Genomic DNA, 548757 nt, shown 5'->3' with positions numbered 1-548757 from the left:
TTTTTTGTAATTGTAGATATTCTCTAAACTGTCGCTTGAAACAGCTGACTTGCCTGCTTTTAAGTTTTCAGTTCACCTTGTCAGTTATATTAAAAACAAAAACAAAAACAAAACACAACAAAAAAACCAACAGTAATCTTCAAATCTTTTGGAAGTGTTTTGTAGAACATGTAGAGAAGTTTTGATGTAGCTTTTCTTCAACAGATTTTAAACAGAAATTGGCTTACAGTGTTGATAATTGTAACTCTGCTCACTTGTTAGCCTTTTTTTAAATAGTAATGTGACAACCAGTCTTTCTAGATGCATAAATGTTGATTCATGCGAAGACCTATGGCTCCTTTGAAGTATAGTTCTTTTCATAAATTGACTATCATTTGTTTCTGTAGCTGATGGGGGACGGACATGGCCAGCAGTTCCATAACCTCCTTTTGGGGAAGGATATGGAACAGATTGAGAAAAGACAATATTTGTGAACATGAAAGATTAAAATGGGGCTGTGGATCCCCCTTTCTGACTTTGAGAGTATTTTACATCTTTTTAAAATTGTTTCTTTTCAAACTGTATTAAGACTGTATGTGAAACGTCCTAAGGCATTTTCTTAATGAACACTTAGGCCATTGTTGCCTTTCTGTTCTACATAAATTTAAGATCAATAAAATGTTAAGTTTGCAATCCTGAGACTTTGGTCTTTCCTTGTCTGGGGCTGAGGGTGTCCTTCTGCATCTCCGCAACCAAGCAGTGACATAAATGCTGCCTTTACCGTGGGGCTGCAGGGAAAATCCTGCTGATGCGGTGAGGGGCCGTGCATCCTGCCACTAGCTTATGAAGCCTGCGGGGGTGCTGCTGCCAAGTATATATAGAGAAATGAAAAAGATGTGCATTGCAATACTGCTGGTGAACAGGAGATGATGGGCTCTGGCCCGTTTGAGTGAGTGTGTGGCTTCGGTTAGAGCCGAGAGCAAATGTGTGTAGGTGTTTTCCTGCAGGTTTGTCCTCTGTTTCTTACTGCTTTCTTTCTTTGGGCCTCAAGTTTAATATCCTGTCTCTTCCACTTCCCTTTCCTACGCTGGCAGATGAGCCCTGTTCCTTATTGTCTGATGCTGGGACCAATTTCTAACCTAAAAGAAAAATGTTCACATGCTAAAATGGCATTTCTTATTTTTCCTCTCTTTTCCAACTTTCAGGCTCCTGTCTGTGCTTCTTGCACCACAAAGCACAGGACATAGACCTGGCAAAACACTTCTATATCCATCAAATTCAAGCATCTGGGAAATTTGCAGGCCAGGGTTTTTTTTTTCCTCTGCCAACACGAACGGCACCATGCAGGGAAGGAAGCAAGCAGTGCGACCTCGGGTCAGGCTGTTGTCTGAATCTTCAGGGCTTTCTCTTCAACAGAAATCACTGATCTGTTGCTCACTGAGTGTTGGTTTGAGATGGTTGCATCACTCTCAGCAGTTAATTGTTAGTTATAAATATGAAACTGGTGGATGGATGAAGGTTTAACAAGCAGATATCCTTACTCTGCTTCATGTTTCACCATGCCTGTAAACTGCCCTTAGGATATGTGGTTCCCACACACTTAATATGCCTGTGTGATTTCTGGCTGTCGTTTCAATCCAGATCCCCAAAACACAAACCAGAAAGAAAACAACACCCACCCACCCACCCACCCCCCAAACAGGGAAAACAAAAATCACCACTCTTTCAAACCCTAAACCAGAAAACTCTTCCAAATTTTTCAGTGAAGAAGTCATGAATCCAGCACGTTCAGAGTCACCTGAAGGGTGGAAAGCTGCTGTGCATCCCTGTTAAAAATAATTCTATAATCTCAGTAGGCTCAGAATGGCTTGTACCTAACTCTTCCAGATTCTGAACTCCAGGTACTCCTGTATACAGTTTTCTATTTGAGCCCTAATCCTGGAGCAAGTTTACATTTTCCTGAAAGCTATATGCAAAAGTTTGATATTGAACTGATACAGAAATATTCCTGTTTTCATTTAGACAAACTGTATGCAGAAAGATTAGCATCCCAGCAGAAAACAGAGGGCTGGGAGCACTATGAGTGTTGTACCTTGGCCGTGTCTGGCCGCCCAGCTCCGTGCTGGTCATATATTCTGGAGCAGAGATCCCTGCCTCTGGTTTTTCACTGACTTGATGGCCAGCTGGGCGCTTCCAATGAGATGCATGGGTGGGCTTGCATCAGCTCCTACAGTGCCAAAGGCATTTCCATGAGTACTTCCTCTAAAGCCTGGTTGAAAATATGATGTTAAGTAAATGTGAAATTATTCTCTGGGAATCATGCTGCAAGATACAACTGTGATCAAGAGTTTAGTGGGATCTTTATAATGACTTAACTTTTCAAACTCTCAGACTCTGCTGATGCATGGTAGTAGCAGGGGAACAAACCAGGAACATCCCTGAAGGCCAGGAGGCTGCTGGAGATCCTTGGGACTGGGGCAGGGCATGGTGTCCCTGGCGGTGATGGCAGGCTGGCAGCCCCGCTGGCATCACCAGAAGGCTTCTACAATTTTATGTTTCTCTTATCAATAACTCACGTGTCTCCTTTATTTTTGTACCATTAAAATTCCCACAGTCCTTCAGGTCTGGCCTCTGGAATGGATGCTGAACATCCTTTTGGGTGACCTGTGACTGCATGATACGTGGCCTCATCCTTCTGTTTTTGCAAACTTTAAAGAATTTTGTAACTCCAACAGGAGTGTGGCTATGGCCACAGCTAAGTTACTACTATGAGCAAATGAGCAGGTCATGTACAATGAGAGCAACTGCATGCATTTTACTGTGGGAAGGGATGGATGGATGGATGGATGGATGGATGGATGGATGGATGGATGGATGGATGGATGGGTGGATGGATGGATGGGTGGATGGATGGATGGATGGATGGGTGGATGGATGGGTGGATGGATGGGTGGATGGATGGATGGATGGATGGGTGGGTGGATGGATGGATGGGTGGATGGATGGGTGGATGGATGGATGGATGGGTGGATGGATGGTTAGAAAGCGCAGTGGATTGGCATTAGGTTTGCTGCAGATCACAGTGACAACAGCTGGCACCTTGTTTCTGTTGTTGTGACATGGTATTCAGCCATCAAGGGTTACCTGGTGGTAGTTTGTGCCCATTTCACTACAGCAGCAGCAGCAAGCAAAGCTCCACTAGTGGCCAGCAAGTAAAAGAGTAGTTGTTGTCCTTAGCAGTCTTATCTAGAAGACTGCAGTCTCTTTTAGAAAATGCTGCAGAAAGTGGTGTCAGCACGAAGGCAGACAGATCAACCAGTCCTGATCTGTTCCATAAGCCTCTGACTGCAAGACAGGGAAGACAAACCCCCAAGGCAGTGACATTTGACCCAAGTACAGTGGGTTGTCTGGGGTGACGGGCTGAGTTCTGGTTCAGGCTTTCTTTTTAAAAGGCTTGCAGTTATTCCTCCTCTCCAGGTCAGTATTTTTGGCTTTCCAGTGAAGAAATGTCCTTGTAGAGTTTTTTACTGTGTGTGTTTAGTATTCCATGTTATTACTAGAAAAATGGCTATTTTGAAAGCATGGATTTTGTTGGGTCTCAAAGCTGTTCACAGTGTGTCCATATGGCTGTCATATTCAGAAAGAAGGAGGAGGTTCAGGCTTAGTGATGGAGAGGGAAAAAAAACCATCCTCCAGTACTGAGACCCTTCGCTTTCCCCAGTTCTGCTCTGCTCCCAGCTGCTTGTCTAAGCACAGCTACCCAAGGAGAGTGGAGAGGGTCTATTTATCTCACCCCATCCCTGCTGAGCACCTGGAACGCTGAGAGCTGGGTGCACCCAGAGCATCAGCCAGGGCTGGGACCAAGCATGGCATGCAGCTTTCTACAGAGAGTAACTGCTTGTCTGAGGTGGAGCATTTTCAATCATCTTTGTCAGACCAGCACAGCAGATAGCTTGCAGGATTGCACGTCTCCATCTCTGCACAGGCTGAGGAAGTGCGTTACGTGCAAGTGAGTTTTGATGCTTTTCTTCTCTACTCAAAGCTGAAGCTGTGTACTCACAAGGATGCTTGGAGATGGACAGAGCCTTCAACAGGGAGGGGGAGCAGTGGAGCTGTGGTCTGCAAGACACCCGACCAGCAGAGCTAAAAATGATGGCTGAACCTAACACAGGCATCCCTCCATCCATCTTCTGCAGGCTGCTGGCTGAGTCCCTGTGGAGGTAGATGAGGCTGGAGGAAAGGCAGCCCTGATTCTGACTTCTGTGGCTGGCAGGGAGAAAGCTGAATGTTCCGTAACCTAAAAAGATTTTTCATGTGATCTGGAAATTTACCTGGGAGCTCCAAGATGAAGATGAACGCATGAAGTTCTCACTGTTCTTTGCTCAGAATAAAGTCTTGGGGGGTTGCTATGGGCAGTAAGTGCACAATCAACAGCTACGGAAATTCTTTTAAAGGTCTGGCCTTGCTCTGTTAACATCAACAAATAGCTGGACAAGCCTGGACCACAACAGCACCATCATCTGTGAAAGACAGAGAAGTTCCAGTTCACACACGAGAAATTTCTAAAGAACATGTTATCTTTTTATTGGCAAATGTGCTGCTATCTTCTTTTTCCTATATAAAACTTCTTGTCAGTGTCTTGACATCTAGCTGTTTCCATGACATGGTAATTATTTTTTGAGCAGTAAGCTGAGGCAGTCAGAGCAGAACTAGAGCTGGCAGAGGCTGTGTTTTATCAACCTGCCCAAAACCCCACTGTTTTACTGCCAGCTGTGTGTGCAACACACACGACCAGACAGCAACCCCATGGTAAAGCTGAGGAGGGTCCTGCAACCTGCCTGTGGCTCCAAAACCAACCTGGAACAAGTAAGAGGCCAGCATGTTATTCGAGGAACTCCAGAGAAGAGGCCAGCATGTTATTCGAGGAACTCCAGAGTGCTTCTCTTTGCTGACCTTCTTCAGCAGCTGTGCTCAGTCCCACCTCCCTGGCAAGGGGAGCAAGAGCTGTTACAGCAGTGGTCGGCTGTGAGGCTGCTGGTCACCCACAGCAGCAGGTAGGGACCCTCCTGCTCACAGGAACAGCATCACCACCAGCACTGTGAGCTGTGATGCTCAGTTCTGTTTTGCACCACAGATGATTCCAGCTGTGGGCTGCTGGAGGACGGAGGATGGGTTATCCCCTTCTTCTAGCTATCTGGGAGCAGCGCCCGACCCCCGCTGCCCGCAGCCCCTGCCAGGCAGCTGTAGGGAGCGACCAGGCCCCCCCTGAGCCCCCTCCTGCCCAGGCTGCCCCCCCCAGCCCCCCAGCCGCCCCCCCAGGCCTGGTGCCCCAGCCCCTGCCCGTCCCTGGACACGCTCCAGCCCCTCCGCGTCCCTCCTGCAGCGAGGGGCCCAGCCCTGAGCCCAGGGCCCGAGGGGCGGCCGCACCAGTGCCCCGCGCAGGGGGACGGGCACTGCCTGGCCCTGCTGGCCACGCTGCTGCTGACACCGGCCGGGGCGCTGCTGGCCGCCTTGGCCACCTGGGCACGCCGGGGGCTCACGCCCAGCCGGCTGCTGCCCAGCCCCCCCAGGCCCTTTTCCCCCGGCCCTTCCCAGCCCCCTGGCCCAGGCCTGCAGCGCTGCCTGGGGCTGCTGTGACCCAGGGGCAGGGCCCGGCACTCGGCCTCCTCGGGCCTCCTACCGGGGGCCTCGGCCCCTGGGCCCGGCCTGCCCAGCCCCCCCTGCAGAGCCCCCTGCCCCCCGCAGGGCAGCACTGCCCCCAGCCCGGTGCCACCCGCACACCGACCGGGGGGCGCTCGGTCCCCTCGCCCAGCCTGTCGGCACAGACATTACCCAGGGCTGGAGATTTCCATGCACTAGCTACCTATGAGCGGGATATTGGCAGTGCCTTTCATTTTATCTCCAGTTTCTGCCAATTACTGTTCCTGAAAAGCAGTTTTCACTCACATCTCATTGTACCAGTTCACATTTTAAATAACCAACTTTTGCTATGAATAACAGAATCTACACTGTACCTCTGTTCTGATGCTCTGCTCAACCCCTTCCTACAACAGCGACCTGTCACCCAAGGTACATTTACAGTCCATATTTTTGTTACTAGCTTTTTTGCTGGTTAGTGGTATTTCCCCCTCTTTTTTCCTTCCATCCTAGTCCCATTGCAAATCCACAAATTATGCTAGCAACATTAAAAAAAAAAAAAAAAAAAAGAAATACCATGTCCTTGCCTTTTGTTTTAGTCCAGATGTTGCTAAGAGAAATGTTAAAATAGCAGGATAATGATTCCCATAAAAAATACTAAAATTTTATATAATTATATAATTCAGAGAGGGCCTATGTTGATTGTCCTTTGCTGCCACCAGCAACTTGTGATTTCTTTGTGACCACACTAATTAAGAGATTTAGCTGAGGGCTTGAGTTAAAAGCTATGGTGACGATGAAGCACACAGAGCCATGTTCTCACCCACCGTGTTTGACTGACAAGACAGCAGACCTCAGTTTCTGAGTGTTTCTGCTATTGTGGAATTTTGAGATAAAACGCTCAGGAAGGAAAAGCAAACCAAAACTGCCTGCCCTTTTTGATCAGCCTTCTGAAATTTCTCAAGGCTGTTTGCCTTGTGGAAATGCACATGGTTAGAATTAAGGGATAGCTGGAACAATCATGTCCCAACATAAAAATACATGTTAACTAAATTAGCTAATAAAAGCTAAAAGCCTATCGTCACACGGGGCCTGTCATGGAGGATGCTAAGACCTGACCCTACCTGGCTGAGCTGCAAATACCAGCTAGAAGTGGTGACTTTGCACTGTAGTGGTCCCCTTCTCCAGACACGGATCTTTGTGCCTGTAGGCTGAAGAAAGTCTATTTGGGTTTTCTATTATTATTATTATTATTATTTATTATTATTATTATAATCTACATTGTTATTATACTCTCAGAGGGGCTTCAGGTTGCACCTGACACCCAGCATCTGTCTTGGTGTTAAGTTTTTCTAAGCAAATGCAGACATTAGTTTTTTCTGCCATCCTCATGAATTTGGCAGTTCAGTGAAGTACTTGAGCAGGTTATATTCACACCTTTTCCAATAGTGGCCACTGCTGTAATTCCCTCCTGGTCGTATACAGGACATTGCTATGAGAAATAGCCTCATGAACAACTGCAAGAGTCACAAATGTTTACATTCCATGGAAAGCAAATGGGGTAAAGAGTCAGAACTCAGTAGGGAAGTGATTTTATTTAAATTTAATTCCCCTCAACCCCCAACTAGTTATGGAAAATCCAAAATGGGTTTGCTTCCTAAAAAGAACCTCTCCATATCTTTCAGGCTTTTTTCTGATAGGACTTCTTGATTAGTTCTGTCAATCCCTGCCACAGTGTGAAGAGCAAAGAGTTATCAATGAAGTTTTAGCTGTATTAGAGCAGGGACCTTGTGTGAGTGCATAACCAAGGGAAGGAAGGGATCACTCTGAAATAACAGAAAGTGGAAGCGTTTGATAAGCGAATATCGACCACCATGGAGGTTCATTGATGCAAAACAAACACCAACACAGCAGAGGCCAATGCCTCGACTAGAAGCAGAGTAATAATCTCACCTCTCCCCAGTATCTTTGCCCCTGCAAGAGTGGTGTGCAAGCTGATGAGCAGTAAAAACCCTTTCCAAAGACCAGCTTTGTCATCTCTTCATTCCAGGCTGTCCCAGAATGGCTCCAACACTGCTGCATGCAAGGGGCCCCTCTTTCATGCAAACTGATGCCCACCTCCCTGAATACGTGCCTGCAGCACCTTCTGTGTCCCCCCGCCCAGAGCTGATCCTGCACTGTAACTGTGCCTTTTGAGTGGTTTTAATGCTTTAATTTTTATAAAAAGTTAACATATTTTAACAACATTTACAGTGGTATCTCCCTTTCTTCTGCTGTTTTTTGAGAGGGGGAGAAGGGGCAATAATCCATAGACCTTCCAAGCACCTTTATGCAGGAAGACTCTTCCAGATCTCTTTTCTTCCCCTTGTTTTCAGGCCGATGCTTTCCCTACAAGAGTGATTGCTTATATGGGGACACCCTCCCCTGTTGTAGGCAACCATTTCAGAAATTATTTTCTTCCTACAGATCACCAGAGACAATCACAGAGCCTCTGTCACCTGTGGGCTGACTTCCCCACTACTTTTGAGAGGGAAAACCTGGGAGGAAAAATCCATATAATTTCCCTTAGCCACAGGAAAAATTTAACTGGAGCTTTCATACGCCTTAGGTGCTCCAATGATAACCAGCCACAACGAGACAAATCAGTGGGAAGTCAGATTTCATTAATTCTGATACTCACAAACCTCACTTTCTTCAACTCAGATTACTTCCTATGTCAGAAGTGGCTGACAGCATTCCTTTCCTGCTTCAGCTATGGAAGGCTAATAAGAACAATTTAAAAAAATATTACCAGGAGGCACTTTTGGTGGCACACCACTGAACACCTAGGCATCCACGTACAGCATGCAGGAGGGTGCAGAGGAGACAAGCTCTATCAAGGGGCTTATGCCACTGCAAGGGTCCCTTCTCTCCTGTAACACCCACCCCCCCCCGCTCATTGTACCATTCAACTAGATGTCCAATTCACTTTGCTTTGAGAAGTGCATAGCAAGAAGCAAAAATACCAGAGGAAAAAGGAAACTGGAGCAATGAAATTAAGATAGTCACAAGAAGAGTTCAAGAAAGATGCACAGCAGTAATCCCCCTGCTTTCCATGAGTGACACTAGTGTAGCTTGTTTGCCTGAATGTCTCCACAAAGAACTGACACACTCCCCGCTAGAATCCAGCCTTTTTGTGAGTTTTTCAGGGTAGCCATGTGCAGGCTTGCATGTTTTTCCAGGGCAGGGTGGCAAGCTGCTGTAACAGCATTTATCATTGCTCTTCATCAGGAATTAGTTGAGCGTTGATTATCAGAAGGCTCAATTTTCCCCAGGTGTCCCAAAGTTCAGCCTGTTCCTACCCGAAGATCTTCTGGCGAGATCAGTTTTGTGGAAAGACCTTGCAGGAGGTTCAGTCTGCAGCTGAGCCAGGAGTGTTACAAAATCAGCTTTGATCTCTGCCGGACCCCCAAAGCACCAATGTGTGTGAGAACATCTGCACTGCAAAATTTGGCATGTTTTCCAAGTCTTAGAAAAACACCTCATTACATTGCATAGCCAAGTCAGTGCCCTCACCCTTACTCCTGTTGTGTCTGGCACAGTAATAGCATGCACGTGTACTGGGAGTGATGCTTATCAGCCTGCACCTTTTTTCTGGACAATACTCTGTTATTTCTTAGGGGGCAGTTACTTTTGCACAGCCCCTGATTGCTTTGGGCAGAGAGAGCAGGAGTCTGCAGCTATTTAGTGAGGCTGGGCCTGCCTTTTTCCATAGCTGGGGCAAAATATCTCCAGTTCAAAACAGTGTTGGATCCAGAGCATCAGGATCTCAATGTTTCTGTAAAAGATGCCTAACATCTTACCCATAGAAACTTTCCTCTAAGACCAACAATGTTTGAATCACTGACCCAGTGCCTGCAAAAAAGGTCTGCCAGAGCTTATCAAAAAGCCGTAATATAAAAAGAAAATAGGTCAGACTCTTCTGGAGAAGCACAGCATGGTTTGTTGAGTAGAGGTCAGGCTGCATCTCACTGTATCTCCCTGAACTCCCTGTGCTCAGGTTTCAAAACTGAATGGCTGCTTGCACCCATAACACACAGATCTGCAGTTGCCCATTGACATCCAGTTTAACGGCAGCTGGGCTACATAAAAGCCCTTTACATCAAAGGTCCTGTTGTAAATGCTGGAACTGACAAGGCAACTGTGTGTATAGAGAATTAAACTGCTGTCTCCTCAGGAATAGCAACTACAGCTTTCTTGCATGTAAATCTTGGGCCTTAGAAAATCTTGGGGGAAAAAAATCCACATATTGTGGTGCACAACATGGAAGGAGGTCAGCCCACCACATGGGGATGGCTGGAGAGGGGTGGGCAGAAAAAGGACCATTCCTGGGCTGTCATGCCTTGCCCTGCCTTAGCTGCATCATGACCTACAGCACTTTATGACATGGTGTAGCTCTATCGTGGACAGCAGGGAAGATCTGAACCACCTAATTTATTAATTGTGCTTGGTTCTTCTGATCAAAAACCTTTCTTGTTTATGCATGGACACATCAGACAGCTATGCTGTTGGTAACAGAAACACTTCAGATTGCTGCAGCATCACATGCCACCCTCACCTGGGGTACTTCAGCCCTAATGATGCAGTGCTAATAGAATTCACACAAGCACTTTTGCCCTCATGTTGTGCTCTTTGTATACTTACAGCATGCACACTGCCTGAGAAAAAATATCAAATGACCAAGGTACTCTGTACACTCCCAAGAGCAACAGCGTTGCCTTTTTTCTTTATAGATAATGAGCCTTGCAGAAATACTGCATGGTTAAAATCAAAACAACTTTTGCTTCTCAGCGGCTTGGCATGGCTTGAAATAGGAAGCAAACTTTGATAAGGAGTATATCCCCTCTCATGGCACCCAGGGTATAAACCTCAGAGTAGCCACTGGATTATGTAGCATAAAAGTGGAACTTCAGAGGCAGTGTGCTCTCCTTTCTGAGCCGTCTGCCATGCTGTACCTTAAATTAATGCTGCAGCTTGGTGTTCTTTTCCTTCAGCTTTTACAAAATACATAGTGCTCAACCCTTAGCTTCTCTTTGCCTCAGACCTCAGCCCTGATTTTGTGTGTCCAGAAAAAATCATATTGGGCACATGTAGCAGAGTATAAACTTGTAGGAAAAGTAACTTTAAAGATTCCTGCAGAATTTCCATGGCAATTTTAGGCAGAAGTTTATTCTGAGAATCAGAAATAAACCAGGAATTTACTGCTTTTGCCTCTCACAAAGAGCAAGGCAGGATCTCTGAGCTGTGCCTCATTCTTCCAGCTTCCTAATACTCCAGAACTAAATCACAGTTTGGGGACTGACTCAGAGGGAACTGTGTTGCCTGCTGAGTCACTGCACCTGCCAGGTCCGTAGTAGCTGCTGGCACCGAAGGCTTCAGGCAGCGATGCCATGCCACTGCTAGCTGTGCTGAGACTGTGCCTGGCCGGTTGCATACAGCATGGGGGCATGACCCCAAGGCAGCGAGATACAGAAGCACAGAGGACTGGGAAAAGCAAGGATGCTGGTGGGATGTCAGTGTCACAGCTCTAGCAGGAGCAGTGGCTCAGCTTCCCAGCCAAAAGGAAGTCTGAAATCATTGAAATTGTCTTGCACTGCAGCTTGCTTTCTTCATGATTGAGGATTCCCAGCAGGAATTGAGGAAGTAAATGTCAATGCAAGCTGTGACAACTGCCAGCAGTGCCCGGCCCCAGGACGCCTGCAAACCGGGAAACATCATGGGAGAGAGCATGGGAGTTTGGAAAGCCCATCGGTAATTAATTGCTGGGTTACTGCTTGCACTATCTCTTGTGCATCGGCAGGTACCCTGTTGTTCAAGAGTAATTGCAGATCGAGTTTGACATCTAGATCTCACTATTTACATAAACATCTGCTATACAAAGTTGAGGCCAACCTGAAGTGCTGCACATGGGCTGCTGGAGGGATATCCTCTATCGTGACAGGTCATGGAGACACGTCATGATAAAGAAGCAAAGAGAAATGTAATTAAACCCTTCCAACCTTGGCCACATACTGTGCCAAGCATATTTCTTCCTGCTGATTCCAGCTAAAAGTGAAAGGTAGACACAGCCACTGCTTGTACCCCTTAATTTTCTCCACGTTAAAGATGTTTATCACTGCGGTGTTGAGTGACACACCATCTCTTTCTACAGAAATTCCAGGCTTTAAGCAACAGCACACTCTGAATTGCTTCTAATTTCTGTACGTACAAAGTGCTTATGACCTTGGCAAGGCACAACTTCCCTTTTCATTCAGAAATACTTAAAAATAAGTAATTTTCTCAGTAACACTAAATCAGCTGTAATTAAAAAAATATCTATAATACTAAAAAAAAGGAGCTGAATTAAATCCTCAGTGTGAACATCGTCTCTCTAGAACAGATATAGCATGGCTTCTTATTTCCTTTTGACTATGCTTTATCACTTTAAAACAGCTTTCAGGGCCACCCTTTGCCTCAGCTCTGGGAAGGATTATTGTGCCTGAAAGCAGAGACAACCAAAAGCCTCTGTGTTGCTCGAAGGTCAAAAAGCAGAACTGCATCTGACCACAGCAGAAAATGTTTCCTAGGTGTGACCACAGGTGGACCAACTGCTTCTCTGCAGGCTCTGCAACTCTCTTCAGGCATTCCGGAGGACTGCACACCCATCGTGTGCTGGGGCAAAGGAACCTGGCAGGGACCAAGGGGAGCAGGATGCATTTGTGAGGATGCTGGAGTGCCTTGCACAAACATCACACGCTAACATCAACAGGAGAATGAAAGCAACCTGAAGTCTTCAGTTTTGCTTACTTTTAGGAAACTCCACCTCTGAAGCCAGTTTGGGGAATTTTTGCTTCCAAGGGCCAAAACAAGCCGATGGAGGCAGGAAGGGCTGAGCTGGGCTCTGACTAATGAAGGCTTTGCAGCAGGAGTGGGTGCAAGTCCCTGTTGCGCAATGGCAGGTTGCCTCTCCGTGGGCACCTTCCCCAAAACCCTGGTTTGCTTCCTTCTCTTACCACTAATAAAGTCTCAGGCACAGGTCATTACCCAGACTAAATTTAAAAAAACAAAAACAAAAACAAAACACCAAACAAAAAAACCCACCTCTTATGCATACAGACAGCCTGTTGTGAGCCACACAGCAGCAATGCAATGGGATTTCTCTGACACATCAGGCAGATTTTGCTAGTCTCAGCTATTTTCCTGATGCCCCACTGAGCTCTGCGCTTCCTTCAAGATACACAGCAGTGGAAAACAGAGGGAATGACCAAAGCAAGGGGCAAGCACAGATTCAGCATAGCTGGGAGCCAATGATACCTGAGGGGTGCTGAACCACAAGACACTGGGCTCTTCTTTGCCTGGCCACCCATCAGAATGGTCTGGGAGCAGTAACCTCAGGACATGGCTACAGTTTTCTCACTGTAGACAGGGCAGTACATTAAAATCCTGCAAAAGCTCAAACTGTCTGAGGACATGAGTATGTTATGAGGAAATTGGCATCTATACCCACTGAGTTTTCAAGGATGTTACTCAGCCTCCCCATTCCCTTTCAGAAAGAGGGAGTAGTCACTTCACAGGCAAATGTCCTGTTTTACATCCCAACAAGGCACCTGAAACAGCTGCAAGTGCCCCTCTGCATCACCGCCTTCTGCTTGGATGCTTTAGCATCCAGGAGGTGGACTCTCTTAAATCATTCTGCAGGTCATTCAGTAATTAAGGACCAACAACTCCCCCCGACCCAATAAATGCAGTAAGGGAAATGGTATTTCATATCCAGTTATTTGATGCTGGGTTTTACTTCCACCTCTTTTTTAGAAATTTGGTCAGGCTGGCAACAAAAGCATGGTGGCATTACACTGCCAGCAGAGCCTGAGGCTGGGAGGCTTTCTAACACATCCTTGGCACTGCCTGGGATTCATGGATGTACCTGACAAGAGTGGAGCCTGCCTAAAAATTCAATAGGGGGGAGGAAAAAAATCCCCAACTGCTTTCTTGTTTCAAAAGCTTTTAAAGCAGTTTGCAAATTCCTTGCATATTCTGTAAGCACCTACTCATTGATGTCCCTGCCCCAGCACCAGTGACAGCAGTATTACCTGGACACCTGCCTGGGAAATGCACATCCCACAGCCACCATGCAGAGCAAACATCCAGCTCTATCATCCAATGGGAGGTACTTCACAGCAGCTGCTGGGCTGCTGCTCCTTACCTGCCCTGGGCAGGGCTGCTTCTGCTGTCTGCCTGCACCCTCTTCTGCAGCAGGCACCACACTGCACTACCTCGGGTCTGGATTTGGCCTTTCCTCACGCCGCAAAGGGACCCGACTGCAGAAAGGAGGTCCTTTGGAAACATTTGAGCAAGCCAGCACTTGCTGAGATGCATGCAGCTGGTGGTGCGATGCCTAGTATTAGCCGGAAAGCAAGTCCTTGGTAAAACTGGGTCTGCTTTTAACAGGCTAGCACCAGTGGGATGAAGTTTGGAAGCAAGCATTATTCAAAGCCCAGACAGTCAGATCTGACACATGCAAACCTTTTTCCTACTAATTTGTATCCACTTTTTTTCCAGTTGAAAAGATAAGCACAGATTTGGGGGTACATCAATAGGATGCCCCAACACCAGATCAATTTACAAACACTGAAGGTGATCTTGTAAACGTTTCAGGTCTGCTCTGTGAGGATTTTCAAGTCTTCTCTACTTGGGTAACGTAAGTGAGAGTGCATTTGAAAGTAAGGATTATATTTAACTTCTATCTCCCAGCTCTGTATACTGATTTGCAAATAACTCTTCTATGCTCCAAAGCAAAGGTTCAGAGGCCTGTGACACCTTGTTTCTCTGCAGAATGATGTCTGTGTTAACACCAGGGCAACACAGCTTCTCATAACAGAAAAAAAAAAAAAAAAAAAGTTTTACAATAATTCTCAGAAATGTACACTTTGTAACAGTATTATGTACAATTATTGCTGCCCTCAGAAATACACATAAATACAAAGATTTATTTGCACAGAAGTCAAAAGAAATACTAGTTTGGTATATGTGTTGTTTATTTTTCTCACAACAATTTCCTTCCTCTCACTGTGCTCGGTTTAGTTTACCTATTATAACTCTTGTGGTCCCAGTTCTTCTTTTACACTGTAACAGCCTGTCTGAATTCATGTCTGATGTGTATCACAGGAGTGAAAGGAAAAACTGTGGATGCAAAAAGCCTGCAAGATAATGTAGCAACAGAGGCTCACACACGCTCCCAACACACTGCTTAGCAGCAGCATTGTCACGCGGAAATTGCTTTGACATTTCTATAGAATTACCAAAGCAAGAGGAAATATACAGAATTCCAGCCCTCCAGCAGTCCAGTGCGATAAATGACTCCAAGCACCTCTCAGCTGCAATATTTTTCAATTAAACAAATACTCCATCACCCAGTGAACATTATTACACTTAGGGAAACAGAAAGACAGGAAACCTACTCCACAAGCAAACACAGACCGGGAACAGAGGACAGGAAATCACTAACCAAAGAAGCCAGGCCAAGGGGGAGATGCCCGACCGAAGTGGTTCCCCGCACCCCTGCACCAAAATCCATGTAGAGACACAAAAGGTTAATTTTTTAACGGGTGTGCCCAGCGCGGCCACATAAAAACACTGGCGTTTTCCCAGTGAGCAAACACAAGAAAGGTGAAGGGTTTTTTACATGTGTAAAACAAATGTGAGGATCATTTGTTCTGTTGAGCAAACATGGAGCTGGCTTCACACAAATTTTGAAACTACTGTGTGAAAAAAATAGCAAAAGATTATGTTCACTGGAAGGAAGGATTGAGACTGGTGTTAGCACAGTGTCAGGAGGGTAGACTCTGAGGGTCTCCAGCTGATTTCTTGTGTCACATGTAGTAAACTCCCTCAACCTCTCTGCATCTCAGTTTAGGGTTTTCTAAAACAGAGTAACAAAACTGTTCCTAGTGCTACAAAATAAATCTACAAAAATGTAGTGCCTAAATTGGACCAGTGCCCCGGGATTTAGTGTTCATAACTAATAGACTTAAGACTGTTGAATATGTATGCTATTATTACTAAAAAGACCTTGTTTCTTTAAAAAGGAAAAGTTTTAAACACCCTAAACCCGGGTTTGTTGAATTCCTTCAGATAATTCTTCAAAAAGACAGGATGAAACCAGTATGTCTTTTGCCTCATGTACCAGCCATGTTACTCAGCACTTAACAGCTGCTACACAGGAGAATAAGAACAAGTTGGGCTTGTGCCCTTTTTGGCTTACTTTTTTCACAGTCTTGTTTGTTTTCACCTAGTTCTTTAATTCCTAGTTCGTTTGACATATCCTGCAGGAGACTCAGAGAATATAAATGTTTTTAATTACCTCAAAGTTAATAAAACAAGGCTTCAAAACAGTGCCAGAGCATAAATTATGTCCTCCAACAAACCAGACTTTAGCTTGTGTGGCATCTGAAATGACCAGCTGATGAAAACCCATTTTTCAGGTGGTGTTTCCTATGCCTGTGTGAAACCTGCTCAAGTCAACCCATGAAAACACTTGGCTCAAGGTGTGCCAGACACGGAAAATTAAAGCAGAAAAGAATTTCCAAGGGATTTTTTTTTTACCTTTTGTTCTTTAGAAAAGTATAGTACAGAGTACAAGTTCTTCTCAAGGCCACACATGGTGAATTATGGCTGCAAACATATTGGTTAGAAAAAGGCCAATTTGCAGCCAGCTTGCCCAGGTGAGTTCACTGCAAACCATGAGACACGGGTAAGCCTTGACCTCTCCCTGCACCGGCTGCCACGAACCAGTCTCTTTCCACCCAAGTCTGCCTCCACAAAGACTCCAGCCTTCGCACCTGCTTTTTATCAGCCTTCTTTATTCTAGTATTTTCCCACAGTCTGCACCAAGATGCTCTGTCCTCCCACAACCTCAGTAAGCTTTACCTTCTCTCTTCTCTAAAACTGTAATGTTCAAAAACAGCTTTCTGCTGTCAGTGAGGCTGATGAAAAGAGCAAACACATTTTTTTCCACATATTGAAGGGCACAAGACAGAGGCTGGTGGTGACATCCCACCCCCTGCATCAGCACTGGGTTGTGCCCACACCACAGCGATGGGCATTTCAGGAAACTCTAGTTTCCCCCCTGCACCCAATCCAGACCGTCTGTCCCTTTATAACCCAGAAACGGCGACCATGCGTGGTTCTGGCCACCGGAACCATTCACCCCGTGGCTGCGGGGAGGGGGAGCAGGGGGTGATGCGCAGGGCGGTGCGCGGGGCGATGCGGGCGGTGATGCGCAGGGCGGTGCGTGGGGCGAGGTGCCCGGAGCGATGCACAGGGCGGTGCCCGGGGGGGTGCTGCCGCCCTGCGGAGGTTTAGCGCCGCGCAGCAGCCGGAGCCCCCCTCCTCCCCGCACACCCCCCCTACCCGCCCCCCCCCCCCCGGCGCTGTCCAGCCGTTTTGGAGGAGAAGGCGGCGGGTGACGTTTTGCCGCAGGCTGAGGCGGAGGAGCGGGGGCCGTGGTACCCGGGTCACCGTGCGAGTGGCACTGACAGAGACCTAAGCGACGGGACACGCATGTATTTGAAAAGAAGAAGCAGGGAAAAAGTCGTGCAGGCTTTGCCTCTGCTCTGACTGCTCGGAGGGACACGGGGACAGGAGAGGGCGCTGCACCGTCCTGAGCCAGAGGTTTCCTTCGCCGCCGGTGCGGAGCCCCGCCGTGCCCCGCAGCCCCGCCGCCCCGCAGCCCCGCCGAGCCCCGAGCCCCGCCGAGCCCCGCAGCCCCGCCGAGCCCCGCCGAGCCCCGCAGCCCCGCCGTGCCCCGCAGCCCCGCCGAGCCCCGCCGAGCCCCGCAGCCCCGCCGTGCCCCGCAGCCCCGCCGAGCCCCGCAGCCCCGCCGTGCCCCGCAGCCCCGCAGCCCCGCCGTGCCCCGCAGCCCCCCGAGCCCCGCCGAGCCCCGCAGCCCCGCCGAGCCCCGCAGCCCCGCCGCCCCGCAGCCCCGCCGTGCCCCGCAGCCCCGCCGCCCCGCCGATCCCGCCGCCCCGCAGTCCCGCGCAGCCCCGCCGCTCCCGCCGAGCCCCGCAGCCCCGTCCAGCGCACAAGCCCCTGGCGGCTGCAGGCTCGATTACCACCCCACCCCGCAGCGTCCCGTCCTCCATCACCTGCGCCAGGCTGTATCCACATTCATCTCTACCAGCAGGAGTTAAGCCAGCCATCCTGACCAGGTGATCACTAATACTCATGATGAACAGATATGAAGAATGGCACAAAGGGCAAGATGGTCAACAAGTGCTTTGAGAAGCCCGTGGCCTCCCTGAGGTCCCCATGCCCTTTTCCCTTGGTCACCCCTGCCACAGTGGCCTAACAGTACCACTGACCACACAAGAGGGCAAGCAGAAAGCCTGCCTAATCCTGGTAAAAACACAGAAATTACTGGTTATTTCCCAAGTCCAGACAATTGCCACACTATATGTCTGGAAAAATAATTTTTTAAAAGCCTGGTTGTGATTATAGGAAGAGAGAGCGCATGAGAACATGGCTGGTCCACACTACCTGTGTGTAATCTGGCAGTAATGCTACATTCCCATCTGAAAGGAATGTTTTCACTGACATACACTACGAGGTACTCCTGCCATATCACTGGGATGTCCAAAGAGTGTTAATTTTCCTGCTTATTAAAGCACAGGGAGGGAAGCTTCAAAGCACAGAGCCTGGCTGGCTTTCTAAATGCTTCACTGAACTAGACAGGACTTCTCAGGTGCTTGACACCCATCTACTGCCAATCACAAGCCGCATCTCACTCAAAATCCTGGGAAGCACAACCTTTTATTCTGAAAATAAAATGATTCAGCATAACAAGGAGTTGCATCTTCTCCTAAGCTCATAAACCAATCCTGATGACTGCACATCACCCTTAAAGAATTCCTACCTTCAAGGCCTGTTTTCAGCTGGCGTCCCAAGCATTCTCTCCTCCATGGTGCAAAGCCAAAATTATGGGAAACAATTGCAAAACCATGGCAGTGTTACTGTTTTTTCAACAGGATTTTCATTGAACCCTAATCAACTGCTACAAGTAGCTTCAGTTGTACATGTGGCTGGATCATGTGTTGGAGGTGGATGAGTTTTGCTGACTTCAAAAAACCTAAATTTGCTCTCAGCTATTTCTCCACCATTTTTGCCCAGCTCTGGACTGCGACTCTGCTTTTGCTGGGAAGGAAACGAAAGAAAACAATGGTTTACTCTTATCATGAGTTCTGTCCCTTCCCATGGGCAGACAGGGCTTAGAAAGCTACGCTCGCAGATCAGATTTTTCAAGGTATTAGGGCCTTGCGTTTCTTCACAGTGCAAGTTGGAGCCACCTGGACCCATTTTTTGGGAGCGACCCGAGATCTAGACTGGAGTCACACCAGGTCAGCACTGCAGGATTCACAAGGTACCTTATGGACCTTGCAGCCTGCCATTAGACAGTCACTGGACCCCATTTCTATTCCTGTTTCAAGGCTGTTTACGTGGAAGTGTGGCTGTCTGTCTAGTTGTACTGGGGGACTAGCATGGCTTGAGATGGTGTTTGGTAATGGATGGGCAAGTGTACATGCATGCATGCTTTCCAAGTCAGGCATTACTCAAAGTTTAAAAATGCTTGATGTACAGAAAGCACTACCAGCTAGACTCGGCATCATCTCTAACGAAGCCGCACACAGAGCAAAAAGAAATCCCTGGAATGTTCAACAATATTCAAGAAAACTCTCTTGTTTTTCTGAGTTAGGGAAGATAAAGCATACAATTCAGGTTCTGATGACTTGCCTTCATTTTTATTTTCCTTATATTAACAGCATGTAAGACAACATTTATTTTTACTCACAGTTTTCTTTGTGTCGTGTAAGGCTCTGGCTGCTAACCCTCACACTTGGCTTCAAAAGAGCCAAAATATCATCCATTTCATTGAAATGATCATTCAAAGAAGTTAAAGATTAAGCATTTGTGTAAACACAGATGTTGGAGGAGGCTTTTACAAAACCTGACAGAAGTATTTAGCTGTTAGGTTTCCAGAGTTAGTTTCACTTTTCTAAATTTAGCATGCACATATGCAATTCAGATGTTCCACATCTGCAGAAAACTTGGGCATACTTCATTTACAAATGGTTGGCAAAAAGGCTTGCCTGATTCAGGAGGAAAAGTTCATTCAAGTTCAAAGTCTGTGGGTTTGTTCTTCCAAGCCATTTATTTTGTACATACATTCCTGGCTCTCAGGAGTTTAGCCAGCCTAGCATGCTTAAGGCAGTGCAACCCCCAGAGCAGTTTAAAAGCGTGTGTGTCGTAAAGTCACAGGTAACAGGGCTGTACAGGGCCATCCGCCTCTTGCTGCCGGGGCTGTTACAGCCAGGCACGGGCCCTGTCTTTATTGTGCTGTTTCGCACCCATTTCAGTGCTCTTGGGAGCTTGTCTCATCTTCCCTCAGTTGTCAGTGGGGTTCTGGTGGGTTTTCTTACACCAAATAAGCCAAATCTTTCACGGTTTCACTCTATTTCTGGTGACTGGGATCATTCCTTCTGCCAGTCTCAGCACTTCAGCTGACACTGCCTCCCCCTGAAATACAGTCTTTAAAACTGGGAAAAGTAGAGGAATCAAGACTTTACCATCCCTTCAGGAAAAGAAAAATCAAATTAACATTTTGATGAAATTTCTAGGGCTGAAATCAGTAAACGTAAAGAATGTATTTGAAACCAGCCTGCTGAGCTGTTTCACCAGTGAGATGCCGGGGTTGCCAAGGGTGGGTTTTGAAATGGTCCTGCAGGGCTGAGAGTGTTCACCAAGATGGGGGTGCAGATTCAATCCTCTCTCTTAAATCTGCATCCTTTGGGCTTTTGGGAAAGTATTTAACCATTGTGCTACAGGCAATGCTTGGGCTGCAAAGATGCTTCTTCACTAAGGACTCCAATAACATCACGCACACTTTTCATGCTTGTATAAGATCAAACCCTGTACACATAGATACTAAACACTGTCGATGTTTTTATACGCATTTTAGCACAGAGATAGCACTACACTTCTTGTTCCCTTTTTCCTTAAATCAATGATGCATTTTAAGTCATTCTCGTAGCAGTGGTTTCCCCTGGGGGAGTACACCTTCCCACTGTTGCAAGAGGTCTAGCATGCCCGGGAAATATCTAAAAGTAGTGTCGGCAGCCCTGGTAGGATTTCACAAAAGGTCAGTTCCTTCGTGGCAATTACAGCCAGGAAAAGTAACTAATGTAGAGTTGGGGCATCACTGGAGAGGTGAGGGATGAGCCTTGCGCAACCCCATCGCTTAGAGACCCTTGAGATGCATACAGATAAAGCCTGTGCTTGTCATAGATCGAGTAACTCTAGGGCACCAGTCACCAAATACTTGGCCCTGCAAGCCCAGTGGGATGGCTTATCCCCATGGTAACGCCACTGGAGCATTTTAAACCAAAAGCCCTATTTCTTTTTCAGTTACAGTGTGCAGCTGTCCCATGGAGCACGCAGGAAAGTGCACCCTTGCAGACTCACACCACACATTTAGAGTGTCACAGCCATTGCCTCATGCAGGGGGAACTCTCCTGCACCCTGACCTTCTTCACTGTGCCTGCAGGCTCTAGATGTAAGTATCTGGTGATACTTCTGCAGGGTAGGTGCCAGATCATTGCCTACTAATAGCCCAGTCAGGGCTCCCCACCTCCATGCCCAGCTGATGCTCTCTGCCTGTCATCACAGCAGGCATAGGTCGGCAGACTATTTGGTCAGGGGTGGATGGGTGGAGTGGGAGGGCTGTTTAACCCTGATGATGCCTGACCTGACCACTGGCCCATCTTGCATGAGCAGCTGTGAGTAAAGCCTTCTGAGGCTCTCCACAGACAGCAGGCTGCCAGCCTGCCCTCTGAAAACACACCCTGCAATTTCAATATGCGTGTGGGCTCCAACACTGCAGCAAGAACAAATTTACCACTGGAGTATAATTCTTATTTTCCCATCTTAAGTCATAGCAGCATTTATACGTGGATTTAAACGTATTTAAACGTATCTAACGTGGTTAGAGCTCCAGTGAACTCCATGCCAAGAGCTGGTTCTACAGACCATGACATGTTGCTCACTGAGACTTAGTAGCATCCCTCTTCTTTGACTAATTTTCACCAGACATTGTCAAGTGTCCAGCAGGATCCATGTGCTTTATTATGTAAGAAAGTTAAGCAAACAATGCAATACTAATAAATCCAGTATGGAACCCAGACAAGAAAAAAAGCCTGCAAATCTAAGTATCTCTACCAGCTCCCACTCCCATCCTGCTCCTTTCCACCTCTCCAAGAAAAGGGGTTCTGGAATTTCTCTGCCCATACACCTACACCAGGGGATGCAGACAGGGGCTGTGCCCCAAAGGCACTGGCAGCAATGGGCGGCACAGAACATCTGGGCAGCCCAGCCAAGCTTTCAGCTTTTGCCGGCTTTTCTTTCAGGATGTTTTAAAAGGGTGATTAAAAACAAAAGCCGACAACTGTTTTACTCCAGAAAAAGAAATGCTTCTACCCAAAACCGGACAAATTACAGGAAATAAGGGACAAGAGGAAATGGCCCCAAGTTGCATCAGGGCAGGTTTAGATTGGACATTAGGAACAATTTCTTCCCCAAAAGGGTGGTCAGGCATCGGAACAGGCTGCCCAGGGAGTCACCATCCTTGGAGGTGTTTAAAAAACACCTTGGTGACATGGCTTAGTGATGGGCTTGGCAGCGCTGTGTTAACCATTGGACTCTATGATCTCAAAGGTCTTTTCCAAGCCAAATGAGTCTATGGTTCTATGGGATAATCCTTCAACGTTCTTATCATTGCATGCAGGATTACTTAGTGAACTTCACCCACTGTGCTTTCAGCAAAGCAGTCGCCTTTTAAATCTGTTAATTTAACGTACTCAGACTGTAAAGGCACCCTCAGGCAGTGCAAAATCTTTGCGGTGGTTTCTTGGTGGGAACTTGGGTACTTCAACTAGATGACACCTAATCTGCAGGTCAACACACCCCAGCTGAAACAGACTAGCAGAGAAATTTACCTGGGAAAAGTATCTGGTGACTGGACTCTTCTATTTCCTAGAAACCAGAGGATGCAAAGTAATACTGAAAGTTGAAAGTGAGGAGAAGTTACACTGCCCAGGACTTTCCGTGGTGCAGCAAGCTCTTGGCCGGACCCGGCAAGCAGCTGCAGGCTGGTGGTGCACAAAGAGCTGACTAACCCCACCACTGAAATTTTAATTTCTAAGGACTGAAAAGGAGTGGATTAAGCCCAAAATGCACACTTTATTGTGCCTAATGGAGCCAGTTTCCTTCTGTAATGCGAATGCTGCAGAAAACAGAATTTGGAAAGCCCTGCCTGGGGTAGGGCAGAGCCATTGCCTGCCTGTCATATGCAGTGCCAATTAACTGAAACAAAAAGTTAGCGTGGGGTCTGGTGCTGGTTTTCCCCTTCCAGACTGATGGCAATAACAAGCTGAATGTCTTTATTCACCTTCTGTGTTAATCCTTGTTATTTTAAATAGCTAAAATATGAGTGGGTAGTGCAGTTTTGGCAAGTGGCCCAAGACACTTGCGGAGATTTCTCACCTGTGCAGCCCAGTCCTGGCCTCCCAGCAGGAGGGAGATGTGGACACAAGCAGAGTGATGCCAGCAAAGGGCCACAAAGACTATGAAGGGATGGGAGCATCTGTTATGTGAGGGGAGGATAAGTGAGCTGGGGGCTCCACCTAGAAAAGAGGATGCTTGGTGGGTAGGTTTTGCCCCTGTGCATGAGCATCTGGTGGAGGAATGAAGATGGCAGAGCCAAGGGCTTCCCAGTGGTGCCTGGTGCCAGGACCAGAGGAAATGGGCAGAAATGGAATGGCAGAAGGCTCTGTCTAAAATTAAGGAAAAAACCATCACATTCACATCCCAGGTGCCCACCAGGCGCACTGCCCAGCTGCTGGGGGGAGCACCCCATGCCCAAGCACCCTGAGGCTCAGCCGGAGCTGCCGGAGCACCCCCAGACCCTTTCTCCACACCAGCTGCCAATAAACACCTTGTACGATTCTTCCCACGGCCCCTGCGGCTGCAGCCCTTTGGGAAGCGTTGGTCACCCAGTGACGCCTTCCCCAGCCCCGACCCGCCGTGCCACCTCTGAGCTCTGCCAGGTGCTGCGGGGGGCTGGGGCCATCCCTGCGGGGCTCGGGGAGCCGCAGAGCCCCACAGCTGAGCGTCCGTGGGACCAGGCAGAGGTGCTGAGAACTGCAAGCAGCATCCCGGCAGCACAAGGGTTTGCCCGGCAGTGGGGGGATTTGGGAGGGAGGGAGGGGGCGGCCAGCTTTGTCAGTGCAGCAGCACAGGGAAAGCAGAACCGCGTTTCCCAGCAGGAGGGAACTGGTTGGATTAGTGGGAAGGGAAAGTGGAAGCCCATGTCTAGGCTGAAGAGGAGCGGCGTGAGGTTTGCCAGCGAGAGAGGTCACTTAGGGAGAGGAGAAGGCAATTCCCAGCACTGGAGGGGTGGAAGAGGGCATGACTGTTTCCTTTTGGGTTTTATTTTTAAATTTCGGTCTGCACTTTTCCCCTTCTGGCACCATTTGCTGTACTGTTGCAGGGTCTGAACCTGCCATTGCAGAGAGAGGAATTCAGTCAATGCCCAAAGGGGGAAGTGAAAGAAAGGGCTAGACATGTGGAAAGGAAGCTTCCTAGCAGGAAAACACCCGTTGGTCAGGGCTGTGGGGCAGGAGGAGGTCAAAAGGCCAGAGAAAGGGCTACATGGAGAAGGGCTTGGCCAGAAATGTGCATGTCCTGTGCCAAGGGACTCTGACAACAGCGGTGGCTACCAGGTGGCCGGCAGCACATCCCACCCAGCAGCACATCCCACTCAGTAGCATATCCACCCAGCAAAGCATCCCACCCAGCAGTGCATCCCACCCAGCAGTACATCCCACCCGGCAGTGCATCCCACCAGGCAGCACATCCCAGCCAGCAGAGCATCCCACCTAGCAAAGCATCCCACCCAGCAGCGCATCCCACCCGGCAGCACATCCCACCCGGCAGCGCATCCCACCCAGCATCGCGTCCCACCCGGCAGCACATCCCACCAGCAGCACATCCCACCCAGCAGCGCATCCCACCCGGCAGCACATCCCACCCGGCAGCGCATCCCACCCGGCAGCACATCCCACCCAGCAGCGCATCCCACCCGGCAGTGCATCCCACCCAGCAGCACATCCCACCCAGCAGCACATCCCAACCGGCAGCGCATCCCACCCAGCATCGCGTCCCACCCAGCAGCACAGCCCACCCGGCAGCGCGTCCCACCCGGCAGCACATCCCACCAGCAGCCCCACATGCCTGGGGGGTGCTCTGGAGGGCGGTGGGACTCCTCGGCACTTGCAGAACCTGCCGTGGGCACAGGCACGGCCAGTACCCGCCGCAGGTCTCGGCACTCGGGGCTGCTCGCTCGCTGCTCTGGGATTGTGTGTTTGGAGCACACCCTGCGCTATCCTGGAGCGAGGATTTTTCCTCCTGCAGCTCTCTCAGGTGCACGTGTGCCCCCACCCTGCCTTCCTAGCAGCAGATCTTCAGGCAGACGGGGCGCTGGGGGTGAGAAGAGGAGCGTGCGAGTCGCGGTCCCCCCGGTGCAAAGCCTGCTCGCCGCACAAGCCCCCTGCCCCCCCTTTGCCTCCAGCGCCCCAGCCCCGCTGATCAGCCCGCGGCTTGTTCTCTGCCAGGGCCCTCACGTGTTCCTCGGGAGACTCTCTATTGGGGTACATTAACCCAAATTAGCTCAAAAGAATGTGGAGCAGGGCTGAGCGGTTTAGCAAAAGCTGAGCAAATATTAGACTGCACCTGCCCAGCGGTGCACGATGGGCTGCGCAGGGCTCTTTACCACCCCTGTCCTCAAGCAGTGCTGTGACCAAGCCCTGCAGGCTGGCTACCCATCTGTGTCTTGTACAGCGGTAAACCTATAAAGGACCACAGTCTTAAGGTTTTTCCCTCTGCCAAGGTGACAAAATTGTACTTAGTTGCCTCATACAATATGTGTGTTGGATCTTCTTGATTCCATTAATGTTTTCCCTAAACAGATTTTCAGCAGAGGTCTGATAAAGTGACAGATCTGGACTTGTTTTCAGTTGCAGAACTGGTTCTTTGAACGCTTTTAGTTCCTTGTTCATGTCTGGGGTAAAACACAGACCATTTGGGAACCGAAGCAGGGCTGACAAGCCCTGTAGGCACTTTTGGAGCCTGTAGGCAGGGAATCCCACCCATTACAGAAGGTCTGCAGGTAGCAATACGTACACACAAACCGGTATTTTTTCCCCCTCACTTCTCGGGTGGGAAGACTGTACGGTGAAAGGATGGATGCAGGTTTCCTGATGCGGGTGCTGTCCCCCCCAAGCGGGTTTAGCATCCTGCAGCAGGTGAGGTGAGCGGCAGAGCAGGCATAACCAAACCTGCGTGAGGGGGGAGAGGCAGCAGCAGGAATTCAGCCTCAACCAGAGCATCAGGTCACGAGCAGCTCCCGCAGCCCTTGTACCACAGCGTGTGCATTGAAATAACACCCAACAGCTGCGTGTCCTCCGGCTGTTCTACTGTTCAGCAGTTGGGATTTTCTGTGAAAACGGGCAGAAAGTGGAAGTATTGCTGCTTTAAAAAGCTGGGACGGGTGAAGAGATTACATCGTCCTGGGGAGGAGTTTCCAGGGAGGAAGGCACTGTGCAGCTCATAAATGGCTTGGACTGAGATTGCCGCTGTCCCATGTGCCTGTGAACTCACTGGGGAGGGGCAGCACTCCCGCTCGTCTTGAAACAACGTCATGGATAGGTTTGTGAACAGCAAACTCAAGGATAACAGTGTGACTCTGTTCACCAAGGCAGGCTGCCCTTACTGCAGAAATGCCATTGAGATGTTGAAGAAATACAACATCGCTCCTGGAGGCCTGCAAGAGTTTGATATCACTGGGTTGACAGATGTCCAGGACTACTTGCAGAAAGTAACGGGACAAAGAAACGTAAGTGCTCGCAGTTGTGTTTCAGAATGTGCCGATCCGTTGCCCCAGCTGCCCCATAACCTGGCCAGCTGTTGCAGCGGCCAAAGCGAGGTCTCTTTCCCTGCTCCTTTCTGTGCCAGATCTCTGGGAGAAGCACACCCCTTTCTCATTTGTAAAAACTCTCCTTGTTTTGGTGACTCCGCTTTTCCCATGGTCGCAGCCACCACAGGGACCTGGCTGCGCCCTGAGGCATGCAGGCTGCTTCCCATCGTGGGGACGTGGGGTACAGAGCTTTGCTCACTGCCAGCTGCTCCTGGGGCTGCAGCACTTCCCGGGACACGGTACATCTCCTCCCAGCCCCTTTGGGGTTGTAGTGCATGGCAGCATGGGAGAAGCCTGATGCTAAGGCTTGGCCTGTGGTCCTGAAGGCGAAAGAAGGGCTGGTGGAGAGGGGTACTTGCTTGTTGCCAGGTGTCTGCTCTGAGGGTCCTTCAAAGATCTTGCTGTGACGCTGCCTGAGGCAGCATGGATTTGCAGAGGACCATGAACACAGAGCTGTGAGTTGCCTGAATTTGGACTTTGCCCTCTGGCACGAGGCAGAAAAAGCATTTCAAACTGCATCCTGGCAGCCAGCTGTAAAGCAGGTGCCACGCTTACAAAATCTAGCAGCTGTTCCTTTTGAATCTTAATGAAATAATTTGGTCTGTCTTGGGGAGGGAGGTTTTGTGCCTGACCTTCAGGAGGTAACTTCTTTGGCAGGCAGTTCACCCTTCAGCCCTCCTTACAGGTAAGGAATGTGCTTTTTGTTTTCCCTCCCCGCTCTACCTTCGTGATACCAAAGTCCAGCTCCAGCAGGTTCCCTGCAGGGAGGCAGAGGGCAGACGCAGAGGACCCGCTCTTCTTGCCGCCCGGGTTTCGGGGGGATTTCTCCTGTGCTGGCTGCACGCTCAGATGTGTTGCTGGGCTCGGCCCAGGGAAAATCCAGGCAGTTGCTTCTGCTTTCAGCACAGCAGGGGGCTGCTGACTGGCCCTGATAGACAGTGTCCCTGTGCTTGGCCCGTGCAGGTGGTGGCAAAGTGATGCTGCTGCACGCATCTCCTCTAAAGCCCTTGCTCTGAGCGCCAAGCACTTGCCTGGCTGGTGGCTGACCCTGCTGGCTCCATTTCAGCCTCCGAGGGTGGCAGCGAGGACCTTATTCCCCTCGGTGTGGGAACACGGGGAGGGCAGCACCTGGCATGCATGGATCCATCCCCGCTGCGAAGAGACAGCCCAGAACAGATCCTGCACGGCCAGAGGGGAGGCAACGAGGAGCCTTTGCTGGTCCACCATGGGCCAGGCCCTCTGAAGGGGGCTGCACCCAGCCCCACAGCCCAGTTGTGGCTGGTGCAGGGGAGGTGGGCAAGGTCATTATGGCTTCTGGCGTGGTGACTACAGGATCACCAGATGGTTTGGGTTCCCGCGGCTGACCAGCTTGACCCCCTGCACTGAGCAGGGACACCTGAGCAAGGTCAGGTTGCTTAGACACCCGTCCAGCCTGAACTTGGTGATCCCATTCACATCCCAGGCTGCTCCTCACACATCCCACGTGCCACCAGAGAAAGGGGGAGGGTAACGCAAGTGCTGCTGGTGTGCCCTGGGCTGCCATCGCCAGCCCGCCCGCGGGCAGGGTACGTGTCGTGCCAGTGACGGGAGCCAGTGACGGGCACTGCTGCGCGCTCGCAGGGCTCCAGGGAGGGCAGTGGGCAGCTCCTGGGGCAGGGGTCCCTACTCAGGTCTGGCTGCCGTGCTCCCAGAGCCCGACCTGACCGTGGCTGCGCAGGAGCAGGGCAGAGGGCTGGCCCAGCTGCCGTCTTCACGCTGCTCGCTTTTCCCCTTAGTATTTTAGGCCTGTTCTTCCCACGGCCTCAGCCTTAACTCCTGAGCTGAAACCATCTCAGTAATTTCACTTCTGCCTCTGCTGCATTCATTTTATCTTCCCTGGCTTTAGCTTGGGCTGCTTGCTCCCAGCTCGACAGTGATTCTCACTTCCCCTGCGGAGAGTGGCACAGGCCTGTCTTGAGGAAGCCTCAAATGCTGAGGGTCAGAAGTTGCTCCTGGTCTTGGGAGAGGGTTTTTTTCTCCTGTGTTTTGGCGTTTTTTAAATGGCTCTCAGCACTGATTGCCGCTCATCTTGCACCCAGGCGACGATGTGAGATGGGCAGGAAAAGGGACCATCGTAGGCAGGAAAACACATGTCAGTCAGGGCTGTGGAGCAGGAGGGAGACAGAAGGCCAGAGAAAGGGCTACGTGGAGAAAAGCTTGTGCTGGAAAGGCACATGTGCTGTGCCCACTGACTTTGACAGCAATGGTGGCCATCAGACAGCCAGCAGCAAATCTACCCAGCAGAACATCCCACTCAGTAGTGCATCCCACCCAGCAGAGCATCCCACCCAGCAGAGCATCCCACCCAGCAGAGCATCCCACCCAGCAAAGCATCCCACCCGGCAGCGCATCCCACCCAGCAGCACATCCCACCCGGCAGCACATCCCACCCAGCAGCACATCCCACCCGGCAGCACATCCCACCCGGCAGCACATCCCACCCGGCAGCGCGTCCCACCCAGCAGCGCGTCCCACCCGGCAGCACATCCCACCAGCAGCCCCACGTGCCTGGGGGGTGCTCTGGAGGGCGGTGGGACTCCTCGGCACTTGCAGAACCTGCCGTGGGCACAGGCACGGCCAGTACCCGCCGCAGGTCTCGGCACTCGGGGCTGCTCGCTCGCTGCTCTGGGATTGTGTGTTTGGAGCACACCCTGCGCTATCCTGGAGCGAGGATTTTTCCTCCTGCAGCTCTCTCAGGTGCACGTGTGCCCCCACCCTGCCTTCCTAGCAGCAGATCTTCAGGCAGACGGGGCGCTGGGGGTGAGAAGAGGAGCGTGCGAGTCGCGGTCCCCCCGGTGCAAAGCCTGCTCGCCGCACAAGCCCCCTGCCCCCCCTTTGCCTCCAGCGCCCCAGCCCCGCTGATCAGCCCGCGGCTTGTTCTCTGCCAGGGCCCTCACGTGTTCCTCGGGAGACACTGCCTCGGAGGGCTGAGCGACCTGCAGAACATGGAGTGCCAGCTCCCCACCGCGCTGCAGCAGATGGGCATCCTGATGTAGCTGGAGGGTAAGTCCGGGGAGGTCTCTGGCCAGCAGCAATGATTTTTCACTCCTATAGAGAAACTGGAGTATTTCTAAGAGTGAAGCATGACTTGACGGAGGAGTGTTGTGTGCCAGTAGGAGTAATTTGCAAACCTGCCATGAAAAAATTCATTGTGAAGCCATTCCGGCCGTTGACTAATGGCTCAAGCGAGCCCCGACAGACACACGTGACCTTGGCTCTGTGAGCTCCTGCCGGTGAGGGGAGGAGACCTCGCACCATCTGAACCACACGATATCCAGAAGTGCCGGTGTCTCGTCACAGGTCTGCTCCTTTCACGTGTTTGACAGGCATTGCGGAACGTGAGGACCCCTAAGAGTTTAATCTGAAATCTCTCCTCGCCCTGTACCAGAAAGCCCCAGGAATGAGCCTGCCAGGCCCAAAGCAGAGGTCTGCCCTCTTGCCTGGCAGAAGAAGGGCAACAAGCCTCGGGCACATCATGGCACCACCATAGTGAGCCCTGCAGAAAGGAGGTGGACGGTGGGTCCTAATACAGCCAGTGGTTTAGGGACACTCAGCTGTTTGTGATGCGTGCCACCGCTGTGCTTGTGCGGGGCACGGGTGGGAGTGGGCTGCCAGTGAGCTTTTAGGAACATGGCAAAGGAAACGGCTCGTGCTCAGGGTGACAGCCAAGTACCTGTAAATGCGCAGGCTGCGTTACTCCCTGTGCAGGAAGAGAATTCCTGGCTGCTCCTCTACAGCACGCAGAGAGAGACAGATACACACTGGGGTCCCTTGCTTTCACTCACCAAATGTGCCTTCAGCAACCCACTGTAGCACGGAGAACATTGCTGTAAGCTTATATTCCACTTCCTCAGAAGCTCAGGTGCAGCTAAGCGTACACACAGACACGGGTGTGTTTGTGGGTGTGAGCACGCAGAGGGAACTGCTGTGGGTGCTACGCAGTAAGGAGCTTGGAACTGAGACAGCAGCTCGAGTCAAACACACAAGCACTCAGGTGGCTCAATATGTTTTCCACACTGCATCAAACTTACTAGTTTGGTAAGATGATGTTAGCAAAGACGGCTGGACTTACAAGGTGTGTAATATATATAATGTGTGTGTACATGAACAAAACCTGCGTGCATGTGTACAGGCACACATGGCTATCTGTACGCAGGTGAAACATAGAAGTATGGATACCGATGTTAAAGCACCATTTAAAAGGTCTCCCAAGCCTGTTCTGGAATGGTATGGTATTAATTGAATAGTTCCTATGAGCGCTGGTCTCTACTCTTCACGTCTGCTGTTTTTGCTTCCAGGAGAAAGATAGCCACGAGCTGCGGCCTCCTCATGTCAACATGCACGCCTCTCGCTGCAAATTCTTGCCAACTTCCTTCTGCGGGACCAAACGCACCTTTCTGGTGAATGCAGCTCCATTTCCTTTCATCAGTCAGTGCTTCAACACGTTAAAATCCCTTCAACCTTTCTGTAGCTCTGGAACATAGTCGAGAACATGATCTGATTCAGCCCAATAAAATAGGCTTGCTCTAAGCGACTGCACTCACTGTTGTGTTTCTTTTTCGTACAGACCCATTCATGCACTCATCCTGAATGTCTCTTTTCTCCCCATGGTCTTTTTCCTCACTGTCTCTCCCAAGCGACCATCTGAAAGTTCTTGATGTTTTCCATGTCCTGTAACTAATGTAATTCCGATGGTCTGAGTCTGTGGCACGCACAGACTGCTGTAACGCCCGTCTGCTGCAGTGCAGCTCCCGCAGCCCGTGCACGCATCCGCTGCTCTCATGACCCACAAGCTTTTGGCTGATGTCTCATGGCCAGGTCATGATGCTTTGCCCTGGCAGCACTTTTTCAGCAAAGATTTCATTACAAGGCAGCTGCTGCCAGGAAACAATACAGGTTTTTCATTTTCCCCTGTAATCACACTGAGGGAAGAGCTGTTGGGGACAGAAAATGCTGGAGCCAAGCAGCCAGCTGAAGAGGTTGCTGGCTGCAGAACCCCTCCGAGGCAGCACAGGCAGGGTTCAGACCTAAAGTAAATAGTGCTGTGTCAGGAAATGGATTTACGGGAAAGGCACAGCACAGCTGCTCCCAAGGCAAACGGCGTGAAGAGCTGCTCTAAATACTTGACAATAAAATAACACTAAAAAAGTTTAAAGACTGTGTCAACTGGATGAGAAAGCAAAAAAACCCAAGGATAACCACCACCACACACCCCCCCACACACACCCCACACACACCCCCGGTATTATTCTTACTTCTAGTTCTCTCATACTTTATTTCCCCCCATTTTTTTTTAACAGAAAAATATTCTTTCCCTTTCTTTCTTGGGTTTCTGTTTTTTTTGGTTGGTTGTTTTTTTTTTTTATTTTGGTGGTTCTTTTTTTTTTAAGTTCAATTACAACCTGATTCCACAGGTTGTTGTTTTTTTAAAGCCTGAAACTTCTTTGATTTTTAATAAACCGTTTAACATCTAGGCTTTGCTGGGCAGACAAAGCCTAAGGGGAAGAGCCCAGCCCAGCTTTGGGGTTACCATGCCGGCACAGCCCCTTGACACCCCATCCTTGACAAAACCACCCTCGAGCAGGGTCCCCCTCTCCCACAGTGCAGCTGGGGTGAGCAGCACGAGCTGCCCCACCACCACCAGCCTGGAAAGGAGCTGTGCAACCTCCTCCTGCCATACAACTCCCCAGCGACGCAGTGACGCTGGCTGGGGTTGCTGGTCTCCCTTACCCTCATCAGGAGGGAAAGAGAGCAAGCACAGGCTTTCTCCCATGCTTGGAAAGGAATGGGAAAGCTAAAAGCTTACTTCATGGCACATTTAAAGTGCCATGAATATATATATAATATAATATATATAATACAATATATATAATGTGTGTGTACATGAACAAAACCTGCGTGCATGTGTACAGGCACACATTTGCCAGCCTCACCTGCTACTCAAACCATCAACTCACTGGGAAAACAGCAGTCAATGAGATGAACAGAAGAGGGATGCCAACTTCCTGAAGCTGTACTGTTAGTCAGAAAGATGCGCAGCAATGTACCCCAACATGGCAGGTTAACCTAAACATAGATCTGCACTTGCCATGATCTTCACCTTCTTTCCAGGAAGATGAAAAACTAATTATAACATTTGCTAGGTCTTGAAATTCATTTTGTGATGTGGATTTTGTGCTTGGATTAGATGGCATTTGGACATACTCATATTTAACAACTTCTTGCTTTAATTTTTAGGCAAAACTAATATAAGAAAGAAAGTAGAGAAGGAAAGCTGTATGGTGACTTTGAACGAAATTCTTAAAACACTGAGGAGTTTGCAGTCAACACACAGGGCTGAAACACCACTTCAAATCACAAATATAAGTGGAGAATGTAGCCCATGGAAGGAGACTATCATGATATGAACTATAGAAGTGTGGATAATCATGTGTTCACCCTATTGAAGGGGCATGTTCAAACACACTGTTCTTGGAACTAGCCAGTCTTTCACATTTGCCAGGCTAATTAATGTTGACTTTAAAACAAACTATACAAAGTTAATTACAGTTAATCTTGTTGCAGGGCAAAGCAATCTGTATGAAGATTACAGAGGGATTTTTTGCCTTTTCCCCTTCAGGATTCACCACCCAGAGCATCGTGTTCTGTGACACTAATACCAAACTGCAGCTACCAGAAGCAATGGTTTCTGGGCAAATTCAGCACTGTACACACCTTGCAATTTAATACTGAATAAAAAGATGAGATGAAGTATCAGTAAAGTGACTCTTGCTTTTCTTAATTTGAGGGACACAAATGCTGTGCGATAACTACACTCAGCAGGCACTCTGGGATGTGTTCTGTTTTTTTCCATAACACTAAATCAAAACCTGTCCACCTAAAGGAAGAGGATTCATTTTCTATCTCTTTACCTCTAGCTGAACTTCCCTGAAATTGCCCTTCCTACCACTAAAACTTCAGATCAGAGACACTGTGAGTCTCTGTTGCTTCTCATTCCCTGCTCTGCTTCTTCGCCCTCTCCTTCAGCCCTTATAGACACCAAACACTATATGCCATTCCTTCCTTTTTCTCAGTCTGCTGGAGGCTTTTTGCATTCTTCCTCTATTTTTCCTTCTGTATTTTCTCTCCATGCTGCCTCTTTTTTTCTGGTGAGCCACATCAATTCCCAGTTTCCTTTCAAACCTCTCTTCTAGCAGCAGAGGGTAACACTCAGTAAATACACCCCACACACCTTTTCACCTTGCTTCTCATTTCATTTGGCATCTGTCCATGTCCAGCCCTGTCACCAACACCCTTTTGTCCATCACCAAAGGGCGCCCCTGCCCCACTGCCCAGCCTGCAGAGAGCAGCCCCTGGACCTGCCCTCAAACCTCCCCAGCAGCCTGGCCGGCCCCGGCTGCGGGAGCACCAGTCACTGCCGAGGGAGCTAAGGGTGATGCAGCAAGGTAAGCCTGAGAGAATTTGGGTTATTTTAAATTAAGAGAGTGGTGCAGGTGAAAGTAATTGCTCTAGAAGTTGCACACTGTACACATCTGGTCTAGGGAGTTTTCCTGCCACAAGCTTCCAAATATTCGGATTTTTCTGGAGTTACTTTCAGCATGACGCACATCTCCCTCCTACATCACCCAGAGCTAAATTCCCAGGCTTTTTTACGGACCTAAAGTAGCGAGGGCACCCTGCTACTTCTCCAAAGGCATTGGACATAGCTGCCCTGTGTAATTGCTCAGGCTCAACTCACCTTGTTCTTGCTGAGCAGTAAGGACTATCAAGAGCTGAGGGGACACAGATTAGCTGCTCTTTGCTGCTTCACTAACAACAGAAGTTATGCAAAGCACTACCTACGAAAATTTCAACAGCAGCCTGACCTATCATTGTTTCTGGAGAGTAATAGGTTTAATCTTTGTGATTAGGTTTTATACTCTTCACCCAGTGGCAATTTCAGTTTCATAAATGCACTGGAAGCAATGAGTTCTGCTTGAGAACAGCTACAAAACAGTGTGCCATGCAATCTAGCAAATGTCTGCGTTGAACTTCTCATATTTACGTACTGCTCTTTGCCTGGGAGAGGGCTAAGAGAGGCTGTAAAAACAGGAATCTGCAGAAATTTGTGCAAGTCAGCTGAAGATATCTTGGACTTGCTGAAGTACAAGATTGATGTTCTGCCAAGAGGGATAGGACTTTAAATGTGCCATGAAGTAAGCTTTTAGCTTTCCCATTCCTTTCCAAGCATGGGAGAAAGCCTGTGCTTGCTCTCTTTCCCTCCTGATGAGGGTAAGGGAGACCAGCAACCCCAGCCAGCGTCACTGCGTCGCTGGGGAGTTGTATGGCAGGAGGAGGTTGCACAGCTCCTTTCCAGGCTGGTGGTGGTGGGGCAGCTCGTGCTGCTCACCCCAGCTGCACTGTGGGAGAGGGGGACCCTGCTCGAGGGTGGTTTTGTCAAGGATGGGGTGTCAAGGGGCTGTGCCGGCATGGTAACCCCAAAGCTGGGCTGGGCTCTTCCCCTTAGGCTTTGTCTGCCCAGCAAAGCCTAGATGTTAAACGGTTTATTAAAAATCAAAGAAGTTTCAGGCTTTAAAAAAACAACAACCTGTGGAATCAGGTTGTAATTGAACTTAAAAAAAAAAGAACCACCAAAATAAAAAAAAAAACAACCAACCAAAAAAACAGAAACCCAAGAAAGAAAGGGAAAGAATATTTTTCTGTTAAAAAAAAATGGGGGGAAATAAAGTATGAGAGAACTAGAAGTAAGAATAATACCGGGGGTGTGTGTGGGGTGTGTGTGTGGGGGGTGTGTGGTGGTGGTTATCCTTGGGTTTTTTTGCTTTCTCATCCAGTTGACACAGTCTTTAAACTTTTTTAGTGTTATTTTATTGTCAAGTATTTAGAGCAGCTCTTCACGCCGTTTGCCTTGGGAGCAGCTGTGCTGTGCCTTTCCCGTAAATCCATTTCCTGACACAGCACTATTTACTTTAGGTCTGAACCCTGCCTGTGCTGCCTCGGAGGGGTTCTGCAGCCAGCAACCTCTTCAGCTGGCTGCTTGGCTCCAGCATTTTCTGTCCCCAACAGCTCTTCCCTCAGTGTGATTACAGGGGAAAATGAAAAACCTGTATTGTTTCCTGGCAGCAGCTGCCTTGTAATGAAATCTTTGCTGAAAAAGTGCTGCCAGGGCAAAGCATCATGACCTGGCCATGAGACATCAGCCAAAAGCTTGTGGGTCATGAGAGCAGCGGATGTGTGCACGGGCTGCGGGAGCTGCACTGCAGCAGACGGGCGTTACAGCAGTCTGTGCGTGCCACAGACTCAGACCATCGGAATTACATTAGTTACAGGACATGGAAAACATCAAGAACTTTCAGATGGTCGCTTGGGAGAGACAGTGAGGAAAAAGACCATGGGGAGAAAAGAGACATTCAGGATGAGTGCATGAATGGGTCTGTACGAAAAAGAAACACAACAGTGAGTGCAGTCGCTTAGAGCAAGCCTATTTTATTGGGCTGAATCAGATCATGTTCTCGACTATGTTCCAGAGCTACAGAAAGGTTGAAGGGATTTTAACGTGTTGAAGCACTGACTGATGAAAGGAAATGGAGCTGCATTCACCAGAAAGGTGCGTTTGGTCCCGCAGAAGGAAGTTGGCAAGAATTTGCAGCGAGAGGCGTGCATGTTGACATGAGGAGGCCGCAGCTCGTGGCTATCTTTCTCCTGGAAGCAAAAACAGCAGACGTGAAGAGTAGAGACCAGCGCTCATAGGAACTATTCAATTAATACCATACCATTCCAGAACAGGCTTGGGAGACCTTTTAAATGGTGCTTTAACATCGGTATCCATACTTCTATGTTTCACCTGCGTACAGATAGCCATGTGTGCCTGTACACATGCACGCAGGTTTTGTTCATGTACACACACATTATATATATTACACACCTTGTAAGTCCAGCCGTCTTTGCTAACATCATCTTACCAAACTAGTAAGTTTGATGCAGTGTGGAAAACATATTGAGCCACCTGAGTGCTTGTGTGTTTGACTCGAGCTGCTGTCTCAGTTCCAAGCTCCTTACTGCGTAGCACCCACAGCAGTTCCCTCTGCGTGCTCACACCCACAAACACACCCGTGTCTGTGTGTACGCTTAGCTGCACCTGAGCTTCTGAGGAAGTGGAATATAAGCTTACAGCAATGTTCTCCGTGCTACAGTGGGTTGCTGAAGGCACATTTGGTGAGTGAAAGCAAGGGACCCCAGTGTGTATCTGTCTCTCTCTGCGTGCTGTAGAGGAGCAGCCAGGAATTCTCTTCCTGCACAGGGAGTAACGCAGCCTGCGCATTTACAGGTACTTGGCTGTCACCCTGAGCACGAGCCGTTTCCTTTGCCATGTTCCTAAAAGCTCACTGGCAGCCCACTCCCACCCGTGCCCCGCACAAGCACAGCGGTGGCACGCATCACAAACAGCTGAGTGTCCCTAAACCACTGGCTGTATTAGGACCCACCGTCCACCTCCTTTCTGCAGGGCTCACTATGGTGGTGCCATGATGTGCCCGAGGCTTGTTGCCCTTCTTCTGCCAGGCAAGAGGGCAGACCTCTGCTTTGGGCCTGGCAGGCTCATTCCTGGGGCTTTCTGGTACAGGGCGAGGAGAGATTTCAGATTAAACTCTTAGGGGTCCTCACGTTCCGCAATGCCTGTCAAACACGTGAAAGGAGCAGACCTGTGACGAGACACCGGCACTTCTGGATATCGTGTGGTTCAGATGGTGCGAGGTCTCCTCCCCTCACCGGCAGGAGCTCACAGAGCCAAGGTCACGTGTGTCTGTCGGGGCTCGCTTGAGCCATTAGTCAACGGCCGGAATGGCTTCACAATGAATTTTTTCATGGCAGGTTTGCAAATTACTCCTACTGGCACACAACACTCCTCCGTCAAGTCATGCTTCACTCTTAGAAATACTCCAATTTCTCTATAGGAGTGAAAAATCATTGCTGCTGGCCAGAGACCTCCCCGGACTTACCCTCCAGCTACATCAGGATGCCCATCTGCTGCAGCGCGGTGGGGAGCTGGCACTCCATGTTCTGCAGGTCGCTCAGCCCTCCGAGGCAGTGTCTCCCGAGGAACACGTGAGGGCCCTGGCAGAGAACAAGCCGCGGGCTGATCAGCGGGGCTGGGGCGCTGGAGGCAAAGGGGGGGCAGGGGGCTTGTGCGGCGAGCAGGCTTTGCACCGGGGGGACCGCGACTCGCACGCTCCTCTTCTCACCCCCAGCGCCCCGTCTGCCTGAAGATCTGCTGCTAGGAAGGCAGGGTGGGGGCACACGTGCACCTGAGAGAGCTGCAGGAGGAAAAATCCTCGCTCCAGGATAGCGCAGGGTGTGCTCCAAACACACAATCCCAGAGCAGCGAGCGAGCAGCCCCGAGTGCCGAGACCTGCGGCGGGTACTGGCCGTGCCTGTGCCCACGGCAGGTTCTGCAAGTGCCAAGGAGTCCCACCGCCCTCCAGAGCACCCCCCAGGCACGTGGGGCTGCTGGTGGGATGTGCTGCCGGGTGGGACGCGCTGCCGGGTGGGCTGTGCTGCTGGGTGGGACGCGATGCTGGGTGGGATGCGCTGCTGGTTGGGATGTGCTGCTGGGTGGGATGTGCTGCTGGGTGGGATGCACTGCCGGGTGGGATGCGCTGCTGGGTGGGATGTGCTGCCGGGTGGGATGTGCTGCCGGGTGGGATGTGCTGCCGGGTGGGATGCGCTGCTGGGTGGGATGCTTTGCTGGGTGGGATGCTCTGCTGGGTGGGATGCTCTGCTGGGTGGGATGCACTGCTGGGTGGGATGCACTACTGAGTGGGATGTTCTGCTGGGTAGATTTGCTGCTGGCTGTCTGATGGCCACCATTGCTGTCAAAGTCAGTGGGCACAGCACATGTGCCTTTCCAGCACAAGCTTTTCTCCACGTAGCCCTTTCTCTGGCCTTCTGTCTCCCTCCTGCTCCACAGCCCTGACTGACATGTGTTTTCCTGCCTACGATGGTCCCTTTTCCTGCCCATCTCACATCGTCGCCTGGGTGCAAGATGAGCGGCAATCAGTGCTGAGAGCCATTTAAAAAACGCCAAAACACAGGAGAAAAAAACCCTCTCCCAAAGACCAGGAGCAACTTCTGACCCTCAGCATTTGAGGCTTCCTCAAGACAGGCCTGTGCCACTCTCCGCAGGGGGAAGTGAGAATCACTGTCGAGCTGGGAGCAAGCAGCCCAAGCTAAAGCCAGGGAAGATAAAATGAATGCAGCAGAGGCAGAAGTGAAATTACTGAGATGGTTTCAGCTCAAGGAGTTAAGGCTGAGGCCGTGGGAAGAACAGGCCTAAAATACTAAGGGGAAAAGCGAGCAGCGTGAAGACGGCAGCTGGGCCAGCCCTCTGCCCTGCTCCTGCGCAGCCACGGTCAGGTCGGGCTCTGGGAGCACGGCAGCCAGACCTGAGTAGGGACCCCTGCCCCAGGAGCTGCCCACTGCCCTCCCTGGAGCCCTGCGAGCGCGCAGCAGTGCCCGTCACTGGCTCCCGTCACTGGCACGACACGTACCCTGCCCGCGGGCGGGCTGGCGATGGCAGCCCAGGGCACACCAGCAGCACTTGCGTTACCCTCCCCCTTTCTCTGGTGGCACGTGGGATGTGTGAGGAGCAGCCTGGGATGTGAATGGGATCACCAAGTTCAGGCTGGACGGGTGTCTAAGCAACCTGACCTTGCTCAGGTGTCCCTGCTCAGTGCAGGGGGTCAAGCTGGTCAGCCGCGGGAACCCAAACCATCTGGTGATCCTGTAGTCACCACGCCAGAAGCCATAATGACCTTGCCCACCTCCCCTGCACCAGCCACAACTGGGCTGTGGGGCTGGGTGCAGCCCCCTTCAGAGGGCCTGGCCCATGGTGGACCAGCAAAGGCTCCTCGTTGCCTCCCCTCTGGCCGTGCAGGATCTGTTCTGGGCTGTCTCTTCGCAGCGGGGATGGATCCATGCATGCCAGGTGCTGCCCTCCCCGTGTTCCCACACCGAGGGGAATAAGGTCCTCGCTGCCACCCTCGGAGGCTGAAATGGAGCCAGCAGGGTCAGCCACCAGCCAGGCAAGTGCTTGGCGCTCAGAGCAAGGGCTTTAGAGGAGATGCGTGCAGCAGCATCACTTTGCCACCACCTGCACGGGCCAAGCACAGGGACACTGTCTATCAGGGCCAGTCAGCAGCCCCCTGCTGTGCTGAAAGCAGAAGCAACTGCCTGGATTTTCCCTGGGCCGAGCCCAGCAACACATCTGAGCGTGCAGCCAGCACAGGAGAAATCCCCCCGAAACCCGGGCGGCAAGAAGAGCGGGTCCTCTGCGTCTGCCCTCTGCCTCCCTGCAGGGAACCTGCTGGAGCTGGACTTTGGTATCACGAAGGTAGAGCGGGGAGGGAAAACAAAAAGCACATTCCTTACCTGTAAGGAGGGCTGAAGGGTGAACTGCCTGCCAAAGAAGTTACCTCCTGAAGGTCAGGCACAAAACCTCCCTCCCCAAGACAGACCAAATTATTTCATTAAGATTCAAAAGGAACAGCTGCTAGATTTTGTAAGCGTGGCACCTGCTTTACAGCTGGCTGCCAGGATGCAGTTTGAAATGCTTTTTCTGCCTCGTGCCAGAGGGCAAAGTCCAAATTCAGGCAACTCACAGCTCTGTGTTCATGGTCCTCTGCAAATCCATGCTGCCTCAGGCAGCGTCACAGCAAGATCTTTGAAGGACCCTCAGAGCAGACACCTGGCAACAAGCAAGTACCCCTCTCCACCAGCCCTTCTTTCGCCTTCAGGACCACAGGCCAAGCCTTAGCATCAGGCTTCTCCCATGCTGCCATGCACTACAACCCCAAAGGGGCTGGGAGGAGATGTACCGTGTCCCGGGAAGTGCTGCAGCCCCAGGAGCAGCTGGCAGTGAGCAAAGCTCTGTACCCCACGTCCCCACGATGGGAAGCAGCCTGCATGCCTCAGGGCGCAGCCAGGTCCCTGTGGTGGCTGCGACCATGGGAAAAGCGGAGTCACCAAAACAAGGAGAGTTTTTACAAATGAGAAAGGGGTGTGCTTCTCCCAGAGATCTGGCACAGAAAGGAGCAGGGAAAGAGACCTCGCTTTGGCCGCTGCAACAGCTGGCCAGGTTATGGGGCAGCTGGGGCAACGGATCGGCACATTCTGAAACACAACTGCGAGCACTTACGTTTCTTTGTCCCGTTACTTTCTGCAAGTAGTCCTGGACATCTGTCAACCCAGTGATATCAAACTCTTGCAGGCCTCCAGGAGCGATGTTGTATTTCTTCAACATCTCAATGGCATTTCTGCAGTAAGGGCAGCCTGCCTTGGTGAACAGAGTCACACTGTTATCCTTGAGTTTGCTGTTCACAAACCTATCCATGACGTTGTTTCAAGACGAGCGGGAGTGCTGCCCCTCCCCAGTGAGTTCACAGGCACATGGGACAGCGGCAATCTCAGTCCAAGCCATTTATGAGCTGCACAGTGCCTTCCTCCCTGGAAACTCCTCCCCAGGACGATGTAATCTCTTCACCCGTCCCAGCTTTTTAAAGCAGCAATACTTCCACTTTCTGCCCGTTTTCACAGAAAATCCCAACTGCTGAACAGTAGAACAGCCGGAGGACACGCAGCTGTTGGGTGTTATTTCAATGCACACGCTGTGGTACAAGGGCTGCGGGAGCTGCTCGTGACCTGATGCTCTGGTTGAGGCTGAATTCCTGCTGCTGCCTCTCCCCCCTCACGCAGGTTTGGTTATGCCTGCTCTGCCGCTCACCTCACCTGCTGCAGGATGCTAAACCCGCTTGGGGGGGACAGCACCCGCATCAGGAAACCTGCATCCATCCTTTCACCGTACAGTCTTCCCACCCGAGAAGTGAGGGGGAAAAAATACCGGTTTGTGTGTACGTATTGCTACCTGCAGACCTTCTGTAATGGGTGGGATTCCCTGCCTACAGGCTCCAAAAGTGCCTACAGGGCTTGTCAGCCCTGCTTCGGTTCCCAAATGGTCTGTGTTTTACCCCAGACATGAACAAGGAACTAAAAGCGTTCAAAGAACCAGTTCTGCAACTGAAAACAAGTCCAGATCTGTCACTTATCAGACCTCTGCTGAAAATCTGTTTAGGGAAAACATTAATGGAATCAAGAAGATCCAACACACATATTGTATGAGGCAACTAAGTACAATTTTGTCACCTTGGCAGAGGGAAAAACCTTAAGACTGTGGTCCTTTATAGGTTTACCGCTGTACAAGACACAGATGGGTAGCCAGCCTGCAGGGCTTGGTCACAGCACTGCTTGAGGACAGGGGTGGTAAAGAGCCCTGCGCAGCCCATCGTGCACCGCTGGGCAGGTGCAGTCTAATATTTGCTCAGCTTTTGCTAAACCGCTCAGCCCTGCTCCACATTCTTTTGAGCTAATTTGGGTTAATGTACCCCAATAGAGAGTCTCCCGAGGAACACGTGAGGGCCCTGGCAGAGAACAAGCCGCGGGCTGATCAGCGGGGCTGGGGCGCTGGAGGCAAAGGGGGGGCAGGGGGCTTGTGCGGCGAGCAGGCTTTGCACCGGGGGGACCGCGACTCGCACGCTCCTCTTCTCACCCCCAGCGCCCCGTCTGCCTGAAGATCTGCTGCTAGGAAGGCAGGGTGGGGGCACACGTGCACCTGAGAGAGCTGCAGGAGGAAAAATCCTCGCTCCAGGATAGCGCAGGGTGTGCTCCAAACACACAATCCCAGAGCAGCGAGCGAGCAGCCCCGAGTGCCGAGACCTGCGGCGGGTACTGGCCGTGCCTGTGCCCACGGCAGGTTCTGCAAGTGCCAAGGAGTCCCACCGCCCTCCAGAGCACCCCCCAGGCACGTGGGGCTGCTGGTGGGATGTGCTGCCGGGTGGGACGCGCTGCCGGGTGGGCTGTGCTGCTGGGTGGGACGCGATGCTGGGTGGGATGCGCTGCTGGTTGGGATGTGCTGCTGGGTGGGATGTGCTGCTGGGTGGGATGCACTGCCGGGTGGGATGCGCTGCTGGGTGGGATGTGCTGCCGGGTGGGATGCGCTGCCGGGTGGGATGTGCTGCCGGGTGGGATGCGCTGCTGGGTGGGATGTGCTGCTGGTGGGATGTGCTGCCGGGTGGGACGCGATGCTGGGTGGGATGCGCTGCCGGGTGGGATGTGCTGCCGGGTGGGATGCGCTGCTGGGTGGGATGCTTTGCTAGGTGGGATGCGCTGCTGGGTGGGATGTGCTGCCTGGTGGGATGCACTGCCGGGTGGGATGTACTGCTGGGTGGGATGCACTGCTGGGTGGGATGCTTTGCTGGGTGGATATGCTACTGAGTGGGATGTGCTGCTGGGTGGGATGTGCTGCCGGCCACCTGGTAGCCACCGCTGTTGTCAGAGTCCCTTGGCACAGGACATGCACATTTCTGGCCAAGCCCTTCTCCATGTAGCCCTTTCTCTGGCCTTTTGACCTCCTCCTGCCCCACAGCCCTGACCAACGGGTGTTTTCCTGCTAGGAAGCTTCCTTTCCACATGTCTAGCCCTTTCTTTCACTTCCCCCATTGGGCATTGACTGAATTCCTCTCTCTGCAATGGCAGGTTCAGACCCTGCAACAGTACAGCAAATGGTGCCAGAAGGGGAAAAGTGCAGACCGAAATTTAAAAATAAAACCCAAAAGGAAACAGTCATGCCCTCTTCCATCCCTCCAGTGCTGGGAATTGCCTTCTCCTCTCCCTAAGTGACCTCTCTCGCTGGCAAACCTCACGCCGCTCCTCTTCAGCCTAGACATGGGCTTCCACTTTCCCTTCCCACTAATCCAACCAGTTCCCTCCTGCTGGGAAACGCGGTTCTGCTTTCCCTGTGCTGCTGCACTGACAAAGCTGGCCGCCCCCTCCCTCCCTCCCAAATCCCCCCACTGCCGGGCAAACCCTTGTGCTGCCGGGATGCTGCTTGCAGTTCTCAGCACCTCTGCCTGGTCCCACGGACGCTCAGCTGTGGGGCTCTGCGGCTCCCCGAGCCCCGCAGGGACGGTCCCAGCCCCCCGCAGCACCTGGCAGAGCTCAGAGGTGGCACGGCGGGTCGGGGCTGGGGAAGGCGTCACTGGGTGACCAACGCTTCCCAAAGGGCTGCAGCCGCAGGGGCCGTGGGAAGAATCGTACAAGGTGTTTATTGGCAGCTGGTGTGGAGAAAGGGTCTGGGGGTGCTCCGGCAGCTCCGGCTGAGCCTCAGGGTGCTTGGGCATGGGGTGCTCCCCCCAGCAGCTGGGCAGTGCGCCTGGTGGGCACCTGGGATGTGCAAGGAGCAACCTGGGATGTGAATGGGATCACCAAGATGACCTTTATAAAGCTCTCTTCCAACTAAAAATATGATTTTATAATTCTAATAAATTGCCAAAAATAATTTCAGCCTGATTCTCCAATCCTCTAATGCCCATACGTAAATAATCACATGAGTGACTAGAGAAAATTTTTTATTTTGTAACAAAATTTTACATGTTCAATCACAAAAAGTTATAGATTTATTCAGGGTGTATTAAAGAAAAATACACAGGAGGTTCAGCACATGCCTTGTAAAATCACTTTTCTTCCTTCTAAGATTTTCATTTTAAATCAAATACTCAAGACCTAAAGGATGATAGCAGATTTTTTTTAACTATGGTATGGAAAGCATTATTAGTCCAGAAAGCTTTCTTTATTAGTCTCTATATAATAGTTGGTTCTAGCTTGGGAGAAGCATACACATATATCAGTACAGACAGAATTATACAGTGCAATCCATTATTCATATAATTGTCTACTAAAAGTGGATTTTGAGAGTTAGCTCTAATGAAGCACTTGGGAGTCAAAACCCCACTTAAACCAAGGTCTGAAACTGAAATCCCAAAAGGCACTGACCTGACTAAGGGCACTCAAATTCACCACCAGCTTCCTTCTTTGATCTCAATGCTGCTGATGCCTTGGGAGATCAGGAGATGCTGGGACCAGTGTAAGCCTTCCTCCTCAGACATTTTACTTTTCTCAAAATCTCTTGCTTAAATAACTTTTTTTCTCCAGCTGTTCTTGATTTCAACTTTATACCACAGTATAAAGTTCAGCAGTGGGTGGGGTGGGGTGGGGGTGGGTGGCATAGCATAGAAATTTTACTTTATACCACACAAAGATATTCATGAATACCAAACTCAGTACTGCCCAAATTCTTGACTATCCATGATGGATATGATCCCAAAGCCTCCACTAAAAAACATTACCAAAAGCAACCCACCAAGCATCGTGACCTACTTTCATTCACATTTCTGAATGCTGAAGTATCAATTTTTTAAAATAGCTTTAAGATAAAGACATTTCTACAGAAAATCATCATACAAAATAAAAATAAGAATTTATAATAAGGATTCTTCAAAGAATTTGAATTTATCAGATGGTCTTTGTCTGCAAGGACAGCACATCTGCACCTGATCCAGGCAGCACTATGGGGATACTCAGTGAAATGGAAAGATGCTTTAATGTCTGAATAGTAGTATGGATTAATCTGTGGACAAACAATCAATGTTTTTACACTGCCTGGCTTCTTGGTATAAAACCTGTGGTTACCACTAACTAAAATACGTAATAGCAAAATATTTCTCTTAGTTGGATACAAAGTGTTTCTATTTTCATTAAGCCTATTTTTAAATGCCTATAAAAGACCTGCAGAAAGTTAAAAATAGCATTTTGTTATTGGTTATCTATACTTTAATTATTGGCAACAAACTAAATTCTAGCAAAAAAACTGAGAAAGCTTTCAAAGTTTTAAAATTTCAGGACTACATGCAATGCAGACAAACATTCACACAAGTTTGTAATTCATACTTTTGATAACTGAGCTGGCTGCTGGTAGAAGCACATGCTGCGACCGAGGATGCTGTCAGATGTCCAGGCAAGCTGTACTTCAGCTGTATGCTCATTTTTGTTCATGACTTTATGCCTCAAAAAACTGTAAGATTTATTTGTATCTAACCAGTTAACTTATAGTTAAAATTTTTAATTTCTACTATAAAGATAGGAAATTACCTTTTTTCACCTTTAATTTCCATACACATTACTTTCCTATTCATTTTTTTCTTTAACATTTTCAGTTTTCTTTAGTGATCTTGAAAAAGCAACATAATGTTCTATATGTCAGACTCCTTATATACGAGATGCAGGTAAGTATATCTCTTCTTTTAAAGAACTTTAGGAACTTCAGGTGAAAAGTAAAAAAAAAAAAAAAAAAGAATCATCATTCTCACATAAAACAAACCTTCAAAATTTTGAGCCTGCAGCAGCCAGCTGAGTCACACGCTGGTTTGGTTGCTGTGGTTTTTTGGTTGTTTTGTGTGTGTGTGTGTGTGTCCCTGTCCAAAAACAGGAAAGGAAATACACTCTCAACCTCTGCAAAATACCACAAGAAAAAAAAAAAAACCCTATGACTCTAGTATTGAGTTTGAAAATAGCAATTTGCCTATAAAGCTGTACTGAAATATAAAAGCCATTATTCTAAGCAAAAAACTATTCTGCTCCAGCAATTTGCTGTTCCACCTTGATCTCACAGCTGCAGTTTTCAGGTACATTTGAGATGGTCTGCTGTGGAGACTGGGGAAACACTACATCTTTTTCACTGCCTTTTCTTTGTCCTTTTAGGCTCAGACTACGTACAATAATTAAAGGCAGCTGGCAAAGCACAATCGAAAGTACAAGAATGATAATGAAGCATTTAGTTCCTTGACAAGATACCACTTGCAGAAAAGTACCTGTGCTCAGACAGATATCCTTACGTAAAGGTTGGGTTCATTTTGTCATTAAAGTTACTACATACATGTAAATTCATAAATCAACATGAGTGATTTAGGTCAAGAAAATTCTCAATAGCATCTGCAAGGGTCATCCTAGTCATAGTATTTGGGATTTCTCTGTTATATCTGGGAAATAACCCACACAGCCAGGAGAGATGATCAGGTTTGTCTCACATGGTGTAGGTTATGAGCACATGATGATAACTGAGTTTAAACTGAGTCCCCACCGGGGAGGGTCGAGCTCAGAGGCCCGCCACAAAACCTGCCATTTGTCATATGGCTGGCTCAAGGGTCACCCCCACACACAACCAGCACATCTAACACGTCAGCTACCAGTGGAGACCCAGGATTATAAAGCCCACTTTTCACAGAAAAGTCACTAGTGCCAGCCACCTTTCTCCCACAAAACTGATGAAAAGCTGTCAGCCCTCTTCCCTTTCCTTCCAGCCCCTAGTAGTACCATATGGATATGCTTCCAGTGGGCTTAGTTCTCCCTGACATTTTTTCTCATGGGGAAAAATTCAATATGATCACACTAGCAAAGGTGTTCTACAGATTATTAAAACAGACTTTCATCTCCTATATATACTGGGAGGAAAAATTATTTCAATTTTTAAATATTTGGTAGGCACTAGAGAATACAGTGATGCACAGGCATTCCTCTGGAATTAGAGTATCTACTCATATGACTCTAAGAGTCTCAATAAAAGGAACTACAGACCCACCTTAAAGTGGAAAATGAATAGTAACTAAAATCCTTAGTAAGCCTACCCTTTATTTTGCAAACCAACAGATGCTGCAGTGAACGTTTGCATTCTAAACTATTTGAAGAACTTAGAGGGTGGCTTCTCAGCTTCCCTGTACTGCCACTGTGCTCCTATCGTACACAGATCTACAAAAAAAATCTGTTTTCAACAGATGCCATTTTAACAGCCAAAAATAACCGTGAAAAGCAATAAAATAACCAATAAAGAAATCAGAAGCAGGAACAGATGACAGTCATGACACTGTCCTGTACTACATTTAATCCCCATCAGTGTGAAGTCCTTGTGCTTGAAATAAATCTTCATTATATATTTCTCAATGCTTTAAGGAAAAAAGTAGAGTCATTTATTATTAAAGCAAGGAACATTACTAAGTGCACTACAGTATGGCATACAGTGTTCCAGAGATCAGTGTCTGGTTTTGCTCTTGACATGATTTTTATACTCTGTGTAATTCCCAGTCTGAGACTTGGCAGTCGAGATGCGCTTCGTGTATGTCCAGTCTTCTCACATTACTGTGCAATGGCATTTCTGAGAGTGGACATAGTTCCTATAATCAGCCAGCTGCTTCAGGTACAAATTGGAAGGCCATCTGTGCATCTCTACAAAATCGCGTTCCTCCACTAAAAAAAGCAGCAAAGGAATTAGATGTAATATCCAAACATAGAGCACAAGTGCACAGCCTGCAAAAACTCTTTTAGGATAGGTTAAGAAACATTAAAGATATAAACACAACTAGTAAAATGAAGACAAGTACTGTCCATTTTGCCTAGATCTTATTACAGCACAGACATAAATTACCACGACGCTCCCAGGCTATTAAATTAGCAGTAAGTTACATAATAAAATAAATAGTCATTAAAGAGAGCAGAGAGATTACCCTAAAGATGAATATTCTTTATCCTTAGAAGATAACCAGATGTGGTAATCAGCCATGAGGATTTTTCTATGCTGCAACACTATGAAGGAGGGTATCTCAATCCCTATGCCAGTAGTTTGTTCAAGATCATTACAAAAAGCAAGGTAAGGAAAGCAACTAAGAAATCAGCAAGATTTTATCTTTTATTGTATTTGGGTTTTGTCACTGGCAAAATCACGTAACAGGGGTTTTCTGCCGTATTATTCAGATGAATTCCCACTGCCTTTGCAGAAATATGCATTTTCAATCCCCTCCCCCAGATTTTCCCAGGGCAGCCTGCAGCAGTGATTGCCCTTTAGGGCTCATCCAAGCCAGACAGAGACCAATGCACAGCAGAGAGACCAGCAGCGTGGGGACAGCTGAGGTCAGGGCGATTGCATTGATGATGGGCAGCAGGCAGTGCCTTCCTCCTTGCCCTGTGCAAAACACAGGGCTGCTTCTGAAGATTTCAGCTGTCGGAAAGCCTAGGCTGCCTCTGCTTCCCACTGCATGGCTCTCCCTGAGCCTGGAGGTGATGCTGTGACATGGTGTCCTGAGTAAATAGTTTCAACTACAGGTAACTGCTGCTGTCTGGGAAGTGTCATCCCATCCGCACGTGCCCAGAATGCCTGCACCCCATCCGCCCGTAGTTACTTATGCACTCCTGTTTCTTTCCTCCAGCTGTCTCTGTGCAAGTTTGATGCAGCAGAGCATGTCAACCCCTCCGTGAACCTTGTGGAAGGGACTCAGAGGAAGGAGAAAAGCAAAGGACAGGCTGCTGTGCGTGTGGACACCAAATCTCAAAGGCTACCACTCAATTGGCGTAGTACCCTTTTCCTCTGAGTCAACCCACATCTGCCTGGCTTCAAAACGTCCTGCCCGGTATCAGCCACCCACTGGAGACTTCAGAAATCTCATCCCACAGCCAACAACAGTATTGGTCTGCATCAGCCCTGGCTGCTCCACGAAAGGTGGAAGCATGCAGGAAAAGCCCAGGTGATGGCAGAGCAAACATTTGGTGTGGTGACACTGTACAGCTCATCCCTGAGGTACTCGGGCTCTGGCAGAGCACATGCTAACAGTTGCTGATGAGTGATGCTTATTAGAAGCATCACCTTCACCAGGTGATGCTTACCAGAAGCATCACTGCGTAAGTTTCACGACAGGCTCATACACAGCCTGATATCCATCAGGATAACTGCAACATGAGGACAGAAGCGCTATCACTGGTACGTTCCGCAGCAGAAAAAAAGATACTAATAAGCGATATTGGCAAATTGATATCCCACCAGTGAACTGGAAAATGGGTAAGTAAATGTGCCTAGATTGAGCCCTGCAGTGACCCTAAGTCAGAAGGGTCCCTGTGCTCTTCTGCATCACCCAGGGGAAGCCAGAGGCAGCTCCCACCTTCACCAAACACAGAGGACAACCTGATTCCTTCAGGTTCAGGGTGGTTAAAACTGAAGCCCTGTAGTGAGGAAGACACCACGCCCTGTCACCTGAACCAGCAGGAAGGGAAGCCAAGCAAGCCCACTGTGGACCAAACCCACCAGTGGGTGACACCTGTCAGTACAGATATGCATAGCAGATCTGGCTACACAACATGGACATTCAGAAGATGCGCAGATGCACCACTGGAAGACAAATTCCAGGTCCCAACAAAGCCGGGACGACCTAGCTCTCCTTCCTTTGTTCATAATGATTACAAAGTCTTCCACCATCACACATCCATACAGGCACCTTGCAAATGAGGAAAGCAGTCGTTTAATGTGCTTTGGACCAAACATCTCACTGATGAGAAAAATCCCCTTCTGGAATACACTGGCCCCATACCAATGATCTGAATACAAACCACAGGTCAAAGAGATGCACCCACCAAGATCATATCACAGAACCACAGAATCACAGGATGGTTTGGGTTGGAAGGAACCTTAAAGGGCACCTAGTTCCCACCCCCCCCTGCCATGGGTAGGGACACCTTCTGCTAGCCCAGGTCGCTCCAAGCCCCATCCAGCCTGGCCTTGAGCACTGCTGGAGCAGAGGCACCTTCATCAGGGTGATGAAAAATCCTGTAGGCAATGAGCAAAACTTTTTAGGGTTACATATCAGGAAACCAAATACCAGTTCCCTGGAAGAACCTGGTTTTATTTATTTGAGTGGACATTAGTTACTTGATTTCATGAGACCTGCTGGAGAAAACTGTAAGAATCCTATTTTCTTCAAAGAAAATCCCAACCCTTAACATGCAGGTATTGAAAGTGACTTATCACTTTGATTCAAATGTACGAACTACACAAAATTACGTACATAAGGTAGAGGGGTTGACATATGATGACCAGTCCCAGTTGATGCAGTTATCGGTGGGAACCTGGACATCAGTTCAGAAACCAAAAGACAGGGGGATGTGGTTGCTGGCTGTGCTGCTCTTCACGTGTCACAGGGTCCCACGGCAGAGCGGTGAACCATCCAGCTCCAACAGACTCCCAACTGGACCAGACTGCATCTCCTAAAAGTCCTAATCACCTTCTCATGTTGAAGTACTTTTGTCCCGTACATTGCTTCTGATCTAAGCAAAACTGGAAAACATCTCTTGTTTTAAAATTAATTGATAAATTACCTGAGAGATCTTGAAATTCAGGCTTCTGACTGAAGATGAGGTAGTTAGTGGCAATAAAATGAAGAAGCCAAGTTGAAAGGCAATCAGAATTGTGAAACTGCAAGAAGAAAGGAAACACAAGCAACACTTAATGCCACAATGTCTAAAACACAACCATGCTTCACTTGTCAAAATATGTCAGATTTCCACTGTCAACACAGCAGTTTAATAAATTAAGTTTTGACTGTAGGAGATAACAAAGGAAGAGTCATTGATGGAAATAAGCAAACAGATGGAGACCCAGTAACAAATGGTACAGCTCCCTCCCCCAGAGGTGTGACCTGACCCCTAACTCCTTTGTTCATGAATCTTGGAAATTTTTGTCTTCTGCACAGAAACAGAACTTCAGAAAAAGGAAGGCAGGGAGTGCATCATGTTGGTTTTGTGGTCTCCTCTTTCTCCACAAAATCGTGTTTGTTTAAGACAATATCCTGCCTGAGACTTGTAAAAATTCAGGTTTTATTCTTCTCTTCTGTTTTTCCAAATCAGCCTTTACTGTCTCTCTTTCTTTAGCCCCTACACTTCTCTTTTTATGCTTTTCATGCATTTCACTCAACATTCCATCAGGTTAGATCGCCTTTGCGACTTGCTTATCATGCAGGTCTCTTTCTGATTAAAAGAGGAAGTAATGTACCTTCACTTGCCCCAAACACATCTTTTCTGGTTGAAGCTGCAGTTAAGCTGAATTACTGCAATGTGTCTTCAATGAAGGAAATGGTATAGAATATGGTACAACTGCACATTCTGCAATAAAAGGCTGAAGGCCTTTTTTTGGCCAGCCTTGTGCCACCAGCTATCCAACAGATTGTACATCAATGTTTCTCATTGGGAATGGAAAATATTGAGATCTTACAAATCTTAACAATTAAACAACCATCACTAACTAAAGTCAACACGTATATTCTTTGATATGCACAACACATACCTTAGCTTTTTTGAGCAAGCTGACAATACTGAGACTCGTGGATGCCAGTTCCCTGCTAGGCATGCTCTGAAGCTGTGTGATAATGTAAAGCTCACAGATGTGCTGGAGTCTCACCACTTGGTACATCTCTGCACAGATCAGGAGAGACATTGCTTGGAGAATGCTGGCTGAAAAGCAAGAAAACATAAGTTACATGTATTTTACCTTTTTGACAAGATGATCAAAGCCACTTTTCACCAAGTCTTCTTTTACACACCCAACAATGAGCACAAAATTAAAAAGAAGTTGATCACCTTCTTTTATTTTTCATTATTATTAATATGTTTGCTGTATCACTCTCTTTTTCCAGATAAAGTATTTAATTAGCAGGAAAAGGGTAGTTAGTACTTTCTAGAAGGTAGATGTAATAAACTGTTGTCAACATCCTGTATCCTGAAGACGCTGAGTCAAGTGCTGCTGGTCTATTTAGAGTAAGTGATGATTAATAAGAGGATTTAGCTTTCTAACTTCTCCTTCAAAAAAGAACTTCTGTGATACATGTACAAGAAAATACAGTTAAAAGGCCAAAAACAAAACAGAGCAACTGTATGTTTAAAAAAACGTAGTACGGTGGTTGCATATTTAAACTGATGGACAAGGAAATGTTAGATGGGCTGAAAAGAGAAACATGCAGAAAATCTAGGAATAAGGTAGAATTATTTGAAAAGAAAACAAAAGCAAAAATGCGTATCACTTAATTCATTTATTATATCAAGGAAAATTGCCTCTATGTAAATTGTATTTCATATTTAATATGTAGGTTTTCTTCTCATTAAAAAAGACAAAGGTTAAGACACAAAGAATACTTTAGCTCAATTTTTCTTGACAAATGCTCTGATGTCGACTTTTTTCCTAGTTTTACATATAAATAAGATATCCTTGTGTATAAATATAATATTCTCACAATTTAACCTTGTTTATATGAAACTTAACAAAATATATGTTAAAAAAAATGACAATTTTGAAATAAAACCCAGAATTAAGATTAGAAAGGCATATTATTGTGATGTATAAAGAAAACTCCAAATATTGTAAAGGACCAGAAATGAAATTTCATTTTTTTGAGTCTTGCTGCATAGGTATGAAAAAAAAATACAGCATTTTATTGGTGACATTTGTTCTGTATGCAGTTGATTTTAATTGAATAAGAGTGATTTTTTTTATTGCACAATATGAACAAGTTCTCTTTCTTGAGACATTATACACTGCAATATTGGCATTTTTCAAAAAATGAATTCTGCTGCACTACTCTCTGTCAGTACCCCACTGAAAAAAAACAAGGAAGAGATATACATATATACATGTTTTTTAACATTTTCTTACCTGGGCAGCAGGAGTCAGTATAAAGATACTCCAGAAAGGAGAGGAAAGTGTCTTTGGAAACTCCATACACTGGAACAAGAACACTATTTGCTTCTAGATAATTACCATTAAACATAGCTGCCATTACCTCACAGCGAGCTACCAGAACTGCTCTGTGGGCTGGTACAGTTGCACCTGCAGGATGAGAGATAAAAATCTGTGATGATTGTATATAGACAGAAAGATCTTGATTTTAAAGCTCACATTTTCTTAGAAGGCCTTCACTTCACTTAAAGTGAACATTAAAGTATTTAAAATTAACAATATCATATAGAGGACTAATAACACACTCACTTTATACCTGTCCAGATGTTTGCATCTGCCTAGCAGCCAGCAGCAAATAGAAAAAAAACCCAAATTTATTATGACAACCTGATCCCAATACCAGGTGCTGCAAATCGGGCAAACCTTTATCTGTCAGAAACAGGCTTTCAATGAGCAAAAAATCTGACACCACTGGTTACACCATTTACACTAACTGAACCTCTGGCCATCACACAAACATGCAGTGCTGTGAATTATTAAGCAAGTGAGAAATCTGTGTTCATCAGTAATCCCATCGGTAATGAATGTGTGTTCTAGAAGTCAAATTTTCACATAACCACACAAAGCAGAGAAAGGCAAATTATCCCGGATGAAATGTCATTAAATCCATTAAGTACGAATTTAACCAGATTAAGTATTTTGCCTAAGTCAATTTCCTGATGGTTGTCTTACAAAAAAAAATGCCGACAAATTTTTCAAAAAAAATTCCCATTCTGTAATATTTACAAGTGAAGTTACTTTACTACAGCATTTGGAAGACCTACAAAGGTTAAGAGCCAGGGTGGTAGAGGTCTTATGGTCTCTTAACAAAAATGTTGGCAGCCTGAGCTGCCAGCCATGACACCCAGACAGCTGCAAAACCCAGCTGAACTCGACAGTCCTGCCGGCGAGAAAGTGCCAAACAAGTGCCGGGCAGGACAGCCACCAAAACCAGAATAAGAGGTTACAGTCAGGTGCAAATGTTTCAATGAAAAGTATAATAAACAGATCAACAACACATGCCAGATAAATACACTGGAAATACCTACACAGAAGTCACTGCGATCCTGAACTGTTAATTTCCTCCTTAACCACAAGCCCTGCCATCTAGCTAATTCCTTGAAGGCGTCTGGCACTCTTTCATTTTTGTTCTATTTCTATGCACCTGTGCTTCCACTTGCAAAATGACAAAGCTACATGCAAAATGTGTATATTTCTGTGTAAGGAGAACACGTGACAATGGTATTAATATTCATGCATGCGACATGAGCAATACAGTACGCAGACATATGTAAGATACGCATGTGGTTTTGTACACACATGCAATTGGATATTTACCAGCAGATTAGGAGGCTCAGTCACGCTATGAGCCTTTACACATGCATAATGGGGTCCCAATTTCAATGGCTCCCAAGTACTTTTGTAAGCTAGAAAGCTCAAGCAAACCCTAATATTCAAGGGATTAGTTGAAGACTTAAAAATGCATTTGCCTGATCAAGACTAAAGCCTTCAGTTTCTTTTAGTAATTATTCAATTTTAATAAATTATTCTGGTCCATGAATTAGAGAAAAAGGCTTGGAAGATTTACCAAGCATTAAAGTGTTAGGAAAAACAGTTCACATTTTAGTACTGAATAAGCACACTTTTAAAAAGTACTTGTCAACCCATTGGGCAGTATTTTTTTTTCTGTAAATTATATAGTGGTGGTGTAGTTTCACCAGCTTCCCAAAAAGCCTCTCTCAGGGGTGGCACACTGAGACGAATTGTTCATGTCACTAAACTCAACATCAGTATTTTACTCTCATTTTCAAAGGTCTTTTTGTTTTTTTCTGCATATTAAACAGAACATCTAGAAAGAATCTGCTTGTCCTCATGTGCTTATGTTTGAGGGAGTAATCCTTCATATTTGGCTCTGAGATTTAAAGCTGAAAATAATTAAACAATTGTCTAATCCTAAAAGACCATTTCTGCATGAAGGGTGGGTGTGAACAAATCAAGAAAATCATTAGCATTTAAAAACCATCTCATTCTTATTCTCACAAAAGCATGCAACATTTTCCCCCCCCCCCCTTTATTTTTAAGGGCGAATGCCTTTAATTTCCAGAAAAAAATCAATCATGATGCTGCAGCATATCGGTGCACCCAAGCATATTCTTTGCAGACAAAATGGGACCAGAAGATGGTTTCAGCGGCGCGGCTCCTGCCCACACCTTTGCTGAGGCACCTCTGTGAGCAGACCTGTGTAATGCCACCAACCGCCCTCCTACCTCCACATCCTGCTACAGACAACTCAGCACAGACAGCCGGTCTCTGCTCCCAACCAACTTCTTAATCCTGGCCACAAAGAGGACTAGGTAACTGCCACCATCTCAAGAGGCTTTTCTTTTAAGTGTTTCTTCTCACCCTCATAGGGTGAGAACAGGCAGGTCCACGCTAGGCACCTGCAAGGCTGGAGGTTGCTTTTGTAAGGAATCACCTATCATACCGAAGTCGCAGAGACCTGCGATACAGGAACCTGAAGAAGGAGCATCTGGAAGGGCGGTGGCACACAGCTGGTGGTGGTGGCACCTAGATTAGCAAGTCATCAGAACCCCAGCACACCCACGTGCATTTCTAGGGGTGCCCACACTGGGGGAAGAAGGGCAGTGAATAAAGCCTAAGGAGGCACAAGAGTGGGACATAAATCCCTGTCAGCTTCTGGAGGGTAAAGAAAGGCACATCCACAGCCAGCGTCAGCCTGAGAGGGACAAAGGGGAGGTGGTCAGGCGTCAGTAACCAGTATCTCTTGAGCTTTCACTGAGGGCAATGAGTATAAACGTGGTCACTGCAGTCCATGCCTGGCCAAGGTTTGATGCTGGGCAGAGCCCTCTGGTATGTCCTGATGCTTGTGCAAGTGGGAACGTAAGCGAGATAGATCAGTTTTAAAATACAGTAACTGCCCCCTGTGATGCAACCCCTGGTTTAGCCTTGCTACCTTGGTGCTATGCCATCGCAGAAGCCTTTCCAGCAGCACATCCCTCATTTTGCTAAGCCTCCGAGGGGTGCGTGTAAATCAGAGAGGCACAAAGCCTGCCCTGACAGGGGAGGGGGATTCACACAGGCTCAGCCCCAACAAACCACGTTGAGACTGGACACTTGCTGTAAAGCATCCATACGGACAAAGGTCAGTTCTAAGCAAAAACTGCTTTCCATAGTGATAGCAAAGCATATATGTGTTTTCTTAGCATTGATGCAACAGAAACACAGTCACCTCCATTTCCCACTCTCCTGCAGAGAGGATAAATGCTGGAGGTGCAGCAGTGCCCATGTCAACAGCAGCAGAGGCACCATACCTTGTATTTTGAAGATTACATCAGCTAGGACAGGCGTGTTAAAGAACAGCCTGAGAGAAGTATTATACAGCCGTTTTATCTGTTGAGATCTGCAGTCCTTTACAGTGTTTAGCTGCAAAATAAATTATTAATAAAACACTGTCACATAGAGCTGCCCACAGAATAAAAGATGACAAGATATCATTTATATGGGGAAACTAAACAACAGCCTTTTGCTTTCTGCCTTATGTCCTTCTGCTAATGCTGCTCAGCCTGCCTCCTACAGTCAGACCCCAGCTCTTGCCTCTGTACCCTCTTGTACCCTCTGCCCTGTGACAAAGTTCCCCCATCCAGAACCTCCTGGTAGGTTTGACTGCATCACAAATTTTCTGGATTCCAAACTTCTTCATAGGTGCCCTGCTCAGACCCAAGGCTGCAGTAACACAAGGTCTGAGGGCCCTGGGAGGAGCACTGATGGGACACACATCCACCTGCCGGTGCAACACTGCACAGAGAGAGTTAAAATTTGCATGTTTCTTGATATTGCGCCTGATATTGCCTCCACAGAGGCAGAGGAAGCTCACAGGCTGAAGCACAGACTTCTTTTACAATAATCTGGACACGTTGTACTTCCACCTAGTTTTCAATTTTGTTTTTCTTACTTAAGAAATGTAATCTAAAGCTACCAAAAGGAAAAACATCAAAATCACATCACTAGATTGTGCTACATGAAATTCAGATGCAGTTGAATTTATGGTTTAAAATCTTACCTAAGCCATTAATTAAGACTTAATTTTATCATGAAAAATCGCAATTAATTTCTATGCCTTTAAAGAAAAAATTTTAAATGTGAGAGTACCACAAAGGCATAAAACAAACCTAAAACCAACAACAGCAACAACAATTGAGGCTTATTATCTTAAAAGTTTTCAGGACTTTCTAAGTCCAACCTTATGAATGTTTTAGCTGTGGACCCTTAGGGCTGGCAAACCTGCAATCAAATGATCAGAAGCTTAAAATAGCTAAGTAACTTTTTTTTATTTATATTATGTTATCTCAAGACAGCCTGAGATGATTTCCATTTAAACTGACATAGATACTTTGTGCAAGTTCTATAGCATCAGGGAATGTATAAGCCCTACCTCCAAATGGCTGTTAAAACTAATTCTATATTGTAACTTTTTATTAACATAATAATGTGACATACATTTTTATTAACAACATAATGTGACATTTTACTGCAAAGTCATCGGCTGAATTAAATATATTAAATTAAAGACAGCTCTCCACAGTATGGCTTTTATGACAGAAACTACCTCTCCTCATCTACTGCAGAAGCATAACTTTTGGCACACCTTGAGGAAATCAAAGCTTTCCTGGGAAGCCTCTATTACATGAGAATTAGCAACATGTAATCATATTGCTAATGCAACGTGAAACGCTGTGGAGTAATCCTTTTAGGTTATCTACTCATGTAGCTTTTTACCGGTTACATTAATTCTGCAGAGGAATCAGCACTTGTACACACCTGTGAACAACCCACCGATAAAGCAGTAAAAGCTGTGTAAGCCAAGGTGAGTTACATTAAAGTTTAAATCAAAGACTGACAGGGAAACTTCGCCTACAAAACCATTTCCCAAGAACTCGAGTAACTAACACTAACAGTTACCCCAAAAGAGTTAGATGTACCTTCCCTGGAATTTTCAGGATACATTTAACTTTCTCAAGCACATGTTCAGTTTTTTCCAGATCCTTCAGCTTCTTTTTTATATCCTCTTCCAATCGGTCCCACTGGAAAGCACCTGTCATGAGACCAGGTAAAGTCAGATTACAAACCCACAAGCCACAGGCCTTAGCAAGCAGAGAAAAGATGACATCCATGGCAAAGAGGTCCTGAAGAAACTATTTTTTTCACATATATCATGCAGAACTTTGTGCTTCAGAAGGGCAAAGTGCAATTCTTCCAGAGTAAAATGCACATGGTAGTTTCACAAGATGGCAATCAAGTACAGAAAAACTAGGGCATCTCCCTTGCTTTCAACACCAATTTCTGAGTTCCTCCCGGTTCAATCACTACATATTGCAACTGAACATTCAGAAAAAAAAAAACATCATCCTGTTTCAATATTTATGGGAGTAGTTTAGCTTCTGCTCACATTGCTGGTTGGCTTGCTTCGTAGCTGTCTGAACCAGAAAAGGTTCACACACAGTTACGTTCTGAGTATTGGTAGCTAAAAAAATCAGAAAGTTTGCAGTGGGATTTCTTTTTTTTCTTGTTTTCAGAGTGAAAGACATGATATTCTCACAGGTCTCTCAATAACTCCCTTGGAAAAATGAAAAATGTTGACTGGTGTTAAAACAAAAGACAGTTTATCTTTATACACTTTGCTGGAGTAAGTCTCAAAGACAACATGGGGCTTTTTGGTAATTTCCAGCTCCGATCCCCATGGCCACGCAGCACGGGAGAGGCAGAGACGGATAAAGCTCAGGGTAAAGCACAAGTCAGCATGGCACTGAAGGCACTCTGCCTTTTCAGAAACCTAAAGCTAAAGCATCTTTAGCTTTATCAACTCCTGTATAGATATCATATAGGCTGTACATGTTTATATTCTCATGGGCATGATGTCATGGTGCTGAAAAGCTGAACACAATGACAATCACAATCCGATCTCTTCTCAGCCCATGCCTCAAGTGTCTGAAAGACCTGGTCACCTCTGAAAGGCACCAAACGCTGCAATGGGTTTTTGCAGTGCCCTCCGTGTCGGGAGCTGTGACTTACTGCAGGGTTTTGCCCACAGCTGTACACCACCTCTTCGGCTGACATAAACAAAAGTAAAAAGTAAAATCAGTGCACAAAAGGCAGCTGACCAAAGCTGTAATTGGTAACAGATGAAGATACTGCACTTACCTATCACCTGCTGACACTCCAGGTTCAATCCCCTATTCATGTCACCAATTGGAAAAAAAACAAACCCATTCACACTGAAAAACTTCTGCATCTGTTCTTTGTGCCTGACACTGGTTTGGAAAGAACAGGAAGGATTGTTTTCAATGCACAGACTCTAAAAGCTGAAAGAGTGTCCCTTGTGTCTTCACAAGCCAGTGTTCATGTCTCAGCTACTGAGGCAGAAATCCTTTTTCACATGTCAGGCAGGTATCAGTATACAGACATTGACTAAGCTTCTTTATAGATGTAGCTCTAACATTATAATGATTTGGGGCTTTTTAATTTATTACAGTGAAAATCAGAATACATCATTAAAACCCTACTAATTATTTCAACAAATAAAAAAATACATATTCTTACATACTGTAAGCTTGCAAAGTATTTTATAAAGAACAAATGGGTATCACCTGATACCAGTTCAAGACAAAAAAAATCTCTTTCACCTGAGGATTCCTAAGCAGCATTTGAAAAGTTGGAAAAATAAAAGTGCCATTTTAATAGACAACTGTCGTTAGGTGGGTGAGGTCCCTGCCTGCACTGAACTGACAGCAAAACTCATGCAGCATATCAGAGCCCCCTGCACTCCAACCAGGTACCGCCGTTTTCTCTTCAGCAGCACCATACCCAGAAGAGGAATCACCTGAGCTTTCTTAAGTAACCCTGCACGCTCATCAATGTGTTTAGAACTGTTTTAAATATTTTAAAAGCCTGGTATCTGAAACTGTCTCAAACTCTAGGGGTTTTTTGGCAAAGATTTTGAATGTTACTGATGTTAGCTTACTGGCTTTGTTCAGTAAAATGTTGGGATTAATTCATGTTTATTAGATCTGGAACGACAACTAGTTTATTTTTTACTAAATCTAGGCGAAGGGCTTTCTTCATATTTGTTTGTAATTAATGACAAGGGGTAAAATACACATAGCGACATGGCAGAATGTCATCTCCCAACAGCAAAGGCACAGTCCTTAGGGTGATGCATGTACTCCTTCACGAGACATCAGCAGCACGAGAAATGAGTAGCCAGACCCATTCCCGGCGGGTACCTGAATAAATGAAGTGGAGGACGTCTGGGAGACACGAGCAGAAGACAGGGTCCTTCACCACCACCCTGACGGGTGGGACGCAGGGTGGGACACCATGGGGGGCTGGGGGGGGGGCAGCCCCCACCTCCACCGCGAAGAGGCTCTGTGCCATCTGCACGATGGAGGTGTCGCAGATGTCGGCGGGGGTTTTCACCTCGAAAAGCAGCATGAAGAGGTGGCTGACGGAGCAGAGGATGATCTTGTGAGCCTCCACCACCGTGCTGAGATCCTCAGGGTAAAACGCCACGTCCGCGCACTGGCAGCAGCACAGCAGGTTGTGCAGGTCTGCGTTGTAGTGCGAGGCTTCGCCCTTTAAGATTGGCATTTTTTCTGCAAAAGACAGTGAGTAAATAACTGTAAAGTTGAAGCGAGTGTTAACCACTGGACAACTCTATCCCCAGAAGGACAATTTTTGAAAGGACTTGACAAGAAAATTTCTTGTATGCCATTTGAATATGTTAAGCAAGATATGCTAAAAATGGAAATACTTAGTACTGTGAAATAAGAAATATAAGAAATGCTTAGTTGAGTAAAGAGTGTCTACCCTTCTAGGGTAGACCTCATTAGGCATTATGTTTGAAAGAAACCTTGTCTGTGATTCCCAAACCTGAGGGATCTGGGTGAATTTCTAAAACACGTGAGAAGAGACAGCTACATATTGAGAGGCAGTTACTTGTCAATAATTATTTCTCTGACTGAATGCATCAGATGCTCAGAAATCATGTGCAGGGGCATACATGTCTCCCATGTATGTCACTGCAAACAAAAATATTGCTTGATGATATTGCAGAATAATAAAGCATAGTGTAGTTACTTTCTTTTATAATTTGTCTGTAAAGATTTTCCGTAAAGCTTTTATTAATTCACATTTGCATTATTTTATCAAGTGCATCAGAAACCCACTCCTACTATTTTTGCCTAAAATAAATTAGAAGTCCATTGCAATGTTACATATTACTATACATTTCTCCCCAAATTAATTAAACCATCCTTTAAAGACAATGCAACTAAAGCAACACAACCAGAATAGCTGATGATAGCTAGCACAGCTCACAGTAATGATCACAAAATGTTAATTGTGCAAACAACATGACACACATAATGAACGATACTAGAAACCGGACATCAGCAAGCACCTGGCTGTTCAAGCTGAGGTGGTTGAACTCGCTGGCACTTCTGCGCCTTTTTCCTTTTCTTCATTTTTGCAGATGACTTCTGATTCAAACTTTGGATCATAAAATATTCCAGCTAAAATAGGAAATGCATTTTTTAAAAATCCTAGTTATTTAAGAACAACCTAGACATCAGACTAAGGAGAATCGATGGGTACTGCAAATAGGACCGAAGCTACTGCCACTGTGAACAAGAGAGACCCAGCGCTCCTTTACCAGGAGAAGGTACCACATTTCGGTGGAATTAACACAATTTAAAAGACTATTTATTCAAAAGATGGTAATTAATTCTCCATCTGTGTAATCTTCCAAGAAATGACATTCAATCTACAATTTCCATAGATGCTAATTACAAATTACAGAGTAGAATAAGGCTTAATGGATAATGATCAGGTGCAGGTGATGGAAATAACAAAGCCTTATACCAGCTGTTCAGCTTGCAGCTAACCGCCACCATCATGCAGTGCTGCCTTGTCCCCTGAAAAAGCCACATTGCCATGTGACCTTTGTGGGCAAGGTTTGCTTCACCGGGACAGACTACAAGGATCATCACTGCAACAAAAAAAGTCTCTGAGGGGAAATGACCTCTTTTACAGGAACAAAGAGGCATAAAGGATGGTTCAGTTTCAGTTCATGCGTGTCTTTAAATGCTTTTATCACCCGAGTTAATGTAGCACGTATAGTGCTTGCTAAAAACTAGAAAAACACTCTGGCTAGACCACGTGTTGAGTTGGTTCCTTGCTTTTCATTGGGAATGAAAGGATCTGATAAAAACAGGCTAACTGTTGTGCCAGAGATTCCAAGTTACTACCAATTCCCACGGAAAATACACCATATGGATACACCACTATACTGTCTGGTCTTTACTGCTGTAAAGACCGTGTGAAACTATTGTGCCAAAAGAACTGCATTTTTTTGTTCAAACCCAAATGCCACTGGGAAAGTAACCATAAGTTTCAAAAAAAAAAAAAAAAAAATAGTCTGAGCTTAAAATACCTTATAAAACTGAAAATTAAATAACCCTGTGAAACAATTTTGTGGAGAAGACAAATAAATCTGGAAGACTGTATGGAGAAACTGCTCAGTGTACTTCCTTCTCTTCAGAGGAGTGGGAAAAGAGCAAGCTCATTAGCAGTGGGATATTTTAACAAGACTCTTAGCTTCTGCCTTGTTCAGCTTCACTGCTGCTGACCCCAGGCTCAGCTCACGATTGCACACTGTGTCATGACTGTGTACTGAACAACCACATAACTATGCTAAAAAAATAAGGCAATTCAATTGTCTCACTTTACAAGTAGAGCAGTTGTGAGTGTTTGAGCAATCAGAATTTAAAATAACACCATATTATGGAATAATTCAGGTTGGAAGGGGCACGTGTAAGTCACCCACTCAGGGCACCTCCTCAAAACAGGACTTGCCTTCAATGTGGGATGGGGCTGCCGAATGCCTTGTCCAACTGGGTTTTGATTACCCTACCCTAGCAAGATAGAAGGACAGGAACAGGAGGGGCAAAATTATTGCAGTGTGTAGTATGGCTTTCCTACACTGGTTAAAATCAGAGCAACCTTGGTACTGCCAATTCAGCTAGCATCATGGAATCATGGAATCACAGACTGGTTTGGCTTGGAAGGGGCCTCAAAGACCATCTAGTTCCTCCCTACCCCGCCATAGGCACGGCCCCCTCCCCCCAGCCCAGGCTGCTCCCAGCCCCGTCCAGCCTGGCCTTGAGCGCTGCCAGGGATGGGGCACCCACAGCTGCTCTGGGCAGCCTGGGCCAGCGCCTCGCCGCCCTCATTGGAAATAATTTCTTCCTTGTATCTAACCTAAGTTTCGCATCGGTGGGATTTTGCCCTCGGTGGGAGGGTTCGTGATGTGCCTCCACTCACTCTCCAAAGCCCTGACATCAGTTGTGCACCTCCCGTGCGTGCCACCCTGCTTTCAGCCCAGTGGTTTCTCACTCACCACTCCTCCAAAGTACTTCTGTATGTAGAAGTCATTAAGGGTGTGCAGCTCGAGGTAAGTGGCTCCCAGTTCCTTGGCAAGCTGAACTCCCTCGGAGGTGGTGACACAGCTCCTCCTGTCCAACGTGCACAGGGGGCAGGTGCAAGGTACTCCTGGGATAAAAAGTGATGCAAAAAAGGCCATTTCTGTCAAATAATCCAGAAAGATTAGCTTCTGAAATAATTCTAAACATGCATTATTTAGAAAAGTACTAAGAGGGAAATGGAAACATAGCAATTTTCTATTAAGATATCTCTATAATTACTGCAAAAAACTCCCAACTTCTTAGTAATGAATTCAAAATATTAGCTACTATACAAAGCTCAGCGTCATTTACATTTGGTATTCCCAAGGTGGGAAAGTCAAGCAGGACTTCCAGAAGCCAGGTTTGGCTTGGGGCCTCCGTATCCTTGTATGCACAGGTGTTGTGCTAGCCTGCAGGTGTTACCATTCATTAATGTCACCCTTAAAGATTTAATTCTTGTGGCCTATCCATGCAGGAAGCATGCACAGTAACTAACACAAGGGAAAAAACTCCACTGTAGTCCCGGCTGTTATGAGCATGTACATGCCTCAGAATTATGACTCAATTACACATATTTTACATGATTTTTTTTCAGCCAAAATAGGTATTTTTATGACTATGCCAGTTAACTGACAAAAATCTCTTAGCCACCCTGGCTCAACTTTGCTTAATGCCAGTAAGAACCTGCTGGCTATGGATGTGCTTTCAAATGTGCCATGCATGCACTACATTAATTTCCTCTGTTCAGACCTATGGATAACATGTAATAACACCCTTTTTTTTATTATTTCTTTTGGCAGCACCATTTGCTACTACAGAGGATTAAGATCTTAGTAATTTCTATGAGCAAACTGCTGTGTTCACAAATACCTCCTAGAAACAAAAGGGTTCTGTGTGTGCACAGCAGTTTGCTCCAGCAGGTCCCAAAGCGAAACCGCAGCTGGAGAGCCTGACTTCTCCCACGGTCCAGGGAGAAAGACAGAAAAAAAAAAAAGAAAAAAAAAAGGAAAAGAAAAATGTCAGTAGTGGAGTCACTCGGATTGGTGGTATCCTCTGCTTAAATAAAAAAACTAAGAAAAGGCACTGGGAAGACAAACATTACTTTAGCAAGACTGTGCCTTCAGAATGGCACATTTCTTACCCCTGTAAATCATAGCATAAAAACACTTGATCATTATCAGTGAATTACTAAAGGGAAGAAAATAAAGATTTAATTGTTATAGAGTTCTTCAACAGTCCTTTTTAATCACTGAGCAGAAAGATATATAAGCTGGCAAAACTGAACATTACGTCCACAGAAGACACACTTCATATAGCTGAATATTTCTTGGTACATTATAAAATAAATGTCTACATCTGCATCCATCACATCCCTTACTCATAGCAGGAGCGGTACTCAGGAACACTTCTCTTAGCCAAACTCATGAAGCAAAAGATAACTTACAGGCTCAAATTTTGCATTCATTGCTTTACTGAAAAAAAATCAGGCCTCACAACTAAAAAGACCACAGGAAAATCAACAAAAGCACAACACAAAACATTTGGAAACACAGAGTGAATTTTGTATGTTTGTTATACTGTTATCTGTGGTATTCTTTCTGAACTTTATTTCCCTGATATAAACAGAGAGTAGTTACCAACGTGTACCCAAACCATCTCAGCAGTGCTGCCCTGGTCGGCTGCCGGGCACTTCCATCCACTCGGTTCTTCCTCAGTTGTGCAACAGTGATTTTCATATCAATTAAACAGCAACAACAACAAGAACTTTAAATATTCAGTGTAACATCAATTTGCATTGTTCTTACAGCAGACTACTGAGCAGCCTAACAGGGCACTGCGTGGGCACATACGCTATACCATATCTATACCATAGCTACTCTTGCCATGACCGGTCAACCTCGTTGATGCAGTAGGATGTGGCACTTTATGGTACCCGAAGAGCTGGTATGTCTGTTCATCCAAAGACATCCCAGAGATGTCCCAGACTTTTCCACCACCCTCCAGTGGCTGCAAGCTGACCGGCTCAGTTTTAGTCTCATACACTAGAGGTATTTTACACCTGAGACATGACCAGAAAGAACTCATAACCACAGGGTTCGTTTCATACACTCAGATGTACGCTGCTTAATCCAAAGCACTACATCTAATCCCCATGTGTGATGGCTCCACAAGAAGACTCATTGCAGAGGTCAAAGCAGGATAGGATGCCTTTCATCACTAGCGTTAGTTAATTAAGCATAATATTCTTGCCAATACACCAGTCTACAGAACCATAATACATGCACATATTACTGTCATCCTGACAGACTAATTGTTTCTGTTAGCAACTTGGAAAAACAATGAGCTTCTGCTGAAATTACAGCATATCTAACTCCCAAGTGAGATTATAATTATTACTACAGGCGACTGGATACATACCGTTTTTTCTTGCACCAATAGCAGAAATTATTACTGGAACTGAGCAGTGGTTCAATGCTTTTTTTATCATTGGGACATAACTGTCCTTTAGTTCTTGAAATGAAGTCTTGTCATTGACAGAGTATTTAATCACAATAATATCAGCTCCTCCAATGAGGCTGCGTGAGGTGTACCAGTCACTGTCAAATATATCCTAAACAGAAAAAACACTGATCAAAAATCTCCCGTCTATAAAGGAAAAGGTGAACTGTTCAATACTCTTAAAGCAAAACCGTACAGCTGAGCAATAAAGAGCAGAATTCATGCTTTGTAATTGCCTTCTTTGGAGAACAAGTCATTCGTTATAATAAATATATTTATTTTATGAATTCAGAAATTCTTCAGGAAGAAGAAAAAGCAGGGTTCACCTAGGAATATACTTTTTAGGAAGAAACATTACTGATTTAATTACTTCAAGGTGTTTTCATTAAGAAAAAAAGCAGCTGCAGCAGTAGAGGTTTGCAGCAATTCATACAAAACCTTTATTTATCACAACATTTTGGGGGAAGGGTTACACAGAACTATGTTATGTGCCTATGAACCTTTAAATACAAGTTTCATCACTTGAGTACAATTTTTATCTGCTTCTCAAGAGATTCCATGTAGCTTTAGCAAGTGTTAATGTCTTTAGGCTAAGGACTTTCATCACATACCTAAAATTAACTTTTCCAACTTCACACTCTTTTTGTCACTGTTCTGTGCCGTAAGTGTAAAACTTCCACTGTAAAATTATCTGGTATCCTGTTAATTTACAACTCTGCTGTATCTACATGTAATATACAGTTATTATTTCAGAATATAATGTATATTGTGTATATAATGTATGTAATTTCACAATTTCTGCTTTACCTAAAGGTAGCTCACAAATACCAATGAAAGCTATGGCTTTGTACACGTGCTTAACTGAAAACTCCCGACAGAAATCTGGAACTGGTCCAAAGAACTGGAAATCAACTCAAAAAACTAAATAGTATGACCTCTTGGAACAGAGACACCTTTTTACCAGGGCCTGTAGTGATGGGACAAGGGGCAACAGTTCTAAACTAAAAGAGGGCAGATTTTCGTTGGACTTAAGGAAGCATTTTTTACGATGAGGGCGGCGAGGCGCTGGCCCAGGCTGCCCAGAGCAGCTGTGGGTGCCCCATCCCTGGCAGGGCTCAAGGCCAGGCTGGATGGGGCTGGGAGCAGCCTGGGCTGGTGAGGGGTGTCCCTGCCTGTGGGTGGTCTTTGAGGTCCCTTCCAGCCCAAAACATCCTGTCATTCTAGATTCCATAACAGTCCTGTACAGCACAAGGTAAAGCTAGAAGAACTTGGGATCTTGAGAAAAAAAAAAAAAAAGGAAATTAGAAATGATGAAATAAAGATGTAGAAAAGAGGAGTAAATGAACACAGAAGTGATAAAAGGGCAGAACTCAAAGTTTGGGTTGGGGAGGACCAATGTGATTTTTGAAGAACAGATCACAAAAATAAAAGCATTACAGATGGCAGCCAGAGTAATATATAAAAGGTTATTAGTATCAACAAGTGAACTGGATTGCACTGTCGATGTAATTATTTTTGACCACTTCAAAATAGTCATTATTTGAAATCTGGGGTGAGGTACCTGCAATGCTCTTCAGTACAGGAGGTAGCATGAACTTGACAGAAGTGCATCAGTCCACAAATATTTGCCTGGACTGTCAGTGCACAACACACCCAATTTAGATCTTGTCTTTACAAAGAAATAAGTCAGAAAATAATCTAAAGAGCATAACAGGCATTCCCATTAATTCCTTTAATAGCTCTTCTGGTTCTAGAATAAGAAAACCAGAGGCAATTAAGAAATTATCAAGAATAGCTATTCTTTGATTCACCATGTTGACAAAGAGTTTTAAAAGCACTGCTCTGGGTATGTTTTTTCAGTCAACTCTGTTAGAGGCTGTTATAACCCCAGGCTAAGGAAAATCTCCACCAGCATTTAACAGAATCATCTAGGCTGTGTTAAGAATATCAAGTTAACACATAAACACATGTTTAGCACCTCTAGCAGTAAGACTACCAGCTACAGTGCTTTGAGACATCCAGCCAGCTGGGCATTTGCAGAGCCTGATCACACAGGCAGGCAAAACCCGAGAATTTTCAAGGGACAGCTTTACTATGTTTTAGCTGATGAAGATCTCAACAGAGAATTTTTAGTAGGCTTGTATATATTTAACATGACAAAGCTTTAAGGGAAAAATATAATACAACCCAAAAAATAATATAGAATATTTAGCTGTTCTATGCTGCTGGCAGCCAGAACGCATGCCTGTTCCCTTGGAGTCTCCTTCTATCTGCCTGTCTTCAAGCTCAGCCCAGGTTTGCATAGGCACATCTCCATGAGCTGGGTGACAAACAGCAGTATCACCAGCGAGGTTAGAGCACAGGTGCAGAAATACACAATAAATCTGCCACAGCTTGAAGTGTTAAGGATAAATAATGTTTATGGAAACTTCTTATGGAATGTAACATATTTTTTACAGGTAGTGATGTGTTTGTTTATGGAGCTAAGTCTCCAGTACATTATGACACCATTACATGTTATTTCTGTTTTGACATTTCTAAGTTTTTGGTCAGTATGAACACAGCCATGCCCAAGGACCAGCTCTGACTCTCATGCTTAGCTTCAGCATAAACCTAGTCCTGACCTACAGCAGATGACAGGTCTTCTACATATCAATGTCCTGACACCAGGCCCACCAGCCGCAGAGGACAGGACACCAGGTATCTGACACACACTCAGACACGCACTCTCCTCTGGGCCCAGCTCTCATCTTGGCTCTCCAAGGAGAGCATCATCCAGTAGAATGCCAGCTGGAAGACCCTCCATGCACTAACCTCAAGCAGTGGCAGCTCTAGTGCTCTTCTTGCTGCTGGGACTCCCAACAGAGTATGCTGAAGCAGGCTTGTGTTTGTCTGCATGCGCCTGCTTATGCATTTAAGAAAACAGTGGCTTAAGAGGTCAATATCATATAGCAAAAAAACCCTCTAGGTGGTTTCCTTTTTTTCCCCAGTGAAAACAATACTAATAAAAAAAGCAATTATATTTTGGAAAACAAAACAACAACGAAAAGAAAATGTGGCCATCACCTCGTAGGATTCCCCTGCTCTTCTTGTACTTAGCACAACTTGCCGTTATTTCCGTCTCAGCAGGTGTGAGGAACACTGGCAAAATCCTTACTGAGAACAGATGCAGAGGTGTGCGAACACACCTCTTTAACTACCAGGGGAAAGAAACACTATGGAAATGTGGTGCAGGCTGTCACAGCTTCCCAGGTTGCATGTGGCTGCACGTTGCAGCAGGTCTGGGGAGGTCTGTGCCTTCTGCCACTGCCCCGTGTCACCGCCGCGTGTCTCTATTAATCCTATCAGGAAGGATTTTTACTAAAGTTAATGACGTTCTGGTGGGGATGGACCCTACTTTCACAGGGTAAGGGCCAGCCCTGGGTACATCAAAAGTGGAAAATGCAGAATATGCCAACCCAGCATCTCACAGCGGCCAGCTCTGTTGCTGTCGTGCAGGTTCCCTATGCCCTCACATATTTAACAACCCTGAAAGCCCATTCCGGAAGATGGATGTTATGTTTAAAAACACAGAGGAGAAAAGTGTGTTTCCAGAGGTCTTGTTACAGTTACTTTCCATTCGCGTCAAGCGTAGCACAGAGTGCCGGGATTGGTGCCCTCTGCTGGGAAAATCCTCCAAAAAGACTCTGACAACAAAGGGTTACCGGCGCAAGGCATCGCTGAGACAGCGCTGGGAGCCTCCTTGGTCATCACTTTTACAAAAGCTTTCATGCAAAAACGACAGCGGGAATTTCTTCAGATGACAAATAACAGTTCAGATTCAGGAATAAACCTAATTCCAGACTCCATCTATGAAACCGATGCAGCAGCTACTCCTCTTGCCATGCTTCCTGCTGCTGGCACAGTCCATTTCCCAAGACAGCCATTGACAACAGGAAAAAGTAACTGCACAGCTAAGGTTATTATACTACGACCTTATTAATTATAATTATACTTCTGTTGCTATCCCTCTCAGGACTCATTAGAAAAAAAGCTTCATTCTTTCCTTGCTTGCCTCCATTATGTAAGTCTGATAATATATTCTTGCCATTACTAAATCATACTTCTCAAGCGTTAACATTGAGAAAAAAGCCTTCAGCGGCAATGAAGACGCGATTTTCCTACAAAATCACATGGCCCCTCACAAGGACAATACTTGCTTTGTTAAAAATAATTTATGAATGCCTTTATGGAACGGCAGTGAAATCCCTTGCACAAGTGCCCTTGCAATGCCCACACTCTCTCTAAAAGCTGCCCGTAAATGTCGCCATACCCACCTAGCCCAGCCCTTGATCTGGGGCAGCAGCGACAGTAAACATGCTTTGGGGGGACAAGGGAGCCTGGCCACCCCTGTGGACCGCTCCCCTGGGATCTCCCCAGGATTCAAGAGAGCTGCATCGGGAATATTGGAAAGTTCATCTCCCATTTACAGGACCCATTTACAGACCCGTTCTCCATCAGCAGATCCTTCTTTGCAGTGATGCTTTCCAGACCACGTACCAGACCCTTCCCTGTTTTTTCAGGGTTTCTCTGCAATTTCTGCAGGTCCACTGCAGACAAATTTTCTGGGTGTACTCTTCAAAACTTACTAGTCCCCTGAACTTAGCATAGTAACCTGCAGCACAGAAGGAAGTATTTTCCTCAGAAAGTAAGGGAATGCAGACCACAACCCTGGAATGCCACTTTTGTTTTTCACTCCAGGCTTTCCAAAAAAGCTTTAACTGCTTGCACTGATGCCCCAACACCCCGAAAAAAAAAATATATATAATTAAAAATTCTAGCATTGTCTTGTGTTGTCCTCTCATAAAGTAATTTAGTAATTAAAAAGCAAAAATAAAGATCATAGCAGGGAAAATAATTTACCAGGTTACAATCATCTGTAGTAAACTGCCATCTTCAGACAGCCAAGCTTAGAAATGAGTAAAGAAGGAAAAGCTGCCAGCTGTGGTTTTATACTGAAGCAGTAATTTGATTTGATTTCTAAAAATAATAAATAAAAGTAAAAAATGGATCAGATCCCTTTACCTTCAGACATGTTAAGGGAAGGCGAGCCTAGCTAGGATAAGGAGCACAAGGACACTGATGTCAGTGCACCTCTAGATAAAATGGGCAGTTTTTATAAACTAGGGGACAGCACAAAACTTCTGGAGGGATGGCTCCCTGGGGGAAAAAATACAAAAAACCAAACAAACAAAGAAAAACCCACCCAAAACACACACGAGCACACAAAACCCAACCCAAACAAACAAAAAAATACACACACACACAGACACACAAAACCCCCAAGCAAATAACAACAGCAAAAAAAAAAAAAGCAAAAAACCAAACCAGGTAGCTCACAGAGCAAAAAAATTAAAAAAGGACAGCAAGACCCCCAGCTCAGGACCAAAACACTCTCACATCCTTATCGTACTGCTCCAAGGGAGGAAAGAACACAAGAGGTAATGCAGCTAGGGGACACTCAAAGTGAAGTTTTCATTCTGTCATTTATTTTCCAGCATTATAATCAAATTAATCAAAATATGCATTATAGCTCCCATGCTATGCTTCATTCTGAAGCTGAGGATGACTCACTTGCCATCAGGTACTACAAATTTTGCCTGCACTTTTTCTGCAGTTTTTACTTGTACATATGCAAAAGCATAACAAAATTCAGTGTAAAGTAGCTGAAGCTGAAAACTATACAGAAGCCGATAAAATGACAACTTAGTCCCAAAGACTGTCAAAATTGATATAGAGTGCTAAATAAAGCAACCTTTTCCAAACCGAATCTTAAAATTCATCTTGCAAATTTCTTCTTGTAAGTTACCAGCTCCCAGACTGAGGTTTACCCTGAAAAAAATTAGAAAAACTGGGACATGCTAGTTCAACATGCTTTATGAGCGCACAACTCGAGCATGCATCATCAACTGATCACCTATTAAAATCACAATATTCAGTACGGATGTTAGCACACAGGTATGTTTTCCCCAGTTCCTTATATCTCCTCTCATCCTAGGTCTTAATTTTTTGTCAAAACATTTTCCAGCCACATGAATCACAAGGATGTTGGTCCACTTTGGTATCTGTCCCCTGCACATGGGAGATACCAGCATGCAGCTTTGCAAAAGCAGCACAGGACACAGTGGGCCATAGTGATATCCCCAGTGATTGACACGTGGAGACCAACATGGTTTTGGAAACGGTGACATTTTGACCCCAGATTTTGAAAAGAATGGTCCACCACTATCTCTACAACCCCATGTCATCTGCATGAATGATAACACCCCTCCCAAAGCTGGCACTTCCACCCTGCATCCTGCAACTGCCACGGGAAAGAGAGCTTCTCACAACACAGTGCTGCTGTTCTACGTGTTGGCAAACATGAATTTATCCTTGCAATTTTTTAAGCCATACAACATCAAAGAGTATAGTACCTGCACTGGAGATTAAAAGATTTACAGAGCTGCTGCGTGAAAACAGCAGTCCCAATGCAGGTTGGAAACACCATTCCCCCATGTCTGTCTGTAACATCTGATGGGCATTGCCTTGGGTGATCGTGACCAAGAAGCTTTCCTACCTACTCTGCAGTCTGGCCTTTGGTCACCTTCAGCTTATAGAACAGAACTCCCTCAGAGCAGCACAGTGCCCACCAGGCCAATGCCACCATGGTAGTGTTCACCACATGGTCCAGACCTTTCATGTTTCTCCAACCCACCAGTGCATGAGCACTTTGGCAGCTGCTGTAAAACCTTGCTGCAGCCCTTTCAAAGACAGACACAATACACAGTAAGGTGCCTTGTATCATAATATCATCAGGAAGGGTGCCACCACCGTGAAGAGTTCAACCAAAGACACTTGAGCTGTTGACCCTTCCTGCAGAACTCAAAAAGTTGAGCAGCATCCTAGGCTAACAGACAGGTGCAGCAGCACACCAGCAAACTCACCCTGTGCCACAATCTACCTCACAAAAGGATCCCCGCCATGTTCTGCTTGGCAGAACCTGTATCCACGTTGCTTTTCCAGGCAGACAGCTGCAGAAGGCAAAAAGCACTTGGGCACCCTTGAGTTTGGAGACTCACAGCTATCAGCATACTCAGTTGCCAAGTTTATGTCTAGGACTGGCTTGCCTTAATCATACAGATTTAATCTAGATGAGATACAAATCACAGGTAAAATGCAGATCTGCCTTTATATTATGCTCAGATGACAGAGGTGGAAATAACACAAGGCCCACCATACCACCCTCTCTATGTTTCAGTTACGTGCAACAAGAACCCTTTTCCATGGAGAATATGACCTGCAGTGTGAGTCAATGTTTTGAATTGTCCTGTACCATTTCCCCAGGCTACCACAGGAATAGTCCTGAAAGGATCACTGTGATGCAGCAAACTTCAAGCATCCAGACTATGGGAAAACTCCTGTTCTGCCTCACCCTAACAAGGAAGTAGCTTCACTCAGAACAAATAACCCCTTGCAGAGTCCAAAGAGTACTAAGTGAAAAACGCCAATTGTTCCTCATCATTCCCAGCAATAAATCTCCTGCCTCCTTTAGCTGAGAAAGGAAGAAACAAGAGGCCTCCGAAATGTAATGTCCCAGACAATAGCAAGCCAGTTTTTCAAGGGCAAACATTATAAGGTCTCCAGAGTTGAAGAACCTTGTTTTGTAGAAAAGCAAATGCAAATAAAACAACCTAAAACCACACAAACTGCACCTCCCATCCAGGTCCTTTCTTCACCCTTCCCCAGCTATCCTTGCTTGCCTTCCCACCTGCCCTACCAACCTCCAGTTCTCTGAAATACCCTTTGAAGTCCTACAGCCTTAATTTATATTCAGGAGCTTTTACTCATTGCTGTGCTCCAATGACTCCAGAAAAATGCATGTGCAGGTTACATGCAGCTTCAAAGAGTAAGAACAGGATCCCCCCATCCACCTGGACTGGTGTCTGTAAGCGTCCCTGACAAAAAAAGCATGAGAAATAAGAGAACAGAAGGACACCTAAACTGGAACACTTGGTTTCAAGACTGCAAACTTCTGATCATGTATTTCTGGAACTGTTAGGATTCCTGCAGATGCCCCCAAAAGTTTCCCTTGCAGGACTGCAAAATCAACCTAAGGATAGAATTATGGAGCTGAAACTGATTATTGTTTTAATTTCTAAAAGCTGCTAAGCTTAATTTTTTTTTAAGGCTACTAAGTAGTCATTAATTATGTTTTAATTTAGATTATTAGCATCACTTCTTACATAATCATTGATCTGCTCGTACTCATAACTAAGTTATCTCACTTACTAACAAAAGTGCTGACAACTTGGAACAGTGCCAAACCCCTTTGTATTTACCTTCAGATAAAGGAAATAATGGTTTGATGTGATTATTCATTACAACAGCACTAGAAATTACTCCATATACTGTATTCTGCAAAGTACAAAATCTTATAATCTGACATTTTTCAAAGCTGGAAAACTGACTCCCTTTTCATTTTTACAGAAAAGATACATACAACTTGGTTTACTGTTGATTAATATTTGGAGAGAGTGTTTATGATGCAGTGTCACAGAAAAGGTATTCTTGTTTACGTTTGGGCTACCTTCAGTAAGATTTTCACTAAACAGTTGAAAATACCACCTTCCTACAGAGCAAGTGGGCAGCAGCTTGTTCATAAGAAACTTTCCATAGCACCTTGGAGATTTTGCAGCATTTGCCTGGTTACATTTTGTATGCTTTTAATATTAGCAATAATGAAAATATAAGTAAAACCCCATAATAAAGAAAATAATTTTAAATTAGTATATATTTTCATTTTATTAAAGCAGTTTACGCTGTTATGTGTGGTTAAAAAGATTGTGACTGATCTCTTACCCAGACAGGACAGTCGTGTACCACCAGTCTGACATTTCCAAACGCGCAGGCTTGGTACTCAGTACAAACTGGGCTCCCAATGTGGCTCGCAGACAAGCTGCTGTCGATCTGGGAAATGAGAGCGCTTCTCACCAGATAGCTCCAGATCAGGCTCAGCTGCTGACTGTCCTCAGAAAACCCATCTCTTTCATTCCCAAAGGCTACAATATTAACCGACCTAAAATAAAAATAATAAAGATAAAGCTGTGTTAGCAAAGATGAAGGGCTGGGATAAGTGGCATAAGAGGAAGAAAAAAACCCAACAAAACACAAAGAACACAACAATCCCCTTAAATCAAAACTAACATATTAATCCTTCCAAATACTGTTCCCACCCCAGATTTTTAACACCACCACCACCACCACCACCCCGGTAACCAACAGCAGAACACATACATGATCTCAAATGCAGCAGCAGGATGAGAGCAAAGCAGGAGAGAAACCTGAGCACGCTGCTTGCATGACAACCCCCGTTGGCTGGGCTCTGTGTTTGCTGGTGCCCACTCAGCGTCGCCGCGGAGACCCCCGGGGCTCTGGGCACATCCCCTCGCCCGCAGCCGGGCTGGCAGGCTTGGTGCCGGCGGCGCCGGGCGATGGGCTGCGGCCGCGCACCGGGGCGGCGGCGGCAGCGGCGGCGGCGGCGGCAGCCCGCGCAGTGGCGGCGGCGGCAGCAGCCCGCGCAGTGGCGGCGGCGGCGGCGGCGGCGGCAGCCCGCGCAGTGGCGGCGGCGGCAGCAGCCCGCGCAGTGGCGGCTGCGCTCCTCAGCGGCGGCAGGTGAGGCCGGGCGCGCGGCGGGTGCCGGGCCGGGGGGTCACGGCCATCGCATCCTGACGTCACCCGGCACGAGCGGAGCGCGGCGGGCAGCGCGCGCTGACGTTGCGGCGGGGCCGGGAGCGCAGCCCGGGGAGGGGCGGCGGAGCGGAGCGGAGCGGAGCGGCCGGGACACGCTGCCGCCGCCGCCCTGCGGAGCGGGGACCGGCACAGCCCGGCGGCACCCGGGGAAACCAGCCCCCGGAGACCGACACTGCTGAAGGAGAGCGCGATGTGCAGATCCTCCGCTCAAGTGTTCCAGCCCCTTTTTGTTAGTTTCTTGGTTGTTTGGGGTTTTTTTTAATCAATCTGTCTTTTCAGTATCAGGCTGATAATTTCTTAGATGCCATGTAGATCTTTTAGCATTCGTGCGACATTTAAAGCACTGTTTTCAAAAAGGACAATCTCTAATTATAATAAAATGAACACAAATTTCTGGAAACAAATCCATTCTAGAATGTCATGTTCTCTGTCAGATACCGCTACACACATTAGGGTAAAAAAAAACAGAGTAAAAACATTTTAGGCACACTAAATGATAAATAAACACTCTTTATATGTGAACACATGCTGCTGTTAATCCCACAGGCAGGAACTCATTCAACACAGGTCTTGATACGATTATCAACAGAATAATTAACAGACCTTGGCCTGCAACACCCTATACTCTGAGAAAGGTACTCTTCCACTACTGGCAAATGTGGGAGATGACAACTGATGTCACTGCCGAAGTTTTATACAGTATCGTATTTGCTGGCCAGGCCACTTTTACAAATCATAAGCATTAATACTGTTGTATGCTAATGAAGTCAAATATTATTTATATTTTTATTAGCAGTTCTTACAAGGCCTACTGAAAAAAAAAATAAACCAGAACAAGAAGATATAATTGACCAACATTCTTGTTTCTCCACGTTTTATCACATTTGAGCTTCTTCTGCTTTTCAGTCTAGCTTTACTTATAAAACTAAAAGAAAAATGACAGGTGGAGGTTTTGGTTTTGTTTGCCCACCCCCCACCCGCCCCCCCCCAAAAAAAAAGAAAAAAAAAAGAAAAAAGCTTGAACCCATGTTTTTTAGCTGAGTTAAAAAACACAGGCAAAGGAAGCCACTTTTTCTTCCTCCAGATGATCCTTCAGCTGTGATGTATCACCTTCCAGATCCAAGTCCTCAGCAGTGTCCAAACGCTGGGTGTAAGAAGTTCGTTTTGTGAGAGCCAACATACTCAGTGCCTTCACACTATTGCAACCTTGTCTATTAGTGTACTTCTTAAAGGGCACTGAATATCCTTGGAATGCTTACATTTGAACTTGCAGTGGTCTAGCTGCTATAAATAAGGAAAACATTGAGAGAAAATCTCTTTACAACACCAGTGAGCACTACTCGTGTGGCTAAATAAATATGCACACACACATACAGACACAAATATGTATATATGCACACAAAAGCATGCACGCACATAGAGAGTTGTAACACCAAGAAAAACTGGGCTGGTGAATAAGGCAGCCCTAGTCAGAAGTGACCCAATTAACCAAATTCCAATTAGCATAGCTTAGCACTGCTGCAGTGCTAGCCCTGGCTAAGGATGTGATGGGCAGGGGTACCAACAGAGATGGAAGGCCACAGAAAACACTGCTTTTACTCTCAGTCCTTCCTTGAACAACCTGGGAAACTAATTAGGACTGTCAGAGCTATCAATTCTGGCAAATTATGCAGATGGTGGATATGGGATCTGTCTTGCTTGATGAACACCACTTAAAGCCTACAGACTACAATATTGTACTGTTTTAGTAACACTTCAGCAGTCAGAAGATTTAAAACAACATTTAAAGAGCAAGCACTAAAACTGGATGAAAATGCTGTCTGTTCTTCTGTGAAAGTAGGTCCGTAACCCCGTTTTTTCCTGCATTGCTGAGGGACTGCGTAATACATTTCAAACAAAAAAAACAGAAAAGGAAATTAGTTCACTTTTGCAGGGTAATAAACATCAGAAAAGGAGCAGTTGCTTGGCACCCCTACCTCAGATGCATTCTGTGAGCTGTGTGGGCATTGCAAGGGTAAGCCATAAAAGATGGTTTAACAGAGAGGATGATAGAGGATTGCTTGACTGTTCCCTGTCTGGCAATCTGTAAGTTGAATATCCTATGATCAGCAAACGTTGCAGCCAGCAGGCGTTTGCCTTTGCTGCTAACATACAAAAGCAAAACTGCAGAGAAGGGAGTCTTTGACAGGGTTCAGAAAACAATGGCTTATTTGGTCTTGTGTGTTTTACGCTGGAACGTGATCATTTTTGCTTCAAATTATTCCTGTTGAAGCTTTCCAGCGAGTGTTTCAGACAAAGCAATGAAAACAAATACACAGTTTTGGCTGACAGAAGGGTAATGATATTTTCTACGGCAAGGAGGTAACTGCAGCCAAGTCAAGGAGGAGGATTTTTTTCCCTTGTGGAAGCTGTAGGCTTGCTTGCACTGATCCACATATGGCTAACTGGCCCATACTTTCAGGACAGTGAGGGGATTTAATGCACTTGGATTCAAAGTTGTTGCCAAGCCCACTTGCTAGCTGAGCCTGCGTGCTGCACCAAGCTGCTGCTGCTGCTGGTACAAGCAGCTCTAGGTGCACTTCCTCTAGCAGATGTAACATTCCAGTTTGGGGGGTTGGTTGTTTTTTTTTTTGCAAAGGTAGAAGATGACTCCAGATAATAGTAATGTACTTAGCTGAATAAAGGTATTCCCTCCTAATGGTGCTAAAGACACCTTGTGATAAGCTTGACTTTATTGGTGCCTGTCCACACCAGAGAAAGCTGCTGCAAGATCTGCCAGCTGAGACCTCCTGCACACACAAAGCACCAGCAAACAAAAGGAGTTTTTCTGTTGTTGTAGCTCATCTGCCACATCCAAACCAACAAAAGCTGCCTGTGTGTGGGAAAGCAAGGAATGAATGGCAGGACACTGTTAAGGACGGCTAATATTTTTCATTACAACAATGCCAGGAAAATGGTGTAAGGTTGAATGGGCTTGGAAGCACATTTATTCCCCCCTACCCACCCTGAATACACAAGCCAATTTCAGAGACGGCACAGGCACTCTTGGCCAGAGGTTGCTGTCCCTCCAGCTGGACAGATCTCACTGTTGACTGCTTTCTAGAGGTTACCGGTAGAGACATCAAGAAAAAAACGGCACAAATCCCAAGGCTTTTGTACCAAGTTGTGCATCAAGAATGCATCCTTGGAGGCATTCAAGGTTTCACCGGAAAAGTCCTTGCACAATCTGAGCTCATTAGACATGCTTGAAGTGGAGGCTGGGTTAGATGACCTCCAGAGGTCCCTTCTGACCTCAATTATTCCCTGACTCCATGAATCCCCTCCCTCCTGGAGAGTGACCACTAAGCCCTGTCCTTCACTTCCTCTTCTTACACCAGCTTTCAGACCAAAAACCAACCTCTCGTCCAATCTTGTGGCAACTTAGTTTATTTACAAAGTGTAATAAGCTTTGCAAAAAGCTTCTCAAAGGCTTTTCGAAAATGCAAGAGGGTTATTATGCCCACACGACCCCTGTTATCGGCATACTTACCACCCTTCCTCCAAATGCCAGTGATGCTGGACTTCACTGGACTCTCTCCAACACCTTTGCAACAGACTGTGTTGATCCACCTGTCCCTTAGTCTCATCCTCTACCGTAGACTGTGTCATCTCACCAGGAACAGCAGCCGGCTCCGTTGCTTTGGTATGTCCCAGACGCTGTTAAAGCAGTTTTTCAGCATACTGGCATCCTCTGATGGCACTTCCAATGACACACAGACCCAGACCCTGCTCTGTGGTTTCTTATCTAAGTTTCTGAAAGATGCTTTCATAAATGTTACCTACTCCTGACCACTTATTAATGTCTACTTTAACTATTTTTTCCTAGTATTACTGTATCAGATGAAGTAATGTAATATCGGCCCCATATTGAACCAAAAGTATGAAGGGGGTGGAAAATGATCTGATGGGAGGAGAACGAGAAAGAAAAATAACACTTTTTAAAATTTAAAACAGATCCAGTTTGTAGCAGAGCAGAGCTGTGAAAGCGACTGCTGAGCTGTGGAAAGCTGCTAACGCTGTGAGGGTGAGCCATGGATTACCAGAAGCCAGCTCGGCTGCTGCAGAAGTCCAGTGCAAGGACTTTGGCTGTGAAGGCAACAAGGTCCTGTATCATGAGGAGGAAACCCATCTGGTGCCTACATGCCCCAACTTGCTGCAGAGGTGAAGGGCTGAAAACACTACGTGCTGCAGAAAATACCCCCTTCACAGTGGTGAGGATCCCCAGCTGCAGGTGTGCATCTGCTCCATGGAATTCTGGTGTCACTGTTTAACAAGTGCTGCCAATTGCATTAGAAGGCAGGTCAAAGGATCAAAAAAAGGTAGTTTATATGTTTTTTTCTGGTGTTTCAGAAACAAAAGCCCATGCTCTGAGGTGGATATGGACCATCACATCATGCAGAAGGGCACCATCCTCACTCCAGCCCACCCTGGTTCTCCCAGGCTGAGGCCAAGCTGCAGGGAGAGGTGAGCATGGAACAAGCACCAAGGGGAATGGGGAAGGGGCAGGTGATCCCCACCAGAGCGATGGGAAAGGTCTCTTCTGGAACAGCCCGGGCCGTTGTACTGATCAAACTGCTCTGTAGGTCTCTGCTGCCTGGGTGCCCCTTTCCACAGGGTTCTGGGAGAGGCACGCGACCACCTTGGCAGGAGATACTGCTGTTCTTTGGGGGCAGGAAAGGGATGGCATATGCTCAGCATGTTTTGAAAGTTCTGGGATATTTTAATCCACTTTATGATCCCCTGGATAAGCGCTTAAGACTGAGTGACCCAGCACTTGCATTCTACAGGGAGAAATGACTCAAAGTACTTAACGTGCTTCTGCAGAAGACCTGCCCTTTGCCTGCCAACAGTTTTGTTCAGTAATGTATAAAGTTTCTAGGCTTTCTTACTAAAAACATACCGCGGGAGTGCAGGCAGCATTCATTGCATCAGGTAAATGTTACTGATCTAATAATGTCAGCTAGGGTTGATGTGTGCTTCAAGAAGAGAAAAGTGAAGAAGAAAGATTATACCTAGATATACAAATATCTACCATATAGTATATGAATGACAAAAACAGTTTTTCACCTATTGAAGTTGCAAATTCTCCACAAGTCATAAATAAAGCTTCATCAGGAGTGAGTTTCCTGTTTAAAGTTACCTTCTAACCCTTTTCATACAACTGCACTTCTCCAGAATTAAAAGACAGAGCAAAACATTGTCAATTAGCTTTCTTTATATATATGTTAAACATGTTCCAAGCAGTCGTTGGATGGACATTTCATATTTTAAAAAATAATTTTGGTGTCAAAAAATCCAAAGATCCAGTTCAGAGCTAGACTTTAAACCAGCTTTTTCATTTTTATCATGTATTTATTTTCCTGATTTCTGCTTTCTTATTTTCCCTGCTGTTATGATTTCACTGCTATTTAATACCCCTTCTAGTTCTCAGCCTCCTCTGCCCTCCACACACCTCCAAGTGCACAGGCATGTATCAAGGCAGCAAGAGAGGATGATTTGTGTGTGGTAACGGAATGTGTTTCATGGATTTGAATGTTGTCTGTACTGCTTTCACTATACAGAAACTCAGCTTTAGTCTCAGCCTCTCACATTCTCCTGCACCCTTGTATTACTTACTCCAGAACGGCAGCCCACTCTCGGGAGGTACTTGGGTGCTCTGGGGCATTTGCTGGGTGATACCTGTGCACGTGATGTGAGAAATGGCATGTGATAAAAGCCATAAATAAAAGCGTCTTTATAAATGGATTATTTTTAAGAACAGAAGCCAGTAGACCACTATATTCCTGTCTCAGATCCTGGGAGTATAATGTATAGTCACAAAAGAGTTCTGATCTTGGCTGTTGTCTCCGAAGGACTGTTAATTGAGGTCTCAGCACTGAACAGCCTATTTTTACAAAACTAATAGGAATTTAGGATTTTTAATGCTTTTGCACCATCAGTCCACTATGGTCAAAGTTTACTAGTAAGAGCTGACAGGCGAATGGTGTGGACATTCTATGGTGTGTGTGTGTGTATATATATATATATATCCATATAAACACACACATACACACATACCAATGGGTGGTATGACTCTCTAAGCATTGATTCTGCTGGAAATCAGGCTGGAAATTGCTTCCTCTGAAGAGGAAGAAGGTGAAAATTCATAGCACTGTGTCATTTTTTATTTCACTGTAGTTTCTTGGAATTTTTGTTGTTTTGTGGTTTTGTGGGGTTTTTTTTGGTTTGGCTTTTCTTTTTTTAATTTGAGGTGCACGTCTGCACTAAATCTCCCACCTCTGAAAATACTGAGGAGGACTAGGACAAATTTGCTAAGTTTTCACACAACGAGTTTTCAATAAAAAGCTGCTTTTTCTAAACACCAGCTCTCCAAATGAAAACTGAAACCCTGGTATAATCCATAAATCGGTACTGTACTTTTGTGCTTTACTTACTCTTAAGTTGAGGTAAATAAAAGTAACCACAAATTATTTTGTATTTGGTGTTGGTCTGGAGGCTGCACAGATATGAACTGCCTGGTTAGCACCAGATATTTTCTGGTAAGTAGATTTATTGTCTATTGCTTTATTAATAGTACTGTTGTTGCAAGATAAACATGGACAAAAGGCCAGACCGGTCAGTGTGAAAGATGGTCTGCTGGGAAACGATCAAACTAGGTTACCAGCAAGGGCCTAAATCTGTCATCTTGCAAAAAAAGAACACTTACAGAAAAAAGTAAGAAGAGGAATTTTCCTGTATTATAAAAATACACGATTCTTGATACTGCAGAAAAACTAAAAGAATTGCCAAACAGTTTGAAGAAGGAGCTGGCAAGCAATTGCAAAGAGAGTTGGTTCAGCTGGATGGAAGGAGCACACATACCAGACCACTCAGTGTGGTCTAGCAAACCTACAGGTCTAGCAAAGGTCTACGAAGGTCTAGCAAACATGCAGCCAGCAAATGGTCTCAACTTCCTTTTTCATTTCTTGTGTTTTCTTTGTCATGGCAGGTGTGCTGCTCTTCCAAGGGTAGAGGATGCATTATAAATTTCCACCTGCTTCTCGTCTATGAACCTCACAGTAAAACATCAGGCTTTGTTAATATGAAATAATGCAACTTTGGATTTCATAAATATTTTTCTTCCTTTCTTAAAGTCAGCTTTTTCTCTACTGAATCATGAGAAAGAACAAAATTGGTATTGCTTTCATAAATCATGTTCAGAGCCTGCCGAGTATGAGATCTCACATCCCAGTTTAAAACTGAAGATAGAAACAGCATATGACAAACAGCATGAATTTTACTACAGCAAAGGCTCTGGTTCTGCCTTACACCCAATAATTAAGGTGCTCTGACATGTTTACAATGTAAGTATAAAGAGTAAATACTACTAAAAGGTAACATTTTAGGCACACATTTGACTTTTCTTCTCTGAAAACATTTTAAAAAAATCTGGCTTTTTCTGCAGGAAAAGATTTGGCAGTTTTTGGTTTATTTTGGGGGTTTTCTTCTTCTGTTTGAATCATCGCTTTTCTACAGTGAAGAGGCTTAGGTTTCATCGTGATTTTCAGTTACTGATTTGGCAGCAACTTCAGCTATAGTCTTGAATGTAGATTCCTATCTCCAGTAATCTTGCCAGCGTTGCCTAACAATGCTTTTTCATCTGACAAAAACAGAAAAGTAGGGGCATGATGTTCGGAAAAGACCGAGCAGGGCAAAATGTTTGGGAGCAAGGTAAAACAAAGTGGAAAACAAGTTACAAAGAACAAAATCAATTGTGTTTTCTCCTTGATAGCAATAGGCGTTTTCTGTAAGCTGCTAGGTTTATTGACTTCCCCATGGATTTCACAAACAGTAGTTTATTCGGCAACATCTCTACAAGACAGTTTATTCTCTTCTCTGGTTCACTTTTGACAAAGATGTATTCTACTGGGACAAAATATTCTGGTTTTACACTTAGTTCCCCCCTCTGAAAGCCAATGCTCAGTAGTGTGTGTGCAATGATTTACGCAGCTTGCACTTTTTGACAAAATTATTTTAAAGTAAGTTCAAAACAAAAAAGTATACAACATCATGACTAAACCAAAAATAACTCATACTTAAAGTACAGGAGTGGAGTTACCTCTTATTTCCTATCCATTACATGAAAACAAGAAAACTGAAAGGAAAAAACATAAATGGAACTTAATTGAAAAGCTTCAGTCTTTAGGAGTATTTTCCATTCTCTACCAGTCGAAACATTTGCACTAATTTAAAATTGAGCTGTCAGCAAAGTAATGAGTTAGTATATAGAAATATTTTGTGTGACACATTTCTACAGATCGCTAAATGGGATTTGATTGATTCAGTTAAAATGTTATTTTGTTTCACATCCATGGTTTAATATGTACTTCTCTGCTAGAGAACCTGTTGCTTTAAAATCCAGTCCTTTTATGAGGTTTGTCCCTGACCAACTGACCAAGAGAAGCTTGAAAAAACCAGTCAGTAAAAGCAACAAATCTGGTAGTATCACCCACAGAATTTCTGAACTCTCTAAAAAATAATTAGCTCGATCCAGATATATTCCACAGACACCTCAAAATGGGGTGAGAGTAGGCTCTTCAAAACTCTTACCCCATTTTCTTCCAACCCCTGAGTCGTGGTATGGAGCATATATGGTAAATGCCTATCCATTAGATACGTCTCAGTATAAAAATCTCAAAAGCTCCAGAACTTCTAAACTAAACAAACCGTTCATGATCAAGACATCTGTTCATGATGAGAAATTAACTTTTTATGGTTTTGATGTTTTGGATTCTGCCAACAGTATTCTTTTGAAACTGTGGCTCACAATTCATAGTACACAGATCGTTGTCCGGAACTTGCCATTTCATACTTGACCACTGAAGACAGGAATAGCTTGTCAACAGTTAAACAATGTTTTTAAGCAGGTAATGAAAAAAAAACCCAACCTTAAAAGAAAATGGGTAGTGCAATATTTTGCCTGTGATTAAATAGTACTTGTTGCAAGGATGAGGATGAGCTCTTCACTGTTCTCTTTGTGGAAATTGCTTGACTTGTTTGGCATTGTAAATTTTCTAGCCTGATTATTGCAGCTGATGGTCATGCACAAGTAAACTTTGAGCTCTCAGGAAGACGGCGTTCCAGTCCTCCATTCTATACATGAAGTTTATAGAAACAGCACCAGGGATCCAGCTATTCCACTACAAGTGGAATGTGCCTTAGGTTACCTCCATGCCCATGAATCTTAGAAATTTTATCAACGTCCCCTAATTCTCGAGGTGTTGGAAACCCTCCCAAGATGCGTTGCAAGGGGAAGGGGGTAGCCAGACCTCAGTCCTCGCTGCTCTGGTTGAGCTGCAGGAGGCATTTTAATACTGGGCATTGTGCCCTGCTGCTGCCTTATGGTCTGTAGGGAAATTTTGAAATGGGCTTGTATGGAGGGTGGATTCTGCTGAAGGCACATCAGAAGGCTGGCCCTTATTCCCTAGCAAATATCAGAATTGTTGCTATGGAGTTACATATATATATATAGTATGCATTAACACAACAAGCTAGGAGCTTAAACCCAAAGACTTCTCATTTGTATTTATCTTTAACCTGATATCAGGCAGAATTTGAAGGCTAATGAAGAATTCCTGTCATTCCTATTGCTGACTCTTTTGATTATCCTTGGTCTCAGTTGCCACATGCGCTCTGACAGTAAGACCACAATTTTTGTTTCCAGTAAAAGAAATTCTGCCCCCTAGCCCGCAGAATTTGGACTCATTATTTAACAATTTGAGATACTCAAAGAAACAGAGGAACAGCATCTGCTTCTCTATGAATCACCCTTTTAGGGTCTCTTTCTACAATGTTATGTGAAGTTTAGGGCTGAGGTCGGTTCTGCTTGCACACACCATATCATGCTCCACCTTTACAGCAGAGCAGCAGTGATGCATGAGCAAAAAATCAAAAGGAGTACAGCAAAGAATGGCAAGATAGTAAGAAACCTCAAAAATATCAATTTAAAACGTATAAACACTGGCATAAAGTGTTGAGAAAATTAAAAGAAATTCAAAGTTATTTCTTACTAGAACATTAAAAGGCGGGGAGGCAAACCAATCCATCTTCGCTTCTGTGACTTTAAAAGCAATTAAATACTAGCTTTATTGTGTTGAAATAAAAAACCAGGTCATCACATTTATTTTTTCTGATAGCAATCAGCAGAAGTTTCCCTTCCTTTGTCTTCCTTTGGGTGATGAGCTACCCTTATAGTGAAATTAACTGCAGCAGATACTCACAGGCTACTAAATAACTGGAGTTCCCCAGAAGCATCTCAGGTAAGTGCTGGTCTGGAATAAAGTCATGCCAAGGCAGTGATCCATTTGGGAAAACACTGTTGTTTTACAAAGCAGTTCTTACCACACACTCCCAGCTCCCAGAAGGAGATCCTGCAGAACAGTTTATTTGGCTCTCCTAGCCAGATCCCGACATGGCAGAAAAATAAAATACTTGCGTTTGTCTGAAAGCTTGCATCTTTTCAGAACATCAGACCAAAAGTTTGGCCTGAAAAATCAGTTTGTTTCCATCTGTGACCTTCGTATAGAGAGGAGGAAGAAAAGACTTCATGCCAGGGAAACTGCCGAAGGGAAGGATCCCATAAATTCATGGTCCCACCATGTAACCTGGACTTTTGGAACTGGATGTATAAATTAGTCACCTAAATAAATGACACATATCTGTTGTTGAACAAGTACCTGCTGTTGTGGCAGCTAAAAGCCTTGCCGCCTGAAGGATGTGAGATCACTAACATGAGTGATCTCATTACAAGTACTAAGGAGGCTCAAAATTAATAAACTATTTTATTAATTTAGCATACTGAAAGGAAATAGCACACCTAGCTATTTTAGCCTCAGTATTTGCTTCTTACAAGCTTAAAGAAAATCTCTGAACAATGCTGCATCATAATCAATGAAATACAAATTCTCAGACCTTCAAATGAGTTCTGCATTGTTTATTTTTAGGTAATGGATTTGATTGCCATTTATTAGCACTGAAACATCTTACATTGTCCAGAGATGAATCTATGCCTGATTTCTTTCTTGATGCCATCTACCAGGAAATAGATCATAAGTATTAGTGAGCTCCTACAGCTAATCTTGGTGGATTTGGGCCAGTGGTATCAGAGGGTTTGGAACAGGAAATCATGTGTCAGACATCTGGTTAGGATGTAATGCAACCAGCTAGAGGAACAACAGGATTTTCAGAGATGTCTTTCAGTATAGCTTAAATGACCCTTTTGATGTTTTGGAAGGAGGGCCTCCTACGTAAAATCACAAATGACAGCAATATTCTTTTTTTAAACTAATTTCTGATTATTAAGCATAACAGCAAAAACCAGCATTAAAAACACAGTAGTTAACACTATTCTTAGGAAATGCAGGGGCAAAAGTCAATTATAAGAAAGGGAAACAGCAGAGTGATGTTAAAATTCTATTTGTGTTTTAAATAGATCTTGTGTTGTTATTTCTTGTGCATTTGTTTGCAATACTGATTGGGATATAAATAAATAAACACTTTGCAGATTTCTTCCAAACTTTCTGTTCCACTAGAATCAACTACGTTCTTTCCTCTGTTCTCACTGTCCTTTTTTTTTTTTCTTTTGCCCACGCTACCCTGTACCTCCACAGCTGCACATTTTCAAGTAAGTTTTCAAAAGGAAAGCTGAATTACTTGAGCACATTAAAGATATTTTCCTGATGGAATTCCATTTCTTTAGAGGCTATATACTGTATTGTCATTGACGGTAAACTAATCGTTCAACATACACCTTGATTAAGGTGTGTTGGGTTTCCAGCCAGGAGACAGCAGCCCCAGGCACCCTGGGCAGGCAGCCCCTTCACCAACACCAAGCTGTGCCTGCGACCCCCGGACACAGTCTCTCTCTCACCCCCAAACCTCCAGCTGGATTTTCATCCACATGCCTGTGGCACTGGCACCAGAGGACTGCAGGGCTGGTGTCACGCTGAACCCATGCTGTCCCAAGAAACGGCCACTGCTCGTGGCTTGGGGATGCTCAGAGATCAGAAGGCACCTGGGTCACCACTTGGTGCTGCAGCCCCCATTAAGCAGCCTGGGACTCCACAAACATTCACCTTCCACCTTCTGTTCTTCTCTGTAGCATTTTAACTCTCTCGTTACGTCCCAGATTAAGAGGAATTGAGGATGCAGGGTCTCAAACCCACAACCAAGGTAACAGCATGGGGTTGGGATAGCGACTGTGACGACGATAGCATCAAAAAGGTTCTTGTCTCAAAAATCTGCAGTATGCTGTCACTTACAGCTTGAGTGAATGAGCTCATTATCAAAGTAAAAATTCTAGTTACTCTTAAAAAATTCTTTCCTTGCTAGATTTCTTAAATAAATTCAGGCAAGTAACTTGAAACAAATTTTAAAGGGCAATGACTAACTGTACATTTCTTGTTTTCTTGACACTTCATGCTATGATTCATTTAGGTACAGAGTGCTTACCTGAAATCACCTCTGAAGAAAGCTGTTGTTTCATAGAAAAGAGCTGAGTTATTATGTACTCAGGAAAAAAACAAAAAAAAACCACAAACCAAACCAAACAGGTTTACAGTATCTCACTTCAGAGATATGGGACTGGACCTGAAGTTAACAAGCACCATTTATATTAATTTTTGCCTCATTTACCAGGAATAATGGGGATCGTTATCCTTAGATCTTGCTAGAAAATTGTGGTAAGTTTTTCATTGAAAACTTTGACATTACAGTGGTACAGTTTGAGACATACACAGAGCAATTAAGGTAAAACAAAGCTTGCAGTCAGAGAATATTTAACACATAAGAGCCAAACCACTGGACATCAGGTCTTTAATCTGCAAAACAGTATGTGCAACTGTGTCTTTATTCACCTAATGAGTTTTGCTGAACTTGCCTTTACATTGGTGAGCACTAATTAGGGAAATGTATGAGATTCCTATACCTTGGAGTATAAACTTCCTCTAAAAACCTCCTAGTCTTTTTATTGCTCCAGAAATTTTGCCCCGAACTTGAAGGCTGTCATGGTTTTGCATTTGCATTTACCAGCAAAGGATGAACTGTGCATGTTAATACAGTGGGGTTCTAACGCAGCTGAGGTTGTGCTTCACAGCCAAATGAAGGCACTATTTTAAAAAGTGTTGCTAAGTCATGCCCTCATAGAAAAGCGCTGATTTTTAGCTGCTACAGTACCCCTAAATTACAAGGTTTATGTTTGTCCATTGGAACCTGGATTATCAAACTCTGAGAAGGATGAACATCTGAATGAAGAAATGATCTAGCAGCTACCCCATTTGCCATCCACCATGTTCTATAGCCTAGCAGCTAGAGCTTTATTTACAGAGAAAGTTTGTATAATGTGCCTGTGTATGCATAACCATGTACCTTAGCCCCTCTTAATCCAAATTAAAAGAAACCTGTGACCAGGTACCGTTCCCAGGTACCACGGAGCGTTATGCTGAGGTCCAGTCTCAGCAGAGCAAGCATCACTCACAGCCCACGTTCAGCAGGACAGGACACAGCTACAGTCAGTTCCCAGACACACCGCTGGGCTAAAAAAAAGATCTTGCAAACAGTGAGGGTTGCTTGTTTAGGAAACTCAGTTCCTTTTTGGAAACTCAGTTTCCTTTTGAAATAAACACCTGAAGTCTGACGGCTGTCAGGCACCTTGCCCTCCATTGTTCCGTTTCCCTAGCTGCAAGGAAACTTGGAGATGGAATGATATGTGGAAGACCGTGACAGTGATTTCATTAGTGGTGTTCACTCTTTACTAATGTTTGTATGTTGCTGCCGACGTATAGGGATGACCCTGCAGCAGCCTGTTTTATGTTAAACACCACGAGTTTGTCAGGGGTCTCAAGGTGAAGTTGCATCTTTCATTTGACCTGGAAAAACTTTGGCCAAATAAACTGATATTCTCACTGTCACTCTTTCCACCCTCAGCTCCTTTATAAAGGGACTTGGAGGGTTCCGCGGGAACCCCATCCTCTGTACCGGACCCGGTGATTGATGTCCAGCTACCTTGCAGCAGGTCCACAAACAGCACCACAGGACCCCAGCCTTGCCACACAGCCCTTTGCAAAATACCCTGAGCAAAGTCACCTGAGGAACGGGCACAGGCCCTCCACGTGCATGTCTAGCGTTTGCTGTCAACCACCTGAACCACTGCGGCCACGGCAGGAACCACCATTCCTCACAGGTGCACAGATTCCTTTAGAAGTCAGTGAGGGGCTGTGAAGGAGTACACCATCCCCTCAGGTCCTGACCGCTGCTCCCGGCGAGTTCTGCAGAGCCAGGCACAGGGAGGGTGTGGGAAGCAGCCTCATACGTGTTAGAAGTGGCTCAAATGCTTCAGTCACTGAAAAGCCAGCAATGACTGTTAAAGAGCATAACTGCTGCCTTAGCAAGGGGCAGCCTCTCTAAGCCATGTCGCTTATCTGAAATCTCAGGAAGGGGGTTTGGAACAGCTCTGTTTTTGTTGCTTTTGAACTTGAAAAGACAAGGTTTATTTGGTTTAGCCTGAAGGAACTTTTGGATTCCTCCTTGTTTCCATTTTTCAATAGGGAGATACAGGGAGAGTGTTCGGGTAAATGCCAGAAACACATTTAGTATTACTTTTGTTTCATTTTTAGTCCTTACACTTTTTTTCTAGAGGAATACTCACCTATAGCAAATTAAGTTCTGCTTCAGTTTCATAGCCATGAAGTGTGATTAATCTTACCAAGGAGCTGACTGATAAAATTTGAAAATGCAGGCTATATGAGGCAATATTATTGACTTACTGTATTTTACTGCGATGAATGTTCTCAGAAAGGACTCTTCCATTCTGCACAGCAAAGAAAAATTTTGTAAAAGTTGTCCATAGAAATTAACAGATAATCTCTGTTAAAGCTTGCATAGTCCAAATTACAGAAGGAAAGCACATTGGGATAAGAGAGCAGTGCAGCAGCAGCCCATCTTTTTAAATGCCAGTATGTTTTGTCTATATAGTTAAAGTTAATCAGTTATCAGCTATTCCAAAAGCAATGGAAAAAATAACCAGGAATACAACATTACATAAAATCACAGAATCACAAAAGGGTTTGGGTTGGAAGGGACCTTTACAGACCACCTAGTACAACTTGCCACAGGCAGGGACATCTTTCATTAGACCAAGTTGTTCTGAGCCCCATCCAACGTGACCTTGAATGTTTCCAGGGATGGGGCATCCACAGCTGCTCTGGGCAACCTGTGCCAGCGCCTCATCAGCCTCACAAGAAAGAATTTCTTCCTAATATCTACCCTGAATAAACCCTCTTTCAGTTTAGAACTGCTGCCCCTTGTCCTGTCACTACAGGCCCTGGTAAAAAGTCTCTCCCCATCTTTCTTACAAGCCCCCTTTATTTTATATAGTGAAAGGCTGCAATATACAGAGCCTTCTCCTGTCTAGGCTGAGCAAGCCCAGCTCCCTCAGCCTGTCTCCATAGGGGAGGTGCTCCAGCCCTCTGAGCATCTCCATGGCCTCCTCTGGACATGCTCCAACAGGTCCATGTCTTTCCTGTGCTGAGGACCCCAGAGCTGGATGCAGCGCTGCAGCGGGGGTCTCACCAGAGCAGAGTAGAGCAGCAGAACCCCCCTCCTTGACCTGCCAGTCTTGCTGCTGGTGATGCAGCCCAGGACACGGTTGGCTTTCTGGGCTGCGAGCGCACGTTGCCGGCTCATGTCCAGCTGTTCATCCCCCAGCACCCCCAAGTCCTTCTGGGCAGGGCTGCCCGCAACCCCTTCACCCCCAGCCTGTACTGGTACCGGGGGCTGCCTGACCCAGGGGCAGGACCTTGCACTTGGCCTCGCACATGAATGTAGTTAATACTAAGCCTCCTTTCTGCTTGTGATAACTTCTGCAAAGTGATAACAAAAACTCATGTGAACACCTGCATCTCCAGACTGATGGTGAGCTTCAAGTTTTCTTTAGTGCTGAGTATCATGAAAAATACCATGAGCACTGCAAGGTGACACAGCCTCCTGGGAGATGCTATTTGTCCTGAACATCTATTGCTTTTCAAATTCAGATGACAGTGCTGGTGTTTCTTGGGTGTCAGGCCAGTATGGTGTCAGGAGCACTGCAAGGCCATATAATCAATACAGGGCAAGGCCATCACCGCACCACTCTTTCCTGGGCCAAAATACAGCTACAGAACTATGCAGTTTTTCCTGGAGCTATCTGTGCCAAATAAGCATGCATTTTTTTCAGGATGTTCAGTATACACTGTAATAAAAAAGAAAGGTTTTACTTGAATGGGGATTAATTGAAATCAAGGCAGGAGATCTGTGAGCAGAGGTAATGTCTCCTATCAAACAACACTTTCACTTGCAGCCTAATTCAGTAAAATTACAGATGTCAGACGATGAAAACTGAGTTTAAGTCTTCCATTCCAGTGAAAAATTCCACTTAACAAAATCAGTAAGTCTGCCAGAATTAACACCACATTAAAAAAAACATTTTCTGGGTAGCATTCAAAGAAAGAACCAAAACCACTGCACCCCTTTAAGCCTCACCTACTCCTCCTGCATCCCAACGCCCTCGGCACGGTGCCAGCATACCCACTTGGCAGAGCTGGCTGGATGTGCTGGTGCGGCAGAAAGCCACTTACCCTGGGTGCCTCAGGTGCAGCTGGGGCAGGGGAGACCCCACGGGTCAGATCCAGTGTGGGACCAGCTCTCCCACAGCACTGCCAGCACAGGGCAGTCTCCCCACGCGCGTCCCCTCTCCCCACACACAGCCAGGGGCTCAAGTACCTCTCCAGCAATATTATATCCATTGTCCACCCCCTGCTTCCTCCAGTAACCTTCGAAAGCAGGTGCCAAGCCAAGTGGGCAGAGCGATGGGACACTTGGGAATTGGTGAGTGCTGACTCCCGCAGACCATGTTTGTGCGATCAGCAGGAATAAATGTGAGTTATTTTTCCTAATCATATCAGAAAGCACAGGTGCAAATTTCAGACCTGATCTCATTCCAAAATTAAGCATGAATTTAGGAACCGTACAAATCTATTGAAAAGGGCTTCAACAGTGAAAGGTGGGGTTTAAAAGTTGTTTTCCTAGGCACCTGACATTTTTATCAGCCTGGTATGATCTCCTACCCTGTAAAGACTGCTCTCACTGATATATGTGCTCCATATAGGGTATGTTCATGAACTTCTCAATCCTGACTTCATAACGCTTTTTACATTGAAGTTGTCCTTTATTTCATGTGCAGCACTAAATGAAGTCAAGGATGTGCAAAACAAGGCAGAAGGTAAATGCACACCATCAGCCTTTGAGACAATATTGTCTAATTAAAGTTTGCGGTGCAGCTACATCAGGGTAAGACTCAAGCTGCTGTTCAAACCACTACAGTCATAGTTTTCACCTGTCTTACATTAAAACATGGCTCCATGATAGGATAAATATAACTTGTTTATTCTGTTCAAGCTGTTTGTGAAAGCAGCTTACAAAGCCTGAATGTCTTGCAGAGTCATCATGAAAATTTTCAGTCCAAAGCACAAAATATATTTCTCTGTTTGGCTGGTTAATGATAGGAAAACAGATGGGTTTTGCTCATTTGTCAAATTAAACTGAACCCCCAAAACTATCACCAACGAACCACTCCTGAATGATTTGCAAGGTTGATTTGAACATCACTCTCATTAACACATCTTTCCAGGAAGCTCTAATTACACAGCCAGTGACTCTTCCGTCTCTTGCCCACAGTGACGACTCATTCCCTCTGCCTCTTCATTGTCTTTGAAATGCCGCCTCAGCCTCACCACCTTAACCACTCCTGTCTTCCTCCTTGTCCTGCTGTTGCTCTCTGATTGCAAACAGCTACATGCCAGCCTTCCTCTGCCCCCACCAGCAGCTCCCTGGGCAGCTCTTGGTCCCCCACCCTGCTTTAGTCTCCTTGCTCCCAAAAGTGCTCTTTGCTGCCTTTTCTGGTTTTCTCCACTGAAGCCTCCTTCCCTCCTCTTCTCACCCATCTGGACACTCCTCACTTCCCACCCAGCTCCAGCACCTGCTCTCCTATCACATCCAAGAACCCCCCACACTGCCCGTCTATGCTTCCCTACCAGTCCCCTGACTGTCTCCATTTCAGGACAACCCCTGTGTTTCCATGTTTTCCACGTCTTCACAGGATAGATCAGTATAACTAGAGACTCAGAAAGGGCTGGCAGGACAAGAGACTCAGAAATACCCAAACCCAGGACATTAAACGTTTACGGTATTTTCAAATTAGGTGCATATTCTAGCACTTCAAAACTCAGACGAATAAAATGGAATAGCGTATATATTATTTTAAAGGTAGCAACTTTAGCAAGCCATAGGTTTTGTTCTTTGCTGTCAAAAAAAAAAAAAAAAAAAAAAAATCTAACAGCCAGCCAAGTCTCCCTCCTTTGTTCACAACCACCTGAGTTAATAGTTCTCTGTTCCTTCTCTGTTCCGGATCATCAACAAGAAAATTGAGGGGAAAGCAAACTAATGGATCAACTTCAGATGCTAAATTGTGATCTCCCTCAGAACATGTTTAAAGTACAAGCAAAAACACCTTAAAAGCTTGCAAACAGGTATTATGCTTGAGAAGTACTGAAGAAAAGGGACTTATCTAAGCCTGGACACGCAGTTCCACTGATTTGTTATAATTAACAGTAAATATATGACTAAACACTTTGCTGGATTTTAGCCAGAAAATTCAATTCTGCAAAAGCCTGAGCACTCTTCTGCCAATATGAACATGTTCATGAAAGTTTCAAGTAAAACTTCCTATTACTAACAATCTGCTAAATGTCATACAGGCAGCAGCATATTCACTGATAATTGGTACTTTCTTAAACTGAACTGCATCTTTATTAATTTAAACAGGAAGCTGATGCAGGTATATCCGAAGATTCTTACAACACTTTCCTTTTATATGATCTATGCCTTTCAATAGGACAAGACATCCATGGTTAAGTTCCATTGCAGGTGCAGGTAGCTGGGTGAGGAGGAAGGGATTCTCCATCCCACTCTGCACCACCCAAAGGGATGCATGTTCCAGGCCTCTTGGACGATCAGCTCCATCACCTCCCCACCTGCCTCACCTTCCTGCCAGCTACCCTGTGGCTGCAAGAGGAGAAGTTTATGTTTTCCTTAAAAAACAAACAAACAAAAACCACCACAGAACTGGTCAGTACACAACAGTATTTTCTAGCAGATGACTAAGACGTGACTCGTCTGATGGGAGGCAGACATGTTCACATCTGGTCTCATCAGCACTGGCTGGTTGAGTGGTCAGCGAGAAGAGGAGGAGGAGAAGAAGGAAGCAAGCACTTTTTGCTGTAGTACTATAAAACACAAAACTGAAGCAGGTCAGCTCAACAGCACTTTGAAGGCATGCATCACTTCTCTCTACTGACCATGAAAACAACGTAAGGAGGCATGATCAGAGGTGGACATCTAAATTTAAATGTGGTGAAATAAATTGCATTTTCTTTGCTTTTTTCATCACAATCAGTGGGACACAGATGTTTTCCTCTGATATCTCCCTATGCCTCAGTACTTTAAAACACATTTATATGAACAATGGCTTTGTCACAGACCTGCATACATTAAAATTAAAAAATAAAAAATATAAATAAAAATATAAATTAAATTAAATTAAATTAAATTTTAAAAGATCTTCACATACATTAAAAACAATACAAGCCACCAGATGCACAAGAGAAACTTAAGACTGGTAAACTTCAAACTGAAACTGATTATGACCAAACTTTGTAAACAGCCCACAAATCACAGAAAAACACACCCCAAAGAACTGCAGCCATGCGAGAGGCTGCTGAGCGTTCACATGGCAACGCTGCACTCCAGACCCCACTGTGTCCCAGAGCCCAGCCCTCCCCTCAACCCAGCACAGCTCGGAGGAAAACTTTCTTGGAGGGGTTATCGAGGCGGGTTTGACATTATACAGTGAATGCACACACAGAAACCTAACTTTTGACTCTAAACATAAATGTAACATTTTTCAAATGTATAAAACTATATTTACAACAAATAAAATCAAACAAGAGCCAGTACATTATGTATCAGGTTTTTATACCAAACAGCTTCTTCCTTATCCAACAGACTCAGGAAGAATAAACTATACCTGACAAATACTTTTCACATCATTTGATGAACTACCAAAAGGAGTTCAATTGAGAAGGAAAAGAAATATTTCCATGGACTCATGGTAGTAACACCCAAATAGGCACAAAAAAAAGCTCACTAAAATATGCTTAGGTTTTGTACTTCCCTTTGTGGTACTTAATAAACATTCAGGATTGCTCACATATCTAAAAAGTTTAAAATTTCCATGTCATTTATACCAAAGACATTGTCATTATAAACTGTTAAGTACATAAATATAACCTTTACACCTGACTATTTATCTTTAATTATGTAATATGTTTTATAAGCAGTGATATACTACATTCCCTCCTAAAAATTAAAAAAAAAATAATCTAGCAAAATAGGATTTCTAAATATCAAGTATCATGAAGCACTCTGCTGTAAATAGTCCTTTTGAAATGCAAGTGCAAAAAAAAAAATCATTGGCACAAGATCAGTCACATTTCTGACAATGCAGAGCTTCTTATCTTAATTCTACATGTTTCAATGCTTTAACATAACATTAACACTAGAATGTAATCTGGAGACAATCTTCACGGCCACAGTACATTTTTATTTCATTACAATGGTACTTCATCAGTGCATTCACCCAGATTCTGCTTTCTGGCCACAAGTTACTCTGCTGCTTGTGAGTTGCTTTGTTTTTCCATAGCTAAATCACCACCATTTTTGTACTTGTCAGCAAAATAATCAGAGTCAAAGCTTACGGACAAATCAGGAGGACTTACATAAATGTTTCCATTGTCTATTGTGACTTTATGAATCCTTTGTTTGACTCCTTTTGACTGCCATTGTGGTGTTGGTGATGGATCCAAAGGGTTTATTCCTTCATATAATCCTTCTCCTGTTTCCAAAGTAATTTTATACTTGTGCCAAGGACAAACAATACATGCTTGACCATTGATATCCTGTGAGGAGAAGAAGAAGAAGATGAAGAAGAAGAAGAAGAAGAAGAAGAAGAAGAAGAAGAAGAACCACCTGCAAGTCATCAGCTTCTGCTTCTTCTTCTGGAAGAATCTCTAGGGCAAAAGACATGCTTGGTGATCTGGCTGCATGGCTGTCTGTAATTTTACATATATAACCACTTCTTTTGATGTCATGTTCAGATGAAAGTATTCCAAAAAAATGCATTTGAGTTTCCACATGACTGTATGCCACTATATTATTTTTATTTTGCTTACGTACCTCTATTTCTCCAAGACATAAAGGGCCTCCTTCATCTGAAACATGGTAGAGGACAGTATTAATTTATGCAGCAGATGTTATGCTTAATAGTTGCAACATTGAGATCACACGTGCAAATATCTTACGGTAGCAGCGGGAGTCCATAGCATGAAATTTCCCTTCATGGTAGAAAACAACAACTTCTCTGCCATTGACTTTGGCTGTTGTTCTTTGGGACTTCTTTATATCATCTTCTTTGCCAATTAATATAAGACCATCTGGCTCCATTTCAACTGTTCCTGTGCTTGAGCTGTGCAAATCCACATCCTCAAAACAGAAAAAAAATATCAAAAATCCACTTACAGAGCAGTTCACATTTGGACTTCTATACATACAATGGATATCTCAGTCCCAGAGAAAACCCCTATCCACTTAACACGTGAGGCAAAAGGAGCAGAATTTTTTGTAAAAGACTATCACCATGCACACGAAGCAAAGCACAGGAGCTTGGTGATAATGCTCGGCCAACGTGTTCCCTAACAGAACAGGGACTAGGAGAACCAGCTGTTGCAAACCTGATACCTGAGGCTGAGGCAAGATAAATTCTCAATCACTATTCACTTACTCTGCACTTTAATTGCCACCTCCCCTCAAAACTTATATGCAAACAAATACAAGGATATAAATTTATATAAACAAATACACAAGGACACAAATTTATATAAACAAATACATAAGGACACAAATGCAAATATGAAATACCGTACAGTTTAGCTATGCAGTGGGTAGCATTTACACAGAAGTCCAATAGTGTAAATAATAAATAACATGGCTAGAAATACAAATTGGTACAACTTGCTAAAAAGTTTCGCCTGCAAAAGGGGGAAAAATGATTTATTAAGAAGTCATATTCAAGCTGGCCTTTTCAGCAAATCTTTATGTACTTCCCTCCCTCCTCATATGTATTTCAAATGTCTGATAGCTTCTCCCTCTCCCAGCAGACGACATGCTCACAAAACTGCCTTCCTATAAAATTTTCTGATAATTAGCTACTGTGTTCCAGATCCCCCAGTTCCCAGATCAACCACACCACCCTGCTCCTTCAGAACATCAGGCCAAAAAAGGTCTTTTCATGTGCTGAGGCCAAAGGGGAACCACGCACGGGGGGAATCCTGCTGCAGGGTGTGTAGAACCACGAAGAGCCACACGGTACCTTAGGTCCATGCCAGATTGCAAAGGAGATGAGAAAGCAGATGAAGAAATGGAGGCTCAGAATAATGAGATCCAGCATTGCCTTTCTTCAGCTGTGCCTATTGCAACTGTCCTGCCTTGCTCACATACGCAACAGCTTGCCTCGCTACCCCTCTTTATGTGCACATAGGAGGCGGCAGGGCCAGCCCCTGCAGCTCCAGAGGCAGGATGTATGGAGGCTCAGCACGGCTGAACCAGCTCTGCCAGGGCTGATAAGGACCAGGGACACGCTGGGTCTGGCCTGATAAGAAGATGAGAGCTCTGGGTTCCCCCTGCCACCATCCTCCCCGTGAGCCCATGCCACCACCGCCTCCTCCACGTGGGACACGCTGGACCAAAACCCTGCTCAGAGCCGCACACTGCCTTATGTGTTTGCTCAGGATCAGCAGCTGCGTGTTTCCTAATAAACTGTTACAGCAGGAACGCTGGTGTAAGTAATGGTGTGGCGTTTTCAGGGCCAGTTTTTATCTGATTTACACATGATCAACCATAAGGACCAATCCTCTGCTTTCCAGTTTACAGGAACTTCCACCCAGTCTTACCTAGAAAATGAAACGTCACTGTCAGACTCATGGGACGATCCAACAAAGCATTCACGCCTGTTTTCTTAAGAAAACAAGCATAGCACACAGCAAACTAGCCACAAGAACAGGAGCAGGAAATCCCTAAATTTTACTATTACCTTTTGGCCGACTTCGTCTATAAACATTCCAAACTGGTCACAATCTTAAAATGCAAAAGCCTGTAGTTAGGAACAAGGCACCACTAAAAAAATTGTATGTCTCTACACATACACACATAAAAATAGACACGCACACACACACATATCTACATGCCTCAACACACACACACTTATACATGTATCATAGAATCATAGAGTTGTCTGGACTGGAAGTGACCTTAAAGCCCACCCAGTCCCACCCCCCTGCCCCGGGCAGGGCCCCCTCCCCCCAGCCCAGGCTGCTCCCAGCCCCGTCCAGCCTGGCCTTGAGCCCTGCCAGGGATGGGGCACCCACAGCTGCTCTGGGCAGCCTGGGCCAGCGCCTCGCCGCCCTCACGGGGAGAATTTCTTCCTGATATCGAATCTAAATCTACACTCTTTCAGTTTAACACCATTCCTCCTTGTCCTATTGCTATAGGCCCTGCTAAAAAGTCTCTCCCCATCTTTCTTATAAGCCCCCTTTGCCTTTAAGTGCTGGCAGGCTGCTTTAAGATGTCCCCAGAGCCTTCTCTTCTCCTGATGGAACAACTCCAACTCTCAGCCTGTCCTCACAGGAGAGGTGCTCCAGCCCTCTGGGCATCTTTGTGGCCTTCTCTGGGCTTGCTCCAACAAGTCCATGTCCTTCTTACGGTGGGGGCCCCAGAGCTGGACACAGTACTGTAGATGGGGTCTCATATTTCAACATATTTGGACATATGTATGTCCAAACCAGTATGAAAATAACACCTGGCACCAAACCTCCAGCTCATTTAGTAATGATATTTATACTGTTAACCTGGATTTTTTATACGTAAATTACCAGAGCATCATAGAATGGTCTGGGTTGGAAGAGACCTTAAAGACTTCTAGTTCCACCCCCCCTTGCCATGGGCAGGGACACCTCCCACCGGGCTAGGGTGCTGGCAACCCAGCCTGTCAGCACGTTGTAGACCCCACATGGCCCAAGTGGTGTAAGCAATCAATAGCCAACAGCTTCATTTTACATTGCATAAGACTTGCATGCTTATCTACAGCCAACTGCAGATTAAGAGCTGCCCTGGCACATAGATGGTCCTCCAAAAGAAAGACTCTGAGACAACGTACACTTGTTAACATGCTACTGAGTTTGTTAAATGCACGGTGGCAAAAGACTTCCTTCCCTTAGAAAAGGAGCATGGTTACGGACTCCCCTTCACAGAAGACCTGTAACTAGACCCCTTCACTGCAGGCCGACTATTGGCCACTTTCTCATCCATGAGGTGGACGTTTACCTGCAAAGTACGAATGGAACATGAGAAGTTTCAACCTGGAGCATGCCAAGAGGCAGTGAGACCCCACAGGAGGCTTTGCAGTTTCTCACCGAGAGGAGTCATCAGTCAGGGACAGGACCCAGCATAAGGGAAGGGCAACAGACCTCCGAAGTGGTTTTCAGTCAATGTCACCTTTACTTCTTCCATCTCAGCTCCCCCCTTGGTGCCATTGGGAGAGCACAGCCTCCACAGCTGGACACAGACCAACGAAGACCTGTTTTTTCCTCCCTTTCTTTAAACAGCAAAGCCATGGGCACGAAGCATGGTTCTGGAGAGAGCTAAGCTGGTGAGCATCACTTGCCTATCAAAAGCACATTAAAATGGCAATTTGTCTGTCTGCCCTCTCACAGCCCCTTGCAAAGTGCACTCTCCATCAGACTTCAAGGTGAAATAATAATCAGTTTGGCTTGTTCCTGTTTTTTCCAGGCTGATGACCATGTTACAATCATCTATTCAAACAAGACAAGGAGTATGATGGCCCATAACACCCCTCCCCAGGTCCCATGACAGTGTCTTGGGCTACCAACAGGTACCAGAGCAGAACCTGGCAATGGAAGTAAAAACACTTCAATCAAAAAGAGAAATGGTTATTTCCCACCCACCCCCACCCCCCACACGCAAACACACTTCAAGATGATTTTCAACTAGATTTTTCCTGACGTTTTCTTAAGAGTTTGGCTGTTTTGAGGATTTCTGAGTCACCACACACCATGCTGGACGGAGGCGTCCCTGCAGCCAAGGGCCATCTGGTGGGAAAGGGATTTGTGAGCAGCAAAAGGATTGGTTTTCCGGCTAGAAATACAGCTGGGAATAACAGTGAGTCGTAGTTATTCACTGCTGCACGCTGCTCTAACTCTTTTTTCCCTCGTTGGGAGGGGGTGTGTGCCCCACGTGCCCCGGGAACGTGGGTGTCAGTATGGGCAGCCATCAGGGGCTGGCCTGGGTCCCAACACCTCCCATGTGGAGACCACAGCAAACAGAGACACGACCCCCTGCTCCCCCCACGCTCTGCCGCTCACCCCAGCTGTCCTCTGGAGGGGATGCTCACTGGGGGTGTCAGGGCAGGCAGCGGCGTCAGGCAGGAGGTTACTGAGCTGTGGGGAAGGACCCTGCCAGCCCCAGGCTGTGCCAGGGATGAGGACACCAGCGGGATGATGCCCACCAGTCCCGGCCGGTGCAGGGGATGAGGACCGCTGGGGGAAGATACCGGCTGGTCCCCGGTGGCTAAAGGGGAAGATGCCCGGCGGTCCCGGGCCGCGTCAGGGATGAGAGCTGTCAGGGTATGATGCCTGCCGGTCCCGGGCCGTGTCGGGGATGAGGACTGCTGGCCCCGGGTGGCGCCAGGGCTGAGGACCGCGGGGGGAAGACGCCCGCCGGTGCCGGGCAGGGGACGATGCTCGCCGGCGAAAGATGCCCGCGGGTGCCGGAGGCGGGGGGCGTGCGATCCGCCGTGCGCGCAGCCCACCCCCGGTGCCGTATGACGGCGAGCCCCCTATATATGCCTCCGGGGAGCGGTGCGCTGCCGCCGGGGAAGGTCGGCGGCCCGAGCGGCGGCTGCCCGGATGGCGGAAGACCCCTTCCCCCACGGCCTGAACCTCTCCGCCCCCGGCGCCCCCCCGTCCCGCCCCGTCCCGCGGGCGGCCTGCGCGGGCGCCGTGCTGCTGCTGGCGCTGGTGGGCAACGGGCTGGTGCTGCGGCGAGTGTGCGGGGGCCCGCGCCGGCGGCGGGACCTGCTGGTGGGGCACCTGGCCCTGGCCGACCTGGCGGGCTGCGGGCTGGCGCTGCTCCCGCCGCTGGCCGCCGACCTCCCCGGCGCCGCCGCGCCCCCGGGCGCCGCCGCCTGCCGCCTGCTGCCGCTGCTGCAGCGCTGCGGGCCGCTGGCCTCGGCCCACGGGCTGGTGCTGCTGGCGCTGGAGCGGCACCGCCCGGCGCTGCCCGCCCGCTGCCTGTGCGCCCTGGGCTGGCTGCTGGCCCCGCTCCTCGCCCTGCCCCAGGCCTTCGCCTTCCGCCCGGCCCCGCGCCCCGGCGGGCCCCGCTGCCGCAGCATCTTCGAGGAGCTGCCGCGCTGGCACGGCCTGGCCTTCGCCGCCTACGGGGCGGCCACCGGCTTCCTGGCGCCCGCCGGGCTGCTGGGCTGGGCCTGCGCCCGCAGCCTGGACGCCGCCCGACGGCGGCGGGGGCGCGGGGCGGGGGGCGGCGAGGGGCGGCCCCGGGGCCGGGCGCGGGCGCTGCGGCTGCTGCTGCTGCTGGCCGCGCTCTTCGCGCTCTGCCGCCTGCCCCGCTGCGCCGCCGAGCTGGGGCTGGCCTCGGCCGGGCGGCGGGAGGCGCCGCCGGCGCTGGGCATCGTGGCGGCGGCCAGCAGCGCCCTCAACCCCTACGCCTGCCTGCTCCTCCACGGCCGCCGGCACCGGCCGCGCCGCCTGCGGCGGGGCCCCTGCGGGAGCTGCACGGCGCCCGCCGCCGCCTGCTGCTGCCCCGGCCTCGACGGCCAGGGGCCGCGGGGGGCCACGCTCCGCCGCCCGCTGCGCCGCCGCGCCCCCGGCTCCCCGGGGCCCCGCGGGAGCCCCCGCGCCTCGGCAGCCCCCGTGCCCGAGCCGGCGGTGCGGCGCTAGCGGCGGCGGGGCCTCGCCCCGGGGGAGCGGTGGCCCCGGCGAGGGGACGGGACGGGGCTGCGCGCTGCGGGGCGTGTGGGCAGCCGCGGAGCGCTGCCCCCAGACCTTCACCTCGGCGGTGGCCGAGCCGGGGGTGTCGCGGGCTGGCTATTACCTGTCTGGCATGTTTCCGTCTCAGGCCCGGAGAGGGCAGAGCCGGCAGGGAGGCTGATGCTGTGCGAACTGCCCGAGCGCTGGTCCCATCCGCAGCCCGACTGACTGGTCCCTACAGAGCCTTACGCGTATTTCGGTCGTACCGTGTGGATTTCTTGGTACCTCATTCGGAAATAAAATCGGTCAGTACAAGAAATTTACTCTTTTTTGTTGTTGTTGTTGCCGTTGTTGTAGTCCGCTAGGAAAGTGTGGATGTGACCATTAGCTTTCGGGTGGGCTGGTGCGGTTCTTGGGTCGGTTAAATAGCTGTACAGGCTGAGCAGGGGGCTGCAGTGGTGTGTAGCTGTATAAAACACACCCCTGCTTGTGGCAAAAGTCTTCTAAAACGTGGTGTTTATTCCTGCGTGGCATGTGTGAAGGCAGAACAATGAAGCCGTACTGCTCTGAGACTATATCCTCGTTTAGCTCTGGTTTTATTTGTTAGATTTCCATTACACCCACTTCACCAGCTGAATGTGTTGACATTCGTTCATAATGTTCATGTTGACACTACCAGTTAAGCCAAGCCTACATTTTTCTGTGATTCAAGAGCTCTGTTTCTGTAGGACTGGGCACGAAGGATGTGCAATGTTTATAGCCGGTAGCATATGCGTATCAATACTCTCAATATGTTGACGACAGCTCACATGTATGAATATGCCGGAGCGAGAGCTCTGTACCTGCAGACAAACTGCAGCGTGTTTATGCTGTGATTGCATGAAGCTGTTTCTCACCCAAAGACCCTGGCTGTAGCTCCTGCGCGGCTGCTGCTGGTGCAGGGAACAGTACAGCCACCTGGGCAGGTCTCAGGAGCTGCACAGCTTTTTGAACAGCAATGTTTCTTTCCACGGGGAAGCTGCCAAGTGGGGCTTTTTAGTTCTAATTATCTAGCAGTGATCTGTGTGCATTTAGGCTCTCACCAACGATGCTCACAAGGGGGGCAAGGACAGTCGGTTCAGGGCAAGGCTTCTATTTGTGCAGGCTCTTTAGCAGGGCTTTTCCTTGCTTAGGTGATAAATCAGCACTGGCTCAGCGACAGAGGACCTGAGGCTAATCATATTCTTGCTGTCTGGCTCTCACCAACCTATCCAAAAATTTCTTTACACTTTCCTCTTTCCTGTGGATATCACGTCTTGTCTCAGAACTGTCTCTTGCTGTGTGCTGGTGTCACGGGTGGAGAGATGCACTTCACTCCTAAGAGGGAAGCAGCAATATGTTTTATCAGTATAAACCAGCAATTGAACCAAGTTTGATAGTAAATGTGGCCGGTTTGACAAGATTTGATGGCAAGGTACACTTGATTATTTACTGCACAGAGGACAGAGCCAGAGAAGACTGTTGGGGGACCCTCCCATTGAGTCATGAGGTTCAGAAAGGACACCCCTGCATTCCGGAATCCTTCTCAGAGGGGAGTTGTGGTGCGGATGGATCCAAACTTAGTCCCAGAGTTGGTCAATGGTTTCTAGCTGCCGGATTATATGTGCACTGCCAGTCCTTTGTACCACTTAGCCAGGATTTCAAAGTTTAGCATGCACTTAGTCACTTACCAAGAATCTGTTGGGGCGACGAATCTCTCAGCCTCAAAGAGTATGCCTGAGGGGTGTCCCCGCTCACGGGGATACCCTGCCATGCATGAGGGTTCAGCGGGCCCTGGGCTGCCCTTTATTTATGGGTTAAGATGATTGACTTACATTTTCATACTAACTAAAGAAGTTGGTTTCCTTCATACCCAGCTTGAGTCAGACCTCTACCAGCGTTGTGGTTAGGTGGGTGCACTGTTTTAGCCCTTGGCTGTTGTGGGGTTACCTGTCTCCCCAGAATCCTTTTCGAGTTGGAGGCAGCCATCACAGCCAGATGCATCATAGATGTAATGTAATATATAGCTGCCAACGGTAGTTATCACGTGAGCAGGGTTACGGAAATAAAGGTCAGGTTGAGGTGGGAGGACACTGTCATAGCTCCTGTTGTACTGCAGTTACATGTCAAGGTATCAGATGCTGACAGGTAGCTGTAGCATCTCAAGCTCAACGAGCTTCCTCTTGAGGAAGGCTGAAGGTGACCAATTTCCTTAGAAGAAAACATGACTCCAAAGCCAGTGACCTCATGTGATGTTTTTATTTATCTTTACAGTAATTGGTGTCTGCTCATAATTACTGCTGCTGACAAAGGGTCATTACAAAGGTGAGTAGAGGTGAAACTGGGCTGTGTAGATGGGACTGAACTTCATTCAGAAAGAAATAAATAGTGGTGAAGCTGAAATCACGCAGAAAGGGGCTGTGAAGAGCATCCTGCAGGCATTTGTTCTGGCTCCCTGATCTAGTGCAGGATCACACATACCTTGGCCATTCTTGACAAATAATTTCAACATTTTTTATTAAATTCCAGTGACAGAGTTTAGATAGCTTGACAGGCTGTTTACATGTCTAAGCACTTAAAAGTCCTTTCTTTCTCTCCAGACAGCTCATCAGAACAGCCCTACCAGAAAAACTTTTTCCGCTCTCAGTGGCAGCACTTGTGGTGCTCCTGTATGAGCCTTAGTCATAGTTGAGGACTTGTCAAGTTTGTCTGATGGATGAAACACACCTAATATGATTCACAGGTCCATTATTTATAGTATTTTCTTACAAATCCTCTCATCTCTTTATGGCCTTAAGAGACAAAGCCACAAAGTGGAGACAATACCCTTTTTTTAGGAGATTCACTAGTGATAATAAAGTAATTGCCTCTTGTGTCTTTTCATTAAATGATCCTCAAACGTCACTGTCTTCCTTTGTCGCCACATCACGCTGTTGATTCATACTCCTCTCCTGGTTCTCAAAAATCTCCAGGCATGTGTTCTGGGTTTTTTTTTTGTTTGTTTGCTTGTTTGTTTTTTTGCTGCAAAACTGCAGCCTAGAAAGTTTGTTGTTCACCATTTTAAATATTTTCCCTTCATTTTGACCACGACTAATCCATGAAAAACTTCACCTGACTGATTGCAAATTATTTTTCCAGCTAATCGAGACTACTTTAGTTTTAGCCTGTCCTCAGAAGTGCTGACAGTTCTCCCAGGGTGCATTTTCTCACATTTAATAGAAGTGCCGAATCCTGCATTCAAATTACTAACTAAAAAAGTACCAACAGTACTACACCACGTTCTTGCAGACCTTATTTGATCAGCCTTCTGTCTTTAATTTTTGGTACCTACTACTGAGCTTTATTTTAGCCGGTTGTGAAGCTAACTTACAGTAATTTTATCTACTCTGTTGCCATTCCTTGCTTAAATTAAGATCAGGTAGACCATTGCCCAAGTGCATTCAAAGTCTGGATTTCCCCTCTGATTTATTTCTTACCGACTCGGCTAATTATCCTGACAAAGGCAGCAGGTTATTCTCATGTGATTTGTTGGCAAATTCACAGTGGCAGTCTTGTACCTATCTGGTGACATCTAGGAACTTGCATTTGCAAAAGTAATTCCCTTTTTTGTTCATCTGGTCAGTAGCACCTCTCCTGCCTTTGTGAACACTTGCAGGTAAAAAGGAAGGTTCAGAAGCCCTTGGTAGTCAGAGGTAAATCTGAAGAGGCTGAATTGACCTGGCTACATCTAATAAATACATCTGGACCTGCTGGCATTCCAGCCTGCCCCCTTCTCCCTTTCACTGCACTGTGTCTCTTCACTGTTAATACTACGTAAGTTGTTTAGCACGTTTGAAAAACAGGGGGGTTTGCCCTTCGTTAGCTGGCCAGCCTTGCAGATTGCAAACCTCACTCGGTTTGTGTTACAATAATGCAGATGCGTTAGCACAGTAAGGCAGAGTAACCGAGTATGATAAATGCCTCTGTTTTGGACTGAAAATTAGCTCAATTCTGCACTGACACAGGTAGATTGTTTATTGCAAACAGAGGTTGGAAGGCATTAGGGGGCTTTTGCCTTCTCTCCTGACTCTTCAGAACAAAGGTTCACAGGCAAGTAATAACTTGCAAAACTCAAAGTTTGCTTTTAACAAACAAGTCACTATCTTCTCTTTAAATAAGCATTTTAAGATGACCAGGTATAAAAACAAGTACTAGACAGACTTAGGATCCGATCACAATCCACTGCTGGTTGGCTCACATGCCATAGAATTGCCTTGCGAGGGGGTATCCCTACCTCCTGATGCGGTAGCTCTACTTGCAAGCCGGCGCATTCCTGGGCTTTCCTGCGTTTTCTGGAAACCTGCTCCCATGCACTGGGCTTCTTTGGACAGTCTGTGATAAAATAAGTTTTTGCAAGGAATTCTGGTAAGAAGTTTGTTTTTCCAGGTTTTTTTTCCATTTCACAGAGTATCACAAACTGCACTTTTGTAAGCTTAATACTTACAAAGAAATGCATCTTACAAGCTCGTGTCTTTACAGAAACCACTGTCTGCAGAACTGACAGAATACAATTTTCCCTAGTAATTCTTTAAACATTCAGTCGTTAAAAAAGCACACACAAAACACATCCAGTTCACCATAATTTTATTTTAATACATTCTGTACAATGTACTCTCTGACAAGTGAAGTTTATTTGTTCTTTTCCCTCCTGAAGAAGCTTTCATAGGGATATGTTTATTTTCTCTACTTATGCAGCTGCTTTACATTACACCACTAAGACATGGGTTTTTTTAAAATAATTTCATTGCTATCTGAACTCATTTTAGCAAGAATTATAACGACATGTGCTACAGTGTCTGAAGGGTTTTTAAAAACTATTAATTTGTTCCTTGCCCACAAAAAACCCCAAATAACCTGGAAAACATGCTACCATAGCAGTAAGTAGTGTACGGTTAGGCTTAATGTCCTATGAACACAGATGTAGAAAACAGCTAAAACATTCTAATTCTAGTGTGGGAAGTAATTTATGAAATGCATGTGGAGTGCTTAGCTGTCAGAAAACACAAGTATTTTTCAAGTTTATTTTTACTAGCTTACTGCTACTGGTGAGCACTTCATTACAGATTCTAGAAAGCATTCACGCAGGAAGTATAATGTCATCCTGAGTTGTTACTATAGCAGCAACAACTGTGATCAAGAATAAGTAAACCTAAGTGCGGCTACAATTATGTTTTTCTTAAGCAGAAGAGTTACCAGCTAAATCTTCCATCTTCAAAAACTGCTTTTTTTTTTTTTTTGGTCACATCCCTCAAAAAATGTCAAATAGTATTTTTATGTTAACTTTTTCTCCAAGCTTCAGTTTTGTCTCCTCTGTGTACATTTCAGGTTCCAGTTCTCCACGCACTGATGCACATTAAAACATATGCCTGCAGAATCTCACTGCATAATGGAGATTTATTCAAGAAGCTTTCATCTTATGCTATGTGAATCAGACTATTACTTATCGTCAGAGGGGTTTGTTTGTTTTGTGGGTTTTTTTAATTTCTGACAGTGACCAGATTCCTCTTCACCTGCACATATGTTCAACTAGTAGCCTATGCATATTATGAAATTTATTTGAACAGCAAGGAGTGATAAGTACCAGATCCAAAAGCAAGAGATAGAAAGCCAATCTTGAAAAGATGGGAGTCAACCACATATGAAACAGGAATGCTGACACAGTAAATACTCGAATAAACTGCATCCATATTCAGACCAGCACTAGCTGTTAACTTTCTGATTATATTTTAACCACTATAGCTTCTCGAAGGTGGATGAATGTGTATTCATTGTAGACTTAAAATCTGCCTTGATGGAAAGTTGGCTCCAGCACATTCCACTGTAATTGGTATCCGACTCCACTAAATTTTATAATCCTTGCTTTAGTCTGTCCTTAGAAATGAAAATTTGTGGTGAGTTCTAATGCTTAATACTCTGCATTTTTGCAACCAGGTAAATATTCCATACATGCAATTAGTACTTAAGTACTATCCTTCCTACATACACTTAAGTGTTACAGAACTGTAGTATCTAAAAATCTAGATTTGTTGCGCTGGCTAGTTACATAAAATGCTTTTGGCTTTCTCACACAAAGCAGTAATTGTTTGGGCATCTTTGCTGTCAATAGCTTATATAAGAATAACTGTAATACTTGAAATATAGCATAATATTACAAATGCAGAATGTTTTCATATCATTAGTTATATAAAATCTAGGTGGTTTTTATTTACTTTGACTAAGCCACTTGTCAATTGCATTCTCATATTTTTTTGGTTCCTTTAACCAGTCTTGATGCCACCTAAGGTTGGCAATAACATTTGAGTAATTCTGGCCCAAACTTTGTTTCCAACTGATAAACTGTCTTTTGTTATACTCCTTAACAGAAGAAGAAACATTTGGATAGTTTACTATTGAGCGAAGTAGTGTGTCCAAGGAATGTACAATTATTGGGAATTTTACGGCAACATTTGTTAGCTCATCTGGATCAGCAGTAAGGTCTGGAACAAAGAAAAAGTCAGTTAAAAGCCAATTTGCATTTAAGTAAATCAATTCAGTCAGTTAGAACATAGAGGTTGTAACATACCAAACAGTTGTGGAAGTACTGAATGGCCATCTGAGTACGCGATATATTTCCATTTGCCAGTTCGAAGCATGTACATGGAAGAATTGACATTGCATCCGTGGTACTCGCTCAGCACCCATGAGGGCCGAAGCCCTCTGGCTGACGCTTCATTTTCAGCCTTTCCACGTAGCAGCGGTGTAAGCGAATATCCACTGAGGTTCTGTGGCACAGGAATTCTTGCTACCTCTGAGCAAAGATATACAAAGTCAAAACGCTACTGCAGTTAACTGTGATTGAAAAACCCTAATGTAATGCTACAGATGTCTGAACATAAATTCTATTTCATTAATAAAACAAACATTTGTAATTATTCTTCTTGTAGAACACAGGAACCAAACATACGTAAATATTAAGAAAAACCTTAAGGAACTTTCCAAAGTGAGCTACCCACTATCTTGATCAAAAGCACTATCAGCTATGTCTAAGTCAATCTTTAACAGATGTTTTTAACTTTTTAACAGTTATTAACTGATCATAATAGCCTCCAGTGATAGGTGGTGCTTTTTTGTTATTTTTAATCATTTTACACCCTTCCCTCCTGCTCTGACCATATCAGGCAGGAGAAAGAGATGTCATACCATGAAAGGACCCTAAAAGCTCCATATCCAACATAGCCTAACCATTCATTTCTTTGGTAATAATGGTGCTAAGCACCTGTCTAGCATCCTTTATCAGTGAGTTACAAAATACTTTACGAAAGGTGGCCTTTATAAGTTATCACCTATAACTGGTGGGGAAACCGAGCAACACGTGGCCACTTGCTTCTCTGGCAGGGCTGGAGATAAAGATGGTATCAGAGGTGGTATCAATACAGTGCACATATGGAAAAACTGGATGACTCTATAGCTTGCTAGATGGCCCCTAGAAGATGCTGTAACTTGAATAAGCTTCCTTCATATCAACTTAAAAACATCTCTGGCTTCCAAAGATCAGATCAGTATTAAGAAGCTGCAAAGACTCTCAGAGACATTCTGAAAAACACGGATGAGAATCCCAAGCCTGTTAGCTAAACTCTGTTGTGTCTGGAAAATGGGGTATGACAGTAATGATGTTTTAAATCACCCTACTGAACATAGCATGTAGTCATCTAAATTCAACACTTTCCATTTCACAGAGCACCGTGGTAGTATTTTATCTTCTGTGCTATGCCAAGTGGTGATACTCAGATATATAAACTGCCCACAGGTGACTTTTCCCTTCATCAGCACATACCTTCCTTTTTCTCCTCTGCTTCTATAGCATATATACCTGTCAATAATCTGTAGTTCTTCCTCTAGTAAATAAAAAGGCCAGCATTTGACTAAGCACTAGGAAGACCTGTAACATGTAAACCCAGTAGCTTCTGGCATGTGGGCTAAAAACTTGAAAAAATACATATGATATTTGAACAAATGAAAAAGGGATGCAGGCCTTCCTCTTCTGTCATCCGAAACCAGTAACGCTATTCATTGCAGTAACTGCATTTACATGTGAAGAATGCTCCAGGCTGGCTGGCACCTTCAGTAGTTCCTGCTTTCCAACAGAGATCCAAAGGTACCTCCGTACAGACCAACAAAGCTAGTGCTGTCTGGAGGAAAGGTTATGCTACAACCTGTCAAAAAATCCTGGCTGAATTACCTGTATCACCCAGATTCTGCTGGAATCAAAACTTCTGTACCACACTCACTATAGGGTGCACTGAATGCTGAAGTCAATAAAGAAGGAAGTATTGAGCAAAACATTTAGACGGCGCCTTAAAAGAGATTATTGCCCTGAGACAACTGAAAGCAAAGGGATTAAATTTATCACAAAAAAAGACTTGAAATCTATTTCCTCACTAGTCAGCAGCAGCATGCAGCCTGAAGAGATAATAGTTGACAGAGATGATTCTTCATGTTTTCACATTTATCTTGAGCTAAGTGCCTTTTTTGACATTCAGATTACAGGAGAGGGGAACTGCCAGAACAGAAGGAAAGGACTTAAAAGTTCTGGGAAGAAAAAAAGAAGGAGGAAAAGAACAAGAAGGAAGGATGTTAAACCATCTGACCAATTATATTACTTGGGGAAAAGGCACAAAGAAGAAAAAAAGATATTTTTAACTCTTTACATATGATACCAGAACTTACTGAAGAACCACATCTAACACAGATGACTACATATATAAAAGATTTGATATCAGAATTTGGAAGAGAAAGCTACTCAGTTTATAGCCTGTTTTCAACTGCTTCAGAAGTTTTGAGAGGAGAGAGGCAGATAAATATCGTTTGTGTAGAAAATCAACTTAAAACAGTACAGAAAATGATTTTTCATTGGCTTTTACTGCTAGAAGTACCATTTTACCTACTGCCCCACGATCTCTCAGGCAACTGCCGTATACACATGACACTTTTTGAAGGGCAAGCTTTGCAGACTGCCTTGAAAAGAACATTTTTCTAGCCTAAAAGATCCCAGATAAAGCCTCAAATAGTGAATTCACCTAATGTTTAGATCTAGTGAGATTCATGTCTTGCATGATTTATCACAAGTAACTGTTCAAAAATTCACTCTTAAAAGTAATTTCCATCTGTAAGTAATTCATTGTCAGTTCTTTTTATTTGATTTTTCTGCCCCATAACAAATATTTCCATATCCAAGAAAGTAAGAATGGATATCCATTATCATAAACTATTACACTTGCCCTTTCTATACAAAGCTTTTATCACATTTTTTCCACATGACCCTTCATAAAGGATATTCCTTTGATAAGATAATGAACCTGCTATCCTTTCAGGTTTAATCTCATCTCTGGATGCATTTACACTGTAATTTCTACAGTAAACCATCAGGTATAAAGACTAGCAGGGATTATTAATATCTAAAGCAGAAGTGACTGTTACAAAAAAAAAGGTGATAAAACAAAAATAATCCTATAAATAATCATTCACTGTAATTGTGTTGATGACAGTTAACAGTAGTAAGGAACATCATCAGCTCCTTTATTTAATTTTGACATCATATTTTTGCATTTTGTATTAAGTCCATATGTATGCTCCACAGATAAATTATCTCCTTTTGTGTTGCTACATTGCCTCACAAAAAGGAGATATAATTCTGATTATAATACAAATGCATGGTAATAATAGTAACTGGGGAGGGGGGGAAAATCACGTGAAATGACTTGACTCACCAAGCATAGTTGGATATATATCCACAAGAGATACCACATTTGGTATTTGCTGCTGTTCTTTTATGCCTGGCCCCATAACTAGAAGAGGAACATGCGAACTTCCTTCATACATGCTCATTTTATAGAACTGCCGGTGTTCCATGGCAAGTTCTCCATGATCTGCAGTGAATATAACAACTGTTTCTTTAAGTAGCCCAGTATCTCCCAGAGCTGAAATAATCTCACCTGCAACAAGAAAGATATTGAAAAGGATATGTTCAAAATAATCCTTTCAATTTCAGTACCTGCAAAGCAGCATGAAACACTGAGAAATCCTAGTCAGAGGGTTGGAAGCTCCTCTCTCTGCCACAGAGGGCAAAGCCCAAAGTGTTCAGGCCCAGAGTAACACACAGTTGTCAATGAGTTGCAAGGGTCTGGCTCCCAAGGAAGTGTGGAGGGTAACAACCACAAAAATTTCAAAAAGCAAGGATGTACCACAGGACAAGCTCCATTTCTGCTATTGTCACTTTTGGTTAATTTCTAGCATAACTAGTAATAGTTATTAAAACAGCAGTAAAATAGGTCATGAGAAGTTCTGACATTTAGGGTGAAGCACTCTTGACGTATCCACCTTTTATATAACCAGTGGAAGTTTCTCCTTCCTGTGCCAACATACCCACAGAAGCCCTTTGCATACGCGTTTGTGCAACACAGACAGGGCCAAGATCAATGAAGTTGGTAATTAGGCAAAGCACTTACACATCTTTAACATTAAAACACTAAGATGGTTCTTGCTTAACAGACATTAAAAACTTAAAATACATTACCAAATTAAACTGCAGTGCAGCTACCTGGGAATACCTTAATTTCCTAAAACTGTCAGGCTCGTGTTGATCTCTTTTCTTTCATAAAATGTGGAAGAGTAGATGTGTGTCTTTTAAATTACTTCTAACATTGCTAAAATATTAGCTTATTTATTCATTAATTTTGTATTAGAATACAAGGAAATTCTTGTTCTTTCATGGCCACTTCTCAAATTAAGAAATAAGATACTGTAAATGAAGACCGATTTGCATTGTAACTTTTATGTATGTAGACCTTACTGCAAACTAGGAAGAATTCGGAATGCCTAATTAATTCTTCTTTTTTCTTCTAACTTTTTATAATTTGCCGCTAAAGGTGACGTCAAAGGTAACCTTATTGTTTAGTCTATGTGTAATAGCTGTCATCCAGTCTATGCATTTGAAAAAATCTCCAAGGAAACTGCTTATGCCCTAAAATGTATCTTTCCTTCCAGCTCTGCTTTGCTGGTCTGTCCCCTTCACAACTGTTTCCATTATTTGAGTTAGAACTTAATCAAAGAGTATTCTGCTTCTTTTGTATATGAGCCAAGTAATGTTTTACTGGGCTTTTACAGGGCCTCTGACTGGTGGTTGTGATTACTTTTCAGAGTGCTCTGTCTCCTTGCAACAGCCTTAAAAGCTATCCAATTATTTATCATATAGACTGGTAAGCAACAGTCATGTGACTTAGTCCCAGATCTGAATTGTGGTTCCCCCCCTGCCCTGCTACACTGCCCGCCCCCCCCCCCCCCCCCCCCCCCCGCCACCACCAAGAAAGCCCCTATAAGCATTTTTGTAAAAAATTCAGCACAAGAAAACCCACCGTATAATGAAACATTACCTACCCAGCATGGCATCTGTCTCTGCACACATAGCATAATAAAATGCTCTAATATTTCTCACTTCTTGCTTTGTAAACTCTCCTGTGCAATTCTTGGTGTAAGACGAGTAATAGTCTACTGGATGCATCTCTGAAAAAGAAGACCATCTGGGTATTTTAATAGCTTCATAAGTTACCTAAAAATGAGAGGAAATTTACATTACTTCAGCAACTAAATTAAAGAATTTTTAAAAGAATGGATTTAATTTACAACTTTTTAGCATAAATTCAGAGCAATCAATTTGTTGTCCAGGAAACACCAGCTGCTTACATGTTACATGGTGCTGCTACCTCCTCAATACTTCCCCTCTGCTTCCCCAGGTATCAAGTGATTTTAAAAGAAAGCTTTGAATTCTGCTAGAAACTAAGGTTAGGGGCCAAAAATATATGCTTTACCAGCCGATGTCTTTCTTTAAGACAGACACTGCAGAACAATCTTCTAGAACTGTACTCTAGAGAAAATACAGAAATACTGGCATAGTGTCTCATCAAAGTAGGATAACTACAAAGCATATGTACAAAAAATAATGGGAGCTTAAGTGAACTTACAGAACAACATGGAAATTCACTTAAATTTGGGAAGGTCTGCAGGACAGTGGATGACAAGTCTTGACATCTTGATAAAAACAATTCAGTACATTAGTCCAATTTTCTAATACTTTTTTATTTGTTTCTACAGATGTCAATCCATTTAGTTATAATGCAGTGTAAGATCAGTTTGAAACTAAAAAGTGGGAACCAAACAATTACAAATAATGCTGGATTTCTATATTCAAACTGTGCAGTCACAGACATTGTGTGCTGCAGTACCAGCTTTAGAGCCTCAAAGTCTGACATACATTTAGCCTAGGCAGTCATACTTGTAAGTGCGTGCTGTATTTAACAGAGTTAATTACTCCTATATTGTGGACTTAAAGCACAAATTATCACAAAGCAGAGAAGATGTAATCTCAGTATGGACAACTTCAGTTTATTAAATAATAAAACCACACCTCTGAAAATCTTCTCTAACAAACAGAGGCGAGGCCTACATTATGGCACAGGAACTCTGGTGCCTGTCCAGCACCTTCCCAGGGCTGCAGCCACAGCTCCACACCTGAGCTGGCCCCAAACGTGTAGCGCTGGCTCCTGATAAAATACCCAAGATGAAATACTGTCCAAGGGCCTCCACGCGGCACAAAAGCAATCAGGCCAAAGCTGCCCCTGGAAGCATTACATCCCTGTTTATTGGTGTAGCAATTTAAGTGTCAAACCCTGCTGAACCCCATTTGGTTTTGCCCCATGTGTGGCATGGATGACTGAGAGCTGTCTAGGGAGCTACTAGCATAGTGTCTGTCTCTTGAGCACATGCTAACATCATGTTGACCACCAGAGCTGTTACAGCCATGTGTTCTAGTACCCATAAAGTTCCACTTCCCATGACAGTCAATACTCTTTCTTACCTAGCACACATATTAAGTCATAGAATCATTTAGGTTGGAAAAGACCTTTAAGATCACCAAATCCAACCATTAACCCAGCACTGCCAAGCCGACTGCTAAGCCATGTCCCCAAACGCCACATCTACATGTCCTTCAAATACCTCCAGGGATGGTAACTCCACCACCTCCCTGGCCAGCCTGTTCCACTGCCTAACAACCCTTTCAGTGAAGACGTTTTTTCTTAATATCCAGTCTAAACCTCCCCTGGTGCAAGTTCAGGCTGTTTCCTCTCCTATCATCTGTTACTTCAGAGAGACCAACATCTAAACAGCTGTTAAGACACCAAGAGTTGTAAGTGCCCACAGGGATAAAACCTGGCTTTGTAATAGACAGACAGACATACCAAAACATAAATTTCTTTTAGGCCCTATAGAAAATAGGCTGCAAGAAGAAATAATGGAAAACAGAATAATAGCAGACAACTGCTTCAGTCATCTCCTGATTGCTGAAGGTCCTTGGCTAAATAAACTCACATTTTAGACTTCTCAAAGGGTATTTATTAGTTGCTTAAGATATAATGGGAGCAAAGAGTGTCTCTCTCCATCCATCGTTTGTCAGAAGACTGAACTCTATTCTATAGGACTACAACCTAGTTTGAAGGATTCACAAAGTCATAATGCCTTTGTCTGTCTGTTGTATTTCATAGCTAGGAAAGAAGCCACACGTCCTGAAAAAGTGCCAGTTTGTGCAAAATAGAGGGGACCATCTGCTTAGTTTAGCAACACAGGGTTTCATAAACATACCGAGTTGATACTCCGTTCTGTATAAGCTCCCTAGTAAACACAATTTAAGTCAAGTTCATCTTTGCACTCAAACTTCTTCATGAGATTGAGCTCTGGCATTTTCAAAGACTGCTCCTTCCATGGCCAAAACACAGATACATCCCAGAAGAATCAGCCAATGGTCAATAAATGGTAATATGTGGGTCACACAACTGAGTATGTATGTATATGTAGTGGTGAAAGGACCTCAGCAATAACTGCATTAAGGATGACAACAATTTTGTCAGAGATGTTATAACTTTGTCTGTGACTTGATGGAAGGTATCCCCACTTCCCAAGACATGTCTAACCCAGCTGTTAGCACCTAGCAAGTTTTCCTGAATACCCAAGCTAGAACTTGCTTTTTACAAATGAAGGGTTTTTCCCTCATGCTCTTCCTCTCCCCACAAACTTCTCACCATTTCTAGAACCCACAACCCTCACTATTACAAAGAAACTCAGATCTCTCAAACTTGATTTGTATATCCTTTTTTCTAAGTCTTTCCATTTTTATTGCACCTAGATAAAGAGATTTTGCAGTTCCCCATCAGAAAAGGCCATGAGTTATATAAATTGTGTATGTTTTTTTCTGAAGAAAGCATAAAGTCTTTTCAAACCTAATTCTCAGTTCTTCAGCTGCAGAGACTTTTAATGCTTTTATGCAGGGAAAGCTATTGTAACCCATTTATATTTTTTTATATATATATATATATATATAATAAGATAATGGCACCTGGAGAGCACACAAGACAGCAAAAAAATATTTTCTTCTTCTCTGGAATGGAGTGCTATCTGTCAACTTTCCACATACTGGAATAGGATGGGATTTTATGCACTCTATTTCAATGGAATTTTACTGCACTCTAAAAACACTGAAAAGCTACAGCAGCATGGAAAGAAGTTAGCAGAAAAGAGACTTATGTTGCCTCATGTCAATTACATACTTATTACAATACATACATACCTATTACAAAAGAAAATAACTCAGACAGAATGATTACATATAGCATAATTTATAACAAGCAGAATACAGAATGTTGTGACCAATGAACTTCAGACCATTGCTGAAAAAAAATTACAGCTAAGTGTAGCAACAATTTCATCCTCCGTTTAACGTATTTCTAGCCATTAAATTTTAAATTTCTTTATTGACTCAGTGACTACTGCTAACAAGCCCTTTCCTATAACAAGGAGAAATTCTTCATTTCTGTTTGCTTACCCTTAAATCAGAAATCTACCATCCCATCCAAGTACTTTTTTACTGTGTACCGAAATATCAAAACTGAGTCTGACTTGAAAAATCATGTAAGGAATAAAATACTATTCATAGTAAGTACTGTTATAAATAAATGTATATTTAAATTTCATTTTCACATACCTTTTCAAGCCAATAGGGAGATGTTAAAAATGTAGAGGATCCAAAATTTTCTCCTGCATAGGGTGATGGATATGGGTGTGGCAAATTTAGTCCCAAGTAAAGAACAAATGGTTGAGTAAAGTTAATGGCCTCTTCCTTTATCCATTTCACTGCTTTATCAGTATTCTGCCAATCTGCTTCCATCACTCTCACATGCTTCCTGTCACCAGTAAGCTTTACCATGGGTCTCCCTTCTTGCCGCAGCAGGAAGTCAACATCTCTAGTCCAAGCTTCCACACGGTTACTGAAAATATATACACAAGATACATAATCAGTGGAAAAAGTTTCCTTCAGTTTTCCTCCAAGTCAAAAGAGTTAAGAATTCCTGAAGAACTTCCTCTATACTTGTAGCTGCAATCTATTTGTAATTCCTACATAAAGAGTTGTTATTCAACTGATCAGTATCTATTGTGCATCTACTTTATACTCTGACCTTGAGCCATTTTTTTCTGCTTCTGAATCTTCTTTCATATTAATTATAACCTCATGCCAGAATGGTTCTCCTCACATCTACAAAATAATATTTAGAAATAGCACTCCATCTTGTTGAGCCGGCTCCCTATTCTGGCATGGGTTCAACCCTATTTATCTGGTAAAGAGGGCCTTAGATTTTTGTTACTTGAAAAAGTCCCATGGGAAATAACTTGCCTGGAGAGGCTCCTTTAGAGGCAACATATTTTCTTGGATTGTACTATTACAACATTTTTAAACACTATCACTTATGACAAAAATCGTTCGATTTATTCTGTGCAATTGCTGTTGATACAATGGATAAATGCTATAAAGAAAAGGGAATAATATAGAAGGGTATAGAAAAAGCAAGAAGAGAAAAAAAAAAGGCAACACTTTAATGATAAAATATTTTTGGAACAGATTTTCTATTATCATGGCAACTGTTGCCTCTCCAAAACACTGAGAAATCTGAGCTGCAGATGTCCTTGTTTCTTTGCCAGAGCGAATGACACCACAACTGCTGCTGTACACAAGTGTTGGGGAGAAACAGCTCATTTAAGACCTTGACTAATCTCCCTTTTGTTCATGGCAATTCCAATATAATCAAAGAAATAATAAAAGAAAATACGAAACTGTTCAAGGTTTGATTATGTACTTTCATCAAAATGCATCATTTCTATTGTTTAAAGAGCATCTAACCAGTTTTGTCATCACAGGAATTTTACCAGTCTGCTTTTAACCTCCAGAAGAACTCTTCTGAATTATCTGTAACAACAATTTTTTTAATTGTTTTAACTCCTGGTTTAGGCTCACACTTTCAAGGTAAACAAGCTTACACAATTTACTTAAAACAAGTTAAGGTAGGTAGATGGCCTATAAAGAAACCACGTATCATAAATACTAATATGAAATTATGGTAAAGGAGGGTGTGTGTGGGGGTGTCGGTGCATCAAATTGCATCTAATATCATAATACTGACATATACAGAAGTTGTCATGTAAGCCACAGACCACTCTATCCAATCACAATGAGGTTAGGATCAAGTAAAATAAACTAAACTAAAATCCCCAAAACTCAACCCCTCCCAACCCCAAAATATCTGCTTCAGACCCTTTCACATTCCAGAGCAATAAAGGAGGTGTTTTGACACACCCATGAGGAAAACTAAACATCAGGCAGAAGAGGAGAAAAAGATATGCCAAAATATGAATCTTCAAAAAGCCAGGCAGAAAGTTGAAAAGGGGGGCAATAAAGATTCAAATCTTTGTTAAAAGAGCAAAGACTTGACAGATATTTATTCAAAAGCTTTAGAAATTAAATTAAATTTCCAACACTTTCAATGGAAATGAAGGGGGGGGTTACATCTCCTTTGCTAGTGGACAGTACTCCAGTGATTCTAACAAGCATACAATGGAAAAAAAGCCACTAAGTAAAGGACGGGAATATAACAATGCAACACTGAAGATGAACTACCACCATTATTAACCCAAGTGAAAATAAATACATGGGAGTCAATAACTACATCTATTTTAAATTTTAAGTGAGGACAGCCACCAACATTCAAAAGCACACATGGAGTTTTTCTGACAGTAAGCAGGGGCTTTGTGTACTCAACAGTCCAGAGGGTGAAGATCCAGCTCTTTCTGTTAGTATGCTTTGTATGCACTTCCTAGGAGCCCTCTTCCTCACACCTCATTAATTCACAGCTATGAATAATTATCTTATGAGTAAGTCACATTCAAATGGATACCTAGTATATTTCACTACATATCTGTATATTTAAGATATGTGAACTTCTCTAGTTACAAAGATGATGTGAGTTAGCAATGTGCCATTTGCAATAGGTTAGGACAAAACAATCCATTTATGTCAAACATGTTGCAGGAGAAAAGCTAACAATTACTCTTTTATTAGGTAAATACGGGATCAGGGAGCAGTGGTGGTTTTGTCATTTAAAGACAACACAGGTGGAAGAAAAGTTTCTAAAGAGGTAATACTGCCTGCTGAACCTTGTGCTAATTGAACTCTTGTATGTCCCTTTGCTAGGCTCCTTTTTAACAAGAAATTAAATCAGCAGGACATTTTAATTATCACCACAATAAACAGGAACCTTTGTCATAACTGTTCTTCACTATTTTTAGATTAAGTGGCTTTTTAGGGTTTTTAAATGACTACACAGATGCCATGCTAGGAATGAGATGTAAATTTTTCTTTGACTGAGGAACTCTATTTGGCATTTCCATTTTTTGAATTAAAACCAGTGTAAACTGCTGTTTCCAAATTCCTCTTGTGCAGGTATAGAAAGGCTGACTAACCGCGTTTTATTTTTGTTTATTCTCAAATACTACCCGCATTTATTCAACTTAACAATAAGGGCTTGATCCTGTTAAGTACAGATCTAAAACTCTCACTGAAGGGAAAAATGGTATAAAAGATTTGCACCAGGTGGAAATGTAGGAAAAAGGCCTAGGAGAAAAGATAATTAAAAACTGCAACACCACAGTACTTTTCTGTTACCTTTGAAGTGCCTAAGAATTCAGCCTCACATTAAAGTAGATGAATCTACACATGGCAGAACAAGAAAAATCAGAGTACACAATTTTAACTGCACTGATACTGGTGCTGCTACAGTTTTGCAAAACCCTGAATTGATTAATTACTTCTCATCTGTGGAGATGTTACAAAAATACTTACAATGGTATCGACAGAACCACTGAAATATGAGAGTACCAGACAAAGTAACTATGAGAGCAAGGTGAAAGCAGTGGTGTGCATCCATAGGCAAGAATGTGAATGATACCAGCGAACAGGTCAGTACGGGAGAAGGGGCTGTCCGCGCTCAGATCACCATACAGATGACTTGTCAGTAGCATCCTCATAGAAGGAAGGCAACCAGGTCATTGCACACTGTGTGCCATTCCTCTCCAACAGAAAACCAGAATACAGTAAGATAGCTACAATACGGAAACAAAAAGGCTTTTTGCCTAATGTTTCTGAAGACTGAAGTAAGCAAGATTTCAAGGCACAGCATCACACCACAGTAACTTTTCACTCCGAAAGAGTGTAAAATACCTATGCAAAATAACATTTCATCATTGCCAATCAACAGAAAACTAGGAAAGACCTCATCAAATGACATCCCTTGCCCTACCACATGCCAGCAATCCTGTTCAGAACACAAATCCTAGTATTTGTAAGTTGAAAGAGTTTACCAACTTAGAAAGTTAAGTAACATAAAAATTACATTCCTGTTCTATACAGTCTTACATTAAGGTTTATTTTGTGTTCATTCCTGCACTAAAATTTGAGAACTACGGACTATCTGTTCAGCTTTGCTCTCCCCATGTGAAGGCCTTTGTACTGAAGCCAGGATTCACCAATGGCCTTCAGCTCAGGCAAATGAAAGCAAGGCTTCTGCAATCCAGACATTTATATGCAACCAACCTTTTCTTTAGCGCCAACTTGGTGTTCCACTTATCATATGAACAGCCAGGAACTTCTGGAATTACTTAGAGCTGCTCTTCTTTAAACCTAGAGTGACACTGGATTAGAGATAAACAGATTGCAATGTTATAAAACATTTCTTCCATCTCAGTTAAAGGGCAGGGTGAGTGCATACTATATACCATTTAGATAACCCAAAATTTTCCCTGCACAAAAGTGATTCAGAAGAAAAGTGTAAGAGTCTGAATAATACTGCAGATAATTTACATTTTTCAGAGTAATTTACTGAAAATCTATTCTAGAAATGCTTCAGAATGATGCACTCACAGAATTATTCATGTCTTGCTTCATTACATAGCACAAAATCTGACCTTTTGCTTTCTCAAAGAATGGTCTGTTACTGGCACTTCACAGGATGCTGTTAAGACTCAGCTCTTTTGAAAAGCATGAATGCCTGAGGCAGTCACAACGTAACATCTCTACATTACAACACCACCACCATCTCTAAGCATTCACCTTAATATTCAGTTGTCTTGCCAGAGAGAAAGTTTTCCCAGCATTCATATAAGCAAGCACAAAGAATCACGGTAATACTATAGCAGATGACTTTTTAGTACATTGTGTAAGTACTGTTTCTGACAGGAAAAACCCAAAAAGTCTTAAGAATAATGCAGTCTTCAGAAAAAAAAAAATCAAACCAAAAGACTAGAGGTCAAACACCCATCTGTTTCTAGCTAAATGCCAAGTTACTAAGAAAAGCTGCAGACACCTACAAGAGAGAAACGTCAGTAGTACATACATAAATATGTACACTGTCTGGTAAAGTAAGTAAACATGAAGTTTTTGCTGTAAGTCTGCATTTGAATAATCTTTTACTTCCGACATAGAACTGGTATAGAGAAAGTGAAAAAAGCTTTCTTATTTTTGTCAGTCTTAAACTGATTATTACTTTGGCCAGATTCTGAAGTGGATACTATTTATAAAGTATTTTGTAGATGAAAAGCAGTGTGTATGTGCAACACACTATTAACTATTAATGTGACCTTTCAGCTTCTGATGATCATTTTAGTGAGGGAAGCAAGGAAATTTTAAGTAACTCTGACCTGTTTAGTATCAAAGAAAAAACTGCTCTTTATTATAATATCAACCAAGGACATCATTATTAATCAGGGAGACCGTGCACCTTCATAAAAACCACACAGAAGTAAGACAGCGTATTTTGTCCCAACTGTCCAGACACATTATGCTTATTACTTTTTGAATATAATGCAGTTATGCTCTGAACTCTAAATTGCTGTAATTTAAGTATTTTTTAAAAAAAGAAAGCTTTACAGCATAGGAAGTAGTCATACTGGGTTTGTGTGGCAAGGTTTTGGTAGCGGGGTGGGGACTACAGGGGTGGCTTCTGTGAAGAGGTGTCAGAAGCTTCCCCCATGTCCAATGGAGCCGATGCCAGCCAGCTCCAAGATGGACCCGCCGCTGGACAAGACCAAGCCCATCACCAACAGCGCTCGCGCCTCTGGGATGAAATATTTAAGAAGGGGGGAAAAATGCACAACTGCAACCAGAGAGGAGTGAGAACACACGAGAGGAACAATTTTGCAGACACCAAGGTCTGCTGGACCAGTCTGTTCCTGAAGAGTCCCACAGAAGGAACCCATGCTGGAGCAGTTTGTGAAGAACCGCAGCCTGTGGGAATGACTCATGTTACAGAAGTTTGTGGAGGACTGTATCCCATGGGAGGGACACCACACTGGCGCAGGAGAAGAGCATGAGGAGTCCTCCCTCTGAGGAAGAAGGAGTGGCAGAAACAATGTGTGATGAACTGACCGCAGTCTCCATTCCCTGTTTCCCTGTGCTGCTGGCAGAGAGGAGGGAGAGAAAATCAGGAGTGAAGTGGAGCCCAGGAAGAAGGGAGGGATGGAAGAAAGGTGTTTTTAAGATTTGATTTTATTTCTTGTTGCCCTGCTCTGACTTCTAATTAGCAATAAATTAATTTCTCCAAGTTGAGTCCATTTTGCCCATTATGGTAATTGGTGGGTAATCTCTCCCTGTCCTTATCTCGACCCATGACCCTCTCATCATATTTTCTCTCTCACGTGCAGTTAGGAGGGGAGGGATAGAGTGGCTTGGTGGGCACCTGGCATCCAGACAGGGTCAACCCACCACAACAGCACAAATCTATAAAAACAGCAAAGGCCTTCAAAAGAAAACAAAAAGCCCACATCATGCTTTGTGATGGTAGATTTAATATTTGAGTATTATCAAATTTTTCCTTGTTCTGCTTTTCCTACACTGCTAGTATAATCAAGCCACAAAGTCTCAAGGCAAGGCAAAAATGGTTTATGAATTTCACTTAGCGAGCAAGACCAACAATCAAAAATAACTTTAATTCATGTTGGGCAAAAACACAGTCTTGATATCCACCTTCCAGCTACAGGTAAAAGACAAAGTGCATCTGTATGGGATATGCTTGCTTCTGCAAAAACTTGCAAGACAGACCCCTGCTAGGTTCCTAACACAATTTCTTTTACAGTAAAGCTAATACCGTTCCGATCAGAGACAGAAATCACTTGCCAGACTGTTACATAGTTTGTTGACTCCTGTCTATTTCATAGCAGGAGAATCTTATCTGATTACCTTACTGAATGATGTCCAGAAGTATAGTCCAACTTCCCATACTTCTGTGTGCGGTAGCCATGCTTCCCCATGAGATCCATCCACGTTACATAATCTGGATCTAGACCTTTGAAGTTATTCCAAGATTCTGTTAAATGAGTGAAAAGACCACTCCACATAGCTGTGGGAAGAAAAAGAAAGAAAAAAAAATACATTTTTTTGACAAGTAATTGGTACTTCCTATCTAAATGTAAGCTGAATATTCTTGAGATGAGATCAATCCTCTTGTTATTTTAGAGGTAAAAGTTCCTCATTGTGGTTCAATAGAGCAGGGAATACAAGGTATTACTCTTCCAAATCTTATTTTCATCATCAATATGAGTAACAACATTTACTAAAATAACCCCCAGAACTGCAGAAGAAGGTCCCATCTCTTCAGGCACTATGCAATCATTAAATCAGGGTTTTCTGTAGATCAGGAAATAATCTTACTGATTGCAGAAAGAAAACAGCATGGTAGTACAGATCCTGCTGAAACAGTCATTATTTACATGTGTTCCAGAGTATTATCTCCCCTTATTCTGGTTAGATTAAAATTTAAAATTAGGTATGTTTTGGAGAGAATTACAGTATATTATTTTCATAAATACTATATGCCCTCAGTTTTACCCTCAGTTTCAGATAATCTGTTTCACTACCAGCTGCAGAAACAAAGTGAGATTATTAAAGAAGAGGACAAGAAGAAATGAAATGAAGGGAAGAGTTGCAAAGGAACTAAATGGCAAGTTTTTATTAGTGAATTCCTGTGTTTCTTTGCAGCTTGTTGAGAATTGTTCACTCTTCCCAATGCTAATTTAGAGTCTAAAGGAGTCCTAAGCTGAAACTAAGCTGTTCTATAAGTAGTGGAAATATCCTGTAAGCACAAACAACATGTCAATCCTAACGCCTATGCCATGTGAATACTCCTACCTTTCCCACCTCAAAGTCCTCCTTCCCACCATCTCTTCTAGTATCATCCCCGACACCTCCACAATAGATGTACCTTCAGTTCTTGCAGGTCTCCAAGCTACTGGTTAAACAAGAGATGTCCCACTGGTTTGGAGCTACACTTGTGATGACTGACCAGTGGTCATGATGATGTTGATGGGCCACCTACATTGCTCAGTAGAGCTGATGAATTGTTGAATTCATCATGCAGTCTTTTCCTCACTGGGAAAACTAGACGCCTTTTTCACAAAACTTCCAAAAAATTAAATAACCTAACACAAAGTTATTGTTCTCGACAAGACTGGCTGAAAGACTCAAAAATCAAGAAAAAGAAAATAAGACTGATAGCATGTTCATGTAATCTCACTCACTCAAAATGTGACCTTGAGAAACAGAAAAGGGGACTAAGTTATCAATAAATGGAATACTAAACACTAACACTAAATTTGACAGCCTGTGCCTGCTGCAGTCAGGACAGGTCGCTTCTTCCAGTTTGTACTTGAGGGGAAGGGGGATCTGCCTTTCAGCTGTAGATGAAATCCATTTACATCAGCTCTGGAGGGTCTTCGCAACAACTGACAGGGCTAGTAAAGTTTTAAGATGTAACCTTTGATTCAAGAATATAGCTTCCTTCTAACTTCCCAGCAAATTCTGCAAATGTGAAATTGAACACAGGGCAGTGATTGCAGCAAAGTAAAGAAAAATACTGAAGTATTCAATTAAAGTTACTGAAGGATAAATTACATATTTAACAGAGTGGAATAAACATCACTGGCAGGCAGTGCTAGCAGCCACCAAGCTATTCAGCTGCTATTATTTAATACTTTTCCCCAAGAACAGGGAAGAGATTTGTTAACTTTGTATTGGGAAGGGAGAGTAGCGCAGCTTCAGCACTGTAGCAAACAAACTGATGATATCTCCACAAATGCTAAAGATTTAAAAAAATACTGAATCTTTAGTGGAGTCTACAAACAGCTTTGAGGCTGCACACAGCTGGAAAAAGAACAAAATAAAAAAAGGGAGGAAACATGAGAAACAAGAAAGAGAAACAGATCAAACATGCGAATACTATGTAAATACACACACAAACTAAAAAATTTACTGAAAAACAAAACAAATATACTGAAATTAAATCCTTTGACATTTCCCATCATTACCACACACTTAAATTGACACATGCAAGTATTTATCTGATGTTTTGCTCGGTCCTACCTGCGCGGGAAGGACAACAAATTGGAGAATTGGTATAGGCATTGAGAAAGACAGTGCCATATCTCTTCATAAAATTCATGAAAGGCAAATCCACAGTCAGATTTCCTGGATAAAATGTCAAGCGTCCATCCTGCAATCAGAGAAAAACAACACATAAACGGCATTAACCCAAACTATTGGCTGCATAGACATGTTACCTTGAATTTGTACTATTCCGATATAGCCAATTCTACTCGGGTATGGAAAACAGAAGCATTGAGAATATTTAATTAGATCAATAAAAAATGGATTACTTATGAAAAAGAGGAATGTAAAGGACAACTGGCCTTCTTCATAGTAAAACCACTTCCTTTCTATTGCTATACTAAGCTTCCCATGATGCATCCAACAGGGCTAGGTATGGTAAAAGATGAAAAGGAGTCAGTCTGAATCTTGATGCAGTTGGGTGCACTGGTATGTATTTCTATGAAACCACAACCAATCTCTCACCCTCATTCTTTTCCTCTTTTTAAAGGTTTATCCATACCACATCTCTGTGAACTTATTTATAACTACAGACTGGAAAAGTGATCTGCAAGCTGAAGGAAGGCTGTTCTCCCACTGAAATGCCATCTGCCATCGTTCCCTTTTGATGTTTTATTGATCCTTCATTTTACCTATTTCTTTAGCTTGAGTTTTTAACCAGTAACTTTAAAAAGATCCAAAATTTTGAATTGGTACGTTCAGTGTACAAAATTATGATGATGTGAAACCAGGTTTCATGTAGATTGCCCTGTTTCAGGTCACTGTCTTTTCCTGTTTCCTGTATGTATTTCCTTGGTCCAGTAAGACGCCTTGGCTTAGCTCCAGCCTTACAGGTTGGCTCTTTGGTGACAGTGAATCTGCACGGTTTAAATAGAACTCCCAATTAGAGACATTACTCAGATGCAGGCATCTGACTAACCCTGCCTGAGATCTGTGACAGAAGCACAAACACCTTAAAGCATGGGTAGCTTAGAAGTTGTGTTTTGCACAGCATTTAGTTTGCAAGTTAGGAAGGCCAGGACAATGCATCAAACGCTGGTTACAAATTCACCAGCTTCTCACTCATTTGTTCAAGAGACAATGTATAAACTACAACATCAGAATCTGTATAATAAATACCAGCATGCAAATACTTACCTCTAGTCCATATATGGGCAACAGACCATCCTACAAAGTTACTTTAAATTATTTTCATTAGGTGAAAACAGTTCCTATATGAGAAAACACAGCAAAACAGCCTCTATGTGATTGGGCTTGTAACCCTGCAGTAACTTTGTATCCCCATGCAGACTACCACCATCAGCAGCCTACAAAAACTGCTTTCCATGCCACACAATGCACAAGCCTAATTTGTCACAATGGGTTCTTGGTGTCTACTGAAGCCAACACTCATTATTACATGACATCAAGAACAAATGCACTGTGGCTTTTACTGTAATTTTTTGGTGAGAAATCTTGAAAACATTTATTTACTGAGATCTTATGTCTTCAACAGAAAATACTCAACTGAATGACCGCTTTGCTCCTGTTGAATCATAACCAAAAACCAGCAGATACAACCAACGTTGAATCATGGGAGTTACCTTCTCTTAACACTGAATAGGTAGTTTTAGTCAACTGATAAAAACTCCATGCTCGCTTCAGATGGAGACCTTGGACCATCAACTTCAAAATGTAAAGAACATGTACAGTCTCAAGGGATGCAGGACCAAGGCCTTACTACCTTCTGTGAAATTTCACCTTTAAATAGCAGTACCTTTGAAACAGGTACAAACGCTTCTCAGGCATCTTGAGTCACAGTGTAAACTCCAAAGGGTAACAGAAAATGCTATCAGCTTAGAACAAAAAGCAGGTAGATCAATGCATGACTTTTGAGAACTACTAGCCTTTAGAGTTTTCATGTAAGGAAATGCATTTTTGTAAAAGACTGTACTTGTTTTGAAAATAACTGTTTGAAACAAACACAGTGCTCTCCCCTATGAAACATTACACAAACTTACATAGAAAGGACAATTGGTTCTTTCTGTCTTCAGTTTTTCAAGAATGCAGATCAGACAACGTAAGACTTCATGTCAATTTCATACTATGCCTTTTCTGCACATCAGCAGATGTTTCGAATTTTCACTTTAGTTTTACTAGTTGAATTTTCCAGAATAATTTGTGAGAAGACAAAAAAAAACCAAGCCAAAACAAACCAACACCAAAAATAAGTGAGGGAAAACCTTAGTGCTTCCGTTACACATGCCCAGGGGTAGGCACTAATCATCCAAGTGAGAATTTAAAAAGAATACTCTACATAATCAGATTTTGCAAGGTTTCAGAAAGAACCCAGAAAACAGAGTTAAGCACAGCATAATTGTGCTCCACAGCTGGAATTAACATTACTGAAATATTTTAAGATTACAATTATTCTGTCATTGTTTAAAATATTTTAACTTTACAGCACGAGCACCTCATTACCTCACTAGCCACCTATCCATCGTTCGTGTACCAAGTCCACAGTCTGAGACTAACATTTTTTTCACTGTTTAGAGTTCCACCCAGGGAATGCATGCAGAAGGAAATAATTCCATTTGTTTTCTGGCACAAAAATTCTATTGGATAACATGGTGTTGTAGAGAGAAGCACTTCATTTGGCACCAGCAGAGCTAACTGTGGCATCCCTGCACTGCATTGCAGTGGACAACTATGCAGTAAACCAGGCCACTGGAGATCAGAACGTAACACAAAAACGACTACCTGATTTTGTACACTGCTGCAAATGGCAACTGGAACAGGCGTTCAGTAGGACAAACTGGATATAAACCTGTCATCTAATCTACAGTATGATCTTGAAAAGAACTTCGGGCTGAAAGTGCTCTTTAGAAAGTGACTGATGTGTCATCCTGTCAACAACGCATTTACTAGTTTCCCCAGCAAAGACACTATTTGTTTGAACAACTGGAGGCAAGAATTCATTCTTTTGACTGCAGACAGACAGGTGACATGTCTATTCAGTGAATGAAGTAAGCTTCTTTAACAGGATGAGAAGGTGAAACTCTACAACTGTTTCTGGAAATCTACTCTCTAAGAATTGGGTAGCATTTGCGGATATTGAAATATCCGAGGCAATACAATTATTCTGAGTAACACATGCAAGCACATTTCACCCAGGAACTTGAGCTGCACTGCAAGCAAAGCCTGTCTTCACTCAGTTAACTTCAAGTAGCAAATTAGGAGAAAAAAAAAGAAGTAGCACATTCTACCAGCAAGCCCTATGAGCCTCACAGTGCTTGATGTGACCCAACAGCAGAAAGCTGACTGTTTGAGCAAGAGGTCATTGCTCTGGAGGCCAAACACAGACCAGCATCACTGAGAAGAAAATTTTTGTCATGCTTGATGGAAGAGGTGCGAGTCTTTCACAGACAGCATCACCCACAACAAAGGCAGGCACACTTTGAAATGAAAGCCCATACCTTCTAACAGCCTGCAGGACCTTAAGCTTTTTTTCCCCAGAAAAACTGTTAGTATCAACAGTACCCAACTCTTCTTGTTCTCTACTAGTGATGTGATCAAAATGGTTAATCTATTTCTGCCTTCAAATCCGTCTCCTAAAAAACATACACAACACAATGATTCTTTTAACATAGTCTTCTTCAAATGCACTACACAAACACTACAGGCTTGTGTAGGAGTAGCTGGAAAGCTGCCCAGTGGAAAAGGACCTGGAGGTGTTAGTTGACAGCCAGCTGAACATCAGCCAGCAGTGTGCCCAGGTGGCCAAGAAGGCCAACAGCATCCTGGCTTGTGTCAGAAACAGTGTGGCTAGCAAGAAAAGGGAAGTGATCATCCCCCTGTACTCGGCACTGGTGAGGCTGCACCTCGAATCCTGTGTTGAGTTTTGAGCTCCTCACTGCAAGAGGGACATTGAGGGGCTGAAGCATGTCCAAAGAGGGGCAGCAGGGCTGGGGAAGAGGCTGGGGCACAAGCCCCATGGGGAGTGGCTGGGGGAACTGGGGGTGTTTAGTCTGGAGAGGAAGCGGCTCAGGGGGGACTTGATCGCTCTCTACACCTACCTGAAAGGAGGCTGCAGTAAGATGGCAGTCAGTCTCTTCTCCCAGATAACGAGCAACAGGACAAGAGGAAACGGCTTCAAGTCATGCCAGGGAAGGTCTAGATTGGATATTAGGAAAAATTTCATTGCTGAAAGGGTTATCAAGCATTGGAACAGGCTGTCTGGTGAGGTGGTGGAGTCATCATCCCTGGGGGTGTTTAAAAGACGTTTAGATGTGGCATTCAGGGACATGGTTTAGTGGCAGACCTGGCAGTCCTGAGTTAATGGTTGGACTTGATGATCTTAAAGGTCTTTTCCAACCTAAATGATTCTATGATTCTATAAATACTTTTCAGAAACAGCACCTTGTTCCTAATTGTTTTTGTAAGAAACACCCAGATGTCTGTGATGTTGTCTTTCATTTTTGTAAGGGCTACCTCACTAATCCCTGTAAGATAGAAGAATCTTCCTGGTTACAGGACAACATACAGAAGCTTTACTAACATTTGTCTGCTGCTGCTAGCATCTGGAGACAAACTGCCCATTGATGAACTCTCAGGACCTAAATTATTAAAAATTCAGCATTTTATTGGTAAATAATAGTTTTAATAAAAGCTGAAAATGTGGAGAAAAATTCTCATCTAAAAAACCACATATCACTTTGAAACATTAAGAGAGATGATAAGATTATATCCTCCAAATAAAATAAAAATAAACAAAGAATACAGTCAGAGAAAGAAAAGTAAATAAGGAACTACTGCTTTATCTTTGAAATCACAGCAAACATATTTTAAAAAAGGGTCTGAAGAAGGGTAACTGATGTTTACCAAGTACTTAGGAAGAATTCATCTCAAGAATAGCAGGCAGCAGGCAAGAGGTCAAGTGCTGCACTTACCTGTACAGTCAAGGATGGAATTCTGAGATGACTGGGAGTCAACTGTTGATTTCTCAACAGTGAATGAGAAGTGATGAGATGTGAAAGTCCCTGAAAGTAATACCGTGGAGCTTCTGTCTGATTTACCAGGAAGGAGAGATTAGACAAGGTGGAGAAACCAAGGCCTTCCATTTCGTCTGAGTAAACCCCTCATAAAAGCACTACCAGTATGCTGGGTGGGCAGATAGGAGCATGGTGAGAAAAGGGTGAAAAATGTGCTCTCTTTAGCTGTAAGCAAGGAAATACTTAGGACTTGTGAATGAAATAAAATATTTTCTACCTGTCTGGGAGTTAAAACAAGTATGTCAGTAAATCATGTAATAAAGCCATTAGAAATTTATAACAATGTACCTACTGTCTCTTTTATCCGCTTAGCTAGACACTCATCTGACAAGTTTATTGTAACATTTGTTATACCTCATAAAAGTCTGAGCAAGTCAATATATGATGCCCAACAGCTTAACTCATTCATTCCATCTGTGTTGACAGGAATTCTCCATCCCATCTGTTGCAGAGACCTAATTTAGGATTTACAATGGCTAGAATAATAGGGCTTAGTGACCCTCCTTTCCTTTTTGGTTTTCAAACCAACAGAAAAGTATTCATTTTACACGCCAGGTCTGTTGCATGAATTGCTGCCCTGCCTCACAGTGCTGTTGCCAGGCCCTATGTACCCAGCTGGCTGCGGGAACCACCTATGCAGAAGTACTGCCTATCATAACGCACCTGATGAAAACATGTAGCACGCTCCGGTGAGCACAGCCCAGTTTTATTTGGAATACAAGAGTTACTTGCGTCTCAGCGACACGGGAGACCTGCAGTCATTGTCCCAAGCAAGGCCTCCACCCCGTGGAGGTAATGGAGAATAAAAGCCACCCCTGTTTTCGCAGGCCAGCGGGTGTAGCCTGGGTAAAGCCACGGAAACTCCTCGCAGCCACATACTCGGAGGTGCCGGCCACGCCAGGACCTGCGCGACGTCCCCACCGAGGCAGTCCCCGCCGCCCGCCCCCCCTCACCCACGCGGCGACCCGGCCCCGCGCCCGTACTCACCAGGGAGTCGCAGGCCACCAGCACCACGTTGGGCCGGGGCTGGGCGTTGGGCCGGGGCTGGGCGCCGGGCCGCGGCCTCGACCCTACCCAGGGCGCGGCGCCCATAAGGAGCAGCGCCAGCCCTAGCGGCCCGCCGCCTCGCATGGTGCCCGCGCTGTGACCCGCCTCTTCGGAGAAAGGGCAGCGACAGCCCCTACAGCCGATTCTGCCGATGGGGCCCCGGTCGCTTCCCTCAGCGCCGTGGACTACGGCGCCCAGCGTGCCGCGGGGCGGCGGGCACCGGGAACTACACTTCGCAGTGCGCGAAGCAAGATGGCGGCGGGCACGGCCCAGTCGCTTCCCTGACGTCGGGCGCGCAGGCACAGCGGCGCGGCCTGTCGTGGCCGTGGCGGCGGCGGGTGGAGGTGAGGCTGAAGCGGCGGGGCGGTAGCGAGGGGTGATGGTGCCGGCCCGGCCCGGCCTCCCCCGCCGTGAGGGCTGGCGGCCCGACCTGCTGCCGCGCCCGGATGAGCTGGCGGAGAGGGGCCGCCTCCGCAGGCGGACCCCGCGGCCCGGCCTTTCGGTGCCGTGGCCTTCACGCCGGTTCTTTCTGGCTTTGCAGCTGCGGTCCGGAGCGGGGCCTGCCGCGAGGGTGAGCGCAGGAGGAGCAGCGTGGACCGAACCCGAAGGTGAAGGAGAAGCTGGCCGTCGCACTACGGTAGGCAGCACACAAGAAAAACTGCAACCCTGGGGAACCCCTTGCATGTGCGTCCAGCGCAGTATGCCTCTTAAGCAGGGGCTGCTGCTTCTTAGCAATTCCTCTTGAAAGAATCTATGTCCAGGGTGTCTTCAGAGTCTGAAGGTGACCGTCATATAACATCTTTCCTCCTGTTTAAATTCCTCTTAAACCTTAATAAAAAATTTCCTTCTGGGATAGCTACTTACCATTTAGCTATTTGGAATATTGACTTAATCCTGCCTTGAAGCTAAGTGTAAGTAATTTCAATGATGTCCCAGCAATCTTTTTGTGCTGTATGCGTTTTGGCATATTGTACTATATTTCTGTGTTTAAAATAACTCTCCGTGCAATTGCAATAGGATATAAACGATATTTTGGTTTCAGTATGCCATTTTGTAAGAACTGATCGTATGTCCTTTTTACTTAGTAGCCACAATGTCAAATAAAGAGGTGAAGGCAGCGTTAAAGAGTGCTAGAGATGCAATACGAAATAAAGAATATAAGGAAGCTTTGAAACATTGCAAGGTAATTGATTTTTTTACTTGGAGTCTAATATTTTAGCACATGTTATTTGCTGTTCCCATACCCCTGCAGCTGTATAGTAATGCAGATGTGGAGACCTTACTGATGTAATAGGTGAGGTTGATTCTCAGTTTTTACTGCATCAGTCATTCATATTAGTTGCCCATGCACAAACTTCTGTTCCCCTTCCTTTTACATTTGCTTATGTGTGGCAATAAGAATATTAAGTCTGGAATGACAGAAATAAAAATGTGTTTCTAACCCAGACGTTGACAGGAGTGCTTTAATTGCTGAGCTGCAGATACGGTTGTTGGCTGAATAGTTCAGATAGGAAGCATTCTTAGTCTCTTCCTAAAAGTTACATAACTTCTAGTATTACCATATAGAATAATTCACCAAACTGTAACAATAAAACTTAATTAACACATGGATCTGTAAGATGCACGTCATTTATCAGTTTCTCTTAAAATTGTGCATTTCTAGGCAGTCTTGAAGCAAGAAAAAAATAACTACAATGCTTGGGTATTTATTGGCGTGGCAGCTGCTGAGTTGGAGCAGCCTGATCAGGCCAAAGGAGCATATAAGAAGGCTATCGAACTTGAACCAAACCAGTTACTGGCATGGCAGGTAGGTGAAAGTACAGAGTCACTTTTTATTTTGCTGAAAAGTGTCACAATGGAGTTAAATATAGGAGCAAAGCAGAGTTTGAGACTTACATTGTGTTCTCATTGGGCCCTTAGTTCTACTGAAGCTTCGGAGTAGCAGAGGTTCGTATTATTTGTGCATCCAAAGTAAAGCTGTGGGTGGCTGCATATGTATAGCAGAGTGAACTTTCGTTTCAGTATTTTTAAGTTCTTATTTCTTTTGTAGCCTAGGTAGCAGTGAAATGTGTAAGAGAACATGAACTGAAACATATTGGAAATTGATCCATGCCTAGGAGTTTTGGTACTTGTAGCTCATGAAACATTTGACAACGGCTTTCATAGGAGAGAACATGTTCTATTAGTAACTTCCTTTTCTAATGTGTAGTGGATTGTTACTGAGTTTTGTTGTTACTTATAAACAATAGTACACATTTTAAATCACTGTGTGATGGATGATGTGTGCATGACAACCTGTAACAGTTTATAGTTCTGTTATTTGGAGACTTGTGAAAGGTAAGGTTGCATATTAAATCTGTTTCTGATAGTAACAATCGGTATTTTTTCTAAGTTAGTAAGGTTCTTAGTATTTTCAATATAAATACCTTTTTAAAATATAACTGTTGGTGCCTGATTTCAATATATTGAGATATATTGAAATTTCCTCAGCTTTGCAGTCAAATTCTGGCTGTTACTCTACAAGATGGTATGATATTTGGTTGTAGATCTTCTATCATATGACTTAGTGTGCTTTGTATACTGTGTATTATGCAGACAAGATTATGTAATATATAAAAGTTTCAAATATTGTTGGTATTAGCTAAGAAAGTGAGGAAAGCTTTTAACTTAAAATAAGTAGATTCAGGAGGCTGTACAGAAGTATCAATTTAGATTGTGCTCAGAGATTACTGCATTAATACTTGACCCCATTGAAGGCAATGGAATAATTTTTGTAGGCAGCAGTAACAGATACTGTTGATGTCAAATATTAGGGTTTTTTTTTTTCTTTTTAAAGGGATTAGCAAATTTCTACGAGAAATCCAACCAAACAGATGTCAAAGGAGACTTAGCAAACGTTTACCACAAGCTCTTGGAACTCTATGAAAGGTAAAGAGTTTTGAATAGTAGAATTTAGTGTAAGATTTCTAGTTCAGTGAATGCCATTGCTGATACACAGGATAGGCTGCTTTTTTTTTTTTTTTTTTAAAGCCTTGTTACACCAGTGGGTCAGTACTCATTACTAATGTTTGCCATATGTGTGTTAAGGTTTCTTGATCCTGCCCCTTTTGATAGGGAAAAGCTCTTGGAATAATTTTACTTGAGGCTAGTAATTTAGAGAATTCTGTGTCGTCCTGTCTCTAAACTTGCTGTCTTGAAGCATTTAGCTTTGATAGTTCACTGTCTGCATTAATAAGTCGGTCTATTTATCTCTTCTTTAAGGTCACAGAATGTATGTCATCTTGATTCATACAGCTATAGATCTAAACACATTAACTCTCAGCTGTCACTGTAGGTGACTGGAGTGTTCCATTTGTTTCCTTAATTTGAAAATTGTATAAAAATACAATCCCTTAAAGTAATTTTAATTTTTTTACTCAGTTACAGAAGCAATGAGTAAAACAACTAGGGAGATCTGTAGTATTTATTATAAATGTTTTTTTGGCAACTGAATCTAGTAAATATTGTCAAAATTTGAAAAACATAGGGTTTTATGGAAAACAAACTTCGTCTGTTTGTGTGGGATTTTCTTCTTTCTAGTGGTGACAAGCAGAAATGGTATGATGTATGTAACAAGCTTGTGGAACTATATCATCAAGAAAAGAAGTATTTAGAGGTAGGTTGAGTACTTTACTTTCTGTCTTCTAACAAGGAATTTCCATTTGATCAGAACTAACCACTTTTCATCATGGAATCCCCAGTTTTTTGGGTCACAGACCACTTAAGATCTCCTTGTGGGCCACAACCAAGAAGGACTGATTTTTAACTCAGTTTTTTTCCACTGTGTAAGACTTGGATGCAGTATATTAAACTGACAAAACCTGAAAAGGAATGTTAGTATACAGGCTGAAAGGGTGGCCCATCCTGTTTTATTTCTAGAAGTCAGCCACAATCCCAAATGCACATTTACGTGTAGTATGTGGGAGTCGGATGTCCTCTGCCTTAGCTTGGCCGCTTCTATGTATTATGATTAGCTCTTCACCTGGGAGATGATCCCATCCTAGACTGTCCCTGATACTGCATGCCAGAGGGTAAGGTGGAATTTGTAGTCAACCTGAACTCATGCTTACATACTGCACTGCATGCACAACAATAAGGACACTAAAGCTGCTCCGGGGAGACCCAAGCTTCAGCCTGCGTAGCACTCCTGAAATCCGTGTCAGCGTCACCATTGCAGAAGCAGGCGTGGCCCTTGTCAGTTTACCACAAGGTGGAGCTGTTAAATGCCTGAATGGTTCAACAGTAACCTTGCCTATAGTCCTTGCAGTAATATTACAGGACGCATGTTTTTGCAGTTACGCTGTTCACTCTTCCTTTACTCTTTAATAAGGTTGCTTTCTTACAGGGTGGTGTGTGGTCTCACTCCTTGTCATGTTTTCCCCTTTTCTCCAACAATGGAAAATTAAAACCTTTACGTTATTACTTAACATCAGGCTCAAAACTATTAATTGGCTCCAAAGCCTCTTTGTATACCAGATTCTGAAATGTAATTCCGTGCTAATAGTTCAGCATATGAAGGCTGTATGCACAACGGGAAACTGCAAGTTAGACTTCAAGGTCCTGTTGTCTTTTTTTTTTTTCAGTTACGTTGACTTTTCCACTGTCCTGGTTTCAGCTGGGATAGAATTAATTTTTGTATTAGTAGCTTGTGCTGTGCTGTGTTTTGGCTGTGGTGTAAGAACAATTTTGATAACACATAGAGTTTTTTTTTAGTTCTTGCTAGGTAATGTTTATAGTAAGGCAAGGACTTTCCAGTTTCTCAGTCCCTGCCAGCAAGAGGCCTGGAGGGTCACAAGAAATTGGGAGGGGACGCAGCCAATCTGGGCAGCCCAAACTGGCCAAAGGGATATTCCATACTGTAGAATGTCATGCTCAGTATGTAAACTGAGGGGATGTGGGGGTGGGGGTTGGCTGGAGCTGCCTGATCACTGGTCAGGTGCTGGCTGGGTGTTGCTCAGTGGGTAGCAAGCAATTGTATTGTGCATCATCTTTTTGTTCTCACTTCCCTTTGGATTTTATTCCTCTCTCCTTCTCCATCCTTTGCATTATAATTGTTACTACTATTTTTTGGTTTGGGTTTTTTCTCCTATTTTATTTTAATTATTAAATTGTTACTCTCAACTGTGGAGTTTTACATTCCTTTCCAATCCTCTTCCCCATCCCTTGGCAGAAGGCAGGTAGTGAGTGAGCAAATACAGGTTACTTAGTTTGGGGCTGGGGTTAAACCACAATATCCACACTGGAATGTCAGCATGGACTACTGCTGTTCTCTCTGTGTTCATAGTGCTGTAGATACAACAACACTTAATTTTTTCTTCAGAGTTTATCGGAGAACTGTTTAGGTTTATTTTTACTGTTGATTTCCTTCAAGAACTGGAGTCAGGATTCATACTCTGGATGTTGCCTTCCTTATTTACTGTACCTTGGAAGGTGGACAGGTCCCTTTGGGACTTGTTATGGTTTTGAGACTTGTTATGATTTTGGGACTTGGTACTGCTTTAATCAGGAAGCAGGTAAATCTGGGTCGTTACTTTAAATGCTACTCTGTTTTCTACCCTAGTATAGTAGAGTTGACAGTAATTGGAAAGCTTGTGTAAGAGTGACAGCCTGGTTCATATGTTCCTCTTGACAGGTGGCTGAAACGTGGCACAAACTAATAAAAATGAAGCAGGAGGAAGGTGCAGAAAAGGCAGAGCTTCATCAGCTTTGGAAGAAGATGATCCAGTTACTGAAAGACAGTACACAGAACCAAGATAATAAGACTGAACAGCTGGTAATGTTTCTCACTGCTACTCATCTAGATACATATATGTGTACACTGCAGCTAGATTTCTAATGAAGCCTTAAAAACCATGCAAATCTTGTGACTATTAGTCTCGTTAATGTTCAATGGTACTAAACTTCTCAGGAAAAGGTGGGTGGTTTTACCTTCTGACAAAAACTGTGAGGGTGCAGCAGCTGCAGTGGGTATTAGGTGCAATCAGATACCTAAATCCAAGCAGTTGTCCTGGAATTCCTTCATTAACTGCCTCCCAAGTTTTGCAGGAGTCTAGGTTTGCACTGTAGCACAGTGATGCATTGTTCTGTCTCTGCATGTTATAAGAATCATCACTCATCGGTTTTGACAGGGTTGTGAGTTGGCCCTGTCTGGATGCCAGGCGCCCACCAAGCCACTCTATCCCTCCCCTCCTGACTGGACCTGAGAGAGAAAATAATGATGAGAGGGTCATGGGTCAAGATAAGGACAGGGAGAGATTACTCACTAATTACCATAATGGGCAAAATGGACTCAACTTGGAGAAATTAATTTAATTTATCGCCAATTAGAAGTCAGAGCAGGGCAATAAGAAAATCAAATCTTAAAAACACCTTTCTTCCATCCCTCCCTCCTTCCTGGGCTCAACTTCACTCCTGATTTTCTCTCCCTCCTCTCTGCCAGCAGCACAGGGAAACAGGGAATGGAGACTGCGGTCAGTTCATCACACATTGTTTCTGCCACTCCTTCTTCCTCAGAGGGAGGACTCCTCATGCTCTTCTCCTGCGCCAGTGTGGTGTCCCTCCCATGGGATACAGTCCTCCACAAACTTCTGTAACATGAGTCATTCCCACAGGCTGCGGTTCTTCACAAACTGCTCCAGCATGGGTTCCTTCTGTGGGACTCTTCAGGAACAGACTGGTCCAGCAGACCTTGGTGTCTGCAAAATTGTTCCTCTCGTGTGTTCTCACTCCTCTCTGGTTGCAGTTGTGCATTTTTCCCCCCTTCTTAAATATTTCATCCCAGAGGCGCGAGCGCTGTTGGTGATGGGCTTGGTCTTGTCCAGCGGCGGGTCCATCTTGGAGCTGGCTGGCATCGGCTCCATTGGACATGGGGGAAGCTTCTAGTAGCTTCTCATGGGAGCCACCCCTGTAGTAGACCACACACACACACTGCTACAGAAACCTGCCACACAAACCCCGAACAGGAGTTCCCCAAAACAAACTCCCTCACCTTTCTTCTGAGCTTGAGGAAGTAGCTTTGTGCTGTTTTCCTGTTTCTTCGTACCTAGTGCTTAATCTAGATAGTAATGCTTTTGTTCAGGTTTTCGTCTGTAGATTTTAAGCTCTCACTTTTTAGGATATGTCAAAGCTAAATAGGGCAAAAAAAAAATGGATCATGAATTATACTGATCCTGTGTTTTCTATGGCCAAAGTTAATTTTGTTTTGTCTGTTTTATCTGTTCTTGCAAGATGAACCTCCTTCAGAAGGAAGGGTGGAAATTTCTCATTTCCATTCTGGCTAGTAGCAGTGCTCCAGAAAGGTAGCAAATATAAATTGAAATAATTTCAGATAGCAGAAAACTGAATCATGATCTCTGCTATTTGAGAAGGCGAATGCTTTTAACTCTACAAGCTATTATAGGAAAAGGTGCTGCAGGCAGCACTGCTTTCTTTTTGGTAACAAGAAGTTTACAAAAAAAATTGCATTAAATACCAGTTGCATAAATTTAACGTGCAGATCTACAGTTCACGTTACTGCAGTTTTGGTTAAAGCACCTGAACCTGGAAGGATGTGGCATTGAAGGCAGCATCGTATTTCACCTGTGACAAACCGTGGGCAACTTCTTGTTCAGCATGCTTGTTTGTAGCCTGTGCTCTTTGGTGCCTGTGTCCTCCAATATATATGGATTCAAGAAATACAAAACTAGACTTCTAGACTAGAGCAGAGGGGAGGGCTAACAGCTAACCGTAGAGAATAGTAACCTAGTTTTTGTGGTACTGAGTCCTTTGTATTGAGATTAGGTGTGGAGAAGAATCTCACATTTTTAGAAATTTTACCTTCCTTGTACCCACCCTGTGTTACGAAACAGCGTATTACTGCTTCGTCTTGTGTTGCGACGGAAGGAAGACACAGTCACTCAATATGAGTGATCAGCAGACTTCGTTTATTGTACCTTACAGTCACCTTTTATGCCTTGTTATAATTAGCTCATACATATTACAAAAGTTAAGCTCATTATTGGTTAGTTGCCTAAATACCAAGCCTGCCCCTAGTTTCTCTTTTGTAGTTATCTGTTCCCACCTGCAACATTCTTTTCCCACCGCGATCTTCCTGTTACTGTGTAACAAGAACAGCCAAGGATAGTGTATTTTGCTTTACTTCAGTTAAGCTGAGAGCGATGTGCATTTTTGTCCAGCCAGCTGGACTATGTCTATGTGACCCTTTTCAGCTAGCCAGTTATCCGCAGTCTTGTACTAGAGAATTCACATGCTTTGGCTGCTATTTGAGTGCTACTTCATGATAAGGAACTTGCTTCTCTGTTCACAGTACTAGTATAAACTTAACTAGTAGGATCCAGGTAACAACATGTATTTATCCACATAGCTATAGAAAACTGGAAGGCACATCCTGTGAGTAGCAGCTGAGGGCTCTGGGTTTGTCTAGTTTGGAGAGGAGGAGGCTGGTGGGCAACCTCACTGCTCTCTGCAGCTTCCTGAGGAAGAGAAGCAGAGAGGGGGGTGCTGAGGTCTTTTCCCTGGGATCCAGTAACAAGACACGTGGGAATGGCTGGAAGGTGTGTCAGGGGAAGTTTAGACTGGACAATAGGAAGCATTTCTTTACTGAGAGTGTGGTCAAACACTGGGACAGCCTTCCTGGAGAGGCAGTCAATGCCTCAAGCCTAGCAGTGTTTAAGAGGTGTTTGATCAGTGCCCTTAACAGCATGCTTCAACTTTTGGGCAGCCCTGAAGTGGTCGGGCAGGTGGACCAGATGATCCTTGTATGGCCCTTGCAACTGAAATATCCTATTCTATGATGATAACATTTTCCTAGGGTCATTGTTTGTTGCAGTGCTAATTATTTCTTATTGCAGTTTTTGACTGCGTTTGAACATGCGATGAATTCTGCTGACCCCATTCCTGGTGAAGACCACCAAAATCTTTACAAGGACTTTATTCAGTGCTTGTCAAAAGTAAGGTTATGTTAATCTGTCTTCATCAGTGAATAGATGTAATAGTCCACATGTGTTAATTCATACAAATAACTATTTATTTTTTTTCTGTTCAAGTTTCCTCATGAAACGCCTAGGTTGGCAAAGGCCTGTAATGATATGATGGCTTTGTATCCTACTGTGGGTTATCCTTTAGAAGTACTTTGCTTGCACTTTATTCAGTCAGGTGAGTAGGCTGGATTTAGACATTTTGGGGCTTAAATTATTTCTTTTATGGTTAGTTTTGTGACTATCTTTTTAAAAGTTTTTACCCTTCACAACCCAATACAAGTGCACTATTTACTTCTGTGTTCTGTTTCTGCCTGTCTGGAAATGCAAAGTGTTTGGTCCTATGATTTGCTGTTTCTAGCTCTGTAACTGTGTGGTGACTGTAAAGTAGCACTGTGAGTTAAGTCCAACATTGACAATGTACAAAGTCACAAAGAAAGAATGCCTTACAAAACTTGAAAGCAGCCTCTCCAGATATGGTTAGCTGCTTAAGCTTAGAAGAGGAAACGGGAGAATGCTAGCCAGTGCTCTAAGGCTGAGGACAGGCTAGATACAGGTTATTCTTGACACAGAAAATGTCTCTTGGCAAAAAATCCAAATGTTTGTGAAACTCTTCAAAAGAATGTCTGGCGAATAGGTAATAAAGAGATCTGTTTAGATACTTGTTCTAAGTAGTACAGGAGAACCTCTAAGGAAAAAAAATACCATAGTGTGTTCAGTAGTGCAGGGATCTGAAAGTATAAAATTGCTATTTTCAGTAGTTCACTAAACAACACTACAGTAGTGTTGGACACTTTCTCAGCATTTTCAAAGGTAGCTGCTGAGTTTTGGTCTTTTATTTTACTGTTTAAGACATCAGAAGTTGATTTCATTTCTTTTTGAAACAAGGAAAGAAAATCGGGAAAAATCCCTCTCTGGTTTAGATAAAGAGAAGTAATTCTTCCAGCGTAGAGAATAGAAGGCCTTTTCTATTTTTTGAAGGTAGGCTTCATGAAATAATGTAACGACATAAAACAAGAGAGAATTTTTCACTTTGATTGGAACAAATGAAGACAAATGAGTCCCAGACACAAATGAGTCCCAGACACATCTCCACATGAGAATGCTTTACAGTTCAGAGAAACATGTAGAAACTAATTTCTAAAGGAAGAGGAGCATCTGATTGGCATAGCTCTTATACACCAATACTCTGACAACATCTCATCATCCCACAGCCATCTCAGGGTGGGGAGGATGATGCTTAGGCTTTAATAAGGCTGTTTTGTTTGTATTTGAGTCACTGCAACTGTGTTGTAGTACTCATAGCCCAAACTTGCGGGCTTGTAACTTGGGTGCATTATTAGTCACCTTTACCAAATGCAGATCAAAGGCAACCTTTAAGTCAAATGAGTCCATCATTTTTTAAAGAAAATAGTAGTTCAGAGACTGCTCAAGTCACAACAGTTGCTTTAAGCCATGACTGCCAGGTATACAATCACAGCTCAACACAAGTGTTAAAAGTTCATGGCATCAGTTAAAATTAAGCCAAGACATTATGTGGTTTCACAGCAAGACTGCTGCAGCAAGCTCATCACAACAAATTTGTAGGTACACAAGGCTGCTCTGGAAGGAGATTATTTTGATTTAATTATGGCAGATTTTGACATGTGGGTATTCAGCTGGACTTACATGAGAACCATGTGAAGGAATTAGTTTTTATTAATAAAGGAACTACACCTGTAGTAATTTAACACAACTGGTTAAAAATTCAGGTTTTGGACTGTTTTGTTTGGTGCTACTGGGTATTTAGGTAACTGCTTAGGTTTTGTGTTTGTTTTCAAGGTAGAGGGTGGCAAGCGTGTAGTACCTTTGGAAAAAAGCTTAGTTAATAAATTAATTACTTTGAGCAAAGGATAGGGGTCATATTTATGTAGATAAGGTATTTTGCATTTTTTTAAAAATTTAAAACTTTATAAAAATACTTCTTTTTCTGAAACCAGGTATTTTGTCAGAAGAGGCCCTGCATTGTTTCTCTAGGCTTTTGGAGATGGATGCAAGTAGTGGTCCAGGCATCATTGGTTTTGGTATAAAATGCATCCAAGAAAAGAAATACAAAGAGGCTGTTAAGAGTCTAACTGAAGGTAAATGTGTAATATGAGGTATATAAGTAATTTAAGGTAACTTGAACACCAGATAGTTTATGCTGGATATTTTGGGAATCTTATACTTGCATAATACTTTGCCAGTTCTAAGACAGCTGGATTTTTAAAAGAATACTCAACACTTTCTGTGATTGGACATTTAAATTTTTTAAAAAATACAGCTTTAATATAATGCCTTTGAAGTCTATCATTACTGTTACAGTCAGCTCTGTAGTATTTTGGTGTGATCAGCATCAAACTTTTTCTTATGTGACCATTACTGGGGAAATACCTAGGTGAAGCAGTAAATACAGCAATAGCAGTTAATGAGGGAATGTGGAATTTACAAAGTAAAATACCATACAGCTTCTCAAGTCTAGTCACTGCATTTCTATACCTGAAAAAAAGTGACTTTGCTTTGAAGTTACATCATTTTAAGACCATTTTAACACTTACATTGGGTAAACATTTTTATTGGGTATCTAAAGAGAAATACCAGAGGATTATTTTTTTTTTTTACAGTAGCCAGATTCACTGAAGAATTGGCGTGCTAACCTGTAATTATCTTGCTTATATTGAAATAGCAAAGCTCTTTGAAAATTATTCATAAGTATACTTGCGGGAAAATAAGACTATCCACTCTCACTGTTCTGGCCATGGGAAATTCAAAACAACTTATTGAGAAAGCTGGTTAAATAAACATTTGGGATCTAAGCAACCATGAGTCAGTCAGGCTGGGATACCTTGCTTACTTTCACCCAGGTTTAGTATCAGACTGTTTCTGAAATTGGATTTTGGAATATTCTACCTTATCTTACTGACAGTGAAATAACGTGTCTTGCCCAAAATATGAAATAAAAAATGTCAGGTGCTTAAGAGGAAAAGGTCTTCCGTGGAAAGCAAATTCTTCTGGCTTAAGTGACTGCTAGATGCTTTAACAAAACACACATCCTGGTTTTGACAAAAGATACATCTCCCAAATAGCTTTTTTGGTTTTATTTTTACATGTAATACTCCCCTCATGAAGGGGCTAATGCAAAGTTCAGGGCTCTTGATAAAATGTGTAAATGTGTAAAGCTTGGAAGTAATGTCTTTTTCAGTAAGCCATACGTTTGCATCTTAGGCATTGAACCTTCAAGGCATTTATTTAATAGCAATATATATATATATATTGCTATCAGAAGACTCAGATTCAGCTTTGTTATTGAATCTTTAATTAAAACAACTTTATCAAGAAGTTTCAGTGAAACAGTCTTGCCATTTTTTTGCTGTCTTGAAATCCTATAGGATTTTCTCTGGTTCCTGAGAAAAAACTAAGCGGTCTATGGGCTGCAGATGTTAATGTCTCATCAAAGTGAAGGACTTTTTTCTTTTTGAAACAAAAACTCACCCTAAGCTAGTGTTGTGTATTTCCTCACTTCTTCCCCTTTTTATTTTCTGTATGCTTAATATTATATGCAAATTTAAGCCTAAGAAAAGCTTATGTGCTTCTTAGTCTTTGCCTTACTGCATTGAGATCTGTATGTCTAAACCAGTTCAAAATAAGGCTCAAAGAAAAAAATAACTGCAAGTGTTACTATCTGATTGATAATGTGTTTCTGATGGCATTGTATGTTCATACAGCATCTACACCAGCTACAATGTGTTTGCAGCCCTAAGCAACTTTTCTTTGGGCCTTTTAAAAACTCTTCTTCTGTTAGGTTTGCAGAAGACTAGTGAGTGTCCAGCAGCATGGCATTATTTGGCAGAAGCACAGATGAAAATTCACAAACACAGGGATGCTGTCCTGTCCTGCAATCAAGGTAACTGCCTGCTAATCAAAAGAGCAACTGCAGGGGTACACCACTTTATGTAGTTCAGCCAGTGTGGCCTTTGCATTGTAGATCTGAGTGCGCAGCATAGGCCTTTGCTTTTTGCAGTGTCATGACTTGTGCTGGTGTCCCCTGCTTCTCTTGGTTTAGGACAGCTGAAGAGCACCTTGGGCTGCTTGGTCTTAGGAAAAGAGAAAATACTTGGCTAAGCAGAACCAGAAAGCTGCCTGATGGTTAATACTTGAAAGGTTTGCATGTTCTGAAGTACTTACTCAGCTGGTGGTTGACCAACTCAGCCAAACAGCAGGTAATTGCCTGAAACCACAAGGATAGGTGTCAAATTTTTAGTCTGATAGACTTCATATTTATACCTAAGATTTTAATCAAGTTAATGTAAAATGCAGAAATGTTGCATAGTACAACTTAAGAAGCCTCACTTGAATGTAAATCTTCATCCGTGCTAACTGGGAATGAAGGCACTTATTACGATCTAGTGGTGCCTGTCTGACCTGAATAGAACCATTATCTGATGGTTATAAATGAAGGGGCAGCCAAAGTGGACTTTTTTCTGACAGGGACAAACGTGATAAAAAACTCCACAAGAAAGACTTGATGAGGTAAATGTATGCAGACCTGGCTAAACAGTCATGGGAAATTATAAAAAGCAAAGGGAAGTACTTGCCAGTGAGCGAGATTCAAAAAGCCTGTACATTTGGTTGGAGAAAATGTGAAAACAGGAAAAAGTAGGTAAAAAGAAATTTGTGAGGTGATGCTTTTCCCATTTGTGTTCAGTGCGGAACAGCTCAGGGTGATTTCTACACCATGACCCTACTTTTCAGGGGATTCATGGAACAACCTGTCTGTGATTATAACATTACTAGAAGGTGCTACAAAACAAGACAAGAAAAATTAGCATTAAGGAACTGTAGGATCCTGACCTAGGAATTGACAGAGGAACAGAAAGATGAAATTGCTGAAGTACTAAGGGGTTTATGTAATTGATAGCTTAAACTGTCTTGGCACCCAGATACTTGGAGGTAGGTAACATGATCCTAACTTTTAAAAAGGGTTCTAGGAAAGATCAGGGAAACCACCGACATGTCTGGTATGTTTAGTGGTTGAATTAGTTAAAGCTGAAAGAACAGAGTTAGGGAGTTTATGTAGAAGAATTGTTCTGGGGGTTAGACAACATGGCTTTTGTAAAGTAAAATTGATTTTGTAGAACTCTTTGAAGGAGTTTATGAGCACATAGGCAAGGGAGATGTGATCAGACTTCTCTGATTTCTAGGTGGTAATCGATAAGATCTTTTACAAGACTGTTAAGGAAAATAAGCCGTATTGGGTTAATAAGTAAAGTTGTAGCATTGAGTGAGTTTTGTCAGTTTTACATAAGTTAAAAGCTAAAGCACCATATAGTAATAATGCTTGTTTTCAGGCTGGAAGGAGGTGTCCTTGATGTCTTCGTTCTCTTTTCTAGTCATTCATGGTTGTTGAGTAATAAGGTTACAAAGTTTGCTACTATTCAAAGCAGACTGCAAAACCAAGAAGTGATTACCAGAGAGGGTAACTAGGTGTTAAAATAATGAAAAAAAATTCCATTGTCTTAAATACAAAATCATGCAATTGTGGGAAGAAATATTCCCACAAAACTATCCTGCAGTCTTGTTGAAGTAGAAAGCAGAAAGGTCCTCATTTTGTATGAAAAAATATGACTGTTTCTTTCCCCTTCTATTCTTTACACCAAGTTAAATGTTAGGAATTACAAAGAGAAGGGAATGGTTAGTGAAGCAGAGCACCAACTGCAGCTGCTTTAGGAACTTCAGCAGCCTGTTGAAATCTGTGTGTGGTTTTGGTATCCATCCACCTCTTCTACTATTACTTTCTTTTTGAGAAGTTAATAGCCTAGTAATAAGGATGATCAAATGTATGGAAAATGCAGCGTATGAGAACAAGTAAATAGCCTGTAAAATCCTTTTCTGGCCTGGAGAAGAGATGATTTTGAAATCTGTGAAGTTGGAAGTGGTGTGGAAGATAGGTAAAGATATGTGTTTTGTTTTCCTGTGTGAGGTCTAGTTAGTACCAAATGAAACTAAAAGCTGGCAGGCTCAGAAAAAATGAATTAAGTTTTGTTTCTCAGTGCAAGATTTAAGCTAAGCTATTGTGCCTTGCTAAAAGATGCTATTGATGCAGAAAGTTTCATTGAGTCCAAAGAACATGTGTAAAGTTGAAGAGAATCCTGGGGAAGCATTGTTTTATGCTTGCCTGTCTTACTGGCTGTATCAAGTCAGACAGAAGTTAATCATATGTGCAAATAAATAGAGTTAATTGAGTTACTCTGAAAGATCTTGCCTTTGGAGAATGCTGAAGCTGAACAGAGATGCACTCATTTTCTGAGGTACTGTGTTAGAGAAGTAATCAATGCTGCATAGAAAGGTACAAAAGTTACCTTTGCACAGGCAGAGAGTTAAATCCATGGTTTCAATAATACTTATTTAAACACTGAAGTGTAAAACAACTTGTTTATTGAAAGGTCATTGTTTTCTCAGAACATATATCAGAAAAATTTAGCATTGCCTTTGTAAGGCCAGCAGCTGGAAAGCAATCAGTCTCTCCATGTGTCTGAAAGGAACTTTCTAGAATTGTTTTAACCTTTAAACTTGAACGGATAGAAATTTTACAGAACAATTTCTTCAGCGTGGGGGATAGCAGTCAAAAAAAAAAAGTTCTATTAAGTGGTGCTCTACTAGACTGAAAAAGTGTGATTAACAAGATTTTAAAAAAGGTGGAAACATGGTGCTGTTTGTAGTTCCTTTTCCTGTTTTTACTTGATGAAACTTTTCTGTTGTCAACAGCTCTTGAGGCTTTTCAAACTCCTGAGGGTCCTAGTCTTCGGTGGAAGAACCTTATCCTTCAGTTGAAAGCAGAGGCTTTGATTAAAATAGCTGATGCTGATGCTGCAGAAGAAGCCATTAGAGCACTTGAGCAGGTATTTTCATAGACTAAAAGGTATATATTCTTATTTTTAAAAGTGCTCTCATCTTTCTGTTCTAAAATCTCAAGCTGTGTATTTCTCCCCTTGCCATCTGTTTACATTGTGTAGTTTAGACAACAACCAACTATGGAGTAATCCAAGCACTCCATCCTTCTCTGTTTGTTTTTTGGTTTTTTTTTAGTCTTTGCTACAACTCTTTTTTTCACTCACAACACTAATTTTGGAAGCTGTCACTTTTGACCTTGTCTGGTCTTGCTCAGTGCTGCTGGGTTCTTGCTGGTTCTATGGATTTTATTCATCTTAATTTGAGTTATAGTTACAATCCTGTTCGCGATGTTTTTCATTCATTTGTCATTAGTAAAGAACAAGAGCATATTACCTTTAAGATTGAATGATTAAGCTTTAAGCAGAAATTGCTTTCCCTCTTTTTTTTTTTTTTTTTTTTGTCTCACAGTTTCTTCACTGTTCAGACTTCTGTACTTTTGTCCTTGCTCTCTACAATCTTCTACCTGTTCTCCATCAAAATTATTCTGTCTAAGGCTTCGGAAGGGTATTCTATCTACATGATTTCTTGTCTTGTATCTTCATACAGTCTGCCTACTTTGACACCTTTGATTTCATAATCTGGGGAGAGAATAACTTCGTTGTGTCTATTACCTGGTTTTCTAGATTGTGGATGCAAGCAGCGATCCAGTGGTTTTGGCTGTCAGAGGTCAGGCTTATCTAAACAAAGGTTTACTGGATCAGGCTTCAAAGGTTAGTGCTGTATTGTCATTCCTGTAAGCAAAATAGAATTTTTGGTTTCATGGAAGTAACTAGAGAAGAACGACATCCTTTTGCAGGTTTCACAAGAGCTTCTGTTGTCCCACCCTGATCTGGCTGAGTCCCATGCTCTACAGGGTTTCATCCATTACTCCCAAAAGAACTATGAACAGGCAGAAAGCAGGTAGATTTATTTATTCCTTCCTCCAACAGGGAAATGTCGGGAGAATAGAATCAGTGTTTTGCAACTTCTGAGAATTTGTCTGATCTGACCTCTGTTCTTTTTATTTAGTTTTCTAAATGCTATTGAAAGAAAGGCCGAAATTGCAGAGTATCATCAGTACCTGGGGCTCACATACTGGTTCATGAGTGATGAGACAAAAAAAGGAAAAGCGCTTACTCAGTTCTTGAAGGTAAAAGCTGCTTTAACTATTTGTGTGGGATTAGTGTTTTACATATCAGAAACAAATATGGAAAATACACTGACTGGAGTGACAGACTTGAATATTCTGCTTGTTACCATTTATAAGCCTCCAGAGCCTGTAAACCAAGTTCAGTTGTGCAGAAAGGCATTGCAGGGAGCTGTGCAGTTACCTGGGATCTCTCTGCTTCTGTTTTACTCTTCCACCTAATTCTTGAGGCCTTTGATTTAGCCAAATGTAGTGGTGATTCTCTGAATCTTCTGTCCTTGAGATTTTTAAAGTTGAGGCTTCTAGATGACCAGTGTAGATCTTTGAAGACATTTTGAAATGGGGAAGGCAGAATTCAAATTTGAAAAAAGTGAGGAAGAAATTATGAGAATGGTGTTAAGAGTCTCAATGCCTGTCCAAGGGAGTAAGTCTGCAAAACCCTGCAATTCACATGCTTTTCCTCATCTTTGGGTTCTTGGTGGTTGTGGCTTTTTCTCTGAACATAGGTAAGAATATGAATCCAAAAGATTTGGTCTGATATCTTTATTGGGGACATGGAAATATGCAAAATAAGGCTGTAGACATTGTAAACTCGCCGTATAACTTCATGATAAGTGTTGGCAACTCAAATCATTGCCTGCAGTTTGCACTTTGGTAACAGCAGAGTATACTGGAGAATGTAGTTGAAGTGAACAATACTTTTGGTTCTAAACTGTTTTATGTGAGGTTTTTTGATTATTATCAAAGCTGTTTGCTGTGAGGGGGCTGTGGGTTTCTTAAGTATAAACAAATCTGCCAAGTGTATCTAAAAAGGAACTTAAACTTTAGAAAATGCTGGAGTTAATTGCTATATAATGCTGTAAGAGTATGAGCGTAGTGATCGAAATGGCATAGAATGTGAAAATGATGGCATGTAGCAAGCTCAACTAGCTTTTTAGTATTTCATGTACAAAATACTTTGTGTCATGAGTTTTGTAACAGATTTGCAAATATTTAAACTCCAGTAACCTCTGACATCTTAAGGTTTGACTACTCAGATGTATCACTGAAGAAGCTTAAATAAGTTGATAAGCAGAGATTGAACAAGTAGTTATCACTGGACCTGTCTGTCAGTATAGTCCTTTAAAATGCTGTTTCATATTGTGTTCATATTTTCTTATAGGCTGCAAAATTGGACAGATACTTGGGAAGTGCCTTTCATTATTTAGGTAACTACTACAGAGATATTGCTGGAGACAAAAGTAGAGCTCGTGGTTGCTATAAAAGGGCTTTTGAGCTGGATGGAACTGATGAAGAATCTGGAATAGCAGCTGTAGACTTAAGTGTGGAACTTGGAGACACGGTATTGTACATTCAGGGCTTTGGATTACTGCTGTTTTGTTTTTCTGTTAATCCTGCTCTTTTAGGAATCACTTCAGGTTTCCACTGTATTTGAGTTTAAGATCTGAAAACAAATGTTCTGTCATTGCTTAGCTGCTTTCGCAGTTGGACCTGCTTCAGTTTTATGCTTCAATTCCATTTGAAATCTACCTGGGGAGAAGGATAGGGGAACCAAGCATAACATTGCAGTCATCGCATCTGTGAGTCAGATGAAGGATTTTTTTCCGTAGGGACCATGAAGAGAAAGTTGGTTTTCTTTTCATGTTTAACTCGGGCCACTTCTCTCCATCCTCCACCTTGCTGCTTTCATGAAAAGCATCCAAGGTCATCAGAACATTTAAAAAATATTTCTTATATAGCATTGTATAAAAAGTTCTTAGCCTGTGATATTACAGAGCAAGAAGGCAATCCATACTTTGACAGACAGCATTTGAACATCTGGAAAGTCAGTCTGTCTATTTGCTGCAAATATTTGTACCCTTCTTTAGTGTAAAAAAAAAAAAATCTCTACAAAACTTCCGGAAGCTACTGTCTCTTTGCAAAGACAGGTGCATAAGAAATAATCATGTGTTTGGATATGATAATTTCTTCCTCTAATCTGCCAGCTTTAAAAAGCCCCTGTAACATTGTTTCAATGCAGTAATTAACAGGTTGGACAGTTTAACAATTTGCTGGATCAAGAGTATTCTGTAACAAGAACTTAATCTTTGCACATATGTATGTTTACTAACCTGGCATTGGCGCCTTGTTAGGACACCGCTCTGTCAATCCTGAATGAGGTAACTGAAAAAGCGAGTCCTGGTACAGCAAAATGGGCCTGGCTTCATCGTGGACTTTACTACTTGAGAACTGGTCAGCCATCACAAGCAGTGGCTGAGTAAGTGAACTGGTGTTTTAAGTAATTTTCTATAAATTTCTATCAATTTCTCTAAACCCCAGTAAAGTGGCCTTTGATCTTAGCAGGTTTTGAAAATAAGTTAGCTGATTATGGAATGGCTTGAACTAAACAATGGGAAATGAGTCTGAGCAAGCTGTGTCCTGTCTTCAGTTCCAGAATTAGCACAATGTAGTCTTTTCAGCGTAGCATACTGACAAGCCTGGTGACAGGCATAGACAAGCACTGTACAGCACTGAATAATGAGCCAAGACTGGGTACAACATCTAATTTGTATAATGTGCTCTGAAGATGAGAATGCTACTATACAGTGTTTAAAGTTCTGTATAATTGTGTCCTGAGAACATTTAATGCAAGGGAATAATTTGTTTATGTTAACTTACTTATATCACCTTTTATTTAGATAAATTTATATCTTGATACTTGCAGTTTGCAGGCAGCCCTGAGAGCTGATCCAAAGGATGCCAACTGCTGGGAGTCTCTAGGGGAGGCTTACTTGAGCAGAGGTAGCTATGCAACAGCTCTGAAATCCTTCAGGAAGGCAAGTGAGCTGAACCCAGCGCTTGTGTACAGTGTTTACAAAGCTGCAGCCGTTGAACAGATTCTAGGCAAATACGAGAATGCTATAGCTACCTATCAGCAGATCTTAAAGAAGACAGAAGACTATGTGCCTGCACTGAAAGGTAATTTTAATTTCTCCCTCTGCACGTTGTAGTGCTTCAGTCTTGTGGAGCAGATCTTGGTGTATTGTGATTTTCCTGCATGGAAGGATAGGGTTGGATTTCAGGTGTGTAGAGCACTGTGATCCCCTGCATGAAAGTTAGTATGTAGTAGCCTGTGAATATCTGGCAAGCTCTTAAATCATCATGCATGGAAGTGATTATTTCTCTTTTAAGTAGGTATGAAAAGTAGTTACTCCTGTGTAGCTACCAAGCCAAATGGGTAGAAGAATCAAAGACAGATAGAGGAAGCAAGCTAACAGTGCCACAGTTTCACCTAAGCAGCCAAACACTGGCTCAGCAGGCAATGGAGCCAGGCTACCATTTCAAAGAGATGGGCTGTACTAATTGTCTGCTGCTCCTGATCGTGTATTCTTGCTTTATATATTAGCCCTAGTGATTCAGACCCCTCTGAGCTTTCTCAAGTGATGAAAAATAGCAGGGAAGTACCCCAAGAAGTCTCACAGGTGTTAGAGGTGGCAAGTATACAGCTGGGAGCAGAGAGAAATGGGAGAACTGAGACTCCTTTCTGGTGATAGAACTGCGATTCTCAAGAGGTATAATATTGGGAGCCTGTAACATTCTGGTAGAACCAAACCATTTGGTTCACATTCTCTGTGCCACTTAGTCTTCAGTCATTCTCACCTCATACATCTATCTATCTGAAATAGATGCTGTTTACTGCTTGGTACTGGTATGAATTTAAGTTACGGAGTGTTCTTTTGTTGTGTGTAAAGTCTTTAGATTTTTTCGAGTAAATGTAAGCAATTATTTTAAGTCAGAACTGTTGGGTTATAATTGCAACAGTATGCGTTTCATCTGAAAGGGCTACAGGGTGGCTGTCCCTCCACCTTCTCGTAATTTTGTCACTTGGAGTTTGCCAGACTGAAGTGACATGGCAAAAGCTCTGTGGTGGAGTTGGAGAGTATTGCACATAGGCAGTTTTAATAGTTGTGGGGCAAGAAGGCAACAGCTGACTGCAGCAGCAGTTTGTAAAGGTGTTGTATAGAAGTGTGCATGTGTATATGGCTTTTTCAGTGTCTGTAGCTGACAATTGACAGCATTGCTTAGAATAATATGCTCAGAGAGGACATACACACATGGTATCAAGGTTTCCCCCCTTGCAGTTGCCTCTATACTTACTCTTTTCTTAAAGTCTCCTAAACCTTCTGTCATAATCTCTGACATCCTAATCTCCGTTTTGTTAGCTCCAGATCCTACTTTGAGGCTGAAAACAGTCTTCACCTTCTTAGTGACCTTAATGTTTAGTCTCATATGGTGTCTTTTGTGGACCTGAAAGTCTGAAAAAATAATTTTGAAAATAAAGAACTCTGAAAGATTAATCAGTGTTCTTTTGGTGCTGTTCCGGTTAGTTTAGACGGTTTCTGCATGGAGTTGCTGGAATCATAGTCTCCTGGTAGGTGAGAGAATAACTATAGTGATGTGACTTGAATACATCTTTTTGATTTTTTTTGTTGTTTGTGTGTTACTAAATGTTACGATTTTTTTCTGCCTCTGCTCCAGCATATCTTTTAATACATAATTTTGGGGAATAAAATCAATGTTGTTTTTAGATTACAGAGCTTCTTGACATCTGAGAAGCTCGTGATCTTGGGACTTCTGTGTGTTCAAGGCAAATAGCTGGTGGGGGCAAGATAAAGATGCTTGCAAAACATGACTACTGTGATTAGTAGTTTGGAATAGGTACAGGGTAAGATAGCATGAGGAAGGTAGCTTCACAACTGTGAAAGTAGTACTGAGAATTAATAGTACTCATGGCCAGTGACTTAACGCCAGACAGAATCACTACTATTCCAGCAAAGAGTATAAAACAAGCAGTTATTTTATTGGTTCCAAAATGCTGGAAATCATGATGTTAGATTCAGTTCATTTTTAACAGTTAGATTTATTTGTGTATGTGTTGAGTTGACCTTGGCTGGATGCCAGATGCCCACCAAGCCACTCTAGCACTCCCCTCCTCAGCAGAATTGGGGTGAGGGAGAAAATAAGATGGAATAAACTCATGGGTCAAGATAGAGGAAGTTTAGTAAGGCAAAAGTAAAGGCCATGTGCAGAAGCAAAGGAAAATAAAAGATGTATTCCCTGCTTCCCATCGGCAGGCGATGTCCAGACAGTTCCCAGGAAGTAGGGTTGCAGTACCCTTAGCAGTTGCTCCAGTAGGTGAACATCATAATAATGAATGTCACTGCTGGCCCCGCTGCCTCCTTTCTCTTAGCGTTTATTGCTGAGCAAATGTCACATGTACAGAATATCCCTTTGGTCAGCTTCAGTCAGCTGTCCTGGCTGTGTCCCCACCCAAGATCGTGCCAGCTCCCAACCTACTGGTGAGAGAGGATGTTGGAGGGACATCTTTCATGCTGTGTGAGCACTGCTTGGCAGATGCCAAAACACTGTTGTGTTCCCACACCTTTCTAGCTACCACTACAAAGCACAGCACTAGGAGAGCTGCTGCAGGGAGAAGTAACTCCCTCTAAGACAGACGCACTACACTGTATGAAGTAAAACCTTACATAAATAGGATTAATGTTGGTTTCAAGTCTTCTTCAAAGAAGGGTTCCCTTTTTGCCTACCTTGACGTTCTTCTTTTGGTGTTATGGCAATGATTTTTGACTCATGTGAACTGGAAGGTGGTATATTTGTCAAAAACTCAACAATGCAGAGCAGATTTCTCATGAGGGCTTTACTTAATACTTGAGGAGAAACCCAAAGCTTAAATACTATGTTTTTTATAATTAGTTATGTTTAATTTAATATACAAATTATTCTAGAGTTGAAGCTTGATAGAATAGGTTAAAAGCAAAGTCTCTGTTGTGAGCACTGTGGGTCTTTTTGATTTTGGCATAACCTGTGCAGCGTATAAATCTTTGTATCATGCAGAATACTGAGCAGGCTTCTGCCCTACCACCACACCTCCTTTATCAAGCATTTCATAACAGCATCTCTTTTCATATAGAATATTTTCTCTTATTCTCAGGACTTGGTGAGTGCTATCTCATGCTGGCAAGATCAGCCCTTGATGACTATCTTGACAGGAAGGCTGTGGATTACATAGACCAGGCTCTTGAATTTTTTACAAGGTTAGTACCAAATATTCAGTTACTTCATTTCTACTGGAATTGTGGGTTGACAGGTGGAAGTATAAGAGTTAAGTGTTTGAGGATTTTCAGTTAAACCAAATCAAATGGACCAGGCTTCTAATGTAGAAGTAATGAAATTACTTACTTCTAATCTAGAAGTAATTTCAAACTTATTGAAAATGGTTTGGATAATGAGCGGTAGTTACAGAGCTCCGCAGTTTCTGTTTGAAGATGCAAAGGCATTTCCTTTTAACCAAGTGTGAAATGACACACAATTCCCTCCAGTAGTACTGTATATATGGGGCTGGGAGGAGGGCGTTTCTATCAAAAATGGTGGATCCCTCTCTCAGTCTCTTTTTTTTTTGCATCTCATAGAGAATGCTTTAGTGTCCTAAATTAAACCTTGGGATAGCTGCTGTTATAGGCTAAGGTCCATCGGGTTTCTGCAAATGAGTCATGTCTTGTTAATATAACATGTTAATGCTCTGAAATGCAAGAGTGGGTGTCATCAGCTGACATGTTGATAATAGCAGATTTTCAGAACTGGCTCTTAGTCCCAACAAAGTTAGGATACATTGATCTTTTGTAGTTTCTCTTTTGTTGGTTATTTTTGACCTTTTAGACCTATATCTTGAACAGGAGGAAAACAACAAAAAAACCCACAAAAATCCACAGCTTGTTGATTCAAAGTGGTGAACTTTCTTTTAGGGCAAGATACTGAAGTGTCTGAATGGGTGTTGTGCATGTTTTCTATGCCATTAATTACAGAGCAGCAAAGTACCGTCCTGATGTATCTTGCCTTTGGAAACTGCTGGGAGATACCTGTACTAGCGTGCATGTTATTTCACCAACCAAAGTGAACATTCAAGTTCCAGGATACCTTCTGGGTCAAAATGCAGGCAAACAGATTCTGAAGAAAATTAAGCTGCTCAGATTGGGAGGAAGGTAATATTTTTTTTTTTTTATCAAGAGCTTGTGTGCAGCTCAAGATTATAGAGTCTCAAGTATTCTAGACTATTTCATTTCCAGAAAATGAAAGACAAGCTGGTCTGTCAACACCTGCCTATCAAGCAAAGATTAGCAAGGTGGTAAATAGATTCATGCTTCTTCCAAATTGCACTACTCCTTTTGGGGTATGTTTCCTGGATTGCCACAGTGGCTGTGAACACTCTTCTAGCACCTGCTCTTTGTTTCTGTCTGCAGAGCATGGCTACATCCTGCCTGTCGTTCAACAAATTGTGCCTCCTTGAATGAAGTGGTTGCAATAGTTTCTAATTCTTTCGGGACTACTAAAATACTTTAAGCTTTCTGTCTGCACTACTTCCTTACGAAAATGTTACCAATTCTTGCCCTAGGTATGGGGTCTAGAGTATGTTGGAAGAGGAAATTCCTTGTTTCTGGCCCTGGAAGCTCGTGATGGGGGAATACATTTGTAGTATTTCTGTAGCTTCTTCTGTGACTGCCTCTGTGCCGTTGGATGTGGAAGGCAGGAAATGCAGCTGCTTAGTAAATCTCAACCACGATAGGTGAAGTCAAATACTTCCTAGGGGAGGTCTGATTAACTGTAAAAATGACTGATACTTGTTCTAAGTAAAAACGTGTGTATTGCAACAGACAGAGCTTTGATTTAATGCATAATCTGCGGCTTCACAAGTGATGGGCACTGTGGACTGCCTTTAGACCAGGATAGATTCTGTCAATATAACTGTCTGAATGAAAATGCGTTAATTGCTTTAATTTGCCTTCTTCTCTTGTCTGTTTTTTTTTTGTAGTTGTGCATGTTTGCTTGGTTTAGGTTTTTAAGCCCTCTTTTGAATGTTTTTTCAGCGTTGTGCTCTTCACGCAGAGAGGCCTGGGATAACGCTTCTGTGATTCATGTTTCTGTAGGTGTTACGGCAGAGCTTTAAAATTGATGCCTTTGCCTAGCATATGGTGTGATCTTGGAATAAATTTTTATCGACAAGCAGAGCACCTCACAGCAGTGGGCACTGATATGAATGAGATCAGTGAACTGCTAGAGAAGTCTTTACAGGTATTGGTGGTTTTTCCTGTTACATTCTTTAAAATTTAAATTGGTATTAGGGCTTGTATGTATATGCTCTGTCCTCAATATCTAAGTAAGTAAATGCATAAAGTCCTAATTTTTGTTCTTCTAGTGATTATAATTCACATTTGATTTTCTTCCAGTGTCTCAAAAAAGCTGTGAGGCTTGACAGCAAAAATCATCTTTATTGGAATGCACTTGGTGTCGTTGCTTCCTGTAGCGGTAAGTCTTCAGCAAAACCCCTAGTTCTGTAATACGCTAAATTAGAAGGCAACTTGAGTAATGGTGTTTATGAAATTCAGTTAGCTTTAGCTCTTTTTTCTTTCCCCCCTCAGCTATTGGGAATTATGCTCTTGCTCAACATTCGTTCATCAAATCTGTTCAAGCTGAGCAAATTGTAAGTGCTGTAGGCAGCTGCCATCTGTTTCAAGTGGGCATTTAAAACTGCCCCGATGCAGTGTTATTTTGGAGTATAGTAATGATACATTCATTTTAACTTTATTTGTTCTGTCTAGAATGTTGTTGCCTGGACCAATCTGGGGGTATTGTATCTGGCAACTGGAAACATTGAGGTAACTCTCTTTCCCATCCTCAGATACAGTTTTCCATTTGTTGTTTTCAAGTGAGTATACAGGGGTGGAAGTGTGGGCACCCAGTGAAGATTGTCCCTCTTAGATTCAAGAAATTTGCTTCCTTTGAAAGAAATTAAATTGGCACCTGTACCTTGCCTGAGGCATGCAAATAAGTTAAATACTTGTTCTAGAGGGAATAAGTATATGTGAAGTTCTGCTGAATCAGCAAGGTTGCTTTCCAGGCAACTAGATGGAATGAAAATTGGAAAGACTGAGAAGTGGTTAGTCAAACCAGTGCACAGCAGGTTTGACCAAGAACTTTTTATTTGGAGGTTCATAAACTGAACTTCTGGTTTTTGAGTTTCCCATAGATAGCTACTTCCTGCTTATCAGCAGATTTATGATTTGCTGTAATTCTGTGTAACCTTCAGAATGTCTGGAGAAAAATTAGAGTACATCTTAAGTGTACTTAAGTCCAGAGTATTCATGCAGCTAAAACTGCATCGTGTCCTATTTGCTGGTCAGAATTACAGAAATTTTGTTTAATTTGAAATGTGATGGTCAGAATTACTTTTAATCAAAAATAACTTGGTACTACAGACTGCTTGCTGCTTAGACTTTGTTCACATTGTGCCACACTGAGGGAGGAAATCTAAACATAATGCAGTTCATTAGGGGAAGATGACTTGTGGGTGGTAATCAGTTTTCTTATTTTGAAAAGGTCTTTGTTTAACTGTTTACATGAAGGAAAAGCAGATTTCCAAAACTGGATCCTCCAAGACTCTTGATTTTAAAATAGTGATTGTTCCAAGCATTAATCTAGCTGCTGAACTCTTTTATTATTATGAGAAGGAAGTATATTTGGAAGGGAGGGAAACTTCAATCTTGTAAAGATTGGGGGGGGTGTGTGTGTTTGTTTTAGGGTTTTTTTGTAAATAAGACTAAACTGATTTATTTCTCTGGACAATGCATTGTTCTATGTGGTACAGTAATTTTTTTTTTAGTAGTGACCTAATTTTCTCCATGAAATATCTTCCAATACTACTGCATGTCAATACTGGTGTATACTCAAAAGTGCTTTGTTACCATGCGAGACAGTTCAATAGCACTGTTATCTTTGGTTCTGCAGCAAGCTCATGAAGCCTTCAAGATAGCCCAGTCTCTGGAGCCTTCTTATTTACTGTGTTGGATTGGGCAGGTAAGATGTCAAAAAAATGATAAAACTGGGCACCAAAAGCAGTTGTTGGTCGAAGAGAGGACTTGGGCTCCATCCTGATAATTGGCACTTAATCATGTTCCTGAAAATTAAATGTTTTAAGTAAAGGGAGCTTCTGCTTCCCTTCAGGGCGGATAGGACCCTTTGTTTCCATAGTGGTAATACTATGAAAGCTACATTCATGAGATATCTCTATATAATGTTTTTCTGGTTGATATTGTGAGTTCTCTAAGAAACTAGCTATTAAAAAACCAGTCATTGTTTGTGCTCTGAAGCTTTTATTGAGCATTGTCAACAAAGCACAGTCTTCAGAGGTGCTAGTTATTTCAGCTTCAGCTGTACCACTAGCTCGTAACATGGCACTGCATAACTGTCTTCTCAGACCCTGCTCTAATACCACTGTTGGAAAGAGCAAGTCTCTAATGTACCTGGGCCAAAAACAGTTCTTACTTCCCGGGAAGTCCCTTCCTGACCCTACCAGAAGGTTGGATATGCTCCCACTGGTATCTAGGCCATCCGTGAACAGTAGAAATCTTGTGACTCATGCTTATAAGGATCACTTCAAAATCCAATGCTGTGTACTTGCTAATGATGTCTAATTGAAACTGGATTCTAGGGAAGAGCTAGCACCATAATGTTTTGAAATTAAGCTCCTGACAAATGTTATTGTACATCGTGCTAGCACACACACAGTTTTTGTCCTGAAGAATGCAAAGTAGCAGCAGAAGACTTCTTAAGTTTCAGCTATTGATACACTGATAATTGCTTGTGCTCCCTTTAATTGTGTTCATTTTATTGCTAAAACCAATGTTTCCTGGACAGTGTGAGGGAAAGAAAGCTTCATATTAAATGCTTAAGATGTCCCTGACGTTAATGTGTGCTGAGATTTTTGTCAGTATCATAATTTTTAAAGTACTTGACCACAGCAACTTTTGCTTCTTTGTAGGCTCTTATTGCAGAGTCAGTAGGCAGCTATGATACTATGGATCTCTTCAGGCACACAACTGAACTCAGTATGCATGTAAGTGTAACAGTTGTATTGTCCAGAAGTTTCTGCATATCTAATCTCTCTACTTAGGTGGTTTATTTTTAAAAAAACAGGCAAGTCTTGAGTGGTGAAACAGTTATGGTCATGTTCCAGATGATATTGTCTGACTTCTGTGGTGGTATTCCTGGCTTATGCTGGCACTGAATAGCAGGTAGTTATTTTATTCAGTGCTGTAGTCCAAATGGTCCAAGAAATCAGCTCCGTAAGTCATGAAAAACATTCTTGGTGCTCCACAGAATTGGACAGAGATCAAAGGCACAACTATTCCAGGAGCGAACAAGGATATTGCCAGTACCCTGAGTAATAAGAAAGCATGGGACTTTACATTCTCTTATAGCTTTTTTTGTCTGTCATCCCTCCAGTGATTCAGCAGATGATATGTTAATGTGAGAATTCTCTTTGCCCAAAGGAGAATTGAAAACTGTGTGTGGAGGAATTCAGTTTGGTGTTTTGTTCTGCTAACACCAATGCAGATTTTTAGCCAAGACTCTGCCTTAAAACACAGAATTATTATAATCTTTAATTATTTTGCTGTTGCTTGAACATGTTACGTGACTCCTATTTTGGGGCTTTTTTTGTTTTTTTTCTTGAGACTGAGGGAGCAAAAGGCTATGCCCACTGGGTATGTTCAACACTGCAGGATAAAAGCAACAGAAACACTGAACTCTATACATACAACATTGTTGAAATGAATGCTATTCCAGCAGCCCAGGTGGTCTTGAGCAAATATACAGGTAGGTAGTTTAAATACTTCAATAACCTGTTAAGCCTAACTGATACACCTGTACTAGTTCTGTCAATGAGTGATCTGGCAGGGTTGGGGAGAGGCTTTTGAGCTGTAAAGGAAGTAACCAAAACAGGGTAAGTGGGGCACTGATTTTTATTATCGCACAAAGATGAAATTGCTGTGAGTTCTGTCTACCTACTCATTCCAGCAGATTATTTTTTTTTTTTTCAAAAAATCTGATCAAAATAGGGGCCAGAGCCTTGTTATGCTTGTTATCACATTCACTATCAGACTTCCTTTGGGTGTGTCTGTATGCATAGGCACAGATAGATGCTAGCTTCTCTTCCCTTGTGCCATCATGTCTGGCAGAAGCCTTCTCCTTGATGCTGTGTAACTCTTGTCACCTCAAGCATGTGATTATCTCAACCTTCAACAGAAAACAGATCGTGTTCTTGGGCATGGTTCCAAGCCAACGTGGCTTCCCTGTTGGACTACCTTGTGTATGTCTAACCTGGAAGGTAGATTGAGCAAATGCAGATTCTCTTTAATCTGCATATGTTACTGTAAATACATCTTTTAGTAACCTCTTTCTGTTTTTTGAGAGCTACAAAATAAAAGTGCAAGCACTTAAAACAAGACAAATGTGAGACTTCCTTTGTGTAATCCCTGTTCTTATATAGACTGCAGGAGGGACCTACATGATCCTTCCTAGTCTGGGAAAAAAGGTTAGAAGTCTGAGATGAGATGACAGCTGACAAATCTATGCCGTAGCTATTAATAAGCATTTCAAGGTTGTAGTGTTCAAAAGAAACTAGAAGATTCCAATGGTATTTTACTGGAGTCAATGTAAGTTGAATAGTTTCCTATTTCATTACAAAAACCTCAAACCACTGCATGCTGAAAAACTTAAAATATGCTAAAGACTTAAATTTAATTTAGTTGTAAACGTTTTTGAGCTAACCTGATGTCATATTGTGAGTCTTCATATCTCTTCTGTATTTGCCTGCAGCCTGTCAAAATTATTCCAGTGAGCAACTAACAGAAGCACTTGGCAAAGTGTTTTGTATATATACATACACTGTAGCATCAATGTAGCAATGTTTTTGTAATGCTTTTTCACAGCTCTTTCTGATCATGTTCTCCTATATTGTCAATTCTGATTTTCTAGAAAGAAATCCAGACGATGCATCAGCTTTCATAATGCTTGGTTATTTGAACGAGTATCTGCATCTAAAAAGGCAGGCAGCAGATGCTTATGAGAGGTAAACTGTACACCCTTGGAAAGTTTACTGATAGGAGCTCTTTGACATCTTTTTCCATACACCAGCTGAAAAACTTAAGGGTTTTTCTTTTCCTTTAGTAAACCTTACTTTTCAATTCAATAGTACATTTCAACTAAGCATACTGTAAGGGGAGGTGTGGGGATGTTCTTACATCAAACTTGGAAATGCAGAACACAGAACTGGAGGTACAAAGGCGTTCCAAGGCTTTGGTGTCTTACTAGGACATATAGCTAATGCACTCTATGGGATTTAAGTGATGTTTTGGGGGTTGGTAACTTGGTTTTACTTTTGATCTCTACTCCATTCTAATTAATGGAGGTGGTTGGTCTTTGTTTTTTTAACCTCCCTTCACATGGTAAGGGGAGGCGGAGAAGGAAATCATGTCTGGTGAACATGTTTGCTGATGCATTAAAATGTTAAAATAGCCTCTGTTTGTGCTTAATTACGTAGGAAAGCTTCTGCATAAAACATTTGTCCATTCTGCTTTGAGAACTATTGTCAAAATATGCGTGTTACAGTCAGATGGTAATTATCTTAATTGTGGTTATTTTCAGGGCAGCTTCATTGCTGAAAAACTCTGAAGATACTGAGAAATACAATACAGCAATGCAAAACTATGGCAGATCATTGTGGTAAGTGTTTGTTGACATACCTTCCCAGCCCCTAACTTCAGCTTTGGATGTAGTGAATGCAGTGGTGCAAAACACAGATGAAGCTAAATGGTGAAAGGTGGTTGCTAAAAATAATCTATTAAATGTCATTCTTAACTGTAGACAATTTTGACTGAATTTTGTATGTGCTCCAGAAATGGTTACTGTATTAAAAAAAAAAAAACAAAACCAAGGAATTGTGGTATGTTCACAGTGTCACATATGTAGATATATCTTCACATATAAGTGATTCCCTTACCCTTAGCTTGATGTACTTACCTGCCTTAACATAATCTACACAGTGTAACTTTTTATGGTCTCCAGAATGAATTGGTTCTTCTACAGTCTCCACACTTGAGATATGTAGTAGGCTTAGTCCAGATAAAATAGCTGCTTCGGGTTTATTAGAAACCCCTTCTACCTGCCCTTTGAATATCTATTGACTTGTACAACCTGAAGCATGGGGGTTGGGGTGTTGTATACATGTATGTAATCTTTCTTCTGATAATCCTGTCTTCTGCAGTCCTACTCACAATTCCATGTTCCCTTCACTTCTGGTTCTGAGGGAACGCAGGTGTCATGGTTTAACCCCAGCCAGCAACTAAGCATCACACAGCAGCTCGCTCACTCTCCCCCATTGGGATAGGGGAGAGAACTGGAAGAGTAAAAGTGAGAAAATGATATCAAGACAAACTAAGTAAAGCAAAAGCCATGCACAGAAGCAAAGCAAACCAAGGAATTAACTCGCCGCTTCCCATGGGCAGGCAGCTGCTCAGCCGTCCCCAGGAAAGCAGGGCTGCATCGCGCCCAACGGTGACTTGGGAAGGCAAATGCCATCACTCCAAACCTCCCCCTTTCATTCTTCCCCCACCTTTATCTGCTGAGCATGACACCTTATGGTATGGAATATCCCTTTGGTCAGTTGGGGTCAGCTGTCCCAGCTGTGTCCCCTTACAGCTTCTTGTGCCCCCCCCAGCCTACTCGCTGGTGGGGTGAGGTGAGGAGCAGGAAAGGCCTTAGTGCTCTGTAAGCCCTGCTCAGCAATAACTGAAACATCCCTCAATTACGGACACTGTTTCCAGCACAAATCCAAAATACAGCCCATGCTAGCTGCTGTGAAGAAAACCAGCTCCACCCCAGCCTAAACCAGCACAGCAGGACACAAGTCTGAACGGATGAAGACTTTCAAGCTTCTCTTTGATAGGAGATAGCTCAAGCTCTGCTAGTTAGATATTGGTCAGCTCTCTAGGGAAACTTCATATATTGTTAAGTTTCTGTACGTGACACTGGAATTTCTAGGCTGTGATGATGTGATAATTCATTATTTAACTGCAAGGAGGATTTTAGAAATAACTCTTCAGTATTCTGTAGTCTCATATCCAGGCTTTATGTGTGGTGATTCCTATATGCAATTTCTACAAGAACAAAGCTCCAGTAACTAATAACTACTTCTCATAAACACAGTTCTGTATAATTTCTGCCATAGTGGTCTTAGAACAAGAATGCTGTATTTCTGTCTGTATATCCAATTGCCAGTGTGTGTGCATACTTTGATTTGCTTTTTTCATGTTTCTTTGCCGTTTTGCCCACTCCACTGTGCTGATCATTAAGTGACATTCTTACAGCTTTCATGCAGTAGGGAGAACTTTTTCATACCAATTATTCTTCATGCAACAGGTAGTTGGAGAAAGTAACTGCTGTAACTAACAGAAGGAGGGTGGAGACCTAATCTTGTTCTTTTCCAGGTGTCTGCTTACAATTGCTAAGGAAAAGAAGATACTGCTCTGTAGGGACAGGTCCTCTGAATTGTAGCAGCTATTGCTACATCCTTCATACCTGTGACTGTTGTTTTTACAGTGCCCTGGGTCAGTGTGAGAAGGCCATTGAGGTTTACATGTCAACACCCCTAACTGACTTTGATAGCATCGTAGGGATAGCGTTAGCCTACTTCAAGAAAGGACTCTTAGAAGAAAGTATCAAAGGTAAGCATCTGCCTAATTAACACATTATGGGGCACCTCTTGAGATTAATCTTGACAAAATTTGTCTGACCAGCCTAGCTGTAGTTAAGTTTATTTCACTGTTTCGGTCCGAATGCATAAGTACAAATCCCACAACTATTTTGATCAGGCTGTTTAGCAGGGTGCTGAACTATTCAAATGTACAAAAGGAAGCTACATTTCATCAAGTGTTTAATTCTTGTCCATTAAGCTGTTAGGCTCTTAGCTTCCCTTGTTCTCAAATTGAGTGGCTTTTCTGGAAAAATCAGTTCTGGGTAGGACATTAATGTGTTGTTCAAAGCCCTTTAGCTTTAGTGATAAATATAAGTGCTGTATTGTTGTGTTCTGCACTGCTAAGATGTGAGACTCCACAAAAGGCTATACTGAATTGTCAGTGTGGAAGCGTAAGCACTCGCAAACAAACAGCCAGCTTAGCATTTTAAATAACCCTTAGTTTTTAATTGGAGTGATGTGTGCCCATCTAAAGCACTATTTCATAAATAAACTGTCATAGGGGAGTATTTATACATGTGTGTTCTTTCAGGCTTTTTCTGGATATTACAATACTGCTTTTCAGTTTTGGTTCCACTTGCTACATACTGAACAACTCCCGGGCCCTAAACAGCCCTGTAAATTTGATGTTTCCTAGCCCACAATTACTTCCAAAGTCTTAGTCAACTTTTTTGTCTTCTGCCTATGGTTTGAGGTGTGAAAATACAGTGAACCTGAAACCAAAGCCCCCCCCCCCCCCCCCCCCAGCATGTGTTCTAATATCATGCCTTTGTAGAGGCTTTATAAACATTTTTTTCTCCTATTTCAATTTTGACTATTAAATTTTTACCAGCCTATGAAAAAGCCTTGTCTGTTGCTGAGTCTGAACAAAGTAAAGCACATATCCTGACTGCCTTGGCAATAATAGAGTATAAACAGAACAAAGTGGATGCTGCAAAGACACTGCTGTTTAAATGGTGAGTGGAGGGAATAATAATCAGTATATGATATTTCATTGTAATGCTGAATCCTGAAATTTACTTCTTTGAGTATGTCAAGTGGATATTTTCTTTTTGTGTTGCAGAACAAAAGTGGGAGTGAATGCCGTGTTTTTCTGAGCTTCTTTATGTGATAGATCTGTTTTGGTTTGTGGCCTGTCTGATCTTGCATATTTATAAAGCAGTATGGAATGGAAGGGTTAGTGGGCTGTTTAGATGTCTAATATCCTTGAATGGCATTTTTATTAGGTTTATCTTCTAAGATACCTGTCGTTGTCCAAAGCGCTAGGCAATATTTTTGCTCTTTAGCTGTAAGAAATCTAGATGACTAATGAAAACAACTTCAGTTTAAATAGTCAGAAATGTCCAGAACAGTTGCGTTCCAAGCGCCATGGACAAAGACAGTCTTATAGCTTCCCCATGAAAAGAAATAGATCTGTATCAGTTGTTCTCTTAAGTCGTGAAAGTTGTTTGATTTTATTGTTTTTAAGAGCTGTGGAGGCTAAAAGCCCATGCATTGTTGTTAGTCTCCTGGTAGCTATGGATTAAGAGCTAACATTTCAGCCTCTCAGGGTCAACTCTCTGTCGGTAGAGAACTCCCGTAATGGCTATGCGGTCTCCATTTTGCCAGCAGACTCCTGAAGTTACTGAATTAGTGAAGGTCCATGTCATAGTACACTAAATCCTGAGTAACTGATCATTAGCTAGCTAGGAACTTGGTATTACCTGCATCCCATTAATCACTGCCGACTTCTATTTTTGTCATAAACATCAACAATGAGAATTTTCTAGATTACAGTTGTGTTTAAAGGGAAAAAAAAAAAGTAAATCGTTTAGGGAAGTAACACGGCAGTGTATACGGCTAGATCTGAATGGGAAGCACAGTGCTTCAAAGGTATATGGTGGATTTCAGTAATAAGAACAAAAATGGTGTATTCTAGTCCAATAGACAGATGTCTTTATTGAATGGAATTGATGCTAGATGACATGAAGAGCCCGGTAGGACTTTGAATAAGAAGCTGCCTTTCTTCTTTTCTCACAGCCAGCTTGGCACAGAGATTTTAAGCAGGTGTCTTTATAGCTAATATGATAGAATCCCGCTTCTCACTTGTTGAAGGGCATCCCTTTTGCACCAGATAACATACATGGTGCTGTCGATTCAAGTTTATCAGCTTTAACAGCTCTTAGAAGTTTTTCTTGCTATGGACTGAAAACAAAACATAGATGGGAAGTTTACATTCTTGTCTGTTTGAAGGCAAAAGTAGTCATCAGAAGCTTGATGAGGAGCCTGATAAGTGAAAGTAAGTAGCACTTCGTTATGTAGTTACATGTAGGACATTACAGTGAAGTAACTCCAAATTGGTGTTGCTATGCTCTGTTTCGATACTTGCCTCTGTTCAGTACTGCAGTTTATTGAGTTGTCCTTGTTGTAAGAACCCCTTCAGCTAGTACATCAGTTAAGGTCGTTGATTTTGGTTGGTTATACTGAGCTTACTGTTTTCACCAGAATAATTTGCTGGGGGAAAAAAAGTAACTCTATCTAGTATGTCTCAAATAAAGCTTGGAATACTATTGATATGAGGTTAAACTGCCTCTCATAGTGAAATGAATGGAACAGTGCAGCAGATAGTGATACTAAAACTAATAGATGGTGGAAAGCATGCTCAAACGACCTTACGTTGGAACCAGTCTTCATGACAATAAGGCATAAACATCCCTGTTCTCAGAAAGAGCAGTTTTATGCAGCAGGCTTATTCCTAGCTTTTTCCTTCCTGGATTTCTGTTGTAAAGCTGTAAATAGGCACACTACAGCTCAGGTTTGATACTAGTTAGAAGTACAGATGTCTTCAAGAAAAGAAAATAGTTGTCAGTGTTACACATAGTCTCTTACCATTCATTTTATGGCTGCTGCTGAAGGGCAATTAATGTGTTGGAGTCTTGCCAAGTAGTTATTCCTTGTAAACCTGAGTGCTGAAACGGCACGTAACCACTGCTGTTTCCTGTATCCTGAGACCTCAAGGGTACTGACCTAGCTTAATCCACTGTCCCACAGTGAGAGACTGTTAATTCTGTGTACCATACATGATGCACAGGGCCGAGAGGACCCAGAAGTAACAAGTACTTCTAATGTTAACAGTATGTAAATTTGTGCTGAAAAATAGTGTTTCCTTCACTCCCTCTGATTCAGCAGCTCATTAAAGGAACCTACTATGGAAAGTCTGAAGGCTTTGTGCACACTGGGACTGGTAAAACAGGATGCTACACTTGCAACTGCAGCCCTAAAAGAATTACTGAAGCATGAAAAAAGGGATGATGGGATTTATGAGACGTGCCTGATTGCATCTGGTGTTTATGCATTGCAAGGTAAAAATGTGGAGGTCCAGAGAGAAGTCTGCAGAGCAATACACCAGTACGTATTTTGTTTTTCTTTAGATTGCCTTGTAAATATATTGCTTTGATTACATTGAATAGTAAGCAAACCTCTGTTCACTTGCAGCATTCTTCTAAAAAAAAATAAATTGTTTTTCAAATGTGACTTCCTCACTTGAGGTTTTAGCATTAGCTGACAGAAGCTTGCTTTCTGATTTATGGGATCAAATGGCAGAAGCTTCATGGCTAGTTTGGGGTTTTCTGGTTTTGTTTTGGTGGGTTCTTTGGTAGCTGTATCAGTCCACTGTTCTGTGCAAGCATTTTTCATCATATGTAGCAGAACTTTCAACTTGGAAAAATCTCTTGGGCTTTTATTTAACATTTTAACATCCTCTGAAGCTGTTCATTCCATTAGCTAAATAAATGTCTGTGTTTAGGTGTGTTTTGATTAGCCCTAGCATTCTCAAAAGGGGGAACTTCAATCAGTGCCTTTAAGCTAGGCACACCTCACTGTCTCTCCAAGTGCTTTTGGAAACTATTATTTATGCAAATTGTTTTTCTCCAGCTGCAATTAGAATTTTTTGCTCTATTTGTGTCCTCACACTATGAGGACAAGACCTGTAGTCCTAAAGTTTATTTGTTTTCTTTCCATGAATATTGATATGCTTATTGTACATTTTATTTCTTTAGCCAGCAATGTGACTTAAATGTTTTGTTGTTTGTTTAAAATTACTACCCATGTCTATTTTCAACTACGCTGTGGTGTTTTCTCAGTAGAAGAAAGATCGATCTGGGATTTATAGCAACTGCCAGCTGAGTAGTGGAAGACCAGGTTCATATCTAAACCAGAAAGCCTAATATCCTTTTTCTTTTCCCAGTAATCCTAATAATCCTGCCCTCTGGTCTCTTCTGTCTGGACTAGTTCCACTGTATGCACCACAAAAGGCAAAAGTAAGTGCGTTGCTGTAATACATGTGGGCTGTTCACATCCTGAGTAGTCAGTGAGGTTTTTTTTAACTAAAAAAAAAATCCCACCCTTCAGTACATGGACATTCACTGGTTAATACAAGAATTTAAGGCTTACGTACGCAAGCACATACAGGGCAATGCACGGGTACGTCTTGAAGTTATGTCTCCAGTTATTTGCCTCTTTCATGGGGTAGCACTTCTTTATTTTCTTGAAATAAACAGGAAAAATATGCTAGAATTATTCCAACAAGAAAACGCTGTACCGTGTATAATTTTTTTTTGTTTAGTTTTATACATGTGTGTGTGTATAAAGATCTATTAGGATTTACATATGTTCAATTTGGTTAATCTAGTCCATTTCACTTTTTGCAGTAGCCAGTTATTTCCTTGATGCTTTTATGCTCATTATTAGCTCTTCTCCAAATAAATATGCTTTGTCTTAATTTATGTCAATTTTGTAAACAGAAATAGCACCTGAAAACAAACCCCTTCCTGTGTGGCGTTAAAATTAGAAACACAACGTGTGGATAAGTTCTAATCCTGAATGTCTTTTCCTAATTCTTTAATAAAACATTATACTGTAGGCAAGGAAAAGATCTCATTGTGCAAACACTTTATTTCTGATTAACAAAGATAGAAAGATCTTGGCATTACATTTTGTTTAGAATCAGTCAGGTAATTCAATTTTTTTAATCTTGCAGGGGGGAGCTGTTGCAGGAAAGGTCGCTTGTGTACTTGATGTAAACTTCGAAAAGGTTTGGCTTTCTTAGATTTCAACTTTGTAATTCCATAAACAAGCCTTAAATTAATTCCATCTGATCACTTATGTTATAGTGTTAAGTCACTTTTATGTTCTGTTTTATAGGAAGTCCTGATGAATATTGCGGTGAATCAGTTGGCAGCAGGATGTCACATGTTAGAAGATGAGAAAAACAACCCTCTGAAAAATATTCAGAAGGCAATCCACCTCTGTCCAGGTTACTCTTGTTCTCAAACACACTACTGATTTTGTTTACCCATCAGAAACAAAACTATTGTGCTAACAAAAATAATCCGTTTTTCTTGTGTCGTTTTATTGTTTTACATTATTGATGTATGTTTTGGAGAGAATCCTTATTGGTGAAATTTTAAGTTATTCCATGTTTAGACACGGGGAATTAAACCAGACCAGAAGAAAAAAAAATCACTTGAGTTTTAAGGCTGGTTCTGAAAACATGGGTAATTTCTTAATCCCTCAGCAGGAGAAAAGTATTATGTAGTATAGTAGACAAAAAAGGAAAAAAAAAAGTGCACATGTTCCCTCAGAGTCAGTATGCTACACCAAGCAGAATAGATTTATCCATCGAGCTTGTGAATTTGGATTGGAAATATTCTGCTACAATATGCTGGTTAAGAGCTATAAAGGAGATCTTCATTAAATGTATGAACTGCAAATCTAGTGGCTTTTTTAAGTGCTAATTTGCACTTGCTAGTGAGATACCAAAACTTTGTTTCTTCTGCAGTAATTTTGTTCTGATGCATTAGTGTGGCTGCAAGTTTAAAGTTTCAGTTACTTTCCTATAGGTACATACAAGAGTATGACCACTATTCAAAAGCTGTATGCTTTACCTTTTACTTTGTTAGATCTTCAAGCGTTGTTTCATTTTGCTGGCAAATTTATTATCTTTGGGATGAAAATTTGCGTGGGTGAAATCTTTAGCGGAGCTTGGTCCAGTTCAGGACAGAGGCTACTCTTCCAGTCGTAGATGCTCCTCATGGGGCTAGGTCAGGGTAAAGCTGATGCTGGAATTAGCTGACACTAGAGGTGAGCACTTACTACCATAACTTTTATGCCAGTGGTGAGGCAATACTGAGTCTTTGTGACTGAAAGCTGTGGATGGCATCTTGAGATTTCTGCTGCCACTGTTATGCAGCTCTAAGTGGTAGTCAAGTTTAATCTGTGTACTGAGAAACAAACTGGCGTCTTCAGGTTAGCGCACCAGTGGTTATGTGAAAAATGTATTAGTTGGCTTTAGAAACAGCATCTTTGTCTTACAGTTTGAAGAATCTTACTACTTAGAGGCGAGTAGCTCTCAGCTGCCTTGGGCTGAGCTGATGCAAGGGTCTGATTGAATTACTTGCCTTGCTCTTGCTGTTATTTACAGTGTGTGGTTTCATTGATGGCTATGTTTTTATGCCTAATCTGGTAAAGACCTTTCTAAATGAATGACCAGCATATTTAGAATGGTCACGAGTTGCCTTTAACAATCCTTTTCTAGATAATCCTGCTGCCTGGGCAGTGATAATGGCAGCCTGTCATGCTGAAAACACTGTCGCCTGTCTGAACAGCTCTCAGCCAAAGCGAATAGATCTGGAGATGACCCTTTTATCTACAGTTTCAGCCAAAAGTAAGCTATACTAGATTTCTGATTGAAAAAAGTAAAATAAAAATGAAATCTTCTAAGCTTGCAATACTCTTCTGAATTTCAGAAACTTGCAAATAAGCTGAGAATTTCCCAGTAGTGGTTTGAGCTGCAACTGTACTTTATCACATAAAAATGCTAAATCTTAATGTACAGCTACAGTTAATTATTTAAACACAGGTTGCTTTCCCCTCCAAAGCCTCAAATACTTTTTAAAAATAGCACTTCTCAACTCTGCCTAAATGCATGGATGGATGTTTTACAGTACAGGAGCACTGCTTACAAGGAAAGGCTAAAGTACTCATGAATTCTGTAACTTTTCCTGTAGAGGGGTATCTTTAGCCTCAGTCTTGCTTAGTGTCTGTAGTGTTTTGAAAACTGGAATTAAAATCCCATGTTTGATTTTTATTTTTTTCAAACCGTTAAATCAAATGGTGTATTCTTTTTTCCCCCCTTCTTGCTTTTAAGTTTATAGTCTCTTAACATTCCCGCTAATGAAGGAAGCCATTTCAGGTTTATACTCCTCGTTCTTGTTTACCAGATCTAGAGCATGTGACATTGTATGGCACTACAGCATATACAGTAGTCTGGTTAAGTGTTTTATCTTGTTTTGCAGCTGGAGAAAGTAACCTTCCACGTAATTATATCCAGACTCTCGAGGACTGGTGTCTATGTCAAGCTATTACCAGTCTAGAGGAGACTGGTAAACTCTCAAAAGCTGAAGCTCTTTGTACCAAGGTATGATGGCGTCATGCTGGCAGATTGTGGTGCAATTGTACAGAAATCATGGTATGTGTGCATTTACAAAAACATAATCTTTGGATTAGCAACTGTCTGCTCCATCAGAGCTACAAGATGCAATAGTAGTTAGCATTTTCTCCTCTCCCCAAGATACTTGGTCTGTTTGCAGCATGAAAACTGTGTTAATAGTTGAACTAAGCAGTGTATGATGAGACAAAGCTAAGTCTGCCTTTCCTGCTTTTATTCATTAACCTAGTGTTAAGCAAAACATGACAGAAGTTCAAGACAAGAAGTCCAGGTAGGAGACTTGCAGGGGGCTTCAGTGTCTTCTACTCTGTTGTGTTGGTACTCCATTTTGGAGCCACAAGTGGATGCTACAAGTTTATTAGAAAAGTCTTGAGGCAGCACAGTTGGGAGTGTGGACTAGGGTGTTAACAAGCCTCAAGTGTGTGTTTTATGTGTTCAAGAACAGAAGACTTGACAAAAGATAAGCAAACAATAGGACTCAGCAGCACACATCCCTGACTTTCATTAAGGAAAGTGACTAATCTCATGCAAATGCGATCCTTGCTTATGGCATTTCTGTATTAACAGGGAAGAGAGTTTAAAAATAACAAAACACCAAAACAAAAAGTCACTGAACATGCTGGTTTTCTAGGGAAAGTACTTTCTTGTCTCTTTGCTTGATGAGGAGGTGTTTTCCTCTTCTGGCCATCATGTCTTACCATTAGCAAGGATCAAAGACTTCTAGACATGCAAGGTGGTATCTGGCCATGGGGGAAGGTTATGGTGGGGTTTGTTTGGGTTTTGTTAGTTAAATTGCTTGGGGAGAAGATAGTTGGTGCCTGCAATTTATAAAGAAACAAGAGTTACGTTCTCTGATACTCAGACTCTCATTGATGGTTTTGGACTCCAGGATTCTCAGAACGCAGTGTAACTGGAGAGGATGAGTCAGGCACTGCAGTCTTTCAATTTGACACAGGCAACGTGATTCCACACTTGTTAATGGTGGAAAATTGCAGCAAATATTAGCAGCTTCTTTTGTGTTTCAGAAAGCCTCTGGATGTTCGTGCGTTCTTTGCAAAGCAGCAGCTTTTTAAGGACTCTCAGACAACATTTTTTTTTTTTTTTTTTAAAAAAACAGGCTGAAAAGTACCAGTGTTGTTTCTTAGAGAGGATCTGGTTTGAGTTACAATTCTTAGAAGTATTGTGATTGATTTGAAAAGTTAAAAAAACTTGTAATGTGACTTGCAGAAGCTTCACATGCTTCGCCTGGGAAGGATGAAGCAACAGATGGCTAGTTTTCTGTCTCCTTTTTTGCATGAATTTGTCCTAAAAAGTACTCTGTAGGTTTCTGCTGTTACTGAACAGGAGATGTTTAGTAAAGTGCTTCTGTTCCAGTGAGAGTAAAGCACCTTAGCTGGAAGAACTGAAATTGCTTGGAACAATCTCAAGGTTACTTACAGCCACAAGAGAGGTTTTTGCCTCCGTTAGCCAAAAAGTTGTAATAATTGTGAAGCCAAAGGAGAATGAGAGGACTGCCATTTACCTGTCTTTCAGAAACCTCTGAAAGGGTAGGACATGTACAAAATTTAGGATAGACTTCAAATGTATTTTGAGGACAGAAAAAAACAGTATCTGTTTTCATGTGTCAATTCCTGGAACACTCCTTTGTGCAGAGTAGGAGGAAAATGCCATGTTGTGAGCATCCAGAGAATGCTTCCAATGCTGTTTTCTGTAAAGACCAAAATGGAAAAATCAAAGTATCTTCTGTTAGTTGGAAATGATAATTCTGATATCACATTGTTTTGGGTTTAGGGTTTAAAAAGTTGCCCTGAGCACCCGGCTCTGTTTTTGCTTTTGAGACAAGTTCAGTGTAAGCAGCTGTTGCAGTCTCACAAAGAACTTCCAGAAAATGTCCTGGAGGAGCTTCGCAAGACAGTCATGACCACTTCAACTTCAGTTGCAGCTTGGCAGGTAAGTGTGGATCCTCTCCCTGACTTTGGTGTGTGGCTCTCAGCAGAGCATGCACCACTGTAGGTGGGTGCGAGTCTGTTTCACTGTTGGGTTTTATTTGTCTGCCAACAGCCAGTGGCAGAAAAAACCAGCTTATATTCAGTTCACTTTAAGGTTGTAACATGTTAACTTTCTTTAATAGTTGAAATAACGAGGACCGTTAGTTAGAGCAAGCAGACATGGAGGCAGGAGCATTAAAAACTTGAGATAAACCCCTGGCACCTGTGTCTTTAGGAACATGTGACTTGGCATGTGGACATAAACCAGCAAGTATTTTCATGTGGTAATATACAATTGTTTATTCAGGGTCAGAAAACCTGAGTAAGTCTTTTTCCATAATGATATCCTGACATGAGTTGTCACTGTTGTTTTGGCTAAGTTGAGCCTGCAGGGAAGAGAAATCAGTCCCAGTGAGAGTGTTCACTCCCTCCCTCCCATGGGATAATTTTTAGTTAATGTGAAGGTGCTATAACTCACTTCATAGGCTTTTTTCTGTGAGACAGTCTGAAAAGTCTGTCTCACACATGCCAAGAGATCTTTCTGGTGATCCAGCATATTTATTTATTTATTTCCTAACTGTTGCTGTTAGTTACAGTTACTATCTTCCTTTACCAATGTTAGCAGCATGTTGTTTAGAAAAATTCCATGAATTTTAAGAGTCCTTTATGTAGTTGCAGGTTTTATGGTGTTTCCTCTGCCTGTTGAACAAATAAAACTCTGTTTGTGGTAAGATTTACTGAAGCTGATTTCAGTCATAGAAGATCAGTGCAAGGCTGCTTGTTATAGGGCTGCAAATCCTCTTCCTGTATGAGTATCGTTTGTGGAACAGTGTTCTTTTGACACATTTTTCTTTTGTTTGTGAGTCTTCATCTTTCTGAACTGCAGAACTCATTCAGATGGATTTGCAAAATATGGGGGCACGCAAGACATGATTGTATCCTCTAATTTAGTAATATATTTTGAAAATGGGAGTAGGGCTTGCACATTCTTCACGCATCACTTGCATAGCCAACTGTCGTCTTGCTTACAAGCAGGGGGAGTAAGTGAACTGAAAAGTGTATGTGATTTGTGGGGAGGGAAGAGTTGTTTTGTTTGTTTTAATACAGGCCTCAGGTAAGACACCTCTGAGGAAGATCTTTGCAGTCTTCAATTAAAGGAGATACTTCTCGGGGCTTGGATGTCATTCTGAAAAAGTCTGGTTGCTGTATCTGTTCCTAATGGATAGATCTATGCTTTAATGTTTTCTGGCTCTAGACTTCCGAAGAGTTTGATAAATGTTTTGTCTTACTCGGAAGCATCTATTGTGATGCCTTACAGTTACACTAAAGGTAGGGAGGCCATTAAATTTCCTTTTTGCTTAAGGTTTTGCCTTTTGTCTAAATGGTAGTTTTGCAGGATTTAGGAGTTCTGCTGTTCTGATGGCTGTTCTACTTTTTGTGCTGTGGATTACCAGGAAAATAAAGAAAAACTGATCTGGCAGAGCTGCCATTGTGCCTTTACATGAAGGTTCTTTTCTCCTTCAGATTTTGAATGCTAGGTTATCTTCAGCTGCAAAGAGCTGAGGCTGAGGAAAGCTGGAGGGGTTTTTTATTGCACATGAATGGATGTTTTACTTTACAAAGCAGTCCTGCAGATTGGTGTCAAGGATGCACAATCTCACTAGTGTTAGTAAATACCTCCTAGTGTGTCTCTTCTTAATGGTAGATAACTTCTTAACCCTTACTGATGCATAGAATTTTGCCCCTTCTAACACCAGGCAGTCTTCAGCTAGGAAAAGGCTAAGGACCTTTGCTTAAAAGCAAGTGAATTTTGGTTTTTATTAAGAAATTGCTTGTTTGCTTGGCAATCCAACAAAGAATATTTCTAAATGTGGCTTGTGCATCTTGATGCATATCATGTACATGTCAGGAATTTGCAAACTTGTGGCTATGTCTGCTTCAAAACATGTGCCATGACCGCAGATTTAAAGAGGGAGGAATTAGAATCCTTTTCTTTCTTTTCATGAGCAAATCCAGGATATCCTGTGCTGAAGGAGCAGGAGCATGAAACTGCACAGATCCCAGTGCCTTACTTCCTTTGCCCCATGCAGGCTCCTCCAGCATGACTCTGCTGGGTCAGAAAATGTGTAGATAATGAGCTCAGGCTCGCATTGTCATGTCTGTCATGTTCCTGGCATTACTTAGATGGGCTGGGCAAACCTATCAAACAGTTTTCCATGAGTGGTCTAGGGAACTCCGGAATAATTTGCTGTAGTGAGGTGTACTGCCAGCTCTGCAGCAGACTGCATTTTCCTGCAGGGCAGTGGGCAGTATGTTCTTGGAATGAGGGCTGGATGTATGGTGGTGTTTTAGCTAATAGTATGCTGCGGTACTCTTACAAATTGAACTAAAAGATATTACCTAATGCATGTGTGTTTCAGTGCCTCCATAACTGATTTTGTTCAATGTTTATTTTCAGTGGCTGGCAAAAGTGTATCAGTCTCAAAGAATGATGGTTGGAGCAGAGATGTGTTACAGAAAGAGTCTACAGTTGGCATCACAGCAGGGCAGCTGGAATGGGAAGTTATCCAGTCTGTTCTGCCTAGCTATGCTCGCACTGGAGATCTGCATGGTAGGATAATCAAAATTATATATATAACTGCATGATTCAACAGGAGTTCACGGGATGTAGGACTTCCGCAGTCTTTAAATGAAGCCCCTGTTCAAATGACTTAGCATTCTGTGAATGACAACTACAAAATCAGACTGTGAGGGGCAGCGGACTGTTTGTGGAATGTCTCTTTGTAAGAGAGGTTGCTGTGAAATAATCACAAAGAAGCCCTGTGTACATAAAGAAGCTAAGTTGTTCAGTAAGGCTTGTTTCTCTAATAACAGATTCAGATCGATCATCCAAATTGACATACCCTTCAAGTCTTTGTCCTCTTGTTCAGACAACTGCCTAAATAAATGTTTTTCATGCACAGGTGCATGGACACTTCCGTCAAGTTTCAAGTAATTTTATGCTGTATGGTCATTTCTAGATATGGCTCCTTGCCTTGAAGTATAAAAACAATGTAAGGGCAGTGTACCTTGTGGTATAATGAAAATCATTCTACTCCCTGCACCAAGGTGAACATAACTCAAATTCTTGGCGAGTGTCTGTTCCCTTTAAGCATTGTCTCTAGAAGCTTGACGTGCATTACCACATTTCTTTAAAGGCTGGTGTAAAACACAGATACTGCTGTGATCTTGGCTAAAGCTTTTTTGTGTATTTTAACAGATGATCAAGGTAAGAGCCATAATCAAAATCAGGCAAAGGAACCCCATATGTCCTGACCGCTTATATAAGAAAACCCAGTCACTTTTACCAAGGATAAAGCTGTAAAGCTGTTGCTCCTGGTGTGAAAAGAGAATCCCCCTCAGTGTAGACAAGTTTCTTTCTCACAAACCATATGCTTCAAAAGACAGAATTTGTTAAGTGACAGGATTTTTCCTCCCATGGTTCTTCTGTCTGTTTTCTAGTGGTCTGCTCCCTGTTTCCTGTAGCTCCTAAATGTCTCCACAGGTTGCAAGATACTTGCTAAGTTAATTAATACTACATCTTCAAGTGCTGGCCTGAATTACCTGAGAATATACAAGACTTTGTTTTAAAATATGATTAGTATAAATTTTACTGTCTTACGTCTACTATTTGCATGAGCAAAGCAGCTGATGAGTGGTTTTCTTTTCAGCCTCTCTAATCTGCGCTGGCAAAAAGCCTCCTGAAAACCGTGCTCACACCCAAGAAAACTTGTGTTTGAAAATTACTTGTCTCCCATTTACCTGTCCAAATGAAAATTTGGGCACCCCTTCAAATACAGCAATTTGAATGCTATCCAGACACAATGGAGATAATAAGGTTTTTCTTAAGCATAGTTGCTCTGTTAGGTAACTACTGTCTTGAAGTTGGTTTTTACTTCTGGTAAAATATGATGCCACTTCTGGGGATAAATTCTACATTCTAGAGTAGTCTTGTACATGGGATGAAGATTTACAAGCTGAAGAGCAAATAAGTGTTTCTGATTAAAACAAGCATTACTAAAACATGCATGGAAAAAACAGAGATTCTTTGCATAAATGAGCAAGTGGAATGCTGGCAAGGCTGGTCCTAGGATACTGAATGTGACTTTTCCAGGCTCTTCTAACCACTGTTTGTTGAGGTTTTTTGAAGAAACTTCTTTATAAATTGCCAAATAATCACAACACTTCAATTAAGCTCTCTCTCTCTAGAGAGCTGCAAACAAAACCTGATTTACACTACATACTACAATAAAGCTCTTTCTTTTTTCTTTATTTTTCTATTTTTCTCCCCCCTGCCCCTCCTTTATCATAGGCTGATGTCTCAAATGAGCACTGGCCATCCTTGGTTCAGGAGGCAACAACTGAGGCTTTGAAACTTTCTTCTAGCCCCCTGGCAGCTCTCCTACAAGCATTGCTACAGTGTAACCGTAAAATGGGAGCAAGGTATGCATGATCTTTTAATTTTAAATTGAACACTCTGTGTAAAGAACAAGCAGTCATTACCCTCAGATGTAACTCCAAGAAGTAAAAGAAAATCACAAACAGGAAATAATTCTTGAAGTAGTATGGCAGTTAAAATGGAGAGGTGGGGAAGCAGTTAGTAGTGTGGGGAGCAGGAGGCAGCAGAATGTGCCTCCTTTTCTGAAAAAAAATGTTTATGACCTTCATACCAAGAGAAAAACAGCCGTTAAGACAACTTCTGTTTTAATAGCATGTTAACTAAAGAAATTAATCAGGAAAACTGTACATTCTCAAAGATCTTGTTAAATAGCACAGTGGAAACAGGTATCATACTCTGTCTACTGCTGGGTTTCATTTTGATCCTAAATTGAGCTCGCATGCAAAGTTCCTGTTCATGCCCAGACAACTAGGTGCCCATTGTGGAAAGAGAAGAAGATTTGGGGAAGGAGCAGGGCTTGGAAACCTCCTGCTTTGTGGGTTTGGTTATTAAATCTACCTTGTCTTTTGCAGTGTTTTTGCTTAAGCTATGGAAAATTGGAATGTTCTTGATGGCTTTGTTCAATAATTTCACCTGGTTTTATAGATAATGCAAAAAAACTGGCTTAGTTTCTCTGTGGGCTTTTGGGAAGGTGGCAGGCAGTCAAATGTAGTTGTGATGGTTGTCAATTTTAACAAAACTGGGCCGAAAACTTACTTAATCAATTAAAATCAGTCTTACTGCAATTTCAGATACTAATTTATGTGAACAGTAAGAAACAGAAACACCTTACCTGCCTAGGTGTTTCAAAATCCTGAAACAAGAAATTAATCTTAAGTACAAAGAACAAACAAAAACCAGATGTAACCTCTCACAGCCTTTAAAATCACAATGTACTGGAAAGTCGCATTGGTTATAAAAGACAGAATTCTTGAAACAAGAGCCAAAGCTGATTGGAGCACCAGTGAATGAATACGACATCTGTAAACTTAATTGCCAGTTTTTACCAGATTTCTAATGACACAGTGAATTTGAAAATGTCTTGGATAGGTATAAACTAGCGGTGTTGGAAGGTAGTATCAGCCAAGTGGAATTTTAGACTTTGTGTAGCACTCTTTTTTCCAGTTTCCATCTCTTCTGCAATTTTGCGTTTTGCCTCTGCATTTGCAGGAACTGCAGCACCTTTTCTGAGTGCCTGGATTAAGTATATTTGTGTATAATATTAAATTCTGGGATTTTTACAATTTATCGTGACACCTGCTTCTCTCAGGTGCAGTCTTCCAAAAGATGTATTTCATAGCTTTTAAACAGGATAATACCTGCTATACTTGTTCAGCAGGTACAAACTGAGACCAAGAGTTCACAGACAGATTATGTTTATCATGTTATTGTAGCAGTCATAAACTCTGCTCTGTCAGTGTAATTTGGGTTACTTGCTAGTTAAAGCAGTAACTTGAGTGTAATATACCAAGCATGACAGCGGTAGCAGTATTCCTCAGCATTCTAGGTGCAACGATGTAGGAAACAAAGGAGTGTACAGCTCTGCTCCCTCACTTTCTTGGGTGGTATGTAATTAAGGATTTTCCCTTATATTATTCCTGATCATTGTTGCTTGCTCTGGAACACTGGTATGTTACATGCCACCTATTCAGTTGCATTTGATTTTGATTATGTTTTGATTATGCTTCTAGGGAGACTCGTCGAATGTTGGAAAGAGTGGTTTATCAACCGGGGAATCCAGAAACCATAGTGTCAGTGGCACGCTGGTACCTGCTGCAACATCTGTATGCCAAAGATGATTACGAATTAATAGATGTAAGACAGTCCACTTTACACAGAAATTCTGTCAATTTATATTGAATATTGTGCCTGCAACTTGGAAGTGGGGTGGAGGGAGGCTGGGGAGGTGCTGGCTTGCCTGCTCTAAGGTTGCAAGGTTAAAGGATTCTACGCTGATGAAATTACCTCAGTTTTTGAAATTGCATCAAGTCTGTTTGAAAGTCTTCCATTCCTCCATGCAACGCTAATAAAAAACCAAGCAGTAATACCTCTCTGATGCAAACTGGCAAGAATTCTACTAGTGACTCTTCAGTAGACATGAGGACCATTTTGTTAGAATTTTACAAGAACATACTAAAGCACTGAAAATGTGAATTCCCTCAAGCCTGTCTGGAACAGTGCGGTATCCTTGACCCAATAGATCTGAACAGTAGAGTGCTGTACTTTCTGTACTTAAGACTTTCATTACATCTGTAATGGTACATTATTTTCAGTATATAGTAAATGGTACATTAGTTTCTGTTGACAGTACTTCACAAATGGATTTGCTCAAACTCACAAATCCACACAGCTCTTTCACGTGATGCAAAGAGGGGTGCTTCATTTTGGTTGTAATTGGAGTCATTGAGCTACTCAGACTCTGAATACACTCTCCTAATAATCTCCTTGCTGCCTCCATTGGCACAATGAGCTTTTTTGCCCAGATTAACAACTATGCCCTGGTGAAACTTTGAATCCATAACAAAATGCATTTGGAGGCACGACACATCAAGTAGGCTCAGCATTGACAAAAATTCATACACAGACACACAGGTTCATAAAAAAAGCTAGAATTAATGAGTTCAGATGACTGTGGTACAATCTCATGGCACTTGCTTCCTCAAAGTCATCTGTACTTCCTACCAATGGGTATAATAACAATAACAGCTAAAGATTTTCTTGACTCTCCTTAATGGTTTTCCGTTGTAATATATGGATGTTGCGCATATATATATGTATATGTATATACATATATATACACTACAATATATATAGTAGTATAATGTGATTGGATTACAAGTGCTGGAAGTTTATGAGCATCTGGAACATTAGGCTGCCATGGGAGCTTTTTTAGTAGTAGAAAAGCTGCACATAGGAGGTGTGGAAAATAAATCAATGAAGGGTAAATTTAAATGGGGGCAGCAGAAGGATACCTTGGCAGCCTTGTTTAAGTAGCTGCAGAGAATGCTCCTGTTTGGCAAATTGAGATTTATACAGATGTACTAGGAGGAGGCAAGTGTGTGTCAGCAGGGAGATAGGTCTCACCTAGCTCTGCTTGTTTCATTGCCAGAAGGTAGCTTTACTTGTCAAACTTAGTCTCAGCCTCCAGAACGGAGGAAGCAGTTGTAGGGCATTGCAAATGACTGCTGGTGTAGCAGGTCACTACAGGGTGGAGTTTTTTGAAGGCCTGATGTTTTAAGCAAGCTGATGCATGATGTTGAGTATTACCTAACTGGGTTTATGGGTTATGTCATCTTTTAGGGAAACTGCATAGCATAAATTAAAATGCACTTGAAATTACCAGTAAAACACTACCAGTAAAATGTTGAATTCTCGGGTTTTCATTGTTTGTTGTTCTCTGCAGATGCTTATAGAAAATGCCAAAGCTAATGGAGATGTTAGAGCTCTGGAACTAAATGAAAAATTGTCAGCAAGTGCCTAGTATGGACTGTCTCAAGCAACAAGTCTTCCATTCATCCAACTTCATCTGTCCATCTTCCAGGAGAATATGTGGTCTGGGCTTTACTTGTTTGTGTCTGGTTTTGATTTTGTCTGCAACTTTGTCTTTTGTTCAAGAAAAAGTAGAACTACAGTAGGTTATTCTTGTTGAGTCATGGCATCACAGACTGGTTTGGGTTGGAAGGGACCTCAAAGACCATCCAGTTCCACACCCCTGCCCCGGGCAGGGACACACACACACACACACACACACCCTTCCCCAGCGCAGGCTGCTCCCAGCCCCGTCCAGCCTGGCCTTGAGTCCTGCCAGGGATGGGGCACCCACAGCTGCTCTGGGCAGCCTGGGCCAGCGCCTTGCCGCCCTCACGGGGGAGAATTTCTTCCTGATATCGAGCCTAAATCTGCCCTCTTTCAGCGTAAAGCCATTCCCATTGTCCTATCCTACATTCCTGTGTAAAATGTCCCTCTCCAGCTGTAATTTGGTTTGCATAGCAAGGTTTTGGGTGGTAGTGGGAGGACTACATGGGTGGCTTTTGTGAGAAGCTGCCAGAAGCTTCCTCCATGTGAGGTGACATAGAGGTGACACCTGCTGGCTCCAGGATGGACCTGATGCTGCAAGCCCATTGGTGATGGTGGTAGTGCCTCTGGGATAGCACATGAAGAAGGAAAAACAAGATAAAAATCTGTGCCAGCAAGAGAGAGGAGCGAGCGACAACTCTGCAGACACCCAGGTCAGTGCAGAAGGAGGGCAGGAGAAGAGCAGAGATCCCCCGGCAGCCTGTGGTGGAGACTGTGGTGAGGCAGGCTGCCCCCATCCACCCATGGAGGTTAACGATGGAGCAGATCCCCACCCACAGCCTGTAGAGGACCCCACATCAGGGCAGGAGGGTGCCTGAAGGAGGCTATTGACCCATGGGCAGCCTGCACTGGAGCAGGTTTGCTGGCAGGACTTGTGACCCTGTGGGGGACCCACGCTGGAGCAGGCTGTTCCTGAAGGACAACATCCCATAGGAGAGACCCACGCTGGAGCAGGGGAAGTGTGAGGAGGAAGGAGTGGCCGAGACAGCATGTGATGGACTGACTGCAGCCCTATCCCCCTGTGCTGCTTAGGGGGAAGAGGGAGAGAAATCAGGAATTAAGTCCAGGAAGAAGGGAGCAGGAGCAAAGGTGTTTTTGTGATTTGATTGGTAATAAATTAAACTAATTTTCCTCAAGTTGAATCTGTTTTGCCTGTGATGGTAATTGATTGAGTGATCTCCCTGTCCTTATCTCGACCCACAAGCCTTTCATTGTATTTTCTTTTCCCTGTCTGGTTGAGGAGGGGAGTGATAAGACTAGTTTTGGTGGGCACCTGGCATTTTGCCAGGATCAAACCACCCACACCAGCTTTCTTGTCTGCTGGTTTAGGTACTGGAAGCTCGCTAAAAGGTTTCCCCAGAGCCTTTTCTTCTCCAGGATGACCAAACCCAAATCAGCCTGTCTTCACAGGAAAGGTGCTCCAGCCCTCTGATGATCCTATACTTTATCTGAAAGGAAAACCCTGAATTTTGCTTTTGTTTTCCTCCTCACTGAAACTTCAGCACTATTCACAATGGAGAGTACTTGTCTGTATTTCCCCCTTGGCCACACACAGAAGTACAATATTAACGGCATTGGCAGTGATGCGAGGTTTTGTTGGCATAGAATTTACTAGCTAAGTAGCAGCTAACTTTTCTTCTCTCCCAGATACTGTAAAACAATGAGAGATTTAAAATGCCTGTATTATTCTGATATACTTTATTTTGCAGTTGAGACCCAAATTCACTTGGAACTTCCATGTGGTGTCAGTTTATACCTTGTTAAATTATATATTTTTTTTTAAGCTAGTTTTAACTACAGCAGTGTATCCTCTTGACTGCAGGCTTCAGTGAACATTCCCATCAAGAAAAGCTTGTGATCATCAGGGACAGGGTCATATTTATAAATGTGTATAACAGGCTCTATTTATGTCTAGATAATTCTGCTGCGGACTGCTTAGTTGGATGAGTCACGACCAGTGGCTCTTAAGACGTGATGTTATTTTGCCTTTCAGTACATGAAAATAAATAATAAATCAATGACTAATCTGTTAATGTCGCCATTGAGATTTTCAAGCTGTTGACAGGAGTCACGATAGCTCTCCATTTCCTGGTTTAAAGTTTCTTGAAGCTACTGTCTGTTCACCGAAGGTTTATGACGGCTCATGCAATCCCGTGTCACAGAGACAAAAGGGCACTTCCCAAGGGCCGCAGTGGGGGTGCCTTGGGCACAGGGTGGTTTCAGAACCATTTGTATTGGGCTTAAAGAAAGCAGGGTGCCGAGCCGGGGTGCGTGGGGCATGCATCGCTGCAGCCGGCTGTGCACGGTGGTCTCTGGAAAGTGGGCGAGAGCTGCACGTGTGCCACTGTCGTCTTAAATTGGAAAACTAAGCTCAGTAGGCTGGGGTTCTGCTCTGTGGAGGTGAGTAGAAGCTTCCCTGAATGGCAAGAATCCCTCTTTGTCTCCCACACTTTTTTCCTCCCACCCATCTCCATGCCAAAGACCTTCTGTAAAAAGCTTTTTCCCAGTAAATTTAGATCCATTGTGGTTCCCTTCACAGCCTGCTGTCACATAGTCTTGAACCATCAGTAACTGCAGATATTAAAAGCGAACGTTGCAAAAGCCAGACTCGTGACTCTCAAGACTAGCTATAGCTTTTTTTAGCTTGCTGCTATTAAAAACCGGGAAAAGTTCTTGCAGCGTATAGTTTGCATCCCTGGTGTATGGTCTCTGTATTTGTGCCTCCTACTCTAGTGGTGGGAGAGCCATCATTGCCAGCTCTATGACAGCTGCCTGCCCTTGGTGCCTCGGGCAGAGATCCTGCTCCACGAGCGTTAGCATGTACTTTCTTCGGCACTAAACCTTAAGTACTTTCCAACACCCAGGAGGACAGACAAGTAACAACTGGCCAGAGAAACCAGCGAAATAGCTGTCAACAGTGAATATTCCGTATTAGGAAAAAAAATAACAATAGTAGAGTTTTTTTCCCTTCAGAAGACCATGAAGTTACTTCTACTGTGATGGGTGATGAACTCCGTGAACACAATAATTATACAGCCCAAAGCTATATTACATGCCCCATAGGAAAAAAGCCCCCACATCTGGCTACCACCTACTCACTGAAAAGTGCTCAGGGAACAGGAGTTTAAATTTTAGCTTCTGTAAAACCCAGCAGTATGAGGTAAAAATCTTGCTCTCCTTTTTTTAACAGTGTACAGGGTCTACAAAATCAAGACTTTGTAGAAGGTCTGCTGAAACACTGAAAAAAACTTCGTAAGTTCATGCAGGTTGAGACAGCCCTGTGTTCTATACTGTTGCAGAGGTCAGCTTTAGAATGCAAAGTGCTGTAGGAAGGCACACGAGCATCGCTGCGTTGGGGAACAGAGAGTTGTTCATGGATTTCATTGCCTGGGAAGACAGTTCAGCTGCTATTAGTGTAAAGAGGGAAAAAATAAACACTCCCCAACTGTAATTTGTTCTGTCATGGCTTGTGCTGAAGGCAGAATGGAATGAGGCCTAATGAATTTCAAGGTGGAACTTTTCACTGCTTCAGATATGAAGGGTTTTATATGCTGGTTACATTTCCTTTCACATGAACATCAGACAATGGCTTGCTTCTGAGTATTTTATTTATTTGGGTCTTGCATGTTCATCTCATTCTCTGTTCCCCAAGAATTGCTGGATTGGGTTTCAGCTCAACTTTTGAGCTTCTCTTAAGATGGTATCATGAAGTACAGTGGGCAATTGCATTATTAGTGTGTAACAAAACCACAGGTGTATACTTCTCTCCCCAATACTTCTGTTTGAAACCTTTTATATTTAAAAAATAATAATAATTTAAGATTTATAGATATAAACCCCTTGAAAACTGTTTTTTCATGCTACACAAATGCACCCTTGCAAGGAAAAGTACGTCCCTAACCCTGCAGCCCAGCTGAGTATCATCCTGGATGTCTAGATTTCAGCTTTCCTTCTCCCCCCATTAATTTGCTTTCTAATGATTTAACTGAACAGCTGACAGTTAAATAACTTCTACATTTAGTGTTCTCACGGGAGAGAGGGATCATTCTGAGTTGGGTCACAGTGTGGAGTGATAAATACTGAGATAACTCTTTTATGCAGTGAAGTCGTTCAAACAATAGCGATGTTCCAAATATATATTCACATGTGATCTGAATTTATAATTAGGCCCTCAAACCCTTCTGTTGTAATCATAGAAATCAGTGGTTAGATAAAGCAACATTTGGTTGTGCTGTATTGCCATGTGAGAGGACAGGTAGACAGACTGATAGACGGACAGACAGGTAGCTAGACAGATGGACTGATGGATAGGTAGACATAGACAGACAGACATAGACTGATGGATAGATGGTAGGGTGATACACTGATAGACTGATGGATAGATAGACATAGACATATAGATAGACATAGATGGATAGGCTGATAGATTAGAAAGACAGACTGATAGACAGACAAGAAACGTGTAGCAGTATTTCTATCCTTTTCTCGGTTCCAGGGTTAGACTTTGAAGGTTGTCCTGGTTTTTCTCTTTCTCTTTTTCTTTTTCCTTTTTTTCTTTTTCTCTTTTTCTTTTTCTTTTTTCTTTTTCTTTTTTCTTTTTCTTTTTCTTTTTTTCTTTTTCTTTTTTCTTTTTCTTTTTTCTTTTTCTTTTTTCTTTTCTCTTTTTCTTTTTCTCTTTTTCTTTTTCTTTTTCTTTTTCTTTTTTTTCTTTTTCTTTTTCTTTTTCTTTTTCTTTTTTTAACACCATGTGCTTTTAGAAACACATTCATCCATAACCTTGTATTTCACCTTTTTGCTGTCCCTCGGTATACCAGGAACCACAGCACCCAGGGTACTTGGTGGGGAGGCAGGTCCACCAAGCTGGACTAACAGCTGTTTCACCAGCAGCCAAGCACACAGGGCAAGAAAAGGATGACAGTGCCTGCAAGAAGCTAAAGAAAGGCAGTTTGGGAGGCTGCCTCAGCCCCAGGTGTCCTGCTGTGACTGCAGTAATGGACTTCAGGTCTACAGTGAAAGCAGAGCTCCCTGTAATGGGCAGAACATACAGAGACCAAAATACGGATCCAGAATAGCTCAGACACTGCTGTGTGTGGGGATTTCAGCACTGTGGCTTCCTGCTGCTTGTAGGCAACGTGCCCAACACGCACCCGACGCGGCAGCAGGCGCGGGGCTGGGGGCCTTTCCCGCGCTGTTCGTCTCTGTAGAGCCTAGCCACAAACAACATGCAGAAATCTGCCACTTAGGTGGCTGTTCTTTGCTTTTGACCAGATGTGAGTGGTTTCTAGGACTTCTTACTGACTGGGAAAAGTTTAAATGTACCCAAGTTTCCACCTGCAGGAGCAATGAGATTGATTGCTGAAGTGGCGTTCCCTACCGACTGCATCGATTCGGGTTCAGCCACCTTGCTGTGCAGGTCTGGCTTCTCAGACAAGCCACCTGTAGTCCATGGCTTCAGAAACCTGCTTTTCTGTAGAGCAAGGAGCACAAGAGACCTGGATATATATTATTGGAGAAGGATTATCTGAGTCCTTGAATTTTCTTCTCTGGGCAATGGACAGTATTGGGTTCTCTGGAAACAAATGTGCCATAGAAATTGAATCTGTTGGAACGGCACTGTGACCATGTTTTCTGGCCTCCCTGCTAAATAACTCCTATGAGCTTCTGTTGGGAAATTATAGACATGCTTCTTTTGCCCTGCTCCCAGTTTTCCTCCTTACTTCAAGATTGTTTTTCTTGTTTTTTGAAGCCAAACAAAACCCATACTGTCAGTTACATTTTTGAGTGTTCTACTGCAAATTACCACTTTTACTCAGAGAAGATGAGAAATAAACCTTCTTAAAACTGTATCTGCTAATAATTAAGTTGCATTTTCTCACCTGTACCCAATTTATCAGTTACTTTTAATGATCTATAGTTCGTTATAACAGGTCCAAATCATGCATCAGTAGATTTTTTCATACCAGCTTTCATGATGCTGTTTGGAGCTGGAGGAATTTACTAGGCCTGATTCCAATGTTTACACCAATCAAAACCTGATGTCGCTTATGGCACGACTGGGCTAACGATGCTTAGTTACTGAATACTTGTCTTCTTAAAGTCCTCTAAATGATATGAATACTTTTGTGTGAAATCTGCTTGTAAAATTTTAAGTAAATCCTTAAAGTTAAACTTTTCTTCTACAGCAAAGTAGTATGTTCTAAAATTGTTGTGGAAATGTCTGTTGGTCTTTGTCACATGCCAGTCCGAGACCGGAGCGTGGTTCTCTTTGTATTCTCGGGAACAGAATTAAGACTCAAAACGGAGTCAAGAACCAAGGAACTTTATTTGCCCAACAATAAATCTGCGAATGCAAAGGGAGAGAGAGTGAGAGATAAAGAGAGAAAGGAAGGAAAGAAAGAGGAAAGAATGAAAGAGTTCACAGCAGTAGCTACCACCCCAGAGCTGTGGCGTCCCAACAGTCCAATTCATTTCCAAGTCTGGCAGGGGAACATTCTGTTCAATGTTAGTTGGTTCCGGTTTTTTAGAGCTGTTACAAGCTGTTCTGCTTAACCACACCTTCCACCTGGCAATGGTGTATGTGCCCAACATTCCTCAGGGGCCTTTGGGCACCTTGTTCCCCTGACCCCAGGGCTGGGCACATGCACAGGGGTTTGGTTGAGTTTTGCAGGATCAGCCTCCCCCGTTGCTCCATGGCGTCAGTCGGTTTGCTCCTTTAACAATGTAGAGGTAAATCCCTTCTGTGGCAGTGGTGTTACCTTCCTGCCTTAACAATGTATAGATAGATCATTCACTGTGGTGGTGGCGTGAGTTTCCTGCCATAGCAATGTTGAGACAACACATCTGCTGTGGCGATGGTGGGTCTCACCGGCGCAGCCTCTTACAGTGTTACAGAGCTGTTGTTTTTCTGGCTGCACAGTATCCTAAGTAGCAGTCAGATCCTTCAGGGACAGGGGAGAACAAAATCAGGTGTGTCTAAAGGCTACGTCTTTAACCCCGTGCTGCTTCCCACTGGAGAGAGCACCTGCAAGGGTTGACAAGGCTTGCTCTTGGTGTTAAGTCTTCTGGGAGGTCACTTTCACTGTCTATTTTTCATGTCTTTCTGAATTTTCTTTTTTTCAAGTTTCAGCTTTGTGTTCTGTATCTGCTTGAGCAACTCCAGAGACTCGCGAATGGATTGAAATCCTGGTAGAAGAATAGAAAGAATTCATCAAATAGTGGTCGCTTTCAACACATTAAAAGAGCTTTCTTTTTCTTTGCAAGGGTTTCTGACCCACATTTAATACAGAGCACATCAAATCTATTTCAGCATTTTATTGAATACTATAGGCATGCCTGAGCAGCTTGGGTTGCAAGCTCCTTGCTATAGGACTTGTATCTTCCAATACATTGAACAATACCAAGCATGATTATGCATAGCAGTAAATTGCAATTGACATCAGATTTGCGGTGTGAAGGAAAGAAAATACTGTCTCTAAAACCAAGGGTATTGTTAGCTTTTAAAGCATTTTTTTTTTCCCATTGAGCATTGGGTTTGTTTTATCTGGTCTGGTGTTTTTTTAAGTCTGCAGTCCTTATTTTGAATCAAAGACTCTGTATTCCTATGGGATACTGACACTGCTGCAGCCCGCCTACCAGATAGCAAGGTTGGTGCCATGGGTATCCCGGAGTTGTAGCAGCTGTAAGAGTTACCCTTAATCTGAATCAGATGCTGGGTTTTTATGCAATTCTGGGAGAACAGGAGCTCAGCATCACTGGCTATGTGCTTGTGCAGCTGTACACAGGTGTATAAAAAGAGAGAGATGGCAATATGCAGCCACGCTTTTTTCCAAAACAGAAATACAAAGCACCTGATACATCTTTGTGGCACCACTGTACAGTCAAATATTATTAAATATAGACTGGAAAAGTAGAATTGTAAGCTGCTGTTACCTAGCTGTTTCCAGGTTGCAATAACTTTCAAATTATGAAGTAGTAGTTCTTCACATTTGTCCAAGCATGTCACGTGTTAACTTATTAGCAAGCAAGCAGCCTAACAGTGGAGTAAAATTAATTCTCTTCCTCTTTTTATTTTTTGTTCTTAAACTGCTAATTGTAACATGGCAGCTGATGACATGTTTTTCTTTTTGCAACGGTTGTTTAATATGGTTTAATTTTGTTACTGCTACAGTCTAGATAGTGTTCAACCAAATTGCTGCATAGAATTTTATAAATTCCAGACATGTCTCTGATTTCCAAGATGCCAATCTGTGCTGAAGCACAAACAGCTGCTGAGACAGTCTAGAGGCTGCCTCTGTGCCCTTCAAGCTGCTCTGCACCTCTTCAGTGGCCTCTTTCCCCGCTTTTGGGGTCAGCCCCTGCCGGAGGAATGCCACGGGGAAGAGCAATCCTTGGACTTGAATTTGAACACAAGCATGGCCAAAGTTTGGTATAAACAGATTTACTCTGTTGTTAATTTCTGCAGGCAGGAATTTGAAATTAAGGACTCTCTCCTCTCAGCACCGGCATTTTCTATACTGACATTTCTTAGCCACAGCTTTCTTTAAGATGCCGTCCTGTGCTCACTCAGATGGTCTCGTAGACAACCAGGCCTTCCTGTGTCAAAGCTGCGCAAAGACTTTAACTAATTTAGAGCTTGGTTTGCTACAGCCTTGGAGCAGAGCTTGTAGGTGGTTGCAGAGGATGAAGGAACTGGAGCTGAAGAGCTGGGGCCCTCAATCACAGACAGCTTGGAAGATGAGAGCCAGACGCTTGAGTTTCAAGTGAGAACATGTAAGATGTGAAGCCCTTGTGTGATGATTTTCAGCCATCTGTTCTCATGAAGAGAGGGCTGAGTGATTTTTTGGGGGAAACTGATGTGTCCACTGTGTTTCCACGATCAGCTGCGAGTGGAGGGTACCACAGCAGCTACGTCTGAGTGACATAGGGCAGGTTACAGTAGGTGAAACCTGCCTTGGGAAGGCCGCGTGCTCAGTGCCAGGTGAAAGCCTTCCTAATTGCTGCTGAAAGTTGAAAGGCCAGAATCATCTCAGATCGGTAAAGCAGTTCATGCTTTGTGGGAGCATTGCTGTGACTGCCCCAGGAAGCAGCTGCCGTGCATTCAGCAGCGTTATCTAACTGCTTCCCTCTCCACTTGCACAACGTATGGTCTGTGTCGGGAAGCTGTGACTCATCCAGATGCCTTTCTCCAGCTACTGTCGGTTGAGAACAAGAGTAAAGGATGGAAATGGTAGAAAACCATCAAATGCGCCCTCAGCAGCAGGATCTGTGCAAAACGGAATGACTTGTGCCTCCCAGCAAGGGTTAGGGGCTAACAGGAGAAATAGGTGCTCTTAAAAAATCTGGAAAACAGGTTGTGAAATTGCCTTTTAAAAGGTCTTACCCTGAGATTCTTAGGAAGAGAAAGTAACCTGTGTGCAAATGTCATGCTGTTTGCAAAGACAAGTGTGCTAACCCATACACCTCGGTCTTTGCAGATTGGGAGACAGAAATAGTAATGTTAATGTCTCTCTGTCTTTACTGTAACGTATTTTCTGAAACAGCAAGTTACTATATAAATTTATTCTTAAAATAAATTGCATGGAAGCCCATCCTCACCTGATCTGTATTCATTCTGGATTTCCTCAAGCTCCTTCCAGATCTGTCTTTCAAACCTGGTGATTCTTGCATGCAGGTTTTTTTCATCAGTTCTCATCTGGTTCAACTGCTTTTCATATTTCTGTGGCTTAGATGTTTGTTCTAGCTTTAATGACAGAAGTAGGAGCTTTTCTTCTACTCTTTTTTCTGCTCTTTCCTTTAAATACATAACACAGGTTTATAGTACATATAAACACATGCCCACATTAACCTGCCTCCTGCCAAACCACGCATTTAATTGGTCTTGCTTCCTAATCCCATGTGTGACAGCACATGAATAATCAATAAATGCAGGTGAGATTTGGTACCCTGGAGGATGCATCAATCCTCTCTTCCCCAACAAACCAAATAAACTGGGAAACTGAGGCTGGGCCAGGGCAAAGGTGCTTTTTAAACTATTATTTTATTTATTCATTCATTTAAGTCCACTGGTTTGTTGTTAGATTTTGCAATGGGAGACTGGGAACTCAAACCACCTATCTCAGGTTGCTTTCATGCACCCATCTCAAGTCCAAGCTTTCCAACCTAAGGGGTGCAACGCTGGTGTAAACCCAGCTCAGCTGCTGGTGTAAATAAGGAGGCTGAGCCATGTAAGAGCTGCCTGAGGGATGGCAAGCAGCTCTCTCCCCTGCTGAGCACAGCACAGCTCTTGGAGACAATTCCCCCTCCTTGAGGCATGCTCGAACCTGAGCTGTGTGGCTGCCCACCCCTTCCTCGGTCTCCAAGTTGCACTGAGGCCAGTGGTCAACTCCAAATCTGGTCAGTATGGTCAAAATCCTCCGACCTTCTTTAGCCCTTGAGGCCCAAGGGAGTCCTGGGGCCAAGGCAATGGCTCTACCTCCCACGGAAGGTGTTTGCACACTCAGCAGAGCTGTCTGAACCCAAACAGAGTTTTAGCGTGGCGGTGGAACATGCTCTGAGTGTACAAACATTGCTGTGCAGCGCAGGTGGCTGCTGGAGTGAGTCAGCTCCAGGAACAACCGAGCTGCTGCTCTGCACACCCAGAACGGCTCCATCACCAGCACACAGCCTGCCAGATCCACCAGCCCCCAGCCCCGGCTGTGCTGGAGGCGCATCCCCCCAGCCCAGCCGAAGAGCGCAGACAGGGACGCTGCCGAGGGCAGCTGCCTGCACCGCAGGGCCCACGGCTGAGCTGGGACAAGTGCCCTCCTGGCACAGGTGGAAGCTCATCCCCAGCTGCTTTTCTCCAGTATTTGTGCTGAGGTTTCCTTAGCTCCGGAGGACTGAGATGTGCTTCCAGAGGAGTGCCATGCAAGCCCCTGTGCATGTCTGTGCATACATGGAAAAACAAATGCATTCCTTATTCAACCTATTCAAGAGTGCTTTGAAAGCTCCGACTCCTGTTAACACTGTCTTTTTTGGCACAGCAGTCTCACTTAAGGGAGAGTAACTGCAGACCTTGGTGTGGTTTATGCAAAAATAATCACAAATGCTGTTAGTGGAGGGAGGGAACTCAAAGAGTAGCTTCAAGATAGAGGCTGACAAGATGGAAGTATTTTTATTATCTTCCTAGCTGCACTAAGTGTTGGTTGCATTGAGTAGAAGAGACCATCATCAGGCAGAATAAATGGAGACTAAAGTTCAGGAAAGAGCATTTTAGTTCAAAGCAACTTCTGATTCTGGTCTTTGATCAGCAACCTTCATCCTGGCTCTAAGACATTACGATCGTGTTTTGATCACTTTTGAACTCTGAAGTGCAAGGAACTGCACACAGCAAAGGAGGATAAGCTTTAAAAGCTGTGAAGGAATTAATTAAAAGGCATTGGTCCCATGCCAAGCACTAACTGCCGCTGTGGAACCGAAAAAAGCTGCGTTTTAATGTACCGACCGCAGGATGGTGAGGGTTTGCCTATATTTAAAGCCAGGCAGGATCTGCACAGACCCTCCCTTCCTTTTCTGAGCTTGTCAGTGAGTGAAACTGGCTGGTCAGTGGTGGCACCGATGCTCACCTTGGGACAGGAAAATGCCATGGTCAGGTATATCAGGGTTACACAGATGTGAAATTGTGCCTTAATCAGGGAAGAGTTTTATTTCCTGGGATGCCCGGAGCATTCCATCCTCAGAAACAAGAATCACTTGGACGAAGCTCAAGCTGTGACTTTGTTGTTGGCCCGGTTTGAGCGAGATGTTGAGCCTTATGAATTTCCAGCTATCCCTTCCAAAATAAATTAACCTGTGATCACCTGATTTCTGTAACTCATCGCTTTGCTGGCTGCATCCCAAGGCAGCTGGTTCTGTGCTAGACCTCGGGCTTTGTGTGCGTTATTTGGTGCCTGCCGGGATGAAGGTGATGGGACCAGTGCTTCTTGCTCCCACTGCTGGCAGGGATGTGGGCCACCCCAGTGCCTCCACTGCCAGTTTCTTACCAGTCTCTCCTTCACCAAGTTAAGCAGCTGATGCCTGTGCTGTGCTTGATCTTCTTCAGAGCGTGCCTGCTGCGCCTCTGTCCACTTCCGATGAGTCTGTATCTGATCCCTGAAGTCACTTACAATACTTGTCAACCTAAAATTATGAGTATTTTTTTTAGTAACAAGACTGAGGCTTAGTCAGTGTTATGGAGGAGTCCTGAGTCACTTGAGTAAATTGCTTAAATTACTCCAAATCTCCTCAATAGTTTTCTTCCTAACAAGCCCTAAGCTCAATTATTTTATTAATCCTTACCTTGGAGGTTGTACCTACATGCCAAAATGTGATTTATGTATTGTGGTCTACTTTAGGAAAATATCTGAGGGCTGAAAAATGTTAATTTCCCATTTGAATTAACTCTGAAGCAGATGAAGAAACTGCACTATCCCACTGAACGTCAGCCACACCACTGGGCATCAGGGAGAGCAGCGCAGCCACTTGCGGTCTGAAAATGAAGTTCATAATGATAAAAAAAAAGTGTATAACTAACCCAAAAAGAGAATACAGAGTTGTCTTTGAGGCAGTAGGTGGATAGAAATGTGAAAGCCCACCCAGGACAGAGCAAGCAGCACCCGGAGAAGACAGGGAACCACAGGCAAGAGTGCTGAAAAAACATGCTGCTTGGGTCAAATCTGAAAAATGTCAAGTTAAAGGGAGCTGTATGGTTTCGATTTTGATTTTCTTGTGCTGAAACATGTAATTTACAGCATGAACCATGACAAGAGATGAACTTAGGTCCAAGCTGTAGTCATATATACAAATTTTCATGCTTGTGCATATGACCCGATTGTAGGACTGTCATGAAAAAAATTAATGTAATTGTATTCATTTCTAACACATACTTGAATGCAAACAATGATTGCTTAAAATTTGTTTGGGCCTCACGTAGGATACAAACCAACAGGTAAGGAGCAGAATTTTATAACCAGACCTAATGCTTACAGCACTTCTAATATTTAGTATCCCTTTTCAAAATGATGTTTGAGTTAAAGTATTTTTTATACAGAGTGATTGATAACAGCTCTGTATCAGTCTAATGAAGTGATAATTACCATCAACAGTTACTGTAAATGTGATAAAAAACACTAATGATAGCAAAATCTCTCTAAGTGGTATGTTACTGCCGTTTGCTACAGACCGTGTAATTTCAAGATCTTCTATATAAGCAGCCTGTTAGGTCACTTTATCACTATCACTCATTTTAGTAGTTCTACGATTTGACTTTTCATGAGACAAACATGTTGTTTTCATATAGAGTTTGTCATTTGTAGTCCTACTCTGAACACGCACACAGAGTTTGCTTCCTGAAGCACTCATCTTTGTTCACGAGGAAATAAAAGCATACTGTGAGAGCATGCTGATGATAGAGACCACCAATGATGACTACACTTTCATATCTATATGTGTAATCAGGATATTTCAATCCATCAGGCATAAAACCAAGGTCTCTTGCCATCGTTTGTGTTAGGATTACTGAACAGCTTTGGGGAATATCATTTAATGGGTGAATATGAGTTAATGACGGGTGACAGAATTGATGATCAGGTTTGTTCAAGGGCTCCAACCCAAATTTTGCGTAGCTGGCAAGTGGCGTTTGACATTGCTGCAGTTTCCCTGACGCTGGAAAAGGAGGAAGAAGGAAATACTTAAATCTAAAAATTAATTACTTGAAACTGCGTTTAGACAACAGAATAAGATTTGGCTTGCCTCGGGGGGAAGGGGGAGATCTGCAGAAATAATTAATTTTATTTAAAATTATTTAACAAATACTGAAAATGACTGCTGTGAACCACACTAGCAGTACCGTGAGGTTACACTGCCTGTGTGGTCCAGACCAAATGATCACAACAGTCTTTCTGGGATGCAAATCCTGTGAACCACAGCCAGCACGTGGCTCTGCTGAGGAGGACAAAGGCGGCTGGGGCCCATCTCAAGGGACACACTTGACAATGGCGAGATGATGATGATGGTGATTTAACATTAATGACTTCTTATTAATAATAAAACACCAACATGTTTTATTTTATTTTAAACCTCCTTCGATTAGCATCCCTCCTACATGTAGCTTACAAAAATACATCTAGCAGCAGCAAGGCTCCAGGGGCAGATGATTTGCCATAGTCTTTGGCCCAGCAAAGCCCTGAAATATTAATAAGGGGACGCTTGTGGATAATTAATAAAAACATACTCCAGGAGAGCTACAACAAACCTTCACATGTGAAAACTGATCTTTTGCCGACTGAATTGACTTTCTGTGGTAGAATGCAGCTACTCCAACTTAACCAACCCTGAGAGATAAGCATCGCTTCCCTGCGAAGGGCTATATTTCTGAGCAAGGCACAACTCCCATGAAATACACTTAAAATTAATCTTTTTTAAAATTTTTTTTCTGGTAACATTATCAGTTTGTACATTTACAGTACAACTGCCAGACTGCAGTCAAAGATGACTAGGTCCCAGACAGCTGCATGTCAACTGACAAGGTAACTCTGGGCTTTAAAGATGATTTAAACATGCCAAGATTTATGCGGAAGCTCCAGTCTGTTCCAGAAGTTAAATTTTATTTCAGCTCTATAAAAAGAATACATAAATCTGGTAGACTTCTAAAGGAGAAATATAAAAGGAGACAGACATTCCCCAAAAGGGCATGCCATTTTAATTAAATTTTATATTAACTAGAATAAAATCTCAATGTTTAGTAAATGTGTATTTTTTATTTTATGTTAAATACACAAAGCCAGCACTTCTCAGTGTTTGGAAAGTCAACTTTTTTCAAGCTTCCTGTTTCTGCTGACAGTGGCAGTAAGGTTTCATTAACTTTTGAGAAACTCAGCATTTACTTCAATTCAGTTTTCCAATTTCTTTCTTTTCTGGTGTTGTACCATTCCTTCGTCCCTCTTATTTTGTTTTCATTCCTTGTCCCTTTCATATCATCTTGATCTCCATCATCCACTGCTCTCTGCCTCCCTATTCCTTCTTCCCTTTTTCCGGTTTTAATTAATTGCTATTATTTCCCCATTCACACCGATTCTTTTTCCTGTTCTCTTGATAAGAACCTTCTTCTGTTTAAAGTTCAAGCCAATTTTTACTTCTGAATACAATTCAGATAAAATCTTAATTAAAATAAATCTTTATTCAATACTTCACCATTTTAAGGAGTGGAACTATTGCCTTTGAAATATCATTATTGCAGGATTATTATAATTAGATTTTAAATTATTTGTGCTGGCTCTGCTATTCATTGCTGGGCTGTTTTGCATTGTTCTTGATATGGATGCCAGATGCTTTTGTTCATTGCATCATTCCCTGGAGCTCCCTCCTCTCTAGAACTCACCAAGATTAAAATGACACTCTAAAAATACTTCTGCAGCCAGAATAGGAAAAATGTACTAGGTAAGTAAGGAACCAGTCACAAATCTGTGAGCACATGTGGCTGTGCAGCTACTTCAGCCTTCTGCCCACCTTTCTTTGTCACCAGCACCCTTGCCCTGGGTGCCTGTCTTTGAAATGAGCTGACAGTCTGCAAGTGCCTAAAGCAGATGTCTTGTTCTGCACATTAGGCAAGTCACAAATTAGCCCCAGTTATAATGGTAAATAGTGTCTTTGTATTTGGTGCCTTCTTTTTCAGTATGGAAAGTTAATTGGTTTCATACCTTTCTTCTTACAGGATGGCATTTAGTGCCCCATTTTAACAATTAGCTTGCAAGACAATATACTTTTGTTATGTATTTTCATTATTTTATGGCATAGATCTTCATTAACTGTCTCTTAGTGTTTTGAATGCATGTTAATTAATGGGTTTGTTTTGCTCTTTCATGGCAACCTGTTCATCACACTAAAGCACTCAAGATGAATTATCATAATGAAAAACTCTCCATCACCTACTTGAAATCCAGAAGTTGCAATTTGTGATGTTGTTCTCCCTGGACTGTCTTTAAATTCGAGCTTTGATCAGAGTTGGAAGTCTCTATCTTGCCTAATAGCTGCATTACCTAATGAGAATTCAGCAGAGAAAGCCTTTATGAGCCAGACTACGAGCACTTACATTTAAATATGCATTATAATTGCAAGCATGGAAAAAACCAACTAACATCAAGGTACAACTACACAAAAATGAACCTTTCTCACAAGTAATTTCATTCAGTATTCAGTAAAGACTGAAGACTTGAGCTCAGAGTCACCAAGGCTGTAAGACATTCTGAAGTCAAATGTCTTTTTAGATGCAGGCTTCGCAATTAGATGCAGGGGTAAGCAACACTCACGTGGTTTGAACAGAGCATCGGGCACCACTCAGATCTCCCCATCAGTGGCAGAAACCGAGGGGTAAATCCATGAAAGCGCATGCATGTTGCAAAGTGTTGGCTGCCCAACACCTAATGGCATCCCAAGAAGAGCAAAGAGAAACTCTCCAGCACTAACAGATGATCTGGTGGCTGCAGCACCCAGATGGTACCTGGGGGACCCTGTTCAAAGTGTCTGCCCCCACTGCCGCATCTGTGTTGGGGTGCACAGCCCCAGCTCTGCACAGCCCCAGGGTCTCTAGGCTGTGGGACTTCCCAGGTACCTAATGCTCTCTCAGACTTCTTTTGCTTGGAGATGCCCCTTTCACAGGATCATTCATTGTTGGGGTGAGGGGAAAATAGATTGCTTCACCAATGCAACCAGCAGGCTGAGAGCCCTCAGTTGGGATGCAGAGAACAAGGTGGACCTGCGAGGTGAAGCCAAGCACCCCGTGTCCTGCAGGAATGGACATGCAAGTGCTCGTGGCCTTGGCAGCAGTGGCCTGATCACATTGGGGTCTATGGGCAGGAAAAGGTGGAAATACCCCATCTAAGAGTTGCAATTTCAGTCTTTGGAGGGCCTGGCAAGCCAGGGCCCTGAGCTGCCTGCCCATCACCTGCAGACACCTGGCTCTGCACATCACAGTTGGTGTGAAAATGTGATGCCCAGGGCTCCCGACACATTGGTGATACAGCACACTGGAGTGGTTTGGAAACACCGTGGATGCTCCAGCAACTGCATCCACTATTTCAAGAGAAGCTAGAAGTCCATGTGCCTCTGGAAGATGGCATGTGAGTGACTCAGGAGACTGGCAGCCACCAGAAACCCATTTCTCGTGTGACCCCTCACCATCCAAGGGTTTTCCCTGTGCAGCCTGGGTTACGTTACCTGCTGCTGCAGGTAAACACTTGATCTTGAAGAGCAGTCTGATGCAAGGGATGATGGATTCAGCCTGCCTACCCCTGGTTATTTGATGAATTAAAGCAGATGTGAAAACCCAGCAGATTTTATAAAATCTTATATAAAATCCCAGAAGTTTTTATACCTAATGAGTACCAAAAAAATCCCGGCAAGTAGATGCCACCACATGCTTGGTAACCATGGCACATCGACGTCAAAAAGGTGCCACTGAAGACTCATAATGTGTTGGTACCTCCTTCCTTTACAGCAACAGAAGAAAATTTTCTTTTCAGAAATTCTTTCCTTTCTTGTCTCCTACAGTCACTTGAGAGCAATTCTTTCCCTTTTCAGCTGAGGCAGTTCCTTCTGCATCCTGCTCCATGTCTACCCTGACTTATTTTCACATGAATTTGTGTACTGTTTCATGCAAGTAACACAGACTTCCCTTCCCTGCTTCCAGGTACAGAAGAACATTTTTCATAGGTATTCAAGTGCACAGATGTCCAAACAGTGCCTTTTAACAGAATTCCAGGTAAATATCTTTGTTTAAGTTCTGTCATGAGTGATTTTTCCTTGGAGAAGAGGGCCTTGGGTAGGCAAGGTACATGACAACTGGCATTGTGCCCTGTGCAACAGAAGATGCATTCAAAATATGGTAATGAGATTATATGCAATAACAGAGTGCATGAGAAATTGCATGTCCCACATCTGCTCAATCCTGGCAGGCACAGGTGACGTCTAGTTTGGAGCAGGAGCAGAAAGCCGTCATGCTGCAGGTTTAGAAAACTGAATTTTCTGGTACACCTGGATTGTAAAATATTACTGTTAATGCTCCCAATCCTGCTAGAGGCTTCAAAACCACTACTGAGCATAGCGAACCTCTCACATGCAAAGGCCACCTACATCCACTGTTGGCTTATGCACTCCATGGAGAAAAAAACCCCACCACACAGAAAAAAACACCATTTTCCACAACTTTTTCAGTGTTACAGTTTCAAAAGCCTTTGAAGCACTACCAAAATTAATATGGAATTAGATATATGCTATTAGATGCCTCCCTGCCACCACCCTAAAAATTAAAGAAAAAAAGAGTGAATTTAGATGATCTTTTTAGTGCCAAAGTGTCTGCAACTGAAATTTCCAGACACCCTCAAATATAAATGATACTGAGAAACCGTAATGGGCCATTTATGATCTGAGGATCCCTATATCTTAGAATATTTTTATTATCTGTTATTAACTTACATCTATTATAAACACCACTACCAGGTGGACACCAGTGATGAGTAGTGTCCCTCAAGGGACTGGGACTGTTTTAAGCCTTCATCAGTGACATAGTGGGATGGAGCACACCACCCTCGGCAAGTTTGCAGATGACACCAAGCAGAGTCGTGCGGTTGGCATGCCTGAGGGACCTGGACAAGCTGGAGAAGTGGGCACATGTGAACTTCATGAGGTTCAACAGGGCCAAGTGCAAGGTCCTGCCTCTGGGTCAGGCAGCCCCCGGTACCAGTACAGGCTGGGGGTGAAGGGGTTGCGGGCAGCCCTGCCCAGAAGGACTTGGGGGTGCTGGGGGATGAACAGCTGGACGTGAGCCGGCAACGTGCGCTCGCAGCCCAGAAAGCCAACCGTGTCCTGGGCTGCATCACCAGCAGCAAGACTGGCAGGTCAAGGAGGGGGGTTCTGCTGCTCTACTCTGCTCTGGTGAGACCCCCGCTGCAGCGCTGCATCCAGCTCTGGGGTCCTCAGCACAGGAAAGACATGGACCTGTTGGAGCATGTCCAGAGGAGGCCATGGAGATGCTCAGAGGGCTGGAGCACCTCCCCTATGGAGACAGGCTGAGGGAGCTGGGCTTGCTCAGCCTAGAAAAGAGAAGGCTCAGGGAAGACCTTATAGTGGCCTTTTAGTACCTAAAGGGAGCCTACAAGAAAGCTGGAGAGGGACATTTTAGAAGGACATGTAGTGACAGGACAAGGGTTAATGGTTTTAAACTAAAAGAAGGTAGATTCAGACTAGATATAAAGAGGGTGGTGAGGCACTGGCACAGGTTGCCCAGAGCAGCTGTGGATGCCCTGTCCCTGGAAACATTCAAGGACAGGTTGGATGGGGCTGAGAGCAGCCTGATCTAGTGGAAGGTGTCCCTGCCCATTGCAGTGGGGTTGGACTACATGACCTTCAAAGGTTCCCTCCAACCCAAAGTATTCTATGATTCTATAGTATCATGGAAAACTTATTTTTTTATTAAAAATCCTGACATATTTAATAAATACTATATCAGTCTTCAATATTGGTCAGCAGTTAGGAAAAGAAGCTGTATCTATGTGTGCATAGTCACCACTCACCAGATATTGCACTGGACGCTTCTCTACTCACCTTCTTCTCAAAATCGCCAACACAAGTTTTGAGGGCAGAGTGAAGGCCATAAATCTCTTTATCAGTCTTCTGGGCCTCACACCTGATGATTCTGATGTCTTCTGACAGCTTCGCAATGCTTGCCTCACACCTGTGGTCAAACCAGAGACGAAAGCCTGTGCAGGGGGCACTGGAGAGTGGCTGAAGGCAGGTGCCGGTCTCCATGCGCTGCTGCCAGCTCAAATCCATCGCCCCAGGACCACCCTGGCAAGTGGCAAAATAGGCAGAGACACCCCACTGCAACAACCCTGACCCCCGTCTGCTCCCAGACGTTACTGCCCGTTACAATGCTGCTGGAACTACGGTGAGGAAGCAGGAGGCAGCTGGAGGGATGCCCTCCACTGCAGCAGTGATGCCCATGGGCTCCAGGGGGTCTGCAGGACCCATCCACAGCTCACCCTGCCAGACTGGGTCCCCCCTAAATTCCGCTCTGCGATCTCAATAAATCAAATCTGACACATAAATTAGGAGTCCAGTCTGAACTCTGAGCACCCCCAACTTTTGGGTGCTTACCAGGAGAGATGGCATCCTGCTGCCCCAACCCAGCCTGCAGCCTCCGCTGGCTGGACCCAGGTGTTGGGGAAGATCACTTTTACAGCAAAAAACCTTGCTGTTTTGTAAGAAGCATTTGTCATTTGCTATTTAAATGCTTGCAGTTGCGTTCCGCAAAATATCTTGTCACATTTAAAATTAACAAATAAATGATTTGAGGGCGGCAGCATGAACTGAGCAGCACAGGCACTGAATAACACTCAACGAGCTACTCTCGCCAGGTGGAAGGAATGGCTGTTTCAGCCCCTGTTTTTCACGTGTGTGTATATATCTATAAATCTATAAATCTCTCTCCATTTCCACACACACACATCGTGTATGTATAGTATCAGTATAGAGGTAAATATATATTAAAAATATATTTTTTTAATTTGATCAAGAAGATTTTCTTCTGTGTCTATGTAAATATACATATAACATTATATAGATACTTGACGTGAGCAAAGAGACACAGGCTTCCCCTCCTGCACCCCACCTTCACACTGTTGCCCCAGAAGTGACTGCCTGCCCCAGTGCTGGTAGTACTTAGAACAAGAGTGGGGGAAAAAATACCTTACAGGCACAAAGCAGTGCACAATTTCTTATAAATAACAGAATAAAAGTTGTGTGAAGAAAACAGGTAAGTTTTACAATGCCAGAGAAATTATCCTCCAAAGCACCACCACTGAATACAGCTGGTGCTGTTGACAGGTAAAGGATCTAAAGAGAAATTTTGACAGTTTAAATAGACCAGTTTTTCGTCATCTCCTGATGATGCTTAGATATTGTGATACACCTACAGAGCTTGTAGATGAAGGACATTTTTTTTTTAATAAAGTTACTTCAGGTAATAGAGGCTTTGTACAAAGGCCAGAACTTCGATCAAAGAAACCATTGATTTGGAAAACAAGTACAAAATAGCTGCAAAGGTGAACATGGATGTGTGAACATGGAAAGGGAGGATGCTGCTTCGGAGCCGACTGCCACCACAGCTTCTCCCCCTGCAAAGCTAGAAAAGAAGCTAGGAGCCAGCGAGGGAGGGTGGTGGAGGACCATGGTCCTGGGGGTTGGAAGGTCCCCATCAGGACAGGGGACAAGCAGCACTGCAGTGGGCTGGGGGCTTCTTGTGCTGGTTGCGAATGTGGAGGCACACGAGCACAAATGACACAAAGCCGCTGTTGAGGTGCAAGGTTGCTGACTGACTGCACCCACAAGTAGACCAGCTCTTTCAACAGAGATCGGAGAGATCATGGCTTATCACTCCCTTAGGAAAATCCCACCCCAAGGCAACAACTGCAAGGCTTTGCAAGGGGTTGCAGAGTGTGAGAAAGATGAAGGTTAATGGATCTGTGGCAGTAAGAAGACATAACTTCCGTAACAAGAAAAGAAACCTGAATATTCTATGAGAATACTTTAAAACAGAGGATTTGACGACGGGATCCAAAAAGCTTGAAAACTAGGCTTGCAGCATGGGGTTAATGCAACTACACCTGCATTACTGCATAGCCTGAGGGGTGAGAGCCCTGCCTGGGGACCACCAGATGTGGCAAGCTTTGCAAAGACTCCCAGCACCACTGATGTGCCTTATGTCTCCACGTCTGCTCAGATCTCTTTTCCCTGCACATAATATCATTATTACATGCAAATTAGTTAAATGCATTATTGCAGTTCGGCAGATTGAGTCCCGAAAAGAGTGGGGATACTTGGAACTTGCTTAAATCTTGCTCTAATTTGGTATTTCATGTAGGAGACATTCTGCAGCTTGCAGTGAGATCATGGCTTTCCAGCTGTACAAAACAGAGGCTGGAGAGTGCACAAGCAGCCATGCAGATGGACTGGGAACAGTACAGAAAGTGTGCTCCTATGAGATTTGCATATAAATTAAAAATTAAAAGAAATAAAAGCCTCTGATGGTTGTATCAAAGGCTTTAATTAGAGACAGGAATATAGCTACCTGCTATATGTTCAAGGAGCTTTATCCTCCAAATTCATGGAAGGAACAGTATGTATTGGGCTGCTGTACTTGCCAAATTACTGCATTTTATGAAGGGTCAAGTAACTTCATGGGCATGCACCAGGGCTTTTAATTGTCTAGTGCTATGTTGGACTTACCCTCCAAGCAACAAAATGCTCACAAGAAAAATAAGTACAATATAACCATCTGTGAAAAGTTCATTATTTATTCATTTGTGCATTCATTTATTCTTTTGTTGGTGAGGCTGAAGAGAATGAATTAATATTTATCAGAAGTGTAGTTTATTTTACAGTTGATTACCTAATTCTTATTACTATAATACATATTCCCATGCCCAAAGGAATTCTTGTGAAGAGTAAGATATAAATAAAATATATAGTTAATTTAATGGGAATGCCACTATACAGGAGATGCTGGAGGCTGTGTTTTTTCGAAGATCACTCCTACTTGACACATAAATGTTTACATGGTGTAGAAATGTAGTCAAAAGGTCCAAGCATTAATGGACAACCACCCCAGTGGCTGGCAAAAGCTCTCCATCCATTTTTCAGGGAAAGACAGAGTAAAAGAATAGACACAACTTGAATTAGAAGAGCTAATTGTATTAATCCTTTACACATGGCAGAATACAGGAGGATGAATCATTGGCTGTGAGAAAGAGCAGTGACTCCATTTAAGGTTCATTTCATCCCAAATACTCTTGGATTAAGGTTAGGGTACAAATCAAGAGGAAAACTGTCATCGTAAGTTTGCATTTGGAAGATTTCTATAAATTCAATAAACGTAAACGATATGAACACATGCATTTGTCTCCAGCAAGCCTGGGCTCTACTTAACACACATAGCAATTTTAAATCCTGAAACTCAAGAGCAAAGAAACGTGAAAAATCACAATATTAATCATCACTGTAATGGCAGTCCTCTGTTATGTCAATTTTGGCTCACCCCTCAGCCACGACCCTGGGGGCAGGCACCCAGTTGAGGACTGGTATTTCCAGAGGGGAACTTCCACAGAAAGAAAAACATGAAAGTGCTGATGATTCATGAATCACATAAAACTATACTATGCTTTAGCTTAACGACAATCATTTGCATAAAACTGCATTATATTATTGCTGTTGAAATGCTGCTAACACACCAGATCTGGCTCTGCAATACCAGCAGGTTTTGACGAAGCTTGAAAACCTGTCATTTTCCCTTTTTCTCACCTTAAAAATAAATAAGGTCTAAGGACTTAGTTTCCAGCATGCTAAGATAATGACTTTGGTGCCCTCAGAATAGGTTTTTATGTGCAATATGTGTTTTGGGACCCTTCCTTCTACCTGTGGAAAAGGCCAGCCAGTGCACCTGAAAAATCGGCAAGAAAGGAAGAGAAAGCGGGACCCCGTAAAAAGTGTTGTGGACCTCCACGAGCACTTGACCTCCAGTTTCTTGGTTTGTTTGTATTTTTTTTTTCTTTATGCAAGTAGAAGTGGACTGGTCATTTTTTTCCCCCACAGTTACCCTGTTTTCCTGATTTCCCCAAGTGCTTTTGCTTTTCTCTGCTGCAGGCAATCACTGAAGCACAGTAGCTGGGAGCAAGCCCCCGTGCAGCTGATGAAGGGAAGGATCTCACCTAGGAAAACACCAGGAAAAGTGAAGCAATACACTTCACCCATCAAATGTTACAGGTTTGCTAAAAGCATATCATCCAGAGAGCCTGCCAACCTGAATTTGAAAACATCAGGAGACTTGCAGGAAGGATCATTTTGTGCCAATGCTAATCAGCCACAGGATTAAAAAAAAAATCCATCTTTTTCCTGCCAACTTTGAATGTGTTGGCTTCAGCATCTGATTTTGGATTTTTGGGTGTCTGCAATAGTCTGGAGTCCTTCAGTATCCTATGATTGTTTTCCTTTCTCTCCTGGTAGTTATACATGGGAATGAATACATCTCTGGATTTATTTTTTTCTATAAACTATACATAGATGTATACTTCTGTCAGGCAGAATTTTTCCTCGTTCTACCATCACATTCCTGGCTCTCCTTTACACCATAACACGTTTTTAACTTCATAAAGGGGACTCTGGGCTCAGCACAGTATTCTGGTTTCAATCTCTGTGCGACGTGTAGAGCATAAATACACCCCCTGTTTATTGGTCCCCTGCTTCTTTTGCCCGAGACCACACTCCTGGCATTTCTGATGCCGCATTGTTGTAAGAGCTCACGGTGAGTTATTTACCTGCTGTATTCCCCAAACTTCTCACTTGTGAAACAGTCTCTCACTGGGTTTATGAAGTACATTTTTCTCAACCAGCCCACATTGCTAATGTTCCTAGTTATTCTCTATGACCACCTTGTCCTCACTTGACCAATTTTTGTGTTATCCACAAATGTCAGCATCAGAAGCATATGACTGGCCTCTGGAGGAAAAAAATGCACTAGGAACATGCCATAATGATTACATTTTTGAATATATCAGTTCAGACAGTTCCTAATCCATGTGCTCTCTTGATACTACATAGCAGAGTTTCACTTCGTCTTTCTTTAATCATAATATTTTGTGTTTCGAAGTGCCCCATGGAACTCCACCTGTTACATACATGCAATTACTTGTACCAATGAAAACTCATAATCTCACCAAAGGAAATTGTTTGCTCAACGAGACCTACTTTCCAAGACAGGAAGAAAAGATTTTACTGAAACAACAGGAGAGTTTAAGTAGGAGGAAACAACCACTGGAGTCTAGCCAGACTGGAGAAGGAAAAAAATCCCCAAAATGTTAAGTGTGTGATGAAGAATGAAACAGGAAAATATAGTTATTTTTCCCTGGCTTGATAATTTTCTAACATGGAGAGCGTGAAAGCACATATCTGGCACTAAAATGGAGACATAAAATGAGTGCGAAGTACATTTATGCCCACTCTGAATCTGCTCTGCACAAATTGACTAGCAGAGATGAAAATGAGGGCCGTGATGCATTCCTTACCTTGCCACTCTTCCTCGCAGGTCTCCAAGACCTTGGATGTATTTATAGTCCAGACTCTGAACCGCAAAATTAGTTTCTACTGCGACACCATCCCTTGTCCTTATTTGCCTCTCCAAAACCTGTAAATTCAAGACCATTAATGCACTTTTGGTTTTCTGCTTTGGATTTTTTTTTTTTTTCCATTTAAAAATTGGGTTTGAAAGCACCACTTACAGCAGCAGGTCTGAAAGCTTCTGTTTCTTTCTTGGAGAAAGTAACAGTGTATTTTTCTCAAAAACCTTTATCTGCATAAATAATATGTCCATTTTTGCCTTTAAAAATCTGCTCTATGTTGAAAAGTCTAGCACACAAGAAGTAGGAAATGGAAACATGGGGAAATCAATTTTATTCTCCCACTCAAATGTCTGCAGTACAGCACAGCCCTTAATAAATAACATACTGTTTTTTTAAAGTCAGTCTCTTTTTTCAACAGAGGATACCAAGTGTTTCGAGGAGCGAGTCAATAGCTAAGCTGAGTGTTTTGCAGCAACCTGAGGGCATCACAGCAAGGCTTTGCAAGGTGGGCAAGGCAGAGCAGAGATGGCTGCAGAATCTCTGCCCCGAGCAGAGGCTGCCCGCGCTGCAAATGCACGAATGCTTAGTCCAAGCTAATGCACCTCACCTGGCAAAGTAAAAAGATGTTTTTAATGCACATAGGCCTGTGCAGGGCAGGTTTTGGCTCCAGTGAAGGCACAGACCCTGCTGGTAAAGCGCATTACAGATGTACCCACCCAGCCCTGAGCAAGGATGTGTGTGTCAGTATAAGCAGCTCTTTAATGTCTTGTTTTACCCTTGTTGCTCGGTATGTGGCCTGATATCTGATTTATTGCACAGAATTAAAAGTCTGATCTAAAGATGGAAGGAGTAATTGCCCTGTAGGCTTTTCTGAAGTGGCTCATCCTGATGGTATCTGAATGTGTCACAAGCATTAATTTTAGCAAGCCCTTGTGCAGCTTCTGTAACCTTTCACAGATACAGAGCGGAACAGGGGAATGATTGCTAAAACCTCCCAATTTTACTTCCCAGGCTGAAAGAAGAGGCCTGGGGCTGATACTTCAGTGTAATTCAGCACTACACAGCACTTCACCTGGTCTAAGCACTGCTGTAACCTTTTTAGGCAAATACCCTATTTGTGCTAGAAGAGTGGCTTTTATTGGCTTTTTGTTTGAAATTTTCCCCATTTGGGTTTTTTTTTGTGTGTGTGTTTTTAATGATATAGGAAAGGACAAATATCAGGGGAAATTTAAAACACAGAATGCTTGAAGTTTGGCAAAGTTGTTGCAGATGGGTTTGCCCGCCCTGTGGGTCACACAGGCTCGTCCCAGTACCGGGGCTGTGGGAGGGCACAGGGGCAGTCTGGCTGGGTTTCAGCAGGTTTGTGCTGGTGCCCCAAGTTCGTGTGTCTGGATGTGGTGTCTGAGCCTGTTCCCCTGCAGATGTGCCCCTGCAATCGGAGTCTGGGCAAACATCTCCCAGGCTGCTGCACACAGGGGAGGTGCGGTAGCATGTGCAAATACCCCTCCTGCTGAGTCCCCGTGCAGCACCACCATCCCACTTCTCCAGCAAAAGTGAGGCTCTTTGGCATCCATCAAAAGTGGGGCACAGGTGAGTGCAGAAAGCTGTAATAACTCTGAAGTAAAACATAATTCAAGTCTGTCATTTATGCAGTTATTCCTGAATAATCCTGGCCTCCCTGCATGCGGAGTGTGGATAACTGAAATACTGAGCACACTGGACATCACTATTTCTGCTCTGCGTCAGGAAATAATTTTCTCAAAGGGTTGAATACACTGCACAACTCAAGTGTGCTTTTGGCAGTGTACATGGCAATGCAAGTCTGATGCCACAAGTCTGCAAAGACAGAGGCATTGCATGGGACCACCGCTCCCTCACTGGCAAAAGCAGCGTGAGACACTTGTTCCTTAGGATGGAAAGCAGCAGCCTCCTGTTTATTGAGGGAAATCAATATTCTTCTACTCCATCTAGCTCCCCAGGCTCCTGACAGTGCTCCCACCCCACAGTTCACCCCCCCCTCCCCCCCGGGCAAAGGAGAGCCATGTGCACCATGCCATCCTTGCAGCTGGTGGTCACCCCTTGGCCTGTGTGCAAGCCCTGGGCTGAGGCATGGCTGCTCACAGTTGTTACCAGAGGTGATGCCAGGCACGCCTCCCCTCTGCCCTGAGGTTTTTACTATTGATGTTTTTCTCGTGCAGTTTGCAATCCTGTCCTGGGATGGTGAAGGATGTCTTTGTCAAGGGACTGGTCATTTTGCACCTGGCACTGGTTGATTTGACATCCCTGATGTGGGGGCAGCGGGGGCATTTTTCTGGCTCTGGCAGAAGCATGTGCGTACTGGGGCTTGGCTTCATTCCTGATGGCAACAGCATGCCAGCCTTTTCCCCAGAGCAGGCTTTTTTGAAGGATGTTCTTCCTGCTTTGGGGAAGATTTGGAGTACGAGTGAGTCATGTTTCCTGGTGGACCTGGGTTTTTTGTTTTTTTTAAAATGCTTGAGAAATCAACATTGCCCAACCGGCCTCATTTGCTGCGTGCCAGGAGCGATTCCCCAAACCTCCACGAATTCTGTAGTGGCTTTGATTGACATGTCCCACTGTGCTGTTTTCTGTGCTGTCGCTGCTCTACCTTTATCAAATCCTCACCACCAAAGTACGCAAAGAAAACACGCACCTGAGATTAGGACCTAGAGAAGAGTCATTTCCAACCAAGGGAAAAGACCAGAATTAGGTGCTAATAGCATCTTAGGCATTTTTCTAGCAAAACAGTCCTGTACAGACTTGATCTGAGTAGGGTTAGAGGAATTGGATGATCTAAAATAAGTGGGTTTATAGCATGTATCACCATAGTATCAAAATCTTGAAAATAAAATTGAAAATAAAATCAGCATGAAATGAACGCAGACCCTAGTTTGTATTCAGATTAATTTCAGGTGAGCCACGACCACCTATTTCTTAAGATAAGAAATAAGAATAAGAATAAGAAATTAAGAAATAAGATAAGTGCAGAAGATCAAATACTTCTCCAAGTACATGAAAAACAAAACATATTGTGAATTTAGTGGTATTTGTAAGACATTTAACACTTCAGAGAACAAAACCAATTTCTGGAGAAGTCTATTTCAGGATATTTTTGTACTTTACATCTCTGCCCAAAGAAGGTGTTGGTAAATTTCACATATAAATTTGACAAAAAAGAGCAAATAATCAAAGGTATTTAGCCAGAACAAGGGCATCCCATGCATTTCCAGCACAGAACCATCAGTAAACTCAAAATAAAACATGAACCTGAACCTTCATTCTAGTCTGCACTGAGCTTTGTGAAAAGCTTCAGGAATATTGGATTATGTCTGCATGCAGGAGTTTATATAAAGTAGTAGAACATCTGCACTGGCAAAACTAAAGGGTAAACCCAAAACCGAGCCTTGATATTTACACATGAGATGAAAATACAGCATGCTTCTTATTTCCCTCAAACTCAATCTCCTGCACTCGAACAAAACTGAGAGCAAATAGAATCTGAAACTTTGAATCAAAACATGACCAAAACTCTTAATCTGCTTTCAAATTCATTTTGCTTTCCTTTTTTTTTTTTTTCTCTTTACTTTCCCTAGACCCCTCCCTTCTGTTTTCAACAAGTAACTGCAAGTGCTACTATACCAGAAAAAAACAGAATTTGACTAAAAGATAGTGGTCAGGTTGAGTATTTTTCTGCTCCTGAAGCCAATATTAGTGCTGAATGGACCACGGGCTAGAGCTGCATCACTAAAGCAGGGAAATGCTCCTCAGCACGTATTACCTCAATGTCCTGGCTGAGCTTTTTAACAATGCTTGTAATGGTCTGGACGTGATTTTCCAGCAGCTGCCGGGCAGCAGTCTCCCCATGCTGATAACCTTTGCTTCCCTGGAGGCAGGAGACGATGTTGTCTTTGATTTGGAAAGTCTGATGGAGAAGGAAAGCTGTGGTCCTCTCCTGGCTGGATAACCGCTCTTCCAGCTGGCAAGCCCTGTCTCCAGGGCAAGGAGGAGGGGAAGGGTCTTTCCTGTGAACACCAAAAAACCCGGGTGTCACACCAGTCATGGCAAGCGAGCTGAGGGATGTGAGTGTTGGCAGTCTCCTGTCCACAGTGAGACCAGTCTCAGGCCCAGTTGTCCAGACTGTCTTTCCTACCAGGGGCTTTGATGCTCCCATGCATTGCTTACATATCTCTGCAATACCATTATTAATAACAACCTCTCCACACATGGCTAACGTTTGGGCATTGGTCCCACTAACAGTTATGGAGATGTAAATGACTTTTTTGCAGCTGTTAAGCAAAACACATACAGCTTAAGGGCCTGGGCTTATTTTCAGAGGCTTTGAGGTACTTGGATAATATGTCACCATTGAAATCCTTATTTTACGCTTTTCCTATGTAATTTCAAATAAAGGCAAAAATTAATACATCCAGTGACCACCTCCAAAAACACCTCCATGGATGTGGCAATGCTCGTGCAGAGCATCCCCAGGAACACCCCCCGGCCAAGAGGGCGAAAGGACAGCTGATGCCAAGTACAGCAGTGCTAGAGTTTGGTTTTCCTTTGTATTATTTACATCTACCCACTGGAAAGACGCCTGATAGCCTAATAGTTTTCTTACAGATACCCCCCTCCCCACTTGCCTGCTGAAACCCAGAGGACTGAGCCAGGGGCTCAAATACGCTCAGTGGAACTGCTTATAAATATAGAAGAGAGGAAAGATGTTGCAAGGATTTGAAAGTGGCAGGTACAGAATGAAGCTCAATTTAGACAGGCACAATCTGGAGCTTGAGGGAAACTAGTCAGTGATTACTTTTTTGTGAGAGAGATTTAGTTACTGCAGAACTTTAGGTTTGCAAGTTATTCAGAAAATGAAGTTTGTTTTATATCTTAGTTTAACCTGAATGGCATATTTTTTATGCTCTCAATGCTATATGAAGTACCCTTTCATCACTCAGTTTAGCTAAACCCTGTAGCTTAATGATGAAGAAAAATACACAGTTAGTCATACGGGAAAGAAGTCATACACATTTTCTCTTGCTCTCTGCTTTTAGACTGCTATAAATAAAGGTTCTGATGTAAAAATAATTTTTTAAAAAAGAAAGGCGAAGAGAAGAGAGTTCAGCTACCACACTCGATCAATACACAAAATGCAAAGATGACAGTTTAATGACTGAAGTGCGCCGAAGGATGCTCTGCAGCAAATTTTACAGCCATATGGGTTGTAATGATGTTCTGCAACTGGCTTATGTCTGTGTGCACCAGGAGCTACTTTACATTTGTCTGTGCAATTAAGGTTTTAAAATAAACATAACCTGCGGCAGCCATGAAGTACCCACAAGATCTCAATGCTTAATTTCAATCTCTTCTTGGTAAAAAACAAATATCAAAATGACCAGTTGAGGCTGTGTGAGCTCTTTTCTACTTGTGACAGCCAGAAGTCACTAGTTGAAAATTAAGTGCCTCCACAATCTATTTTTCCCCCTTCAGTTTTCACAAGCATCTCGTTTCTTACAAAACTTCATTTAAAAAAAAAAAAAAAAAAGACACTATTTTAGAGGAAAATGGTTGCATGGGAATGTAAGTTCAGTGAAGTCCACTGGTGTACAGCTTACCCCTCCACAGTCAGTCTCAAGACTTAGGCTCAAGGTCTGGTTACAGCAGCTTGAGAAGTTACACAGTCTTACCTCACTCATCTATGTCCATGACTGTAGACCATAGTACATGTGGAACAGGACACCTTAGCTCAAAGCACTCTTAGGTAAGTCAGAAAGAAGTCTTACTACGCTGCATTTTTATGCATGCAGCCAGCTGCATGCACCACGGCTCTGCTGGCGTACGGCAATGCAAGAGCAATGGCTCGATCTGAGCCAGAGCCCTGCTGAGGAGGTGCAAAGAACTTAAATGCGTGATCTCTGAAGCTTTATTCCCCTTACCCTTTCTGCCTTTTCACCCGCCTTGCAGACAGTTTCCTCCTGAATTCCCCTTGGACCCTCATGAGTTGCTGAGCTGGTCCAGTGACTCTGGTGACCAGAAGAGATGGGTCATTGCTCAGTTTGCTCTCCCATCCCTCTCTCCTGCTCTTTCCTCTGCTCCCTTTTTCTGCCTCCAGCCACTTAGTTCCATTTTTGTATCAAGATCAGCAGTGGGGGGTTGGGGGGATGCCATGGAGAGAGGGCGGAGGAGGCAGCAAAAGGAAAAAAAAAAAAACAACCACAAAAAACCCTGAAACCAGCAGCTACTGATCAGGCTAAAGAGAAGTTTTGCTGTCATGATTACTGTCTCAAGCCCCTCATGAAGTGATGAAGCCTGCAGGATGCCTGTCAGAGCCAGCATCCAAACCTGGGGGGCTTCCAAGCCTTTTCATATCACTGGCCTGGAAGCCCCTGCCAGCCAGCTGGACCCCCACCAGCTCCTAGTGCATCTCTAAACACAAACGCCCAAGAGCACAGGAGATACCTACCTTGCACCAGCTTCCATAAATATCTTCTTCCTCATTATGACGCTGGCTCTGTCATCACCCTCTACCCTCTGTCACCTTGTGTCAGTTTGAAGGGTTGTATGCATAATCAGGGTGATAAAACACCCTCAACCCTCTGTCGGTACTGGGAGATTTACCAAAGATGCAGATCTGTCATTTGCAGAAATTAACTTCTGCTACAAACCTCAGTGGCCTTCTAATCTAATGCAAATTTGAGGTATGACTTTGTTTGGCTTTAGTAGAACTAACATGGATTTAGGGGGTCCAAGCCACTTTGATTTATTAATGACCTTGAAAAGAGCTGAGTGTGTGCAATAAGCTAACCCTGCAGTCTGCTGCTCTAAATACATCAATTATTATTATCAGTCATAATTAACCACTAAGTAGAGAAGCCAAGAAGGTTTTCAGATTCCAGGGGCTTCATAGGCTAGAAGTACTTTACACCAGTTGCTCCTCACACACCAGGATGCTTTCTGCAAGCAGAGCCACCTCCTGTGGCTCAGGACCAAGCAGAGGAAACACTCTACTCTCCAGCTGTTGAAGGTGCTAAAGCATATGCACTACTGGCCTTGAGTACACAGGCATTGCAAGCAGAGATACTGCCAGAAAATGAAGGAGGCTGACTGAAATAAAAGCTCCCTGGTCCTGGATAAGTTGCTCCCACGAGGCTCGGGTTTAGAGAGACAGGAGGAACTGGCTGTATTGGAAGACATCCCAAAGCCTGAGCTCAGGTGCTCATGGGATGTCCAAGAGAAAGCATACCAAGCAATTGAAAGAGGAAAACAAAGTGGGGAAGCAGGGTTAGTTGGATTAGATCTGCAGGCTGGGTCTGGAGGCTGTGGCTGGCAGAGGTGACAGGAGCTGTGTGGAGATGAGAAGAGGAGAGCTAAGGGGTAGGCGAAGGCAATACAGGTCATGCTGCTTTCATTTTGCCAAGTAGGAGAAAAAAGGAAGTGCCTCTGCGTGATAGCCCCAGCCTCTCTCCTAGCCTTGACAAGTGTCACTGGAGAGGTGCAGAGGCACCCGGAGGTACCCCAGTGCACCTGACTGGCATATTCACATCCCTGTTCTGGAAATGTCTCCAGGACAGACAAAACCAGAGCTTGCCACAGGCTGCTGGAGACCACACTAACTTCTTGTACTAAGCACAGCCCCATTCAAAGCATGGTTCTGTGAACCAACTGCAGTTCCCAGAGTCTGCAGTTTTACCGCCCCTCACTAAATAATCCCTCTTCCCTCTCACGTCTCCCATGACCCTTCCCACCCTCCAACCGGGATGCCCTCAGTTCCCGGCGCTGCCTCTGAGACCTTCCCTCCCTGACACCAGCAGCACCCTGCAAACCTGCTCCACCAGCCCGGCGGCAGCGCGCCTGGGGCAGCTGCAAGCTGTGTTTGCACTTCTATGTGTGGCGCTGGTCAGAAGACCAAACTAAATGAAATTAAATTAAATAAATGACCCTCGCTTCACACTGAAGATCGGCAGTGACACTTCTCTGCAGCTCTACATGGCTACTGATTCTCTCTAAACCTGAAGGACATTCAAAGCTTTGAGTGCTATGCTTCCATCAAATCTGTTTGAAATGCCCAAGGAATTAAAAAATTGTTAAAAGCAGAGCGACTTCACTTTCCTGGAAGAGAAGGCTAACAGCAATGCAGGGACACTTGCACATAGGGAGAAAAAAGATTCAAATGGGGCAAATATTCTGTATGTTGTATTTCCTGGATTTTCTTTGTTTATTTTTATTACTGAGAGTGCTTTAGACAGGAGGTGAAAAAAAAAAAAAAAAAAGGACGACCATTTGGCTGCTAGCAAACAACTTCACTGTTCTGCCAAGCAGACAATGAGCATTTCCTAACAGAATTCTCTGCTGGTACAGCTGCAGTTCCAACTTTGGGAAACCAAATTTAAGTCAGTGGCCTGCAGGGTTAAAGAAACCACAAGAAAATATCAAGAAAATTCAGAGGAGGAACATTTATAAATGTGACATCAAGGGCAGTTAATCAATATGCCATTATGTTCCCTCAGTTCTATGAAAAAGATAAAAAAAGAGTAATCTAACACGATGCCATTTCATGGTTGTGAGTAATCTACATGCACCTTCAACTCACATGAGCCTTGGATGTTCTTGGCAGATGCAAATCCATCCTCATTTCTCTGCTTATTCAGCAGAGTGCAGGCAAGGATGCAGCCTAAGGAGAATCTGGACTTTTTCTGCTCAAGCTGCTGATAGGGGTGTAGGAGAAAATACATTTAAGACCTAAGCACAGAATATATTTTTGGTGCCTTGTTCCAGGCTGCTGCCACCATTCCTGACACAGGGACTTTCTCACCAGCGTGTCTCTCCCTGACCAGTCACCTCCACCATCCCTGCAAGGTGTTAATTTCCAAAATGAGTCCTGCCCTGCATGATGCTCACTGAGTGAAGGGCAGAGCTGAGGAAGCAGAGATGTTCCTCAGAGCTGCAAAACAGGCCCTGTCCAACATGAGTTGTTACACGACCGTGGTAATTCATATATTGCATAAATAATCTATTTTTGTTTGGCTTTTGGAAATCCATATCCAAGGAAGAATTTTTGTAACCACCGATGGGCAGTTTGCCAGTGACTTCGAGTCCTGAAAATTGTCACCTGCTGGGGGGGCAGAGTAGTTTGTACTTTTGATGTAGGTCGCTCTGCCCTTCCTGCAGTGTCACAGTTGCCCCTTCTTCCCCATTATAACTCAGCTGCTGTTTTTTTCCTTCTCCCCTGAGAACAGGGACCGTACCTGCTGCGCAGAAGCTCTGTTAAAAATTACCTAGGCCAGGTTTAAGAACTGCCTGAAACACACAGTAAATCTGGCCACATAGAATGGTTTTGCCGGAGCGATTTTAAGATAGATCTTGAAAAAGCCTTCCAAACCTTGCAGAAATGTACTGCTTAACCATATAAATTATGTGCAGCTGCTGTTGCAATATAGTCATCACAATTTACCTCCTAGCTCAGTTACTACAAACATTTCCCATACTTCAGCGTGTAAAAAGATGTCGGTACAAAAAAGTTCAACGTTGACCCTGTATTATCTCATATCTATTTTCCCCTACTCGCAGCAACTATCCACAGCACCTTCCATGCTTGCAGCAGCCCCCGACACAGCCCACAGGGAAGGAGCCCAGTGAGCTGTAAGGAGGCTTGACTGCTTTGAGACAGCTGACCTTGAAGAATCACTGAACCCAATAGCTTAAAATGTCACACTTCAGCTAATAAAGTGAGCAAATAGAAGTGTCAGCACTTTCAGAAGAGTTCTTATTAGCTTATTCTCCCAGCTAATGAAATTAGCAGGTCACATATTTGAGATATGGGCTTGAGACTGTATTCTTTCTCAAGCAGAAGCCACATGATGCCAAGCAAAGCATGGGCTTGTGAGTCTATAATGTCACATGCCAAGACAGCCCGGACTCATGCTTCTGCTAACTCCAGTGTGAAATCAGTGCTGTGATTTCACGTGCTTTGGTCATTGCGATGCTCCTAGAAGACATGCAAGTGCAGCGTCTCTGCTGTAGGTGTGCAAATGTGGACATGAGTGACCCATGAGAAGGGGGATGGAGAAGCAAAGTGCTGTGTCAGCGACTGTGCAGATGGCTCTGGCAACTCTAACAGGAACATGCGTAGGGGTGTGCAGAGCCACAAGCCCACCTGGGAGCTCAAAATTCAGAAAGTTCAAGATATTCATTGACTGTCTGTGAAACACTCCTGGTCCAGTGGCAGGTGGTTGGTGAGTGGCAGGAGAAGAAGCCAGGAGCTTCATATCTCTCACAGCTCTCCAAACAACATGGGAAGCCATTCCTTGCCCAGAGGCACAGGCCACGGAAATGATGGAGACCTTACATCAGACAAATGCCTCCAGCTGGTTCCAGCAGTGAGCAGAGCAGAACTCGAGGCACTCCGGGATGGGACATTTGGAAAGGGCAGTGCAGGCACCAGTTCATCACAGGGACTGGAACCAGTTTTATGGAGTGAGGGAACAGCAATGGTGCAGGACAGCTGCTGCCACGTAGACCACCATGTGGAGCTCCAGGGGAGCCTCAGAGGTCCTGAGAAAGTACATTACAGGACTGCAGAGGTTCATAACACTTCAGCATGTATCAGTCAGCTTTTAACAGCACTCTTCATCAGCTTTTAACAACAGTCTTCATCCCTGTTGTAGAAAGGATGCCACAGAAATCCACTTGCTGACACCAACGCTTTTCTACACGGAGCAGTGCATTTCATAACCAACAGTGGTGTGATAATGGAGGTTACCCTGGGAAGGGATGTAGCTTAGGAATCAATAAACAGTAGGAGATAGTGAGTTGAATTTATTCATGTTGTTTCAAAGTAACTTCCTGAATGAAATGATTGGTGATGTTGCTCACCTTTTGGTATCTAGATAAATATGGATATAAATAGCGATGTATGTCTGAGAATACTGAACTTAAGGTCCCTTTTCTGAAGTTATTATCTGTTGTAGCTATGAAGAAGCCAAGGAAAAATTAATCAAGTACTTTATGTTTAATATATTTAGTATCAATATATCTTTGATATATTTTTAATATCTAAACATATGATTAATTATTAGCTCATTTTTATTTTATGTATTACAAAGCACCTACCTTGTTTCTACTTAATTAAATAAATGATTATGAAAGCTTCTGCATGAAGAGAAATGACTATAAAATAGGCACAAAATTACACAGCAGTCAAATAGGCATTCTCTTAAATAAGCAACACACAATAAAGATACATACCATTCCTCATAATATAAAAAGTACAGCAAAGTAACATGAAATGCAGTACTGCAAGTGCAGCACAATGCAGACAGTTTCAACAGTGCACCCAGCAGTACTGATGTCTTTTTATCTCGTGGGGCTCTAACGCTGATAGATGGGCTGGACCAGCAGCAAAGCAAAGCTCTGAGCTCCTCCATCCCACCCTCATACTACCACACTCCTGGGGGCTTCTGGCCATCCTGGAGTAATGAGGGTGAGGATTTTGGGGTCGTTCAGCTGTTTTTCTGTGTTGTTTCTCAAGAAGCAGTGAAGCACAGTCTGGGACACAGGAGAAAAAAACTGCAGGCAAAGGACGGGTGACCCTGAGCAGAGGTGAGAAGAAATGATTTGATGAGTTTAACTCCAGGCATGCTCCTTGCTAAAACCAATAACAAATGTTTTGGAGCAACCCACAACACCAATCTGTCCAAGTTGCCTAATTGCTTCTGTCATGAATTAAATAATCCTGGTGCTTGTTAGCAATTCCTTGATAACATCTGTTGAACGGGAGGTTTCTAAGCAATGATAATGATCTAAGGAGTTCAGCAAATAGCTTCCTCAGCCTTCTGCTGTGCTCAGATCTGTCTCCTGAATTTTTATTTAAACCAGGCTGAAACATGAGCTGTCTCTTCCCATACCAAATAAAACCCAGACAAGCTGGGATGCCTTGCAGAGCTGGGTTTAGAGTTGTTGAGTATACTGAGTATAGCGAGTACACTGAGTACCATTGAGTAGACAGGAAACAGCAGGAAAAACTAGCATCAGCAAGAACTTTCCAGGAAAATGGACTAGATCTGGAGAGCTACTGGTGGTCTCTGCCATTAACCAAAAGCTGTGCTCCAGGGACACCTGCTTGGTGGGTGGTTGAAGCTCTTCCCACAGCTGTCTCCATGGGGCTGCAAACAAGCAAACTGAGAAAAGCCCACAGAGCTCTTACAGCTCCAGTACCACACCAGGCAGGCAGCACAAACACTATAGTTGTGGCCTGAACATGGGCTTCAGGCTGGGAGGATTTGCTTTTTCTTCTTGGTAGCACTCTTGGTTCATTCCTTCACTTGCTTACTTCAGCTCTTCTGGGCTTTAAAACCATGAGGACTGTCATGATTGTCTGGATCTGGACTTCCCATAGAACATATTTCATCAAGTGATCTTGCGGTGGCTAAATGCAGGAGACGACCTTCAGCAATTGACCTTGGCTGACATTTTGACACAGGATCAAATCTCCAGAACTGGAGCCAAAACCTGTCATTTTATTGCCTATCCACTGCATATAAAATTTTAACAATAGTATAGTTCCCCTCACATTTTTATCGCCGCAGCAAACTGGTGTCACATATGCCTATAACTGTCTAAAAGCAGAGATACCAAATGCATGCAGAACATATTTTAAAATAGAAAGTCTTGAGAGAAATCAGTCTGCAATGTCGTGCAGAGCATAGATTCAATGGATTCATAGTGCAAAGCTGTGTAATTGCAGGCATTTTCCCTTGACCTGTTTTGGTCCCTGTTTACAAGGGCAAAGGTAGAAAAATAATTAGTGCTTGCAAGCACTTTAACTAGCTGGGTCTGCTAGTCTGAGGCTGCACATCTCTGAGCTCAAGGAGGATGCTGGTTGCAAATGTTTTAACTCATCTGTTCTAAGAAATCCAACTGCAGGCCTTATTTTGCTGTGTCACTTAATGGCATTTGCTAAACATCACCCCATCACCTGTCTGTGACAGTTTTGTGCTGAATGAAAAACACTTGCAAAAAGGTCTGTCTTGAGCCCTCCACCCTGGCCCTTCCAGAGCTTTCCTCCTTTTTTTGAGCAGCATCTTTTGAGATGCTCTGGAGGCAGTCTTCCTCATTCTGGCTGTGGGCAGACTCAGAAGATACAGATGTGGTCAGAGGAGTCATCAGACCTTTGAAAAGTCTCTCAAAATGAGGCTGGAAATAAGGATTACCTAAAAGGCAAAGGAAAGTCTTAGAGGAGTTCTGTGTTTTTGTGCATTTAGCGTATGGATGGGGAGCACCAAGAGATGTTTGTACCACGGACCTGGGGTACCAGCTCCTCTATACCTTTGCCCAGTGCTGGCTGGAATCATAGAATCATAGAAGGGTTGATGCAAGAAAATATAGTGAAAAACCTAAAGCTCTGCTGCAGGCAGGAGCTGCATAGATAACAGGAACCATCAACAGCAGGCAGGAGCCTCAGTGTCTGCGAGAGAAGGTCTGGAGCTTGTCCCACTCAGCACTTCAAGAAGGGAGTTAGTACAGATGTAGATGAGCTTCACAAGAAATGTAAATAAGGAGCCTTCTGACAAGGACCTGCTAACTGCTAAAAGAAAAACTACTGAAGTGATAAGACTCAAGGACACTAGGATAAAATAACTGTGGTAGTGGGAGATCTGGACCTCCTACTCAAATGCCCCCCCCAAAGACAGTGAATCCCCACTCGGGGAGCATGCACAGTAAATTTAAAATGAGCTGTACCTTTAAATTGAAGTGAGAAAGCAACTAACCAATAATTAGTTAGTACGTGAGACTTTGATAGAACTAACCCACTTCACTGTATAAATATGTATTGTGAGTACAACTAGGTGTGCAAGTTAGGAGGAATGATCCCCCTTGCACCCAGCGCCGTAACAAACATAACTGCTTTGTAACTTATCCCGAGTTACAGAGTCCAATTCCGCATGTCAGGGTTTGAGTTGCAAGGGACCTTAAAGACCATCTAGTTGTACCCCCTTGGGTACACCTTCCAGTAGCCCAGGCTGCTCCCAGCCCCGTCCAGCCTGGCCTTGAGCACTGCCAGGGATGGGGCACCCACAGCTGCTCTGGGCAGCCTGGGCCAGCGCCTCGCCGCCCTCACAGGGAAGAACTTCTTCCTTACATGTAATAGAGCACAAAGCCCATCCTTAGCCCCATGCTGCAGAAGGCTGGGACGCAAACAACAGGTTTAATGGTTTTAGGTGGGCTTTCAGCACACCCACAAGGTATTTTAGACATTTCTGAGAGAATGACACCGCCTATATCAGCCTGGACTTCCTCTCCTACACCTTCATGAACACTGGCATCCCCAGCAGACTGGGGAACTGGGGCTGATTTCCCAGGGGAAAGTCTGATTTCAGATCCAGGAGGAATGACCTTTGCTTTTGTTTAGCAGAGTCCTCTCCACCTGGAGGATGCCGATGGGGGCAGCCACGCTCTGTTGAAGAGGTGCAGCTTTCCAGGCTGTACCTGTTGTGCAAATAACCAGCGATGCCCTTGGTTCCTAGGGCTTCAAACTCTGCAGAAGCATTAATCTTCAAAGACCAGCAGTGGAAGGCTTTATTAGAAAGCATAAACACGGCAGAACGTGTTGGCTGGCATTGGAGAAGGCACATCAGAGAGAATATCCAGACTGGTACAGCTGGCAAATAATCATGGCTTAAAATCACATACACCAGGCAGAAATTCTGCTTTCAGTGGTTCAGAAACAACTTTCTCAAAACCAGTATGTTTGCATCAGTGCTTTCAAAAACACTTTTGGCCCATAAATGTCTACTGTGACTTCAATACTGTAAAAACTTATACAGATGTTTAATAACAGTTATTCTGGAAAATAAACATTTTCCTAGCATTGCTAATAAGAAATCTGAGTAAATAACCGTAACATACTTCTGTCTTTCTGTATGGCACTGCTTGCACTGCATCATGAATTACGAATGCATAAATTAAGTTTGATAATACACACGGTTATGATTCTGTAAGGAAAGCAATGGTAAAGGGTTTCTGGAATTCAAATGTCTAAGTTAAAATGTCTACATGTGTAATACCTGCTTAGGCAGCTGCAGTTTCATATATAAGCTTCTTAAAAAAAACCACGTTTTAAAAAGTATAGAGAAGAACAGAGCTGCAGACGGGTGCTTCTCGCGGAAATACCACCCTAGTGCCACAGCAGCACTGCACTGTCCCCTCCGACAGGAGCAGCCGAAAGCCTCTGGAAAGCCACGGGCTCCAGCTGTACCCTGAAACGGGTCGTTTCCACTCCCCGCCCCCGAAGTTGAAACTTCAACTAATCCCAGCCCCCCGACAGCCGCAGCTCCAGGAGCGCCCGCCACGGCACAGCAGGTCAGGCCCCGGTCCCCGCCGGCCCCGGTCCCCGCCGGCCCCGGTCCCCGCCGGCCCCGGTCCCCGCCGGCCCCGGTCCCCGCCGGCCCCGGTCCCCGCCGGCCCGGCCGCTCAGCAGGTCTGGGGGCAGCGCCGCGGCAGCCCCGCAGGGTGCCAAAAATCCAGTTCCCCGGGGGCAGGCAAAACACTGTGCGATCGGAAAGGGGCACAGAACTTGCCTCCTTAGCATGCTGCAGCAGAAGCCGCTGGGCAGAGGGGCCACCGCGTCCCTGGTCAATGGGCACTGCTGCTGCCAAGAGGTTTGTGTTTGCTCTTGTCTCCAGGATACCCCCGTGCCGGCTCCGAGGAGGAGGTGTGCTGAGGATTAGTAGCTGTTTTTCTTTTGTGTACCCAATCTAAACTGCCATGCTTCAGCCACCATCTGTCCTCCTTATCCAGGAAATCGGATGGCAGGGCTGAAGAGCTGCTGCTTTCCCCGGCTGACAGGAGAGGACCCATGTAGAGCACTGGGGGTGATGCACCCCCCCAGCAGCACCACACTGACTGCCCTGTATTGGGGGTTTGGCCCCATCCCTGGAGTCCTGTGGGTCCCTCCACCTGAGAAGACCCCTTCAGCTCCATGTTCAACATCAGCCCAGGAAAACCTAGGAACAGTGGGTTGCCCTTCAAGTGAAATATGTGATCACAGGTGAATAAATTGCAGGTGATTCAGGGAGTGGGTTGGCACGTTTGCAGGTAATTTCCCCAAGATGAGTTGCACAAGACCTCACAGGAACCTTTTCTGAAGACTGTTGTCATTACAGTTCGCCTGGTAGTCACAGTGTCAAAGCGAGCATCCAAGGGCTCAAGAGCTGGTTTGGCCGAAACACCCAATGTTGTTCATTTCCAGGTGGGCTGGAAAAATGTAAAGTCATAGCTGCCATAGACAAGAAGGATGTCCAAGAAATGGCAAATGCTGCTGTTTCCATGTGAGGTCTTGCATGCAGAGCAGCCCGTGGGAAGATATAAGGGCAGGGCTGCACAAATGTGGTGTGTGTCAGCAGCAGCATCTGGAGGTACAGAGAGGGATCAAACACAAACAGATCACTGCGTAAATGATCAAAGAATCACACTGGACAGCCCTCTCTGTGTCTTGAAATCTTTCTGTGTTTTGCTTGTGTTACACAGTGTGGATGTGCAGGGGATGACACAGAGCTGATCATGTCAAGATGCAAAATGCAAAACGACAGTCCGTTCCTTTTGGTTGATGCTTCTGCAAACAGAAAATGACTGTGATTTTCTACAAACATATGTCAAAAGCAAGAGCTGAACACAGAAGAAAGCTAAAAGGCCCTTAAGGAAATATAGCTGAACACAGGTAATATTTGAGCTTGAGAAAATGGCCTGCAAATCAATTTAAATCCTTCTGTGGCACTGCAGAGATGAAGCGTCATATACTGACAGCTGGATGGCTCCACATTTTGGGCAGCCAAAACATCCACAGCCAAATATCTGGTACCCCTGCTCAGCCCTGCTGCAGTGAAAACAACCTGTGAAACCATCTGAAAGTGGCATTTGTAAGTTCAGCAGTGCTGAATTCTGGAAGAGGTGAGTCCTGTCTCAAAGGACCCGTTTTGGGAAAATCAGCCTCCTGGCTGAAATAAACCTGCCTTGTGACTCCTCCAGGGGTGACACAACCCCTGGCAATATCACAGCACTTGTCTCTTTTCAGAAGACAGGTGGCATTTTGACATTAATTTGGATAGAGGGGAGCCAAGTCCAAAATCCACCGCAACTAACTGCTTCAGATTTATCTCTGTGCCTTACCTTGATCCCCAAAGATTTCCTTTCCTCCCTCCAAAATATAACCTTCTAGGATGACCAGGAGAACTCCATACACACTTTTTGCTGATATGGAAAGGAACATCCTACAAGTGAGAATATTGCCTAATGCAACAACAAAATGGAAAGTTAGCTGTTATTAGAAACTGAGATCCATTGAGTACCAAAGCATGCTAGGAAAAGTTGTGAATAGTAAAGAGAAAATTAAAAAACTGAATTAATCACTGGTATATATATATAAAAAAAGATACGTCAGATTTTAAATAAGGAGCTAAAATTATTTACATACATTTTCTGAGACTTACTTCAAGACCCTCTGTGCACCTCTGCAGCTTATAAGTTTAACCTGCTTCTCAGACAGAAGGTAGATACAGAGATAGGTATATATGCTCCCTAGGTAGAAAAAAATATTCCTTTATGCTTTTTTATTTATATATATAAATAATGTGTATATATATGTTTCTCTCACAGTAATAATGCCCTGCAGAGGCATAAAATGTAATGGCCAGTAGTGGGATGAGAAGGTTGAGACAAGTAAGGCCCTGAGAGCAATCATCTTAAAAATGAAGTCAGAGCAGGTTTTTTTGGGGTAGTCAGATGCTCATACTTAATTTCTTTCTTTGCCTCTTGGAAAATGAGGAATTTTTTTCTTTCTTTTTTGTTCCTGTTTTTTTTACGCATGGATTAAACCTGAGCTGTGTTCCTAGCCCCATAGAACTATATTTTGGTGGCAAATAGAACCCAATAAAAAGTGTTGAACAGAGAACCTGCAATCTAGCCATAAGCCAATAATTTCCTTATTGTTGCGGGGAATACACAGAGAAGACAGAGTACATGCAAAACTTGTTATAAACCATGGCAGTAGCTATTGTATTCTGAATTTTAATCAGGGAATGACCTTGAGAAGTACCAGGTGAAACACAGGCATTTGAACTTTACTGGATATGTCCTCAACTTGTTGGTCTCTTAAGGGAACCCACTGGGTTTGGATAATGTTTGCAACAAAACAGAGAAGCAATAATTGGGAAATCCTGACTGCCTCAGCATAAGAAAAGGTTGAAGTAAATACTTAGAAGAGTAAATTGTCTTATTTACAGAGCTGGTCTCTCATGTCAAAAACGTTTATTGCTCAAATTGAATGATGGAAATTCCTTTTCCCAAACAGAAGAGTAAGAAAAAACTAATCACACAGATATTAAACTGAAAAGCCTTAAGCTGCATTTTCCTTGTATTCTCCAATATAAAGGATTATCTTTCTTAAGTTACTCCTAAGCAACTGTAGTAAGAGTTTAAAGACATAATTTTTGTTATTTATTAAAATATTTTGTTATTGATACACTGTCTTTTAAAAAAAGAGGAAAAATCCAGAGTCATACAGCATTGGATAAGGGGGTATTTTTTCCATAGCCCCTCCCAAGAGTAGAAGGAATGTACTTTTTTTGCTATGGATTTTGCTATGAATGTACTTTAAATTCATTTGTACTGGGAAATATTTCAATGCTGTAGCATCATCTGTCAACATCTGGATACTAGAGTAACAAGATAGAACTGCTTATCCCAAAGCAGGTAGGATAGGAGGCAACCAGGTAGAGTCCCTATTTTCTTAAGTTAGTGACTGAAAGACTTGGTTTTTAGGCATCTGGTTGGTGGAGTGGTGTTGCAACACCGAAGCTGCTGGACTGGGTGGGCAGGTCCCCATGTTCCCTGCAGAACAGCCACTACTGCTGACCTTTAAAAAACATAACAAGAGGTCCCCCTTGGCCCAGCAAGGGCCAGCATCTCCAGGTCTGGTGTGGTAAAGCAGGTTGCATTGCAGTCCTTCTCCACTGGCACCTTCAAAGTCTTCTGAAGATCTTGCCCCAACCCTTCATTGCATCTCAAGGCATTTCTGCTCATGCCTTTTTGGTCAGTGGGGAAGAGTAGAAGGACGTGTAGAAATAGGCTGCTACTACTAAAACACTACTACTAGAAGAGTTCAGCAGTTTTACACAACACTGAAGCCAGAGGATGAGTTTATAAGGGTGTGGAGTGGGTTTGGGTTTGTTGTTGCTCCAGGGAGGGCACAAGCAATGGGCTCCTGGGATCCAGCACTGCCCAACAAGACCCTCTGCTGCGTTTTCCCCACATGACAGAAAGATGAAGGGTGGTGTTCACAGTGCCTGTGACAAGTTGTATTTTCAGACAGATGGGCTCCCATGTATCTTGTACCTCAGAAAACTCTCTGGGGACCTGGCAGAGCTGCCAGATAACCATGTGTTTCTGAAGGCAGCCCCTGCACGGCAGGCTCCCGTGTGCTATGTTTAGAGTGGGGATGAACAGATGGACTGTTCACACAGTGCGTGTGCAGGCTGGATTCCCTCAGTGTGAAAATAATGCATATCTCATCTAGACAGGGATTAAATGGAGACAGGGAGGATTCTCATGGAAGAGCTGCTTGGCTTTTCCCATGCTGGGTTTTCATTGACAGTGCACTTCTAACAGGACGGTAGGCTGCTCAAAAATCAGGTTTCTCAGAAGTTTTCAGTTTACTGCAGCTTTTCTTATGTCATTGTGTTCTGCATCAACAGTGCTGTCTGTTTTTGTGGCTGGCATCCAGTGCTTGTCCTTTGGTTTCTACTCCTTCCAGTTAGTTGGACTTCTTTTGGCATTTTATTCTTCAGCATTTTTATCTATGCAGATTAGTACAATTCTTTCACTGTTGATAACTCAATAAGCCACAAACTAAGTAAAAGCAAAAACAAAAATACAAGTTTTTAATACACATTTCAGTAGTGACCTATATAAATTTATCAGCTAAATCCTTCCCATGTTACTTTAAGACAGCTTTTTATTTATAAAGTTGAAATATTTGAGAAGCAAAATAAGGAGCAGGCTGCCATGTCTGTAAAAGAAATCCAAAGTTCAGAAAAGCACACTGTAATTAAAACACATAAATACACTATAGCATTTCTCATAGGTGGACCCCAGTTTTGTGCAAACTGTGACATAAACCAGAGAACATTGTGCAAGGGAAAAAGTCACAAAAGATAATGAAACTTGATGGCTGGTTCAATCTCACATTTAATACAGCTGTGCACAGAAGGAGGTGGCTAGCAGGCAGGAGCAGAGCAAGAGGTGGTGCTGCAGAACAAACTAGTAAGCTGCAACAAGGCTTTTGCCATCAGTCAGATTTTACTGTCCATGCTGTTTCTCCTTCCTCCAGAGATCAGCCCACACTACATCTCCCACACTCCTCAGGGCTATTTAACCACTTAGCAGGAACAAGCTACAGGTGCACATCATCCATGTCAATCAACCCACTGCCTCTAATGCAAGGCCACAGCTGCATGCTGATCAATCCACTGCCTTCATTCCTCTACAAGGTGAGGTGCTGTTGAAGGGAATCATGTGGCTGGGCACCACTGTGGGGACCACGAGCTCCTTCAGTCCCAAGCTCCCCAAAGCCAGCAAGAGCCCACCAGTACCACCAGGCTCAGGATAGGGACTCTGGAGAAACTATTGGGATGAAAGATCAGACAGATTCACTCATGGGAATCACTAACATGCAGCCTGTAATCACATAAGAGATTGGAGTGGGAACTAAAAAGCTTGCAGATACTTACTTTTTTTTTTTCCTACTTTCTTTTTTTTGGGATCAGATGGATTTTGCTCTGAGTAGCACCAGGCTTTCAACTGCTCCAAGGGAAGATGCTACTTGGCTTCAGCTGGGAGCAGCCTGTTAGTGCAGACATGCTCTGTGAACTCGGACTTGATGGTTGTTGGTTTTTTTCACATTGGAATGCAATTAAAATTATTGCTGGTTTTATTTCAATGTAAAATCTAGTAATTCTTGCTTCTGTAAGCAAGAATTATGACACCGTTTTATAACTGAACATGCCAATCTAAAAGGATATATGTAGCCAGAATGCAAAAACAGTGTCAGTGGAAGCAAAAATGATACTGTAGCAAGTTGCGTATGCACATATACAACTTAAACAGTGTAAAATGCAATAGTTTTGAGCGTTAAGTACTTGACAAGCCAGGTCACTTCATGTTAAAATATTGTGGTGGCTCAAGTGTGGCTGGAGGCCAGGTGCCCCCCAAATCCACTCCATCACTCCCCTCCTCAGCTGGGCAGGAGAGAGAAAGTCTAACAAAACGGCTGGAGGGTTGAGGTAACGACAGGGAGATCACCCACCAATTCCTGTCATCCGGAAGACAGACTCGACTTGGGAAAATTAGCTGAATTTACCACCAATCAAATCGGAGTAGAAAATAAGAAATAAAGTCAAACCTTAAAGGCACCTTCCCCCCACCGCTCCCTTCCGCCTGGGCACAGCTTCACCCCCAGTTTCTCTCCCCGCTCCCCGCCGGCGGCGCAGGGGACAGGGAATGGGGCTGGGGTCAGTCCCTCAGCTGTCCCTGCCGCTCCGTCCTCCTCACACCCTGCCCAGCCCCAGCCCGGGGTCCCCCCGCGGGACACGTTTCTCCAGGAGCTTCTCCAGCGCCAGCCCTTCCCGGGGGCCGCAGCTCCTCACCGCCGCCCCAGCCCGAGGCCCCCGCGGGGCGCGGCCCCCCAGGCCCGGCCGGGCCCAGCGCGGTCCCTGGGGGCCGCAGGGCCGCGGCTCTCACACGGTGCCGCCCTTCCAGCCCCGGCTGCACGGGGCGGGTTTTCCCCCGTCTTAAAGCCGTTATCCCGGAGGCGCTGCCACCGCCACCGATGGGCCCGGCCTGGGGCAGCGGCAGGGCCATCCTGGAGCCGGCTGGTGTCGCCTCCATCGGCCATGGGGGAAGCTTCTGGCAGCTCCTCACAGAAGCCACCCCTGCAGCCCCTCACTGCCAAAACCTTGCCACACAAACCCTGTACAATCACCTAGAAGGCAAAGGCAGCATGGCAATACGGCTGTTCCCCTGCATCACCGTACTAGTCTAGTGTAGTGTGCTGTTCTATAGATTTTTATTTACTGTATGACTAGACACTTATTCCAATTAGATTTTACGGCTTCCTGTCTGAAAGGTATTAGCTCCACATAAGTAGGAAGTGTTTCAGTTATCTTAGCTGGACATAATGGTCATAACATTTTTCAACGATGAGCACAACAGAAGTATTTATTAAATTCAGTGAATCAAATTAAATACACTAGCTACCTAACACAGCACAATAACTAAATAAATGCCACCATAAAAGAATCTTGCAAGAACTTAATTGGTTTATCCCATGATTAAATTTAGTACAGGCCTATATTACACATGAAAAGCAGTAAGTGCAAGTACAGCTATGCACAGGATATTGTAATGAGCAATTCAAATTTGCTAATGCTTTTTTTATTTGGTAGGAATAAGATGCACTTTGTAAGCAAATTAAGGAACTTAACTTCATAACTTTTTTATTGTCGCCTGACTCTTCTGAAGGGGATACATGCTTGAGATCAATTACATGTTGCTGTTGGAAAAGAATGTTATATATTTACATTAATACAGAGATACACATGCATAGCACAGAATTTCCGTGGGACTGTTGTCTTTTGCAGATATCACTATACAGCCTGCTCTGTTTCTCTGAGTATGTTTATTCTTCCCTTAACTTTCTGTCACTATGAAGGTCTTGTAAATTCTCCTTGAAAGTAAGAAACATGAGGAAGACTTACTTCTTGATAGAGTGGCTGCAAATTTTTAAATTTTTGTAGAAATATGAATTCCTAAGTAGTTAAGTCTCTACCTATTTTTAACATTTTTATTCTAATAACAAAAGACATAATACTGAGTAATACACAGAACAATTTTAAGGATTAATCGAGAAAAAGAGCAAAGATATTTAGGGGCAGGTGTCAAGTTGTTTGAGCACCCACAGCCTTTTATTACCCTCTGATCAATAGCATTGACTCTGCAGTACATGGACAGGAAAATAATTTCTCCGGTATGCACTCTCAAGAAGTAAAATCTCTGCTGAGCATCATCCAAGACAAAGAGATTAAGAAAAAAGTCTCATTTTATAGAAAGAAAAATAAATGTGCTCCTAATTATTATTTCTCATTTTGCTTTAACTTGGATTCTGTCTTAAGTGTGCTCTTTCAGCAGCATAGACTACTGTTTCTGGCTTTAGTACAGAAATGAGCGCACTTCCCTAGCTTCGTATCTCTCTCTCTCTCTCTCTCTCTCTCTGATGAAAGCTGCTTAATATTAGCAGCTCTAACACTGATGAACTAGAAAAAAAATGGGGCTGCCAGCCTTAGTTAATCCTAAAAGGAGAACAACTATTGCAGCTATTACTGGGATTACATATATGCAGTGGGGAGGGCATGTTTGGTACAACGCTGTAAAAAGCCACATGATAGACTAATCCCCATATTATCAGCAAAAGTGCTCTGTCATGGATATATGAGCTCTGCAAGTAAGGTGTAGTAAAAGTGTAATTTCACATTAGTGGCATAGTAATGTTGTTTAACAGATTGTTTTAAATACAAGAAGTAATTGAACATGCTGTTTTGTAGTTGCTAGTCTTGTGTAATTGATTCCATGGTATATTTTCATCAATGATTTATCCATCTCTGTTTGCATGAGTATGCTATTAACACTGGACATATCAACCCACAACTGTAAAGTCTGGGCCAGGTAACCAAGACATGTAACAGGAGTGGCTGAGCAGCTCTAAAATAGGCCACCCTTCCCATAATCTCTGATCTTGATCAAAATAATTTGTTGTTCCAGTCGATGCTTAGGAGTGGAAAACGCTTTATGTAATGAAGCTCAGCGCAGCGAGTTTAAGTCCCTTTCAAAAAACAATTTATTTATCACCCTTTCAACCCTTCTGGTCCTCACAGCAGGCAGCTGTAGGAGAAAGCCGTATCGGACCAGATGGGTCATCACTGGCCATGGCCATTAACAGGCAGCTCTGGCTAAAAAAACTGCTCACATGTGTATGAGGATGTCTCTCCATGGAGATGTTGTCTGTGTGCTTTAACTCAAATATGCTGCTCCTTACTTAGGCAACTAACGGTTTTTAACCCTAGTATTTCTTGTAAGAGTGGTGTCACAATTATTGTACAAATTGCAGTGCTTGCAGTGGTTGATTCAGGGTCGGTTTCAGTGTGATCCCCTCCATTTGTCCACAATAAATTTGTATTTCAGTATCATATGACCACAGGATGGCGGAGTTCAGGATCCTGTGCAGAGGAAGCAGGACTGTAACCCTGGCCTTCGGGAGAGCTAACTTTGGCCTCTTCAAGGACCTACTTGGAGGAATGCCACAGGTTAGGGCTCTGGGAGGTAGGGGGGTCCAAGGGAGCTGGCTAGCATTCAAGCATCGCTTCCTCCAAGCTCAAGATCGGTGCATCCCCACAAGTAAGAAATCAAGCAAAGGGGGCAGGAAGCCTGCATGGATGAGCAAGGAGCTTCTGGCAAACCTCAGACAGAAGAAGGAAGTGTACAGGATGTGGAGAAAGGGACAGGCCACTTGGGAGGAATATAGGGCTGTGGTTAGAACAGGCAGGGAGGTGACAAAGAAGGCTAAGGTTCATTTGAAATTAAATTTTACAAGGAAGGGCAAAGACAACAAGAAGAGATTCTTTAAGTTCAGCAGCAAGAAAAGGATGACAATGGAAAATGAGGGCCTGTGGCTGAAAGAGCTGGGTGCCCTGGAGATGAAGGTGGTGTTACTGAATGCTTTATTTGCTTCAGTCTTCACTGCCAAGTCCAACCCTTCACTGTCCCAGACCCTGGAGGCAAGAGAAAAAGTCTGGAGAAAGGAAGAGTCTCCCTTGGTTGAGGAGGATCATGTTACAGATCACTTAAACAAACTTGACTGTCACAGTTCCATGGGCCCCAATGGGATGCACCCCCAAGTGCTGAGGGAGCTGGCAGGTGTTACTGCCAAGCCACTCCACATCATCTGTGAAAGGTCATGTGTAAGAGTCGGTCCAAAGAGAACGATATTGTCTCAACATTGCCAACAGAGACCCGGAGATGGAATGTGGTCCTCATGGACACCAAGACACAAAGACCCTGGGAAAGAGAACTGCATGGTACGAGGAGTACTATGCCATTCCCTGCTACCTGGGATTGAAAGGAACAATTACAATAAGGCTGCATAACCACTGTCCAGAAGATGGATAACCACTGTCATAGCAATGAACTAGAAAACTTGAACTTCAGATGAACTTTCTTCATTACAATATCATTATAATGTATTATAATATCATTATAATACAAAAACACACCTCCTGGTCTGAAGCTACCTGCCTCTAAGGCAAACCATGCCTTAGGCACTCCTCTTTGGACATGCTGGTAACCTTGCTCGAGAAGGCAACAAGGAGACTGGCAACAATTCATGGGCCAGAGGAGGAGCAGTGTGTGTTGCTTGGCATTCCCCACCAAGGATCATGATGATCAGAAGGACCAGCAGGACACTGCCTGGACCTGGGTCCATAGGGACACCTTGGACCCATGGTGGTAGCTATAATCCTCTTTCCTTTTCTTTTTACTTTACCTTTTCTTCCCTTCCTGTTACTCTGTCTATCGCACGCTGCTTTATGGGCAAACAGTAAAGCTGTGCTGTTTGATCAAAGCATAACCCCTTGGCATGGTTGCCTTGATTTTTTTGCACTTTGAGATCACAGTAAATGAACCATCATGAGTTCGCTGAGTGGACAGTGACATAAAATTGGCATCATGGACAGGATGTATTTCAGACTGTTGATACATGTTTGGCAATCTGGAGTCTCACAGGAACCATCACGATTCCACTGAGTGGACCGTGACATCAAGGAGGACAGGAGAGGTGCCTGAAGGACTAGAGGAAAACCAGCATCACTCCAGTCTTCAGAAATGGCAAGAAGGAGGGCTTGGGGTACTACAAGCTGGTCAGCCTGTCCTGCGTCCCTGGGAAGGTGATGGAACAGCTCATCCTTCTGGTCATCTCAAAGCATGTGGAGGGAAAAAAAGAAGGAAAAAAAAAGGGAGGTCATCAGGAAGAGTCAGCATGGATTCACCAAGGGGAAATCATGCCTGACCAACCTGATAGCCTTCTCTGATGGAATGGCTGCCTAGGTAGACAATGGGAGAGCGACAGATGTCTGCCTTGACCTCAGCAAGGCTTTTGACACATAACATCTTCATCCGTAAACTCAGGGACTGTGGACTAGATGAGCGGACAGTGAGGTGGATTGAGAACTGGCTGAATGACAGCATTCAGAGGGCTGTGTCCAGCGGCACAGAGTCTGGTTGGAGACCTATAATTAGAGGTGTTCCCCAGGGGTCAGTGCTGGGTCCAGTCCTGTTCAACCTCTTCATCAGCAACATGGATGAAGGCACGGAGCGCACCCCCAGCAAGTTTGCTGATGATACAGAATGGGGAGAAGCAGCTGATACACCAGATGTTTGCATTGCCCTTCAGCCAGACCGGGGCAGGCTGGATGGTTGGGTGCGGAGGAGCCTCATGAAGTTCAACCAGGGCAAGTGTAAGGCCCCACAGCTGGGGAGGAACAGCCCCACGCACCAGCACAGGCTGGGGCTGATGAGCTGGGGGGAAGCTCTGTGCAGAGGGACCTGGGAGTGCTGGTGGGCAGCAAGACGCCCATGGGCCAGCAGAGTGTCCATGTGGCCAAGAAGGCCAGTGGGATCTTTGAGGGCATGAGGAGGAGCGTGGCTGGCAGGCAGAGGGAGGTGATCCTCCTGCTCTGCTCTGCCCTGCTGAGGCCGCATCTGGAGTGCTGTGTCCGTGCTGGGCTTCCCTGTTCAAGGGGGACAGGGAGCCACTGGAGAGGGCCCAGCAGAGGGCTGCAGAGGCGATGAGGGGGCTGGAGCACCCGCCTGCTGAGGAAAGGCTGGGAGAGCTGGGCTGGTTTAGCCTGGAGAGGAGAAGGCTGGGAGGGCATCTTGTCAACGTCTGCAAATCACTTGAGGGCAAGTGTCAAGAGGAGGGGGCCAGGCCCCTTTCAGTAGCGCCCAGCAGCAGGACGAAGGGCAACGGGCACAAACTGCATCACGGGAAAGTCCATCTGAATCCGTGGAAGGACTTCTTTCCTTTGAGAAGGACTTCTTTCCTTTGAGGGTGACCGAGCAGTGGAAGATGCTGCCCAGAGGGGCTGTGGCGTCTCCTTCTCTGGAGGCACTTGAAACACACCTGGAGGCAACTCTGTGTGACCTGCTCTAGGAGAGCCTGCCTGAGCAGAGGCTTGGCCTAGGTGGTCTCCAGAGGTCCCCTCCGACCCTTGTTATGTTGTGATTCAGTTATTTGGTTATTTTTGTGATTCAGTGAAAGCATGAAACACTATTAATAAACTATAATGCAGAATGACTGTCTTGATAGCCATGGAGAAGAACAATTAATGTAGTTTAAAGTTTGGTTTAATGCAAATTCGAAATCATCTGCAGAGAGAAAGCAAACCTGTAGGCATCTTTACTCTGGCATACATGAGACTTACCAAAAAGGTCAGCACGAATAAGCCCTTTTTGATTAGTGGAGGAAGGAGGAGTTGGCTGAGAGAATTGTATCTTGTAATGTACTTGAACGAAGCAACATGACTTAAAGGTGATGGTAGAAATCAAATATATTTGGTTCAAGTATTTTACAAGTAAAATATAGAATGTTTGCCTACCAATAGAGTAAAACTGAATCTGATGGAAACTGGAACAGAGTCCGGGATGAAAAAAAGCGCAAAGAAAGATAAATGCAGGGGAGCCTGGGAGTGTTGCCTAGACACCGCCAACATGAAGTAGCGAAAGCTGCCAAAGAAAAGGGGATCTTGCCCATTGCCATCGTGTTGGATGAAAGCAGAAGAAAGAAGAGCTCTCAAATCCTGTTCCGGCTCCAGAAAAATAAGATACCAGAGTTAGACATGGGTATCAAAAATATCAGCCTTCCTCACAACTGAAAAATGACTGTTGGCGTCTCTTAGGAGATACTTCTGAGTGTATTGATTTCACATTGTTCTTCCATTTATAGTTCAGATTTTTCTGGCTGAACACAGTGATGCCTAACAAGAATTATGCAATATTATCCAGAGGAAGAAAAAGCTGCTATGAAAATCATATAAAGTTTTGTTGCACTTATAAATACTGCTTCAGAGGATCCTAACTTTTTAATTGATTTTTGTTGAAATTGATGAAACATGCTGTAAATATAAATCAATATTTTTATTGTACAAAAAAGTATACTGGTGTCTATTTAATACACCGTGCAATGAAGATACTGTTATTTAGCTCTTCTGATGACATGACATTTCTATTACATTGTTTTGAACATTTAAGTCCCTGACAATGACAGATCATCAGCTCATGAAGATCAGAAGGATGTAGGTATTATGTAGCCAATTCAGATGAAGGTATTTGTTACTAATCCTCTCTCATGTTTTGCTAAGCATTGCTAAGTAAACATGTCACCATCACATTTTCCCTAAAACCCAGGATATTTAATCTACTTACCTCATGTCAAACAACTTTTCAGTGAAATTATCATTCCTAAAGAAATGGATGGTTGATTCCTCCAGACTTGTGGAGGCCACTGATCTGGTGGCCTTTCCATCTGTTTGTTTCAGAAGGTTGCACAGGGTGTAACAAAAGGCAGTCAGTAGCTTCCTCTGCCTTTTAGAAGGAACTTACATATTCCCATTCCCATCCTTAAGCAGTGCTAGGACAGCTGTGGTAACCTTAATTCCTGGTGCAAAGTACAACAGAGAGGGCTACGTTATTTTTTACTACCTGACAGTGACTTCCCAAGGATACAATGATAGTAAAGGTGGAGAACTACTTTAAAAAAAATTGAACATTGATGTATTCCAGGCACAAAACAACTCATAGACTCTTTTATTGTTTTAACACCTCTTAATCAGTTCGTCAATGGCCTGTGTAGGGAATTTGTAAAGGACTGGATTTGTCTTTTTTATGGCTCCTCTGTGCTGTCCCAAACCATTTGGTGTCAGGTGGTGGTCCACACATTTATGCAGACACTGAGTACAGTTATCTTCCTATACGTAACAAGTCAGTGGGCACTTCCATCCATATTCACTGAAGAAAATAGGTACTGCATTAAAATGTTGTTTATCATATTCTTAGTTCAGATGAACGCTTGAAGAACGGTTTCATCAGCTGCAACACAAGAGGAGCACAGAAAAACTCACTAGAAATTCCTGCAGATTATTGCTACTTTTATTGTCCTCCAGCTTGGCTTAACCCCGAAGTGCAGGTTGACCTGAATTCAGCTAAGAGAAATGTCATTTTGACTTAGCCCAAATAGGCATCATCCCGCCTGCTGCCCACATCCAGGCAGGCTGTGCAGTCTGGGGATCTGTGTGGATGGCAGGTTATGTAGGTCTGTGCAAAGAAGCAGCATTTGTAAACAATCCCCAGTGAATTCTAATTACAGGAGCTGCAAAGTGGTGGTAATGATGGATGTGAACAGCGGGCTTCCTCAGCATGTGACACTCCACTTTTATTAAAAAAGCAAAACCTGCAGCCTTGACCACACATTTTATTGCTGATCTCAGTCAAGTGTTGCAGGGCTGTTTCAGGTGGGGAAGGTGTGGATTCCTGTCCTGTTGCAGGATTAATTCAGCAGCAGTGGAGTTACTAATACATAGAATGGTTTGCTCTTACGGTATCATGTACTCACATTATATTTCTGATAAAATGTAGTTATTTTTCCAATAGAGACAGCCATCAAGTTTTGGACAAAATAAATGTTGGCAGTATTTTGTGATTACTCATTGTTTTCCACCTGACTGTGAAAGACTGAATTAATTAAGCTTCTCAACATCCCAATGAAGTAAGTGTTACATTAATTAAAACATGCATGGCCCCAGAAAGCCTACTGCACATCTAAGAAGTCATATTGTAACAGAAACAAAATACAGGTCAGCTTTCTGAACATTAACGAAGCCAAATCAGAAATAGATCTGCACACCAGCTTATTGAAGTGCTCAAAGTGAAAGGCAGATAAATGTTTTTTTATGGGCTCTATTCCACACTGTCATTTTCCATTGGAAATCCATACCAATGACAAGACACTGGAAAGAGCAAGCTAGAAAGACCTACTGTAAACCTCTGAATAAAAGGGACGAATATGAACTTTTATATCCATCTAGGGTTCTTTTTGGGGAAACTAATAGGCCAGTCTATCCTAGTTTAAAAATAAAAATTATGCACGTGACAGAGAGCATGAGTTTTACAAGATGTTGTTTTATTCTTTTGTGTTTAAAATCATGATGGTCTCAGAAAACAGGTGGATTAATTCCCTTTGGAGGCTAGCAGATGAGGGTCATGACAGACTAGGCATAATTTGGCACCCCACTCTTTATATCAGTGATAAAAACCATTATCTTTATTTATTCATATTGCATCCTTTCCTAAACAGTTTTCAGGCCAGCCGAAAAAAGTACCAAGAGATTTTTTTCAGAAAGGAAAGATGCCAGTCTATAGCATCTTCCATCTCAGATGTTTTGGTTCAGTAGTATAACCCCCCAGGTAGTATTACTACTAACACAAAACACCAGAAATTAAAGATGCGATATCCTCAAAGCCCTTTAAAGTAGTGTTAATAAGAATATACATCTAGCCCCCATTGCAGCACAAGGAAAGCAAAAGAAAACAAAAAGGACTGTTCCTGTCTCCTGTAGTTATTTTGGGGCTTACTGAAGACACTGTGACTGCTCAATAAATGAGGCATTTTTTGGGCATATGTACAAGGTTTTCTTCGCAAACACTGAATTTAGAAGTGTAATTGCTCTTCCGTGAAAGCTGACGAGGGAGGTAGTGTCCTGTACAGCAGTGTATCTGCAAGGTACCATTACATAAGCCTGCATGAGACCTTTGGAAGCAGGAATACCTTGGTCTGACGAAGGCATGTGGAAATGCAGGTGAGATTCAACTGGGGTGCCCTTGTTCACACTTCCCAGGTTGCAGGCAATGCCAGCTTCCCACAGCATCCTGGGGTAGGGACCTGGGGACAATCCATGCTGCTGGGAAGCCACCTCTGAACTGGGACTCCCACAGACATTGCAAGGCTTCCAAGATTTTAGATGTGCTCATAAACCCTGGGAGCTGCAGCTCATTGGAGAGCTCTGCAGCTTGGGCTCGTGGCTGTAAATTCATTTATATTTTTTCTAAAATTCTTCTGGATGAGTTTTCTGTATGTGCCAGTGTATGGTTGGATGCCTTAAGGTCAAATGATCAAGCATTCATATCATGGTATAGCTCTGCACATCATTATGTAAACAGTGCACACCATCCACCCTCCAAGAGTGCAAAGTCTACAAAGATGAACATGGCAGTAGTTGCCTGTGATCCTTGCTTGTAGTTATTTGTACATGTATTTTAAATATGATTGAATATTTTTTAATCACTTTATTTTGTAGTCTGTAGTCTCCATTTCAGGAATACATTATGTATCAAATGATTTCCAGGAATAATTCAGCCATCCGTAGCCCTTTTGATTTATTTGAAAATGCTCAAATTAATTTAATTAGACAAAAATTATTTTTTCTATGCATAATTAACTCTTTGACCAGCTGTTGCCACTGGTTCTTTGAGAAAAAGAGCTCATTATGAAAGAGAAATCAATAAACCTAATTCCTAATTTCCCATCAATAACTAGGTTTCTCATTAATACTTCCAAAGATGAAGAAAAAATAATCAAGATAAAAAGCACATCTGTCACAAGTAAGAAACAAATACAATATCTCATGAAAAAAATATCTCTTCAAATATCTATGTAGTGTAAGCAAGCAGGGAAATATGCAAGTGTTGCTTAGATTAATTTTACTTTTTTACTTTTCATCATAATATTCCCTAAAGTGTTCTGACACTTTAAACTTCTTAAATCTGCCACTCAGAGTTAAAATGTGGTATGACAGACTGTAGGACTGAATCCGACAGGATTTCTGATCTCACTGAAAATGAAAAGGCAAAGACAACTCTGAAAAAGCAAACAAGTCAAAAGAAGAGTGAATGAGAGAGATGAAATTAACACCCATAAAGGAATAAACAGAAAAAGGCAGAGAGTAATCGCAGTGCTTGAAAGGATTAGTGGGAGTGAAATGACGGAAAAGGTATGTGGGCAGTGAGAGCACTTACAATGTGGATAAGAATGTATCATTTCAAGAGGAATTTGGGTACCAGAGGATGAAGGCAGCTTGCTCAGCTCCTGTATTTTGGGATGCTGTTGGAAGAACACATCATGCTGTAAGGTAGAGCTGTAGCTCAGCACTAGTATGCACCCTTGAATGCTTGTTACACCCCACATCTGCCCATGATGGCCTGAAGGAAGGGAAACACATGCTTACCATGCTGTTCCACAGGGATCGGCAGAAGGAACAAAACCCGTTGGGGGATTTTATCATCCTGCAAGTACTTGACCTGTAAAAGCAGAGGGGCAGCACTGTATTAACCTTGAAAGACCAAATTATTTCTGTGCAAACCATAACGTGTGGAAAACCTCTCAAGTAAAACAGGGATTTCTTGTTTCCTGATGAAGCCCACAAAAGAATGGGCGCTGACCAAATCCAGTTGGTCCTAGAAGGGAGTATCCGTGCTTGTTTTCTAAATGCCAGCTACTTTGGCCTTTGATGTAATTGTAAAGTCCTGCCACAAGTAGCCTGCAGAGTTAGGGGTGGCCCTTCCCAGGGAGAAGTGTGGGACTGATTTCTCATGTGGCATAGCCATCAGACAATGGTTCTGCTCCTCAGTTCTCTTCAGAACTGGTTCTGATTCAGCAGATAACATGGCACAAAGTGAGGGAAACAGGCGATCCCTGCTGAGCTCTGGGTTTCCTCTGTGTACACATAAATATACACACTTACATGGGTATAATTCCATCCACTTGCTGGAAAAAAATATGCCTTTATATAAATTACAGACAAATAATATGCATATTCAAGAGGTAGTTCTTTGCTTCAAAGTAAAGGTTATTTTTTTTCACTTGAGAATAGTCCCATTATAGATGGCATCAGTTCAGACTGCTATGCCAAGCAGATAATCTTGCACAGATACAGGTTTTCTTTTTAACTCCTTGTTTTCAGCTACTCTACTTTTTCTAAATTTCTGCTTTCCCAACTGAAGTTCTTCAATCATAACTTTCCAGGCAAAAGTGATTTCTTGAAGTTATTTGATCAAAATAAGAATGCTGTTCTGCAAAGCAGCAGACAAAGGTTGGAAATACTTAGTCTGCTGCTGAATAACTGGTAAATTTTCTTTGAACAGCTTCACAAATAAAATTACCTTTATGTTCTGGAAAAAATGACTTTACCTGAATTGAATTATGAGGCTGCTGCCAGATTAGAAGGACAGCTCCTCTCCTTTTCTTTGATTACCCTGACTTAGGTATTGTCTCCCCAGGAGCAGGTAAATAACTAAAATGCTCTGGCATCTCCTTATGACCTTCTAATGAACATTCTATAAATCTGAAAGCCATGTTATGGCTCATTGCAGTACTGCCTGGCTGCATTTCATGCAGCAGAAACCTCAGCAGTATGAGAGGGGTTTTTTTTTTTTGCATCTTGCCTACTTTTCCTGAAAACAGATTATAACAAAATATGGGGGAAAATCAGATATTTTTTTTTCATTTGAAATGTATCAGCTATAGAGAGATACACAGAGATACAGAGATAAACAGAGGTATACAGAGATACCACATTGTCTCCAAAGACAGCATCAATTCTGAAATGCTGAAGTTTTGAAGTAGGAAATAGTTTTGTATTCGTGTGTGCTGTTGTTTAAATACTTAAAATCAATACAGAAAGTATCAGACAGTACTACCTCTATTAATTCTAGAACCTTGCAAACAACATCAAATCACTTTCCCTAAAGTAACCATGAGTCACTGTGACATGTCCCAGTGATACTCCTGCGATGCGTCAGCCCAGCTCCACGGTGCTTCACAATTCAACAGATGTGAATAGGCCACAAACTTCCAGCGATGCTTTCAGTACTGCTTTCTGAGGCTTTGTGGTATTCCCTCATGTACAAAATTGTTCAGACAGAAGTTCAAAAGTTTTTCAGCTTAATTTTCAGACACAGTCTTTCACACCTATTCATAGATGCAAAAATCCTGCTGTCTTAATTGCATATGTAACAAACCTATAGTAATTACAGCAGTTGCTTAATCATGAAGACAATTACTTTGGTTTAGTCTTTTGCTGGTGCATTCTTGTACAAGACAAGAAGTTACCCTGTCTGACAATAAGCCATCTGTGATCAGTAATGAATACAAAGATGAGCAAGCTGTAGTTCTAATAGCACATCAAGGAATACAGGTGCTGAATATTAGTAGATACACCTATTCTTAATTGCCAAAGACAAAGTTCTAGGTTAACAATTGTGTGTTAGATAGTATTTGCTTGCAGTTGCCTACATGTTACAAAACAAGCTCATATGGGAATGTACATACCCAGGGCTCCACATGCAAAATGAATCGCACATTTTGCGCATTAGACTACTTGGATTTGACAAAGGTGTGGTCTCAACTGCTTGTAGGCTACTTCCATGACACTGATGATCTTTCTGAAAAATTTTGCTTGGTGGGAAAATCCAGAGTCATGCCTAATCTCAGTGAGTGAGTAATGAGTTTGAGAATAATATATTCAGATTACAATTTATTGTGTGAGCAAGAGAAATTAATTTCTTTTTGGTATGAGATTGCCACAGATTGAAAGGACTAGTGTTAGTTTCATGCTGCTAAAAAAATTATTTCCCTTCTCATAAGGACACTCATTCTTTCCAATATATACAATGTAGAAAAGATACTAAATAAAAAGTAATTTTATCATTCAGAGGTTTTAAATACTTACTAAATAAATTTCAGGTGAATTGTATATGTAATCAATCTCCAGCTGATAAACAGATAGCTAATAGGTTTAATAACGGGCTACAAAGTCTCCCATTTCCTGTGAGAAGTCCTCCTCGAACGGATGGGGCCTCAAAGAAAGGTGATCTTCCCGTTGCCCAAACTGTTGCCGTTGCGTTGCTCAACAATAGCCTCATTGCTCAGAGCTCTCAGACTACGTTTTGGGTTCAGTTCTCAATGTGGTTAGCAGTCTGGGCATTTACAAATGCAAATATTTGCATGTGCAGTTACAGTGTGTGCAAATGTGATGTGGTAGACAACAGCCTATTTTCAATGGTCAACTCAAAATATATAAAAAAACAATAAAATGTGTATGTTCCATACATCTCTTTTGAAGTTTGCATGTGCAAGCAGGTAATTAGGTAACTGGTTACTACTGCTTGAGTCTTTCATTTAAAATGTCCAAGTGCATAAAAGAGTACACAGAGAATGTGACATTGCAGTCACAGCTCTGAAAATCTGCCATCTGGCTTCTGCACTGTAGATGCCTTTGCGAACCCTCAAAAATCAGTTTTGTTTGGGCTTGTGCAGGATCCTGTGCACTAGATGGCTCTTTCATTGAACTTGGCTCTTAAGTAGCTGGCCACAAATTACTTAAGTATGTTATCAATGTAGTAAAAATGTCTGTCATGTAAGGTAACTCTAGCTTACCTTTGAAGTTTGTTACTTCCTCTTGATATGCAGGAGTTCCTTTCTCTCTGTCATGCAACTTTAAATTAAAGGCATTTATGAACTTCGGAAAAGCTGACATCAGAAAATACATGGTAAAAGCAACTGAACGAACCAAACCCATAAACATTGTATTTGTTATGAGCTTCATATTGACTTTGTTAATGAAAAAATGAAAACTGGGTCAGAATTGTATTAGACTATTATATAGGGAAATACCTATTATTTTTAAGTGTCTTTTCCCACTGAAAGTCTACTGAAAGTGTAATGAGCTGTTTTATTAAAGTATTTGTTCTAAATTAGAGATAGGGAATATAGACATCACCTGAAGGAAAAATCTATCAGTGTAGCTGGAAAATAGAGCTGGCCCAGTGGACTGTAAAGTCTTCGCTCTCCAGGAATCTAGGTAATTGCTGGGAACCACTTCCATCTTGTTGTTGCCTATTGCAGTTTTTCTATTAGAAATGACACCTGCATTTCACACTGGCTATTTTATGTCAGCTACAGATGCGGGCACTAGTAGCTATGTATTTAATTACCTATTTGCACATGTGCATTCTGTCAGGATAATCTGGATCTTTAATCAATCAAAGCAGAATGTATTTGGAACTGTATTTTTAAAATTGTCCCCATGGCATTTACATTTACATTAGAAGCTTTACTTTTATTTGCTGCTGTGTGTTTTAGGCCCTCAGTGACTGCTGTGGATGTAAGCTCAGTCCAACAAAATCAGGTTAATTTTATCAGATTAACTACCTATCATTCAGGAATGGCCAAGCCTGTGAAATACAGTGCTAAATAGATCCAGAAACACATTTCACATGTGACAGAAATAAGTTTTTTTGCATCCTCTTTCTTGTAGATACAAGCAACAGCTTTTTAAAGATGCTCAAATCTAAGCTTGAGCCTGTGTAAGGCACAAAGCAAGCCCATTTTATTTACAGTAAAGGACCGCCAGTCTAGTCCATAAAGCTATGGATCCAATGTATGCATACATGTATTCCCAAGTGTGTAATATGGCCCCTGTGTGTGTAAGATGTGCTTGTGTCTCTTCTCCCACCCAGACGTAAGGGACAATTAGCAGTTAGAAGTTGCTCTGTCTGCCTGTAATACACTGCTGTTCTCAGAGATGTTGTGGCATGCCAGACGAAAGCAATGCCAGTGTTAGTTATCTGTGACTACAGTTTTTCTTCCTATAGGTTTAGACCTTTAGACACATCCTAATTTATTATTACCTTTTCCTAGAAATTCCCCCAGCAAATTACTTAATACCTTCCTTCTTTCCCCATCCTTTTTACCTTCTTATTAACACCTTACCACAATTTTTTGTGTTACTTTCTAGTCGTACTGCTCCTTTTCATTGGATTTGGCCTCGACGACACTGAATTTTCTGTTTCTTGTTTCGTTTTTTCTTCCTCATCTGGAATCATGGCAGACCAATGACATCTGAATCTGAGCTGCAGTTTTGAATCCCACCTGTCTGAACCTCAAATTTAGGCAAAATAATTTGCCTAATTTGCTTGCATGTTGTAGTAGGATTTTTTGGGAAGATCTTTTATCAAAAAAACCACCAAAACCACAAGATGATTGTCTGTCATCCCAATGCTAATTCAGAAAGTGTGTTTTGTTTTGCATCTGTAAAATCCTCCCGAGGGAGCAATATCCAAAGACACTTTGGAAGGAACAGCTGATGCTGAATAAAGCCATTTGGTTTGGTCTTTCTTGTGGCAAGACTGGGCTGTCTCCAAGCTTGCTTCAAACAGTGATAAAAACCCCTTTAGATGATAATCGTTCTTTTATTATTGATTTGTGTTGGCTAGCTTTGACATATTGAAAATTGTGACATCGTGTATCACACCCATAATTCCCCAATAATTAAATTCATCAAGTTCTTTCTTTCAGAAAGCTCTAATACTCGCCTAAGCGTACAATACAGAAGTGGAGTTGACCATGTACATTGCCCTGAACATTGTGTTCATCTTTGCAATCACTGGTAATTCCTAAATGGGGATATATCAGATTTTTGTGAGAAGTCTGATAAAGAAATCATAAGTGAAATAGCTATGTTTATCTGCTATCCCATCTCAAGTGAAAAAAATGAAGTATTTTTCTTCTACTCTGTGAAGAGCAGCACAATGTTGCAATGTTTCAGACAAGTAGGAGTCCTTTTTAAGCTTTATATGTGTTACTGTTTTATTAAAACAGAATATAGTTAAGGCTTACACAAAAATGCATTAAGGAAACATGATGAAAGCGTTCATTTCCAGCCTCAGTCAGTAAATGTTCTCCTTTCTCAGATCAAATGCCATCGACATGGAGACAGAGAAACATAAATTATGGGGAAACTGCAGAAGAAGCTTAACATTAAAAAGCTTACTCAAATGCCAGAAGACAAAGAGAAAATACCCAAACCACCAACAGAATGATCAAGGTCCACAGCAGATAAATTTTTAAAAAATCATACTGTAGTCACGTTAAAGCAACTCAAATCATAAAGCAGTTGTGTACCAATGACTTCTCATGAAACAAATGAATTGTTAGCACTTAAAGTTACTACTTATGATCTTAAAACCAACATTGCAGTTTTACTAAATACTGGAGCTTCCCCAGGCTGACATTGGACTGTGTATTCACATTTAATTGCAGTTCCATTAATACATGAAAAGCATGTGGATGCTTACTCACAATTTTATATCCATCTTACCTTCTCCAAAGTACAACTGCAAGAAGCACCTAACAGTAAGCCGTAGTGAGTCAATACTGGATTCTCTGAAGGCAACTGCATCAGATGTGTTGGAGTGGGTGCAGACAATGCACAGGCGGTGTGATCTGATCAGGCAGGAGAAGGAGCACCATCTGGTTTTACTGCTGTACGCCGCTGGTGCTTCTTGGTGCTGGCTCTCACTCAGATGTGTTCTGCGCTGGAGTTAGTTCACCTCTGAATGTCCTGTAGCAGCAGAGGAAGCAGCTTCATTGACCTCCAAATGTGCTTCATATCGTGGCATGTTCCCAGCGATGCCCTTGCTGCATTTGGGGAACCCAACAACGAGAGATCATGCCAGGAGAGGGGAGTGGACCTGCTTGGAAATTCTCCACCTTGACCTACAAGCTGTGCTCACTGAGAAGCAAAGAAGAGGCTGAGCTCCCTCAGTACTGGAGTACACAAAGAGAAGAGCTTCTCCTCTTCCACCAGCCTCCAACTCCCTCACCCATGCAAGAAGGACAATGAGGTGATAACGTGCCTGTGGAAGGCAAGGCCTCCCTTGCTGTGTGGAAAAGAGAGCAGAGCAGTGACTGAGAGGCTCATTGTCACCTGTGCATATGAGCAGGCAGGTGTGCAAGGTGGGACACATCTGGATGGAGAAACTACTCACACCTGTGCCATTTGTGCTGTGCAGCGTGCACCTCTGGCATGCAGTCACGGGTGTTTCTCCTGGTGAAACCAGCAGCAGCACCACACAGCTTCTCCCACTGGCAGAGGACACTGCCTTACCTCAGGACTGGTCAAAGGCTCAGGGGTAAGGGCTCTGCCAGCTGCCCATCCAGCACAGAGTTCGCGTAGCTGAGGGGGACAGCGTTCCTGTTACCCTTTGAGCACTGAGGAACGGAATAAAGTTATCTTTCCCTAGTCTCTAGGGCAGAAGATGGGCTTGGAGCTATTGCTCCCTTTATCCTTGCAAATTCATGGGTTCTGTGGTAACAGAGGGGACCACTGAGATCACAGGGCACCAGTGAACATGACAGTCATAAAGACTTAGTTGGCAGCAATAGTTCTTTCTGTCCCGCCTCCTTTCCCACATGTGCTTTAAGTTTGGATTATCGCAGTCACAAGGGAGGTGGACAATGGGTGCAGAACAAAGAGCAGCAGCAGATGGCCTTGTTGTTTATCCAGCGTGCAGGTGATCAGCTGCTTAGAAAGATGCTAAGAATGGGGAGAGCAGAAAAGCAAAAAGGTAAGCCCAGGAAATGGTGCTTGAGCATAGGCTCTGTAGCGGTGGGGATGGGCTATGCACGAGTAGCATCAGTAACTTCTGAGAAGGTGGTAGGTTTTTTGGGAGGCAGAACAAAATAAAAATTAAAAAAAATAATAAAATAAAATAGAATAAAATAAAATAAATAAAAAAATGAAAAAGAAAAAAGAATGAAAAAAAAGAGAAACTCACAGTAGTGAATACTTAGTTGAATAAACTAAAAATGACAGCTACAAGGATGGGTCCTAGCACTGAGGAGGACTTTAGAGATAAAAGATAATCTATAGAGATAATAACAGCTTTGGAATGTCAGAGAGAAATATTGGAACTTCAGAGCTGTGATGAAAATGTTTTTACTCTGGGACTGCTACAAGGGGCCAAGAGCAAATTGTCCACACTGCAGCTTGAAATGTATGTTCACAAAGCCTGGAAGGTGGCAGTCAAATAGAACTGCAGTTGAAAGGATACATCAGAGCAAAATCTTTATTAGAGCACACTGAATTAGAGCACAGTTATACAGTTACCGATATCTCTTTGGATTCTCAGTGCTGCAAGAAAATTGAAAAAAGTAAGTATGGACACAGCCAAACAAAAAAAAAAAAAAAAAAGCACAGAGACAGCCGAGTACTCTTTTATGTGGGTAACTTGATAAGCAGTTGTAAGAAAAAGGCGGAATTTATGGTTAACCAAGGCACGGCACTAAAACTTCGTCAAAATTAAGAACCAAGGCATTTCTTAACTTCATACCAGATAGCTTTCTACCTACTTAGACATAAAAACAGCTTAAAATATATGATCCAGAGGAAAAATCAGGCAGTTATATACAACAAGATTTATAGTTTGTCTAAGTAGTGTAACATAGCTATTGAACTCACCCCTTCTCCAGGAAATTCAGAACGTGGCAACAGCAGAAGAAATGCAGACAACAGTTTTCCTAGAAAAAAAATTTTGCAAAGGAAGGGGAAAAAAGTTGTGTAGAACACTAATCACTGTGTTAGGAAACCCTGGGTAGCCCCAAGGAAATAGTAAAGTGTTTTAGAAGAAAAGCAGCAATTAAGTATTTTGGGAAATGCAGAGCAGATGGGTAGATAAACAAGGAAGGTCCAGGGCTAGTATACTGTCAGATCATAGTATGTTCAGACCAAAGTGCAATAGAGCGAGTATTTGATGTCAAACAATATGGACAAACAGGCATGGTACTGAACTCATTAAAATAATGTAAGACAAGATGTTGGTTTAGGATTGACACAATTGTAGCTCAATACTCCAGAAGTCCAAAAGTCAGGAAATATTGCTTATTTTTCAAGTCAGCAAATGCATTACTTGACTGGTCTTATATGTAAGATCAAGGAAAAAGCTCCAAAGACTGACAAATGAAATATCTATATTCTGTGTCTGAAATCACAGGAAGAATTTATTTGGGAAAAGACAGTCTGTACAATACACAGATGTAAGTACTGTGTTCAAAACCAGAAAGAGTGGTAATATGAGTTTATGTAGATTGTTTCCTTTATTATTAATACTTCCAAAATAGAGGGGAACAAAAGAAGCTATTTGTATGAGAAATTATAATTAAAGGAGCTTGACATGTTGGTGACTGAAATAACAGAAAAAGGCAGTATGATTCAGTATATAGATATATATATATATATTTATCTATAAGCTCCACATGATTCTCCAATCAGCTTTTTTCTTTCCCGCTCCTAATGCCAGTGCTAGGATGGAGAAGGAAATGGACGACACAGCATGAGTCCTCCACAGTCTCTCATTTCAACTGGAATTGAAATGGCTCATTGTGTCGCAGGACGCTGGTGCCATTTGTGGAATCAGGGGGCAGTTCTAAATATAAGCAACGTTAATGTGAAAAAAAAAAATAATGCTTATATCCTCTTGGGATACTGAGAGCTCACAAACCAAGAAGGCTGTTGGGAGGGGAGATGATTTTAAGCAGAGTTGACTCACGAGTAAGTAAAAGAGGAAAAAAATCATTTGTCTTTCTAAATTTGTTAAGTGGGAGTTGAAATAGGTGAAGTATATTGACTGTAAAGATCAGTACATGTTCTTGGTATTGCAATATTTGGAACTGTCATTTATGAAGCACATAGTCAGTTCCCCATATTACTGTACAGGGTCGAGAGGAGACACCTGAGAGAAAAAGCAGGAATGGAAAAAAGGGCTCACCTGGTGCTGCTTCGACAGAGATGTGAAAGCCGTCAAGAACTACTGCCGGAAAGATTCACCCTGAACATCTGAGATGCTTAACATCCAGAGGAACCTACGGAGATGCTTTTTTGACCAAAGGGTTAAAATACAGGACAGTGACAAAGGATAAAACTGTCAAGAAGATTTAAGAGGCACTGTGTTAAAGTGGCTAAGAAACCAGGCAGGATCTGAAGAATGAGATGCTTAGCAACAGCAGATGCTATAATAAGATGAGTATGTATCTGCAGTTTTAAAACTTACTTATTTATTTTTGTTTCTAATGCTAAAATAAATGACATTCTGATTCTAAGTCAACTCTTAACTCCATGGCTACTGTATGTGTAAAGGAAGGAAATAAAGAATCCTAAACTTATACCTGGAGAGACAGAGGAGTCACGGAGACACAGGTCCCAGCCTAAGAGATATTAATGAAATTTCCCTGAAAGCTATGCTAAGGCCCAAAACCCCTTAAAAGAGCTTTTGGAGGGACCGAAAGGGGAAGGAGCTACAGCTGGCCCAGTAACACAGCAGACTGTGAAGGAAACACCAAAACCTGTCCTAAGGACAACACTGAGGAGCAGTGGAAGCATTTCAAGGTTTGCACATTGATCAGACAGGTTGTGAACTTGGAACTTTGTAATGATATAAAAGTTACTTGGGTCAGTCAGCAAAGGTAACTTCAAAAGTCAAAATGACTATTAGTAGTGAATCATAAGCACTGATGGGTTTTACAACACAGGAATAAAAAACCATAAGGCTGAAGTTGAGTTGAAACACAGAACAGAAAAGAACAATTGATGGACATATTTTGTTGTGCAAAAATACTTGTGCCAGCAAATAAAGATTAGACTAGTAGGAGAAGCCAAAATAGTTAATACTACTCATTCCTGAGGACCCTATAAGCATCTAGAAATATAAATTCTTTTTTTACCGATATTTATTCATATTACAAAACCAACAGAGATACAATATAAAGTAGGCAGAGGGTAGTTTGAAACTTTGTGTCAATTATAGACTTGCTTGTCAATGTTTATCCCTATTAACTACGGAAACACTGAAGATGTCAGTGTCCTGGTTTCAGCTGGGATGGAGTTAATTATCTTCTCAGGAGCTCATGCGGTGCTGTGTTTTGGCTTTGGTGTGAGACTGTTCAGTTCCTCAGGCCTTGCTAGCAAGGAGGCTGGAGGGGCACAAGGGGTTGGGAGGGGACACAGCCAGGACTGCTGACCCCAACTAGCCAGAGAGGGATTCCATACCATGGGACATCGTGCCTGGTGTATGTACCCGGGGGGCTGGCCGGGGCAGGCAGGGCATTCTCGGGCACTGGCTGGGCATCGGTCAGCAGGCGGTGAGCAGTTGTGCTGTGCACCACGTGTTCCTTTCCGCCTTTCCCTCCGGATGTTATTCTTTCCCTCCCCCTTTTCATTATAACTGTTATTGTCATCGTTGTTATTGTTCTTACATTTTTATTCTATTTCAACTATTAAATTGTTCTTATCTCAACCCCTGAGTTTTACATTCCTTTCCAAGTCTCCTCCCCATCCTTCTGGGTGAGAGGGGAGTGAGCGGAGTGGCTGTGTGGTGCTTTATTACCAGCTGGGGTTAAACCATGATAGTCAGGCAAGTTTAGAATAAAACTGAAGCTTTATACAATTTCTAAATTAGTATTACAATTTAGCACTAACGTTAATGATGAAAAAGTGAGCTGGAACTCACTTAAAGAAGAGCTGTCTATTCAAAGGTGCAGATCTGAAGGGCAAAACCACCTGCTAACGTCAGAAGGAGTGCATGTCTTGATGCTCAGTCCTCTAGTAGGGGTAGCCTGCTTCTTCTCAGTTGTGAGAATGTCCTGCTGTGCTCCCCACCACTGGGGCACTACACAGTTTGGCATGCTGCATGTGGGTTATGAGATGCCGATGCTGCGACTTTGCACTGACCTCCGACTCTGATTTTCCTTCCCTTTAGACCCAAGAGTTGCATTAGACCTTCCCGCACATGTTGTTAGAGGAACCATGTCAGCCATGAGCACCAGTGATAAACAACTAGCTATGGAACACTAGCAGAAGGCTAGCAATACGGTTAAAATATTAGAGACAAAGATGTACATGAAAGGAAGGGAAATCAGTCTCCAGTAAATCGACTCAGGTTCTCATAACAGTGCACCCTATAAGCTTCATGGTATTTTGCTAATGTATAAAGGGGGTTATCTCACCTCAGGAGAACATTTTGAAGCTTGCACTACCTTAGATTAATGGCTGAATCTGTATTGTCGTTGCTACAAAAAAAAAACCAAACCCACCAAAACCCAATAGCTCGTTAAAAATACTCAAAAGTGCACCAAGATGATGAAGCATTTTGCAGAACTAAGTTGTGATTGGCTTTGTGAGATGCTATGTTTTGTCAGATTAGAAGAGCCATATGTGGTAGGAGCATAATTATCTGTACAAAATCCAAGAAGAAATGTACTCATTACTGTGTACTTGTGCGTGAAGACAGGACTTCTAGTACCTATAGGCTGCCTGAAGCTTAAAATTGTATGACATGGTTCAATACTTCTAAAATGTCAAGACTCTTAGCTAGTCTGGCCACAATGCTCTACACTGGATTTGTGTCTTGTGCTGAATCCCTGTTTGAAAGTTTCAGATAAAAATACTTTAGCCATGGACAAGAAGAGTGAAAGAACTTGTGGTTCTCTGCATAACACGAAACTTCTTACAAGTCGGGCAGAAATTGCCTCAGATACCACTTACCATGCCAAGAGCTAAAATTCATCACTGTGTTGCCTATGTCCCATTGTCACTGCAGGTGAAAACCCAAGCAAAAAACATTCAAGGCTGTACTTAAAAACTGCATTATAGACATGAACTTTGCCATTTGATACATAACTCAGATGAAAAAAAGGACACACAAATTCATACTAGTTCAGACTGAAGAGACATTGAGAAAGGGTAAGACAAAATGACAGCAGTGAACATGTGCAAGTGATGTTCAAATGTGGTTTCAGGGTGAGAAGACCAAAATCATGTTCAGCTTTTGAGCCCAAGGCCATCTTCCAACAAATACTGCCTCTGTAGTTGCTTGGTATGCATTTCAAACTGTTACTATCTTTGCTGTATTTTAGATTCTGAATCATGGGAGATGGGAGAGTGCTTGAAGAGGAAGACATAACTGAAAAAACGAAGTATATTTCCAAACATAAATACGTATAGATAATGGACTAAATATCAGAAGCTACAAAGTAAACTTCCCCACCCACACCCCTCCCACCCCCAAGAAATAACCAAAACCAAAGAGATATTTTATTTGATGCAAATTACTGTGGAGAAATCTGGGGCCTTGGGTTAGTCTGAAAGGGTGTGAGAAACTAGGTTTTTTTTAAAGCAGGGTGCTTAGCATTGAGTGATACATTTGTTTTATCAGCTTAAATTAAACTAATTAGAGAAATGACATATATAGATAGATCAGATACAGTTCTGAGGAGAATGATAGTTGCTTTCCACAGAAAATGTTCTTCCTTTTTGACATGTATAATTGATATGTTGGAAATAAAAACACATTCTCTACTATGGATCTCCTTGGTTTCATGTTTGAAGTACCAATTTTTTTTTTTGGTTTTATGTTCTGTTTTGTTTTAGCTTATGAAATGTGTAAGTAAATGTTTTCAGATACCATATTTTTTATTTCTAAGGCCAATAAAGGCTTGTTCGTACATTTTGCAAAGTCACTCCCATCTGTACAGGTGTAACATCTATATCTTTGTTAAATGTTGAGATTTCCATTTGAATGTTGCTTGAAGTGTTGCTGTGATCTTTCTGCCAGGTTCAGCTTCAACTTTAATAAACGATTACAGCTCAGAGAATTCAATGTGCAGAATGACTCATTTTATTATAAAACTGGTTATGGTGAATTGATTTGAATTAATTCTAGAATAATCCTACTCTGCCTGTTACAGTGCAGCCATACATTGCCTTTTGGCCCCAGATCTGTTTCGCCCTGAGGACAATGAGTGTTTCTGCAACTAAACAGCCTAAGCTACCCTGACCTTTCTCTTGTATAAGCAAATCTACTTTCTGGTCAGATAAAATGGACATAAATTAGATGGATTTGGAAATGATGATGTAATGACATGATTTTAATGTAAAGGAAAGCTTATGCTGCCTTTTGTGGAAAAAGAATCTGGAGGCCTGCCAGTAGGTTATTTGAGACCACTCAATGCAGGGGTCGTAAAAATGCAGCACAAGCCAGACTGAAAACACTGGTCTGCAGCACTGCATCTTGTGCATGCTCGTCCCAGACGATGAACTTCCACACAGCATCACAACTTAGGAGATTAGCTGCTGTAGCGAATACATCTATACAAATTACAAAATTCGGGTCTTTTTTTCATAGGGAAGTGTGATCACTGTTGAAAACAAACGTCTAAAGATACAAGAGTAGTTCAGTATGTTGTCAAATAAGCAGTTCTTCCGAATGCAACATTGCATTCTTCCTACACCTATTGGCTTTGTGGAAAACATATTGACTTTCTATAACTTTAATAGAAATTACTCTTTAACTGAAAAGCTGCTTATTTTAGAGCCATTTCAACTGCAATGTGAAAATAAAAGAAGTAAAACACAAGGCAGATACTTAACATTGAAATGGTTTTTTAGATTGCCCTTGTCACTCTCCCCAGTACTGATGAAGAACCAAATTCATCTTTTCTTTTAGTCTATTGGTTCCTGCTCATTGAGTAAATCCGTTATTTACAGGAAAGCAGACCTTTTAAAAAGCTTCCATTTCAGCACTTTTCTTCTTTGATTTAAAGATATCATCTCAGATATTGAGACACATGAGCTTCCTCCAGGCCTTGATCCATTTGAGCTTTGCTATCTGATGCTTTTGCTTATAGGTGGTTAGAAGCTGATTATTTGTATTCACTTCCAGGGATCAAAGTAGGCTGACTTCTCTGTGATGTTCTATCTTCAGGTTTTTGTTGAAGCTTTTTTTTTTTTACTATGATTATGTTTGGCTTTTTTTGGTCCTGAAATGTCACTTATGTTTGGCTTTTTTTGGTCCTGAAATGTCACTTATCTGACAGGCCTTCTCACAAATAATCTCCTGAGGTTCAAAGGTTATTTTGGCTATTTTCTCAAATATTGTAGATTGAATTCCCAAGGCCCTGGTGATTTGGAAGAATCAATTTTATCACAGTACTTTTAATCTGTATTCTTCTTGTTCTGTTCAGCAAAAGCTGTATTGTCAAATGCCTGGTTGCAAACTTTTTTGGGAAAGCTGAATCAGCATATAGGTGGCCAAACCCTCAATTATGTAAAGAAGCAACTTTTGAAATGAAACCCAGAAGTACATCGGGTAAAGGTGTATGCAAGAAAGATTCCTTCTGCTTCACTTTGTTTCATGAATGTATAAACCTGCTCTGAAAGTATCTTGCTGCTATCATTTTAATTGAAAAAGAAAGCTGAGATAGTGTTATGCATCCAAAAACGCAGCAATGGGGCCAGTAGTACATCGTGCCATGATGAGAAAAATGTCTAATTATTTGTAAGTATCTTTTTTCGTTTTTTAGAAAAAATGTGACTGTGACAGATGAGCTGGGTGTTGTCCGTCCCGTGTCCCCCCCCGTCCCCCCCCCCGCCGCCTCCCCGCCTGGAGGCACGTGCCTGGCCGGGCCATACATTCTGCATCCACAGCTGCCAAAGGGCAGGTTTGGGTGCTCCCTGCAGCCCTGGCTGTCGGTGCGCGGCCAAGCCCGGCCGCACCTTCCCTCCGCAAGGTCACCCAGGGCCGGTGCCGGTGCTGCCCGGCCGGGACCTGCCTCGTGTCCCCACCTGCCCCCAAAGGTCGCGTGTCCCCCGGCGCAGGGAAACTGCAGCATCACAGCGCGGTGCATCTGCGATGCAGCATCCGTAAGCGGCGGCGGCAGCCGGCTGCCAGCCGTTCACCCTCGGCCTCCTGCACGGCGCGACTGCCGCCAGCGCAAAAAAAAAAAAAAAAAAAAAAAAAAAAAAAGGGAAAAATAAAGAAGGGGGAAAAAAAGAAAGGGAAAAAAAGAGAAGGGGAAAAAAAAGGGGGGGGGGGGGAGGTGGGGATGGGGGCAGGATAAGCCTCCTCTCGGTGTGCCCTCGCAGTGCCGCACGCATATAAGGGCGCGCCGGGCTGCCACCCCGCGCCCTTCCGCGAACTTTTCCGCCGGGCTCCGCGCCCCACGCAGCCCAGCCCCGCGCCGCCCGCCACCGCCGCGGCCACCGCCCGCCGCCCACGGGGGGGCTCCCGGCGGCGAACTTTCCGCCCGGGGGAGTTCGTCCTTCCCCGCACTCCCGCGGCGCGGCGGAGCCCCGGGCTGCCTGGGCCGTGCCGCGCCGAGCGGGGGGCGGCGCGGCGGAGCCCCGCGCTCGTCCCCGGCGGCGGGCGCCGCTCCGGCCCGCCCCGCACGGGAGTGCAGGCGCCGGGCTCCGGCGGGCTCTGCTGCTGTTGCTCCCGCAGCCGCCGCCGCCGCAGGAGGAGGATGGAGCCGGGCAGGGAGCCCCGGGCGGCCGCGGGGGAGAAGCCCGGCGAGCCCGAGCCGGCCGTGTCCTTCCAGGCCCGGCTGTGGAAGAACCTGCAGCTGGGGGGCAAGGGCCGGAGCGGCGGCGGGCGGGCGGCAGCCGAGCGCCGCACTGCGGAGCCCCCCGCCCCGCCGGCACCGGCCGGCAGCAAGGGGGACCTGCCGCCCGGCGCGAAGTGGAGCGGCTTCAAGCGGCGGCGGCAAGTGCTGGACCGCGTCTTCTCGTCCTCCCAGCCCAACCTCTGCTGCTCGGCCGCCGAGCCGCTGGAGCCGGCCGGCGAGCCCGGCTCCGCCCTGCGCCGCCTGCGGGAGCACCTGCTGCCCCAGGGCAAGGGGCCGCCGGCCGGCCGCCGCGACGAGCCCGCGGCCGGCGATGAGGGGCCCAAGGGCGGCAAGGAGGGCCGCCGGCCCGGGGCGCACCTGTCCCACCAGAAGAGCTCCTCGCTGCCCAGCACCGCCTGCCTGGAGCAGCTGCTGCAGGGCTCGCCCACGGCCGGCAGGAGGAAGGAGCCGCGGGCGGAGGACGGCGACGGCGGCGCGGTGAGTGCCGGCCGCCCCCCGCGGAGCCGCGCTAGCGGGCAGCGCCGGCGGCCCGGGCGGGCGGGGGGCGGCCGCCGGGGACGGGCGGCGGGGGGGGGGGGCCGGCGCGGGCTCTGCCCCTACCTGGTGCCCGCCGCCCTCGGGGGGAACGGCCCCGGGGCCGCCCTGCGGCAGCGCCCCGGTCCCCGCCCGCGGCTGGGCTGGCGGGACCGGCAGCGTGGCGGAGCTGCGGGGCGCCGGCGCTCCGTAGCGGGAGCGGCCTCCCCCGGGCCCGCCTTGCTCCAGCCGCCCGCAGGAGCCGTCCCGCAGGCGGCACCCGGCGTTCCGTGCCAGCAGCGCTGCTGCCCCGGCGGCCACCGAGAGCCCCGCGCTGTTGGTCGCTGTCCTTGACGCGTCCAGCACCGGCTTCGGCTCAGGTCGCCTCTGCTTTTTTTTCCCCGTGCCTGGTTATCCACTTGGGGATTATTGAACTCCTGCGCGGCACCCGAACGACGGGCACTGGCTCAAACGCGGGCCGAGGGCGGGTGGCTCAGGAGCCGGGGGCACCGGGCCGCACCGGTGGTGAGGCCGCACTGGCGGGGAGCTGAGCCGTGGGGAGCTGAGCCACCTAATACATGTCGTGCCAGAAAAGCGCGAAACATGCGAGTCATTCTGAAGTTTGGGTAATCCTAAGAAGCCCTCCGGTTCCCACAGGAACGGTTGGCCAATGTGCGTTATTGTATATTGTCCTCTGTCATAGTTAGGGTGAAGTAACTGAAGCAAAGGCATGCTTCGGGGGCGTTTTGTGTCAAAAAGAAGCTTCAGGAATGTATTCGGCCTTTGACAGGGCTACAGACGCTGGGGCCGCGAGAACGGTGGTGCCGCTGGTGTCCTGTCCGGCCAGCGGGACCTTCGTCTACCTCTGCAGAGGCCAGCCCCGGTGGCACCAGTGTGGCCCCGTGCCTGGCTGCGTGTGGGTCCTGGTGGCACCAGTGTGGCCCCGTGCCTGGCTGCTTATGGGCCCCGGTGGCACCGGCAGGGCCCCGTTCCTGGCTGTGTGTCGTTGACCTGTGGGGCTGCACTGGGACGGGCACCCACTGGACTGGGAGCTGTTGTGGCTGCTCCTTGCTTGTCGGTGTTTTAGGCCATTGCTTCCTGAAGTGGGATTCTTTTGATCGGTGTTTATGAAGTGAGTATTTCCGTTCAGTGGTCATCTCCTTTCTCCACCCAGCCTTGGCTCACAAAAATGCATCACACATTTGAAGTATTACTGTTCAGGACTACAGGAAAGACTGCTGCATCTAGCAATTAATAATAATGAAGTTTAGGGTGTGGGTTTTTTCAGTGCTGTTTTGCTGTTGGGATGAGCAAGGAAATAGCATGTTTATTTGCAAAACACGTCAATTGTTATTTAGCTGTGAGGGCATTACGCTTCTTTTGAACAAGGTACAGTCATAACATTTGGAAAGAATACTGCTAATCAAAACAAAGTGGCACCCAAGCTATTTAACACTTGTCTTTAATTAGCAGGATTATGGCCAATTCCTCCAAGCAGTTTCTGGTATTAACTTGGGCTATGCCTGTATAGCAAACCTGCTGGCTTGATACCAAATAAAGCTTGTTATGTCCCTTCCGTGTTGGTGGAGTTTTCAGAGCTGCTGATCAGGGTTGTTACAGAGGGATGATTTGAAAGAGCAATTCTTCTATAATCAGTACATCCTCTGCTCATCTCATTTGTAGAGATATAATTTCACTCAGATTATTAAACCTGATTTAATTCTCCAGCTCCGTTGAGCTATAGGCCAGTTGAGGAAATGAGACTCAGACTACAAAGTGCTGGGGGGGGGGGGCATCTCCAGTGGTGTGTGGTACTCTTCAGTCTGTCTGAACACAGAAAGTACCTTCCACCATGAGCAGCTGGAGTTTCCAGTTTGGTGTATTTCAGGAGTCAAGCCTTGCACACTTACATGCTGCACCCCCAGGGCAGTAAGGTCCCTGCCTAACTTCAGTCATGGCATTTACACTCCTCTGAGGATTTGGGATTAGGATCTGGTAACGTGAGTTTGGAATAATTTATGTTTTTCAAATCCCAAGTTTTACTTACAGCAGCACAGACTTTCAGAGGTGTCTGGAATTTTATTGCCCAGCAGCCTTATGTGTCCAAAGATTAAAAAAAAAAAAAATTCCAGTAACTAATAGAATCTTTAAAATGAGATTAAATCACCTAAAAGTAAAGCAATACTAGAATTACAACTTGCTTTAAAATGTATTTAAAATTTTATTAAAGTACAGAGGCAAGCAAATTCTCTTTTGGATAAGACTGTTGAATTTTTTTTGCAGATCTGTACACAAAAAGACCTACCAGATATTTTAAGGGAGATGGTGGGGGAAAATAAAATCCAACCAGAAGTCCTATTTCTTGTGCTTTTAAGATGAAATGATAACAGTGGTCATCAGTGAAAAGGAGCACAAGTTAGCATGGTGGATGGGAAGACTTAGAATGTAAGTTGCTGTACTCTGTGTGGATTTAATCTTGGAATGTACTTTTTGGCATAGTCAGAGCATTTTAAAATAATTTGAACTAATTAAAATGTGGTATAGTGATGCTGCATTGGATGTGGACTGTCTCGCAGAGGCCTGGTTTTCTCAGCCTTGAATAAAGCTTCTGTTGCAAGGAACGAGATTAGTATCCCGGTTTGAGTAAAGGTGCACACGTAAGAGTGGAGTCTTACACAAAGAGTAACCATTACATTTGAGCACAAAATACTGATCTAGTCCTCCCTTGAAGACTGAATACTTCTGAAAGCTGTCCTCGAGTAGTTTTGGAGAGAGAGAAGGGCATCATAACTACAGTGTCTGTTGGCAGGAAACTTAGGTTCCTTTTACAGGGAAGAAGTGTAAATATGACTTGATAGCACAAAGAACTACACATGTACAGAATTACACATCATCCTTCTTCCAGCTTCCAAAGGCTGTATGGCAGGTTTATTTGGCCAGACCTTTCCTGCATGGCATGGCATCTTGTCACCATGGCTTTCCTGGGCATAGCATCCGGTCACCTTCATACAGCTGAGAGCTGCAGGACATGTGCCGCACTCTTGAGGGAGCAAGCCGAGGGTCATGGAAGCTTCTTGGAGTGTTCCATGGGCCGGAGATGTCAGCAGCCCTCCAGGGATTCTGCTGCTGCTCATTCCAGTGGCTGAGTGAGCTGCTGTTGCCCCAAGGCAGTGTGGCAAGTTTTTTTTTCCATTTGCCCCTTATAATTTGCATCTCCTTGACAGCAGGAGCTTGGATTTATTCAGCAGTGCTTGTGCCAGCATGGCCTTTCTCCTGGATGTGAGATGCAGCTTTGCATGGAAAGCTTTACTCTACTTGTGCTTTGTCATAGTTGTGTAGTGAAAACCAGGAGGGTGGAAATACCGTTGTTTCTTAAGATATGCCATGAAAAAGAACCTACAAGTGTTTTATCATATTCATTGGAGAACATGGGGGTGGGCCTGTGTCATCTTGAATCAACAGTGGACATGAAGAGCACTTTAGGGAGAGGGCTTCTGGCTGAGGGGGTGTCTTGGCTGCCACAGTGAGAACCATTGTGGGCCCATTGCCCTGGTGGAGTTTGTTGCGATATAATGATTTGGTAGCAATGAAATTTGTGACTTTTTTGAGTATGTCCGTGCTGATCCATTAAAGTGAAAGAGTGAACAGGTTCTCAACCACTTCCCTCCCTCCCTGTCTCCAGTTTTGTGGTTATGTGGGAGGGCTCTGGGGTTATTGCAGGGGGAGGAGGAAGGGAAGGCTAGGGCTGCTGCTCAAGCTGCAGATACATAGCCATAGGAGACGAAGCTTTGTAAGTTTTGCAGCACAAGTGCTGTTTGCTTAATTAATAAACACCCTTCAGGCCTACCTTTGTGGGTCTTCATGGCCAGAGGCTGCATAACAGTGGTCTAGGCTGTATAACACAGCATGATGCAAGAGAAAAATGAGATGAGAAAAACTGGAGATAGGTATCCAGATATAGGGTCTCTCGCATTCTTCCAGTAATACATAGGTATGGCCCAATACAGTTGCTGTAAGAGTGACCTGTGTGGCTTTTGAGAGGGGTTTGCAGAAAAGGAGTCGTTTAGTGAGCTGGCTCCTATGAAGAGAGGTTGTGCTTTCAGGGCAGTGAGCATGATGTTGTACTGAGATGTCTGGGAAGGAGAAAGGTAAGAGTAGTGATGAAATAGGAGCAGAGGCAGAGCTGTGAGGAGGCCTGAAGAGAGGTGAGGAGGAGTTTGCATTTGCTGTGGAGGGGGGGTACAGAGCCGATGAAAACCTGACTGGCATACCGTTCACATTTTTCTGCCTATACCAAAACAAATCTGTATCTGGCTTAGAGCCACTGGAGTCAGTGAAGTTACACAAGGGAAAAATTTGGCATGTTTGTTCTAATTGGCATATGTCACAGGCCACATTTGAGTAATTGATCCAGCTAACAAAAGCAAAAGAACAAAATAAGGAGAGTAGAAAAGGCAGAAAATTGTCAGTGAAAAGCTTCACAGATAATGTTACCCAAGAGAATCTTAATTGCTGCTTCAGATTTCTAAAACTGGGAAAGGTGAAGGTGGTGAGGAAAACTGAACACATCTGACTGTCAAGGGTTACCTTTTCCTGAGGTAATGCCAATACAAAACAGGAAGAGTCAGAGAGAGCTAATTTGGAGCATGGTTTGAGGGCAGCAGTTCTGAGAATAAGAGGGCAAATTTTTAGAAAACAGAAGGAAGCTTGCTTTTTGGGGCTCTGGCCGCTGACACGTAGGGAGAGATTTACTCATCTACAAAAGTAGATGAGTAAATGTTTTGTCTAGGTCAGAAGAACCTGGAGCTTGATAATGGAAATTACACAGAAGTAGAAATAGCAAGCAGGAGTAAAAAGTTGTTGCTAATACTTGTTTCTTTTTAAGAAAGCTGTTGCAGTCTCTCAAGGCTGTTTGTTTCCTCAAGAGTTAGACATCTGATTTTATCAAGGGATGTTTTGCATTGCCCTGTTTGTCATTGTATTAATTTCTGATAAAAGGCTTATCTTTCTGCAGCTTGAGATGCATTAATCTTTCTTATGCTCTATCAACCTCTGACCAGTCTGTCAACTCACACAGTGTGTGTATATTACTGACATGAAAATCAAGAGATGGCATAACAGAATTGTATTTAATTATATCTTGAATAACCTCTGCTTAATTAACTAAAGAATGTCTCCAGAGTTTTCAAAGTGAACTGCATAATTTTTCAGAATTGGTCAGTTTGCATTTATACTTGTGTGAAATACTGAGGTATCTTAAGGTGAACTAGTAACACCAGTTGTTTTACTATTTGTGTGTGACCTCATTTAATCTCTAATTTATCTTTTCTTTTTCTTTACCTGCCTTTGCTGATATGTGAAGGTGTTCGTAGTAGTATAATTGTACTGAGAATGATAGATGGCTGGTCGATGGGAATTGCAACAGTTCTTGCGTTGAGGCACCACCAACAAAAAATTGCCTATTTTCTATGAAGTGAGTCTGCTGTGAAGTGGTTAACTTCCAGTGTTAAGATTCTAGCTGGATTTCAAGTGACTGTGTCAAAACTCTGTTACTTCAGTGTACTTAATGTGTGTATTTCATAACCTACTGAATTGCATCGAGCATTTTAAATGTGAAAAGACAAACACCTAAACATGGTTCTAGCATTAAACTTTTCTAGAAGAAATGCTGAAAAGTGTTTCTTCCCTCTTATTGAAATGCTGGATGCAGAAAATTATTTGGCATATGAGTAAGACTTACCATCAGTTACCATATTGTGGGAAAGAGAAGTATGTTTTAGCTTTTTAAAAAATATGAACAAAACAGTTTTTAAGCTGCCTGTATGTCATTCAGCACTGAGCTCTATAGGTAGTTCTAATTTAACTGTTCTGTCCTGTGATGTGGTGCTAACATATTAATAGGCCCAAATGTCATCTTTTTTTTCCTCTTGGATGAATTGCTGGTCTTTGGCAAGACAACTGAGAACTCTGCATTGATCTGAAGACTGAACTTGGCTTTTCCTCTCTAGTCTTACTATCCATCCTAGATCTCAGGTATTCTGAGTGCTATATTCTAGAGAATTTTAGGAAGGTAACTATAATGTAAGCCCTGACACTGTTGAGATTAAAAAGAAATGCTTTTTCTTCTTCCATTGTAAAAGAAGGCAGAAATCCCTCAAACCTTATCTGTGGTAGACTTAATTTATCAAAACTGCAAATTAGATCATCTTCAGTTCTGTATGGAGTTATGTAGCATTTGTGTTCTTAGGGAAAGAGCAGTGTATATTCCATGTATTTGTGTAATGGTGAGCTGATGACAAACCATAGCAAGCGCACAGAAAAATGATCCCTCTGGACTTGTAAGTATTGAAGTCTTGGGGGGTGGCTGATTCCATACCTTGCCTCCAAGCCAAAGGTTTCCTGTTTCAATTAGAGCTATGATAGACCTGCACTATCAAAAAACCTAGTTTTGAAAGTTTCAAACTCCGGGTGTGAGAAGTGGGACCTGGGGATAAAGCTATGGGATGTTTGTCGGTAAAGCTGCCCTGTTACATGTGCTTCATGTGAATGATACTTTGGCAAAGGGGAAGACTGTGTCTCAGCAAATCAAGTGATTGGTAAGAGTGGTAAGCAGCCTTCTGCTCCTTTGTACTCTGCTTGGATGTTGCCAATATGCTTTCCCATGTAGTCGTTTGACCAAATAAAAATTATCACTTCAGGTAATTGACCAAATGAAAATTATAGTTTCAAATTCTTAAAAGTTCCGAAGTGCTTAATTCCTTCCTTACAGAGAAGGAATTAAGTATGTAAGTGACTGCGGGACAGTAAGTGTATATAAAAGCCCTAAAATATATTCCTTTGCTTGTTCCAAACAGAACTATTAACAGTGAGTAACACAGAACAGTGCAATATAGGATACAATTTTTTTTGAAGGGTAGCATTTAACAGCATGCTGAAACATATGTAGCAAAGTAATGTTGAAAAGAGTCGTTTTCTTGTTATTTTTTTGTATTTCCTTCCATATTTCTTTTTGTGGGCTATGGCTATGACTACAGGATAACAGTAAGGTAAACAGATCATTTTTGTCTCTGTACCAGTGCACCCAGCTCTGCCTTGTTTGTGCTTTTCTGTAGCTAGTGGAGTTGACGTAATTTTGCATTTGTCTGATGAGATTCAGCGATAAGTCATTAACAAAGCATCTCCCTCCAAAAAACCTCAGTTGATTTTCCAGGTGGGAAAATGCAGTGATTTGTCTTGGAATTTAGTTATGGCCCATCAATAGAGCATGTCATGGGAAGGGCTGTGAGATACTTGCAGCCTTGTTGGTTCAGATGGTTAGGTTTAGTTCTGCACCTCAGTGAGACAATGGGAGAGGCATTAGTGCTATATGTACTGTACCACGTTTGGGCATTGCATCAATACTTTCACGCATTGTCCATCAAATCCTGTTGCTTATACAGCAATGTGGTTTTTCAACTTGTTTTCAAAGAAAAGACTAAATATGCGTAATGTTTGTGTTAAAGCAGACTAATGATTTGGTGATCTAGTTGTGGTGCTATCTCACCAAAATTTTCTGTGGCTGGTCATACTGGAGTTTCCAGTCATTAGCACTGATAGCAGTCAGGTAATTACTTGACGTTTTATCCTTACAAATGAGACTTTATGTTCAGAGCATACTTTTCCCCGTTAAACCCAGTTGTTGCTCTGATGCATTTGAGACTTAGCATCATTGATGCTTAAAATAAAACTTTTGGCTGTTGGATATGATGTGATGTTTGTGTTTTCCATGTTCAAGCTTATTTCAGCAGGGAAAGACTTTTAACGGTTAAGTTGGGTAGCAACTTGGTGCTGTTAACTAGGTACCAAGCAACGGCTGCTGAATTCTTCATCAAATAATTAATTATTCCTTGTCCACCTGTATCTCGTACCCCAGAATGTATAGCCTAACACTGCAGGAAAGTTGGAGGTGGTGTGTAAGCACTACCACAGAAGGATCCTCTCCCAGTGTTTCAGGTCCCTAGTGAAGTTTTTCTAACCTGAAGAAGCAGGTTAAAAGAGCATGTTGGCAGGTGGTTTTCTCTGGGAACTCTTAAGTACAATGCAAGCCCTGTCAGGAATAGTGCATTTGGTGGTCACAAAATGGGGGATAAAAGATGGAATTCTTGACTTGGGATTATGCAGTTGCAAGGCTGAACATTTTTTTGTTTCCCATTAAGCAGAGAGATTCTGAAATAGATGACTGGTGTTTTTAACAACCTCAAAAGGATTTTGATCAGCTTACCCTTCTGCTGCTTCCACCCCAACTCCTGCATTACTGAGATAAATGTTATTTTCTTACTTGACCTTATGTAGATAAGTAGTTCATATCTTCAGGACTGTTGCTTTTGATTTCACTTTTTCTTTTTCCCTCCACCCAGACATGTAGCAGAGCAAAAATCTGCGTTGAATTACAGACATGCAGTTCTGATAATGTGTCTTGTCACACGTGAAATGTACCATGAATTTTGGACTGTGTTGAGGGCAGGTAATGGCATAGCAGAAACACATCTAGAGCTTTTCCTCTCAGAGGAAGGGAGCTTCAGCTATTGGTGAGCTGTCAAAATGTTGAAGTATCTGCAGCACTTTTTCTGAACTGTCTCTTCATTTCAATATTGGGAAGTATGAACCACTGAGCAGAATTTATTCCTTCCTTTCTTCAGCCTGTATTCTCTGTCATTTTTGGCTGTTCATTCTTTTAGATCTTTGGTTTTTTAGATCAAACCTTTCCTATGTTTCCCACTTCTGTGTTACTTTCTTTGTACCAAGATCACCCGTTGCTGCAAAAAATCCAAAGGCAACAACAGTACATATTTCTGAATGAAATATTGTATTTGAAACTGCCCAAGCAGATGTACATATAATTCTTTATAGCTTCATATAGCTTCCTTCTGCTCATTTGAAAGGGGAGGGAGGAAGTAAATTTCTTTCCAGGAGAACAAAGCCGAGTTAGTCGCTTGTTTAACTACTCTTATCCAGCGGCACTGTTAAGATGCTCTGTAAAACTCAGTATCAAAACAGTTTTTGAAATGCTGCAGTGTTCAAACTTTTGCTCTCCTTATTCTGTCCTATTCTGGGGAAGTTCTGCAACTGTTTCTCAAGAAAATCATATTGAAGAATGAGTCATGAAATGTGGTGTCAGGCAGATATTTTTTTTTTTTTTTGAGAAAGGCTGAGCGCTATTTACATAAGGAAGTTAGCTTTAGTCTGAACACCAGGCATGCTACGGGTAGGATGCCATTTGGTTTTGATGTATGTGATCTGGTGGCATTCAGTTTACAGTCTCTACTGTGCATGTGATCAGGTGATCATGATGAATGATCCTTTGAAGGCTTGCAAACATTTGATAAACAAGATAGAATCTGTGAGGCACATTAATTCTTTGTGCAGTATATCCAGCTAAGCTATTCAGTACCTTGCGGTTAATGAGTATCCATATGGGTTTCTCACCTTGTGCAAGTGGTTCTGTTTCTTTAATGTAAGAGATGTGCATACCAGCAAGACACTTATTTGCTGCTTCTGATGTGTGTTATTAAATCAGTAGCTAGACTGCCCTGTAGCTAATAATAAATATTTTATGGAGATTTTTAGACAAATACCAAAATCTTCAGTGTAATGCCAGAGGGGAGAGAACCCAGACATTTCTGTTGCCTGTGTTTGGTTAAGGTGGCTTATGCTGTAGTTCATATAATTAGAAGCTGACCTATAGGTAGTGCTTTTGTGGGTAACTGAGCCAGGTTCTCCCTCCAAGCCCCTTCTACCCAGTTCTGGAGCCCAGCACAAAGCACACAGCAGAGGTCACTGGCTGAAATGTAGTTTCAGCCTGTGCTGGCTTTCTATATGCTGGCAGACCCTATGTGTAGAAAAGAAGCTGAGACTTTTCCAGAAACTAATTCTTGTCCAATTTGGACAGGACTTCATTTTCAGCTGTCGCAAAGCTCCTGTGCTCTGTCCCGAAAATGTAACTACCTTCCAGGAACCCTTAGATTCTCTTTCTAATTCCCAAAGCTAGAAAATTCTTTCTATTGGAATTGCATTGGCAAAAAGAAGGGTGAAAAAAAAGAAAAAAGCATTGGCTCTGCCTCAGAAAAATCCAGCTGACTCTATCTGGCAAATGGCTCTAAATTCTTGGAGATGGGGCACAAGACTTTTTACAGCAGGAGAAAGCAAATGCTGTCTTCTTACTGTTGCCTTTCCTAGGTGAGGAATGATTATCAAATGAAGCTGCATGCACAGCAGAGACAAAGTCTCAAGTTCTAGCAGGCTTGGTAAAATGTAGAAAGAGTTACTGAACTCTGTTAATTTAAGAAATGGACCTTTCACCTTTAAAGACAGCCTTGCTCTTACAATTGAAGGCTTATTTCCCTCTTTGGCACAGACTTTTTATACTGTTACAGTTTTAATAATTCCATTTTAAAATTCTGAGCATTGTTGACATTAGTTGGGTGTTCTGATGTTCTGCACTGCTGCAGTAGTATAGTATTAATATAAAAACTGTTTATGCCACAAGAACCAGCTTTTGCAGTTTGGTTTTCGACTATGTTTTTATGAAAATAGCAGTAATACCATGTGGGAATCAGCTGGAGTCCAGGAAGTGTGAAGGAATAAATGCATATTCATGATGTAACCCTTGTGTGATACATAAAAATCCCTCTCTGAGTTACAAGAATTAGTAAATTTAATCTTTAACATAAGATTTATATCTAAGATTCAGTTAATCAGTGTAGTTCAATATTCAGTGTAACTTATTTCTCATGCAATTTATGTGCTAAGATTTATGTTACAGTGTTTTTTGTAAGTTGGTGCAGAATAACGGTAGAAATAATAGTCTGATCATCTTGACGTTGGAGATCTGCATTTCTGAAATGATCTACAGAATGAAGGGATTTTCCTGTTAAAGTTGTATCTACACAGTTTGGGGTGTGTGGGTGTTTTGGGTTTTTGTTTGTTTTTTGATTTGTTTTTTTGTTTTGTTGTTTTTCCTCCTCCCTCACCTGTTAAAGCAGTCGGGTACTTTGCCTAGCTTTCAGACTAGAAACATATGGTTGGATGGCTTTGTGACTCTGTGTGGGGAAGATACACTGTGTATGATGCTATAGCAGTGTTTGGGCATATAGCATGTTGGGTCTAGGATTCCAGATGATATGTTAGATGTAAGTGACTTAGAAAGGGTTGTTTTCATATGCTGAAAATGGGTTCCTCAGCTTTAGAAAGTTTTCCAGTCATCTAATCTGAAATGTCAGTACTTGGATCACTGTATTTCCTGAGCTCTAGTGTTCTGTTCAGTCTCAGTGATTCTCTTCTCTTGCCCCTCCTTCCCACCCACCCATCTTAAGTTTGGTTTGCCATGTGTGAGATTCATCTTAGTTTGCTTTACTTTCTGAGTTTTATTACTTCAGGTGTGGGTTATCTGAATGAAAATATGGTGAGTGGTTTAAATGTACGTTTATATTTGAGATGATACTTGCTTAATAGACACAATTCGTATTTTTACCTTTTCCCACAGTAGAAGTAAAAAGATGCATTAGCAGCAAAATACTCAGCCTCTTATGGTCCTAGACTAAACGTGGAAATGGAGGTCTTCGTATTTCAGAGTGGTCCTGTCCCGTGATGCTGCTTTGTGCTTGCAGATTTTCTGCAGGTGGCTCCCCCTGGTCTACAGCTGCAGACTGACTTGATTTTCATTGAGTTCTGTCTGAATGCTTTTTTCTTTTTTCTCTTTTCCCTTCTTCATGTGGCTGATCTAGGCAGAGAAGAAACATATATGAAATGGTGCAGTATCATTTTAGAAGGCAATGGAAGAAAAGCTAATTAGCATTTTAATTGTTTTGAATTTTAAATGGCTTCTGCTTATTCACTATGGGTTGAAGAACTCCCTTCTACTCCTGACCTGATTACATTAATTACTATTCTTAGTGTAGACTGTTTCTATTACTTGGAATTAATTTTTGTCTAAGGTTAGATCCTCAGCTGATGTTAATGGGCGTACTTCCATGATACAAAAGGCAGAGGATCAGTTTATACCTGCTCAGGATTTGGTCTGGCTTTGGTACAATTAAGTCACGCTCTAGGGATACAGGTACCATAAGGGTAAGGCATTTAGTTCTGGCATCCAGGAACGGCTGTTGGAGGAGTCTCCTTGTAGCAGGCATTCAACCCATTAAATGCAGCTCTGACTTCAGAGTTCTCCAAAGGAAGGTGGCACTTGAGCTTGTTTAGAAGTGCTGCAGCCTGAGCAGCCCCCTGCAAACTTTACATCTGAACGACGGGCCTAAAAAAAAAAGGTGGGTCTGTGTTTAAGTGCCCCAAAGACTTTGTTTTTATAGACTGTTAGGCACTGTCCAGCAGTGAGACTGGGATCCCTACAAGAAACTTGGGAGAAGATGTCTTTTACATCACGTGGTGGAAAAGAATGCAGTTGTGTCTGCCTCCCAGCCCATCATGTTTTAAGAGGTAAAATAGGTCATCTAGGAGCTGGGAGACCTTGGTTCAGTACCTTCCAATACAGAAAATATTGAAACTCATTGCCTGCCTCCCGTCCAGCTAGAATCTTTTCTAGATAGTCATTTTATGTGCTTATTGTTAAAGGTGAGCTACTATAAAGTAAAAAAACCCAAAGATGCAGTAGTTGCACAAGGCACATAAGTAATCATGAATCTATTGCCTAGGAGCTAAGAATGTAAATGCTGATATTTACTTAATTGTTTCTGGTTTTTTTTGGGGGGTGAGGTTGTTTTGGGCATCTTGGTTTTGTTTCTTCTTTTCCATAAAGAATGTTTAATATGAAGTGAAGCAAGAATTGGCTTAGGGAAGAGAACTTGATTTACCTTTTTGTGCAAGATGATACTGAGATTTTTAGTGGCCGGCAGGAAAGAAAACAAAGACTCTGCTGAAGGAAAGGCTTGGTTGCAGGAAATAGCTGTTTTACCATTCCAATACCAGTTTACAAGACAGGTGAAATAATCTTTGGTTTTTTTTGTACTTTAAGTTCTGTATGTTAAAAATAGATTTTTGTTTAATTTATGATATCACTGAAGTGCTCTGTTAGGAATTGGTGTATGCATATGACATCAGATGCATGCATAGCAAAGCTGTCAGCTACTTAATAGCTTTTTCCATATGTGTTTATTCCTGTGTTAATGCTAGAGACTTGCCCACTTCATTTACTCAAAATTAAAGTATTCAGAAATTAAATTCAGAAGAAAAAAAATGAGATACATCCAACTTTCAGTGTTGTCATTATCTCTGTTATAACAAAGTAATGAGAAGTGAGGACTAATTTAACTTTTTGCCATGTGAATATAGGTAATTCTTGATAATTGTTCTTACATATTTGATTAGGATGTGATACCTGTGATAGTTGAATACTTTTTCCTGTGTGTGCATGTTATCTAAAAGTAGACAATTACAGTAGCAACCCCCTGTACAATTTACTCTATACAATTTAATAATCTTTGCCATCAAATGAAGCTTGTCCTGTCATGGATGAGTAGTTTTCTTTTCCAGAATATTTTGCTGAAGGCAGCTTGTTTGTCATTTTAATGTGTTTCAGCTTGGTGTTTGTAAAAGGTGGATGTCTGCAATAAACATTTCTTTTTTTTTAATCCTCCACTTCTGTGTGGAGAGCTAGCCATTTGGTTGAGGCTTTTTTTTTTTCCTTTTAGTATCTAGCTTCTCAAATTTTTATGTATTTTTGTATTCTATTTTGTTGGAGAGAACATATTGCTGTCTCCTTGTTCAGACTATCAGATTGCCTCTCTTACCAGTGTCATGATTAACAGCCTTACGGCAATTCCAGTTGCTTGCATATAAAAGACAGTATTAGTAACATTAACATTTACCATTCTTTTAATATGATTTAGCAGTGGAAACTAGGGAAAAGAAAAAAAATCTCCAACATACTCCCCACCCCCCCCAGCAATATGTGACAAGCCAGCTGCTGACTGACAAACTGTAAAAGATTTCTGAATTGCACTCATTTATTTTTAGAGTCAGTCTCTTCCACCTTCTGGAGAAACTTGGAGAGAGTCACCTTTCTTTTCATCTGTGGGATTATTACTATTCCTAGCCTTTCATGACCCTTTTACGTACTGATGAAGTGTCCACTTAGGTGATTGATGCAGCCCAGATACAGGTTTTTACATTGTTTGTGGTGCTTTGCACCGTTCTGAAAATGCTGGAGTAGCACTGAGCAGCTTGATATGCCTTTGCTCTGGGGTGGCCTGTTCAGGCAGCTTCTACCTGCCCCAAAACCTGCTCTTTGTGTAGCTATGTCAGATGTTCTGGGCATACTTACTTTTCAATATAATTAGTAAATGCCAAGTCCTGATTAAAAAAGAACAGCAATGTAGAATAACTCAGTAAATCTGCCCTTGCACCATGGTAGCAGCTGAGAGAAGCAGGCAGACCTAGGGGCGTGCTGGCTGCTGCCGTTAGCGTTCAAACTGCTCAGTGACTTCCAGTGTCTGTTTCCACTTCGGACCCTGGAGCAAATGCCTTTCCCTGGTGTTACTGTTTGTAGAGGTGCACGTGCTTGTTTTTCTGTGACACTTTTTCCAGTGTGAGTGCAAGAAACCATCTTGTGTGCCTCCATCCTTGCCTGTGAAGCGATCCCACTGGTGCTGAAGTCCTGCTTCAGCATGTCTGGTGGTGTACTCATCTGGGGAGCCAAAGCTGGAGGAGAAAATTGGTTTGAGGAGATCTCCATCTGCCTGCAGATTTCACTAGTGGCATTTCTGCATCCTTGGCAGCCAAATTTTGGCCTGAAGAAGTACCCCTTATGTTGGTTGTTACTATTTAATTTTAATGGGGCAAAAAGATCATTCTGTTCTTGCTAACAATTTTTATTGCTGGTAATAAATAACGCAGTAGACAGAGCCAAACTTAATTTTGGTCTGAAGTTTTTTTTATAGGATTGTGGGGGAACTGCAAGCATATGGTATGGAAAAACATGGAAGAACAATAAACAATTCCACTTTTCAATTTTTTTAGAAAAAATGTACAGAACTTAATTTTGAAGAGGAATTTTTGCCTGCAGATGTGGTGGTAGATAGCCCTGGAAATCTGGAATAAAGCTAATGTTTGTGGTTTTGACTTGGAGTACATTTGAGTGAGAATTTTAAGAATATGGAAGAGTGATAAATAGGGACAGGACCAAAGCTTCTATATATTGAGAAACAGAAGGTACATAGAATTAAGACTTTTTTTTTTTTAAATAAAAAAATCCAATGGCCTATGAGGATTTGTTCTGAAGGCTGTGTGTTTCAGCTCAAGAAATTCAAAATCATTGCATTTTTAGGTCAGAGCTGAACTGCAGAGTTAGATTAATCTCCCTAATTTATTCCTTTGTGAATGTTCATTATGAAGCTTTAGGAAAAAGGCTTTGGCTTGTAAGGAAGAGCTGAACTAAAAATATCAGAGAAACAGTTCAATCTCTTGTAGATAACTTGCACTAGATAGCAGTCATCTATTTTTTTTTTCCACCAATTTCATAGTTATTTATGCATCATGAATTTCATGTAGCTTTATTGTACCACCAGTTACAATGTTCTTTTGTTCCTTAGAATTTCAGTCTCGCGTTTTGAAGGTACTCCACTTGCCCTTGCGTGAATGGTTTTTCATCCAAACGTGTATGGGTTCTTTAGCTCGTTCTCATTGCTGTTGCTGAAGTCTGGTGGTGTGGTGAATGATTTCTTCTCTTCCCCATTTTATTTATGACTTAAACAGTCTATTTAAAAAAAATACCAGCCACTGGACACCCACACCTTTTTTTTTTTTTTTTTTTTGTTTAACTTAAAATGTCATTTGGTATCTAGTGGATAACTACCTAAGTAAGCATAGTAACCTCTTTAATTATGTATGTATTTGATACATTTTCTTGTTTGCATTCTATGTTGTTATGATACTAATTAATGAATGTGGTTATGTATCAGAATGTAGAGTTTGGGTTTGTTATTTTTCAGTGATGCATGGTAAGATACCTAACAGCTTCAGGTGAATGTTGCAAATAATAAATACTAAGTATCATGGAGTTTTTACGCATCCTTTTAAGAAAACATGACATGGCAAATGCAGTGGTAACTGATTGCAGCAGACAAAATGAAAAATAATTACAAACTTTTTATAGAAGAAGTTTTATTTCTCCATGGGAAGTATTTTCAGACTACTTACCCCATTCACCCTTGCAGACAGTGGCTCCTTTTCAGTACTGACTGTGAAGCCAGTTAACTGTTTTTACCTTGGACCAAGGATGTATGTGTACCATAAGCCACAAATGGGATACATCAAAAGTTCTCTTTATTCTCAGTGACACTGTGATACCTGTTTAGATATGTAGTTCTTTCTAAACAGGGGTGGTTCATTTATGTTTTTGTGTCCATGTTTTAATGTTTCAGTAGGAGACTTGATTTTGAGATGTGTTCAGCAACTTGTATCACAAGTGGAGCTGATGAGGGCTCTGAATTTCAAAAATTGAGCTGCTTATTTAAGCTCTGAAATATAGACATGTCTGACTTAGGCATTCATTTGAAAAACACCAGATCTTGTGTATAATTTGTACTCATTGTTAAGCAGTACTTCTGTTTAAAAAGAAAAGTATTCTTAGAAAATTCTGTAGCTGATTCAAAATGAGTTTTTTCCTGCCTTGGAATTTTAAACCAGAAAATAAATTTGCAGCCCTTGGTGCTAGCAGGGGTTGCCCAGAGATAGATATTTTTTTCCCCTTCTTCTTCTTTTAATGCAACTAACAAACTTAGTGAAAAGGCAAAGCAGTAATGGATGGAAAAATGAGGGATTATCTCAGGAATTGGTTCATAAACCACATAATCCTAAGTGTTATTCAGTTACTAGCTACATTTGTGTCCTGTATTTGAAGGAAGATTTTGTTATGAGGAAAAATTACCTTCGGAGCAGCTGCTCCAATTAATGTGTTAAAACTGCAGCATAGAATAAGAAAGCAAAAGCGTGTGGTGGGAGAGTGGCATGCAGAATATAATGGTTTCCAGCATCACATTCATGACATTATTTTGCACCTGGTGCTGCTGGTTTGTTATCAGCCCTGTAACAATGGCACGCTATAAGGTATCACTTTACTGGAGCCAGCACTCTTAGGAAAAAGGGTAATATAGGTAATTTTGCATCCCTTCAGGTGCAGGGAACCCTGAGTTGTGTAGCACTGGATGGGCCTGCCATCAGGGTGGGATCCTGTCTGGGGAAAAATTATGTGACATTATGGTCTTTTGAGCCCTTAAAGAACTTTCTTGAAAGAAAATTCATCATTTCTGTTATCAAACTAAAAGGATGCTGCCAGGAGAACCTGCTGCTATGCTGTTAAAGACAAGGCCATGTCGGTGGTGTCATTGCAGGTGCAAGGTGGCTGCCACTGACTGGGCACGCTTACTGTGCTGCTGGGGACGCACCGGTGGGCTCCCCGGGCTCCTGGAGGTACGGTGGTCTGCTGGACAGTGTCACCATGGACACGAAATGTCATGCACAGAGATGATGGGCTCTGCTGGAGCTGCCTGGTCTGACATCGTCTTGGGGCTGTCACACTGGTCTGAAAAAAGGAGGCCAGGGGTAGGTACTCCTTGATGTCAGCTTTCATTTTCACTTTCATAGATGGACTTCAGTGGAACTGCATTTCACTGCTGCAGTGGTACTGACTTACGCTTTCTGTTTATTTTTTTCTAAAAGTATCCTTCAGCTGCTGAAAGAATCACAAGTGTTTAATGCTGTAGAAGCAAGGGGAGGGCTGGGTCTCCTTTTCCCCAGTCAGTGCATCCCAAGCTGTTTCCTCCTCTTGCTATACCTTCCCTTTGAATTCTGGCTGGGTGAGATCTCTGTGCTCCCGTGTGAGTGATCAGCAGGATCCAGCCGGGGCTTAGGGCAGAGAGGTGTGAGAAAAATCTGCCTGGCCTTTTCCCTTTCCCCCTGTACTCCTCTGTCTGTCCTGTGCTCTCTTCCTCTCCTTGCTTCTCCAAGACCTCTGTGAAGAGTGCACAGTTGACCCTGAGCTGGTGTGGGGTGGAAGGGGAGGAAGGGTAGCTGCAAGCCTTGGTACTCTGTGTGCGTGCAGTCAGGCCAGCGCACTGGGCAGATGTTCCTCCTCTCACTGTGTGATCTCCCGTGTTCCTCAGCAGGGCAGACCTCTAGATCCAGAATGGCATGTCTCCTGCCCAGGACAGACCAAGCTGGGTGACGGGGCAGGTCCCAGAGGGTGTCTCTCTTGTGGGGGCTGGCGAGGGATGGATTTTGCAGGGGCTAGTGAGGGAAGCTCCTGGCTGGCGGCAGCTGCCTGGGAAGGAGCGCCCTGGTGTGGGGTGCGGAGGGTGGGTGCTCCCGCCTTGGGGTGCTGGTCTTGGGGTCAGGATGGGGCCGTGTGTGTTTGGGATGGAGAAGGCAGTGTGGCTCATCATGCTCAGGGAGCCAGTGGCAGCACAGCTGGGAAGCGGCCGATGCAGGATGAGGCCAGAGAGTAGGCACGTGCCTGCCCGTGTCGGCGTGTGGAGCGGGTCGGAGGACCGTTTCATAATTTAAAAAGAAAAGCACTGTTTACAGCCTCTGAGTCCCTGCTTGCTCAGTCTTGTGTGGCTCTTCCAAGGCTTGACATGCTTTTCCAGCATTTTCTTTCTTCTGCCACAGGGGGGCCGGCGGGATCGTCCCGGTCGCTGGTCAGCCATACCTTGAGGCACGGACAGCCCTGACACGGCTGCCTGGGCCAGCTCATTACACGGGGAATTCCGGAAAAAGTTCCTATGCAGAAGGAGAGGGTGTCTTGAGTGCAGAAGAGGAAAGGGCAGTGGACGAAAAAGCCAAAAGGAATTGTGTGTTTCTTCCCTCTAGATCTGTAGGTCTGTTCTCGGCTATTCTCCCTTTCCCTGGGACACCTACCCACGCCAGAGCTGCTCCGTATGTGACCAGAAATTGATTTTTAGATTTCATGTGTGTGAAAGCAAGATAGATTTTTACATGGCTTTAGTAACAATCTCCAAATAAGTAAAAAAGGAAAGAAAAGGTTATTCTTATAACCTACATATACTTCTATGTAATTATGTTGTCATGATCTCATTTTTGAGGAATCCATATCCTGATTTTAAAAAAGTACCTCTGTTAATCCAGACTTCTGGCTGTGACTCTGTTACTTTGCCTTTAAAATTCAAGTCCTGCTGTTTTACGTTACTGTAATGCTATCAAGCTGCCAGGATGATCCGTGCCAGTTTGTGGTGAACTCCTTGCACATGAGGAATCCCTGGGTACTGAAGGCCCAAGGCACAGTCCGTCATTAAGTCTGTAGCACAAGAGCTCTTTGCAGAGGGGAAAAAAGGTGCACGGCCAGCGGTGTATTCTGGCAGCTCCTGCTTTCCCAAATGTCTGTTTCCCTTTCTTTTGTCTTAGAAATCAGGGTGCAACTTGATCAGAAGACTGCTTGGAGCAGCGGCGTGGCTGGTGTGGCTAGCCTCCAGCCAGAGTAGTATAAAGCTATACTGAGCTGCATTTCCTTTGACAGATCCTGTAGCACATTCAGCTCACTGTTCGGGAGAATCTGGCATTAAAATTCACTGTCTATTTAAAAGTTGTTCTCACCGCTGCTGCCCCTGCTGCCTGCCCCCCATTAAACCCCGCCATAAACTTATGAGGTTTATGTGGAGATTACTAGCTTGTGGACTAGTGGCTTTGTAGATGTGTGCAAGATAATTGTTAAAGGTGTAATGTGGAGCACTTTCACCGTGTCAATGGTGCTAAGAATTACCAGTTTTCTTACCGCTGTGAAGACCAAAGAAGTTGCGGGGAAAGGCACACATCAAGAAAATTACCTAGAAACACATGGAGCAAAAGTGCTATCCTGTCATGAGATAGCTTTTGACTTACAGTAAGCACTGCAGGCACCATGAATGCTCTAGGAAGTAATGGGGCGGGCAGGGGAGCAAGATAATCATACATAGAATGTGAAGCACAGTATTGTACTGCTGTCCTTAAGTGTTCAAGAATGACTCATGCTTCTTAGAGTTACAAGCTTAGAAATGGGGAGAGTGAAACTTATTTTGAATGCATTCTGAGGCTTCCTTTTGACTTTCAGGAAACTTTCATTTGTCCTGAATATTCAGACTCAAAAGTGCAATGGTTATTAACAAAAAAAAAAAAAAATACTGAAAAGTTGTTCTTTTACCTAAGGTTTAATGTTTTACTGTGATGATTCTAGGAGCTCTGAAGAAAACCTCAGAATATCTGAGATCTGTGATAAAAATAGAGGCATCTAACACTGAACAAACTCGTGGTGCATATGATCCCATGTGGTACAATAGATGAAATTCCACAGTAAACTCTGTGAGTAAATGCAAGTAGACAGCTGGAAGGTGTTTTAATACCTTCTCCGAAGATACTCATGAAAACCTTACAAGTGAGGTGAAGCTGGTGTGCAAGTAGAAAGCATTTAGTGGAATGAAAGATGGGGGTGAACTTTCTGATGCATTTTTGTGGCTTTTCATGCTAGAGCTCTTCTTATCTGATACAAACTTTAAATTGGAGCTACCTCAGCTGTGTCTTTGTTCATAAAAACAATCATGTCCCAAGGACGCAGGTACAAAGTCCTTATGCAGCTGCTGAGGTTTTCTGTGCCGCCAGCTAACGTACCTTCCTCGTAGGGGAGTTCTGTGTTCCTGGCTGGCCATATGGCTCCCGCTGCACCATGTGCTTGCAGCAGTTCAGGCAGCCCAGATCCTTGATTCATTTGCAAGTCAGAATTGAAGGCACTGCCAGGGCTCCACTCTCACACGCTGATCCTTGGGCAGTGGAGGGGAACAGAAAGGAATTCTGAAGGGAGGAAAAAAAAAAAGTTTTAAAAACACAGATGTAGTGGAGGATTTCCTCAGCTAAGCAGGAGGAGAGGAGAGAAAGGGTGAGGGATCTCTGCTAGAAACCCTGTTTATAGGAAATCTCAAAAGTATTTGTAAGTGGTTTCCAAATTTTCTGTCTGCACAGAGTCCTTACTTCCTTAAGCACTTAAGAGCTTTATTTAAGGTCCAGTTAAGAGTGCTGGCTTGAAGTTGATTTAACGCTTCAAACTGATGGTGTCAATATGTCCAAGGTCAAAGGTTAACAGACACTTTTTCTGTCTCTTAGGTGATGTCTGAACACAAAGCTGCAAGCTACAGATGCTGCATATAACTGCTTAAGTTAAATATTTGTAATCATTAACTACATTAACATTAACTATTTGCAAGTTTGTACAGTAGTATTAAACTATTGCATGTGATCATGTTAAAAGTATGGGTAAAGCCAGTTAGGTTCTCAATTTTTTTTAGTTCTTGAGGTTTCTGGTTTATTGTGTTGGGTGTTTTTTTTTCTTAACCAGGTGTTAGCTGTTGGTCAGTTCATCTTGGTTGATTTATCTTAAAGCATGAAATGCCTTTGTTAAGAAGGGGACAGGAAGGAAACTAAGTAAGAACTATTTGGGCTGAAGTGATTTATCAAAAGGTTTATGGGGAAAAATGAAACACTTGTTCAATAAAACTTATAAATAATGCAGAGATCACAGTGCAGCCATACATAACAATAATGAGAGCTGCAAGGAGTCATGAAGCCACGGAGGAATAAATTTATATATGCAAGCATGGAATTTTAAAAAAATAAATTATACTGCTGTTTATCACATGGCCTATATTTTATCTGTGTGCTTGCTGAGTTCTCTGCACACTTACAGAGCTGTGCAAATAATACAAGTGAATATGTAGCTACATATACATACCATGTATGATGCTTCATGCCATTTGTATATGGTCTGCTGTAAATGGAAGGCACTTAGTGGGTGCTGATGGGCATCACAGAGATAACAGAGTCCAAATTTCTGATCTAAGCTTGTTTTCAGCTTTAGAATTATTATTTTTTTAGTTTTAAAAAAACCTGATACAATGCAAATTCTACCCTTCTTTAGACCTGAATGGCTATGCATTGCTTGCAGCCTTGTGGGATGTTAGTAGGAAAACTCATGAGCCAAATATTTCTTGGGTAAGATCCAGGTAGTTTATAAAGAATGTACAACAGTCTCTTCTGCTGCTCCATTCTGCTGGACGAAGTAAGGGGGGGAAAAAAAAGAATGACAATCTCCTTACTTATAATTTCAGCCATTACTCTTCCCAAATCTATATGGGCCATCACCTTGTCTTTCTGTTTCTGTGATTGGTTCTGCCATACGCACATACAGCTGCATCCAAATCTGTTCCTAGCTTCTCCGTTTGTATTCAGCCTAGTCATGTGCCATTTGTCAAGAGTCCCTAGGATCGTATTTGCACAGTTTTGGCTAATAAATACCAAACTTTCATTTAACTACACTGAATGCTGCGGTTGCATTTTCAGCCTCACCAAGGCTTGTGGCTGCTCAAGGATCGCCGGCAGCCACAAGCCTTGTTGAGACCTTTCGTCAGGGGTCATCAAACTATGGCCCGTGGGCCAGATACGGCCCCCCAGGGTCCTCAATCCGGCCCCCGGTAATTACAGACCCCACCGCGTCACCACGCACCCCCCACCCCCCACCCCCCCCGGTGGTTAGGGGCGGAAACCAAGCAGCAGCAGATGACCTCCTGCCACTTCTTCTGCGTGCTGGCCCCCTGGTTAAAAAGTTTGAGGACCCCTGCCTTGCATCATGCAGCATGAGAGTGCCATGCGCTTGCAAGTGCAGGGAACACTCGAAAAAGGAAATACCTCAACATTTGGAAAAATGACAGTTATGTTGTTGCAAAACTGGGGAATGAGTACAGCCAGCTGCAGCCACTGAGTTTACTAGAACATATTTTATTTCACATTTGCAGTGGGATGAGGATATTTTCGTGGGTCAGTTAATATAGGTCAGCTAACAGCCACTTATTAAACCACAGGAAGTCAAAGTTATTTAAGTGACTTGTATGTACATTCATGAGAAGAGAGAGGAGGAACTGCTAAGCAAGACAGCTTTGCTTATTCAGTCTGAGGAAAGTGAAAGGATTGCTGATGAGGCAGCAGAAAACATGAAATAGGAGAAGGACCAGCAGCTCTGGTGTGCACTCATTTCCCCTTGCTTTCAGTGAAGCTTGCATAATGTTCTTTCCTGGTTATCAGGAATGGTGGAAACAGGGGATGGACTGTATCTGAAGTGACACCCTAGCAAAATGCTTGTTCTGTTCATTTGTTGTTACCGATGTCTGTATAAGTATCACTTTTGTAGACACAGGTGTTATGAGACTAGAGGGACCAGAGATTAACTTGCTTTAACAGAGAAAACAAGCTCTGAGAGTAAGTCAGGCATAAAGGAAAGGGAGCTGCTCAGGTTAGTGACTGATACAAACTACTTTTCAGTGTCCTCTTAACCTGGTTCTTTTCTTTCTTCTCACTCCTGACCATTACTGAGAAACTTCACACAGTGGCAGTAGCTGATTATTTTAGGTTTTAAAAACTTCATAAATCATTCCATAGATTATGGTGCATGTTTAGGCCAAGGACCAAATGAAAGAAATCTTGTTGGTTGTATTGATCAGCTGTGGAGCTGAAGATTTTTAGGATGTCTTGAGATTTCAGGGTGGTAAGGTTGCTGTTGTCAGGGTTTTTCGAGGTTGGCTGCAGCTATCATTCTATTTTCAGATACTAGGAGCCTTCATTTGATTTTTGTCAGCTTTATTTTTACTTCTTGCTGAATATAGGAAGAATTCGTAAAAGATTTGAGTGCATTACATAGACACTGAAATCAAAGCAGCAGAACAAAACCTCCAAATTTTTCTACCTACTTCTGGTCTCTTTTCCCTAGCTTTTGAACATTATCTTCTGATGCTTTAGAGGCATATTTCACCCAGTATGTTCTCGGGTGATCTGGGAAAAGGATTAATGGTTTAATCTTCTTCCCAGGCTCTTTTGTGCCTGTGATACTTTTTTTTTTGCATTTTTTTGTGCAGATGCATTTTGAACAACAAAGAGGTTACAGGCAAGGAATGTTACTCTTTAAAAAAATATAAATAAAACTTGAACTTTTTAATCAGATGCAACAATGTAAAATTGCTGTAACTGTCTCTAGCATCAGATAGTGGACCTCGTTTATCTATTGAGTTAGTGTTTGCCTTATTTTGTTCCTTTCAAGGTTAAGACATTTTTGCATGCCTTTAGATAATAACAGATTTTCCCACATGGTGGAAAAAGGAAAATAATACCATGTTTCTTATTTTTTGTTGATACCAGCTGGCCATGAGCAGTTTTTGGTGTGTATTGTAATTGAAACTAGCAAAATAGATATCTCAATGAGCCAGGTCAGCTGGAGGAGCAGATTAGGTCATGCTGCTCTTTCTGGGTTTGAGCTGTTTGTTCAGCACAACATGGCTGTGTTTTTCCTAGGGGTTCTGAGCAACATTATCTGATTTGTAAATTCTGGGGTATTTTCACTTCCGGGATCAGTAGATACACAGCAAGGGGATATTTTTTTCCAGTTCCTTTATAGGATGTGTGTTTATAAATCTTTTTTCATGTATACCTTGCTTATGTGTGCAGAGTAAGACAGACTGCCATAGGACCAGTTGTAAATGCTGCTGCACTGTTTTAGGCAGTAAAAAAATAATTGTGATGCTGTACAAGGTGACAGTTGACTCTGGCTGCTATATACTGATGTGGAGAGCATGGAAGACATTGGTATTGTATCCATGAATATGACTCATTTGCCTAACTATTCTGATGTTGTGGGTGGTATAAATTCAAGGGGTTAACTTGCTTCAGTCTGTCTGTCTAGGAAAAGGACTGGTGAGGTAAATTGTTGTGTTGCACTACGCTTTAACTGTAGACATAGTAAGGTGGTAATTGGTCAAAAATATGTTTTCTGTATTAAAACTGAAGCTGGGTATTTGAAGCAGCAAAGCATGAAACGGTGAGATATGATTCTGCAGGATATTAATGACCTAGATATATATCATGCAGTTTTTGCAGATGAAGCCCAGAGGCTGTTGTGGCATGGTAAGATAAGTAGGGCCATAATGTTTTCCTGTACAGTGAGGCACAGGAAAGAGGCCCCCAGTCCCATTACAGAGTGGAAACATCCATCCTGCTCTGATATGTACTCATGTTTGGATGGAAAGTCTTGCCTTGAAAAAGAATAATGAACTTGTTCATGGCAATCTTTGGACATGGCTATACTGTTTCCAATTCTGGAGTTGTAGTCCTGCCAAAGTAGTTCAGATCCCTACACTAGGCTCTGCACATCCTGAGGAAGGTATGGGCATGTCCTAAGAAAGGAGAAACTGGAAGATAGTTTTAAGTCATAAATGCAGACCTTCTTCATTAGTTTGGTCAGAATCTTAAGTTCTGTGGTTCTTTGGATAAAGGAGAAATGAAAAAAATTGGCTTTTATCTGTGCAAGTGGAGGAATGGGTCAGTTGAGCAGTAAGGCAATATGGATCCTTCTGAAGTAGGCAGGTCAGTAAGAAGGGTGAAATTTAGAGAACTGTTCCATGAATGACTAGCCACGGGACTCTCGGTGAGGCTTCTGAGAACTGACTTTTAGCAGGAACCAGAGAAAAGAAACAGGTTGTGTGCTGCAGCCAGACTACCAGAAATCTTTGTTTTCCATCAAAGCAGAAAAATTAGCTTTCAAGCTACTTTCATAGAATGCCATTTAACTTAGTTTTTTAATCCCTGACAAAGGCTTCTTTGTTTAAGGTACTAGTTTTGTTGTTCCTCACTGTCCTTCTGTGCTTTCCAAATGCAGACTGTGTTTCTGGGTGGCAGCTGAGAGTGGTAAAATGCAGAATTTGCCCCTACTCTCTGAAGTTCTAGCTAGTTGCTTAGGAAGAGGGTTTCTGAGTTAACGCAACTCTGCTGGCTGCGCTGTGGATCAAGGTGCTGGGGAGATGTTTACGGAGCCGTTGTGCGTAGCACTGCCACCTCCTCAGCGTCTCCTGCACCAGTGATGGCCACTCCCAGAGAAGCGCTCCAGACCTGGACGCGGGTATCCCTTATCTTGATGCTACTTTGACATGTCTGCCCAGCAGAGAGGAACGGAAGTATAATGTACGAGAAACATGCTCAGAATTTATTGTACAAGTGAGCACGGTCAGTAAACTGTAAATTGCCTGTCACAGGTCAGCACATACTTCTACTAAAGTATGTTATGTAGGTTAGATGATAATCAAGCAAAAAGTGTTTGCATTTACTAATGTAAATTAGTGTGCTTTTGTAATGCACAGCATTAGGTTTACAGTAGGACTCTTATCTTAAAGGTCTTTTCCTACTTAAATAATTCTATGATTCTATGATTACAAATAAGCATTGCATTACAAATAATTCTTCCAATTAAGAAGCTTAACTTCAATGGCAAGCAGGTGTTAGCGATGTTCACTTTGTTTACCCTTGGAAAAAGGTGGACGCAGTTGTCAAATGTGGGCAGCATAACAGAAGCTATAAAAGTGAGTGTGAGTTGAAGTTGACAATAAAAATTTTTTTTCAGGGTGGACTTGTAAGCCAAGCATTTTGTTTCTGAAAACTGCATACTTTTATTTTAAATAGCATTTCTTCTCAGACTGCACTGGACTTGTTAAATTCTAGGTTTTAGAGATGTCACCAAAGTTTTGTTGTTTATTATCCTCGCCTGCCTAGACTGGAAAACTTTCCAGGGAGAGCTTTGTTAAAACCTACAGAAAATACCCTTGTGAATCCTCGTGGCTTTAACAAACTGCAGTTTGAAGTCATCCCACCTGTTTGTAGTAGGCATAGCATGGCAAACCTCAGTTGTCTGGAATTTCAGCTAATTCAGGCATTTCTGGTTGTAGGTGAATTCTCTCTGTTCTTTTCATTACACCAGTTGTGAAGTTATGGCAATGATATTTTTTAGGTACATACATATGAACCAAGCGAGGTGACAAAAGTAGTTGTGGTTATATTTTTTTATTTTTTATTTTAAAAAAAACAACTGCCTGAGGCTATTAAGAAAAGTCAGAAACAGCTCTGTATGGCACAAACCAGAAAGAAGCAACTTCCTCAACCACAAAATCGAAACCCACACTGCCATTGTAAGAATGAATCAGCATAAGAAAGCTTCAGATACTACTTAAGAAATCAAGGCAGAAAGATACCTACAAAGCAAAAATTATTTTAGTCTGTCCAGTTCCCCAGTAGACAAGAGGGGAGCACAGATGGAGCCATCCCTTGCTGGCTTCTAGACTTCTGTAGTATGTCTTCATACCCTGTGGGTCACACACAGGGTAATGGTATGGAGAGCAGTGACAAAGTGTCAGTGAGCAGCTTTGGAACTGGAGAAGGACTTTGCTTTTTTTCTTTTGCAATGATACTGTTGCTTTTCTCTTCAAACATGAAGCTGTGTTTAGAAAAGTATTTGCTTGGTATCCATTAAAAGATGCTACTTGTCAAATGCTGAGTTTTAGCATCATGTGGGACAGGACACTTGGCTTGCCGCTGTGATAATATCTAACTTGGTGAACTTGGTGCTTTTTACGTGAGGCAAGGTATGTGCATTAGATGCTCACGTTCTGGTGTTAGGTCAGGTCTTCTGAACTTCTGTCTCATAAAATATAAGGTAAAGATGGACAAACTTTATCAAGGCATTATTAAAGGGCAGGCAGCTTAATTAATGTTGTAAAGAATGTATCAGTGGAAGGATTATGCAAAAATGATGTGAGAGAAGAAAAGAAGCCACCATACCAACTTCTGTTGATTGTATTTTCAAGTTTCACATAAAGCTTTTGAGAGGCTGAGATTTTTAACAATTGCAAACTTTGTCTTTTAAAGCTCTCACTTAAGCATTAGTGGGGATTTTAGTGAATTCTCAGGATAGCTATCCTAGATACTAGTTTTCTTAAAAGCTTTGGAAACCAAATTGGTCTGAATTGATGTTTATAGGTTCTGGGATGTTGTCATATACTTTTTGTTCAATAAAGATCCTTCTAGGAGTGAAGAAGTGAAGGAAGAATAGGAAAAAGGTGAAAAGGCAGGGGTTTCTGGTAGCATGAAGCACCGGGAGGAATAGAGGGTAGCAGTGTAAACTCTTCCCTTTTCTATTTGCCGAGTAATGCGATCCTTCTAGGTGTTTGTGAGGGTGTCACAGAGTACTGTGTTTGTGGTCTTCATACTGTCTCTCTGGGAATGTTTGTAGCCTTGCCTATTCCCCCTTCCGCCCCCCTCCCCTCTGTAATGACAGGCTGGGATGTTGTTTTCAGCTGCTTGGTTTTATCTCACCATTCCTCTAGCAAAAGAGCTTGAACTCCTGTGCAAGACAGCCTTGTTGGGATGTATGTGGAGAGCAGAAATTTTACAGCAGCACACGGTGACCTTTTCAGAACAAGCCAATGCTTATTAGTCAAGTGGAATACAGCACGTTGTGTTCTTGAGCTGCTGAAGAGTGTTGAAGAAAAACTTTTTCCTGTGCTGGGCCTGTTAGCTGCTTCTCTGGCAGACATGGATGGGATTTTCTCTGCTTCTGTATTCCTGGAGCAACCGAATCCTCAGCCAGTTAGTTGGTTTTATGTCTTACATCTGTATGCATGTTCTGCCTTTGGGCAGATGATAAAAAGTAATGTTTACAGAGCTCTGTGTTGAGATAATTAGTTCAGAAGGCTAGTTAGTTCATGTCAGCTGGGACTTGATCTAAGGGGTGTTATTGCTTTGTGTCCTCTCTCCTAGGGGAAGGACTGTCACACAGCATGTCAGTGTGTGGATAAACTGAGTGATAGATACACTTTGTAACTGCAGTTTAGAAATTTCCACATTCAGCATGGGTACATGTAAGTGTTTGCCTACTGTCTTCACCTGGACAGTGAAGACTCTACCTTTACTGTTAATGATGTTTGTTTTCTTTATGTCTGGAAACTTTAGTATGATTTAGCTCAGTTGATGGTCTTAGTGCCAGAGAGACTCAAGTTTGAGTGATTGTGCAGCCTGACCTTGGACTAATGTGCTATGCACAGCCTTGCTGTGTTCCAAGGAAAGCATGAGGTGTTACTTGAATTGTGAAGAATGTTCCCCTTCCCTTTGCCAGTGAAGACCAAGTGAAGTTTGTGTTTGTATTCTGGTGGATGCTGTAGTGGTTGCCGAGAGAAGGCTGCTAGTCTGAGGTACAGGATCCAAGGTAGGAGCTGCAGTTACTGCTGGCAAAAGCTTTACAGGAGCTGGATGGGCTTGGAGGGGCTCCACGGAGGGAGCTTGTAAGGTCTGCCAGCAGAGCCAAGAGATGTTCGTGTAACTATCTCTTTTCTGAACTTGGGGTAAGGGAGTAGAATTCCAGTTTTTGACATTAAAAAACCCTAAAACAGTATCTCTGCCAAAAGTGAGTAAAAAATAGAAATTTGTTGGCCAGGGTAAGAATTATTTCCTTGTCATGAGTATGGGAGTTGTCATGTTCAGCTATGAAGTCCTGAGCCCTGGCTAATTTGCAACAGTTGCTCTCAATTACTGTCTTGGAGGGAGAAGTTGCAAAATTTCAGTATTGAATATTACCCTATAATTTACAGGATGACATTAACACTACCCCCTCCCCCCCTTGCTTTCTTGTACTAATTCCCTGTATTGATTTGAACTATAAAATTTTTGAAGTGGCATAAAATAAAAATGTGGCAAAACCAGCAACTAAATGCAAGATCTCAGAACAATAGTGATTAAAATAATGATATTTAATTGGTTTAAGTGCCATTACTTTAAACTCATATATGTGTTTATATACAAAAATCTGGGAAAAATTTGGTATGTGTCATCTCGTGATGACAAAGTACAAACTGTATTAGACTTAGTAAAGTAAGAACTACTGGGGCAGTTCAGACTGAAGATTCATCTAAATCAAATTGAATAATATTGTAAAATCTCTAAATTGAAACTGCTTGCTATGAAGTGTTTTAATTCTGTTAAAATGCATGAAGCATTTGGCTTTCAAAATGCAAAGGGAAAAATGAGTTCTAGTGACTTAGAATATGATGAATATAAGATAGCTATATGGAAAACTTGAAGAGATTTTTTAAATTAGGATAAGAAATCCTATGATGTATTGATTTGGCAGGATTAGAATGTATCAAGTAAAAGGAAGAAAAATGGCATTTGTAATAAAATTTTGGGAAAATTATTTTGATAAAATTTTTGGCATGTATGTTCAAGTTAAATAAAGGTAAAACTGGAACTCAGTTTTCATGCAAGCGTTAGATTAAACCAATAGAATATTTTATCTTGAGTTTACTGTGGGTCATCTATACTATGTATGGCCAATCACTGAACAGGTGAATATGCTGTCTGTGGTGGGAAGATGCTGGAGGGGTTCTTGGAAGCTGTTCTTGTGAGTGATGTCTTGGTACCTGCTTCTGACCTTTTAGGCAATGAATCCAGGAATAGCTCTTTTGGTTTTCATGGTACAAACTCGACTCCCCATAATGTTTTCATGAGATCATTTAGCAAGACAAAGCCAACAAAAATGAAGAGCTTTGATCTTTAATAAATAATTACAATTCATTCTCATAAATCCTACCAGTCTCCGCTAACCTTGAAGTCAGAAATTTCTGAACTGCAGAGGGGTTGTGTTCAAATTGAGTCACTTTGTTTTGATATGCTAATGCAACACTATGAATTCTTTTTATCCTTTTTTTTTTTTTTTAAGTTTTAAGCAGACAGGATTTAGTAAGCAACAGCAATAAACTACAGAGGAAAACCTGGCAATAAGCGAGGGTGAGATTTCTGACAAAGTGCAAAGAAAGGGGAGCAGGGAAGTATTGATACAAACCTTGGTGATGTTGAGGCACTGATTGATGTACATTTAGGATTAGGAGAGCTCCTGCTAGTTGTCCTGAAGGAGATAGCTAAAAAAGAAGAAAAATTCCAAATGAAAGCAGTAAGAATTGAAACAATTTTATAGCTTTACTTTCACCTGTCATATGCTTGAGCAAGAAGCAGAAATCCACAGGATTTACTTGACCAATGAATGAGATGGCTGATCTGGCACTGCAGGGTTTTTTTGTGGTGTGGCATACCTATGTAAAGACAGGAGACTGACTTCCCGTGTACCACAGTCTATTCAAAACCTAGGTGCAAGAAATAAATGAAGGAATTTATAAAAAAGTGAAAGAACGGTTGTTTTTTATTGATGTCATATCAGGAAGAGTGTCTTTTTCAACAGCAAGTTGTGTCCTTTAGTTCTTGAAAATTGATAAAATTGAAGATCAGAAAATTCAGTCATACCGTCCAGTACTATACATTATTAAATTTCTGGAAGAAACAGAAAAAAGGAGAACTCACGTACTTGAAAATAAATGCCTAAAATAAGTATGTGGTATGCTAATCTCTTGTCAGCCCAAGAAGAAAAAAAGCATAGAGAGTGGTTTTTTTTTTTTTTCTTGTGTTTTGTTTTTGGTTTTGTTTTTCCTTCAAGCATTTTCTTACGTGTTAAGAATCAAAATTTTTACTACTTCATCTTCCTGAATTATTTAGATTTGGAAACAGAAACAAATGCATTTATTCTTAGAACTTAAGTTGTTTTGATATAATGAAATATAAAACAAGAACTACAATTAAAAAAAAACCCAACCCTTAGATTGGAACACATTAAAACCAAGAAGCCAGAGATGATAGACACAGGGGAAAAAAGTGCCTGCCCTAAACTTCACTGAGCTGTTTTAAGTAACATTTCTGAACGTGCTCTCTCCCAGCTTCAGTTCATTTAACCTGGTATTAATAAAACATGTTAGAAGAGAGAAGATATATTTTGCACATTTTTTTACAGATACATAAGGGCAAAGGAAAGGATTCCAAACATGACTACACTTTTTTATTAAAAAAAGTAAAATTTTAAATACTTCAGAATTTTGATATGCAAAATATAGTTTTAGTACTAATAATTTACTACTTACTAGTGACCCTTCATTGGAAGGGTGAACTCAAACACCGTTCATGCTCTTTGCTTTTTGTTTGTTTGCTTTGGTTTTGAAGGTCAACATGCAGAAAAACAACAGAAAGGAGAATAACCAAGCTTTAAAACCAATAGACAGGGATTTTTCTCTGAATTCTTCCATTAATCCTTAAAAAAGACATCACTACCCCCCCCCCCCAAGCCCCCACAAACCAACTAACCACACAACACACACCCCCACCCCCACCCCGACTTGATAAAAGGAGGATTTAAAATCTCCTGGTATTTAGACTTTGGTAAAGCGTTTGGGACCCTGAAAACTGGGTCATTAACCTGAATAATATAAACAGACATTCTTCAGATTGGGAATATTTGTTAAATTTCCAGCACTGCTTTTATCTGCCTGAATTCCCCTTTGTATCAGTGCAGGTCTGTGTGAGCTGAGTCCCTATTTTATTTGTGCATTTTTTGTGTCAGTTAAGTGTTGAAAAATGTCTGTGTTCCCTGCTTCTGAGGCCAGAATATGTATTATTTTTACAATTCCTCCTGAACACCTTGTTCAGAAGAGCTGGCAATAGATCCCAGTTCAGCAAACAATTTAACATCAAAGCATGTGTAAAAGTGCTTTAGTGATGTTCAGTGTAGAGCTCAATATTGTCTTTTTCTGCAAGATATAATGGTCTGAAACTTTTCACCTGCTAGTGTCCATGTGTGCAGATTGGCTGATAGAGCACATGGCAAGGTGGGATTCTTTGTCAGGAAACCAGAAACATATTTGGCAGAGTTTATTGTTGTCTGCACTTTTGCATTTGAGTGAACTGGTCTAGAAATAAAAAAATTTGCATCAACCCAGCACTGCAGTTATGATTTGCTTTTTTGCCAGATGGAAGAAGTGTGTCAGCTTGTTTACCAAGAACTTTTTCAGGGGCCTAGTTTCTGTGTTAGGATCTTTTTAAAATATTTTTTTAAAGTATTTTTTCAGAAAAAAACAAAGACTGCAGGATAGAAGTTGCATAGGGAGTTTTTCACTCACCATGTGACTAGACTGCACGGTGTACTAAACTCCATCTCCTAGGTGGGCTCTTTTGCTTGCTTGCCAAATTTTGTGTATTTGAAGGTAACGGCTGCTGTTGGGCAGCCAGAACATAACAAGAAGTCAGATTGCTGCAAAGAGTAGGAGTGGCTGAGCTTCTACCTGCTTTGCTCTAAAGACAAACACCAGTCAAACAGCGCTGGGAATATTTTTGTAAATTTTAATTCCACAGGCTCAAGCTAATCTTTGTTTTTCTTGCTTATGAGATAAGTGGAAGTATTTACCCTGGCTACAGAGCTAAACGAGGAAGGAAGCAGCGCCTCAAAGAAGGAGCTGTGTTGCGAACAGCTACATAGACAGGTGCGCTGCCAGAAGTGTTCTCGAGCTTTTACAGGCATGTATTAAGAAGGACTTGCTAAATACAGTAAGTGATTTAAACAGGTAAACTGAAATAATTGCATGATCTGTTTCTGATGAGAGCCTGTGTAAACTTTTCTGCCAGAATATTCTTGTTCATAGGAACTAACTCGATAATTTAATACTTGCTTCTCTTGTGTTTAGGGATTTATTTTTTTTTTTAATCTTTTTCTCTTACACTTTTCCTGTGCTGTTATAATCCTATTTTGTTTGTGTAGTTTCCAGTAGTGTTAAGGCTCTTCTGTTAACAGGTAATGGGTTGCAGTGGGAAGGGAGCTAATCTGTGTACTGGGAAAGCTGGATGCTGCCACTCTTTGAAATCCTTTCACCAAGTTCTGACTTTCTGCTTCTGTTTGTATGATAATAGTATGCCTTACTCTTCAATGTCATAGTGGTAAAGATGAGTTAATTATTAACTACCAACTTCTCTATCAAGTACTGTAGCTTCAACAGTAAGGATTTCTGCTTCGGTTAACCAGCACGAGTATTGCTGCAGATTCTCTTGGCCGTTCATTCGGCTGGGGCTAAGTCTGCCTCTGTAGCTGAGCTACCTAGCTAGCTCGAGTGGAATCTCAGCTAGCTGCAGCCACTGCAAGGTGCATCACACTTAAAACTGACAGCATTTTGGCCAAGATTAGGAGACTTGATTCTGCATTTGGAAAACTGTGTAGCTTACTAGTTAAGTAATAAGTGCCAAACTTTGCAGTGTAATGTCATCCAAAATGAAGTCCAGTACAATTTCACTTCATTAGGTGGAACAGTCTCAAAATAATCATCTTTCCTTAAGTGAGGCAAATCCTCCATTGTAGAAGTTTAATTTATGACTTTGACCTCAGTCTAGTAAAATACTTTAACATTAATTTTAGGCATATAAGGTAAAAGTTGCATGGATTTGTATTCCGGTGCCGAACAACAGCAGGCCCTCATTGTTTCTTCTCTCCGAGAAGTATTTTTGATTCTGCTGATTTTTTTACTCAAACCCAGTAAGTGTATTCTGAACTCCTGTTGCATAAAGAAGTAATGACATTAGTGAATTTCACTGAATTACATTAATTCTGTTGTGGTCATTCTCTGAAAGCAAACGTTTTTTCTGTTAGTGTTGCTTCAGAAATATTTTGATTCTGTATTTTTAAAGTTAATTTCAAAGTAGTTAATACTAAAAATAATGTCTAGTTAGCTTTTCAAAAGTGCACGTGTTCAAATGTGTAGCACATATTTTCAGGTTTATGTGTAACAACTGAGACATTTCCAGCTTTATGTGTAACAGCTAGGACATTTCTATTTCTTTTAAGAGTAATGCAGCAGGGTGATGAATGCCTTTAAAATAATTCTTCCAACAGAAGTTACCATTGAAAGGAATTCCCTGAAAGGACTCTAGTATTCAGTTCCAGAAAGGAAGAGGTATATAATCTCTTACAATGCAAGAATATAACAAAAATGTATACATGCATGTTTGCATTACTGATTTCTATATAATCTCATGTATCACACAGTTTCTGAAAGCACATCTATTACAGATCCTGGTTGTTAATTTATGTTTATATTGATCTTGTAGCATGCAAAATTTATAGTCAACACGTTATTTCACTTTTCAGGTATATTCTTTAGCTGAGGTGACAAATTGCTTATATGCTATATTGGCTATTTCACCTGACCATATTTACACTATCATAAAAATTTGAGAATTCTGTCAAACAGTGTGGAACATGTAGAGCAAACGTTTGTCAGAGTTCTAAGAATAAGGCAAAAAAGTCTGTTAGACTTTGCTGACGGTGTTTCTACATTTTCTGTCTCTCTCATAGTTCAATCCCTTGGAGATGTTCTGCACAAGTTAGCGGTTACCAGTATCACTAAATGAAGCCACTCCCTGTCTTCTATCCCAGATATTCTGTTGATCGGTGACAGTGTGATGACTGCAGTACCCCCTTGCTTGTAGGGTGGTGCTCCAGTCCCGTTACCTTTTGCTTGGACTAGTTTATTAAGAAGTGTTCTTTAAGTCTTAAGTGTTGCAGTGAAGGGGGTGAACTTTGGGGACAGTTGTCTCCAGTGTTACAACTAATGTGGAGAGATCAGTATGCACAGGGGATGCAAGCATTTTCTTTAACAATTGAGCTGCCAGAGGGCAATAGAAGGAAATGTCTGTGCGTGGAGCATTTCCTTGGGAAGTCTGAGTACTTCTGTACCAAATGAACTTGGCAGCTAGGTAACTTAATATGCCCAAGTTTAGACTGATTCCATTGAGAGATTTCTGGCCCTTCCAGAGGTGGGGCTTTTGGAAACAGTTAAACAAGTGCACATGTACGTTTATTTGTTTACATGCAGGGGTATGCATATGCATGAAGTATCTTTGTGTAAGTTAGTACTACAACAGAAGAAAATTGAGGTTTCTCTGCGCTTCAGTTACATGTCATTGGAAAGAGTCTACTCTAAATCTTTGTCTCTTCTCAGTGGTGATTTCCTGTTTTTATTAGTTATTTTCCATGCCATTGTTAAACTCTGGGTCTGAATTTCTTTTGTGCAGTCAGCAGTAGAAATAAACTGAGGAGGAAGAGTGCATGCCATGTGTGAAGCCAGGAAAGCAGTGAGACATCCCACCAGTCTTCTCTGCCTTACCCAGAGGAGTTTGCTGATGCTGTTATATAATTTAGACAGCTGTGTTTCACAAGTGTGCTGTGTTTCATGAGTGTGCTGTGTTTATTTTGTCATGGTACTGTAAGGGGGATTACCTTAAAGACCTGGGACAGACCTCTAGCAAACACTTCTGTTAAGTGCTGTGTTCATCAGTAGCATTCTAATGTATCTGAAGTGCAGTAGAGGAGATGCAAGCAGCCTGTTGTCTGAAATATAAACCAATATGCTAAATACATACAGTTGGGTTGCATTTTAGTGGTAAAATAGCGCCTCACCATGCAAATAGAGAAACTGATTACGTTGCTGCCTTTCTGGGTGAGGGAGAAGTGACATGACTCCAAGATTTCCTGGATCCAGAGGCTCTGTGGACAATGACACACCTAATGCTGTGGATAACTGGCCAGGAAAGTAGAAGGTTGATTCTTTCACGTACCCCTGAGCTACTGGTCCTGTATGTGAAGGTAGAGGACTCTAGCAGCAGCCTCCTTAAATTAAACAGGGGACAGGGAAAAAGAGTCTACCTTGCTGCCTCTCAGAAAATGGTTCTGATGGGGAGAAACGATGTTAAGTAGACAGGTTTTAAACCAGGGCTTTAGTTATAGTCAAGGAATTAAAACTGTTTCAGCATTTCTAATGTAGTAAGGAAACTCTCTGAGGTAGATGCCATGTATTTTCCCTGTTAGCAAGTATCTCTCACTTCTGTGGGCAAGAGACAATAGCTGTTGTGATGGAGTTTTTCAGCCACTGCTTTACTTTCCTGTCTTGTAGTGTAGAAAGTGTGTTTGAGGGAGATGGAGATCTGTTGGAGCCGTGATACACATGAATAAACTCTGTCATTGTTTCAATTGTACTTAACTGTATTATTATATAATTGTTCTGAAAGAAACTGTAACCTGTTATGTAAGTTATGCTTCATCCTAATTATCTGTTTAATTAAACTTACTAGAAATCTCAGAGAGAAAATAGTTCTCTAAGAGTGATTACAAATAGCTCTTTTATATTACCTGTCAGTTGAAGAGTAGCATTGCTAAAATGAAGTACTACTTAATTTCCAAACGGAAAAAAAAATGGTTTATAGCTATATTTCACGAAAATATCTGGAATGTAGTTTTTTGGTAACCATAGAGGCATAAACCAGCAGACTATTCCTTGTGACTGAAGAGAAATGCAATACTAATATTACTGAACCACAGCTGTTAATCCTTCAGAGGAGTATGCTGACCTGGAATTTAAATTGACCTCTCTTTTGTTACCGCCATCCTCTGTTTCTAGGAACTGAACACTTGGGATTTTTTTGTTGGTATGTTTGGGGATTTTTATTCCTTTTATGGTGGTTTCAGTGGCAATTTATAAGTTAACGACAGTGGTTTTACTGGTAACATTCATGGTTTCAGAATTGTCATACTGTAGCTGTACTTTAATTAATTCTTCATGTTGTAAACATCTGTGTCTTTCAGTGCCAACAGTGAGCAGATGACTGAAATTGTTCCCTAAGTGCCTACTGAAATCTTAAGTGACTGCAGGGCTGTGTGTGCCTTAACAGCCAGCACTAGATAGCCGGATGTGATACCCGGTTTCTTCTATGAAGATAAGCTGTTTGATGCCCCCTGTGAAGTTAAAGACAGAACTGTAGTCATGGGACTTCAAGTTCCGCTGACATAATTGTTGACTTTTTCTTCTTTGTTGCTTAATAATTTTTAAAAATTGAAATGGCTATAAGAATGTCTGAAATAAGATAGAAACCTGTCTGCAAAGTGATTCTCAAAGTATTAAAGTCTGAATAGAGTACTAGATAAATTCATACTGTTCATCAAAATGTAGGGAAGGGTCTTTTGAACCATTTGAAAGTACCTGAGGGGTGAATATATAAAAATAAGTTAATCTTTAAAATTTGCTTGCAGATTTTTTTCTTTTATGTTTAATCATCCTTTGTTTGCATGGATTCTAGCAGAGCAAGCAGATTGCTTGCTTTTGTTGTATGTTTTGCTGGCAGCCACAATTAAGCAGCAATTTGAGGCACTAACTGACAGTCGGTATTCCTATAGATGCTGTGCTTTGCCTGATGTTTCTGTAGGAAATTCATCATTAACCACAATTACTAGGTAGTGAATGTGAACCATTCTAAACACTTGCTGTGTGTTTCATTGCTGCAGACTCTGATTATTTTGGTCAGCTCTTTTAGTCTTCACATTCCTTTTCTGGTGGATTATGTTTAGTGTTTTACTGTGATGTCAGTGGTCTCATGTGGATGGCCCTGTGACTCTATACTGTATTTTCTGAGCAAGATTTGTATTGGTAGCATCTAGTCAGCTTCTTGTTGTTAGATGAAAGGACTTCCTCTCAATCTCACATTTTCTCTTATCTTCTTTCACGTGCGGCCATGGAGTTTTGCCATGCTGCCCTATACCGATACCAGTTTTCCAGCATGCACTCCTCCATTTACACTGCAATTATCAGAATTTATTGAATGTCTTTGAAAACGGTGTGGCTGGAGCCAAGGTGAAACGGAGTTAATCTTGAAACTTCCAGGTTTTCACAGCTGTGGATTTTTACAAGATGTTCTGGAGGTGCATGTTTGTTTAGGTTTGACCTCATCTTTTCTTGTGGCAGACTGAGATTTGTCAGTGTTTCAATCTCAGTCTAGCGTTTCTGGCTTCTTTTTTTTTCTTCTTCAGCATATTTCTAGGGGAGGGGCATTTTATTAGTAGTAATATTTAAAAAATGTGTTTTTTATGCATGTATAGGTAATCCAAATTTTTGCATGTGATAATCCGTTCGCATTTCATGCAGAGCGGATGCGACCCCTTTGGGTAGTTGCAGGCTACTGACCAGGTCTTTCTCACCTTTGGCTTTGCAGAGAGAGCTATAAACTAAGCCATTCACAGTCAGTGGCTTCATTGTGAGGTCTTGATAAGTCTTTGTTATGGATGCCATGGATGAATTATGAAAAAAAAAAAAAAAGAAAAAAACAAACCCTTTGACAGGGCAATTGTCTATAAAGAATTGCAGTAGCTTTGTCTTCGAATGTGCCAAAATCTGCTCAAGATATTATGTTGGAATTAATAATTTGATATTGATGGCCTGTAACGTTTTCTGTACACTGCTGTAAGAATATATTCTCCTTAGAGATTATTATATCTCTCTATATAATTAATATTAATTTTTATATATATAAATATATAATTAATACAGCGTTTGTAAGGCAATGTAGCTTATTACAATTTTATCTTTGTCCAGGAGCAGAAACTTGTCTTAATTACGTATGTTCAAGTGACTGCTGAAACACTTAGAAACATTGTTTGAAAGAAAAATCTATATGAGAAATAATGTTCACGAAGGCAAAATGTTGACCCACAATTATCTTTGTGTGTATTCGTCAAATAAGAATGAAGGAAACTTAGTGGCTTTGTGTTATAAATCTGGTATATTTAAGTACAGTATATGGTTGCACACTAAACAGAAGTCCGTAACTGATGCTCCTGTGGGTATATAACTAGTGGTATTGTTGAAGAATATGAGGAATGGGATCAATAGTGCTTGTGCCAGGGACATCTATTGAAAATGCATTTGAAAAGTGTAACTGCAAAATGCAAGAAAGGCCAGGTTGGATACGGCTTTGAGCAGCTTGGTCTAGTGGAAGGTGTCTCTGCCCATGGCAGGGGAGCTGGCACAAGGTGATCTTTAAGGTCCCTTCCGACCCAAACCATTCTGTGATTCTGTGACTGTAAGATGCAGTTCTCTCATTGTACATCTGAGGTGTCAGGACATACCTTGCAATGCCACCTGCTGCACTTGACTGTGGATGGTGAACTGGCATAGTGAACTCAACCAGCTTGGTGGAACGGTGTGTGCAGGAGGCCCACAGCAGTTAGGCGGGGAGGAGGTGGTGCATGGGAACACTCTGTTACCTTTCTTCAGGTGTTTGTGAGCTTGTGCTGAGAGCAGGAGTGGGAGATTCGGGGCATAGCCTTTTCCTTTCATGCCAGTGACAGCATTACAGGGAGCTAATCTAATACTGTACAATTATATCTAATAATTTTTGCTGCATAGTATCACTAAAACTCATACTAAAAGTAGTCATGCACAAAAAAAATAGTCCTTTTCTAGCATTACTGAACAGAAATATTTCTACTAAGGTTTTTCAGGGCATTCCATCCAGTGCTTTCCAACACTTTATTTTATGATCTAGAAGTAAATGCATTTGCTGTTAGCAAAACTGGCAGGCGACACATTGCAGAACGGCATAGATGGCAGTTTGAGTGACTTTATAAATTAGCTTCATTTAAACAAAGAACAGTTTTGAGTACAGTCAAAATTGGTATTTGCCTATATACCAAATGATGAGAAATGTGAATCTTATCTCTGGAAGAGGGGAACAGTATCTTGGAAAGGAGAATTTATAGAAAAGATCTAGGATCATAGTTAGCAAGCAATTCAGCGAAAGAATTTAGCATAACATTGCAGCAAAATGATCTGTAGTGACCTTAAGACTGATAAAATTGAAAATCCTGACTTGGGAGAGTTCATTTCACCTGTGAGTAAGGAGCAGCTGAGAAGGACGCTACGGTATTGCACATAGTGTCTGCTTTTTTAGGAAGATGTTGAGAAATAGTCTTGGGTTGACATAAATAAAATTTGCAGGCTGAAGAAAATCCTGAACAGAGAAAGCCTTAGAGTTCAATAGACTCGGTTTACCTAAAAGAAAGTGCAGAATGATTACAATCCAGGAGTAACTAAGTAGAGCAGAAGTCTCTTCAGTAGATTTTTCTCTGCAAGATTACTAGCAGTGAGAGTAGGGGAAAGGGAGACAGTATCTTGCTTGCCTTCTGCAACATTACATAAATGTAGGCACATCAATCAAGTGCCTTTGGTTCTTGTTATATAAAAAGGCATATCTAACTTGGTTTTGTTAGGATGATTAGCTCTGAGGGCAGCCTATCAAGGTGTATAACAGACTTGCTGTATCTCTTTGCACCTCCAGGATCTGTTTTGTCCAAGCAACGTGATGGCACAGTGACAGGCCACTGTGTTTCAGTGTGCTGTGTAACAGTCAATGTGTGTGAGTTCATAGTCCAGTAAGTCTTAAATTCTGAAATTGGTGGGTCAATGGAAACTTGTACAGGTTTTTCTGATCTTTTTTCTTTTCTAAATGTTATGCCATGGAACTTACTGATTCAGAGCATGCTTGCTTGCTGTCTTTTTCATGATGTGTGTATTGTATTGTATGATAAACCTGATAAGAGTCTAAAGGGCATTCTTCTACAGAAAGCATAGGATATCCCTAAAAAGGTTTGAGCAGTCTTTTAAAAAAGCTGCATTATTTTTATGTTGTATTTTTCCTGACATTTCTAAAAAGAACTTGTATGTAGCAGGGATATACTTGCATTGCTCTTTGCACCATTGTCAGTGTGGCATGTTCGACAGATTTGTACTTCACTTACATGAGGTGATAGCATTTAATCCTGCAATTTATATACCCTAGTCAGAAGAACTTCAAAGCACAAGAACTCTCTCTGCACTGTAAACAGAATAGTTGTTTACAGCAATGGTAAGTCATTCTGTATTCGTATATTTAAAAGATTGGATTATGAAATACATTCCTCTTTTTTTTTTTTTCTTTTTCCTTCTGTGAGTTGCTGAGGGCTTATTCAGAAGCGCTGAGCTCCCACAGGGACTGTGACACTAGTGGGGTGCTGCAGGTTTCTGCCTGCATTGAAAACCTGTCTGATTTGAACTCTGAAAGGATGGATTTCCCATGTACATAAATGAGTTTCTTTACAATTTGTGGTCATAAATTCCTATTACAGAGACATGCTGAACTGGGGGGAAAACAAATCTCAGTCAGGACTTAATTACTAATGATACTGGGGTTAAAGCATTATCTGCAAAATAAAGGAGTGAAGGAAATCAGGTAATTTGAAACTGCACATGCAATGCTGAAGAGAAGCTCTAGGAAATGTAACTAATTGACATACAGCACACCTGAGATTGGTAGAGGAAGTAGGGCAGAAACACTGAAATCAAGGACTAGGGGGGACCTCCTGGATGTAGTCCTTTGAATATGGTTTATAACAGTGTCATCTTATCACATATGAAAACTAAGAGACTACCTGGGAGACAAGGTACGCTTTCCTGTTTCTGCTCTTGTCCTAGAACTGTACTCCTTGGGTAGCGGGTCGCTTTCTTCAGTTTTCCAGCCCAGATCTGTTCACGGTCATTAGCAGTGTTATACCTTACTTAAAAAGCTAGTCTTTGTCTGCATGATCTGTACACAGGTCACCATAGTATGGCTGAGTTTTGATTGTTTTGGGTTTTTTTAAGCACCCTCCCTCCAAAGATAAAGAAATGTTTTGCTATTGGATAGCTTATTACAGGTTGTCCATGCTACATTATTTCCTTGTATCTGCATAATGCTTAGGAGCAGCAGTTGCATATTGCTGGGCTCTGCAAAGTTCCCTCTGGTTCCCTCTCTGCCTGTGTAACAACATTGTTTCTCTTTTAATCCATCTGTTGGCATTATTGAAGTTTTCTAAGATTTTATGTGATTAATTAAAAAGAAAAGGCTGGCTATAACTAAGGAGCTGTACCAGGTGCTCATAGATTCTGAGCGCCAGTCAGTACCACCCTGGTGTTTGGGTGATGGCTGGAGCATGAAAACACCATGAATGCCTAATTCCCACTTTGTGCTCCTTGAGGCAAAGGGTGTAATTGTGCCAGCAGTTCCTACCACTTCTCATTTTATTTTCCAGTTCAACCCCTTAGGTTGAAATGAATCAGCAAATTAGAGCTGAGAAGCATGTTGAGTTTGGATAAATAGTCCTTTTAAATTGTAAACATCTATTTACTGAACAGTAAATAGTAAGCAAGGCCATTCTCTACTATTATTACTTACTGTAACCATCACCCAGAAAAGGTGTATACAGCCATTATTTATAAAAAGTATCTGCAAAGATCTTACTTGCTAAAGCATTTACTTCAGTCGTTGGAGATGCAGTGGTTTTAATTTAATATACTCATCCCTGATCTGTTAGATCATATAATGAGTTTTACTGCGTATATTGTACCTTATGCAGATTACTTGAGTTGAATGCAGGCATTTATGCCCAGCTTATGTCTAACGGCTAGATGCATTTAAGAGGATCTGTAGTGATAGTTGCTAGGCCATAGAACGTTCAGATAACGTTAGGTACTTGTTGGAAGATAAACAGTCAGTAATAGGAACAAATAAAGGCAAAATAAAGATATGCCAGAAAGCTCAATCTTCAGTCTCGAAAGGTTGTCTTTCTCTGTACTTATGTTGTCCCAATTAGACTTGGCATTTTTGTAAGTGTTGGAATTTCTTTCGGCTTGCGGAAGTAATGCTTTTATAAAATCATAGAATTATAAAAGTAATTTAGGTTGGAAAAGACCTTTAAGATCATCAAGTCCAACTGTTAACCCAGGACTGCTAAGGCCACCACTAAACCGTGTCCCTAAGTGCCACATCTACAGGTCTTTTAAACACCGCCAGGGACGGTGCCTCCACCACCTCCCCGGGGCAGCCTGTGCTGATGCCTGACCACCCTTTCCATGAAGAAACTTTTCCTAGTACCCGACCTAAACCTCCCGTGGCACAACTTGAGGCAGTTTCTTCTTGTCCTGTCGCTTGTTAGGTGGCAGAAGAGACGGACCCCTGGCTGCCTGCAGCCCCCTGTCAGGCAGCTGTAGAGAGCAGTAAGGTTCACCCTGAATCTCCTCCTCTCCAGACTAAACACCCCCAGTTCCCTCAGCCACTCCTCATAGGACTTGTGCCCCAGCCCTTTCCCCAGCTCTGTTGCTTGTCTCTGGACACACTATAGCACCTTTTGCAGGTGATTGGGAATTCATCAGCACAAATGAGTTCATTATGCATAATGTAATACCGTTAAAAAAACTTTTTATTGGAGAGGTATATGCCTCATCCATGAATAGAAACTAAAGGACTTCATATGTGTTCATCTTCTTTCAGGAGTGGCTTTATTCAGCAGCAGATCTACATATATAGAATGTAGCAGGAACCAGTTTATAATCTGTTTCTTGACTGGCCATTGTCAGATCTCCTCCAGTGTCTGTAAACTTTGATCTACTTGTTTTAGACAGTTCCTGTGATACTCTGAGTATTGGAGGATCTTGATGGCATTGGCATGATTGCTTCTGCATAAGTAAGGCAATCGGAATATTTTCCATTGATTTGTTCCACAGAGGTCTTTTTCAGTATCTTACACAAAAAGCTTTTTTGCAGTCTGCCCTGCACTTTCTTTCTGCTTGGTAAGAGAAGAGAGCAGTAGTACAGCACATTTCAGCTCTCGGTTTATGCCATCACAGTTCCATACATGTCAAAATTCTAATTGCCTGATTTTTTTTGAAGCACCGTAATTCCAAAACTGATCTGTTGTTTTCTTTTTTGTCCTTCCTGCTGAAATGTAAGCATATCTTATGACCTTTTTGTTGTTTGGCCCATCATAGGCATTGTAGATTAAATTATACCCCGAATTCCAAGCATCGGAGATGCATCTGTTATTCAAATGCCTAATTACAGTTCTCTGTGTAGTCTACCTCTGTGTTATGGTAAGGTTTTTTGCATTTACTGGGCAGTAGCTATTCTGATATATTGCTATAAATAAATTTGTATCTCTGGAGCAACTGAATTGAAAATAGCAAACCCAACCCCTTCCCTGTTATAGTAACAGTCATAGTAACTGTTTTTAAATCACTTTTAGTATGTGTGTCAAGCTCACGTTAAATTATCTTTAAAATGTGTATATATGTAATGTACTTTGAAACTATCTATTCATAAACAAATGCATCATGTACATATTCAAAATGAGTGCTTCATAAAAATTTTAGCAGAGAGGTAATGCACTCCTGTATGTTTAAAATCATATTTAAAAATTCACATTCTCTCAGGAATTAGGTTAACTGAATATTTGATAAGGACTCCCCAAACTCATATGGCAGACTCTTGTTCCTCTCCAGCTCCTTTCAGAGGCAATGCAGACTGCAAGTCTAGCTTGTAAGAGCAAGTGCGTTAATTTTTAATGTTATAATTTTATATACATGAAAGTAAAGACTTAGAAGGGTTCATAAATGAAGACCCTGAAATGCCTGATATAATTCAGTGTTTGAGAAATAAAAAATTGTGAAGGAGAGTTGATGTGGGACAGTTTTTCTCCCTCTGTATAGAAATGAGTGTTAGTAAGCTTGAATGGTTTCAGAATTCAGCTCGATAGCGTACTGTCTGATGCATCTTGCTTACTGTATTTTGGCATTTGTGTCAAATAAATTTTGTTCTTGCTCTGTCCTTGGGAATAATCCCTTGCCAGATTTAGTGTTTTGCTATGTTTTTTTCATCTTTCATACGAAAAGTTTCTTAGGTGTTCTTGTGGATTTCTGTATTCCTGAAAATGCTTTAAAGAGTAACAGATTTACTTCCTGCCCTTTTGTTGTATCAATATATCTGTATATATTTCATCAATAGGAAGGCATGACTGTAATTGTAAACACAAATGTTTTGGGCAGCATGGTAAAGAATTTTTGTGACATGTCCATTGCGATGTAAGTCTGAGAATGTATTTGGTTGTCCTACATTTTTAGTCTTTTCTAGATGTTATATTTTGGCTTGCTTAGGTGTGAGTGTCACTTGTGTTTTAATATCAGTGACTGCAAGCTAGCTAGCAGGTTAGTAGTGACCTCCCAAGAAAAATCTGCCTACCCACAGTAATCGTCCACCGCTTGTACCTTTCCCAGTTATTTGGAGCGCAGAGAAGCTGCAGATGAGTGTTGGTAACAGTGCTCTGATGTGCTGTGGGAAGGAGCTTGGATGTTGTAAGATGGAGATGATGAAGGGTACCTAGGACAGGACACTGGTTTCCAGAGTTCCTGAATCATTACCGTGGTCAACCCTCAAGACACCTTATTAGAAAACTTACATTTGTAAAGGCTGGAAAATTAATAATTCCTTGGGCTGTTCACCTGGTGAATCATTGGGAGTATAGCATGAATGTAGCTCTATTAATATGGTCAGCAAAAATGTGCACAGTTTCTATTAGAATATTACACATTAGCATTCAAGTGTTCTCAGTAGATTAAAAAAAGGAGCTATATGTACTTGTGTAACTCCACCAAATAACTGTGTTGACTCATCATCCACTGATCCCACTGTTAAAAATGTATGTAGATTGGAACTTAATGCTTGACCACAGAAAAACACATAGAAAAACCTTGTATCTCTGTACACACTTGTATTTTGTCTATACATCTTGTGTGCAGTCACTTCTGTGTACCTTTGGACTGAAGTGACCTGCTCCCTGTTGCTAGCTCTGTCCTTTTTGCGCAGCTGACAAAAGCTGCTTTAGCTGTTGCATCTGTTTTGTACCTAATGGTTGGTGGGTCCAAATGCAAACACCTCTCAATAATCTTTTGGTTCCGCAAGTATTGCTTAGTGCTCTGATGTGTTCTTCTGGCTTGATTAGAGATTTTCCATGCTAGCTAATCTACACCTGTCCTTAAAAATGTGGGAATGAATGGTTGGTTATCATACTGCTTTTCCAACAATTTCCAACAATTTTCCAACAATTGAATTTCCAACAAACTCAGATTATTATGTGCTGTAATATTTGTATTATTACAACAGAAGTATCGTCAGCTGGTTGAGGCATGCAGGAGTAAGTTCCTGACGCTGTTGGTACTCCCACGGAGTATGATTTTTTAAATTTGAGTGTTTTGTTCAGAAATTCCCAGTGCTATTTTAGGCTTTTTTTCTGGTCAGGAGTTTGCAGAAAACAAAGTTAATACACCATGTAACAGGTGCAGAGAGCAGGGCATACTAAAGAGGAACCTTCTTAAGTCCTGAAAGAGTAGAAATCAGCCTGATTAAAGGGGTTGTTCCATCAACCAGCACCAAAAAAGTTATTTCAAAGGTATGTTTTCTACTTGGCAACAAAGTTGTGTTGTAGGAGATCACACCTTTCCAAATGCCGCTTGGGTGTAAGAATGTAATTAGCTGAGAGGCAGGAGAGCAGCAATTACTGCCAGCAGACCTCCATTAAAGCCCTGAGAACAGGAGAACCAGTAAGGCACATTATGAATGTTAAAAATATACACCGGCTTCTAGGGACCACCAAAATAAGATGTTTCAGGGTTTAATGTGTTAGTTCTAGGGTTACTAGAAATTCAAAGCTATGAGATGGGTAATTCCTCAGTGTATCTGTTGTGTGTCTTCATCATCAAAGGACACAGTCAAGAATTATGTTTTTGAGCTCTGGTTTTACTTCATTAGGCAAAACTTCACACTAATTTCTTATATTTTCTTTAGACTGCATGATTTTTATACCACTGTGAATTATTGCTCTCAAATGTTTTATTCTAAGAGGTGCCAAATAATTGTGGAAGCATGTTTTTAAGTTACAATTATTAATAAAATAAATGTCTTGATTTTTGTAAAAGCTAACTTGAGAATTTCAACTGACATTGTTTCCTGAGATACAGTATTATTTATTATCTCAAAAATATTGTAACGTTAGAATACAGCAAAGTCATTAATTGACTGTGTTTTGCTAAATTAAAATTTTGAAATAAGCTAGTTAGGACCAAGATTTATTTGACGGTTTTGGTAAGGAAGCAGTTTCTGTTTTCATTTCTATCAGTTGCCGTTTGCTGTAATTGAGGAAAAATTTTCAGCATCTGAGACTTCTCAGTCACGAGTTTAAAATGAAAATGCTGCACATTCATCATCAATTGTTGGTTACCTCTTGCCTAGGAAAGCAAGAGTTTTCTCAAATGAAGAGGCTAATGGGTGGGGGGTCGGGAGAAGAAAAAATGGTACAGTTGCCTACATTATTTCTACAAATTCAAGTTGGGGGGCCGTGCTGCCCTGCGGGGGGCAGGGGGCTCTGCAGGGGGGGCTGGGCAGGCCGGGCCCAGGGGCCGAGGCCCCCGGTAGGAGGCCCGAGGAGGCCGAGTGCCGGGCCCTGCCCCTGGGTCACAGCAGCCCCAGGCAGCGCTGCAGGCCTGGGCCAGGGGGCTGGGAAGGGCCGGGGGAAAAGGGCCTGGGGGGGCTGGGCAGCAGCCGGCTGGGCGTGAGCCCCCGGCGTGCCCAGGTGGCCAAGGCGGCCAGCAGCGCCCCGGCCGGTGTCAGCAGCAGCGTGGCCAGCAGGGCCAGGCAGTGCCCGTCCCCCTGCGCGGGGCACTGGTGCGGCCGCCCCTCGGGCCCTGGGCTCAGGGCTGGGCCCCTCGCTGCAGGAGGGACGCGGAGGGGCTGGAGCGTGTCCAGGGACGGGCAGGGGGCTGGGGCAGGGGCTGGGGCACCAGGCCTGGGGGGGCGGCTGGGGGGCTGGGGGGGGCAGCCTGGGCAGGAGGGGGCTCAGGGGGGGCCTGGTCGCTCCCTACAGCTGCCTGGCAGGGGCTGCGGGCAGCGGGGGTCGGGCGCTGCTCCCGGAGAACAAGTGACAGGGCGAGAGGAAACGGCCCCAAGCTGCACGGGGGGGTTAGCTCGGGTAGCGGGGAAACGTCTTCCCTGCAGGGGTGGTCAGGCCCTGGAACAGGCTGCCCGGGGAGGAGCTGGAGTCACCGTCCCTGGAGGTGTATAAAAGACCTCTAGATGTGGCGCTTAGGGACATGGACTCAAGTGGCGGGTTTGGCAGTGCTGAGTTAACAGTTGGACTTGACCTTAAAGGTCTTTTCAAACTTAAACATGTTTTTGTGATTCTGTCTTTGCTGTGCTTGGTCCAAACATGTAAATCTGGTGTTTCTAATTAACTTGCTTATTAGACTGATGGTTTGTAGCTCCCTTTGAGATGGAAATTATAGCTTCAGTTTTCTCAAACATAGAAATCGTTTAAGTCAGAATCTGTGGCTACTCAGGCGAGTAACTTCATCTGAGAAGGTGCTGCAGGGAGAAAGAGAGGCCCCTTTCCCTTCAGCTGCAGGGAGCCAGGAGCATCCATGTGGAGAGATTTCTAGAGCCATGGATCCTGGATCTTGACAGGATGAGCTGCTTAAATCCATGAGAAAGGGGTAAGCAGTTGCCCTCCCTCACTAGCATAGACTACAAGACAGATTCTCACTTAGCTGTCAGTTTATGTGAAATCTCAGTCAGAGGTGCTTACGTTTCACCTTATATTGTGGAAATTAGACATGAACTGGTTTGGGGCTGCACATTCCACAGACTGCTAGAGAACAATAAAAATTGCTGTAGTGAATCAAAATTAATTTTGTTTTCTTCTTTTACAGTTGCTTTCATGCAGATTCTCCTCCCTGTTCACTCAGTTACTTCTTTCCAATAGCCATTCTTGTCTTTTTAATGATTGTGGATTCTGTTTATGTTCATGTGCTGGCTTTCCTGCTTGGAAGCACAAAAAAGATTTGTGACAGTTTCTTTGGGGGACATAAAAGGCATACTGGAGGGTATGCACTTGGTGGATCTAAGTTCCTAAACTTAGCATAGACAACTCACACTCAGTCTGCTTCCACTTGGTCTTTGGGAATGAATAATTAGAGCGAGAGAAATCTGTGAGCCTCTTAGGAGCAGAGCCTTGCTGCAGTGTGAGCTGTGGGACGAAGATGACTCTCCAGCTGTTGTTCCTGTGCACGGAAGGCTCCAATCCAGTCCCTGTCTGCTGCCCTAGAGTGTCTAAATCTGGCTGTAATCATCTTCGCTGCAGAGAGGTTCTGCATGCTTCTTGGCTTGCTGTGTCCTTACCTCAAAATAATGCATACATTTCAGCAGGGCTGACTGCTATGTGCATTGCTTGAAGCACAGTGGTTTGCATCTGGTACTGGTGAAGTTTAGGTAGTGTTGCTGGCCTTTATGCAGTGTTTTGTAATTGAAATGCAGAAAACATTTTAGCTTAAATACTAGTTCCAGTCACTTCAGCAAACAGCTAATGTAATGCACTGTGGAGGTTGTGTTTTAATTGTGGTAATGTTGCTTGTAATGCAATATGAAGAGCTTGTAGATTTTTAGTTTTATCTTACTGTTTTTCACAGAATATTATCACTAGTTTTGCTAATGGGCTTTACTAGTGCCCTAGGAATTAAGACATTTTATAGATGAGCTAGAGTGTATAAATGTATAGAAAGTTTTTATTTTCAGATACTGTATTCTTTCATTAAGTATTAAACTCATTGTTCAAAGGGGAATCAAGATTGAATGAATGTTACTGCTTTTTTTGAATTTTTGTGTATCGATGTAGGCAAAGTACTTGAAGAAGATCTGAAGGTGAATTAACTGAAAGTTCTTCTGTATGCATACAGGAGCTTCCCTTGTAAGGAAACTTCCATTCTGTGTGGAATGGCATTCAGTTGCAGTACTTGGAAGAAATGTTTTACGTTTGCTAAATCATTCCTAATGCCATGTAGGGAGCGCATCCAGCATAATGCATCACTGGTATTCAGTTGTCCCCAGACTACCAACGTGTGTGTATTCCTGCCAGCAGGAGCAGTGGCTGCAGGGTGTGTGCACGCAGCTGCAGCAGTATGATATAAATGAGGAGCAAACCGTTTTTCTGGTGAGCCAGTGAGGCAGCAGTTTTGCCTGAGATTGGTTAAAGAGCTCTTATAAGGAAGCTAACAGTGTGTGGTTGGAAATACAGAACTGGTTTCTGAAAAGAGCTTGTTTTGAGGGAGGTCAGAACTGGATTAACAGATAAATTTTAGGTTCAGTGAACAATTTGCTCTTGTCTTGAAAATTGCAATGCACTTCCTGCAGTGCTTGGTTCTCCCACTGCGTACTCAGTGTAAGGACTTAGTAGCTACCTAGGTCTAGTCCAAGATACAGGGGGAAAAGAAAGAAATATGACGGTCTCCTTTTCAGGTGCTGGTTGACATTTTACTTAACACAGAGGTTACAAAATCGGCACATTCCATGAAAGAAGCTTCTTGAATTTACTGAGAACTAGTAAGGAGCTGAGGTTTGGTAAGAAAAAACAAAGTTTGTTCAGAATATGAAAAGTGTAACAATCTGTGGTTTTTGAGAGGGTGGTGATTTAAAGTAACATTTAACAAATAATTTAATTTTTTAACTGTCCGAAATCTGCTATCTTCTCTACTACTAAGTTTTATTATTTAGCTCGCCTTCAACTGAGATCGAGTTGTTATCCAAGAAGCTCAGCTGTCATTAAAGAAAATAACTGAAGAGAGCAATTGACCATACTGCTAGAAGTGTGTAAATAAAACATGCATTATTTGCGGTTTGCTTCAGCCTACTTAAGTTCTGTGCACATACCTGTGTTTTTTCAATTACAGTTACTATAGCTGTTTCTGGTACCAGTGTGCATATGTCATCAAGAGATTCTCATAGAACTTAGGAATTTCCTGAGCAGGAATGGGGCTTGTGTTAAACCTATGAACAGAGGTGGAAAAAGCACACTTACCTACTTAAGATGAATCTTGGGCCCTGTGTACAGAGGTGACCCCAGACCAGTTCAGGAAATGAAATTTCATGTTGTGAAAAAAAGCCTGGCAAAAGTTTGTTTAGTTCGCATTTTTTCTTGTTGCCAATATTTTGAAGTCTTTTGTCTAGAAGCATTGAACTTTATGTGCCCAAATCTTTTCTTTCCAAAACAAATTTTGCTTCAGCAGTAAATTAGTAAATCAGTAGCTGCCTTGGGGTCTACAGCAATCTACAGAAATGAAAAACTTGGTTGTAGCTCTTGTCCATGCTACTGAGGACTGGAAAAGTCCAGGGGGTGGGGACAGAGGGAAGGAGGAGGGGAAAATATTGCAGAACATACTTCCTATTGGAAAAAACTGCATGAGTATTGACAGAAACATGCCTGGAAAAATCTCTGCTCCAACTTTCAGGTAGTACAAACCAAGTGAGAGAGACAGACTGCTGAGCCGTGACGTGAAGCTTGGTGCCCAGTTTCCTGAGCTGCTGTAGACAGGTGTAGTTCATAAACTCTACCTGGGTTTTTGTTTGATTTCTTTGTCCGTCTGTCCGTGTCCCGTCCCCCCTGTCCCCTCGCCCCCCCCCCCCCCCCCCCTTTTTTTTTTGCTGGATTTTTGTAGAGGTGTGTGTCTCCATTTTTCTTGTGTATCTGGATGATGGGTCATCCACCCTTTTTCAGAATCTGCTGCCAGACTCTCAACTGAGATCTGAGAGAGGAACATTAACATGAAATGCACTATTTCCCACCAGGAAGAAGGTTAAGACAACAGAGCTTTTTAATGTTCTTACATACTTTTGCAAGACTGGAAGACCCAGTCTTTCCGCAGTGTTCCTCTAGAAAGTATTAAGAGTAACCAAAGGCTGTGATTTAGCATTTTATATAAGAAAGTAGAAATAGAGTCTGAAGGAGGTTATCAGCACATGAGATAAAAAATGGTGGAAACGCTGAGGGCATGGATGGAGGAACAGGAAGAAAAGTGTTAAACCTGTAGGAGAGCAGTTACCCTGTTTTGAGATCATGGTGTGGTAGTAGTAAATCATCAGTCACCTTTAGGGAAAGTAGGGACTATCCCAAACCTCCCTTTACAACAAACAAAATGTCAAGCCTTCTTTCTCCCTCCCTGTCATGTTTAAGCAGCCTCTGAAACCTCTTAAGTGGTGAAGGAAGACTTCACCACTTTGGTGGCTTTGGACATTTTTTTCCCTAACAGCACCTATTACGTGTTAGTCCACTGGGTGAGCTACCATCTTCCTTCCAGCCCATAAACAGAGACACCGCTTCACAGGAAAATATTCATCCCTGGAGAGACATTCACAACCATTTTTCATTCTGATCAGCCTTTGTGATGTGGTTAAAATATAAAAAATTGATTCAAGATTCAGACCAGTTTATTTGGGAAGGAGAAAGTTGGCTAGCTTACTTACAAAATGGGAAATTAAAGCTGTGGCAGCTGAGGCTTTTGTACGGCAGTGATTGCAAGTTGTTGAGCAGTGAGTTTTGAAGGCCGTCGCACTTACAACTTCTTACCAGAGCTTCCCTGCTACATAATGGTTTTCTCTTGTCTCTACGGGAATGGGGCAGTTGTTTCAGCATTCAATAGGCTGCTTGAATGATTCAGCCTACCAGAATCCATATGCTCAAAACCCCAAGACATGGCAGGTGTTCAGCTTAAGCTGAGCAGCTGAGCACCCTACACAGATTTGCTTGAGCAAATAGTATCGTCTGTCATATACTCTTTGTTTACTTATGTATTTATTAATTACTTTCTGGAAGAGTATTCACCTGTTGTTGTTTGTTGATTATCACTTTTCTATCTTGTAGCCCTTTTGGAGTCATGCTGAGAGGGGCACGGCTGAAGACTCCTGATTCTCTCCACACAGATCAAATATAAGCATGATTTATGTCAGGAGTGGCCTCATTTGTAGAAAGCAAAGTAACAGAGTGCTGTGCTTTGAACATGACCTTTGATAGCACAGGTTTTGCAGCATATTCTAAGAGCTGTCAAAAATTACTTTGTAACAATGAGATTCTGCAGTGTTACTGGCATTCTTCCTGTCTCACCATTACTGTCTGAATTAATTAGTTATTTTGTGTGGTAGTTGGAATGGATTACCCTATAAGCATCAAGTATTATCTGTGAAGTTGAAAACCTACTTGTTGAAAATAAAACATTTATGACCACATACTAGAAGTATCAATTTTAGTAAGTCCATCTTTTTTTTTTATTTTTTACTTATGTTTTATATATACATCTAATAAAATACTTAAATACATATATCAGAAATATTTTGTTAGCTAGTAATTGTGCTTGAAGATGACAATGTGATAAAATATGGCATGTTATGCAACTGTACGGTTAGTTTTTGTAATATTTAAAAAACTAAACCACATTAATAATTTCAGTCAAGCATTCAAAGATGAGTTATACTATCTTTAGATACAACATCATATGCTTTTTATTTTTTGCTTCTTGTGATATCATGCCACACAACTAAAGACACACTAAGTAGTCTGAAATGAGAAGGGGGTGCTATGATTGATGATTTTCTGTAAATCCTTTCCTTTATCTGTTGAAAAAATATGGAGATAGGGAAGCAAATGAGAAAAGGAGGTCAAGAAGACAGCAACGGACAAGGTCAAAGTAGTTATATGCTGACATGGAGAATTACTTTCTTGCAGTGTTCTTAGAAGGTGTTCCACATTTTTTCCATGTGCTGAACTTGGAATGCCTGGACTTTGATTTGCACCAGTGCCACTGGGTTCATTGTTCCAGAGAAAGTCCATCTAAAACATGGATACCTTAACTCCTCACAGGATTTCTGTGACAATAAAATAAGGTAGTAAGAAATTAGTTACTGAGTGCCTGTTGGATAATACTCATCAGGAGGTAAATTTAAAGCATAAATTTGAACAAGCATTTTGTTTTGGCTATTCGTTGCTTTTGAGAGATTAAGTTACCATACCAGTGTTCTTAGGAACTCCATAATTTTGACAGGAATATCTATCAATATACATTTACCTGCTGCTGTCTTTTTCTAGCATAATGCCTTCAGGTAACTTTCCTGCCAAATTCTTTATTTAATCTGTTAGTATTATACAATGAATGATGTATTTTTTTCATGCTCTTGGTAATGCTAAGCTATTGTTTTATTGCATCTTCTTACTAGTACATCCAATGGCATGAATGGAAAGTTTTTATTACCAATTCAAAGGCTTATTCCTTTAAAATAGGAGGGCTTGCTTTCATTGCAAATTAAGGAAGATGTTCGCGTCTCAGTTGTGTTGCATTTTATCTGTTAAAGCTCCATGATATTAGAAGATGCTTTGCCATGATTAAAGAATGTCACAAGTAAATGAAGTGGTCCAGAAACTCATAAAGGCAACTGCAGAAATCTGGTTTAGATAGTCATGTTTCAGGACTGTTACATAGATCCATGGTGGTAATTTATAGTGTAATCCTAGGAGATTTGAACTGTGCATTCTACTTTATCAAAAGGACCCAGTAGTCTCCTAAGTTGGTTGACTACTTGAGTGCTGTTCAGCTCAACCCTTTACTTGTTTTCCCAGGCAAAATGCCAAATTCCCTGTTACAACTCTGAATTACTGTAACTGACAAAGTCTTTCCTGCATTATTCTCCTGTTGTGTAACATTAAATGTCTAGGTTCCTTAGAAAGAGACTCTTTTTTTCTCTGTTTTCTAAGTTCTGTGTTTCTCTGCATAATTTAGATTGTGAGTATTAGATTATGGTTTACATTAATAATTTAGCTATTATATGAATTTGAAGTATTATTTTCGCTAAGTTATAGCTTGCTTCTTGTAGCGTAAATATATTTAGCTGTTACATCCATCTTCTCATCAAACCTGTAGCAATTCAGACAGTGCTTTATGTGCTTGTCTTCCTTAATTCCTGGGATTCTTTATTTTCCAAAAGATTTCAGTTGTCTCCAGAACTGCTTAGAAGGAGACCAGAGTGTTGCAATTTTGCTAGTGTTTCCATTTTCTCGTGTGTTAAAGCACAGTATTGCATCTTGAAGTGCTAAGGAGAGTGCTTCTTTAACTAAAATTATTCATTTGCTTGGAGTGATGTTTGCAGTATCAAACCAGAGTGTATGTCTATCCTTTTATCTTAAGAAATTACCAAATGTAGGCAAAATGTTTACTATAAAAAAAAAAAAGAGAGGGGATTGAATCTGCTGTTTTCTATGTCTAATATCAAGGAGAGTATTCAAGTGAATAGTTTCTGTGGAACATAAATGTGGGCCTTAAGTTGGTCTGGATGGTAATTGAACATATTGGATTATAAACAAGAAAGTTGTATACGATATAAACTGGTCTCAGTGTTTAGTCACTGACAAATTTGCTGCTTAAACAGCTGCAGATGAATTACTTGGTTGTACATGGAAGCATATGGAGCCTTCAAAACTTAAATAGGAAATTAGCACTTTGAAGTTCTAGCATCTTTTCAAAAAGACATGAAAGAATTCAACATCAAAACAAGCAACTTGTTTCTGAGTGATTGAATAAAAGGTGTAGTATTTTGCAAGAAATATTAAGGGGATGGGGGAACAGATTAATTTATTTTGGCAAAAGTAGTCATCACATATGAAAACTATAAAGTGAGATGACGGTATGTATTTTGGGGGGTGTGTCTGGCAGTACTGAAAACTTGATCAGTCTTTTGATCGTGTTCAGGGCCACCTGCTTCCCTGGTGATGATGATCAGACTGTGGGGTGTGTGCTGCCCTGCCATGCAACACCTTTGGCACAGCAGGCAGCCTGGGAGGACTGCTTTCTGCTTTTGTTCACCCAGGAACTTCAGCGGGTGGTTTTGGGTGACTGCCCCTCCTCCTCTGACCCAGTCGGTCAGACCGAGCCTTTGTCGATCTGTATTAATCTGAAATGACTGTATTATTATTATGATTTGTTTTCTTCTAGTAACATCATCTTTCACATCAGCTATGAAATTAATTTAGAGTAGAATAAATTAGAAATAAATAGAATAAGTGAGATTCACGAGTCAGACATGCCATTACAAAGTACGAAACATGGCAGAACATGGTTGTGTAGGATTTATTCATAGCTACCTGGAAAATAAATGCGATGTTAATCCCTTTTCTAGGACAGAGCTTCCATCCAGAATATACTTTTGAATCCAGAAGCTATCCAGAGGATACTTCTGCAAGGACTGAACGGTTAAACAGTGGGAACATAGGGATAAGAAGGCATCTGTCTGTAGTTGTCCCTTGAGCTGTTATTCTCTTTTGCTAAAACATCATGCTGCTTTGAGACCAGTGACCCTTCCTCTTACAGTTGCAGCTCTTCCATCAAATTTTCCAGGTCATGCTAAGGGATGGAACAATATTAATTCATATACTTCTGCAAAAGCTGTTTTTCTGCTTTTATTATATTGTTGCTTTTAGATATTGTGTAATTTAGGGAATATTCTTTCTCTGCCAAGTTGTGGTGAAAGTGCTGCAGAGCAGCACAGCGAAGCAGCAGAGCATACATTACTACATGGATTTGGCTCCTCTGCTGATGGAGATTAGTCTCCTGTCTAATCTCTTTTATGCCTTCTAAATGGTTAAAAAACTTTACAGCTATTTACATGTTTCTTATAGGAATCTGTTCTGGAGAAGCTGTCTGAAAAGCTACACTCAAAGATATAATGGAAACTATTTTCTAAATACTTTCATTTGCCATGAGTGGTTTATTAGAAAACATTTTAGAAAGATGTCCTATCGGGGAACCTTTCTTATTTTCTTAAAATAAAATCATGCTCCTATTTAATTTCCTCACCTTTCTATTTATTTTTACTACTAATTTACTCCAAATTTCATTTTGCTCCCAATTACTAAAAATAGCTGTCATGACTTCTCTGATTTTTCTGAAAAAGCTTAGGATGCAAGTATGCTCCTGAGCCAGGTTTTTTTTGGTGTGGGGGTGGAAGGCTGGTCATGCATCATGTGTCCTGCTGCTTTACCAGGTGTACTGCACCACTACATGTCTCTCCTTTTCCTCATGTTGCCAGTTTGGAAAGAGGGAAGAGCGAACTGGGTTCTTGTTTTCCCTACTGGAAGATACACTTGAAGTGCATTGTTGAGGTCACGATTCCTGCCACAGTACATTATACTGCTCCTCAAATCATCTTCCATAATGTTCATATAAACCACTCAATCACTTTTTCAGAGAAGTATTTTTTTTACTGTATCACACAGGGTTCTGCTTGTTTGCATACTCTGTGCATCTGAGGATTAACGTATTTGCTACATCAGCCTTCTTCATATGTGAGAAATAAATGAGAAAAAATTTCAGGACCTCAATATGATGAGTTTGAGAATTTGGTCTTGAGTTAGTTATCCATCTCTATATTAGGTGCATTTTTATGCATGTTTTGTACAGCACTGTTCAAGGTTAAGTGTCTTGTGCTAAAGCTAAGTTGACAGTAATGAATAATGCCAGGCAGAGCATCCATACTGAAAGCCAGTGGCTTTTCTGAGCTCTTTCACTTAATGTTAATGAAAGAAATGGTTTAATGCAATAAAGGGTATTTTTTAATCTCGGTTTTTTTAATTTTAATAACAAAATAATAAAAATATTTTAATAACAAAATAATAAAAAAATTATTAAACAATTGTGTTGTGTGGCTGCTGTTGAGGAAGACTCTATTAGATAGATGGTCCTAGGGAGGAACACCTTTAAGGCATCTCTGGAAATACAGTGGGAAAGAAATATTTGAAAATCAGAGCAGTTTCCTGAGGTCTATGTATAAGTGTGACTATTTCACTCTGCCTTTATAGGTCAGTCTTGAAAATCTTAGCAAGATTTTCAGTTTAATCAGAACCAGATGATAGGAAGAGTACATAATTAAGATGGAGGGAGTTCATATGGAAAATAAGTATAAGCAATTGCCTATGTTTACTTAAAAGGAAAAGAATCAGCTGAGCAGCTGATACTCAGGTTTGAATATTCTTATAGTTGAGGCTGTGTTTTGTGTGGTTGGATGTGTCTGTTTTCTGGTGGAAAAATGAAGCCAGAAAAATAAAGCAGGAAAGCTTCTAGACTGTCTTGGGGAGTAGGGAGGTCCAAAAAGGTGATGAGGAATTCAGATGATGTGCCATGGTGAAAACCTTGACCAAGAGAGGAATAAAAGCAATTGCAGCCACCACAGGGGTTAATGTATTCTGTGTCCCTTTGAAACTGAGACCTTGATAAATAAATAATTTTGAGGAGCTTTCTTTTCTTAGGAACAGCTCAAAAATCTCTTCTCTCTAAGCAGTTCCTGAACTACTAACAAGGAACCAAGGAAATGACAAGCCGATGCTTGCTTCTGGGGGATGGCAGCAGATACAAATATCCTCTAAATGAGTGCTTTTTGTTTTGGTTTGTTTGTGCATGTGTTTGAGAGTACTTGTTTTCTTAGTTTTCCTTGGTCAGTGATCTTGTGAAGGAAGCTTTAGGTCATGTTTCAGTTGAATAAACGGTCCCGAATATGTCTCCTGTGTAGTGTGGTTCATTGAACTTTTGAGTGTTTTGCATCACATCAGTGGAAGAATGTATATATTCAGACATCGCAAATGAAGTTTTTGAGTTAATAGGAGAAAGCTGACAATAGGAGGAAGGCTTTTCTGAACAAATACATCTTCTTCAGGCATGTGAGATTACTTACTTACAGAATATTGAAGATGCACATAGTTCATTAGTTATGATTATTTCACAGATGTAATAGTGCTGTGTTTTCTTCCTGTCCACAATATTGTTCTTGTTGGTTTTATGTTCTCTTTCCAGGTGGTGAATCTGTGTTGAGTTTGTAGAGACGTTAGACGTACTAAATTTTGGAGAGAGTGAGGGAATGAGGGAGAAATGAATTAGGGTTCCCTTACACATCACTTTCTGTTTGAAAGGTAGCTTACACTTCCTGAAGTCAGGCTTTTTTTTTTTTTTTTTTTTTTTTTGAAAAAAAAGGAGGACAAAACAACTGTCAAACACATAAGGTGGAAGGTGTAGCTGAATCCATAAAGGTAATGCAGGACCTTCCCATGTGATCTTTTTGAACAGACAGGTAATTCTGTACATAGGGGCTCAAAAAACAGTTCAGGCCCAAACAACATTTTGAAACTTTCTCCTGTGAACAGCACACAAAATCCATCTCCACAGCCTCATCTCTGCTGGCTGAGGGAGAATTTCCTGTCCAGGCAAACTAGTCTGTTTGCCGAGGTGTTCGGCTGAAAAAGAAGTTCAGTTCTGGGCTGTCAGTTACATTTCCAAAAGCATCCATGTATCCAACATTGCAGTATTGCTTCTGTTTTCTGCCCTGCTCTATGCCTATAACCGAACAACTTTCCTTTTGGCCTTGCTTTTGTACTTTGGTGAGTCTTGAAGCAAGGTACCCAGGGACTCTGTCTAGGAATGCTGAAATTTCTACTTGAATCCAAGCACTCAAAAATTGTGACCATAGTCATTTAAATATTTATGGAAGAAGCATTTTAAGTTTCATTTTAGTGTCTAATCCTGAAGATCCCAGTGCTGGAACAAAAGAGATGATTTTGGTGAATTAAAAGCCAGATACTGAAAAAATTGAGTGTCCTTTTATTGCTGTGCTGTCACTATTCTTTATCTTCACCGACTTGAACTTGTCTTTATGATTCAATTTCTATTCTAACTTGTCCTGTTATGCTGAGTACAAACTGTGCCAGATTGTCAGTTTTATAAGTGAATCCCTAATGAATATAAAACTGTACCTACTCTACCATGTGAATTTGATGGATTAGCAGTATAATTTACAAGGTAAGCTTATTTCTGAAGAAATGATACAGGTTTCTATACAGAATAAATGAGCTATGGAGACTTCATGTTTTCATTACAACTGTAATTCAATTTGTACTTTTGGAATAATCAGTGAATGTAAGAGATTTTTCTGACAGTCTGTCTTAATGCTTTCTGCCTTCTATACTTAACTGCTTCTCTTTTTACAGCCTAATAAAATCAGAATTCTTAGTAGGAAAATAAAACAAGAAAACATCTTTTGTAAAACTTTTTAATTTTTTTGTTCTTTTAACATGCCACTATGACCTTTTTATGTTTAATTGCTGATTTAGTAATTACTGAAATTGGCTGGAAAGGTATAAGCAGTGAAGACAGGTAAGAAATAGATGTTATAGAAAATTACTCACTGTCCTTTTCCATTAGTACTTCAAATAAAGGCTAAAATCTAATTGCCCATTTCTGAGGTTTCTTTAGCCACCTGTATCTTTCCAAAGGCAAAAAGCTCTCTGTCCTGCAGTGTTCTCTCAATCAAAAGTTGCATTAGGCTCAAACAATTAAGAGCCATACACTTGGAAGGTTCCTTTTTTGTTTTAAATAGTGCTGTAATCTCAGCATCATTTAACTGAGCTGTAAAGTTAGTCCACAAAAAAATAAAATAATACCGCATTCTGAAATTAGCAATGTCATTATTTTAATTTTTGATGTATGAATATTCTAGTTGTTGGTTCGTGCTTCTTGACTGAGGCTCCCGTGATGGTTTTTCATCTCACCAATTTAACTTTTTGTAAAACGAATTTATTGTGCCTAATTCAAATTTTAGGATCACTGTTACTTGTAGTACCAAGATTACATGCTAGAGAACATATGTTGCCATTGTCAATAGCGGTGCCTTTAGTTCAGTGATCTGATTTTTTTGTTGTAATTGGGCCTCCTTTAATATCTTGAATTAAGGGCTATTGAATGTCATGCAGACATGAGGAACTTATATTTTTAGTAGCAGCTAATTAAGAGATGTGAAGAGCTGAGCCTTGATGCTTCAGTGAGTAATTATGTCCTCTTGATACTTACGTTATTTTAAATTTGGCTTATAAAAAGAGTAATTTGTGGCTTTCAGCAGAAGTGTGGCTGTCCCTGGAGACGAGGGCTGCTCAGCCGTGAAGAGCCGTGTGCTGCTGCGTTAGCTGCTGCTGGTGGTGACACCGTGGGCACCAAGGAACTCATGTGTGTATTTTTGGACTGGCTTTTGTCAGTAGCACAGCTGATCTGCAGCTCTTCGTTGGGTCTTGGGTCCCCATTCCCCTCATCCCAGGAGTCCTGATGCCCATAGGGCTGGCTTTCTGCCACCAGGGATTACCGCTGGTGGGGGACTCTTCGCCTGGCAGGTCTGCTGGGTTTCCTGTTGCTTTGCACTGCTGGAGCACTGCAGAGCAGATAGGACAAGAACATAAGGATTTGGTAGTGTCAGATGTTAAGATCTAACTGGAAAGTTACTGTGGGACTGTGACCTTAGCCTTTGCTTTGTGCAGCAAGAGGCAGAGGTAAAGAAACTATTTTTGACATCTGCCAGATCTGCAAAAGATCCCCTTTTGGCCATCTATTTAAGCATTGTGCATCAGTTGTCCTATTTGTAAAGCTTGGACAATTTCTGAGATAATTTTGCAGTTTAATATAATTAGAATAATAAAACATTTGAACATGTTTCTGTAGTTTAGTAAGTACATACATAAAAGAATAATTCAGAAGAAATTCACTACTGTTTAGCTTTTGTGTAGCACTTTCTAATAGGTATGCTATTAAGGTACAGTTTTGAAGCAAACAGCTCTTCAGGACTTAAAACACTACTACTTTATTTCATTCAGTGTGTATTGGCTTGCATCAGTGTGTTCTGCTTGCTTCCTGCTATTGCACGGGTAATTCACGCACTTTTATGTTTTCAGGCACAGTTTCTTTTACAAAGTCTCCTTTTGCAGAATGCAGGTTTTAAGCATTGAATATTTATTTTTCTGCTGCCTAGAATTAATCATAAAGATTTTGAAATGCTGTGTGAAATTATTTTTTTATAAGAGAAAGTGTGATGACTGGGAAAGAACAGATTGTTGAGGAAAACCTGTGCTTCAGAGGATTTAGTAACATTGTAGGACTGAAAGTAGTTGAGTTTCAATGAATCACGGTAAAAGCTGTATAAACGCATGTGCTCAGAAGATGGCCTTGTAGAGAGAAATCAGGTGAAACATCCCATAAACCACATTCACCTGGAAACTCTGGCACTTTCAAAGTGTGTACAGTCGGACTCAATGATCTTAAAGGTCTTTTCCAACCTACATGATTCTACGATTGAGTCCGTAAATGTAACTGAGTGGCAATAACTTGAACACTTTAAAGATAATTGCTACAAAACACTTTGGTAAAGTGTTCAGGTACTTTGTACTGGAGGGTACTTTACAGAGTTTCTGTAGACATCTGTGGCTAATAAGAACAGTACTGTATTGGAGCATTTAAAAACAATTTTGGCAGGAGAGGCTTTGAGGCATTCCGTGTCAACATTAGTCACAGTCCTTTCCATACCTGGTAGCAAAATCAAAGCGCTATGAAGTTCTTTCTTCTTCTGAGATGAAGGTGTGGCAGGCTGGAAGCAGTGTGCCAGCTGCTTACAGAGTTACATGTGAATAATACTACTATTTTGTAATTTACAGCGTGCTTTTGCATTATACTTAGTAAGTGGCCTCAGGCACCAAAGCAGCGATTGAGGTTTTTGGTGTGGCAAGGGAAAATTCTCTCTCTTCCTCTCTCCACGATGAACCTTCCCGTTTGGAGGGTGAAGAAGTGCGTTTAATAGCGTGTGTCACTTGCCCAAGGCCTGTGGCAGCTATTTTGGTAGCCGTGATGAACAGGCAGTCACTGTAGTTTGAAAGTTGTTACAGACTTCTGTGAAGTAGCAAAGTGTTGTGTTTCAGGGAATATACTGGTTTTGGCTGAGGTGGAGTTGGTTTTCTTCACAGCAGCTAGCATGGGCTGTATTTTGGATTTGTGCTGGAAACAGTGTCCGTAATTGAGGGATGTTTCAGTTATTGCTGAGCAGGGCTTACAGAGCACTAAGGCCTTTCCTGCTCCTCACCTCACCCCACCAGCGAGTAGGCTGGGGGGGGCACAAGAAGCTGTAAGGGGACACAGCTGGGACAGCTGACCCCAACTGACCAAAGGGATATTCCATACCATAAGGTGTCATGCTCAGCAGATAAAGGTGGGGGAAGAATGAAAGGGGGAGGTTTGGAGTGATGGCATTTGCCTTCCCAAGTCACCGTTGGGCGCGATGCAGCCCTGCTTTCCTGGGGACGGCTGAGCAGCTGCCTGCCCATGGGAAGCGGCGAGTTAATTCCTTGGTTTGCTTTGCTTCTGTGCATGGCTTTTGCTTTATATATTAAACTGCAGAATTAGCATCCTTGCAGAACATCTGGCCTGGCTTCTTATGGCATGGTCTTTTGATTTTTTTTGGACTTGATGTGCACACAGTTTTCCTAGTAGAGAACCACAGCAACTGGAATTATGTGATACGTTAGATCATCTGTGTATATCTTTTGACATTATTTGTTGAAGTGACACTACACTTAAGCTGCAAATAACATTTGAGCGCTCTAGGTGTCTTGGCCAATAGCTCAGTGCTTAGCCTTTGCTGGAACATCTAAGATCAGGATGTTGACTCCAAAGTCAGTCCTCGGATGAGTGGAGGAAGGACAGTGTAGGTACAATGTGTGGGTGAAGCAAAGCAGTAATTGTGAATTCTGATGATCTTTCCTCATGGTTTTTCATAGATACTTAAAATAACTGCATTAAATGCAGTGTGGGTAGAAAGAGAAGCATAGTAATGACTTAATAGTTGCTTCATGAGAAGATTTTTCTCCTGTTTAGCACGTTTGAAGAGCATTCTCTGTAGTGGGTATTGACAGGCATGTATGAGTTAGCATTTGCTATCCGGTAGAAGAAACTCCCATAATTTGTTTCACTGAGATTTTAATCATGGTGTCGTATCATAGGTATATAGGAAAATAATGGAGGAAATTAGTGGAATTTATGGAAAGCTGTTGGAAACAGAACCCATTGGGGTTTTTTGTTTTATGGAACGTTCTGAGTGTAAGACACTGCTTGGTCATTTATGACACTTAGGTACTCCTTTAAAATAATGGACTGATGGGATGTAAAGACCAATTCTGCTTGAATTATTTTTTTCTGTATTTAAGAATGCTTTCAGACTTTTATATCATACAGGAAAAATGAGTATTTAAAGCAATTATGAAAATCAGTACCATTCTCTTATAATTGATTCTTTTTTTTTTTTTTTTTTTTTTTTTTACCTGCTGGCTGAAATAATTGATTCCTTTTTTTTACCTCCTGGCTGAAATCAAGAATGCTCTGCAAAAGAACACTTTTTCTTTGGTCTGATTCTGTGAACTTCTCTAAAATTCAGGGAAGCGTTTTTGTTGATAGAAAGCAGGAAAGGAGCATGATAGAACTGAGCAGCTGAAATGCTAAGACTGTTGCTTCTCATCTTAATTCTTTCTTACAGCTAGAAAATTGGCTACAAGACTGTTGGCCAAGATCTGAGATACTTAAGAATGTTCTGAACCAAGCATAGTGAAGATAAGGCTCCAGATGCTTAGAGAGGCTTATGAGCTGAGCTGAGAGTGAGACAGAGATACAAGTGATTTAGCATGAGAGACTAATGAGATACAAGTACATTAACATTGACAGGGGAAAAATGTTAGCAGAGCACGGAAATACGGTCTCCCCATTATGTCTGATTCCACCATTTGGAGGTAGAATTGGAACACTTGGCACGTAGCTTCCTGAACAATCTCTTGGTTTAGGCAAGATTTAATGGAAGACGTGAGCAGGTCCACTGCAGTAATAAAGCAGTTGATTTGTGGGGCAGCAGGGTCAAGAACTGTTTGGTACCACTTAATGAGTATAATATCAGGTGATTTGTCTGTATATGTGTAGATGCACTTATAAATTCATATGCCTAAGTTAAATTTACACTTTGGTTTGTCTTGGAAGAGATTTTTTTATGACAGCTGTTTTAAATTTTTGTTTTTTAAGTTTGTGGTTTTATGTGCATGTTCTTACTTGTTCTAGTACAATGATCTTGTGAAATCTTGTGCAATTAGGTATGTCTGGCATTCAGCTTTCTCACTCTTAATTTTGGTTGCACATGAGGCAAAGGCCCCTGAATAACAGCTTACAAAGTTCATCAGCCATTGTGCATCCTTTTTTAAGCTCCAGACTTCAAAATATATTTGAGTATTGTTTGACTGACAAAACATTCAGTGATTTAAAAGTTATATGGCAGTAGCATTTCAGTGATTCACTTTGCTTTTTATAGATACATTTTTACTTTAGGAATGAGATTTAGAGGCCTAGTAGAAGGCAGTCCTCCTCCAATACATCTGACTTCTTTCGTTTTCACCTCAGATGTCTGTTTTCAGATAAATTATTCTGCATTTCCTGATACATAGGAGAAAGGGACTAGACTTCTTAAAGCTGGGAATGAAAATAAGTATTAAAAATGTGAAAGCAAAAATCGATACAGTATTTCCCAAACTCTGTAGCACATTTTATCATAAGTATGAAAAGTGTCATAAAAGTTTAGGTAGTTGTAATATATGACATATTTTCTTGCCAGACATCTGAGACTCTTGGATAGCACTCCAAAACAGCCGTCTCAGTGATAGCTTTGGTAATGACTTTTATTCCCTAAGAGGAAGTCAGTGCAATCTAATAAATTAAGATTTCACTAATGTGTAACAGCAGTGAGGGTTGTTCACATCTAATTGCTGAGATGGCTATTGTTTCTCAGCACTGCAGAAATCGGTACAGAATATTTCTGGGCTATGATCTCTCATCTCCTATAAGATTTAGTCAAGTGGACCCTTTCCTCCATATGCTGTGGCATCTGCTTATGTGTAACTTTCTGCAGAATTGGGCATTTGCTTAAAGGGCATAGCAGTATCTGCTCTGGACTAAGATGTCTGTAGCTGCATAACCTCAACGTTTTATGAAACAACTTAATCTCTATTAATGTGTTAGCTGCTTTCATCCATACAAAATGGAGCTGTGGAGTAGTTCAGTGTGCTTTATTTGTCTACTGTGTGTACTGTCTCCATCTGTGAGACAAACTGTCAAATCCGTGTTAAGCTTCTGTTAATGTAAATCTAAGGGACAGTGATTAGTTTTCCAAATTATCTATTTCTCTGCTTAGAAATCTTACTGTCTTTTAAATCCAAATGAAATAAGAAAACACAGGTAGAAACAAGAAAACACGGATTTAATCTTTTAGGCCCAAAGCTGTGCTGTTTAGAATATATATATATATATATAATAGGAGAAATAGATCAGCTTTGGAAATGCAACACACGTAAGCCTGTGTGTACATAAACATGTGTTTGAAGTGATAAACCTTAAGAAAGTATTGCTGTTAAAATAAAAGTGCATAGTATAAGTAATTCTTACAAAGAAATACCTGGTGCTTTTGTTTTTCTGTGCATGATACTATTTCAATATTTGGATTTGAAGATGAGTTCTGAATTCAATCCTTGGCAGATAGACCGAATAACACAGATGCTAACCTACTTTTTTTTAAGTGAGTCTGTATGCTGTGAGCATGGTACAAGTTGAAACTGTTTCACTTTAAAGTCCCCTATTATTGATCATTATTTTCCAGACAAAAGAATAGGCAAGAAAAGCAATTTGAGTGGCATGCGGGGAACTAGTATGTCTTGCCTGTTACCACTGCAATGTAAGACTGCTGTTCTGTATAACAGATACCTGTAAATCCTCATTTTGGCAGTACCTTTTGTGCCCTGCCTCTCCCGTACTTTAAGTGGCCTTAATACAGACAACTCGGATTGCTTCTGGGAGGCTTGTTCGCCTTTGAGAACTATTTTCATCAGGGAGTGATGCAAACCTATTGGTTGATTGTCACTGGGAACAGATGCATCTCTTAAATTGTATTTCTGAAGAGTATTATATATACAGTCTTTCTCTGCTTAGTCACTTAGGATATAAAAGTCTTATCACTTCAATGAAAAGTATGGCAGTTCGTGAAAAAACTTTTGAAACACATATTAAAAGTTTTGATGTATAGCACAGAATTTCAGTTTGCTAGTATGAAAGGGCACTAATTTCTAGATGTTCAGATTTAAAAAATAGTTCAGAAGTTTATAACTATTCTGCATTTATACAGTAATTTTGAAGGTTCTGTGAAGTGTTCATAGGCATTTTGCAAACATATAAAATACAAATATATAAAATAGTTGGTTTTTTTCCAAAGTAAGTGATAATGGATGGTATGGATTAAGTTTTTTTCCTCTTTAACCCAGTTTGGTGCTACAAAGTGTAAGGCTGGTGGGTGACTAGATGTAAGACTGAAAGGTTAGAAGTGGAGCAGTAATTACTGGAAGAAAGTTGAAGGTGTAACAGAAGCAAATGAGGAAAAGAGCTGAGGATGAGGAGTCAGGCATTAGGTAGAACATCCAAGTGACTTTGAAAGCTTTCCTTGGTAAAGGTTGGTGACTCTGAAAGTTAGTCACCAAGGAAGAAGTCAGGAATGATGGATTGTCGGTGTAACATCTCATTTCCTTCAGACAAAGGACATCCTGAAAGAGATGTGTTGTTGTCATTGGAAAATGACTAAAAGATGTTTGCAGCTTGCGGAGTTTTTTCTGATCTGTATTCCTTCATTTGCCAGAAGACATGCACTTGCAGTAGCAGGTTGTTTGGTTGGGGTTTTTTTGATCTCTCTTTGTCTTGGCTATCACCCAACTGAGTATTAGCTGTTGAAGTGCCAGAAAACGAGGAATTGTGTCAGACATTCCATAAAGTATCAATGCCAACTTTCTTATTTGTGTCATGTGGAAACTTTGATATCAAACACAATAGCTTTGGGTTTATGGGTTTATAGAGATGATGTTCTGTCTGTGGTGAAGAGATTGACAGTGCCCTTTTGCTGTTTGCTCCTTTTGGAACCTTGCTAGATAAGTTGATCAGTGCTTTATTTCTGATGAAACCCTGGGAAAAGTTTAGATTTGTCAACTCTTCTTATTCCATTCTTGTTACCCTTTTCTTGGAGAAGGAGAAAGCTGTATCTCCAGCAAGATTGCATGCGGTTTCCCTCATCTTTCTGAGACAGCAAGTATGAGTCAGTACAGTTGGTTTTTCCTGGTGTGGTTACGAAAAATACAGGCTAAGGCCAATGTATTGCATTTGAATACAGCAATTAACCAGTTAGTAAATAATTGGCACATGATAGGTGATGATAGGCAGTAGGAAGTGTGAGTTGTGATTTACCAGGTACTTGCTGAACATACATGGAAGAGAAGGATAAGCTGCATTCTTTGGGTTCAGATTGTTGAATGGATGGGCAAAGGTCACCGTGTGCTATTTGGTCATGGGCATGTCGTGTCTTGAGGTGCATTCTGAGTGTATGCAATACTGAAACCTTCTTGCTGAAGGTCTTGTTAGTCAAAGCTGAGGGAACTTGACCTTTGAGAGGAGATGAACAGATCTGAGAACAGCTGATTTTGCCTGTAGAGGAGCAGCCACACTGAACTCCACCCTGCAGTTAGGTGGTGGCTATGGTCCCCAGCAGTGGCAGCCCTGAATCTGGAGGAGAGGCAGCTCCTGGAAGGAGCAAACAACAAACAGTATCATGGCACTACCAAGTGTAACAGTATTGAAACTTACAGGCATAGAGTCAGTGATGCTTGAGAAAACAGTGGGCAGGGAAAGGAGAGTGGTGTTGTTCCCTGCCCCCGCCCCCCCCCCCCCCCCCTTTTTTTTTTCTTCTCCTTATTGATGTATTGCTGCTCCTGATCAGGTTCGTCTGCAGGACTTTTGTCTCATAGCGGAGGCTGCAGTTCAAAGTCAATGCAATTCAGTCAACCTCTTCTGCTCCCTAACAGGGATGGGAAGCTCTAGAACAGAAGACATTCCATTTTATTCACAAGGCTGCCATCATGACTACTGCTGTATTAGTACCATGTGCTTGCAGCTTATTATTTTATTCTGTACCTTAAGAACTGGATAATCCATTACATTAGTGTGTAATCATAAGATAGGGGCAAAACGCCTCCTGTAAGGTCAGACACTGCTCAATCAGGTGATGCTTTACTGGGAAACTGAATGGGTTACATAAGCACATCAAGAGGTCTCCCAGTAAAGCGTTACTTAGTTGTTCAGTGTCTGACCTTACAGGAGGTCACATGAACGTATCAAAAAGGTCGTGGCAAGGGGTGTTTGAAAACTGTTGTTTGCTGTTGTGGCATTAGAAACAAGTGCCTGTCACAGGGGTTTGCCTTTATATCCTTTGTCCATTGCTCATGGACAAGTTCTGAACTACTCAGGCTTGACTACTGCAGGGTTTTTCTGATCTCCCTTCCTGCATTATACAGGTTAAGATTGTATCTTTGCCTTTTCTCTTTCTTTGACTTTTCACTGATTTTATCTGTGTTCTCAATTGCCTCAGAGAATATGATATATTCAGCATAGATGAAACTCCTTTTTTGCACAGGTGTTGGATGCAGAACTGGTTTTGTTCCGCAGAACGAAGCTGGGTTTCTCCTAGAAAGTTTGTGTCTTGCAGGCTGTGGAATTGTAAGAAGGGTTTTTCCTAGGCAGGAAGCTAACTGTGTCTCATTTCAGCCTTACTGCAGGTCTGTGCCAAACTGTCCTGTGAAATCTAAAAAATCTGGACTATCAGGTTCTTAGATTAATTTGGATCCATTGCTCAACCTTTTAATTGCTTCATTTTACCATAATGAAAGGTTGAAATTAGTCATGAAGATCATTTATTGTTGTCATCGATCCATCAAGATTCTGTCTTCTCTTTCCTGCCTATCACCACAACTTTGGAATAAACTCAGCCTTCCCATCCAAGAAAATACTCAGTGTTATTTGGAATACAGACAATCCATCTCCTCAGTTGTTCTTCTCGCTCTCACTAATGGCTGTATCGAGATGCCTAGGATTGTGTATTATTTAGGAAGCATTTAGACAGCTGTTGCCTGTTTTATGAAGTGCTGCTTATGTTGTCTGCAAGGTACATATATTGGTTTTGAATCCATCGCTCATGGTTGAAAGCTATAAAACAGACTGTAGATGACTCACTTTTGTGTTTTGAATTGATAGGTTTTGTAAGGTTTTTTATTTTCTTCGATAAGGTATCCTTCTGACATGAGGCTTAAGTGACAAAATACTCAGAGATGTGACAGCATGTGCATTGAGCAGGGAGTATGCAAACTGCCTTTCAGTGGTGATTTACTGCTGCACTACTGTCATGATTTTTTTTTTCCGAACAAATTTGTACAGCAAGAAGAATGTGCAAAGATGTCAAATCCTTTAACTCTGTTTTGGATTTTTTTTTTAATTGGAATACCTTACGTGTACTGTCACAGTGGTTTTACCTAGATATAATTAATAGAAGCTCAAGACTGTTAGTGTGCTTTTTCTTGTGTATCTCAGCGTTACTGGTCACACTGAGCCAGGTGGTTTTTGCATGACTGACCAGTATGAGCTCTAGTTGAGTGTGATGTGTCAGCATCCTACCTGTGGTTGCCTTGCATTACTTCATCACCTTGGGCTGCTGAAAATACTGTAAGTTTCACATTTGTATAATAATGGGAGAAGTACCTTTATGTTTTATGTTCAGATATTTGGACTAACTGTTTACAGCAGTGGCTTTCTGTGTGAATAAGAAGAAGACAGGGAAAATTAATTTGATTTTTAAATTATAGAAAAATGCTAGGAAATCCAACATACCTCTTTTATGCCGTAAGGAATAGAGAAAGTAGTGTTCTGGGTTTGGTCTAGTTAACATTAGTGAAGCATTAATAACTGACTATTACTCAGAGTGATCGTAGCTTGTATGCAGTATTGGTAGTTGCCGTATGGTTACTGCAAGATTTATTTACTGAGAAATCTAGCAAAAGTCATCACTTAAGAAACCCATTCTCTTTATTTAATGGAACATAACAGTGCAAATTAGTGGCTTTGGCTGAAGAGGTCACACTTCTTTAAAGTGTTTCTGGCACCCCATGGTTTCTTACACAGTTCGAGTTCCCTGTTCTTTGTTTAAAAAGCTGCTGTTCTCTCATATCTCTCAACAGTGTCAGGCTTCATGTGGGGGCAAGTGATTTCTGTGAGAATGCCAAATGCAATTATGAAATACCTAATTCAGTCACATTCTTGAATTACCTACCCTTGGTCACATTGCGTTACTCATAATTCTCCCTCCTTCCCGTTGTGCCAAGTTAAATGGAATCAATCTTGTTCTGTACAGATCAGGCTTAAAGTCAGCAGGAGAAAAATAGCGCAAGAGAGAAAGCATGATCCCATTATTCATTGATGGATTGGCATGCCTTCCAGAAGGTAATCCTGACTTCCAGTCTCCTCTCCCAGGATGGAAATTTAAAGTAAGCTGGAGGAGACAGATAAAAACAGAGAGGAAGGGGTGGGCTGTAGACGACTGTTCTGCCCCCCTTGCACAGCTTCAGCAGAAGGGGCTGGGACCCTTGGTCCTCTTGGCTGGTCCCTGGGGACAGTACCTGTGGGGTGGAGCTGGGGACTGGCATCCCTTATGTGGGCCGGTGGGTCAGCCAGGGTCTCTCTCCTCCTGGGTGATGGTGCTACAAAAGGCAGTCCCTGCCACTGCAGCCACCTCCTGCACTTTGCAGATGGCTCGGTGAAAGCCCGAGACTCAACTGAGTTCTGGCAGTGCCGTGTCAGTTGGCCAGGGGAGTAGCTCGGTTTGGTTTGCAGCAGTGGGACATAGGCATCAAGTGTCCAAGACAGGTGAGAAGATCTGTGCTTGCAGTTCTTCTGAACTTCAGAAGAACAGCAGTAGGTAGCAAATGAGAGCAGGTACCCTCCAGGTCAGATGGCAGATGTAGAGGATTTGGATGGTCTGTGGGGTTGCAGTGCACAAAAAGGTCCGCAAGGTCTGAATTCAGCCTACATGCTGCAGGAAATTCCTAGGTCCTACTCTTATTTTGATCTGGTACTACCTGCTGCTCTTAGCAAGCGTCCTGCTGTGTTTGGTCTGTTTCTTAAACAAAATCTTGCATTTGTGAGTGAAAATATAAGCTTGCCATGTGACCACAAAACAAACTGCCTGTGTTGGCCCTCTGGTATATTCTAAGTCTTTGTTAAATTAGTTGGCTAATTAGGGCATGAGGACAGATGAAAGCTGGGCATGAGGTAGGAATGTTTTCTTTCTAAATAAAATCTTAAGTTCTGTTGAAGAAAAGACATAAATATATGCACTTACATTTTCAGAAGACTTTTTGTAAATTATTTCTAACGTGATAAGCTTTGGATGCATTTAAGCAAAAAGCCATGTCTGCATTTCTTCCCAAGATCAAATGTTTGTAGAAATTGTATGCCTTCCTACCTACAAAGGAAATGCAGGTTAAAATGCAGTCCTAAAATGCAGCCTGTTAAAATGATGCTTTTCCAAAGTGTCTTACTTAACTAGAGATGAAGAGGTTTTGCGCACTCTGTTCTCTTCCAGGAAAGTCTGCGGTGTTCCAGTGGAGAAAACATGCTGTAATGCGCAGTAACTGTGCTTTGAAAAACATTGATGCAATCATTTGATGTAATGGTGTCTCCAGCAGCCCATCTTCAATATTTGTATTTACAAAGGTGTTGTGAATCCAGCAGGTATTTGGGAGGAAGCCTGGGGAAGTGTCAGAAATGCATTTTTATATGAGTAGAAAAAGGAGCTGCTCTTCAGGTTTCCAGACTGGGAAATGGCTGTCGTAGCAAATCAAACCTTTGCTCAGTCTGTTCAATTACTGAACCCTCTTGAGTCCAGTCTCTCCCCAGAGCTCATGATAAATTCTGCTCCCGATTGTTTGGAAGAAATCATTATGGAAATGAAGAAAAAGCCATACAGGCAAGCATAGAGAAACTATTTGCAAACAAAAAGTATGCAAGATACTAAAATGAGAAAATGCCCATTCCCTTCTTCAAGAATAAGATTTAGCATGGAAAAGTACACTTTTATGGTGGATTAGTTATATATTTTTGCATGTATGTTGTTCATACTGTGCAAGAGGAATTATCTAAAAATTCTTTGAAAGGTAATAATGGAAAGAAGATTAAGCATTCTGATACTGGAGCTTTGTAACAAGAATTAAACGGTACACATAGGTTTCAAAAGTCACTGATGCACTTGAAGGTTTCTGAGAATACTTACAGCAAATTCCAGAAGTACTTGGCCTGATAACAGCAAGGACATTCCTGAGTTGCACATGTAGGGTCCCTATATAACACAGGTGGCTACAGCAAGGCACCTAGTACTAACCTATTAGTTAGTATTAACATCTCATTATTAGTATTTTCTTGACAAGAAACTTAACATCCTGCACCTCCTCAAGCTGAAGAGCTGAATGTCAGAGAGGTGACCTTGGAATTCACAGACCAGCACTGCTTCTGAAGGTGGGCATCTCTGCTCTGACTTTGAAGAAGACACAAATAACCACATCCAGAGGAAGAGTCTCAGCTCTCCTTCCTTACCTCTACACAACACGGTGCTATTTATAACAGCCTTCCTTAGTCAGAATTGCACGCAAAATTACAAATGAAATTGCACTTTAATAGAAAAGTTAAAATCTGGTGCCAGATTGATTTGGAGGAAATATCTTTATGAATTTTGCATTACTTCTAACAGTTTTTATATCCCTTTCTGTTCAGTGCCTGCGTCCCAGCTTTCATCCTCTTTACTGTGGTTATTATAAAAGGAATGTCCTGAAGGTTAACTGGAACACTTTCATGGTAGTCATGGCTTTGATGTATTGAAGAAGGCTGCTTTATAGTAAAGGGCAAAGCATAACCCCTTTATAAAGTCAAGGGATGCAAAGGGGCATCTTAGGTGAATGAGGTTTTTATGGTGTCTGGGGTGGTTGTTTGATCAAGTCTGGAAACAGTTGTCTTAAGTTTATAAGCAGTATAAATGGTGGTCGTAGTGTATTCTACAAGGTAATCAATGCAAGTCTATAAAACTACTCAAAAACCCTTACTCACTTTAGCATGACTTCAGGCTATTTTAGTTCAGCACAGACCTCTTTTTTTCTTTTCTTTTTTTTTTTTTTTTTTCTTTCTGTGCCTGCCATGGCTTTTTTGTAGCAGAAGTGTCCCCGGTCATGCCACTCTCTGAGCCTTCTTCCTTCTCTTTTAATTTGGGATTCTGTTATAGCTAAAGATCTGTCATAACACCCCTGGTGTCAGTTGACATCTGAACCATAGCCTCAGCCATAATATTTGTTAAAAGAAGTGGGAAAGAATTGCTGCACAGACAGAGACGCTGCCCGTTGTGCCTGTGAAGGTGGCTGGAGCAGAGATGTGGTGAGCCGGTCTTGGTTCTCTGGAGTCTGCTTGTACCAAGTTCCTATCTTCAGCAGTGACATTGCACTGGGGCTGCAAAGCTAAACTGAAGTGGTTCTGTTCTTTGTGGAGCATTTTCCTAAATTAGTCATTAGCATTTAGTAAGATGGTAGCTCCCTTAGCATGTAAATATGTAACTGTAAGTGGGTAGTCTCTCATTTACATGAATAACTACTTATTTGAAAACCCTTAATGTTTTTTCAAATTAGGTAAAATGCAAGACCTTTACAAGATTCTTTTCCGTATTATCTTTAATGGGTACTTAGTGTTGCATTTAGGTATGTCTGAATGTCTAGTTGGCTTTTTTAACTGGCCAGATAGGAGAATTACAGGGCAAGTGCACCTGACTGATAATACCTTTGTTTTTCTAAGTCCGATACCACCCCATCAATGCCTGAATATGCAGCTGCTGGCAGGGGGTGCTGCCTTACATTAGTAATTTTTGACAGGATTAAAGATACAGGCATTTCAAATAAGTTTAGTTTTAGGCTCATCTTTTTTAAGCCATGCTATTTTGGCATTACTTCCTCCAGCGAAACTCCAGACTAATCCATCAAGGAGTTTCCATATTCTGCCATACAACAAATCAAAGCCTAAAAATATTGGTATTAGCAGCACCAACCAATACTTCAGCGTGGGTTAGTTCCATTCACTGCGGGGCCATCAGGTGTTTTTTGTTGTGGGGCGTTCTTGTGTAACTCCATCAATTCCTGTATGTTTCATTCTACGGTGACCGGGTTTTATAGTTACATCCTCTGCCATTTCTTCCATAATTACTGACATCTGTGCTCCTCATTCAATAAGAAAATTTACAACAATTCATTTTGGTCCTGTTGGAATAGCGGTTACAGGTTCATCATGCTTATCGAAGGGCCATTGTGCGGTTAACACCAGCTAGTTAGGGTGGGTCACTGTTCTCCCCAGGCATGCGAGTTCTTTGTTGGGCTATCTATTAAATCAATCACATTCTGTTGAGGGGCTGAGGGCATGGGTTTACCAGGAATCAACTTCCTGCTGACTGACCCTCCCTGCTGGATTGATTCTGTGGTTTAGCAATGGTTATCAGAGCTCAGAGGTCTGCGGTGGATATGCCATATGGTAACTTGTGGCACTCCCGTCGCCAGTGATCTGTGCCAAAGGCTTTTACTTTCTTTATCAGTGTTTGGTTTGATCTCTGGTTTAGGCTTAGTGGTGTGGACCTGGCAAATCCGTTGCGGGGGTTCTGGTGGTTTCCCAGTGTTGGGGCCAACCCAGCCCATGCAGCGCCCATAATTCACTGTCTCTTACACAAGCTCCAGGTGGTTACATGGGTCTGCTCCCATGGGGTCTGTGCAGCAGCCTTCATAATGTGGCTGGTGTGCATACGATCCTGAGCATTGGCTACATAAGTTTTCAAACTATCTGGGAGACCACAAATAAGAGGAGTTAGTCTTGCTGGATCAATAGGAGCTAGTACTAAGGGTTTCTTTAACGCGTTTCTTTCATGCATTGCTCATATGCAGGCTGCCTTTTGCACAGACACGGCCAAATCGGAGAACTCGGACGTCTTGGTAACAAGAAGGTCACCTTGCTCTTGTGGGTCAATGTGTGTGTCAACTCCTGTGGTCGATGAATTGTTGTGATCACCAGGTGTGGTGGTTAAAAATATTCCAGGGCCCCGATAGTTTCCTGCTTCTTCCTTAATAAGATTTGGTCTCCCCCCATAAGGGAGACCTGCCACACATATTCTGCCTTGGATTCCTCTGGATGCCAGGAATACGTTTCCTGTAACTTTGTTAATTCAGCAGCAGGCTGCAGGATGGTACGTACAGTGGTACAGACCTTGTCATCTCCCTCACTTGTGGTGTAAGTTTTGGTCAACAGTTGTATAGACATGGGTTCTGGGGTAGGATTGTAATGAGAACTTTCCAGCGGTTCATCGTTATCATCATCATACCAGATGTCTCCATCCCATGTCTCAGAATCTGCACAGTGTATTAATTTCTGGACTTGTTTAGTGAAGACTGAGGACAGCATTTCATTTAATAACAGGTTAAACTTTTTCTGAAGTTTTTTTTGCCCTCACCTTTCAGCTGAGGCTAATAGCATTTTAAGTTCCCTATTTTCAGGTTTTCACTCATGACGGTATCTACTTATATCCCCAGCTTTTCGTGGTTTCTTTCAGAGATCAATGATGCCTTTAATACTCCCTTTTCTGACTTCAAAGCAGCATATTCTACATTTGCTGCTTTTCTCATTTGGGTGGAGGGGACTTTTTAATTTCCTTTTGTGCACAAGATAAGCAAGCCCCCAGCACTGGACAAACAATACCTTTGCCTTTACCTTTTTTTAATCTTTTGTTGACTTCTACATTGTTCTATTCACTCTGCCACTTTGTCCTCATCTTTCCAATATTTTTGGGGCCATTTTGTTCCCACTTGGGATGGTGCATGCTTATATTTTTTGTAGCACTTTATCCATGGCAATCCTGTCCATAGACCCAGTTTACCACCACGTTGTAGGTATGAGTCTGATTTGTGGCCAGCAGTGAAAAGCTCTCCCATTGAGTCAGGAGGTTCAGAAAGGGTCCCCCTGCTTTCTAAACTCTTTCTCAGAGAGAAGTCCAGTGTGGCTAGATCCAGTCCTACTCTCGGACTTGGTCAAAAGTTTAGGTCTAAAGGATTATATGTACACAGCCACTCATCAGAGTCAATGTTTGCCTGTCAGAGCCCTCTCAAGGGCTTTTGCTGGAGCAGTTCTGCAGAGTTGAAAAGATAAATAATTTATGAAGGCAACAGATACAACGAATTTGCAATTGCCGTTGATAAATGCACTTTCTGCAAAAATCAAGCTTAAGTGTTCAGCACTTTTTATTAACAACACTTAGCTGGGTAACATCCGATATAGTCAGAGATGCGAGTCTTAACCAAAGAGCCATCCCTGTCTGGGGAGGAGGGAGGTCCAGGTCCATCTGCCGGTCTGGTAGCTGGAGTTCTCATCCTCAGAATGGAAGATTCTAAATGTTGGATTTATAGTCACAGCAAGGTGGGACTAAGTCACTTGTGTGCCAGTTGGCTCTTGGCAAGGATTGTCAGTTCTGGAAGGCCAGTGGGACCTGACGGTTCAGCACGGAGTGGGGGACTTTATAGAGGTATACAGAGGTCTTTCTGGCTTTTACTGAAGCAACACCGGGCTGTGAGAACCCCGCCGCACCCTGGGTGTCACTCAGTTGATTTGAGACTTCTGCTTTGTGAGATAAGCATGTCACTGAGTCAGACCCAGCTGCTCCCTGCTGGCTCACTGTAACTTCTGTAACCATCACCAACAACTCCGGTGTCCCACGCTTCGTTAACAAAGCCTTTGGCAATAATACCAGCAGAGTTGCAAGCCTGTGTGTGTACATTTTAAACATTTTGCATCGTGAGGTTCTCTACACAGATGTGAACCCTACCTTCATGCATCACATACTGAAAGTTCCAGTTGGGTTACAAAGTTTTGATGCATTTAAAAATTGTGATTTTTAAAACAGTGAATCAGGATTGTGTTTATAGACCTAGAATTTGTACTAAGAGATGTTCATCTCTCATTTGGGGAAATATAATGACATTAATAAACTTAAATGAGTGCTTGCAGTAGGGTTTATTCTTTACTGGGAGTTCCTTTTACATAAGCGTTTCAACAACTCTTTATTGTGTAATCACTGGGTAGGTTTTTACTCTACTGAGCTGAGACATGTATTTTACAGGTGACAGGAGCTGTACCAGAAATTTCAAATGAAGTATGTACTTCTTAAATGGAAAGAGTAAGGATTTAATCTGAGTTTGTGTTGTTCCTTGTTAGCTGTTTCCACTTAGTTTACTAAGGGCAAACTGACTTTTTGAGTTCTTCAGGGCAAAATCCTGTGGCTTGTGCTACCAGATGAAAACCTGTGGGTCTGACTGTCAAATCTACCTGCAAAAAGTTAGACAGCCCTTGAATTAGGGGATGAAAGATGTAATTTCCATGCAATAACTGAAACAACTGTTAAGATCTATGGTAAATTTGGCTGCCATGCTGCTATCAAAATAGATTTTCTTCCCCCAAGAATTCTCATGATTTGAAAGATGTTAGGATAGGCAAAAGAAATACACAGATGAGATCTGTCCAAAGGAAGTTACAAGAAACATATCAAGTATGTCATGATAAAAGTGTTCCAAGCCAGAGGGCAGGAAAAAAAAAAAAAAGGAAGTGAATTCTACCAGCAGCGCTACCAGATCTTTCAGCTGATAAGAATTGCCTTATCCCATTTGTGTGAAGATGTGAAAAGAGGTATTAACCTGGTTTGCCTGGGGACTGTGACAGAGGCTTAAGAGTGTGTTTGTGGGCAAATATAAAAAGCATAAGGATTGTCCTGAATTACCTCCTCCCGTTTACATGTCACTATAGAGCTTCACAGATCATCAGAGCAATGCAGAAAAATAACATTTTAGGGTCCCTGGGGCATTTATGTGTGTGTTAGCATCCTGTTCCTCATGAGCGCCCAACTCTGAGCTCCTTATTTTGGAGCCAGGTTGTTCATGGCTGGCTAGGGATTTTTGTGTGGTGTTGCACTGTGTGTAGGCATACCTGAGCAGTTTGCCTGGTTTATACAGCAAGGCAATGGTGTGACCAGGGTCACCTGAAGTTGTATTCAGTTGTCTCACAGACATGAATGAAAGGTGATTTTTTAATGAAGTTCTAGAATGGGTTTCAATATATGTAATCTAGAAAGGCCTGGAGAAGTGTTTCCAGGAGTTGGTATAAATGCTATAGACATGATCTTCCATTATGCATGAGCCATGAGACTAAATTCCTAATTGAGAGAAAGTAAATGTGCTCTTAAAAAGGTACATAAATAAGTAGAACTCCACCAGCTCTTACCATTCCCTTTTTAAATACATCAAAACGCATATTGCATTTGCATGGTTCAGCAGTGCTTCAAAGGAAGAAGTGCTCTCTTTTTGAAGGAAAAGGAGGTGTTTCAGCGCACTGGTTTTGGGTGTCTTGGGACATGGTGACTTTCTAGAGTGCATCTGCCTGTAAAGTGTTTATGTTGGTGTAGGTTATGTATTTTCTAGTTCAAGCAAAATACAATTTTGCACTTCAGGAGGAACATGCAGTTGCTTTATCCCCTTCTCTCTTCTGTCAACTGCATACATGTTCAGTTACCTGAAATTAACAAAGGGTTAGGTCTGGTGGGAGGGAGAGAAATTACATTTCTATCTGATTCTACGCACAAGTCTACTGTGGAGACAGCTTTCTCTATAGGTTCTACTTATTTGCTTCCCTTTCTGTAAGCAGTGGAAGCATACGGTTGCTGTTAGCTTGACTTTCTCATAGTGTGGCAAAAGGCAGATGTCATCCCAGGGTGACTTTTCAGAGGTTAGCATATGTACGCTAATCAGATAAAGGAAATTTAGAAATCTACAATAATAACTGCTGAGGATTAAAAAGAGGGCATGGTGATTTCAGTTTAATGAGTTATTTTTGACAGTGTTTGACTGTATTGATTTGTCATAGATGCTATCCTTTTGCTAAATTAAAAAAAAAATACAATATCGCATGTAATTTGGTGTTCCAAGGACAAAACTTTCTAATTTATGAAATCGTACTTATCAGTTCTCCTCAAACACTTAAGGCACACTATATGATAAATAATGGTGAGGTCTAAAACAGAATACAGTCTAAGTCAAACAGCAAATAGGCCAATAATAAAAATGGTCATCTTTCTTGAGCAACCAAGGTCAGGTTTTGCATTAAAACTATTTATAACAGACTATGGTGGGCTAACCTTACACTGTAGCAGGTGTAATTTTTTTCAGATTACGAAATCCAGAACCTGCCCTTTTCCTTAAACCCACCTATCATTTGATCATTTATACCTTTAAAGTGAACAAGCTGCTTCAGAAACACAATCACAAGTAAAACAAAGCAAATAAGCAAATTTCTAAATCATTGTGCAGATTCACAGCAGAGGCTAGTGGCATGCATGGCCTCCACTGCGCATGGTTTGTGAACAAGCCTTTAAGCTCTGAATATGAGCGTTGTGATTAGTGATAGAACAACGTGTATGTTAATGATACCAATGGGCATTTCATCTGTTCAGCTGAAATGAGAAATTTCATAGAATACCTTACACAGCAAGAAAATGCATTATCTTGTCATTTTTCTCAAAGCGGTTGCTAAATGCTTAAAGTGCTTGGAAAACTAATGTGTTAAGTAATCATCTAGTTTGTTACATTTTTGTACATACTGTTTGTGTTACTGTACCCATCTGTATGCAAAACCGTCTCTATACACCTTAGAGAATAGGAAAACAAACCAATATTTGAGTAGCTTGTAATAAAATAGTAATAGACATTTGTTATTTTTTTCTTAATATGCATTTTCCCTGGACCTAGTGTTGGGGATTTTTTGAAATGACCTTTATTATATGGTTCTTTAAGTTAAAATTTAGTGCCAATAATTACTTCATCAGCAAACGTAGGAGGGCTGTTAGCTTGACATGTCTTGAAAAAATGGCATTGTAATCAGTGCATCCCCAAACAGTTCTTTGCTTTTTATGTTATCATATAAAAAGCAAAGGTTTTCACAGAAGCACCAAGTGGCTGAGGTTGGCAGGGATCCCTTGAGATCATTTTGTCCAACCTTCTCAAAGCAGGGTCAGCTAGAGCTGGTTGCCCATGACTATGTCCAGTTGGGTTTTGAGTGTCTGCAAGGATGGAGACTTCATAACCTCTCTGGGCAACCTGGTCCAGTGTTTGACCACCCTCACAGCAAAAAATTTTTTTCCTTGTGTTCAAATGGAGTTTTCTATATTCCAGTTTGCGCATGTTGCCCCTTGTCTTGAGAGTGGATTCTGTTGAGAAGAGCCTGACTCCATCTTCCTTACTCACCGCATCTGGTATTTATACCCATGCATGAGATTCCCCAAGCCTTTTCTTCTCCAGGTGGAGCAGTTCCAGCTCTCAGCCTCTCTTGTATGACAAACACTCCAATCCATTGATCATCTTTCTGGTCTCTTGCTGGACTTAATACAGTAACTCCATGTCATGGGTTTTTTTAATGTACTGGGGAGCCCATAACACAGCACTACAGATGTGGCCTTAGCAGTGCTGAGCAGAGGGGATGGATCACCTCCCTCAACAGTGCTTTGCCTCCTGCAGCCCAGGAGGCTGTTGGTCTGCTTTGCTGCAAGGACGGGTTGCTGCCTCATGGTCAGCTTGGTTTCCACCAGGACCTTCGCTGCAGAGCTGCTTTCCAGCTGGTCAGCCCCCAGTGTTTATTGTTTACTGGTGTATGATGGAGCTCCTTCCTGGGGCAGGACATGGCACTTCCTCATTTCTCCAGCCTGTCTAGGTCCCTCTGGATGGCAGTGTGACTGTCTGGTGTGTTGGCTGCTCCTCCTGAGTTTGCATCACCGGTGTATGATGAGGGCACACTGTGCCCCACCTTTCAGGTGATTAAAAGCGATGCTAAGCGTAGTGGCCCCAGTATTGCTCCTCAGGGTACGCCGCTAGTGACTGGCCTCCAGCTGGATCTTGTGCTGCTGGTCGCACCACTCTAAGCGTGGTGGTATAGCCTATCTTCATCCTACCATTTTGTCCACTGAAACCGTTGGTGCTTTGCCAGCTCATTGATGAGGATATTATAGGAGATGGCACCAAAAGCCTTGTTGGTGTGGAGATGGACAGCAGCTGCTCCCTCCCTTCACACAGCGAGCCAGTCTTCTCATTGTGGCACACTATCAGCTTGACTTCGATGGTCTCATTTAGCACTTACCAGCTTTGGTGTGTCTGGCATGCAAATAGACTTTTTTTTCAGATGTGCGAAGTACAAGTAGATGCCACTAGGTACCAATAGCAGGTGAGCAGAACTGCCATATTCCTGTGGAATTCCCCAAACTTTTCAGTGTTTATGTAACACAGAGGATTGAATAACTGGCATAAACTGCACTATTAATGTAAATTGCAGAAAAATAAATCACCCCACCCCCATCTGGTTTTCTGCTTTGTATTTTTAATTCTTCCACGTGTCTCTATACAAGCATATGACCATATAATCTTCCTGATTTTTAAAGATTTATCGACAGCTGGCTGTTGTGTAGGCTGCTGGTTCTACAGGTGAGTGGGCTTGCTGCAGAACTCGAAGGAAGCCATGCTTTCTGCCTAATGTGGTGGCACAGGACAGGGTGCCAGAGTGAGTGCCCGTCGACAGCAGCTGATCCAGGCCTTCTAGAACTCTTGCTGGTCTAAATATTGTGTATTTGTGTTTTCCTCTCTCAAATACTGATTTAACAGCCTCTCCAATATCCCCACCTCAGGCTATTCTTTTATGAAAAACATATTGCAAGAAATGTTTTTAGTCTCTGTTGGCTAATAGAATGAAAGCGTAAGGGATGGGATGGACAGCAGATGACTCAATTCTAGCAGGCTATTTGGTAGATAGTGTCTTCCTTGGGAAATTCAGAGATCTTTTCCAAGTCTCTTCCAGACTTGCTGCTCTCTGTCTCTAGAGAAATCTCCCCTACGAGGGTCTGTGGAGACGTTCTTGGAAAGACAGTTGTGGTCCTTGTGTTTGAAACTTTTGTCCTGATTTGTATCAAGTACATCTTCATCCTTGTCACCTGTCTTTTGTAAAACAGGCAGAGAGGCATGAAAAGCCTGGTCTTGTCCTGGAGGATGCGCTCTCATGCTGCTTTTTGAAGAAGTGTGCTCACTGTGGGCAGGACTAGAGTAGTCATTGTGAAGGCTTCAACACGTTCCAGGAGTAGCTGGCTTCCATTTTCTTTCCATCTGGCAGCAACTGACTCTCCACTGGTCTGTAGAGTAAGGCTGGAGGCCTCTAAAAGCCCACATACCAGTGAAATTGTTATTTATTTTTTTTATGTTTTTTGGTAGGAAACTCAAGATCCTAGTAAAGTATTTTATTCCGTCTGCAGAAATAATTCATGTGGGCAGAGTAATTAATAAGAAATTTTGTCTGAAGTGTGCTGTCAGCAGGCAGAGAAAAACAGAGGCATTAATCAAGGTGCAGGGAAATTGGCATTAGTAGATTTAACTCACCTGAATTATTCACACTAGCTGCACCATAGTTTTGGTACCATTATTTGTAGTTAACTGTTGTCACCAATGGTTATGGTTGCTGCTCTGTCTCTCGGTGATGAAATTAAGGCCCCACAGACTGATGGAAGGAAGGAGCACTGGTCCGGCTGTTGAGTTTTCTGAAGAAAAACAGCGCTGCTGTCACCTGAGTGTAACAGCTGAAATACGTTGTTCCACTCTTTCAGGTGGATGTACAGTGCTTTACTCCAATGTGTGATTAGGGTGTAGTTAATCAGAGTTCATTATTTCTTAACATGACTAAAGAACTTTTTTGGATGATGTTTTCAAAAGCAGTCATCTAACTGGAATGTGCACATAGATTCTGTAGGAAGTGTTTCTGTTGTGTGTGTTTATTGGCATGTGAGCTTCAGCAGAAAATGCAGTTTAAAAGCACTTTACTCAGTGTCATGGGTCCGTTGTCTGCTGTTTAATTTCTCATAGCAGAGAGCTGTGAGACCTATTTTACCTTCCAAATTACTGATTTCTCATCTGCTGTAAAAGGGTTTAAAAAAACTAATTTGCAAAACATTTGTTAGTGTAACAATACATCATCATGTGCCTTAGAAACTAAGGAGAGAGGCACATTTTGAAAATGCAAAAAAGGAGACCAAAAAAAGAATTTCTCCCACCACTGTGGGAGATGCATGCACTCTGTTGTGTGTATGCTGTAGTGAGATGTACTCGGTATCATACCTGTTCATCCCAGCACCCGCTTGAGCACTGTGGGCAGCGTTTCTCAGTCCATACTAATTTCCTTTGTCCCTTTGCTGGCATGGAAGAGAAGTCATCAGTGGCTTTGGGGGAAGCCCTCAGTGTGAGGACTCGGGAGAGCTGCTGTTGGGACTGGCCAGATAATGGTGGGTTCAGAAGGCATCAGTCAAACAGAGGATACTTTCCCAAGAGTGCACCTGATGGGAAATTTAGTGATGTCCATCTCCCTGTTTTATCCACAAGTCTAAGGGGCTTGTGGGGATGGGTCCCCATCAGCAGCATCCCTGTTTCAGCATGTTGTTGGGGTCTAGAGTAGCAAAGTACGCTCTCTCTTACCATTGTGCAAAGTGATGGCTGTTTTACAATCTTTCAAGCTACTTCTGCAAGGAGCTCTTCCCAGATGGGTTTTGAACATTTGTATTAACCTGTCTTATAGTATTTATTAGTTTGGAGCAGTTGGGGTTTACAGCTTTGAAGGCAGACAGCAGTGATAGATGGCGTTACTTTAAAAAACATGTGCCTTGAAATTTCTTCATTCTGTAGTGTTTTGTCCTCCATTGCTTGTTTTTCCTCTATGGAAAATACATGAGGTACTTTGGAAATTACTGTTAAATGAGAACAGCAACATACGTGCTACTTAAAAATGAATTCATTGTTCTCCAGAGCTGCAGTCAGGGAGATAACAAATGTTACTATTCCTTTCGTGACCTTCTCACTGCAATACCAGGGAGCTCTGCTGTTCATCTGCAAAGTAAGGGGGAATTATTACGCTGCTTCCAGTGGTAGAAAATGAGGCATTAAATGATATGGGCAAGGGCAGGTGTGTGTATCTGAAGCCACAAAAGCTACATAGATCCTTAATAATAAAACATCACTCACTATCATTTTTTAAAATAAAACTTTGCTGCAAAATCTCTCTTGTAGTAGGAAAAGGAGATGCTTTACTCCTTATTAATCTGTTCTAAGTTGCTTCTGGGTGCTGGTGATGAGGAGGACTCTGCCAAAATGTAAGTTGTCTTTATCTGTTGGCATGCAGATTTTGGTAGTGTCATACATGCGGTCACACATGTGTCATATATATGTCACACATACCGTCTTTCTTCATGCCATGGGAGCAATGACTTGTTGAGGTTTCTTCTGGACCCATTCCCTATGATTTCTATTATTTCAGTGTATCACATCTCATCCAGGTCTATCAGAACCTGTAGTCACAGTCTCCTTCCTTAGGCAAGTGATTCCGATATGCGCTGTTTTTTTCTTTAGGAATGATTTTTATGCTTTTGTTCTGAAGTGAATGCCAAAAGCATATTTAACTCCACCATCATGAAGTGATAAACTAAGCTAAAATTAAGACCAAAGTGGAACATTCTGGGCAAGTCTGGTGCGCAAGTTGTCTACGGTGTGATATAACTAATTCCACCAAACTCTTCTGCTTTGCAGCAAGGTGCTGTTGCAGGAAGAATCTGGATTTCTTAACAGTGTTCCATTACAGCCGTTAATGATATATATTAAATCAGTTATTTCAATGTTTAAAATATGACTCCCGGAGAAAAGTGGTTTGCCCACTTGGTTGCAGTCTGCTGTGTGCTTTCTGATTATCCGTAAGGTTTAAAATCAGTATTTCAAATCACACCCCTTGGATTTACATTTAAGCTTGCATATTTCCAGGTGAACTGCACCAATCTGAGAGGGGGTCCCAAGCATCCAGGGGTGTCCTTGTGGAATGGAGAGGAATGGGAAGAGAGTATCCACATTTCCAAATGGTGCTCGTTTCTCATCTACTGTGGAATATTAGATTTACTGCAGAGAAACCAAACCCCAGAAGACTGAGAACACATAGGTCTGAAGCAGTCTGATCCAGAAGGATGTTAAGGGGAGAGAAATTACTGCAAATACGCAAAAGACGTGTAGAGATTTTAAGGAGAGCTGTTTCTTTTTCTGCATTCAAGGTTCAAGCTAAATTAAAACAACATTTTCTTCAGAGGGTAGAGATTAAAGAAAGAAATCAAGTGTCATACCGAAGGTATATAAGACTGGACAGGCTTTAATGCCAGATAAGTAACAATGCATATCCAGTTTTGGAAAACCAGTTCAGTTATAACTGAATGCATGTTGAAATTCAGTTGGATAAAATCTGCATTTTTATCACTTCTTTCTTATCTCAATTCCTCCTTGATCAGGTTCTGATTTTTCTGTAATGGCCAAGAGGGAATTTTTCTGAAATTTTATACGATTAATCAGGTGGTGTCTGAATACTGCTTTTAAATCTCAAAATATCTTCAGAATTTATAGGCTAGGATAGAAAGTACATTTTCTCAAAATATCTTCACAATTAATACACTAGGATAGAAAGTATGTTTTCTCTTTTATTTTCATGGAACACTTACACATGCATTTATTAAAACAAATATTTAAGTTTAGTATTTCTCCGCTCAAGGTATATTACTTGGAAAAAAAAGTCAGTATAGGGATGATCTATGACTTAGTTCACCAGTTGAGCTTTAATATTTTTTTCACACCAGTATTTAATAAATAAACTACCGAACCCTTCAGTTTACACCATCTTCAGCAGTGGAGGAGGGGGAAGGAAGCAGCTTTCAGTGTTTAAAGATGTGGAGATAGTTGAGTCATTTCCTCTGAATATGTGTTGAAACATTCACGTATCAAGACTTATCTTACTTTCGTTCTGAATAGCTGCAGTTCACAGCAGCAGTCAAATGATACTTGCACAGAGCTGTTGCTACCAGCTGGAGGTGAGCAGTGTTCCTAAGCAGTTGCCAGCTAGAAAGGCTAATTCAAGATTTGCAGGTACCTGTATGAAGCAAAAGATGTTTAACTCACTCCTGTAATACTATTTGAGATAGGTGCAAGCTGGAGGAACTTCTCAATTTGGACCTGGTAAGGTAGGAATTCAGGTTTTTTTTATAAGGTCTGACATGCTCTGATGTAGCATTATATGCACCCTGCTTTAAAATGTAGGTAATTTATAACTCTGTTTTGGAAATAAATAAATGTTTGGTTTTGATGGAAACTGCATGCCCGAAGTGGGTAATACAGAAAGAGGAAAACTGTTTCTTCAGTTTAGGGTGCATGAAGTCACACAGAGGGAAGGATTGCTCGCAGGCAGATTGATACCTGCAGTAGTTGAGAATACATGAGATTTTCTGGAAGCTCACTGCTCTCAATCTTTCGCTATTTTCTCGTATTAACAGAAGGATCTGTACTTAATTACTTGTGGGATTGGTAGTTTGAAGTCCATCATTCTTCCTTTTAAATTGCTCTCGGATACCCGTCTTCTGCTGAGTGGCTTGTAGGTTTTTATGGGGTTTGTGGCATTAACACGCTGCCATTCCTTAGTGGCAACTGAACATATCTAAATATCTAGGCAGCACATGGTCAAGTTAAATCTAGCTTTGACTGGAATCGTAGTTTTAAAATATTTTTGCCATTTGTATGTACAGACCACTCTTATCCTATAGCATTGGTCTTTTGAACCCTGAGTACAGCAAGCACTAAGGAAGTTCCTCTTAGAAGCAGGTTAGTGTTGTTTTACTGGTAGCGGCACTATCGTTGTATTTGCTTTAAAATTGAATCGAAATAATTCAGATGCATTGTTCTGATAGTTATATTTCCCAAAATGTAAAATACAACTTTGTTGTATCATTTGAATCTAAAACAACTTCTGAGAAATCTAGGTTATATAAAGTGTGTACATATTTGTGTATATACTTATTATTGTTATTATGGTTAATAATTATGGTTATTAATGGGGAAAATTGAGTTAGGATTATTTTAGTATGGGTCTCATGAAAATGTGGGCAGCGTACTTTTAAATACACTGACTGGAGATTATTTTTGTTCAAGGGAATGATGTATATGGCATATATGTTGACTTCAGGTATTTATCTCATTTTGAAATGGAGACAGCTAATTGTTCACAGATCATCTTTGATATGTATGTGACACCTGTCTCTAGTTCCCAAGTGAGTTATCCTTCATGTGCCATGTTTGACATAACTTGCAGTGTAATTCTGCACTCTTCAGGCAAGTTAGAGGATTTTCGTGCGTGATATGGCAGATTTCTCTAGAGATGAGAGAAGTGCTAGCTGTCAGATCTTTTAACAGCGCTGCATCATGGGGCTGTTAAGCCTGGAGGAGAGAAGGCTCCGGGGAGACCTTAGAGCACCTTCCAGTACCTGGAGGCGCCGACAAGAAAGGTGAGAGGGACGTTTTACACGGGCATGTAGGATAGGACAACGGGAACGGCTTTACGTTGACAGAGAGGAGATTTAGATGAGATGTTAAGCAGAAATTCTCCCCTGTGAGGGTGGCGAGGCGCTGGCCCAGGCTGCCCAGAGCAGCTGTGGGTGCCCCATCCCTGGCAGGGCTCAAGGCCAGGCTGGACGGGGCTGGGAGCAGCCTGGGCTGGGGGGGAGGGGGGTGGGACTGGGTGGGCTTTGAGGTCCCTTCCAACCCAAACTATCCTGTGAATCTGTGATCTGCCTGAGACTTAGCCTTTGGAAAAATGTGGACATGATTGTAATGCTTCAAAATATGATCGTTTGAGGGATTTAAGGTTTATGTTGGACAGAAAAAAAATATGTGATTTTGTATTTTCAGTGTGTTTCATCCCCTTACAGACTGCTTTCATTTCCCCATTTACTTTGTGTGTGCATCACATGTTCGTAAGTGCAAGTGCGTGTGTACTTGCACAAATGTATTCAGACAGCCCATGTAACTTACAATAATTTTCTTAAGACCAAAATGGCACAGGAGTGCTCATTCTTTCTGCTTGGCCTGAGAACTGAACAATTCTGCACAGATGAAAGTCAGATCTAATTAGTTTCATGGTGATTTTAACTTACTGTGCTTAAATAAGTGATTATTTTTTTTAATTTTTGGAAAATATTATACTCTTGGGATTTTGCAGAGTGCAGGTAAATGCACTTTTAAGTGCATACAGGAAGCAATTTCATGTTTATATAGCCATACACAGTATGTCTTTGTGTACCTTTGAAAATAATGGTTTTCTTTGCAGAAAAGACTGTAATGTGCAGGGGAAGGGTTTAAGTTACAACATATGTGAGCACTGCAGGATAAATGCAAGGCATATATATGGGTTTGTTTTGAAGCATTCAGAGTTTGTGCACATCTTGGTATCTTGGACCTGATCTGCTCTTAATGGATGGAGGGGATGGTAGTTGTGAGCACTGCCAAACCAGTGCAACCAGAATTGGAAAGCAAAACAACCCTTGGATGAAAGGTAGCTCAGGTCAGCACGTACGTTATTTATTATATTTCAAAGCAACAGGGAATCACAGAATAGCTGATAGGTTTGCAGGGACCTCTGGACATAGCTCAGTTGAACCTCTTGCTCTGAGCTGTCATCTCTAGCAGGTTTTTAGTATCTTCAGAGATACTGTGTGGGCAACCTGCTCCAGTGTTTGACTACCCTCACACAGGAAAACATATTTTTTCCTCATGTTTAAAGTGAAATATCCTCTATGCCTCTTCTGTCATGGGGCACCACTAAGAGCCTGGCTGGTATTGCACAGACAGGTGGGACTCCCCTCTTGGCACAGGGAACTCCGCCAGGCAGAGCGGTCCCAGCTCCCTCAGCCTGTCCTCAGACAACTGATGCTCTGATCCCTTCCTTCATCATCTTTGTGGCACATTGCTGGGCTTGCTGCAGTACGTCTCCATCTCTCTGGTGCTGGGCATCCTCAGCACTCCAGCTGTGGCCTCACCAGCGCTGAGTAGATGGAAGCAGCGTTGGGCAACCTCCTAACTGAAAATAAGCGGTTGAAAAACGGGTGAGGGGTCATGAAAAACGCCCTTTAATTAATGTTTTCTAGGGTTTTATTTTACACTTGAAATAGATTTTAAAGTGTTACTTGCTAATCGAACTCATCAAGGCCCTTTACACTTTTAGTATATTTTTTAAATTACCTTTCAGTTAGAGGTAATAATTCTGTAAGCAGTTGTGGGAAATTCTGTAAGTAAAGACTGGGACCAGTAATCAGCGTCATGTTCCCATGAGATAAGGTAGCCTGTTGGTAACTTTTTTTCATAAGAAAGATGAATAATCTGATGATAAAATTTGCTCTGGAGGTATTTTGCATACTGTTCGTTATTTAGCAGTTAATGAAGAATAGTATCCTCCTTTCTAGTATTATCTCCAGAACTAAGAGTAGACCTTTCTCCCTCTGTGACTCTAGGTTTTCCTTATAGGCAATCTTTGCTCAGTTTCCCTCTGAAATAAAAATGAAGGGAACAGGGTAGGGAATGTGATTAGTGAGGAGGGTGCTGCAACACTTTTTAGCAGATTTGACCAAATTACCTTGAGTTTCAAAGTAATTTCCATTCTGTTTAACAGTCCTCCTTGAAGGGATTATCCCAGGTGGAGAAACCACTGAGACACACATAGCTAGGGAAAATGAAGTATGGTGGTGCAAAGAAAGCATCTCCTCTGCGAGCCCACTTACATTTGAGACAGCTCTAATTATCAGGGAATATACATGGGATTTCTACCAAGCTGTCTGCTTGTGGAAGAAAATAAATTTTTCTCCTTACTCTGCTATGTTTGGGCTTGTGCCAGTCCACTGGGACTGAAGAACTTCCTAGTCAGCAGTGATGAATGAGGCAAACCTGGAGCTACCACATCCAACAGTGATGCTTCAGGAGGAGGAGTAACTCCTGGGGTAAGCTGATTCCTTCTCCAGCTGCAGCATGAGCCAGAGCACTTAATTTCTCCAAAGGCCTGACCTCACTTGTCCTTTAAAACTGGTAGTTCACAGTCAGTTAATCTCCTCGTTTCTTGATTTTCCATTTTACTTTGTGCAGTTGGCATTATGTCCCACGTCGTGGGATTCATTGTGAGGCTCAGTGACAGAAACACCAGATGTCGAGTTCTCTGTCCGATGGGACATTGGTGTGCCTGTGGTGGGACAGCAGGTCTGCTGCCTGCAGCTCAGCCCAGGGATGAAGGCTTCAGCAGAACCTACTCGTCAACAGTCTGATCAAATTTATGGCAGATGCCTGGGGTGCGGAGAAGAGATGTCATTTCAGTTTCTCCTAGGCTCTTCAGCAGATGTTGTCTTCTGCTCCCCTGGTGCCGGTAGTGGCTGGACAGGGGCTGTGCTAGTACAGCTGGAAGATGGAGCCCTCTGATGTTCACGCATTCTTCCAGGGAGGATGAATGATCTCACAACGTTGATGGGTTCACGAAGATGGGGAAGGTGCAGGGGATGTGAACAGCAGACACTGAAAGGAAGGACATACTCACCTGTCACCACGGCTGATACTGGTTCTCCTGAGCCAAGTAGACAGGACGCCTTGTTGGGGGTCTTGTCACTTGTTTGAATCCACTTTAGCAGAACTGGCCTGTTGGTGCTAGGTTGTGGCTTTGTCACAAGACCTGAAGTGATGGGGATGTTTATGCCAATGGTGCTGGCTGTACATGAATTTTCAGCTTGTTTTCTGGTATTGTCCATCCACATTTAGCTTCTCCAGTTGTAATGATGCTGGCTTTGCAGGTGCTCACAGATAATTTTGCTTCCAGAAATTTCTCAATTGCTGTGCCAATACTCTTATTTTACTCAAAGATGCTAAAAAAAATAAATCTTTTGAGAGTTGTGTGTGATGATTCTTGTGATAATGGCACTATTTGCATTAAGGAAGGGATAAGAAATTTTTTCATAGTGTAAATTCATGAGAGAAGGTGACCAGTTGCATGCTGAAAGATGATTGTCAGCTGTTTTTCTTACCCTCATTCTAGGAAGAGTTTCTTAAATTCAGCTCAGAGAAATACAATAATGGTTCATATATGCTTCATTATTACCAGTGTCATTTAGTAACAGTTTCCAGCACTTGCTAAATTTTGAGTCTTCTTGGGCATCATTGCGAGAATAGACTGTATTTACAAATTATTAATGACTCAGAGCTCTATCTTTTTATAAGTTGAGAAGGGAAACATCTTTCTGAAGAGTCAGTTCTTGAAGTATGAGTTATGCGCCCATAAAAACACAAGGGCTCAACCAGCTGATAACTCAGTGTTCCTCATCTACCTTTCGGTGAAAAAGCTGTGGGAACAGACCATACTGTCTAACTGAAAATATTGTAAGACTTCAGTAACAGGTAGAGAACAGTGACACTGCCTTGCACACCTGCTAAGAGACTCTTTGCTCTGAGGCTGTGGGCTGGCCACATTTTTCAGCAAACAAAGTTCTCTTAGATTTTGTTTTACTGGAAAACTGGAGGACTGGAAGAGAGCTTGCATCCCCCTGAACAAGAGGCAGCTGGTCAAGCAGCCCCAGAGGGGGCAGTTACCGGTGCTGTTCCGTACAGACTCTGGAAAAAACAGCAGCCACTTGCACTGGAGAGGGCTGGTACACAGCCTCGGGTTAATGGGTCTCCAAGATTTATCAGAGGCTAGGCATTGGTTACTGCTGGAAACTTGAGCGTTGTAATGTACAGCTTAATAAACATTTTCCATCTTTTCTACAAAAAGAACCTATCACCAAAAATTAATAGAAGAGAAGAAGCAGTAAAACTTTTGTGGGAAAATGCTTTACATTTGCTGCTATCTCACCTGAACAGCTTCATCATTGCTTTACCGGTCAGCAGACAGGCATTCTGTTGGAAATCTGCACACATTTTGTTTTATTTCTCTGGCCCTTGATGAGTTATTTATGATGGTAGGGGTTTGTTATGGAGCTGGGAGTTGTCACTCTCGGGTACTTGCCAGAGATGATGTACTGAGTAATGCCCACAGGAAAGCACTTCCCTGTTTTATCTGGCATTTATCTGGTGATATCAGCTGCACTACTGGAAACCTGTGCCTTGTGGTGGGTACCACTGCTCACAAAGGGTTCGTTTGTACCTAGGAAATCAGTATGGCTCCCTGGGTGAGGTTTGTCTGTTTGGTTTGTGGAATTATTTCTCCCCCTCTGATCTGTAATAGATCAATCTGAGATTCAGGTGGGTTCTTGAGGGGGTTGATACAGTCCAGTCCCCATTTTCACAGGATTTCAGGACTTTTCTGAGAAATTCTGAGCAGACCACTTTCTCCCTTTTTTCATCTTGCATCAGTCGGTGATGGAACTAAAATGTGAGCAGTTTGTTGTCTCTGAAGGATAGGAGTGATTTTCTGTGTTGGATATGGAACAGGCAACAGTGGGTTTTGCCAGTTGAGGACTGGGTACCCTCCCATTTTCCAGCCCAAAACCACAACTGGTATTTCTCCTTGCAAACTGTATTCCACTTCACAGCTGATTTGTCTCCTGGGAACTGTGTGTATATGTCAGGATTGGGTTAAGGAGCAGTGGACTTACGGTAGCACTTCTGAGCTGGTCACAACTTTTTCTCATCTCCTCACTTTTGCATCCATTGTGGAACTTGCAGTTTCTGCCATCCCCAACTACTTTTCCAGGACCACAGGATGAGAACATCACTGGCTGCCATCACTGGGACCTCCATGAAGTTCTTGAAAGGGCTGAACAGTAAATCCATGCCTGCAATTGTTAAAATGTTCACCTTGGTGAAGAGCTGCAATCTTCTGTTCATGGGACCATAGTCTCGTATTTCAGTACTGGTCATTCTTAGTGTGGAGTTCGGCATTGCCTAACACAAAAATTAGCTGTGACACGCCTGGCTGTTGCAGCTTCTGTCTCTGGAAAACATCCTTTTTTTTTCCTCTGTACTTAAAACATTCCTTGTGTCAGTCAAGTGGATAGTATCTAAAAGTATCGTGCAATGAGTGCAGGCTTTGTCATAGACAGGAAGAAAACCCAGTGACTTCAATAATGGCTTTTTTCAGAATGTTAAGCCTAGTAATATTACACACCTTCTCAATATGGAAAGATGTTTTTTCATGTTCATAATTTGAAACCTTGCATTACTCCTTAATTGGCATCTTGCAGGGCAGACTGATACGTTGATCCTCCAAGATGGGTCATTTGGGTATGTGTTGGACAGATGGCTGCAGAAAAGGCATGTGTGGTCATTACTTCATCTCATTCTTGTATCGAAGATTGTGCAGTAGATGTCCCTCTTGAATTAAGGAACTTGCATAAACAATGTAATAGCTGTAAGCATGTTGAGATTTTTTAGAGAAAAAAAGTGTGCATAAACATATCAGAACTAATACCCATCTCTTCTGTTTTTACAGGCTTTCCCAGTGAAGACCAAAACTTGCATGATTAGCATTTGACTGTCCACATTGCAAGTTTGGTGTTTTCTAGCAGATTTTTCTTTGCCATTATTTGTTGCACTACTTCTACTAGATTTTGTTTTAATTCTTTCTGGCCATACCACGTCAGGTGTTGTTGGTAGGAAGCCCTTCTGTGACCAGCTGGTATAAATTGTTGTTGTTGTTCAGTTTCTGAAATGGTACTTCACAGTATCAATTTTTGCAGAAACCAATACGTAAGAAGAGCTCAATGCTGTGGAGGGATAGAGGGTTAGTAGTCACGTGTACTTGGTTGGATTCAGATACGTGTACGTTTGTATACCCATTTGCAGGGTTAGGGCTGCTTTTGTTGAATGCTTTGTGTAGTTTGCTGCTGAACAGCCAAAGGCATGACTTAGAAAAGCTATTTTGTAGAAAACAGTTCTGTTTCATTTTAAACAAAGTAGAACATCTCCTTATTCTGCATTGCAAAAGGACTTTTTTGAAGAGAAAACAATAGGAATACCTTACACATTGTGCTGATCTACAGTTTTAATTAGATATGTCAAATCAGAAGTGCATTGATTTATCTAGTATACCTGCTTGATTTATTCTTGATCTCCTCTGTAATGTTATTCAGAAGGGAATTATACACAACCCATCCCTCCCTTCACCTTCAGGAGCCAGCTTCTCCTGAAAAGGCTCTTGCAGTGGTTAGGGAAGCATCTGTCTTACCGCAAAGCCTGAGCTGTCAAGGAGGTTGCAGGGGTTTCTCCACATCAGCCTCCACCATGAAATCTGTTGAAGAACCTGCTGTGGATGTGCTATTTGCTGGTTTAATGAGGAAGCATTGTCAGCAAAAAAAGGTGCTAAAGGGAACGGTTCCAGAGCAAACCAGTAAGTTGTAACAAATCACTTTGTTCAGAGAGTAAAATCTAAGTGTTAAACCAGCTGGTTTAGCAAAACCATGTCTAGCTAAAAGTAGTAGCTACGCTGGAGTGCTGGGCAAAAATAGGTACTTTTGAACACTGATACCGATATTTCTGTACTTATAATCTTGATCGAACTCCAGTTACAAATTCACAATTCAATAGTTGAAATTCCAACGTAGTTTTAAACTTACGTCTTCTACGAAGGAATTGCTTATCAATAGTAGGTTAAAAAGTTTTTGGTTTATCAAAGCAGTACCATACAAGGAGAAACAAAGTGGTAAAATGTATTTGGACTTTCAAAAGACCCGTTACACAACCCATTACAAAGAGGTTGAGGCAATATACCTTTAAGGATGAAAAGAGGAATAAGAGTTTGAAAACACAGCAAAGAATTATCTGCCCTTACTTATATGTGAAAACGAAGACTTGCTTCAGTCCCTGTAAAGCTTATGGTCTAAATCCCCACGCTTATAATTTGTTGTATGTAGGTGAGCCATTGTGTCTGTAAGAAACAGTGGACATCCCAGAAGGATTTGGCTTGATTGCAGTGGTTGCTTTTCACAGAAGAGACAAGACAAGAGCCAAGAGGGGAGAGACGGGAGGCCAGGGTGGAGTGCAGCAAAGCTGGGAAGGAAGCTGTGGTTGCTTTGTTCAAGAATAAATGTATAAGCTTGGTGGAGAAGGGATTATTTGTTTTTGTTTTCTGTTCGCTTTACTGTCTTAGTCTCTGTAAGTGGTGCTGCAGAACTAAAATTTTGTAGTAGATTTGAATGAGTAAGTGGCAGCAAACTGAGTTTTCTATCCCCAGAACAGGCTATGGAGTCGGATGGGGGGAGGAACAACCTGGTGGAATCACCTCTGATTGCTTTGCTAGTATTGATATATGTTTGGTTTTCTTTGCTGCCAGACAGGGTTAGTGCTTCTGAATACCAAAACTTTCAAAACGTTAACATGCTCACACCTTTTATTATTACTTCTCATGTATTAATTACGTTTTCAGAAGGAAATGCAGCAGGCTGTTGACAGTAATAATCTTGATACTGAAAATAAGATTTGCTTTTGGTAGCTTTCAAATAAAATCGAAGAATTATAATTAGTACAGATGTCACCAAAAATATTCCCATTATTCTGCAGACACAAATGGTCAGTCTTGCTGTTTGATTCTTAAGGGTTTTCTTTAACAAGGGGATTAAATAGTTCTTTCAGCCATAGCCAAAAAGCTCAGGAAAGAGGCTTAATTTTTCATGTACACATGACTCTTACTAAGCCACAGTGTATTTCCTGAGAACATAAACTAGATGGTCGCATTCAGAGCACAGCAACATATATAGAAGTGTGTGTTTGTTATGTATGTACTTAATGCTAACATGAAAAGTGGGGTTTTTTTCTGCAGAAATAGTCTTGCGTTCATAGTTCTTCATAATTGAGACATTCCAGACTAGCATGTATGCAGTGTTGCCATCACACAATACAGAGCACATACATGAAATCTGACTTTTACAGTTCATCAGCACATTTTATCCACTTCAGAATCTTCACAACAACAGTTGAGGCTTTTCATGTTCGTTAAAATACTCATCTCTTGTCTAGGGGAAACATCTGCTGTTTGACAGGCTTTAACAAAGTAGCCAGTCCTACCTGAAGCACATACTCAGTTAATCAAAAAGCACATTATTAGTGCATATAAAATGCTACTAATATTTCTGCACATCTCCAATAATATTTTAAATCCCAGAATATTAGTTTATATTGCTGTTGAAAGGGATTCACATGATACACCTGCCTTTTTATTTTGGAAACAAGGAAAACCAAGAATGAGTGAGGTGAAGTGAGCTGTGTTAACTGTTTTTACTCAGAAGTTCCTCAGCTCTTCCTGAGCTGCCATCAGTGAGAACAATAGCACAGAAAGTGTTGTTTAGGACATGATCATCGTAACTCTTAAGTTAGATAAAGGCAACACTTTCAGTGAAATTAAAAATTGCTTGTCACTTGGCTTTATTGTCCTAACTTTGAAGCACAGTCAGTTCCCATTAGTTGCACTGACAAGGAGTTGACAGCCACTTGGATATTCAGAATTTCTGAATTTCTTGCAGGCAGGTGTTTTTCTAAAGCATCAAGCTTTGACAAATGAAAATACTCTGAAGAAATCAGTTTGAGTCAGGCGGTAATTGGAGTGGAAAATTCTGCTTATGCAATATTGAAGGCAAAGTTACATTAACTTCAAACTTTCTGATATTTTTTTTTCTGTTTCAAAATTGGTAATATTTCATGCCATGCTGTGAACACTTTACTGTTGATGTTCTGCTGCTGCCTCCTTGCAGGACACTTTGGTTTAATTTCATCTATTGTATGCAGCTCTGAAGGGAATGCTGGGGTATTCACTGCCTGGTGTCCTGAGAGTGACCCAGCTTGGGGACAGTCGCTGTAGCCACATCTGCAGCTTCCCATGTCACTTCTTTTATACAACTCCTGTTACATTTCCCTTTTCCTTAATCTACCAAAGGAAGTGTTGATGCTGATGCCTTTGTTTTATGCTGAGCAGGGTGGGAAGTGCTTTTTGCTTACCTTCTATCAGCATGTTCGGGCAGAATATTGAAATCAACAGAGCTGTAACCTGTTGCCTAAATGACTCAGATAAGAACGTTTCTTCAATCTCGTTCATATGCATTTCCAAAATATCCTTTTAAGCATAGGAAAATGTTAGAGGGGTTGTTTTTGTTTTGTTTTGGGTTGTTGGTGGTTTTTTTGTTTGTTTTTCTGTATTGCTAAAGGTTTTGGTTTTTTTTCCTTTTTGGAAGGGGGAGTGTGTTACAGGTGTACATCAGTTTTTTTAAATTTCATAAAGCTGAATATTCAGTTTTGGCATTGAGCAAACTATATGAATGTATTTTTTTGATCTGTTCCTGTGAAGTGGTTTTTTTTTTTTGCAGCAGCAGCAGGGAGTTCCTTAAGCCTCTTATATCCCTTTAACTGCTGGCACAAAGTTAGGCTAGTGTATGGTATGTGAATTGTAGGGTAGCCACAAAGCCCCAATTTCTTGGATTGGTTTAGCTGATTAATTGTTAGAAATATTAAGAGCTTTGAAGGAAAATTTTGGTATGCATGGTGATATAAAAAGGTAATAGATAGTTTTCGATGGCAAAAGATGGTAATAATCTTCAGGCTTTCAGTCTGGAGAAGTTAATGAGTTAGCTGTAACTTTGTGATGTGGTTTGTAAGAGGACCACACAGATGATGTTACTGATTCTTATCTTTTAGCCATAAATTGCTGGTCTGACTTCAACAGATTTACCCTGACTTTGGTAGTGACTAATGACCAGAATCAGATCCACTTTTTTTGTTTTATAGCACTTTTTTAACAAACCGTGAAAAATGATAGGATGTGGGAATGGTGGTGATTTTAGCCTTTTATCCTGTCAGTTCCAAAGCATTGCAATTTTTCTTGAACGCTGAGGTGGAACTGGGTTCCGACCAGTGAACGCTTCATATGGTGGAAACGTGAGATGTACAAAACCAGGGAGAGCATTTTCCTTTATTGCTGGTGTGCAGCTACTCGCATGTACCTACCCACCAGCTAGCTTGCAGCCCTTTTACATGCTCAACATTTGTTCAGCTGTGAAAAATATTTTTTTCATTTAGTTGTTAAGCTGCTAAATCTGGAAGACAGTGAAGTGTCTCTCATGCTGTGAACAACAGAGGTGGAAGTACTTGCCTAACTTTTCACATCAGTGAATCGGAGGGGGTTTAGCAGTGAACAACGTCATGGCGTAGCTGTAGCCATAGCTTCCAGCTGCTCTAAGAAATTTTTTTTGAGAAAATTCAATTAATTTTTTTCTTTATATGCCACTGAAGTGGGAGTTTAAAAAAAAAAATCAAGACTTTGAATTACCCTCTCAACAATAGTTTGGGCTTTGTGTCAGCTTGGGTAGCAGGAACTCCCCATGGATACTAGTAACAGGCATCAGAAAACTGGTGGGTTTTTTTGGTGCTAAGGTGCACAGAGTCCTTACATGGGCTTTTGTGTGGCCCATGATGTGACAGTGGCATGAGACCTGGGCAAAGGCATGTTCCTCCTCAGCTCCTCCCACACGCCTACGTTTCCAGAATGGCTGGCATCTCAGTAAACATCTGAACCCCAGAGCTTCTGCAAAAGTGAGCAAACACTATTTCACATTGTTAGACTAACAGCTTAGCTCTGTCAGTGTGCTTAATACATACTTATGTAGTAATGCTGGCTTTGAGTTTTGTTCTTAAAATACAGTACTGAGTGTTTTGCAGTTAGAAGTTATCCATTCTGCTGTTGGTTGGTAGTTGTTCTGATAGGGCATCCCGTGTCCATCATGGGCTTGCCTTGTGTATGCCTCCAGCGTAAAAGGGTTCAGCTAATAAATAACTCAGCCGATAACGGTTGTTGGGCTAAGTTGGATCCAAAATGAAAAACTGTTTTCTTTCTGCTGCCTGGCTTTAATGGAAATCATAGTCTTTCAGATTTCAGATTTATGATATGGAGATAGTTCTTGGTAAAACAGATGCTTGAACAAGGAGTGCCACTTGTTGGGGCCATCAAAAGCATGGCCAGAGTGAGCTCTGTGTTTGGTTTGGCTCAACGAAACAGTGTGTTTTCTGGACATGTTTGAGCATCACTTGGCACGCCATGAGTCAGAAGTGAGTTGCAGCAGCAAATTCATTTATGTGCACTCTATTGAGGAGCTTCTCCTGGATGTCTCACTGAAAGTGAAATGGCTTGTGTTGCTCTTGTTGCTGTTGGGTTGGGTGAGAGAACAGCCCAGGAGGGTTTGGCATTCATTAAAAAATCGGAGTGCAACTGAGGACAGGTACAGTCATCACAACCTCTGTCCTGACCTTTGCACATGGCCTGTTTTCAAGGCTGTTGGTGTTCTTTAACCCCTCTACCAAAATTCACTGTATACAAGGCTTCAGTGTTTGTGCCAAATAATAAATTTCCCTTAGAACACATCGATTTTGATTTAATGGGAAATTGCAGAGTCCAGAATTTAGTCATAGTTTAGCTGAAAGAATATATTCTAAAGTAAAATAATGATAGACCACTACTAAAAATGAATTCAAAGGAATTAATTCAAGCATGACCTTCCCACAGGTGATTTTGCATATGTGAAAATAAGGTAAATTGCCTTTATGGTCTTTGTCTGGAATCTCAACATTTTTGTTAAAGATTTGATAAAAGTAATTTCAAGACCTTCTCTTCTATTTGGATGCTGAAAGTGAAGGCATGCCCTTGGTTTGTCAGGCTTGGTGTCATCCTGCAGCAGTCAGTAACAAACAGCCTTCTGGCTCATAACAGCTTCTAACTGTGATGATTATTGCCCCCCCGCCCCAGCTACAGAGTACCTGTTTTCTTGATGTTACTAGTTGGAATCTAGAAGTTCAGAAAACTTGGTTTTGAAACTGTTCTATGGTTAGGGCAATTGTAGGCTTTCATGAATGCTCTCAAATTTCTTGTCTAAATTTCTACCTTTATTCCATTACTAGAGACCATACAGACATGGTTTTCACTAGTTGCCATTTTGACTTTTGAATTTGTTAATTTACAAAAGATGATTGAAAAATGATTTATTGATAGTTGCATTTACTATGGCAACCACCAGTTTTAACTGCATACTTCAAATGCTGTTGTTCTGATGCAGAAATATTGATTTGACTTTCTGATGCTTAGGAATAGTTAAGATCTATTTGCTTTTTATTTCACTTGTGTAACTGTTCGTACCCTGTAGGTGTATTACATTGCTCACCCAGGTGTTTCTAGCCTCCTTGAGCAGCTCTCTGAAAAACTAATTAATGTGAATGTTAAAAAGAAAGTGAAGTTCCATTTCAGGAAAAAAAGAAGGGAAAGCATTGAAAAGGAGGTGAGAAAGGGGAAAGAAGGGAGCAACATGGCACTGTTCAAACCAAGGAATTTCCATGTAGAGCTTGTGTCATACTTTGGCAGGGAAGGAAGAGGGAGAATCAGGAAGGAGGTTCTAAATGTTGGGAGACATCATGTTTCTTTTGTGTCTGCAAGCTTTTGTAGAAGGGCAAGAAAGGAGGAGGAAAGTTTTGATGTTTATTATTTACTTCAGAACACAAGTTTCTTCTTGCACAATACCTTGGTGAATGTTGGGGTCTAGGATAAGGCTGAGGATCAGGCCAGTATGCAGGTTTTTTTCCATATTTCTGGCTTGACTAGATACAAAGTGTGGCAGGGATGGGGTGGAGAATTCAGTGTTGTCACTCCTCTGTATCCTTCCGCAGTCAGTGCGTTAAAAAAACCAAAGAGATGGCATGTGAGGTGTTAGTCATTTAAAAGAAGGTGGTGGGTGCCTAAGAGTTCCAAGCATACCTCAGCAGTTACTTTACAAAGGCAAAATTAGAAGATAGATGTTGAGAGGTTTCAAGAACACCACCCCCTGCCAAATCAAAGCCCGTGTGACCATTTTCTCTGAAGTGTACTAGGTTTGATCAATCTCATTGCTGTGGAAGCATGTCAGTGTGTGCTTTGGCCAGCATTGTATGTGTTGCAGCAGTAGTCAGTATGCTAGGGCTTAGAGTTGTGACTCTGGAATAACGATAATAAGCCATACGTTAAAATGCCCTTTGTTTTGTGGCTTACCTTGTGCTTTAGATTTATTATTACCTTAAAAAGAAAAGGGGAGGGGGGATGTAGTAGGAAGAGAAACAAAAGTGCCTTGTTGAAGTGGTACAGCCCTTAGTACACACGCGGTCTCTGAGATGTTTCTGTTGTGCTGCTTATTGTTTTTTCTTGCGTAGGACCCATAATCACATAATAAAATATTAATAGCACTAGTCTTAAAAGATTTAGCTCCTAGCATGAAAATATGTGACTGTGGTGCTCAGTGTGTGTAATATATGAAGCTCCTCTTTGTACTGTGAATATATGAGATACAGTCATTCCAGTCTGAAAATTAAATGTGGTGTTCCAAGCATGCGGTGTAATTAGATGCTACTTATAGAGAGATGTGTTAAAAACTATTTTGCAAAAGCTTACTCACACTAAGAAATACAATTTCTCTCCTTTGTCATTTGGGACTGAAATGCAGTTACTATTCATGCAGTCCACAGAGTTCCTTGCATTTTGACTTTATTATAATTTTTTTAAAAAAATTATGATACTGTTTATACAAATAACTACTCTCAGAATGCTATCTTTGCTGTGTCATATGGGCAAACTAATAAGGCATTTATTACAAATGAAGAGCTATTGCTGCATTTAGTCTTCTTATGATTTTTCTGCCTGCACCAGTTTCCCCCATAACTGTGGAAAAAAACACATGTGTCTTTCAAAGTATTGCAGTAGCTGACCATAACTCATGTATGTTTATTCAATGCCTTTATTATTGCTGTTGAATAAATATAGGATTTGAAGGTACTGGTAATGACTACTCCAAACAGTGCTGTAAGGTCCAGCTCTGTTATTTCTTACTTATTCTGCTTTAGTGCGCCAGGACTGTACGTGAATGTAAATAAAAATGGAGGTTGCCATAATGAATACAGATGTCAAAGAATGATTTTTCAACCTCCTTTTAAAAATAATAAAATTAACCTGTAAGGTGTCAATCATTTTGGGTTTTTTGTTTAAAAAGGATGCTCAGGAGTACTCTTACAGGATATACTCTCAGGAATACTCAGGATGCTGACATACTCATGAGAAGTGGATTCCTTCCTGCTGGGGCGTTAGCTCTGAGGTGGGGGAATGGGACAGGGCTTTGTCTTACTTCAACAGCATGATGATACAAGACAAAAATATACTTTACATGGAATTTTTAGTAACATTAGTATTTCATTTTGTTAATTTTTGGTTCTTTTTCCCTTCCAGGGAACAAATTTGGTAGGAACAAGTAATGCAGATTTTCCCTCTGGGGATCCCGGAATGTACCAGTTGGACATTACTCTAAGAAGAGGACAGAATCTAGCAGCACGGGACCGTGGAGGTAAGTGTGGTAGTAAACACTGCCTTAATGTTTAGGAAGTTGCATGTCCGTTGGGTAAGTCCCTGGGAGGCACTGTGCAACGATAGGTATCCAAGTGCTAAATGGAGCTACTAATGAAAGTGTGTTAGATACTAAAACCAGAGCTTGGAAGTTTTATCCCAGGACTGTCTGACGAGTCTCACACTCGAAGTCTGTAACAGCGTGTAACGCTCCGTTCCTCCAAAACTTTTTCCAGGTCCTCCGCTTAAAGCCTGACAATTAAATTTTCTCCAAGTACTGTGAATTGCACTCTAAAAGAATACTTGAACTGCATGGTAGGAGAGGATTTTGTTTTAACTTTAGCTTTTTGTTCTTTAATTTTTGAACTGCAGTTTCACATCTTTTTAGAAACCTGCTGCTGAACATATTGCAGTCTTGGAACTCAAAGTTGAATTCTCATGTTACACATGTTCTGCACACTTTGTCTTCCCCAAATTTATGAAAAGAGACACCACAACATTCTCAAAAGAAAGGGAAAAGATTAAAGCTGTATTTATGTGGCTAGCAATGCCAGCATTAATCATGGCTGTTGATAAATAGCACCATTGATAGGCACAGCAAAAGGGGAACAGAACATTTCTCGTAAGAGGACCAACATCTTTCTGCTGTCTTCTGAGATGACTGAAAATAATCCTTCATCATAACAAGCAATATTTATACTCTGTTGTGTGCCATATGACAGAAAGAAAGGTAACTATGCATTTTAAGTCTTCACCTCTGTAAGAAATCCTGTCTTCAGGCTGATCCAGCTTTGCTTCCAGCTACTGCAAAGCTGTGGTGCCACAACTTCATCTCAGCTGGGTGATAAGGCAGTTTACAATCTTGCTTGTGGCAAAATGCTATAGCAACCACAAACGTGGTTTGTAACATATGCTTTATTTAAGGCCATGCTAAAGTAAACCATACATGAAGTTACATTTAAGAATTCATTTTCTAAGACTTTTTCCTGTAACATTGGGAAAGACTGTGTAGTGTGGGACTTGGTAAGTTGGTAAGGTTAACAAGTTAGCCTTATTACCTACATCTTTGTGTTTTCCGTTGTGATTTCTCATTTGCTTTTTGTACATATACAGTGTGTGTGTGTGGTATTTGTAAGAGTTCTTTTATGGAAGTAAAATTCTTAGGTTAAGGAGACCCCTTTGATTTGTTGCTGGTCTCTGACTTCTTGCATGTGGAGTTTATATGGCTGCTTCTTACTGGTAGAATGCCTTTATAGATGTTTTGCAATATCTTAAATACTGTTTTTAAACAAACAAACAAAACCCCTTGTAGTTGGTACATTTTTTGCTTTAAAACAGACTCATTTTGAGATACAAACTGAAATATTATAGCACATTTGGTGAAAAGGAAAATTGTATCGTAGTCATTGGTTTTCTAAAATTCTCTTCAGTCAAAAGAAAGATAACAAAATTATTCTTTTAGGTGTTTTAAGTATGTTTTCCTCACAGTGTTTTCTTACTACTCTGGAGCCTGGAATCCACTCCCTTTTGTGCATTTTGAGAAATGTACAATGCCAGTTTGCTGCTCCACTTTAGACAGAGTCGGGACATGTGTCACCCAGGTTAATCCCAATTGACACAATTTGTGTCATGTCAAAGAACAGGCTAGGTACATGATGAACTTGATAATTTTATCCTTTCTGGCTTTAAAATTTATTATTTTATTTTATTTTATTTTTTACAAAATGCATTGAGATTGACCTGATCTTGCAAAATAGCACAAGGAAAACGACTTTTTTGAGCATTAAGTGAACCATTAATTTTCTTTTTTGCAATGATCAGAAGTAATGTATTTTCTGTGTGAAACCTCCTGGAAAGTGTTCCTGAAAACAGATGTTTATTGTCATCTAAGGTCTTAACCTCTAGATAGATGGTGTCACCAGATCTCTGTGTCTCTTTGTGCAGGAGACAGTTCAGCAGTGCTTCCTGAGACTAGAGAATCTGTCTTTGTAGAATGAGTTGAGGGGTTGATCCTTAAGTGGCCGATGCTGGTACTGAAACCTGCACCCAAAGATGGCTTCAACAAGTAAGCCAGAAACAGTTTGCAGTTAGTGCCCCTGTGCAGTGCAAAGACTGCATTTCAGTTTGATAGACTTAGCATTTCTGATAGGGAATATTTATATCAGTAAAAGACTAGCTGCTTAAATTGAGAATAATTGGGAGAGCTGACTGTCAAAACCAGGAGAATCTGAAGAACTGTAACAGGGGAAGAACATGCACCTAGACTTTGCGTTTTGTCAGGTGAATTACTTTGTCTGCATCTACATTTTCAGGATCTGGAAGAAAAGTCAGTGTCAGTGGGATAATAAGCGAGATGATTAAGTGACCCTTTAAGATACTTCTAGTTTTGTGTGATGACACAGTATTGAAGCAAATCTATGTATAAGGCAATGCATTTAAAATTGTTGAGAAGACTTTTAAGCCTAACTTCGGAACATGTTATTTATGGCTGAACTGTGGGTTTCATTGATGTAGGATACTGAAAATCAGTCCTTAACCTGATTAAAGTACAGTGTATACAGTGTAGCTTTGTAGATTGAGGAACGCTTCAGCTTAGGATTCAGTTAGGCCGGGATTATGGAATACATTTTCCTTATTGTGAAATATTGCTAACTTTGTACCACAGTTGAGGACGATAGGAACATGCCCCAGTCTGTTTCCTGGAGAGGTGAGGTGAGATGATTATTGGCATAAATCAACAGTATAGTGCTCGCACCATCTTCAGAATGTGGCAAATGGTCATAAGGCAGTGACCAAAGAGAAGAGTATTTATGCTATAACAGGTACCCAGATGCCAAATTATTTTTAAAAAGCCTTTTAGATTAGTATTTGCATGCTGCTAATTGTGAACATTCATCAAAGTAGCTCTTTAATTATATTTTTATTTTAACATGTTTATCAGGGGTGGAATTAGATTGCTCTTTCAAACAAAGGAAAACTTTTGGGTGTGCATCAAAGGGTTTGTATTTACTTTGAGTCAGAGTGGGCAAGAATGTTAGCTTATATGAAGGCATTTCAGAAGGGTTGTAGTAAGTTTTATCTGATTGGAAAATACACAACAGTTTTCTAAAACTCCTGGGGATGTGAATTTCTGGAAGAACTAATTTTTAAATGCTCGGCTTCCTTGTTACAGAGATAGCAAGGATAAGATGCTGAAACAAGAAATGGCAGCTTGGCATGCTTGTTACTCTAAAATTCATGTAAATATATGTAGAGAAGTGTGCCAGTATTCATAGTGTGTAAAAACATTTAAAGGATGTTTCATTTAAAGGTGCAGGCTGCTTAGGTAGGCACTGCTTTTTGTCTGTGTGTGAGTAAAGATGCCCAAGATTCAGACTGCTGGAGTTTTGCGTCTCTCTCCCCTCCTCGCAGAGAGAGGTTAGCTTTGGTTGAAGAGAATTGCAGCTCTGGATTTCATTCAAATTCTCAACAGGTATGGATCAGCATAGCCCAGTGTGTGAAGTGTGGATGGGGAAAATACTTCCCAGTTTCCCCTTATGCTCTGCCGTAGCCTTGCTGCCGCTGTTTCGCTCTCTGAGCAGCCCAGTGCCTTCTCTCCCTTCGCTCTCTGAGCGGCCCAGTGCCTTCTCTCCCTCGTGCAGCCTGGCCTTCCGCCATGGCAGCTCCAGAGGACAGTGGCGGTATCTTCTGCTCACCTAAAGGCAGCGAGATCTCACGCAGGGTCCTGGCGGCAGTGACTCGTCCCTGATGGTGATGGGGAGCAGTGTCCTTCTGTGATACAGAAAAGCAAGGAGGTGAGAGCAGAGACGAAGAGTGAGAAATGGGGTTGTGCACTCTTCTAATGTGCTACAGCAGTTTTGCCCACCCGAGCAAGCCCCTTTGCAGAAGGTGTCAAAGTCCACTGGAGGACAGGCTCAATGTGTTGCTTTGGTTCTTTCTGCTGTCAGGTTGACGTGGTGCCTGCTTTCACTGCGCTGGCACTTCTCCATCCAGCAAACCAGGTCTGTGTGCAGCATTTTTCTTCTGATGTGGCTTTGTTTCTACCATAGCTGGCAATTCTTACGCACTCTAGGAAGTCCTCACCTGTTGGTGGTTACTCTACTGTCCCCTTAAAAACTTCAGGGGAAACAGCTTCTCCTCTAGGGAAGCTGACAAAAAGTCAGTCTGTCATTTGCACCCCACTGATCTCTTGTTCTCCCTCGTATTTCGGTAAGCATCTGACCCATCATGTTCCTTCTAATACGCTGTGGCTCTTGGTTTTTCTCATTTCCTCCATCACAAGAGGAGGGAAGCACCTGTGGAAGCTGCTTGGCAGCCTTCCGAGAGGGTGGCTGAATGCCCTTTCCTAAGCCTTCAGAAGGGAGTCTGCTCCCCTGCGAAGATGGGCTGTCTCGAGTAAATTGGAAGAATATTAAATAATTCCAGAACATGGCTTCGCAGACATTCCCTGGCATTTTGCAATGAAAATTTCTACAGGAATTCCAAAATAAACTCAGTCCTGATACCTCTGGAGACAGCAACAGTTGCTGTGAATTTCCCTGTGGCACGGTCTGGCAGGAGCTGCCTGCGGGCGCTGGCTTGGTGCCACCCCCAGCAGAAACTGTTGAGTACGGGCATCTTCCAGACACTGCTGTCAGCGGGCTCACAGCCCTACTATTTAGGCATCCAAATAGAAGATAGGGGTTTTTTGGAGCTGCAGGATACTTTCAGCCAGAATGTAAATCTGTGGATAGCAGTCTATTTAATTTAATGAAAAATGTAATAAAAAATTAATTAAAAAATTAATAATCCCCCCTACAATAATAATTCCCCAAATGGAGATTTATTTCTGAGAACTGTGGAGACTATGCAGAAAGGTTTATTGATACAACTGAGTGGATATAAAAAAAAAAATGTAATTACCAAATATAAAAATAACTTTCTATTTTTTTTCAAACATTTTTTGATGAGTTGCTTTTTGGGACTCGGAATTGAGACTGTCAGTTTGTAGCACACTGGGAAAATTATACGCAGCAAAGGTGACAGTTGTATTGAGGTGGACTGTGGAATAAATATGTTTAGGTTCAGCAATCACAACCCATATTAAAAAGCAGGCTTCCTGAGTATTTGACATAACATCTAGATTTTATGATTAATTAATCTCTGATCCATTGAAGCTGATAGTAGAATCTCTATCCATTTGTGTGGACCAGAATTTCCTCTCCTGTAACAGTCACATGTATAAAATAGTATGTACGATATAGTAGAATCTCATAAAAGCACAATAGAAACAAAATGATAAAATAATCCTTACCTTCTTGGGAGAAATGCTGTCAATATAGGTTTCTCATGTTTTCCAGAAAAGGCCATTTGAGGAGTTGAGTTTTACAATTAAAAATAGAAACTAGAGGAGCTCTCCAGTGAGCACTCACAAATAGCTGTTCAGAGGTGGTCTTTGGTCATCTTTTTTGTGTTATGGTTACAGGTCAATTTAGAAGAATAGGAGGGAATTCTGATGAAAGTTGGAGTACTCATCCAGAGTGTAAGATAAACTGTCAGTAAGGAACGATGCACCTAGGGACAGTGGTATGCCTTGAGATGATGAAACACCGGTGAGACCCTGGCGCAGGCTGCCCAGAGAGGTGGCACATGCCCCATCCCTGGAAGTGCCCAAGGCCAGGCTGGATGGGGCTGGGAGCAGCCTGGGCTGGGGGGAGGGGTCCCTGCTCATTGCAAGGGGTGTGGACTAGGTGGCCTTTAAAGGTCCCTTCCAACCCAAACCAGTCTGCGATTCTGTGATACAACTTCAAGTACAATATAAGTCGAAACTTTCACAAGAGTCCAGCTGTCCAAAAATGTTTTCTTCGGGGTAAGACCTCAGGGATTTTTTTTCCCTGCCATCTTAAGGCATCATTGGTTTTGTGTGCCCATTCAGCTGATCTCATGATGCAGCAGTATGAGAAAGAGTAAAATGAGTGTTCAGATTTGTTTGTAAAACATTTCTAACAGTGTACCATTACCTGACACCGCTGCGATCACATCGTGGCCACTCTTGTGGATTACAGGCAGATACTTTTGGATTAGCAGGTCAATACAGAGAAATGGTAAGAGCAGGTTTTAGAACAGAGTCCTTCTGGTCTTGGCGGATTGCTTAGCAAATACCGTTGCAATTAAAGGCAAAAATGGGAATTGTCAGAATTATGCATTGCAGACAGGTGAACGAGACAAAAATCTTTCTCTCCCATAACCTAATCCTACTTTCCTTCTGTACTTTTTCCTACCTGTGTTGCTGTTTTAACACTTTAATACTATCTAAAGCAGTGTTTTGAACTATAGTGTGTGTCATTTCACTGGAGATCAAGGGAGTCATACAGAGTAAAGGTCTTGTATTATCTCAGTCTGTCACCTAGTCACAATTCTTATTACCTACACTGTCATGAATAGCATTTCTAATTATAAAACATTGCTTCCCTTTTCTTTATGTTCAAGAAGACATTTTTAAAATAAAAGAACACAGTCCATTAATCCCAGCTTCTGCAGTCTTTTTGGACTGATTTTTCCATTGTTACCCTTGCAGAATATTTAGGAAATAAAACAAAGCAAAATGATAAGCAGGGTAGTTAATTTTCATTTTTATGCAAAAATCAGTTTGTAGTAGGAGCATTAACTCATCAGGAGTAAGAAATCAGGTGATTTTCACTTCTTCACTTCTGATGGTGTTTGCCTTCTCTATTGATTCCTAGCTAACTTCCTGCAGTCGTGTTCTTGGTAGCTCTCGCTATAATAAGAAATGAGGGGTTTGCCAGTCGGAGGGGGTAATGGCTCTACTGTAAACTCCTTTTCTGATTGCTGCCTGTCATAGATGCTGTTAGTTTCCTATACAGAGTCTGGTGAACAAATGTCACTGTGTAAGTTGCGCTGTAATGCAAATGACAGCAATCACGGGAAATGAACCTCCTGGCTAAGAACGGTAGAAGTCTGTCGTTAAGACTGCTGTGTCATCTTCTGTGAGATCTTCTGACTGTGAAAATTCAGAGCCAGTTATTCTCTGTCTAAAAATGACTGGACTGTGTTCAGAATTTGACTTCAAACCGGGAGAACTAGGCTGCTGTGTTTCTCTGTAATACAGCCCTAACTGGATGGCACAGAAGCTCAGATTTATGAAAAGCACTTGTATTTTTTTCTGAAACGATATAAAGCTTGCGGGAGGCTTACATTTATTACTTATTTGTTGCTGTGTCCCAGACAAGAAAGTGAATCATGGGCATATGGGCGAAAGGCAGGTGCGGACAGATGCAGAAGCCCACAGAACTTCATTCCACCCACGGAGGAGCCCCGCTTTCCATAGCAGTAGCATGATGTGGAGACTTTGCTGTGAGCTACGTGGCATGAGAGTGGGAAGGAAGAGATGGGCTTAAGCAAGGACTGTCTAGTATAGATAAGCACAGATTGCTGTTGGAGGTCAAAAAGTTTCCTGCTAGTTCAGTGGGAGCAGCGGGAGATAGTCGCAGGATGCAAGGTGGGTTTTCTTGTTAGTTGCTGTTATTCCAGTCCCTGAGGGCTTGTTGCAGGGGGAGTCACGCTAATTGCCTGCTGATGGACCAGTACACATTGTCCAAAGCACAAATGAGGTGTGTTCACGTTCTCCCTTGTAAACGGTCATAGACTAGTGGTGTGCTTTGGACCCTTTTTTCTCTCAAACTATAAAACTGTAATTGTGATTCCATTTCTATTAGTTCCAAAAAGGAAAAAAATAAGAATCAGAATTTATTTAAAGATTCTGGTAATAATTCTAGCGATTGGACTTTGTTGGCTGTAGCTTTTTAGTCTTCGGTGCTTTTTACCATTGCATAGGAATGACTATTTCTGGTTTAAGATCAGTACTGAAAACATAGCATGTTTCATCTTTTTTACTTCCATGATAAATGCACCAGGGAATTGCTTATTAAGCAAATACATTTATTTCATAACGAATCTCAGATTATTTCCCTTTCCTTCAGTTTCATTGCTGTGATTCTTTAAGTGTTGTAGGAACCCGCACTTATCATTCACTTTAATTTCACATGACAATGTGTTGTGTAATTAAATGGATTTTTTCTTTGCCAGACATGTGGAGTATAGTGCTAAAAACCGCAAGTTAAAAAAACGTGCTTGTTTACAGCTGGTATTTAAGCTTTCATTCCCTTTTAATAGCTTTTGTTCTCAAAGAAGATACGAATATTCCTAAGAGGGGAAAAAGCCTGTGTGTTCCTGGTTACACCTCTGGATCGTTTCATGAATGTAGGTGATCCCTGAGTAAGTCTTCCTAAGTTACAAATGCCTCACTGAAGCTTTGAACCATCTTATTCCTCTAGCTATAAAGAATGGAGATAAAGCAAGAGGATATTGCCAGTGCTAAAAATAAGGTCATAAAAGAAAGTTTAGTAGGCTGCCAAGTTATCTGTAGTGGCCCTGCGCTGCTACGGCAAGTGCAGGTACCCGTGTCAAAGGATGCGTGGTGCTCCCGAGTAGCCTGTTGCAGAGGGACTTCATGGCAAGGCAAGAAAGCGTGACATACTGGCCAGGGAAGGCAGCATAGCACTTCAGTGGTCTCCGCTACGCCAGTAGCCCAAATCCCTGTCAAGACTTCTGTTGGTAATGCTGGTAAATCAACAGAGCACTGGTAGCAGCAGCTGGGCTTGGGACTTCCAGACGATTGTCTGCAGGTGGTTCAGATGGAGGAACCTGGCCTGTTAATTCAAAGTCATTAGAAGACATCAAACACTTTTGTGTCTGATTGTTAAAAGAGAATAGAAAGTCCTGCTTTGTTAGTGTAATTCTATGTCTTTTTTCTTCACATGACTATATTGCAAATAAGGAAATACCAATGTTAAGATTTTCTAGCTAGTAAATTAAAATACTGTCTTAAGGCAAGGTTCACGTCATATGTTTCTGTGAACATTTCTCCATAGTGTAGGTTTTCCTTCATGTCTTTAACTGGGATTGCATATGCAATGAGTATCAGATTCAAGCAAGGTATTAAATATAATTATACCTTTTTTTGTTGTGCCAAACATATGGGCGCTGCATGCTGTAGGGCTTCTGTTCTTGCTTTACCTGGCATTTTTATTTACACTTTAAGGTTCAGCTTTTATTTCAGTTTGCATTTACCGTGTAGTAGTAAATCCTTATCCCTGGGGAAGGGAGAAAAACGTTTTACTGGAGAGAAATATTGTTGACCGCATTGTCACATTGACAAGGGCAACTCAGGTGTTTGTCAAGTGCCAAGTTCATATCAATAAGGTTATTTCTATAGAACTGGAAGGTGTAATACGTAAGACCAACACTGAACTGTGCTTTTTAGACAAAGCAAATTGGAGCCCTCTGTTCCAGAAGGGGTGAAACCTCTGACTGATATTGCAAAAGCAGGCTATCTTGGAAAACAAGTGGTCATGCTTTGAACAATTGCAGGAAGATTATCATTTCAGTCCTGAGGTTTTAGGGGCAGAGCAAACAGTGTTTCCTGTGATTAAGGGATGTAATTCTGTTTATATTAAAGTATATTAACTAGAATAAAAATTTGAGCTGCCAGGGGAACATTTCTGTAGCAGGCTTAAATCCTCTTTAAATGCATCTTGAGTTCAGCCATCCCAAAAATGAAATATAAATGTTTTGTTGAAGTTAGGCTGACAGTTGCACATTTGCTTTTTGCTGTTCTGTCCTATGCCAGTGTGGTGATTTTTTTTCGTTCTTTCTACTTCACAAGCATAGTTGGTATTTGCTTAAATGAGTATTCACTAAACCCAGTAAAGATACTTCTCATGGGCTACATGGAAATATAGTACCAAAGCTGGCAGGAATGAGTCTTCAAAAGAAAGATTAAAAGCTGTGATTGTTATAGCCAGTATTTTTTAATGGGTACTGAATAATTAACATTTTGTATTCCCTGTTGACTTTTGAGTAGAACTCTGCATCCTGTAGCATCTGTGTGCTCACTATGAATTTGTAATTGGCATGTTCATTCTTAGGATACTAGTTTTTCAGAAGTGCTTTGTATCATTTAGACTAATTAGTGTCCTTTCTAGCTGAATTGGGTGGATAATTCTTTGCTAGGTGGCTAGAAGGACAGAAAGTAGGATTATTTATGGAAAAGCTGTAGTTTTTAGTGTTGCAGTTGTAGTGTTTAGTTGACTTTAGGGGGTTGCTGAAGACCAATGAGAAGATTGGCTTGGCAGCTCTTGTACACGACAATTACTATTCCTATTTGTCAAGATAATATAAAATAATTTGTGGGAAGTAATTCCCTACTTTTCCAAATAAATGGTTGGACAGAGCAGACGTGTTCTTCTATGTTTCTTTTTATGCGACACTTTGTATTGCAGTTTGGAAATACAGGGTCTGTGAAATGCTATGAACTGGTACATGTTTTGCTTGGCATAGTCAGCTGCCACTTACCTGAGAACTGTCCCCACTTTTACTCTCCCCACGCTTTTTCTTCTACCTTGGTTGTAACAAAGAAAATAACAGGAGACGTGAGATTTATTAAGAGGAGAATGGCTGTGGATGAAGTCAGAGAGAAGGGGAAAGAGCTGGATGTCAGTGAAAGAGCTTTTCATGCAATGAATCCAGAAAAAATGTTTGTATTAATAATTAAGCTTCTCAGGAATTATGACATTAAAGTTACTGCGCATCTCTGGGCATCTCTTGTGGTTTGCTTTCTTTTCAAATAATTGTAGATTAAATGAAGTAATTCCAAGACTGAAAATAAAAAGGAAGAATAACAGAAAGCAATGACAGAGGTTTAGTTACCATTCTAAGTGTGATTCAAGAACATGCTTTTACCTTATTTTTGCTTCTAGAAATGTGTACATTGCCTGATTATTTGCAGTAATGAAAAATTCTGTTCTCCCGTATTTAGCAGGTGTTTGCTGCTTTTTACATTGCACTTATTCTTGCGGTATTCCTGCTGTGTTCTGTACAACAGCAAATCATGTTTAATTACTGTGATTTCCAGTTATTACTTTCAAAGCTTCTATTTTTTCAAACCACTAGGCTGAAATTGGCCTAAGTGTGTTATTTATTGTGTGTGTGTGGTGAATCAGAAGGACACTCAATGATGTACATTAGGAACTTGATGGGATGCAACCTGTGTAATGTTACTGCATAGCTTTAGCACCTCTGTAGGTAAAAAAAAATAAGATCATGAGTCCAAGTGGTCCACTTTGCAGCAATGATAACTACCTACAGGGAAGACCTTAAAAAATTGATTTGTTTGCTTTTTTCCCTATAACTAACACCATAGGGAGAAAAGAGGAAGATAGTTTCTCTGATTTGCTCTAGGGTTTTTTTTCTGAAATCTTACTCTCAACAGGCTGAAAACCAAGTGTTCCCCAGGGGAAAGTTAGTTTTTTAACCTTTTTTTAAAAAAAAGTAAACTAGAATTTGGATTGCACAGTGATGAGCATCTAAACTATGCAAAAGCTTTTATGACACATTCATTCTTGTTTTTCGGAATGGGCTTGCATATGGCTTTCTGTGAGTAAATAGCAGTGGTGGAAGAATGGATGCGTTTAAGCTGTGCAATAGTTAAACAGTTTTAATGAAATCAGTTAGTTAGCTTGTGTGATGAATGTACTTGCTAACTCACCATTTTTCTATAACGTAATTTCTTTCTTCTTGTTATTTGAAGGGTAAAAACATCTCTACCTGAAGCAACAGCTGAAAGTGCTCTTTTTCAGTGTTGCTCATCTAGATTATATTGGGTTTTTTATAGTCTGTATTCCCTCTTTTTAGTGTAAGTTTTAAAATTTGCCTTAAGGATTTTAGGTATATGAAATATGGTACCTGTACCATATATGTTATAGGTAGATTCTCAGCTGAAGTTTTTTAGACATGCTGAAGTTTGACTTTGTTCACATAGGGTGAAGTGCAAAAATACTGTAGAGGGGTATCAATCTTTCTGTCTCGTTAGTCCCAGTTATGGGGGAGCAGTCTCAAGCTCATTACTTGGTCTCATGGTTACAGCCACCCCTGTGTTCACTGCTGAATTTTGTTCAGCTAGCAGTTTATCATATTATGTTAAATAGGATTTCACTAAAGAAAAAAGTCAGTTTGACAAATGGCCTAGTAATGTTGAAACGTTTGTTATGAAGCCTCAGGAACCAATTAAGCAAACCTGCACAATTTATTGGGGAGCGCATGTTCTTTATATTGTACAGCTTGGTTATTCTGGCCAAACTGGCTGTACTTCCACTCTGTTACCCAGCTCTGGCCGTTCTGAAAAGCAGGTTAGTATGCCTTCGAACAAACATCTTGAATATTTCTGCAGCAAAATATTTTTTTTTTAATTTTCTTTTATGCCTGTTTGCGAGATCTAATCTATGTCCCAAACTTGCAAAGCAAAATCCATGTTAGGAGATGCCTGTGCGGAGAGCAAGAGGTGCCAGCGCTAGGGGTGGCCGGAGCTGGGGGGCTGGAGGAGTGCGTGCTCCGCAGGGTCACCCCACAGCGGCACTGATGGGTGGCTTCTCTCCTGGACTTCGGCAGCACGTTTAGGTGTCGGTTAGGCCAGCGTTTCCTAGGAAAAGAGAGGCTGCCACCCTGTGCCAAGAGTCCTCATTGCCTTTACGTAGGCAGTGGTGGTGCTTCAGCAAGAGGGTGGTGGGCGCGATTTGTTTGTCAGGGGAAGGTTTTAAGCTCATGCGTGAAGGCTCCTGGTGATGCTCCTAACTGCCACAGAAAAGGCATACGTTTGTGCAGTTAGGCTTTAGCATGTCACGTTGTTTTGAATGGTTTGGTAAGCAGGAGACCAAGGAGAAGTCTAAGACTTAACAAGAATCTATGATGGATGTCAGGTTCTCACAGGCTCAGTCTGAGGGGTCTTCGATTTTTCTGGTTTTGTGCAGTGACCTTGTAACCACTGTTCACAGGAAGGTCCCAAGTAAACTGAATTTATTTCTTTTTTTAAAAGAGCAGAAATAATATGAATTGGATTGTTGATGTTGATTAAAATTAGGTATCAGTATGTTATTATGCAATGTATTTTAAAAATAGATAAAAATATACTTGATGTGCTTTTAATAGTGTAACATTAATATGAATTCATAATTAATGTATTAAAATTACATGTGAAATATAATACACCTTCAAGTTGGGACCCTGTGAGACAGAGCAGTGCTGGAGGTGACGATGCATTTCAGCAGAACTGAAAGAGGCAAAGTTTTGGTTTCTGTTCTGCTCCATGTGCCCTCCCATTAGGTAAAAGTTTTGTTTTACTGAATGATTGCATGGTGGCAGATTAGGTTTTTTTTTTTTTAAATCTTGCCTTTCTTTATACATATACTCTTAAGTCTCTACAAGGAATGGAAAAGATCTGGAAGGGCATGGAGCTTTTAACTAAGTTGACCTAGTGAGTTCTCAGCTTTAAAGTAGGGATGTGTTGAAGCAAAGTTCTTAGTGGTTCTCAGCATTCGTAGCATGGAGGTACAAACACTTTAAGTTTTGCAGTGTATTGTGGATGGAACTAATATTTGACCCACCGTACTATTACATTTACAGGTGAAAATGAATTAATATTAAATTATTTGACATCTGGATCCTAAACTATGCGTTGAGTACGTATCTCACAACAGCATTTTACATTGATTTCAAATTTCAGAACCGTTTTTGACATTTCTGATGTCTGTCCTTCAAGGCAACAGTGAGGAAAATCGATGAGAGAATGATGGCTTGCAGAGGAGTGATGCCTGAAATTGCTGTTGGTGTCCATGTTCCAAGTATTCCTTGTTTTTCACAAAATTAATTCAAGTGTCTGATCTTTGCCTTAAAAAGCACGAACATTACTTGAATAACGAAAGAACATGTTAATTGTGCTAAACAGTTTTATGCCACTGCAGTTCTGCTCCAGTAATTACTGAAGAGAATGACCGTAACCATGTCGCCTGTGAGATCACAGTTTGCCCCTGTAGCTTCTTTGAAAGTAATATATATTTTTAGGTAAAGAGTACTGTCATCTTGTGGCCGCATCAAATAGTGCAAAGAGAGCTGGTCACACCAGGCTTTATATTTAGAAGAGCATGTCGCAATTTTAAAAAAAGCTTATTTCCCACTGGATGTAAACACAAACCTTTAGGATATGCAGGTCTCACGAAAAGCAGTAAAAGTGAGTATAAAAGAAGTCTGCCTTATAATTTTACTGTTGCTCATGAAGGTGTAATTATTATTTGTGCTACATTACTGTTTATCTTAAGATAGTCTTGGATCGATTCGACTCAAATATTGAATTATTGTTTATTTTAATTGGATCAATTAGACTCAAATACTATTAAGGCTTAGAGATGGCTGAGAGAGAAATAGAAATATTAATCCCATCCAATATTTTTCATTAAAATCTATTTCACTTGCATAACAATGAAACCTTACCAATTGGCACTTTAGGGGAAGTGTTAGTTTGAATCCTCTATCCAGCTTTTTTCTTTTGTTTAAAGACTTAACTGTATTTTTTGTAACCAAAATACACAGGAAAAGATGAATAGTCTTTCTTCAGTCCACCATGGGGGCAGTGGTTTCATGAGGACCATTGCAGGCACAACTTGTGTGCCTTGCAGCTGTGCCCCGCAGTCCATCCAGCTGCAAAATGACTGTCTTTCTAAGCTGGACCAGTTCCCAAATCCATTTGCTGGCCGGTTCCTGAAATGTTGTTGCTGGCAGAGGGGAGTGGGCAGCAGCGGGGCAGCAGCAAGCGTGGCAGGTGCTCCTACAGCAGCATTCACCAAGGGCACCCTCGTGATGCTCAGCCACTGCTCTCCATGGTGGGACTGCTGGACACAAGTGGAAGAGGCATTTGGCCCCTTCTGCCCCTGTCCTTCCGCTGGGTTCCCTCTGTTTCCCACGTGTGGCTGTCAGCAGAGCACAGAGTTGAGGTCAGGCTGTGGGAAGTTGCATTGTAGTGTGGTAACGGCAACCTAAGTCTCAGTGTGAAACCTTGTGGCAGGGGAAAGTGGTTTTATTTGAAAACAAACCTGATTTGGGTTATTTGCTTTTGCGCTCTCACACCCACATACCCACATTCACAAGCACAGATGAACTGTCTGGGTCATGCCTGATGGGGATGAGAAGGACGTGAGCTAATGGGTCCTCCTAACGTCCCCAGGGCTCCTGCTGGTCATGTGGGCATGTCCGTGGTGGTGTTGGATGTGCCATTTTGTACCTTCTGGTAGCTGGCGGAGATTTCTCTCAGGCTTGTCATCCCTCTGTGTGCGCCATCAGGTGTTTGCTGGCCATCCTTTTGCTTCCCCACATGGGCGTCTCGAGGAGGGGACACAGATGTGCTTCTGGGTGGCCGCCAGCGCATGCCACCCCAAGAGTCCCCCTCCCACCACCTCGTTTCTTCTGACACTTCCACAGCCACGTCCCGTCTGTTCTCCATTCATGCCACGTTTAACATTCCTCTTTCCATTATTCCCATCAGGGTTGCCTTTCTGGTCACAGCTGATCATTGTTGGCTGTATCAGGGGGCATAGACCCGTGCTCTCCTGCGGGTGGGTGGCTGCTGTGGGAAGCACAGGAACTTTGTGGACTGACTTTGGAGTTGATTTGCTCTTGGTGAGTGTTGTAGGAAGTGTGTCCGCATGGAAGAGGGAAGCCCGTGCGCTGTAAAGTCAATGAAGAGTTACACTAGTGGTGTGCAGTGGAGCCTGTGCCTTTTCAAAAGCATAAGATAATTAGGTTAATATTTTACAGAAATAATTTTAACTTTATAATCTAATTTTTGTGATTGTGTTAACATAAAATCCTAGTCCTAATAAGGACATAATTCTGTTAACTAAAAACTATGCTGCCAAAGCCAGTATTTCGTGTATGACTTTGAGTACGGATTGCAAACAGCAAAGTGATGCAAGCACCCATTTGATGTTAACACGGTGAATTATGTGAGTAATGACTGTGGAAAATAATAAATTGTAACAATAAAACAATTCTTTCCACAGCTGCTGTTTTCCATTTGATTATCAGTAGGAATTTAATTTAGTTCTGTTTAAGGTAATGTAGTCTCCATTCCCTTAATGTATTAGAACATAATTAAGAGTATATATTTGTCTTTAACAGGAACCAGTGACCCATATGTCAAGTTCAAAATTGGAGGAAAGGAAGTGTTTAGAAGTAAAACAATACACAAGAACCTCAATCCTGTGTGGGAAGAAAAAGCTTGGATTCTTATAGATAGCCTAAGAGAACCATTGTATATAAAGGTGAGACACTATCTTACATATGTTTGTCAAATTACAATAGAGAAGTTACTGAAAGAACATGGAATTTGTAATGTTTGTATACTGAAAAAAATTGTTATGCAATAGCGCCTTACTAAAGACTACTTCAAGGTGAAAATTACTGAAATCACATCTGTAGAATGATCGTGTCAACGTTCTCCCTTGCCCCTCCAAAAAAGGTAAATATAGGCACTTTTGTTTATTGCAGGCCATAATTGTTTTATACTACTTTAGTATAGTAGTATGCTATAGTGTGTGATCTTAGGAGAAGAATGGAGAAAGTAAACTGTGTTTCATGATGATGACATCTCTTTTTTTAATGGAAATAACATTGCAGGATTCTGACATGAAACGTAATCTGTCCCATTAAAAGCAATCCTTTGCTGGGGTTAATTTGAGAATTTATCAGGATGTGTGCCTGGTTCCTTGGGTTTGGGGTTTCCTTCTGTTTGTACCTGAACACACTGGGTTTGCTTATGTGTTTCATAATGCTTTATGCTCTTTTTTCACATTGTAACTGTCCTTATTATATCACAAGTGAGGATGGTTTTGTCATAACAGAGACATCACTTACTCAAAAATAGCAGATAGCTTGAGCTTAAACGAAAGAGAGGCAAACAATGCCCACAGTAATTAGCAGCAGTGGCACTAGTGCTTCTTAGCTATCCATATCGGACTGGAAACTAGACAACCTGTAACCATTGTTTTATAGGTGTGGCATGGAAAGGCCCTTTTCTGATCCCAGTAGTTTACGGTGTTCTGTATCCAAAAGTGATTAATTGTGTAAAACAAAATAGATCAAAATTTTTAAAAGTGATGTCAGAGAAACTGTAGTCTTAAGGTTCTAATGAGAACATATGTAGGTCAAAAATACTTTGAGAAAGTAAGGAAACTTCTGTCTTCACTACATAATCCTTTTAACTGCTCTGAAAGGATACAATGCTACAAATCAGTATCAGTCTTAATCTGAAATACATGACAATTTTAACCGAAACATCAAATTGTAGATTTTTTTAGTAGATGAATGCTGCTTAAACAGCCTTTGAGTGTCGATCTGTACTAAGTTGCATGTGTTCTGCTCAGATTAAATACATCATTATTAGAAAAGTGTAAAGTTAATTCTAGTTCTCAATTGAGATTTTTCTGCCCTTATTAAATTTAATGACTCATAAGGAGTGAAGGCTTTCCCAACACTGTGAAAGAAAGAAGTAGATTCAAAGAAGACACTTAGAACATAGCTACCTGTTTCGGTTTATTTATGCTTATTGTGGTTTAACCCCAGCTGGTAACCAAGTACCAGGCAGCCACTCGCTCACCGCCGAGGTCACTGCTCACATCCACAGAGCGTTGGGGAGGAGAACTGGGAAGGAGTGTGAAACCTGAGGGTTGAGATAAGAACAATTTAATAATTGAAATAAAATGAAACCCATAATGATAGTAATAACGACAACAATCACAATGTAAAGGAGAGAGAAGACGAGAGGAATGAAATCCGAAGGGAAGGCAGAAAACCCAGGTGATGCACATCCAGCTGCTGGCCCCCCGCAGAGTGATGCCCAGCCAGCCTCCCAGCAGCAATCGGCTGGCCCCGGCCAACCCCCCCATTTCTGTACTGAGCAGGATGCCCCATGGTATGGACTGTCCCTCTGGCCGGTTGGCGTCAGCTGTCCTGGCTGTGTCCCCTCCCAGCTCCCTGTGCCCCCCGGCCCTCTCACTGGCAGGACCAGACACCAGCCCCCCAACAGGGTCACAGGGGAAGAGGGGTGTGTATTTACTTTTTAGTTTTCTATAATGTCTATCTATATTTGTGCTCTGAACACACCGTGTATTTCGGTTTTTATAGCTTGTTCAGGTATTTTAAGAAATGATTAAATTGTACTGTCAGCTGCAAATGTTTATTTGGTGTTTTTGTCTCGATAATTTGTCAGGGCAGAAAGCAATTCTACTTGGCAACATAAACTGAGATTGCATCGTTCGTTTTCTTTCCCCATTTCAATGAATATTAGCTGGAGAAAATAACGAGGGTACATGCTCAGGTAGATCAGTGCATACGAGAGACTCGTGTTCGGATGCCTCCTTCAGCCCTGTGGGTCTGCAGCCCTGGGGCTGCGCATTGCTGTCACTGCTCCGCTAACCCCAACCATGTTAGACTGTTTGTAGAAGATGAAGAGCTTTAACTGCCTCCTGGAAAAGAGCTTCTGTTACATGACCGCTGAAGTATTTACATAAAAATTTAAGACCTTGAACCTGTCATGTCGCAGTTAAATGTTCTCATTACTAGCTGTTCACAAGTGTCACTCTTAAGGAAGACCTGAAGGTATAGTTTGGCCCCCAGAAATTCTCACGACAGTGTTTGCCAAGAAAACTTAACTTACCTAGAAATTTCATTTCACTGATTGACTTTTCCTGCCCCCCCCCCTTTTTTTTGTAATTTTGTGTCACAACTTTTTTTTTTTTATTGCAGTCCACCTTTTTTGTTGATTTCCCTGCAAAAGCCATCCCCAGTTTATTTGTTATTTTTTCTTCTGATTTGAGAAGGCATAATCTATCTCAAATCAGCAATACCATTTCTCATACTAGCCACAGGTTCCAGTTTGGATGCCAGTGAATTTGTCCAGATGATGTCTCTTTTAGGTAGCCAGGTCAGGCTCCTCGTAGTAGAGTAATGAATGTCACTATTTCCTTACACATATCCTTTAAGTTTTCATCTTAGATTGTAATATTTCTTAACCCTAGAAACTTACACAGCCTTCAAAATGTACAATTTTATTATTCCTAATACTGATGCCAATGCTGTAGTAACCCAATTTCCACAACCATATCCCACTTTCTTGCCTGTATTTTGCAAAACTGATGAAGGTATCAATGTGTAGCAAATCAGTGATTCTCATTAACTTTACCTATTCTTTTGATCTTCCTTCTTTTAGTGCCTATGTTTATAAAAACACTTCTGTTGTTCTTAGAAAACGGATGTTGTTCATATGCAGCCTGGTAGTAGCATACCCTTGTGTCTATACATGACACTTTCTGACTTTTACATAAGCAAGTTCAAACTTGATTTTGTGGCCAGAAAGTTTCAGGTTAATTTTAGATAGTCCTGGTTTAACAGGTGAGGAACGTGGAGCTGTAACTCTGGAACAGGAGTTTCAAGCACCAGTCATAACACCAGAAAATAACGAGGAAAGATTTCTAACAGTGAAAAGTGCTTTTATCTCCTTGCGTCTTAGGTCTTTGACTATGACTTTGGATTTCAAGATGACTTTATTGGTTCTGCATTTTTGGATCTCACTTCATTGGAATTAAACAGGTATGGCACAAACAAGGCTACAGAGTAATTCTTTATGGTTATCTGCTAATATCATGTCTGTGGAATTGCAAATAGAATATTATGCTGGAAAATAATTATGTAAACCTACACCACATATAACTAGCTGAGCAGACCCACTTATGTTTAGGGAATTACTGTAATAGGAATGTTAATAATACATTAACTGAACATTTTTTTACGGTGTCTATGGAGAGACACTGGTTTTATAACCGCTTTAATATTGTTTTTGTATTATCTTAATTCACAGCATTGCCACCTACTGTTCAACTTTTTTCCGTTTTTTAAATCCATTAATATTACAGTTCAGTTTTAATCACTTCAGTATGTATAATTGCCTAACACTAGTAGCAGTATTTACTATTTATTTATGAGTGTTTAGACTGCAGTACTTAAAAGTAGAAAGAGGATATATTTGTGACATCATTTGTAAGCAGTTACCTATAAATGCAGATGCCTTTAATTCTCATGATTCGAAAATTTTAATATCTGAGAGCCTGAAATCAAAATAAATGCATTTTTTTAATTTTATTTATTTGTTTAGTTAGTACATTTACAAAAATGTGGTTTTGTCTCCTAGGCAAACAGATGTTACCTTGAGTCTGAAGGATCCTCGTTACCCTCACCATGATCTGGGAAGTATATTGTTATCAGTTCTGTTGGCTCCTAGAGAACAGCGAGAAGTGGTAATTTTAAATATTTTAATATGTCATCACTCTTGTGATTGTTTTATGATTGTATGACATAATGCATAAGAGTAAACCACATATTCTGAGATTAATTTGATTTTTCCAGTTCTTAAAATAATGACGAACAGTGTTTCTGGTATAGTACAGCATACTTCATCTGAACTGGATCCTCCCCGAGACAGTACTGAGGGATCCAGATGGAACATAAATGTTCAGCAGTTTCAGATAAAGTTAGTCGCAGGTGAATGTTGCTCATTAATAAGTAAAAATACCAGAAAACCACTAGTGAAGAATTTTGGACCTAGTGCTGCCATCTCTAGGTGAGAACATTTTAATCCTACTCCACACTGAAAATAAACAATCTGGAATAAAGGTAGTATTTCTGCTTTTTGACATCTAATGATGATGTATTCTTTGATGTGTTCCAATTTCATGACTAGACCTCAATTACAAAATTGTGTGGGTTCCTAGGTTCATTGTAATTCCTTCATTAATCTTAGTTTTCTGAGCTGTTTAGTTGTAAGTGAAAATGCTTTCCATTTTATGGGTCTTGTTAGTTGTGAAATTCTCTAGTTGGATGTATGTTACAGCTTTTTGTCAGTTGATGTTTGACGAGCAATAGTACAACTGTGACAGAAATACAAGAAATGACATCTCACTCAGAGGCTGTCAAATAATACGGATTCCTTTGGCTTCAGGGAGGCCAAGAAAAAAGTATTAATCTGATGAAATTTTCCATGGATGTGGTCAACTATATGGCTTTTGTAAGAATATAGATGTTTCTGTGTGCTGCAATGTGACACATAATCCTGTTACATGCTGGAGGAGTACTGGCAGGTTGTAATGTTCTTCAACTTTTCTCCTAGCCATTATTAAATAGCCTAGTAGGTGTTTGGTATTTGGTATGACAAAGATGTACAGTTTTGAAACTAGGTTTCTTATCTATGAATTTTCTTCATGGCATTCTGTTAGAAATTAACAAAAATAATGAAATATGGCAGTAACATGCAGAAGTTTATTTGAACAGTGTATAGTGTATTTGTCTTCCTTTTAGCAATATGTTTGTCCTTACAACTCGGAATACTATACTGCAAATTTGCACCACAAAAGTGTTTATCACTTAAATTGAAAAATGTATTTCATTCCAGGCTTGTGTTTTGTGTGTGTGTGTATTTGGGTAAGACCAGCATTTCAGAGTCAGCTGGTTACAGCCCTGTTTTTCCAAGTGGCTTTGGCACTATCCTGCCATAATCCCAAACCACGCAGCACAGGAATGGTATATTTTTATGTGGGAAACCATTATGTGAACAGCACGTTAGTTGTGGGGGTTTTTTTTATCATACAGGTAGGGATAGCTACTGTGCCACTGAAATGGCACAGTGTTTTCAACTGTTATACAAAAAACGCTCAAGAAAATCACTAGTGAGAAAGTGAAATTAAGACACTGCAGTGTAACATTGGCTTTCATATGGGTATTCACTTGGTGAATTCACAACTGAACGTCAAACATAATGGGAGCGCCATAGACTTGCTGGCTAGCAACATTTTCATACCCATCTGGCTGGTTGTAATAGAGGAGGAGCTGGGTTTGTGCTGTTACACATTTCATTAGCTTTCTGCTTATTAAGCTAAGACCTGTAGTTCAGCTCAAGGGTCCAGTTTTTCTTCCCATCCAGCTGTTCCATGGAACTTCATTCTGAAAATGCCCAAGATTCAGATTAAACTTCTGATTTGTAATCTGAAGATCCGTAGTTATTAGAAACCAGTCTTTCCCAAGATAAGGATTTCAGAGCGCTTCTAACAAAGCTGCAATAAAATCAAAGAATTCGTGTCAATGCAGGGAAGATGACTTACAAAATCAGTACGGAATTGCTATATATGAATTTGTTAGGGCTTTAATAATTCAAGGCACAATTATCTTTTGTTCAGTTACCATACACTTATTTATTTATTTATTAGGTTTTATTTACTGTCTAAGGAGTAGATATTATAAAATATATTGCTCCAATTAAATTGTTGTCCTTGGTTATTTTTAAAGGTCTTGTAATAATAAGGATAATTTTAATGGAATTTAATATGGTTGAGATCAATAAATTTTCAAATCTTACATTAGAGGATGGAGGCTACTTCTTATCCACTCTGGAAATGTGCACCGTATAAAGTAGTAATTAAAGCAACTCCTACCTTCCCAATCTGTGTAGCATGCTGTTTGAATGGGTACTGCTTCCCTTCTACTTGGATATCTCCATATAGGTAATAATTCAAATAGCATAGTTGAAGTATATGGATAAAAATCTGTGAGCACCTTTAAATATGCTGTGATAGCTGCTGCACAGAAGCACAGCCTCTTCATGTGACGTGCATTTTTCCCCTAAGTTGTTGCAAATGTATTTAAATCCTGTTGGTTTGATAACTCTATATAGCCTACATTTTACAAATCAGTTTTCTTCTGAATAAGTTTTAATTTGTTCAGGTGGTCAGGTGGTAACTCTAAATTGCTTGCACATGTCGTCACATGTGAATGGTATAAAATGGTTAAATCAAGCTGAAGAATTCAGAAATTAACTACTACTAAAACTTCAGTTACTTGAATTCCATATATTTAAAATAAGAGAGTTTATTAAGATCATTGGGGAAATGAAAAAGGGAATAGCTTCAACAAAAGACATGCCAGCTTTCAGACGTAGCTGTAGCAGCAGCATTGTGCCTGATCCTGTATTTTGGGTAGCTCTATAGCCATAATCCAAACCCAGCCCTGTTGAACAAGACTTGCTGTTTGTGATGTTGCATTTCGGTGACTTTTTGATGCAGATTAGACTTTCCAGGGAGATCTCTTTACTGCCTGAGCTGGAGCTGCTGAGAGTGTTTTGGAGGTCACGCACTGATGTGCTGATAAAGGGAAGTGCGTCTTCTGACGATGCTATTGTGTAGCTAAGGAACAGGTCTCGTAGCAGCACGTTTTATTGGCATGGCACATCAAAATAACGTACTCTGTGTTACAGGAAGATGCAACCTGTCACACTGCATGAGAAATACTGACACTGCTGGAGGATAGGATACCCAGTTAGAAGTTTGAAGTGAAATGGTACAAAATCGGGTGCCTTGTTGCATATTGCCACCTGCCTGTGAGAGACGTGTAATTACAAACGATTTGGAAAATCAGCAGTCAGTTTGACGGAGCAATAGTTTATCTTGTTTGGGGTGGAACTATCTTTTTGCGAAGCCTTGAGGTGTGCAGAGATGAGAGGGAGATTGGTCTACAGGGGAGCATTCTCTTCCTTATCTTTCTGGAAGAAATTCTGATGAAATGCAGATTTTCTGTATGCTGACCAATGAGATGCTCTTTAGAATCTATAGCTAGAAGGTCCTGTTTCCTAGGATCAAGAACAGTTTACATCTTTGGATTCAGGTGTCGGTTCAGAATACTAATGTATGCATATATTTGTGCAACTGTATGTAAAATTACATTGCAGGCTAGGATAGAGGAGTATTTACCTTTGAGTCCTGGTGGGTTGTGGAAAACAGTGCTTAAGCAGTTTACAATTTGTGTTTTTCAGTAGAAAACTACTGGATGTGGTTTCAATTAAAAGAGATACAGTATACTGGTTTCATAAATAACGCATTATTTGGTTTTTCTGGTGTGTTTTATTGCAAAAAAATGCAGAAGTAGCCTCGAGTTATCATGGAATAGTAATGTAAGAGTATGGGCAGGTGAACAAACCAAAACTTCTAGCAAATCTTGTATGAAGTATCTTTGCCTTTTGTGACCTAGTGCTTGTTCTAAAGGCATAAAAATGGGAACTTTTAAAGTAATGATCTTGTAATATCTCATGCAAACTGTGTACGTGAATAGAAGTCCTATCATTTTGACAGATGAAGGCAATCTGATTTGTTGTGATTTTTGAACAATCTTAAACTGTGAGTCAGAACTGATGAATGAATTATTCTTGCACAACTGTAAAAATAAAAATGCCTTTAGTATCCGTGAAAAGTGTAATCTATTCCCAGCCTGACACAATTAAGTTGCAGTAGCACTAGTTCCGATAATTCATTTGCATTTGCTCTGTGCTGTTAGCAATACTGCACGTTAATGCAGTATCTTTAACTATTTTGCTTTGAGAGGAGAGATAGGTTAAATAACTAGTGGAAACTAAGGTGATGTGAAATAAGTATGGGAAAAGTATATGTATATAAAGATGTTAAAACCTGTGAGCTCTAAAAAATTCTTATTATTTTAAACTTTTTTTTAAAGAATGTGTTTATGATAGACTTTCCTTTTTGCTAATTCCTCCTTTTGATGACCAGTTTGAAAGAAGTCAGAGCTAGTAATGACTTAATTATTTTTTCTCACACCTGCTCCACTGAAGCTTGTTCTGTTCTTTAATTCTAACAATTCTATTAATATTTCCCTTTGGATACATGTAGTGCTGTGCATGTTTGTGTCATTTGCAGCTGCATGCGTGCCGGTTAAAAATGTGTCCATGATGTCTGCAGACTCGGTGTTTGCTGTTGCGATGATGGTGCTGCAGTGCATGTGAGTTTTTCTGGCTCTTTTCTCCAGCAGAGTTCAGTGCGCAGATGTCGTCACTGGGGAACTTGCAGAGTGCCTGTGAGTTCATCGGAGCTGCATGTCTCCCCTCTCCCCTCTGCGGCAGTGCTTCCCAGCTTTGGCCTTAGGGGCAGCTCTCGGCTGTGGGAAATGGAAAAGTTGGTGGCTTGATGAGAGCTGTTGCCTTGGGGCCAGAGGGGGCTGGGGACTACTGTTCCACCACTGCCCACGGCCTGAGTAGTGTAGAAAATTAAAATAAACCCATGAGTGCTACTTGGATGTTGTAATGAGAATAAAATTCATGGCGTTGTTTTTTCCTGAAATAGTTTATCCCAAATTAACATGTAATATTTTTTTGCTTCATATGAAAATAATGGAACATTTTTTTTTCTTTGCCAGAGGAATAATAATGTAGAAAAAAAGAATGACAGAAATGGAGTCAGTGTATGGAATATTTTCAGATGAAAAAGTTCCATGTAGATCATCCATCCTAATCTGCAATGTATTTGTTCTATTGGCTTTTAAGGATTGTTATGATGGCTTCAGCTTATCCTGCTGCAGCTGGCGATGATGCTGATGCACTCAACAAGTATGGTCATACGCTTCTGTACTTAAACTGAACTTCTCAGAGTTCAAATAATATTTGATATGTGGTTAATTCAGCAGTCGGGCCATATTCTCCTCCTTGCTCACCGCCTGGTCCGAAGCCCAGTGAAGCTGAGTTTGTGCTCTGAGTTGTAGCTTAATAGGGTTCAGCAGTGGCGAGGAAGGGAGGAGCTGTGCTATGCTGGATGGGACCCAGGAACTTAAGGGGTTTCTCCAGGGTCTGCTGTGGGCCTCAAGCTGCTTAATTCTTGTGTGCCTCCCGTGGAAAAATGAGTTATGTGGCTTTCTCCAGCTTTATAAAACATTTAGTGTCTATGTATGTTTTCCAAAGTCACAGTGCTACAATCATCTCATCAACTTAACGGCAGAGCCTTTAGGCTTTAATGGTCCATAGCAACTTCAAAATTTTCCTCAGCAGCTGCTTGTTCTTCTTCTCTAAAAAAAAGTGTCTATTTTAAGAATTTCTGGATATTTCAAAAATATAAAACCTAAGCATTTTCTCCCATTTTAATTTTTTCCCTGTGTAATTCTTTTATTTTCTAGTAAGGCAAACGTTTGCATTTCAAAATTTATTTCCATTAACTGCAGAAGAAGGTGTTTTTGCAGTAGTTAATAAAGAATAAAAATCATGTTAGTTTTTCATTAAAAAGTCTCAGTATAAATTAATGGCCTTTGGTGTATTCTTGCTCAGTCTCAGCAACAGGCTGCTAAATGTTACTAAATCTTATAAATTAGTTTATCTGTTTCCACAGAACTGCTTTAAGCAACAGTTGTGTTCACAGATAAATTGTCTACATCTGTCTTGACCATATGTGTCTTTTATTTAGTGAATAAGAATCTGTGTCTCTGGACACTTTGCCATGTCAGAGCACTGTCTCTAGCAGTGCCAAGGTTTTACAGGTTATTTAGGTAACAGGATAGGGCTACTGCAGTTTGGGTTTTGGAAAGAGTCAAGGTGCGTTTTTTTTGTTCTGGTTTGGGTTTTTTGGTATTACCAAAAAAATATTTGGTAATTACCAAACCAAAGAGCTATTTTTACTGCTGTGAAATCAATTAGCAGTGATAACCTGAAGGAGTTTGTAATAAATGGATGTTGTCCAAGGAGCCTTATACAGGATTTCTCTTACGTGGCTACATCTGTGAGCTAAACAGCAGTGCTCCAAAAAATTTGAGTACATTAATATTAAAAAAACTGCCATTCAAGTATCAGTCAAAATTGAAGTCACTGTCAGAAAGAGCACATTCATTTTTTTCATTTGCTTATCTAATTTTTTCTTTCTTTCTTTCTTTTTCTTCTTTTTTTTTTTTTTTTTCAATTTCACATAATGCATTATCTTGGGAAATGAGACATTTACACCACCTAGAAAAGTGTGCCTGGGTGCGCACAGTGCTGCTAGATGTCTGGATTTATTTTAGTCTTGTGTAGTTGTCGCTGGAGTGTACGTGTTGCTGCTTCAGTTGTAGTGGTGGTTAAATGTGGATTGTCCCATTGGAGACAGTTGGCCTCCTTTTCTGTGTTGCAGAGAAAAAGGTAATTAAAATGCTCTATTTTATTTTCAGACAATGCTAATGAGGAAGAGTTGGAAAAGATCAAGTAAGGTAACTTTTAGCATGTGGTCTTCTGGCTTGCTTTATTGTTGTTTTTTTTTTAAGAAGAACAATGATATTTTACCAAACCAGCCATCTAGGACTGCCAGCTGGTGACACAGGATTTATTCTCCTTCAAATTGTGTTTTCATGACATTGTGTTGTGTTTCATCAAATCAAAATCATGAAACTGTTGAGCTTTTAATGTAATCATTAAACCTCTCAACTTTGTTACAGCATTTTAGCCTATCTTGAAATCATCTAGTATCTTCATATAAGTTGCAAACATTTCCTGGTTCTTTTTCTAAACCCTTTTATTTCTCACATATACAAAATTTCTTCAAAGCTTACGTGTTAATGTTAACAGAATTCATGCCAATGGGTAACTTTCATTTTCCTATTACTTACTCCTCATACTGATTAGAGGTTTTTTGTGTGAGAGTCTTCACACTGGTGCTTCTCAAAGACAAACTTCCCTGACTGCTGGACGTGCACAGATGACGATGATAGCCAGGCTTTCGAGTGCCTGAGAAGCCATCCTTGCTCTCCGCTTCATACAGCTCTTCAGGTGCCTCTTCAGGCAAATTCAGCGTGTGGCTTTTCTCCTGTAAGGAGTCACGGGAGTGATGAAAAAGGAGCCGAGTATGCTCTTTTCCACTAGGGAAAGACTGGCAGTTTGTCTGTAGTGAAATACAATCCCTTTTTGCCTTTTTACTGTACGTTTCTCAAAAAAGATACGTGTAGTTTCTCAGTAGTTTTCTGGCCACTCTTACCTAATGCTGCCCTGCTACTTTCAAGTTTTAAGCCTTCTTATTACATCTGTATAATTAAAAATAGAATTAAGATTTCTGACAGTCTTTGGTTGGTGTGGTAGATGTGGGTTTTTTGATCTCATGTATAGGTGTTAACATGAGAAAAATGAAATAGCTATGTGGGGTGTTTTCACTTATTTTGTAAAGTGTTCTACTTTTCTAGTACATTGATGCAACGATTTTAATAGAAGGTTATTAATAAACAGTGTTGTATGTAGTGCTCACTGACAAATATTTGCACACTATTTGTAACCTTTAGGAAAAAAAAAAAGAGCATGGTTCACAGTTCTGGGGTTATGGATGGGATTTTCACACAGTCTACTTCTGTGATGCAGGACTGTGCTTGATCTCTGTTTTCTTTTTGAAATCTGTGAAGCAAAGATACTTGGTGATGATGCATAGTATTTTGATTCTCATGTGGTTCATGTAACTTTTCCTGAAATATCTTAAGATGCTCAAACTTCTGAAGAGTTTATGAAAAGCTGTGAGGGCGGTGAAGGGCAGAGCTGTTTTGCATCATGAAAGTGATGCTTTAACTCCTGATGTGCCAGATGTGTTGGATGATTGTTTGTAAATCTAGTTTATTAAGAACTTTCCCATACTTCAAACTGATGGAATCGTGAGCTTCAATAATCCTGAGTGAATGGCACAATGTGGTAGTTGGGAATTTTTCAGAGGTGTTTAAGTGAATTATTTATCCGAGCTCTCCTTCATTACATTTGATAACATTTCATTCAGTAGCTGTCATTTTCTGCAAAGGGGCTTATAAAAAGATTTGGCAAATGTCGAATGTATGAACTTAAATATTGCATTTTTCTACGTTCATCTCAGCTGAAGTAATACTTCTACCAAGAGATGTAATGCATGTACAACATCTTGCATGTGCTCTGTGTGGTTTATGTACAGAAATGTCTCAGTTAAACCACAGGAGCTCATTTGCCTTGGGGGGGTATTCCAGAGTTCCAAATGTTTGCTCTGCTGTCAGGAAAACAAATTAAAATATTTTTTATTTGCAAAAAAATCCTTCAAAAAAAAATGCTGTTCTCTGGTGCGCAGGATGATCAATATTAAATATGACATAATTTGCAGATTTAAAAAAAAAATGTCTAGAAATAGGTGCTTAATGCTATTAGATAATACAGTGCCCTATTGGAGATCCTTCTTCATGAAGTGTTTGTCTTACACTCCTGAGAGCTGAGAAGAAACATAACATTGACGTGTTTCAGAGATACAACGTTTCCTAAACTTGCATTTTTAGCTCTGTGGAGTCTTTAAAATGGCACTTCTAGTAAACGAATTTGATGTTACAGATTATGGCAGTATATTTTACTCTCTACAATTTACGTACTGGAAGCGTACCTTTTCTGTAACATATGTAGCTTGAAGCTAGGATGTAGCAGTGCAGACCCTGACGGCACTGCTTCTATTCATGAGCTGCCTTCCTGGCACGTAGCTCCTTGGGCACGTGTAGTAGCTGTGAAAAGAATAGTAACGAACCTTCGCATTGACAGCATTGGATATTCACTTGCAGATAATTATTTTGGCCAAATTCCAAGTCTCCACTTCAAATACTGCTCCCACTATGGCACCCTAAAGACAAAGTTAAGGTCTCATGAGATACGCAGGTCAATGCCACTGTGCGTTTCACTTACTTTGTATGTAAACTTGTGTTTGTAAATATTTGTTAGTAGTGTTGCAAAAGCGGTGTTACAAAAGTGCAACACCACTTTTGCTTTTGTGGTTAGGGGTTTTTTTCTTATGTTGCTTGTGGTTTTTGGTGGTTTGGTGTGTTTTTTGTTTGTTTGTTTACTTTTCCCTGTCACATTTGCTTTATACCAGACATACTCTTCATCAAAATTAATGGGAGCTAGCTTACTCACAGTACTGTCTAGGTCAGAGGGAATACTCATCTTTCACTGAATCTAGCAAAAATTAAATTCAAATGATTTTGAAGTTAGAGTGTCTATGTCCTTGCTCTGTGGCAAGGAAACTCAAAATTTCTGTCTTCCATGACAGGAGATTCCCTGTGGGCTATTTAAAAAAAAAAAACAAAACAAAAAAACCCCCCAAACACAACCCAAAAAAACCAAACACAAAGAAAGCTGTTTGTTTATTAAAAATAAAAACAACCCCCCCAAACTTCTGCTGAAAGTTAGAATTTGCATCCCGTTTTGAATGGATTGTTCTATTTCATCCACCATGAGCTTGGTGTTGCATTACAGCAAATTGGTGGCCTGCGATTACAACTTTGCAGGTGAGCTGTTTGCCACCTGTTCCGGGAGGGGAAGCAGCTCCATTTCTACTGCAGCATCTGTACGAAGATCCCTTACACATCAAGTAAAGGTGGAAGTGGATTATTCAATGTTTCATGCACTTTTTTGTGAGCTGGGTGTTTGCTCCATAACCTCGATGTGCTCATGCCTCAGTTCCTGGGGGGTGGGGTTCAGTTTGCTAGGTATTGTGTGAGCTAGCAGACAAGTGCCACAGCAAAGAGACAGTGCTTGTAGGATCTGCATAGTAAGCCATTCGTTTAAACCAAGCAGAGGATTATTTAGCTTCATTTTTCTTTTTGAAAAGCTATTGGAAGAACTTTGACCTCTGCAAAATGGCTTTCCTCTCTCTGCATGGATCTGACCTCTTCTGCGTCCGTGATTCTCCATGTCCACCACAGTGTTCCCTTAGGGTGGGTTTTCCTTCTTGCCTTAATTCCTCTGCTGAAGGTGCAGGCTTCCCTGATGGCTCTCGTTCTTTGGGGTGAGGGAGAGAAACATCCTGCCTCCCTCCTGCTTTCTAAACTGTCTGGGTACCAGATCTAATTTGTTAAAGCAGATGTTGCAGTCTGGGTGTAAAAGGAGCACAGAAAAGCCCAAGCTTGCAAGCAAGGTAATTTATTACTAATAGTCAACACCACCTCTGACAGTGAGATGAATGGTGCTAATTGCTGAAGTGATTTCCATTACAGAATCCTTGAGGTGCAAGCTATCACTGTGATGAGAAATAAAATACTGCTATTACCAGCAGGAGCCAGTGCAGACTAATTGAGAAGAGTTGTTTTCTCCTTTTTATTCTGGTTAAGAAAACAAGAAAAAAAATCGATTCTGACTTCTTATTTACTAATTCTCTGCAGCACAGAGACTTTATCAATAGCTGAGGAAAGGATATGGGAAGGGAGCCTATTAAAATGTTGACAACATAAAATTGAGTTAGAAATTAGTCTCCTCGTCATTTTGGTAGTCTACAGTGAAATGCTGTCAAAAACAGTAGTAAAAAAAAAGCTTAATTTTTTCTTTACCATTACTAGGCCTAAAGCTGATAAAAGAAGAAAGAAGAGACTGTTTAAATGCACTCTTTTTTTCTCGTTTAAAAATTATGTTCTCTTTAACTAAGTACTTGCTCTTCATTCCTCTCTTAGCTTCTAATGGTGAAATTTCATTACTTTTGCCGTGCCTTTACTGCCAGTGTTTTAAAAAGACAAAATGTTACTGCTTTTTGCACTTTTTAATGTGAAGTGGTATTAAAATCAAAAGCATAAATACTAAACTTGGTGTCGATGAAGCTGCATTTATAATTCAGCACTGACAAATGTATTTTCCAGCCACAATCAAAACTTTCCCTTGATTATAAGTGGAAATGGGGAAGGCGAAGAGCCAACATGCTTTTAGAGCTGTCAAACAATTCTACCTGCCTTTGATAATTAATTGATTGCATTAACTTAAGCAGAAGTCTTTCTTTGGATGCTCTTTGACAAAGAGCATTTCATTTTATATAGAGCAGGCTGAATCTGAAGATACCGGTAAATATTTTAGGAAAAATCATGTGTTCCCCTCTGCCGCTGTACAATTTGCTGTATGGTTGCAGGAGGTTAATTCAGAAAACGGTAAGGGACAGCGGCTTCAGGTGGTGCTGTTCACTTACAGGGTAAAGCACACAAGCTTGCTTTGGAAGTTTTATCCTTGCTGCACTGAGTGAGAGAAATGGAGGCAAAAAAATTACAAAACAAGGAACTGGGAAGATAACAGAAATGTCTGTGGAAGGACGAGGCCAGTGGCAGGGCAGGTAGTATCAGTGGACAGACCAAACATCACTTGCCAGAACTGCAGGTGTCTGGGATGTTTAAAATTCTACCTGTGTGCAGGGTGGGTGTGAAGAAGATAGGATTAACAGCCTGGAAACTTGTCTTCCTACCCTAAAGTGGGAACAATGACAGCTAAACTGTATTTGGCAGGTGTTTGTTTAATCTGTCCTTAAAAATCTGCAGTGATGGATATTCTACAACTTCCCCAGAGAGCCGGTTCCAGTGCTTAACTGTCATTTCCATTAAAGGGTTGTTTTTTTTTCCCTAGTGTCTAGCAGTATCTCCCATGGTGCAAATTAAGCTCATCTCTTCCCACAACACAGATGGTTATGTTTTGTCACAGTAATTTGGGCACAATTTATATACGTATCTTAGAGTCTGAAAAAAGTGATCCTTTGAAATGTGTGTGTGTGTATATATACTTAATTCAGAGGAAAGTTTCAGGTGCTCACATCCATTTGGAATGAAGCTTTGCTATGAGCAGAAAATAGGTCAGAATGAATGGTGAGAAGATGGGAGAAACTGACGATCCTGGTGGGTTGAGCCCAGCCAGCACAAAGCCTTGATGCTGTGCAAGCACTGATCAGCAGTAGCCGAAACATTGCTGTGTTACCAACACAGGCTCAGCCACCAGTGCAGAGCACCAGGAGAGCCATGGACCGCTGGGGGAAAGTGAGCCCTGTCCCCGCCAAACCCATTACAGGGTCAGGTGAAGCTAGGTAGGTGGTCAGGCTGGCTTGCTATCAGCCACTGCTGGATGTTCACTTACGGATGGTTGTAGAGTGTGGAGGAAGCCTCTTTGTAAGGGCAGGGACTGCACTAGCAATTACAGATACTTCCCATGTCTCCCCACTTCAGCTGTAACATAGAGGGGCTTGACACAATGCAGATTTACTGGCCATTCCCAGAGGAATGTGACAGATTGTGTTTCACTTTCATCTGAGAACCTTGATAAGCTTCATTGTGTTCCTAGTCCTGTAGGACAACGAAGTACACCATCTAAGATGAGAGCACCATGGTCTGATACCTGCTGAAAGGGTCTGGTCAGTTCTGTAGGGCACACACAGTGTGCTACTCAAGAAAAATACCCAATATTTAACACAATAATTGAATGGAAAGTGCAGCACCTGAGCCTCCTTGTCCTAAACTTTCAGGGTGGAAAACATTTGGGTATTAAAGTTGATTTGATCAGTCGTCAACACGTCTTCCCTTTCTGCTTAATTTATGAGACAGGACTACGAGAGTGGTCGAGCTCTGTCTCAATACTAGTTTAGGTCTTCAAAGCTGAAGATGCAAAGGTGTCAGTCTAATTTTTGCCTCATAGGCAGCGGTCGTCCTCCCTGGTTGTGAACCCTGATGTACCTCCTGTGTACACTAGACCGTGTACTGATGAGTTAGTGACCCTATATGAAATTGATAGATACTCATAGGGAGGACGGGTGACCAAAAGCCTTAATACTGGCTGACCGAGCTGTTTATATTCCTCGAGGGTTTTTTTAAGTTCTAATGAAATTGGCATGCTCCCACATCGAAGTTTGATTTTCTCTGAACAGCATTTCCTGATCTGTAAAGGGAAAAATTTTGACCAGCTTAGGTAGATTATGAGTAAGGTGCTATTCCATTTAAACAGTTTATTTCAACAAATCCTACACTCCTAGAGAACTAAATAATGTACTCACTGCCTCTATTCACAATTTGTATACAAAGAAATAAGATTAACTCATGTTTTCCTATGTAACTATACCTAAGAAAAGCTGTTTTTATGAAAATGGTACCTTTTAGCCAAAGCGTACTGAGAGAGAGCTCTGCCAAAAGTGTTCATTTCACTGAAAATCATTTTCATCTGAATAAGGGTCTGCTCTTGGCCTTTTTACATCTGTGGGAGAATTGCCATTACATTGAGTTCAAACATGATCAGACGCTGTGTTAAACCTGCTACATTAATGGCACAATAAGAAAACATCACAAAAACCTTTGTGTGCTTTAATTCAAGGGCAAAGAGAAACAAGTGGTTTGGCATCTTTAGCCAAACGTAGTAGGGGAAAAGATATTTAATAGCCATCTGCTGTGCCCTGTCAAGTCACAGTATTCCAGAAAAATCTGGAGGAAAAGATGTCACCTTCTCTTCTTTTATACCTCCTCTTCTGTTCTGTAGTATCAATGATGAGTTTAGAACTGGGAATACTAGAATGCACTAAAATTTAGTAATACTCTTAATTTACACTGTTAGTGTGTGATCAGCTGTTTCAATGTGACTTTGATAAACTGGAACCAAAAGACCATTCTTCCCAGAAATGAAGATGAATTAGTCTGGGTTGCAACGGGTTATTTCATTGTCGTCCCAAAGTCATGAGAAGCTACTTCTGATTAATTACAAATGGTGATAAAAGAGTGTATTTACTGCCTAAAGAAATTGATTTTTAATATGCATTTAGATAACTATTTTTGCTTTAATTCAGCTTTAGAAATTTGCATATACTTTTGAAAGGAAAAATACGAGTTATGAACATTTTAAACAAAAAATAATTGCGAAATGTAAGGCTTTCAGCTCCTAACTGCTGATGTTTTTTTCAATTTATTTTAGAAGCTATTCTAAAAATATGTGTGTTCTCATTGCACAAAATGAAGTGTCAAAAGCTATGGCCTTATTAGCTGACGCTTTTATGTCCAACTTAAAATATTTAGTTTATGTGACTCCTGATTTGCCTTTTCCTAATATCAGATGCCTTATGAAGCATCTTTTTATGTTTTAAAATCGATATGAATGCTTTTCCACTGCAATGAGGTGCTTCTTGACTAGGGGATAGAAGTGGAAATAGCAAAATCATGGCCTAAGGACTGCAAAGACAAGCAGCAGCAGGGAGCTGTGTGGTACTTCTTAACTGAAGGAATTTACAATCAGTTCAATCTTTCAACCAGAATCTTTCAACCAAAACTCTGTGGAATTTCAAAATAGAAGGCAGAATTAATTTGGCTTGGGGTTTTAAGAAGAATCTTTTAAAATTGAGAAAGTACTTGCTTTTGTAAGCCACGAGGTTCTAGATGTCAGTTCATCAGCTGTAAATAGTGCCTGATGGAAAGCTGCTAAATAATAGAATAGAAGCACTAAACGTCAGAGTAAATACACCTGTCTGTTAGACATCTGGTCATAAAAGTTATGCAAATATTTGGTGAGGCTTGTGTTTGCATTACTTGCATTTGAGTGAGAACAATGTTTTGATACTGTTTTGCAATCAGAACAGCAGAGTGGTATTTTGGTGTGGGTTTTCTGGGTTCATGCCCACAATTCCATGAAGCACAGGGAGTTTCCATTCAGTCTCAGTGGCCACTGTCCTTCTGTGTGTCACATTCACATCAGTGTGAGGGCTGTGGTGATGCTGGTCATCCTAAGCAATGGGAAGATCATCAGGAGACCTGTTGTCTTTCACATGTTACGACCAATCTTCCAAGAGGAGTTGCTGGAAGGAGGACAAGGGAGAGGGTTAGGATTGTGCTGCCACAGCCTCTCTGACAACTCCTGCCCACACACCATTGCCTTGTATGAATATATCCACCCTTTTCCAGAAAATGCAAGTCCTAGTGAGTGCCTAACAGAGGCACAGCCTTCATCACATCACATGCTACCAGCAAGTACACTTAAGTGGAATGCACAATCATTGGATTTAGCAAACCACAAAAATGTGTGAAATGCTGCAAAAGTATCAGCTTTTGTTACAAATACTATAGTGGCACCACAGAATTGCAACTACAGTGACAATACTGAGTTGTTAGAGCAAACATCCTGAAGATTTAACGTGGCAGTCACGCTGAAAACAAATAGGGCATAGGGCAGTGTAGATTTCTCAACTAGAGAAATTTAGATTAGCTTCACCTAGAATGAAAGTACGCTAAAATGTAAAATACAGCTTACAGAAAAAGTTAAGGTAAATATTCTTTCACATTGCAGTAATTATCAGTAGTAGTCCACTTACAAAACTTGCGTAGCTGCCACAAGCAAACATTAAGCAGGAGTCGTCATGATCCCATTGAAGGTGTTATTGTAGCTCAGTGTCTACATGTTGATTACTTCTGCAAAGTGTTGTCCTTCGTGCAGTTTTTAGTAGAGGAAAAGCATTGTGAATGCATGTGACTGTCCCTTGATTTTTTTTTTCCATCATGTGGACAAGGTGCGTAGAACTAGCAGCTGTGTCTATTGACATTTTCATCTTTATTTTACATGTTTTATCCAAGTTGTGCAAGTTTTCTAGAAATTGGGGCAGAAGAATTCTCTTAGGTTTGCAGCAGTCATTTACAATGCTGGCTTTGATTCACTCTGCAACTGCTGCATTTGTACATCCATCCTCTGTACAGCAATGGAAAGGAATATCATCCTTTCCTACATTCTTTCATTGTTTTCTTAATTGGTATTTTATTTAAATGTTCTAAGCCACAGTAGTTCTTTGGGCAAACATGCCTCTGCAGGACATATAGCTGCATTACTTATTTGCTTTTTAAAACTTTTTTTTTTTTTTTTTAAATAAGTTTGTGGTAGGCACACTGTTCTATTTCTGTGTGTTGCTCAACTATTCTTGAACAATAGATTTTGTGTTTGAGGACACAGGAGAGGAGGAGTGTTTCCTAGTGGTATGTATAATGAGGAGATGTAGTAAAAGCTGAGCCTGTTTGCATGCAAGTGAGAGAGGCGGTGCTTTGCAGGGCGCGAAGGCTGATCAATGAAGAGGTGAGTCCAGGCAGGGAGAGGGCAGATTGTGAGGTTTCCCCAACTCATTGTGGGCTAGAATTTCAAAGGTCACTTAGATACCCAAAGTTACCAAAGTTAAACTTAATTACTATGGGATTTTCAAAAGTACTTACTAAAGGTATCTCTTCTTTTGAAGAAAGTAGCGATGAAGTTGTGGCAGTTAATACGCCCATCAAGAAGATGGTCTTGATGAACCTGGGAACAGTGCATGGATTCTGGCTATACCTAGTTGGTTTCCCACCCGGTAATACGTGACCATGTACAGAACATCAAGCCATGTTATAAGATCATCTTTTAGCTTTGACATCGTATTTGGCTAACTATATTAATCATATCTAACAGAGGATACAGTTCTGTGTCAGAAGATTTTCTGCTGTTGGCATCCCTAGACCTCTCACTACCCCTCATTTAGACAGAATAGGTGGAACACAAATAAAAGCTGGTTTTGTCATGTGAGAAAATGTTGGGTTTGCATGCTGTCTATAGTAGAAACATTAAAACAGTGTATGGATATGAAAAGATGTGAGCTTTTCTTTTGCAGGCAGATTTAAGTATCCTTTGACATGAAAGACTCCTTTGCAGAACTCTTAATTTTAATTTCTTTTTGGGAAAAGAAAGTATGCAGGCTGCAACCGCCGCCCCTCACCCCCCTTTTTTTTTTTTGTTTACAATATGTCAGGTGGGAGTCTCCATGCCTGCATATAAATGCACAAGAATGCAAATAATATTCCCATGTTAATGACAGTTGGTTGTGGCCCGAGATCTTGACCTTCCTTCTTTCCAAATTCTAGCATGATATAGACTGTACAGGCAGTTTCAGATGGGAATGTTATGAAATACGTAACTTCCCACCTATTCCCAGAGAAATGAAAATATGTGCAGTGTCTCCATGGTTTTTTTCGGTTTGTGGCAGAAGCAGGGTGCGGTACGCATTACCTGCTTTCTGAGGGAAGTAGGTTATCTGAGAATTAGTCTTGAGATACTCCTTCATAGGAGAAGTTTGGAAAGATCTGTGCTCACGTCTTCATTTTACTCTGTTTCCTTTCTGACTTTGTAACTAAACTCACTGTGGGCTGGATTACAGAAGGTTGCTTAGATACCTGGAAATGTGCCTAGACATCATGTACCTGTCTCACACTGTGAAATTAAGTACGTAAGGGAAGAACTCTAAAATGCGAAATTCATTTTACTTTCCCATTATTTTTTTTTTTTTTTACCTATTAGCTTTTTGTCAAATTTGGCTTGAAATCCTAAATTTGTATTTTATTTAGTTTACTTCCTATAAGAAACACTGCATGAAATTGTCAGTGTCTGTAATTTGTGAGGGTAAGGATGGCTTTGACTGGAAGGATGGTGTTTTAGGTGTCTGCTGAGATGCTGTTCAGTCTCCGTTGGAAACGAGAAAAATGACAGCTGGAAGTTATTGTTCCTGGAGAAGGCCACGTAGCCTGTGCTTTTCGTGTTGAGGAAATCCGGATAGCTTTACCTCCACTGAGCTGTACCCCGGGTCTTTCAGTATGTCTCCCCTTTGCTGTTCTACGGATCTGTGCGTTACTGATCAAGACGGGGAGAAAAGGGCACCACTGTGGTCCTGATTCCCTACCTCAAGGAAGAAACGGCCACAACCAGCCCACACCACTTTGCTTTTAGTGGGCGGCTGCTTTTCTTTCACAGGCTGAGATGCGGACCCTGCTGCTGCGCTGCTGGCTGCACGCCACCGGGCCCTGCGAGCTGTATGCGCACCGTAGGCTGGAGAGGTCTGGCGCTGACCCAGCAGGGCTTTCTGCTGCAACACGCGAGCGCTTGTTCTCAGGGTTTCTGCCTGGCTCTTGCAAACTCCCAGCTGACCCATCTGTCATTTTATGCTCTCTGCTTGCTCGTTTAGGTCTTGCCTTGCCACCTCATATGTGAATTAACCCCCGTTGATGAAACTCCCTACTGGTCATCATAAAAACTCAGCATGTTTCATATGGTGGCAGTTGCTCTAATGCTGCAAATTGTTTTAAAAGCCTTAAAAAATTTGGAATTTTTATCAAGTGTACTCTCTAAATGATGCACTGTCTCATTTGTGATTAGTGAAGCTGAGATCTATGCAGTTGTGCTTAAGCTTAAAAGAGTTGCAAGTGTGAACTTGGGCTTATTTTCCATAATAATACCCTGGAAATCATTTGGATTCTCACTCTTAAACCTGCCCCCTGTTGTTTGGGTGTATTCTTTGCCAAAATAAGTCTCAAATAACCACTGCTTCTGTCCCGTCCTATCTTCCTAAATGTGCTTTGTCTCTTCTTTCATCTCTCTCATCCTCTTATGTGCAGGGCAGAGTCAGTTTTGATTATTTACTAGTCAGTCTTTCTTTTGCTCTAAGCCTTCTAAGAAGCTGGAACAAGGAGAAAAAAAAAAACCTACCACTTCTTCACAAGGCAAGTCTTTGGCAGTGTTGACTGTAGACCCCCAATGAAGGGATTTTTGTGCTGAGAAGACATTTATGAAGTTTAATAATGTTCTGATGTTGCAAGTGAAGTCTCTTCTGGCACCTGAGTTCCCACCTTATACCCTCATTTTTGTAGAGTTTCTCTTTCCTGGTGTCCCCCTGTCGCTTCATGTCATAGATTAGGTTAAAGGTTGTTCCACTGTTACATGTTTGCCTTTGGAGAAACAGTAGTTTATGAGAAGTTTCTCCACGGTCAAATCCTTCACTTCAGGAAGAGATATGTTTATTAAATACAGTGAAATATTGTGGGAGTAGCTATACTGTTTGGAATGAACAGTCATTAGAAAACAGAAATACATGCCGATGTGGTATCTGAAAGCGCATTATTCAGATTTGTTCCAACACCAGTGGTCCCAGTCCTCATGTGTAACGCTTCTCTCTGCAGTCTGGTAAGTGCAGATGATAATCCAGTGATTATACTCCAGCATACTTTCTATAATCTTCTCTGGGTAATAAAGTAAAATTCCAGCCCTGGGCACTCTCATGGCAGTGTCTACCCTCTGAAAGACTCAAGCCGAATTTGCACTGACAGCCTCTTACAGAGACACTGGGGGTATGCAAGCGATGAAGCCAGCCACGCAACCCTTCATGTACTGGAGGGATGCTCTGCCTTGGTTGCTCAACCTATGTTGCATAATAAAGAAAATGTGTGTATTTTATGTATTTACAGCTGAGTATACAATGCAGACTTGCCTTTTTTTATTATTAATTCATAGAATAATTTGAATTATTTGTGAAGTTTAAATATTGTTTAGCTCTCTAGTGTTCTAATTTTAGACCAGGTAACCTTGGGCAAGTGGAATTTCAGAATGGAAGGGAGATCCTTTGGCAACCGTTCTCCTCAGATGCATCGGAGGTGTGTTTACCGGCCTCAGGAGTGCCAGGGTGATTTCCCACTTCTGGTACCTTGTAGCGCAGAGCAAGCTGGCGCTGGTCTTCAGTTACTCAGGCTTGTAACCCCCAGCTCTCTCACCCCCAGTGGAGTTCCTTGATGAAATAGCTGTGGCCATCTCTTTTGTGTGGGTGAATTTTCTTTTAACCCCCCCAGTTGGTGGCTGAGTGTTCACAGCCCAAAAGGATCCTCACAGTTCTGATCAGAGGCTCTACAACGTCTTTCTTTTGAAACTCTTGAACTAATGCGTTGGTATTTAATTCAGTTTTCCTTGCTGTGTCTGAGAATACCACATCATTTTAGAGGCTGAGATAGCTGTCATGTGCACAGGGGTTTATTGACTTATTTTTCCTTGGTCCGTGCTTCTCATGATAGGTTTATATTATTTTAATGGAAATCTCATTTTCCTCACAGTTTTTTGTGTTTGTTCAAGTTCATTCAATCATATGCTACTAATAGAAGGGTCTTTGTAACATTTATTTGTAATGTTGTTATTTCAATCCGCAGAGGGAGAAGTGAAGCAAGAGAAAACACTTTTTTTTCCTGAACATTTCCTTAAGTAGTATTTGTTCTGCTTGCTTCTGCCGAAGCTGCATATGACATTACCTGCGTTTTTGTCAGTTTTGTTTCTCTCCAAGTAATTCTTTGTAGTGTACTTTATGTATGCACTGTCAAATAACTTTAAAGTGGCTTAAGATGGTTGTTCTATATTCATAGTTATATGAAATTGAACATTAAAATGCAGGGGAAATTTTTGGAATTGTTTTAACTAAATCTGTATTTTTATTTCCCTAAAGTTTCAGACCCAGAGCTTACGACTTTCAGACCTGCACAGAAAATCTCAGCTATGGAGAGGGATAGTTAGTGTTACCTTAATAGAAGGTCGTGAACTTAAGGCGATGGATGCAAATGGACGAAGTGATCCTTATGTGAAATTCCGGTTGGGGCATCAGAAGTACAAGAGCAAGGTAATTTTAGCTGCGACCTAAAATGCGCATTGGTTGTGTTTTTCAGTTTGTGTGACTACTATAGTGGTGGAGATTTATTGTTGTGTTAATTAGCTGTCGGAGCACCTGTCGTTTTGTTGAAATGTTTCTTTTTTATTTCATTATAATAAGAAAATAATATGAGATAGGGAAAAATGTCGCACTTAAAAAGGCGGGGTGGCAGGGAGGCACACCTGATTTTCCATGCAGATTGGGCTAACTGTCATTTCCCATGGTGGGTCATTTGTGGCAGGGGAGAGATGTGGAGTGATTCTGACAAGTAGATACTACCTTTGTGCCTTTCTGTCTTGATGCTGGATGCCTCTTGGATGCATGGCCTTATCCTCAAACCATGTCATGCTTTTATCTCACTTTCCCCACAGCAAGTTTCGTTAAAGTTTGGTATACGTATGAGCTGAACACGTAGAGAGGATTGATCAGGGAGAGAATAATCATGGAGACTAGCTTGGCTTCCTTGCTATTTTTTTTTTTTTTATTTCCCTGATCCCTACTGGTTTGAAAATTGCTGCTTGGGGAAGATGCTGGATCTGCCGACGACACATGTGACCTTTCCTCTCTCAGTGGCCATGACAGCCCATTTGGTTTACACAGCCAGACAAAGGGCAAAGTGAGGAGGAGGCCAGGAGCAGTTAGCTGCCTGCCTCAGGGTCCCTTAATCTGAAATTAGAAGAAATCCAATTTCATGCTTTTGTGACTGAAAAACTTTTCTGTGTTTTCATCTTCCCTGATGTGTTTTATTTTTTCAAGCCAGTGGAACTGGTGGATGTAGAAAGTAGCAAGAAGGTGCTAGGCAGTTCCCATTCTTGCTCAGGATAGAGGTGACTACTGTGAATACTGCTTTTGCATTATGGTGGAAAAATCTGCAAGCTTTCTGTTCTGCAGAACATGGTCAGAAATACATGAGCTGAAATCCATTGAGGTTACTTCTTTTGTCAGAAGTAACTGGACTGAAAATGATTGAGAAAGCTACTTTCATCTGAGTTGCAGAGGGAAGGAAGTAAAACAAAGTGAGGGTTTTTTTCTGGGGGGAAAGAAGTATTATTCCATAGAAAGTAAACCATAGTACCATCTTTCTCCCAGTGTTATTGCAGCTGAGGAAAAAGGACATGATAAAATTGTTTCTGTTTAAATACTTACAGTCAGCATCTACTTGTCATTGCAGGTGCTTTGTTTTCCCTTAGGCTCAGACACATAACTTTACAGCTAACTGTCACTTAGGAGAGGGCATAATTATTCTACAGAAAAATGGATCCATTCCCAGGGTAAATCCTTTGTTCAGGAGGCTTTTGAAGGTGACAGGTTGCAGGATTTTGGAGGTTGCCGTTGTATGGGAGAGGCATGAGAGGAATGGCCAGTAGTCTTTTCTAGTTGCTGTTCTTTAATTCTCACAGCTTAAGATACTCATACTGCAAACAGAAAAAAAGACTTTCTGAGCAGACTCTAAAGATCAAATTTACAATTCAAGAAAGCATATGCCTGCACAATGCAATATGACTTTCTCTATGCTCCCTTTTCAGATTGTGCCAAAAACTTTGAATCCTCAGTGGAGGGAGCAGTTTGACTTTCATCTCTATGAAGAACGAGGTGGAATTATTTATATTACCGTGTGGGACAAAGATGTTGGCAAAAAGGATGATTTTATTGGCAGGTTTGTGCAATTATAGCCGCCTTGTTCCCTTGGGATGAGAGCAGATGATTAAAATGAGCCTTGCCGTTGAAACTGTTTCTTATGACCATTTTTTCTTGGGTTCTGGTGGTGGTTTTTTTTTTTAAAGGTGAGGGAGGATTTTTTAGAAAATATCAGTAGAGTTTGCTGCTTTGATGCAATTCTTTACTTTGATGGTGTAAAATAATTTCTGTTGACCAGTAGGTGGCAGCTTTTACCAATTGATAGGCTTAGGTTTTCCAAAATAAAAATCCCACATTTAAAGCAATAATCAAGATGCAGGAGGTTCCATATGGCAACATCCTGCTTGGAGGAGAAATAGCGTTTGTGACTTGTAATAGGCACATAAGACCAAAATTATGTACTTGCTTTCTAATCCATTTGGTAACTGAAATGACAGTGTTGAAGGACTACACTCAACTTTTGGAACAAAGAAGTAAGATCATTCACCTCATTCACTTTCAGGGAAAGTGAATCTTTGGGATCTGTCTTAAGAGTTCGAGAAATGGTATAAATTTGTGTGATTGTTCTGCATTTTGGTGTAGGAAGAGGAAGAAAGATGCTTTTGTAACAATGGCATTAACTGTTAGCTAGTAGGGGGAAAAAAACTGTCTTGTGCTTATAGATACGACAAAGTAGGTGGTATTTGGAAAGCTCAGATATTTGTTTACACATAATTTAATTGATACCCATATAGTCATACTAATAGTTATTATTATTAATCTGACATATTTTGATTGTTCGTTAGAATATTGGTCATAGGTATTTTCACTAGGACACTGATGCTATTAACTTGTAGAATTAGGGTTTTGGTAGTTAAGATCACAAATGAAAATCCTGCAGACCAAGCATATACTTTTGTTGTCAGCGTGGTTATGTTTCCACTGACCTTTTCCTCCCCCTTGTTCCATTTAGGGTAATGGCTGGCTTTATCAAATTAGATCAGTTGGGTAATATTCTGTGTTTATTTCCTACCATAAATTGTGGGAACTCAGAAACCATACAGAGTATGTGGCAAGCAAACAGCTTTAATATTGACAAAACCACTTTTCAGAAGTATACACAGTAGGATTTTATTTTATATGATGAAACCCTAGGGGTGGGGTGCCATGTTTATATTTGAAGTTTGTACTGTATTTTTTCCCTTGCTTGATTCCAGTTGGCGCATATGGTAACAGTAACTATTTTTCCGAAGTAGCATCATCATTTAGTCCTATGTCAACATGTGATTACTTTGGGAAATTGTTCCTGTTTTCTGCTTAACTTTAACCTTCCTATCCAAAAGATGGTGACACTGAGTTTTCATGTGTGATTTTCCAGAACACTGTCATCAAAACAGTACTTAACGTTGTTACTGTTAACAGTAATGATAAAGTCTTTTTTGTATAAAACAAAAGACACCATTTTTGCTCCAGTACACTTCAAACCAAAATAAGAATGTGATAGAGATATTAAAGGAAGAGAAATTAGAGGAAGAAAAGTCTGTAACTTCAACGTGAGTGGCTTAGGTAACTTTTCAGATACCTGAAAAATTTGTACGCCTTAAGTGTTAATCTATTTCTTTGTAGTAACTACATGCTATTATGCAAGTAACATGATTTCTACGTTGTATTTAAGTGCAAAAAGTTTGATAGCATGAGAAATCTCCTCTCTAAGAAGAATGCTTGAAGCCCGTAGCATTTTTCAGTGGGAGAAATGTTCTGTTTTCTGTCATTTTCCTAAATAGATGTAGTTCTTTTATATAGCAAAAAAGATGCTCCTTGGACAAAGCTAATCTGTAGTGCTTCTGCAGTATACAGCTGATTTTAACAAAATCAGTGGTACTCTTCCTGAAATTTTACTGCTCTTGATTTTTGTGACCTCTCTGCTGTCAGTGTATGTATAATCCCTCTTCAGTTTGTCCTTTCAGACACTCTCTCATTTCACCTTCTGTTCGTACCTTATCTCTGGATAATGCAACCTGCAAACAAGTTCCTCTTCACGAAGATTTCCATGAAAAACTGTCATTTGTCAAGCTCAATCTGAATACAAAAATAGGTCTTAATATTCCCCCTCCCTGATACCCTTTTCCAGTCACTGTGGATAAAAATCACCAACACCTGACAGCTTCACTTTACATTGACCTCACTCTCCCAGTTTCTCCTTTCGAGGCTGCCTCTAAAAGCTGTAAATTTGGTACAGACACCACAGATTTGCCCTCTGTGTGTGTGTGTGTTACGCTAAATATATATTAATTTTGTAAAGCAGGAATGAATTGTGCTCCATGACTAAGGTTCTGTGGCTCTGAAGGCACACATAATAAATTGAATATTTTGATTCAGGTTCCAGGGAGAGTGATAGTGAGGCTATGGAAGGGAAACAAAAGACTTCCTCGTAGTATTCTAGCATTGCTCGATAATGGGAGGGTAATCCCTTTGATCTTACTCTGATCTTCCCACTTTCTTGAATAATGTGCAAGCAGCAGTTGAGATATTATATAGGAATATTTTTACTAAATGCAAATAAAAACAGTTATTTCTTGGAAATGTTCTGCCTGGCTGAAGTATGGTTAGGGAGAAGCCATGCTTGATTGGAGAGATCCTACTCATTGAGGGAAACAGCAGACCAAAATGAGAAAACAGAAGAAAAAGTTTGTTCAAGGAGCAGTTCTCACCTCTCATCCACAGTGCTGGGTTTTTGTGCCCTCCATATCCTGATTGCAGACCACACATGAAAGTCAACAGAACTTCCCGTGCAACACAGGCATTGCCAAGCTGCTTTGCCAGGGGACCTCTTTGAAGAGTGCCATCCCTAAAACTGGTTCAGCAGTTCCAGACCGGGCTGGCTGTGGGAGGACAGTGCTGCTGGGTGCCAGGCTGAAGGGGCAATCTCCAGGTTCCTCCTGGAAAGCAGCACGGGAAGCCGTCTTGGGCTGAAATGATCTTGCTGTGCTAAGCTCTGTAACTTGCCATATTCCAAACCAGGATGTCATAACTTCTCCTGGAATGATACACTGTCTCAGCCGCACTTCAGTGAAATAAAAGAAGTGGGAAGTCAGGAACGTAGACCTGTGTGGGCCCTACGTGTATCAATCATACCCATGAGGCTGGAGCATGGTAGGGGCCAGGATGAAGATGGGGATGTCAACGAGGCAACGGCATGTGTGCTTAGACTGCGAGGGCTTGGGCTTGCGATGCTTTTCGGAGGGCAGGGAGATGAAGGAAAGGTGTTCAAGAAGGCTGAAGGCATGGAAGTGAGATTCTGGCTGTGGGGTGGCCTGACAGGAGGAAGATGGAAGTGGAAGGGGTGGCTTGTGAGAAGGGAGGAAGGTATTAAGAGGGTGAGAGCAACAGCATGGCATCCTAGTGCAGAGGAGGAGGAAGATACATCTGTCACAGAGCTAGTGTAAAGCTCTGTCTTCGTCTTGGTGCCCAGGCGCATTCAGCATGGTGGTTCCTGAAATGAGATGCTGACTGATTGATTTCCATTCCCACCTTTGAGCATCATATGGTTGTAAAATTCATTTGAGTTTGTGGTGTGCATTCTCCATGAGAATTTAAAGAATGTAGCACCTTGTGAACTTCCATCTTAGAATACTCTAAAAAAATTAAATCCTAGAACCATTTCAGTGTTTATTTTGGGATTTTAAAAGCTGGAAAAAGACCTCAAACAAAAGTTTTGAGGAAAATATGTTTCCGATCATATGCTGTTCTCTATGAGGAAACACTGGGCTTGGCCAGAACTGAACTTCATCATGCAGGAGGTTAAATTCTGGCATTCTTCTGAATATCATTTTTCTAAAAAACAAACGACATTCCAGGACCAAAGGCATGAGGTCTAGGAGTTCCCTTTTTTTTTCCTTTTTTTTGTCCCCCTGAAAGCACCAGCAGCCACAGGGGCAGCCTTCTTGCATTCAAATAGGCATGTGGACTTGCATGAGCAGTATTAGTCATTGCTCCATCTGATAAGTAGAAGTATGTATGTATGTGTTGTTTTAAGTAAAAATACATATGTATGTGTATGTATATTGTTGAGTCTAAGTGCATTTAATGTTCACATTTTTGCTATGAGCAAATCATTTCTCTTCCATATTGAGCAAGTATACTCCTGTGATTAAAAACACATACTGCAGTAAGTTTATGTAGGTAATACGAAGATCAAAATGAAGGTGAAATTATTTTAATCTTCATGTAATTATTTAACTTCCTTATCATCTGTGTTTTTGAAGGCGATCCTGACTGTCACCTTTACGATAATCAGCTAATAAATCCTCATGATTGTTACACCTTTATGCATAGCAGTAATCTGAACAAATTGGCTGCTGACAGCTGCAATAAATTGCCAAGAATGAGTACTGTCAGAGAACAAGTTGTTTCTGTGAACATACAGGATAAGTAAATCCCATGTCATGCAGTTTTATTCAGCTGAAGTTATTTGCAATCCACTATGGTAGGATTTATAGCATTATTTATTGCTATGAAAAATGCGTGTTTATCTTTAAAATGACATTGACTTCTGCTCATATTTTGTGCCAGAATATTACTGTTGACTTCATCTATATCTATTTTCATCAGTATTTATAGATGCTACTATCTTTTTTTCCCCATCTGATGCAAATTAAGAACACAAGACCTTGTGTATAGTATACTCATTAAAACTATGTATTAATTTTATGTGTCACGAACTGAAATTTCCCGTAGTTTCCCTGAGTATTGTCATGAAAATTCAGGTTGATTTTGTGTGCATGTGTGTATGGGTACACACCATATAATTGATCTTACAAAATACAAAAGTTAAGATATTGAAAATTAAGTATTCAGGTTTTCAAAACCTAATCTGCTCTGTCTTGGCTGTTTAGTTTTTTCAGAGGGGTTTTGGGTGCACATAAATACAAGCAATATGTGACCTGTGCTGCTGCATTATTAATCTGGAAGCACAGGAATACACTGCTCAAAGTTCGAAGCTAAAGTGGGACTTTTATATAAAATATTTATACCATCTTCATTTTTATTTTTTTCCACTTAAATTTATGTAATTTCATCGTGGGAGGCTGAAAGTTACCAGGCAGGACTGAGTGGTGCTGTGAAGCTGTGTATGGGTACTCCAGTGTGCATATGAAGTTGAGTGAAGGACACTAAATATGCTACTGCTAGTGTTTCTTCCCAGATTTTTTCTAGAGATGTGATTTTCAAGACTGACTTACATTAAGATACCAGCAATTTTCTTTTTTAAATATTGTTACCCAAGAAAGAGGTTTTGAATAGTAGATGTGAAAGCCTGTGTTAATGTTGAAATTGATGAATCCTGAAGTTTAGAGACATGAATCCTGTACAGAGACAAAATGGGTCCCCCTGGAATTCTAAATAGTACTTTATTATGCTGGTCTTTCAACTATATTTTTCACATGGTGGTCTGAAAATTTCTGCATGTTGAGGTAACGTTGGAAAGATATATTATTTTCAAAATGTAAACACAATGGTCAACATGCTATTGTAATTTGAGTTTCGAGCTGTGTGTGCATGTGAATTACACAGCAATTCTGTGCAAACTCAGACAGCCACACAACCAACGGCCTGTGTGTATAATAGCTTGTTGATTGTGATGACTACAGTTAAATTATTGCAGTTGCATTTCTCTACTTAAAATGAAGATTTTGCCCAAAGCATTAAAACCTGAAAATGCTGCTGGTGGGCCCTTGCCAAATCCTGAGATGTGCGGAGCTCTCCCCTTTTCTGATTGTTGTCAAAAGGAGTCAGATGTAAATGTGGCATCTCAAAATTTGGCCTTCAGATATTCCACACTTTAGTTATTGCTATGTCTGCACCTTCTAGCTTCTTCTGTTAATGCAGAGGCACTGCTGTTCTGCTAGAGAGCCCCAAAAGGTGCAAAAAGGTTTGGCCCAGAAATCCTCAGTAACTTTCTCTTATCAGGTATTTTAATATTGCAACTCTTAGTGACAGCTGTTAGTGTCATGTACTGTTGCAAAATTGATAGTATTCCCCAATGTATTCTGAAACACAAGAATGCAGCAGACAAACTGGATTATGCTTATGATCCTTCTGACCCTGTCTCCTGCAAGTTGGAAATGCATGCACTGCATGAAGTAAGAGCGGCAAAATAAGGGGAAGGGGGAAGGAAAAGGGAAATGGCTGCCTAGGTATGCGGAGCATGACAGTAAGTGTAGAAGGTGTTCAGGGGTGTAGATAAGGGTTTGTATGGGAGCAGTGTGAAAGCTCTTGCAAAGCTGCTCTAACCAACTAGAACCGTACAGGAATGTATAGGAAGACATAATGTTCTTCAAAGCAATAGGCTGGTGTAGCAGAGGGAAGCGTTAATTTGGCTGAAAGAAGCTGCATGGGTGGCAGCACCAACAGCGCGTGTCTGCAGTGTGCAGCTGTGCCGTGGGGACAGCGTAGGGAAAACCATGTTGTAAAACATCTGCAAGTACTTTTTCCTGTCTCTGCAGCTTCAAAAGTAAATCTGTAGTTTTATTGTGAAGAGCTATGCTTAGGAAAATGTTAATTGGTGGTTTCAAAATCCATCAGCAGGATTTCATGGCATGGACCGTACCTCTTTTAGCAAGCAATAAACACTTGTCCGTATTTGGATATGGCTCAATGACTGGTGAGATCATCTGTATTTAATGTAGCTCTGTAATTCCGTTACCAAGACCGACTTACCCCAAATGGCAAGGCTCTTTCCTGCTCCCCATGTGTGTCTGCGTGGAACCTGGCCGCACCTTTTCCCCGGCCCCGCTGAACTCTGCAGTGAGACAGAGCGCTCCCGGCTTCCTGGGGATCCTCTGCAGCTCCCCACGCTTGCCACCACACTCCTCAGTCACTGTCCTACTTAGCCAAGCTGCAGTCTCCAGCTCCTTTGGGAGCTTTCCTGGTTTCCAGTCTATCACCTCTATCCGTCACAAGCATCACGCGGGGTCTGTAATTTTATTTCTTTCTCATTATCTTTACACTTAAAAATGCCTCACTCTGGTTCTTCCAAGAACTTCACGTTACTGCAGTCCTGTCTTTCTGAGCGGTGTCATTCTCAGTCGGTGCTTTGCAGAATTTCCTCTCTGCGTTTGTTTCTTGGTTTTACTCTGCTCATAAAGGACACGGAGTCTCACAAATTGTAGCAGTTCATGCCTCGCTGCTTCTGATGTGTGTCCAGCTCAGTTCTAATTGCAGAATCGCACAGTTTCCTCTCCTTGGCATCCTTTGGAGCAGCATAGACCTGGATCACAGTGGAGTTAAAAGGCTGTCTTCCTGAACAAGTCATGATGATAATTAAGTTGCCTGGGTTGTAGCCAAGTGGTGCTTTTCTGTCCCTATCACTTAGGATTGTGCCAATTCCTCTTTTATGCTTTATTTTGTCATGTGAGAAAATGATCTCGCTATCTGCTGTCTCTCCCTTGCCTGGCCACCTGGCTTTTAAGAGGCCTTCTATGTCATGTCGCTACCTTTGTAATTCATTCATTAGCAAGGATATTTCACCAGGGTGCCAACGCGGTCCTACATTCCAGGTTCTGTTAGAACTAGAGAGGGGAGGTGATTTTTACCTCTTAGACATGCTGATAATAAAATACTACATACAGTTCTGGCTTCCACGCTTTAAAAAGGATGCAGGAGAATTTCACTGGATCAGAAAAGTTACAAAAAGTCATTTGAGGGCTGTAGGAGACATGTTACAAGGAAATGTATAGGGAGCTGAAGGTGTTTAGCATATCAAAAGGAAGATCAAGAAGAGATATGATTATGGTATGTGAGTACCTTCAGTAGGAGAAAATACGGAGCATTAAAGGCTTTTTCAACCGAGTAAAGAAAGGCATAAAAAGAACCAAAGGCCAGATATATTCAAATTAAAAATAAATCAGAAATGTATTTCTAACAGTTTGGGCGATTAACACACTGAACACAGTTTCAGAGAAGTGGTGAATTCCCCTTGAATCTTCAAATCTTCCTCCATGGGAGCCGTACCCTCTTTCTGCGGCGACTTATCTGTGATACTTTGGCACATGAGCTTGAGACACGAGCGTGGTTTTTCTCCCTTCTGATCTCTCAAGGCCGGAAAATCCAGATCCGCCCAGCGCCTGATAATGTTCATGTGCGGAGCTGATCTGGGGGGACGTGCCTCCGAGCCGCTTGCAGAGGGGTCAGCCAGCCAGCGGGATGGCACTGGTGCCCCTGCCCGCCACGGCCGGTGCTGGCGCAGGGCTGCGCTGGGGGGACCGTGCAGCCTGGAGCAGCAGAGTGATGCAAAATACTCCAGCTACCCTAAAAAAATGAATATTCCCTGACACAGGATTTGCAGCGATGCTTGAAAACCTGTCCATGGAGTTAACAGCTATTTGTGGCCGTAATTCTTTGCATGCAGTGAACTTTTTCTTTCAGTGTCAGTTCGTAAATAGTAATTCCATCAGAAACTGAATTACCCAAACTTACTGTTTATCTCCTGCTTTCAGTGTGGCAGCTGCCAGTCATACACAACTTACGGCTGTCTTGCAATGGCTGTAATTTTTCATGGCCCTCAATTTGAAAACGCAAGACAAAAATTTCTAACACCATAATGCTCATTTCTGCACCACTTTCTGGTAACATTCAAGTTCACCTTCATCCTCAAAGCATCTTTGTTCTCCATGGTAACGGTTGTAGTTGACAAATGCCTTTTAAGAGAACATCTTAACTGATGTAAAAGTGAGCGTTGCTGAAGCTTTAAAGCTCGGAATACTTGTAGATACCCTCAGTAGAAAGTAAAGGGGCATTGTCAGTCTCAACTTTCCAAAGCTGTGTACCTTTTGAAGTATTTTGGTAACTTCAGTGCTTGTAAGGAAATCTGATCCCAAAAGGTGTTTTGTGGGTTTCCTAGTGATGCCTGTAAAGGTTATTCTAGGATAGAGTTAGCGCTTACCAGGCTTTCTTCACTGTTTTGGTCCCAAGCAAAGATCTGGTGAGGGCAAAGTAGATCTAACAAAAAATAGTTAGATTCCCCACTCCCCCCTGGAAAATTTGATGTGAGAGCAAATAACTTTATTTTTTTTTCCCCATGAAAAACTCAATTGTTAATGGAAAAAAATGGTGGTTTTTCCTATAGTGTCTGAAAGTCTCATCTTCTGCCTGAAATGCACATGCTACAGGCACACTCGCCTCGCACTGAATGCTCCTTGAGCCTTGGCATCTTCGAGTTTGACACGTGCAAGCGGCATCTCCTGCAGGGCCAGGGGAGGGGACCTGGCGCGGAATGAGCAACGTGCCTTCACCTGGCTGTGTATGCAGAGACACTCGTAACCTAAATTTCCATAAAGTGCGATGGTGACTCTCCTTGATGGAATAACCCTAGTTTTTTATCACATTACCCAAGGGCCCTTCAGAGAGTATTTTTCCTGTGAAATGTTTAAGACTTTTGCTGGAAAAAGCTTCCAGATCACTCCCTACCTTTTGTATGATTTTAGGAAATAACAAGCTGGTGATGGGCTGTTCATGGCGATCTATCAAGCAGACTAAATAGAGACATATTTCTCAGGTAATCTGTTCTAGATGCGGTGCTATTAGGAACATATTATAGCTGTAGGAAAGGTGCACGGGTAAAATCGAATTGTCAGTTGCTTCTTTTAGCCTAAATAAAAAATAGCATGGACTGCTAATGTTGCAAAACTGCTGTAACTTTAGGAATTGGTGAACTTGGAGCTTGTAGCTCTGACATAAACCCTGTAATTTTACAGTCATTGCAGTTTTCTGACTTATGGAGGGTTTTTTTATTCTAGTGAGGGTTGCTTGGTTGCTTTTGTTGCCTGTTTTTGAGTGAGGGGGTGGATTATTTCTGCCTTACTTGTGTCATGATGACTTTCTGATTCTTTTATGGACTTTAAGAGAGATTAGACTGGTTCTTTCAGTGATTATTGGTTAAAGTCACAGTATTATTGCACAGATGTATTTTTGAGGGGTATCTGTTTTGAAATAATCAAAGAATAGTTAACACCAGGGACATTTTAACCCATGCCAGCTTTGAATGCTTGATTACAACATTTGCTGTCTTAAGGAGGGCTTGAGATAAATCACTGCACCTTAAATAAAAATGATAGCCTACGTATGTGTACAAAACTTGCATTGACCATCAGCCTGCACTGACAGCAACATCTTTAGTCTTTCCCTTTCTGTTGCTAATTTCATTTCTCAAGCCTTATAAACCAGAGTTCAAAATAAAAAGTAAACATTAAGCTCATCAGTTAGAATTTTTTTCATTGTAAACTAATTGAAGCTTGTTACTGCATGAGTTTTCCAGCAGTTTTAATTTTGACAGCTGCACAACAGTGCAGTAGATGTTTAAAAAAAAAAAGGAATTTTTCCTGTAGCAAATCTAATCTGCCTGTGATAGCACAGTGCTCATTTTATGAGGCTGGATTTATTCTCATAATTGGCTATTTCCTATCCTTAAATGCCTATTTATTCATGTCTGCCACCTTTTTCTCAGTTTATTGGCCCTGCGGTCACCACATTATCTTTCTCTTCAAAATCAATTGACATTTTATGAAAAGAGTTTGCTAGATGTTTAGTTTAGTGAGAGTGGCATATAGAACATGTGCTTGTCACATTAAATAATCGCTATTGAAAGTAGAGTATTCAGCCACTTAACTGTATATCGAATATATTCATTTACTTCATTTCAATATTGTTACTGTTTTTATTTAGAGTAATGAATTGGCAAAACGTTACTGGGAGATGGTATAAGTAGAAGTATTCCAAACTGTGCTTTTTCAGAGAAATTCCTGTGCCGTGCAAGCTGGCATTACATTTAACACGGGTGTTGAATTTCTGGATATGCTCAGGGCTGCAATCTAGGAAAGTTGAAATTTATGAATTATACAAATTAAAATATTACACTTCTGAGGTGTGCACAGACTAATTACTAACCCTAAGGTGCTATTGTTTTGATTAAAAGCTTATGGTCAGCTCTTTGTTAGCACTGGATACTGGTTTTCCTTCCATGCGCAACCTTTTATTTTTAAAGATGGTGCAGAGATATTTCTGCTGGCTGGCACGTGTGGAGCCATTCTTCATTAGCTCGATGTGTGGTACAGCCAGGGTTATTCAGAAGGGGATCAAGCAGGGTGGATTGGCTTCAGCCACTCTGCACAGTTATAAGCAGTCCCTGCTCATTACAACATGAGACATCTTATTATATAGGGGGTTGTGGCATCAAATTTTATCCCGGATGCCTGCATGAAGCTTTGACTCTGAGCCACACACAGCTTACTGCGAGAGAGCTGAGCCTTTTGGGTGGTGCTCAAGTCGTGTTTTTCTATGCTCAGTCATGTTAACTTCATCACAATTAAGTCCACACAGATATTTTTTCAAGAGAGGATTTTTACTGTCCTTAGATGAATAGCATCACAAATATTCACATCAAAACTTACGTTCTGTGTTTATACAAGGGGCGTAATTAAAAAGTGTAATTTCCATCTGAAGCTGGATTTTTTAAATTCTCTTTGGCTGCATTTGAGTAAGGCATATTAGCTAACCTTGTTTCTAGTGTCTGTACATTCTTTTAATATTGTTCACATGCATGGCAGGTTGTAGCTTAAAGAAAAAAAAGAAAAAAAAAAAAAAAGAAAAAAAAAAGTCAAGCAAGCAGCATGGATTGAAGCTGAAGAGAAATCCTTCCAGAAGCTGGGAAGCAATTTCTACATACTTGGTATTTTGTCCAGCTGAATGCCAGTAAGCCAGTGTGCTCTTGTTTGATGTGAAGAAAACCATATGCTGATGGAGAATGTTTGTTTCTAGGTGCCAGATTGACCTTTCGACCCTGAGTAAAGAACAAACCCACAAGTTGGAGGTGCCGCTGGAGGACGGAGAGGGACGCCTGGTGTTGCTGGTCACTCTCACAGCTTCAGCTGCAGTCACTATCTCTGACTTCTCCGTCAGCTCCCTGGAGGACCAGAAGGAGCGAGAGGAGATACTGAAGAGATATGTATGGAGTTCTTCTCTTTTGTCTTTCGTTTGCAAAATGTTTTCTTATATAAATAATAACTATCGTGGGGGAAAATCTAAATATATCCCCTTATATCCTTATCACACTCACCAATGACAATCATTTAAACCAGTTACTGATATCACGGCTGCTGCAGGTAACATCAAGAAGGCTACAAATCCTTTTTATACTATGATGTATTTTTACATAGTAACTCAGCTATCTGATACCATTATGTAACGTAAGGAAGTTAATTTTACTGCCCTGCAGATAATTTTAGCCAAGGACAAAATAAATAAGGGGTCACTCAGTGACAGTAAAGTTTTGAATGAGTATTTATGCCAAGTGGTTTGAGGTTCCAAGTTTTCAGATTTTTTTTTTTTTTTTGAGCATCTACTAGAAGGCAAGAAAACTTGGGGTTTTTGTCTGGACATTAGAGGCTGGAGCAGTATTTTGCATCATCAAAATAACTGTTTTAAAGAGTATTTACATTTTTAAATATTCTGAAGCAAATTATTTTCATTTCCCAGCATCCTCACACTACACGGAATCTGTGTAGTTTTACCAAAGCAACAGAGAGGGGAGCTCTTACTCCAGCATTTGCTAATACCTAAATCACTAAAAGTAACTGTCTCACTACACATGGAGAAAGAAGGAGGAGAAAAAAAAAAAGCTATTTCCACTTAAAATTACAAAGCTGTTATTGTACAATGCTGCCAGGTGTTTAGAAAGGCTTCTCTAGACACTCAGCCATTAAACCAAGCTCTGACTAACAAAGAGCTCCTTTTTTTTTTTTTTTTTTTTTTTAGATTTTAAAATATTCCTATTCCATGACTGACATCCTTTCAATAACTGAATTTAATAAAGATGTACCTTATCAGGCTGTGCAGATAACATGAAGTGCTAGTACTAATGCTGTACAATATTCTTCAAACAGATTAGCAGGATGTGCGCTTCAGCAAATTTATTCTGGCTATCTCCACTGAATCAGCTGTCGGCTAATGCTTGTACAACTCATACACCAATAGTGTTATCGTAAACACAGTTTAATAGAGGTGACTTAGTGAGGCTAAACATAATATTCCTAAACCAACTGAGAGCTAAGGTATTGTGCACCGTCTCTGAAAAATAATTACAATTAAGAGAGTTACTGCACATTTTGGAATCCACCAAGACAGTTTGTGGTTGTCAGGATAGATCTTTACAAAAATAATAAATTTCTGACAGGTACGTTTTCGAGGTGATATGCTTCTTTCTACCAGGTGCAACATTACTGTATTCCTGTGGATTATTGTGTGTGATGATACGGCAGTCAAGTGATACTGATGGTTTTGATAATTTAGTATCAACGTAGAAACATATTATGACTGTGTGTTGTTAATGGTTTTTCCTAAATTCCCAATTTTTCATCCCCTATGTAAAGCATAATTATGTGGTGTAAGATTGATCTATTTATTTCAGTTTCTTACATAATCATGGATACATGTCTTTTCTCATATTTACGTTACTGTATGCATTTGGAAACCTTTATATTTTTGGAAGGTATTCATATTGCATAGGCATGAATTTCTCATTATGTGTTTTTGAAAACTGTAGCGTCACTATACCTTTTTGATAAATTTCGTTGTTTTTATTAAAATGACCAGTGGACAGCAGATGAAAGAAATGACAAGGATTAACGAAATTCAGATAGTTTATTTTCACTGTGTTTAGTTTGTCTTTAGTATTTATATCTCTACCTCAGAACTGATACAAGGAAAGGTGGTGCAATTAGTAGGATGCATTGTTCCCCATTGAGTGGCTGCATTTTGGGGTTTATTTTTTGTCCTCTTAAAAAATCTGGCTTCCATTTGAGAAATGTATTTTGCACCCTTTCTGCAGCCAAAAACAGTTAATGAGCTGACCTTGCTATCAGATCAAATAGCCTTGGAAAATGACTCTATTACTGTCATTTAACCATTTGTAGCTGAACATCAGAGCCTTACAAATTAAACAGGCATTACTGTTTGAACCATTATTTTACCACAATTGTCTGAAAAGATTAATTCCTTTTGGGGTGAGGAGGGGGGCGCATTAATGGGTACAGACCAAGAGAGATTGTGTGACCTTTTCAGAACGGGTGTGCTGAACCCATGGTCCCCCTTGTCACAGTTTAAAAACCAGAGGAGCTAGTTTAGAGAAGAAGTTGTTAGCATTCCATTTTTATTATGACATTTCACAGTCATCCGATTTAATGTCCCTTGACCAGATTGTCCACCGTGAGACGATGGGCTTGAAATGTTATTTAGAGCATTGATAAAAGGTGAGCAGTTCTAAGATGACAGCGAGTCATAAGGCTGGTGGTGTGACATTAATTTTCTCCATAACAGAGATGGAATAAGACGTCATGGTGACAAGCTGTCAATCAGTACTGGCCCCTCAGTGTATCTCGATGCCATAGGATGGGGTATTGCTTCTCCCATAATAGAGCTGAACTGAGATGCTCTCCCTGACAGCTGCTGCAGCCATACAGAAAATATATTATACAGCCTTTCATTAAAAAAATAAAGAGGACTCATCTCCAGAGCATTTCAATCTTTTCCCATCTATTGAGGGTTGAAAAGATTCACAGCAAATCACGGATTCCACTGCTATGGAAATTTCAGGCTTCAGAAATCGTGCAGGTTTTGAGGCCTTCAACAATAATCATAAAGAAGAAGACAGAATATCATCTGATAAATCATTACTTAAAGTTATGTATTTAAAGTAATGTATTAAAGTCATTTGCTTCTCCCAGAGCCTCTGCTGTGGCATTGTATACATTTTCAGCAGCCTCCACAGTCATGATGTGCAGCAAATGAATCTGAGCCATCTGACTTGCTGGAACTAAAAAGTTCAAAAATAATTATTCTGTGGGATGCTAACAAAGGTAGAAAAGTGAAATACAGTGCTGGCACCTTTGCAAGATGTGCTTACCAGGGTGAAATTTGGAAAAAGGGGGCTGTACGGCTTGGCTTCCTTCTTCTGTATTTGGTTTTTGCTTTGTTTCCCGTCCGTGGCTTGGTGTTTTAGTCATGGGGAAACTTGGGTAAAATGTGGAAACATTTTTGTAAATCCTTTCACTTTCATCGTGGTATTAAAACCGCATTACCTCTGTTGTGGTACCAATTCTGATAAGAAGCTTCCAAACCTTGATTGTTATTGTAATAAATGAGGGACGGTGCCAACATGCTTCTGAATTATCACCCTGCTATCTGTAGCATCGTCTCTGCCACCCTCAGCTTGTAAGCACATAAGCAAGGCCTTGAGACTATGCTGATTAAAGTTGGCCATTGAAATTTATAAGCTGCATTTCTGATGATTAACATATTAAAAATGATAAAAAAATAGGAATCATTGCACCATGATAACGTGCATCAGTGTATTCGTACATACGTAGCGTGTGGGATACTACACTTAACTGTATTCTGCAGTTGGGTGTACTAAGGTCAAACCTTCACTATAGGCAGTAAATGGTCAAGTTGGGGCTTGTGAAATTAGTATCAGTGTGATTTAACTGTTGGAGTTGTCTCATTAATAAAAAGACAGGGATGCATATTGTGTGTCTAACATTTTAATGGATAGGTTGTCTGTGCATAAACCTACTGCAGTTTTTGCAAGCTGACATTTAATATTTCACTTAAGGAGCACCTGTGGTTTTCATCAGTGATGTTATTTATTCTGGTTTTTCCATAACAGTTGATTTTGCCTTCATAAGAAATTAAAGAATTGTTGACTTAGTGCTTTACCTGATGTTTGCGTTTTCTAGAAATCTGGTCGTTATCATAAGCAATGGAAAACATTTCACTTGCACTGTATTAAAAGTTTATAAAAGGCCACAGCATTTAAATGCATTAGTTCAGATTTTAAAATACTTCAAAATAAAGGTATGTGCTAGTATTTATGAACAAAACCTGCAAAAGCAACAAAAAATTAGGCCATATATATATATACACACACACAGAGAGGATTTAAAATGGATTTGAAAATCTAGTTTTAGTCTTCTCTTTTTTAGTTCCTCCCCTAGGTTATCTAAAAATTGAACGGTAATACCAGTTTTGTTATTAACTGATTGCAGATTCAGAGTTGCATTCGATGTTCTATAATTTGAAAATCTGCAACTTTTAAATTATATTCAAAGTTAGAGCCTGAGAATTTTAGCATATCACACCTAACTGGTGCAATACTCCCAGTTTGTTACTTTTAGTTATTTGAAAAAAGAGCAGCAACAGAACACATTTTCCAAGCAGCTTTCTAAAACTAATTTGGATGAATAAATGCGAGTATTAGTCTACTCTTTTAATTTTTCTTCCTCTTTTTAATATGTGTAGCTACTGCAGAAATTTATGTTAAAACAATTTTTTATAGTAAAAGCTTCCTACAATGGAATTGGAGTATCTTTTTCATTTTTTGGATCTTTTTTGCATGTGATTATTATTAAGTTGTCATAATCCTCTTTGGATTGTTTTTGCTCACATTATTTGCAAGCTATATGCAAGCTTGCATATGATGCTCCACTACAACAAAAGCAACACTGGCCCGAAGTCACTGTTTAAAATATTATTGGGGCCATCAAAGGGCAAATGTGAACATTGATCTCACAGAAGTATTTGGGGAAAGGAAGTATTTTATTGTTTATGTTAATTTTGTTAATACACTTCTGTCATTTAAAATTTTGATGGACAGTTGCTCATGTACTGTTAGGGGATTAATTCAGTAGAATTAGTGTTATACTTAATAATTTATATTCTGATATTTTCCTTTGATTTTTTTAATTGTTAAGTTAAAGTTACAAAATACTGAAAGAAACTCTGACAACTATACATTCTTCAGAAAATGATATTTAGAATATGAGTAAGTTAGATTTATGCTAACTTGTATGTGGGCTAGGGAGGAGGCTATTGATATTGATTTTGGTTTGTCTCTTTTGCCATCCAGAATTATTTTTCTTTTTATAATTTTTTTAGAGTCCAATGACGATGTTCCGTAACATGAAGGATGTGGGATTTCTTCAGGTGAAGGTCATCAGGGCAGAAGCATTGATGGCAGCGGACGTCACAGGCAAGTATTCATTTAGTTTCTGTGACACTAAATACCATATTAAGACTGGGCCTTTTTCAAAGGGAAAAATAAATGTTTAAAACATAAGTTTATCCAAACAATATTGTCTGTTTATACAGTCTCACCTTCTGCTCATTGAGGAAAAAACCTGCAGACGAACAAACAAAAGTTTTGTAAGCAAGGCAACAGGTCATTCTAATGCCAGCAGAGCCCAAAAAGGTTATTATTTCTCAGAAGGGTGAAATACACGTTCTTGATCAGAGTTCCTGGAAAAGATACATGGGAAAGACTTCTTTTTCTAGTAGATTAAAATATAAAAAATTATCTGAAATAAAGCTGAATTCCAGAGGACAAGGCAAAAGGTGCTAGACTTACATACTACTTTAAAGTTGTTGCCAAAAGAACCACTTGCTATCTGCCAGATAGTTAGCAAGGCTGCTGTTGGTTTCAGACATTTAGAATAAATGCAGTTTCCTATAACTATTGGTTATCTGTTTAAGAAGGGAAATAAAATCTTTTTTTTGTTTTCTATTTTATGTGAAATAAGCTGAATGGATAATATAACCTTTTGCTTTTCAAAATAACAAAAAAAAAGTACTTCAGCCATACTGACTATATTTCTCCAGAAATGTCCAAGTTACCTCCTGGAAGTACAATCACCTTCACGCTGCACAAGTTGAATGGAGCAAAATGAACTGCTTCAGAAAATAGCCATCTCTGCTTTAAAAAAAAAAAAAACAACAGCAAAAAACAAGCAAAAAAAGAAACTATATTAATCTAGCTGCTTTAACTACAATTTGGACTTAAATGTTTTGTTAATAGGAGCAGTTGTTTTTTTTAAAAATTAGCTTGAGTACCGGTATTTTTTTTTTTTTTTCTCAGAGAATGTAACAGAGCAGACATTTTATTGTTGAAACTGATCATCCAGTTTGTGGCACGCAAAATAACAGATTCTATTTTCAGGGAGGTTGGAGAAATGCTTCTAAAGATTCCTCTCTGCTTTGACCTTATAATCCAATGTGGTCTGAACAGAGAGAGAGATTAAGTTATTCAGGGGCAAATGGGATAATTCAGTCCCTGACCTCGTTCAGTCTTCGACTTTTCCAGATCAACATGTCATTTGTGCTGGTTGAACAAATTTTTTGGAAATACATTTGATTCAATTAAAGATGTACAGGGCTACCAAAAATTTTCCGATATTGCATTTAAAGTGATGGTCAGGAAGACAGGGGAAAAACATTCAGTACCTTCCTGTCTCCCACATGTTTTGTTTATTAGCAAGAAAAAAACATTTAAACAGCAGATATGGTTTGTGAAATGGCTGTGCATTCCAGACATTACAGAAATCATTGTATATTTTGGACAAAATCACCTGGTCTTTTGAAAAGAGGACAAAGGGCTTTTATTAAATGCTGCAGTAATTTATAGCTATTTTTAGCAACTTGTGGGTATATACAGCTCGTCCATTTCAGATTAAACTTTGAATACTAATATTTAGAAATAACTCTAAGTAGTTATTTGGTGATTGTCAATAAATCATGTTTGCAAAATTGTGTAAAACTTGACCCTCCACCTTTCTTTGACTGAGCAATACTTATTAGTCAGTGTGGAGAGCACTGTCATCAGTGGTACAGCTTACACGACTAAGGATTGCTTGTATGAGTAAAAGCTATGGAGTAGTTTGCTCTTCTTACTGTATCATTTTTGCAGAGTTAATCTTTTGCCCTCCCCTGAGTCTGAAAAGTAGCTGACACACCTGTATGGTACCTGTGTGGTTTGCTCCGTTTCCTGTCTGCTGAAGATATCCCATTTCACTTTCAGCAATCTTTTCATGTGAAGCAATAAATCAAAATTTATTAGTTTGGGCTGAATGGATTTTAAAAATCCTTAATATTCCATCATTAAGCATAAGCACAGACAGAAAAAGATTTCTGTAATCTTTTAAGTAGTCATCAATCTTACTACAGTTGCAAAGGACTTTTTTTTTCCCTTTCAAAATGTGAAATTTTTCTTTTGTTACCATACATTCATTGAGCAGCATTGTAATACTGTATTAACTCTGTGTGAATAAAGAGCAATTGAGACTCCCGTTGAATGAATGAGTAAAAAGCACAAATTACTTTTTAATGAAACCCTCAATTCTTCTCCCTTCCACAGAAAGCCCATAGCCTTGTTCAGCTGAATGCTACTACAGTAGGTCACTTCAGTAAAGCCCCTAATAAACTGTTGATAGTTGTGGGTAGTTTTTTCTCCAGTCTCAATAGCCCAGTGTCGGACAGTGCACTTCAAATTTTTAAGGTTAGTACGGGGTGCGATGGGGTGGTGTTTGTCATGTGGGTTTTTTAAGAGGGAGATTTAAGTTGGTGGTTCAGGATGCTGTTTACAGCACACACCCCCGACGTACATGTGTTGAACAAGATGCCAGGCAGGGCTGAAGTTTTGGTTGACGTGAGCAGGGGAGGAAGTGGGCACCACCAGTTTGAAAATGGGGCACTTGAATGTGCCACAACTGGGTTTTCAAAATACCCCAGAAAAGGACAACGTGAGACTTCTCCTCACTCAGCCTGCTTGCAAGGGAGGTCTAGGAGAGGGAGGACCACTGAGCGATTGGCAGATTCCCCGACGGTGCTTGAAGGTTCACAGTGCTTTTGGGGAGAGCTGAAAGAAAGGATGTCTTCCAGGACCAGGGCCTTAGGGAGAATGGCAGGGGCTATGAGGATGTTTGCTCCAGAAAAACAGCATCTTTCCGTGGCCCAGACAAAATTTTAGGGCTTCCGCCAATGCAAAATTAGGTTCTGTTGGAAACTGCAGTCATAGCAAGTACCCCTTCCTGGAAAACACATATTTTTAATATGTTTTTTTGAAACTAATCTAACAAATGGAAAGATGTTTGCTTGTGGTGGTCACTTTTTCCTTTTCTCCCTGAGAGGAAAGTTTCATTTAAATCAAATCTTCCATTGTGTTTTAGTGACTTGTTGCAGGGCTCTTTTCCCCCTAAATCCTCAGCCAAAGAAGGTATCTTTCCCCCTTGCCCCCAGTCTTGGCTCACTTGCGGCTCCTCTGGGAGGCTGGTGGGCCTTCGCGAGGGCTGGGCTGCTGGTGGGGTCCTGGCATAGCAGCGCCTGTGCCTACAGTGGCCTCCTTCTACATGAAGGAATATACTGATGGTGCAGTAAAACGCAGATTATAATGGGCTCATCTTGCCAGTTGGACTCTGAAATTAATCCATATTGTGTTCACCTAATTTGTATGAGGTTTGGAAGGCAACAGACCCAATGCAGTGCCACAGGCACCATGCCAATTCAGGCCATAGGGGTGTCGGCATGTTCCCTGTGCAGCCATGTCAAGTGTAGGTGGGTCATGGTGGGAGGCTGCCGCCGGCTTTGCAGGCAGCGGCTGCACCTCCTATAACCAGGGCAAAGATGCAACCCTCCTTTTCCTTGTACCAGGAAATAAAACTCAAAACCTCTGCCTTATCACTGATGAGAGGCAAGCAGAGTGGGAAAAGATGTGCCACAGGTCTGGTCGGCTTTGGCGAAAGTGCTGTTGTTTTAAGGAATAATAGTTAGCAACTCGGATTCATTAGCAGAGCAAAATCCAAGCTCCTTGTGACAGCCTGCCTCGAAAACAGTTTGTTTTGCTGTCTTTGGGCTTTAATTAAGATGTGTTTCATTCCAGCCCCCTGGCTCCCCTCTCCCCCTGCCCCCACCCCACTCGCTGTGTCACAGACCGGCGATCAGACGCTTTCAGATGGTCCAGCCCATGACTTTGACCTTCTGCGCAGTCCGGCGTTCCCTGGGGAACTGTTCAGCTCATGAGGTCTGATTTCACACTTCCAGGATGCCTCGGCTCTCTTAACAATGACAGGGAGACAAAGCCCTTTAGAGCGGGCCGCATGGGGACTTGTTTAAATTGGAAACTAGAGAGGAGTCAAGGAACAAGGTTACAGGCTACAGAATAGTGCTTTTAATAAAGAGCTCACAGCTCTGGTTCAGCTCAAAGAGGGCTACCTCTGTACAATTAATTGAGACATTTATCTGGAGCATCTTAGGCCTCTACTTTCTCACAGAATTATGTGATAAATATCAGCTAAGAGGCAAATGAGATGTGCATGAAATGAATTTTTAACACTTTGATTACTGTGTCTCCAGTCTTCATTAGAAGTAAATTTATTTGTATTTCTGACCTCATTATTAATCAATTGTCTGCAGCTTTTTTGGGTGCCGTGATTTCAGAACCTGGTATGTCGTGCAGATTTTACTAAAGAGCTCAGTAGCATTTAGGTTTAGAGCCAAAAGCTTTTCAGGCATCTCATCCTCTGAAGAACAGAAACTAAGCATAAAAAATGAGGCAGATTTATTTTTTTTTTTTCCTTACTCTTTTTCAGTTTTATGTCTGGAATTCAGCCTCTCTTCTAAGAAAATTCCATGTTAAAATTTTGATTAAAGCACTTGAAAGTAGGATCAAGATACCAAGACGGCTAAATATGCAGAATGTAAATTAGTTTTCTAAAATCTGTTCTACTAAAATGTCCTAATACCACATGTGCAAAAATAGTCTTTGAAATTGTTCTTCAAATGCTAGGAAATGTCAGAGTGATGTACACAAACGTTAAATTCACAAAGGTATGGAAGCCCATGCATGGAAAATTGAAGGAATAAATTCAGAGGCCCTTTGGAAATATGGTTCTAAAAGTAATTTTCTCTGTCAATTAGTGCAACCAGATTTCAATATACACTTGAATTATCTTCACAAAGTACGGAAATCTACTAGATGGGCCATCTTCTACGGCAGATAAAATTTCACCTGGTCCTATCGTACAGGTCGACTGAAGACATCAGTCTGATATCGTTTACTGCAAAGCTACTTTTTTTTTAAGAAAGTGGCAGTGTTAGGGTACTAATCCTGGCAAAATTAGGATTTAAAAGACATTTTTGGTGACCCATAGGATTTAGAATTAAATATACAGTGAAAGGATGACTTGTGATTATTAATATTTTTTTTTCTGTAAATATTGTGTGGAAATGAGTTTAAAATGATTGTAGCACTACACAGAATCACCTGGTAAAGGTATCTCATGAATTCGAGATACCAGTCCGTTGCAACACGTTTGCAGCAGTGCTGGTAAAGAGGAATTATCATTGCCATTTTAAAGATGGGAAACTAAGAAAGGTTAACTGACTCAGCTAAGGCCGACAGAGCAAGTCCTTGTCAAAGCTGGCATTTGGCTTGGGTCCTGTACTTAATCCATTAGATAAGGCAGCTTCTCATGCTATTGAGCCATTCCTGCTCCTGGCCAAAGGTCAGACCAACTGCTCTGTTGCAAGCAGCTGGCTGGCAGGGAGCTTGGAACAACATTAGTGACATTAGCGTCTGCATGAGTGGCACTGCCCCCCAAGAGTCATGAACTGGCTGTCTTGTCTTCCCAAAAAATAAAGGCCTTTTTTGGCTGTGAGGACTTAGATCCGTAATAGACAGGCATGGCCAGCGGTAGGGGAGAACCATAATAGCCTATGAAATATTCAAGCAATATTTCAGCTTTCATAACCACATTAAACTTGGTTGAACTTTGTGAAGTCAGGGTTTGTGAGCTTGACTTTTAAAAATAGTAGAAGTGGAATTGAAGTGTCTTCATTAATTTTTTATACTGTCCAAAATGTTTTCAGTTGTCTTGGTGATTGCAGTTTGGTTTTGATAATGTAATGTGAACAATGCAAAAAATTGTGTAACAGTTCAAAACAAAGTTAGTTATTTGCTTGCAATCAGTTTCATGGTCTAGCCAATGCTAGAGTTGACCTGTCAGTTTATATGGCTTTACAGACTGATCAGTGGCAGGTAAATGCTAAACGTCAATCTATATTTAGCCTGCCACATGGTTGCTTTTGTTGAGAAAACTACTGAAGAAACAAAACTAGAAAATTATTTGTGTCTCTGGACATACACTGAAGCAATGCGTGCTTTCTATAGCCGTGGTAGAAATATCTCCGCAGGGCTCACAGGGAGCTAGCCCCATGCTGTCTGCTGTCCTTTGCAAGTTAATCCTTACGAAGTGAAATAAGTGTTTCAGGTGGGTCTGCCACACACTTCTTGCTTTGCATCTACTCTGAAAAGCAATTGCATCAATGGGAGTTCCTTCTAAGAGTCCATGGCAGCCCTGATTAAGAAAGAAAAAGTCATTCTGCAGTGACTGATGGTCTTTCTGATTATTTACTTTCCTGCAGGCTGTTTTTTCAAAGACTGAAATCAGAAAAGCATTATGTTTATGACTGTACACAGGTGTCTTTTTTCTCTCTAAAACGGGGAATTGTCTTACTGTATGAAATATGGATGTTTCCATATGTTTGTTAACTAAAGTCTCCTTTTTTTATGATACTAAACGAGCAATATGCAGACAACATGCAGTTTTCTGGAGACAAAAGCATGTACTTAATAGAGTTTTCTAATAAAGGACATCACAGTTTAACTTGTATAAAACATGGCAAGCAAGAAATGTAGATTTAAGCTTTGATAGCTTTTCATCAAGGAAGACTCTGCTTTGTGTACAAGTGGAGCTAGAAAGTGCATGCAGAAGTGCAATTACATTGAGTTGAAGTCCCTGTTTGGAAGTATTGCTGTGCCCCAAAATGAATTTTTGCTGGGAAAACAATCTACCGAGAATCAAAAATTTTTATTAGACAACTTCCCCCTCAGGAACCACTGAAGGACATATCTGTTTAACTTACCCAGAAGTATTAATTATATTGTATTGCAGTTTGACAGCTCTAATATTCAGGTAAAGTTCATATTTATACAAACAAAAGATACTTGCATCTGAATCGGTCACATGTCATATGATCTCTTGCGAAAAAAAAGCAGTGCTTTTGGAGTTGAATTTGAGACGATGCCCAACATTTTGTTTTACTTGCCCACTAGACTGGACAGTGCCGAGCTCACCTCCAGCCTGGAAGGTAGGCTGCAGTGGCATATGTCTGAGACCTGTTCTGCAGCCCTAGAACATCAGTTCTCAAGGGTTCACAAGCCACTTCACATCATTGGTGCTCACTGATCAGTTCCAGCAAAGCGAGCCAGCTGACCTACAAATGTGGAGGTCCTGTGGCCTTTGAACTGGTGGAAAGGGCCTTTCCCAAACTTTTCCAAGCAGAAAAGACTGCAAAACTGTTAGGCGATGCGGTGCTGTGGCAACTTGAGAAGAAAATTCAGAACCTAAAATTGTGCAGAGGTTGAGGTTTTGTTGGTTTGATTTTCTAAATATTTTGAGAAGCAGTTAAAAATTGTCACTATGGAAGTCTCTTTTCTATGATAAAAAAGTGTATTTTAGATAACTGCAGCAGAAAAATTTTGTTCCAGTGGCCAGCCTCCTGAGGTCCGGGTAATGGATCCCGGCTCTGAACTGACTTTATTTCTGTTGTGAGGGACTTCCTGGGCTGTGGGAGACTTTGGGTTGTGAAGCAAATAACAAATGAGACCTCTCTAGTTCCTGGGTAGCCTCTCTTGCAACTTAACCACTCTTGCGGAGTTGGGCTGGTTTCAGCTCGTGGGTGTACCATTCATCCAGGGGCATGCATTATTTCTGAGAAGTAAGGTGACAAGCAAAAGACTTAATTTTTAATTAAGGTGTGAATAGTGTGCAACATGAGGGACGCAATGCTGATTGAAGTAAAATACTGAGATCCAAGTAAAATAGTTCAGTTTGCGCTCCTGTCTTGACGCCTGTTTAAAGTTTAAATTCAATACAGTGCAGCGCAAACAAGGATATCTGTCAAAGCAGATGCAATGGGCAGCATGCTGAATAAAATGGGAAGCTTCAAAAGATAAGTGTTTTTTAATTTTTTTCAGGGGTAGCTTACATTAAAAAGTAGAATTCCTTCTAGGGGACATTCTTAGGTAGTCCAGGTCTGTAGAGGGGAGAACAAAGGTGAGGGAGATCTGTTGAAAGACAAGCTGCTTTCCCTTCGAGATTATTACATGTATTTTGTAAATTAGCACTTTTATTTCTGTCATTTCAGGAGCCCTTAGGACTGTACAAGTAGAGTCCAAAAAGCATGAGACATTACAGCACCAGAATGGATTAATAAGATTCAGTTTACTTCTTATTGAGCTTTTACCGCAGGTGTGATTTCAATAAGTTGGAGGGTACCTTTCACTGTTTTTTGTTAACCTACTTGTATCATTAATTCCTTCAAACAGTGTTTAGTCCCAATGAAGTCATGGGATTGCTCAAAATCGTTAAGTGCTGTTTACGGCTGTGCTGGGAGTGTGCTTTTAATGTGTGAGTGCCTTAAGCATGTGGTGGTCTCTTACACTTGGATAGCACTGAGCACATATTTTGGGCTGTATTCAGAAGTTTGTGGCTGCCCTCCTGATCAACAGCGTTTAGTACCTCTAAAGCCACTGGAACAGTAGCTGGAGGCCTGCGGAAGGCAGAGAGCAGAGAGCTAGTTGGAACATCCTCAGTAGACAGAGGAATTTGAGTAGAATATCTTGACGTATGACAGGTGGTATATGACAGTCGTGATTTACTCTGTAGTGAAAGGCATACTTGTGATGACAACATAATTTGCAATGATGTAACTGAGCTTAGGCAACACAAGACTAATTGAAGGTTTTTAAGTATAGTTTTAGAGCTGCTAGATGGACAGCACATGCTTTTCAGAACACATGGTTCTTTCACATAAAAATGAGGAAAACCATTTATCTGTGTCTTGTTGGAAATTGCTAGCTGAATTAACTAGACAAAAGTTGTCTGAGGCTGCCTTGGTTAGAGTATGTGTTGTGCTTGAGGTATTGGTTTTGAGTAATACACTGGTGAATATGCATTGTAAGTTCCTAGATTTCCTTGGTCCTCCTAGAGACCATGGAGACCAAAGGACAATGTCTTTTATTATTTTAGTGCTCTCTTAAGGCTTTCATTGGGAATGATCCCATTATTTTGAACACTCTTGCCATGCAGCAGGTTGCCGTGGCTGTCAGCAACAGTTAAGATTGCAGTTATTCCTTCTAATAATGAGAACTTGAAAGATGACAGATGGATATGAGTTTCACCAAGTACTTGTACATTGCTCTGGCTTTGTCTTGCTGGATCATGTTCACTTATTTGGGTTGGTATCCAAATATCGTTTGCACATACCATATGTTTAGCACGTCAGCGAAGAGTGTTGCCTTTCAGATACCCAGCTTGGTTATGAGTGTTTTAGCATATGGAAGAAGTGCCCATAGGCAATGGTGAAGGGCTTTGCATATGGGAACTTCATAGCCTCCTCATACGGTAAAAACCAGTATACCTTAGTAGAGGTATTCAATGCCGTGAAACTTCCACTTGTCAACCATGACATTTGGGCCTTCCCTTGTACCATTTCACAATCTTTCCTTTTGTCAAATTTGGTCTCGAACAGTTTTCAAGTTGGAGGAGGGAGGAGACAGGAAATGTTGAGGGCGGTGGGGGGAGGGGGGATATTTTTTAGTTCTGAAAACAGTTTGTCTTTGATTTGATCAAGGACCTCTGTGATTAATGTTACATGTTATTTAGCTTTCTTAAGTGGATTGATGTCCATATAAATCTGTAAGGAGTCATTGAAAAAGTACATGTCAACAAATTTAGAAAATAAATGAATGTAGTAAATACCTTATCTTTGTTTACAGAGGATGGCCTTTAGACACTGCAGTCCATTTTCCTGCATTTGTGTACAATTAATAAGCACAAATTGCATTGTACCATCATATGCAAATATGATTGATGGTGGTTTAAAAAATGAAATCAGTAATCCTACCTAGCTCACCTGTTCTGCCTTGCTATTCTGCCTTCTTGTGTGTTTTGTTTTCAAATACTGGAACGTAAAGAACTGAAGTAAATATGAATTGTTTAAGTTGCCTACCGCCTTTTAGGCTTGTGAAGTAGGAGAACATGGAGATGTGTGATATATCCATCTCTGCTGGCTAATGAATTAATCATTTCTCAAGTTTTATGGGAAAGATTCAGCAGTATATTGTTTACCAGAGAAGATAAACATCAGCCCTAACTGTAATTCACAATGTGTTTAAAACAATTATTCTTTATCATTAAAGTTAATAATATGCACATTAACCTCTGATGTAGTCTGAATCAATACTGCAGTTTGGGAGATATGACCCCTGGACAGCTTTGTCTAAATATCGATTTAATTGTCATTTGTATAAGGTATGAAACAAATTACATGCCTTCCTAATATCATTAATGTAGCCCCATTGAACTATCCAATTTATGGCTTCTTATAATGCGTGACAAAGCATTACAGAGTTATTGGACTAATTGTGGAACACAGTTGCTTAGTGTGCTAGATTTGATTGTGGAAGGCCGATGCCAACACTAACTTCCAAACACTTGGGTGCCCAAAGGAAGTCCAGAGATGGGAATGAGCCATACTGTAGCATGCAACTTGGTTGTTAATTTCCATCAGACAAGGTTTCCTTGGGTTCTGGGAACAATTTATTCTACAGCTTTCTACTTATATATTTGTAGCCTCACATGAAAATAATGCATACACTTGTATTCTGTGCCAAAGGCAAAGGTTGTTCTCTTCAATTAGTGGAGGAAATAAAAATAGGTGGGAGGGAGAGCATCTCTGTCTTGGCTAGCATTTATAGTGTTTGTCATTACTGTCACAACTTGAAATATGAGTTAAATAATTTACTCCACACTGTGATTTATTCAGTTTATTGCCTTTTTATTGCAACTGTCTTCTCACCATGCTCCTCATGTTTTCATTACTGCTTCTTCCATCATAGCTGTCCCTCAGATCTTCCTCACACCTTCTTACCCTTCCAGGAAATTTCAGGGTTGGCCCAAATCCCTGGAGGTACCAATCTTCCCTTCTTTGGCTTCTTCCCTCTTTGGAAAGCTCTTTTTTTACACAGCCAAGCTGTAGTTAAGCATGAGATTCAGGTGTATACTTTCCTTCTTCTCCTTTGCAAATACAAACCTTGACCTTGTGGGTAACTGAGGAAAAGCTTAATAAAAGTTTCCCATCTTCACCCTAAAATTCCAGTCGGGATTATTTTCCTTGCTGTTTGCCTGATACCTAAGCACCTGAGTCATTGGCTGTAAGCAGCTTATTTCGCATTCAGGTGTACCCCCACATATACACTTGCTTTCCCTGTTCTTTTTCTTTAGACAAAAAAAAAAACCCAAAACAAACCCAAAAAACCAAAAAACAAACAAACAAAAAAAACCCAAATCAACTTCCATATCCAGTCTAGGATACTGCTTCCATTATCTATATGCTGCATTTTCAAAGCAGCATCTTCATACTTTATCCTGTGGTGGCTTTCATGCTGAGGGACCTTCTTGTAAATATATGCAAAGCTACTTCATTGTGCTTTAATGTATACGAAAACCTCAACCACGTTTGAGCTTCTGCTGTGCTGAAACTACAGCCCATCATTCCAACTGATATCGTCTTATTGTTTAATTGTACTTGCCCACTTTCTCTGGTGTTAGGCTTTTATCTGAGACTGCCTTTAAGGCTTTTTGATTTTGGGGAGAGGATTTTTACAGCGTGAAGCATGTAGTCTTTGGATAAGTGTCATAGGTGCTATGTTATTACAAATAATATGGAATAATACATTTCCTATGAATCAAAATGTTCTAATTATGTTATTATTACAGTCGATGTAGGATTGGCACCGTTAAAGTTCTCTTAGCTGTCTCAGAAGGGTGCTTGGCACCTTTTAGGAGCATGCTGTTTTTTCATCAGAAAAGACTGTATGGTGATTTTTTTCTTTTCATTTCTCTTTTTAAAGACAAAAAAGATGTTCTTTCAGTGAAGAATGTTAATAGATTACAGAGATGAACAGTCTGTTACAATCATCTTGAATGTAATGCAGGCCATAGGACTTCCCAGAATTAATTCCTGAGAGAATTACAATGCAGCTTTACAGAAATAATAATAATAAAAAAAAGCCACCAAAACTAATTTTTATTTAAACCTTGCTCATGGTGTGCTTTCTTGGTTCATAAATTTTGTTCAAAATTTTCTCTTATAGGTAAAAGTGATCCGTTTTGTGTAGTTGAATTGAACAATGACAGACTGCTGACACACACCATCTACAAGAACCTCAATCCGGAATGGAACAAAATCTTCACATTGTAGGTGTCTGGATCTCGTGTTGGGGGGTTGCGGTTAGGCTGTGGTTTTCTTTGAGAATGGAGGGTGTGGAAGGGATGTACGTGTGAATTGAAGATACCTGCTGTTGTTTCTGAAGAAAGATAGCGATCACACACCAGTATTTCTAAACCAAGCAGTGTAATACTTTTTTGAGGATTAAAAACATGAGAAAAAAATTAGAGAAGAGGTGCCATTTTAATAAGGTAAAAAAGCAAGGTCTGTTTCTTGGGAACCAGGTATGAGTACTGCTGAGCGCCCCAGACTCCTGCCAGCTCCAGTGAGAGTGTCAAGGGCCAAACCCAGTCTGCAGTTTTGGGTGGAAAAAGGGATATTATGATTATGACCTTAATTAAAATGTGGTTGTTAATGTCAGTAAACATTAGGTAACTGTTTAAAGGAATTTTAAATGGATTTATACTTCTCTGAATTACGATCAGATACTTTCCACTTGTTCTTTCCATTTACCAACTGCACCTCTCACAATATCATCCAGTATTGTACCAGTACAATGTGGCTATTGGGTAGAATGCAGTCTGAAACATTTAGTTTATTGGGAAGCGATGCGGTCGGGGTTTTGTTTTATCCTTCTGTTATCTTGAAGACAGCAAAAAGCTGTCAAAATAGAAAAGTCATCCACAAACAAAATGTTCCTGTTATTTGTCTTGCTTCTTTTTCTCCCTGTTTCTCTGTGTCTGACTGCAATGTGACACCGCCGAGTAGAAAACTGATCAGTTGCGGGTTTCTCTGCTGCTGAAATAAGCTAACAATTCACTGCAAAACCAGTAGAAGCTTTAGCTTTGTGTACACTGGCTTCACTTTATCATTAATGAAAATGCTGTATTTTGCCCTTGATCTCAAAACTCAGTCTGATTTTAATTCCGCACCCCCACCACCCACCCCCCCGGCCTCGCCCCATCCCCATCCCCCCAAATTCATCATTCATTTATTTGGCATCTGTAGCCGGGCAGTGAGCATTCAGGAATGAACTCAGAACAAAAGAACAAATCTTACAACAGTTGTACTTCTTATAGCTTATTAATGTAGTTCTCATGTATGTATCTACAAACCCACACAAAATTCTTCATTAATTTATTGTTAATTACATACTAATGAAGCCAGTAGCTAATCAACCTTTACTGCTCGACAGTGTTCTCTGCATAAGAAATTGCCTGGTTTTGTAGAGGACAAAAGACTAACAAGGAATGAAACAGAAAAATTCAAAAGGCCTTTAAGGAGAGTTTTCACCTCTCTTCTGTGTATGTTATCATTGACTTTTGTTTATCTTCAGATTTGTTAATTAATTTTGGGCTAGCAGTCCAGTTTCATTTGGAGCTGTATATTTTACCAAAGTTAAATTGCTTGAGTTTGTATTTCCTGATCAGCTGTTTGATCAAAAATGAGTTCTCTCAAACAATTCTGTTGGGTTTTTTTCCTCTGAATAAGGAATGTGGATTTTTCACTCGAGAGTTTACAATGTACAGTGACATTTGTTTGTGCATGGTGGTGGAGTGTTTAATAGCTGGCAGGCAAAAAACAGTAGTAGCTGAAAAAGGCATCGTTTTGTCTTGCTTGTTCCTAATTTGTTGTGACGATTTGTATATTTGCAATTAAGCAAGGATTTCAGAATTAAAGAGCTTGTTCTCAGTGCAGGGGCAGGCTCGTGTAGCTCGTAATTATTTTCGTTGACAAACCTACAGATTGCACAGTAGTTGCAGTGGGAATTGCTGTGAGGGTAGCGGTGTTTAAGGCATAGTCTTTAAAGGCTCTCCGTCCTGCTGCTGGCGGCTGTAAATCCCCCTGTGCTGCTGTGTGCTGGCTCTCCTCGCAGCTCCTGTGGCGCAAACCCCAGGTAGCAGATTTAAAGCAACATTCTTTGGAAAAGTTCTGATGGGAAGGGCTTGCAGAGAGCGTGAGCAATCGCGGCAGCCCTTAGAAAGCATTTTGGTTATATGGAGGGGTGATGCCCCATTTACTTAAGTTCTGTTCTCTGCCATGGCTTGGGAAAATAGACGGGTATCTGGTTTTGCTAACCTTTCACGCTGGTGTAGATGACTTCTTCTCGTTGCTTCTCCCTTTGTAGCAATATTAAAGACATCCACTCGGTGCTTGAAGTGACAGTTTATGACGAAGACCGCGATCGGACCGCTGACTTTCTAGGCAAAGTCGCTATACCATTGCTGTCTGTAAGTTTCATTCACCTGACATACCGCTCTGAATTTTTCCTGCTGAAGCTGCGGGGGGGCATGTGTGTGTGTGGAAGAAAGAAAGGGGGCGGGGGGGGCGGGGGGGGAAGATTTGCAGCTCTGTGTCTGTCATTTCTCAACCAAGATCTGTAATAAGAACACTAAAATTTTAACATACTCAATTCACGGCCATGTTGAATCCCATGATAGTTAATTTTTCCTGACAGACTCGGTCCTGGTAATGAACAGGTACTTGTCAGACTTGCCACAGTTGTTTTGGGTTCTCTGTCAGTTTCAGCAGCTGGGGGTCAGGGGTCACCGGGGGGGTGTATTCAGCGGAGACCGCGAGACAGACGGCTGTCATGTCCTTTTCCTGCAGATTCAAAATGGTGAACAGAAAGCCTACGTCTTGAAAAACAAGCAGCTGACAGGGCCAACAAAGGGGGTCATCTATCTTGAAATAGATGTGATTTTTAATGCTGTAAGTCTTAACTTTGGCTTTTTTGTACTGCTAAAGAGTTCAGTTTCATGAAAGCTTTTGTTCCTGATTTGTAGAGAATTTCTGTCATTCCTCATTTTCTCTAAACCTTGATGTATACTACAGAATACTCTTCTGCCACTGCCTGGCACACCCACTCTTTTTGTTGCTGCTGCTCTTGCTGCTAATGTAAAGAGCGGCAACTCATGCCTCTGTGTACGTTTGTGTGTCACGGGCTTGGCAGCCATGACTTTGGAACTTCGTAATTTTTGCAAATTGAAGCATGTGTTACTACTGGGTAAGGAGCGAGTAAGCTTGAAATACTGACATACATTTTAATGCATAGGTGAAAGCCAGCATACGAACCTTAATGCCCAAAGAACAGAAGTACATTGAAGAGGAAAACAGACTGTCTAAACAGGTAAAGAGTAAGGAAACACTAATCCTTTCCAAAAGCCTTAATATCAAGTGTGCATATCCAAATATCTGGTATCGTACTGCAGAGGGTAAAGAATAACATTTTCATTACCTGTTTACAAAAGAATATGATAGGTTGGAAAAGGCAGAAACAAAATACATGGGTTTATTATGTCTCCTCTATAAACTGCAGCTTAATTTCCATGAAATACGTGAATAAGAACACAGTTGAAACCATCAGGTTCCACACATATCAGATTATAGCGCAGGTGCATGTAAACCAAGTCTTGCATAAATTTTTGCTGTTAACCTTGACCCAAAAGATCTCTGTTTGTTGCAGGGTAAAGAGTCTTTCAGCATTCTTTTAGCCAAATTTTAAATAAGTCAGTTGAGTAAGGTTTGAATCAAAGGTGAAAGCAAACTAAAACTCTTTTATTACTTCGGGGAGTCCTGTGGGTAGGAGATAGCTGGACCCTTTTTCTTTTTTCTCTGGATTTTATTGCTACACACAGTTTTAATCTTTTGGTAAAAAATACTTGAACACACATCTTACCTTTTTCCCCACTTGAACTACTTTTCATTCAGTTTTTCATGTTCCACGAATAATGTATTTTATATGGAGAGAACTGTGCTTTTGCTTGGACTATGGGAACAAGAATTTTGTTTGCAGCGAAAAGGCAAAGGTCTCAAACCTGTTTTTTATTTTGCTGCAAGCTTATAGACTCGAGCTTAATTTAAATTACCTGCTGAATGAATTTTGTATCAGTTGGATAATGTATTTCATTAAGGAAGATTTCAAGAGGTGAAATGCTTCTTTCTAATTGTTGTGAGTAATGCTGTTACTAAAGCTGCATTTTGCACCACTATTCCAGCAAAGAAGCGCCAAGGCCTTTTATTCGAGATTTGTTCTTCTACCCCCTTCTGTAACAGAAAATGGCACTGTGACTTTTGCAGATGGCAGGAGGAGTAAATTTTAAATACCCACCTTGGGTTGTTGGTGGCATTTTTTTTAGATTTTTTTAGATTAGCTTGCATGGCATAAACACCCCCACCCCCACCCCACCCCCCATAAACTTTAGGGTGGGGAAAAAAGGAATCTTTATGTATGAGTGATGTGGTTGCATTTTAAAACATCCACATCTTACCTACCTAGCATTTTCTGTGCTACTCATTACACAAATTAAACCATTCACTGCTTTGTTAACTTTTTTTGCTTTGAGGGTGTTCTCCTGCATCAAAACACAGCACAGTTATGTCTTATTTCTATATAGATTGAATGTATGCGGTTGAAGTCACTTCAATAAATACTTAAAAGCATGTGGTCAAAATACAATGCAAGAGACAAATTTGTTACAGATAAAGGAAAAGTTTGATATAAAGGGTGCAGGTTATCTTAATTGGAATGCCACAGTAATTTTGCATGGTTTCAGGTGTGTCCTGCAGCATCTTTTTAAGGAAGGCCAAAATTTTCTAAGAATGGGGAAAGTCTTGTTTACTTAATAAAACTCTGAAATCTTAGTAACAAAATCGTTCATGAAAATTTGCAAGTGGCTGTTTTTTTTAGAACTGAACAACAATTTATGTACTATTTAGAGTTAAATTCAACAAATATCAATTGACACAACTAACAAATTCTGTTTTCCAAGTCTCTTGAATTATGAACTATATTTTCTCTGCGAGCTAGAGATCTTAACATGTTATTTTCTCAATCTTCACCCAAATTAGGATGACAATATTGTAAGCATGAGACTCTTCTGAAGCTTTTGAGGGGTCTGAAACATTTTCGTTCTTTCATCTTTTTAACAGCTACTTTTAAGAAACTTTGCCCGGATGAAGCGTTGTATCATGGTGCTCATAAATGCCGCCTACTACATTAGCAGTTGCTTTGATTGGGATTCTCCCCCAAGAAGTCTTGCTGCTTTTTTGGTATGATCTACTTTATGTTATTGTTGATCATCCTGGTGTGTTTGTGTTCCAGACTGAGGGATAACACAGTGTTGATGTGGGGGGTGTTCTTTTTTAATTTATGTAGAACATTGAGTTATGAAGATAAACGTAAATCAGGTTCACTCATGCTTTTTAAAAAAGTAATTAAGTTTAAAATACCACACAAACAAGACAGAAAGTTGTGGGGTTTTATTTATAGTTGTACAAATAACATAAGCAAGTGATACAACTCAAAATACAGTCAGGAAACTATGGATGATGTATTTTGAGCTTGTCACACATTACTTCCGTTAAATTTTGTTTGGCCCCTTTGTATGTTGCATATTTACTCTAAAACTTGTTGTGAATATTTCATGAGTTCTTTTACATATCATGAATGTAAAATTGGGGGTATTTTGTCCTCCACATATCAATGTGTTACGCCTATAACTTTTTTTAGAAGTACAAAACTCTGGACCCAAATAGTTTCTTCCTTACTCAGATTTAGTATTCTTAGTTAAAAAAACAAAACAAACACAACCAGCCAAACAATTTAAAAATCATTAGTGCAAAGAAACTAGTACCTTTTAGGCATCAAGTTCTGGTCACTGTTCAGTTTTTAGACAATTCAATTTTAGTGATTTAAATGAAGCTGCTATTGCTCCATAAAACATTACCTTCATTAATATTAACCTTTACTTTCCTGTTAAATTTTTAAAATTCCAAGCATAATTGTAGATTATAATGTGTTACCCAGGTGACTACCTTTTTATTTTCAAAATCTTACGAGATACAAACAAGACCAGAGTTCCTGTTTGTTTTTTGCCTGAGGGAGTCCCACCAGGAGTAAAAATGTGTGCATGGACACACTGCCTGGAGTACCTAAATTTATTGGCTGAAATACTGAAGTTATGAGCTTCTCTGCCATGAATTTGAACAGGGAATGGTTTTCTTTTCTTTCTTTGAATAAATTACAGAGGGAGTCTGGTGACAGTGTTCCTGCCTTGGGTGCCTGAAGCTCAGGTGCCCCAAATTTGGAAAAATCAAACCAGGCATTGGAGCTGGCTGCACTAGAGTGGTAAATGGGGTGCTTTCGTGTGTCACTAGATCATGCTGTTTTTCAGGAACGAACTTCCAGCTGGGCTTCGTTCATGCTATGTGACTGACTATAATGCCCCTGCATGGCCTGTCAAAGGGTGGCAGCACGCTTTCCATCCTTGGTTGCAGTGTTTATCAGGAGTACAGGAGATAGTGTGCTGGTCAAACACTCAGGGGTTTTATACTACTACTGATGTCTGCAGCAACCACACCGTGCAAAAATCTAAATATACTTGCTGCTGTTCACTGTAGAGAGATGATCTATCTTTTCAGTATCAAATGATCAACATTTCATAGGAATATGCAGGCTTGTACATAAAACTCAGATGTTCATGTTGGTATTACTGCTCCAGGTACTAGAAAGTACTTGTCTGTCTTAAGTCTAATTTTAACATGGATATGGAACACTCATTACTGCTGGAAGAAAGGGAAATGAAAAAACATCCTAATCTTTGGGGAAAATTAAATTCTTTCCTTCTCACGGTGCACTGCTGTGGCTGTGGTGGAAGTTGTGCTGCCATTAAATTGTTATTGTTTCTTATTGTAGAAGAAATTCAGTTTCATAATTAATTGGAAATACGTAAAACACGGAACTTGAGCAGAGAGGTCTATAGGCAGTATACATCATTATTGTGGTTATAATGTATTGCAGTAGAAACATGCTCCTGATTTTTTTTATATATATATATATATTCTTTTTTTATATGTGTATTTATCTCAAAAGCCTCCTTTTCTTAGTTTCCTTTTAGTACTTGTTTTGGTATGTGGTGGTTGTAGTAGCTGTGGATATATTACATCTTCATCAGTGCTGTGACTTCACAGATGTGTTCATGCTCTGCATCTGCAGTGCATCCTGCACTTTTCAACTTGATGTTATTCTCTCCAAGGGTCACATCATCCCTCTGGGCAAAAACAAAATTGATAAGTTTTTGCTAGCCAAGGCGAATCTACAGTAACTTCTATCATGGTTGTAAGCTTTGGATTTAGGTGGTTTCTGGAGTTTCATAGTGATCATAGGCCCTTGAAAAATCTTGAGAGCGTTCCACTTGCACGTGTAATGCTGAATTATGCTTGCACTAAGGTTACGCTTGAATTTAATAGAGGCTATAAAAAAAAGCTGTACTTAAATGTATCATTTTCATCTCTTCACTATTGTACAAATCGTATCTCCTCTTGAAGTTGTCTCCCAGAGGTTAGAGAATGTCACAGTGAAATGTCAGTGCCAGAAGGGAGATGAGAAATGGGCCATTCTGGATGTTTCCAGCTCTGCATGCAGGCTAATAAATAATGTACGAGAAGTAAACTTTTAAACTAACCGTTCCTTCCTTCCTGTTGGATTGGAAGCTCTATTTTGATGGATAACTTCCTGACACAGATTTACAGCCATTTCACGGGAGTTGCATGTGCGAGGGTTGATTTGGCAGATGTCCCATTGCCCCGGGTTCTTGGCATTACTGTTACAGGGACCCTTGTCTCGTACCACACCCCTGTCTTCACTTGCTGATGGGACTGCTGTTACAGAAGACCACAGGTGAAGAAGTTCTGGGAGACTAGCTCAGGTTTTGGAAATACAGTTGTAATTAATAAGAAATATCGGGAAAGGAGGGCTAGTCTTTGGAAGCTCACAGAAAGCCTGGATTAATGTGGTGGTCTGTAATAAGCTGCAGTTCCTTTATGCTCTTGGCACACTGAAGTGTTTACTGCAGCTCTTTTTAAAGTCATTCTCCTTTGAGAATCACAGTGTTGCTCATCGGGACTACAAGTGTTCACTGGAGGGGCTTGCTGATTATTTATGCTCCGGGACTTAGATGTCTCAAACCTGTACGTTATTTGGGACATTTTAGGAAAGGAAATGCTTTATCAAAGGTTTGGGGTGTCTCAAATCTGGCCAAAGGCACCAGCTCAAGAACCAATGCTGCCCATGCTGTGCCTAGAGGTACATAAACCTGGAAGTTTTCAGGGACCTACATTGTGTCATTCCTCAACTAAACATTTTGCCTGTTTCTGTTGAACTTCATAAGCTCACTGCCTTCACTGGGGCTTTTGTCTCAATGACTTAAATTTTTGACCCCCCGTTTTGTTTTCTGTGCCTCAGTACTTTACAGCAGAAGAATGATTGCTACCCAGACATAATTTTTTGTATTTTCTTGGTAGTATAACTGTGACATATTATTAGCTGTTACTTTTCAGATATCCAAAGATCTTTGTAAATAGCTCATGAAGCATAGGTGGATCTGCCTAGAATATGACTTTGGAGTGGAACCATCAGAAGATTTGATATTCTCTCCTCCTTTTTTCATATTTTTTCCCTGTCAAATAAAGGAAGTGTATAGCAACAATGTTAAATTAATGTTTCAGTTCCAGAACAGCTTTATTATATCACATATAGCTCTGTAATATTGAGGCTGATCAAGAATTTGTTCCGTGCTTGTGTTTATGCTTGTTAAGCACCTAATGCAAAGGAAAAGAATAGGATACATAGAGACCACCTTTGCTGTAAATTCACATGATTTTCTCTATTTAAAACAGACCATTGGATTATTTAGCCATTAATTTTTATGTATTTTAAATTCAGTGATTAATATGGTATGTTTCAGTTAGAAGAACTTTTATTAGAGTATGCAAAAGTGGATGTTTTTTCTTTCGATTAATCTACTGTGGGCACTGAAATGTCTACTAAATTGGGCCTAATTTCCATTAGCTTCTTGACCAGACATTTGTGTTCTTGCAGATGTCAGTGGGTGCAACGTAGGGGGAAAAAAAGTGTTCACTCTCTTTTTCCAATACTGCCATTTCTCACTGTAATGAGCACAAAAATAATTGGACAACTGAGCTATCAGTAAAAGGACACACTTCAACGTGAGTCAATGAATTATTTTACGGGACAAACTTTAATCTTTAAATGTGATTGTAGATAATTTGTGCTACCATCTGTCCATTTGGAATTCTTTTAGCCTTTTCAGTCGTTATACAGTAAGTGCTGCTGTGTTTAACATTAACATTTGATATTTTACACATTTAATTTCTGTACTGCTGCATGGTCCTTGGGGAGCTTCGCTCTAGTGCTACATGAGAGAGACAAAGTATTGATCAGTTAACATTTCAGCTACATTTATGTATGTCGCAAAATTAATGAAAATGCCAGACAAAAATGTCAGAGTGCACAAAAAGGTAGAATTTAAATTTGGTAGTTTAATGAAAAGTTTAAGATGTGCATTATCAAAAATGTCCCCTTGCCTTTAAAGTACAATTCATAACTGAGTAACTAAAGGGAACGACATATTTTACTTAGAGGAACATTGAACATGAAATATGAAGGAATATATAATCTTCAAAGTGTTTGGTATCCCAAAATGGCCTCAGTAAAGCACTTTAATTGCCTGGTTGAACATTTAACTGTTACTCGTAAAATAAACTTGTTTCCTTTCTCATTTGGAAGCAGAGTTCACCCAATAACATGTACTTCTCAGTGTGTCCTCGAATTACAGCTTTCTATGAACATGTTGTCCTATTCCTGTTCCTGTTCCTCTGAATCCTTCTATATGTGTGTATGCATGCACATAGAAAATGCTTCTCTTTCTTAGGCTTTGAAATATTGATAAAATGACTCTCCCTGCATGCAAGTCACTTGTCATGTCTAACTCACCTTCACTTTATCTTCTAACATTACACAATTCATGTGTGAAAATGACATAACAGTGTCCCTAGCCTTTGATTAAGTGTTAGTTCTCTTGCACGTACATCATTTAGTTGTGGTGGTGTCATGCTAATTAATTGAAACTGAGAAGGAAACAGCAGAAAAAAGAGTTGGTCCCTTGCAGGAAATGAGACATTAAAGTAATTTTGGTTTTTTCCTATTTTTCCCTGTTAAAAAGGGAAATTATAACTGCTGTGTATTTCAGAAGCAACTTTCACCCAAAGCTGACAGAGATTATGTTTTAGGGAGGATTTAATATGGTACTGTCAGGAGTGGGGATGCACTTGTGTTAGTTATTAAATATTTTCCTTGTTTTCCACACTAATTGTAGGAGAATCAGAATTGTGCAGATATATTTCAAAGCTCGTAAATTTTGCCACTGTTGATACCATAACTGAGGACATAAACACCTTCAAATTGCTTTTTACTAAACCTGGGTGAAGTGGACCATCAGATTGTCTTTTGCCACCTGTTGTCTAGAATTTGAAATTGGAAGAATTGCTGCTAAGGTAGTTGCAAAAACTTCTTACATCCTAAAAAAGCCTTTCCAAAAATGCCTGTTACTGTCAAAACTTCCTGTTCTCAAAAGAGAGATTTGCAGAGGTAAAGTGACATGGCAATGGCAAGGCCAGGTACAAGATTAATATCTGATGGAGGTTGCACACATGTGCAAGAGTCTTTTCAGCTCTTTGTCAGCTGTATCTTCACCAGAATGAAAAAGAATGAAGTAGATCAGACTGCTGCACTTTTGTTTTTTCAGAAGTAAAGCAGACAAGAAGAAAAGTCATATAAATCCTGTTTCCTCTTTCCTGGTTTTTATGTAGACTAGCAGAACTAATGTGAGACTGCTGCAAAAACGCAGTGGGATTTGTGCTTTCTGCAACACTTTGCTATACTGTGTGCCAGATTTTAGAAAGTGGAATAGGAAAGAAAAAAATATGTAGCGGATCCTGGGGTATATAAGCATTAAAATCCATTAACCATTCATACCTAAAGAACATACCAGCAGCACCAGCAATTCAAAAAACTCTCTGTACTTAGCTATAACACTTCAGGAATGATGCTGGTGTGGAGATACCTGGTGTCGTCAAGCCACATCTTGTGTTTGGCACATTGCACATCTGATACAAGGAAAGAGTGGGCAATATTTATATACATTAAAATTCCTATTTATTTTGTTTTTTAAAAATTGCTTTCATTTTACTTCCTTTACAGGGTGAGTGCCTACTTGCTACATCAGTTTATCAGTGTGATTCATTGCCTAAGTGCAGACTTGGTGCAGATTTTGTTTACCTTAAAGCATCCCGTGTGCTGCCCAGCTGCTGTTCCAGGAGGGCATGTGTCTGTCTGAGGGTGTGCATCATCTCTGTCACCTCTGTCCTCACCATCCAAGTGCCTGGGGTACCCACTGCAGGCTGTCTGAAATGCCACCAGCTCTCCCTTTAGGCACTGTAATTGCTCCATTAGCTGTTTATTTTGCCTGCGTATCTATTTTAGGTACTTACCATAATCTTAATGTGTTCAGTCTCAAAACCACCTATGCGGTGTGTGGAAATACTCCCCTTATTTTGATTTCTGAAACAGGAAATACACAGCAGAGTAGAGCATTTGTATCCCACGTGTTGGACTTTTCCCTTCACTACCAGACCGTTTTTCTCACCTGTTTTCCTTTTGTTCCTATTTGGAAAACTGACAGCTTTGCAGTGAAAGTATTTGATTATCAAAGCTTGTAGAATGCTATTATAGCTTTATACACCAAGCCTGACACACAGAAGCGTGGTTGGTCAACAATTATAGAAATTAACAAAAACAGTTACTGTTCAGCATTCAGTGTTGCCTAAAAAGTTCTAAAAGCTTAGATTTCTTCCTAAGGCAGTGGTGTGACTAGAAATCTAGGCAGCCAGTTTATGTGAGTTGCAGTTTTGCTCTGGAGTAGTTTTCCCATAACGCTAATTATGTACAAGGCCATCCCCAGCTGCCTGGTGTTGGCTGTGGCCCCTCTTGCTTTCTGTGTTTGGAAGGTTGCAGGGTGCTTGCACTGGAGCCAGCCTGGCAGTGTGTCCAGAGAGGAGCAGCTTTGCATCATGTATTCTTCTTACTTGTGCTTTCCTCTCGAGTGCACAAAACTCTCCTGAATACAAAACCTTGCGCTTGAAAGATTTCAGATAGCATGGATATTAGATTTGGATAATTATTCAGTAACGGTGTTCTAAGGAGTAAGTAGTTGTGTACCCTGTCATCATCGGGTTCCCTGAGCTTCTATTTCACAGTTGTCGCAGGAAATCTTGGCCATTTAGACTTTCATTAAAATAGAGAACATGGGTGGATTATAAAATATCTTACTTTTTCATCGTCTTTTAGTTGTGAGTCATATGAGAACTAAAACATTATAAAATCATCTTACAAAGAGTGTTTTACTTCCTTTTTATTTAGCAGCGGTAGGTATTGATAATGGTATGCTTTGAAGTGGAAGAACTATGGGACACACTGGTTTTACTGGACCATAATAGTTAAAAAAGTCAATAGTTAAAATAATATAATGCAATATTTTGCAGGAAGTTTCAGTGTAGTAAAGACAGAAGCAATAACCAAGTATGTCATGTGCTGGTGAGGGTAGCCCAAGTAAGGAAGATCAAGCAGAGAAGCAATGTTTCGTAGCCTTTGAAAATTTGGTGTGAAAAAGACTTAGAAAGGACAGCCTGTTCAGAAATTAAGCTACCAGTTTCTTCCTAATGGTCCTTAAGGAATCTTCAACGTGCTTATCCCTCCCCATAGAGTAGTCACTTGCTTATTAGGAACGTAGCTGTTAGCCGATGTTGTAAGGATCTGTACCTTGGTGGATGAATTAAGAAAAAAACAACCAATTTTTAATGTGCTGGACTTTACTGGAGTGAAAACACTTTGGATAACTTCGTAATGTTTCAGATATGCACCATGAAAATATTTGTCCTGCTTATATTGTTTAACATGCAAGTTCATATTTTCAGTTTTGATTGCAGAACATGAAATCCAGGCTGTTAATATAAAAAAAGGGCTTAGAAAATATTTTGTTTCTGCTAGCACCACGCATGCTGTATGACTAACATTGGCTTTATTGGTGTTGTAAGTAAGATTTTTCTTAGAAGAAAAACACCCCTAAGTAACCATTGCAAAAGTTACATGGGAAGTTTAGTCCCTTTTTCCTAAAAAAAAGGACTGTCTGCCACACACAGCTTTATCCTACATTTTTGGCAAAAGAGAGATGCTGCACGCTTCCCATTCCAAAAATGGCTGGTTTGGACCAGGGAGAGTTTGAAAGCTTGCTTCCCACTTGGAAATAACTGGCAGGTGGCGATGCCGCTTGTGATGATGATGTCCAAAACTGGCAGAACTGGCAGGGAGAGTGAAGGATTAGTCTGTTCCCCTCCATACAGTAGGAAACTGAAGTGAAAAATGGCTCTGTCATTCTGCTGTCCCCTTTCTTGTGGCCCCTCTGCCTTCCTCCTTGGCATGAGGTGGGCTGTCCATGCAAGAAACTTTATTTTCAACTGAACTCCATTAAGATTTATGTAGGAGAGTCCTGTGAAGGAACAGGGCATTTACAACTAAACTAGGAAAGCTGCTTATTTTCCTGGTTAGGGAAACCTGCTTGTGACAGGGTGTGAAAAAGAAGTAGCACTAGAAGTTGTCTGTTGCTTGGGATAATGTGTCTCTTTGTGCACTGAGTAGACCGTCTTAATTTCAAGGGAACAAACCACTGAAGTACAGTGTTACAGAACACTTAAGTTTACAAGTGGTGGATTATTTTTTTTTCCTTCTACATTAGGCATGATTTACACAGCACATTATTAACATAATCTTTATTGTATAGTTTAGTCAGGGTAAACAGTGTTTCCACCCAGGGTGTTTCCATACCTGAAGAATTAAGATTAAATCTGTTCTTTCAGAAAAATGATGCTTCCCTGAAACACCTTTCCACATGCTTTTCCCCCTTCCCCTCCTGGGTGTTGGCCCAAGGCAGCAGCTGCAGATCTCAGTGACAAGCCTGCATTGAGCAGATGACTGTCTAGGCAGAATATTTGCTTAAATACCTTAATTAGGGGCCAAACTAGTGGTTGCAAAGTTGTGAAGAAAATCCTTACATAGCCTTAGCCATGTTATTGGTAAACGTTGGGTGCTTGTGATGGCTGTTCCTTGCACAGTAACCTTCTGCAGGGGTCATGGCAATATAAAGAGGAGCAAAAACTGCCTTGAAGACCCTTTTAGTTAACTATTAAGGCAAGAAACAATGTTTTCTAGATAGTTTGTTAAGACATGAAACAGAGTGTGGGTAGAATGTTAAGTTTTTACCGAGTGTCGTGCTTAAGTGATCTAGCCTCTGCAGGAAAGGAGAATTTCAGCTGACCTTGAAATAAAGAGCCTGTAAACCTCATAGCCACTTGTTTGATAGAAACAGCATTGGTTTGTTGGGTTGGGTTTTTTTTTCCAGTTTATTTTTCAAAAGAAAAGTAATGGGTGTTTATATCCCCAAATCTGTTCATTACTTTTCAATAAGCAAGGAGACATAATTTTAAAGCATGATTTATTTTGGTTTCATTGGTAGATTTTATTTATTCTAGGTAAGTATTAACACTTACCCAGTAGAGATAACTTAATGTTGTGACCAGAATTGTTACTGAAGAGAAAAAAAATAAATGAATAACTGTAAGCCAAATGGCTGCAGCTGATACTGAATAGACTTGCATGGCAGATCTTTGGAGTTCATACGTTTCCATGAATAACATCCACACAATTACTGTAGCTCTGAAGTTACGAGATACCAACTGCTTTCCAGAGATACAAGTACTCTAGAAGAACCCACTGATCTGCAAAAGCTGAAAATTGGCATAATTTAGTCTTGTTTATTCGAGATTGACGCTGCTCTCACAGCTATTATTAGCACTGCAAAGTTACCTGTTAAAACCGGTATTATGCAATTGGAACTTCTTGGGCAATTAGCGTGCAGCGCCGGCTGAATGGGAGACATGATTTTCTTTCCACAGTTGTATAGTAGCTGTGATTAGACATGCCTGTATTCCAGTTCTAATTGACTGGCCTCAATAAGTAGACACTGCTCATTAATGAACACAGACAGACACTTCCTAACCCATTAAAAAAATAAAAAAGGTAGCGGAGAAATGTGCTCAAAAATGAATAAAATTAATTCTGTTTTGATATACTGAATACGTATTTTGCATTCAGTGCTACAGAAAGTGGCACTGTATACTTGAGAAAGCTATGGTTAAATAAAAAATCAAGCCAATATTAACATGTGTCTGTGATTCTCTGCACTCGGTACATCCCCTCTAAATAATAACTGGAGGGATAAACACATTAAGCTGAAGGTAAATCTCTACTTTAATAATAGCCATTGCACGACTAATGTATGAGTTTTTTCTGTTTCCTTGTATTCCTCCTCAGTCTTTAAGTGCACGAGTGCATGGAGTCTCTCTGGCTTGAGATGCACCTTTCCAGACTGTTCTCATCCTAATAAAGTCAGCTTGTATGATATTTCTGTTCTTGCTCTGTCTTTTTCTGGAGCTTATTTATAAGGGAGAGGAAAAATCTCTTCCATATCTCAGACCAGGAGGCACAGGTGTGCGTATCTGAAACTCTTTATTTTCTAATGACAAATTCTTCCATTTCCAAGAAAAGTATATTTTTAATAATGAAATTCAGCTAATTCCTTTGAAGATAGGTGATCAGTACTGTAAAAGATACTGTTAATGGTTTATTTATATTGTTAATGATTATTTAACCCTGTTTTCCTTAACAAAGACAAAATTGGTATTTTTCATGTGGTATACAATATCCTTTTTGCTGTTTTCCCTCAAGTACCTCTAGTAACCAACAGATACTGTATCCCTTTAACATCGTTGAAAAATTTAAAAGTAGGTATTTTTAGTATTTGCTGCCATCTTAATTATTACTTGCTTAAAGCACCACTGTTAGCAGAGGGATTATGAGTTAATAAAAATGTCATAGTACTAGTGTATAAAACACAATATAATTTTCCCAAGATAATGATTAACAGCGTAAGGCCGCATTAACAACACTTAATGCTCATTCTCTAAATGTGCTTTACTGTCACCTTTTAGGAATAGTATCTAAATAATGTAGCAAGTAAACATGGAAACATTTTGGAGTGATTTATTTTGAAAAAGAGGTAAATAATGAAGTCTCTCGTTTGAGCTTTGTTTTGGCGTTCTGTCACTATCTTCGTAGTGTTACAGCTTCACATGAATCTGAATAGCGTTTTTAAGACTGGATGTTAAGCTTCCCTAGCACAAGTCCAGTGAAACACATTAAAAAGTTATTTATTCATCACAGTCTATTAGCTAGAGCATTTGGAAAATAACTTGAGTGTGCTTGTAGGTCATTATTATGTCAGTATTCCTTTCACATACAAGGATCACTTCAGGTGCGCGTTGCGGTTTTTTAACCTTTTAAGAGATTTTTTTCCTTGTTCCAAGGCTGCTTCAGATTTTGATTAGCTACCTTGATTCCATCAGTATGAACGAGATACATCTCTATAAGTTATTGATTTGCTTGGGCATACTTCTTGGCTTATTGGGGGTGGATAGCTCCCGGGTCAGCCTGTCTAATGGATGGTGGAGTGCACTGGAGCTACCCGCCGCAGCAGGGGCTGCCCACCTGGGTCAGCTGCCCCCCTGCCTCCCCACCTGGGTACCTGCAAGCTGAGCCGCATCCCATTCAGCGTGGCAAGAACGGCCCCATTGTCGCGGGAAGAAGCGTTTGTTTCTGGGGGGGAAAGTTATTCCAGTTCTACTTCTGAATGAAAGGCAAGGCTGTTATGACTCAAGGGATATTAGGCCTCACTGCTTTTTTGGGAAAACAAATTTGCTGTAACTTTATCTGTAATTTAGTACTGCACGGGTGCAAATAGAGTCTACATTGTGTGGAACAGGAGGCAGAATTAAGGGTTTGTTAAAGCCATAAAAGGGTTGGGTGACCATTTGTTTCCGAAAGCAGCTTTATCGGAGCCGTAGTTTTTTGGGGTTGGGGGTGGGAAAAAAAATCGTGATGGCCTTGCTGTTAACTCTGTTTTGAATTTGCTTCAAAAGCAGTACTGAAGAAGTAAGCTTTCTGTCTATATGGAGAATATGGCAAAATTACAAGTTTCCCTAAAGTGAAGGCACACCTTTTGACTTGACCAACAGCCTCCCAGTGAAGGCTGCTCAGATCTTTTTCTGAAAGTCCTATTTTTTTTCCATTCTCCCAGTAAATGTGGCAGAGCTTTGCTCTTCCCAAGTTCCACTTTTCCTGAAGAATATATCAAAATGCTTAACTAAAATTTCCCTTTCATTGGTTGATTCTTGATTAATTGTCAGCATTTGGTAGGAAGAAATAATATTAATTGCTTAAAACCTTTGTCCTGTATGCATAGGAAAACTAAGCCCTGCAAATGGTGCAGCAGAAACTGGTCCAAATCAGTTGAGTATTTTATTCTGTAAAAGTTCATTTTTACAGCTGTGTGCCTGTTCGCTGCCTTACATCCTGATTAGGCAGTAAACGTGCAAACTACTTTCTTCATATTCTTTCTCTTCTTATTTAATAGAAAAAAAATCCAATCCGGTTGTAGGAGTTTGATCTCGCTGATTAGCAAAGTTAAAGTTAAGAACTTAATGTGGTTTCTAATCATGTGGCAGCTGTCATTAGTGAGTGACAATGTAGTTAATCCCCCCCGACACACAGCCCTGCTCCTCCATTCTCCCCAGCGCAGAGGCAGCCACCTCCAGGCACACTCCCAGCTGAAGCTGGGAGCAGGGAGTGCGTATCTGACCCCGGGATCTGAACCTGGGAATCTCTGGTTAGTACGCTTCATTGCCTCCAGATCACTGCGCTCACCCTTCTGCTCCTTTACTTACAATGTCTAATACGCCTAATTTAAATTAGATTATTTTAATTAAATCATTCAACGGTTTCTCACAGTGCGGGATAGTTAAGGGCTGTAGCTGACGGTGTTTTAAATCAGGTGTTTCCACTTGATCGGAGCAATGTTGGTGAGCTGAGGATGAGCGTGGGTTCTGGCGCTGGCAGAGCAGAAGGTGTGTGTGAAGAGGCAGTCACAAATTTAACTGGGACGGGGGGCCACCGCAGTGATGCACATCAGTAGCGTTCCTGCCGGTATGTTTCTCTCGACATTGTGCCACCAGCGCTGGGTCCAGAGCTTGCAGGGGAGGCAAAAGGCTGAGCCAGGGAGCCTGTGATTTCTGATGGAAATAAAGCTCATCTCAGTTTATCTCGGGATTTGAGCAGTCCTGTCACTTGCCAGTCAGCGAGTGTGATGCATTCTCTGCTGCATCATCGGCCAGGATTTTTCATAGGTAACTCCCGACAGCTGATGGCACTGCACCCCGGTCCTCTGAGGCTGGCATTTATTTTGTTTTCTGCAGGCATCCACCCTTTCTCACATTTCTTCTAATAAAAACTGAAATATTCCCCTCCCCCGTGTTAGACAGCAATGTAAACCCCGAAACCTGAAGAATTCTAATGCAGGAGGAGTGCTTTCGAACGGGCTGTCTGTGCTCTAAAATGTGGTTATAGACTAATTACATTCTGTTGTCTGCCTTGCAATGACAAATATGGCCCTTCTTTGAGGCCACTTTAAGATCTGGACCATCGAACCGACACCCCCACGTACCTCTGAAATACAGGAGTATCTGCTTGCTCTATGATGGATCTAGTCCCTGCTGACTTTTGATTTTTAGAACTACTAGTCGAATATAAATTGGTTAAAAAATGACAGATTATTTCTGGGGGCGTTTTCAGCGTTCACCTTCATGATGGTTGCATTTTTTTAAGTTAATGCAGTTTAAAAATAATTTTAAGTTTCCCAACACGAAGGAAAGAAATGAGATATTGGATTCACGAACAAAAGCTTTATTGGTTTATGACAAGTAATCCATCTTTTTGTATTAGTGTAGCATTCTACCCCAGATTATTTTTCATAATTGATAATTTGTGAGTCATATATTTGTTATCTATTCTTTTATGGGTTTCTAAATAGTGAATGATGTCAAAGGTCATTGAGCTTTCATAAAGGAAATGTTTTTTATTTTATTTTTTAAGTTTTGATTGGTGTTTTAAGGAACTTTGTGAACATTTCAGGGAAAAGTACAAAGAAAATGATAGCAGTTTTGCTGGTAGGAACTTCATGCAGCATACTCTCACAGCAATTCAAAGAAGAAATTAACATTAGGACACATATGAAGCACTATAGCAGGGCAAAAATGTTTAACTAGAACTATTTTACATTAGAGGTCAATTATGATTTATGTAATAGTGGTTAAGTTTTAAGAAGTTGGAAATGCATGTGTTGCATATGCATGCAGCTAAATTAAGAATATTTGCATGTGACTGGTACGTTTTGATTTTTTTCCTTATCAGAAATATTTCTAAAGTGATCAACAAGCCATTGTTTTCCTTCTACCATGAAACTAGGTGTGTGTGTGTGTGTGTGCAGTTGTAGGCATGTGCCATCACCACTTTTTGGAAGAATTTAATACCTGTTACAGATTAAGAAAATCTTAACACAGAAAAAAACCCCTATCTCTGCCTCTAATGTATTAGAAGACACAAAAATGAAGTTATACATTGATACATTAGTTTGGCACAGGCAAGTAATTAATAAAAAAAGGTGGGAATATGATGTAAAATTTAGTTAGCCTAATGAGAAAGCTGGTAGGAACTTTGTTTCTCTTGCAACCCATGAACATTACCACTGACTGCTCACAGAGCTCTCTGATGCAATTAAAAATTGGGAGAACTGAATAAAATATGAATAAGTGCAATCAGTGGGAAAAGGCAACTTCAATTACAGACAACTATATAGGAGGCATAAAATATTTTAAAATTAATTAAATATTAATTTCAGAGCAAAGTTGTTATGAATATACTGTTACAGCTTGTGTGGTTCTCTCTTCCACATTCATTTAAATGTCCTCTGAACGGTTTAATTATAGTGAGACATTTCTATTAAAAAAATGATTCAGGAGTATCTTCTTAATTAAAATAGAATTGAGATCATTTAATTGTGATGTAATTATATTATTACATGTGGAATGTCATTAAAATAATGTAAACATTTTTTTTCTAATTTCTAAATATAAGAAAAAGAATAGCTGATAGATTTTGGTAAAACTATTCTTGAAATTTCATCTGAAAATCATGAATAATTCAATATTTTGCAAAATTATTTGAATCTCAAGTCATTAACAATATTAGTAGGACCAATATATTTTGTCCTTAAGGGATATTTTAGTTACCTAAGAACCAAGCAAGAGTTAAGTATCTTTCCTGAATAGTTTTTATTATTTTGTTCCATAGTGTTCAGCAGTAAAGCTGTTTCTTCTCTAAGATATTTTTCTTTTTAAACCAAAGCTTATGTTGGCTTTTTAATTTTTTTCCCCCAATAATGTTTCCAGCCAAGCTGGTATCAGTTAGTAATGTATCCTAACTATTTCAGAAAAGTGCGTAAATCTAGATGCTCTGTTCAACTGAGACTGAAAAATAAAGCATTTTTTCAGCTCATCATGTTACTAATTTTGAATGCAATAATTATTTGATACAAATAAAAATGTACCTTGGCATTTACTCCCTAAAAGGTATTCAGGGTCTTGACAAATGGACACAAAAAAGACCCGTATTAAAATTCCCTCTTTTATAGCTTTGCAGTGATTTTAAAATGTACCTAATTGTACTTGTGACAGGGTAATGTCCTTTCTTCACTATGAATATAAACCTGCAGCCTTTAAATATGAAAGTGCTGAATTCTATATCTGGAAGGAAAAAGACGCTGTTATTACTCTGTTATGTAATATAAAATGCATTTAATATTTTTTTTTCCTTCTGTTTTTGTAGTACTTGTGAAACTGTTCCCCCGCTAAAAAAAAAGAAAGAAAAAAAGAGATGTCAGAATTTTTTTGAAAGCCAAAGTGTGCTACTTTTGAATTGCATGTCTTGCCTGAATCTTAGCCGATCATAAATGCAAGAGGACAATGCTGCTACTGCTGCTACTACTACGGTTATCATTATCGGCTGGTTGTGTACTGCAGTGGTGTCTGCAGGGTAGTGGGCTCACCGTAGGGACCCTTGTTCTGAAAAGTTAACAAACTGAGCCTATGCTATTAAATTCATATCATTAAGTTCAATTCAAATCAACGGGGCTGTCCCCAGGAGTAAATTTACACGTATGCATAAGTATTTGCCATATCTGACCTGCTTGGGGAAGCGGCGAATGTGTAAAAGACACAGGGAAGAAGAAGTGTGCACTTAGGTTAATGGACCTTTCCAAGCATCTCTGCATTATCTCAGACAAGTTGGACATAATATTGTGCTGTTGTAAGTAATCTTCAATACGGTTGCACTGTATTGAATGAAGCATTGATTATAAAAGAGGTACAGGACAGAAAAATATTTAACACGGTACAAATTCTTCCTGCCTGGCACCTTAGCGTGTGTACAAGACCAAGCACCAGTTGTGATCTTTGAATGTGATCTGTCAATAGTTATGGCCAAAATTACTTGTCAACAAAAGCATGTCTGAAATGCATGTGTCAGAAGATGCTATTTAATGTTTGATGCTTAAAAAAAGAAAGTTAGCCCATTTTTCACAATGTTGGAAATTATTCAAATGAAGACAAATAGGAAAATAAGCACCACTGTAAGATTTAGGGTTAACCGAAAACCTTTGGGGTTATGGATTTTAAAAAAGTTAGGTAAAACGTATGTTTTTTAGCCTGAAGTTAAGAGGGATTTAGTTTAGTGATAACGCTAGTTCTGTCCTGTTTCCTCTTAAGAATGGAATCTCTTCCCCTCCTCTCCCCGGGTGCCGTTCCCCGCTCGGGGCTGTAGGGGGCGCCCTTGCACCGCACACGCACCCTGCCTTCCCAGGCACCACTGCTATTCAGGTCGGGAAGCCTTTCCTTCTGCAGCCCTCTAAATGTAGCTGGTACTATTTGCATAATTTCCAGACTTTGATGACAATCTGTGATCTTAAAACAGTAGCCTAAATATTACGCATTAAGTTGTTTGGCCTCGTGACTCACTTCTTTCTTTAAGACATATCCTTTTTTTCCGTGGGATGGGTCGAGGGAGGCAGAACAGACCACTTTCGTGAGGAACCTTGGAAGTACAATGTTCTCTCGTATTATTTGTTTTAACACGCTGTCCGCCAGGTGTTAATACCTGAGCATAATTCTACATCTCTGTCTCGAATTTTCTTTTGTTCTGCAAAACATGTCACAGTCATGGTCTCTTTTAGCTGCTGGGTAAGGTAAACTCTACTACTGTAAACAAACTGTCCTCATCCCCCTCACCGTGGGCTTGATCCATCATTTACTTGAGTGAGAAACTGTCCCTAGAGTTGCTGGCTAATGACTTGGTGGTGACCGAGTTTCACCGAAACCACTTCGCTGCAGGGTCAGTCCATCCCTGGAGAGTGTCCACCCTGCTGTCAGTACCAGGGGGGTGACCCGTTACCAAACCTGCTATTACTTGCTTTTCAACTTGTAAAATATGCAATAGCAAAAATGTAATATAGGCATTATTTTTAAATCCAGGGCTGTTCAGATAGAAAATTGTTCTCCAAATTATCTTTAGAGTTTAACTTTTCTCTTCTTTCCTTCCCTCCCCTCCCCCCCCCCAAGTATGCGTCATAATATCACTGCTTCCATTTCCAGAACCCAGCAATAGCATACCATCTCTTAAAATGACAATTTATTTTCCTTTGGAGTTGCTCTTATGTCACTTAATGCAGACTGTCTCTAGGTTTATTGTTTTTTTTTCCCAAAGAGGTCGTACCAAAGATCTGGTTATCACCCTTTACCCATGATCACAGTATGCCAGATAAAACTTTTGACATTTACCCTGTTTTACTAAGAATGTATTTAATTTTACTGAGAGTCAGTAAGCAGGATTTAACAAAAAAACTGTGCAAAGCTCTTGTTAATGTAAACGTTAACGATTTTGTCTGTGGGCTGGACAGGGATATTTGAGAAGGGAACGCTGAATGTCTGAGAGCCTCCCGTGAACAAACTGGATTTTAATCGTATTGTCTGAATGCTTGGTTGTGTATTAGAAGAAGCAAAGTGCGATGCAGGTGGGAGGGAACTAACCTTTGACTCACTGTAGCAGGAGAAAAAGATGAGGACTATCAGCATGGGAGTTTCCAGCCTTTCCCTTTCTTGCTAGAATAGAAGGCATTTTTGTCGTGGAGGAGAGAGGCACAGACTGAGTTCCCACACACACCGAGCCACTCTTTGTCCGGGTTGGGTTTTTTGTTGTTGTTGTTGTGGGCTTTTTTTGGTGGTTGTTTGGGGTTTTTTTTGTAAAATGCAAACCTCCTCATCAATCAAATTGTTACAGGAACCCCAGCATTAAAAAAAACAACTAAGAAGAGAGTATTTTTTTATTGGTTGTTTTACCTGGGCAAGTGCCGTATGGTTAACAAGTAAAGCTGGCTTGTTTTTGAACCCCTGCTTCAATTTGTCCTGTCGGTGGCCAAGTTAGAAAGGCATCTGCTGTTCGTGGCAAATGCTCATATCATAACTCATTAGACGAGGGAGTCATTTTCTAGTGCAGGGGTCCCTGAGGGAAGTGGGACGCCCAGGAGGCAGACCCCGTCATGACTGACTTCTGTCAGACTGTATAGACAAGAGAAGGAAAAAAAATTACTGTGAGGGAAGGAGGTTTCTCCATCTATACATTAAAAAAAACCCCAACAAACAAACACACAAACTTGTTTTAATAACATTATATTTTTTAAAATCTCCTGTTACATCCTCACAGCAATGCACATCTTCATGTCAGATATTTTATATGCAGGTCATACATAGGTATCAATTTGTGCAGCAAGGAAAAACTAACCATGTACAGGCATGCCCGGTAGGATTTTTTTTCTGTGTACTGCATTCTCAATATTTCTGTTCTCAGTGCGTGGAAAAAATAAGGCTACACAAAACATGACAGGAAACCATTTAACTGCTTGTCTGGAGGGTATGCTATAAGTTATCTTTCTTAACTTTTCGTAGTTAGATAGCAGTAGGTAGAAATCTTTTAGGGTCTGTAGCAGAAAGATTACAGAAAATAGGCTCACATGCCTCTATGGTGGATTCCTCTAAACTTAAAAGAAAAATCTAAAGCGATGGTATAAAACAATACCTCATGATAAACTTGTGCTAAAATTGCTGTAGTGCAATTTTGTTTTTTTCTGCGCTGTTTTCTCTTCCTGCTTTTTCTAAGTGAACTGGTTGGTTTTTAAGAATTAGTCAGAATATAAATGCTATGTAGCTCTCACTGTGCAAGGGGTATTACAGTTGTGTAAAACTTGCATTTACAGATAATCATGAACAGTATCTTAAGAAAAATAGGCATTTTTAATGTTTGAAGTCATTTAAAATTTGCCTGGTAATCTATTTTAAGATGTTCTGTCCTATGATGACATTCAAGCAATTAGATCAAACTCTTTTTCAGTAAAGGGCAGGCTCAGTCCATGTGAATGTGTTTACCTGAAATATTCCTTCTCTTGGGGAGGAATATCTCCTATTATCAGGAAGGTCTACTGAGCAAAGAACCAGCGATTTGTCACTGTCAAGACACAAGATCAAATTTTCAAAGGGAAAAACTGGAATGCAATCACAAGCTTTCATGAAGCAGACACAGAGTATTGTGGTCCTACTTTTAATGTATTTTTCGTTTTGAAATCTGACACGGATAAACATTATTGAAGTACTGTTTTAAGGGATTACTGGTATTACTTTGTTGTATGATGTGTAAAATGTGTGGCCAGATTCTGTTCTCATCAGGCTACATTTATATTGGGATTGTAGCTGTATTAAGAGCCTCCACTTGCTTACAGCCTTTATTTTTTTAATCAAGTTTCAGATATTTTGCTAAGACTGGTTTTCTGGGGCAGACTGATGGAGAAGTCATTCTTTCAGGGGAGAAAGTGTGATGTGTTTTAGCAATGGCACTTTCATTCAGTTGAGGTCGGTGCTGATGGGATCCACAAGTCACTGCTCTCTGGATTTCTTCCATCGAGTCTCCACTGCCGTGTGCCTCTCTGTCCTTTGCATGGTATTGTCCTGGCTGGGAAAGGGGTTTTCATTTGCTAGTGTGAGGATGCTCTTGCCTGAAGTTGTGGCGTAGTGGAATAAAGATCCAAGAAAAGAGAACTGAAGAGACTTGCAGCCAGTTCTTTGTGATCTGAAGTCTTTGATCTTCATATGGTGGTATTTTAAAGTGGGATGTAAATGCTGCTTTGTTTTTGGCTTTCTGCTTTCTGAAATAGCTGGACTCTTTCAGGTCATAAAAGGAAGGTCACCAGGCGGGGTTTTCTTTCACCCGTCTGCATCAAGAAATCTATTAACTAAGAGCCCCTACTGTAAAATGTTCAGCTATTTAAAAAAGAACAAACAGGGTTGTCTGGAAACTTCACAGTTCTTAAGCGTTACTACAAGCTGGTCTGTGAAAAACCTTTCTTACACCACTTTTATCCGATTTCTCCTTGATCCATGGTGTTCGTGCAGAGGTTACCATCCATCTTGGAGTGCCAAGGTGCAGTTCCACCAAAGAAATCTTAAAATTATATTCTTTTTGTTGAGTGAATTCTTCACAAATGAGTCGATAAACCTTGTGTCCCTGTTTTTAAAATCTTTTGCCAGTTACTTACTGAACTATTTACTAACCTGAAGTCTTCAAGAGAAAATCAAGCAACAGTAAGTACTACTGTATCATAACTTGTCCTGCTTACAGACCAGGGCAATCATTTTACTCTGAAATGAAGTGTATTAATTTCTGCCACCGATGAGTCTGCTACCCGACTTTTCCATTTGTGCCAGTAAAACATCTACCTGCAGACATGGAAATATCCCCACTGTTTAGGTAACTTAGGGATAAATGTGGTTAGTGATACTGTAATTGGCAGAACAGCCTTTCCAAAACTGCTTTTTATAGCTCTAAACCTCATTTCCCTTTATATATATATATATCTTATGTGAAACATCCTCCTGTTACTTCTCTTTTACTGGGAAGATCAAATGGACCTTCCAGTAAAAACTAAAGTTTTTCCCTCCTACCGGGATGAAAGCTAACAGCTCCCCTTCATCCCGCTTACCTGTAACAGAACTTTCTTTTCTCCCCACGTTGTTAGCTGTAACCAACCAAATGGCAAAGCATCATTCATTCTGTTGCCTATATTCTTTTCTCAGACAGTTTATGATGAAGGAACAGCTTTTCTGACAAAGGAAGATGTCAATAGTTGTTAGGAACTACATAAAGGAGGAGGTGAAGTGAGATACAGCTGGTAGTGAAACTGAGTGGCTGTCTAGTGATGGTCCCAAATATGAGAACAGGAGATTGACGTTTGGTCCCTGCCTTGCCTTGGACAGTCAGCTCTGGCTCAAATTCTGATGGACTGGCTTTGCCAGACTAAAGCGTAATGATGAGCCAGGCTTCCTGCTGGTTGCTGTTAGACCTTGAGAGGTGCTCAGCAAGCAAAATGCAACAGTCACCTTGCTGTCGTAAAAGGCACCTGCCTGCTGGTGTCCATTTTGGAACACAGGGCCAGTGCCATAGGGAACGTGCATTGCTCAGGCATTACCCATGCACAAACTCCCTTACCTCAGCCGGGTTCTAGAAGGGTGCTGCTTGTTCACGACTGTCTGGAAATGATCCCTTTTCCAAAGCAGAAGTTGCATCGCTAAGGCCCTGCACCCTGCGTGGTGCCTGGTGCTGAGGGGCAGAGCTTCACAGCTCTTTCTGGTTAATTATGATAGAGATCTCATAATTTATCCAGTGCTTTCCACAAGTTATAGCTCCGGTTGTACATTTTAACGCTTCATCTTACTGAACTATGAGATCTGACATTTTGGACGTAGGGAATTAATTTTCCATTTCAGAGTTGCGTGTCCATGTTGGAAGATACCCTTTTTAGTTAAGGAGGATTGGCAGTATTTAGATTTGTTTCACATTCTCATACAGTAGGTAGTCTTGTTCCTCTCTTATCTTTACCACAGATGCATGCGGTACTCTCACGTTTGCTGGGGTCCCCAGCACGAAGTCAAGCCCAGAGTAGTCGTCCCTGCTGTCGGCAAGGCAGCATTCTCGGTATCAGATCCCGAGTGCAGTGTTGCTGAGCCAGACAGAGATGCCCAGGGATGTGGCTGTCACTGGCTCCAACTGTAGCCGTGCCTCTGTAGCCTTACTTCCCTGAGCCTCTGAGCCACCTTGAGCCACCTCTGTCTTGCTTGGATACTTCTGTGACCCCTCCTCATTTCCTGGGTTTACATTCTTGCCTCAAAATTTTTGCGGCTGGGTGAGCAATCTTTAGCTGTTTTGGGTGTTTTGGTTTTGTGGTGGTTTTTTTTTTCCAGTCATATCTATTTTATTACTCTTCAGTAGTATCAGTGAACTGTTCACAAAATAAGTAGTGTTAAGCTAGCAGGCCAGTGCAGAAGTGCACAAGATCTTTGGAATAATTCCAGTTACTATTTGAGAGTAGTAAAGATGCTTAATAAGATGTGCAGCTGTGAACATTTAGAGATGTGCTTGCACATCTACTTTTGATATGAGGGGTTACTTTGTGTGTGTGCGTCTGTTAAGGAAGTAGAAGTTACGAGATGTCATCACACTTTCTGTCATAACAAGAAAAAGTGAAGGGAAAAGAGGGTTGGGTTGGGGAAAATGAGAAGGGAAGGGAAGAGAAATACTTCCTTTTGCTACACCAGATGGTTTCAGGCCAAGTTGTTTTCAGATATTGATGATAATTTTTTTTTTAAATAAAATCACATGTAGTGTAATATTTACCTGGTTTCTACCTGAATTTTAAGGCAGAGTAGTTTCATCTTGGTAGCTGGCGTTGTTGGTGAAAGATTCACTCTGCTAACAGAGGTTTTTACCTATAAAGTAAAAAAAAAAAATCTTGAGTGTAACTTGGAGCAGAGGGTGTTGGTATTAACTTTGTTAAAAGCAGCGATAGAAGCTAGAAGGGGACTGTATCTTTTTGATATTCATTATAAAAGATGTAGTAATGCCTTTACGTTGTCTTGTTATTCACTAGAAAGCTAAGCCATCAAGTGAGTGTGAGCCTGTTTATTTCACAGCTGCTTTAGTTTTACCTTCCCCCTCTTCCCCCGCCCCCCCCCCCCCCCCCCCCCCCCGCCCCAAACATTTAGAAAGACCTTCTCTTTCCAAGTCTGTCTAAGCAATGCAAGACCTAAATCAGTCCTAAGTGGCAACCACTTCTCACAGTGTTGTGTGTGGCTGTGTGTTAATTAGCTGAAATAGATTATCCCCTGGTGTGTGGCATAGTGTTTGTGGTAACTTTTAGTGTGCATAGTTTGCAGTGGATTTCATGTTTATTTTCATGTACTGAGGCAAATTCTCAGTGTGTCTTCAAATTATCTCCTTGGGGGTGTTTTTTCCTAAGCTAATCCTGACAGACTCTCCCTGCCAGATATGCCCATCATCAAGAACAGGAGAACACTACACATGCAGGAACCTCTGTGCTTGGGGCTGTATGCAAATTTAATGCCCAGCTCATTTCTGTTTCTCTTACATGGATGACAGACATTTTAACAATAACTTTCACATTTCCCCATGGAAATCCCATTGTATTACTGTATGTATATGAGCACATACATGCAATTACTTTGTGTACATGTTTGAATATGATATCAGGAACACCTATACTTGTAAATATGTTTTACGCGCTTTTTGTGTATTTACATATAGATAAAATGTATGTGAGATCACTTGTGTCAAGAATGCAATCGTCAAACAGCTCTTTATCAGCCATGTAGCTAGATCCCGGGGAGACTTATCAGATACTAAAAAATAGATAGGGTGGAAAATGTGATAAACAAGAAATTGACACTGAAAATAATTCTACAGCATTTGGGGGTTTCATGCCTTCATATGGCAGCGAGAAGCAAGAGCATAGGAAATAAGCTTTTGTTTTCTGATGTTTGAAGCGGGCACAGTCAGAGCAAATGATATTCCAACAACTGCAAATAGAGCTTTCTCCAGATATGTCACAATCTTTGTGACTGAAATGAATTCTCACTGGTGCTACAGGTTTTGGAAGAGCTGGGAGTAGCTGGAGAGCTACTAACTTAGTATTTTCCTGCTTTTTAAAGGCAGTAACTGCAACGTGAACACTCAGACACCAGCGTTCGTATACAGGTGCTGGAATAAAAAATTACCGGGCTGGCAGGGGTGCAGCACAGCGTACCCGTGGTCCCTTTCCTCTTCCTCTGTGCATGCTTTTGTGTGCACATCCGTGCCTCTTTCTGAAAGGAATTACAGGAGGAAAGGATTGTGTCCTTGTCCCAAACTGGAGATGGGGCACAGACCTGTTCCTTGGACTCTGTGAAACTGATGTTCGGTTACTCTGGTTTATATGTTTAAATTTAGGTGGCACAGAAGTTGCTCTTCAGAAGAACATCAAAACAGATTCCAGAAATATGGGGAGAGGTTTTAAAGAGGTTTTCAAGAGAGGGAATTCATACAGACCGTAAATAGTATTTTTTCTTCTGATGAGATTTTTTTTTCCTGTGAAATTCCTGTTCTACCTGTAGGCCAAAGTTGTGTTTCAATCAATCTTTCCTTCTTATTATTATTAGTCATCATTCACATTGCATTTTGGGGCTTAAAGAGCTATCATTATTGGTATAGCATTTTTTACTGTAGTGTACTATTAGAAAACTTGTTCTGCTTTTTTTTTTTTTTTTTTTTTTTTTCTGCTTGAGGTGGTAATGACAATTTCGTGGTGGTGGTGTGCAAAAGGAAAACAACAAAAAACACCCACCTGCTGAAGTATTCAAAGATTGCCATCACAGCTCAAGAAGTTCTGTAGAACTAATAGTAATATATTCCAAGTATAAAAATACACTGTAGAAGTAATTTAAACGATTGTATCTCTCTTTATTCTTAGATACAAAATAGTTATTCATATGGAGCGATAAGGCTAAACCTATGCGTAGATGTAGTTGCCAAGTATATATGTAAAAATGTGGTTTTCTCTACCTTCTGATACTACCTGGTCTGAAACTGGATTAAGGAAAATTAAAGTATCTCTTAACTGAGGTTCGTTCAAAGTAAGATTTTATGCTTCATCAATTTTAATGTTATTTCACAAATAATGAATACTATGTAGTAGCACTAAATAGTATGTAATAAAGTGACAGGAACGAAAGAAGCGATAGAATTATCTGGTGGGGTTTTGACACTGCCTTTATTTTTGTAGCTGTTCGGGTTGATTAGTTTTAAATCATAAGGAATACATACAACTTCCCAAAACGTCTGTTGCTTTGGCCTGGTTTTATACTTACTGGTGTTACTTCTCTTTTTTACTTCATAATTATGCCCTCCTTTGTTTCAGATTGTATTTCTTCTGTTGCTTTCTTTATCCTTTATTGCGCTATATAATATAGTAACTTGCTACGCCACTAGTTCTCAGGCTGTGATTTGTCATCGCTTTCCATAGCGAGTGCTTCCCAGTTATAAATCCATATTAAACAGCATGTATTTAAAAGTTTGATTATAAGGATGTCTGGTAGACTGGAAGAAAATGTGATAACTTGGAATGTCCTATAATTTCAAAAGCCTGAGCGGCAGCACAGACTCATGGAGGTACAACCCTGTCTGGAATTATGTGAAGGTAAGGCAGATAACTCACTCACGGGGTGCTGTCTCATCCTGACATAGCTTGCTTCGCAGCCAGAACACGTCTTTACCCTTGTAATGCAGAAATGAAAGAAGTTATCCACACTTCTCGGGGTGGGTGGGGTGGAAGCCTTGGAGAACATTGCAGTAACTCCTATGGCACATCTCGTGCAAGCGTTCCCTTGCTGTTGCTGCAGATTAAGGATTTTAGAGTCTGTGATGATGGGACTTAGGCTACCATGTTATGTAATCTTTTTCCACCTGTGCAGTGATCAGCACACGTCATGGTGGTTCGTCTCCTGGAAGTTGTACAGCCCATAAAAAATACATGGGAATAGCACTGGTGGGAAATTTCAGGTAGAAAAGCTGTATGAGCAAGCCTGCAAGGATATGAAACATTCTGTGATGCTTTCACAAGATTTGTGTTTTATTAAAAATATGCTTTCTACATTGTTTCTATACCTTGCTGACAACTCTTTAGCATTAAATTATTAACATCCCTTCAATGTAGAAAGCTTCATTGCAGTGGGCCTAGGTATAACATTGGATGAGATATATAAATATTTAAAGAATGAAGTTGAAGTGTTTTGGACAGTAATTAAATAGAGGCTTAAGGAGCTCAGGTAGTTTATGGATGGTTTTACTTAAGCACTGCAGGATGGAAGGGCATCCAGCCAGATTTTCACTGAGGTTTGTTGCCTCTAGCATGATAAAAAGCCTGTGATGTTCAGGGAAGATGGTAAAATGTCGATTGTTTGTCACTGAATTTGGAATTTTATCTGTGTTTACACATACCTGTAAAGTCTTTTTCTTGATTTTTTCATAAAAGGTCTCAAAATTACAGACTAGTTAACTGGAGATGCAGCGTCACAGCAAAAAACCCATTAATTTTTAATACTCTTATGCGCTCTGAAATTAGGTAGGGAAAAAAAAAGGATACTCTAATAAAGCAAAGGGAGTAAGACCAAAAGAAAAATTTCCAGCCCTGTCTGTAAAATTAGAGTTGTTTTACTTTCAGTAAGTGTTACGTATCATTTTCACCCGGGCAGAACAAGTACAAAGTAGTAGACAGCTTTTCTTTTGTCTCATTTCTTAACTGTGCAAAGATGTAAATGATCAAGTGAGGTACTGAGCAATGAAACCTCATCCCAACAATGATATCACTAAATGATATATGTGTCCCAAAGGACCTATGTGAGATGTGTAAAAATTAAACAAAAAGATGTGGAGGAAAGATTGCTGTGCTATGTAAATACATAGTTGCATCTGTGTGTGCGTACAAATGCTGTTATGTGTGCACATGATGGATATTTATCTCTTTTATCTGGAGCTCATTCATCTCTGTTTCAGGGTGGCATAGTGTTATTTATGGTGCCACGACAGGCATCTTCCACCTATATTTCCACCTCACCAGTATTTAAAAAACAAACAAACAAAAACCAAAAAGGCAAAAAAGGGAGAAATGTCGTATCAGACACCAACACATCTTTAGTAGTTAAATTCCACAAAGGGTTTTCAAAGACCCAAGAAGAAGTTTCATGCTTTTAAAATGTGAAGAGAGATTGTGAGAAGGGACTCTTGATAGTTAGTTCTATTTTGGATGAACCGTGCAGCTGTGAAACCCTTAATGAGGAAGGCAGCTTTTGTGATTATCTCAGATCTCCGTAGAGACTTTTCCCAATAACTCAGATCCTGTTCTGGTTATACACCCAAATTCCTTCTTTCTGCCTGATATTTATTATGGGTTATTTCAGCACTGCTGTCTGTGGTGAAGATCTTTCTGTAATCTCCTGGCTTGCCTTTGACTTTGTCAGTCTTCACATTCTGGGGTTGAAACTTTTCATAGGGCCAACACAGTAATGTAGCTCATTTGTTTTTGATGTACAGAAATTATATGCTCACTTAGAATATTTGCAACCACTTTCAGGATGTATTCCCACATCTTTAAACTTACCAAGACTTCCTAAAATGGGATCAAATTCTGATGTCTGTGTTTTGCTTGTCGTTTTCCACCTGCATACCGACACATACTGGCCAGCTCTAGAAGACTCCCTGCCTGCGAGTTGTGAGAGATGTGTTAGATACACCCACCTGGCTACCATCTCCTTACACTTCTTTCCTGTACTAGCAGCCTCGGTGCTCCATCCTGGAGCAACCAGGGCTGCAAATGGTCCTCCAGAGCCAGTGTCGGGGAAGGCAATGTGCAGGGATCGAGAACTAGAAAATCCCCTGTGTTTTCTTTCTCCTTTCCAGGTGAGGAAAAGAAATAGGGATCCTGATTTGAAACTAGGAATTTTGGGGAGAGAAAAGGAGGAAGGGAATAGGAAGGCATCCTGTTGTAGAAAGGATGGGAATGAGGACAAGCTTCTGCTGAGGATCGTGAGAATATAGGAAGAGGGGTTAGAACAGAGGAAAGGAGGGGAGTGCAGTTAGGTGAAACCCAGCAGTGGAGGGTGAGCCGATTTCCTTCCTGCCGGAGTTAAGTAAATAAGGAATAAATAGAAAATTAGGATGTCAGAGCTGGTCAGGGGTCTGGTGAGCGTGAGCAGTAGAAGGGTAGAGAGGTCTGCACCTGCCAGAATACACTTCCCTGGAGAACAAGTCATTGAATTCCTGAGTCTTGCAAATAGCTTTGATGTGCATCACCAAAACTTTTAGCCCACTTCCAGACACTGCTGTGAAGACAGGAGCCAAGCACTGGCATTGTGCGGAGCCTTACCTCAAGTGGTAAACACTAAGCTGCAGCTCTGAAGAGCCTAGGCCCACTCACATCAGTCTACTTCAGTGTGACAAGTCAATTCCACAGGACCTTACAGGAGTTATGAAATCCCAGCTGAAACTACCCCTGTCCCCAACGTCAGCAGAAGCTTAGGTGGAAGTCAGCTACTGGGGAGCTGGGGAAGGAGGAGTGACATCGGAAGGGAGATCCGCTCAAACCTTGAGTCTGCTTTCCTGTATATTATTGAAAATACAAGGGCAGTAATTACCATTGCTTGAAGTGTGAGAATCACAAGGTCAAGTCTCCATCCTGGGTTTTCAAGGTCATTATTGTTCTGGCTTGCTAGCAATGCAAGAGTAGGGAAGTGAGGTTTTCACAAGTGTGTAAATCAGCTATGCATACGTGATTTTGTGTTTGGGAAAGAAAAATGTACTTCCTTTGCCCTAAGGACAACTTCTTGTTGTGTTTCAAAGACCATTTATGATTAATAAATGCATTAGAACTTATGTAAAGGTGCAAAAAATCTTTTAGAATGGGAAATGGTAGGCAGCTTAATAGTGAGAGCTTCAGTAATATCATATGCAGCTGCTGTGGTTTGACTGAAAGATTCTGAGACTTGAATAGGCTGTTAAGGTAGAGAAAACATGTGTTTATAATTCCAAGTCTTGAGTTCTGCTCACTTTATTTTGTGCAATGTTTAATTCCAGAGTTCGGTCCTTTCAGGGAGACTACTTCTCTCCCTGGTGTGTGTAGCACATTTAAACACACACACACAATCTGTCCTTGTTTTGACACCAGTGCTCTCATTGCTACGTGATTTTGCAAAAAAAACAGTTGGGGATGTGGCAATGGCTATTAAGAATGATGATACACTGTTCTGTGGATAGCAATAAAATACTCTGCATTCCCCTATTCACCTTTTGAGGATGTGCTTTGAAATGAACATCTATAAAATGTACCATTTCTCACTGGTTAGTAAATGTTATTGATGATGCTGCTGGCTCAATAAATGGTTTTTTTAGAGCTGTGGAACAATTCTATGTTAAAGTGCAGCTAAACATGTTGGAGTGGCAGACGTCTAAATAAATGAAGTGTAACGTTGCTGAAACAATGAACTACTGAAAGGTGAGGTAGGTTCTCTGAAACATCATATATTTGCACTACACAACCGCACTTCCTGCAAGCTACTACAGCGTGGGGAGAGATGGTTGTAAAAAGGGAGACAGCTTGGGTTGCATTTGGTGGCTGGAAAAAGTAACTATAAAAACAATAGGAAAGTTGCCAGGGCACACCTCTCTGTGCTAAATGTCATTTAATGTAGTTTGTGGAAATACAAAAATAATTAAATTTATTACAGAGCAACAATTGGAACAGCATGCTTGCTTTTTAATAGCATGAAAATATACTTTTCTCTGCAGAAGCATTACCTCAACAAAAGCAGCAGGAAACAGTTTTCCACTTAGGACCATGAGAAAGAAAATCTTGTTTTGTTAAATTTTGTTTGTCTTGACAAATCACATTACAGATTATAGATTAAAAATTGCATTTTTCAATATATCTGGCAACAGTGAACCATAAAAAAAGATTAAAAATCTCAAAAAAATTTGTAGGCACTTTAATTGCGTGGTGTGCTTTTTCTTTGTTTTGGACAGGTTGTGCCCTGTCTAGCCTACTGGTGTACATACAGCTTGCTGTTCCTGCTATGAACTTCTGAATGCTCTCCACCTTTACCTCTCTTTCAGCCTTCACCTCACTTCTGTTTTTCCAGCACCTTACATGAATGATTACTTAACTCTAGCCAGAATGTAAGGGGTTTTCTTCTGTAGTTTCATAACAAAAAAGGATTCAGGTTTGCTTTGCAAGCCTACCTTTGGCATTCTTTTTCTTCTTGAAGCACCTCTGGTTTCTCTGAGATGTCAGTTTTGTGCTTGCCCTCGTAAAGCAGGGCAGTTGTGTGAGTATTGAGAGAAACTTCTCACAAGACTGGAAGTGTGTGAGCCATCGTTAGGTGTGATGAGCCTATTTCTTAACCAGGTATCTGACTCCATTTCTCGTATAACTCCCAGCAGCTCAGGGTGATGCTCTGGCAATAATTACTGTGTGAATGTGGTGCCACTCCTCAAATGCACCTGAGTGGAGCTTTGCAGGCCAGGGAAGTTTAGCAAAGGCATGAAGAAGTAAATGTTGCCAAAGACTGAGTGTTGATACAGTAGTACCTATCTTGGTTTTGGTTTTAATTTTTCTTATTTATTTGTTCATGATGGATTCTACCAAACTGTAAAGGGTTTGTTAATAGCCACCTTTCCACTCACTTGTGCTGCATTTTACAGTAAAAGGAGTCAAATTCAAAATGTACAGAATACATGAACTGTATTCTAATGTCTGCCACTGAAATACTTTGGGTTTGTACTGTTTATGCGAATATTGTTTTACTCCTAGTGCAATTTTTTAACTTCTACCTGAAGGATGTGAACAGCTTTCTTGGGATCTACTGTAGTCTACTAGAGAAAACGACCAGGTAAAAATGAGCTTGCAGAGTTTTATTTTGTTTAAAGAAAGCATTGCCAAATATAATTATAGCTATCCTACCAGGGAACTAAAAATACTCATTTGTCTCAGTGGCCTCAGCCCAGGGGCAGTCTTATAGCTACAGAATTCAGGTTGTTCAAACACCTGGAGCTGCCTTGCTGTGCTGTCTGAACCAGTATTCTCTGCTGACTTCTCGTTTCTACAACATGCAGTCTTGCTTTGCACAAGAAAGTTTAGAGGCTTGGTAAATACTGAAGAAATGCCAGCAGTAGATACCTCTGGCATCTAATAACTTTAAGCAGTTCATTCTGGGCAGAAGTGGGAAATACTACATGATGCCCATTGGGAAAGAGTAAAGCACTGTAAAGAAGCAAGAACTTGGTAATACTAGCCCTGTGTTAAAATTAGAGTTGCAAATAGAAACAGGCACACATTGCTAGAGACGCTGCATGTAACTGCAAGTTTTCAGAACCAGAGTTTGGGGGGAAAGTCTTGAGGTCACTGAAGGAGAAAATTAGAAAATTATAAGACAGTGGGAGATGAAGTTACAAAGAGTGGCAAAGTAGCTGAAACACTTTATTATTTATTAAAATTTATTTACGAAGAAGCACACTGGAAGGTAGAGAGGCATTTTATGTGAACAACTTCCAGTTTAGGCCATATGTGCTTAAGGAAGGCTAGTCAGTGAAGACAAACAAATCCTAGGCTTTTATTTATTTATTTATTATTTCATGGTTGTACCCAAGCAATACTCCAGACATCACAGAACAGCAAAATTAAACAGGTCATCAATCACAAGTACGAAAATCATCCTGGAGAGCCCACTAAGGTTGTCTGATGGTGTTGAAAAATTAAAATAAACCAATATTAGGCCCAGTTAGTTGATACCAACTGATAGTTGATGGCAAGTGGCACATCCTAAAATTGTTCCTAGTATGTGAATATCATTTTAAAGAAAACACTAGGGAAATTTGAATGTCTACATATATTATTGCTCTAATGAATGGATGTTCTCATCGTTTCGAAGAGCAGCAGCCCTGCCTTTTGGTGATTCTTCTGTCATCCTATTCCTTGGTGCTTCTATCTTTCCTTTCAGAAAGAAGAAAAAAAACCAAACCCCAAAACTTATCAGAATATTTTTAAGAACAGAGAAAATAAAAACCAGAAGAAGCAGAAAGATTGCTTGATTCAACCTTAACCTCAGCTCCAAGTGAAGGGACAGACTCAGCAAGGGATTTCTGAGATATCCCCAGGGCATCAGAGAAACAGTGTCTTGATGAAGCTGTCTCCAGATAGTTGTGAAAACAAAATTACAGGATTTAGCTCCATGTCAAAAGTTTGAGCCAGAGTACTTTAAAAATAGTAAGGGCAATGCAGTTCCAGTCTGTGAGAAATGACCTTAAGAACAGCTGGTGGAAGTGTTTCTGCTCTTCTATGGAAGCAATATTTATGTTTGTTCCAAACATATGAGTGGTTATCAAACCAAACATCAGTGATTTTGCATTGTATCACTGGCAATCACAGACCAGCCGTATGCCTTTAACTACATGATTTTAGTCTTCTATTCATACAATTTAATTTTTATTGCTATGCCTTTCACTTCTGACAGACAGTTGGCAAAGTGGAGATTTTACCTACAATCAAAGGACTTACTGTTCCAATGGCTAGACGTCCTAATATCCTGATGGTACATTTATTTTGATGGTGGTTGTTTGGTGAATGGATAGTGAAGAGGGGTTGTGTACTATTTCTGTAGTACTAATAAAGATGAGCAGATTTACACATCTGTGAGGTTTAAGTAGTTTGCATCCACCTTTTTGAAGTCACTGACTTACTTTTCTTTGGGGAAAAAGTAAGTCTGCAAGTCTTCCATTTTCCATAATTTGGGTAATGGTGGCTATTTCTACCCTATTAAACTTTTAATAGTGTTTTCTTAAAATGCGGAATGATTTTCCTTCATCTGAAGAAATGGACAGAAGATGAGGGGGGCAAATTAAAAGAAACACAGCATTTGGGACAACTTCCATATGGATGTCTGGGGGCTGTATCTGTTGTGTGGACGCCAGTGGTTGTGCAGCAAAGCCAGTCTCAGTAAGGTAAGATACCCAGTACTTTTCTTTTTTTTTCCCTATACCCAGCTTAATAACTTTTGACAGACTATTTAATTTTACAGTTTCAGAAATTTGGGAGGAACAGGAGGCAGGTTTCAAAGGCCTGTCAGCCCCTGCTCTGTAGCTCAAGCTGTAAGAAAGGAAGGGGGGCAATCCATTACACATAAATAGCTGTAGGTTATCTAGCATGAGCCGTGTTGTGATTTACACTTCTCATGAAGTCAGGACTTTAGATTTTCTTCTGAAGTAACACATACATTTACACCTTTCAGCAGTCCCACTCTCAGAGAAGTGCAATGGTAACAGGAGAAATCTGCCAGATTCCAAATTCCTGCATGAAGGGAACACAAACACAGATTTGTGACAGATCTGTGTGTGCGAGAAGAGGAAAATAACGACGTGAAACACGCTTTTTAGGAGTATCTTTGGTAGTGTGACACTTGCAACAGAAATGGGCCTGGTGCAGTTATGGAGATGTTAGCCAATTTTAATGAATTTTAAGATTGGAAAAGATGGCATTGTTTCTAGGATGGGAAGAGGTATGTGCAATAAGGAGAGGTCCGAAGTGCATCTTTTAAAAAAAAACAGAGTAAATTGGGACATTTTGAAGTCCAGGATGGCTTGACTCTTAGAGCTGGTGACTACCCCTCTCAGCAGAAACTGTGCTAGAAATAATAGGTCAACCTAAGAGTTATATATTAAAGCAAAGCAAAATCAATCTGGAGCTGGCACTTTTTCATTTGGAAGATAATTAATGCATAGAACAGTCTTTTAGGTAATGTCACTGAAACAAGACATGGGTCATCAGTAAACAGTTGGATATTGTTCAGAAAATGCAGTATTACAATGGGGCAGAGGTTCGATGAACCTAATAGCCCGTTCTCAGACATACCTTTGATCTAAGTATCCTAGTTGAGCATTTGTTACTGGATTCCAGGTGTTACTGCTCATAGGGAAAACAGTATCAGTTTCTCTTAGTCAGTGTGCATTTTCATAGTCCGAGAGGACAAACCTGTGTTGAGGTGCCCTGAGAATGCCATGATGCTGTGTGTGTGGCGATGACCTCAGTGAACCATATTCTGCCTTTCTAATTTTAACCAGGATACTAATTATGCAGCTGTAATAATGCAGCTGAGAAACTCGTGATGACAAAGAAGTGACCAAGAGATTCCACATTTTTGTAAGTATCTACGGAGAGCAGGGGGTGTGTGCCATTTTTATTTCCACCTCACTTTTGCTGTGTGAATCTGGTTACAGGAATATGGGTTTTATACCTGAGTTAAGGTAGTTTAAAATGGTGCTGCGTTCATGCTCTGAGGTTTGCATTCTTGGAATTGTCGGCATCCTTAAAGCTAGTCACAGGATCATTTAGGCTGGAAAAGACCTTTAAGATCATCAGGTCCAAACCGTTAAGCCAGGACTGCCAGTCATAGCACTGCTGGAAATGATGTGAAACGTCAGTTAAACCTGTAGTGCAAAGTAAAGGATAATTAAATGAAGATTTCAGGCTTTAACTGGAATGTTTTATTGGTGCTGACAATCTTATAAAGACTCAGGCAGCTTACATTGTGATATGATTGGACAACAGCATCATTGTGAAAGTTGTGTCAGATGAAATAACTGTTGAGCTGTTAGATGTGTTTTTAAAACAAGCCAGGTGGGTTGAGGACAGGTCAAGTGAGTCACGCCAGTTGTTAGGCTTGTTTCGTCACTAACTAGTGATATACCAGGCTTAGATAAAACAGTGAGATGAAATAGAACTGAGAGTTTGCTGTACAAGTATCAACATGGAAAAAACGTGATCAGAAATTACGTACACAGTAAAAATGGATTATTTTTTCCCCCCTGAGTGTTATTCTAGATATGGGACCCAAGGTGCTCTACGAGAGCTACCATAGGTCTTTTTAGTACACCAAAACCTTATTGAGACGGGGTTTAAAGTAATACTTCATAAAGTTTGTTAAGATCTTACAGTTATTTATCATGGAAGTATCTCCATTTGGTTTTCTACATTAAATAAATAGAAAAAGTGAGAGTAAAAATCTGAATTGCAGTGGACTGGGTTGCTCTAATTCCAGTGAAAACAGAGAGATGCAGGAAATCCTGTAAGTTTGTTTCCGAGTTAAAGGAAAAGTTCTTAGAGGATCAAAAATACTTATATTCAGTATTTCTCAGATTACCAAGACCCCAGCATTTGAAAGAAAAACCAACACTAATCCAAGGTTGCACTGAAAATCTGTCAAAATAAGGCAGGTGGGAATGACATTAACTTTTGTCTGTATTTTTGTTTTGACCCATTCCATGCTTTTGCTGTTTTCCAGTTGGCTTTTGCCTATTTAACAAACAGAGTAACAGACAGTGGGTTTTAGACTGAAGTCTTCCAGGCTGCACCTTTTCCTGGCACTCAGGTAATTGGAACTGAAATTGCAAGGACTGATGAAAAATGCTGTTGGAGGATGCTTTAGAGTAGTTCAAAAGGCACATTTCTGCCAGACTTACCTGAATGAGGGCCTGGCATTGAAATAGATTCCCATAAGTGTTTACATTAATGCTGGTGTGGTTTGAGATCTGATGTTCGCTAAAAGAAATACTTCCTTTTTCATTTTTTAATGGAAGTGTCATACAAGATGAGAGGAGCCGTGATCGCCAGAAGGTAAGTGACTACTTTTGTAATGGGAGAAGCTACTGACTCTCCGAGGTACAGCAAACGTGTTTTCAAGTGTTTTGCAGTATAAACACCGTGCAGGGTTTGACTGGAGCCTTAAAGACTGCAGTCCTTAGCAGACAGCCTGTACTGTGCAGATATGTGGGTTATCTTTCATTCTTCCTAGTCTTCTGAGAATACATCCAAGGAACAAAGCCTCAGGAAATACAATTGTCCTTTTAAGCTTAAAGGGGTAATGGATGTCTTGTGACTGCAGAGCACAGCAGCATTGGGAGCTGCAGACACCGCCCTCTCAAGCAGCCAGCTTGAGCCCTTCCAGGGTGATGTGGAGTTGGGCGATGCAAATAGCGCAGGGATGTAGGTGATGTAAATGTATGTATAGGTGATGAAATAAAAAACAGTACATGAGGCTGTAAGGACCTTCTTGCAAACGATCAGGGAAGCCACAGCTGGAAGAGGAGGCTGAGGCAAGTGGCATGCCCTGGGTGCCCAGCGCATTGCCAATGCACATCAACAGGGCTCCTGTGCCAGCCGGCTGGGTGGCTTGCTCGTGGAGACCTCACCTTCCCATCACCACCAGGAGAAGCCCGCTGATGCAGAAGGCTGGCGTGCTGTCCAGCCCCCTTGTTTCTGCGGGGAGGTGGTCTGCCTCCCAAGGCTGCTGCAAGGCTCCCTGGGTGTCAGCTGGAACCATCCTGTGCTCGGTCCCGTGGCTGTCACTGAACTTGGGCATTTCCGCAGCGTGAGGGGTTTCTAGTTTTTGTCAGGTAGTTGCCAAAACAGCGGTGCTCACAGCCCGTCCTCCTCATGGGCTCTGCTCCCTCCAGCACCTGAGGATGTGGGTCAGGGTCCCCTCTGTGGGGGGCTCCTTTTTTAACCTGCTGCTCTCCACTGGCAGTCAAAACACTAGCAAAAGGAAAAATAGGAAGAGCTGGGAAAGGCAGGGGTTAATGATGTGAAGTCTGTGGGTGCAAACAGGGTTCTGTTAAAAAATGAAATGAAATTGGGTGGAGGTAGATAAAAAGAAATCTGAAATAATTGTTCTGTAGAATATGGCCTTTCCACATAGGCAGAAATCTTTCTCTTCACTTCTGTCTGAAGAGAGAGTCAAATAGAGAATCTCATCTCTTAATTAGAAAGAAAAATACTCATCAAACACATCTCATCACTGGAAAGCTAATGATCCACAGCTGCTAGTCTGAAAGGGCAGGCTTTTTTTCTGAACAGTAGGAAGTGTTAATCATTTTGGATGAGATTTCTTTTTAAAATATACTGTAGTTTGCAAAAGAATAGGATATTCAATATTCTAACTTAAATTATTTTTTGAAGTGTTGTACACCAGGGATAGTGTCATGTGTCTCCCTGAATGATCATTTAATGCATGTGTCTCTCACTAAGAGTATCAACTGATGTGATGTTGTAAATGGCCAGTTCATGCCTGTGACTGAAAATCTTGTTCTCATGGGGGAGAAGAAAAAAGTCCTCCCTTATATTCTTCTGTGTAGGAAATGGCAGCTATATTAAACTGTAACCTTTGAGACTCCCACTCCTCCCTTAAAATAGTTGGCTTGTTTCAGTAGTGATGAGGATCCTTTTTTTAGACAGTTAGAGCCATTATTTCCTTGGAAGAGATCATACCAGATACAGCCAGCGTTCCGCTGGATGCGTTGTAGGCATGGGCAAGTCCCAGAACTGCCCTTTTATACTTGTTCCTTAGCTTTTCTGGATTTTTTTTTCTGCCCTTGTACTTGTTTAATGGGTGGATACATAAGTTTTCCTCCCCTTTATATGTGAAGTTAAGGTTTCTGCCTACCACTTCCTTTCTCCCCCCACCTCCCAGGCCCTTTACTCCTCAGAACTGAGTCCTTGCATTTTCTTGAGATCCTGCACAAGATTTTGGATTTGCTCTTGTTTACTTAAGAGTTTTATCTAATACTGGGAATCTGCTTTTTTTTCTCTCCTATGTACATTTCGTGAGTGCATTTCTCTTCTGGGGAAGGTAGTGAGGCCATTTCACTTGCTGTGCCATCACTGTGCTGGTCTCACACAGCACACATCTCATTTGTGTTGCAAATATAGAGTCCCTGTTTTCCTAGTGCCTGGCTGAGACAGGTGCCTGAAAGGAGGAGCTAGTTAAAATTCAGCCAGACTAGATGGAAATTAAGGTGGCAGGTCAGCAAAATCATCTACAGGAGATGGCAGGTATAATATCCGTATTTTTGAAAGGTATGTCCATACAAGTTGTAAAGAGGTAATAGCTTAATATAATATTTTACTGGCCTACAGAGTACAGCACTGTCTGGAATTAATGCCCTTAAGGACATTTGGCATTTAGAAACTTCAAGTGAGGAGCGTTTGGATAAGAATTCATTGATGTTTTGGAGTAAAGGGTACATGATGACTGTGTTCCTCAGTCACTGGTCAGGTCTGTATCTCCTGGCTTCTTTTCTCTGGAGCCAGGGATTGTCTGGATATTACTTGGATTTTCTTTCCATCTTTCTAACCAAAATTCAGATGGGAGCACAAGAAAGGCTGTATGCATTGCCATTTCTCAAAGATAATCTCTAGTATTTACTTTTCTGGTACTTGGATGCTGTTTGCTGACTGCCAGAGCTCCCTTCAGCCGGTGTCCATTGACTCAGGGTGTTTCTGGGGGTTAAGGGGCTACAAGGATTTTTGGCTTTCTTTTGAAACGCGAATTCTGTTTTAAGTTGGCTATATCAAATCTACCACATCAAATCCCAGTAGATGTTGCTCTCAGAAGGGTAGTTAGCAAGCTCATAGAAGAAGTCTCAAGTTCCTGAGCTGTTTTTTGCATCTTAGTACCATTTCTGACAGGTTTACTTTTAAACTAAACAACCTAAAAAAGGCAGTTTTCTTTCAAATGGAATGTTGTTAGAAGTGCCAGTGTCCTCTTATGTGTGACACACCCTGCTTTTTCTGATCTTTCTGTATTTATCATGTTTGTCGTGCAGTCTCAGAGGACTCACCTGTACATAGCATTTGGGGGTAGAACATAGGGGGCTGAGGTAAGTTAGCTGATCTTGGGAGAGGAGATTTCTTAACATACAGATTTTTTTCTTTTATGTGGGAGCTGGTACATGGTAAGAGCATTTTGTTGGAACTCTAAACAAAAATCTAGCAGAAGACTGTTAAAATCCCCATTTTTTTCTTAATCGCTGTTGTATACATCTTGGTGACTGATTTGGGCAAAGGAGCCCCTTTTTAAATTACTTAGGTATTGGTATTACTTTAGATTTGCTAGTTCTGTGGCATAACAGCTTCATTCATTTTAGTAGGAAATAAAGATATAGATATTCAAAAGCTTAAGTACTTGGATGAAAGAGGCTTAGCAAGATTTCTGGGTGTATATGCAGCTGTGGTACGTAGTACGGTTTGCTATAATACTCTCATGTTTTTGGGGGGTTTTTATGTTAGAAGAAAACAAACCCAAGTTATGGCTAGGGCTGGCTAAAATAAAGGGGGTTTTGTTCTTAGGGCAAACTGGATATAAAAATGGCTTTCGTTTGACCCCATCTAAGTCCACATACTTCTAGTTCTTTCCTGCAAACGAATATTTTTGTACCAGCACCAGCAGGGAAATGTATCTAGCTGGGTGCATCTCCGCCGTACAGCTACAGGCTCTGACAGATGCTTAGGGCTTCCAGGCTTCAAAACAGTCAGTTCTCTACTGCTTGTTGGATCTGACTGAGCTGAGGCTGAAGTCCAGTGTATGAAGCTTGTCAGAGCTCCGTGGCAGAAAGCTGTGGTGTGACGGAGCCGGCAAGGCAATGGGTTTCTCCTGGGGTGCCATCTCTGTGTGGCCCCAGTTATCAAGGCGTGCATCTCTGGGAGACATAACCTGGCCATGCTTCTGCCAGCCTCCAGCCATGGAGCACTCGTGGTGGTTTGAGGAAACGCATCAATAAATCAAAGGTTTTGAAGGGGTGGATGGAGGCGGCTTCTCAGCATTCCTTTTAATCCCATTTTTGACATGTCTATGCTCAGTACTGTTTCACTATGCTTTCATTAATATAGTTGTAGTTTCTTTGCTAGTTTTCTATGCAAAATTCTTTTTTCAGATGTGTTGTTTTACTACTTCTGCTTGTTTGTGTGACTTTACTATGAAATGACCAAGTTCGTTCTTCTCAACAGCAAATTAATTTTTAACCATGGAAATAATTAACCTTTTCTTTCTTGAACTGGGATCTTACTTTTATGCTGTTTTGCATTATTTTGTCCATAAGAGAACGACTAATATTCCTCTTAGACTACGCTATATCAATTTTCCTTTTGCAAGAACTAAGGTATGAAGCGATGGAAAGTGGTGCAGTTGTTTCATGCAGGTAAGTGGCTAGTCAGCAAAGTGGTTAAACAACTTCCCTGCCTCAGGAGAGGTGGGTTTCTTCAGAATTGTTTTAATTTATTGGTCTTAACTGTGCACAAGAGTTTAATGTAATGCTGATTTGAATCACTTTTTTTCCTGCTCTGTCGTCTAGCTTTTTCTTTTTGTGGTCTGGAACTTTGAGCTCTACATGATACCACTGGCTTTGTTGTTGCTGCTGGCATGGAACTACTTCTTGATCGTATCAGGGAAAGATAACAGGCAACATGATACGGTAAGTCTTCTCTACTTCAAGCGCATACATGTCCTTTTCTTTTTTTAACTAGATAAAATTTTGTAACTGAGTTTAAATATGATACCTTTTTGAAAGTGTCTTGGTTCACAATGCTCCGCGGACAATTTTCGCACCTGCAATTTAATTTGTCTCTGGCTGTCCAATAAGTGTGTCTCATTTTGTTGAAAATTTCATGTAAAATACAGTAAAGCATGTACTATCCTCAAAATCTGGTTTGTGCAGGAGCAGAGATGAAAGGCTTATTGGTCAGGAGAAAGCAAGTTCTTTGAAAATGGTTTTGTGTGGCTAAGGCCTTATTTTTTATTTCACATATTATGTTGCATTTTTTATTTCACATATTGAAGTTAAAAGGTTAAAATGGTTCCAGTTTGCTAAGTTGCAGAATGTATCACATTTTATTGTATTTCACAGTTTATCATTAACATGCTACCATTCACTGAGCTTAATATAAGCCTTTTCTTATTTTCTTCTCCTCATCTAATACCATCATTTAATTAAATGCATGTAGTTGGGATATAAAGTAGCAAACATTTACTAATAACTGACATTTATTAACAATAAAAGCATGGTTCAGATTTTCAGAAGCACATATCAAAAGTTGATGGTTTATTCTATGCTGTGCAAATTTTCTTGTATCGAGGCAGCTTAAGGATGTTGTATGTATTTTATTGCTGAACCTTATGAATTAGGTATATGTATTGGTATTCATATGTCAGAAGCAGTGTGCTGTCTAGGACATTACGATCTGGATGGATAACTGGATGAGTGGAAGAAAACCCAAACTGCTTAGATAATTGGTCTCAGGGGATAGTGGTTAATGGAGGTTGGTAACAAGTGGAATACCACGGTGCACAAGGATTGTCCTGTATAACATCTCGATGACCTGTAGGAGGTGACAGAGCATGCTGCCAGCAAGTTTTTTGGATGGCGCCAGGTGTATGGGACCAGTTGTTATCCTGCATCTGCCAGTCAGAGACCTGACTGGGCTGGAGATAGGAGCCAATACGCACCTCATGAAATTCAAGAAGGAAAAATGTCAAGTTTTGCTCTTGAGGAGCAGTAAACCCCTTGGAATGATACAGGCTGAGAATTGATTGACTGGGAAGCAGCTGTCTAATTTGGGCCTGGGTGTCTTGGAAGAGACAGCAAGGTAAATATGAGGCAGCAGTGTGCCTCTCACATCCTGGGCTCCATGCACAGGAGCTCCGAGGGAAGCCATGCTTCCCCTCTGCTCAGCGCTTGTTAGACTGCATTTAGAGTAGAGCCCAGTTTTGGGCACCCCAGTTCACAAAAGACATTGATGAACTTGAGTGAGTTCAGTGGAGGGCTACCGAGATGGCGAGGGGCTGGAGTACCTGCCCCATGCGGAGAGGCTGAGGGAGCTGGGCTTGAAAAAACCTGGAGAAGAGAAGGCTTCGGGTGACTTGAACAGCAGCCCTCCACTGCCTGTAAGTAGGTTATCCATAAGATGGAGCTAGACCTTTCACAGTGATGTGTGTTGAAAGAGATGACAGGCGTAATTTGAAACAGAAGTTTCATACTGGAGAACCCTTTTTCTGCCATAAGAATTATTAAGTAGTGGAAGATGCTGCCCAAGAAAGTTGTCAAGTTGCTGTTGAAAGTTTTCAGGACCTGGCTGGATAAAGCTCTGAGCAACCTGATCTGAGATCATGACTGGCTCTGCCTGATCTGTCACCCATCTACATCACTAAGCCTGTTGTGCTTCCAAGGGTCATCTAAAATTAAGGGATGATAGAGGTATTCCCTGATCATCAAGGTTTAAAAGACGCATTACTTAAATCACAGCCCTTAGTCTCCTGCTGCATGAAATGCTCCAAGCTTCTCAACCTGAAGATTTTATGAGTAGGTGAAATCCCTTGTGAAAGGAGAGATTTCACTTGTGAGCTGCAATACACTTAATTTCCCTCTGAAATGCCACCTGCCTGTGAAGATTAATTGGGTCATGTAACTTTTCTAACAAAATAGTGAAGCTATTGATGGGCTCTCTGTTGAAGACACCAAATGTGGCTCTGAAATTCTTCCTCTTACTAAGATTGCTTCAGACCAAGCTATACAGTTTTTTATCAACCAGTCATATTCATCGCAAATATTTGATATCAGTGCTGTTAGTTATTCTTTTTTTGTTTAGGTTTATCACAAGTTGGGACCTAATTTTTATGGTTTGAGCTTTGTTATCATCATGGTGAGCATCTGTCTTCTATGAAGTTATCTGCAGACTTACTGGATGCCTTTCTAATTAGCTCACATATCTTCAGTAATATCACAAGTCCTTAGCTCAGGTCATTAGCACAGTATCGTTAGATTAGGAGTCATTTAAATATTTCTGTTTTCCTATTCAGACTGTAAATATTAACTAAATTAATTAATCAGTGTTTCCTAGTGGCTAGAGAATGCTTCAGGATTCACATGAATTGGCTTCTGTTCCCAAATCCCCAGAGATTCCTCATGTGCCTCAGTGAAATCACTGACTACTTATCTTAGGAATATTTTCTGTTTTAGACATTATTTTGAAATTGTCAAGCTAATGATAAGATAAAAATATATATTGGTTAACTTTTCTTAATAAACACTGGACAAGCATAGTTAAAAATTGTATGCACTTCTAATGCGTTTAACGTCTATGGAAAGTACTTGAATTTGAGGCCTTCAAAAGTAGCTTGGAAGAGTTAGTTTGCATTGTAATATCCCTACAAGAAAGCAATTAGCAATTATCTCATCAATTCAGGCATTAGGGACTGCACTCTTCTGCAGGTCAATGGAACAGTGATCCCTGAGTTTCTGTCCGGATACAGCAGAAGGGCCAGCCCTAACTCATCCTTGTTTCGCTGTCTCTGTAGACAAGGTATCATTTGCTACGTCTGCTCGGGCACCAGTGTCTTTGAAGTGGTTTGGAACTTATTTTCTTGTGGAATAATTCATCTACCAAATGATCTGGGTTACTCCATCATAACATGAGCCTGTGCTGCTCGTTTGAATGAGAGTATGATTATTTTGCCATTTACTTGTAATGTGTATGTAATGTAGTAATGTAGTAAGCTGTATGTGGAAGTCCTTTCTTGACTGAAAAGTGCAATGAGACTGGGGCAAGGGGGAGCCCCAAGTGTATTTGCTAACAGGAGATAAGTCTGTTGGAAAGTCCGACAGAGATGTGAAGCAGTGTACTAGGCATTGCCGCTTTCATGGATTCTGATGGACTCTCTTTGTAGATTGTGGTTTTAGTCGAACAGTGGCACAAACTTCAAGGAGAAGCATTGGATTCCCTATCTTTTATACATTTAGGTGAAGACGAGTTGTGTTTCTGAAGGATACGATTTCATGAAATCCGAACTTTTGCATTAAATATTGGTCTAAGCGGATGTAGATAGACGTAGATTTAGTGGACAGTTTCCTAAATGAATCTGTGAGAATTCAGACTGATCTAAAATGAATGAATGTCTGCCATTGAGTCACGTGGCAGGGATGAAAAAATCACAGAATAAATATTTCCTTCAAGTATTAAGCAAGGGGGGGGCGGGGGGGAAAATTGCTAAAATGGCATTCTTAATGTCTTTCTCTGAATTTTGCAGTAACATTTTTGCCTGAAGCTTACCTAGCTGCTTCTCTTCAAGGATCCTTGTGCTTCCTTAGAATCGTACCTCTAAATATCTGACCCCACTAAATAATTTCTGCTTAGCACAATTGTCCTTCTCATCTTAAACCATCACCACCTAAACACACAAGACTTGAACTGAGTGGATCTTACTGCTTTTATTCTTTTTCTTGACTTTTTTCCAGCATCTTTTTCACATCCTTTGAGGGAGAGGTATCAACCGCTACCGATTCTCTGTCCCTGCTGCTCCTTGTCACCTGCGCTTGGTCTGTGCGGTGGGAGCAACACGGAATCGCTGCCCCTGTGCAGTGCCAGCCCAGTGCCTGGGGCGGGTTCAGGGTAGTGGAGCATGGCATGGTGGCAGACCACAAACTAACAAAGTATGCTGGGGTTTAAAGCTTCTTTCCAGTCTTTTTAAGAAACTACTTAATATTTCCATAGTTTCAGATGTGTTGTACAAAAACTCCTCACCTTTATAGACTGGAGAAAACAGCAACACTGCTGTCTGGTGTCTTTTTTGTCCCTTCTGTCTCTAAGCAAAAGTCACAGTTATTAGGAGTGCATGATAGTTTAAAAAAAAATAAAATTCCCCCTGCTTTTCTACTTCAGGCTGTCTTCTGACTGCCTGTGGGCTCTGCCTAATGAGGAAGGGTCAGGTAGTCCCTCAAAGTGATTGAAAATGTTCCCACTCTCCAACTGCTCTTGTCTCCTTCCCTGAGATGAAACAGTTGATTGTGTGGCTGGAGTGTGCCATATTGAGAATGAAACCTGGTTTGCATAGTTATCAATATTTTTTTTCATCCCCTGTGTATGTGAGCCTGACTACCATGGTTAGCTCTGCCAGCTGTTGAGCCAACTGCTGTAACAGGCACATTGGATCTCCTCTGGTGGCACTGCAAGTTCTGGTTCTTCCTCGAGTAAAGAGGTAGCAGACAGGGAGCCCAGGTTGTCTTCTTGATCCTGCCATTGAGGAGGAAAGGCTGGAAGAGGAGTGGACAGATCTGGCAGGTCAACAACCAGTTGCATAGCTTTTATTGACAACAGGGACTTGGTTTGTACAACCATGGGATCCTCCTTGAGGACTGAGGACTGCTAGGAAAAGGCAAGATCCACCTCACCAAATGGGGCAAAATCTTCTTTTCCAGAAGGCTGGCCAACCTGATGAGGGGAGCATTAAAGTAGAAATGATGAGGGAGGGAGGTGATGATGACCCACAATCAAGTGAGGAAGTGGTGGTCTGAGCTGGCAAGCAAAGGGCACAGGGTGAAGTAGAGAGAAGAGACCTCAAAACCAACCAAACAGGGCACAGAGGGTGCCCACCCCAGGTGTAGGTACACAAATCAGGAGATGCCACTCTGGAAGAGGCTCTCACACCCTTCTGAGAACCCAGCATGCCAGGGGATCTCTCCCTGTAGTGTCTTGTACATTAGTGTGCACAACACAGGAACTAGTAGATGTTAAGAACACAAGAAAGCACTTTTACTGTGGTGTGGTCACACTCAGGACAAGGGTCCCCAGAGAGGTTGTGGAGTCTCCCTCCATGAAGATATTCAAGACCTTACTGGACATGGCCGTGGGCAACCTGCTCAGAGGTGACCTTGCTTGCGTAGGGGGATTGGCTCTGATGATAGCTGCTTGAGCAGAGGGATTGATCTGAAGATGCTGCCAACATCTGCCACTCTCTGATTCTCTGACTGAAGATACTAATCTTTTGCTCTTTTTGGTCTATTATTTGTTAGGCTTGGGGTTTTTTTTCCCAAGCAATTTAAAATTTAATAGAAGAACAATGCATATGCCTGGAGTTACCTATGAATGTTCTTCTGCCATATATACCCCTATGGAGAAGAGGTTTAATCACTTCAGTTCACATCTTGCATTTATAGTTAATACTTAGAGCCTTTAAGGAAATATTAAATAGCTAATTTCCTCTTGAAGTTTCAAGTTGCACATGTCATTGCGTAGAAAATGAGGGTGAGCAGCTGGGAGTTAATGTGCTGTACACAATTTCTTATGAATCTGTATAATAGAGTATGTACACATATTATTGGTCTTGTACGAGTGATATAAAATGGCACAATGCATCTTTTAATTTCATTGAAGATTTTTTGTGAAATAGGCTGTCATGACTTATGTTTCTAGAGCATATGTTTCTATTAAAAGTTAGAGTTGGACACATTTGGGATGACATTTTGATGATAGACAAAAAATAACTTTTGTTAAAGGCAACCTTTCATTTTGAGATTTTAACCAGTTTCTGTGAGCACCTTTTATACAGTCCTCCAATATGATATGTATGCTTAGTTTTTTTATTTAACTTTATGTGTCTTCTGGAAACTGCCACATGAAGAGAAACAAAAGGGGGGATGGGAGGAAGGATCCTTACGAATCTATCCATCGCACTGAATTCTTCGTTTCCTCAAGAAAGTGCAGTAAGTGTGATGGGCTTGAGTTGGTTGTGCAACCCCAGCCCAGCTGCAGCTGGAAGAACTTTTCTGGTTAGAGCCTGACCACTTTCTTCTGGGAGCAAGGAAACGGTGTCCATCAGAGCTTTTGGTGAATGTGTTGCTGCTCCTGCTTGGGGCAGAGCACCGCTTTGCTGTACATTCCCTAGAGAAAGCAACCCCACCAGGAAAGTGCCTGATGAACCACCTGTTCTCCTGCAAACTGAAAACTGAGTTATCAAGCGAAAAACCAAGGTAGTAACTTGGGTTTTCTGTGTTTCTTCACGTTATGGTCTTAAAGTGTGGAAACATGAGTACTTAAAAAGCTCTTAGTTTCAAAGGGTGTCATCTGCAGATGGATACAAGGGCAGGCACCAAGTGCTTCAGATCTGTTGCCTGTGCAGTACTGAGGGGGGTTGTGCTGGAAGCCCAGAAATCCTCTTCTGCCAGGGAGTCAGCAGTGATTTCTAGCTGAGGACTACATTCTTGCTCTGGATTTATGGTGAAAATAGGTATCCTTGTCTGTATTGTAGCTAGACAGTGTCGGGAATGTGTCATTTGCACAAGATGATACAAAAGGGTGTTGTCAGGTTGGCAATTGCATCTTGACTTCGTTTTGACTGTACTTCTCTCTGGTTTTGCCTCCGGTATGATAGCCACAGCAGCAGCCACAAAATCAAAGGTGGTGGGAGAATACACAGCTAGGCACAGAACAGTATTACATGTGTAAAACTAGTCTGATTTATGAGGCCTCTAAAAGTAAGGAAGATACAGTTGTTTCTATAGCATGATTTTCGACGTTAGGCGGAAAGGATTTTACCTTGTATTTGCTAACCACTAAAGTCAACTTACGTTGTGCTCGGCACCTCAGAATAGAAAGTGTCTCTCGCTGTTTCTGCTTCAGCGCAGTGGCAATCGCAGCACATCCCTCTGAATGTTGCAGCAAAGTCCACGATCTTTTCTTAAAGACGCGTAGCCCACCTTACTTGTGCCAAATTATTCAGAATCGCAAACTTGCTCTCCGTTTGTTACCGCCAGTGAGGTGAGTTAGCAAGGCTTGTGCAGACCGGTCATCCCCTGCCTGTGCATTTGGTGTGGGTGCTCCCCGAGCACGGAGACCACCGGCAACATGTGCCTGAATGTTAAGTAGCCTGCTGAGAACCGTTGCTGCCTTCGTGCAGCTGTTTGTTCTTGCTATCTGACCCATATAGTCAGGAAGGAAAAATACACCATAGTGCCCCAGTATGGGACAGGGATTTTTTTTTTTAATAAATCAGAAAAGAAACATGAAAATGTCAGCTTAATCAAGCGTTTAAATTTTATTAATCAAGTCTAATTTTTATGAGTGCAAATAATCGCTGAAGCTGGACAAATTTGCTCTAGATTGCATCAGAAACATAATTTTAATATTTAATGGCCTGCTGAATTTAAATGGAGAATTATCTTTATGAAACATGCTCTTCATAATTTGCCATTAAATGAGAAATGAACAAATCAACATAAATCTTACATAAAGGTTATTTAACTAAATGTTGGTACTATAAATATTTTAAATGCATTATGCACTAATTTAACAGTCACACAGTACACTATATAAAGATATAAGTTGGGCAGAAACCATAATAGAATGTAATACTGCAAGTGGCTATCTGGGCTGCAGTTAAAAGACTATCCGTGCTCCGTGCTGCAATTATAAACCCTGCATCAGAGGTTTACGTACAAATCAGAGTATGTAGTAACCCCTTGCTAAAACTTTACATGGCTCTTCTTATCCTAGTAGGAGTTACAGAAGACAAAGGCAGTGCAGAACTAAAATATTTTAGCTGGTTTTGGTCACCTGAAGAAAAAAACTAAACCCCCACCCTAGGTATCTCCAGCATTTAAAAAAAGAAAAGGCTTTTTTTCTGTCATAAACCAATTGATTTTTTAATTGGATTTTGCCTTTTTTTCAAATATAGACTTCCAATATAGTGGGCACCTAAAATTGAAGTTTACTGCACATAGAGGCATTTTTTTCTATGAGACTGTTTTAATGATTTTTGTAAATTTTTTTGCATTTGCATCAAGATTTACATTGCAACAAGATTCACTTGACAGGCTGTAGTGGCCATTATAAATAATCAATATTATATAAGCTAACATCAGTTTAGTTTCTAATAAAAATTCCCAAGTATTGTTAGTTTTTTATTCATCTTTGGTCTGGTTTTCTTTTACTTCAACACATTTTAGTTTAGCCTAGAGTTTAAGAACTTGGGGATTGTGCTGCAGTTTTAATGTATTTAGCCAAATGTATCACCTGAGGTGGGGGGGTAGGGGGTGGGGGGGAGAAAAAATTAACGGAAATCACAATAATATGTGTATTAGATACATTGTCACCTAAAATATATAACACAGCTTTTTTCTACTGGAAAGCTTGTCAGCTCCAAATTTTAATGATAATAGTGATAGACTGTGTCACACCCATGAGCTTAAAATTATTTGGATAAATGCTGTTTTAAAAGAGAAGCGTGTCTGGTCCTGCTAGAATCTGAAAACTGTTTGAAGAGAAGTAATAATAATGGTGAAAACCTATATCAAGCCATTGTGTCATTAATAAGAGAGTTTATCATGAGGTTTTGCCCAAGATTTCTAGCTCACAACATTGTGTGAAGGTGTTATTTTTGATAGTCCTGCACAGCGAACTTGCCATTGATATTTAGCCAGCCAAAGAACAGTGGGTTTTTTCGTTCTGCTGAACTAAAAATGAGGCATTCTGAGCGAGATCTGACATTTCAAGTGCACAGTACATGTTGAAGCCTTTAGATGGAGACATACTTCAAATAAACACCTAATATTCAGTTCATAGTGCATTGTGTAAATACAAGAAAGAGCTAAGATAAACGAGAACCAAATATTGAAAGAAATACAGAGAAAAAGGCCTACTACGTGCGCCATTTTTATGTTAGAAATGACTTAGTCTTACCTACATTACCTATATTCATTGGCAACTGAATATTGAGGGCATATAAACCTGACAACAGGAAAAAGGTAACGTGCTCCTCTGTAATAAACTGTATTTACAGCCTATGCCTGTTGCCAAGCAATTTATTATACTGTAAATAAAAATTCTGTTGTTGACATTACAGAACTACACATAATCACTAGCATGCATCAAAAGGCATCTGATAGCCATATTAAAGTCTCATTTCCTATTAAGGATCAGACTAAATTACAATATGAGCACTTCCCAGAATAAGCTAACCAAATGCATTCTGTAAGAAGAAATAATTGTATTTGAGTGTCTCTGTAAAAATCAGGAAGTATTTTAGCAGTAAAGTACTAATGCTTTTTGGTTTAGCCTGCTGTCTTCTGTACTGCAGTATATTCAACCTTACTGGCAAGCTTATCACAGTAATTATTATTACATCTAGTGGTTCGGTTACCTTGATGATTGCTGCAGATGAAATACCCCAAGGTCAAAACATTAGTGGTATTAATCAGGATCGCTTGTATTCCATATATACTACACTCTTAAATCAGAATCTGTTAATTTGATTTTTATTTTCCTTATAACTGTGGTATATAAAAGGTGGACATTTTAATTAAGCTGTATCTCCTGTAAAGTTTCTCCTCAGCAATTCCGTGAAAGAAGCAGATGTCATGTTGTGAACATGAGCAGAAAACTGCTGCTGAAGCCGGCTTACTGGCAATGGGCATCTTCACTTGAACTGAAAGTACTTGGAAATGCCCTGAGAGAGGCCAAGTGTTTTACGCATCCTTCTGAATCTGTGCACATCGCACAATTTTATATTACGTTTACACACGGACACTGAACTGGGTGGCACACATGCATACAGTACAGTTTATGCTGGCACGGTACGAATGAATCATGAAATCCAAACGTCCTGAACAGTACAGTCCTGACGACATTCATTGCACATCTGGAATGCATCTAATTTGGAATCGAATCTCGTTCTCTCTTTTATTTTGTCTTACGGATGTGAATACCTACATGTGAAAATACAAACGTCTGCAGAGATTTTGACACTGCAACATGTGACCTAGCATAAAAACAGTTTTCTTTGGTTTTTCATTTGAAACCAGCTACGTTTGAAGGACCACATCAAGACACAATTCAGTCTAGAGAAGTGCTAGTGGAGGCGGGGCATTGCTTCACTTTAAAGAAAAGTATGAAGTTAACAGTCGTCAGGGTTATCTCCAGAGGTAGTGCCTCTCCTTTTATTTTTTTTTCTTTATTTTGCATATTAGTGGAGAGCAGATACCTGGTATTGTTAACATGTAAAGACATCAAAGTATCTCCTGTGCAGGTGTTTCTTTTGGATGGGTTGAGGAACTTAGAACGGAAGATAATTCACAGAGTGACTTGTGGTTTGCACGTTTTGTGTGAGAAACAGCAAGCTGATAGTAAAAGGGATGGACCTTTCATTAAAAGTGGTGTTAAGTTTCATTGTGTCATATTTCCATGGAGTCTTCAGGTTCAGGAGGTATTTTAAAGTTCCATGCAACCGCGGGGTTCTGATTCAGCCTCCTTGTAAATAACTAGACTCCAACCATACTTTGCAGGTGTTGAGGTTAGAAGTCAAAGTGAATTCATTTCTCAGAAATCCTATCCTGTTTGCTAGTCGACAGGTCATCTTTGGAATAAATGCAAGTTGTAAGTCAGTGTCAGCTTCCTCCCAAGACTGCGCTGCAGCCCGCCGAGGCCGGGGTCTTCTCTGCCATGCTGAGGCAGCCACGCTGCCTCCTGTAGCCTGGTGCAACGCTGCTGCCACGCCAGAACAGACACCTCTATGACCTCTGCAGATCGTACAGCATTTACAGACCGAGCTGCTCAGAGAGGGTGGGAATGGACCAGGAGCAATGGCAGCACGTCGGAATTAGCCTGCGTGCTCCTGCCAATTAATAAGCTTTTGGTAGGACTGCTTTGCACAGGGAGGATCTTACGTTGTTTAAGCATCACCTGCTTACTGTTTGGCTGTGAAGCAGCTGACGTGCCATACTTGAGGCCATTGACGTGTGTTTTCTAAAATGTCATCTGTATTCCTATTGCGTTCAAGGGACAGTACCAAGAAACAGGTTGACCTTCAAGAACCAAGAAACAGGTTGGGCAGAAACCATAATAGAATGTAATACTGCAAGTGGCTATCTGGGCTGCAGTTAAAACAGGCAAGACCTTCTACCAGTGTGCGGCGTGTAAGTCTGTGACAAGTGACATTACAGAAGGTCATGTCACTTTTAACTGCTTGCATTAGATCTTTCTGATTTCCCCAGTGCCCTTCCTTTGTTTGATTAATACTACTTGATTTCAAGCAAGGTATAGGAAGGCATACTTTAGAACAAGTATTCTATGGGCAATCTAAGATTTTTGCCATAGAACTTTTAATAAAATAACTCTAATGTTTCATTCTATCTTCATATGCTTTTTCCTGCCCTCCATCTCCCTCTCCTCTCCCTCCTTCCCTGTTTCCTCCCTCCCCCCATCATACCTCCCCCAGGTACAATGCTTGACATAGAGATCCGAATAACTACCATATTCCTTCAAACCAAAGCAGCACACGTGCACTTTATTTGAATAGCAACGAGGCAGAATCAAAGGAGAAAAAGAAATTCCATTGTGTATGTTTTTTTCTGCAGTATTCTTACTACAATGTTGAACTGAAATCTGTTGCTCAGATCTACTGTACCACTTGGAACAGCCTTGCTTTGTTCTGCAGAAATAGGTTGTACTTCGGGATATGGCTTTTGTAAGGCTTCAGCGTACTGATTCTGCACAGATAATACAATTATGAAGAATCTACTGTCCCTGTTTTATTTTGTGTCTAAGTTCTGAAAACACTTGTTTTAGTGGTTTGATAAATTGTATTATTGTGTCCTTATTGTCTGAACGCTCTTTTTTTAAATTTTATTTCTTTTAACTCTTCCTTTTGCATTTCAAGACAAGTGAAAGCATGGGCTATGTTTTATGTACTTCAAAGAATCATTTAGGCATCTTGGGCACAGGAGCACTTTTACTGTATTTTATTTTGGTACAATAATCAAATTCTGTTTTCCTTTCCAGACAATTCGGTACTCCGAGGCTCAGTGTAATTGATGATATGACTAACCTGGAACAAGAGCGTAGACTTGCAGTAGCTTTTGAAGTAAAAAATGGAATGGAGGAGCTGGAAATCTGGGCTCAGTTCTGGGCTTCAAGTGATTTCAAAGGACTTTTTGTGTCCTTTGAGCAAGCTAGCATTTTGCCACTGTATAGAAGCTTGTAAAGTAGTTTGAGATCATTAAATGGGGAAGAAAAGAAAATGTGACTCTGAAGTATTATTATCTGGATAATTTAGAATGGGTATTGTCATGCAAGCGATTTCAGTGAGGTGCCATCATTTGCAACAATTTGAGAGGTTTCCAATTCAGCTAATTGTCTCCATGCTAACTTTAGCACTGATGTGAGATAGGCATTCTGCTGTTCAATCCTGTCAAGACAAGGGATTTCTGGAAGTACATAAGAGATCTTTAAGTGTCTGGGGAATCGTAATGTTGAATAGTAGGAGACGTAGTGAGTTTAGTCAGCTCCAGGTGTAGGCAGTATCTGAGTCAACAGATTCAGGTTTATACCTTGGGCTTTAGTCACCTAATGATGTAATTGCAGATTTTTTTTTTTGCATGTGGCAAAACTGATTTGAGAGGGTTTCCGTCTCGTTGCAGCCCTTGACAGCTTCTTTTCATCCTCTCTCCTCAGTTCACTGTTTTCTTGGTAGAGCTGATGCTAGTGTTTCTGGAGCTGCGTGGTGAACTGGATCACCAAAACCATCCGTGTTGAAAGTTTCAGGGTGGGTGGTTTTTGGAAGAACTCAGCCCAGTGTTGTAGTTTACAGCTCAGCTTCCCCACAGACTTGGAACAGCCCAGGGAAGATGACAGTGAGCTACCAGGAGAGGAGAGGAGCAGGGGGGTGATGCAGGTTCATGGGAAACTGAACATGCCTTTGCTTCCACACACAGGTTGGTGAAGACAGGACCCTCAGACTGCTCCAAACAGGATGGCTAAAACAGTGTACCGAGCTTCAGCAGGAACTGACAAGCATTTCCCCTCTCAACGCTGAGGTGTGACCATCCCGGACTCTGTGCACTGTCTCTGATCCCTTTTCTTTAAGAAATGGAGCAGAGCTGGCCAGAAGGGGAAACTGTTGAGGGAGGTGTCTTCTTCATGGATAGTGGCTAGAGCACAGCCTTGTTTCCTTCTTCAGCCCAAGGGGACACAAATGCCTCTGGCTGGCTGGCATCAGGTCAGAGGCTGCAGAAGATTCGGCCGGTCAGGCTCCTCCTGCTGAAATCGTCTTTCTGGGCAGGAGGCAATTCAAGAGTAGTTGTTCCTTCATTGCTCAGGTCATGCTTCTTCCTTTTGAATGTGCTCCTTCTTTTGCTGTTCCTTTGGGTTCTAAGCTCAGGGACAGAGCAGCCAGTAGACCTAACTGGAGGCTCTTTCTCTTCCAAAGTGTCACAGGCTTGTTGTTAGAGGTGTTCAGAGACTGGGTTCAGACAAGGATGAGCAGCTGAAACTGCCGATGTTTGGAACCATGCAGCTGACCTGTGTGCACTAGACATGCGTATTAAATCAGTCTACGTGGAGTTTACATTTTGCATGGGCTCATGTAACAGGGTTAACTGGGATCTTCTTGGTGGTGGAGATAATTTGGAGAAAGGCATCTGATACACTCACTCTTCATTTTTAAGTTCTTCTCTTTCCTGAATTTGGCTGTTGGGTAGTGTTAAAGTCCCTTTAGTTCTTGGACGTGGATTTGGACACGATGAGATTGTACTTGCAGCTGTGTTTGGGGGCGTGATTATAGAGTCATAATTTTAATGTGTCATCTTAAATGACACGTGCACTAAAATCATTTGTAGCTTCACCTATATAACAAAGCAAACTATCGTTTTAGTTGGTAGCAGGTCTGTAAAATAGGCCGAAGTATTAATGTTTCATATGAACGAGTTCTTCCTTCTCTTGTCCTTTTAATGCATATTTTATAATACATAGTACACACTTTTTGCATCTGTAATATGACACTGGGATAGTCGATCTTTGCTGACCTTCATTATGGATGTTCTTATAGCCTTGTGAGTACTCACAGATAAATAATGATATAAAGAGCCACATTATTTTCTGGTTATAAGGAGGTACAACTGTATTACAGTTCTACAAACAGAGAATTTTCCCTGTGGTGTAGGCAGAAGGGGCAGTCACAGTGTTGTGAGAGAGGGATTTGTGAGTTCTAAGTCTGCATCTGCAGCTGATCATCTTCAGAAAGTCATTTAATATCTCTGTAAACTAGATTTAATAGTGGCTCATTTCGTGCTTATGGTGTGATTAGTAATTATTAGTATTTGTAGAATGGAGTGTATGTGTATATTTCGGTGTTGGACTGAAAAGGCTGTTTAAACAGAAAAATACATGGATGCAGACATGTGGCAACTGCAGCTAGCAATGAATGTGCGTACAGATTATATGAAATGACTATTAAGAAACACAGTGCTAATGCTGACAGAGCATATGGTATATATCTTTGTTGTAGATTATAAGGAGATAAGCTAGTATGAATTTATTCCCAGCTTTGTATTCTTCAAATCTCTTGGTGAATGCTGTAAATTCTGTTAAAAATCTTGCATGTTTCTGTAGGTAGCAGTAAATTTAAAGCAAGCATTTGTGTGTGCTGCATAGGCACCAGTGGAGCTGACAAAGGATTCCTTTAGTTAAAATAATCATATATTGAATTTTGAACTACCTTTTAAATACTTAAATTGTCAAGCAAGCATTTTGTACAGGAAGGGTTTTCAGTATATAATTCCCTGATGTAGGTCAATTAAAGCTGTAACACTTTCCTAAATTTGAATCTCTAGATCAAGTGTTTTTTCCTAGTTGTACATTTTCCTTCTGTGCATTTATTTCAAATGTTAATAAAGTTTTCATCTACAAAAGCTTTAGAATTGACAGAACAAAACTCTTCCTTTTTAAATCATGACAACTACTACTGTTTCTGTCTGCAGGTAGTGGAGGACATGCTAGAGGACGAGGAAGAAGAGGATGACAGAGATGACAAGGTAATTATCTTTCCTAGCACTTGGGTATCTGGGGATGGGAGAATTTAGACATGACACTGTTTTTACAGACAGTTAAAAAAGGAGCTGAAGTGTTTTAGTCCAGAAAATTGGACAGAGCTGTTTATCATCCTAACAATGCTACAGTGTGTTGCAGGAAAGGATAGAGGACTATAAATCCTGCGGTCTTTTTTTTTTTTTTCTTTCTTTCTTTTTTTTTTTTTTTCCCTTGGTCCAGAGCTGGGTCAAATATTTTTTCTGCCAGGAACAAAAATAATTCAGCCTGTCTGGAACTTGATAGCTCTTGTGAAGATAACTGCAGTGACAACTGTTTTTGAAGGACAAAAATTTGTCCTGTCTTGAGTATTACAAATAGGGCTGCATTTTAGGGGAAAAATGGTGTAGAAATAGCAACTCCATACTAGCTAAAGTTGGGATATTGACATCTATAATTCTCAAAAAATTACTTGGAATGGCTGAAATGCTTTGCACTCTGTATGACATTTAAATAATCACAATTCTCGTAGGCATCTGCTTGATTTGAAGTTGGCATTGTGGCCCAGCAAGCCAGGTCACTGTTGCAGATCGCTCAGCTATCTGAGCAAACGCGGTTTGGTTTTGAGGCTGCTGGTTGGGCTGAGGATTGCAGCCACAGTAAATAACAGCTCATTTCCACATCTTATTGAGCCAAGCTATGGGACTGCTTGGATTGGTTGTCCCCCAGGGAGAGGGAAAAACCAGAGAAAAGAAATTAGAATGACCTTGCACCACTGAAGCAATGGCTAGCGCTGGCGGGAGAGCTTTCTGGTGAGACGAGTGCAGTGAAGACAGCCCCGTCGTTGCTGGTATTTTCATACCAGGAAGGTGATATTTGTGGAAAGAAAGAAAAGGGGGGAAAAATAGATAATTTTACAAGAACTCCACATTAAAATACAGATGATTTTGACCTTCACAGATGTTCCCCCACTTCTGTTGTGGTAAAGCAAGGAGGGTTGGTTGTTTTTGTGTTGGTTTTTTTTTTTTTTTTTCCAAGAGGAGAAAACCAGTGTACGTTAATTTATGCCCTTGACCTTTGTTTCTAGTTGAGATGTACAGTTATACACCACTGTAAGAATTCATATGCTGGCAGCAGCATTTGAAATGTCAGAAAATTCACTGTGATTAGTTAATCCCCTGAATGATTATTTTTCTGTTAGCTAACACCTAAGACCTGAGAGATGCTAAAAAAAACCACGGGTATTCTCCTCATTCCGTTGCCAGCTCAAACATTTTACGATTGACAGAAGGTTATTATGTGAAATTCTTCTATACATCACTTAAATTGTTAGCTACATCATTTCAGAATCGACAAACACTGTAGTAACAAAACCTTCTTTTACAAAACACGTATGTGATGGTTTTTAGCACTAAATGATATGAGCATACACTTCTGGCAATAAAATATATGATTTATTGCAAAGGTCAGTCATGTAGCTGTGGAGAGCTTGTATTTTAACTCAACATGCTGGCTTTGAATCATCATTTCTTTTCTGATAAACACTGATCTGCCATCCATTTGAGGGCATTTTCTCCTGTTTCGTTCTGCTTTATTATTAGAGCTGGTGCAAAAGTATCATCCTGGTAGCGTGTGTGTTCCTGGATATTTTAATCACTGTGATTAGTTCACAAAGAATAGTGCTTGACTGCTTGTCATTTAAGCCAGCCTATGTAGTTACCACTTAGTGGTTTTTGGAAAGTACAAAACAAACTCCTGTGCAAGGGAAGATGAGGGCGGGGGTCAGCCCCCCACCCCCCCAGTTCTCTGGCGATTAGCTGATGCCGGGCAAAATATACCCAATTAGAAATACCGCACTGGGTTTCAATGTTGTGATCTAATATTCAGCTTTCTCAAACTGACACCAGAGTTCAAACATTTTTCTAGACCTAGTTACCAAGGTTGAATAAAAGTGAGCGCTGACATTACTGTGTGCATTCAGTGAGCCCTTTTATTGAATATTTAAGAGCTGTCTTTCTATACAGAAGATGTTTAGGTTGAATTTTATAAATTCAAAGCTGCCTTCGTTATTGCAAACATTTTGAATTCTCATGATTGAATATGCTGTTTGAATGGAAAAGGAAATTACACTTTCTAAAACAAGCATTTATGGACTACCAGGTATATTCAGTACTCTTCACAGTGGGCATTATTTTGCACTGAACTAAACTGTAAAATGTAAGCACATGGTTAGGACCAAGTTGCTTGTCATTAGAAGCTGGTAGGGTGTTTTTTTCTTTCTGGTGCACTAGACGTGCTCTGGTAACTGCTGCTGTTCCTCTTACATCTTTTTGTCAAAATAGAAGGGTGCAGTTTTGCACTATTGAGATTCATAGATGTGTTTTCTTAAAGCTATGTGCAAGACCAAATTTTCTGAGAAAACGAATGCATGTTTTGTAACACCACCTGGTAGCGGCCTCTGGCTTTTATTATTCCTCTGTTTTTTTTTTCATACGGTATCATAGAAAAGTCAGGTAAATGGGTCTTCTTATGCGATAAAAGTGAAAAGATTAATAAATGTGCCAAAGCCTCACTTTAATTGAAACTGAAGCATATGTTGCAAGTATGTGAAATATGTCCCAGATGTTTGACCACGGCCAGTGTCTTTGCTTTCCCTGATTACCACAAGGCAGCTATTAGTCCTGTAACCTTTGGACTTAACGGTAAATGGGGTATTACATGGCACAGAACTGGAGCACCTGTTTTCCATTCAGTAAAGACCCCTGGCAGGCTTTACCTAAGCCTGTCCGTATGTTTTCACTTAGCAGATTGTTGGGTGATTATGAAAAGTGTCTTTCTTTAGAGCCAGCTTAGATATTAGTCACTTGCTCACAGTGAAAGGGCAACTCTTTGGCTACTTGATGAGGTCCGTGTGGGCAGGCACTGATGTAGGTTATGGGACGTGTGACAGAGGGACGTTGCTCCCCATCCCGAAACTGAAGAGTTACTGAAGTCATAAGCTGAGGATGGTCAATGCTTAGATGTATGTAATTAGTTAAAGTAATGCATTTTATTAATAGCGTGGTGTAATACTGACAGGAGTTTGACAACGTAGCTTGCACTTGCCGCAGTACTTAGTCTCATTCCAATGTTCTGAATTTTAGTAACCTTATTTTCACCCTCTGCTGCAATAAGGTACACAGGACTGTCAATTTAAAGTCGTAGGATTTTTTTTTTTTTTTTTTTTTTTTACTGGAGAATGTTAACTTTCCTCTTGAGTTGCAATATGGCTAATAAACTAAAATGGCAAGTATAGTTCTTGTTATATCAGTTACAAACCGATGCTTAGCAGTGGAACACTTTTTTCCCTAATTTTGTTTCTTTGTCATGTTACATATTTAGGCACTGAAGAAGTTGTTGTAGTTTGTTTGGCTCAGGCATTTTTCCTTAGTTTAATACTAGTTTTTCCAAGAAATAGCACTGGATTCTGCATTCCATATGTTCCATACTGCTTGCTAAGCCTATGCCAACCACAGATTTACTGTGGTTGATAATCTGATTTCTGTCTCCTCCCTCCCTCTCTCTCTCTTTTTTTTTTTTTTTTTTGGCTCCCTTCCAAACACTGGCTTACACTGTATTTTGGCAAATAAGGGTCCGTTAAATTACATGAAGTCAAATTACCAACGAGCTATCAAAAGGATTTTTACACAGTTGTGTTATAATAATGTAGCGGTCAATATGCATAATCTATGTATATAAGATTTTGGTTTGTCATTTAAGAAGTTCAGGTGTGCTTTTCACATGGCTTTATTCTTTGAAAAGCTGCAGATAAGATTTCAGATAATCACAAAGAATTTCAGCTCAGCATTTTGTGGGAAGCCCTCAGCATGCCACAGAATAAGGCCAGTGAGCAATGCTACTATTGCAGATTTAAGTGGAGGAAGATGCACAGTATGAGCACTATTTTATTTTACCTTTTTATTAACAGTAACAGTATTTTATTAATACAGAATATTCAAATCATTTGCACCTTTGGCTACTCTCTCTCTAGGTTTTCATTCTTTGAAGAATTCCTTGCAGTTCTCAGTCAATGTTATTATGTTTCAAGATAACTAGAAGCTTTTATAATGAATGATAGTTGAGGCAAATTAAAGTATGTTTTAAAGCTTTTAATCATCCCTGCTGAGAGGTACCAACTTTGTTTTCAAGCCAAGACACCTTTGTAACCCATCTCAGAAGCATACCCTGCATTTTTACCAAAAGTAGATCATGAGGAGGAGGAAAGATAGCTCTGATGTAGCCTGTATTTTTATATTCTTTAAAGGAGAAGATTGTAATCTATTGTAGTGGCAGTTATTTCCTATAAAGTAAATGGTGGAAAAACAATAAAGAAATAGAGAGTCAGTGGAGTGAAGAGAAAATTCCAGACTGAATAAATCCATAGGTTCACCTGTAGTTTGATTCTACCATTGAATTCTCCGTGAACATAGCCCCTAAATACTAACTGTAAATAAAAAAATAACAGCTTCCAGTGAAAACTGTAGCTTCATATGAAATTCCCGTCCCCTGAAAGCTTTGCCAGACTGTGTGTACTTACCAGACAAACCTACTACAGGGCAATCTACAGTACGTAGCTGCAGAAGTCAAACTTCTCAGTGCAGTTTGGTTTCAGCTCCCTTTAGTTGTTCCTACAGAGGTGGCGATAAGAGGCATGTGTGTGGGTTTTATCAAACTTGTACATAGTAGAAGGGATGATGGTGTAGACTGCTTCAAGCCATACACCAGAGTATCAGCTGATGCTGTTTCTGATCATTGGATCGTCCCAGAGTCACAGCTGTGGAGTTACTTTTGCCGGCATGTACCTTGGATCACATGGAGCCTTTGCACAGGAGCTTCCACAAAGAGTGGTTCCCATCCTGCCCGGTACTGGGGCATTGGGTGGGCTTCGTGATCAAAGGGTACACCTTTGGAAACAGGTAACTTGGACAGCTTTCTGAGAGGTTTAGTTTTAATGAGATCAGGCTTCTTCATCGCAGCACAGCCCTGAAATGCGGTCAGGATTACTGGAGTAAAATGAGTACCAGTGAGATCAGAATCTGCGGTTTCTATCTGGAGTTTGGCACCAGAGGAGGTGTGTGTGTGTGAGAGAGAGTCCCTGGGGGACCATGTGTCTATAAACTGTTGAATGAATTGCACACATCCATGTACGTGTTTTTTTTTCACCTGTGACTAATACAGTGTGGGTAATGTTCCTCATTTATTAAGTAATCCAAGTATAATTCAATAAATTATTAAATCAAATGAAGGATATGTCTTAATTATGTTAGCAGTTGCAGAATGTGACATAATTTTGCACTACATTTTTCATCTACCCTTAATATTATTTCTTAATATAACTAAGCAGGTTGAAATTCTTTGAGACCAAGCAAAGGTTTGTTTTCACCGAGCTCCTCAAAAAGTAACTTCATAAAACAGAGTGTCTTCTCTGTGACTCAGCGGAGAGAAATAATGAGTGTTGAAGGAAGTGGCCAAAAGCTTGTACTGCTGGGTTCTCTTTGAAAAAATCTTCCTACACGTGCAGGTCGGTTTACTTCTTATCTCCAAAGACATCCATCTGTTATGTGGTTTTAAAAGTGGTGAGAATGGACCGTTTCTTATTATCTTAACAGAATTTTTTAACATAGTTTCATGCAGAATCGTGACATCTGGGTTCTGTTTTGGCCACTGCCATGCACCACTTGCCACTCTAAGCAAGCTGTGTAGCTGCATAAGTATTTGCCAGTTGCCTGAATATTTCTTTAGGTTTTATCATAGCTCCCCATTTTAGCCTTCTGGAGACCAGCCCCAAACACCTGTTTTAGAGAGATGCCTTTTGAACTTGTTCTACAGCAAAGTGTACTGCCCATAATACAGAACAAGTCTGCATCTAAGTCCCACAGAAAGCAGAGATGGTAACGTGTAAGACAGAACTTCAGAAGCCTAGTAGAAGAGAAGTGATGGTTGAGATGGGCTAGCATGAGGATGGGTGCTGCACAGACCTGGTCCCTGGTGGCAGACATGGGGCTGGCACAGTGTGCGTGAATGGGAGTGGAGGACCAGTGGAGTTGATGCTGTGGGAGAAGACCATGTCCAGCAGTGTGGCTGTCTGCAAAATGGGTAGCATGTTGTCGTTTGGGTTTTCAGCTGAGGTTTGATGCTGAGGCTCACAGCACAGCACAACTGTAAATCTCCTTTTTGAGCTAGGTGTGTGCCTTTGACTTCGCTGAAATGCTTGTCAGAAAATTGCAGTCTCAACTACAAAAATTTGCCATGACAGTTGATCAGGCATTGCTGTGCTTTATGGAAGAAAACATGGGAACGTGGAGAAATAAATTGCAGGGTTTTGCAAATAACATGCATGTGTTTTGTGTGCAGTTTAAAGTATCTCTGTGTCAGTAGAAGATTTTATATTGTTTACTTGATGTTGAGGTGTGGATCAGTGATGGTGTCGCTGGACAAATACATCCAGGCCAAATACAATCCTGACAAAATGGAAGAGGCACCCCTGACCCAAAGAATTTTAAGTGCAAATCTTCTCCTAGCTGAGTGTGGTATGGAATTACAATGCTGGCTTTGTGCAGCAGTGTCCACAAGGACACAGTGTGGCATGGTAGGGAGCAGAGTGTGCTGCTGCTTGGCTTTCAGCAGCTGGCAGACCAAGAGGTAAATTTGGCATAAATAAAGGTTGTGGACAAATCGTGCATATAGCTAGCTTCAATCTTCTTCCTTTTTGTTCTGTAGATGGGGGGGGAGGTGGCGGGCGGGGAGGTGGGGGGTGTGTGTGTGCATTTAGCAATAACTACTAGAAAAGCTCCAAAGGGGTGGCAGTTTACTAGGGAAGTTTATCCTCTAAATGAATTAATGTGGTCACCTGCTTCAGCAAGCTGTAAATACACTTCCATTCAGAAAAGGCAAGTGGTTCCACCCATCCCAGAAGTTGGTGGACATAAAGCTCCTAACTAGTGGATAACTGTAGGTGCTTAGAGGCTTTCCAACAGGAGTTTTGTTACCAGGCACCTTCTCCTCCACTGCTCTGGACTATACATGCCTTTTTTGGGGGGGAAATTACATGTTAGAATGCTGATAGCTCAGATGATGTCACCTCTGCCAAAAAAAGGGTTTGCCCAGTCCTCCATCCTGCAGTATCTCTTCCCACTTTCTGTTGAGATAAAGGTTAAAGCAGCCCTTTGCTGCTGAGTTTTCATGGCTTCTTGGTTTTGGTGCCTGTTGGGATCAGGTGTGCACCATGTATGAAATGTGCTTATTTTCCAGTACTCGTAATCCAGACATGGAGACAATTCTTTAATCATGGGAACCTTCCATTAAAAGAGTTCTGTAGATTTTAAAGCATAAGTGCAGGGAAGAATGCATCGGTTTTCTGTGGGGGAAAAGTATATATTTTTGTAGGTATCTAGCCTCCTGCTGTAGCAGGGACTGGAAGATAACCAAAGACACAGGTGACTGCTATGTGAAGGATGAGGTTTTCCTAATTCCTTTGAAGCTCTTGTTTCTGTTTGGGCAGTTTATGCGGCTTAGTGGTGGGTCTTGCCAGGGCAAGAGGCAGCAGTCTGCCAACCTCCAGCAGAAATTTGCGGAAGTAGCTGATTTGTGAACCTGTATCCTCACAGAGCATCCTTCCAGCAGGACAGGTACCTGCCATGGCTGCTGCTGCCTGGTGTGGGCTCACAAAAGGTCAAGCGCTGGAACAAAGTGCTGGGGAGGGCAGTGGGGTTTTTGTGGGTTTAGTGACTTTTCTGTTGAGTTGCGTGCCAAGGGTACAGATGCCCACCCATGATCCTTGTGGGAGCAGCTCTGAGTTGAGGATCCTGTGGGAACAAGAGCTGAAACAGAGAGAGATGCCAGAAAAGACATAAAGAAAGAAAAAAAAAACCAGCTTGTGGAGACAACTTAGGGAACCAGGGTGGCCGGGCGTTGGGCAGACAGGGATGTGGGGAAGGATGCTGAGATCTGTGTCAGGAGAAGGCGAAGAGGCAGGGAGAGGCCACCAAGCCCTGGGTGGAGGTGTGCTGGGGGAACACGTGTGGGTTGAGCATCTATACAGGAATGTGCAGAGCTTATCTTAAATCTCACGTACCTTAATTTGGGAGCAATTGGCTTTGCCATCTTGGTAGCGCTTTGAATGTAGTCTTCGATGTACAACTGAGATACACTCGAAAATTAGAATTTATGGCATATGGAAAAGCAATAAACAGTTGTTTTAGCACTCTAGCTTAGTATTAAATGTGACTTAAGGACCGGGGTGGTGTCTGCGTTATCTGCATCATCAGCAAATGTATGTTTGACTGGTTTGGGAGCAGATGAGGTAATACGATAGGTTAACATACAGCTGTAGCAGTCTGATAATGCAGTGTTTTTATTGATTGCCTAACTGAGTAACTGCGCCAGGTATTAGGTTTGCTTGTCACAGTGCTTAGTGCCTGGGGTAGTTGAGCAAGTTACTTTTCCACTGAGTTGACCTCAAAGTCTCAGAGTCTTTCAATCAAACTCCTCAGATTTCATACGCTGGCAATTCTGTTCCTTTTCTAATGGGCTATATTAAAGGAAATGTGTCACCTTTTGCACCATGTAATACTAAATCAGATGAGAATTCATGCACAATTATGTCAGTGGAAATCTAATATTACAGACCTGCTTATCTCAAGATAGCACATGGAAAAATAAACTTGCACAACTGACAGATTTACTTGATTCTACAGATAAGTTATTTGTAAGTAACTGAGCTGAGGAATGTATATGGATTATTTTCATACATTCCAAAAAATGTCTATGAAAAATGGCTAATAAATATTTTAAGTATGGGTTCTCTCTTCTTTCTCTTTTTCCTGTTTCCTTTCCCCTTTTATCTTTTCTTGGCCTGCTCAAGCGCTAAAGAAACAAAGTCCAGGGTGGGAGAAACAGACTTTATGTTAGCAAACCCTTTTTGTTCTGAAGGCTAACAAGTTTACAAAAACAAAATGGACACCCCTCATTTATGTAATGTCACAGATACCTGATGGCATCTAGGTAACACAGAGCTCTGGGAGAAAAGCGCTGTATCGATAAGGTATTGCTTTCTGTTTTTCTTTTAACAGTGTAAAAAAGTCAGAACACCATTGCTAAATCTGAAGCTTTCTTGCAATCAGAAATAGTAATTTAAGATTGATTGCTCAGCAGATGTTCCTTTTAGTATTTTACAGAAAAGAGTAGCATGATTCCTCCTACCTTTAACATACGGCAATGTGTTGTTATGCCTTTAATGTGTGGTATTAGCTATAATTTAAAATCAAGTATGGAAAAGATGTTTTTTGGCCTTAGATTACTGTTTGATTGAAATTTTAAATACCAATAGGGAAAGAATAGATAGCAATCCTTTAGAATACCCTCTCTGCTGCTGCAGAGGAGGCGGCTAATCTATGGTTGGGTTTGTTTTAAAATATTTCTTTTTTATGTTTGGGTGGGAATTTAGAATTTGTGTGGGTGATTCCATGCACCAAAGCATCTTCTAGTCTATTCTGCAAAGTCCCAGGGCTGCTTTCCTTTCCACTCTAAAAGAACAAATGCTGCCTGAATATTTTAGATCAATACATAGCATATAGTGAAGATCAAGAAACAGTTTACTCAGCTATTTTTCTGAAGCATAATACACACCCCTGCATTTTGATAGAGGAATGGGTTGCATAGTAATAGTTGTGGTTTCTCGACTGTCTGTTAAAAATTAAGATTTCATAGTGTGTTCAGGGAACGCTTGAAGCTGCATTAACAGAAATTACATTATATAGTGTTACAGGCCAAGAGCCAGTTTGTTACTAAATAATTTTTTTGAAACGTCTCTTATGTTGTGTAATTTTTTTCACCCAGCTTCCTCAGGATATTTATTGATTCAGAAGAAAATATCGCGGTGTTCTAACACCATGATATTTAAGAAAAAATAACAATAAAAAAAAGTTTTAGGCTGAATTTTGAGTTCTTAATGCATAAATATGGAAATGTCATTTCCTGAAAGCGCTGAAGATTTTTTTTTTTCCCCAGTGAAATGTTGTCTGTTTATTTGGTAATGGACTAAAAGTGTTCAGATGACATATAGACCCTTTCTTGGTTTGCTTCTGTAAATCAGTGCCTGCAAACTAAGGAGAGGAACTGCAATGGGTCAGTGAAAGGTGTTTTCAGACAAAAGCTAAAGGTGCTTTTCAGGATAATCTAACCAAGAATGTAACGAACGTTATGCTGCAGCACAACCCACCAAGCAAAGGCCACCTTAAGGTGTGAAATGCTTGTCTTTTGGAGGCTGGAACTCCTGAACCCCTGTGCACAGAGACCACTGGAGACTCCTTGTTCTTCAGACTTTGAAGGGAAAACACAACAGTTTGGGTGTTGGACCACAGTGTGTTTTCCTTCGATGCCAACCAGACTTCAGGGGCTGCTCATTCATGGGCCATAGCCCCAAAAAGCCCCAAGCAAAAGCCAGCAGATTCAAGAGCAGCACTCCACACTCTTGAAGCTCCCCCCAAAAGTTTGGTGAGAAGCTCCTTTTCTAGTAGGTTTTGCTGTTTGACGTTGCATCTATTGGTCGAGTCAAAGAACAGCACAACCCCTTCTTGGGAGTCTGCTGGAAGAGTAATATGGGGAAAGTTCAAAATGTTTTATATCTCTAAATTGCTGTTTTCATTCAGAGCTCAGATGTCACCACAGATGGACATAATCTATTGAGTTTGAAGAAATACCATTCTTTTAAATGGAGCTGCCTTTAAAAAGCAGGTCAGCATTAAAATGCGAAGAAAAGTAGTACAAGATTTGATGGAAATATGCAGAACAGAGCCAGATCCTTTTTCCAGATGACCAAAGCACAGTAGTTATAAGTTGTTTGGATCAAATATATTGGGATTTAAGGTTATTGTCTCTGCCAATACACTGTTTATTTTTTGTTGTCAGAACAGTGGAGGAAATATCCTTTGCTGATGCTTTTTTTTCTTTTATTTGGCTTGGGGATCAGGTCATTGTCTGCCCACCAGTCCCCACATCCTCAAATTTTTGCTCTGCAGCTCATGTTTCGATGCCAGCTGCTGAGATCCTTAAGTAGGACTTTGGAATATCTATTTTCTTCAGGTTTTCTGGGGGAAAAGAAACAGTTTTGATGTTGTACTTCCAGGTCATTCACAAGTATTACTGGAAGTACCTCAAGCATGCAGGAACATTTTACAGATGTTTCTTCCTTATTCTCATTTTAACACTGAGATGTTTTAGTGCAGATTATTGAGATTCAGCAGTCTACCCGTGTGTCCTGAACTAGAGTGGAGAAAGAAAGGTTTTTTCTCATTCCTTCGAATATGTCTTCTCTTGTCTGTTTCCTCCACATTGGCTAAGCACAGTGCCAAAGCCCTGGGGGTCTGAGTCCGTGAATGGTGTCATTTGTCACAAGCATTAATACTTCTGGCAAATTCCTGTTTGATAAGGAGCAGCACAGAGGAGTAACTCTTTGAGCAAATACAGGGACAGAGAGTCAGGGGAAAAGGTGCGGGGAAAGCAGAGGGGAGAAAAGAAAGAAAATGGCTGTATGCTTGTGTTTCAGTGGGGTAGGTGGGGACGATTGATGAAGAATTTGCAAGGACATTGTCTGCAAAGCTCTGTGTTTATAGAGCATTTCCCATGTATAGATATCGTTTGTGTGGATTACGTCCCTAAGATGATAAGCACACAGCAACTTGGAACTTGTGGCCAAGTTAATACCGTTCAGTACACAAGGGGTTTTGGGCTTTGCCCCGCAAAATTCATTGAATTTCAGAAACCCTAACTTATCTGTGTTAACAAATCCGTTGGGTGGAAGTAGCAGCCAGAAGCATCCAGTCTTTGTAGTTTCACAACAGATTGCTTGAAGATCCAAGCTTAAAACAAAATTGTATTGAAAATAGCTAAAAGGAATTTGACCAAACTGGACTACAAAGTGAATTAAGACTTCTTAGGGAAAGAGGTAAGGATCACAAAAAGGGGACAAATTCATCAGCTGAAAGACATAAGGGGAATAGGAAGAGATTTCTGCTTTAACAATGGAAAAAAAAACCAAAAACCCCAAAACCGACAAGAAAACAATGTATCCTTCCTGAATGAAGAGGGGAATAAAATTGTTTAAAAACTCCCTGATTTTGGATTTCTTTAAAAAAGTTTTCAGCAACAGAATGCAGGAAAGAAATACCAGCTGTAAAGAAAACATGCTACATTTCTAAAGACTATTTTGGGGGAATACTTGGAAGTGATGCTTTGACTATTAAAGAAATTTTCTAATAATCTTACTGCTCTACTGACATTTATTATTCAAAAGGCGTGGCAAAATACAGAAGTGCTGAAAGGCAGGAGTGTGTTATACTTCTGTTTTTAAAACTGCAGGGGGGATCGATCCTGACAATTACTGTTGTTTTAATCTGTTGTTCTCTGTAAATGAAAGACCAGCCTTGAAGAAGAAGTGGCCAAATATGTGGGTTTATTCCCCTATCTGGACACAGGAACTCAGAGAACTTCCTGACGAACTCCTGTGACCATTGACATCAGTGAGTGCCACATATTCTGTGTGTGCTGGCTGTCATAAAATGCACTTTTCTATGTAAAAGCCTCAGACTTTGCAGAACATGAGTTTGGTTGCACATATTTACAATCCCAGTCATTGCTATTAGAATTATGATATAAATCTATGCTTCTATTTCAAAGTCTGTGATGATTATTTTTGATCAAAATGATCCCCCAAATCAGTATCAGGACTTGGGACACCCAAGATGGTTTCTGTACCTGCTGTCCGCTTCCCAGGAAGGTGAGGAGGGTTGGAGAAATCACTTTACACAATCTGAGCATGAAAAACATTCATAAAAGATAATGTTAGCTTCTGAGAAGACACTAAAAAATAAAAGGAAGGTCTGCTGTTCTTACTCCTTTTTTTTTTCCTTTTTTTTTTTCCTTTTTTTTTTTTTTCCTTTTTTTTTCTTTTGAATGAAGTCATTTACAAGGACAAGGTCTTGTAATAGCTTCCAGGGAGTCAAAAAGGATATATTTCCATAAGGATGAAACTAAACAGCAGAAATAATTGTTACAATTATGCTCTAGTAATATCCTGCTTTGCTTTCTCCATCATTTATCTAAAAAGTCAAGGACAGGGAGCACTCCAAAGCTGCTGCACTGCCTGACACGCATAGTAGTGTTCTTCCCCTTCAGAGATGTCGATACCATCCAGACAGTATACATTTCTTCTGGGCATCATCAATATCCTTACTCAGAGTTGTATCCTAGAAAAGCATGTAAGGACAGAGGGCAGAAGCATGGCCAGAGCCCTGGCCTGAGTTTCTAAAGTATAAAATACTAGATCGGTTACCTGCTATTAGGACTTTGAAAAGGTTTTCTGCTTAGGAATCCTTTATATTCTTCCCTCTCCCTCCTCATTTCCATGTATAGTTCTTCCTACTCTTACACTCTAGGAGAAAATTGGAACTGTGATTAGATATACAAAATGATCTCCACCACAAACTACACAAAATCAGCGCCATTCAGTTGTTGCTGTTGTTTTACAGGTTTAGATGCCTATTTAAAACACGTTAATGGTGACTGAGGTTTTAGAAATGTTTATTGAAAGTAATGTTTGTAGTAACAGTAAGGAAAATTGAATGTGGGGTGGATGAGATTAAAATATATTGCTTCTTAGTAGTACTTCAGGTGAATAGTTTGGATCTTTTAGTAATATACATCCATTCTAATGAGGGTACTTCTGGTTTGCTCCATATTATTAGACAAGGTGGGGAGCGGAGAGCTCAGTTCAGCTCTGTCACTGGAATCAGCCAAAGGATTTATGCCACATAAATGGCATATAAAGAAATTAGAAACAAATGACCACACGGAAGGGTGAAACAAGTAATAGCCTCTCGCCGCTGAGCAATCTCAACCCTTGTGACGCTGGGACTGCGTTCAATGACAGTGCTGTACACAGTGGTGCCTTCGTACTCGAAAGGGTCTTTTCAGCACTCACAGAATACAGCTAGGGACACAACATGGCAACAGCTGAGGGGCTAAGCAGGGCTTGTGCATGAAATATGAAAAATAATGATGATGACCAGCTGTGAAAGAGATGGCTGTCTTTTTATACTACTTTTCTGAGAAGCGGTGCCCATTTTATTTTGATTTAACTGGGCTTGCTTTGTTACCCTGCGTACTCAGAGGTAATTGATAACTTAGTATCTAATGCTTTTTTACTTTCTCCACCACCTTCTGTGGTGCAGCTAGTTGTTTTTCTGCCCCTGCTTCAAGGTAAACCCATCCTCTGGGGATGCTGAGACCCCCCAGGCTCTGCTCTGAGAGGTCCCCGCTCCCCTTCCTAGGGCAAACAACAAAAAAAGTCTTAATAATTAATGTCTTTAATTATTAATATTAATAATATTATCACTTGTTAATGTTAATACAGCTACTAATAAAGAGCTTGAGCCATCTCCCTGCAGCAGGGAGCAATCTCAAACACAGCCCTGGAAGGGTGCCCAGCCAGGCGGTGCCATCTCCAGTTGCCACGGGATCTTCTTTGCATTCCGTTTGCTTTTCCATAACTCAACAGGGGTATCTCCCAGGTGCTTCCACCTACGGGAGGGAAATGCTTTGCATGCTACACACTTCTGCGCTCCCCTGTTTTTGAGTGAGCTTTGTTAGTGATTTCCCTCCCTTTCTCTCCCCTGTAGCACCATGTTAATATTTTCCACTGCATACATTAATATTTTCAACTGCACAGGAATCAAAAGCGCTACAGTCAATACAAAGGCAATGCGATCTCGGGGCACGGGCAGTGCAGTAGGATGCTGCGCTGCGGAGGCTGTGCGTTCTCCAAAGCTCGGCATCTGTCTGAGAGTGAAGTTTGGTGCCTCAGGAGGAGGGAGAAATTCCTGCCGTGTTTTGAGAGGCTGACTGGTAGTAGTAGCTGGTTTCTAAGCTCTTCTATCATATAAAGAAAAAGTAAGCAAACTGAAAGAAAAACGCTGTTGTGTGTTCATATGTAAAGTAGAGGTTCTCAGGTGGTTTTCAGTTGGAGGTCGGGTTGAAGGTATTCAGATTTCTCCTCCTCCCTGAGAACGCTGGAGATCTTCTTACATGTTTGTTTTTGTACATGCTATTGTATAACCGTGTAATAAGAATGAATCTATTTCGAAGCACGGATTGGCAGAGCTCCACAGAAGGAAACACAAAATAGCTGTTGGGATGTAAGTATTGGTGTAAATGACCAGTGTTACAGCTGTGGGCACGCCACACATTCTCTTAGCCCTGGTCTCCATAAACAGAAAAAACTCAGTAAAATGAACCATTTATTCATTTGGGATGGGAACGATTACCAAAAGTAGAATTAATTAGCCATTTTCCCCCCCCCAGAAGGAATCATGGCTGGAAAACACTTCTGTGACCCTGTTCAGAAGGTTTATTGCAAGTCTGTTTGCACTGTATGACTGAGGTGAAAAGATTATTTTTTTTTATGCATATCTGTGCAATCCTTTTTAGCAAGCAGTAGACTGTACTTCTCAGTACCTTTTTTCTATATCAGCAGTTCCATGATTCTGTCTATTGAATTCTTGTTCTCCTACTGCTTCTTTGACACTTTCTAACAAACATGCAAGTATCTCAAATAATAAACAGGAAAGGTTTCGGCTCGTGTGTGTACTGTATATGCTTAATTATCACAGTAACTTCTGTTCTCTGTTCTGACTCAAACTCTTGTTTGACTTCCACAAGAGATTTTAACTGTCATGTTTTTCCCTGAAATGATGGATGATTGTTCTACCCACTGTTTTTATAATTTCACCGGAAAATTATTGTGTATGTGCTTAATTCTGCTATTAGTTTTGTTGAGCTCTTCGTAGGAATGCTGTTTTGGTAGCCAGTTTGACTGGTGGGTTTTGCATTGTACGGAAAAAATAATTTAATTTTGTCAGTTCTACTTCTGCTGCCTTTCAAGTTTGTGGAGCATTTATCCCTACTGCCTTATAAGAGTAATTAAGAGTCCCAATTTACTTTCTGTAAACCATTCATTATTTTTAATATCTTTATTATGTTCATTCGTCTTCTGTGTAAATTAAAATGTCCTATATACTTTCTGTTGTTCATTGTCTTATTTTCCCTTGCACAATTTTCATTATTTCTGTAGTTCATGCCTGCCTTTCTTCTGAATCAGCTTTTTTGTTTTTATTTTTTAACTTGAATTCAGTACTTCAGCTGAAATTATCTCTTCAAATTGTATAATTGTGCTAGGTAAAGTTAAGCAACTAGTGTTAGCAATTCATCTAACTTCGTTATATTCCTCAGAAATTTGACATCACCTCCTGAAGTAATCCTGTCACCTCTAAACTTGGCATCTCAACCTTCCTTCTTTTTGATCTGGGTTAATAAATGATTAAACATCAGCTCTAGTATCAAATTTTGTGATAGTTTATCATTAATCTTTTGAGCTCTTTTACCTCTTTCTCCTCACATAGTTGTTTTAATATCTTTTTCTTTCAGGAACAGTCTAAAAGATTTATTTTAAGCAAAATGTAGATTATCATTTGCTTTCCCAGTATCAATTCGACTGGTTATAATTTCTAAAAAGCTTCGAGAAACTTGTCATAAATAATTTTGAAAGTATGGTACTAGGAACTTAAGAAAACAAGCTACCTGAGGGCCTTGGATGTGAGCCCTACTCCTAATTTCTTGCATGTGTACTCATTGTGGAAAAGCTTGGGGAGGTTTCTGCAGGGGTTGTGCGAGAGGATCTGCTTCAAATCAAACGTTGGTGAAAGAAGCTGTAGGAGAAATCAATAAAATGAACAATAACAAATTATCAGGGCTGGATGGTGTTTGCCTGAAGGAAGCTGGGGGGGAATAGCGGAGCCACTAACAGTGGTGTGGGTGCTTGAAGCTTCCGGAGGTCCAATGTGAGAGCGGGTGAACTCATGGAAGAAAAAGCCATGGAGAGTTACTCAGAACAAACAGCTGTGGAAACTCCTGAAGCACCGTTCTCTGAAAGCTTGAGAAATATTCTGGGAAGTTGAAATACCTGGTTGACCTCAACTGGCTCGTTCCTGTGGGTGCCTGCTCTTGACCACTCTGTTTCTGTACAGGCATACGTCCATCCTGTGCCTTGCACAAGCCGTCCTTCCACGTGTGTAATAGAAAGAACTGTGGTACAGTCTGGCTATTTCTAAATATCGCACCAATCTGTCCCTTTGCAAAAAAAACCCCTGCTTTAATCCAGTACAGTTGCTTATTGCAGCCTTTTTGTGGTTGTGCTGCAAAGTCTAAATACCTCAAGTGTTTGTGTGCTTAATCTCAAACTGTCAGGCTCAAGTAGCACAGCTCTACTTCCAGAGGAACGGCACCTGCTCCTTTCTGTGTTTCCTTTGGAAAAAAAAGGTTGAATACAGTATCACCTCCCAGCCAGTTGTTTCAATGATGATAAAAATTTCACAGCCCTTCTCCCTGTTTACTTAGCAGTGCTGTGCCCTAGATACGACAATGTGTGCAGATCCAGGAGAAATAATGAAATCTATGGAAAGCAGGCACACAGGAGAAAAAAAGATATTTTACAATGGCAGCTTTATTCCCTGCTGTTGTAGGGCTGCAGATGGGTACTGAGTTTGCAACCAGGGCTGAAAAGCATTTAAACTTTATGTACTAGACAGTAAATAATACAAAGACTCTTTGCTGAAAGTTGAAGAATTGTCATTGAATTCTTGCACTGTGGTTGGTGCTTCTTGCTTCTCTGAATGTCACTAAAAGAAGCAATGAGTTTAAAGTTTTAGAAGAAATAAGCTGCTTTTTTTTTTATGAAGCCCTAATTTGTCTTCTCTGCAGAAAAGGAAAAGGCCTATGAGAATAAAATAGGTTATTCTAAACAGACTGCACCTTGTTAGAGATCATGCACTATACAGCACCCTCAGTTAGACGGCAGTGGCAGAGTTGGAGAAAGTGTAGGTTGCACGGTGCACCTGTGGACAGCTGGTGCTGGCAAAATTTTGAAGCCAGTGTCATCCAACACGAGTCTCTGGTGTTTGTGAAAACATCAGGAAAGGACTGAGGATTTAGCAAGGGAGAGGTGGTATTCAATTCTCTTTATGATTTTATTTTCTCTTCTGAAAATAGTGCCATTTCAAAAGGGTCCAGTTCCTTCAGGGGCACATCATGTGTTGTGTGCCAACTCTTCCTGAAGATTTTCAGGCTGAATTCTGTTGGGTGCCCCTTTTGCTTATTCTCATCCGTCTCAGTCATTCGTTTGCTTAATGCCCACCGTCCATGCTGAGCTGTTGAAGAGCAGCAGTGTGTTTGCTGTGGAGCTTGTTATTTCCTGCGGGCTCCCAGTGCTCTTCCTCTGGCATTTGTGTATCTGTGGATCTTGGTACTTTATGAAGTTTTTAAAGAGGCAGTGTGCAAGTTAGGAGATTATGAGGAAAAAAGTAAAGTGGGGAAATGTATCTCACGTGGTCACTGGTTAATTTGTGAAAAAATTGTGGAAAAAAAAAAAACCAAAACCCCCCATTGTTTATTTGTTTCTTTAGGAAAGCAGATAAGTTCCACTGAATGCCTGTTTTTCATCCTCAGAAAATTAGGTGTCTTAGCTGTTTTTTTTCTGCTTTGGTTGCAGGATTTAGTACAAATAGTATCAACTGTGATCCAGTGTATTTCCTGTGTCGTGAGAGCTCAGTGATCAAATTAGTATTGCTGGAAGGACAACAAATTTTTATTTTTCCTGCCATTTATTTTTTCAGCTGCCATTCCAACATTACAGTAATCACCTGGATTTTGTATTTAATTTTTACAGCACTTTCCTTCTAAAGCATCTCTATTCATTACCAGTTCAACTAAGCAGGTCTCATTAATTTCTCAAAAGTAAACTAAATTCACCTTAGGTGACCAAGAACAAGCTGGTAGCTTTTTCTACAAAGTCTTTTATTGTAAAATAACAGATGTATGCATACACTACACAGCCCAAGCTTTTGCTTTAGCTACAATTTTTTTTTTTTTTGTGAAAAATAAAAAAACCCAACAAGCAAACAGATGTGTAAATATTCGCCTTTGAGCTACTGTTTTTTCTTTCTGGTATTGCAGACTACAGTACATCACTGGAATTTGAGCACCTCTTACAAACTCTTCAGCTGGAATAGCATTTACTGTGGTAAATGATAAAACATTTATCATTTAAATAAATAAATAAAGAAAGAAAATTAAATCGTTTAAAGCACAAATATGTGCTTTTTTCCTTCTGAGACATTTGCTTGCTGAAGCATATTTAAAATGAATGTAGAATAGACTATTGTAGTGGTTAGACATTAAAATAATGTTGTTGCAAATTACCTTTCATTGTGATTTTATATATTCACAGTCCCACCACACCTTCAGGTTCAGCTTTAGATCTTTTCCAAAATTTCAGTAATTCCTAATAAACAAAGAGGGGTCTGTCCATCGTTCCCCCACCCCATTTCAGTGAAATAAGCATACAGACAAAATCAGCAGTGGAGCCTTTTCAAGCTTTTCTCTGGATTTTCTCCAAAGGGACCCTAGAATTCTTGCTTCACTCATCACTCCTTGTCCACTGTACCCCCAGAGTATCTGCAAGGATATTTTCTAGGCACTGCTGTTCTCTTCCTTTTTGTATTGTTTAGCCTTGAATGTCAAACTATTTTTTTACACTATGTAATTTTCCAAAAGCACAGCTTAAACATTTATCCAGGGGAATTATGTAAAAAAGGGGTGGTTTTGAAAGGCTTCTTGCTTTCTTTCTTCAGTTTATTAATATTTGATAGATTCCTTGAATAATTGTAAATGCTGTTTGAAATGTGTGTTTATATATGCTTTGTCTTTGGAATCTTGCTTAGTCTTTCCTGCTCTAGACACCGTAGGATTTCTTCTGAGCTGGCGTAGCAGAGCTAGTGACATGATCATGGTATTGTACATTTTCGTTTTGAGTGTTTATGGTTCTTCTGACCATCTTCTTGTTAAATCAGTTTGGAATTCAAACTGCTTCCAAGATTAATCTCTTTAAACATTCAGCTTATACAAAGAACATCACCCAGATCTCACCTATTGCTATTTTCATCTTCATTGCAATAAGTTCACGTTTGGAATGAAATATTTCAGATAACCTAGACTTGCTGGATTAACTGAGCACAAGGCTTAATGTTTTTCTTTTCCAGATCATGTTCCTTAAGAGAGGAGTTTTGCCTAATCATTGAGCACTTTAATTTCTTTGAGCAATCATTGAGCAATCGGATTTTAGGGCTTGGTCTTCAACTGGTGTTCTTCACCTGGGCTTTGGTGACCTTAGGATGTGATAGCAACATGCAGCCACTCTGAGCATCTCACCTGTTGTTTTCAAGTCTCTGTGAACAGCTGCTCTTTACAAACAGCATCCCCAAGAAAATGGTTTTGTTTGCCTTTTTTCATAGCAACTTGCCGTTGAGTTAAATCACTGGAACCCAAAGCAGCCAAAAGATTTGGATTAATCGTTCCAAAAGAGCACTGTCTGGGCAGCAAGTACCAGTGGTAAAGACGTTCCTATAGTCCTCTGCTTGACCAGACCCATGTAATTTAGTACTAAAACTGTCTGTGCCAGTTTGGGTAAGGAAGTTTCAGGGGAAGGAATGCCTTTTGATTTCTGTGAGCCAAAACCATCAGCAGTCCAAGACACAATCGTGTGAATTTTGAAATGCAAAATTACTTTTGTATGTGTTTGATCTAAGCAAATCGTTAATAGCAGTGAGTGTGAGAGAAACATCAGAGCAATAGCCTTGCTTAAAAAGGATCAGTGTATTTTAGCCTGATAACCAAAGGAGGGAAGGAGTAAGGCTGCTGTCACCGATCTTTAGTGATCTGAATTTTAGGAGCCTAACCCAGGGTAGCAATCCTGGAGGAGACTAGAAGAGGACCACATTCCGCCTACTGTGGAGAACGTGTCCAGAGAATAGTTCATATTAACTCTGAAATAGAAATCTAAGGCTGGAGTGCTGAATCACCTTCTAAATCAGTACTGGACTCCTTTTGCTGGCTTTTGTGGTGGCAGTTCATACCGTGGTGGGGACAACTCTGAGGTTGTAGCCCCACATTGGAGGTGCGGGTCTTTTGGCAGCAGAAGCAGTTACAGCTGCTGTCTCTTAGGCTTGCCAAGCTGGGCTGATAAGTTAGTGTAAAATTATTATCTCTGTTTGTTTAGGTGAACAACTTACATAAGAATTATGAGATCATAATATCCCAGCAACACGGGATTGGGAAGCTTCCAGAAACAGTAAAGTAAATCTAAATGCAAACTTTGATGCAGAGATAGCATCCTAGCCCGGTATGGAGGTGATCTTGAATAGTCAGTCTTTATCCTCTGCCCAAAAGCATGTTAATCATTATCATAATCCTTAAAAGAAGGAAATGAAAATTATGTTCTACATACACTAAAACATCAAATTAACTTTTATGTCTGCTACATTCAAGCCAGCGTATTTCAGAACAGCAGCTGAAATTGTAAATTGCTGTTAATCCAGCAGAACTCCATAATCTTCCTTTTTTATCAATCAGTGACAGCTGTATAGGCATTTATTTAAAGATAAATTTTGAGGCTACTTTAAACGTTCAAAACGGAGCATTATCTTATTTTGATGAGGCTCTTGTTGGTAATGAGTGGACAACAAAAGTGCATGGGTATGATTTAGATAAGCATCTCACAAATTCAGGTGTTTTCCTAACCGCAATCTTTCATCATTCCTTTTCTGGTTTCTCTGTCTATTTTTCTCACCCCCACCCTAAATGCAGAATTTTTATACTAGCTGGTATGATGTGTTTTCACCCCATCTCTACAGGCTCTTGCACAGCAGGGCTGTTCTTATTTAAAATAACTCAGTCTGATATACCTCACAGGCTCTTTCCTTACCTTTTAAAGATCATTACAGCTCTGAGATTTAACTTCTAAATTTGTCATCCCTCGCATTTGTGTCATGGAATTTGAAGAGTTGCATTAATGAACACGTTGTTAATTGCAGTTTGGCATTCAGCATGGGTAGAGGGTAAACACTGTTAGAACCACTGGAATCTGTAAACCCAGCTATAAATTCGTGGCCAAAGTTTGTTCATTAGTAGAATTTCAGGACCATATTATAACTAAATCAGCTATTGCAAACAACTGCTGGACAATACACCAAGATTTCTGTGTTAGCCTCTGCTGGATGGCATCGAGGTGCCTGGATACAAGAGGAATATTAATGAGATCACTGTCAAGCTCCAGTGTAGTTCTGTCTTGCATAAAGTAAGAAACTCCTTTCCTTGCTTAAGTATGGTAGAACAGGGTGAAGGGGAGAAAAAGAGGCAGCCAAGAAAAAAAAAAGGTTTTTTTCAAATATAAACATAAAGCAAATGCATCTGATGCATTCTTGTCACCCCAATGCTTAACCCCACCTTGCTTTAATTCTTTAAGTTTCCTTCCAAAATAAGAAAGGCACAGCGTTATTTGGCATTGCTGACTTTTTGCCCCTGAATGCATCACCATGAACAAACAAGCTCCTTGTCGAGTAATATGTTTGCTTAGAGTATTTAGGAAACTTAATACCTCATAAAGGTTTAGCATTAGCCAAAAAGGTACCATGCAAGGAAAATTTAAGTTTTTGTTTCCCCACACTAGGTGGCCCTTCAGTGAAATGGCATGGCAGTCCATTAACTGTCTCTGTTGTGTTCATGTTTCTGTGTTTTATTTGGAATGTTATCTTTTCTGTATTAAAATGTGCAGTGAAGGAGAGATGAGGAAGGAACAGATTTAAACAGCATTGGGCAGTACTGTGGAATATAGTAGGGAGTAACAAAATAAAAAGCACTAGCAAAAAGATCTCCATGTAATAAGAATTTACATAAGAATTGCCATAAAAGTGTCATTCTGCTACATTGTAGAAAGCTTGCTTGTAGAAATCTTTCCCTAGAATTATTACTGTAGCTCAATTTTTTTTTCTCTGATTTTATATTTATGTTCTAGCAATGCAGCAGTTCATTACACATGAAGAAGTCTTAATTCGTTATATAGGTGGTAGTGCCAAAAAGTCACAGAAGGTTCAAAATGATTTTTATCAACTCTCAGTATATGTTTGAGGAAGAACAGATTGTTGTAATATTCATGCTCACAAGCATGGTGCCTTCATAAACAGTGAATCTTCAGTGTTTTCGTCCGCATGTTTATATGGTTTCTATTGTACCTATTTCTGCTGTTTTAAATATGGAATGCTTACTAGGCAATAACTTTTTATTGCTTCTTTCTTTAATAATCATGACCACAAATACCATTTCTCTCTCTAAAACCCTTCTATCTTAAAAATTATGTGGTTTCCTCCATATTTTAAAGTCCTCCGCCTGGTTTCTGTTTCGGCATGAGCAGTTAGTTTCAGGCCTGTTTTCATGCACGTGTTGGCAGGTAGACTTCAGAGATGACATGTTGAGCATTTGTAAACAACCGGTAGTGTCTTAAAAATGTGGCCACTGAAGATGTGGTGCCAGGTAATATGGGCAAAAGGGAAGCCCACAGTTCAAAAGCTCAGTTCTGATTATCTACGTAGTCCTGGGATCCAATGTCCGATGTGGAATGGTGCCGACACTGAGGAAGCTGCCTCCCACTGTTCCTTTTCAGGATGGTGCGAGTATCAACCAGACCTTCTCTTCTGTTGGTGGCAAGAGGAGAGCACACGCTGGTACCTGTCTGCCTGGCGTGCCGTCAGTCACTATTTTAAATAACAGGAAGTCTGAAGAGTTACAAGCTGGCTTACTGGAAGGGTGGAAACTTCTAAGTCATTAAGGTCTCACTGAAAGGTGTTAATGTCTCCAGGACTCTTCCCCTACTTTTCCAGTTTAAGGAGGGTCAAGACCAGATGGTGATGGTACTCTGTAAGTCTCAGCCTTCAAGAGGGAAAAGTGGTTAAAACAACCTGACCCTCTCCAGTTCATTATCGACATCATGGAGGAGACCAGTTTCAGGTCAACCCGTGCACCTTTCCAGGTCCCATAGATCATTCAGCTTTACCTCATGATTACATTTCCACAGTCAGCTTTAAGGTAACAATATCACCATGGTTGTCTGACCTCTTTCCATTTCCCTGAGAAAATGATAACATAATGGCTTACCATCACCAGATCTGAAGCCTTTTGATAGGGGTTCAGAAGACTTGGAGGAGATCAAAATCACTTCAGAGCTGGAATAGTTTTGGTTCACTATTTCCTTCTTTGTGACTTTCCGAGAAAGCAGAGGTTAGCATTTGGGAGGCAATTCCTGAGGCCATTAATCCCCAGTGGCGGGTTTTTCAGCAGTGGCTATGGCTATGGCTTTTGAGCTACGGCTAGCCCATGGGACAGCATTCAGTAGTTGGTGTCTCCATGCCCCCCCTGCAAGGTATGAATGCATCCTGCCAGTAAAAGACCAATGCATTGCCTGCAGACACGTCTGGATCTACTTTGTCAGTCTCCAAGTGGAGGTCTACCAGGGTGTCACAGCCTGGCACGTGGCCAGGATTCATGCCAGGGGATGATGCTGGCGCCTATGGATGGACTGTGCTTTGGAGACAAACTCTTAGTTGAAATAATCTGCGCAGAAGTAGTGTTCTCATATTCAGGTAATAGAGATTTACAGGTTTGATTAGAGGGGTTCCTCCAGCAATAACTGTGGGGCTATGCTTTTGTGGCCACAGGTAGTCCAGCGTGACACAAGCAGAGTACATGCGTCTTCTGTTGGCTAGGTGACGGGTCCATATAGCTCTCACAGCATACCAGGGGAACACTGTTGCTCTCGGTGGTGGTTTCACATCCTCTCCCCATACATATCACAGGTTAGTCTGGCTTTGTCTCAGTCGCTTCGGTTTGTGCAGAGGTGCACTATCATACCAATCTGGGCAACAAGGGGTGCTTTTTTGGAAGATCTATCAGGAGCCTCTGTCTTTCCCAGATAGCATCTCCTAAAAATTTCAAAATTTACTTCTGTTCTTGAAACTCTCCTATTACTTTGTTTTTATGATCTGTGCCTTTCTTTCCAGTTTAGTAGTTATTAATAGGACTGTTATCCACCATAAAATGTTCCGGTTTATTCTCTGTACTAAAAATGTCTCCTTTTACTTAAAGCTCTTTTTTTTTTCCCCATTGGCTTAATTCCATTAACTTTATCAAAGTTTATGTTTGAGTCTGCCTTATTTATTTCTCCTGCTTTCCCAGTCTTTTGAAATGTTTGTTTTGTAAATGCACTTTAACTTGGGAGAAGAGAGAGTTTTGGGGTTAGAGATACAATCCTTTCCTAAATCACCCTATTTTATCATGGGATTGGAAGCATAGTCCACGAATAGAGAGGCTCACACAACACGTGTTGTATTGAGAGTTCATGTGAATTAGCTCCATGCAGCTTAGGGAAAGTCATTTACTTTGTTTTGCTTTGGCTTCACCACATACAGTAAAATACAGTTATGGCAGAAAATCAGTATACAAGAGTTAAGTATTATTATTATTGGCCAAGCAGTGTATCAATCTGTAATCTACAGTTTCCTTTGAAGGAGGAGGAGGAGGACATGGTCCCAGGCTTTGCCTCGAGTTCATTCCCCTTTGTAAATTCAAGTCAGACTGTTGACGTCTCTGCTTTCACAGTTCATGCTTAAAGCCATCCCCTAGCAAACATCTTGCTTTGCAGATACCTTAAGCCTCCTGCAAACAAACAAATCATGGAAGTAAAATAGTAATAAGGCTGGTTTTACCTTTGTATAATAGATTTTATCTACTATTTAAATGGCAATTATTTCCAGAAACTTGGCAATTGTAGCCATACAAATGATGAAATTGATTCCAGTCACAGCCCATCTTTCTTCAGAAAGGAAATACCAGTAGTGTTTGAGAAATGGATTATTAAGAACCTTGGTTTGCTCAAGGTGGCTCATATGTTGTATTTGCTAACACAGCATCTTGCTGGAAGAAAATAAGTGCAGCTTTTCCCTAGCCCAGATTATTTTCTCCACAAATCTTTGGAGCAGGAAATAAAAAACAGCTAATAGTTGTGAAGCATGTGGAATTAGTTTAAGCAAAGCCGAACCCTGATCCTTCTGACCGCCTCCTCTTTCCTGTGCTGTTTTGTCTATTCCTGCCTCGGAGTATGTCAACAAATTTTCTTTAAGCTCAGAAGGTGCAGGGGGGTGGAAATAGTGATTCTTTCTCTGTCTCTTTCTGTCTTTGGGGGTTTTGTGGGGGTTTTGAGGAGAATGATTTAAAACAGATGTATTTTCAAAAAAGATACACGTTTGTCTTGAGAAATATTTGTAAAGAAAAACAGCCTCAGGACTTCTGAATGTAATGCCTGTTGAGTTCTGGAGATGTCACGAGAAGTGCTGGTTTTATTACAGTGACATAATTCTTTTCTCCTACAAGTTAATTGTAAATCAAGATAACTTTACGGAGAGGGCAGAATCTGTTAAATGAAACTGGAGAGGCAATGTGTATACGGATTTGGAAAGCAAAGATATACCCGTGATTTCTGTATGGCTTATTGTTCATTTCTGCTCTACAAAGGAACAGATAATTTTCATGTTTCTCCTGCAGTACTGGAAGTTTGTGTTTTACATGAAGGAATAAAGCAGGTATGTCTTTCCTGATGGCAAATGAAACATGCTGAATATATGCGGCACCTCCTCAGAAGCTGTATACCTGAGGACAATAATGCTGTCATTGCCAAGGCTTCAAGAATGTAATAAATATTAAGGAAATAACTTCACAAATTACTCAGTCTTGCTGTGCAGTGCTTGATGTAGTTGATACCAGCAGCTGCAGTTATGGTCATCCTCAAAAACCAGAAATACTCCTTTATGATATGAATGATTATTAACCTTAACTGAGAACATAAGCTCTTCACATTGTCTGAGAAACTGGTGGGTTTGCTGTCTCTGAAGTGTTTGGTTTTTTTAAATTACACTGCATCACTGGAAGTAGTTTTGCTGTATCTGTCTGTCTGTCTCCTGACTGTTTATTTTTAGACAGTCTGTGTTCTGCAGCTATGTACTTTCGAGCCTTCACAAGAAATCTTGACAATATAGTTGCAGAAGAGTGTTGCTGAAGGAACTTCAGATGATTAAATCTTAAACGTTGTTTTCCTCATCCAATCTGATTTATTAAGATAGCAAAAGGGACAACAAAACAAGTGAACCAATATACCGTCTGCTAATTAAGCATCAGGAGGAGAAAAGAAACATGAAATGCAACATATGCTAATTTCTTAGATGCTGGACTTTGGAGTCAATTACAGAGGCTGTTGTATTGTGTGGTTTGTGATGGCAAAATGTTGAACAACGTTTTTATCATGTATTTTGCTACTCTTGAAATATTTTTCTTTCCATTTCCTATTTTGAGAAAACACTAATTGCATTCAAACTAGATAAGATAATATGGCATCAGTCCATTGGAAACATGGAACATAACCTTTTGACTTACGTGTAGTCTGGAAAAAATGAAGATAAGTCGTCTTTTTTTTTTTATGGTGATGCTTCATTTTAATCCCATGTAACAGCTTTTTTTTTTTTTTTTGCGGGGGGGGTGGGTTTTTGGTTTGGGTTTTTTTGAGTGCTGTTGGCTCTGTGTGGATTTGATGCTGCAGGCTTTCTGGGTTTAGAGTTAGAAAGCTTTTTGGGGAAGAAAGAACAGGTCATCAGAGCAGGAGGAGGCCCAGTTAAGGAATAGTCCATGGAGTGCCTTGATGTGCCTGAGCAGCACCTTGTTGAATTCTTCTGGGAGGCAAATTCTGCTCGACTTGGCAGAAAGGAAGACAACATTTGCTGATGCAAATCTATCAAAGACCCCAGAAAATGTCTTAGTGAGGGTGGTTCCTGCTTTTGAGGGACAAATGATCACTCTGGTTTTTAAAAAATGCCCACATTTTTAGGGGCACAAAGAATTTTGATAAATGTAACTGAAACTAAATTATGGTTAGATTTTATATTACATAAATTGATGGTTTTGTGAGCACTAGTCCAATAGCATATAGAAACCTGAGTAAGAAAGGAGGTAATTAAAATTACTTCCTACAGTGACACCTTCCCTGCGTCTTTCGTTTTGCCCATGGCTGACATTTTATATTCTTTTGGAGCTGCGAGCTGCACTAATCATATTGTAAAGGCAGTTGGGAGTTACATCTCCCATATATTTCATGCGTAGTGACACTTGAATGTTAGTAGGGGGTGGGAGAGAGAGCGTGCACTGGCCAAGCAGAAAGGTGGAATAGATGATGGTGGGGGGCACAGGTACATCCAACAACTTAAACCCATGTCGGAGCCAGAGGTAGGAGCTGAGGTGTTCTGGTTCTTACTCCAAGCCTCCCACATGGAAAGTTTATCTTCCCGATGCCTACACCAGCGCGAGACCCAGCATTTCAGCAAACTACCCTTATTCCATCTTTGGACTCTTCCTACTTGAAGGAGCACACAATGTAGGAGGTTGGCACCTTCAACGTATTTATAAATCAGAGACCTGGTGTATTGAAACATACATTAAGAAAATAATGTAGCAGCAAACAAAATTGTGTGGTGCTCAGCATGTGTGCTAAAACATACATATTGTCAATAGGCACTGCTTAAAGGACAAGGAAACGGTTCCCAGTTGCCAGGTTTTACCAGTTGCTGTTAGATGTGTGTGTAACTTTTGAAACTTAACTGATGGATACATGGTCCTTTTCCTACACTCAGAAATTCTTTTATTCAACTACTCCTTTTCTTTTCTTTAGGACAGTGAAAAGAAAGGATTTATGAATAGACTTTACGCCATCCAGGAGGTGTGTGTCAGTGTCCAGAATATCCTTGGTGAAGTAGCTTCCTTTGGAGAAAGGATCAAGAAGTAAGTGCTGACACAGGTGCTGGATTGCTTTCCAATACTGTTCATATTTTTTCAAAGCTGAGGTACAAAGACCTTTATTAGACTTACTAGATTTTTTATTAGACCTTTTTTTTTGGGGGGGGGGGGTGGTGGTGGTAGTGGTGGTGGGCAGGGGACGACTCCAGCTTTGGATGATGCATTGTTGAAACTCATCTGTATTTACTTTGTTTTGTGGAGGCCCTCAGTGAATGAAAATCTAGTCATATTCATTTTGGAATTTAGAAATGTATTAATTGGGGAAGGAAATCAGAACCTGGGCTTTGAAGTAAAACAGAAAGAGAATCTTGTTGTGACACCTAACATAAGTTATTTAAAACTAATAATAAAAAATGCAGCTTTGATAAAGGAAATAAGCAGAGCTGAACGGGGGTTTCAGATTTTAAGGATGTACATATGTTTGGTTGCTGGAAGTGTTGTATTTATGCGAGTTAGCAAAGACTTTTCCTTCTGGAGTATTTGTAATTTGTAACACCTAATACATGATATATAAGAATTGCCAATATATTTGGGCCTTAAGCAGGAGAGGTTCTGCAATCCACCACAGGAACTTCACTGTGGTTTTGGCACGGTCAGTGAACAGCGGTGTAAGGTGTACTATTTGAGATCAGATGGGTTCCAGAAAGGTGTTCCCCAGCCACTGGCCACGAAGCAGGGACAGGGTTGACTTGGGTTTCAGCCCCTCGAAAGCCAAGGGCACCTCATCCTGGTCAGGTGAGAAGCTGGGAGCAGCACCACCACCGTTCTGCTGAGGGCAGAGGGCGGCCGGGGGGTGGCCCAGCAGCTGCAGCAGGTTACGAAACCTTCACGAGAGGCTTGGTGGTGCACCCTCTCCAGGCAAGGTGGGGCCACGTGTCCCCTCGCCCTGGCAGCACCTGCTGCAGGTGGCGTCTGCAGGGCACCGGTGCTCCGCATCGACGGGACCGCGGCCTGAGAGAGAAGTGGGCCCCAGAATAAATCGGACTGGGGGAAGCGAGTTCTGGGAAGAGGGTGTGTTGGGTGAAGGTCAGCCTGCAGGAAACACGGGGATCGTCTCTCATGCTGTTCTGCCTTTTTCTTATTGTTTTGGTTTATTTTTCGAATATCAGCAATGGCAAGCATACCAGATTCGGGATGGAGAGGAGGCTGCCATTTCCATATTTAAGAGCAAAGTCCCTAGCCGGAAAGCCTGGGAAACATTCCCGTGGGGACACTTCCAGGCAGGCCGTGTTCACAGCGGCAGAGCCAGGCGCAAGCACATTATATTGCACGAGTTTTCCAGACAAACCAAACGAGCCTGTCTCTGAAGGAAGTCTTTTATCAAAAGGCTGCTCGTGGAAGTTGTCTTGATTAAGTTTTTCTAATTGTGCATTTTGGAAGTAGGGTTTGTTCTGTTACATACCAGATGAGAGCAACAGAATTTTCTGAACCTAGTGAGACCGAATCTTCCTATAAATCTTTGTAATTTGTTCCTGAAACTATAATGGGAAACCTGTACTGAATGCTGTGCTAACACAGCACATAAGGAGGTTTGCTAAGTGAGGAGCCAGTGTTCCCACACATGGCGTGTCTGTGATCCATTGCACAAAGCCGAGTCACAGGAACATGAGCAGACCCTCAACCTTCTGTTCATCCCAAATGCATGCAGAAGAGGGGAAAAGAGCAGGTGTCCCCTGAGGAGAAAGGGAGTGATCCTACACCAAGTGACACTAACATAATGTTCACTCTGGAGACATGTCAAAATTGCCAGAGAGAAAAGAAGACAAATAAACACAGGAAGCCAGAGCTCATTATGAAAAATATGGCTAGCAATTCAGATAATTGCAATTATTCAGCCAGAGAAGCCAAAATACTGTAATCACACTGATTGGGGATGTAGCTAGTGGTAATACTTTAAAGAGTATCATCAGGCTATTTAGAGTCAAAGCCACATTTTCCTTCTGGTTAAATGTCATGAAACGCTTTTGACATGGTGGTGCCTTCGTGGAACAATCCCATTGAGCCAAGCTCCCTTTAACCAGCGTTCCCATGGGACGTATCTATAAATTGGCCATCTGGCCTTTCTCTCTTCCCTGCACACAGAGGTTGGAGAGCCACAGCACGGCTGTTGCAAGACTCGTTAGCTTTTGCTTCCTCTCGGCTCACACCTCAACTGCTGCAAAATGAGGTGTCCCGCAGTTTTTTATCGCAGCATAGGGTTTGGGACCCTTAACGAGGATGTTTTAATCTGGGGCTCTTTTGGAAAGGCAATGTACTGAAACTCTGATGGGATCTCAGAAGTTCTCTCCCTTTATCCATAAAGAAATATATTTTATTTTATCTGGAAGTTAACGTTTATCTTTGCCTTTCCTGCAATGTACTTTGTCCTACACCACTCCCTCCTTTTTGCTTCTTCCATCTTTTTTCTCCTTTTGGGATTTTTTGGTTGTTTGTTTTTGGTTTTTTTCGCCACTCAAAATGTTTTTATTTCCTTCCTTCATCCAGTGCTGTTGCATTATCCCCGTCTTCAACACTGACTGTTCTGCCCCCTCCTTTTCCCTGACCCTCTCCTTTATAGGTGCATGTATGAGTTTCCAGCTTTGCATACCCACACGCTCGCCTTTTCCTGACTGTGCCCCCCAAGCAAGAAGGGCACCTAGCCAGGGAATGCACCCATATGTCAGAGGGGAAGGTCCCTGCTCAGCCTTTAACGCCTTGTGCTGTCCTTACGGCAGAATGGGGAGGTAGAGCAAGCAGAAAGCCTTAGCAGTACTCTTCCAGCTATTACATCCTTCCTCCACACTGGTATTGAAAAAGGGACTCCGGTTTGCCAGTGCGAGTATGTTTGAGGAGTAAGGAACTGTGTGTGTTCCACCTTCCACTGGGGGTGGCCACGGTCATTTCCAAAAGGCGGAGCAGTGGTTGCTGTGTGCACGGCTGGGCTGGGAGAGGTCCCATTCTGCGGGTGAAGCTGGGACCTCCTCTCATTTCCACTGGGGATGGGTCCGAGCCCTTGCTGGCCCTGATGCCCAGCATCCATGCATTCATTTGTAGCTTCAGTTTGTTGATGGAAGCTGGCACGTCTTCCCCTGTCCAGTCCAATTTTTGTTCATCGTTTGGCTCTGTCAGGTGACCACAATTCTGACTTTTGTTAATTTTTCTTCCAGCACTTTCAATTGGACTGTCCCATTCCTGAGCTGGCTGGCGATTGTTGCCCTCTCCGTGTTCACCATCATCCTGTATTTCATTCCACTGAGATACATTGTCCTTGTCTGGGGTAAGTAAAGCCTTTTTAAACTGTGTGTGCCACTTAGAAAAACCTGTTTTTTAAGAGATGACTTACATTGTCAGTACTTTCCTGTATTTATGGCCATGAAGGTGCTCCATGATGGAAACAGACAGGTTAGTTAAAAATCACAACTGTGTAAAGATTTAGGCCCACCTGCAAAATACATTTTTCTTGGCTGGCATTCTAGGCTTCATCATACTATAAACATGTAGCCATGAGGATTCTTCATATATCAAAGTGTAGCTTTGTCTAGATATTACTATGATTTATTTTCACCACTTATACACAAACAGAGGCATTTCAATCTATATAGTGCATTTAGGACAATATGCCTTTTTTACTGCAGTACTTTATCTTGTGAAAGTGTATGTAAACATAGCAACAAGAAACCTGTTTAAAGGGTCACCTTTAGTTGAACAGAAAGGTATATGTGGTATTTGGCTGGTTGATAATGAACAGAAACTGGGTGGCGAGGGGGTGGGGGGTGGAATCATGATTGATCCAAGCTTTCACTACTTGTCCTTATATTTATTCTTTATACTGATTTTAAACAGCTACCGTTACCACATCTGTTGTAAATAATACACCAAGTTTTCATTTGCACATTTTTTATACGTCTTTTATACATACCACCAGCAGTTGTACCCTTATTCAGTAGTGCAGACTTGTGAAGAGCACGGCCTCAGTTCAATCTGTGGCTAGATTTTCTTCCTGAAGGAAAAAATAACAGTCATGCCTTGATCAAAAAGTCCTGAGTTCCGGAGACAACCTAAAGTCATGGAACTGACACCAAAGAATATGTATATTTATGTACCAGTTAGTATTGGTGATACTCTTACAGAGTCTTCACAGATAGTTGCAGCAGAGTACACAAAATGGAGAAGAGCCATTAGGGAGGATTTGGACAAAATATTTCCATGTGACTAAAAAAAGCAAGCGTGCGGGCTTTCTGTTTTACCCTGTTGTGGAATTTCACTTATTCCCCACATCCCCTGTATCACCCTGCTTGGGTGCAACCCAGACTCCTAGTTTGTTCCCCAAAACCTCATTCTGCCTACCACACACACATGGTGGTAAGCCTCTTGTTGCCCAGGTCTGAAGTCCTTGGTCTGTGTCCTTTTTCTGTCGTTTTTCATACAGATCTGGCGTCTTTGTACTCTTGCTTTCATGCATCCCCTTGATTTCAGGCAAGGACCTGAGATTATAATACCCCTCCAAGACCCATAAAAGTGTATAGAGTCAGCACTGTGGTTCAAAAATCTCCTGACATGGACCCCTGCGATACTGGGGGTGTGGGTTCACACTTCCCCAGAAGTGTCTCTGTTTCAGGTGAGGCAGAGCCTCCACTCCCAAACCGGAGTGCACCCCTCCCAAACCACGGATGGGCAGCATAAGCACAAGTGGCTGTGAATGCACCTTGCTCTCTTTCCCACCACCTCCTCCCGCCCTGCCCGCAAGTTGTCCACTCTTATCTAGATACAACTTCACACACCTTTGTTCACTAGAGGTTTCAGCTCCACGTTTTAATCCTGCATTTCAGTTTAGGTGGCTTCTTACTCAGCCCATGTATGGGGGTTCCCCTCTGCGGGGACCTGTTCCTCTGCATCGTGCTGGGTGACCAGACAGGTCCTGCACAGCTGCAGCTCTGGCAGTCCCGACCTCCTCGGGCAACAGTGCATCCGCACAGAGCCATGTTGAGCAGCTCTCCCTTCAAAAAAATGCAGTATTCCGAACACACGCCTGTGTGTTCTCCATTGCCGTGTGTGTCTGGCCTCCCCTGTGTTACATGTCTCTTCATCCTGTTTGTCCATCCTGCAGCTGGACGCAAATGACCTCTGTCATCTGACTTATGTCCATAGGAAGTTTGAGCTGGTCTGTAGCAGCATCTGCCCATTTTGTTCTTTGGGAAGGCAAGTGTTGTTATTAAATGAAAATTCCTCCATGCTACGGCTGGTCTTATGCATAGCTGTCTTTCTTCTGTGCATCCATAGGGACTGCATTTTTCAGCCTGCCCTGGGAAGAAATTCTCATTTCCTTCCCTCCTGGCCGTGTTTCTCCCCATGGAGACTGCTGGTCCTTGAACATGTGGTGTGTCAGCTGTGGTAGAGCAGGAACCACTGCTGCGCTCTCATCCGTTCACTACAGTGCAGAGTCCTGGTGATAGCTACAGCTGTTTTTGTGGAAAAGAGTATGAAGACAATTATTTTAATCAGAAAATGTTCAAGCTTTTGGAATAGACCTAGTCCTCTTGTTTTATCTTCTCCTGAGCTGTCCCATCTCATGTCTTCAGCACTTTTATTTTCTTGAGCCTTGACCATGTGTTTACTTTCAGAGTTCATGTGTTTACTTTCATGTGTTTACTTTCAGAGGCTGACAAGGTGAGACCTTATCAGCTCCTGGATTCACCCGCGGGTGGTCCAGTGGCCATGTGCAGCGAACAGTGGGGTAGACCTTGAATTTCTCAGTCACTTGCTGATGCAAAGGGTCTTCTTAAACGAAGGTGTCTGGATCTCACATACTCTCTTTCAACACCCACTGCTCAATCACCAGGTCAGGGATGGCAGCATCCCCTCTCTGCACCACAGGACTGAGAATTCATGCAGGGGGAGGCCGTGGGTGTTGTCAAGACTGCAGCTTGTGCAGTCTGTCCTGAAGCTTTATGTCCTTGCTAAAGCTTTCTGAAAGGCCTGGGCGCCAAAGACATCATGGAAGATAAACGGTATTATCTTATCTCTGATACGGCCTGGATAAATGACACAGACTGGCACATTATTAACGCTGTCCTGGCTTTCTCCCACTCATGTGAGGGTTTGTGCAGTGTGTGCTGTGCCTGCCTGTCTGTCAGACCTGTGTTCCCAGAGCCCACGAGCAAGATTCTCACGTGAAAAGTGTGTGAATCTCACCTGGTATGTAACGATAAGAAGATGAGACTAATTTAAAACCTTGCTTTCTGTTTAGTTTGAGGAGGATTTTCTTGGTGCTTCTGACCATTAATTGTCAATAGGCATTGTAAGACCATGACATCTAAGGGAGACCTTGCATCCCTTCTCTGCATTGCCATCAGCTCATCTATATGTCATTCCCGGACAGAGGTTTGTGTAAACTCATCCTAAAGCCTTCACGTGATCCAGACTTCACTGCTTCCCGTCTGCTTCACCGCCCTTAGCATTAGGAAGATTTTCCTTGTGTCTAGCCTGAACCTTCTGTCCTGCAATTAAGCTCATTACTGCTCATCCTCTTAGCTACAGAAATGGAGTATGCTTGATTCCTGTCCTTTTTGCAACCTCTGCATAATAACCACAGTTTCTATTACTTTCAGGAAAAAGTATTGGAGGGATTTGAAAATGTGCCTAGAACTTTTGCAGTTTGAAGCAGAGGGGACTACAGCAGCAGATTCCGGCTTTTAGAGCCCAAGTTCACAATTCATTTATTCATTAATTCAGTGCTAATTTCAGGCTTTCAAATGGATGATAAAATCTTTTTTAGAACTTTGCCAAAAATATATATTTAATTTTTTGAAAAATGATGATAGTAACATTTGAGCTTTCACTTTCGCAGGCATCAATAAATTTACAAAGAGGCTTCGAAGTCCGTATGCAATCGATAACAATGAGCTACTTGACTTTCTATCCAGAGTTCCTTCAGATGTGCAAATGGTGTGTATATTTTTTAATTTGCCCTTACAGTAGTTAATTTGATGTGTGGCACCATGACTTTCAGGGTTTTGTAAACAAATTTTAAAGCAGTTATTTTGATTCAATATTGTACTCTTCAGCACGATGAAGAAATAGCAAACTTGAGCTGCAGGTAGCCCATGAACCTTAAGGAGGCTACTAGACCTTTTTCCAGTGAGAAAATAGCTGCTACTTTGGTTGTGCCTTTGAAGACGCTTAGGAGCAGTCAGTAAAAGGGCGAATGTTTGGAAGGTGGTGGAGTCTGTGTTAAGCACGCTCCAGCACTATGTGAATCCGACCGGGATAAGGCACTGCGTAGGGCACGCTGGAGCTGAGGCTGTCAGGGCGTGCAGCAAGGGAACAGGGAGGTCAAATGATGAAAGGAGATGGAGTCAGCAGCGGGCGGCTTTGCCCAGTGTCTTGTGGCAGCCCTCTGAGAGCACTTCAGCCTCTCCTTTCCTGGGGTGAAAGTGTTTGCTGTGGCCACAGTTCAACCATGCTTATAAACTCCTTTAAAAATAAGCTGGTTGTGAATTACAAGCTTTTGTAATGCAGCACGCAATCTCTTGAGAAGGTGCAAGCATTAAGATAATGTCAGGCACATAAATCACCTCCAATATCACAAAGATTGTATACTTTCCATATTCCTTGGTTAACAGTTTTGGTTCAGAGCTGGTTCAAAGAGGAGACGTGGGTGCACGTACCCACTCTGAGTCCAATCCCCTCCGTGGCAGGCCTTTGAAAATAAGCAAGCTTTTAAGAAATATTACAGAGAATATTCATCAAATTCATTGAAGAGGACACTGTTTATTCTCCATTACAGCCCATGGAGAAAACAAAAAAAAAAGCTTTCTTAAAGCTGACGTCAGCACAGTGTTACTTCCCAGCAGGATTTTCCTAATACTGTTTTTCCTTCTCCCTCTGGATCTATCCAGTCTGTCATTGTTGAATCACAGCTGCAGATCCTGTATAGTTTGCAGGGGAATAGTTCTCTTTTTCTTTCTTTTTTCTTTTTTTTTTCCCCCCCCGGGGAAAAAACAGAAATCTTTCTTTTCCTAGCCAGCACCACCTGACCGGTTTCTTTCTGAACGTTGTGTTTAAACAGGTGCAATACCATGAACTGAAACAAGATCCCAGTCACAGCCCAAGCAAGAGGAAGAAAAACAACCCCGTCTAGCCAGCTTCATGTTTTGAGGAGACTAGCATCTGCAGGGGGAAGATAAAAGAAAAAAACGACGACCCAAGCAGCGTTTCTTTTCTCTAAGCTTTTTATTTATTTTGCCTTTTTATCTAATGGGGAGATTTTGTAAATATTGTAAAAAGGCATTTCTCGTTGAAGATATATTTCGCACTGTAAAGACGTTTGTTGAAGGTTTCAAGTAGGGTTTTGCCATTGGAAAGCCTTGCTGGAAGCAGCATAGCACATTAGAGGAACCAATCTAAAACAGTAAATATGCACTGCTACTTGGTGGTCAAAGATACCTGAAATGCTCAAACCATACCGACTAAATCTACAAAAGGTGTAAATCTAAATCTGACTCAAAAATTTAGTCAGTGTTTTATTTGTGAGCGTTAATATTTTTATCCAGTAAGTCACCATTACGATTTTCTATGTTTTATACATTTCAAGAGAAGTACAATATAGTGGAACCTACTGCACGTAAGTTTAAGCAGATTTTCTTGAACTCCAGACCCTGATGTTAACTCCTGGTGCAACATTTTATTGTGCAGTGGGGCTGCTCATAAGATAATGAGAAACACCAAGTGCAAATCTCTTTTGGAGCTCCCAAAAGAAGTTCCTGCCATTTTTATCATTCCATTGTAAGACCTAAAAATCTCTGTCTCTCTCAAAATACTGCCAGGTTTGTAACTGATTGCCTATCTGATTTTTCTATATGTACCAGTAATCTTCATTTGTACTACACAGTTTAGTGAATGAAGTTCATAGTTCTGCTGTAACAGAAATACTATCGGACTAACTCCATATTGCTTTGGGTGTCATGCTATGAACACCTTTTGTGCACATAACTATTTTAATATGGAAGTCTTGCAGAAGGTGTTTTTGCTTTCAGATCACAAGATCATGTTAATACGCTGTATGATGTAACACATTAACTGTTACCAATGTGAAATATAGTGTAGAGGAAAAAAATCGCAGTTGTGGTAAAACTGATATACTGGTTTTATTTCCTTAGTTAATAATGTAGTCAGTTCTTCTGATACAGTTGTGCCCTACTGCATGGAAACAGCATTATTTTATAAATTACATGGGACATAGACGAGAATCGTTTACATTTCAAATGTCTTAGTGGCCACTGCATAACGAGTACTTGGGGATATATTCTGATAGCTGCATGTAGACTTCCACGCTCAGCTCCCCGCGTAGTGAGCAGAGACTTCATTCCTGAGGGACTACCTGTGCACAGCTCTTAGTCGTAGCTCCCGTTGACGTTAAAGGGGATTTTTGCCCGGGGGAGAGCCGAGGGATGACATCCTCAAGGGAAGCTCTTCCTGCGGTCCTCTGTGGGTTACCTCTTATTGGTTGCAATTGCTGATAAAGTTATATTGCACTACTCTAACAATACTTTTTGAAAAGACTATTTAGAAATACTTTGCAAGCAAATCTATATACATTTGTCTAAAGAGTTGTATGTTAGCTGCATTGCTCATGAAAGATCATCCTGGATTTGTTTATTTTGCAGTAAGACACGTTGATAGCCGGTTCCTGGTGTGGCAGTTATTTTGATCTCTCTGTTTTTATGTTTGAAAGAACGCCAGTCAAACGATTGTTCTGCAGAAAGTCTCAGACCTAAATACGATCTTGTTACACCATGACTTTAAAAAAATCTATTCGCGAAGCTTGTGTAACCACTTTTCCACTGGGTGCTGCCCAGAGAGCAGCATACTATTGATGAAGCCAGAATCACTGATGAGCCTATTTTGTTTAAAAAAAAGCCAAACTTCCAACTTGACAATGTGCGAATGTTTGTTGCCAGTTTTCAGTTTTGCAGAGTTCTTTGATAAACACTGCAAGCCTTGTACCTTCTTAATGTTGCCCATCGGTCTGCGTGCGATTCCCTGTTGCGGTTTTTTTTTTCTGTACTCAATTTCAACTGTCTATTTCGGTGGTAATGTCCAAGTTAGTTAGTTATACATATTTACTGCATTAAACACAGTTTAAGTATCTCTCTACTAGGTTGTAGGAAGTGTCTTTCTTTGAAGTTCTATGCTGTCATTTTCCCAAGAGTGGTGTGAAGGGCAAGCGAATGAAAATATCATATTCCTGTGTGCAGGATTTTCAGTGTTTTAAGCCCCCAAACATGTAAGTGGAGGGGGCTGTGGGAGAAAAACATCTCTTTGTTGAAAATTGGTGAACTATTCTAATGCCTCAAACACTCAGGACTGATCTGTCTGAAAATACGATCCACAGAAGCAAGACTAAGAGTGTATGTTGGTTAAATACAGTTCTCCCGCTGCAACAGGACATTTTGAAATCATGTCGGTGAACCCCTTTTCACTAGTTGCAGTTTGTCTGCTCTGCTTTGTGTGGCAGGCCTCTGCAGAGAATCAGTCCTGCCTTATGCCATAAATATTTCAGCGTATCTTCCATGTCCGGGTTGGTTCTAAAGTCTGAATGAAGTTGCCGGGTTGCATTCCTAAGCACCTTGTCCATTTGCAAACAATCACAAAAGAATAATGCCTGTCATGATCACAAAACTCCTTCTGTTCCTGGAAAATAAAATTTAACAACTTTATTTGGGTCCAGTGAAAATGAGCAACTTAATTGGGGTCCACCATTAAGGTAGGTGTCAGAGCGCTCAGGATCCATCAAAGCTAATCATCTGAGAGGTTCTAGTTAACGTTTCTGCTGATAAGTCACAGCACAGAGCTTGCTTACCCTGTTTTTACAGCTGTTTCTCTTTGTAGTAAGGAATAACTAAGTGTTTTTCATAATAGCAGTGAGATTTAACTTAAAGAGCTACTGTGCTGTAACTTAGCGTTTTAAATCCAAGTGGAATAAAACCCAAGGTTTTTTTTCTGTTGCACTTAAGACAACAGTGGAATAATGAGAAAGTAATTAAGCAGGCTGCATACAGTGTATCTGCTAATGTGGGCCCTCAGGGCATGAGCTGCACCAACAAGGGGAAGAGCTGCTGGACCTGCCAGCAAATGTGCTACATGGTGAAGTATTTCATTCTAGGCTAGCCCAAGAGCACAAAGCAAAGGAGAGAAAGGAAAATTATTTCTCTCATCAGCGCTAGATCACATACTGGCCACACAAAATGTAATGAAACCTTTGCTGCTGTCTGCTCAGCAGCCAGAGATTGCTGACCCATGGGAGAGGGGCACCTCCTGCCCCTGCTTGGCAGCAAAGTGTTGCTGACAGCCAGACACAAACTGCTTTCCATTTCTGAACCTGCTTCTCTTTCGAGGGCAAACTTTTCCCTCCCAGCTGGGCTAATTTCCAGGTTGCTGTGCAGCTGCTTCTGTGAAAGCCAACTCATCTCCCCCCACCCCCCCACCCCCCAAACAAAACCAGTATTGCAAATTTTCAATAAATACCTCCTCCTCCTCCAGAATTTTTCTGAAATCTTGCATAAGTGAAGAACCAAAACTTTTTACATGAAACACAATTGCAATTATAGCCATTTTTCAGTGTGGAACACTGGATTTCCATTGCTTTCTGCCTAATTAAGGTAGGATAAAAGGCACATTGCTTCTGACTCTCAAAGGGGAAATTCAGCGACTCCCAGATAAAACACAAACCTTAGACATCAGCCTAGAAAAATCTGAAGGCTTGAACAAAGCATACTGTTCTCTCTCGCTCAGGGGAGTGGGTGAAGTGCTGCTGGTCGAAAGGCTCATGCAGTTGGTGAACCAGATATGGGCGAAGCAGAAGGAATGAGGGTGAGGAGCAGCCCAAGAAGGGCGTGTAGACCCAGAGATGTTCACCTTCTGGCGGTGCTTTCCCTCCGCACTTGGTGGAGAAAGAGAAGATCCTTCTTACCAGAAGACTAGTGTAGCTGTCCTAAACCACCTTCATCTCTCCATATTTCTCCACATTGCAGATATGGTGAGCTGCTTCAGTTGGCTCTTGTTGTGAACACCACATCCCTTTCCTTAAAAGCAGCCTCTCTGTCTCAGGAGAAGTCAAATAGCAGTTGTGCAGTGCCACTGCTGCCAGCCGCGGAAGACATGAGCAAGTGTAGGTCAGGTCATCAGATCAGGAGGCAGATACTCCTTGCTGCAAGAGGCATTAGAAGTCTTCTGCTTCTTTTGTGTCATAGTAGTCAAGAGAAGGCGTATTTCTCATGAACAAAGAACTTCAGATCTTAATTAAAATCTGTAAGCTATCGTAATTCAAAATATGAAATAAATCTTAACTGTCCATTCCACAGGATGTTGCACTTCTGGATAATTTCTTCTATTCTGTGTAGTATTTCAGTGCTCAAAGTCAATTTTAGCCTACTTCAAACACCCTGTCAATGAATGTCAATGCAAAATCCAAACAAATTCCCTGTCAATGAATCTTGAATGTCCAACTTAAATTTCCCAAGTTTGAAATAGAGTTATTTGGTCAAAGGGGCCAAAAAGAGTATTGCAACATTTGTCTCGTCATCAGCCTTAGTACTGAATGAAATTTAAATGTTAAAAACTTTTCTATGGTTCAGGTTGCACAATATAGAAGCCTGAAACCCCTAGTTATGAGTCACACGGCAATAAATTTTTTCCATTTTAATATAATCAAAAGAAACTCAAAACTGCTTGTCTCACTCAACTTTTACTGAAATTACAGCAAGTGATTAAAGGAAAATCTAAAATGTTGATTTTTTAAATATATATTTTGATTACAGAGTGCTGATTAATATTTTCTGGAATAATTTAAGAAGTCAATTTGCCTGACCTGCTTTGCCCTGACATGAAGGCACATTCCTGAAAGTTTACTTCTTGCATAGTTACGCGTGCTTTTCTTTTTTCAGGTATGTCACAAAAAGCCTTTTAGATCCACAACCGATGAAGAAAAATCCCCAGTCAGAAGCAGTAAAGAAGAGTCAAACACATTGACCAGCTATGCAAGACCATGGTCAGATTTGTAGAGAGTGTTAAGCACTGGGTGGTTGCAGGGAAGAGAACGAGAGCTTCAGCTCAGGATCTTCCCATCTTTTCTTAGTGCATGCCAGCGCAATTGCCACAAGTACCGGAAATCTGAAATATCAAACAAATGTCACAGCATGCCTAGATATTACTGAAAGGGAGGAGGGAAGCAGTCTGGCTGACCGGTACCCTCGGTGGTCTGAAGCAGCTGGAAGGCTTTCTGGAGCTCCTCAGCTGGCACTGACCCACTTTGCTCTGCCGCCTCACCCAACGGCCACAGAAAAGGGTTTGGCTCTTTGTTGAACTGGGAAATCTCTTTTCCAGTAGTTTTTTTTTTTACCACTTACAGGACTCATTAGTTCATGGTGAGGCGTGCTGACCATTCCTCTCACTTGTAAAAATTTACATCTCAGCAGCCAACCTGCTCAGTGCATGTCTATCCTTGGGTTACAAATAGAGAAAAGACTTTTTTCCTGCCTCCTGAACAAATACGGTAACAAAGGCAAAAAATGTTTTCCTTCCCCACAGGGTTGCTAGCCCTGGGACACATAACAAGCTTGACAAGCAGTCACACTCGTGTCGGGAGGAGCTGTTGCTCACGGGCACAAAATAATGGCTTGATCAGAAGAAATGGGCCCGGAGACTGAAGCAGTTCCTTCCCCCAGCTGCATTTCTGTTCCTCAGGCTGAGCATCCCTGAATGCATCTACTGGGGAAGGGGGAGGAGGCGTGGGGAAGGGTCTGGCTTGTTTAAATAAAAAAATTACTCATAAATTGGAAAGCTATCAAATATAACATCAATTCTTGGCAGATTTTTTTTTTTTTTTAAAGACTGGGATTTATTTAAAAGGACATCCTTTATTTATGTTAAAGGACAACAGTCTTCTGCACTGTGTTTCCAGAAGTAAATATCTTACTTGCTTAGAAGCAAGTTCAGTTGCCGCAGTTGGCAGAGGCAGTGTACAATTTTGGGAAGTCTGGGTGGCATCTTGGAAAAGTGCTGGGGAAGAATAACGGTGGGTTATGAGGCTGGAACCAGCCCATTTGAATTTTCCCTTCACAATACAGACACATGCCTCCCCCTGGCATCCTTACCGAGATCCACCACTCAAAACCACAGTTAAATCCACACCTCCCTTCCCAACTACTGCCCCATTTCCCATCCCTCCTCAACTTCAGACGTTGCTGGTGACACACCATGGAGCTGGTCCTGCACCTGCCAGCGTGAAGGGTCCCGCTTCTCCAAACACAAGTCTACTGCACTGTATCTCTTCCTCATTTCCCGGTCACCACTGATACTGGCAATTAAACTTACTGGGAATTGTCACTGTTTGCCTTGTGATGCTCACCTGCTTCTTTCTCCCTGTTTGTGTTTTTTGGTGGGCTTCTCTTCCTCATCCACCAATTTCTCTTGGGTTTAATCCTCTTCTTACAGAACCTAACTCTTTGGCAATATGATCACACAGCTTTAGCTGCTGGTTTTGTGTCAGCACTTCTGGTTTTCCTTACATACCTCCTTCCTCTGGAGTTCAGTGTTAGTTTGGTTTCTCATGGCTGCGTTCACCAGAGTCATTCCTGTCTTTTATCAGTGCTGCTTCTCTTGGTCCTGCGGTGACTCCCATCTGGACCACCCTCCTCTTGGTACTCCACCTCTAGACTTTGTTGATCCCCCACTCCCTGGTTGTGACATGTTTTGAAGTTGTTCCCCATGAAAGTAAGCACAGAAAACAAAAGTACAGGAAAGTAAAATCCAAATTTAAAGGAAGGAAATCTCTTTTGGAAGTTGTATAACTGTTTCTGCAATGTACATGCATCTTGCTGTTTGTTCCTTGCCTCTGAAATATCTGAGCTTAAGAGTTTTGCTCTGTACAGTTCAAGGATTTTGACCTCTGTATGACTTGCATCAAATTATAATGGGCATTTTATTGGGGGAAAAAAAAATTAACATAAAGCCATACCCAAGCAGAAAATTTGTAGTTAATGAAGGAGGGTTGTGTTTAAATTTGGCAATTGCAGCACGTATGGGTTGTTTGGGGTGGAGGAGGATTGCTCTAATGAACTCTCCATCACGGAAAATGGGTTTTCAGTGTGCAATTTGCTGTTCTTCGTTAAGTCCTAGGAATCATAATTACATACAGTGCTATGATTTTTGCAGTTTGGCTTCCTTCTCTACAGGGTAATGTGGAGGCTGCACTTTGACCAGACATTTTCAGAACAAATAGTGGCATTTTTTGGAAGGAATGAATTCTTGAAGTAGTTGACACTTACAACTTGATGTCAAAGCTGTCAAATGCCAGCAAGTTTAAAGTCAGGGTTTTTGTTTACCTTTTGATTTAAGTTGTGAAAAAGCAAAGGGAAGATCTAGCATCAAGTGGTGGGTCTGCATCTGCTTGTCAGCAGTAGGAAATTGCCGTCATGTATTATAGAGGATACAGACAGTTGTGCGCTTCACCTGTGCTGTGCCAGAGCCGCAGACACTGTGCATGGATGGAAGTAACCAAGTTGAGAGACGATCAGGGTTGTAACAGAGGAGGCATGAGATGCACTGTTACCCTGCTGTCCCGTCTCACATGGGTACATTAGTTCATCATTAATTTTGAGTTTCTTGGGTTTTCTCTATCCTAACCTGAATGTTAAACTCTGTTCCTAATTTTAATACACAGTGAAGGAAATGTGACCTTCCTTCACTGGTATTAAAAAAAAACCCCAAAACCACAACTATTTGAGAAGGTCTGAGCCTGTAGAAACACCAGTTCCTGTACTGATACTTCATTTGCACACACCTTGACAGAGTGCCCATCCATCCTGATGCTGAAGAGTAGCCATTCTCCTTACATCACACGTCCATACAACAAGGAAAGGCCATGCATTCTAAAGAACGTGTTTTAAAAATAATTTCTTTATCCCTACATTCACTGGTGAAATGCAGTTGACATCTTGTCTCTTAATTTCAGCCCTGTTCAGCCTGCGACAGGAGGCAGATGTTTAACCATGGAATGAAGAACTATAGCCATCATGCGTGGACTCCATACAATAGACTCTGCTATTTAATCATAGAACCACAGGATGGGTTGGGTTGGAAGAGACCTCACAGGTCATCTAGTTCCAACCCCTTGCCATGGATAGGGACACCTTCTGCTAGACCAGGTTGCTCCATCCAGCCCCATCCAACCTGGCCTGGAACACTGCCAGGGATGGGGCAGCCATGGCTTCTCTGGGCAACCTGTGCCAGCACCTCGCCACCCTCACAGTGAAGAATATCTTCCTGACATCTAGTCTAAATATCTCCTCTTTCAGCTTAAAACCATTACCCCTTGTCCTATCGCTACATGCCCTTGTAGAAAGCCCTTCTCCAGATTTCTTGTGCCTCTTTAGCTACCAGAAGGCCATTATAAGGTCTCCCCAGAGCCTTCTCTTCTCCAGGCTGAGTAATACCTCAACTCCCTCAGCCTGTCTTCATAGGAGAGGTGCTCCATCCCCCAGCTCATCTTTGTGGCCTCCTCTGGACCTGCTCCAACACGTCCATGTCCTTCTTATGGTGGGGGTCCCAAAGCTGAACACAGTACTTGAGGAGCAAGATAAAAAAAATTCAGTCTTAACCCAGAACCAGTCTACTTAAGCCAGATGATGCAGACACACTGAAGATCTGGACAAGTAGCGTTGTAAGGCCTGTGGCATGGTCCCACACAATCCTTGTGCTAAATTGGAGAGTTACGGGTTTGATGGATGGACTATTTGATGGATAGTGAATTGGTTGGATGGCTGCATCCAAAGAGTTACAGTCAACAGCTCCATGTCCAAATAGAGATCAATAACAAGTGGTGTTCTTCAGGACTCCACCCCAGGACCAATGCTATTTGGTATCTTCATCAATGACAGTAGTGAGATCAAGTTTACTCTCAGGAAATTTGCAGATGACACCAAGCTGAGTGCTGCAGTTGATTTGCTGGAGGGATGGGATGCAGTCCGGAGGGAGCTTGGCAGGCTGGAGAAGTGGGCCAATGTGAACCTCATGACGTTCAACAATGCCAAGTGCAAGGTCCTGCATGGGGGTCATGAAGGGGTTGCGGGCAGCCCTGCCCAGAAGGACTTGGGGGTGCTGGGGGATGAACAGCTGGACGTGAGCCGGCAACGTGCGCTCGCAGCCCAGAAAGCCAACCGTGTCCTAGGCTGCATCACCAGCAGCAAGACTGGCAGGTCAAGGAAGGGGGTTCTGCTGCTCTACTCTGCTCTGGTGAGACCCCCGCTGCAGCGCTGCATCCAGCTCTGGGGTCCTCAGCACAGGAAAGACATGGACCTGTTGGAGCATGTCCAGAGGAGGCCATGGAGATGCTCAGAGGGCTGGAGCACCTCCCCTATGGAGACAGGCTGAGGGAGCTGGGCTTGCTCAGCCTGGAGAAGAGAAGCCTCCAGGGAGACCTTAGAGTGGCCTTTGGAAGCTAAAGGGACAGACATTTACCAGGGTTTGTAGTTACAGGACAAAGGACAAGATTTTAAACTAAAAGAAACTAAATTTAGATTGTACACAAGGAAGAAATTCTCCCCGTGAGGGCGGCGAGGTGCTGGCCCAGGCTGCCCAGAGCAGCTGTGGGTGCCCCATCCCTGGCAGGGCTCAAGGCCAGGCTGGACGGGGCTGGGAGCGGCCTGGGCTGGGGGGAGGGGTCCCAGCCCCCGGCATGGCGAGTGGAACTAGATGGTCTTTGAGGTCCCTTCCAACTCAAACCAGTCTGCGATGCTATGACTGCTCTGGCAACAGCTGGCAGAGGCAGCCTCTTTCCTGGTTGACAGTTAAAAATGTGAATAACTCGGATTTAGCAGGTAGATGCAGAGCAAGTGGCATTGCAAGACTTTTGTAGAAAGCATACCTGGTCTTCAAAACAAGTGTATTTTGACTGATGGAAGAAGAACGCTTAAAACATCTAAGGTTTAAGTTCAGAGCAGATCTGAAAGCATCCTACCACCCAACCCCACAGCTCAAATACTAACGAGGGGTCAGGCAGAAGAGCAGGTGACATCAAAGCTTCCATACTTTCCACGCATCAAAGGAAACGTGGATGGGAAAGGTGATCTTACATAGCAGCTCTTCTGAAATGAAGACAATGTTACCAGATGGACTGATAAAATACCTTCTGTTTATGAAACACTGTAAAAGTGTTATGGGGTCATCTTTCCACATCAGAAAAAAGTCTGGCTCTGCTCACAGAGGCAGGAGGCAACAGCTGAGGGAGATGTTTGCTAAGGCCCTGAACACTGCAAGAGTTGACCTCTACCTGCAGCACGCAGAGGCTGGCTTCAGCAAGGCTACTGGCGGGCAGGTACAGGCAGTGACAACCACAGCACGAAGCTGCCCCTCTGTGCAGGACTGTAACCTCTGTGCAGAGGGCATGGCACTTGCCCGGGGTGGAAGGGAGACCAGCTTTACTTTCTGTTTAGCCGGAGTGCCCTCAGATCCATGCTCCTTATTTTCTAAGAGGATGGTGGAGTAGCCATAAGGCTATTCAGGCTGCGGGGAGAGGGGACCCAATTAATTGCAGCATTGATCCTTCTGCAGTTGCAGCTTGGTGCAGAGGAGGGAGGATCCAGGACTGGCTGTACCAGAGGCAGCAGAGGCAGGAGATGGCCTGTAGCCTTGAGGGTGATGCTTCACAGAAAACCTGAAAATAAAACTGGTAAATATTTCTGCAATTTCCATGTGGATTTTGCAGAAACAAGAGTGCGCATGTGCTCCCCTGCAGAAGAAAAGAAAGGAAATATCTCCTCCCCTTCAGAAGATGCTCTGGCCTGTAGAGGTTCCTGGAGGAGGGTACAGTTTTGAAAGATAAGCATAATCCTCATTCTGTTTTGTTGGGACCCCTCTCCCCCTGTGCCACTGCACAGAAGCCTAGGGGGGACCCGAAATTTCTCCCTTGGATTTGGCACTTGCTAGGAGCTTGATGCATTATTCATCTGTTATTTGCAGGCCTTTACTTCAGGATGCTGCACAGGGTAAGAAAAGCAAAATTTGTGCTTGAATTAATAAAAGGGAAATATTTGAAATGGCAGCCTGCTTGCCTAATTGCAGTCTGTCATGTGAAGCAGGAGTTTTCCTTCTTTCCTATGGGCAGCCCACGATGGCCCCCTCCAGCAGCCCAAGCTGAGCATCATTTCACTGATGGCGAGCAGTCACCATAGGCAAACAAGAAAATACCATATCAGAGCTTTTTAAACCTTAAACCTGGTGCTGCTGTGGCGCAATATGCGTTTGAAAAGGTTTTTCTGGATTTGTGGAAGCAAACAAAACCAAACCAAAAAAATCCCCATGCTAAACCTTAGTTTAATAACGGTGGTGAAGTCCCTATAAATATATCCATGCTAGAGCCTTTGATAACTGTACCCATCATTTAATCTTACCGTTTCCCTCCCCGCTTTTTTTGTGTGGAGTTTGCAAAGGCCCATCAGGGAACAGGTAATTCCTCATGTTCTGTGAACACTCTTGAAATCAGAAGGGGTTGACAGAGAAGATACGTTATCATCAGTCCACATGGTATCCACATGAAGTTTAATCTTCAGTAGTTCAAGAGCCATTACAGATAGCACATCCCCTGCGCAGAGAGAGTGTGCTTTGAACAGCTGAAAGTGGTGACTGTTGACCACCTCGAACTGCCAGATCGTATTTGCTCTCAGAGCAAAATTCCAGCAGGCGTGCATGTATATATTGGGGTAGATAGCATAACATCGTTAAAGAAAATCAGAGTTGGAGCATTAGTGAGAGGTAGAAAATGTCAAATGGTAAGACTTGATTGGTTAAGTAAGGCAAATACCAAGCCGAATTTTTGACACTGCAGTTCCGTGATATTTTTTTAAATACAAATCTCTGTAGATTAGTTTGATTTGTTTTTGTTTTTGTTTTTGTTACTTAGCTTTGGCTTCCTTAAATATTCCAAAGCACTGTTTGTTACAGATGAGCTGGTATATAGATAGTTACATACCTTGGCAAAACATCCACTGCTTTCAAGTAGAAGAGCAAGGTGATTTAGGTGCACTGGGAGTTAAACAAGAATGAGACCTTCTTTACATGGCTTTTCTGAAAAACTGCGACATTTAGCAAATGTATACAAGCTCATTGTTAGGTTAGACAAGGTTTAGATTAATTATACTTCAGCTGTGTGCAAGTGACAAGCCACAACAGGTAAACTTCCCTGTGTCAGCACTCTTAACATTTTGTATAAGCTGACTGTTCACTCTTCCACTGTTTTATTTTCACTTCTTCTACATTCAAGATTAATGACAAAATTCCAGCATGAATAAGATAGGTCTTCTGAAAGATTAATGAAACTTGCATTGAAAGAACCCTGAAGCAGGATCTCAATTTCTTAACTGGACTTAAGCACAGTATTTTTGCACCGCTCTCTTTTTTCTTTCCTTCCTTCCTTCTCCAGCCAGCAGTCTTTTTGAATGTGGGTGGTAACAGAAATTCCTAACGTTGTTAAAAACCAGCAAAATAGTCTCATATTCCTTTTTTTAGGTATATTATCGTCAGCTCTAGGCAGATAGAAGTATTGTTTCTTAATATTTCTAATTATTTTTGGAGCAATTTAATCATGGTCTCCAAACACCTGGTTCACAGATGCCTGTGCAGATTGCAATACTGGAGCTCTGCAGCTTGACTCTTTCATCTCTTCTGCACGGGGTTCCCTGCCTGCCTGCAGGACAGCCTGCTGCATGGTCCTCATCTCATCCGTTTTTAAAAGAAGGCATGTTGCATTTACTCAGTTGCCTAAAATGTGCTTCTGTAATAGTATCTATTGATATCGTGGCTCAAAGTAACTTCTCAGACAAACCAGAAGCCATTTTTCTTTCCCAGAGATTACAAGTTTGGTTGATAAATTCGTTGCATTTTCACTATCTTTATCTGAATATGAAAGCAGAGACGAATATTTTGCAAAGCATAATTTTTAAAGCTCTTTTCCTGAAGAAACATCGTTTCATATCCTGGTAAATATGATGATAAATTTATGAACTTTTAAGGATCTTTATATATTACAGTTTGATGGTTGTAATAATTTAATGTGCATTTAACAGATTAAAAAAAGGAGTTACCATCTGACATATTTTAAACAGCATGCATTCAGGAGTAATCACTGAGCATGAAATGTTTCTCAGGGTGTTCCTCTGGGATTGGCACTCAGCCTGGCACGTTTCACCCACAGAGTAAATACACAGTCATTTGTGTGTACATTTGTACATGGCAGAGGAGGTGATGAAATAACCACTTGTATATATTGGCCTATATAGCCACTAAATTGGATCCTGTTTAGAAAAAAGAAAAAAAGTGTCTTAATGCAGCCAGTGCAAGTTAAATGTAAGACCACATGAAGGTTGTACTTAACCTGACAATAAACTAGAGATGGATTACTCTGGATTTACTGGACACTGGGAGCATGGCATGGCGCTAAGGCAAAAAGGCTCAGCGTGGTCCTTCAATGTATAGGCGAAGGGGCAGTCTGTCATACAACCACAGAATCGTTTAGGTTGGAAAAGACCTTTAAGATCATTAGGCCCCACCATTAACCCAGCACTGCCAAGCCTGCCATAAACCATGCCCCTCAGCGCCATGTCTACTCGTCTTTTAAACACCACCAGGGACGGTGACTCCAGCACCTCCCCGGGCAGCCTGTGCTGATGCCTGACCACCCTTTCTGTGAAGAATTTTTCCTAGTACCCGACCTAGACCTTGCCTGGCACAACCTGAGGCCGTTTCCTCTCGCCCTGTCACTTGTTCTCCGGGAGCAGCGCCCGACCCCCGCTGCCCGCAGCCCCTGCCAGGCAGCTGTAGGGAGCGACCAGGCCCCCCCTGAGCCCCCTCCTGCCCAGGCTGCCCCCCCCAGCCCCCCAGCCGCCCGCCCAGGCCTGGTGCCCCAGCCCCTGCCCCAGCCCCCTGCCCGTCCCTGGACACGCTCCAGCCCCTCTGCGTCCCTCCTGCAGCGAGGGGCCCAGCCCTGAGCCCAGGGCCCGAGGGGCGGCCGCACCAGTGCCCCGCGCAGGGGGACGAGGCAGGGGTCAGATACCAACTCTGCACAGGGCACTTGTGATGCTGCCCTTTTGCAATGCAGCCATGTAACATCGGTCAGGATGGTAGATGGTGCAGGAAAGAGCTTCAGGGCTATTTAGATAGTTTAAAGGGAGCTCAGGCTCTGAGGTTTGAACACCCTCTCTGCCATAATAAATTTGAAATGGTTATTGAAGCCACAGGAATATTTGAATTTTATACACTAACCTTTACTCCTAAACAAAAATAAAACAAATCAACAGCAAAACACCTGAGCACAGGCTCCTAGCATGCTGGCAGTAGTGACTTATGTGCCAACAAGTGAGATAATTTTGAAATAAAGAAACACTCTGCAAAAAGTCTTACAAATATCACCAAGATTTTTGCATGTGGACTGATGTGCTTCCTATCTAGTAATGGCAGTGATGTGAAACAAAGAATATGTGTCAGAAAATACAACACTGACATTTGATTTAATACAACTTTTTTGGCAACTTTTGAAGCCTGAAGAACACCTTTGCATGCAATTATAACTCCTGACTTTATATCCCAGTTTGCTCTACCTCCTATCTTGCTGCTACCAGATCCCGTGCTGCTGACCATGGCTACTCACCTGTCTGGGCAGCATCTGTTATATGTGCAAAAATAATATTCTACATGTGCTTGTTGAAGGTGAAGAATAACGAAGAACTCTTTAAAGCCCTGGGAAAAATAGGGTTGATTGAGGATGAAGATGTACGTTCATGCTTGCGAAGCATGCCAGCATGTGAAACATGGGCATAGAGAGAAAAAGAGGAGGGGGGCTGGCTGACTTTGTTTGTTCTTTTAACTAAGCCAGGAAGTGGGAAATACCCTACAAACCAAATGGGATTTTAAAAAGCAGACAGTTTAATCACTTAATAGATCTCACTTTATTGCAATCATGATTTAACAGGAAAGTTTTGCTATTCTGAAAGAGAACAGACACTCTCTAACAAATCAGATGAAGCACATAATTTTATGTTAAATACGACTGAGATATACTTAAGAATTTTTAAGGATATGGAGTTTGCAAACTTGAGTATGTATAAAATTGAATATGTATTAGACTTAATTCTGTTAAGAGCATCTGAATTCTGTTAAGAGCATAACTGGGAAATAACAGGAAAATTTTAAGTATATGATCCTTAAACTGGAAGGACATTAGAGAGAACAAAATTGTGTCACCATATAATTAAAGACTGATGATGCACACAGACAATATTTAAGTTGGGGCTACATGTGGAATATTAATTCAGACATTTGCTTACTTTTGAATGTTTCATTTTGCAATGTTAATAATGTTCACTTTGCATGTTATCTGCTTTTCTTTAAAGAATCTTGGAGAGATGTACTTGAAATTAGTTTAAATAGGTAAGTAGGACTTACAAATGACTGATGTGCTTTCCCCCCCCCCCCCCGCCCCGTCCCCATCTAATTGACATAATAGATAATAGCAAGTAATTGTGGGAATATCTTGGATGTGTAAGCAGAATCGTCATCAGACCAAAAAATGCTTTTCCTGTTTTCATTTCAGTAACTACATCTGAATATTCTAAAACATCTGCTTTTCCAGATCCACTAGAATTCTTTTTCTGTGGTTCTCTGAGTCCCAATTACTTTAAATTCCCAATTACCTACCAAACTCATGACTAAAGAAATGTTGCTATTGCCAAATTAATGCAAAACATGCATTTCTTTAGAAAGTATGGACATAGCATTTCTTTCATCACATCCTGCAACAAAGAATTCTGACATTTATTAATCCATCTCATATATGACACAGTTTTTTGGGTGCTGCTTTCTTACTAAAGAAAAATAAAAATTGCACAAATAGAAACAAATCCAATATGCACTGACCATTTATTCTATTAGAACAGGCTGTTCTGCATGCACGTATAAAAATAATAATCAGTCATTAATAAACACTGAACATTTGTAATGAAGGTCTGGTTCCAAGACCAGCTCAGTCTGAGCATCTTCAGTGGATTGCTATGAGATCGTATATATCAGCTGCAGAAAGGCTAAATGGAAGTTTTGATGTGCTGCAAGCCAGCTGCATCAATGTAACTTACTCCCTCTAGTCAAGTAACATCAATTTCAGAAGCAGCTATTATCCACACCCTTTCTTTTAGGGTTCTTTTTGAAATATTATAAATTGCTATTATAGAAGAATTGGAATTGGAAATGTTGCTAATTAGTACCTTCCCTGTGAAGGCTAAGATTGTAAATTACTCCTGATCTATTACTGAATGTTAGGAGAAAGTCAGGTACCCTTATTCTAAAGCAGCGCTTTCCTCTCTCTTGGAAGAGATAAACTTCTCTTAGAAGGTTCTCCCTTCCCAGACCCTCCTCTGAAACGAGTTTGGCACTGGATCTCTACAGATGAAAAGCAGGAAGAATAGTTGTTGCTGTATAAATGTGCAATAAGGGCTCTCCAAAACACGTAACTCTTCCACATCCCCAACCCTATGCAGCACAATTGTGTAGTTGCTGCCACATAAGCCTTGATACCTTTAAAGAACAGAACAGGATTTTCTTAATTAATTAAAAGGACCATCTGATAGAATATGTAGCACACTATCCCAAATTAGGTTACAGGATTAGTTTAGAGGATTTATCATGTGTAGTTTGCATGTATTCACAGGATGGAGAACAAAACTCTCATATTAAAGGGGGTGTAATTTTTAAGGAGATGCATACTTAGTCTCAGAATCTGATGCCCAGTACATAAACTGTCTTGTCTAATCCTTTGTAAATTCACCTGCCAGCATAACTAGATTTGTGCCCCTGCTTCCACCGGCATCTTTAGTTGAGGGAATCCCAGGAGTGTTACAAGATCATTTTATACACTGCCAGTGTAATGGATTTATCAAACCACTGCAAGCCAACACAAGTTAGAGCAAAGCCAAGGACACAGTAAGTTAGGCTGACGGATTTGGCGCTTCACAGCATCACTGTCCTGGAAAGGAGCAAGATGACTTGATCGTTTTAAAGCTGCAGTCAGTGGTACTTACTGCAGTTTTGCAAATCACCCGAGTATCTGGGCCTCAAGTCAGTCGCTGCACAAGTGAACGTGACTATGAGCGCCATGGTGCTGATGAGGGAGAAGAAGATTTTCCACATGCCCTTGTGTGACCATTTCTATCAAACTAACACAGACATGCGAAATGCCAGCACACTGATTCTGTAAATGACATACTACCTTCTTTTTTGTATTTCACAAGTTGTAACTTAATTTGAATTTTTACAGGACAGGGATAAATAAAACAAAAATGGATAGAAAGAATATCTTCTCCATATGCTTTTGTTTAGTGACAGATACGTCAGTTTTATTAAAGGATATTACAATATATAGGCACAAGCCTTTCTCAAGGAAAAAGTGTTACCTGTAATGTTTTAACTTTAGGGTCACTACCTATGGAAACCAAAGAGAATTATGGTGTGAGATCGGTAACAAAGATTTCCAGGACATAAAATACAAAGTTTAACTCAGTGCAATTAATACAGCACCCTCTTGCGATGGTCACAGGCACGCAGATCTGTCTGACCACTGTAAGTCAGTGGTACTGGGAAATGTTATTTAAACAATGCACTGAATCAATGCACCTGACTTCCAGGTTCTGCTAGAGGAAAGTATTAACAACATGAGAGCTAAACATGTACGGCTCATGTAGGGCTGTGAAATTTGTACTTCTTTGGTTGCTGGAAAAAAGATAATTAGCCCAATACCAAGGGTTAACAGTCAAGATTTGACTAATGTGGCTTGTTTGGAAGCTAACTGTTAGAAAGTTTTAAGTAAATAACTGATACTCCTCTGCCATGTTTTCCAGAGCTGCTAATAAAGTCTTCTTCTGTTCCCCAGGGAAGAAAAGCATGTTTTCCGATATTTCTTGAAGAAACTGTGGTAGTTTTTCAAAAGTTTCTAGCTCTCTAAAATATGTGTCTACTAACCAATCCCCAGAAAATGTATTTTTCATCTTACAGATATCACGAGCCATTGCTGGAAGTACATTTGAACAAGCTACCTCTCTGAGAGTCGAAGTAAAGGGTGAGGACAGATTATAAATGGAACAAAAATTCAGCAGCATCTTACTAAATAAAATCAACCACAGTTCTTTCTGCTGACTGCAAAAATCTTGTGTGCATTCATAGAAGCTTTCAGTGCTCTCTCCTGGATGCACAACGTTCAAAAGTTCTTGCTTTACTGGTACGGACTCAACATAATCCAGTGGCAAATTTCCATTGGAGTCCCTCTGCTGTAGAAGGACAGGTCCTGCAGGGAAAATATAAACATTAATAATAACAGCACATTTGATTTGGCAGCTGAAAAAGATCTTGGTTTGTCTTCAGCCAGAAGCTAGATGTCTATTTAAATTCCTTTTTGTACTGTTATGTCGAAGTAACTGATGTGTTACACATTTGCAATACAATCTAGAACATGCAGAGAGACCCTTTGTAACAGTTTCTTTATGATATTGTCTTAATTTACACGGAGTACGTAAAAATGTAATGTTATTGCTGCTGTAAAGTTCTATTATTTTGCGGACCAGGTTAT

General features: G+C 41.7%; 8 protein-coding genes and 2 long non-coding RNA genes across 25 annotated transcripts in view; 4 read left to right on the top strand and 6 right to left on the bottom strand.

Annotated features, from left to right (window-relative positions):
• Window positions 1-37748: 37748 nt before the first annotated feature.
• On the bottom strand, window positions 37749-41217 carry GLRX (glutaredoxin). The gene is made up of 2 exons (XM_037374349.1): window positions 40944-41217; window positions 37749-37864 (listed from the first exon to the last, which is right to left on the bottom strand). Exons 1-2 carry the CDS (start codon window positions 41136-41138, stop codon window positions 37757-37759), a joined length of 303 nt encoding a protein of 100 aa, XP_037230246.1. The 5' UTR covers window positions 41139-41217; the 3' UTR covers window positions 37749-37756.
• Window positions 41218-44800: 3583 nt separating this feature from the next.
• On the bottom strand, window positions 44801-75825 carry RHOBTB3 (Rho related BTB domain containing 3). The gene is made up of 12 exons (XM_037374343.1): window positions 75569-75825; window positions 75134-75350; window positions 66173-66365; window positions 63691-63842; window positions 61693-61804; window positions 60518-60886; window positions 58217-58329; window positions 56549-56660; window positions 53154-53327; window positions 51792-51958; window positions 50828-50924; window positions 44801-47935 (listed from the first exon to the last, which is right to left on the bottom strand). Coding segments are annotated over exons 1-12 (1824 nt in total). The 5' UTR covers window positions 75571-75825; the 3' UTR covers window positions 44801-47819.
• Window positions 46463-50730, top strand: LOC119141755. 2 transcript variants are annotated; one of them, XR_005102028.1, is made up of 3 exons: window positions 46463-46536; window positions 48221-48335; window positions 48892-50730. It is a non-coding gene; the product is annotated as an uncharacterized LOC119141755 (long non-coding RNA). The 2 variants fall into 2 exon arrangements; XR_005102029.1 differs by having other exon boundaries at window positions 46482-46536; window positions 48224-48335.
• A 20324-nt stretch (window positions 75826-96149) lies between the features above and the next one.
• Window positions 96150-98926, bottom strand: RFESD (Rieske Fe-S domain containing). Its single transcript, XM_037374258.1, has 4 exons — window positions 98619-98926; window positions 97552-97732; window positions 97427-97461; window positions 96150-97149 (listed from the first exon to the last, which is right to left on the bottom strand). The coding sequence occupies exons 1-4, from the start codon at window positions 98694-98696 to the stop codon at window positions 96856-96858; spliced, it is 588 nt and encodes a 195-aa protein (XP_037230155.1). The 5' UTR covers window positions 98697-98926; the 3' UTR covers window positions 96150-96855.
• A 3997-nt stretch (window positions 98927-102923) lies between these two features.
• Window positions 102924-108172, top strand: LOC119141032. Its single transcript, XR_005101807.1, has 3 exons — window positions 102924-103613; window positions 105601-105651; window positions 105927-108172. It is a non-coding gene; the product is annotated as an uncharacterized LOC119141032 (long non-coding RNA).
• A 396-nt stretch (window positions 108173-108568) lies between these two features.
• Window positions 108569-133485, bottom strand: ARSK (arylsulfatase family member K). Of its 4 annotated transcripts, XM_037372710.1 has the most exons (10): window positions 133228-133312; window positions 132139-132405; window positions 131266-131362; window positions 127187-127316; window positions 125009-125168; window positions 118433-118715; window positions 114778-114949; window positions 113112-113336; window positions 109928-110152; window positions 108569-109841 (listed from the first exon to the last, which is right to left on the bottom strand). In XM_037372710.1, the coding sequence occupies exons 4-10, from the start codon at window positions 127263-127265 to the stop codon at window positions 109567-109569; spliced, it is 1419 nt and encodes a 472-aa protein (XP_037228607.1). In that variant the 5' UTR covers window positions 127266-127316; window positions 131266-131362; window positions 132139-132405; window positions 133228-133312; the 3' UTR covers window positions 108569-109566. The 4 variants fall into 4 exon arrangements, with proteins under 4 accessions (XP_037228607.1, XP_037228608.1, XP_037228606.1 ...); XM_037372711.1 differs by lacking the exon at window positions 132139-132405 and having other exon boundaries at window positions 133228-133311; XM_037372709.1 differs by lacking the exon at window positions 133228-133312 and having other exon boundaries at window positions 132139-133167.
• A 44-nt stretch (window positions 133486-133529) lies between these two features.
• On the top strand, window positions 133530-183624 carry TTC37 (tetratricopeptide repeat domain 37). 4 transcript variants are annotated; one of them, XM_037372706.1, is made up of 42 exons: window positions 133530-133631; window positions 133829-133924; window positions 134376-134470; window positions 134951-135094; window positions 136124-136215; window positions 136867-136942; window positions 138959-139099; window positions 142176-142274; window positions 142371-142479; window positions 144281-144421; window positions 146122-146223; window positions 149085-149218; window positions 149894-149980; window positions 150067-150170; window positions 150279-150399; window positions 151559-151738; window positions 152529-152653; window positions 153101-153354; window positions 156386-156488; window positions 157257-157433; window positions 158376-158520; window positions 158676-158754; window positions 158868-158929; window positions 159048-159104; window positions 160234-160302; window positions 161267-161341; window positions 161961-162102; window positions 163264-163357; window positions 163933-164010; window positions 165886-166010; window positions 166872-166995; window positions 169205-169426; window positions 170265-170337; window positions 171057-171110; window positions 171221-171332; window positions 172614-172742; window positions 173374-173495; window positions 175317-175475; window positions 177972-178124; window positions 179865-179995; window positions 181682-181805; window positions 183394-183624. In XM_037372706.1, the coding sequence occupies exons 3-42, from the start codon at window positions 134381-134383 to the stop codon at window positions 183469-183471; spliced, it is 4686 nt and encodes a 1561-aa protein (XP_037228603.1). In that variant the 5' UTR covers window positions 133530-133631; window positions 133829-133924; window positions 134376-134380; the 3' UTR covers window positions 183472-183624. The 4 variants fall into 4 exon arrangements, with proteins under 4 accessions (XP_037228603.1, XP_037228604.1, XP_037228601.1 ...); XM_037372707.1 differs by having other exon boundaries at window positions 134373-134470; window positions 169208-169426; XM_037372704.1 differs by having other exon boundaries at window positions 134373-134470.
• Window positions 183625-190641: 7017 nt separating this feature from the next.
• On the bottom strand, window positions 190642-215260 carry FAM81B (family with sequence similarity 81 member B). The gene is made up of 8 exons (XM_037373741.1): window positions 215226-215260; window positions 212544-213051; window positions 208694-208812; window positions 203181-203310; window positions 199512-199618; window positions 195587-195722; window positions 193161-193356; window positions 190642-190748 (listed from the first exon to the last, which is right to left on the bottom strand). The coding sequence occupies exons 1-8, from the start codon at window positions 215258-215260 to the stop codon at window positions 190642-190644; spliced, it is 1338 nt and encodes a 445-aa protein (XP_037229638.1).
• A 41489-nt stretch (window positions 215261-256749) lies between these two features.
• Window positions 256750-532852, top strand: MCTP1 (multiple C2 and transmembrane domain containing 1). 4 transcript variants are annotated; one of them, XM_037374432.1, is made up of 22 exons: window positions 256750-257678; window positions 361013-361127; window positions 377189-377331; window positions 380577-380656; window positions 381255-381360; window positions 388079-388117; window positions 401914-402084; window positions 403641-403771; window positions 415543-415729; window positions 420715-420808; window positions 432827-432929; window positions 435029-435131; window positions 435511-435612; window positions 435956-436030; window positions 437833-437952; window positions 477977-478096; window positions 491159-491260; window positions 493202-493255; window positions 521992-522101; window positions 525263-525372; window positions 528943-529040; window positions 530164-532852. In XM_037374432.1, the coding sequence occupies exons 1-22, from the start codon at window positions 257100-257102 to the stop codon at window positions 530233-530235; spliced, it is 2814 nt and encodes a 937-aa protein (XP_037230329.1). In that variant the 5' UTR covers window positions 256750-257099; the 3' UTR covers window positions 530236-532852. The 4 variants fall into 4 exon arrangements, with proteins under 4 accessions (XP_037230329.1, XP_037230330.1, XP_037230331.1 ...); XM_037374435.1 differs by lacking the exon at window positions 256750-257678 and adding an exon at window positions 344756-344963 and having other exon boundaries at window positions 530164-532846; XM_037374433.1 differs by lacking the exon at window positions 388079-388117 and having other exon boundaries at window positions 530164-532851.
• Window positions 532853-547504: 14652 nt separating this feature from the next.
• Window positions 547505-548757, bottom strand: part of SLF1 (SMC5-SMC6 complex localization factor 1) — a 37852-nt gene continuing 36599 nt past the window's right edge. For all 6 annotated transcript variants that reach the window (XM_037374646.1, XM_037374644.1, XM_037374645.1 and 3 more), the window contains one exon: window positions 547505-548475. In XM_037374646.1, coding sequence (XP_037230543.1) covers window positions 547994-548475 — 482 coding nt within the window. In that variant the 3' untranslated portion in view covers window positions 547505-547993. The remainder of the gene's footprint in view (window positions 548476-548757) is intronic.

Source organism: Falco rusticolus, chromosome Z (assembly GCF_015220075.1).
Source record: "Falco rusticolus isolate bFalRus1 chromosome Z, bFalRus1.pri, whole genome shotgun sequence".
NCBI lineage: Eukaryota > Metazoa > Chordata > Aves > Falconiformes > Falconidae > Falco > Falco rusticolus.
Note: the sequence above shows the minus strand (reverse complement) of the source record. Positions and strands in the feature narration are given on the sequence as shown.

Coding starts and splice junctions, on each gene's coding strand:
- GLRX (XM_037374349.1), bottom strand. CDS start 41,138: ATGGATAGGTTTGTGAACAGCAAACTCAAGGATAACAGTGTGACTCTG. Junction 37,865..40,943: donor AAGTAACGGGACAAAGAAAC/GTAAGTGCTCGC, acceptor GTTCTCTGCCAG/GGCCCTCACGTGTTCCTCGG.
- RHOBTB3 (XM_037374343.1), bottom strand. Junction 66,366..75,133: donor TACACGACTGTCCTGTCTGG/GTAAGAGATCAG, acceptor TTTTCTGTTTAG/GATATATTTGACAGTGACTG. Junction 63,843..66,172: donor TATTGGTGCAAGAAAAAACG/GTATGTATCCAG, acceptor TTTTTATCCCAG/GAGTACCTTGCACCTGCCCC.
- RFESD (XM_037374258.1), bottom strand. CDS start 98,696: ATGCTGGATCTCATTATTCTGAGCCTCCATTTCTTCATCTGCTTTCTC. Junction 97,733..98,618: donor CAATCTGGCATGGACCTAAG/GTACCGTGTGGC, acceptor TTCTGTTTTGAG/GATGTGGATTTGCACAGCTC. Junction 97,462..97,551: donor TATGGACTCCCGCTGCTACC/GTAAGATATTTG, acceptor ACCATGTTTCAG/ATGAAGGAGGCCCTTTATGT.
- ARSK (XM_037372708.1), bottom strand. CDS start 133,371: ATGCGAGGCGGCGGGCCGCTAGGGCTGGCGCTGCTCCTTATGGGCGCC. Junction 114,950..118,432: donor CTCCCTATTGGCTTGAAAAG/GTATGTGAAAAT, acceptor TCTCATTTTTAG/GTAACTTATGAAGCTATTAA. Junction 109,842..109,927: donor AGTACTTCCACAACTGTTTG/GTATGTTACAAC, acceptor TCTTTGTTCCAG/ACCTTACTGCTGATCCAGAT.
- TTC37 (XM_037372706.1), top strand. CDS start 134,381: ATGTCAAATAAAGAGGTGAAGGCAGCGTTAAAGAGTGCTAGAGATGCA. Junction 150,171..150,278: donor TATGAACAGGCAGAAAGCAG/GTAGATTTATTT, acceptor CTTTTTATTTAG/TTTTCTAAATGCTATTGAAA. Junction 159,105..160,233: donor TGGCAACTGGAAACATTGAG/GTAACTCTCTTT, acceptor TTGGTTCTGCAG/CAAGCTCATGAAGCCTTCAA.
- FAM81B (XM_037373741.1), bottom strand. CDS start 215,260: ATGAGGAAGAAGATATTTATGGAAGCTGGTGCAAG. Junction 213,052..215,225: donor TTTATGGAAGCTGGTGCAAG/GTAGGTATCTCC, acceptor TTTGCTTAACAG/CTGCAAAAAAGTCATTTACA. Junction 193,357..195,586: donor ACTTGGTGAAGGAGAGACTG/GTAAGAAACTGG, acceptor ATGTATTTAAAG/GAAAGAGCAGAAAAAAGAGT.
- MCTP1 (XM_037374432.1), top strand. CDS start 257,100: ATGGAGCCGGGCAGGGAGCCCCGGGCGGCCGCGGGGGAGAAGCCCGGC. Junction 437,953..477,976: donor GAAGTCTTGCTGCTTTTTTG/GTATGATCTACT, acceptor TCTGTCGTCTAG/CTTTTTCTTTTTGTGGTCTG. Junction 522,102..525,262: donor TTTGGAGAAAGGATCAAGAA/GTAAGTGCTGAC, acceptor TTTTTCTTCCAG/CACTTTCAATTGGACTGTCC.